Below are 524,422 nucleotides of genomic sequence, written 5' to 3'. Positions count from 1 at the left end.
GTACAGGGAAGGACATGGACAGACAGGAGGAGCGACATCACTGACTGGACTGGGGATGACAAGACAAGCAGGTACTTAAATACAAAGGCTAATGACGGGTAACAAGCAACAGGCGTGGTTCATCAGGGTCACGTTAAGGAGGTGACTGGAGGGTCAGCCGGACATAACAGGCAGGACATTACATATCCATGCTATTAATTTTGGAATATTATTTTTTATTTAGGCAGAAGGGTATGATAGGTATGATAATACAGGGAGAAGAAATTGCTTTATATTGCAAAAAACTAATTTTGATTAGTTGGTCAGTCATACATTAAAACATGCTGCTAAAACAGCTCTGACCCATCAAGGCATGGACTCCACCAGACCTTTGCACTCGTGCATGTTCCTCAAACCATTCCTGGACTATTTCTGCAGTGTGGCAGAAAGGGGCCACTGATATCATGGAATACTGTTGCCATGAGGGGGGGGAATTGGTCTGCAACATTGTTTAGGCGGGTGTAAGTAACGCCCATTTAAATTCCAGGACTCTTTCCCAGCAGAACATTGCCCAGAGCATCACACTGCCTCTGCCGGTTTTCCTTCTTCCCATAGTGCACCCTGGTACCATCTCATCCCCAGATAAATCTCTCTCTCTCTCTCTCACACACACACACACACACACACACACACACACACACACGATGTAAAAGAAAATGTGATTACTCAGACCAGGCCACCTTCTTCCATTACTCCAGGGTCCAGTTCTGATGCTCACATGCCCCTAGTAGGCGCTTTCAGTGGTGTTCTGGAGTCAGCATGGGGCTCTTTGACCAGTCTATAGCTACAGTATGCAGACCCATACGCAGCAAGCTGCAATGCACTGAGTTCTGACACCTTTCTATCATAGCCAGCATTAACCTTTTGCTGCAGTAGCTCTCCTGTGGGATCGGACCAGATGGGCTCGCCTTCGCTCCCCACGCACATCAGTGAGCCTTGGACACCCATGACCCCATTGCTGGTTCACCGGTTGGTCTTCCTCAGACCAATTCTGGTAGGTACTGACCGCTGCATACTGGGAACACCCCAAAAGACCTGCCCTGTTGGAGATGCTCTGACCCAGTCGTCTAGCCATCTCAATTTCACCCTTGTCAAAGCCGCTCAGATACTTATGCTTGCCCATTTTTCCTGCTGCCAACGCATCAAGATAAAGAACTGACTGTTCACTTGCCTAATATATAAAGGCACCCTTGACAGGTGCCATTGTAATGAGATAATCATTGTAATTCACTTCACCTGTCAGTGGTTTTAATATTATGGCTGATTGGTGTAATTCCTAATTAAAAGGGATGGATTACATTTTTTTTTTTTTTTTGTCTATTTCATTTATTTGTGTCCCATAGGCCTACATAGTTGCTCGAATGCAGAACAGTGAATTTTTTAATTGAATCAGCTCCATGTTTCCTGTACAGAGAAATGACTCCCCTTAAACTAGTTTGCGGACAACCTTATGCCTCTATTCCTTGAAATAGCCTGGGAGAGTTTGAATATTTAATGAAGAGGTCATTAAATATCACTCCCAGACTCTCACTTAACATTTACCAATACAGCCGGCAATAAGGTACAGCAGAGGACATCAAAGGTTGAAATTACAAAAGCAGGATATTACTGGTAGAAGGTGAATGGCCAATCAGCAGTAGGTCATAAGGTACAGCTATCACATCTTGTCTTACACATTAAGATTAGTCTGAGAAATATGCAGTAAATCCTACGAGTGCATTTTAACTATGCATGAAGGATTTTCTAATGGAAGCAAGTTTAAATGGCTTACTGTATTGATGCAAATGAAAAACATAATACATACAGTAATCCAGAAGTTCAATTTGTCAAATTCTAGCTGAATAACATGCTAGAAATATATTACAGAATTGAGATTTGTGGTAAACAGTAATGCATGTTTAATTTTTGTGTTGAAATAGAGCGAACTTAGAGGTTATATAAGCACTTCCTGTTGGTTTATGAACATACAGTTAATGTCGATAGTAATGTGAGAAATCAACTGAACGGGATCTGCAGGTTTAAGCAGAAAATGGGCCATGTGTGGTTGGTCTTTCAGAGCTGCGGTTTTGACAGTGTAATCACAGATCTGCCACCAGAAGGGAAGAGCACTTTCTGCGGAAAGGGAGACAATTATTGCTTCACTTTGTTTTACTGCTAGTGCTCAGATTTAAGAAAACGTGTATGAGAAAAGCGCAAAAAAGAGGCACAAAATATATGAGTACAACAAATCCAAACCTATAAATACATTTTGTTTGTCCATATATCAATGTCTGAGAATTTATTTTTACACCTGAAATGGAAAAAGCTCCCTGAAAAAGATCAGGAGGGAAGAACAGGGTAGCAGTGCTGCTTTCCAAAAGCTGCATTTATTCTCTTCATATTAATTCTAATATCTACTAGGCATGAAGCGACAGCAAAGATCACAAATTTTAAATCAACAATCATAATCTATGTTAATTATCATATCTGCATAAAGGCATATGTGTGGATAGTATGTGGATAAGGATTCTTAATTTAACCTTATGTACTGTACTGGGGTGCTTCTCAAAATTGAAATACTACTATATTTTATTTTAAAAAGCTACATATAAAAATAAACTGAAAATTATTCTCCATTTGCTCCAGCAATTACTGTTTAGTGTGCCACTGTGGCCTCCACTGATGCAGACCGGTCCCTTGTTGTGCCATAATTTTGCTCTAAAAGTGTTCCCACTTTCATTCTTCTGGCTTAAGTGTGTTTCCCAGGGCTGTCTCCATGCTTCGGTGTAGATTAAAAGGAGATTCTGCTCTTGGGCTCCTGTAGTTGTGCAGAGTTGGTAGTACTGAAAATAAGACATCTGATCACAGTGAAATATCTTCATTCTTCATTTGAGCAAACTAATAATTCTGACAACCATATACAGCCATATAATTATGCATTAATTTGTCCAGGTAAATAGCTAGGCAGCTCATTTTAGCAGTTCAGCAAAATTACCCCTCTCTAGGGTCCAATATTGACGTTCCTCTTGGGTCATGTGTGCAAATTCTGAATAACTATCCTACCGACAGCCAATTAGTGCCAATTTGTGAATTATTGCAGCATGTACTTAGGACCTTTCAGCCTCTATGACTATAAAAAGTGCTGCTAGTGCCAGTTTATAAGAAGACTTAATTTGGGTAATAAATCTACTCTAAAAATGAGGGACTAAAATTTTTAATCAATTCCTGCAACGTATCTTGTTGTGAGCTTTAAAAAACAAAGAAGCTGTACATTATTGAATGTATTATATTTGATATGTGTCCTATGATTCTGGGAACAGGCACCAGGATGTCCCACGACTCTGTCCAGGATAACCAGCTGCAAGATGAATGGATGGATGGATGACATATGATGAATTTATATAATTATGATCTTGTGACTGAATTTCCCTGCTTATGGTTTGTTTCCTGATTAATACTATTGAGTCATTTATAGTCATTTATTAATCCATTTTGGCTGCGTTAATGGGCCATTAGCCTCTAATAATACAGGGCAGGCATTAAAGAGTCCAGCTTTCTCAAGGCAGATGGGGTGGGACGATCAAATTGGACTTTCGCCAGCGCCTCAGAGGGCAGAAAGGCACATCATTAATCGATAGGCACGGGGCGAAATGGAATGAGGGGCAGCTCTGAAGAAAGAGTGCAAGCAAAAAAAAACGATCATTTTCAGGATATAGCCTTAGATGTCCTACAGTGTCTTCTGCATCTGCCCGATAAGCCAAAGGCATAACCTGTTCCAAGATAAAGGTGTTTGACACAGTACAGCTTCCATTTTTATTTTTATGCAGGAGATCTGCCAGTGAGTGCATCGGTTATTCAGTACTCATTATCTTAGGTGGCTGCAGATTCTGCTTTAAATCAGAAAGCATATGAAATCATTTATCTCCACTTTTATTACTTTTATTCATTTTCTCTGTATAATAAGCTCCATTTTCAGTATAGATTTCTGAAGTAATTGTGCGCCAGGTTGGAGACGTATTTGAATAATTGTCTATTTCTGGCATTATATTTTTCTAATTTATCCAATTTACGGCAGGAATAACAAACTTTTCTTTTTCAGTTTCACGGAGGAATATCTAGAGTGTATGGAGCTAAATCAGGGTCAAAAGTTTTGTTCATCTGAAAACAGAATTGAAACTGAAAGGTCAAGTTTTGATGTTGAACCTTAAAAAATACAACAGTGAGAGGGGCGTGGTATCAGCTGATGGGGGCGTGGTATCAGCTGAGAGGGGCATGGTATCAGCTGAGAGGGGCGTGGTGTCAGCTGAGAGGGGCATGGTATCAGCTGAGAGGGGCGTGGTATCCGCTGATGGGGGCGTGGTATCAGCTGAGAGGGGCGTGGTATCCGCTGATGGGGGCGTGGTATCAGCTGAGTGGGGCATGTTATCAGCTGAGAGGGGCATGGTATCCACTGAGAGGGGCGTGTTATCAGCTGAGAGGGGCGTGGTATCCGCTGAGAGGGGCATGTTATCAGCTGAGAGGGGCGTGGTATCTGCTGAGAGGGGCGTGTTATCAGCTGAGAGGGGCGTGGTATCCGCTGATGGGGGCGTGGTATCCGCTGATGGGGGCATGGTATCAGCTGAGAGGGGCGTGGTATCCGCTGATGGGGGCGTGGTATCAACTGAGGGGCGTGGTATCAGCTGAGAGGGGCGTGGCATCCGCTGATGGGGGCGTGGTATCAGCTGAGAGGGGCGTGGTATCCGCTGATGGGGGCGTGGTATCAGCTGAGGGGCGTGGTATCAGCTGAGAGGGGCATGTTATCAGCTGAGAGGGGCGTGGTATCAGCTGAGAGGGGCGTGGTATCAGCTAAGAGGGGCGTGGTATCCGCTGATGGGGGCGTGGTACCAGCTGATGGGGGCGTGGTATCAGCTGAGAGGGGCATGGCATCAGCTGATGGTGGTGTGGTATCAGCTGATGGGGGCGTGGTATCAGCTGAGAGGGGCATGGCATCAGCTGATGGTGGTGTGGTATCAGCTGATGGGGGCGTGGTATCAGCTGAGAGGGGCATGGCATCAGCTGATGGTGGTGTGGTATCAGCTGATGGGGGCGTGGTATCAGCTGAGAGGAGCATGGCATCAGCTGATGGTGGTGTGGTATCAGCTGAGGGGGCGTGGTATCAGCTGGGAGGGGCATGGCATCAGCTGATGGGGGTGTGGTATCAGCTGATGGGGGCGTGGTATCAGCTGAGAGGGGCATGGCATCAGCTGATGGTGGTGTGGTATCAGCTGATGGGGGCGTGGTATCAGCTGGGAGGGGCATGGCATCAGCTGATGGGGGTGTGGTATCAGCTGATACCGTATCAGCTATTTTTTTAACAAATACTTTGGAAAGTTATCCTAAATGTTACAATGATGAGTTGTTTTTTGTAACATAGGGACATAAAGAGAAAGCATGAAGCACCGGTTGTGACATAACAATCAAAATTATATATCAAGGTTGCCAGCTTAGGTCAGCTGGCTAGTGTGAGATTTTCAAGACAAGTCTGCACACACATGCACATGCATTTACATATATGTAACAGTTTTATTCCCTTGTAAATAGTCTGTAGGGTTTGCAAGCTGCCCCAAACTTTTTATGTTGCTAATTTTAGGTTTATAATGGGATATTAGTGAGAGAGTCTGAAAGCATGAGCGCCATCCCAGATGCATGAGAGTTATGTGTGATTTAGCTTCATGGAGTGATGGAATACCTTCACAGTTCTTTTCTTAAGGAACTGTAGCAGATCGAAAACATATGAAAAATTTTGAATGCGGCACATGGACAAAAATTATACTTATGCAAAAAATGTGTTTATAAATGCACAGCTGAATTATATTTGGTATCCTTATAATGAGTGAATGATGTCACACCCCCCAGGTCTGCTGGACCCTCCTGTCTCCTCCCTCAGGTGACCCTGATGAGCCACACTTAGGCTTGCAAAAAAAAGTGATAATTTTCCCACTGATTTCACATATATTCCCATTAGTTCTCATGGAAAGTTTCCAACTTGGAATATTCGTTCAATAAAATAGAGCCTTTCTGGAAAGTTTCTGGAAAGTTTCTGGAAATCCACCCCCCCCCCCCGCCCCCTTTGCAATTCTAGCCACACCTGATGCTTGTTACCCTGCATTAGTCTATGTTAGTACCTGTTTGTCCCTCCTGTCTAGTCCGGTCACTGACTTCACTCCTCGTGTCTCCCGTGTCTTTCCTAGTTTTAGTCCTCTCATTTTCATCCCTCACAGTCTCAGTTTGTTTAATATTATTTCAATAAAACCTTTCTGGTTTGTCAAAAATGCTTGCCCCCGATTCCTTCATCTCAAAAGTTGTGGCAATAAACATATAAACCAAACCAGATTTGTGTATTTATTATGTTATCAAATTAGAAAATAGAATTTAGTTGCCTTAAATACATTTAGAATATTCCAACACTTGAAACAGCTGCAAAAATGTATGCATATATTTATGTTTCCGATATTTCTATAGGATGACTAGCTGAAAATCATTAAAAGACAGGAAATTGCTTCAAGGATTTACAACCACAATATAAACTGTAGCTTGACTGAGTGACAGTTAGTCGTTCACAGATGGTTTAGCTATCAAACTCCATTTGTTGCATAATTATGAAATAGCAGCAGCCACAAACCTTTCTAGAAAGCCCTGTGGGGGAATATTTCTCAAGGTCATGCCCATTGCCCTAACGTACAGCCAGAATATACTGTCAAAATCCACACAAGCCCATAACAACTTAAGATGGGCTAATCCCTTTTAAAGACCTAGGGCACCGATCCACGATGATCAACAGGAACACATTTCGGATTCACTTAAGTGCCAGCTGCATAGCAGTGGCCGCAGAAATTCATTACGCTATTTCATTACGCTGCCAAGCAGCTGGGCAGGCTATGGATGGGCAGGCCAATCAATACAGTCAGTATCTCCCAGCTCCCATCTCTGTTGCCTGTGTCAGTAGCCCTATCTGTAATAGATCTCACGGATTATAGGAATTCTTTAGACACTGCACGCATTCTCGGACTTGGGGGGGGGGGGGGGGTGTGCCACTGGTCGCCGTGAGGGGAATACTGGAGGTGTGGGGGAAGGATAAGCGGGGGGCAGGCAAGCAAGAGCCCATGTAATTTCTCTAATCCTCGTGGCATTTAAACTTTCGGAAACTGATAATGAAAATGAAAACTGGAAGAGAAAACTTCTCGGCAGCTGCTTTTAATCTGTTGCATGCTTAAATCTTTGCCAAATGGACTCGGTAGCTGCTGCTGCTGCTGAGTCACTTGAGAAATGTACAATTTTTATTTATTTATTTTATTTTTACAGCTAGAATGCACAGCGACACATATTTATCCTGCAAGAAGGACAAGCAATATAATTGACATATGAAGTGCATATTACGAAGCAATTAAAGTATCCATAGGAGGCCGTAAGTTATCATATTGATGGCGGCATCTTACAACTGTACATTCTTTAGTTTAAATGGCATCTTTAGAACTACTATTTCATAGTATATCATTATACTCCATAAAGATATAATTACAAAAAAGAAACAAACTAAATAAAACTACTTTTAATGGATTAGCATTTTAATAGTACGTGCCCCTACATGTGAAAATATAATATTAAGCAATCGTATAACTGACTAGTCTGTGTGTATAGCTTTTAATAGAGTGTTTCTATGGAAAATCTCAGTTGTAAAACATCAATAAATGTTCTCCAAACTCCGTATCACTGCAACCACCAGATGGATGGCTTCCTTTTAAACAATAATAAAGACTTCAAATTAATTCATTGCTAATTTAATGCAACAGTTAATTAACCTGTGGTTTTATACATTTAAAAATAGCTTAGATGTAGCATTTCATAGTATTTAAACAGTTGTGAAGTATCTAGTATGAAGTAATTCATTAAAAGATAAAGGAGATACAGTCACGATCAAAAGTTTAAGACTACTTGAAAAATGGCAAAAAAATCATATTTTGCATGGTTGCATCTTAACAAGGTTCCAAGTAGAGCTTCAACATGCAACAAGAAGAAATGGGAGTGAGACAAAACATTTTTTTGAGCATGCAATTTATTGAAAACAACGCTTAAACTGAAACAGGCTGTTTTATAGCTGATCAAAAGTTTAGGACCACACCTCCAAAAAAACCCGTAAACCCCCTCAAAACAGAAATCAAACTTCCAAACAAGAACTCAGTACTGAGTAGTTCCACCGTTATTGTTGATCACTTCAAAAATTAATTGCGGCATGCTTGAAGCAAGCGTTTCCATGAGGTGAGTGGGAACATTCTTCCAAGTGGTGAAGACGGCCGCACGAAGGGCATCTACTGTCTGGAATTGTTGTCCATTTTTGTAAACTTCCCTTGCCATCCATCCCCAAAGGTTCTGAATTGGATTTAGATCAGGGGAACACGCAGGATGGGCCAAAAGAGTGATGTTATTCTCCTGGAAGAAGTCCCTTGTCCTGCGGGCATTGTGTACTGTAGCATTGTCCTGTTGAAAAACCCAGTCGTTACCACACAGACAAGGGCCCTCAGTCATGAGGGATGCTCTCTGCAACATCTGGACATAGCCAGCTGCCGTTTGACGCCCCTGCACCTCCTGAAGCTCCATTGTTCCACTGAAGGAAAAAGCACCCCAGACCATTATGGTGCCCCCTCCACTGTGGCGCGTAGAAAACATCTCAGGTGGGATCTGCTTATCAAGCCAGTAATGCTGGAAACTATCAGGACCATCAAGGTTAAATTTTTTCTCATCAGAGAATAAAACTTTCTTCCACCTTTGAATGTCCCATGTTTGGTGCTCTCTTGCAAAGTCCAAACGGGCAGTTCTGTGGCGTTCAAGGAGACGAGGCCTTTGAAGACGTTTTTTGTTTTTGAAGCCCTTCAGTCTCAGATGCCGTCTGATGGTTATGGGGCTGCAGTCGACACCAGTAACGGCCTTAATTTGGGTCGAGGATCATCCAGTGTCTTGATGGACAGCCAATTGGATCCTCCGGCTCAGTGCTGGTGAATTTTTTTTGGGTCTTCCACTTGACTTTTTTGTTCCATTTAAGAAATTCCAAATGACTGTCTTACTGCGTCCCACCTCAGCAGCACTGCGAGAGACCCTGCTTATGCAGTTCAACAACCCGACCACTTTCAAAAAGGGAGAGTTTTTTTGCCTTTGTCATCAGGACGTCATGACAGTGTGACTACCTGACAGAAAATGACAAGGAATCCACATCTTTGCACAGATTTGGCCTTTTAAAGGCATGTGGTCCTAAACTTTTGTGAAACAGCCTGTTTCAGTTTAAGCATTGTTTTCAATTAATTGCATGCTCAAAAAAATGTTTTGTCTCACTCCCATTTCTTCTTGTTGCATGTTGAAGCTCTACTTGGAACCTTGTTAAGATCCAACCATGCAAAATATGATTTTTTGCCATTTTTCAAGTGGTCTTAAACTTTTGATCTGGACTGTACATTGCAATATCTGTCAACGGTTTACATTGACTGCACCTTCATAATCCCTTTATAATGCTTTCATAGAACAGTCAGTGCACCTTCATAATTCATTCACCAAACGTTCATAAGTAGCATGTAAGTATACCTCAACACCCTACCATGCCTTAACAGCTTTCATATACATGAATAACAAACATTATATGATTATACGATTTTAACATTTGTTTTCATCATATAATGCTTTTTATTAATGTATATTAAAGCTGTTAACGCATGTTACGATGTTAAGGTATATTTACATGCTGCTATTGAATGTTCTATGAATGCATTATGAAGATCGCTGCACTGAATGTTCCATGAATGTATTATGAAGGTGCAGTTAATGCATAGCATTACCCAATAGAATAATTGTGATGTCCGGTCAAGCACGCAGGAAGGTCGGGAAGCGTTAGTCTAAAACGCGGGATGTATTGAGGGAAACCACAAGCCACTAGCACACGACACGGTCTACACGTTAATGACAGACCTGGGGAAACAGACTTGAACGCGGACTGAAATACACAAGACAAGCCGAAATAACAGGAAACAGCTGGTCACAATCGGGGTTTCACGTGAGATAAATGAGGGGGCATGGCACACAGGAGGATCGTACGAGCAGGTCATGACATTAATACTTTTATAACTGCTTTATTAAGGTCAAAGAGCAAAGAACATACAACAAAGACGGAAAAAAAATAGATATCTTGTATATAATTTTTACTTGCACATTACATGCTGTTCATGTGCCATGCAATTAATCTACATGCCTAGTCAGAAAAATTGAATTTATTTAATGAAATGCAATGTTCAGTTGGCATAGTCCAATATCTGCTCATTTAATAAATGTTGGTCTTCTGTGAGTACAGTGAGACATTATCATAAATTGCTCATAAATACCCAAGCAGGTGACTGTGTCATATGTTTCTATATAAACATCTAAATGCTGAGTATTCTGACAGTACATGCCAGACAATGGGAATGGTAAATAACTAATAATTATTTCTAAATATTACTTGCCAGAATGTATAAATAAACACAAATAATTTTATGCATTATATTGCAAACTAAAAGATAAACATTTTACTTCAAAGCTGATAAACATTTAATACATCAAAGATGTGTGAGGAAACTGAACTTGTGTAAGGTGATGCTTTTACTGTGATGAGAAATTCACTGGTGAGTAATACTGCATAAAAGGAATTAATTTAAAAGAATGGGGGACTGTTATTGTAATTACAGACAGGTTCTTATTTCCTAATGCCTCTTTTATTTACCTTTACAGAGCAGGATCCTACAGATACACTTACTAAGGATTTAATAGACTACACCCATAAACGAATTTGCGTAACAAAAAATCAGGCAATGCAACAGCAATATACGATTTGCCAATTTGGCCTGGAATATATCGCTAATTCATAATTTCATTACTACAATTGCTGATTTGGCTTCTAAACTTCATACCTTTTTAGAAACTAAGCTTTCAACACAACAGAATTCCAAGAAATATTTTTTTAAGTTTTGAATCTGACACTAACATTAGTTTCACAAGATTATTGATGAGGGTTATGGCACAGTCTGTAGTGTGTGTCCACCTAGGAATATGCTAATAGTCATTTAAGTTTACTTAAGCAGTCAGTCTCCTAAGGTGGGGAAAGTTATTTTGATTCGGCTTTTCTCCATTTTCAAAATCTATCCACAACAACAATGTTAATTGCATGCATTTGTAACTAAAATTGATGGATTATCGACTAGTTAGATCAAGAAATGTTTTTCAAAACATTTTGCTAGCCTGTGATAGTTCGTTGTCATGTCTGCGTCCAATGAACACCCAGAAAATACACCCAACCAAACCACACCCTTCATCACCATGGGTTATATATTAGAGACACCTACAGCACTTACATCTCTTAATTATTCTATGGCAGAGACATTTACATTGACAGCCAGCTACTTAGCAGATGCTATTGCACAAAACAATGGACAAGTCAGACTGACAACACGTCACAAGCCGTCAGAAAGCCAACTAGGCATAAGTACACCTAGAATGAGCATCCAATGACTGCTTGGCATGGAATGCAAGTCAACATCGGAGTAAGACTAATGCAGAAAATGGAGCAGTCAGTAGTCAGTCGAGCTAGTTCAGGTCTTTCACGCAAAACCTGGGTCTTGAGCTATCCAGCAAAAATCAACCCCCCCACCCCAGGTCAAGCACCAACCCCTTGAAAAGTGTCTGAACAGCGCTGTTCTTGTGAGATGTCTTGAATCTGGTTATCCACATATGGATGGACAACTTATTCCACCATCAAGAAACCACATGGAGTTAGGCTTATTTTCACGTGCAGGATGGATATAACATATTAGGATCTCTGAATCTATTTTGACCTCTGCTTGTCCCTCGACCACATTTCCTGGACCCTGTTTTATGTCTGTTGTTCTGGATCTCAATCCATTAAAATGCAACATTGCACTTGCATCTCACCTCGTGTTTTCACCCTCCAGCCTTGGAGATTTTAGCAAGTATTTAGGTCAAGTTATTAAAATAGTCTGTAATATAAACACCTGATTAATCCTTGTTTATGTGATGTTTAATTTTTGCAAGGACCAGCACATCATGGCTGGCAACTCAAGCATCATTTAAAAACCTCATCATTACAATAGCTTGCCTAATAACTAATAAATTATAATTTTTTATTGAATCCCTACCAGATGAAAATTTGAAAGATTTCATTACAAATGTGAAAACTCTGGGTTGATAGACTAAGTAATCATTATATATTTCATATTTTGTTTAACATTTTCAGAATTATATGCCTGTCATTTGGTTTGGTAATAAGAATCGAATGCAATATTCTTTATAACAAACCTTTAAAAACCTGTAATCATAATACCAAGGTAAGATATTTAAAAATATTTAAATATTTAAAATTAATATTTAAAAAGTCATGTTCAAAATAATCAAGCTGATGTTTCAATTATGCACTTATATTAAAATTTAAAACAGCAGGAATCATGCAGAACCTTCGCTAAGCCGATAATAAAAAATGTCAAGCATTAAGTAATATTATCATTATTTATAAACATTTTTGAATTAAGATACACAGGAGCTAAATTGTACTGATGACTGTATAAGGTTCAGTTTCCCACAGAGATATCTGCAAATCAGATAAGATAATCTTACAATCAAAGAATATACAGAGAAATTGCTATATCTTGTGTGGTAATACACAAGATTGTAATATGCTTAGAATCACCTTCACCACTGGGGTAGTTATGTAGCTACATGGCATTGAATATCAGTGTTTAAAATTGAATAATCGTTATCAATTAACTAAGGTTAATTAACTATGGTATATTTAAGATATTGGTGGAGAAGTGGAGGGTTTAAGTTAACCTAGTTAATCTACACCAGCTAGTTACTAAATAAGCACTGATGTGTCACAAGCCATCTGGTATTCAGTAAAATGGCTCCCCCTTTGAATATTGATATTGGTTATGTTTTTATAACAAAAATAAAAACGCAGCTTCTGTGAGTATTACAGGTATCATCCAATTTAGTTTCTTATCCCATCTTTCCAGTACTTACGTTTACATCATTTAGCAAACTTTTTTAACCAAAGCAATATACAGTTTAGAAAGCAGCCAATCCATGGAGTGATTGTGGTTTAGGGCCTTGCTCAGGGGTCCAGTGCTGGCATCACCCTGCAGGACACAGTACTAGCCAAAACCATCTGATTATAAGTTGTTCCATCCATCCATCCATTTTCTCAACCTGCTTATACTAAGCAGGGTCGTGTGGGTTTGGAGCTGTCCCAGAAGCTACGGGCACAAGGCAGGGAATAACCCAGGATGGGGCACCAAACCCATCACAGGGCACAGACACACATTCACTTCGTGTAATTTTAAGGTTTAACAATTGCATAAGCTGGGAGGAGCGCCATGGTTCTGATATCAGCAAGCAGCAGCAGGGTAGAAGTTAAACACTGCGAGCGGAAGCAGGAGGGGCCCCTGTAGCACTCATGCCCAATGTACTTAATCCAGATTGCTCCAGCTGAAAGAGCAGCTGATACTTACTCTGGATAAATAAAGTCAGCTAAGCAACTTAATGAGAAGTCAGGAAAGGTTTCACTGTGAATGCTGAAAAGGCCAGATTACATCTTTGTCAAAAGTTATTTGCTTCCTTCACATCTGTTTGTTTTCACGCTTTTGGGGGATTTTCCTCTGGCATATTAATGTCTCCCTTGAGCTGTATATTCTTAAATATTTATTTAGCTTCCACTGCAGCTACCATTTTCTGGTATTTGGAGCAGAGTTGCTCCCAAGTCCTAATCAGGAAGTTCAAATATCGGGTTCAGATTCTCTGATTCTAATTTCTACCTGTTCTCCCAGCACTGAATAGATTCCCTTGGAGTACTGTGCTGTTCTACTGCACTCTTAAGACATGCATTTAGATGAACTGTCATAACTGAATTGCCCATAGTGGGCATACTCTATAATGAACTGGCATCCCATCCAAGATAATCCATTGCCTTATGCCCTATGCTGCCTGAACCAGGGTAAGCGGTAATAAGATCAATAGATGAATGGAAAATGATTTTGGTACTACAATACTATACTGCATAAGTGGCTATAGAAGATGGATGGATGGATGGATGGATGGATGGATGGAATTTCTGTATGAAATATATGCCCTGCAGTGGACTGGCACATTGTCCAGGATGCTTACTGGTACAGAATCACAGATTTAAAGGATCCTGCATCAAATAATCAAATGTATAGACACTAAACACACTTAACACTATCTGTTTGCATGTTGTGATACATTATATTGCCATAAAGCTTACTTATTCTGTAATGGAGTATTGAGTAGCACAGGATTGTGAAATTTTGTTAATATTACTGAGATACATGTATTTTTGTTAGCTCTACTGTTGTATAAGTTTTTACAGAACCAGGTTTTCAGATTTGCCATTGGTCTTTGAATCACGGCAGGTGGCAAGGATTCAAAGGGACAACTTGAATCATTTTGGACAATTTGTGCCCCCCCCCCACCCCCCATTGCCAGATGCTGTTGGGATTCAGCCTCAAACAAACTGGCATGTTTTTTTCCAGTGTTCCCAAGAAATAGTTTAATCATTCTCTTTTGCTCACAGTCCCCACCTACTTCTTTCAGCCTTTATGTATGCTCTGCATTTCTGCTCCTAAAAGATCAATGGAACAATAAAGTGTGCTCCTACCTTAAACATAATTTCATGAAACCATTAGCATAATGTAAACATTTCATTTAGTAAATGTTTATGTTTCTTTACACCTACAGCATATGTTATGTGGTGATTTAGTGTGACAGACTGAAAGTGCATATGTCCTAACATAGCTGTCTGTGCTAAGGTTTGTTGAATGTAGAGGAGCTGGGTTCCTCTCCCTCTCTCCCTCCTTGCAGAGCCGGGTTCCTCTCCCTCTCTCCCTCCTTGCAGAGCCGGGTTCCTCTACCTCTATCCCATCTCGCAGGGCCGGGTTCCTCTCCCTCTTTTCAGGGCCAAGTTCCTCTCCCTCTCTCCCGCCTCAAAGAGCCGGGTTCCTCTCCCTCTCTCCCTCCTCGCAGGGCCGGGTTCCTCTCCCTCTCTCCCTCCTCGCAGGGCCGGGTTCCTCTCCCTCTCTCCCTCCTCGCAGAGCCGGGTTCCTCTCCCTCTCTTCCTCTTTGCAGAGCCGGGTTCCTCTCCCTCTCTCCCTCCTTGCAGAGCCAGGTTCCTCTCCCTCTCTCCCTCCTCGCAGAAACGGGTTCCTCTCTCTCTCTTCCTCTTTGCAGAGCCAGGTTCCTCTCCCTCTCTCCCTCCTCGCAGAGCCGGGTTCCTCTCCCTCTATCCCATCTCGCAGAGCTGGCTTCCTGTCCCTCTCTCCCTCCTCGCAGAGCCGGGTTCCTCTCCCTCTATCCCATCTCGCAGAGCTGGCTTCCTCTCCCTCTCTCCCTCCTCGCAGAGCCGGGTTCCTCTCCCTCTATCCCATCTCGCAGAGCTGGCTTCCTGTCCCTCTCTCCCTCCTCGCAGAGCCGGGTTCCTCTCCCTCTATCCCATCTCGCAGAGCTGGCTTCCTGTCCCTCTCTCCCTCCTTACAGGGCCGAGTTCCTCTCCCTCTCTCCCTCCTCGCAGAGCCGGGTTCCTCTCCCTCTCTTCCTCTTTGCAGAGCCGGGTTCCTCGCCCTCTCTCCCTCCTTACAGGGCCGAGTTCCTCTCCCTCTCTCCCTCCTCGCAGAGCCGGGTTCCTCTCCCTCTCTTCCTCTTTGCAGAGCCGGGTTCCTCGCCCTCTCTCCCTCCTCGCAGAGTCAGGTTCTTCTTCCTCTCTCCCTCCACACAGAGCCTCATTCCTCTCCCTCTCATTGGTCTATGATCTTTGTTGTCTGCTGTCTACAGGCTTGTTGTCTTCATACCATTGGCTTAGGTGTAATGCATTGAGGTGAAAACTTATGATGATTGTAACTGCCTGTTTATTGGGTGAAAATGTGGAAATATAAAAATAAATACTGCATTGATTTAAATGTTGATGTAGCTGGACTCTAGCTAAACATTTGGGATTGCTAAAGGACTGTTCTGATCTCTCTTGTCTTTCATTGGTTGCGGAGTTTTGGTCTCAGTCTTATTTTCGGTTTTGGATTTCTCTCTTGCTTTTTTTCTCAATTTTGACTTTGGACTGTCCTCATACTCTAGTCTTCTAAATTAGAATGGTTCTTTACATTTAAATTCTTCCACTGCAATCATTTGCAACATTGAACAGTACATTTAAACCTGAGAATTAGCATGTTTTATGCACACAGACTTGCTCGATTGCTTGAATGTGCTATTTGTTTAAATAACACATTTAAAACACACATGTTGTCCCTAAGCTTATAATATTCTGAATTTGAAATGTACAAGTAAATAAGTAGGTCAGTGATTAATCATATTTCGTTAGTTAGTTGAAGTGGGACTATTACAGTTACGGGTGGCAAATTGTGTGTCTCATTGCAGTGGCTCACTGTAAACCAGCCAATCACAGCAAAGCTCATTAGTATATTAATGAGGTCACCACATAAGGGGCCAAAACAAGTTTACATACCTTCAATGTAGACACCAGAGAACAATTTGAAAAGGGCACCTTTAATAGTATTTTTTGTTCAATAATTAAAATTAAGTTGTTTATTTGGAAAAAAATATATATTTGTAGAAAGAATAAAAAAAAGATGAACTGTTTAAAATGTGCAGTAACCAAGATTTTATTGTTTCATTATTGTCTTAATAGTGAATTGGACACTGTTTATATTGATTCAATATTTTCAATATTTTACATATTCAGAAGCATTATTTCACTGACATTTGAATGTTTGGTTTCACTTGGGATTAAAGCAAAAGTTCTGGTTCTGTCTGTATGATGCTGGATTTTTTCAGAATTAATAGAGTATTAATGTGCCAGGCAACATACATGTGTGTCAACCAACCGTGTGTGCACGACATGTTTTTATAATTGAATAAACTATTCAGAGTAATTGTTTTCTGGTGTATAATTTTCGGCTGTGACATTAAGGAATAATTTGCAGGTAACTAGGTTATCATAACGTAATGGGTGATTCCTGGTTTGGACCACATATTTGGCTGTCTGTTTTCTGAAAATTGGAATGATTGTATTTTATGGTTTAAACATTTTGTCAGGACTATACCATACTTAGCTATGAGGAATGCATGTTTGCCAAGCTCAGGGCTTGAAAATATTATAATTATGGGATGTTTTTGTATATATTTCTCCAGACGTTTTCCACCCTGTTAGGGACATGTACATGGTAATCACAGAGTTTTAAAAATGTACAAGTCAAACAATACTGAACTTTTCTGGGATACAATGTGTCCCTTTTGCTATGATAAAAGTTTCATTCTTGTAGCATTAACAGTTTTAATTTTATGAAGAGTACAATGTCAGAATAATGGAATCTGTGCATTTTTTGTCCCCATTTTGTTGTCTTGTATGAGGAATTTTATTAATTAGAAATAAAAGTATATGTAGATGCATTATATGCACCTCATTTAACAAAACAATATACAAATATACCAAACACTTACTGTTGTGATTAGACTATTTTTTTTAATCATTGCCTAACAGGGTGGAATAGAATATAACAGGGTGGAACCGAGTAGGTCTCTTAACAAGTAGATTCACAACAACAATACTACTACTACAACTAATAATAATAGTAATAGTAATAATAATAATAATAATAATAATACCAGTGTAGTAACATAAATAATTAAGAAATACACTCATAAAATAATAATAAAATAATAATACTTTTTGATTATACCATTATTATTCATTATCATACACAAGAAATACACTCAAATAATAAATCTATAGGTCATTTTAATGAAAATAATAAATATTCTTGTACAATTTGTACTCAGTAGGCTGCATATCCCATACATAGCCTAACAGGGTGGAATATTTCTAGCTAATTTAGCTCTAGCTGAGCAACATTTAGCTAGCACACGTTCTACAGCTGATCAGCATTTAAATAGCTATTTTTAACATGTTTTAAAAAATATTTTTTCCAGTAAATATTTCCTATAATATATAATAACAGGGTGGAACTTTAAGGGTGCCTCAAACCGGTGTGTAATATAAAATTGAGAAAAATACAGGAGAGAGTGACAGTTAAAGCTTACCTTAGTCTTCCAGTTGAATTTCCCCCCAAAAATAAATGATGTCACTTCCTGGAAATGGCTTTTTAAGGAGCCAAGAAACTAGAGGCTAACAGGGTGGAAAACGAATGCGGGGACATATAATATATTATATAATTACAGAAAACAAAATAGGTTTCACCAGATTTGTTTCTTTCTCTAAAGGTAGTATACCCTAGTCTATCAAAATAATAAAGAATAAGTTTTGGTTTTTATAATTTTATAGTTTATATTTACTGAGGAAGTTGAATACATTGCATTTGGGACATGCTAAAATGAGCGCATATTCCAGAGAAATGGTGCTTTAAAGAGATGTAAAAAGATAAAAATAGTAATTTATCTTTGTTAGAGCAATAGCAAACACCTAAACACATAATAAAATAGGTTTGTTATAAAGATTTGTCTAATTTTATAAAAGAATAAGAGCCAGTTAAACATGAGGACATGAATATGTGGCCCAAAACAGGAATCACCCTAATACGAGTGCTCTGAGATTCATCCAGTGCTCTGAGATTCATCCAGAGCTCTGAGATTCAGAGCACTGGATGAAACGTGCCTATCAGCCCAGGTCTCCCCTGCTTTTAATCACTTTATTAGTGGCACTACAAACTATTATCTGACCTGAACACATATCTAAAACTATGAGAAAAGGCACGCGCTTCTATATGTGTATATATGTATATAAATATATAAATAAGCAGGCAATTAAAATTCAGAACACTTTGCACAAGCACAGATTATGAGTGCCTGTTTCTTTGAGTGGGAGATTAGTTTGAACAGAATTGCAATGGGCTGTACAGTACACAAAGCACTTCAGTCCTATTTCCATTCCTGACACTATATAAACCTGATCCTTTTCCTGGGCACATTCCAATTAACCTCCAAAAGAACCAGGTCGCACAGCAGCCCAAAAACACACACTATTCACCTCATTTTATCCTTTTTCTGTACTAAAGTTTTGACAGCAGCCCATTTCCTGCAGAAGTACTTTGTGCACCGCCCGAGTTCGTTTCCCTGGTTTTGCCACGAGCCATATCCATGCCCCTGCCCTCAGAGGCGACTGATACGGTCCCGAAAAAAATAAATTAAAAACTGAAAATTACTTCTTGCGTTGGCTAGTCTGGTTCTCGGCTCTCTGCATCCCAAATGTAATCGCATGGAGAATGCGTGCGAGTAATTGAAATGTGTTTTGACAGGCTTAATGCATTTGATGCGGCGGCAGGCTTGGATGAACGTGTAATCACGTTGTCACTGTGATGTAACAAACATTCAGCGCAGAGTTCCTGTTGTTCCCCTAACTGTAATTTATGCAAGAGTATTCATTTCACATTGCATTTATCGATCAGGCGGCGCTGCGGAATTTAAAGCCAAAAAAGGACCTTTCGCATTAACTCCAGAAATTGCAAAATAAAAAGGTTTACGATTTATATGGATGCCTTGCTGTTGCTACTTTTAACGCAGTGTGAAAACGACTCAAAAGAAAGAAGTGATTTGTCTATTAAGTAAATAGTCCTGTTGTTATTGCTTTAAACCGCACGGTTTGCTACTCTCACCTAGGGCAGGGAAATACTTGAGAAGAGGACTGGTGTGACTTTGTACTGCTACACACTGTTCAGTCCTGCTATTTGGGCCCGGCCCCTGCTGGGGAAGTCCCCAGAGGTAACCAAAGCCGAACCAAGAGAATTAGAATGAAGTGATCTGCCATGCATCCCACCTTTGGCAAGGTTGAAGCATAACTTTGGCCTCGTTTTATATAAATAGCCTCTAGCCACTGCTAGCTGATTAAGGCGATTCAGTGCAAGGGTCAGGGAAGTGTCCTCCCGCCACCAGTCTCGGCCCCCCACGGCACCCACCCCCTGACTCATTGTAACAAGATTAATTGGAAAGGCGTGAGGCCGCTACCAGGGGTCGGGGGTGTCGACACACTGCCAGCCTTAAGTGACTCCATTCAATAAACCCCCCCCAGCATTCCTCCCTCGCTCACTGAATCGCTTTCAGAGCTCCTATCACTCGATCCCGTGCTCAATCACATTCTGCGGTTAAATCTTTGCCTATAACCCACCACCACCACGCTTCCGTTACCTGTCGCATACAAATATTTCTCTCCAAAACGGGGCTGATTTCAGACAAGGCGATAGATAGACCTACTACTGAAAAATAAATCATCATTACTGTCCTGCTATCTGTGATTGACATGGTTTTACTGGTCTTTCAGAATTAAGGATATAAAATGATATGCCTGCATCCACCCCAAAATAATGCACCCTGGAAATGTCTCGATTCACTCCCCAATCTGCACAGTTATAAATGGTTAGAATGTGATGCATAGAAAACCAAAGGCCGTGCAGAAGGTGATGCAGCTGCTTTAAACCGAGCGTTTCCGGGGAAACGGGGGAAAAGGACAAAAGGTCACCCACTTTATGTACTGGCTTCTATCAAAACACATCATTTGGAAATTCTTTTATAGAAAAAAGTAATCATTATTATCTTCTGCATCTCCATCCTCTATTTGAATTCTTTAATGTTAATCCGATTTCCTGAATATCTTGGTATAAGGGGAAAGGTTGTTGTATACTGCTTAACATATTTGTTTAAAATGGGATGTGCCATTTTACTTTTCAAAATAGGACTGTGCCATAATATATGGGACAGGTGGAAACTCTAATGCTCACATTTCCCAAAAGATTTAATTGCACATTTCCCAAAAGATTTAATTGCACAATAAAAAAAACTGCACATAAGATTAATGTTCTTATTTACAGTTAATTTACAGTTACACACAGGATTAGCTATAATCAGCAAAAACAGTATTTTCAAATCAAATCATTTAAAAACAATTTGCTGCTTCATTTAGAGTATAGCTACAACTTGACCACAAATCAAAAAGGAATATTAGCGAACGTGAATTTATCTTGCCTGATGAAACTCATGTTTTGAATTGTTAAATGTGTATCAATCATCTATGGTGTGAAGGAGCTGCTTCATTGGGTAGATTGAAAACACGTCATAGTCAATAACTATCCAATCAGCAACTATGTGCTGTTTTATTGTGCTGTTTTGCATTGTTACATCTTTTCAACCACCACACTTTTTTGGTTTCATGTGAAATGATTATTGTGATGATACATTGGCATCAAACAGATATTTTATGCTATATGAATGGTATGCATTTTTCCTTGTTTTTCTTATTTAAATCAACTTCATATGCTATCAATGTATGTATCGCTGAAAGAAAATGTATACTCAGCAAAAAAAGAAACGTCCCTTTTTCAGGACTGTGTATTTCAACAATAATGTTGTAAAAATCCAAATAACTTTACAGATCTTCATTGTAAAGGGTCTAAACAATGTTTTCCATGCATGTTCAATTAACCATAATCAATTAATTAACATGCACATCCGAATATCACACCTACGTGACAGGTACAGGATGGCCACAACAGCTGCCCGAGTCACACCAGGAACACACAAGCCCTCAGTCCAGCCTCTCTCAGCCTATTGCGGACAGTCTGAGCACTGATGGAGGGATTGTGTGTTCCTGGTGTGACTCGGGCAGTTGTTGTGGCCATCCTGTATCTGTCACGCAGGTGTGATATTCGGATGTACCGATCCTGTGCAGGTGTTGTTACACGTGGTCTTCCACTGCGAGGATGATCAGCTGTCCTTCCTGTCTCCCTGTAGCGCTGTCTTAGGCGTCTCACAGTGCGGACATGGCAATTTATTGCCCTAGCCACATCAGCAGTCCTCATGCCTCCCTGCAGCATGCCTAATGCACGTTCACGCAGATGAGCAGGGACCCTGGGCATCTTTCTTTGGGTGTTTTTCACAGTCGGTAGACAAGTCTCTTTAGTGTCCTGCATTTTTAGAACTGTGACCTTAAATGCCTACTTTCTGTAAGCTGTTAAGGTCTTAACGACCATTCCACAGGTGCATGTTAATTAATTGATTATGGTTAATTGAACATGCATGGAAAACATTGTTTAAACCCTTTACAATGTAGATCTGTAAAGTTATTTGGATTTTTACAAAATTATTGTTGAAATACACAGTCCTGAAAAAGGGATGTTTCTTTTTTTGCTGAGTATATAACTTTTGCTATTCAATTCATTTATACTGTTACAATAATAACTCTTCTAAAATCAGACAACAGGATGTATTTAGAGTAAGATGACACTGTCTAAATGATATTTCACTTTTTCCATGGAAACCTGTAATTCAAACATAATAAATATCTTAGAGCTCTATTTATATTGTAGAGTGTTAAGCAGTGTTATAATTATCAGCTTGAATAGAGCTGTCAAAGGGTTAATGTGAATTCTAAAGTGTCAGGATGGGTCTTCAGTTTCCACTCTGTAGAGTTCCTCCTCCTACATGTTGGTTTCCAAACGCATCCGGATCTTCAGTCAAGGTGATCTGATACAGTTACACAAATAAAAACTATTTGCTGAGTCTTCTTTCTGTTTTTTTTTCTTTCTTGTTTTTCCAAAATAACATGAATTGATTTTGTTGTTCTACCTCTAGGGAGTTTGCATGTATGTCCATCAAGTTCAATGTTTCCTTTTCCCTATGTTTTATGTTTGTTAATTAAGTAAAAAAAAATTAAGCAGTTTTAACACAAATTTTAATAATATTTTTTAATAATCTAATAACTTCATACTTTAGAAATGCTGTTTTTTAAAATATGGTCCCTAATTAATTGTAGTCGGTTTTAACACTATTCCACATAATATAATGGCAGTGTTTATTTCCTCAACCATTGTCACAATACTCAGGAGTCTTACTGAGTGAGACTGAATTAGTGAAGCCAGATCCTTTCATCCTTCAAGACGTAGGTCGTCACACAAAGAATACTGACAATTAGACCCAGTATTTAATGTCAAGATAGGTCTAACAAGTAGCAATCACTTGGTTGCTCCGTGGCAGTTGGTGGAAAGCCAAGTGAGTTGGGGGATCTGATCTCCCTCTTCCACCTAATTGTCCCTAGACTGCAAACAGATGGTGCCTGAAACTACGGATTTCAGATGACAATTCTCTGACACGGTCTTCACACAGTTCCGGCAAAGAGGAACATAGCCGCGGAAGGCCTTGTGCGTGACTGCCACCCCGCTCCTGAATTCTGTTCCCAGAGATCTTCTGCTGTCACTGCACAATATCCCTATCTGTGCCTCTGCAGCTGTCTAAATTCATTTGCCATAGCTCTGGAAGCACCCAGGCTCCGGAATGTTTTGCTCAGTGTAATTCCTAGGAGAAAAAAGAAAACACTCTTCCTTTTCAAATGTCCATAAGCAGTGTTCCATAACAAAATTAATAGGCCACATTTATGCTTTTTGGTACCGTCATCTACCTATATTTCTTCCAGTCAGTGCGCTTCCTCATCCACAACCCATGCTATCATCTACATGCTAAATAGAATCTCTGGATGCAAATATGTAGAAATAGATAGACAAATATTGACTTATACCACTTTATTTGCAGTCCATTTTTTAAATATATATGATTTATATGTTTTTCCTGAGTAATTGCTGTCAACACCTAGTGTTGTAGTTCATTCAAGAATTTTCCTCTGGGATCAATAAAGTTTATCTAATGTAATCAAATTCTTGGAAATTAATTCATGTAAATCGCATAAATGATCTGACCTGAGATTTCGAGCTTGAGGGATTTATTGTGGTCCATTTTTTAGAATTTTACTTTTGGTAGTAGAAAAACAACAGCCTGGAAATTCACTTTTTTCATAACTGTTTCCTCTTTAAAATGTAGATCCCCAAGCAGTGTAGTTTCATCAAATGCTGTTGTTTCTCTGGTGCAGAGTTGATTCTCATTTGTAGATCCAGCAAGACTAACATGCATAACACCCAAGAGATTTATGTGCAATGTAGATACCAACAAACGCCCTTTAATATGAGTGCGAATGTCTGTGCATCCACAGGAGAGCATGTGTCTCTTTGCGTGCTCTTTCAAATGGCTCTCCTTCCCTTTCTGTTGCCAGTCTTGAATGAAATAATCACCTAACGACATCCTGTCAGTGGGAGATCGCATTAATCTTGGAATAAACACTGCTATTGACAGACCCATTTTTAATGAAAGGCAGCAAGAAGGCGGCCAGGCACCAGTAATTGTCCTAATTTGGAGAGGATCGATGAGTTTGGCAGCACACAAATCAGGCAGCCGCACGACACGGGCATACAAAATGCTGCCTGCCGTGTTGCGAGCTGTTGGACTAATGACTGCTCAAACACCATGACATTAGTAGCGTAGATGCTACTTTATAGATGGAGGTACTCGTCCTTTTTTCAACGGAGCATTTAAAGTGTCAAGATCAAAAGATCAAGAAACAGAATCACAATACCAATAAATTTACATTTACGTTACATTTGTGTATTTTGCAGATGCTTCTGTCCAAAGCGACATACAAGTAAGGCAAATTGTCCAATCTCTGTTACAAACATACAGCTCAAAGTCAAAGTGCACATTAAATTAAAAACAATCTTGGTAACGCTTTACATTAATTGCACCTTCATAATGCTTTGATATTGCATTCATAAAACGTTCAGTACACCTTCATAATGTATTCATTAAGTATTCAGAAATCATTCATAAACATCATGCATGTATACCTTTACATCCTAACATCCCTTAACAGCTGTAATATACATTAATAACAAACATTATAATTGTATAATCATGTAATGTTTGTTATTAATGTATATTAAAGCTGTTAAGGGATGTTAGGATGTTAAGATGTACAGTGATCCTATCGCGGAAGATGCGTTCCAGACTCTTTAGCGATAGGTCAAAGTCTGCAATATAGAAAGACCATATAAATATTTTTTTTTTATAGTTTAAGCCTTAAAATACCACTCCCACACGCTTTAAACACATGTAAACTAATTAAAACAACACGTATGATATGTGGATGTCGGGCTAAGGTAACATAATAACAACAACAACAATAATAATAATAATAGATATGTAATGTACAGTATATGTATATATATACACACATCTCTCTTTCTCTCTATATACGTAATAGAATATGTAAAAATAAAAACATATATGGCTCATATTCTTTTCATCCTTCTTGATGTAGCGTACCGTCCATTCATTCAAGCCATAATAGCGAGCGACGTCCGCGTAATGCTTTCCTTCCCGAAGCATATTCAGGAGTTTTACCTTCTCCTGAACGGTCAAGGTCTTCCTCTGGCGCTTAGGCTCACTGCTACTAGAAGGCTTAGAAGATGCAGGACGCTTGGGAGCCATCGTAGGGCTTAAAACAAAACGAAAACAATCGGACCACAAGCAAGGTACGCGATATGCAGAGAACTGTGACGCGTCGGGGGAAAATCCGCGATATAGCTGGGGTGCGATAGCTGAACCGTGATATAGCGGGGGATCACTGTACTTGCATGCTGCTTATGAATGTTTTATGAATGCATTATGAAGGTGCACTTAATATAAAGCGTTACTAAAATCTTTAATAAATCACTTCTTACACAATTTATTTTTCCCAAATTTGCGTAGAACATTAATGACGCGCACTTTGAGAATGTTTCCATGCCAATGGGTCAGGACAGTTCGATAACAAACTAACTTCCCAACAGATTCAAACTTATTTATTGACGTAAAGATGCCATATGCCTCCCAAACCATCTCCAAATGTGTTTTAAGCGATCGGGTCTCGATGCATTTTCAGTCCATTTTGGGTTCGTTCACACCTGTATTTAGCGCTGTCCACTTGTCATCAGTAATCCTGTGTGTAATACCTGGTGAACAGGACCTAAGTGCAGCTAGGCAGAGCTTCAATTTTGTGTATATCAGTACTATTTTAATTAGTATTTGTTAAATCTTGATAGTAGTAAATTAATCAAATTTGATGGAAATGTTTGCTTACTGTGGCTTCCTGCTAGGTAACTTCAAACTGACCATTACTCTGTGTATAGAAAAGAAGCCATATGGCAGGCATTAAATATGGTAAATAAAATCTAAAGTTATAAAGCACTTGAAAACCCTGTTCAGCAAAAACGGCTTAATGTCAGTCAGTAATGCAGTTGCAGATGTTCACAAAGTAAGGCTCAATTAAGCCAAATTGAGTTTCGTAGATGCATTCAAAATGAGTTTAGAATCACACCAAACAGATTTGCTTACCTGGGCAAAACGCCACTAACTATATCAAATGTCAAGGGACCTAGTGGGTGGGGGGAGGAAATGAAAACAAATTTACATTTAAAAAGGTTTGGAGGGCGAACAAGGAGCTACAGCTAATTTGGGACCATGTCTCACATGCTTTAGTAAGAACCCTGACATGATATGACATATGGACCACAGGATGTTTGAAGGCATCTTAGGTGATGCAAAGCCATTCAGCTCTAAAAAGTCCTGAATTGTGTTTAATGAAGCAGCAAACAAACGTTATCATCAAATTATAGTAAGGTTATAAATTTGGTTGCATTGATGCCAACCTGAATTATAAGTAATCTGAAATGTTCAAAGTGTATATGGCAGCCTGTAAGTCTGGTCTGGAATCCCGTGCCATTTGTGCTTGATTACTTTGTGGAAAGGGAGAAGAGCTGCACAATTCAGGAAAATGATTTCATTAATTCATTTTGTATAATACTATGTGACTGAGTCCACAAACACAATATTCTCTCAAAGTGACAACCTTAGTATGTTCTATCACAGGCCTCTCATAATAGTGTACATGCAGTACTATGCAAAAGTTTAAGGCTGTCAATTATTCTTAAAAGATCTTGATGTTATGTAAAACTATTGTATTTATGTCTGTCAAAGTGTGTTAGCTTAGCCATTTCAAAACCTCTCCTAAAGTCACCCCAGTATTTGCAGTAACCATCCAATATACCCATGTACTTGTTGACTTACTCACTCACACACACATGATGTTTGGCTAATTGAGAGTAGAGGTTTGGGAACTGAAGCAGTGTTCATCTAGCCATTCAGCAAGATATCCGTACAAGATTACCCGAATGCTCCTAATTGTAACACATAATTCTGAATCTACACCTATTAATTTATTGCACATTCCACTTAAAATGCAATTTGTACAATACAGTGGTACCTCGGTTCTCGAACTCACTAGAACTCGAATTTCTTGAAAGTCGAACAAACCAGTTTGACCTAGAACTCGATCTGAATATCAGAAGTCGAACCGTGAACGCTGACCTAATATAAATTAAATATAAATGCTAAAAAGAAAAAAAAACATATGTAGGTGTAATTTTGGGGGGCCGGGAACCAATCAATTGGTTTTCCATTATTTCTTATGGGAAAATTCGATCAGAACTCGAACTTTTTAGGATTCGATCCAGAGTCCGGAAAGGATTAAGTTCGAGAACCGAGGTACCATTGTATTTCCCCACCAATTAGGTGGATAACTGTATTTTTTTGTATATGTCTTGATTTCTGTGTCTTAAAGTAACATTTATATTCTTTATACAGTATGTCTAAATATTTATCCTCCATTTATTTATCATTTGCACTATAAACAACATTTTCCATGACTCAACAGTAAAAACCGTAACAAACATTCCCAACCGTACATATGGATCACTGGAGGGGTCAAAAATAGATTTTTTCTTATTTATTCCGTGCACATAATGTCAAGAATAGATTTTTAAAATTTATTCCGTGCACATAATGTACTAAATTGTACACACAATTTAGTGTACAAACAGTTTAACATGCCCCTGAAATACTAAATCTAGCTCACAAAATCCCTTAAATATGCACACAATTTACTTTTTTCATACTCTCAATTTGCTATTTCAAGCTCTCAAATTGATTAATCTGTGCTCACATTTTGGTTGTGTTCTGAATACCTCTCTTTCCACTTTCTGCTGCCACAAATCACTGCTATTTCAATTTTGGGACAATTTGTCTCCAGTCTATTAGGTGTTGAATATTAAATTGTAGATTGTCATCCATATAATGTTTTTGTGAAATGGTAATAAGATCCATCCATCCATATATTTCCTGAAACTGCTTATCCTGTTCAGGGGCTCAGGGGGTCAAGGGTCTTATTTAATTCACCCTTCCCTTTGCTGTCACTAAGTGTTGTACAATTCACCCATACAACACGTCTGCAAAGTTTGGAAAAGATCAGAAAAATCATTTCTGAGCTATCCTTTCACAAGGTCAAGTGTCTGAGTCTGTGCTTCTCTATATGATTCCACTAAGATCTTCACCCTTGCAACATGTCTGCAAAGTTTGAAAAATATTAGTGAAATACTTTTTGAGTTATTGAACTAATGGTATCAAATGTGTGAAAGTAATTTTGTGGTGCTGCTTCAAATACTTTTTGCTAATAACATTCACTAGTTCAAATGTTGTTTGCTTTCACCCTTCCCTGCTAATAAGTGGCATTGCTTCAGTTTTTGAGCGATGTGTCTCACAATTTGATTCATTATAATTCTTCACTCATACAATGTGTCTACAAAATTTTAAAAGGATGCTTCAGAAAATGTTTTAGTTATTGTTCTAACAAGATTACATGTCAAAAGTGCCCTTCACTATGCAGTCCTACTTCAGTTTTGGTGTGATCTGTCTCAAAATTTAACCACTCCAGTTCATTACCCAGACAATATATCTGAAAAGTTTTTTAAGAGAACCATGCAATAGAAAAGATAAGATAGATAGATAGATAGATAGATAGATAGATAGATAGATATATAGAATATTCTGTGAAAGAAAAATATTATGTGTCAGTGTTGTTATCAGCAACACAAAGGTCCACTGCATCTGGAAAAGAATGTGCCAACCAGGATTCTGGAAAAGAATGTTTCTCGTTCGGTACGGATACGGACTGGAGTCTGCCAATTGGTAACCACTGGCATATGGTAATTACGACATGGAAATAAGTAACTCAGGGACAGACGTAAGGTGAAGTAAAAGGGGGCTTTATTGAAGAAAATGAACAGAAACAGGGAAACAAAACGGAACCATGAGGGGTCAAAACAGAAAGACTAGCACAAGGTAGGGCATAAGAAGCAGGAGTAATGACGTCAATTACTGGACTGTGGCTGACAAAATAGACAGGCGCTTTACTACAAAAACTAACGAGGTACAACAAGAAACAGGCGCGGCTCATCATGGCCACATTAGGGAGGAGACAGGAGTGTCAGGCGGACATGACAGGCAGAATGTAACTGGTAATTATACAGTATATGATTTATGGTCATTTATAAATGGTTCTTTTACCATTTTCCAGTATCCACAGTTTCCATTAGTTAATATAAATTCAGGAAGGCAAGTATTTAAGGGTTTACAATTTTTTTCTAAGGAAATTAATTGAAATCATCAAGAATATCCTTCCAACTACAATATCCAGCCATCTTGCACCTACCTATCCATCCATCCACCTCTAAAATTTTGCTCCTGGACAGGATCATAGGTGGACCTGCCACTGATCCCAAGTAGGATAGGGAATAAAGCAGGTACACTCTGAACAGCATCACAGTCCATCACATGGTCACACACATTATGGTCAATTTAGAGATGCTATTTCTCCCAGCTTTCACATTAGTACTGCCGCAGTTCCCATAGGAAACTTGGATGACAGAGGGAGAAGATGCAAACCCCATATACTCAGAGCAGAGGTGAGATTCAAACTCCCAACCCTTTTAAAATCGAATGTGCTATTTAGCATAGAGGCCTAATTTAGTGAATATAATAGGCATTTATTTGCCTGTAATGTCAGGGTCTTGAGTCACCCAGGAAAGTTTGGTTTCCTGGAACAGTGACTGCAGATTGAGGAACCAAAAATAGCTAAAGCCCAAAATACAATTATGCTTTGACAGACACGACTATATTCAGATTTTACATGATCTAATACATGCTTATATAATATAATCAGCTGCTTACCTGATCAGGATGTTCCCATCATTCATATATACTGGGGTTGCTGGCATCGTTGTCCTTCTGGTTTAGGCCCAGTGTCTAACTATGCCAGTGTTACGGACATTTAGCACAATGCTAAACGAAAGATAGGTTATTTCAGGAATTTGACAAGTGGTTTTTCAAGTCAGCTTGTGCTCCTGTAGGACACCCCGCCGTATTTGACCAAAATTGCTGATGGCTTGAGTCAAGAGCTGACAATCAGGAACAAGCCAGCTTCTGCTGCTCGAGTTTATATTCATATATTTCATTTTCTCTTTGCTCTAGTCTGTCATTGTACGCTATACTCACTTTCACTACATAGTAATTGGCCTGTGCTATAGATTATTCATACTCAATTTCTTCATGAGTGTCCTAAGAACTATGATCAGTAGAAGGTCATGTATCCATGGCCACAAGGAGACTGATAGAGTGGTTGAGAAAGAGAGCTTATTTCCCCCTGAATGTTATGGGATCTAGTCCCAAGTGTGGTCCTGCAGTACTCTGTAGTAGAAGAGGATATCCTGAATTGGCGTTAGATATTCTTAAAACCTGACATTTATGCTTTTTTAGCTTAGCTAACAATGAACTTATGTCACTTAGGCATGCGTGTCACTTACTGTGGTTTCATTTCCCATTCTAATGAGCTGTGCAAAATAAAATTCATGACCAGTATTGCTTAAAATTATGCCTTTTAGGTATAAACTTTTAGAGAATTGTCATTGTTGTCATATTTTGCAGGATAAGTTGTAGAATGTGCCTTCAAACTCATTTCAGTAAATGGAAAGCAAAACAAATTAGTAGCCTTTTTTATTAATCACCAAAAAGGTTGACAGTAACCCTTAGAATAGTCACTTTTTGTTGCTTTTAATTAAAGTTTGTATAAAATAAGAAATTAAATAACATATTTAGGTGTAAAATTGAAAGGCCATTTCCATTTTCGTTAACAGCAAATGAAGAACATAGGTAGGCTACTTATGTTTGTGGGGAATCTTTCAGAAGAACAATCCCTGGACGCACTCCTTCATGGCCTCCCTTCTTTAAGGGCGATTACACAGACACCCTGAGTGCCCAGACACTGGTCAGAGAATTCTCAGCCCAAGGCACTGCACTCTGTGGAACTGCAAAGCTATCCTTACTGATATACGAACATTGGCAGATGACTAATCAAGGAATCTAAAAAAAGAAAAAATCTTTACACCCTTGCGCATGCTCTCCAATTATATATATATATATATTTAAAAGATTCTCATGATCGAAGGATCTGGAGATGACATGACTATGTTTTATATACTGCAAACTTTCTCATATAGTAGACCTCATCTATGCACCTAGAATGACCAAAGGATATATACCCATAATATAAAGACAATGTATTTGTGCAAACAGTTCCCATAATACTATTTAAACATTGCTTCCAGCCATTAGGCAAATGAGTTGCGTGAAATGAAAGTTATTTACTCATTTATTTTATGGCCTGCAGCTGGATCCTTTAGTAGTTGGCTTAAGCTCATCTCCCCCACAATCCATCAAGATGGCCTAGATGTTTATTATTCTAATCTTCACTAGAGTTGGTTTGACCTTTCATGAAGTCAGTTTGTGAGGAATGGGAAAGGACACCTGATTATCTCAATTACCTTTGTAAAATAGTTTCTTCTGCACCAAAAGTCTGTTTCCCTTGCACAGTATTTCACAGTTACATTTATGCACTACCCTCATAGTTATGAAACCCTTTTGGTGGCAGGTGATACAAATAATCTTGGAAACTTTTTGAGGCAGTTGCAATCACCAGTGGTTTTGAAATATGAGCATTACATGGTTGAGTACAGATACAATTATGCTACAAGTGACTCCTCTGTAAATGTCTTCTTCTCTCTTCTCATTCATCTTGGTGGGCATCATTATGAATAGATGTAATTTGGCTCAAGCTATGGATTGTATCCATTTTTTAGTATATGTTTCATATTTTTGCTTACCAAATTCCCATTATCTGTGCATGGTATTTAGGAAACATAATTTTTTCGAACAGGGAGCTATTTCCCAATGAAACACTGACCTCTTAGTGATGCAATGACATCTGAACACCTGTCACATCCAGTAAAACACACTTATTCTCCTTTTCAGAAGTAGAACAAATACTAGGGACTAGGTTAATTTGGTTTTCCCGACCAGCTGTCATGGAATTGGCAAATTATTTACCAGCCTTGACTCAAGCACATCAGATGATGAAATGCATCTGACCCTGGTTTTGTCTTGTACTAAGTCAGCTGGTTGGAACTGAAGATGAATTTGGAAGAATAAGGTAGTTACTGGAAATATATTCACAAGAGGTTTGGAGAAATTAGTTTGTTTCTGTTCTGGGACTTAATGTAATCAGTTTTCTAGTTCTGTCTTATGCTTGATTAACTTAAAGGGACCTCACCTCCATTTTGTATTTGCTGTTTATTTTATTTGTATTTGCTGAATTATTATATCTGCTGCCGTGCCCCATAATGTGCCACCTTTGTGGAGAATACAGGGAAATATATGACGGAAGATTTTCCAGTGTAGAAAATATTTTTTTTCTGAGTTGGAATGGAGGGATTGTCCAAGATGAAGAAATGAGCCCTGTGAAGAACATCAGAGGGTTCCCATGGTTTCAGGCAAGGGAAGAAAGGAAGCCATGGAGAAAATGGCTTTGCAGTGGGCTGACGAATGCAATGAAGTACACTGGAGCAATTTAGCCCAACCATTCAGTGTAGAAGAGTGTAACTGAGTGGAAAGTAGCCCAGGATAATGAAGGACAGCACTGCCAAGAAGAGTAATATATCTGGATGAGTACTGCTGCTTGTATTGCATGGATTTTAGGAACGGTCAGTTCCCTATTCCATGCTGTGAGTTCACACCATCTGGGAGCTCAAGTGGGACAACCAGTGACCATTCTAAAAAATTCTGGGAACTACCTACCCGATCAATAAAGACTGAAACTGTGGAAAAAGATGGCTTGCTTTCTTTATTGGCCTCTCAGAAGTATATCTGTAAGATTATTCCCTTAGCATCAGACACTGCCCATTTGAAGTTGAGGAAGAAAAGCCTGGAACCTGGTTTCTTATCCTAGGGTTCCCAATAGTCAGCACTGGGAACAGATTTGTTATGTTTCCAGCTGGTACTGTTTTGATTACTTGTGCTTTTTTGAACCTATGGCTAACATGAGCCAGTAGCTAAGGGCAGCTAGCATGCAGGAGCCACAGCTTTGCCAAAAGGCAGCGTTAACCTGATTGTGTATCACCAGTCATAGCAAGTTGGCTGGGTGAATTCGAAGGATTTTTATTCCTCAAGATGTTATGATTACGGGGATTTAGGTTTGGGCGTCTGCTCTTTGCGCCTGTTTTAGAAGTTGCTTTAGAACACCAGAACTGCATTGTTTCATTATTTTACCACTAGTTTCGTGTTTGCTCTATTGCCAGCCCTCAGTCCCACGACATTGCTTGTTTGCTTTGGTAGAACATCAAACCTCTAGAATTAAATCAAACCCCACAGTTACTTTCAGCACTGCATAGTAATGTTAATTGAACTTATTTTTATGAATGTAATTTATATTCACATTATAAATTAAATATATATTTTATTATGCCTTGTTTTCGGTAAGCAATGTTCTTTGTGCCCTAAATTCTTGATACTCATTCTTTAATTCACACCCATTTTAAGCATTGTCCCAAATTGGGGAATCCCAAGAGGGAATGAAATGTTTTTTTTCTAAAATCATTAAAACCTTTTGTGAGGCTACAACCCATACATTCTGGACAGGAAGAGAATATTTGAATTGCCAATTAGTTCTATCATTGGTCGTACCCCTCAACACGCAGGCCTTACTAGTATGCATTCTGTCAGACACTACCTTCCTCTCTCTCCACTGGATTTATTAAGCAAGGTAAGCCATACTTTGAAAGCACTGCTCACTAAATACCAACCACTATTCTGTAAGTGACCAGCTCATAAAAGACTGCCATTATGTGATGAGAGGGAGAGGAACACGTATAAACATTTGCTTTTAAAAAATGCTATTTTATTATATATTATTCCAGTTTGCAAAAGGCAAACTGGGCGATATCATGAGATTAACGGTAATCAACAATACCAGACAAGTAACCAGGTGTCAGTGTCCAACAGTGACAGACTATGTTTTAGACAGTTTTTTAAGAAGAAGCAAATTGGTACAATTTTTTTTTAACTCCTTGTATGATATGCGAAGGTATCAGTTTATGTAAACACAAGTCGTAATGGTGGTATGTGGCTAGGGCTTATTGTAAGTTTGTGAACCACTGCATTAGATGGTTTAGACAATCCATAACATGTTTTTAAATTATAATAAAATCTGCCAATCGATCGTTTTCCACAGGTACTCAAAAAACAACGATTTGCACCTGCTAATCAGCAGCTGCCCCAGGCAAAGCTGTTTAGCGGATTATGCACATATATCATTTTTCATGCTTTCATGTTTTTCTTTTGGCTAAAAATGTTAAGTGCCCAGCTTGGTGCTGCATGCATGTAGGGGTGTTGGATCTCAATATTATCGTTCATCCTGATACCTTTAAGTTAAAATATCACATTATTTTTTCAGATATCGCCTAGTGTCCACAGACTTGGTATAGAAAGGTTGATGTCTCTAAAGTAGTGTGTAGTCAGTGATGGACTTACACCCCATGGGCCATTATTTTCTGGGGGGGGGGGGGGGGGCGCAAAGCCGAGTGTCGCAGTGTCAGCAGGGGCCATTTTTAATGATTATTTTCATGTTCCATTTTCATTTCATTTCAATTGTTTTTTTGATAAGTGTATGGGCCTAGGTGTGATCTAGAATGTTCCCAACCAGTGCTTCCAGAATAGACTCCAGTCTCAAACTAGCCCTGTGCTGTGTGAGCTGATCCAGAAGTAATGTATTATAGGCATCAAATCATTTTTATATTCCACAGATGTGAGCTCATTGAAGACAGTTATTTTTTACAAGATGAAAGCTTAACTAATTTCTGCCTGGTGACTTAGATAGATTCTTGAATTTCCCTTAATCTCCCATAATAAAAATAATGCTATAAGTGTGGCTGGTTGGAGAGGAATTCTATTTTCTCCTTAAAGAGGGTATCGATCTTGGTGTGGGTGTGGCCAATTGGAGAGGAATTCTGTTTTCTCCTTAAACAGGGTGTCGCCCTTGGTGTGGGTGTGGCCAATTGGAGAGGAGTTCCGTTTTCTCCTTAAAGAGGCTGTTGCCCTTGGTGTGGGTGTGGCCAATTGGAGAGGAATTCTGTTTTCTCCTTAAACAGGGTACTGCCCTTGGTGTGGGTGTGGCCAATTGGAGAGGAATTCTGTTTTCTCCTTAAAGAGGGTGTCGCCCTTGGTGTGGGTGTGGCCAATTGGAGAGGAATTCTGTTTTCTCCTTAAAGAGGGTGTCGCCCTTGCTGTGGGTGTGGCCAATTGGAGAGGAGTTCAGTTTTCCCCTTTAAGCGGGTGTTGCGTTGGAGCAGTAGTGGCTTGGTCGTTGCTTGATGGGGGTTAAAAAGGGGCGTGTAGAAGCCAGATAAGAGCAGGTATCTTGGTGTTGACACACACTTGTTAGCAGCTGAGTTGCCATTTTCCTTGTCAGGTCGGCTTCAGATTGCTTTTAATTTTTGATTGTGTGTCCAACAATACTTTTGAAGAAAAATGACAAAAAACCTGCACTGCTTTATTTTGTAGGTCTGTGTAATGTGGGCTTTTTCAGTGTACTAGGTGGCTTTCTATAGCTACCTTGGACACTGGATTCAAATCCACCCCCACCCCTTTTTATACTGTAACAAGAGGTAGGCGTGACATACTGACTGCTGTTTCTTTGTTACTGCTGTTTTATGGCTGTTCCACAGTTTTTCTGCTGATGGTTTGTTCTTCTGTGTATTTCTATTTCCATAGGGTTAATTGTTTTATTTCTTATTTTATGGTTTAACTTGTAATATCATTGCTGTTATCTTTTTGTTTCATCAGCTGTTCTAAGTGGGCTTGCTGTTTTATTTGTTGTGTGGGGTTGATTATCTGCAGCTGCAGTAATCCCCCTTAGTGCTGGTAACTTGGAGTAGGAGTTGCTCATGATTGCTAATATGTTAACTTGTGTTAACATATCTATTGTTAACAGCATGTGTGAAGTGAGATCTTATTTGTATTATCTAGTGACTTAAGGACACTGATTGGAGTGGTGAGGTGCAGCGACTTCCAGCAATCGAGAACTGACCTCTGCAACTGTTGCCTTTGGTGTGCTTCCTCCAGCTCTGAAGTCGGTGCTGTGTGTGTGTGCGTGTGTGTGTTTTGGTCCCCACAATGGTAAATTCAATGTTATAAATATCTGTGACTGCAATCAAAAAATGAAAAATGGTTAAGGTTAGGGCTGGTTAGGGTTTAAGGTCATCATGTTGGGATTAGAGTTTTGCCCATAGAAATGAATGTCCCCACAAAGACATAATTACAAACCTACGTGTGTGGGTGTGTGGTGTTTTTTTTTTTAAATCTTTTTGAGTGGTGCCCTATTTCTTTTCTTTTGTATCTATTCATTTTTTCCCCCCGATTGTTTGTTTAAAATTAATGAAATTATTGTATGGGAAATGCTGTAGGATTTGGGCGGGGTCAACTTGTATTGGACGTTCCGTGGGGCCACCTGTGCCTTGTTGTGTCATTGGATTTGGCAGAGGCAGACACCCACCACATAAGCCATGTGCTTCCTTGGCCATGAAACAACACTGGCCAGCCATTTTCACTTGTCCAGGCTGCAGTATTATCATGAAATGAATATTGATTGTCTTTAAACTCTTGAATTGACCTGTTAGACTGGGAAGTAAATAATAAAGATAATATGCATGTCTTCAGAATTTAAAAACTTTATTCAGCAAGATCATATCAAGCCTGCACCTCAGCTTTGCACTGACAGTGTGATTTTTTTTCTCCTTATCTGTTCTGATAGGAGAAGCTTCTCTTATCTGTCCTGTCATGTTCATGCAAGCCCTCCAGAGGAAAACATTATAACTCTTGCTTGAATGTACCCTGCCAAGATGCTCTCCTCATCATTTCACGTGTAGATCTTCCCTCAAGGTCATTTTTTTTCTAGTATGTGATACAGGATGAGTGTTATTTGTAATAATTCCATCAAGCATAATCTTAACTGACTGACCCATAAGAAGTTAGCAGTTTGTTCCTTAGTAACAGTGATAGCATTAAATTCATCCATTTGATGGATCTACTAGGTTCTGCAACCCAAGATAGGTTAGCAATATAAAATACTGCTTTAATGTTCTGCTGGAATGTTAGCTGCCAGACAGTGTCGACGCACATGCTTCTACCAAAAATGGGCATTATTTTTTTGCCAAATTTCATTTAAAACTAGGAAATAAAACCACCAGGAAAAAAGCATAGAGGTTGAAGAAATCAAAGGGAAAACAATTTTGCACAGAGCAATGAATTTTGAGCAAATTATATGTGCATGACTTTGCACATTATTCATTTTTAACATTTCTTTCCACCATACCACAAGGCATGTTGATAATGAGAAATGGACCAAAATTTTGCATGTTTATATTTCATTACTAATATTTAATTTTATAACCAACATGGGGCAATATTCTGTCAGGATCCAGAGTACCAGAAAAGTGCCTGACTTTAGACTAAAAGTACCCCCTACTTAGTCATGTAAATGTCTAATGGACATCACTCCATGACCACAGGCAATCATGTCCTCTCATTTGCATAGTTATTTCACTTCCATGGCCTTGAATTTGAGTTACTCCTAAAACCCCACTGATACAATAACATTCCCATAGTCGTGCAATAACATTACCTGTCAGTTAAGGTCGCCAATGTGGATGATTAATCCAACAGTTGATGAATATGTAGATTGAGGGTGGTCATGTTAATAATATTCTACATCACTGATATTGCAAAAATGACCTTCTACTAAGTAGTATATAAATACCAGTCACATACATATACACGTGTGTGTGTGTGTGTGTGTGTGTGTGTTTAAACACACACACAGAATATTCATAGTTTATATAAGATGCAAAAATCAAAAATGAAAACACAGTAAAAACTATAAATAACGTATCACCCTAGGTCAGTCCTAGGTTCTAATCAATTTGAAATCATTTCGGTAATTAACTAAAAATGCATTTTGGCTCACGTAAAGAAGTGAAATTAACTTTTAAATTTTCAAATTGGGGTGCTACTTTGAGCTGTCATCTCACAGCACCTCTTCTTTGTACTTTAAACTTGCAATTCTGTGTTACATCGAACTTATGTATGCCAACATATGCTATAAGTTTCACATAGACAAACTCCCTTAACTCTATCCCCCAACTTTCCCACACTCTGGAAAGCAAGAAAACAGTAGCGCTGACCCTACAAAGGGTTGTGGCATCTATACCTGACCAGAAGGAACACCATGTTTCATTTCACTATTTATCTAACTGTACAGTTTATTATATTTATTTTGCAGTGAAATGGATACTCAAGCTAAGCCACAAAAATGAATCCACAAACTTATATGAACAGCAAGAGTAGTAGGTACTTCATCAGCTAACTCAACAGCATATTGCCTTTTTAGCTTGGCTTAGCTGCACCAAATCGACCTGGATGAGCAGTTTTGTTGCAGTGCCTGCTCTGTACTTGAGAGCTGCCATTATTCCCCCTATTCCAGTGCCAGGCTGAGGCTTATTTGGAGAGCGATTTTTCATTGCCTTTATATGTCGCTCATTTCTTTCAATCGCTGTATTTGTTTCTGTTGACCTTGAACAACAGATTAAGCCACTACTTCAGTGTTGCACAGACATACACACATTCAGGTACGACAAAGATTTGTGAAAGTTTGAGTCATTTGGGGGGTATATACCGTTAAAAGGCAACTGCTGCCGCAGACAGCCAACAAACTTTATGGATATTAATCTCACTGCGGTCGCTTCCCTAGTCTGGACCCTCAGAAAACCCGCAAGTTATAAATACTGGGAACATGGCATCTGTTTACATTTAGTCTTTCTGCTGAGTAAACACTTAAAGGAAGACTTCAGATAAGGATGCATATATCATACTATAAAGTGATAGGGGCTTTGACAAAATACCCTCCAAAATCCAGCTTCTGTGGAGTACAAAGGAAGTGAATATAATGTTCTGGGACAGTATTACTTGATAACAAATTAATATGTCCATTTCATTAGTTTATTTAGTAGTAATTATGCAGAAATGGCTTCCCTGGGTCACCATTTCTTGAATGAGTTTTACAGTTTTAATGTATACATATCATGTATATATTAATAGTTATATAGTTAATCAATATAACATAACTAATTTTTGTGGAAGTGATGATGAAATCTTGAAAATCCGGCACGCAAAAATAAGCTACAAGTCTCTCTTTTTTTTTTTTACAACCTTCCATACTTTTTTAGTCCATCTTTTGCAGCACAACACTGACACCAACTGGTTACAAAAAAAAATACACAAACATTTCAGATAATGTTCACTTTTATTCCCATTTCTATCTTGCAGATTCATTTATTTAATAAGCATTCATAACTGGAGACTAGCTTGAGTTACTGATTCAATGGAAAAACCACATTTCACTCAAGTGCAAAATCACTGAGTCATTATCTTGAAACATACAATATTGCACTGTTAAACACAAACTAATTTTGAAGGCACTACTGTATTGACAAAAAATAAATTGATATCATTAATAGCTAATTTGCAAAGCATGCTGATGTAAGTTATGGCTAATTCAATCAACAACAGTGCAACAATATACAGGGTGTCCAAAAAATCTTAATGCAGTTTTAAGCTTTAATAACTTTTTTAGTATAAATGCTACAAACAAAAAAAATAAAAAAATGACATTTGAAAGTTTAATTGCTTAAATTTAAAAAACATTGTTAATTTTCTTATTAAATGTCCACCATCTTGTGCTATACGATTTTCTGTAATTGATTTTTGAGGTTTGTAGAAACTTTCATCAGCTGATGCTTAGTGACTGAATGGATTGCATTTGTAATTGTAGTCTTAATTACACACCCGGTTTGGATGCATAAATGACAGTTTTAATGTGACCCCACAAAAGGACCTTCGCTACCAATGCACTGGTAGGACATGTCATCCAGAAACTCAATATTAAAATAAAACATTTATTAGTCCAAATTGCTAAATATTAATTAGCATTAAAATAAAAAAAAAACTTTTAAATGCTTTTGTTTGTCATAATTATTCTTATAAAGCTTTAAAAGCATTTTAAAACAAGAGTTTTAGGGCACTCCGTATATCTTACTATGCTAATACACTAGACCAGTATATACAGTATATACAGCATATATTGTAGTGTACCCAGTTCTCCAGTGCCCTAACCCTAGCTATAGATCATATGGGAATGAAAGTACCACATCAAAATTTCTTCTGTTCTCCAAAGGTTACTGATACCTTCCTTGTTTTAACTAGAAGAACATTATGGTTCCCAAACCTCTCCCCAGTCATTCCAAGTTAGATATTAATTATCTAATGGAATAATGGTCAGGTGAAAAATTCATGGGTGTACGGAAGGTTTCTGCAAATACTGGGGTGATTTTAGGAGAGATTTTGAAATGGCTAAGCTGACAGTTTGTCAGACAATCAGACAAATCATCATAATTTTATACCAACATGTATATGTATCTATGTGTATATGTGTGTGTGTAATAAAGTGTTATGCTATGCTAATATACAATCATTGATGTTAGCCAAGCTTTGTTGTATCTAAATATGACTAATGCATCGCACTTTCCAAGGCCTCTCAGGTCATAACCTCGGGTCAAAATTCTGTAAGTTAGCAGCCTCCGACCAGGCAGAGTATTGGGCTCCGTCCATTTCCGATGCCACCTGGTTTCCACTGGCGAGAGCATGGTTGGTGCCACCGATGGTGCTACTGCATTCTGGACACTTGCTTTCCTGCATCGCCCCTCCACATTCTCCAATGGCGTAAACATGACCTTTGGGGCACTTGTACCAGTGGCCTTTGGGCAGACCTATGGCTTCCACAATCATCACCCTCTCCTCCTCAGTGATGTCCAGCCCATTACAAGACAACTTCTCCTTCAGCCTGTCCAGTTCCTGCTTTGCCCATGACTCCTCTGTCTGAGTGAAAGGCTTTGTTCCTTCCAGGAGCCTCCTTAGGACCTGCTCCTCCACTGCGACGTCAGTGTTTTTTACCTCGTCTCCAGCCCTGCTGCAGCACACGTTAAGCTCGGCCAAGAAGGTGAGCCTCTGTACCTCACTCTGAAGGTCTGAAAACTGCTGCTCTGAGAATTTTTGATTGGGATCCCAAAGCCATTCCAGACATTCCTGAATACGGCTTGAAAAATACTCCCTATACTCCCTTGACATGTTTTTTTTCATTATACGTGTTAGCTTTGTCAGCCTGTCTAGGAAATTCATTTTGTTTTCAATTCTCCATAGAATCTGTAATGTTAAGTCATTCTGTTCTAACTGCTTCGTAACAAGATCATATTTGTGTGACGTGTACAGTAATAGTACATCCATTGTCTGTAGATTTTTCAGGAGGACATTTCTTTTCCTCTCTATATCTTCTGGAGAGCCATTCAGCACCACCTTCACCTTCTCAATCTCAGCGAGGCTACGATTGACATGAGCTCCATACCGCAAGTTTCTCCGAATGGGTGTACGGCACCTGGGACACTCTTTAAGCCGAATGGCCTGCTGGTTTAGATTGCCTGCATTGTCATCATCTGTTCCCTCCTTCATGAATTTGTCCAAGGCAGACGTCTCGAAAATGTGTCTACAATCCTCCAGCTGAATGAAGCGGGCAAGGGGATCATCTTCCGTGCCGAAGAAAATCTCTGTCACTTCTTCATGATGACATGTACGGCATTTATTGGGGCAGGTCTCCCCACAGAGCCCGATACAGGGGTGACCACAAGGCAGCATTTTGGTGCAGACCCTGAAGCACGGAGTCCGATCGCAGGGCTCATGGCACAGTTTGGTGCAGCGCTGATGGGGGCACTGCCAAGCACAGGGTTCCTTGCAGGGTGCACAGGGCTGGCCACAGGCCTTGGGGCAGGCGCTATGCACACAGCGGTTCTCACACGGACACTGGCAAGGCGGGCACTCGCTGACGCAGGGCACTTGGCACACGTGTGAGCAGATGAGAGGGCGACCGCAGTGAAAGTTACAGGCCTTATGGTAGCGGCCTTGGTAGCACTTTTGGCACGTGCCCGAGCAAGGATGCCCACACTTCAGGATCTCACCGCACTTCTTCTGGCAGCCAGGCTGCCTGTTCACCGCGTTGCTAATGTAGTGGCAGGGTACCATTTGATGGTGCCCACACTGCAACTCCATATTCACTTTCACCATGCAGAGGGGGGTGCAGAGCATCCCACACACCATGTCACAGGAGTGGCCACACTCCAGCGTCTGCTCGCATGGTTCCTGGCAGATGAACTGCTGAGGGTCTTGATGGCACGGCACCATCTGCATGTGCTGACACGTTGGGATGACTTTCTCCAGGAGTACAGGGCATTCTGGACAATCCTGGTAGCAGAACGAAGGACATCGGTGCCCCAGCTGGCACAGAACCTTCGTACAAGGCTTCAGACACTGGAACTTCTTGTGGTCAGCGTCATAAGGGTGACAAGCACGCGTGCAGACGTGGCCGCAGGCCAGGCGGAAGTCACACGGCAGCTGGCAGCCCCCTTCCGGCACCTTCTTAAAGTCATCGGCAGAAGAAACGAGGGTACGCGTCCCAGGGTGGTTCTGACAGCACAGCATCAGCTGCCGACCCGCCCGCCCGTGCTCTCGGAGGGTGTGCAAGATGTTGCTCCACAGCTGAACCCTGCCGAGCATTCCCAGGTTCCCGATGCAGTAGAGACCCTTCTTAGCGCGAGACAGGGCTACACACACCCGGTTTGCGATCTGCAGGAAACCCACGCGTCCCTCGGGGTTGCTGCGAACCAGCGACAGCAGGATGATGTCGTTCTCCTCGCCCTGATACTTGTCCACCACATGAACCTTAACCCCAGCAAACTGAGCGGCAGGCAAAAGTTTGCGAAGACAGTGCAGCTGCCCTGTGTAGGTGGTAAGAATGGTGATCTGCGATGGCTGGTACTCCTGGCATAGCAGGTAGCGGCACAGAGCCACAACAAAGAGAGCCTCATGTCGATTCTTGTGACTGTGTCCATCTATAATCTCCTCCTCCGGTAATTCATGCTCCACAAAGAACAAGTTGGAAAGAATCCCCTGCAAAAATGGACAAACCAACATAGGATTATGTTTTATGTTCCATCCATTTTTTATAACCGCTTATCCTATTCAGGGGTTCACACCCTATCCGGGAAGCTAGGGACACAAAGCAGGGAACAACCCAGGATGGGGCACCAATCCACTGCAGGGCACCACAGCATTCACAGACAATTTGGCAACTCCAATTCACTTTAGCATGAATTTTAGACTTCATTTTAGACTTATTATTTTAATAATGAATAATATAATTTGATCTTCGGAAACTGAAGTAAAAACTACTGGGAAAATATTCGTTTTTAAAAGAGAGGAGGCAAACCTTCATGTTTCCGTACTCCAGCACACTGGGGTGATTCTCAAGCTGAGAGTAGATGTGTGGAGTGAGAAGCTGAGCAATTTCTGGTCTCATGCGATGCTGCGAAAAGGAAGTATTGTTGAAAGGGAAATAATTGGCAACACAATACGCCAGTTCAATTTTGACTCTTAAACTGAAACAAGGGATGCAGTTGCGTGAGCACCACATACTGACCTGATAGTTGAGTCGGACGTAGGGGAAATCAAGTTTGACCAGCCTCTCAAACAGCGACACCTCCAGGTTGAAGTTCTTGGCCAGTTCATAGACTGTGGCACTAGGGCGTAGCTTCGAGCAGAAAAGGTCAAAGGTCACGCAAAGACCCACTCAGAAAACAAGAAATCATAAGTATGCTAGATAAAAAATAATGTGGGCCCAAAATATACAGTTTTGTATATTTTGGTATTGTCTAAATGTATATTTACATGTCATCACATTTCAAACTTGGTCAGATTACAAAAACCTTCCAAACACTTATAAGTAACTGCTGAAGGCTGTGATGTTATGCACTTGAAAGCAAATGGGAAATAAGCAGCAATGCGCCATTTTTTATCCTAATAGTTTGCTGTTTATTTTTACCAAATACTAGGTAAGCATTTGCGACAGATAGATGTACTGTACTGTGCTAAAGCCTTATGTAGTCAAAGAAAATGCACAAAGCTGTTCATCTGGGTCGTAAGTATATATTTGCTCAAAAAAAAAATGTAGTGATTAAGAGGAAAAGGTTGGACAAGTAAAGGAGTGGGGGCTTTTTGAGGGGAGACTCATGCAGTAAAATTATAGTATTAGCGAGGAAGTCTAGAGCTGTCTAAAGGACATCAAGAATTTTCTTTCCATCTATTTGTATAAAAGAAAATCAAAGTGTAAATAAAACTGACAGGTTTGACTCTGGGTACTGCAATTCCTTGAAATTTAACTTTACAAAATATATGCAAATGAACAACAACACAATGGAAAGTACAAATTTAGTCTGATCTCCATACAAAGTTGCTGATATCTTGTAGGATGGCGATATGAACACCACTTCATTTCCCAAACCTCTCCTCAGGGGCACCCCAGCCATTCATTAAATTTCAGCAATTAATTAATTAATTTAATTGGTCAAGTAACTCAGTGAGGTATTGATTAGCCAAACATGGTGTGCTAATGCTCAAATAAAAAAATACATAGGTATACTGCATGGTTACTGCAAATATCAGGGCGGCTTTAGGAGAGGTTTTGAAATTGCTAAGCTAAGATGCTTTGATGTCATCATACCGGTTGTTTTGCAGCAACATAAACATCTTTTAAATAGAATTTTGTTTGGAAGCTTAAGACTTTTACACAGTACTGCTTGTGTACTAAGTAACAGGAGCAGTTCTATACACAGGCATAATAATAACATCATAGACTTAGTGGGGATCCCCGGAGGAGGAAGAAGACAAGGCAGGCGCACACCTGCTGATGATCTCCAATGAGAATGAGGTGCTGACACGCCTGGCTCAAGGTGGTGATGATGTGGGCCTCCAGCACCTCAGCAGCCTCCTCCACGATCACCAGGCGAGGGCGCACCTCCTGCAGGATCCGGCGGTACTTGGCTGCACCGGTGGTCGTCATGCCTATGACCTTGGCCTCCCGCAGCACGCACAGGTCCCGCCGCAGCTGAATCTCGGCCAGCCGCTCAGCCGCTTCCTGATAAGCTTGCTCAGACTGCAGGGCCCGGGCACGCATGTCTGTGCGGTAGCGCATTAGCCAGAGCCTGCCGCGACAGAACGCACATCAGTCCGGTTACTCCTCCAGCAAATTTTTAAGTTATTGATAGTATGCTGTCCTTACAATATGTCTCTCCTGGTGCAAAATGAGACGGCTAGCGAACAACGAATCAACTTCCCAAAAATAAAAGCTAGGAAAGACTTTTCTTGATTGTTACAGCTGTAAAACCGAAAATAAAAACAAATAATGTACACATAGGAATGGAAAGCAGTAGCACAGTTTCATCAAAACATTGTAAAAGTTTCATGAATATATTCAGAATCTTGACATTCTATATAGCTTCTGATACAACCAATTATTTCAATTACATTACAAGTAAATATACTTCCTGCATAATTTAAAACAATGTAAAAAATGTGCTACTTGCAGACACATTGTGTCCAAGGTTCACCATCCAAAGAAAATGCACAACTACAAACAAACTTCACAACGCAACACCCCCACCTCCCGGCACCTGGCATTTCTTGTGCCCCTGGATCGAGCCACTTGTCATGAAATACTTAAAAATATAGACCACTGGTGACTCAAACTGTTGAATTTGCCAATGCGAATGAAAGCCATCCTGGTCCAGGCTTCAGGTCAAGTGAAGGAATCCCATTCAACTTTCAGGACAGGCCTTACTGATCAACCTTCTGAGAGAGGCTCCTTAAGAAAGGTAAACAATCAGCAGGCGCTATCTTACCTCTCACATTGTCATTTATCTACTTAATTCCAGTGTCTTTCCTGTGAAAAGCAATTAGTTTTTTTTCCTCCAAACTCTAAACTGATAATTAAATTAAATAAAGAGCGGTATGGTGGCTTAGTAGGCCACACTCTCAGGTGATGTCCAAATCACACCACTGCTCCACAGTCTGGGAAATCTTAACCTTTTACATTAAACAGTATGTTTTAGGGTTAGGGTTAGGGTACTATCCCAGAAAATGTCTGTAGGGCATTGAGAAGTGGCTACACCTAACTGCTCTTTAATCTCATTTTATTAATTGATTCGAAAGCCATGGAGGTTGTGCACAGTGCCTTTGGATTGGCAGACAGGGTGGTGGTCTCCGTCTTTAAGAAAGGGGACCAGAGGATGTGTTGCAACTTCAGGGGGATCACTCTAATCAGCCTCCCTGGGAAGGTCTCTGCCTGGGTACTGGAGAGGAGGGTCTGTCCGTTGGCTGAACCTCAGATCCAGGAAGAGCAATTAGGTTTCCGTCCTGGTTGCGGAGCACTGGACCAGCTCGCTCAGCCGATCTACATGTGTTTTATGGACTTGGACAAGGTGTATGACCATGACCCTCAGGAGGTCCTGTGGGGACGCGGGGTGCTTCAGAAATACAGAATACAAGGCCCGCTGCTATCTCTCTTTAGGTCCATGTGTGACCGGAGCAGGGGTTTGGATCACATTGCCAGCAGTTTGTCAGACAGATCGGTGGGTGTTGGACTCCGCCAAGGCTACCCTGTGTCACTCATTCTGTTCATAACTATTATGGGCTGAATTTCTAGGTGCAGTCGAGGAGCGGAGGTGGTCCAGTTCAGTGACCTCAGGATCATATCTTTGCTTTTTTGCATATGTGGTGCTGTTGGCTTCATCATACGCCAGGGCAGGATGCAGCTGAGTATGAGGTGGCCGGGATGAGGCTCAGCAAGGTTCTCAGCCAGAAAAGGGTGGACTGCCCCCTCCAGGTTGGGGAGGAGTTATTACCTCAAGTGGAGAAGTTTAAATATTGTTTACCAGTAAGAGAAGAAGGGAGCAGGATATTGGTAGGCAGACCAGTGCAACATCAGCAGCTACGCAGACGCTGTACTGATCTGTTGTGGTAAAGAGAGAACTGAGCCAGAAGATGAAGCTTTAGATTTACTGCCTACCCTATATTTTTACCCGCAGCTATGGTCACAAGCTCTGGGTAGTGACTGAAACAAGATCACAGATACTAGTGGCAGAAATGAGTTTCCTCCACAAGGTGTCTGGGCTCAGCCTTAGAGATAGGGTGAGGGGCTCAGACATGTGGGATGGGTTCAAAGTACAGCCGCTGCTCTCCTGCATTGAAACGAGCCAGCTGAGATGGTTCAGGCGTCTATCTAGGGTGCCTCCTGGACGGCTCCCTGGGGAAGTGTTCCGGCATGTTCAGCCTGGAAGAGACCCCGGGGCAGACCCAGAACACGCTAAAGAGATTTTATTTCCCGGCTGGCCTAGGAACGCCTAGTTGTCCCTCTGGAGAAGTTGGCCAAGGAGAGGGAGGTCTGGGCTTCTGAGGTTATTTTACTAAAAATCTATGTCTGGGATACAGATGAAAATAATGAACAGCATCGTAAGCGTTTGAATGACCACAGGTAGTAGTGCAGTAGAAGATATAAGCAGCTTAATGTCCTTACAGGTTCCCTGCCATTCTGAATTAACATTCCGGGGAATGTATACTGTAAAATACCAACCAGCGTATTGAGTACAGGGGTCAGAGACCCTGATGTTAATCTTACACCACAGTGCATGCAGAGGGACCAAGGAGCCTTGATGCCCAGCTCACAACTTAATCTCTGTAGTGCCCTTCTTTTAAGCTTGCAGTATACGCATCAAGGAGCATAGTACATTCCAAGTGTCCTACGTTTTCAGCTGGCAACGTGAATGCTGGGGTGGCTGGGGGCCCTGGCAGGTAAATCTCTCAGTATATAGAAGAGGCCCCAGGGGCTCTAGTGTACTGCTTGAGCTGTATATACTGGGGCCCTCGTGGTTAACCTGTGCTGCATTTGCTGAGAAGCCCAGGGGCCCAGATTGTTAATTTGTGCTGTATATGTCCAAGGGTCCTGGTGTTGGACTCCTGTTATATATGAGGATCTTGGTGTTCAGCTCGCACTATAAATGTTGCGACTCGTGGCTACCTGCTCTCTGAGCACCCAGGGCACTGGCCCCACTGGCCTGGTCCATAATGCAGCTGTGGTTAGGTCAGTACAGGTTGTTTTACCTGTATAGTTTCCAACGCTCCTGCAGACTGAGTGTCCACATGTTGTGGATCCTGGCCTCATCTTCCTCACTCATGGTTGTGCCCTTTGCCAGCTCCCTGCGAATTCGCTGCTTCATCTTCTTCTTCTGCTCTCCCTGCACCTGTAAAGAGAAACACCGACTCAAACTGTTGGATTTTACAATGTGAGTGAAAGCCATCCTGGTCCAGACTTCAGGTTAAGTGAAGGAATCCCATTCAACTTTCAGGACAGGCCTTACAGATCAACCTTCTGAGAGAGGCTCCTTAAGAAAGGTAAACAATCAGCAGGCGCCATCTTACCTCTCACATTGTCATTTATCTACTTAATTCCAGTGTCTTTCCTGTGAGAAGCAATTAGTTTTTTTTCTTCCAAACTCTGAACTGATAATTAAATAAAATAAAGAGCCTTAGAGCGGTATGGTGGCTTAGTAGGCCACACTATCAGGTCTCAGGTCTGAATGTCCAAATCACATCATTGCTCTATGGGGTGGAGAATCTGCATGCCCCTGTCCCAATCCCCAACAGTCCAAAGAAATGAACCTGGGTGAATAGATTTTCTAAATTGCCCAAAATATGATGGACTGGTGCCCTTTCCTGGATGTTCCTCTGCCTATGCTTCCAGGGATAGACTGCTAGCTTCTGGAGACCCTGTACTGGATGAGTAGCCAAAAGATGGATGGATAAATAGACTTACTCTCTGTGACTATTCAGAGAGTATTTTGTAATTATCACAGCGAGATACAGAATCGTCTGCTTAACCTCCCATGGTCCATACCTGCCATTCACCCAGTTTCTGACCGGGCTCTTGTTCGATGTTCTCTAGGTTTAGTGTCAACATCTGTCTGGCTAACTCCATCACTACAAGGTCCTCTTTCTTCTTCCTCTTGCCAGTGCCTCTGTCGTGAAAGTCCGTGCCCTCAAGGATCCGCTCAGCTTGGATCAAATCCGCCTCTTCCTCCACCTCCACCAGCTCCTCCTCCTCATCCTGATGAGGCTCCTCCTCTTCTTCTTCTGTCATTTAGAAGGTGATGCCATACTACTATATCAGCATTCTACACAGTACAACAGATCTCTGTATGTATGCTGACATTATTAATATCATTCAAGCATCTTGTGAAATGCTTTCCTTAAATTTAGTATTTTTACTTATGAGTATTTTTCCAGATGGATGGACCATTATGGTCATCCCATCTATTATTGACTTCTAAATCAGTTTTATTTGTTAGCACTGTCCTTACCAGCATTATCCAATATCTGCTGTGTTGTCTGCTGGAAGGCAGAAGAACTAAGGCCCAGCCACTCTAGGATCATGGACTTTTTCTGCCCACTGGTCTGGAATCCATCCCACACCTGCGTACATGGTTAGGTCATTGTGCAGAAGCAGCTAAAACTGCATAAAATACTTTAGATACTAGTAAGTTTCTGCTGTCCAATATAGCTAAAATGGAACATGCTTCTCAGATTTATAACTTGCATGGCCTTCCACACGTAAGCTATCAAAAAAGCTGTTGCAGGAGTGTTACTAGTTCAGGTTCTATGTGATAATTCTCTTACACTCCATCCAGCACCACAAGAAGGTGGGGTCAGGTCAGGAGTCTTACAGGGTTCACATTCAGGCTGATCCAGTGATCCTCAGAGATAAACTTCTCCAGGAATTGCTCATGAAGGATCCCACGTAGGCTACACTCCAGCTGAGCGGCCTGCTTCTGAATCTTCTGCTCTGCCTGGGCCAGCTCCACGCTGATCTGAGCAGACAGAAAACTAGTGCTTAAGTAGAGTGTCATCCACCACACTGTGTTTTCCTTCCACTTTCGGATCATAAACACTTATGTCTGCAGCAGAGATGAAGATTGGGAATGCCTACTTGACCTTTGGATTAGAAAATTAAGAAAAAAAATCCCAGTATAACGAAGTTGGTCAAGTTTTTCCTTGTTCCATTGAATATCAGAACCAGATTGAGTATGAGCTCTGTACCACTCATTCTCTAGAATGTTTTCATTCTAGCCCTACCTTAATCTGGCTCAGATGGTCCTAAACAGGCTAATAATTAGGGTGACCAGATAATCCATGTCAGGGAGGACACTTTGAGCTACTTCGGGTTTTACAAACTAATTTCAAATTGAAAGGCTCCAGTGCTCGGATAAATAGTTCAGCTCTTCTTGTGCTTTGACTGGTTTGTTTCTTTGACTGAAAGACGCATCCAGCTGTTTCACATTAACATTAGTGACACATGTATGATTATAGGAGACTGACCAATCAGCACACAGCAAGAACTCGGTGTTCAAGTGAAATCCAGGTCCGTTTAATTGAAATGGTAATTTACAATTCCTGTCCTAGCTCAGAGTGTCCTCCCTGACATGGATTATCTGGTCACCCTACTAATAATCAATGTGGCAGGTTGAAAGCAGTGTGGACTAGAATGAACAGAGTTGGGTAATTCAGATCCAGAGACTAAAAGTCTGGGATTTAGTTTCAACCAAGCAGTTGAGCATAAAGAGTCACAGTCACAGAGTACTCGACTGGTTGGCTGAAACAAAATCCCGGTCTGGACTTTTAATGTCTGGACCTGAATTACCCAAGTCTGAGAATGAAAACATTCTGACATAGGGGGGGTGCCATGAACAGGATTGAGAACTACTGCTCTATGCAATTTAAATATCATTGTGTATTCACAATACTCCATTTACAGGCTAAAAATGTCCGACAACACATTGCTTCTGGAATCTCCACAATGTGGTCTCCAGACAGCAATGCCAAGTCACTGTCACTAAGGGAATGAAGTCACCTCGTAGTAAGCACGGCGCAAATGGATGGGCAGGTTTCGGCGGAACTCGGCGGCCCCCGTTAGCTCCCGCAGTGTGAAGTGCTTGAGGACCTCACTACTGCTGCGGCCGCCCACTCTCACTATTCCGTTTCCAAGGAATCCATGAATTCCTGTGTCAAAGGAATATTGTTACATAGAATCAAGTTCCTCTACAGAAAAATAGGTTCTATTAATAAGTTGCGTAACATTTCTTTTGAGCTGTGCAGAAGGCCCACCTTCCAGGAACTGGTCCAGTGCATGATTAGTGTAGCAGACAACCAGCACAGGTGTGGTGACCAAATCTGACCACATATCAGAATTCTTCAAGAGGGCTTGGGCTATCTTCAACCCCACATAGGTTTTTCCTGCACAGATCAAATGGTACTATAAGTATATTATATAGTCAGTAACCTGGGCAGCAACCAGTATGAGGTGAAATATGGAAATGCATATTACCCTAGAATAACATCATAGTAATTGGTGTATAAATACAAATAATTACTGCTTTCGTGGGACTAAAAATAAAATTAACTGCAAGTAAATCTAAAAAAGTTCATTTGAAAAAACATATGGGTAAGATCATTTTAATGATTATGACTACAAAAATGTGTGATTCTGTTCTATTAAACACACTACAAAAAAAGAGATGAAAGACGAGTGACCCTATAGTTTCTGGTGTAGATCCTACTCAGTTGACCCTTCCATCTATATTAACGATTCCTTCAATGATATGTAAAGTTTAATGGATAATGGCAAAACTGATGCAATCTACTAAAATAGTTAAACGATAAAAATGAGGTTGACCTGTTCCTGGAGGCCCTTGTATGATGGCGAGCTCCTTAGTGAGAGCCAGTTTGAGGGCTTTCATTTGTGACTCGTCTAAACCTAACTGCTCCATGTCAGGCCAGGCTCTGGGCTCCAGAGTTCTGAAGGGCTTGACGTTCTTCTGAAAGCCCTGTGCTGCTATACACCCCAGGTCAAGTGTCTTCTCCATGGTCAGGTAGGCAGGAGGCCGTATCTCCGATTTGCATTCAACTATGTACCTGTGATCAAATGCATCACACACTAAGGAAATTTTAACTGCTAAAATGTTATTCAAAATTGATAAGTGCATTTTTTCGATTTGTTTCTAAAATAACACATAAGTAATATCCTACAAATTGCTTTCCATGACTCAACAAAATCTACTACTGCAGAATTACAGTACCATCCTTGATACATGAAACCTCAACAGTGGACAGACCTGTGAAATGGCAGGTGATCTGCATCTTCTTCCTGCAAACCCTCCAGCACATGGCGATAGGCTTCAAAGTAGGCCGTGGTTTCCACCATGAGGAAGGAAGCAGACACCTGGATTTCGGCCAGCGCCACGCGACTATCCTGGGAGAAGCTGAGCTGCACCAGCCCCTTCTGAAGATCTTCTGGAACTCGGTCTGACACAGTGGCAAACAGCAGCGTCTCAAAGTTGTCATGGGACAGGCAAACCAGGGAGCCGTACAGTAACCGTTTGGAGTTCTGCCAGCGGACAAACTGAAAAAGGAGTGAACATCAGAAACCACTCAGACTCTCCAAAAGTATTTCATGTTAATTACAAGTAACACTTTTATGTTGCTCTTAGAAACACAGCTAAGAGAAACCATTAAAATGTAGATCTTCTGTATTCATAATTACAAATACAAATATCCAAAGTTCATCGCTAAGTTTAAGTTATATACTATTATGCTCTTCAGGATGTTTATAACAACACATATTACTGATATTTTTCATAGTTCACTAAAAAGAAACATAATACTTTGAACTGAGAGTGGTCACTCTATTGAGACAATTTGGAATTTCAGTGACATACCCCTGGTTTGCATTCACCCTTATGTTAATGTACATATGTAGCTTTTTCCACACATCTAATAACATGGAATTTATGATCCTAAATTTGACATTACTCTAGATGTTGGCAAAACACTGACTTGCATCACATAAACTGCCTGTAACAAATGTGTAACTTACATGCCAAGCAAAACAGAAAAATGCTCATTACTTGCAAGAACTAAATTAGTTTATTTGGTCTAGATATTTACAGTAAACATACCAAACAACATATGAAAATATTTCATTTTGAGAGGATTTGCCTTTAGCAAAGTTGTCTAAAGGATGGTAGGCATTTAAGTCTTGTGTCTTTTGAAGTCTGAGTGGGTTTCCTCTCATAATCTGAAGGCAAGCAGTTGGACTAATTGGTCCATCTGCAAATGAGCAAAGTTTGTGCAGGTGATGACCCAGTAATGGATACGAGGTGTGGAAGATAGACGGGCGGATAGTATCTAATGAAACGTAATGCTATGGCCGAGCACATGCAAGTGGGATTTTAATTTTTTCAAGGATTTTATGCAAAAGACAAAAAACAATATTGGATCTCTGCAAAAATCTACAGTGTACGATCTTAGTAATAAATGACTTCTCTTGTTTAAGCAGTTCTAATAAGTTTTAAAGAAAATATGGCCTCAAGCAGCATCCAGGTGCAGCCATATGGTTACATCAAGGATTTATAATTGTTTTCAATTAAAACTTTTGATCAAGAGACATCTGAGCGAGTTTGCAAATAAACATGCAAATAAAAGGAATTTCAATGAGGATCCACATTCAGTGCAGGATTGTTACTTATTCAGCCAATATAACATTTTCTAAATTGCTTTTAAGCAATTCAGGAAGATAAACATTCTAGTGGATATTTAATATCAGTAAAATAATAGTTTAGGAGATACACTTGGCTAAATTCATTAAGCTCGCTACCATTATTCATCTACCAATTTTCCATATATGCCTCTTATACTATCCAAAGTTTAATACTGTTAAAGTTATATAACCATGGGTCTAAATGAACAAGATAAAATTGCATTTTAACTCAATCAGCTGCATACTACTGAGTAATGCATTCATTTCTCTAGCAGAGAAGATTTTTTAGGAAAATAAATGGTGCCAAATGCAACACTTTTTAAGTATGATCCATTTCGGTAAATGTTGCAATACCAAGACTGAAACAATTAAGAGCAAAGTAATAAATGGGCGACGATGTGTGTGATATGGGGCTGTTATGATATCATATTTTCATTACACAATTATCCTGGCCAAAAGAATTCACGATAATGACATGAGGTATTTATAGAAAACTAAATATAGTAGAACCTTGGAACTCAAACACCTCTCAACTCGGCCAATTCGGACGTCGAACGGGTCTGTTAAACTTTTTTCGACTTGTACCTCGACCAAAATCTTGGAACCTGACTGTTCCTGCTAAAACTTGTATGGGTCGAGACATGCACAACTCTACCGATTCAGACCTCAAACGGGTTGGTTGAGAAAAATCTAGCCGCAACTAGACTGAAAACTCTGAACACAACAAAACAAAACAGACCTGCTAAAACGGATCGAGACATGTCCCCCTTTCCAAACAATGCATGCACTCAAAAAGTTACAAAATTCAAAACCATCAAAATTTGGATGATCCTTAACATGCTTAGCTAATATGGACACCATTACTATCTATAGCTTCTATAACTGATACCAGAGGTATGCCATTTGTTTTGAACTTTTGTTTCTGAGAAAGGTCACTTCAAACCCCGGCATCTTGCAGCTAAGAAATAGGTTGAGAGATGTTTTAGATTAGAACACTTGACTCTCACTGTGGACAATGTTGGACTATAACATACTGAACATTATCCTCGCTCACCTTCAAAGGGCTTGCGTCAAACTGGACCTTATAGGCAATTCCTGATGGGGTACACAGAGGCACCACGAGACGAGTATCAAAGTAGATCCTAATGTCATTGAAACGTCTTCCCCTCATGTGCACTTGACCTTGACCCTGTTCTTGATAAAACTCCAGCAGCTGCTTTATTCCCTCACGCAAAGGCCGGACAAAGTCCTCGCGGAGAAGTCGAAAATGGGTATCCAGGTAAATCTCACTACTAGCATAAGCCTGCGATGTGATATTAGGCCGTAAGAAAGGCTTCTCATTCTGGTGGATCTCCTCCGGTGTTGGATAAATGGGCATAGTGCGGAAGTCCGCTACTCCTGGGGGGGACTCCTCAGCTGTGAGAAATGTATAGTTGTCTGACCTCAGAGTGCCATCCCGTGCTTTCTCTGTTAGATGGTTAACCAAGTTTTGTATCTTCTCCAGATTTTGCTCAGTGTCTTCCTGGATCATTACACCTGAGGCTCGTAGCTCATTAATGGTTTGCCTGAGGAGAGTCACAAGCATAGAGACCACCGGAACAGAACTTGCCGGGAATATCCTGATCACATGTGACAGAAGACTGATTATGTTATCTAAGTGTTGTGGGTATTGCATCCTGCGGGCTGGCATATGGTCTGTCATCATCCCAGCCACGTAGTGAGGGAGTATTGTCCGTAGAAACATGGAATCTTTAATAATTGCTGCTAAGTGCTGCACTATTTGCCGGTCAATCTTAGAGCTAAGAGCATGGCTAAGAACCTGACAGAGCAGTTGGACAAAATTGTGGCCCATCTCCATCTCTTCTAGCAGGATTTGCAGCCCCTGACTGGATGACAGAGTGATGGCTATTTCTGATGCCTCTTTCATTGAGAGCTCTTCCAGGTTCCTCAACCCTAGCTTCCTGACCTCTGGTACATCCTCTCTCATTTGACCCCTTCCTCTCCTGCCCCCTCTGCCCCTTTCCCAGGCTCCATTCCCTCTCCTTCTCCCTGGATTTTCGTCCCTGTTTCCTCCGTTCCGCCAATTGTCATCCCTCCTGTCATCTTGTTGCCCCCTGAAATTCCACCCTCCGAGGTCTCCTCTGTTTCGCCAGTTACCATCCCTCCTGTCATTCTGCTGCCCCCTGAAATTCCTCCCTCTGACGTCCCCTCTGGCCCTCCCCCTTCCTCCTCTACCCTGGGGGGGTCTCCAGTTATCTTCTCTCACTGCAGCTCCAGCACCTTTAAAACACAAACAAGGATAATTGATGATGTGGGATTTGGGAGCTCAAAGCATGTTTGCCAGTAGTGCTGCAATATTTTTAGCACGTCTGCAAGATATTACCTTCCTGGTGCTCAGCATTTGCTCTAGCGATGCCCCTCTGACCACGGGGCCTGTTCATTTCCCAGACACGTCTCTCAGATTCAGGACGTGTTCAGTTCCTAAATGAGGAGAGAAACATAAAAAAGATTATCAGGCAATAAAGAAAATGTCTTGATTTAGTTTTATTATTAAAAAAAAAGTATTGCTATTACCATCTTGTACATGTATGATATTTACTATTGCTCGAGACAAAAGTATATACACTATATGCAGAATTACTAGGCAAGTGTGTATTTTACTTTTATCTTGAGTTCTTGGCCTTTGAAGCAAAACGGGAAATCATGGATACTTCCCTGTGCAGAATTATTAAGAAAATTGCAATTACTATTAAAATGTGCCCAGAAAAGGGACTTGTGGAGAGCAAAAGAAAGAAAACAGGAAAGTGCCTATCAAAGGACTACCAGACTTTTAAAACGTGATCATTGTACAATCAAGAATTTTATGGCCAACAGCCAAAGAGTAACAAAGAAGCGTGTGTGTAAACAAAGATGCAAATCACCTTACAAAACTTTGCATCTAATTAAATGAGACTTGGATGGATGGATGGACTTCTAGAAACCCTTCAGCGTCAAGCACATCCTTTTCTCAAAACTGCAATCTGAATGGAACCTGTTGAAGTTCTAGGTGCAGTGTGCAATGTGACATTGCTATGGTCACAAAGACTCAATCATGACCTCCACTCAATAAGACACACAAGCTAAAACCTCACGAATGAGCATGGAAACGTCTTGAGACTGATTTCACAAAGGTTTTGTGGACAGATGAGATGATAATAACTCTTGATGGACGAGAAGGATGGGCCAGTGGATGGACTAGTAATGTACATAATGAACCGTACCAGATCACACAGCAACAAGGCAATGGAGGAGGGCTGCAGTGATCTGCAATTATCAGTGATGACCTTTTCAACTTGCATATGGTGTAAAAAATTAAGTCCAAGGTCTACTGTCATTTTCTATTAGATACCTACCTCAATCTCTAGTAAAAAAGCAAACTCTGATACAAGCAACTTTCAAAAAGGCCCATGCATCAAAGTATTGCATAGATTTGCTGACCAAGAAAGGCTTGAAAGGTGATCCCCCACCATCGCTGGACTTAAACCCCCATTCTGAGCTACTGGGTTTTAATAAAGTGTAAGATTTAACAAGGTAGCAAGTCATACACTTCTCAGAGAAGCATCTAGGAGGCGGGCCTAGCTGGCTTAGCTAATATAGAATGGGATCAAATCAAAAACCTGATTGGTTAAATGGACATGAGGCTCATGATGGCCATTGAGAAGAAATGTGGCAATACAGGACATTATACTTGGTAAAGTAACAAAGTAATTGCAGATTGTAGCTTATTAATATTTCTGTTGATGGTGAAGAGAGAAAGATCCATTTACTTTCTGATTGCCTTATAATTGTGTACACTGATAAGTATTTTCCTTTTATTTTTGTTTGTGACAAAATAATGTAACAGTCTCTATTAAGATAAATTTACTTTTAGCAATAAATGAATAAACATAAAAAAACACTCTGAATTCACTTTTATCGCTCTGCCTCAGTTTTGCCAAAAATTATTGTCAGGAATAGTATTGCATATTGCCTAATAATTTTGCATATGTCAGCTATTCTGTGCAAATTTACATGTATTATTATTTAGAAATGCATCAGTAACTGTGTAAACTCAAACTGTGGGGCAGTACCAAAACTAGGCCCATCACTAAACTGCCTTTTTAGAGTCTAAAGTAAAAATTACTCTGCTCTCTCAGCAAAGCTCTGAATTAGTCATAGAGTATGTATTTTATTGGTTCGCTGTTATTGTACTCCTAATTTGGTTTGGTACAGAGCTGTAAGCTTCATGTATATTTTGGGAAGCAGAGGGCAGTACTACTTTATTTTTTATTGGATGTAGCAGTTTCTTTACACCAAGAAACATATTCTGCCATTATAAAATGGCTAGCAGACTTCACTTTTTTCAGAACAGAGCTAACAGTTTTATATTCCACCCAGACACAATAAAAGTTAATCAGTCAGATGAAAGGAGCAAAATATGTAACAAAATAGCAAAAAAGGTTATATTACCATGTTATTTGAATAATTAATGTATTGTTTAATGCTAATGTGAAAAGTAGGGGGCATTATGATATTCTCGCAGACTATGCCACTCCAGTTTTGTTTGGGTTGGAGATCCCAACCCAAACTAGAGCTAATATATGGATATGGAGAATAGTGGTTACACAAAGCGTACATGCAAAAGAAAAAAAACATGCACTCCAACTGATAACACACGCAACAATAACACAAGAGGTCTATACTGCAGATTACCAAGGTACTGTACTCCAAAGGTACCCTAAGCTAATGATCCCAGGGCCTAGGTTCAACTAAACAGCATATAGCCTCATATTTCAACTCAAACAAAGAAAAGAAAAAAACAATACACAAAAAAAAAAAGAACCAGAAGCACATCCGGGGTGCCTCCCTTCACAAACCACACTTTTACTGTCAACAAAAATGACTGGTGGGAAAACAGTGATCAGATCTAACACCTTTAAGATTGGGTCATATAACTGTACAGGAAAGCATATTATCACCATTTTATTCTTTGTAATTCTAGTACTTTGGTCCACAATCCATAATAGGCGTGTCATGATATATTGGTATTGATGATAACCATGATATATATAAAAAATATATATATTGATATCATGTTAATAATGAATATATGATATTGTGAATAATCTAATGCCAATAACTATCTGAGTCACACTCCAACATAGAAGGTGGTGGTACTGCTTCTTAATTCTGGTTTCCACCAGTGTTTAATTCATAAACTTTGTGCTGAAGGAGATCATAAAGCCTGGAATTCCATCCAGGGTGTACCCCTGTCTTTCTTAGGTGTTCGAACATGCATGGTGTTCCAAACTACTGACAGATACTCATGGTTCTTTCAAAAATCTTTCTCCAAAACGCTAGGGTCTGCATTTTCATTTAGCTAAATGAAAGTTCTCCTAAGATAAACTGTAGGAAAGATGCATCACTTCTAAAAACCGTGACAGGGTGAAGACTGTCCTTTCAATGTATCTCTGCTTATGATGGACCTACAATGTAGTGGGTTTTTGCTGTAGCAAGCTTTAATCACTGAAGGTAAAAAAAAACTGACATAAGTAGGGACTCAATTACCTGACACAACTCAACTTCGACTTGAGTCACAAATTTGATGACTTGTGACTCGACACCAAAAATGATGGAAAGTCTTGGACCTGACTTGGACTTAGGGGGCATGATTTGAGACTTGACTCAAACTAGCAATGTTTTGACTCAAGATTTGACTTGGACTCGCCACGGAGTGACTTGTTCCCATCCCTGTCAAACACAAGTGCAGGTGCTATCCAGAACTTTTATGAAACAGACAGAGAACACAAATAATCCAAAATCAGAAAATCTGGATGAATATGCCATTCAGGGCTGGCGGAGAAACAAGAGAGATTAATGGTGTCATTACAGAATTTCGTGAAAAAGATGAGGTGTAAGTCTGCAGGAAGTGCTGATCAACAGTAAGCACAAAAGGAGGCTTTAGCCCTGGTTGTCTTTTCACTATCTTTGTAGTATGGTTGTTCTTTTCGTATGCATTTTTACAGTTATTGTTATAGATTGTCCACCTCACTACACTCGTATTTGACCAGAAAAAGAAAAAAAAAAACACACAATAAACAAATTTAAATGTGACTTTGTCTGGTAAATCTTACAATTATTTTGTTCAAATTTTCTATGGATGCACTGATATATCGTTATAAACTCTTTTGGCCAAGACAATCATGTAGAGATAATCTACTATTGTAACATTGTTACTATCCAGTGTTGCATTAGTATTACATAATTAACGTTACAAAAATGTAACAAACTATTTTCTTTAGTACTTTAAAAAATCAACCACTCATGGAGATGCATACATGAAAGGGATACATATCTCTAGCAGTATCCAGACTGCCACACAACAGAAGACAAACGCAGTGTTCTACCACTCATCAATATTGTTCTGACATACCCCGCCAAAGAGAATTAAAGTTTTAAAAAGTTCTTCCAACTGACCATAACCAGGTGCCGAAAATATTCAGAACGCGATTAACCTTGCAAGACGGAACTACGTGTACTACGCTGCTGCGCCCCCAGTGGGTGTATACCCAACATTGGCTAGCCTTACTACACTGGTTATACTGGTTTTCTTTAATTTATTGACATTTTGTTATATGTTCGGTGGTAATAATTGATGCAAATAACATAAAGTTGCATTGGGTTTCCCAAAAAATGACACAGTTAAGGAGATAAGTAATGCTACGCCGACATGATGACATTACAACACATTGTTGCAGGGTAGTGACACTTCCTGTTATGTTGCTGTCGCCATGCCAGAGCTTCTAAAGGTCACATTTATTCAGGTTTTCTTGTTTTTTTTAATTAATGTGTTCTCTAAATAGACCTTAGTTTTTATGCGTAAAATGACACCTATTCATTCAAGTTGACCGTTCACTTTGGATGCTGATTAAATCTAAACATTTTCTTTATTTTAGCCCACTTAATGTCATTTAACGGAATGTTGATCAATCTTCTAGTTTATTAGTTACCAGTTTTTCCTTCATCGGGCGCAATTCATTGAACCAATAAAATATATACTTGCCATTCGATGTCGATTTCAGTTTCGTTTACAAAGAACTACCCTTATCAGTCGTATGGAAAACCCAAAAACGAAACATGAGCGCCATTTAAAAACACCGTAAAATAGTATCCAAAATGACTATTTCTTACACTATATACTGTCCAGTTTTTAAGTTATTACAAGTACAAAAAAATGCAGTAAAGTAATAAAAAAGGTGGTTGCAATGGTTGCACCCGGAAGAACGACATGTCGACACCGCCGTGGATCGGATGTTGCTATTAAAATTCTAATATAAAGTATTTGTTGATTTTATCGCCGTATTACATTAAAACAAACATGTCATCAAATCTTTAAGCATCTAACACCCAGCTTTCAAAGTAAACTCGAATGACAAATAACTGTAAAGTAAATCCCGCTTCCGGGTCCTCGACATAAACAATAAAAACATAAATATCCGGGTGGCAAAACCAAAACTTTATTAAATACCGTTTTAAATAAAGAACATTGTTCCGATATTTTCGGTATGACGATGCAGAGATGTTGTAATTTACCTGTCTCACAAAATAACTTCGTATCTTGGTCCACTAAAATGACAGATGATATGTTTCAGCTTTTAAATATAAGAGCTCTTTCCGAGGTGGGACATTAGTATTGCATTCAGCCCTGTAGTATTCACATGCCATTCACGACAGGAGGTGCTTCTGCTTATGAAGGTCGCGCTCATAACGAGATACTAAACCTCCCACAATATAACTTAGCATTCAATATTACTTTCGGTTTTCTTTCCAAAGAAACGCATCAAGCCAGCAACAAAACGTGTGTATAAGAAATTGTCAGGGGAAAACAAATAATGAAATCATTAGATTTTCTCTATTTGAAGTCGCCAGATCGTGTATTTTTGCCAATCGGTTCGCAATTAAATCTACCTTTAAAAAATAAACACATAGGATAGATTTCATAACCATTAAAACTATTTTATTTTATTTTTTTTTAAAAAACGTAACTTGCAGGGGAATGGGATCTGTTATGTTATTTGCGTCAATCCTGTTGCTTGCATGCTATGTATTTTTTCCTAAAAATAAAATTTAATGCAGCTGGAGCCTATTTCAGAAAGCACAAGGCACGATGAAGCAAGATAGAGCCAAAAAAGGATTCCTGGTCATGGCAAACAGCATTATAATAGTTACACACCCGAAGGACATTTCAGCAACACCAAACCAGCTAAACTACATTTCTGAACTGGAGTTAGGTGTAAGCATGGAGAGAATATAGAATCTGCATAACCAATTACACTCACCTAAAGGATTATTAGGAACACCATACTAATACGGTGTTTGATCCCCTTTCGCCTTCAGAACTGCCTTAATTCTACGTGGCATTGATTCAACAAGGTGCTGAAAGCATTCTTTAGAAATGTTGGCCCATATTGATAGGATAGCATCTTGCAGTTGATGGAGATTTGTGGGATGCACATCCAGGGCACGAAGCTCCCGTTCCACCATATCCCAAAGATGCTCTATTGGGTTGAGATCTGGTGACTGTTGGGGCCATTGTAGTACAGTGAACTCATTGTCATGTTCAAGAAACCAATTTGAAATGATTCGAGCTTTGTGACATGGTGCATTATCCTGTTGGAAGTAGCCATCAGAGGATGGGTACATGGTGGTCATAAAGGGATGGACATGGTCAGAAACAATGCTCAGGTAGGCCGTGGCATTTAAACGATGCCCAATTGGCACTAAGGGGCCTAAAGTGTGCCAAGAAAACATCCCCCACACCATTACACCACCACCACCAGCCTGCACAGTGGTAACAAGGCATGATGGATCCATGTTCTCATTCTGTTTATGCCAAATTCTGACTCTACCATTTGAATGTCTCAACAGAAATTGAGACTCATCAGACCAGGCAACATTTTTCCAGTCTTCAACTGTCCAATTTTGGTGAGCTCGTGCAAATTGTAGCCTCTTTTTCCTATTTGTAGTGGAGATGAGTGGTACCCGGTGGGGTCTTCTGCTATTGTAGCCCATCCGCCTCAAGGTTGTGCGTGTTGTGGCTTCACAAATGCTTTGCTGCATACCTCGGTTGTAACGAGTGGTTATTTCAGTCAAAGTTGCTCTTCTATCAGCTTGAATCAGTCGGCCCATTCTCCTCTGACTTCTAGCATCAACAAGGCATTTTCGCCCACAGGACTGCCGCATACTGGATTTTTTTCCCTTTGCACACCATTCTTTGTAAACCCTAGAAATGGTTGTGTGTGAAAATCCCAGTAACTGAGCAGATTGTGAAATACTCAGACCGGCCCGTCTGGCACCAACAACCATGCCACGCTCAAAATTGCTTAAATCACCTTTCTTTCCCATTCTGACATTCAGTTTGGAGTTCAGGAGATTGTCTTGACCAGGACCACACCCCTAAATGCATTGAAGCAACTGCCATGTGATTGGTTGATTAGATAATTGCATTAATGAGAAATTGAACAGGTGTTCCTAATAATCCTTTAGGTGAGTGTATTTAGCAGAAATTAAACAGGGCTAGACTCAACTAGGGTGAAATTAGGCCACCATGCTGCCCTATGTACTTAGTAATATGCATGATACTACAAGACTACAATTCACAAGAAGGCCAAAGTATTTTGAAGGTATGTGCATGGCAAAATGATCTAGCAAATTAATTTCATCTTACACAGAAAAATCCATATGAAAACTCATACTTTTTAAAAAATACTGTACCTTAAGACACAGCAGAATGAACTTCAGTTAATCCATCTCACAGAAAATGCGGATGTGTTTATCAATAATATTAAACATAAGTGACTAGGATTTTATTCTCACAACTTCCTCCAAATATATTCAATACAGAGATATCATTCAGGCTATTACAATATGTTAACGTTCTTTGTCTGAAGTCATAGATGCATGTTTAAATTATGGTCATTGCAGATACCTGTATGTCTTGCATTCAAATTATTCATACAGAAATATTTCAGTCACCCACATCAGTTCTGTCCTGTAATAAAACCATTACCATGTCACAAAATAAAACTAATAAAAAAAATATGGGAAAATACAGGCGTTTGTGGCTTTTTGTGGTACATCAGCTTCTCAGCCCCCATTCATTGCCAAGATGCTCGTGAAGTTTTCTCCGTCTCTTTGCTCCACAGTAAATTGGCTTACTTTCGTTTAAACCTGTGATGTGGATAAAATGATTAACAATTTCAACTGTTATACTGCACAAGAGTCAAAACAGACATAACAATACTAAGGACAATTTGGAAGCCAGCTGTCAGATGCAGACGGTTATCCTTCCTAACCATGATGTCAACATGTAGCTCATGAGCATCAGATGCACTTACTTGGATTTTGACTTGAAGCGGCCGCCTCCTTTGTTATTGATCCCCAGTCTCTTTCTGTCTTCAAATGAGGGTCTATATTATACAAGAAAATACTTTATAAATATCTAACGCATTTATGTTTTTATATATATATATATATTTATATTGTGTGTGTGTGTGTGTATATATATATTATATATATATATATATATATATTATTTTTTTTTTTTTCCACACACAAATAATACAAATAAAATACAGTAGCAATCAAAATTAGGAAACAAGTGACATTTTTGTTATTCACAATATTGCTGCTTATCCAAATTCATTCTAGCATGAACGTGAATTTTAATCATATTTCAACACTGAAAACTATCACACTTCACAATATAAAAAGGTTAAACAAGTTATGTGAAGGTCTGTGATCAAAATTAGAAAACGGTTACAATTTCATTGCAGAAGCAGCCTACAAATGATTACAATTTTTGATGATTACAACTTTCAGAAACTAGCAGAAGGCAAAGAGGCCCCTGCTTTCAATGACTTTGGCACATCAGTGCCCACTGGACATAAATTTCTCACGCTACTCTGACTTGATTTCGTTCCCCTCCTCCTCCAGTTTCTTCCACACTTCACTGTAGTGGATTTGTTTGCCATAGCTTTGTTGCAAATGACCTTCCAGAGATTTTTGATAGAGCTCAGATCAGAAATCTGGACACTTTCACACGGAAGGAACTTTAGTGGGATAACATAACAACGTTTTTTTTTTTTACTCTTGCTGGCCAAATTTAATAAAAATGATAAACATGTCATGCGTCGCATAAATGAAATATAAATGAAAAACTGTGTCCCGTTTTGATTGCGATCGATAACTACAAAACGAATTGTTCTTCCTCCATTGTTTTGGGGTGGTAGTGAAGTTTTGCATGAAATTATGTGTAACGTTTAACTTAGGAACTTTCTGCAGCTCCCATGTTTATTTAGCATAAAGGACTTAGTTCCTGTTGTGCAGTGTGAAAGCGACACACAAAAATGGCCAGGAAATACAAAAGTCCCCAGTGGAGCCCAGGATCTTAACAGGAATCTGGATCTAATACTTAAGTGTGAAAGTGCCTCATTTCATCACGTCAATGTTCTAAGCTTTGAGGAATTGCCACACTTTGGCAGTGTGACAAAGGATATTATCTTGTATTAAAAATGGCTGCCTGGTTGGGTGAAGGCCTGACTCTTGCTGTAGAGAACATGCCCAACACCAGTACAATTACCCCCTCAGAACTTTGCTTCTTTCACATACTATAGGTGAAGTTCTTCCCCAATTCAACGCCACCAATTAAATTTAACTTTGGACCAGTTCGCTGTCCCCATAACACGCTCCTCAGCAAAGGGCTAGTCAAGCCTGCTTATTCTTTTTGCTGATGAGCGGCTTTGCCACTACAGAGCGGGCTCTCAGTCCACATTGTCCCAGAGGACGATACCTTGTCAAGACAAATACTTGCCCTGTGCAGAACTGATTTGGCGAGCATTCCAGCTGTGGTGCTGAACCGATCCACCGAGAATCTCCCTGTCATCCTGTTCACTCGTCTCACGTGGGCAACTGGCCTTTTTTGGGATTTGAATGACTTCATTTCTTTTGTTCAGCTTCAATATTTGAGAAATGGAACGACTGACTCCTCTTCCAATGGCTAAGAGAGTCATCCTGTCAGCCTTCATCAGGGTTTCTGTCACCCTGGAGAGACCCACCATCTAGAAAAATGCCTGCCAATGTCGCCAAATAGATTGGGATTGCCAGATATTTTAGATCAGAACAAATCGTTCTCCAATTTTAAATCGCAGACCATATTAGAATGCCGTTTAAATCTTTAATTTTGTAAAGTACGATATTTTCACTGATGAAATATGATTAAAATACATCTATTCAGGTTAGAATAACTTCAAATTCAGATAAGCAGTGACTCTGGAAATTACAAAAAAAAATCTGTAATTTTCAATAAAGTGAATCTTTCCTCTCACACTGTTAGCCTGAATTATCTAGGCAGATCTGGAAAAAAAACCTTTCAATGAGCAAATGAAAACTGGTCAGTACTCTGGTGAGAATGAAGCATACTGGGTGTTTTTTCCAGTGACCTACCCAGCCCTGTACTGTTTCAGCGCTTTCTTGCTAGTGTTGGTGAGCTCCTTGTCGAAGACTGATTTCTTGGTCGGTCTCGTTCCTTTCTGCTTAGTCACTGTAAAACAAACAAAGTTTCTGGTAAAGTCCAAAACCTGACACAACAAACCATGTTCTGGTAACCATGCACACAAAGAATCACTTTCTACTTAGAAGTGAGCCTTGTTATTTAATGGTGATTTTTAAACTGAGGAAAAAGATACTACGCAATCAATTTACAATGATTCAGCAGACTTCAACATTACTATATAAAAAGCATGCATTCAAAAAGAGAGCAATATAGGAACATTGCAGGGTAATGCAGTAATTTTCCTGGACAGATGGTATTCACATGGTGTACCTTGTTTACTTATGAACATAAAATTTCACTTTACTGCAAGGTTATTGACACCAGTTTCTGCTCAAGGCAGAAAGTCAGACCTAAGCTATAAATAAGCAAAACAGTGTCTAGTGAACTGGTAAACAGCCATTTCCTGGTCATTAACTATACATTGGCATAACTAATGCAGCTAAAGATAGTAATACAAACAAGAAAAAATACTTTTAAAAGAAATACAAGAAAACAGAATGACTCTAAGCTTGAAGTGGTTTAATCAGCCTGGCAACTGGCCACTCCTCAATCGAGGAACACTGATGAATTGTTTTATTAACACCTTAATATTCTACCTGTCTACAGCTACAAGTGTACCATTTTTACTTCAGATTAATATCCCACTGCCAATACAAATAAATGACCAGGCTATTATACGGTCTTGATTTTACAATATTACCTTAAAAATTGGTGTTCTGGTGACAGTATTGTATAAACAGAACTTTATAATAAAGTCCTCTTTTACAACTCAGAACTGCATTTTTGAACCAGTCATGGAATTCAGCTTCAAAATGAAGCAACTGATCTGTTCATGGTTTTTAAATGGCTTTAAACTGAAAAACATTAAAGATCAGGCTAAGATCTAGACTAAAATCATGGTATGTTTCCATATGGCATAATAATGGAAAACATGACATAAGTGTTCTGGTTCTCTGTATGAGACGTTTTTCCAAAATAGTTGTTTTAGAAGCTGACCTTTCTGCACGGGAGCGCTATCCTCAGGCATGGCACGCGCCCGTTTGGGTTTGCGGTCCCTTTTCGCCACCCGCTCCGCATACATTTGAGACTTGAGGATCTCAAACTGAGCCCTGTCCTCTGCCTGAAACAGAGCCAGAGACACTGGATTAACGCCTCAGATTTATATGTTCAACCCTATACATTTATATAAATATATATTAATGGATGGAAATTATATATTTATATAACTCCATGTAGGTATGGTACTAATAAAGTATATAGGAGAGCAGTACAGTTCAGGGGGTTACTGGTTCAAGTCCTACAAAGACACCACCGATTACCTGTTTATACAAGTAACTAAATTGCTTGAGTAAATGGGCAGTTATAAAAGTGCTTTAAACTGCAAGATCAGAACCACCTGCTAAGCAACTGCTGTCACAAATACTGACAGCACACTCCTCTCTTGTACCACCAGCATTTTTACAATACATAAGTGACATAAAGAAACACAGAAAACACTTACAGATAGCGTTTTCTTTTTTCCTTCTTTCAAAAACTTCTCTCTTCTCTTCTTTCCTCTTAGAGCCAAGTCAAAATCTTGCAGGGCCTTTTTCACTGGAAGGAAAAACAGTGCTTCGTCTGTCGCTGCACTCCAGTGTCATTCATTCAGACAGGACATGCCCCCGCCACACCGTGTGTCAGCTGACGCACTGCAGTCCCCCCCCCCCTCCCCTCCAACTCAACCACACTCACTGCGATCTTTCTTGCGCTCGTCGTTGGTCTGGAACCAAGTCCGCTGGGGCTCCTGGTCCTGGCCATCCTGCTTGAGGCGCTTCTCTGCGGCGCTGATCTGAGAAGCCGGAGCACAATCGACAAAATGAGTCACACGTAAGCAGCAGGTATCCCAGTGACAGTGGAAGTGTGTCTGTGACAGAGCCACCTGACGCTAATGCGAGGATTAGCTAAACAAGAACATTATCACAGATATTAACCCCGTCAGCTGGCTTCCTACCTGCTGCCATCAGGAATATTACTTTGGGTACAAGCTTACTGACATTTTTTTGTTGAGTTTGCATTTGCATTTTATTTTTCTTTGCTGCTGTATGCATCAATAAAGTACATCATCCATCTTTCCATCTAACAATCTTCAGATTCTAATTGAACCACTCAGCGTAACATTTATTATACAATCACAGTAATTCCATAGATTTACCGCAATTCTGTTTTGTTCTGTTTTTTCCATAATTGAGAGTTCTGAGCTTTGAAACTTGGACTTCAATTTACAGGCCAATTTTCTCAGTGTTTCTCAGCCAAAGACTGCTCAGATACACAGCATTTAAAAAAAAAAAAAATTATGTATGAAACAAATGCTTTGTGTAAAAACAGAATTACGCACAAATTCCCGCTGTACAATAAGTACAATGACGCTTCATTAAATTACATTTTATTCAAAATTGTTGTTTGTTACTTATATGTTCTAGTGTTGCGAGAGCAGATTTTTTGGATTTGGGGTTGGGTTATAATGGAAATAGGTTTGCAGTATGCATTTATTTGATTTGCGGTGGTCTTTCAGGAATGAATCAACGACATAATTCATGGGAAGGCTGTAGCATTTACGGAGCAGGGCGCAGCATGCCGACCTGGGCTGTGGAGTAAGCCATCTCCCTCTCCTCCCTCTCCAGACGCATCACAGCATAAACGTCCTTCTCCAGCTTCTCGATCATGTCCCGGAATTTCAGGATCACCTCTGGGGGGACAGGGGGCAAACAGAGAAAGCAAAAATCACAACGAGGACACACTGGAGTAACAGCGAAAGAGTGAAGAGTAGTATGTATTATAGTCTCCTAATTACTTTTCCATGTAAAGTATCAACATCATTGTAAAATATCACTGCTTTAAAATATGCCAGCTAGAGGCTTATTTGTCCAGGGAGAGTTAGGTAATTGTTGTAATTGTACTTGTTCAGTTGAATGCAGAACAGGATCAGATTCTGGCCCTGTGGGTTAGGGCTCAGTTTGATCGGAAGGGCGCTGGTTCAAATCCCTTGGCCAGCAGAATGACGCTACCGTTCGGGTCCTTGAGCAATGGACTGAGTGACGCTGCTCTCTGATCCAGGCTTGCATGTCGCTTTGAATGAAACCTTCTGCTATATACATGTGACACACTGTAACTGGCGTGTGGGTGCGAATCTCGGCTCGTGGTCACGCACCCTGTGGCAGGACACGCGCCTTCACTGGTGTCTTGGCCTTCTTGACGATCTCCTTCAGCATCTTCCTCTCCGCCTCACCCACCAGCGAGACGGATCGGCCCACGCGGCCGGCGCGTGCCGTACGACCTACCCTGTGGACGTAGTGCTTCACCGTGTTCGGCATGGTGAAGTTGATGACCTGGTGGTGACAGCTTAAAGATAAGAATTTTTGATGTACAAAATTTTTTTATCTGATCTATTTTAACACCATGTAGATATGGAAGAGAAAACCGTATTAAAATATCTATTACACAAAGAATGGAAATATTTAAATATTCTTTCTAGATTACCAATTTGTATGCACTATAAATTATACAGAATACCTAGAACAATAGTTTGAAGCAGGATGCTTATAGTTTTGTGATACCCACGACCAGGGGCGCCGTAAGGGGGAGGAAAGCTAGGACGATTCCAAGGGCCCCTGAGTGACAGGGGCCCTAAAAAATTAGGAAAATAACTGGATTGGTTTGGACTGGGGGGCCTAATATGATATGCTTTCATGGGGCCCAAAATCTCTAGCAACACCCCTGCCCACGACACTGCAGTCTAAGAAATTAAGAGAATTACATAGGACACACTATAAAACTTGGTTTTTCTCAAATAAATTACTCAGCCTTACCGTCTTAACCCCTTCAATGTCCAAACCCCTAGCAGCTACATCTGTAGCCACCAAAATGTCAATCTGTTCATCTTTGAATCGCCTGTGAGACAAAAGAGTTCCGCATAACTCAATTCCAGATTGAATCTCTGGAAATGAAACAATGTATCCAGACACTGCATTTATAAAGCTATTATGAGTTATTAGTAACTCTATCCTGTTTGCCCATTCATATACCCTGCAACTACTCATTCTGGACAGGGCTGGGGGGGTTGTCTGTAGGCTCACAGTATCTCGGACTGCACAGGATGCCCCCCCCCCCCACCACACACACACACCCCCACACACTCTCTGGCTAATTATGAGACAGTGGTCTAGCTCCAGGAGGACATTCACACAACACAGGGGAAACATGCAAACTGCCTCACACTGACAGAAGGGCAGCATTCGAACCCCCTACCCAGGAGGTGCGAGACGACAGTCCTGAGCCGCCGCCCCCGTACCTCCGCTGCACGCACAGCATATTTATACTCAATCCGATGAATCATCGAAACTCTAATTGGTCAAATGAGGCACATCAGTGCATGAGGAGAACCATAATGCACCTTATGGGTCAGCAGAGACCCCATTGCTGGGCACCTGCGATCTGCAGGATTGGACGCTTAGCTTAGCATGAAGCAGAGCTCCTTAATAACGCGCTCTGAATCACACCACGGAAATCATGTAAAAATGGCTTGTTTGCATCTGACTGTTATCAGTCACCTTAATCTTATTTTGTTTTACTGTTAGCAAAAAATTCTCTTAATAAAAAGCTTAAGCAAAAACATCTTTCAGACTTCAACTGTAATTTAGGCGCAAGAGCAATTTCCTACAATTCTGTTGGGATCAGTAAAGTACCAAAGAATCAAATTCATCATTTATTTATGCATACTGCTAAAATCATTCAAGGCCTGAGAGGTCACTCACTGGTGATTAATGAAAATAATATACAGCGATACATCTGGTGGGGCTTTATTGTATCATTTATTTATACTTTACAAATCTGACTTAACCTCGACATCCCAACAAGGATAGGCAGGTGCAAAATTAATGGATGGAAATTCAGGTAAGAATTAGCAATGAAATATTTCGATTTACGACTCAGTTGAACACAGTTTGCTTTGTCAGTTAATAAGAATAGGGTTAATTAACTGAGCTCAGCAGCATTAAGCAGTCTTTGAGGACCAGAGCTGTGAAACTGGTGTAAGACTAGCTACAACAATCAATTTAATGGCTCATCACCTACACTAGCCACCAGGGGGCACTTAAGTACAAAAAAAAGAAAAAAAACATTCAAATGTGCAGTGAACTGAAAATCACTTCACTGAGGAATGATTTTAATCACCGAGTCCATTTACGCGCAGGCTAAAACTAGGGAGGCATGAATGAAGCTATAGCAATCTTAGGAAGTGATGAGGGTACCTGAGGGCCTCGAGCCTCTGGGTCTGGGACAAGTTCCCGTGAAGCTCACCCACTTTCAGGCCAATCAGGCCCAGCAGGATGTGCATGCGATGGGCCTGCTTCTTGGTCTGAGTGAAGACCATGACGTGATCCTGGAAGGTCCTGGTCAGCAAGGCTGTGGGAGAAACGGGGCTCACGTCAGGCGGACAGATATCACGGTACAGGATTCCGGCAGGTCGCATACGGACGTGAGCAGAAACGCATTCACAAGGAGCGGAGGCGGCGAAGGAAGTAAAAGGAAGACACTACAGATCTCCCTTTCAGCACAGTCTGCTACAGAAAAACAACAGGCACCCCCGATTTGGCCCGGGCGCATGCAGACCTCCCAGAGGCAGCACTCACCAGCCACAATGGCCTCCCGATCCCCCTCCCTAGCTGGCCTGATCCTCACAAACTCTTGCCTAAGGAAAGGTGCCACGTCGGTGTTGCTGTTAACAAAGATCTTCACTGGCTGCTTCAAGGAGACAGAAGCCAGATCTTTCACCTGGAAAAAAAAGAGAGCAAGAATATACAAGTAAACGACATGAGTTGCCTCAGGCCGTTACCCCTCCTGGGCTGTAGGGTCCCCCCCCCCCCGGCTCTGTGTATGGTGTTCTCCCAAAATGAGGACCACTCATACCTCTTCACTCATGGTAGCCGAGAACAACATGGTTTGCCGGTGGTAGGCGCACATTCGGATGATCTCCTTCATCTGCTCCTCAAAGTACTCATCCAACATCCTGCAAGAGACCAAACTCAAAACTGGCTTCGACCAAGCTGGACTGGAAACAGTTCAGAGCCTCCAGAAGGACGTTAAATGTCAGACGGCAGATGATCTTGGCTTGGGCAGGGTGCCGTCAACGCTCCCATCACCAGAAGCTACCGGAAGGGTATGCAATCTTCTTCCTGCTCATACCTGTAAGCTTGGTATTTCTTTTTACATCTCCATGTATAATACATAATTATGGCTATTAAATATTGTGATAAGCAACAAGTCCTGTCTTTCTAGAGAACTTAAAAGACATTTAGAAAAACTCTGTTTACCATCCTTGATTTACCAATTGGTTCCACAACAAGTGTAATAAATTACATTATGACAATAATTATTATATTAACTCCACAACACTACATACCGATCAGCTTCATCCAGAATGAGGATCTCGATCTGGCTGAGCTCAAAGGAGGGTGTGTTATGGAGGTGGTCGATCAAACGGCCCGGTGTGGCGATCAGGACATCGGGTCCAGCCCGCAGAGCCGCCTCCTGGGATTTGAGGTCCAAACCACCTGAAATACGCGTCGCGGTCGTCTAAACAAGGAGGCTGTAGGGCTTCCATAAACTGGCAACAATTTTATTACTGAGTGATACATCTGTGTTACACTTAGTATTAAAATGATAATCATCTGTTAGGGGACTCAAATCAAATCACTATTTTCATACCGTCATACAATACAGACATACTGTGGCATATGGCATTTTCCATTTTGCAATACAGTTCCAATATTTCGAAATCTTGCCGATAAAATTGTCTAAGCAGGTGGCATCCCTCATAATGAGATTGGCTGCACACAGATCATCAAAAAGTCATCAATCACGCTTTGCAATTTTGATGATTTTTCTTTTTCAAGATTATCTAGGTTATGTAAAAAGAAAAAAAAAAACAGTCTAATGTTTACCATCGCTGCCTTTGCCCGAGCTCTGCATGCGTTCTCCAAGCCAATCGTAATCATTCTCATCATTGCTGTCGTAAATTTGTGTTTGTGAGAAATGTAACAAAAATCGGTGAGGAGGAGAAAAGTGAACAAGGACTGATCACCAAAAGGCATTAGGCATCTGCTCTATGGAAATATCTGGGATTCCACAGAGTCGATATTGAGGAAAAACAAGTGATCTGTTGACACAACTCGATGCAGCACCACCAAGTTATTTGGTGGACGATAAATTCTGTTTGGCTATAGTTTATTCTGGGTACGTATTCTGGGAACTCCTTTTTTGCCTCATAAATACAGCAATCTTTACCAGAAAACGTCTGAGATACTTTACCAGAAAAAAAGAATCACATTGCGAGATTTGAAAGTTTTCTAGTATCGTGCTGCCTTAAAAATGCACGCTAGCCTAAATCATCGCTATGTTTAATAAAGGAAGGACAGGTCATCATGAACGCAAACGAAAAGCTCCAACGGGGAAGATCACAGCACGTCAAATATGGGCTTCAGTGGACGCTGACCCTGCAATTACCCTAAAGACAGGTCTGGACAGTCCCCATGCTACTCATTAAAGCGCTGCTTGGTAATGTGTATGGCACAAAACTTTCAGAATCAGGGTGAGGTTAGGAATGCATTTCATTCCAGAAAGACAAACACCATTTAAACCACGCATTTGTTCTTTGACCACAAACAGTCAGTGCCCTACAATATTAAATAAACATACTCCTAATTCCAAAGATGCTGAAGCAGCATGCTCTACTCACCAGCTGCTGCCTACGATCTTCTGAATACTCGCAAGCTTTTTATTTCTTAAACACCTGCTGGGGACCCTGAAGTGACTATTTACATCAGGCTAAGCGAACAACAGACCCGCTGCCAAAGACGAGCACTCACCCACAGCAAGGCACGTGGTAATGCTTGTGAACTGGGCCAGTTGGCGGGCCACCGTGTGTACCTGGATGCCCAGCTCACGGGTCGGCACCAGCACCAGGACGCGGGTGACCTGGACCTGCCGGGGCTTGTAAATGAGTCGCTCCAGGACGGGCAGCATAAAGGCAGCAGTCTTGCCTGGGTTGGGATGGACACATTGGTGGAACCACGGTACTATTTCCCATAAGTCCAAGCAGCCAAAGACGTCCCTCTTTATCCAGTTAACAGCAGCCTTTCTGCTACAGAAAATCTGTCTTCAGATGCTTGATTTTCACTGGAAGCGCTTGATTTTCCCTCCCCTGCTTCAGCCTCCCCACTTTAATGTTTCTTAACACAGATATTCAGAGTGAAAAAGTTCTTACAGATTCCCAGCTTATCATGAATGGCGGTATACACAGAATGATCAGATCACAGATGACTGTCTGTCTCTCCTCTCCCCCGTCAGCGTACAGGGGGCCGCAGCCTCTCACCTGTGCCGGTAGCTGCACATGCACAGAGGTCCCTGCCAAGCAGCCCCACGGGGACGCAGGCCTTCTGGATGGGGGTGGGCTGCTTGAAGCCCATCGTCGCGATTGCCTGCGAGAAGCGAAAACGCAAGATCAGCTCGGGGACAGAAAGGGGGCGGAAGAGAAACATTAAACTCCCACGTCACCCCTGTACAACCTTCATCAGCGGCCGGGACAGATTCATGTCCTCGAATGTGAGGTTCTCATTGAAGTTTGAGGCATCTTCATAAAAGGCTTCCAGTGTCTGTATACCAGGAGCAGTCGGCGACAAAGAGGACAGCCGGAAGGGAGTTTATTAATCACAATTAATATTTTAACCACAATAAGTGGAAAATGAAGACAAATCAATTCTAACATACTCGACAGGGCAAAGGTAATCCTTTGTTTGGTGTACGAGTTATTTCTATGCGAGAGTTAGACAACATTATTTAATGTAAAATACGCAGAAACTGCTCAGAAACGGCTGGAAGGTTAAAGTGCTCGTGTGACCTGAGCACCACAATGCTTTGCAAAGCCAGGGGATTATTTAAACGCTCACTCTGCATCTTGTGTAAAAGGGGCACATGTCTGTTCTTGTACAAAGTCTCTGCAACTCACCTCTCCTGCATCCTGTTTCTTCTTGCCTCTCCTGCCTTTTTCTCTCAGCGTATCTGCAGCCGGAACATGACGCTGCATCAGTACAGAATCAAAACTCCATTCAATCTAAAGCCTCACCCACTGATTCCGCTCTCACCTGATTTGGTGAGGACCTCTTCATCTGCGGAGCCTAAACCATCCAGGCCATCATCATCGTCGTCGTCGTCGTCTGACTCTCCACTGCCACTACCAGCCCCCTCATCGTCTTCCTCATCCTCTTCCACTTCGTCTTTCACCTCTGGTTTTGCATCTTCATCGCCTCCAGCTTCTAACTCCTGATTTTCAGCTTCTTCCTTATCGCTCGTCTTCACTTCCTTCAGCGCTCTCTCCTGCGGCGAGTTCCAAACACCCACTTCTTCACTGGCTAATTCCCCGAAAACACAGACTAAAATAGCTACAGCAGTGTGGAATTAACATCCCTATCTCACCATGATACATCACAGGCATAAACTTGGTAGGCATTCTACATCACCCGCAACATCATGATCATTTTATGGTCCATTTGGAGACCTCACCTCAGTTCTTCGCTTTTTGCGGACTTTTTCAATCTTCTCATCCAAGGTGGTGGCAGCTTTCTTTAACAAAAAAAATAAAAAGTACTTGAAGAAATTGTCATCATCACAGAGCACATATATAGACTGAAAGACTATTAACCAAAACCATGTAAACTTTCTTATCAAGGTAGTTGTTTAAGAAAATGGCAACAATCTACATGGCATTAGGATAAAAGGATTGAATAAATGTTTTAAACAGTGCATTGTCAGTGATCAGAACTTCACCCTTTTCTTTAGCTGTGCCAAGACATCTGCCATAGCCCAGTCCTCGCTGTACAGCCCATCGCGCTCCCCAAACTCAAAGCCCGTCGCAAAGTCACCGGCGCCACGCCGCTTCAGCTGTTTCTGCTTCCGTCCCAAAATGATGGGCTGCTCCTGAGAAGGAAGAGACAATTCTCATTTTGCACTGGGGTTTCAGATATGCAGATATATTAGTTCTTTTCCATGGGAGAGGACAACCAAGAATGCAACACGAGTGTAGCACTCAATGAGAGAGCAGGAGCAACATTTTTATATCTGAAGTTACATTAAACTTTAACATGATTATTTACATAAGGTAAGCAAAGAAGTATTAAGGGGGTTAGGCTGTCATCACGCTACCAGAGGTGAAATAGTTTCAAAAATACATACAAGCTCTGGAAATGACACACACCATGCGTGAACACAAGTTTGTCTGACTGCATAGCTTTGGACTTCGGGAGGCAACCCAAACAACACAGGGAGAGCATGCAAACTCCACAATGGGATTTGAAACAGCAATCTTAGAGGTGTGAGGCTAGCGCTGAACCACTTTGTCACTCTAGTCAAAAACATACCATCTTTTAAGGACGTCTTAAACACCCAAATTAGTTTGTTGGCAACAGTCCCATGCTATCACACAAATTAATTAATATTACAGTTACGTGACTTAATTGCCTACAGTACAATTGTAACGGACTGGAATCACATCCAGGTTGTCCCCCTGCCTTTTGCTCCATTCTGCCAGTGATAGGATCTAACCTCATCCTTTTCAGTGGCTGTATATACGGATATTTTACTTTACAACTTCCATATAACGTCGCAGTGATGTTCAACAGACACACTTTAATTCACAACACACACGGCTGATCGCCACATGGCAGGTCAACCGACACCAGGCACCAGAATGAGAACATCTTGTTTAATTTGAGTAATAAAATGTATTTTCCAACCGTTAATAACATCAAATACCTAGCTGAAAGTGGTTAAAAACAATTGGTCAGATATGGAAAATACATCACTGAAACACAGAAGTAACGACCGAGATTTCTTTATAGACGTCAACCATCTTATTGTCTAGCAGAGTAAAACAATCCAATAACAGTATATTACTTAAAGTCGAAGTTCAATAACTGTTAATTAAAGTTTCAATTCAATGAATTAACCATTGCATGACTCACGGATTCATCTTCAGACGCAGAATCGTCTTCTTCGGGGACATCATCGTCTTCTTGAATGGTCCCGATTAGATCCAAATCGGACAACATACTTCCGTATGTAAAGTCGCTTAAAATAATTTTACCTAAGAACTTTAAACGATTTCCAGTGACAACGGAATAGTAATGGTATGAAGGAATATAGTACTATCAAATCGGACTCATACTTCGTTACTAAATGTGTTAGACTGGAGGAATATTGCTGATCGGACACTCCTCCTCCATTCGACACACGTGTCTGATACACCGGAAATCCGACCTACTTACTGTTCCGCCGCTGCTCACTGTAAAACTAACGTTCCGGGCCCGAATTTATCTACTCTTTCTGCAAAACGGATTGGTGGTTCCGAGGCTAGGGAGCTGTCCCAGCAATCGGAAGGTTGCTGTTTCAAATCCCGTGAATGCCATGTGAGTGATCCTACTTAGGTGGCTCCTTGAGTAAGACCCTTAGCCTGCAATTGCTATGGCATGGTGCTAATTTACATCCAGCCTTGTGAGGTCCTCCAACTCACAGGGAAACCTGGGGCTTCGTGGCAGGATTGGCACTCTAGCCACTGGGGGGAAAAAAACCTCACACTGGTTCATTTGGGCTAATGTGGTGTTAAGGTATCACCCACTGCATTCGGGTTCTCCTCCCTGCAGTGGTGTGGCAGGTGCTGTACAGTTCACACTCTTACCTCCTCTTGTGCAAAATTCATCATACGAAATGCTGGTTAGTTGGACTATGCGCTCTTAAATCCTTCAGGTACACTTGATTGATTCATATAAAAGGAGTTAAATTTAAGAAAAGCAGGCCTACTTGCACACAGTGAAGGATCAAGAACAAAAATGCTTAAGTGCTTCATGCAGAAACATTTGAGTAGAACTTATTTAAACCTAGATGGTATTCAACTTTTACAAAAAAGGATGCTGCATTCAGAAGGATGTTACTAAATAAATTTTATTTCCACTTCACCTGCATTGTGTCAAAACACCTTAGAATGCAAGGCGATACGAGGCTCCACAGGTCAGGGTGTAGAGCACTTGTCTTGTAATCATTCGAGATTGCCCCCCTTGGATAACATTCACCATATTTAGCCTTAAGAATACACCCCAGAAAATCCTGAGTGTCTAATTACTATTCATATACACAATACAGTAGTTACATGACAGATGTAATGAGTAGTATGGCTCACAAATGCCAGTTAAGCTTTAGATGACCTGTAATATGAACTGCAGGAGTTGAGAAAACCATGCATGTAACTTCAGACACAAGTATTGTCCAAAAGACATTTATTTAAAAAATAAAAAACAGAACTATACAACAGCTTGATGTGACAAGCCAAATTCCAATGTGTTCTGGTCACAAACTTCACACAGGGGCAAGGGGGGTCACTCAGGGCCTGGGGGGGCGCATCCCAGGGGGAGGAGGACCTGCCAAAGGTGAGGGGGAGGAGAGAAAAAAACAGACATTATAAAAAAACGTGAGTGTAGATTCATAAGTGGTCCATCAACACTTCCCAAAGCTCACCTCTCATACCAGGGGGTGGTGGCCTCATTCCTGGGGGGGGCATTCCCATGGGGGCACCACGGCCAGGGGGCATTCCCATCGGTGGACCCATCGGGGGCCGCATGCCTGGAGGGGGGCCCATCATACCTAAAAAATAAAGAACATCCAAATCAGCACAGTATAGGAATTCCTAGCGAATATTAGACCAACACACTACATAAAGTTTGCCTTATAAGACAAATTTTACAGTTATGAATGGGGCTTAAATGTCTGGTTGGACGTGGTTCAGAGCTCAGAGTAATCCTGCTTCAAAAAGGCTCAGCATCAGGCTCAGCTTAAATGACATTTCATCACTGCTGTAGAACCACCACACTCAGTTGATCTTCACACAGCATTATGAACAGACCTGGAGGGGGCGCTCCTCTGCCCATGGGTGGTGGAGGCCCTCCCCTGCCTTGTGGGTACTGTGTAGGTGCGGCAGCAATGCTGGCCCCAGCGGCTGCAGCCGCTACAGTTCCCCTGCCCTGGGGTGTCATCACCTGCAAGTCATAATGGCAGATAGGTAGTTTAGACTCTCAAACTCACCCAAGGATCTTCATGGTGGATCCTTCCATTTCACTGCTATTACCCACTTTATTTTAAAGGGGTAACACCTGCTTAAGAACCACCAGGACTAGTTCCTAGACAAGATGCACAAACACACTCTTCACCTGCTGCGAAGGACCTCCAACTCCTCTGACAGGCCCAGCCAGCCCCGCAGGCGCCTGAGCCATAGGAGCCCCAGCAGGGACGCCTCTGCCTGCCGCCCGGCCCACGCCTGGTCCTCCTGCCACACCAGCCAGAGGCACTCTAGCGATGCCAGTCTGCAAATGGAACACCAGTCGTCTTCATCACAAAAGCCAAACACACTTGGGTCTATATTCAGTTGCAGATTGAGTTAAGGGCATCTACTCTAGGTTTCAAGAAGCTCACGTTAAACACTTTCCCCTTTAACCGAACTACAAGCACTTACATCTTTAGGTGGGGGACCCTCAACAGTCATTGACACCAAATTTTCCCCTCTAAGAAGCACCAGGCCAAGAACTCGCTTCTCCTCACGCTCTGGCTGCTTTGAGTTTTTCGGCCTGCCGAGAGGGGAGAAAGATTTTATTAAAGCAGATTCAATTCACGAGTCAACTGACACTACACACGAGGCCTGGGCAGGTTTCTGTAGAAGGCCAAATCACAGCTTCACAATGCCAGCAGGGACCATTTTTATGATCGTCATGCCCCATGAAAGCTACAACAGAAGACTATTCTAAGATTATTCATAGGAGCTAAAACCTGGGTCTGGGACAGACCTAAAATTATCAGGCAGTGCATGGCTATCAGGTCCACCATGCTATAGGTCAGGGCGCTACGCTAGTGATCGGAAAGTCACTGGTTCAAACCCGAGGGTTGACAGTGTGGAGATATTAAGGGATAAATCCTTGGATATTTGCACAACTACAGGTATATTGAAATGCTTCTGTTCACCTACCCCATCCTGCTCCCCATAGCATGGGGGGACACAGTGCAGGGTCGACACCCCTGGAGCTGGAGGTTAAGGGCCTCGCTCAAAGGCCCACAAACATGTGACTATTCTGGTGAGGCCAGGGCTCAAACCGGTGATCTTCAGACCATGGGCACAGAGACCTAGCCTGCTGAGCCATTTACCACTGATCTTGCTGTTGGGCCCTTGCACAAGACAGCTACCCTCCCTAACTGCCCCAGAGAATGTCTGACCCTGTCTTTATCAGCAAGTCCCTAGCTCCAGTGGACCAGCCTGTGCCCAGGTAAAGCATCCACACCAGAGCCACACACACACACACACACACAATAGGGAGGTTACCACTCAAAGTCAAACCTGCAGTTTCCTCATAAGACTTGATACTTAATCACTAAGTCAAATATTGTCAGTCAAGCAGGAAGTTAATACACAGACATCTTACTTGATCTTCCTGAACTCATCGCAATCGCACAAGATGAGATTCATGTGTTTGTCGAAGGCCTTGAAGGTTCCGATGAATATGCGGCCATCCTGCAGGATACAGCGCATCCTGTAGTCGATGTGCTGCAGCATCTTGCTGCTTTTCCCCACCGTCTACAAAAAGAAGTCAATATTAAACAATGAATGCACCAGTTCGCACCTGTACTCGAAACAAATGTGGTACATAACGAACTACGCTCGTTAAAAGTGGTTCAATGAATGGACGAAACAATTGGTCAAGATGCATGCAAAATTACAAAAATCAATAGCCAGATAAACGATAATAAGCAAGCGTGTACATTATTTGACATGAACGTTTCTTCTCCAGTACCATTGAGCCATTGAGCGTAGCGTCTTGCTAGAGAGCGGCAATCACAATTAGCCAGCTACAATGGAGTTGCTGGCTGAATCTTGACGTTTAAAATAAAGCCCTCAAAAATACACATATACAAACCATTATCTTATGAATTTTTAAACTGCAGAGAGCAATAACCTATATCCAATTGTGGAAACAATTCAGCTAAAGGCCTACCCGGAAAGGCCTTCGTCATCGTCGAATTAAACGAAAGAATAAAGACTGAACGACAAAGTAGACGAAAAATGAACATCGGCCTCAACGGATAAGATTACACGCAAACACAACTTAAAGCACTCACCATGGCTGCGGTTCTGATGGCTCCGATACTAGTCGGATCACACCAAACAGAATCTTTAAAAAATTGACCCGCGGGCTTCCAATTTAAGCGCCGCCAGGACCGTCTGTGAGCTACACTAACCGGAAGTGAGGTGTGTCATGCTATTTCGTCCTCGAGACATAAGTGCCTCATATTTGTAAATCATATTAGTTTATTATTAGCGAAAGGAGTGTTATACATATATTTTACGTATGTCGTTGCTATACCTATAATGATTATTTCTAGGAAATTGCTACTACAAATAAATAGGTCATTACGTATATTTTATAATTAATACCTAGAGGAATTATATAATGTAACACAGGAAGTCCGAAGAGGGCCTTAAAGAAACTTCCGCTTCGTTTTTCGTGCGTATGTGCCAGTGGGCGGAGTAGCATACGTAGAAAATTAAACAATATGTGAAATATTAATTTAAATATTCTCAAAGGTCTTGGGCACATATAACATTTTCTGTCATTGTTGTTCTTAACAGTGGTGGCACAGGAGTGCTATCTGAATATAGAACCTAGCAGGAAAATCATTCATTTAGGTCGATGTTCTGCTTCTGATGACTGGTTTTTAGTTTGTCTTTATGACGTCTTTGCTAACCACAGGTAAATGTGTGCCGACATGTACCTGAACAATTTGTATAAAGCCGGCGATAAAAGACTAAAAGTAATTAATTTTATTTTATAAGTCACGCTTGTTCTCAGGAACCGCTTTATATTTTTTCAAGATATAAGTACAGTAATTGAACAGATAAATAGGTGAGATACACAAAGAAACATATAGCCGTATTTTTTAAAAATGCCAAGATTGGCTACTCATCATAGAGACCGTAAAGTCATCAGGCATGATTAATGGTTTGGTAAAAACAGCATTTAAAGTTTTCCTCGGCTCCCACATAAGCAGGTTTCTATGTGAACGAGTTGTTTCGCTACTTTAAGTGGCATGAAATATAGCCACATGGCTTCACATCCCTTTTCAAATATTAATGTAATGAATTATAATGAATAGTTTGTTTAAAAATATATAGAAACATAAGGAGTGGTTAAAATGCAACTTCTAATACCTAGATTCTGGAATAGTCTGTGAATTGCTCTTAAGAAATTATAGATACTTTGCTTATATATATTCTAAATAATTGCTAAATGGTACTCAAAAGTGTATTGTCAGTTAGATTCCATTTAATTATTAAATTATTCTTTTTTTAGATAAAATGATTAACGGAAAGGGTCAAATGAGTAATGTATGCCGCAATGTACTTTATTGACAGCGGGTACAGATGCATTGTCAGCTAAATAATACCATATCTGTTAAAATAACACAGAAAAGGTTTTTCTCATCTTTGTTAGGGGTGGAATATTAGTTCATAATATTACAAGACTTAATGTCAGTACTGTTTTATTAATTGTATTAAAATAAGATCTTATTCCCAACAACTGCAAAATAGTACTGCATGTCGTCTTTCCTAGGTACTTTTAAATGTATATCATAATATTATCTTGCTGGAACAACAACTTTGGTGGAGAGTCAGTGGCAAGACACAGTGATGAATATTACCCTTCAAAATGCAGAGATAATATTTAGATTTCAATATGCCATTGTACACATTTTCAAGGCCTTCATTACGAGAAGCAGCAAATATGGGACCTCTAGTGTGTTTGAGTGATGGGGGGCGTGGTTGTTTCTTGGAAGTCCCCATTTTCTCATCCATAAAAATAGGTGATTTGTATTTTCAGGAATCTATACTTTTTACTTGATCCACAGCACGTTACCCATTAAAAATGAAAGACTTTAATAATCCCTGATTATTAAATAAATTCCACATGATGCTTTTGTAGCTCCCTCTCAGCACTGGGGTCCTTTTAGGTCTTGTAATCCTCTTTGGTTTACAGCACAGGTTGAAGGCATCATTCCATATCAAGTTATGGTTCATGACTATTTGATTTCTAACATCCATGGATAGCCCGTTTGTCTTAAAATTTTCAGGTTGGAGAACAATTACAGCCATTATGTCACTGACGAACTACAGTACATGTGAATGTGAATATTTACTTATCAATTACCTGCTTAAAGTAAGTGAAGTGAAATATGAATCGGATGCTTCTAATTAAAATCAGTTGGATTCTTGTGAATTTTGCACATGGAATTTTGGTTTTCTATACATAATGCTAAGCTTTGTAGTGTTTTTTTTATTATTTGACTAAAAGGGAGGATGGAATGTTGGCTTTATGACTCTGTATACCTAAGCACATTCTTAATCATAATGTCTAAAAGGGGTGACATTTAAGGGTAGTATTCATAGCCATGTTAGAAGCTATACTTTGTAGAGGAATCAATGTCAGACTTGTGGCTATTCGGAGGTCAGCATAACAGCCACCTCAGGTAGGGGAAAAAAATAAACAAACTGCAAAATATATGCTTCAAAGTAATGAATTTAAGGGTGAATTTAAGGGTTCACAGACAAGGGTGAAGTTTATTTCACTTGTTATTTGTGTGTGTGTGTGTACCTCTGCACAGAAATGTGCACACATTGATGTGAGGAATTAAAAAAAAAATCTGCTCTTTTTTGGGGTAATCTGCAGTTACATTATCAATGCTTTGCATACGTTGAAATTTACTTTGTGACTGTGGGCCGGGGCTTATAACGCAGTGGATAAAAATCAGTTACAGGATAAGCAAGTTGAATTATTTATGTCTGTTTTCGAATAAGTAAACCTGTCAGTATATATTAACATCTTCACAATATATAACAATGTTTGTGTTTTACATGGATGCGTATGAAAAAATGACCATTGGTGTCATTTTTTAAATGACACACTGAAAAGGAAGGATATATTTAACCATAGCTTGTAGGCCATTGCATATTGTCGGTCAAGTCTTTTTGGTCGCAGCTTGAAATCAGCGTTGCCACAGCAACCGGCAAAGAAGAATCAGTGCGGATACTGATGCTAGCGCATTGAGAGGGATGCAGCCCGGAGATGGGACTTCATGATCGGCAGTGACTCACCAACTATAAGCAACAGAAATCCGATGAGGGGAAATTAACCTGGGCGATGTCGAATCTTTGCTGAACGATACTGACGGCTCCGGAGCTTTTTCTTTTTTGAAACCAAAGACTATAAGGTAAGTGCCACTGACTGATCTGCACGTCCTTTGCTGGGTACTGGTATGCTGGGCAGTTCCTAACTATCCGCGTATTTCCAGTGCAGATCGCAATCCCATCCAGCAGATCCGCTCGATTACAAAACACTAAAAATATATTTAGATGACCTTAGAAAGATATGTATATATATACAATAAAATCTGAAATGTTAATTTCGTTTTTTAAAGGGAAGTTAATTTGAATAATTGCTTGCATCAAAACCCCGCAAATTTAGGTCCCTGCAATCGCATAAAAGTGGTAGAAAAAAAGGTCTTTACTGAGATGTAACTAATGCAACAGGGAGGACATGTGGATATTTGTTATAATGAATTGTTAGAATAACAGTATTTATCGTCTATCATGCGAACGTGTTTTAACCTACATGCCTGTTACTCAGACCAGCAAAATTTGTGAATTAATTCTGATAGGACATTGCACTGTTTACCAACAAATATGTGATGTGGAGTCCATTTTGAATGGATTATTCAGTATATAAGTGTGAATTTGGGAAGTGCAAGTTTAATTTGGGAAAGTGGAATTTTATAACAGCATTTGTTTATATGAGAGCAAATAAAATTTCCGCGTCGAGTGGTCCAGTTAACATTTTGCTGTATTTTGCTAAACCAAACTCATTTATATAATGTAAAAATATCTGTATCTACGTCAGTTATATGATGTTTCGATTTTTATTAACTTAAGTTTTATTGGTTTCCGTTGGTTAAAATGCAGTCAGGTGGATGCGATGGGGGTAAGGGGTAGGATTGTGCATACTGGTGGGGTTGATGGATGGGTGCTTGATCTCGAATGCTGGTCAAGATAGTGTTCAGCTGGCTACGAAGGTATTTTTACATTTTTACCCACAGGGAAAACCAAAAATATTATGTTTGAGACCTTTAATTAATCCTTTAATTAATGTGCGTATTCATTCATTCATTCATTCATTCATTTGACATCCATGTTTATGCTTCAGTGAAGTTGGCTTAGGGATTTAACTGTGAAGGATGGGTGTCCGAGATTTCAGCAAACCGAGTATTCTGTCAAATGTGAACATTTTCCATAGTCAAGAACTACTTTATCACAGATTTTACAAACTTTGATTTATTTCTGTAATTATATTATCTGTTCTAGAGGGTCATAGTTATCTGCCTATTATAGTAACAGCACAAGTTGTTTTAGGTGTGGCATTTGTTTGGGTTTTGATAAACTGCTTTGAAAAAGCAAATGTTGTGTTCATAATAGTGTGGTATTGTGATTTATTAAGGTACTTATTTTGGCTTTATATAGTTATTATAATGGTCATCCTGTTTTGTGAGTGATTTCCTGTCTATTCTCATGATGAGCTCACACCCACTATTGCCACAGTCTACATACTCTGACCTTCTTGCTGATTCTGTGGTCGTCTTACAGTCAACATGAATTAGTAACACTGTTCTGTACATTGGGTGTATCATTGGATCAACAACTTAGATAGAATTTAACAGTGGTCAAGGGGAAAATAATAGATGGTCCATAGTTGGGGGCATGGGGGGGTACTTTTCAAGTCAACCGACACCATTTCAGTCCAATATTTTATACTCTTTCCCCCACATTAATATTAACTAATGCTATCTTTAGACTGAGCTTTAACAAAAAATACTACTTTCGGGGCCTATTAACATGAAGATTTAGGGAAAAGAATTTTAATTAAATAAATATGGAATTGAACCACTAATTCTAGACAACATTGTGATTACATATATATGGTTACACAGTAAATAGGCTTTGGATATTGGGAAGAGACCAGATGCCCTGTAAAATGCCTGGCCTTTCCAGGCAAGATAGTGATTTATGTAAATAACTTATAAGCAAGGACACCCACACAAACACTGCTTAACATTTATGTAAATCTGTATTTTGAACAGTGTTGCACTGTTCATATTTTCATATCCAACAAACGAGGAAAAATATGGCTTTCTTGGAAGGCTTTGATGCTGCGATCAGATATTGTCAACCTTGTCCCCTTCTGAATAATAAATATTCAGATACCCTGAACAGCTCAGTGTATCAGAAAAAAAACAATAGATGACATTGTGTAACTTCCAGCTGCTTTTCCTGGTCAGGTAGATGCATTCATATGCCACTTTCAAAACTACTAGCAATATTTATAATAAGTCACTAATCATTCTGTTGATTTTTAAAATTAAAACCTCTACCTAGCTAAATTTTGTCATTGTCCCTTCATTTCCGATTAGGATTTGGGTGAAATGTTAAGCAGCTTAAATTATTACCATACAAAATGCTGTTGTCTAAGCTGTAATGACAATTATTTACCATGTTTCATAGTCCAAGATGAAAGCATATGCCTTCGTAGGCAGCACCTCCAACTGCTGATTGGTATTTCATTAAGCCATGGTGCCTACGTATGCATTATTGGCCATTCCTGCCTTATTCAACCAAGCCTGCTCTGGGGTTTCATTCAAATCAACTACCTTTTTGACGTTTTTTTTTTTTTCCCATTCGAATTTGTAGTCTGGTTTAGGCAACGAATGTGATGATGTCACTTTGCACCAGCAGAAGAGGAGACACTGGAAGTGGGTGTTTGTCCTTGGCAGTGGTCTGAGGCACAGATGGTGTTTGCCTGTTTATCTTCTACCATGCTGGCCTCCCTGCCAACTTCTACAGAGTATTGCATGATGCTGGGAACAAATACACCAAAATGGGGCCATATACCAAGAAGCAATAACAAAAATAAAAATGGGTTTTATCTGTTCCTTTGGATCATGCAGTAGATATGGAATTCTAGCTGGCAGGAGTAATAGGATCGGCTGCGTGTAACATAAAGATTGCATGTGATATGAGAATGTACAGTATTTCTTTAGTTTCTTCTGTAGAATCTATACTTAACCCTGGTTTTCCACTGTTACAATGGTTTCTATGATGATTTAAAGGCTTGTAGGATGATTTCAGGTTCTGACTTGATTTTTATGTTTATTTTTGGTGGAGTTCCTGTTCATTTTTCTCCTGAACTCTCTTAACATTTCTATCTGATCATTTTGATAACTTAAGAGACTTTGTGTTGTAGTTTCCATCCACCCATTCTCTGTAACTGCTTGTCCTATTCAGGGTTGCGTGGGGTCTGGAGCCTATTCCGGAGGCTTTGGGCATGCAAGGCAGGGAACAACCCAAGTTGGGGTGCCAACCCATCACAGGGCACACACACCATTCACTCACACATGCACACCGATGGGCAATTTGGGAACTCCAATTTATCTTAGCATGTTTTTGGACTGTGGCGGAAACTGGAGTACCCAGAAGAAACCCCACAATGACATGGGGAGAACCCTGGTGGAGACACAAAACCCAGGTCCCAGAGGTGTTGACCACTGCACCACTGTGCTACCCTTGTGTTGTAGCTTAATTAGGAAAACGACTTCTCTGGTCTCTGTACCATAGGCGCACTTTGCATGGCATAACTTCAGATGAGACTGTCACAAATCTAGATCATGGCTTCCTGTCATTTGTTATAAAAGGTGTTTTATAGTGGAAATAAATTATAACTTGTCCCATTGTTCAGTGTTACTATTTGTTAATATTAGATAGCTTTAGATAATCAGTAGTCTAGATTTTTTTCCTCTTAATCTGTCTAAACACTTACCTTTTTCGTTTATCTTCCAGTCACTTATCTTGGACCCCTTAGCAGGCAGTCCCTGGATGGGATGCCAGTCCATCAATGGACACCAACACTAAGGTCAATTTAGGGACCATGCCTTTGGATTTGAATCCCATCCTTGTGTGCCCAGTGTGAGGTGTGCATTCCTACACATTCATTTTTGTTCATCATAACTAACTTTAACAATCAAAGATAGTTAAGCTTATTCAAGGTAAACATCCTAAAGGTTATTAATATGACTGTGAGCCTATTCTGGATAAGCATGGGAAATGGACCGATGGGTTTTGAACAACATATGTGTACTTTTCCTGTAACGAAAACGATATGCCTGTTGTACAGTGACACCCAAAAAGATAGAATATAACACTACAAAACATGTTCAACGTATTACATATTGCGAGGGGAAAAAAAGCTGTTTCACCTTTAAGACGCATTAATGTTAATTTTAGCTGAACCCCCCCCGGCTAAGTGAAATCTTAATATCTTCGTATGTTTCTTTTTTCTGTCCACCTTCCTCCCGATCTCCTCGTAATCATTAGAAACAGGAGGGAGTGATATGCCTTCAGAAGCCACAGCTATCGAGGGTAGTATTATATAAAGCTAGCCGCTCATCCTCCAGCGATCGGGGCTCTCTATTTATAGACGTGGCGGAGATTTTGTACAGCCTGTGCACAGAGAAGAAGAGAAAGTTGCATAATAGGGGCACATTGAAAACGGAAGTAAGGCTGTGAGCTAGTATGCTGGAAAAGACTCGCGGCTGCCACACTGACTTAACCCACCGCATCTCTGCTCAGCCGAGGAAGCTGGACGCGTCATATGTGAAATATCATCACATTTCCATTTGGAATGATGATTGCACTTCATTTACAATAGTGCTACATTGTCTGCACAGCATTTTGTTTATTTCATTTTAAATGTATTATGTTTAATTTTATTACAGATTTCCGTTTACATATTTATTGTCTGTTTTTGCTTACATTATCCTTTGGTATATTTATTTCTTTTTCTGTGCTACTGGACAGAGAAATTTCTTCACCGGGATCAATAAAGTTGTATCCCATCTTTAAGGTGACTACTTTCCTTCCTGTTATGGAAATCTAAACAGCGTTCTTCCCTATAAATGGTATTTATGCCGGATAATCTGGCTTTCTTTACTGTACGATGGAGATTGAATAAATAAATAGAATTGTTGTCAGAAAGACTAAAAACTCTGTTTTCCCCGTTCTATATGCATATCTAATAGTTCTAATCACTGTTAAAGCAGGGCAGTCAAAATAATGTTTAATCAGGTGGATTGATGCGTAGAAGAAATAAAAACTGCCTCAGCGTAGTTATGATATACATCAGATGTATATAAAAATTATTTAAAAAATGTTCATATTTAGAGTATTACTACTGGACATTTATTCAGGTTTAATTATCATGAATGAATACTGGTTTTCTGCAACTTAGTGCGTTTCTCTCGTTTTAATGCAGAAAAACGGGCCAGCTCGCTCCCTGCCATCTGCGGACGCTGTTGTAGCTTTTTGGTCCTCGGAGCGACTGCAATTCATCAGGAAATACGCTGCCAGAAACTGGCCCTTTCGGCTGGAGCACGAGCCTTGTGGAAGTTCAAAATGAAGGAAGAAGTCTTCGTCTTCATATTTCAGTAGATGGGTGCAGATCTCCAGTTCAAAATACATCTTTGCCTTTCCAGAATTTTGAATTAAACCTAAAGGATTTTTACGTATCTTGTCGACAGACTTTTTTTTTATCATATGGAAAGACCTTAAAGGTCAATAGTGGCAAATGCCAGTTATGAGTTTGTCAAAGTTTAAGCAACTGACCAAAGCAAGCATGCTGGAAGAAGGTTCCAGGTTTACTGTGGGATGAGTCTCTGTATATGGGGCAGCAGGCTTTTGGGTAGGAAACCCTCCAGCTTCTGTTCCCGTCATCATTAACACCCCACAGAGAACCGTTCAATTCATTTGCCCTGCAAAAGCAGCGTGTATACCAGCAACAACTGTGCTTTCAGGTTCATTTGATGAAGACTTGGAAAACCAGGAAAAAAAATCTCAAATCAGGGCAAGCTACTTAAACATGCTATTTTTAGTTAGTATAGCTTAGTTTAATGCAACTTCCTACGGTGCTCATGCCATCACTTTGGCCCCAAAATTAAACTGTGCTTTAATGCTGTGAGCTAAAAACATAAGCATTACTAAAGCTTGAGACACATCAGAAAGGACTACTGACGTGGTAATTCGGCGCCAGACAGCAGAGCCCATAGCTTACCTGTTTGTGACTGTCTCCCCCAGTCTAGCTGGACCATCAATCGAGATGAGCCAGAAGCTAGATTTGGAGACAGAGGGCACCCAGCCCTTAGTTTACTCCCTTGAGGAGCTTGAGTGCAAGATCTGCTACAACCGCTACGACGTCCGAGCACGCAAGCCCAAGGTGCTCAGCTGCCTACACCGCGTTTGCGCCAAATGCCTGAAGAAGATCGTGGAGATGGGTGACTCGTCACCCAGCATCATAAGCTGCCCCTTTTGCCGCCATGAGACTCCCGTGCCTGAGGAGGAAATCTGGCTCCTGCAGGATGACAGCAACATCCTTGCCCTGCTGGCATACCAAGACCGAACCAGGAAGAGCGGTTCTGTAGTCCCTGGTGAGGTCGTGCTGACGCCCAACGGCCTGAGCAGCGAGGGCTGCACCGGCGGGGACCAGTCACACAGCTCCTCGGACTGCCTGGTGATCACCATCATGGAGGTACCGGGGGAGTCGCAGTCCTCGGAGACGATGAGCATGCTGAACATGGTGCGCCTCTACCGTCCACCCAGCCTGGACTCGCTGCCCTGCCACCTACCTGTGCAGAAGTGCCGGATGTGGACGTCGCACGCCTTCCCTCGCTTCCTGATAGGTGTCCTCTGCCTCATCTACTTCAGCTCCCTCCCCCTGGGCATCTATCTACTGATGATTCAGCAGCTCTCCCTGGGCGTCATCCTCGTCAGCCTGGTGCCCTCCACTCTAGTTCTCTGCGTCTTCTACGGCTTCTGCCAGTGCCTATGTCACGAAATAATGGAGTCGATTTCCACATAATCCTCCTACACGCGTGTAAATCCAGTGATGTAACTGGCCTTGCTGGAAAGAAATATGTACCATCACTGACTCTCCTTCTCATCCTCCTATCCTGTCCTGGTTCTTCCTTTACCAGTACTAGTAGACAATTTATCTATCTATGTGGCTGGTTGGCAGGAACCCCTAAAAGATGCATGATTATTTGTGGCCCTTCTGTAATTACTTCTTAAATTCTCACCCTTCATGCAATCCAGTTGTTATGAAATCCTATTTGTTTGTTTGTTTTTTGTTTGGTGGGATTGAGGTTTCAGTCAAGGTTTATTCTTAGTGAGAAACTAAGACCATATATACATAACTCAGGCTGTATCAAATTGCTGAAATTTGTAGCCAAACTCCTCACTAAATAGGCTTCAGATATAACTGTGATCACTTTACTGTGTTACGAATGAAGACTGAAAATGCACATCTACAGTTCCCGTTTCATACAGTGGAAAGTAGCTTAGTAGAACTCTTGTCTGGACTTACAGAAACTTACAGTAGATCATGCTAAACTCAAGCATACACACACTGACATACACATATACCTGTTCTATTTATTTTTCTTTTAAAGGTTTACTATTGTAAAGTATATGTGACCCAGATGCAACTTTTGGAACTAGATCAGACCAGAAATCCATCAAAACTGTTAACGAGATTTCAATAAATATTCATTACGCATCATGCATTTGGACTCGTTTCCCTGTATATCACCCACCTGCAGATCTATCATTTCAAAGCATTCTTCGATCCAAACCGTACTCAGAATCAGAAGCTGATTAATGCCTAGGTAGGCCATATCCTAGGACCAAAACTGATTTCCCAAAACTGCATTAGCAACTTCCAGAGTTGGAATCATGCAACTGAATGGGCTCGACCATCCAAGTTAAATTGGCAGCCCATTGTCCATTCTGATGTCGGCCTAGGGCCCCTAGAGAGGTCAGTCCACCCCTTTTCAGTTCAAAGTATGATCATTCAAATTCTGGATACATACGGTTCATTATGAGATCCCTTTAGTAAAATTACCAATGAAACAAGTTGAAAATGAAGTCGAAATTTTATATATATATATATATATATATATAAAAATATATATACAATTTTGAACCAAAAACCAATGAACGAATTTTACGGAAATTAATATTTTTTCTTTTAATCAAACATCTTGAAATGAATGACATTGATGATATACTGTGAGAGCAGCCACACCCTAGGTATCAGTGCAACAAAATCTGACCGCCCACATTTGAAATAGGCTAATTTTAGTGCTGTTGCTTGGGAGATGAGGCACTTGGGATCTCACCCTGTTGCATCGAAGGTCCTCCTCAGCAACATTTTGCGAGCTTTCAACAAGCCACAGCAATTACCAGCGATGTGCTGAGAGCATTCATCTGCCTCCTACCAGCCTCATTGGGCAGAATGCAGCTGAATTTCACAAGGCTTCCCAATCTCATAAACCAGCTTGCGTTTGCTCTAAACTGCATCAGGAGCAATTCATGTGAGTTAAGGGCTTATCCTTCAAAGTAGTTTGCACCTGCTGTTCCAGGTGTTGGATGCACACACATATTGCACAAGGAGATGGGTTTCCCTGAGCATCAGCTGTTTAGGCTGGGGTTAATTGAAACATTGAGGCTCTCAGTAGAATGGCACTTACTGATGCAATCTATGGGCGGAGACACTAAAGGAAAAGAGGATTGGATAACACTGGGGAATGAGGTAATTGAATTGGCTGGAGCTGACAGCATCTTTAAGAAATGTTCAGTTTGGAGCTTGGGAGTGCCATTACAAACAACGCTTCTGGAAGTTATGAGAACACATTGGGCCGTCTAGTAAAAGGTAATTTGCTTGTCTTTCTCCAAATTTGTGAAATGCTACTTTTAAAATGCAATGTAAAACTTCACAATGCTCTTGGCTTCATATTTCAGTTTAATTTCTTTGGCAAATAATACAATGCATGCAAGTAAAAAAAAAATAATAAAAAAAAGACGTTGCATAATTAAATTTGAAATGTGTGGAACTGTACTCATTTTTTTTGCCAAAAATCCTGAAAGGTGCTAGGGAGAGGTGATACAAGGAGTATGTGGTCTGTCTGTAGGTGAAGATGAATCGATGGCGACGGTCCGTGGGAGAGATCCAGGCCCGGCGACGCCCGCTGCTGGAATGCCAGCGAGCACAGGCAGCCTTCGTCAAGGGGACTGCATGTCTCCAGCTGCAGGCTGCTTGTCTGGGGAGCAACTCTGACTGCAGCCGCCTGAGAGAGGAGCTGGACGAAACCAGGGCACTGGCACACAGCCTCTCCACAGGTAACACCTCCAAATATCTACGTATTCCTCATAAGATGCTAGCGTATAAAACGGCGTGGCTCCCTTAGCTAGTTAACATAAACCCTGTGTAATGTCAGATAAAGATTAATTCAGAGGAAAAAAAGAAGTTTCACTATCGTTGCACGGACAGGGCTGCAGAAGAGGCTGACAACGATGTTGACTCAAGGAGAGCTGCTGCAGGAGGAAAGGGCAGAAGCAGAACGATTGTGGGTCCTCTTCCTATCCGGGCTGGAGATCTTCCAGCAGGACTTGCAAAAGGTCATACTCCTACAAGAGCTCTTCCCCCTAAAGCAGCCCCGTGACAGACGGTCACTGGTCAACACGGGGGGCTCGGGTGACGGGACGGGAGTCACAGGCCGGGTAACCATGTCACAGATGCCCTGGCCAAAGACGCAAGACCAAGGTGGTCCCTGTCCGGACCTCAGCACACAGATCTCCCAGCTGGAGTCGATGGCACAGGAGATGCTGCGCAAGGTCAACGTACCGTTCTGGTCAGTAGAGGCCACGCAGGAAGCTTGGGCAGATAGTGTTGATACAGAGCAAGACGACGACGAGCCCGTGGAGGAGATGTCAGTGGAGAATGTAGCAGCCGGACCCCAGAGGCTCAGTGGGTGCTGTCACTATCCTGGCTGTCGGGTCCTGTGCCTGCTCAACTGAACACCATGGAGCAGTGTTTCCTCAACCCAGTCCTCCGGGAACCCTGCAGAGCCCACATTTGTTCCCTCCCACCATGGTCTCTGAGGACTGGATTGAGAAACACCGCTAGAGATACAACCACACCCAGGTTTCAGCATAGTAGGTAAGCATACAGTAAGAGTGCTTCTGCAAATGGAGGTGGCTATGCAGAATCTAGAGTTTATACTGGACTATGAAATTTGCACCGCAGAATTATAGGAAGCATAACAGTGTATCAAAACTGGGGAAATTATACTGGGAGTATTATGATGTGCATTAAAAACTGGCATACAATCGGTGGTAAAGTAGATTTACAAGAGCTTTATTTCAATTTTTCCATACAAAAAAAATCACACTGTACACACACACAAAAAAGCATAATTTATAGTCACAAACACAGGGAAAGAGACACTTAAAATTAAGACGATGACACTAATGATGGTGAATCCCTCAGGTCAATTCTTGTAAGTGGCACGCAGGTGGGCCTTGTAGGCTGAAAAGGTATCACAGAACAGTGTGGTCTAGTTACAGAACAACTTTATGCAGCCTCATTCCTCCCCAATGAAAGAAATCAAGATCCCTGATGAGGGGTTAAATATTTATAAAGAGCAACTTTTATTGCAGACAAGATTGCCATACTATTTGCTAATACATCTATATTACAGTTTAGCCCTCAGATTTGTGTTTCATCCACAAAATACTTCTATGCTGTACAGAAAAAAAAAACCACTAACAGCCACTGATTATGCAAAAACAAATTTCAAGCAGTTTATGAAACCCTGGGTTCTGACATACAGAATGTTCAAACGATTCTCATTGTAATTATTCTGTTTTATAACCTTATTTCTCAAAAGCAAATACTTTAGGTCTCTGAAAAGGTTTGGCCCAGTTCAAATAAAACTGGAGAATGCATTCTTGCATTCCTCTTCAAAAGCACCATTAACAAGGCTGCCACATAATTAAAATTCAGCGCTTAACTTAAATGTGCATTCATGGGACGGTATATCAGGCATGGCATTTGGTCCTCTTCAGCACAAAAATCAGCTAAATGGGAACATTGTGGGGAGCCACCAGACCTTTCCAGGAGTATAAATGCCACGCAAATAAAGTGGCACTATTAGAGTTAAAGCATCATGAAAAGGGTTCTACAATGAACTGGTCATAAAAATCCATAAATTGTGGAAGCAATTTTTTTAATGAGTGGCCAATAGAAACGTCTTTTAAGGAATGAATTGTTCTTTCCCCATGAGCACTGCTCCTATGACCAGGCTAAGTGAGACAGTACCATGTACCTGTTTTTCTGGTTACATACATTATAAATACAAATAATGGGGATGCCAAAGGAAAGCTAAGGACTCTACAGCTTTCCATTATTGTGCACCTCACCTTTATATGCTGTAATGCCACAGATATCATCTGCCACCTTTTTGATATTGGTATATTGGGGAAGATGAGAAACGTTTCGGAAAGTAAATTTCACATGAATTGGTTGTGCCACTTGAGTCATGGTGTTGGGCCCAAACCTAAGGTTTTTGAGATGCCCAGAAACACCAAACTGAAGGGGGAGAAAACAAAACCCAGAAGGCGGTAAATCAGGTCTTGCTAGGGTCAGATTTCAGAGTCTGGTTTTTTGAAAATACAACACTTCCCAGGAATTTGCACTTGCCAAATTTGGTCGGCCCCCTATTTCTCGCATGACCGTTCAGATGGCAGTGAGAGTTTTGATTCCAGATAGTGTGGAACAAACCCACAGAAGGTCCAATAGGAGCAGCAGATCCCACTGGTACTATACATCTCATGGTGCTTCTCAAATTTCATGTGAGAACCATGTACCCTAATGCACTTTGTACCTAGTTTCAATGTCTCAACATCTCACATCTACCCTGAAAGCAATCAATTGGCTAAGCCAGTTTTGGTATTTGTATTATTCTTGTATTCAGGACACTGGGCTTGACATGCCTAATGAGACAAGCAACACAAATCCACAAAAATCAAAATAGTTATATTTGCGATATAGATATTTGATTGGTATTTAAGCAACGTCTATTTTATGATGTTTAAGATTAAGGTCTGTGGGAAACCTGATCGATACACGCTGCATGACTGCACAGCATGGCAATGAGATTGACACACAGTGCTGCCTACCTTCCTGGTTTTCCCAAAGCTCAGCAGCACTTGCGTTCATCGGACTTTCATTATTAGGTTCTGGAAATAAAATAAGACCCATATTTCTGAACAAGTTTGAGGGAGCAACATATACAGTACTTGGATTATTATTCAGTAGTAGTATTCAGTCATTGAAAACCACACCGTCACTCTTACCTCCGAGTAAACTCTGGATGGACAGAAGTATTGACCTGACATCATACAAAGCAGACCACTTTTCTTTCAGGATGTCCAAGCAGATGTTACCATGCTCATCAACATTGGGGTGGTAACAGGGAGTGATGAACTTCACTCGGGGTGCCTTGTAGGGGTAACCACTAGGAAACTCCAAAGACAACTTATACCTCAAGCCTTCGTAAACCTAAGAAATAGAAACGTATCAAATGTGAGGGTGTATCGTCATGAACAGAATACTGCAATCAAACAGGCATTATGAATGCATTTAACAAATCAGTTTAAATGGAAATGGGTGTTACGGTATCTAGTAGTAACATATGTGGAAAACATATTGGACACATTGGAAAGGCCTAATCCACAAATCTAAATGGAAACTACCGTTTTGCAAAAGGACACTGCCAGCAAGGCATGGCATTTGGCACCAGTTAAGATATACTCGTGTTAGCTTTCAATCCTATACTTTACCAGGGAAGGAAACGAAAAACTTACCGTGCCATGTGCCCCATCTATGGTACCAATCCACTTAAAGAGATTGTCCGACTCGGGAAAAGCGCTAATCCCTTTGTCTCCAGACATCTGTTAACAAAATATAAAAATAAACAAACAGGTAGACATATAATGGCAAGATAGAAACGGATAAAATTCTCACCATTAGTGTCATCAACTCCTGCTGAAGCCTGGAACACAGTGATGTAATCAGATAAATGCGATCTTAACGATAAAGCAATTGGCAGATGCCAAACAAATGACAGGTAAAAGATCAAAATCACCTTTATTATGCAAGCAAGCATTTGCTGAAACGCGATTTAAAACAAAAAGGACACAAAACCACAACACAACATATACGTTAAAACAGGCAGCTATACACAATCGTAGTATGCTACCAACGGCTATTACAGCTACTCGCTTATAGCGGTACCTATTTAGCGACACGGCACTCAAGTCCGCTTTTAAATGACCGATCCCCGAACCGGACGGACCGCCCGACATATAAGCAGGATCAGCGGCCCGGTAAGTAGACTCACCTCTTTGACACCGAGCCCTTCGCGGCGGCGCCCCCGGTCTCGCTGCCCTTCAGAGCCGCGGTGGATGAAGCCGCGGCCGGATCCATGTTCTGGGAGGCCATGATCCACACGATATGGGTTTGTTTACGAGGATGCTGAAAGCACACCGCGGTTAGACGGAGCCAGCCAGATAGCAAGAGCTAACCGGGGCAACCGGACTAAACGGAACCGACACAGGTAAGAAGCCAGTGGGTAAGCGGCAACCAGCGAGCCACTAACCGGCCATGAGGTTACCAAGAGTTGCTAAATAACCCCTCAGCTTTAATTAACTATGCGTCTGAAACAACGGGCTACTATCAGACTACTTGGGAACTAGTGATTAATACAACGGAAGCACACTCATTACTACTAGCTAGCTGCATTAGCTAACGAAATAAACAGTCTACTAGCTAGCTTGAACTGGTAGCGTCGAAAGACAAGTCAATGTGGAGTAGAGATTACCTAACACTTCTATAAATGACTAGTCAAACACCTGTTAAATGCTACCTCTATCACCTTGCTAAGCTTTTTTTTTATTATTGATCTTCTACAGCAAACTGGGACTATAATTAAATTGAATTAAATCTGCCAAAAGAGGAGCGAAATCAAAATGCCAACTAAGAAGTCTACTTTATATCTCGTTAACCAAACTTTTTTTTTTTTATAAAATGACTTTTACAAGTTGTAAATGTAATATTTCACGACACATTACCCAAGACCTTCCTCCTTCGCTCTTCGGGCGTTGAAACTCTCCCTCTACGAACTCATCCCGCCCCTCAGTTTAAACTTTTCCCTTTTAGAACCTGTCCCCGCCCACATTTGTAAATAAGCCAATCGGGTTAGAATATTTGAAAACGAAGCCGCTTCTTAGCCACTGTGTAGGGATGACGCACGTTCTTTTAAACTTTAATTTCATTGGACTGGAAAGTGTCGGAAGTGACCCTGACGTTGATTCGGCATCCTGCATCTAATTAATGTTTGTCCAAACCTGCTATTTTCTGTTACTCTCTTTTAATGTTTGTAATTTCAGAAAGCATTTGTTTTGCCTCCAGATTTTAATGCGACAGAACTGCACAGCTGTATTTTACTTACAAGCCATCAAAATATTATCAATTCAATGAATATATTCCATTATTTGATGTCTGCTTGTAAACATTGCTTTACATATTGATGTTCCACCGCTCCCTCTACCACATAACAGCCAGACATGTCTTGTTCCATTTTGTACCATTTTCTGCCAGCTGTATTCAAAACGTATGGAGAAATAATTAATTTTCACTACTTCCCTGACAAAATATACTTAATTCCGAAATATTAAATCAGTGCCAAGCAAAGTAATTCTTGTCTCTAAAGATGAACCCAAGTTACAGGCAAGATTTAAGATTATTTGCTCTGCTATTATTGTATGTACTTAACCCTTATGATTACACATATGCCTATACATTTTTATGTACTTGTCCAGATTGTATTAAATTCAGCCTAAACTAAAAGGTACCAATCTTACTACAGAAAGTGTCAGATTTTTTCCTGCTGTGTACTATTACTATTACAATCATGTGCCACCCACTCCATCCATCCATCCATCCATCCCCACTTACCCAGTGCAGGATCACTCCCTGGATCCGATTTCAGGAACAAACAAGGTTCAATTCATGGGAAATCTTGAGTGGATGCCAGTCCTGCACAATCTCTGACACACTTGACACTATTGGCTGGACAGCAATTCACCTGACCACAAGCATTTGGACTGTAGGAGGAAGCCATGAGAACAGAAAAGGAATATGCAAACTCCACACAGATAGAGCCAAGGTCAGGACCTGAACTCAAAGCTCATTGTATCAGCAATGAATACTGGAGTGAGAACAAATTCTGTAAATTATAAATAACATCTGTTACCAAAGTTTGCAACAAGAAACAACCATTGAAACAAAATGTTTAATATTTAATGAATACTGCAGGGATTTCAAAGACATACACATTAAGCATTATGTATGCCTATGCATAGACATTTCAAATTAAACTGTCTTCCCCAGTGTAACCAATAATGTACTAAACGAAAGACCCAACACATACAACAGAAAGAATTCATTAAAAAGGCAGTACATAATCCAGATGGTGGAAAAAACAGCATTTCATCATTTAAATAAACTGTTGTACAAAAAGAAAAAAATAGAATAATGATATACGTTTCCCTCTAATAAAAGCACTATTGACTAGTCAATTAAACAAACAAAAAAACTCATTGGCATTATAACATTGACAAGAAAGCACATCCCACAGATATATGCCGTCAAAACATATAACCTGATGTACAGCAACCAATATGCAGTGGTGTTACACCTGCTGTTTAAAATTCATTGAGAGTTTGGAGGGCAGAAATTCCAAGTACTAGGTGCTCTTCCAGTGGATGGACTATTAAACAGTAAGGTTTATTTTATACTCTAAGGCTTAATTCGGGGATCTAGTAAATGAACACATCTGTTGCTCTACAATTTAAAGAACATTAGGAAATATATTATTCATAGTAAGAAATTAACTAGCAGTGCAAGTTAAGTTTATATAACAATTTATTTCTTTTTTCAAGTGCAGTCATATCAACAGGCACCATGTTACACACAACAGAATACTGAAAGAACGCACTAAAAGGGCCATCTGCCTATCTGTGATGAGGTTTCTCACTGTTTGTCCTTTGAGTTGACTTGTCCTGGCCCCGTTTCCTGCTTCACAGTTTCCCCTCTCCTCATCCTGCTGTTCTTACTCTTTCTCTGACCGTTGGGCTTCCATCGCCTTCTGCATCTTCTCGATCATCCATGGCGGGACCATAAAGGGCTTCAGTTCATCCAGTCTCAGCTCCGGGCAGTCTCTGCCAATTTAACAACAAACGATGATGGTTCCACCATTTCCCGACATTTCTGCGGCACATCAAGCGTCAGTTAAATGGTAGCATTACCTGTAGTCTTCACTCCTTGCAAGATCCTGTACGTCCTCTTCAATTAGAAGGTAGGCCTTTTAACAGAAGCACATCACTCAGAGGTGGGCATTACCATGCGACCAAAAAAAAAAAAAAAAAAAAAGAGTTGCGTATATTTAAAATACTGTTGCATAAGAAAAGGCCAAGAAAATTCACCATTTTTCCACCTGTTGCCCTCATATGTTGCTTTTCTGCCAGCCAATGTTTGTCCTGAGCATCAGCAGCATACTGGAACATAAAGACATGTTTCATTTCATATTTCATTGTACCTCACTGAATAAAGCATTTCCTCAACGATAACTTTCTCGTCTAGTTATTTTTAACATAGGCTCAGTAAAACACATTTATCCTAGTTTTACTGTATGATATATTTCACCTCACCTTAAAGAGGTCAGCGTGTTTGATGTAAATTCTTCCTCTGGTGCCACCCATCCCAAGAGCCCTACAATATGGGCTTTAGTAAGTACAATAACACACACAAAGTGCATAAAACTTATCCACAGAGGATATGTTCCAGGACCCATGGGGATGCATGAAAATGCAGACAGTACAGAATCCTATATATACACACACTATTTTTATTCCTATACATAAATATTGATTAGACACCATAAGAGATTAACAACAATACCTAATAATAAAAATTATAAAAATGTGGTGCAATAAAAGTTACATGAATGCAGTCAAATGCGATACGGATTTGATAAGAGACGAATACTAAGTGCCTAATGGGTATAAGCCGTGGATATCATGGATGAGGGGGCGATTTACGTCCCCGGGCAGGACGGCATGAGATTTCATTACGTTACTGAGAATGGTGCACAACTTGAAACTTAGGAATTTTTTTTATACTGGGAATTTTCCACTTAATATTTGTGGACCGTGGTTGACTATGGGTAACTGAAACCATGGATAAGGGGGGATCATTGTACATACACAGTTAAGAGTGAATCTTGGGGTCTGACCAGATACATTATCCGTGAGAACTTGCTACCGCAATGCTACAGATAAAATTTACTTCAACAGTGCCACAATGTGTCGCAAAAAAAAATATGCCTGCAAATTGGGAAAAGATCAGCCAAATACTTTTTGAGTTATCATGCTGACAATATGAAGTCTCTGAGCTGGTCTTCTCTTTACTATCATTATGCAGCCCTGCTTCAATTTTGGTGCAATCTGTCTCAAAATTTGATCAGTCGCAGATCTTCATCCTTAAAACATGCTGCAAATGTTAAAAAAGATCCATCAAATTCTTTCTGAGATATTGTGCTAATGGCATCAAATGTCAGAAATAACCCCTTTTTGATGTCACTATGCACCACTGCTTCAGTTTTGGGGCAATTTGTCTCAAAATTTGATCTTCTAGATTGTCACCCCTATAATGTGGCTGCAAAGTTAAAAAAAAATAAAAATCAGTACAGTACTTTTAAAGTTACTGTATTCACAAGACCAAGCATATTCTACAGCTGCCGTTTCCTTCCTTGGCTGCCACATGGCACTGCTGCTTCCATTTTGGGACAATTTATCTGAAAATGAAACTAGTAGTAGATCTTTATCCATATAATGTTTTTGTGAAGCAGTAATAAGATCCATCAAATACCTTTTGACATCACATTCACAAGCTGAAAGGTCTGCTTTTTTCTTTCATTTTGATTTTAGAGTGATCTGTCTCAAAATTTAATCAGTTCTAGTTTGACACCCATATAATGTCACTGCTAAGTCTGAAAAAATCCAGCAAGCAGTTATTGAGTTATTGTCTTAATGGGATCAAGTGTCAAAAGTACCTCTTTTTGCTATCTATATCTGACGCTGGTTCAATTTTGGGGTGATCAGTCTCAAAATTTAATCAGTTCCTTTCCAGCTCCCCTACAAATGCTTCTGCAAAGTTTGAAAAACATCCATAAAATAATTGTTCACCTATCTTTTTAGTGGAATCAAGTACTGCTTAAATTTCAGGACTATCTGTCTCAATCATCTTTCGTTCCTCACACATACAATGCCTGTGTAAAGTTTGAAAATGTTCTGTCAAACAGTTTTTCAGTTATTGGCTCACAATGCAAACTGTCTAACGGCAGTGGACTGGTGCTAAAACCACATGTATTCACCAAAGGCTGGGGAATTCAATTATCTGCAATTTGTGCCACAGTAGTCCTTCTGTTGGGTTGTACCACACAGTCTGCATTAACAAGTGCTGGCTATCCAGCACCCTGTCAGCAGATTATGGTTTTCCCCATCCTCAAACCACTCTCAGTAGCAATTCACCATGACTGACCATGAGCACCCCACAAGTCTTGCAGTTTCAGAGATGCTCTGACTTAGTCATCTGGCCATAATGATCTGACCCTTAGGAAATTCACTCGGATTTTTATCCTTCTGCATTCAACATGTTGACTACAAGTACCAAATACTAGCTTACCATCTATTACATCTTGTACCTTGACAGTGTTTATGAGATGGTCAACATTATTCCCTTCATGTGGGGGGTGGTCATAATGTTTTGGCTCATCAGTGTGCGTGCGTGTGCATCAATGTCTGTGTGTATATATAAAGCACTGTGAGCAAACAACGTACTCATTGCTCATACTTATTTGCTCTTGATCCCAGGACAAACGTAGTCTTCTCATTCAGCCTGGAGGGATCCCACTGAAATAGAAGTTGTGCAGTGTAACTAGAGCTTCTGAAAAACCAAGGGGTTTAATGATAAAGTAGGACAAGAGCCGAGTATCACAGGGATCCTCATTAAAACTACTTGAACTTTTGAGCAGATCCTTGATCTGTCAATGTCTTCTGTTCAAATGAAGTTCAAAAAGTCGTATTGTACCCACTGTACTAAAACTAAAAACCAAATTGTACAGAGATCTTGGTAAATCTCATATTTCTGTACCCTAATATTTTTTTACATATTAGCCCCGTATTACTGTACCGTAGCAGGCATCTCATAGCCTCATCTTCCCTTGGTGGCTATAACCTTATATTAGACGTAGAAGGTAAGAGCTCGTCTTACCTTGGGACCTTCACGCTTTATGGGCTCTGATGTCTTTGGCTTGGGGCTTGAGGAGGCAAAAAAAAAAAGTCCATTAAGGTGTTTTATCTTTCTAATTAAATACCTGCTGAACACGTTATGCATGATCAATATTGGTATTTAATCCTAAGACTACTTAGAGTATATCAATGCTAAAAGCCATTTTGGTTATGAAATATGTGCTAGTCCACAATAAAATATCAATCAATGCTTATATCTATTAAGGCTGTGTCATAAATGCAGCAGTAGATCGTTCAAATATAATGCTGTAACAACTACTGCCTTCAAGCCTTGTTGAATTCTATTTTCATTTATTTAAGTATACATTTTTATCAAAAGTGATGTATTATAGAGAATGCAGAGTCAGCTAATCCCTGGAGCAACTGGGGATTAAAGACCTTGCACAGGGGGCCAATGATGACATCACCACCAGCCAGGGGATTTGAACCAGCAACCTGCCTAACCCACAGAGCCACACCCCACTCTGAACCAATTCAGCAGAAAGTAAAAAAGACTTTGTACTTACGGGTTTCCAAAGGAAACCGGTCGATCACAGGAAATTACAGGCCCTGGGGGGCGTCCTTTTCGCTGCAAAATCAACCCAGGACAAAAATACATTCATGGCAACATTAATAAATTAATAACTATCATAAATAGACCCATATTATCAGATTCCCCTCAAATTCCATCACTGCCGAGATGTATGCTACCTTTCTTGGGACAGGACTTCCCCTCTGGCTGGAATCATCCTCCATGTGTCGTGCACGCTTTGTGAATGGAAACAGACTGAGAAACGGCCCACAGTGCAAGCGCAATAACGGCTACTAAGTGTAGACATATGTTACAGCTCCATAGATAAGTGTTTCCCAACCCAGTTCTCGGAGAACACCGGACAGTCCACGTTTTTGCTTTCTTTCAGCTCTCAGTGCTCCTGTACCAGGTATTCAGTGTTCTTGATTGGCTGGGAGCAAAAACGTGGACTGTCCGGGGTTCCCCGAGGACTGGGTTGGGAAACACGGTCATAGATTATTCTAAGGCCTAGTTCATACTTCAATTTTCCGCAGGAGCTTTTGGTCCACGGATGGTCGTGCACGTAAAATCGTGTGCTTATACTATATTTGACTGTGCATGTGGTCACAGTCAGTGCATACAGCAGTGATATTCCACCAGACCAGGAGAGGGCAGATGTTTCGCAACAAACACAAGCAGTGTAGTGAACAGTTCTAAAGTTGTCAGTACGGTAAGCCTTGTTACCTTAATACCGCCCAAGCCTAGACTATTTTAAAATTCTTATGACACAATTACCCAGGAACCCCCCTGACTTGGTGAATTTTATCGCCAAGATATTAAAATTCCGCAATAGTGTTGCTTTTGAAAATACCTGCACGATGTCTGGACAGTATGAAAAATTAGATATGCGGGTACCTCTGCACCTCCTACAACAATAATTCCTCTTCTTCTGCTCTTTCTTGGCTGACCTGTGAAAGTCATTGCTGCCACCTATAGCAATCACCCGACTTAAATGATCTCCGCTGGACATAAAAATCTGGGCTGAACGCTCGAACCAGTGATGATGAAATTCACATCACCCACCCTGTGCGTGGACTGAAAGCGCTCACAGAAAACTGAAGTATGACTTGGCCGTAAGACTGAAGCAGCAGTTTTTTTAATTCCTCTCCATACCTTGACTGGAGGTTCAAACGCTGGCCGAGAGGTCGTCTTCTCGCCATCAGAGAACAGCTGCTTGGCCTGTGAAGCATGCAGATGAAAGTTCACCAAAGTGGTACCCTAACTGATTTTCTTTGAAACCAAACCGTAAGAGACCTTCACCCTCTTACAGTACCTGCTCCAGACAGTTTCGGCACACCTCTCTGATCAGCTGGTCCGCCTGTACCTCCTCCCCAACGTTCTCTTTCACATTGCTGGCTGCTTTCTCAAAAAACTGCAGAAGAAACTCCTTGTTTAGGAAGCCAACTTTCACAAAAACAACAATCCTATTCTTGTGATGATCGATATTTAAAAACCTTTTCGGGAATATCAAAGTGTAATTTTTCACAAAATATTAGTCTGCTTTGTCATTTTTTAGCCACTACCAATAATTTCATTAAATTAGTGCTATCTTCTGGCTTTTTGAGACATCACATTTAATCCTAGGCCAGAGCTATTAAAATCATGGACCTCAAGCATTGGCGATTTCTCAGTCTTCCTTTACCTGTGAGCCAGGTGTGTAGCCTCGGGCCAATCAGAATCAGTAATTATTAAACTAACTACCTGGGAAAACTGAAAACAAGGCCTGGATTTGGAATCGGAGGCCAGATTTGAAGAGTCCTGTCCTTGGTGTTTCAGGAAACATTAGGCCAGTTTTTGGGCAATTTGTTCATTTAAAAACTATGTAGTTGACAAGGCAGATTTAATTGATCTGTTTTGATGGGGAAAAAAAAATAATTTCCAGGCACGACTTATTTACCTTCATGTACTTTCTGAAGACTGCTAAAATGTCTTCATTGAAGTTGGGCTGCAGTACAGTCCGTAAGAGGTCCATGGAAATGACAGGGTCTGTGTAACTACACAATTTGGTGGACAGCTTTAGTGATTACATTGGAGGGAAAATACACTCTGATAAATTTTCCACTGCAGAAACAGGTTGCAAACAAGGTTTCTAAACTTAAGTTGCATGTTTGAAAGACATTTGAAAACAGACAGCAATTTTAGAAGTGTATCTGGTATTGTTCCCGATGCGAATATAGTAAATGTAAGATTACAAGAGAGAGAGCCAAGAGCAGAGGCATCCGAGGGACTGGTAAGCCCTGGCAGAATCAGTCGTTTGCATTAGTAGTACATATAATTTAGAGAGTGGATGCAGTAATTTGTTTGGATACAACTGGAAACATGTTTTGACAGTGTGGGACTTTTAAAGGTATATCACAGGTATATCATTTAAAGCTATACCATAGGACAGTGGTTCTCAATGTTTTTTGCACCACGACCCAATTTTTATCATGCCAGCTCAGTCATGACCCTAGATCAAGTTTAGGTTTAAATTAACGCTATGAGCAAGCATGCAGTCCACTCTGCAATTTATGCCAATCAATGCCTATCGCACAAATCTGATTGGGTGTGCCAGTGAATTCTAATTTAAGCATCTGTGGTTTGGCTTCTTGGACTGGTTGAGTGCTCACTAGCTTTGCGCTAAGCACTTGCAGACCCAAGACCCATTTATATAGGTTAATTCTAGGATTGGGGCTGGGAAATCTGATCGTGGATCAGCATAGGAGCTTGCTGGTTTTAAAATGCTTACATTTCCAACTCTGCCTCGCAACCCTTTCAGAACGTGCTGCGACCCAAATTTGGGTCACGACCCATGGGTTGACAATCGCTGCCATAGGAAAAGTACTATAATTAAGCATTATTAGCAAGTGACATGCTTTAAAAATAGCTGAAGCCACATAAAGCAAATTGTACAGTACACTTACACTGCAGGTAACAGAGAGGTGCAGAACACATTATAAATGGATACACAGTCATCCAGTGGTGTTCCAGGATAACTGCATGCATTTAATCCCACAATTTGTTTAACCTATTGTGTTGAACTGAGCAACCTTGGGAATTTTTAATGCTTACATCTGGCAAGTGATAGTTGTCCAAAAAGATACAGTTGATCATTTGGGATTTGCTGAACGACTATCTGACCCTTAAATAATAGCGACTGATGAGGCCCAACAGAAGATCCAAAGGCGGGAGGCAAGCTGCATACCTGACAGTCATCTGTGACCGTCGGCCTCTGCGCTGCACGTGCCTGTGTTTGATCATGATGTTCCAGGGATTCTGAAATTCCGAGAACAACCCATCCAGTAACACTGAGCAAACATCGGCGCCACTGCCTTCAGAGTAACTGCATCCGAAACATTAACATTTTATTTATTTGAAAGACACTTCTATCTGTGTAACTGAGAAGGCAGGTCAGCCAGTCCATGGTGCATTTGGGGTTAAGGGTCTTGCTGAAGAGCCCTTAATCCAGAGTCGCTCACACCTCCCTAAGAGGAACACCTATATTAGCTTAACTGCAGGTCTCACAGAAAGTCTTGGAACGTTAACTTCATTTTGTAAAAATGTTGCAAATTTATAGGTTTCATAACCAACGTCCATTGACAAGCAATGTTTAACATATCCTCACATTCCTTCCACACAGACTTTTTCTTTTTATTAAGTGTCATAATTTTCTTGACGGAGTTTTGTTCTTGCCATTTTGCTATTAATTGCAAATGTAGTCACTGGCCCGAAAGGGTTGCTAAACACAAATGTTTGGCGTTTTCTGTTATTGCATAGGTGTTAGTAATTAAAAACCACCCACTGAGACTGCTTGTCAATTAACTTCTTTACTCAGAACAGCTCTTTTAGAACTGTAATCTGGGTTTCAATTTATTACTACTTGAAATAAATATTTTGCTTGAGACTACTGGTTGTTTCTAATGTGGAAATATATTATGTAAATAAATGAAGTTATCATTGTTATGAAATCAATATATCAATTTGCAACATACAGAATTAAGTAAAAGTCCCAAGACTTTATGTGCGTACTGTAAGTATATCCAGGATTTTAATCTTTTGCATCCAAAACAAAAATCAAACCCCCAGACCAAACAAGCCGGCCAAAACATTTCTACTTCTGCACTAAACCCAATTGCCTGTTCACAAAAATAGTCTGCTGATTAAAAGCCCTATTTAATGTAAACTAAAGCCCTAGCTTTCTAGCAATAGGAACTCCCCACACCCCCAGAGTACCCATATCCACTGCGTACTATAACACAAATTATGTCGCGTCCAGATATAATCATAAATTTTGTATTAGTCAACCAACTAATAATACCCTGGTAGCTAATTTATACTTTTTATCACAATGTTCATTTTGATCAGAAGCCTCACATGGTTTAATTGACTTACGTGCTGCTCTGCAACATCTTGCTGAAGCCAGTCTCTTCTCCCCTCACTTCGATGAGCACCCATTAAAGTATTTTATTAATACTATTATTTTTGAATGCGAGCCGGATAAAATAATGAAATAAGACGATCTTTGTTGTTTATCGATCTGTATATTTATATCAAACTATGTCCAGCAAGCATTTCCTGATTTGAAATCTCACAGTTTTATGTTAACCGCTAACCACGGACGACAAAAGTTATGCAGTTTAAAAAATTTCAAAGATGCCTATTTTGAGGAATACGGTGTGCGATTTTAACATGTTACAAACAACCAAAAAACAGTTAATAAACAACACAGGATGCTGATCCCCTCTTACGCAAAGCAGTATGAATCATCACTTCCGAGAACTGCCTGCTCATGGCGGCCGCCCTGCCTGCATCGCTTCCGCTATGGCGGCCATGATTATAAGGGCAAAACTTTTAAACAACTAAAAACACCCACAACGCGAACAAAAACGCTTCAGTTTATTTCATTTCTGTAGTGTAATTGTTGGACCTGCGAAAAAACTCAATTAAGTCACCCACTGCTCGAGTTACAAATAGGTTATACACTTGGATTTTTTTTTTATTTATTTGTAAAAAAACATTTACAAACTATTCTTTTCTGTTTTAATGTTACCAAGGCTGTGACCAGGAACTTGTTTGCAGTTAGGTTTATTGGGACCATCTGCTCATCTTTTAACTAATTATCCTGGTCATGGTGGGTTCCAGACAGCATAGGGCACAAGATTGGGTTAAACGCCATGGTTGGATGCTATAGTTTACCACAGGTCACACATACAGGGTAATCATGCACTGCTACAGGCAATTTAGAGATGATAATTATCCTAACTGTATGACTGCAGGTGGTGAAAGGAAACAAAGCCATGCTACACTGGGGGAAAGTCCGTGCAAACTCCACACAGACAGAGCGCTACTCACACAGCAATGTAGAATTGAAATGCTTAGTCATAAATAGACAAGGAAACATTACCCCCTATACTGAGTCAACCACAGGATAGATGCAGAAACTATTATATTAAATGACAATAGTTAGGAAGTTAGTAGAAACTGACTACTATAAATTTGAAATTTATATAAATAAAATATATAAACACAGCATCATAAAAAATTAAGGTATATTACATTCTCTGTATGGAGCAATATTAAGGCAAGCCAGAAGGAAACAAATTCTAAAACATTTTGCAATTGAAATTAAAACCTTCGAGAAAAAAAGTCAAAAGTAGAAATCTGTCAGTGTGTGAAATAGCTTGTCTATAGGAGGTGAATGGTTTACATGCCACCATACAGATGCTTCACATTCAGATGGTTTCTGAGCTCATTCTGCACGAAATGAAACCTCATCACTCTCAGAAAAAAGGGTAAAAATTTGTACTTTTGTAGTCACTTGGGCTGTACCCTCAAGGGTCTGCCAAATGTACCCTTAGATGTAGGTGATTGTACCTTTTAAAGTACACAAATGGATTCTGGGGAACATTTCTGTACCATTTATTGTGCATTAATGCTGTTTGCACCTTTGGGATGTTTCTCAGAGTCCATTTCTGTACGTTAAAAGGTACAATTACAAGAGTACGGCCCCTGAGATAAGCAAAGGTACAAATTTTTACCCTTTTTTCTGAGTGTCTGCAAGATATCCAACAATAAAAGTGAAAGAGGAATGTATTTTCGAGACCAGTTGTTTATCCAACTTCACGGATGAGATTTACGATTGTCTCGGAGAGCGCATGCACGCGAAAGCAACGGCGGTAAACTGATTATTTTTTTTACATATATACTAAACTACTTAGTGAAGAAACCATCAAAAAAATAAAAAATGCAAAGCTTGCTAAGTTTTTGTTTTCAGTGACTGAGTAAAAATGTTTTAGTGCATCATGTTGATGATGTGAACGCAGGATGTTACCAGGGGACAATTGCACATGAAATGCCATGTAGAGCATCACACATCCTGCACATGTGCGAAGGCGACCCGGCGCAGTGGGCCGCTGTCGCCGCACACCACCACTTTGTGTTTGTCGCATGTTCATGCTGTGTGTGCGTGGCTTTTCGGTGGATCCTCTGGTCTCCTTCCAATGTCCAAAACATACAACTTAAGTGAATTAGAGTGCGTAAACTAACCGTATGTGTGACTGAGTGTGAATCCTGCTCCGGTAGGTTGGTTCCTGCCTCGCGGTGTTTATATTTAATGTAAACGATTACTCAGTGCCACCAACTTTAGCCAGCTGACTGGCGTGTGATTTTCAATTCGAGACAAGTTTGCACACTCATTTAAATGTATGTTACAGTTTTATTAACTTGTAAATAGTCTGTAAGATTTTAAACTACCCCAACGCTTTTGATGCAGCTAATTAAATTTTTTTAATTGAATAATATAAATTTGCCGTAAGATTCCTTGCGTGAGTGTGAGTGTCTGAAAGCGTGAGTGTCACGCCAGATGCGTGAGAGTTGGCAGTCCTGGATTACTCGATGAAATCGTCAGATTAATTGGTAGATAACTCAATTATTAGTAGAATAGATAGCAACAACCTTTTTATCGTTTAGATTTAGGAATACTTCAACTGCAACAGCGCATGTAGGCTCCATAGCTCAGGGGTTAGAGCACTGGTCTTGTAAACCAGGGGTCGCGAGTTCAAATCTCGCTGGGGCCTTTGTACTTTTGCTTTCCACAATTTTCAAATCTGGGTCTTGTGTGCATAGAATAAACTCAAAAGTTGAAACAATACCTATAAAGCCACGTTTGACACCACTGGTCTTTATTAATTCTTGCACAGGAATCCACATGTAGCCGGTCTAGATTAAATTCTTCAGGAGTAAAGATAATTTTCTGAAAAATTGTGTCCAGTCAGAAATGTAAAAGGAATGTTTCTGACATAAATTCATATTCAAAATATGACTTCCTCAGAGAAAGTTTCTAATTCAAATCTGAAATATTTTTCAATTTGATACAGGGCAAAATGACATTAACATTTCAAACAGCTCTTAAAATGCTTAACTGACTGGCATGGTTTCCACTTACTTTGCTATTTATTTTATACAGCAGACATCTAGTTCTACTCTTGAAATATGCATACAATGTGTGCTAATAATCAATCTATGTTCCAACCAATTATCCCAGTCAGGGTCACTGGCAGCAGAAAGCTCACATAGAATTCAAACTCCCAATCCTGGAGGTGAAAGGCAAGAGTGCTACCCACTTAAGAACAATTTTTTAATAATGAAGATGCTGAAATGTGATACAAGGTGGTCACAACACCTCCACAAAAAGAAGAGAGAGAGAACCAGTCATTAGGATTGTTTTAATGGTTGTTTTATGTCAAGATGTTGCTGGTTTATTAATGTGGAAAAGCAGTTACCTTTTATTTTACAATGCACAACCAACCCTTCCTGTAGATAGTAGAAAAACTGAAACCAATCACATTTCCACTGTCTTATTCAGTATTATTTCAAAACACATCTATAACAGTACAACACAGTGCTGCCAACTAGAGATATAAGTTGTGTAGGGAGATTTGAAATCCGTAATTTGTGTGTACTGAGGAGCATTAACAAAAAATTATCAAAATGCGTAATGTACTGCAGGATGCTATAAATGCCATTTACCGCAAGTCAGCAGATCTGAAAACTGACACACACAAACATAAATTAAGGCAGTGTCTGGGAGAGCTAATTTAAATTACTTATGTGCATTAACAAAATTAGCTTACACTAAGGGTCTATAGATGACATATTTCACGTGGAGCAAATGTGGTCCAACATGTTTTTAATGGTGTAAAGCGAAATAACTGCACAACACTGATAATCTATTGTCGGAGACTGGGTAGAATGGATTAATATGCATATACATATTTCTTTTCACCAGCTCTGCTCGTTGGTTGCACATAAAAAAGATATGGCAATTAGATTATCTACAATATAACACCTTAAGGGGAAGTGGACAGTGATAAATAATGGAATCTCAAACCTTAAACTTTATATATACACGTTATCACACATTAAAAAAAAGATGAAGACAATATATGATAAAAATTAACATGTACATAGACCCTAAAAACTAAATTTATATGAAGATAAATCTCATATATTTATATTTGTAAGTGAAAAATATCTGATCATGCAAAATAAATCCCAAAGAAAACATCCATATTTCCACCAGAACAAAAAAATTATAAAAATAAACTACAGGGGTATTTTTTGCTGGTTACACCTGTGTATTCTTGCATTCATAAACAATTATACTTTTACACATAGATTTTTTTTTCCACGTAACACTTTGGTTTAAAACATTTTCTATTTCATAAATTGTATAACTCAAAATTTGCTTTTGTAAAATTAACACAAATGTGAAATTCTGGGAAAAAAAAAAAACAGTGGAACAGCAAATTTATCTTCTACACATTTTGGTAAAACTGTAGCAAAGAGGGGGAAGTTATTCTGTACAGTATCTACAGGACTTTGCTGGTGACAGCGATATACACTGGGAGGACAGCTGTCTGGTGCTTGTAGCTGCAGTGAATGATGCATGGTTGGGATGAGGCCCAGCTCAAACAGGGCACCACGGCGCACATACATGAGGAATACAAGCTTATAATCAAAATGCCCACCATGATGACGTGTCATTCCAACAGCATTAACAAATGTAAGCCTTTCCCATTGCTTTTCCCCCTCCTTGAAACTGATCCATTTGAATACTAAATGAATTCCAAGTATATTTGCCGACACCATTCTAAATCCATTTTTTTTTGCCACAACTGACACCCCCCCCCCCACAAATCAATTATTCTACAATATACCAGGCGAGCCCTGAAACGACTCAATTAATGATTCTAACATGTCGACCGTAGCAAGGTTGCCCATTACAAAATAAAAGCCTTCCAATGAAAAAACACCAAATATTTAAAAATTTACATTCATAATGCTGCCCAGTGATAATCTCGTGCCTTTGTAAACATTTATACAAAATGAAAAGAAGTGTGTAGTACTCAAAAAAAAGAACAAAATTTGCATTTGGTTCTTATGCCATATTATGGGTCATTTACAGTAATCATAAAAGGATGCAAGATAATCTCCTACTTCAAATAATTTTGGAGATACAATTCATTCTTAATTTAAGGCATATGAGCATTTAACCTTCCATACTTATTATGAAACCAGCATTTTTTACCTGTTTCCAGACAAACTAGTTTGGGGGTAAGTAAATAGTGTAGAAGCCCAAAGAGAATCCCTCTCAGAGTACTATTCCAACCAAAGTTAAGTAGACACTGTAATTTGCAATTTTGCCAACCCAGGGTACTAGGAAGGCATTGTGAAAATGCCAGATATGTGTGGCATTTTAAAGTGGTGAACTACAAATGGGGCCACTCTTAGCTCAGTGTTTCATAATGAAAATCATCTCATTTAGCTGAATTTCAATGAATAACACCAACACAAAGCAAAGGGAAAGGCATTCAGTTTACATTATCTTGCTGTTGTGGGACTTAATGCTTAGTGTAATTTTAAACTGTAACTACAGACACATGAATGTATGAAAAAAAAAAATTAAAATAAAAAGCCATCTATTTCAAAACATGTCAGCAATGCCAACGCCTTTGTCTTCTCCCTAATCCAACCCGATTTCGCGTAAACTGCAAAAGTCTGGGGCCATGTCACTGCAGGTCATACAATTATACCGAACCCTTGAAGAGGCAAGTAACATGTCTTTTGCCTTTTCTACTCTACCATAAAGAGGGAACTTGAGGGGGTTTTAAAATGAAAAGAAAAGGAAAACATAGCTGCCTAAAACATGAACCCCCACCATTTCCAATGGCACGTCCACTGCCAGCTCTGGTCCTGAAGAGCACAGATGTGTTTGACCCTCATCGGGGAGGATTTTGCACCTGTCAGCTGAAGAGGTTAAAACGTCACTCTATGTGACAATCATTTTGACGAATACATTTTGTGAAAGGTGAATTCGAATAAATGGGCCAGAAATTTGGACATAAAGATCAGTTACACAAACTCTCAGTATGGGAATTTTTCATTTGACAGAGAACAACAGGTGAGTAATCCACAAGAAATACCTAATTATGTGAAATAGGGCTGGACAACCCAGGTCTGTAGAGAGCTGTGGGATAATGCAGGCTTCTTTTAAATTGGTAAACGGCTTACATCTCCAGAAACCCCCCTCCCCTCCCCCCTACTCGAGTTACTCTTAAGATCTAGGATTAAGCCAAAAAACCAGCACACCCCCAACCCCTGAAGGACCAGGGATTCTCTCCCTCTTGGGTAATATCTGGATTATTGCTATAGAGGACCAGTGAGGGGGGGGGGGGCCCTGCTGGGGAAAGAAAGCTTAAAAATGGGACAAAGGCAAAAGAGAAGCTGAACAAGATTGCCAACTCACCCCTAACTGGATTCTCTCCCAGCAACCAGGTTTAACTCCCAATTTTTTTTTGTTTAATCTGACCAGAGAGCACTGCCAGATATCATAGCACTAGTTTAAAAGGCCGATAAACAACTGACAGAATTACCAGATTAATAACGACAATGATAAAAAAATAGCTACTAATACTACTATTATTACTACAATTATAAAAACAACGACGACGACAACAATAACAACAGGAACGACAACTTAGTTAAACTAATATTAAATAATAGTCCAGGCAAAGAGAGTAAACAGATGCAGGCACCTTGCAATGCCATCCTGTCTGGGTTCAGACCCCAGAACCATCCGACAGCTTCCCTAGCTAGCCTAAGCTCAGAGCACTCCCTCTGCCCGTGTGTGGCCTAGACGCTCCCAGTGTCCGGGGTGCTTTTCTCCGTTTGGCTGGAACTGTCCTGACTTCCTGGGGAGTCCAGCGTCCCCACCGGTCTCATTTTGGAATCTCTGTCGCCCGTGGCAGAGCCGGTCGAGGGCCCCGGGGAGGCCAGGGAGCGGCCGGAGATGCGGTAGGCGGCTTGCAGCTCCTGGATGCGCTCAGCGGTGGGCTCCCACTTGGCGAAGCCGGCGGCGTTCTGGAGGAAGATGATCGCCGTACTGTGGACTGCCTTGTAGTACAGCTCCTCTCTGGGAAAGATAAGGCAGAGTTTCCATGGAGTTGGGCATTTGATACCTTCTAAAGACATCTTGCTTAAACTTGATTTTAAGCTTGTGATGTTCTATTTATTTATTTCTTGTGTGTTTCTGTATAGGTGTATTTATTGCATATGTGTATAACTGATTTTTGTTTTAAATGTAACTATTTGGTAACACTTTAAGGCCATGTTTTTGGTAATTTATAAACACATTCATAACAATACATTCATAAAGAATTAGACATGGCTGTATTTATCAAAAGGCATAACACATTATAGCCATCTATATTATGCATTATGAATGCTTTATGGACCTCTCATCTATAATGCACGACAGATACATTTGAACTTTGTACTGCATTATAAAAGTATGTATAGGGCATTATAGCTGAGAGCTTCATAAGGCACTCATAATACATAATAAACATGTCTATACATGCCTATAATGTGTTATGCCTTTTTCTAAATATTTATAGCCATGTTTATACTGCTTTATGAATGCATTATAATATGCTATGAATGTGTTTATAAATTATTATAGTTATTTCCATTATGGTAAATTAGGGGGGCACCTCTTGCAGATGTGCTGTGAGCCGCTACGGTACTCGTGCTCGAAAGCCTGCACAGTAAACTGGTGCCGGCGGAAGCGGCTGGCCTCCATGCGCGTCAGAGCGGGGGTGGGGGGGTCGCGCCACTCTGGGATGAAGATGATGAAGGACAGGGGCTCACTTGAGCGCTCCAGGAGCTTCTGCACCACGGGGGGGGGCAATCAACAGGTAAGTCAGTGTATTTGGCATGAGGACTGTGGTGGCAACAACAAAAATTGGTTTAACATTCCGATTTTAGCCACCTGTTTGGGCTGCACCCTGGAAATAGCTAACTGTTAACAGTACTAGCTGTCCAGATCTAGTCACTAACTTAGCATGGTTACCATCTTTGCATTGGTGTGTTGTCACAATAGACAAACTAGATGCTTTTGATAAGTGGAGTGACTGAGATTAACACTCTCGGCAGGGCAGAGGTAGAGTCCATGCAGGCCGCAGAGAGGGAGAAACCAGACGCACCTCAAAGTGGGTTACCATGGCATCCATCAGCTCCTCACAGAAAGGTGGGTTGGCCTCGAAGGAGCCACTGACAGGTGAGAAGCTCAGAAAGGGCCTGAGGAGGCAGATACAAAGGAGATTGTCCACGACTCATAGATATATACTAGTCCTGCTTCTAACAGAAATGGAGGACTAGGGTAGAACATTCGGTAACGATTTACACTGCAGCTCCATAATGCCTTTATAATACATTCATAGATCATTCATAAATTAGTATGCAAGAATATCTTACTATCCTAACGCAACAGCTTTAATACACATTAATAACAAACATCATATAATAAACATTATAATCATATGTTTCTTAATGTATATTACAGCATTTAAGGTATGTTAGGATATACTTGCATGCTGCTTATGAATGTTCTATGGACACATAATGAATGTATTATGAAAGTGCAGTTAATGTAATGTGCTACCAAACATTCTCCAAAATATTGCTATGGAAAACAAAGAGTGGTATGTGCGCACACATGTCTTCTCCCCATCAAACATTTAATTTGAGAATGAAAAATATCGAACAAAGACTATTTCCTAACTTACACTGTAAATTGGGGCTTCAAGTTAAGGCTTTCCTGGTTTTACTATAAAGCCAACAGTCAATTGCGATATACAAACCTATACCAAACCGGTCTGTTTAATCCATGGGGGAAACCACCATGAAAACGGTGAAACAGAGGAAAACTTTAAACCAATTATTAAAAGTATAATAGATAATTCTGAAAAGGAAAAATCATTAAAATTGCAAACCTAGCTAAAGTTTTTTTTTTCCTAACACAGAGTAAAAATGTTTCAGCAAAACTTTAGCTCCCCTGCGCTATAATGTCCACACAGAATTAAGGTATGAAAAAGCCTGATCTTAATCTAGCTTACTAGTAGTGATGTAGTCAAGACCACCTAAACCGAGTATCAAGACAGGGACAAGACCAAGACCAAGGCAGGCTAAATTAAGTCAAGATCAAAAACGGACTACATAATGTAACACGTTAGAAAACGTGGAGCATAGGTACCATCTTGGGGCTAGGCAGAATGGCCTAAAATTTGTATCACAGTATCATTTGAACAATGGATGTTTTTGCTTAAAATGTCAATATAAATTCTTGTTTTTCAAATAAGATACACCTTACTGGATGCATTTGAACTTTGTTAACCATTTGAAACCTATCCATTTTTGAGTGTTTTTCTATCCCTTTGATTTTAGGCTTATTACACAGTATGCACATGGGTTAGCCACAAATGCTTTATGGTTTTGTCGTCAGGACATTCTGGGCTGCTCAGATGAATCATAATTTGATGTGTAAATGCTGTGCTGACAGTCTTGAGGTCACCTTTATTATGTGGAAAAACTACTTGTGACTCTTGAAATTTCTCAATTTTTAGTCCCATAGAATATAAAAATTTGCAGGAACTACAAATATACATTTTACAATGACTATTTTACAATATCTTATAAAATGTTGAAATTAGAGTCTCTGTGATGGGGGAATGCAGGGGTTTCATTGGGGACCTTCCTGCGGCTTAGTTTTCTGAAGAAATACACGGTTAGTGTCAGGCGGAAATTAATATCTTTGATTTTGCATCCATTTGGTAACTTGCTGAAGTAGTCTGATAGACAGCAATGCATGGTCTTATATTTAATTGTATATATTTTTTATTACTTTATAACATTATTACTTGATATTCATTCATGATGCATAATACACGACTATATCGTTATGCCTTTTTATGAATGTTTATAATACTTTATGAATGTATAACGCAAGATCCATAATGTTAAATGTATAATGCAATATAATGACTGTTTTAAAGTGTTGCCAATATTTTTCCCCAGAGAAGTAGTGCGTGGATCATTGTGGAAGTGAACATGCACTTTGTTTTCCGCCTAAGGTGAAAATCATCGATATTTTATGGATTATTAGGGGTGCTTTTTTGTGGGGAAAAAAGGAAATATATGCCTCATTATGCACAGGATTTCAGCACACAACGCAACTTGGATGACCGGATTGAGTAATTTCTCTCGACTACAAACATATGTGATTCCTGTCTGTGCGTTATAACTATCCAAAGTTACGAGCCTAAGGTTAACGAGTGCGAAAATCAATGTATTTTACGCTTGTTGGGTTCTCAGCATTAACAAATATGGATATTAAGCTGTTGTGATGAATATTGAGACGTTTTAATAAGTGGTCTTGACTGGTCTTGAAATAAAACCTCAAGTCCTGTATGTCCGAGACAGACAAAATAAGACCAAGACCTAAAAAAGTGGTCTCGAGACCAGTCTCAATGAGTCTCGAGTACAACAACACTACTTACTAGCAATGTAAGGGCGCTGTTCCACTGCACTACTGTATTTTAGGTACTTTCGGTACTTCCATGAAGTACCAAAAGTATGGTACTTCTTTTGTGTCTGTTTTCCACTGGCGTAGAAACTGGTACCAGCGCCAAATGACATCATCAGTGATCGCCCCTAACTGACATCATCACAAAGCGCGACGTGGTATTTCTTTTGCTGAATTCAAACATGTTATTATGATCCTTCACTTTCCTGTAGTCCTGCTTAAGTTTTTTGATTTTCAAGCGGCATTGTTGGGTGTTTCGCGTGTGCCCCATTTCTTCCAAGCGGCTTGCTATTACAGCAAATACTTTATTATTCTGAGTCGTGTCATCCAAATCCCAGTGGATCTGTTCATCCGACCACATGGCGATTAAGCCTGAGTTTCCTCGTTTGTCCATCCTTCCGTTTTACTTTTTTATATTTTTGTTTCTACTGCTTTTTATTTAGTTTCTCGCTGTATTTTGTGTTTCAGCGGCAGGCTATCTGCATAACCATTCAACAGCAAATACGTTTGTAAGTCCCACCCCAAAGTACCGAAGTACCAAAGAAGTACCCCAGCTGGTTTGGCACTTTCGGTACTGGTACTCAACCGGAAGTCAATGGAAAAGCGAAAGTACCAAAAGTACCATACTTTGTGCGGTGGAAAAGTTCCCTAAGAGTTATATGTGCATGACATGCAATGCTGGTATTAATAAATATCACCACCCGGCTATTATTATTTGGAAGACAGCAGTACACTTCAGTTTCATTTTATTTGGAGGTTTGGTAAAAAAATGTGAATGTCATGTAGCTGGTGAATTTAAACATACTGGAAAATAAATAACTTTTATTATTTAAATCTGTTGCAAAGTTGGGTGTACAGCAACTCATTTTCAGTTAATTGTTAGTTGTTCCTCATTCCAGGCACAGAGCACTTTATTTTGAGAGTTATTTAAGTGAGAGAAGATCCGGTAGCTTAGTCTACTTTGGGGGGAATTTCTTTTATTATGAAAATAAAATTTAACAAAAAAGTTGGAAGAAGAGTTGGTTTTTGTTTGTTAATGCTGTCAATTTTAGTTCTAAGAAAGAAATTCGGAATCTGCAAAAATCAGTATCGACCAAGAAAATTGCACCCGGTGCATCTTAGCCCAAATGGGTATAAAGCACAGCTACACAGTAATAGGGACTAAACTGAAAACAATACCATACTTTAAAAAAAGTAGCTAGTGTCATAGAGCAAGGTTAGCCACAGTGAGCAATGGCGCCAAACCTCACCCTCGTGAGCCGAAGAAGCCATCAATGTCCGGGGAAGCGGAGCAGAACTGCTTGAAGTAACAGTTGAGTGGCGATGCAAAACACTCAAAGCTGACCCCGAACTGTTTGTTCAGAGCTTCGAACACCGGTACAGGCAGGGCCCCCTGCAAGCCTGTCCCCTCGTGCACGCCGGAGCCAAACATCACCTGCAGAGGAAGCACAGTCCACGGTGACAAGGGGCATTCTTCAGAGTTAGCGTTAGCTAAATAGCACCACTGCTAAAATGCACTTCCAATTACCTGGTATCTCTTGATAAGGCACCACACTCGTGAGAGGAACTTCTCAAACCTTTGATCATCAATGCAACTGTACCGGTATAGAAGCTCCTAAAGACAAGAACCAAAAGAAAAGAGAATTTAAGCCATGAAGAGCCCATAGTTGTGTTGTTTTGGGTTAGGACATTCTGGAAGGTCATCAGTTCAAATCCCATGACCAGCAGATTAACTGTATCGCTGTCGACCCTTCAGCATGACCCTTAGCCCTCAAAAACGGCTCCACTGGTGCGAGACAAAACTGGCTAATCCTGCGTTATTTGGCATGCTAAATATCTAGATGTTGTCGTTGACTCTAAGTCCTGTAGGTTTGAAAAGTATCAGCGCTACAGCCAATGAGCGCGCGAGACATGGGGTGAGGCAAAACCCAAAGGTAGGAGTTTCAAAAGGTGTTAAAAAGGCGCGCACACACGCAAAATAAGCAGATTACATGAAAGCTGTAATATTTAATACAACAGTTGGTTTCTTAATAAACACAGTGACATTGCACTAAACGGCTCACATCAACAAGATTCCCTAATTTTTTTCTCCTCACCAGTTTATTGAAGTAGTTCCGGTTGACCTTGACCATCTCGCCTTTGAAACGCAGACAGGCGACGTCATTTTCAAAGTGCAGCTCGACACGAGGTTGCGGGGGCGAGGGCAGGGCGAGTCGGACGGGATAGCAGTACACAAGTCTGTCCTGCACCTCCTGGGCTTCCACTCCATCTACTGGTCCAGAAACACGGGGAGGATCAAAGTGCAGGGTCAGTTCAATTTGAATATGGCGCCTTTTATAACAATGTTACTCCAAGGCACTTAATCAACTAATAATATTGTCACACATTCTTGTTGACTATTTAGTGTACAATAGTGTCCCTGGGGAAAGTTGGGGTTATGGCCCTTGCTGAAATACCCAACAGTGGCATCACACTGCCAATTTTGGGATCTGAACCAGCGACCCTTTAACCACAGACACACGATCCTAACCAGCAGTAGGTTTTGTTCCCCCTTTTGGACTGGAGCAGCAGGCGGCATAGGGATTTATGAAAAAAATCCAAATGTTTCACATTTCCCAGAAGCTCTTGGAAACAGAAGAAGACATACCAGCAGCCGAGTAAGGTAATTTGTCATTGTACAAAAACAGTGCTACAGTTTCTTGGCCACCCTGTAACTTGTGGTTCTTTAATCACTGAAATGCTAAAGGGTAACTAAACAGGTCGCAGGTTAATGTTTGGAGGGTCACTGGATTTTTACCCTTCAAAAAGTACTTAAGCTTAATTAAATCGTCATTTGTTTTCCCTGGGAACACCTATCCAATCAGTTGTACTGAATCTGGAGCCTAAACCAGACCACACAGGGTTCCTGTCCATCACAGCACACACGCTGTTAACCTTTTGATACAAAATATGCACATACAAATATTTACGTTTGTTTATATACCTTTATTTAGCTAATCCATGCATTTGTATAAATTATTTACAATGTATGAAGGGAGGAGACTTATTGTGACGGAAGGTGAAGTGGAGTGTGGGGTGGTGGAAAGTAGTTTTTAAATTTTTTTATTAAAGAGTAAAACGCAGTTTAGCAGTGTGTTAATTGCTAGTTAATATTGGTAGCAGAGGATGGCTGGTCATAAGATTCCGCCAACTTTTGACGAGGACAAGCCATATGAAAGCTGGAAGAATGAAGTCACGGTCTGGACAAGGGTAACAGAACTTGACAAAGAAAAATAAGCACTCACAGTCACTTTGGCGCTATCAGGGAGAGCGAGGGAAGCGGCGATGGAAGTGCCAGTAGATGATTTAAACGAGGAAAATGGCATGACAACACTGCTTAAAGTGCTTGATAGCATATTTCTAAAAGAGGAAAAGGATCGAACTTTGATTGCATTGGGAGAGATAGTAATGTCTCCATGATGGACTATGCAATTGAATTTGAACAGAGATATTCGTGGACGCGTAAGTACAACATGGAACTTCCCGACACTGTGTTAGATACTGCATGCTTGGAAGTGAAAGATCACCAGTTAGCGCTAACAGCGCGTACAGAATTAACTTTTGCCTCTATGAAATCGGCACTAAAGAAGATTTTTGGAGGGAAGCAGTCTGTTACAGCCATGGGAATTAGTTAAAATAATGCATATGCGACGGAGCACAGGTGACAGAGAAACAAACAGTGGTCCAAAAATGATCAACAAAAGACACCGCTGCCAGGTACCAACCCTCTGGACAGGTACGGGCGCAGATGGAAATGTGCAGTTTGCCAAAGCACTTTCCACTAGGCTAAAGACTGTCCGCATAAGGGTGATCAAATAAAACTGACAGAGGACTATAAAAAGGATGGCACTGAGGAGTGCAACATTACTCTCTTTGCTGAAGAGTCACCTACTGAGGCAGAAATCTTTATGACTGAATGCTTTGGATCCACAATAATAGATACAGCATGTACGTGCACTGTATGTGGAGAGGAATGGCTAGATAGCTACTTTACAAAAAACTTAGCCGAGGTGAGCTTACCACTCTGAAGGAGACAGAACAATACAGTCATAGGCCATCTAAGTTTGGTGATGGAAAAGTGATCCACTCCATAAAAAGGTTAAAAAGTCCTGCAAAAATTGGACAAACCAAGTCCAACATTGAGACTGAAGTTGTCCCAGGAAAAATCCCACTGCTTTTGAGTAAAGCATCCATGAAAAGAGCATGAACTCTGCTAGATCTAAAAAATGATAGAGCTGTGATGTTCAACTAGCCAGTAAAACTAGACTTAACCAGTTATGGTCATCATTGTGTGAACATTGTGGACAGAAAAGACAGAAGTGTAAAAAAAAGGATGACCATGTTCTTGTAGCTATTGAGGACACTTTGAATGAACACAGGTGTGAGGATTAAGGAATATCAGTGTGAAGAGGAAATATTGACAATCTCAGAAAAAACCAACAAAGCACAGAAACAAAAAAATACTGGTGAAACTCCATAGACAGTTTGGTCATGCTTCATCTGACAGACTAATGAGACTTCTATCTAGCTCAGGCAATAAAGACCCTGAATGTGCTACCTTTCTGCAGAGAATTATAAGTGAATGCGAAACATGTCAGAGATACAGCAGGACCACACCTAAGCCAGCTGTGGGCCTACCACTGGCATCTCAGCACAATGAAACTGTCGCAGTAGACCTACATGAACTTGAGCCCGGTGTGTGGTATCTTCACATTATTGACCAGTTCACAAGGTTTAGTGCAGGAAGCATTCTGACCACAAAGAGAGGTTCTGAAATAGTGAATCACTTAATACATGACTGGATAAGCGTGCATGGCCCACCTCAGAAACTGTGACAGTGGTGGAGAGTTCAACAATGGTGAGGTGAGAGATGGCACAGAATTTCAACGTAGAAGTAAAGACAACAGCTGCATACAGTCCATGGAGCAATGGACTGCTAGAAAGACACAATCAGACACTGACTGAAATTATAGTGAAGGTGAGATCAAGTAATGGCTGTGACTGGGAAACTGCATTGGACTGGGCACTTACGGCAAAGAACACCTTGCAAAATGTTCATGGTTACAGTCCTCATCAGTTGGTGTTTGGATTCTGTCCAAACTTGCCCTCTGTGCTGTATATTGAATACACCCCAATATTGAAGGTCAAACAAATTCAGTTGATGTATCAAAATTAGAACTATTAGCACAGATGAAAGTGAGGATGTATGGGTGACGAAAGATGTTTCATTTGGCCAGGGCCAAACAAGCTGAGATGAAGAGTTGGAGAGACAGCAATGTGTTCGAGGAAGTTCAGGATGAAGGACAAAAGGACTAAATGTGTGCACTCTGAAGGAGACAAGGGATTGATACAGAAAGCAAGATTAGTAGCTAGAGGTTTTGAGGAGATAGAAGTGTCAGAGCTACAAAAGGATTCACTTACATGTTCCACAGAGTCTCTTCGCTTACTTGTGTCAGTGATCAGTCAAAGGCAGTGGACACTTCACTCGATGGGAATAAAGTCTGCATTCTAACAGGGAACTGAACTGTCGCGTGATATTTTTATAAGACCCCCACCTGAGGCCAACTGTAAAGGAACACTGGAAGCTGAAAAGGTGTGTGTACGGTCTGGCAGATGCCTCACTGTACTGGTACAACAGAGTGAGAGAAATAATGCTACAAGCAGGAGGAAAAATGTCCAAAGTTGATCCAGCTGTTTTCTATTGGACAGATCAAGACTGTGCGATCACTGGGGTACTTGCCTGTCATGTAGATGACTTCATACGGGGAGGTATACTAAATTTCTCCAAAACGGTAATACCTGACCTCCGGTCTGCTTTTCAAGTTGGACGTGAGGAAGAATAAACTTTGTTACTACGGGCAAAATTGTTCAAATGCACCAAGAGAACTACATTCAACACATGCAGCCAATACATGTGGATCCTTCAAGAGGTGTTGAACAAGACTCCTCTCTCAATGAGGAGGAAAAGAATCAGCTTAGGTCAAAGATTGGCCAGATTCTCTGGGTAGCGAGACAAAGCCAGCCAGATGTCATGTTTGATGTTAGCAACCTGGCATCCAAACTAAAAGACGCAACCGTGCAGGCAATCCATAAGGCAAACAGAATAGTGTGCAAGCTTAAGTCCAAGAAAGTGGTGCTAAACTTTCAACACGGGCAGAGACAGCGCTCTCAAGATTGTCATGTTCAGTGATGCCTCATTTGGAAATCTTTCAGATGGAGGCACTCAAGGAGGAGTCAAAGAGAGTAAAGAGAGTGGTGGAAGCCCCCTTGCTGGAGTGACACTGGCGATGTCAGATGGAATTGATAATGCCGTGTTTCTTGCTACGTTGTTTTCTGAACTGTCCACTGGAGATGCTGAACACGCGGCACCTATGTGTGTCACAGACAGTCATTCTCTTGCTAATGCACTGAGGTCCACAAAGTCTGTCACAGAGAAAAGACTATGTCTGGAGATAAGCAGCATTAAAGAACTTATCCAAGCACAGAAGGTTTGGCATGTGTTGTGGTACAGCACAGAAGAACAACTTACAGACTGTCTTACCAAAGAGGGAGTATCAGCTCACCAGTTACTAAAGGTACTCAGTGAAGGACAATGGAAACTTGAATAAACAAATTACTTCTCAAAAGGGAAGAGTTACTGTTTACACTGTTTTTAGGTGATGTTCATTCTTAAGGTGTAATAGAATGATATTCAATTTTTTTTTTTTTTTTAGTGAGTTTCAGTGAGTTTGTTAAGCTTTTGATACAAAATATGCACATACAAATATTTATGTTTGTTTATATACCTTTATTTAGCTAATCCATGCATTTGTATTAATTTCTTACAACGTATGAAGGGAGACTTTTATTGTGACGGAGGGTGAAGTGGAGTGTGGGGTGATGGGAAGTAGTTTTTTTTGTTTTTTTAATTAAAGAGGAGTTGGACGAAAACGGAGTTTAGCAGTGTGTTAATTGCTAGTTAATACATGGCACACTCACACTGGGAAGACTGCAGAATTTCCTGGGTAAAACCCGGAAAATGCTGCAAGAACCAGCAAACTCCATGCATAGTTACAACACCTGCTTGTACACAATAGTCCAAAGCATCAGTTACTCAACTAAAAAAAAATGCTAATACTTCATACCACCTCAACATTTGGCTCACCTACATAATTTACCCTGAGAGAGCAAAACTGAAGCATAAATGGCTTTGTGACTCACCGGTGATGTTGCAGTCTTTCAACAGGGCCTGATGTGACTGCCGAATGCGGCGTACATACTCTGTGGAGATGTGATAGATCTTTGTACAGATGCCTTCTATCGAATCCTTGGCAACGGCGGCCACATGAGGGCCACACTGTTTGCGTAAGTGCTCTAGACGGTCCTGTAAGTCAGAACAGCACACAAGTACCACGATTAGCACCACAGAATCCGCTCGGTTCGATATTCGGATCAGTATCGGTGCAGATCCACACCTATTTGACAGATTGGGTGCTGGCCATACGTAAATCGATCCACGTCCGATATTTTAGTTACTGGCAGTCTGTAGATCATGTTAAATGTATTTGCACAATCAATTGCACAACACCTCTTTCCAATTTTAGATGTGCTTTTTGCGGCATTCAAGCTGAACGCTAATACTGCCAGTCAGTGTGCGGTGACGCTGTTATGTCACGCGCATACCCATTTTATGCACTCACTGCAGCTTGTGACACACGAGGGGCTGCTATTAAAACAAAGTGACGCTGTTGCCAGAGGGAGAAAAATTGTGGGGCATTTTAAGCATTCGCCACTTACATATATTTTCCTGGAAGATATTCAATTTGAACTGCAAAATGCCTCAAACACACTTAAAACAAGATGAACAGTACGTTATGTATGTTACTAGTAGTCTAAATTAGTAATTTTAATCTCTATTTACTATAGATATTAATATTATATATTTATACTTTATGTATTATTTCAATACAGTAAATATAAAGCAAAAAAAAAAAAAGAAGAGAGCTCTTGCATCGGAATCTGTATTGGTATTGGCAGGTGTGTATCTAAATTGGATTGGAAAAAAATGTGGATCGGCCCATCAAAAGAATCAACAACTGTATTTACAGAAACAGTGTCACCATAAAGAATGTCCTTACAAGCGGCCTGGTGCAGGTTCTGCAACACCTCGCACTACCAGTCCCTCCAGGAGGTACTTAAAACAGCAGATAGAGCCCCCCGATATCACATCGTGACGTAATCATGATTATATGGCGCATGCACAATAATCCACAGGGCTTTAGATAACGGGTGAAACATTGGTCCAGACGATGGCTTTTCGTTACTTTATGGACATTTGCTTACGCCCACAATTTGGTAGGCAGAAATGATAACGAGATGTGTATTGTGACACCCAAAGGTAAGTATTAATTTGCCATAGGTTTATTAAATTCAGTTAGTGGAACACTCCATATGGGTGCTGTTTTGGTAAATCATGAAAGCGATAAACACTGAAGTGGCGGTGAAGAAAGGGACAGCTCAGCAACCACAACATCTTTTTAAAGAGGAGATACAGTGGATAAATAAGGTAAAAAGGTGGTGGTGGTACGTTTTGCAGTTTGAAGTCAGACACGTTTATTAAACAAAGATATTCCGAATTTATATAGAATACTAACTTTTGGGGGTCATATTATACCTCCTAAATATTTTAGGTGCACTACTAAACTGCTTACCAAATTGTAGGCCTACGTAAATGCCCATATAGTACCAAAACACTGGCGTCTGAACAAATGCTAAGCCCTGGTGATTATTGTACTTGCGCCATATAATCGCGATGAGATATCATGCAGCCCTAACAGCAGTGCTGATCACCAGGACCACTCTGCCTTCTCTGCTGGACATTTTCAATGGCCGCTGAATCCAGAGGCCACTGGCATCATCAAGGACCATCGCACCCCTCTTGCAGATTCTATGCTCCACTGCCATCTGGTATGAGGTTCTGTAGCCTCAAAGCCGGGACAGTGAGGATAGAAACAGGTTTTTTTTCCCCTCACACCATTCAGCTGCTAAACAGCATGGGTCCTCCCAGGCTAAGTCTAGATCTCGTTAAAGGACTGATAACTATCTAAATCCATTTATTTATTGCACATTCTAATTCAATGGAAAACATCTTACCAATTTTCACAATTTTTTTCCCCTATCAAGTAGTCAACTGTATCTCTCCAGCAGTCTTAACATGTATTAAAATATCACTTCTATATTATGTCTATGCCTTAGTATTTATATTCTGTTTATTACTATATCTCAATTCATTTGCACTACAACCAACAAGAACATTATTTCAGCTCGTTGTTTGATTCCATGCATTATATATCCGAACCTGACAATAAGAGACACTTTCACATGAGAATACCCATGTTTTTTCAGTAAAGTCCAACAAAAGTAGTGAAATATAAAAGCAGGTGTAATTAGCTGAAAGTATAGTCATGTGGTGAAATTTTTGTAATTGACACTAGAGGCTGTGCGATATGACCAAAATCTCAAATCCCGAAAAGTGCACCTCGCATTTATGGATGTTTTCCTACAGATCAGTTGCAGTTGGGGGGGGGGGGGGGGGGGATCTGCAAAAAAAGCAGAGTGAGGTCACAAATGTACCACGATCCACAAATGGATGGGAAGTGATCCACAAATATGCAAAACCCTTTTCACATATACAAATCGCTCCATATTTTTGTGGATATGATTTTACACAACAAAAAAAAATTTAAAATACACACGTACATTTGTGGCTATGATGTATTTTTTTTTTCCTAAAGATCAGTTGCAGTATATGGAGCCCCTAAGAGGTCTGGGTGGGAAAATATTTTTTAAATAGTTTTGCGTTCCCTCACAATACTTTTCCATTACTAATAATACTGTGTCCATTTAAAGTACAAAAGATGGAATTAATGGACTAGGATAAACCTAAACAATACAGACATGTCCAGTTGTGTGCTTTAAGCATTAAACTATAGGGGACAATGCACACTATGTAATTTTCATACATGTGTTTTTAAACGTATATACTAATTATTGCACTGTGTCCATTCACCATCAGTGATTGTAAACAAGACAGCTGGGCTACTGAATGTGAAATGCACACACAAACACTGAAATATTCATTCATATTTGCCCATAAAGAAATCTGGAAAGCCAAGGGGTGGTGTTTGCTTTTGTTGAAAGACATTAAAGGTGAAAAATTGAATATAAAGCTAACTTTACTATGGAGTCATAACTAAGGTTTAAACCCAAACCTACTTTCCCACAGTGCAATTATTAATAAATATGTTTAAAACACATTATATTAAAGTTACATGGTGTACATTGTCCCCCATGCCGTCATGTTACAGCAAATAGCAAGTGGGCAAGTGTAGTGGGATCACAAAAGTATTGCGAGTGAAAACAAAACTATTTCAAAAAATATTTTTCCACCAAGACCTCTTAGGGGCTCTGTAGTGGTACGAACCGGACAAAAATCTACAAATCAATAGGAGGGACGTCACAAATGTAACACGATCCACAAATAGACAGGACATGATCTACAAATGGGCAAAACACGTTTCCCGTGTACAAATCGTTCTCTATTTTTGTGGATATCAGTTTACACAACACAAATAAATATCTGTGAATCTTGGTACATATTTGTGGATTGTCTTTTGTGGGTTACAAATAATTAAGTCCAATAAAATCTTCCATTCAAGTGCCTCGTTCCATGTGGTGACGTGTAACCTTGCAAAACTGCCATCCAAATGATGAAGAAATGTTACCGTAAACAGTCAATTTTGCAACACTACGAAATAAACAATATAGCATAATATGAAACGAGACGTTATTTTGTCACCAGAATTACGTCGTCATATCGCACAGCCCTGATACCATTAACCGATTTAAGATTCTTAACCAAATTAAGAATTTTTCCATCTTTTTATATAGCTGAGTATTTAACTGGAAAAAGTCAAGAAGTACCACAGAGTAACAGGGGTGCAATTACAGTCCCCAGTTAGAGGACTTAACTGGCAGACACTGAGATATGTCCTTAAGCACTATACCATCTGCAGAACAGATCGGGGGTTGGACTCATACCATGTAGTCCTCCTTGCTGGCAGAGTGGTCTTTCCTCAGCCAGTTGATGGTGTCCTCCACGTTCCACTTGACCACCTTCCTGCTGTCTGGTGTGGCATTCCTGTAGGAGCAACAAAGTTAATCCCAAAATGCTTTGAGATTATGCTTCCTGCAACCCTGACTAGGACAAGCAAAAGGACGGATGGACAGATGGATGAGATTACACTGACAAACTCCAAGCACAAGCTAAGCATTTTACCGTTAAAGGATGTCAGTTTTTCAGGTCCTACCCATTATTACCACCAGTTTGGTTTGCACAGAACATGACTAGCAGTCTTCTAACATGACACACAAATACTTCAGAAAAATACCTTGATTCAATCATTTTTTTCGCAGCCTCTGCATACTTCAGCAACAGCTTTCGAGCTTCCTCCTTGTACTTAATGCGAGATAACCTGAAACAAAATTTAAGCACTAATGCATTTAACATAAAAACTGCATTTTTCTCACTAAAGGTTTTAATGAGTGAAATACACCCATGTGACAATGGTAAACCAGGCCTGGCCTCAGCTTCGAAATGTTGAGTGTGTCACAAGATTATTTAAAGGGGGCGGGGCAATGGCAGGGGCGGGGCAATGGCAGGGGCGGGGCAATGGCAGGGGCGGGGCAATGGCAGGGGCGGGGCAATGGCAGGGGCGGGGTCAAGCAAGTGAAACAAGGCCTGTGGCAAATCATCTTAAAGGTCAGAGGCAGTACTGACCTGATGGGGATGTCATTCATGACCTCACGAAACATGGACGGGGAAATGACGGGGTCACATTCACTGGGCAGCAGGGGGTCCGGGCCCTTATCCACCACCTTCCGCTCAAGCAGCCAGCGGTTGAACGACTCTCTCGGGGGCTCGATCCCTGGGTGGATCAAGCACGGTCATGTCTGAAGCTTTTACACATCAAAATATTGAAAAAATCAAAGTATCCTCAGCATCAATGTCACCTAGAAGTTGGATTTGATTATTATTATTATTCCTTTAAACGGTGCCATAAAAATTAAGAGGAAAATGCTAATATTGTATTTTAAAAAAATGCAGGACAGAAGATTGCATAGTATTTAAACCTGGACCTAACTTACTGTAAAAACCTACGTGACCAACTGCTTCACTTAAAATATTCAGCTGATGAAAGTTGAATTGTAAACTAGATACATAGCTATAAAAGCACATAAACATAAAATGTCAGCATCATTAATAAAACAGTAATAAACAAAGCACTTGCATAATCAGAATGAGCCTCTAGAGGCTTCTGCTGGCTCTTCTGGAGCGTACGCACCCTCCCGCTGGCTGCAGAGCTCATGGTAGTGCTGCCGGAGCTTGGTGGTCAGTTGTGCCCTTTGAAGCTCCATCTCCGGGTGGGGAGGCAGGTAATCGGCGGGAGCCCTCTCTCGGATCACGGCGTTGGTCTGCACGTCCAGGTCCCAGTACACTCTGCAAGGATGTGTGGCGACAAGAGTATTCACAGGAGGGACAGGGAAAATGCCGACAAGTGCTACACTATGGGGGCTAATTATTCGGACCCACCGAAGCCTAAAGTACTGTGAAAGCCTTGTGTTAGGATACCAGTGCAAAGCACTTCTGCATAAGCACCCCAGGAAGTGCACTTTTACGTTTACATTTATTTAGTAGATACTTTTATCCAAAGCGATGTACAATTGAGAAAGCAGGGTCAACCAGTCTCTGGAGCAACTAGGGTCAAGAGCCTTGCTGAAGGGCCCATTTGCCCACTCAGCCACACACGGCCCGCACTTATGCGAGGCAGCCCTCGAACGCTGATGTACGTACGCCGTCGGACGGTAAGGTGCGGGCGGGGGCAGGACGGGCATCTGTTTGTCTTCCGCTGTTGAGCTCCATGGCTTAGCCCCAGGAGTACTGGGGGAAATGGGGACCGTGGGGGTTGTCGGAGTGACGGGAACATCAACCTGGTCATATTGGGACAGAGATGAAAACCATAAAACCACAGGCAAAGGGGTAGGGCATGGAACTGACTCATTGGCTTTTGAGATATTTTGCTGGGATATTTTAACAAAAACAACAACCTGCAAAGGGTCCTTTGGGTTGCATTCTACAGTTTATTTCACATTTTAAAAAGTAATCGTGAACTTTTGGTGGGTGTTTAAAATTAACACATTTAATATAGCAACAAACAACTGAGGCAGACTGTATATACAGTTTATCCACAAGGCAATGCATGACTCACCCGAGGCCTTTTGAAACTATTAGGGTTTCCCTGGGGAGTCTCCTCCGATAAACGTCTCTTGCGCTGTCCATTCCCAAGCCCAGGATCCGCCACCACTTCCCCAGAGGCTGGAGCAGCATTCAGACCCAGCGGGTCAGACTGTAAAGACAGCAGCGACACGATCATCGGCGAACTGACATGAAACGGACAGAGTTACACCAGGCAGCGGTTCTCTAATTTACCTGATCGACAGTTATGGCTATTGTGTTTTGACGCAAAAGGGGCGGCACTCACAATGACATCATGCTGCCCCAGCACAGGCATCTCCCACAGGGACTGGTTGGTGAAGCGGTTGAAGTAGTACGGTCGATTCTCACGCTTGCTCCAGCACTTGGACCAGCCAGCCTGGATGAGCTCATCTACAAAGACAAGGAAAACTACATTCATCCATTCAATCATAAAACCATCATCTAAAGCAGCCGATTGCGCTATCACTTTTGCTGTTACTAGTAGCTATAAAATCCTACTTGTCAATTACTGCAATTAAAACGAAATTTCTTTTTACTCCATTCTGTCAATCAATCATCAATTCAATCCTAAATTGACAATGATTCTGCATTACACATGATGAGCTTCAAATAGCTATAAAACTCTACTGGTTAATTAGGGGAATTTAAATAATAAAAAATAATAATCTATTTCCCTTGTTGAAAACATCCAAAGTGATGAGAGGGAACTCCTGTGCTGAAGGATAAACGTTTAGCCACCTGGGAGCTCTTGCACGGGCTTGCTGGTGGAGGGCAGGTGCGGATGCCCTTGCGAGGAAGAGCCAGACGGAGACATCATCAGCGCCGAGTCTCCTTTCAGAGTGCCGTGGTTTTCAGTTGTCATTTCTCCTCATCTGTCCTGTACATGCATATATCCAGAGACTTGAACCAATCTCTTTAAACTGGCATTTTAAACATAATGGTTAAACGACAAACATATCATTGAGTCGATGGTTCAAATCCCTGGATGGGACCACAGCAAGGTACCCAATTTGCTTCAGGTAAATCTTCATCGTTATATTAAAGTAATTAATTAGTTAAAATCTCGGTTCACTGAGAATTAAAGTAATCACTGTAAAATAAACGTTAGAAACTTTGAATAAGAACTTGCAAATCGATCCAGAAAGTTAGTCTGGAGTGTGACAATTATCGTGTCACTGTGTATTTCGATTACTTAATCATTTGCTGTCATGTTTCTAAAGCCTCAACATTATTCTTCTTTTTATTCATCCTGCCATTATGTTTTACACGCGTTTAGAAAGCTAACAGACATCTTGTAAAGTCGTAAAAAAAACTCCCTCGAGAACCAGTTTAGCAACTGCATTGTCAAGCCGTCCGTACTAATTGTCCGCAACGGCTGAAATCCAACTCAGATATAACATCCTAAAGAAAAATCCAGACGAATTGCGAACCACTGCATTCGTGCCACGGTAATTAATCGTTTGGGAAGGGGATGACTGGGGCAATTTCGTATTACAAAACATTTTAGTAAACCAATCTTTTTTAAAATAAAAAAACGGGTTAGCTAGGTTGTTAGCAGAATTGCGTGTTAACTTCGAAGCTTGTTATCGGTTTGTAATTGGTGTGCAGATTTGACATGGGGGAAATCGAGGCCATCATCTTCAGTTTATTCAACGGTATATGCCAAACGTATTTATAAACATTAGAAAGCGCCTTTTCGCTTTGCTCCTCATTGCTAACACAAATCAGCGGTAAGGAGGACACGCATGCGCCTGCTTCGCCGCCCACCCCAGAAGATCGAGCCGCCCGAAAACAAATACAAAGGAGGAGGGGAAAAACCCTGGGCGGCTGCACCGCGCAACAAAAGGCAACAGGAACATCGCTGACCCCAGACTGGGGGGAAGACGCGAAAAAGAGCGAAAATACGGTAGGGAATGGCCCCAACCTTATAGATCGGGGCGCATAAAGGAGAGGAATCGATGCGAGTAGCCGTACACGGGGTTAAACATGGAAAAGGTGTTCAAAAAAGGTGCGGCTGATCGCCTCGGCTCCTCGAAAAGGCGGCCAGTTTTCGGCGCGCGCGCTGCTCTGGGGAAGTGTAAACAAGATGGCGCGCGCGCTTCGCGCAGAGCCGCCGCGCTCCCCTCACAACATATCTCTTGTTTATTACGTACACTGCACAAGCGTGCAGAATCCGACCAGATATTCCCAGACCCCATCCATTCCGCCACACGTCCTTGCAGTCGTTATCCGACTTCCATGCCCAATTCCCTTACCTTTGAGAGGTTTGTTGGGAATCCGGTACAGGCTTTACTCTATTCAATCCAGACCCGCCTCCGCCTCTCCCTCCCCACCGTCTCCGCCATCTTGTATCGGGGACCCGGGCCGGGGTATTGCGCATGCACCAGTTTAATCGACGCGCCACTCGTTTTCGGCGTAGGTAAGTAGCCATGTTAAGTGTGGCAACAGCAAAGTCTATCAGAGAATGCATGCAATTATGTACTATGAGCATGCAAAAATGCAACCGATAAATGGGAAATAATTATTTGCCTTAATGTAATCAATGATTTTATTTGTAAATTGATTCAGCATTTCAGTCACAATTTTATCTTATACCTTTATCTTATATTTATTATGTATTTTATGTTTTATATTTGTAATGTATTTTTATTTAATGTTAACTATGCAGTTGTTCTCCTACTTTACAAACAAAAGATTCATGCTTAACAGTTTTTCAAGCCTTGTCTTTTGCCCACTAAAGGAGCCAGAAGTCTAACCAAATCAAAGGACGAAAGTCACTTATGTGTTGTTAAAAGAACATTTGCCTAACCAAATAAAAGTTCAATATTTATTGTGTAAGGGTGCTGCAGTATGGAGTAGTACATTTCCGGACGTTGTGAGTTTGATACTCTCTGCATCCATACTGGAATTGTAACGGTTATATCATTTTCAGTTCGGAACGTATAATGTTCTGATTCAGCTAATTCAGAAAAGTTTTGTTTTTCGCGTAACATGGGATGTTCTTGGAGATTGCCCAGTTGCATTTAATTCTGCAGTGAGCTTACAAATATTAATCCTTTTCTCTGATGAGTTACATGTGCCTTGTATTAATATATAAATTTGTTTTTTCTTTAGATTTTTTTCTATTGCCATGTTCATTCTTGTCTACGTTAAAGAGAAGATACACGAAATGCAATCTGACTGTTTCCTAATGGAATTATGTTTAATTGTGATTAGATCTCAGCTATTTGTTTCTACCATTAAGAAAGAAAAAGGACTCTGGCGATGAACTCAGGATGCCGTCAACCAAAAGCCAGGTGACCGAAATGAAAGGGCGCCCTCTGCATTGCTGTTGTATTTACAGTGGTACCTCGGCTCACGAACTTAATTCGTTCGAAGACTCAGTTCGTGACCCGAAAAGTTCGCGAGCTGAATTATTTTTTCCCATTTAAAATAATGTAAATACAAATAATTAGTTCAAACACTTAATTTTTTTTCCACTTTTTTATGTTTTTCTGTGACCAAGAATATAGACTTAAATTAAAATAACCTTAATTAGATATGTGACTGTTAAAAACCATCACAAACATGTTTATCAATCACTGAAAGGTACCGCTATAACAGAACGTTCTCTCTCTATATATTTTTATTTTTTCAGATATTCGACCTCTGAAGAGATATAATAAAGACATACATCTAGAACAAGTTTTTTATACATTCCACACCCGTACTTGGGCATGATGTACACTTCTTCGTGTTTCGGGTGGTTCTTTGGGGCGCTTTTGGGGGATGTTTGTGTGTCGCAGCCTGAAACACGGTTCGCGAACCAGTACAAACCAGTACATCTGGTTCGTAACACGATTTGTTCATGGACAGGACTGTTCGGGGGTCGAGGTACCACTGTGTTGTTGATTTTTGATGACCAATTTTAACCTTTTTGTTCTTAGTGCAGTAAAACTTGACATTATTATCATCAGGTCAAATTCCTGTGTACTTGTACATTTGGTAAAAAAAATGATTTTGATTCTAACAATTCAAGATTTTCAGTTAAGCGCGATTCAGTCCTGTCACTGATGAAAGGTTTGGTGGTGAGAGTGATAAACTCCCCACGGATCCATCAAATGATGTGGGTCAGTATTCACAGAAAAATCTCTGCTTGACTTGTATGGTTCCCCAGATCTGTCCTGCTCCCTCCGTCCCAGAACTCTGCTCAAATGTGGCAGTTAAGCAAATCAGTCAATGGACCAAATAGCCTGTCTACATCTTACCTTGAGACTCGCTCATTGTGTGTCTGCCTTTATTTGTATTTGATGGAATCTTGGTTGCTATACAAGAATTATAAATCCCAGTTGGTGTCATCTTCAATATCTGTCAGGTGCCTGTTTGAGTCCACTTTCGTGAAAACTTTCGTGGTCTGTTTGAATGGCCTCATGTGACCTAATTCCTATTTCTGCATATGGAGACCATATGCATTTCTTAGCCTTTGGCACCAGTCGCAGTAAAGTTCTGTTTAAAAAAAATGTTTCATTCATTGAATAAAAGTTAAACAAAAAGTAACTTTGCTGTCCTGTGATGTCATGTCCCAAAAAGAGGCACAGTGAGTCTTGTGTTCCACCATACCACATTGCCAAGAAGTCACGTGCTTGTGGTTGTACAAGCAGATTTTCAAAAGGTATTTTTTAAGCGACATGTCCTCTTGCACGCAAATTAAAGATCTGTGTTGAATTTCTAGTAAAAAAAGAAGTAAGTAGTAATCTTAAGTTGTGGTAAAGGTCCTCTAAGTCATGTGGTTGTCTTTCCTGGTAATACTTCAAAAACCAACACAATCTTTTATTTTTTTCCCCCAAGTATAAGTGGACAGTTTAGTCTTTTCCAGGGCAAAGTTCTGAAATTGATATATGTGATTATTACTTATTTCCTTAACCATTTTCAGACACACACAAAACCCATGTATTTATTATTTGATTACATATTTTTATTTCTCACAATAAATAATGTAGTTGGTTTGATTGACCTATTTGATGTATAATTATTTGTATCTTTCAACCTTTATTGATATCATGATAACCATTCCCAATTAATGTTATCTAATTCAAGTTTGCAAATAAAAGATTTAAAATTTTGCACTACTGCACAGGCTGTTGCACATGGGGGAAAATTGTCAGAAACTTTTTTTTAAGGGGCCGGTAGGTTCATAAGTAATTTAAATCAAAGCTTTTTGTAAGGATTTACATCTTTTTTTTCATCATGATGCAGCGCTGTGTGAGTGCTGAGCTGTACGTGCTAGCTAGTAAAGTCAAATGCTGTCATTATATTGACCACAGAGTCACGCGACCTCGGCGTTGGGCTACACCCCTTTGTGTTCCCAGCTGCTTATATAAGTACTTAATCTCTTGGGAGACTGAGAGAAAGAGGTGAGCCAGAGCGAGTCAAACCATCCTTCTGAAGTCACTGAAGGGTCAATGAACCAGGAGGACTGGAAATAAGTTCTCAAACCTCGCCAACTTTTTCTGCAATAGCTGTAAGTATTTCATTTTATTGAGTAACTCTAGTGAGCCAATAGAATATCTCACACTGTTGCTGAAATTCTGCACAAAGGTAAGCAACAGCACTTAAATGTACTTTAGGCTTGGTGTTTGTAGCTGAAACTCGGAAAAAACAGCCTTCTAGCCTCCACGATGGCACAGGCAACGGTAAGTTACAGTTAGCGCCATTTAGTGTTTATTTTTGGAATAATATAATTATTTTGAATAAATAAGTTGCCTTCGTTTCGGCTGCTAAGTGAAGCCAGACACATCTAACAAAGGTTACAGCAGAATGTTGTTCCGAAGCCCTCTTGTCCAGAAAGAGTAACAAGGTTGTATGGTAACTTGTGATTAAACATGAGAAATTAAACTGCATGTAACAAGGAAACTTGAAAGCTGTTTTCATTTAATATTGGGTGATTCTGTAGATTTATTTGTAATGGTCTGGCCTGATAGGCCCAGTGGATTTTGTTAAATTTTACATATTTGTTACTTTTTGATTGAGTACTGTGAACTGTTTTTATATGGATGTTTTTTTTTGTAGTATTAACATTTTTGAAAGTTTTACTTGTTAACCTCTTAACTAGTCTTGACCAAAGTTTACGTATAAGGCATAACGTTTTAATAAGACCAGAATAAAAATTCACAGATGATTTTTTTTGTGCGTTTGCAAACTTGCATGTCGGTAGAGTAGTGCCATCTGCCGGTAAGTAAGCTATATTGCGTCAACAAGTTAAGTGAATTTGCTTTGCATGTTAATTGTAGGCCTATCAATATACTGTATGTCTATTCTGTTTAATAAATACACAATTTCTTCAGTGTAAATGATATAGTACAACTGATGTGTTTTATAAATAATAATGTAGAAGGTTACAGTTATTTATATTTATAGTGATTATTATCCATGAAGTAAATAACCTTTTTTAAAATTTGTTTTTGAACAACGATAAAAAGATAACTGAATTCTTTTTTGGTCCATTTTACAACCAATAGGGATAAAAGCATAACTGGGAAAATATCCCAGTATTTTAAGCTCGGAATTGTTTAATAGTTTATGCATTGATCATTTTTCCCCTTTAAAGGAACAATGAAGTGTGTTTTCTATGCTGCACAGCACCAAAATACTTACACACTGAAACTTTCTGCATATAAACAATTTTTATTTGGGAACGTTTATGCCAGGATGTTTGTTGCCAAATGTTAACGGATATGTGTTTCTGGAAGCTTCATCTGGCATAAAAAATAAAGCATGTAGATGAAGATTAAACACGTAAAGCCTGGTTAATGGTAATATTCACAACAGGAATGCTATTCACCATTTACCAAAAGCATTACCATATAAACCTGGAACTTAACTATGAAGGTGAAATGTTAAATAGTAATCAGAAGAAGGGCAGACACAATTAATTTGAAAACATAAAATATGTATAACTTAAATAAAAACCTATAAAAGTCTTATGTGCTGTTATACAGCTTCCTGAAACTGTTTACCAGAACACATTCTTCTTGGATGTTGTATTCCACAACATCGCTACATGGAGTGCAGATTCCTGGAAATAACAGGCATTAGTACACGCTGTATCTCTTTGGGGCGACTTACTTGAACTCTTATGAAACCAGAGTGCCGAAGCTAAACGCTGATCTGCTGATATTAAATGTATCCTTAACCTCATCATACCAGCTGTGTCGTCACTTGCTTACTTTACATGGGTTGGGTGCAGCTGTCCCTGCGCCCTGAAGCCAACAACCCATTGTGATTGTCCTCCAGCTGAGACCTCGGTGTCAATTTCCCTCACAATTTGGGAGATTTAGGGGATGTTATTTGGATTAAACCAAGACGCCATTCAAATCAGTTGAGCTGGATTGGGGAGTTTGAAGTTTAAAAAGAGAACTGGAAGTGAAAGGGAAGAGTTTTGTTCTCTTGTTTAGTTTTGTTTTGTTCTAAAGGCCTGCGGCAATATTCATTTCTATAGGTTTGTTTCTTTTGTTCAAGAAGGTAATAAAGGGGGTTGGGGGTGCGAACAGAGAACTGCATTACAAAAAAACTCCCAGGGTCATCAAAATAAGCCCACTCCCCCCCTGCTCCTCAGTTATACTGGTAAGGGTTACCATAGCAATCAGGCCTACAAGCTCTGCTGCTGCAGGAGACAAAGAGCCAGCAGCTCAGCAGAAAGCAGCAAAAGATGGAGCCCAGGCCCAGAGCCAGTGAAGACCAGAGACTGTCAGTTGCACTCCTGCAGAGGCAAGCAAGGGGCTTCTTTTTTCACAACGTTTTGGATCAATGGCATAAGGGGACTTGAACACAGCAGCCACTGCTATGATGGGAGATTGATTTCTCTCCAGGATTCTGGCTCCCTGGCCATGACACCGATTGGTAAACAGACAACATCAATAGTAGCATCTAACTTAAGCAGTAGAAAAACAAGTTTGCTGCTCTGTCAACAGAGTGTACAAGTAAAACAGGAAGATTTGAGTATCACCACTAATCAAAGCTAATGCTATTGTAATACATGCAGAAATATTCATTGATTACCCAAAAAATGGGGACTTGTCCTGTCTAAAGGGAGTATGTGTTTGTGTGGCCAGTTCTTGCAAAGGAGCCAATGGTGTGAATTCTCTGCATTAATCTCGTGCTGAAACTGTGCTGGAACGTGTGAGTCACGTGTTTCCGGCTGAATGTGAAAGATTTATATGCATATAACTGAATAATGACTGTGCGAGTTGTGATCAAAGCAGAGGGTCATTCAGTTCCGTATTTTTAAAATATGAGACTTAAGCAGCACCTGCAAATATATCACAGCAGAGAATTCTGCCAAGTAATCCTGATGCCTTCTATTCCAATACGTTTTATGATACATTTGAGTGATAATTTGGCTGAACTGTTTATTGTCTCTTAAAAGGAATGCATTCAGTAGATTTATTATAATCAATAATTTGTGACAGCTTGTAACTGGATTTTTAATTAAGTTTTTTTTCAAAGTCCCATAAAAACACATATAAACCTATCCATGTTTTGCAGGCTGGAAGTCGTCCGCAGGCATTCTTACTTGTTTATTTGTCTCTGTTTTTCAGGCTCAGAGACACCATGTTCCCCTGTAGACTGGCTGTCCTCTTACTGATGTCACACATAACTATGATGCTGGCAGAGCCACCTGGCTGCAAGATTCGGATTACATCCAAAGGGCTTGAGATGTGTAAGGCACCAGCACCAGGCATTATCAGTCTCTAAGTGGATTGATGTTTTCACTGACATCATTCTTTGGCTCTATTCTCCAAACCCTTTATGTCTTATCATCTCCACCTACCTCTCCTGTTAACATCTCCACCTCCCTCTCCTTTTCCATGTCCCTTCCCCCCCCCCCCCCCCCCCCACCTTCTGGGCTTACTGCAGTGAAATCCGAGATCCAGAAGTTTGTGAAGGAAGAACTGGGGAACATCACCATTCCGGATCTGCAGGGCAAGGACGGTGTCTTCCAGTACAAAATTCAAGAGTAAGTCTCCAGTCGTTGGTTATAGACCATCAAACTCCTCTAGCATCTCTGTCTCTGTACACTGAGTCCAGCAGCAGAAGATTGCATTGGTGAGTTATGTCCCATAATTCCCTCACAGTGTGAAGATCAATGAACTGAAATTCACCTTCGTAGACCTACGGTTCCAGCCAGATGTTGGTCTGGTCTTTGAGGTCCACAATTCTTCCATTTCTCTGAGCTTCCAGCGACAGATCCAGTACTGGTTATTGTGAGTCTAATCATGACGTCTCACTTTGGATTAGTGCGCTAATTTTATTTTTAACAATATCGGGGGACTTTGGTATATGTAATAAAAACAAGGACTAAGACCCAAGATTATGGTCTTACACCACTAATGGAGAATCAGGAACAAGTCATGATCTAAAATATGAATATGTTATGTCTCTAAGACATGATGAGGGGGTCATCAATGCCTCAGCAGAAGACGTGAACATCCACACAGCCCTGCACTTGAACAAGGACATGTACGGTCGCCTCAAGATCTCCAACATCTCATGTGATGCCAGCGTGGGAAAAATGCGCGCCAAATTTAGTGGCACCCTAGGGTAAACAAACATCCTCCCATGTTACTTATATCGCTATAAATCTGATCACTGGAAATTTCCAGATCAGGCTTAAAGATGCCAGATATAGAAGGCATAACTTTACTGAAGGACTAGATTGATTAATGCCAAGCATGTTACATGTACCATGATCATCTTACAAGCAAAAGAAAGCCATTCCAAACATAAACAAAGAAAAAGGTAATAATATTCATAGCAGTCAAAATCAGTGTGTGTAAATATGTTTACAGTAACACAAGTAGGAGGTTCAGTGGGTTGCACTGTTGTCTCTTAACTCCAGAGCTGAAGTTAATGTTCCAGCCTGGCCAAGTTTCCACTTATATTTAATGGGTTTGCTCCAAGTATCCTCTGTAGACATGGAGTCAGGCTACTTGCCATTGCTAAATGGCCCATAATGTGTGTATGTAGGCATGTGATGGATTGCTATCCTGTTCAAGCTGTACCCCAGACTTGGGTCCTTTGCTACCAGAGGTGGAAATTGCAGGTCCAGAAAGTAAAAATCCAAACCAGTTGCATATAAAGAGTCACAGTCACACAGTACTCAACTGATTGGTTGAAACAAAGTCTTGGTCTGGATTTTTACTTTCTGAATTTGAAGTGTCTACCTCTGTTTGCTACTAGAGACAGGCTGCAGGCCCCTCTGACCTGACTCAGGATAAGCAGATAGGAGTTGGACTGACAGTGAGGAGTAAACTTACTATATTACTTACCAAGTTACCATGAGCTCCATTTTTTCTTCATAAAACAGTTTCTGTATAGAAAATAGATCACAACTTTTTATCTTCTATCTGACTTCTGGGTATTGTGTCATTTCCTTTGTTTGCTTAGGAGGGTATATGACTTTTTGGGTACCTTTCTGACAACAGCCATGCGCCTCATCTTAAACCAGCAGGTAAGGCCAGTACTAACTGTGTATGACACTTACATTCACATTTCCTTACTTGATTTACTATGGTAACATTGGTATTATATTTGTTAATAATATATAATCAACAAATATCCTCCTGAGACCAAGGAAAAAAGTGTCCTTCAGTTTTAGGTTATTTGTCTTTGGAGAAAATAAGACATCTTACAATTTTAGATTTTTTCAAATGTATTTTTATTTTTAATTTCACAGCATGTCCTCTTTAGTGTACAACAGGAATAAATAAGTTTCCCAACATCAGTGAAAAGACAGATGCAAATATAAAATGTCCACTACAATGGACATAAATGAATGGGTGGGGTCTCAGGAGGATATAGCATTATTAATGAAAAGAGTACAGTTCTTGGTTCTGAAGACTTCTGTATCTCAGATCTGCCCAACTCTGAATCATGCTGGTTTAGAATTGATGAACTCCTTGTTGGATACAGTTCCAGGTAAGAGTTCAAAAAAGTCCTGTTTCAAAATGACATCATTCCTGCAAAAAAAGTTGATTCAACATCCAAAACAATTCCCTAGAGCAGGGGTGTCAAACTCCAGTCCTGAGGGGCCGGAGCCCTGTGTAGCTTAGTTCTTTCCCTGTTCCACCACAAATGATTCGGCTCAACAGCTGTGTGGTAATTAGCACAAGAAGTTGAATCAGGTGTGTTAAACGAGGGGAAACCCAAAAATGTGCAGGGCTCTGGCCCCCCAGGACTGGAGTCTGACACCTGTGCCCTAGAGCATTTAGGATTACATTTTAATGTTGCTGGGTAAGTTTTTACAGTACAGTTCATACTCTTGTCAACACTTTGCACTTAAACATAACATCAAAAGGCATTATTTTCCCTGATTTTGCTATTGAGATCTTTAAGAGGATTTGTATCTGCTCGATGTAATTTAATCCCTGTTGTTTTTCAGTTCGGACAACTGTAGACAAGTACGTAGGTGTTGACTACTCCCTTCTGAGTGATCCGCTTGTGACAGCCAATAACCTTGACATGGATTTCAGGGTGTGTTGCGTTCATATTGATTTATTTATTAGTGGCCTTTATACAAAGTGACGTTCTTTTGAAAAATCGCGGGAAGCCAGTCCATGGAGCAATTGGGGTTAAGGGCCTTCCTCAAGGACCCAGGAGTGAAATCATTCTGTCGACCCTCGGATTTTAACCAGTGACCTTCCAATGATGGGTTCAGAGGCCTAATCCACAGAGCATCATGCCGCCTATGTGGCAGGTCATAAATGTATTGCAGAATATCGTATGTACAGCATATATGCAATCAGCAAAGAGAGATGATCTTCTGAAAGAGGCCTCCCCACCTCCTGTGCAGGGAATGTTCTTCGAGCTCCACAACGTGAGCGACACACTGGTGAACTACGCTGTCTACCCAGTGGTCAGGGAGTATGACCGCATGGTCTACCTGGCCCTGTCTGAGTACTTCTTTGACAGTGGGATGTACGCCTACTTCAAAGCTGGAGTTTTCAAGATGGTCATCGCCAATGAGAAGGTGGGTATTTACCAGCCTGCATGGTTCTTTATTGCTATTTTGAAAACATTTTCTAAATAGAATGTATTTAATCCTGGAGAAACACAATATAGCATAATGTGAAATAATACTGTCCATTCTAAGGCCACATCTTATACTTTATTTGTACTAACCTCATCTTAAATGCAAAGGTTTAGGATATTAAATGTTATTTTTCCTGTTTCATACTTACTTAATATATACTTTAGACTTTGTATGTAATTGTTCATAATTATAGCTTAATTGTCAGAAATGTCTTCTGTTTATTTTTGTTATTTTTAGTGGTTTCTGTCTAATTGGTCATTATTTTCATTAAATGCAAAGTCATTTATTTGTATGCTGGTTTTTTAAATAAAGGTTTGTTGCCATTTACAGTCCAAGCTGTTTCAATAATTATTCTAATAAGACAAAATTATTTATGATTTCAGATGCCAAAGGACCTGGAGATGCTACTGAGGACAACCTATTTCGGCACGATATTCATGCTGGTGAGCACACACCGTGAATTTGAGGACAGCTGCTTTGGGCATCTATAGCAGTGTCTCCCAATCTGGTCTTCAGGGACCCACAGACAGTCCACATTTTTGCAAAAACATGGACTGTCTGGCAGGGAGCTCGGAGGGAGCAAAAACGTGGACCAGCTGTGGGTCCCTCAGGACTGGGTTGGGAAACACTGATCTATAGGAAACTCAGTGTGGAGATTTTCCTTTGACCGTCTAGGAGAAATGTACTGATGTGTTTCTCTTCTGCCTTGTTCAAACATGTCTTATTAATGTATCTCTTTAAAAGAACCCTGCTCTGGTAGAGGCCCCCATCTCCTTGCACCTAGAGGTGACCAGTGCTCCACACTGCGTCATCAGGACATCGGGGGCCAGCGTGGCCGTCACCTCTGTGGTCACCGTGATAGTGCTGCCTCCCGGGCAGCTCCCTGTGCAGCTCAGCAGCATGACCATGGTGAGATCTGCTTACCCCAGTGATGACTGTGGCCTTACTGACCATGGTGAGATCTGCTTACCCCAGTGATGACTGTGACCTTACTGACCATGGTGAGATCTGCTTACCACAGTGATGACTGTGACCTTACTGACCATGGTGAGATCTGCTTACCACAGTGATGACTGTGGCCTTACTGAACATGGTGAGATCTACTTACCCCAGTGATGACTGTGGTCTTACTGACCATGGTGAGATCTGCTTACCCCCTTGATGACTGTGGCCTTACTGACCATGGTGAGATCTGCTTACCCCAGTGATGACTGTGGCCTTACTGAACATGGTGAGATCTGCTTACCCCAGTGATGACTGTGACCTTACTGACCATGGTGAGATCTGCTTACCACAGTGATGACTGTGACCTTACTGACCATGGTGAGATCTGCTTACCAAAGTGATGACTGTGACCTTACTGACCATGGTGAGATCTGCTTACCCCAGTGATGACTGTGACCTTACTGAACATGGTGAGATCTGCTTACCACAGTGATGACTGTGACCTTACTGACCATGGTGAGATCTGCTTACCCCAGTGATGACTGTGACCTTACTGAACATGGTGAGATCTGCTTACCACAGTGATGACTGTGATCTTACTGACCATGGTGAGATCTGCTTACCAAAGTGATGACTGTGGCCTTACTGAACATGGTGAGATCTGCTTACCCCAGTAATGACTGTGTCCTTACTGAACATGGTGAGATCTGCTTACCCCAGTGATGACTGTGGTCTTACTGAACATGGTGAGATCTGCTTACCCCAGTGATGACTGTGGCCTTACTGAACATGGTGAGATCTACTTACCCCAGTGATGACTGTGACCTTACTGAACATGGTGAGATCTGCTTACCCCAGTGATGACTGTGGCCTTACTGACCATGGTGAGATCTGCTTACCCCAGTGATGACTGTGGCCTTACTGACCATGGTGAGATCTGCTTACCCCAGTGATGACTGTGGCCTTACTGAACATGGTGAGATCTGCTTACCCCAGTGATGACTGTGACCTTACTGAACATGGTGAGATCTGCTTACCCCAGTGATGACTGTGGCCTTACTGAACATGGTGAGATCTGCTTACCCCAGTGATGACTGTGGCCTTACTGAACATGGTGAGATCTACTTACCCCAGTGATGACTGTGGTCTTACTGACCATGGTGAGATCTGCTTACCCCCTTGATGACTGTGGCCTTACTGACCATGGTGAGATCTGCTTACCCCAGTGATGACTGTGGCCTTACTGAACATGGTGAGATCTGCTTACCCCAGTGATGACTGTGACCTTACTGACCATGGTGAGATCTGCTTACCACAGTGATGACTGTGACCTTACTGACCATGGTGAGATCTGCTTACCAAAGTGATGACTGTGACCTTACTGACCATGGTGAGATCTGCTTACCCCAGTGATGACTGTGACCTTACTGAACATGGTGAGATCTGCTTACCACAGTGATGACTGTGACCTTACTGACCATGGTGAGATCTGCTTACCCCAGTGATGACTGTGACCTTACTGAACATGGTGAGATCTGCTTACCACAGTGATGACTGTGATCTTACTGACCATGGTGAGATCTGCTTACCAAAGTGATGACTGTGGCCTTACTGAACATGGTGAGATCTGCTTACCCCAGTAATGACTGTGGCCTTACTGAACATGGTGAGATCTGCTTACCCCAGTGATGACTGTGGCCTTACTGAACATGGTGAGATCTGCTTACCACAGTGATGACTGTGGCCTTACTGAACATGGTGAGATCTGCTTACCCCAGTGATGACTGTGGCCTTACTGAACATGGTGAGATCTACTTACCCCAGTGATGACTGTGGTCTTACTGACCATGGTGAGATCTGCTTACCAAAGTGATGACTGTGGCCTTACTGAACATGGTGAGATCTGCTTACCCCAGTGATGACTGTGACCTTACTGACCATGGTGAGATCTGCTTACCACAGTGATGACTGTGACCTTACTGACCATGGTGAGATCTGCTTACCAAAGTGATGACTGTGACCTTACTGACCATGGTGAGATCTGCTTACCCCAGTGATGACTGTGACCTTACTGACCATGGTGAGATCTGCTTACCCCAGTGATGACTGTGACCTTCCTGACCATGGTGAGATCTGCTTACTACAGTGATGACTGTGACCTTACTGAACATGGTGAGATCTGCTTACCCCAGTGATGACTGTGGCCTTACTGAACATGGTGAGATCTGCTTACCCCAGTGATGACTGTGGCCTTACTGAACATGGTGAGATCTGCTTACCCCAGTGATGACTGTGGCCTTACTGAACATGGTGAGATCTACTTACCCCAGTGATGACTGTGACCTTACTGAACATGGTGAGATCTGCTTACCACAGTGATGACTGTGACCTTACTGACCATGGTGAGATCTGCTTACCCCAGTGATGACTGTGACCTTACTGACCATGGTGAGATCTGCTTACCACAGTGATGACTGTGACCTTACTGACCATGGTGAGATCTGCTTACCCCAGTGATGACTGTGACCTTACTGACCATGGTGAGATCTGCTTACCACAGTGATGACTGTGACCTTACTGACCATGGTGAGATCTGCTTACCACAGTGATGACTGTGACCTTACTGACCATGGTGAGATCTGCTTACCCCAGTGATGACTGTGACCTTACTGACCATGGTGAGATCTGCTTACCCCAGTGATGACTGTGACCTTACTGACCATGGTGAGATCTGCTTACCACAGTGATGACTGTGACCTTACTGACCATGGTGAGATCTGCTTACCCCAGTGATGACTGTGACCTTACTGACCATGGTGAGATCTGCTTACCACAGTGATGACTGTGACCTTACTGACCATGGTGAGATCTGCTTATCCCAGTGATGACTGTGGCCTTACTGACCATGGTGAGATCTGCTTACCCCAGTGATGACTGTGACCTTACTGACCATGGTGAGATCTGCTTACCACAGTGATGACTGTGACCTTACTGACCATGGTGAGATCTGCTTATCCCAGTGATGACTGTGGCCTTACTGACCATGGTGAGGTCTGCTTACCCCAGTGATGACTGTGACCTTACTGAACATGGTGAGATCTGCTTACCACAGTGATGATTGTGACCTTACTGACCATGGTGAGATCTGCTTACCCCAGTGATGACTGTGACCTTACTGACCATGGTGAGATCTGCTTACCACAGTGATGACTGTGACCTTACTGACCATGGTGAGATCTGCTTACCCCAGTGATGACTGTGACCTTACTGACCATGGTGAGATCTGCTTACCACAGTGATGACTGTGACCTTACTGACCATGGTGAGATCTGCTTACCACAGTGATGACTGTGACCTTACTGACCATGGTGAGATCTGCTTACCCCAGTGATGACTGTGACCTTACTGACCATGGTGAGATCTGCTTACCCCAGTGATGACTGTGACCTTACTGACCATGGTGAGATCTGCTTACCACAGTGATGACTGTGACCTTACTGACCATGGTGAGATCTGCTTATCCCAGTGATGACTGTGGCCTTACTGACCATGGTGAGGTCTGCTTACCCCAGTGATGACTGTGACCTTACTGAACATGGTGAGATCTGCTTACCACAGTGATGATTGTGACCTTACTGACCATGGTGAGATCTGCTTACCCCAGTGATGACTGTGACCTTACTGACCATGGTGAGATCTGCTTACCCCCTTGATGACTGTGGCCTTACTGACCATAGTGAGATCTGCTTACTGCCTTGCTGATCTAGTGGACTAAAAATACAGTCCACAGTCATTACCTGGTGCTCAGAAATAATGAATTTCAGTGGAACATTACTTTATAACTTTATTTTTGTTCTGCATCTTGCAGGAAACCAAGCTAAATGCCAAGGTTTCGATGAAGGGCAAGAGGCTGGCTCTTCAGATGGATCTGAGAAAGTATGGAAACGCAAACACCATGGATCATTACATACCTGTTTTGTTTGCTTGCTTGTTCAACAGAAATAAGCCATAATGACATGTTTTCTCAGGTTTAAAATCTACTCCAACCAGTCTGCTCTGGAATCATTAGCAGTAGGATTCTTTTGTTTACATATTTTCTTACTATTTTGACTGAGGGGTAACCTCCAGAGGTCTAATGTGGCATTTATTCTGTCTATTTCAGCTCATCCCCCTGCAGGGCCCCTTGAAGGCAATGCTACAGCTTTCAATAGTACCCATCATCAACAGTAAGTGTGTTTATCACTGTCAGTCACACCTCACCTTGCTGCAAAGGAGATCACCTCTGTGCATGTTATCCTGACCCCTATACCTGGGTAGGGGCCCGCCCAGGCAGCACAGGGCAGGGGTACAGCCTGGTCGGGGTATCAGTACACATGTTAGACTGGGAGAGCATGCAAACTCCACCCAGAGCAAAGTTTGGATCCGAATCCCCTGCCCTGAAGCAGCAGGCTGCCGCCCCAAGCCCCCTCTGTATGCACTTGCTAATGTGCTTTTATGTGGTGTCCATGGTAATATAAGCAGAAGCATAACTTGTGTTTAAGATCGAACGAAGAAAGGAGTTCAGATCCCGCTTCCAGAAGGGATGGACTTCATTGAGGAGGTGGTGGAGTATCACAATGTAAGTTTAACGCCATCTGTTGTCCAGTAGAAGTTCATGCCAGTGCTGGAATGATTCATTTATGTCCTACTACAATTTCCTAATTCCAGGGCTGAGGTGAGCTTGGACCACAGGAATTTTCCATTCACTTTCAGAAATATATGGAGATGAAATATCAGTTGGTTAAGTTTTTATTTCTGTGGGGCACTTGCTTCCAGTCACAGAGTCATGTCAAGGAAGGTTGAGTAAAAATCCTGGAAAATGTGACTGCAGATTGCAGATTCCATGCATAGCTGATAGTGTTGCATGTCCGTTTCCTGTCAATATTTCTGTAGTGGTTGCAGCATACTCACCTCTTTTCTTTTTTTCTTAGGGGTTCATCATCATTGGAGCCAACCTCCACTTCACTGAAGGCCTCAGAGAGGTGATTGAGAAGAATCGGCAGGAGGTGCCAAGCAACAGCACCGCATCTCCCTGAGCTGGAAACTCCTCTGTCGTCCGCCGGGCCTCATTGCAGACTTCTTGCAGATTCGCACTTTAAAATTTATCATTCACTTATCCATCAGGAGAAGTAACATCAAGAACACACAGGGATGAATTTAGAGGCACTGACTGCTCAAACTGCATGCATCGAGGCTGTAAATGGAGGAAAAAAGCGATACGTTACATACACACAAAGCCGGATTCAAACCCTGCAACTGAGGCAACAACACCAACCCTTCAACAACCACATCAGGTCCTACAACAGAAAGCCCATCTAGACCAGATTTTTCAGTGTGTGAACTTAAATGCTCACCAGGAAATATTTACAGCAGCAAATCTCCTTCTTGTTGGATATGTAAATATTCTGAGACTTACACTGCGATCAAGCTCCATTCTGTATAGCTAAGAAGAACACAAACATTCCACTGTATTAAAGAACAAAACAAGACCAAACAGGTCTGAGGACACGGTTTTAACAGTTGAAGTGGTTTTTACAGTTTTGGAGGAATCTTAGGACTGAGGAATTAAAAATTCTTACATATGCTCATCCTCTGTTCTTTAAAACTGTTTTCATAGTATGATTTCCTTTCCACACCAGTAATCCTATATATATTGAATTAATTTTCTGAACGATAAACCTAGTTTTCAAACTGAAATAATGTATGTTGGTTTTCGTATTGCAATTGTAGTAGTACATAATTGTTGAGTAACCAGCTATTTTTCATCTTTTTTTTTTTTTGGAAAAAATAAACATTTGTATGAAAGGAAAAAATAAAAAGTGCTAATCAAGGTAATACTTTTACTGTGAGTTATGCTTATTTGTAATGAATAAAATAAAAATTTGTATTTAGACATTCATTATGCACTATATGGACAAAAGTATTGGGACACACCTCTTAATCATTGAATTCAGGTGTTTCATTCAAACCCATTGCCATACGTGTTTAAAATTAAACACCTAGCCACGCAGTCAGGTTTACAGACATTTGTGAAAGAATGGGTCATTCTGAAGAGCTCAGTGAATTCAAGCGTGGTGCTGTCACAGGATGCCACCTTTGTCAGTTTGAGAAAGTTCTAGATCAGGGGTGTCAAACTCATTTTAGGGTGAGGGCCGGATGAGAAGAAATGTGACCATGTGCGGGCCGAATTTATTATTATTATTTTTTAATCATAGTGCATCAAATTACAACAAATACACTATATTCTGTAAAACTGCATTTAACAAGTCCTCAGAAACTGTTCATTAACACTCTTATTCCTTTTTGGGGAAAAAACAATGGCAAGTAATGGCAAGCAAAACCCTTTCCTTTGAACATGAATATTACCTGTCAGATACTTTTTAGTAATGATAAAATAAGAAATAAAAAATGCTGCAGACTCTGTGTACAGACAGTTACATTAAATATGAAGCTAATGGCTACAATATAATTTACAAACTAGAAAAACACTTCACAATTTAAAAAAACTGCCTTTAACAACTCAATAGTTTAGAAAAAATCATATACAAAAATAAATTCTTTATTGTTAATGCAAATGAAAAAAAATATCATTCACTTTAGATATGAACATTAACTATACACTACAAATGAGAACTTTCCTTTAACAAATAAAAATCTAGATGAGGTGACATACGCAAGTATACACAGGTACGCATAATGCTTTTAACTCCTGCTTCCTGACACCTGACTTCTCTTTTCTTCGACCAGTGCATCAACGTCAGCAACCAGTTTTTGAGCCGTTGCCACTCTCATAATGTCATTTAGATGTCTGTGTGTGAGTCGAGAGCGCAGGTTGGACTTGTTAATGTTCATTACAGAAAATGCCTGCTCGCAGAGATATGTCGTCCCGAACATGCTGAGGATTTTGGATGCAAAACCAGTCATTTTGGGGAACGTCGGTCCGAGGTTTTGGTAAAATAAATCCACAGTGACTGTTGCGAATTTGTCCTTCAAAGCTGTGTTGCACTGCAGTTCGATTAGTTCCATTTGGAGTTCCTCCGGTACATCCGTTGCGCTCGCAGTAAACGGTGAACGGAAGACAGCGAATTCCTTCTCAAGTTCATTAAAGATCTGGAACCGATTCTGAAACTCCTTCTGAAGACCAACAATTTTTTCTTTGTATTTGTCCATGTTGTCTTTGCCGTGAGTGGTGTACACAGATTTTAAAAAGGGAAAATGAGCTGGGTTACCTTGGGAAAGCTGTGTCGCCCACAGATCTAGTTTCATCTCAAACGCGCGAATGCAATCGTAATATTCATTTACGATTTTGTTGCAGCCTTGCATCTTAGCATTGAGCACATTTAAGTGCTCGGTTACGTCCACCATAAAAGTAAGGTCACGAACCCACTCGGGGTCATCCAGCTCAGTCACCGGTTTTCCCTTATCTTTCATGAACTGACTGATTTCTGAGCGCAGTTCAAAGAAACGTTTGAGCACGGCTCCCCTGCTCAACCAGCGAACTTCGGTGTGGTAGGGTAGACTGCGGGGAATATTTTTGTTAGATAAAAAGGCCTCAAATTGCCGATGGTTGAGCCCCTTTGCTCTGATGAAATTAACAGTTTTTATTACCACACTCATAATATTGTCCATCTTTAGGGTTTTGCTACACAACGCTTCCTGGTGTAAAATACAATGAAAATTCCTGAATTTTTGGGTTGGGTTCTCTTTTTGAATTTTCTCTTTTAATTTTGTCACAACGCCTGCCTTTTTCCCGACCATGGATGGAGCGCCATCCGTTGCCACACTAACAGCGCGACTCCAGTCAACTTCCAGTCTATCCAGAGCACCAATGAGGCTGGCATAAATGTCGTTGGAGGTAGTTGTGTCTGTCATTGGAACCAGCTCAACAAATTCTTCAGTGATGTTCAAAGATTCATCAACTCCACGAATAAATAACCCCAGTTGAGCTATGTCGTTAACGTCAGTACTCTCATCGAGTGCTACAGAGAAAGCAATGAATGTCTTAACTTTGTCTTTCAGCTGACGGTTCAAGTCTCTTGCAAGGTCCTCAATTCTTTCAGCCATAGTATTTCTTGACAAGCTAATACTGGCAAAAGCCTGTTTTTTCTCAGGACGCACAAGCTCCGCTGCCTTTACCATACACTTCTTGACGAATTCTCCCTCTGAAAATGGCTTTGATGCCGCTGCGATTTCATTGGCAATCAAATAGCTGGCCTTTACAGCTTCATCAGTCCCTGCTCTTTTTGTGAACATTGATTGTTTTTTTTTTAAAGCGGATGCTAAAGCATTAGCTTTTTCCGTTCGGAGCTGTCCAGTGTATTTATCATATTTCTCTGCATGTATGTCATAGTGCCGTTTAATGTTGTATTCTTTTTGCACTGCCACGGCTTGTGAGCAGATTAAACATACCGGCTTGCCATTGACCTCACTGAAGAAATACTTCTCTTTCCATTTCTCCTGAAACATCCGCCCTTCCAGATCAATTTTTCTTTTTTTGGACATTTTTTTAAAATCGCGAGTGCTTGCCACACATCTTCAAATAGCCGAAGAAATTTGATTTAGGCGCCAATTTAGAATGCGCTTGCGTGTTAGAGGTTCCGGCAGAAGCGCAGTAGAAGAGCAGTTAAATGATCAATGATAAAATAAACAAATGAATAAAACCAAACACAATATTGCAGCAAATACCCAGACATAGACTTTATTTTAATACTACTACTACTACTACTACTAATAATGATAATAAAAAAGATTTGATATTTAATACTATTGTTCAAATCATCCCGCGGGCCGTATTGGACACCATAGTGGGCCGTATGTTTGACACCCCTGTTCTAGATATTCCATGGTCAACTGTAAGTGGTATTATTGCAAAGTGGAAGCATTTAGGAACGAAAGAAAGTCAGCCCTAAAGTGACAGACCATGTGAAATAACAGAGTGGGGTCACCGAGTGCTGAGGTGCATAGAGCGTGAAAGTCACTAACACTCTGTTGACTCAGTCACTGCAGAGTTTCAAACTTCCTCTGGCATTAACTCCAGCACAAAAATTGTGTGCTTGGAGCCTCATGGAATGGACTTCCATGGCCGAGCAGCTGCATGTAAGCCTCACACCAGCCAGCATCGAATGGAGAGGTACGGGGCTTATGGGAGATCTTGGCTTCTTAAAGCACAAAAGACAGACCATGTGCCTGTAATACAATGCTAATATTGCAAGGGTAATGAATAAACCATGGATGGGAACCCCTTCAGAACATCATAAAGTTTTCCTGGCAGACAGATGGAAATTCATTTTTCCCCCTTCAAAGTTTGTTCTACATGTCTGTTATGTATTTTGAGAAGCAAACTATGACCTCAGTGTATTTATAATATCAGCTATTGCCAACTATCCGAACTATTTTAGAATCCAAGGTGCAGCACTCTGAATAACAAGAGACAGGAGATTCAATGCAAACGAATTTATTAACAAAACGTAAACTTTAGTAATGCACAATAAGTGGCTTTATTCACAATTTAACAAACATAATCGACAATACATAATACTGATCTTTAAAATAAGTCCATCATTCATACAAGTCTGTGTATAAGGCTGAAAATATATACATCTTAAATGATGAAGCTGCAATTTATTATTGACAGTGAAGTTTCTAAATGACAGATATTGATACATCCCAGTAAAAGGCAAATTGGTGATTTCCTAAGACAGTGGCCATTCCCTTTGAATGCATCCATAACAGTGCTGTTATTTTTGTATTAAAACCCAATAAAACTTCAGGCATAAGACATACGATCGTAACTATCAGCACGACTGTCACTGGCCAGTAGGGACCCCACACTACCCACTGCGATCCTCTTGACTTCCTGCTACAAACACAAAGTCTAAATGGTACAGTAGTATGACCAGCATCTTACCATGGATTCATGCGAGCAGACAGACATTCAACACACACAAAATCATCCCAACAAAAAATTAAGCTGTGCCATTACGTTGATAATCCAGTGCTGTTCAGAATGAATTAGTGCATATTACGTCTTGTACCCATCATGAGCATAATTCATATAAAGCCAAAGATTGTTCACAGTGCAGACAGATGCCAGGAAAGGACTTAGAAGTGAAATAAGACAGTTTTGCATACAGTCTGTTTCTCAATACGGCTGCTTCTTCAGAAAACGGCTGAACATTGCATAGGCTGCTATTGGCTTGTCGGTGGGCACCATGTGACCTGACCCCTGTTGAACAACAAAGAATTGTTATCAAAAGGAATGCTGTTCTGAAAGGTCTTATAGACATATTCTGGAGGAAGTCAAAAATTCAGAAGTAGCTCTGTCCCAACGTCGAAGAACGTCACTATAAATGTATGAAGCACTGATGCTCAGAAGAAGCCAGACTTGACAAACATTCTCTTTCTTCTAAAATGAGGTGAGAGTGGTTCTTACCTTAATAGTCATGAAGGCCAGGTTAGAGAACTCCTTGATAAAGCCTCCGACCTGCATGCTTTCCCCAGTGTAGTAGAGCCAAGGCCTGCGTTTGACCTGCACCTACAAGGGAAGGAAACGATCAAACTAAGAGAAAAAGTGATACAATCACTGCAAGCTGAAAGGTGATTGTCACATACTGCAATGTCCAGAAGGATTTTGACTTGTTTCTGGGAGGTATGCTTTGGGATCTTATTCAATAGTTCCTTTTCTTTTCTTTTTGTATATTTATGAGGCAGTTTTGCTTTTCTAGATATAACATTCATATGTTCATTATTGGAAATGAGCAACAGCACTGAGACTTGCCTCTTGTTGAAGTGATTCCACAAACCATTCATCACCAAGGAAGTTGCAGGCCATGTCCACATCTCCATTGTACACAAGCACACGGTACTTCTGCAGGTAGCGGGAAAAGTCACCCATGAGGATTAGTAGGTGGGGTTAAATTCATGTTTTTATTACTCAGATCATTAGGAACAAGTCAGTTAGTCCTGCCTAAGATAAAGACTAGACCTGGTGAAGCAGCATTTAGCTAAAGGCTCTATGTACGCATGTCTTCTGGATTATCGTATACCGGCAAATCAACTTCCGGTTTCTCTACGCCTGTCAAAAAGGCCGAACAACAAGGTTCTCTTTTATACCGTTTAATCTTTCGGCTATCTATCTTAACAGTTGTGCCATATTCCTTTGTCAGAGTTCACTCAATACAACATCAAATGGTTCTTTTTTCTGTACCCTCTTAAGTTTTAAATTTTGAAATGTTCTTTCAACCCAGAAATGCCTCCATCCCGTATGTTTAAATTCGTTTCCTCCCGTTACCATTATTTCCCCCCCCCTCATCGCTTCTTAATGCAGTGTTACAGTTTTGTCCTGTGACATTTTTTCTCTTTACAGAGAAGCCGAATGATGAAACTTGTTCAGCATCTCAGTTTAAAACACACTTTGGACTTAAACTTAAAACTGAAACGAGGCCAGTAGCCCTGGAACAAAGGGCAGTAGCCTATGGACCAGGACATGTTTCAAAGGGAAAACGGGGTTATTATTAATGTAGACGAAGATCAATGGCAGCAGTGATGAATTTCAAATAATTCTGCAATGACTTAATTCATCACCATGCAAGTATATGGGTGGAAAACCGATTTTGAAATATTGTGCATTGCAATCCGTTTGCCAATCAGCTCTGAATAAGTGTATTCCTCCAGCATTGGTTCCCTTCTGATATCCTTACTCTGACATGTAAAATTCTCTTGTACATTTTTGTTTTCTTGGTTATACCTCCTGCATTTCCGTCCTGTATCCCAATTCATCTGTAATTTGCATTTTATCTTCATGTTTTTTTTCCCTAATTTTAAATCTATTGTTTTAATCATGATTTTTATGTCTATTCTGATCTATCATTTTAATTAGAATTTTCTTTGTATTCTTTTTTTCTTATATGCAAAGCACTTTGAATGACTGCTATGTAAACTTGCCTCGTCTCATTCAGCTACTCCCAGTACAAGGAAGAACCATATACAAATAAATCAAAGATAACAGATGGAAAAGTAAACTAAACTTACCAGTGCCCCAAGCAGCTTCAGGTACTGCGCGCGGACATCCATGTAAAGCCGTTTGTATTTTAAATTGACCTCTGAACTGCAAAAGTAAAAACCAGCCAGGCAATAGAGCTCTTAGATGGATTCAACTAAATAAAAATGTTTGAGTGATATTCTTGACCTTGACATGTATCTCTTACTTTAAGTTATTTTTTTAACTACTTAAAAGTTGCAATAAACAGAGCAATTGGTCTTTAAAAGTTGCAATAATAAATTCTTATAATTACAAATTACAGATTCGGAATCAAAGTGTTGTCCATTGGTACGACTCACCACTTGACTTGAGGTGAATGGCCAGTGCACATTGCCTGAACATGTCTAGAGAAAGGATCTCATTAACCATGACTCACCTACAAATCTGCCACTGCAGAGAGGAAGCAGAGATGTGCAGAGCCGACTTCACATAGGCATTGTTCAGAAACATGGTGGAGGCAGTGGAATTAGTGCAGGGAGGGTCAAGCCTCACCGACTTGTGCTTGGTCGCGATATCTTTGTATTTCTACGAGTTAGAAGCATAGTGCAGATAGCTAAAGTTAGTTTCGTGGCCTGAGTTACAAACTTTAAAAGATTGGGTAGGATGGGGTAATGCGTTTACATACAAAAAGATAAGATACGATCATTGTTAGGCTATTTATGTGGCACCAGAACACATGCATTTTTATTTCAAAATGTAGAAATTCATTATATTGATTATTTAGTAAAAAAGTATCATATAATTCTTTGGTTATCTTCATTATATAAGCATTGATAAAATCATTATCTTGAGTTATTTTCTGTAAGTTCTTTCTATTGTATTCTACCTACACGTCGATCCATATTGCATATTTAATTGATTTGGCAACTGATTTCTACTCTGCAACAACAAAGTGTGTGCTTTGTGCTGTGTTGACCTCCCTTGGTTAACATTCTGAAATTCTAACTATTGTAATAATTTGTATTACATTTCACACTGTATAATTCATTCAGGTCTATGTCGCTACTTTAAAAACTGAAGACTTAAAGCATTAGGTTTTGATTGTGAAACTTTACAAAAAAAATAAGGTCGTCACCTGGCACACTGTTTAAATCTGTAATAAAAAGCAAACAAAGCACTAAAAATGTAATGGCGAATGCACTCTCCACATTAACATGGGTTAAAGTCAACCTGAAAGAGCCATAAGGTTCTTCGAAAACTGTAAAATTGCTGTAATTGTATTCCTGTGGTGGTAGGGTTTGTTTAAGCTTTTTCCTGAGACTGACTGTACAGGGGTACTGAAACACCGAAGAGAGGGAATTTTTTTCCTAAAAACCGTTGAGACTATTTGCATATATCCTTATATGAACAATGAAACATCTCATACTGTACATTTTACTGACGGTTCTTATTTTACCCGACTCCACAAGCTGCTCCAAAGGTGCTGTGTGAAGCTGTTCCCCAGATCATGGATCACCAGATGGTTTCCATTGTAGCTGGGCACAAAAGATAGTTCATTAGTCAAATTTAACTAACGAAATGGACTATACTTCAAAATTAATGCTGAAATTGCATGAAATACATTTGAAAATACAATATTAAACAATAGTCATTTTTGTTCTACTGTTATTGTCCTTTTATCAGATGCAAATGATTCTGTAGATATTGTATTTCAAAAATGTACCGTTAGTCAAGCCATTCTAATGTTGTAAATTGCATGTTTTTCCCCCCCCAATTTGCACAACATAAATTGGCTCTTGTAACATGCAGGGCTGCATAGAGCAGTATCCTCACAAACTCTGGGCCAGTTCGCCCATAAGCATATGACAGTTTGGGAGTGTGGCAGTCTCCCCTCACTCCCCGTAGCATTTCCTCATCGCCTTACCTCACTCTGTGGTGCACACCTCCGGCACAGGGGGCATACAGGTTGTACATGTTAAGGCCAGAGCCATACACAATATACTGCACCTCGTTTAGCTGGAGGGAAAGAGATCGGAAAATAGACCAAGTAAAAAGATATGAAAAAAAAATTAATTTGCATGTTGTTTGCATGTGCATAACATATACCACTCCCATAAAAAGCAGTTCGGCGTCTGACCAAACACATGCAACAATTAGAGTGCTACATCATTGTCAGAAACAGCCATGTAAATAACTAGCAATAGGAGTAACAAAGTAACTACAATTTAAATGTGTAAACAAACACATGACAGCAAACAAAATTAAACTCACTGCAGAACTCCAAATTACTATATAGGTGCCCCTATTTGAATCGATTTCTTTAATTTCCTTATTATGTTTCCAATACTCACATTTGCAGAACAGTTGGGATTTTGGTTATTATAAAAGTCACATCTCCCATCCTTGCAACAGTACGTCTGCAAATCCGTCCAAAGCCTGCAAAACCATCATCAGAATTCTATTTCAAAGTGCTCTATAGGTGCAGATTTACCATCAAGAAAGGCTTTCTGCATCATAACTTTATAAATTGACTTAATTGTTGAAATAAACTTAAATCTTTGTCCTTAGTGTCCTTACTTGCTTCCAAGAAGTCCATGGTAGTAAGCAAAGTACACCAAAGAATTGTCATTCATCTCATAACTAGACAGGCCGTTACCAACCGCAATGCCCTGTAAGGGGGAACCCAAAGATGAGTCAATTATGTCAAATACACACAGACAAGAACTGGCTCAAGTTAGTTACGTCTTTTTTGTTGCAATAAGGACATCAGAATACAGAAACATTCAATATATCAATACGGCTACTTGCAAAAACAGGTTCAAGTCTAAATTCTCCACAAATTTTAAATCTGACTCAGAAAGAGCGTCTTAACTCTTATTGCTCATTTTTGGGAGATAATTACTTAAATAATGTATTTTAAGCAATCCTTAAGTCGGAGATTCCCAGTAAGATTCCAGTTCCCTCATGAAGTCTTCCCTAAACAGATACCACTAGGGTGTTTTGAATGCTTTCCAAAACAATAAATGCCAGTTTGTCAGCAAATTATCAGCTGGTGGCCACAGAACTGTAGAGCTGTACTTCTGCATGATATTTCTTAAAGGGCAGTATTAGTATGGAGCTATACCACAATTACAAATTCCTATGTATACAATTAAACTCAAACGAGTCAATAAAAACATAAAACAACAGTCATACACTGATGGTATAGCAATGAAACTGGGAAAACCTGGAGGTTTATGCTGCTATCTTCCATCACTCGCTCTGCTAGCGTGGGAACATAGATCCCTCCATAGCTCTCCCCTGTGATGAAAAACTCGTTCTTGCTGTACTCCGGGAAAAGCCGGAAAAACTCCTTCAAGGCTAAGTAGTTGTTCATTGATACCTAAGAAGCAAAAGGTGCAGAAATAAATTGTGAATGCAGAAGCAAAACCAAGCAATGTTCTTAGGATCCTGAGGATTTAAAAAATTCAGAGTCTAGTTATTAAACACTGGAAAACAAACGTCACATATCAAAATTCTGATTGTGCAGATATTGGGGAAACCTTGAGTCTCGTGAGTAGGCTTACTACTAACCTCTGTGTCATTAGTAGTGTATATCTTGTCATCCGAGTAGGAAAACCCAACTCCAGCTGGTGATTCCAGGTACAGCACACTGGCAATCTGTTAAATCCAATCACCTTAGCAGTCAATGCCATTGACAGAAAATGGAAGCAAAATTCTATATTGGTTTATTGCTGAACCATAAAAAGATCCATGAATTCATAAAGGCTTATCCTTTATGGACAGGACTGAGGGACAGCCCACCACAGGACAAACATTGAAATACAAACTCCACCCTCACATGGATATAATTAGGGCTGGGGGGAATATAAAATCTAAACCATATGAAAAGAAGAAACCTCAATAACCTGTAGATAAGGAATGACAGCGCACATCAGCCTATCACATCAGAGAAATGAACACAATTCCAACCAGTCATATGGTATCTCAAGAATGGACGTCCTACACCCAACAAACGGAGGTTGATCAAGTTAGAGGGGCATGTCACATGCTTCAGTTGCAGTAAAACGAGTTAGGGATGCGCGATGCTACTGATTTTATTCTTGATCCAATACCAGCCCAACCCTTCCTGGGGCTGAGGTAGGGGTTGGGGTGGGCGGAAGCCAACAAGTAAATTTAACAGTAAATTGCTGGCAAATTTACCAGGTAAAAAACAACGTTAGAACTGATCCTCAAACTGTAACATCCAGATCAGAAGAATCCATAAGGCAGTGTCGACATGCACATGAGCGCTCCCTCAGAGGAAACGTATCGTTAGAGCGAAGAAAGTGACAGCCAAGCAACCACAGGACCTTTTAAAAGGGAGATATTGTGGATAAATAAGGTAATAAGATGTTGGTAATGTGGCAGTACTTTGGCCACCAATGAAATAAAGCATGTGTACCCGACTAAATAACCAGTCTGTTGATTTCCACCCACCCCAGGTTGGTGGCAAATTTCTGGGATGCTTTCTGTTGCCAGTCTGCCCCAGGTGCTGTGTATTGCAAAAACTTTGTGCCGATTTAAACTAGAAATACTACAAACGAATTTCACCACCAGAAGCACTGCCATCCAGGATAACTTACAGAAGGCAGGTGCTTACAGCCAAACACCAGCAATGTCTAACCCGTCCCTGGGAACAAGCGGCTAGGCAGTCGTTTAAAAAGCCCAGCAGCAAACCTCACTGTCACACTTTTCTAGCGCTATGCCCTACAACATAAAGTTTATTTTTGCATGATTTATTCACTTTGCAGTCCATTCTATTTGTGGTTATTTTTTATGTTCTGAATCTCTAAGAGGAAACCCAAGGGAATTTCAAGCAAAAATTGAGCCTTGAATTATATTCTGAAAATTATTGATATTAACCAATATGAAAAAATATATACATCTTGATCAAATATTTTGCCATTTAGCCCAGCCTTAGATATAATTTCATAAATGACATCTGTGGTCAAGGCTGACCACCATAAAGCACAGGACCCAGATCATATTAAAATGTCTTTGAAATCACAGCTTCAAGTGTCACAGATTAAGACTATACTTAAATATTCATTAAGTTACTTTTCCAACATTATTTGATTCATGTGGTTGCACTTTTTACACCATTTTCCAGTTAATTTGCACTTCATTTGGTTTCTTCTGTTTAACAGCAACTAATAACTGTAGGTTTACAGTCTCATGCAAATTCTACGATGACAAGCACATCCAAGAAAAAGGGGAAATACCTTATTCCAGGAATATGGGTTGTACATTAGTGAGGCACCATCATCCTGGATCTGCAACAGATAAAATCAAATTTTAAAGGTTAGAGTGAATCTCCATCTAGTTGAAAACACAATAAACCATAAAACACCATACTTTACTGATGTGACATACCAGAAAAGGCCCATGTTCAGTAAGAAGACCATCCAGAGAGCTACATCCAGGTCCTCCATTCAGCCACAAAACCACTGGGTCGGCTGCCGGTTTATCCTGCGACTCCACAAACCTGCCCCAGGAGATAACAGGACACGCTGCACTCAGCCCCACAACTATTACAAGATCGTTATTATAACCCCAAAGACCGAAATGTTATGAATATAATTAAAGCATTTAACTAAAGACACGTCAAGCCATTTGTTTCACTTCTTACTGATAAAAGAATCATGTGATTTCAAGAGGAAGTATAATTCTCTTCCCACATCAACTTTCAAACAATAACTGCTGTTATAACCTTGACATTAATCTTTGTTTTTATCCCCAAATCTTCCCAAGAGAATATAGCCGGACGATTCTATAGGAGAGTTTTTGCATAAAAGTGAACCTAACTGCAAAGTTTAAATCAACACAATCGTATACGTTGCGCAAAAAATAATAAAGTAACTTATTCTTCACCAGTAATGTAGATGTTTGTTCCCAGAAACATTGAGGTAGCCAGAATATTGTTTGAAGCTTGGTTGCTTCGGCAGTCCTGGAAGGTATTTAATCTCGTCGGCATCTGGAGCTCCGAAAACTCCCGATATTCCCCAGAGAAAGTACAGAGCCCAGCGGCACATCTGAAAACACACGATGCGACAGTGCAAAGTTATCAAGCAACAGCTGCCTCGTAGCAAAGTTATTCTGTTACTTTCTCTCAAGCAGCAAATTATTCCAAAATAACAATTTACTAGCACAGCAGGACATACAGATCTAGTATCACTAGATATCAGCGCCGTTATAACAACCAAAAGCAAAATATTTTAAATTGACAATGCTTTAATTAAACAGGAACTAAGCAGCTGTGGCTATATCCCAGACAAACGGTAAAGGTCATTGCTTCCCACACTAACCTTGCTCGGTGAAGAAGGGTTAAGATCGATCCTATAAATCAGTCGAGCCAAAACTTGAACCCAGGATGGATATAGCTTTTGGAAAGTCATATGACTAGCACACCTACCTCTACTTCCGCGTCGCTGTGAGCACGAGATCTGCAGACTGCGGCGTGTAAGCCCCTCCCCCTTATCAGCTGATGCAGCGGTTTTCCCTTCCCAACTTGTGAAATACAGAGCTGGTGTGGGGGGGGTAATTCTGGCGCAATGTGCACTCCGAAGCAGCAGGTGTCGCTAATCAAAGATATGTTTACTTTGTCGAGAATAAGGAAAAATACCAAAGAAGTAGTATTTTTATTCGGGGGAGAGTGAATGGGACTAAAAGCTGCGTAGAAGCAATTATACCAATATACTTTACAAGATACTGGAGTTTGGAGTTATTACAGCGCAGATACTGTCCCGGTGAAGGTAGGAATATTTTATTTGTTGTACAGTAACTATGGTTGCCTGTCATCTCTTTCGTCACGCAGCTATGTACTTCACGTAGCAAATGTTTGCTAATAATTTTTTTTAACGGCAACAAGACTCTTAGGGGATGATAAATCGGTAGCTGTTATGCTACGGTTTATCATTTCTGCACGGATTTGTGGTGCCGTATATTTATTTTTGGTTATATACGTTGCCTGCTTAACCGTGCAGTCGTTCGACGACATTTTGTAGGTTAGCTAGCGCGGCTAACTAATTAGCCGGCTGTGTTCATGGCGGCTAGTAGGCGCTGGTTAGCCACCTAGCTAACAGATTTCGCCGGTGCGCGTTACAGACATTTTGGTGCTTTTCTTTAACGTTTCGTGCCACATGAGACGACTGCAAGCTGCTCATCAACGCGTTGACGGTACGGGCCATTCCCATTGCATTTTCTAACTCTTTGGACCGGTCCGTGTGCGGTGTTATATCCACAGAGCATCATTTCACTGGCTCCAGAAAATGGCGGCATGACCGATATAATCTTCCCCGTTACTGCCAGCTGGCTTTGCAGATTTGCGCGAAATTTTCCTATAAAGTGTTTCATTTCCCCCTGTAACATTGGTCAACTTATTAAACTATATTTGATGGGTCTGATACTAACTTTAAATATCAACGTTGAACTTTCTTCTAATAGAGAATGGGGAGAGTAAAAGATCCTTTGGCAAGTCACAAAGGATTCAGCATGGGAATAAAATAAGATGCATTCGAACGCTGCGAATTTAAGCGCTCATCTGGCTGCCTTTGCTTGGATATCATTCATTATCTAACGCGGGCTGTGTTTTATTCTGTAATTTGACGTACGCGTCCTGCACAGGAAAAATCCATGAATTACATGCACACGTTTTTCTTTTTCGATCGTTTCATTTGGCTAAGTAGATCTGGTTCAGTCGGTTCGACCTGAAGCGCTGATCGGAGTCTCCGCTTGGTTGCTTGTGGGGACGTGATTTCAGACACGCTTGATCAACCAACTTGTAAACCTATGTGTTAGTCATACGTCTATATTGATACACCCGGCTTGCCGAAGTGCAAGTGTAGGCGCCTTGCATACTCTATGTCCAGTACATTTATGTGACGCTTTTATCCAAAGCGATTTACAATAGAGAGGGGTTACAATTTATGTGTGCTCCCAGGGATTTGAACCCGAGACCTTTGCGTCGCCAGCGCAATGCTTTATTCTTTGAGCTATAGGACTTTAAATAACATTTGAATAAATGCAATGTATACAGATATTAATTTAAAGACTTTTGTCTACTATTCTGCTTCAAATGGCTGTAATTCAGCAATAAATTTCATAGTAGGTTCTTATTTTAAACAGCAGTTTAATTCTTTGTTAATCTGTCTTCAAGAGATTAATGTTGTAATGGTGTTCATCAAACTTTGCTCCTAAATATCTGTTGTGTGTTTCTGTGTATTATTTGAGACAAAATGGGTAGTCAAGATGGGTAGAAGCGAGAGGTTTTTTCGCTACTGTTTTTTTGATGACTCCCTTATCCAGATGTGGATTTTGAGTCGTACTGAGACAGAGCAACCCCCTCCCCCCCAAGATGGGGTTAAATCATTTAACTGAAGACATTTCCTAATGAAGTTGCATTTTCCAGCCCATTTTCATCCATTAAAGGAATGCTTTGTCTAACAATTTTGTGATGTGTCCCTGTTGGTATTTTTATGAACAGGATTTCTTTTTTCTTCCTTTCTGTTGACACACTGATATTTTTAGGGCCTGGGACAGTACACACAAACACTGACAAACGTAAACATACAAAACAGTTTAAACACAACGTAAAGAGAGGAAAAAACAAACCAGGCTTTAAGATCGAGCCGAGTATTTGCGCCATGTCTCGGAGGAGGAGCCGCAGTGCAAGCCCCGCCCACCATACCACCAACAGCAATGACCCTCGCGACCTGGAAAGGAGGATTTTTGTGGGGAATTTGCCAACAACTCTCATGGACAGGAAGGACTTGGAGGATCTGTTCAGTCCATATGGGAAGATAAATGGTTAGTAGTCAGCATGGTTCAATGTACAATAAAAACATTTTCAATGCTGACATTGCGTCTGTAGATTTGTAGGCAACCGGTTTGACATGATTTCTTGATACAAGCACTCCAATACGTCTTATGTACAGCTTGCGTATATGGTAGCAAGTTCAATAAACTATTTTGGTCTGCCATGATTTTTTTTGTTTTTTTTTTTTTAATTAAGCGGTAACTGCAGGGATAAAGGTTAATTTTTTACAAACACGAGTGCAAAATATTTGGCTTAAGATATCATGACCTCTCAGTTCAGCAAAAACATGACATCTTAAACATGGGCCATTGAGCATTAATTTTGTCATAGCAGGTCCTTGTGGCACACAGGTATCCTCAGTGAATCTCCCAAAAACTCCATGTTCCTTTTTCCAGCCCTGTCCATGTTCCGTGGGTATGGATTTGTGCAGTTTGAGCGAGCCGAGGAGGCGGAGGCAGCAAAGGCGGGACAAAACGGTCGCTTTTATAGAGGGTATAAACTAGGTAAGATTCCACTGACATAGACCTATCTGAACAGCTAGTTGCAGAAGGAAGCAGAGTCATGTGGTAAATACTGCACCTCGTAAACAGTCTCCTTTTATGACTTGCAGATATTTTGGTGGCTTTTGGAAAATTTTGGATTGAAATGGCTAGATCTTGGATTCTGTAGCATGTTGCTTTATGTAGGTTGTCTTTAAAGGCCATTGAAGGTTGTGTCTATCGGTGGACAAGGAATTGTTGTTATAAAGGGATCTGGAGATGTATCCATGGACCTTTTTTATGAGCTTGTTTAATGAGTAACAAAGTTGTAAATCGTAAATCTGTGGCTGCATTCCCTAAGGGTATACCTTTTTTTTTGTGGGGGGGGGGTGGTGATGTTCGGTTTGAGAGTAATGAAACTTGTATTTAAGAGAATGGTGATTAAATAAAAAAGAAGAAAAAAAACCTTAATTAAATCTTCAGCAATTTTCTCTGTAACTGGCTCTGGTTGTGGCATAGCTGTGTCCTGTAATGGCTCTAGGGCTGACAATCAGAGGGAACACTGCTTGAAGTCCCAGCCGTTGATGTTGAATTAGGTGGACTTCTGCATCTAGAAATCTCCAAAGGCAAAATGTCTTTGGAATCTTAGCATAGTTTGCATTTAAAAATTGATTCATGGTGATGTAGTTCTTAATGAGTGTTGGTGTATTCCGATATTTGCATATATCAAGTTCACAACATAAAATAATTGTTGCTACTGTTTTGCCATCAGGTTGGAGATTGATAATCCACAGCTGTTTGATTTCTTACTAGTATAGGTCAAAGAAGAATTTAAAATATATCATTAAACATGAGGTTTTAGGTCTGTGCAGCCAATTGTATCTCTCTCAGTGTTCAGTACCAGTTATTACTTGAAACGTGCATAACCACACAACTGGGGAGTATTTTGGGGGAAAGTTCACTTTATGGATCCAAAAAAAGTGCAAGCGGGTAGAAACCATCGTGCCAGTTGAGATTCTCTCCTGAACTGATGAGTTTCTGTTCCAATGATATGTTGAACGTCTGGATTGGTTTATTTTCAGATATTAATATGGCAGCGGAGCGACGACAGAGTAAAGCTCACTCCCGGCAGAGTCCTCCAAGAAGGTAATGTAATGTACAGTCACTGTGGGGTGTGAGGACGGATCCTTTCAGCTGCTCTGGTAATCTGTATTTTCGTACGAATAAACGACTCTGGAGTCATGACAACTTTTATTACCAAATTAAAAAAAATAAAAGAATCAAGAACCTGGACTTCAGCTGCATATTCAAGTGATACATTTTCAAAAATAAATGGGTAAATCAGTTAGTTTTACGCCTGTGTTGTCTTTTGTCTCAGGTTTTATTTTGCTTTCACTTTCCTCGTTTATACACCTCCTACGATTGATTTGTCTAATATTTTGAGCTCTTCCATAAAATGACCACTGAAGTCGGCATCGAATTGTGATTTCTTTGTATCTAACCAGTTCTAGCATTCACTCAATAAACATGATTTAAACCCTGGTAAAATTATTAGGAAATAAAATGTGTAATTCTTAATGTGTGTGGCAAATGTGTTTATGCCTCAAAACCGATGTTTCCTTCATTGTTTGTCTGAGCCGTCATTTGTGTATTTGCTAATATTTATTAATTTAGATTAATCACACTTAACATAATTTTGCCGTTAACGACACACTCAACGGATTTTAATATGAAACCTTTTAATTGAAAACTATAGGAAAAAAAATTGACAGTACTGTCCTTTTGACATACTTAAATTACAAAGGTGCATGGGACGATGGTGGAGATTTATTCTGCATCCTGAGCAAACATTCTCGCCTATGGAACCAAAAGCGTTGAAAGTATTTCAAACTCGATATTTTTATCTGCGTTACTGAATGGGAGGAACGGTGCATCGCTACTTCAATGTGGAAAGCTGCTTCCATTTCAAAGAAGAAATTCACAAGACCAGAATCTTCAGGGAACGCTTACCGCCTATATTGGACAATAAATTTTGAGGATGCCTTTCGTGGGGAGTGGTATTCTGAGCTTTCCTGGAAGATATGAACTGCAAGCTGAAATTGTGTTAATTTCCGATCCATTCGCATATTGTAAATGGCTCAGAGAAAACAGTACTAGGTTTTTTTTTTTTCCTCTTTTTTTTTTTTCTTTGGACAGTCAGTTTGATTCAGGTTGATCCATTAACTTTCCATAAAACTTTGCTTGCATTGTTTCTTACACTTTTTGGTCTTAATTGATTTTGACATTGTTCCAGAAGCTCACAGAGGTAGCAAGGGGGCATGGCCCCGTCACTGATGGCAATTTTTGTCCCCTGCAGGCACCCGTATGGTGGCTATGGGGAGAGCCGGGAGCCTCGAGCCCGCACTCGCTCCCCTGTACATGGCCGTGATGTGCGTGACCACAGGGAGCCTGCCCGTGAGCCTGGCCGGGAGCCGCGGCTTGGGCACCCGCGAGAGCACGTGCCCCGAGACCCGGACTTCGACCGCTACCGTCCCTCCGAGGGCAGGGAGAAGGACCCCAGAGCCGATCCAGGCTTTCGGTGAGCATACAGCTGTAATGGGGACTCGGGGCAGTTGCCTGACCTGCACCATTTTGCTGAAACATCAATGAACTGTTTGTATTGCCTTAGGGATGATGGTTATGACCGATACTACAGAATGGACGATTATTATCGCAAGAAAGAGGACCCCTACGGGGAGAGATACAGGGACCCTTGGAACGGCAGGCGGGAGCACGAAGGTAAGCAGAAGCACTCTCCTTTGAGCCAACCTTCAAGCTGGGTGTCTGTTAGCACCTGTTGGTACCTGGTAGCAGGCAGTGAGTGTTCAGCCCTTCTGCTTTCAGACGACCGGCCAAGGATGGAGGAGCGGCGACGGAATGAGCTCTACAGACAGTATTACGAGGAGCTCCAGAGACGCTATGACTCCGAGCGGCCCGTGGATTGCTCGGTGATCGTGGTGAACAAGCAGCAAAAGTGAGTGATTTGTGAGTTTTGTAAAAAGTTTTGTCGGTTGCAGATTAGGCGCTTTGCTCTGTCGCCTGCTTTCACGTAATCAGAACTGGCTAGATCATCAGGAGACACAGGGGTCCTTCTGCTTCCAGCAGCCAAGAGTAGAGGCACCGGCCTCTGAATGCCAGTGGAAACTCTGAGCCGCCTTCCTGTTATCTTCCCTTGAAGGGAGTACGCGGAGACGGTGGGCCGGAAGGTGCGCGACCTGGGCATGGTGGTGGACCTGATCTTCCTGAACACGGAGGTATCGCTGACACAGGCCCTGGAGGATGTGGGCCGGGCACGCACACCCTTCGCCATCATCATCACGCAGCAGCACCAGGTGCACCGTTCCTGTACTGTCAACATCCTGTTCGGCACCCCGCAAGGTACACCCTCCTCCTCCGCTAGTGTTTCACTTAATGCTTTGCGTAATGATGGGGAAGCGTTTTGAGAAAGGTGTTGCTATCCAATTTCATAATTGTGAGAACATCATAGAGTGTACTTGCACAAACCTAGATGCTATAGCCTACTACACTCCTACGCTGTGTTGTATAGCCTAAATAACAATAAGAAGTTGCGTATAGCAGATGCATAATCCAGTAATATAGCTGTCGTTGTCGAGTATTATCTGCTCTACATAACTGTATGTGCTATATTAACACGACTGGCAGTGCAGTAGGTTTGTTTACACCAGCATCACCCCAGATACGTGAGTAATGGTTGTGCCAAGATGTCACTAGGCGATAGGAATTTTTAGTTTCATTACTGTATAATCTTATGAGACCACCATCATTGATCAAAACGTCATTATGCATTGCATGACTGTTCTGATTTGGCTACTTACTCTTGGTTCTTTTCCGATTTTAAATAGTTGTTGTGTTTTTTTTTTTTTTATTATTAAATATTTTAAAGTAATGTATATGCTAGAGTAGGGCCAGGTAATATGACCTCATCAGTATCATTAATTGAACATTTTACCTTGATTGTGATTAATGGATGATTTTTTTTTTTTTGCTTTCATATTTCATTGACAAGGTTTGTACTGTAAATATGCTCAACTACTAAAACTGGGATATTTCTGATGAAAGATTCTTTTTGTGACTCTACAATTGAAGGAAACACCGACAGATGAACCATTTATGGTTATTTAATATTTCATACTGAAATCAAAGCACAAACCGCTTGAAATGAAAATGTCTTATGCAAAAGGTCACATTTTAGTATTAATGTAAAAAGCAAGTTCCCTAAAGTAGAAAATAGTTTGCATTTCTTGGAAACAGTTTATAGTGATCACGTTTTGGGTGAAATCACTATAAGCGAATGATCATTAACTGATGTTTAAATTTTATTTTCTCAGGGAGATTACCATCCAATTGACATTTGTATATTTATTTCATGAATATAAGGTAATAAAACTGCCAAAAGAATGAAGTAACTGACTAGGACAAGATTACATCGATTAGAGGTTCTGAATGTTGGTTTTGATTGATTTTCGATTAATTGCCCAGCCTTATCCTAGGGTTAGGTCATTTTACTTTTTAGTGGGGGGGAAAAATAACATTTGTGCACATTACTAGAAAGAACCAAAATTTGAGAGCCGTGTGTGTAACAGTACCAGTTTGTCATCTCATTCAGTCTTCTGATCACATGAGTCACTCCTCGGTTTGTTTCATTTCTTGTTCAAGAACCTATTTGTGGTCAAATTGTTGATCATTTGTGAGACCTTTGGAGAGGCCCTTTCTGGTCATGTCTCAGTATTTAGCCATCGGGCACATTACTCACAGTAATCTTTACCTTTCAAACAAATCATTCACTGTTGTGATTCATTATGTAAGGTCAATGTATTGGAGCAGTACGGGTTTGGCAAGTACACAGCCTAGAGCTCTCTGTTTTGTTTTGGGTCTGAATCAGGGTCTCGCTAATAGTATAATTGTATATAGCTATTGCCTTGAGGCTAAGTGAACGAGCAGTTTGAGTGACCGTTTTTGGTGGTCTGCCACTTCCTGCTAACACTGCCACTTCTTATTGATGTTGCAGAGCATCGCAACATGCCTATGCAGGACGCTATGGTGCTTGTGGCACGCAATTATGACCTGTTCAAGGCCGAACACAAGGATAAGGAGCGAGAAGAGATCGCCCACAAGGCCGCCAAGATGGCAGACGATGTGCTGATGCGGGAGCACGAGCGCGAGGGCCACCCCATCTCCCTTCAGCCAGTCATTACCCTGTTGTCGGAGAGCAGGTGGGTTAGCGGCTAGATGCCATAGTAAACATTGCAGGCTTGACGGGAGTGCCTGGGCGCTTCAGGCCGTCTCTTCTTGACTTGACGTAAGCCTGTCCATCCACATTACAGGTTTCTTACTTTGGAAGAGTTGGATAGACTCATTGACTATCTGAGGGACAAGAGAGACCGTCTGGTGAGGAGCAGCGGTGATCCACATGCAGGTACTAATATCGGAGCCTCGATTTAGTTTCATTATCCCCACATCCCCATGATTTTTCCAGAGCTGGGTCTTTGCTGTCTGTCCTGTAGCGTTCAGTGTTGGTGGCAGCTAAGTACCTAGACATTTATTGGTCTTTGATTCATTTCCTCATTCCACAGGGTCCCACCAACCTGCCACAGTCTCCGCACTGGAGCCGCCCCTTCCGCCGGTGCCGGCCCTTTCTAGCGGGCCTCACAGTGTCCATGGTTCCCATACGGCCCACCCTTCCCATGCTGTCACCCCAGGCCATACCCCTCATTCTTCTCATACAGTCCATTCAGCTCATACGGTCCACACGGTTCCCCCGACCCACCTGGTGTCACCCTCAGTCTCCAACCCTCCTCCACCATCCAGCCATCAGCAAGAGCTGCAGGCCAAGATCCTTAGCTTGTTCAACAGCGGCTCCGGTGCCGCCGCCGCCAACGCCAGCGTGGCTTCCCAGTCTCAAGCGTACGGCAGCCCTGTCGTTAACCAAACCACCAGTCTTCCCCCCGCACTGGGGCCCTCCACCCTTCCTAAAATACAGCAGCCCCCCATTCAGAGCTCTGGCATGATGGGCACTCGACCGGCACTGCGTGTTACCCCCTCACAGTATGGTCCCCCAAGCCGCATGTCCACCCCGATGAGGCCACCCACAGCGGGCACTGGGATCAACTTTGACAACCCAAGTGTGCAGAAAGCCCTGGACACTCTGATTCAAAGTGGACCTTCCATCAACCACTTAGTAAATGCAGGCAACGTCCAAACCCAAGGTATCGGTCAACCGGCAACGCTGGCCCTGTACCCACGCCACTACTGAGCCTACTAAAGTACTCCTCCTTTAGTTTTTACAGATAATAGTTTGTAAAATAGTCAGATCTTTGATATGAAAGTGTGTTTGAAGTCCAAGCTGTTTTGGGGGATGGGGGGGAGGGGGGATTTGTTCCTGCATTAAGATGTCCCCTCCCCCCTTCTAAATTTTGGTGTTGCGTTTTGTGTACCTTTTGGTCATGTTTGTGTAGTCCAATGCAGTTGTTATAACTCACTTTATTTCATTTTACCAGTTGTGGTTGATTTAAGGAAGTTGTTCCACATTGCATGCTTGAATGTAGACTTTGTCCATACTGCCTGGAATTTGGAAGATGCGGTTTTGAGAGTTGGACATCGCCGGTACTGTAAATTGTTTTATACAGTCATTTTGCTATTGTGTATATAGACTCTTGGCTATATGTTGCTTAAATAAACTAATTCCAGGTTTCTCATTATTTTGTCTTTATTTTTAAGACATTTTTGCACCAAAATGGAGACCTGCTTAATTATGTGGAGAAGTGAAGTATACAAGTCATCCCTTTGTTATTAAAGAGGATTGGCTTTGGGTTCAGATCCAGCTGCTTTGTGCTGCTGTCTTAACTTTAATATGACGTTTTGTAAGGAACTTGTTATTCATAAATACGTTGGTCTTTCTGTGTTTTCTGTTATTAACATGCCTCAATATAATATCTGCACTTCATTTAGAGTTTAAAACATTTTGAGAATATGGAAAGCCACATTGGATTTTTCTCTGAAATAGCAATATTGTTTCAGGTCTTTATGGCATCTATTTTTAGGTCAACAAAAGACTTGTGGAGTGTTTAAATGCTGAGGAACTGGATTCCTCTTTCTGGTCTTCAGGTTCCATGTGTGTGCACCTTTCCTTCTTGCATGAGCAGTGTGCCTTTCAGTCCCTGATTAATCTCTTGGTTTTTCTTCATTGAAGATTCTTATTGTTTTGGAGAAGGCCAGGAGACCTTCGGTCGCTGGTCCACCACTATCAGGGTCGGGGATCTTGTATCTGTATGATGGGTGGTAAAGAAATGTTTAGATTTACACGTTATTGACCAGGGAAGCATGGCATGAGAGTGAAGAAGGAAAGTTATCTAATTTACATGTAAAATACGTTTTGGTGGTTTGTTTGTTTCCACACAAGGGATGTGCTGTTGCACACAACTGCTCTTAACCTGGGAATCATATTTTAAAAAAAACCTCATGCTCCTTTAGGCCATGGGTGGGGAACCTGTTCCATGGAGGGCCGGTGTGGGTGCAGGTTTTTGGGATGGCCTCTCCATCAGCCAATAATAAAACAGTGGTTCTTAACTCCAATCCTGGCGACCCACTGTTATTGGCTGATTGAGAGGCCATCCCAAAAACCCGCACCCACACCGGCCATTCATGGATCAGGTTCCCCACCCCTGCTTTAGGGAACTGCAAGTGATCTTTCAGCGACAAACAGGAAACTAGTCTTATGCGGTCAGAGATTTGTTGACATCTTAATCTAGTGTCTACTGAATCAATTAAAATTCTTTGCTGGAACAATTTTGTCATAAATTTTTGACTGCCAGTTTGCAGAGTTTGCAATGCCGTATGTATAGCTGCCATGTATTAGTATGCAAGTAATTTGAAAGGAGGAACTCATGGGCAAAGCTGTAATAAAATTTATTTAGTTTATTGCATTTTCTGCTGACAAATCTATAAAATGTTACAGTAACGCCAGAAGCCATAGATATAGAAGCATTTGAAATGTAAGATAAACCTTTGCGTTTAATTCTCAATATATCGAACACAAAGGATACGTCTATCTCTTTAAATTATTCAACCTACAACTGACACAAAAAAATAAACATATAAGCCAACTAATTTTTTTTTTTTTTTTTTTTTTTTAATTTTTATTTGCATGTTCCCCCCCCTCCCCCCTCCCCTCCCCAGCCCCTCACCATTTCAGCGTTTACAGGTGCACACATACACATACAACTGAAAACACAGGAACAAATAACATACCTACAGTAATACGTCTATCTGGGGAAGAACTTAAAAAGTGTGAATGTTAAACACCGAAACACAAAGTGATTAAGATATATATTTTTTTCTTTTTTTAGGTCTACATCCATCCATATTAAGACATTCATACAAAATATATTACAGATTTCCAGTGGATTAAAAATGAAAACCAAATTCAATTTTAGCTTCTTCATGGAGTGCTTTATTCTGTGTCTTTTAAATGTAGGCTGACTCCTCATTTCATTCTACACTTCAAATGTTTGCTTGTTTTTAAACTATGTTTGATTTAATTGTCTGCTGATCAAGTAAATAAAAACCTATTTTGTAGACAAGAATGAATAGTGTGCAGAAATAAGATGGACACAAGCTGGAAAACTGCACATCCTGCTTTAATATTAGGCCCTTTTTACTTCACACATTTGTATTTATATCAACGTACCACTTGATAAAACCTCTTTCACAGTGTTAAAAGACATCAAAAGTTGTTTTCATTTTTATGTTTCCCTTTTTTGTGTTTGTTTTACTTATATATTGATAACTGTATATTTCTATTGTAATTATCAACACTTCCAAAACTCCAGGTTTTTCATTGGGTTTTCCAGGCAAAACCCATGCACAATGAAATATAAGAATTAAATATTTTTTAAGCACTATCCATCCAATCAATAATTTTGTTTCTGATTGTGATTTTGAGCTACAATAACCTGTATATTTTTAATCCACTGGAATATGTGACTTTTCAACACAGGTACAATACTGTCAATCATAAACATAACAAAAATACTTTGGTAATCAGTTTATCTTCAGTTAATATAATCTTTTGAATAATGAAAACAAACTACTTCCATATATATATATTTTGTTTTATTTAACAAAAAAACAAGCCTGTAGCTGACATATTGATAAACGATTCCACTGATTGACCAATTTTTTTATATATATATTTTTTAAAAAGAGCTCACAATTACAAGCCTGTATTGTAGCTAAATCAACAAGTGAAAAATAAAATACAGAATGTGGATAAAGACAGTAATAAGAGTAACATACACCTAATTAATCAGAAGCATGCATCAAGTGACACAAACGAAGGGGCCTGGCGCTGTGCTGGAGCTGCAGTAGGGGGCCGACCGGGGGCAAGAATGCAGAGAGTCCTCTGCTTCTTGGTGGGTATCTAGTGGACCAGATCTCCCTGGACTTGGCTACCTTTCCAAACGGAATCAGGCAGCAAGTGTAACACTACAGCCCTTACCACGATTAATTTTGATGGTCTGTCCCCCGCCCATAGATAAAAGGGAGAGAGTGCTGAGATAGTGTCCCATTGCAGATATTTGGGGATGGGGGGTTACTGTGCTACAACGGTAGGGAGGATGGGCTGTGGGGTCAGTAGACACAGTTCCAGCAAAGCCCAGGCCCATTCTGGAAGCGCTCATTTATAGTCTTTGATCAATATTTAAGAATTATACTGCAACCACATGTGAATACAGTGCAGAGAGATCAGGGGTGGGTTTCTGGAGGGTTGTGAGATGCTTGTGACAGGTGGTTCACAACACAGCTAATGACATGTAATGTTACAAGTACATGACTTTGAAGTGTGCCTTTTTGTCTCTGTCATTTGCACAGGAAATGTGATCATGGAAAATAACTCCTGTCATTACAAGCCCCGTCTTTCATCTCAAGCACCCTTTTGTTACAGGAGTTAAAATAATAGGTTTTGCACTTAATAAAGAATTGCACATGTGTATTCTTCCGAAGTTCGGCATCGTGGTCACAGCCTGCATTATGCACTGCGTCCACTAGGGGGAGATTACGGTTAAGATAGCTATTTAAATGAAAGACACAAAAGGGGACTTTTTTTTTGCTTATTCCCGCTTCATAAATGTATAGTTCTTTATCTACAAAAAGTTAAGCCCTGTATAAAGTGCTTTTCGGTGTGTCTCACAGCCATCACGGAGGAGATTTTTTTTATTTCTAAAAAAGCATGAATCTTTCAGAGCACGGCAGGAACATTCTGTCAGTTCTTCTGTTTATTAATGTAACCACAATGATAGATATTCATATTTCATACAATACAGTTAGCAAGTTAACGTCTCTTTCTAGGCAAAATTAAAAAAAGAAAATACTTGCACTAAACCAATAAAATATCTTCCTAAGGATACATTTACAATAATAAAACAAAGAAGGTCAAATTGTGAGAAAAAGCTCTAATATCCTGCAGCATTATATACAAAGCCTGACTGGTGAAAATTTCAGGAGCATTCACTCCCCTTCTTACAATACTCATTCATCTCTGTTACATTATGTAAATAACAATAAGACAGGACTGAATACAATACTGTGATCACACTTTTCCTAAGTCCCCACAAGGACACCGGCCAGCAACACTGTGCCCAGCGGCACTGTGCCCAGCGGGCATCTCTCTCTCCATGCTTTCCTGTCTTACACTTAAATTTGCCACATCAAAGGAACCACAGAAACAAGCACAGCCACAAATACCATGCAAAAGGGAATTGTAAAACACTAACTAAGCAAATTCATTGTCTTTTTTCCCTCCAACCACCTAGTAATCTAGCAATAATTGTGAGTAGCATTTAGCGTCAGGTAGTACTTCATTAAAAATGTGATGACGTTTGATGTAGATGAAACACAGGTTTCTGGCAAAGTGTGTCTTGCATTTGCATTGGCCTGAATTGGAAAGAAAAGCTTAGTCCAGACTACAAATTTCCTGTTGTCTTTCAATTTCATTAAATTTGATATCAGATATCCACTTCAGGCAAAGGAACTACAGCTCCAGATGCATGCGAGTCAATATTACCACAGTTTTCTGTTTATCGACGTTAAGCGTATGCCGATGGACAAAGAGTGCAAACAGTGTAGCTGTTTAAACGCAGAAATCCAACAACAGCAGTCTTCGAGGAGCTTTGAAGCAAAACCGAAGGGAGTAACTTCAGATGCAACCTAGGAATGTGAAGCGCATGGAACAATCGCTCCAGATCTGTGGCAAGGGGACATTCTCACAGCTTCAGTTAAAAACGAAAAACACCTTAAATAATTTCACTTGTGGGGACTTCAGTTGCTCCCTGGCTCCATGGGTTAACTTTACATCATAAGTTAATACTTGATATTTTCTTTTGAGGAAAAAGCTCTTATATTTCAAAATCAAACCTGGTTTGGTAAAATTATACACACCACATACATTGATAAGTAGCTCTGGGAGAATTCTCTATTTATGTATACTTTATGTATTATATGAATTTCATTATTTATATTAGCAGCATTTGCAACAACAATTTCTTTGTATATGTTTATATTTTTAGCCATGTCACCGGATTTACCCAAACAAACATAAAAATCCCTTGTTTAACAGCTCTATAAATAATTTCTCCTCATAAAAACTCTTTTATATACTCAGGTATGGGTACCATGCCTCATACTTCCCTTCAGAGTACATAGTTGCGATTGTTCGCTAATAATAAATTAATAATATTATATGAAATCTACTCATATAGGATTTGTATAAAAATAAAACAAGAGATGTGTCCATATTAACTACTTGTACATTCATTTTAAAATAGGAGCACATGTTTCCTATATTCCCAGATGGGCATTCTGGGAAATCTCATTGAAAATTTATTGTTAATAGTAACTGCTATTTGTTCCAAAGATTTTATAATTTAAATAACTTTTAACTAAACTATTAGTTATTTGAACAAGTACTGAAAGCTTTTCCATATGTTTGGTAATACATCCCTAGCTTCTGCATATGTAGGATAACCACATAATTCTGTATTTGATTCCGATATGCCAATTGACATCTGTTGCATATCATTAGGGTAAATATATTAAAATAATTTTTATATGGCTCAACAGACAGGACTATGTTTGGCAATATACTCCCAATAAATAAATAAATAAATACATGAATAAATAAATAGATAAATGTTTATCTTAAAAAATATATTAATGGTCAGTTATCTATAATTTCTAATAGTCCAAGATATATTTATATAGACTTTATAAACTTTTATAGAATTAATTTTTGTATAAATCATTTTTGTATAGCTGGTGTCTTTATACACATTGCAAATGTAGTGCGATTAGTCACTGCTGGATTTTCTGTAGGAGACATGTTCAATGTGCCACCTAATTCACGTGAAGTATTTTCATTTGCACAGTGGAGCAATCACTCAATGCACAGTGTATAACCATTCAGATGTGTCAAAGATACCGTAACATTTACTATAGTGAGAAGAACAAAGCCGCTTCGAAACACTGCATGTGCTTGAAGCTCTTAGTCACAAAAATACTACATTGATATTTAACTATGCATCTGAGTTTGTACACTATTTACAGAAATCCGCAAATGGGGTCAGGGGTGGATGCATCTCACAGAAATGTTGACATCAGGATTGCACACTTTCTTGCTCTTGCTTCTGTCCTTCACAGGGGTTTGCAAGAATGCCGTCTTGCTGTGCGACGGTGTGTCCCTTTCCCAGGCATTTTTGGCACTGCATTTACTGGTGCTCAACTTCATGGCCGTTGAGGTCTGCGCCACTTAGAGTACAGGTATAGCTCCGAGAATGAAAGCAAAACACAGTCAGTGCATATATCTGGCAGCCATCTAATGTGTAACGTTCAAGGATGAATCTTAGGGACCGGAACCGTGCAGGACACTCCTTGGGTGCCACCTGACATGTCCACTCTGACTTGCGTCATGGAACCTCTTGACAGTAGGGTTGACCATGGCACATAAGCTGCCAATGGGAAGATTCGCCATTCCCAAAGAGGAAACCTCATATATGGCAGTGACTCTCCTGTTCTTTCACTGTCTGCACCAGTTGGTCGCAATGGCTCCCCGTCACACAGCAACTGAGACTGGGGGGTACCGGGAAAGTGCAGGGGAAGTTATGGCGAGTTTTCTTCGAATTACGAATCATTTTGGGGTAACTGAACTCCACCACAGGCATTTTACAGGAAGACAACTACATAACAGATGACATTCCCCAAAGAATCTTCACTTCCCTAAAGCCATTTTAATCCACAAATCCTTCTCAACGCTCCTGAAATGTCTGCTGAAAATGCCTCGTTTAATATCAAACCGAAATCAACCGAAATATTGGGGGGAGAAATTTTCCCCATGATCTCAAACTCCCACTGAACCCCTTCCACAAATACCAGTCTGAGTGGCAGGGCAGGTAGAGCGATGGGGAGAGAAGTACGCACCTCCTGGCTGTGTCTGGAGCAACAGTGTAGGTATTTGGCAGCTGAATGGCAGAGGACTGGCTGGCATCTGTGATATGTGCTGATGTATTATGCGATGACTAGACAGCTGGTAAACAGGCAAGCCGAAGCCTCATTAATCAGCCACAGGAGAAGTGAGAGACAGGGCCAGTGGCACCTCAGCCGTCAGCTGCTTATGACGTTGTACGGTGAGTTACATCTAAGGAGACCAAATGGGAAGTGGATGGTGGAAATTGGTGAGAGAAGAAACGTGTTGGGTAAGAAGGTGAATTGTGTCACATCGTATGGGGCGAACAGCGATGTAGGGCTAGCGTCTGGGCTATTGCTATCGAATGGGTCAGCTAGCGATGGGTCAGTCTGTGGGGAGGTAGCAATGAAGAGGAGAGAAGGGGGCGGGTTGTGGAATGCTGGGCCGATCTCTCAGGAGTAAATAGTGATGACCTCACGTCCTCCACCACGCACAAGGAGGACCCGATTGAGACCTTCAGTCAAGACCTCTAGGAACTCCATGTCTAAGATAGTTTGAGTTAAGGTACCAGCATAAAAAGAACAGATTCTTTTATGAATAAGTTATAGTCTAAGGTCTAAAATCCAGACTCAAGTATAAAGTTGCACTGCTAAAGAAATTAAATTAGCTAAAACCATTTTTATAAATCGAGTAAAATAATTGCTTTGAAAAAAATACCAGAGGGATGACTTTTGTAGGACTAAATATATGTTTAGGGAAATATATACGTGATTACAAAAAATCGGAAATTTAAGGCTGGCATGTTTTTCCTTCTGAATACGGAATATCATTGTCTTTGATCATTGTAATGTAACTGCTTTGCAAACGGAAGCCATGAAAAATGTCATCACAGTCCTACGGAAAAGGATACAGTTTTCATCACCAGTCCGGTTTCTGGGTGGTCCTGGCATGTTTAGGAGGACCAGTTTGGCTTCTTGGGACTTCTTAATGATGACTCCATTCAGCTTCAGAGCTGTGTGCATGCGTCTCACATTGGACTGGTTTCTAATGGAGCAAATGGGAAAATTATTATTATTTTTTTTTAAATGATGCTCATGTGACTACTTACTGAAACATCAGCATTTGAAACTCTTGACTCTTTGTTGTAGTCTAATGTTTTTCAGTCTAAAGCTGAAAGATTTAGATTATTATGGGGTTCTGGTATTACTGTGGCTTTGTGATGAGATACAGAAGAGGCTTCCAACCTCGATTAAACCAGCGACCCATAAATGAAAACAGGCCGGAGCGCTGGACCACTACCACTAGGGGGCGTCGGAGGGGCATGGATACACTGGCAGATGTAATCACATACATAACTAATAAATAACAAGTATCCCCCCTTGAATATTCTTTGTAAACCAGATAATCATGGCAACATTTCATCAATTTAAAATGTGTTCTTGTGGACTCCCTGCCATTTCTCTATGAACTTCCAGGCAGTTGCAGCCCCCAGAATGAAAACCCCTAACATTCCCTTAATTGTGTTTATGTCAACAAATGTCTTGAAAAGGCTTAAATAAATACTTACAGGTTCTCCCACTCCCTGTGGCATGACAAGGAGAGAAACACAACCCAGTTAATAATTATAATAAAATAAGATGCCAGGAGTTTAATGTAAAATAGTTCTGGTACCTTTGAACCTTGGGGATGGTTGTATATCATACAAAACTGCATTTTTTCCCAGCTGGAACCAACATCACATTTATAAAATTGCATTTCCCAGGTATTGTACGTCTATATTTGGAGTTTATAATTGGTCACAATGAGAGTCTTGACCGATACGGGCTGCAATTTCATCCAAAAGGCAGACTATGCAGTTGACAGCTAATACTGCATATTGAATACATCTACACAAATACTGAAAATATACACGCATATACATAAACACATGGTCATCTTAATGGGATCAAGTGTCAAATCTGCCCTTATTTGCTATAACTCTGGGGCGCTGCTTCAATTTTGGGGCGATCGGTCTCATAATTTATTCAATTTTAGTTTATCACACATACAATGCGGGTTTGAAATAGATCAATCAAATGGTTTTGAGTTATCAGCAGTGGTGGGCACAGCTAACTGAAAAATTAGCTCTGATAACCGTTAATCCACTAACCCCAAAGTTTAATTCAATAACACTAAACCAATAAACCACAAAAAAATTAGCAGAAGCTAAAGTTAGCAGCTAACTGCTAACTTTCATTATATGAATTAAGCTTTGGATTAGTTTTTGGCTCTGAAACCTTTAAGACATAGCTGGCGGTTTTTGGCTCTGAAACCCTTAAAAACATACATAGAGAGCTAAAATTTTAACCTGTTTTTAAATTTTAACACTGGAGTCCCAAGTTGGGGGGATTATTTACCAGGGGATATTTAGGACTCACCCAAAATGGGTAACGTTGGATTCTGTAGTGTCTGCTACAGAATAAATATGCACTGAATTTTTTTCTATGATATTCCGTTCCGAGATACAAGCATTTTTGTCAGAGAAGCCCTATTTTGCAACTGGCCCATGCTGACATTTTGCCCTCAGTGAAGCTGCTTGGGGACTACAAACATGGCACCATTTACAAAGAGCTAGGAAGGAGGGTCTCAGCTCTTTATTGGTCTATAGCCCTGTCAGTCAGAACCTGGAAAATACAACTGGGGGACCTGTATCATGAAGCAGGACTTTTTGCTTAGCTGGATAAATGTTAAATGTAAGAGAATTAAGATAAAGTCAATGTAAATTAGCGCAGCTTAAATCTGCCATGTTATGCGGCTAAGCAAGAAATCCAGGGGGGTGTTCCACAAAGCAGGATTTCTTGCTTAGCTGGATAACTTGTTGGGTTTAAGGTAGTCTGGGTTAAACTGGCTTTACCTTTGTCCACTTACATATAGCTTAGACTACCTTAAATCCGACAAGTTATCCAGCTAAGCAAGAAATTCCGGTTCGTGGAACACCCCCCAGCTTCATGATACAGGCCCCTGTTCTCCGCTTAGTTCAGGGTACCCCAGTTTAAGTTAAATTTATCTTCGTTCACTTACATTTACCCCCAGACTACCTTAAATCTGACAAGATATCAACCAATCACGACTTGTGTTTACCAGTAGTCAGCCAAAGGGTGCTAGATGGACTAGCAGACACGCTCACAACAGATAGGAACAAGTATGTATGTTTTTTTTTACTGTTAAACTTTATTTACTTTACTTGATAATAATGTTAGCAGATTTACAGTTAATAAAACTGAATTTAGCAGAAGCTAAATGCTAACCCACTAACTAAAAAGTTAGCTTTGTTAATAACTGGTTAGTGGACTAGCGGAACCCTGTTGACCACTAGTTATCAGTTACCATACTAAAGCAATCGCAGTGGCAGCGGACAATTAGTATGAATGATGCTGAGGAAAAACCCTAAAAAGCTATGGATTTTGTATGTGAATAAGAATGGATAAACAGAACGACTGGATTGGCTGTGAACAGAATGGCAACATTGCTGGGTTTTTCAAACTCAGCAGCGTGTCATGTGTTCCACAGAGGGGTCACCACCCCAAAGAAAGGTCAGTGGTCAAGGCTGACATTAATTGTGCAGACATTTCATCTGGTGACACTGATCTATTAGCTTCACCCAAAGAACCAAATGAGACCAGATTAAATGCTACTGCGGTAATGTTACAATAGATATCTTACTGCAACATCGATACACTGCATTTTACTATGATTTGAAATGTCTTTCGGCTTATGACATACAAATAACTTTCTCAGAGTTATAAAATCAAAAATGACAAAGAAATATTATAGGCTACTGTATGGCCATGAGCCTCACCTCAAATAAAAAACAAAAAAACTGTAGATACTTAAAAAAAAGAAATATCACATGTATTTTTGTATCTGACTTGTGAGGTACTCCACCACCAATAACATGAATGCCCAACTTAAACTCTCCAAGCATTTTATAGCCTGCCACCCTCCACGGAAAATATTTCATATTTCCCCCAGTATTAATTCAATTGAAGTGGTTTTGATGTGACAGTGTAACAGCATGTAAACAGATTGCAAATTTATATTGAATTTGCAGTCGTTGAGAAATGTATTTATATACTGTATATATATTGTTATGTCTCAGTGTATTTGCGGTGCTTTGCTCTGTGACTGTTGTGTCGCAGGACATTCTAGTGAAGGCGGTGGTTAATTGTTCCTGTTTCTGCCATCAGTGATTGGGTGCCCGGCTCTATAAAGGGGTGTTGTTCCCTTGAGAAGATGGCTGCTCTCTTCCATTAATGATGCTCCGCCCAGTCATGTTTTGTCGTCATGACCGTTTGCTGCTTTTGTGAGAGGCATGGCTTTCGCATTGTGCCTTGTTATTTTTGTTATTTTGTCTTATTTTTCCGTCTTTTGTAATACGAGCCATTATTCGTATTATTTGTAATAAAGCTTTTGTTTTACTGATTATTTTGTCATGTGTTGGAGGTTTTTCGCCGTCTCCTTTTCTTTGTTAAGGTGTCTCATCCCTTGACTGGCACTTAACTATATATATATATCCACAACCACAAAATATTTATTACCTCAATAAGGTCATTCAAAGAGATCTTATACACTGGGATGCACATAACTCATACGGGAGTACGCATTCATCTTTAAAAGTGATGGGTGCAGCAACTGATTGTTGTAACAGCACAAATGCCTACGTATGATAATTCATACTTCATTTGCCGTAATTTCATGTCATAAAATACGCACACGTTTGCACTTTTACGACAACCGATTGCCGCACGTATCGCTTTTAAAGGTGAATGCGTACTTGTGTACCAGTTATGTGCATCCCTGCTTATGGGGATATTAAATATGTTAATTAGGGGTATAATTAATGTCTATTGGGCTGCATAAAGAAATCTATCGGTAAAGTACGCAGCCACTCCCTCAAAGTTCAAGATTCTGTCTCTTGATGCTAAGGAGAATAACGCTGGTGAGCAATATAGAAAGAAACAACAGAAATATCATAAAACAATTATAGCAGCAAACAACAACCTCTTGGGAGGATGCAACTGTGCAGCTTAATCAGTATGTTGTGTATAGGTCAGTTCAATCAATTAGCCATTAAAAATAGGCAAGTTAAAAATAGAGACAATGGGATGCCTCACCCTTTGACCTGAACACGAATAACTTCCAAACGAAAATGAATACAGAATACAGAATTCTGACAACCCATAGACCAATGAAATTCAAAAGGAGTAATGCTGTCATTCTAAGCAAACCTTCAGTACATGAGGCTCTTTGTTTCTAGGTCCAAGAGGTGCTGAAGCAGTGTGTCTGTGAAACCCATCATTCACCATTGTGTTAATCATTGTGTTAATGAATTGTTCAAACCTCTTGACAACATCAAAATACACTGGAGTCATACTCGTAAAATGCTGTCTTACTTTGTGCTTAGTGACAGAAGGCACTGTTGTTATTTGTTAATTATGTCGAAGTCTGACTGCTAGAGTACACAGATCACAGTAGCATAGGAAGTTAAGGAATGACTGCCAGTGCAGACCACAATAGCAAAGCAAGTCAAGGCATAACCACCAGAGTAGACAGACCACAGTAGGAAACAAACTTAAGGCCTGACTGCCAGAGTAGACAGACACCAGTAGGAAAGAAACTTAAGACCTGATTGCCAAAGTAGACAGACCACAGTAGGACAGGAAGTTAAGGCCTGACTGCCAGAGTAGACAGACCACAGTAGGACAGGAAGTTAAGGCCTGACTGCCAGAGTAGACAGACCACAGTAGGACAGGAAGCTAAGGCCTGACTGCCAGAGTAGACAGACCACAGTAGGACAGGAAGTTAAGGCCTGACTGCCAGAGTTGCCAGAACAAAACAGCACAAGAAGTTAATGCCTGACTCACGGCTTCATGTTGAATATATCCTTGATGCCCTCTGGGGTACCAGCTCCGGGCGGCTTTCCTTTGTCACCATCGAACTTCTCCGTCCACGTCATGTGGACCTTGTCCCCAGGGGTCCCGACGCTCTCGGTGGGTGACTGCAGGCTGGTTGGGGTTGCTGCGGTGTTCTTGTCGTGGATGAGCTGCACCTGTTGAGGTCAGGGCACATCAACAGACTGAGAGGGCGGCATGAGGCAGATCACAATGGCTGGGGGGGGGGGGGGGGGGGTGCGGGGTGGATAGAGGGTGGGGGTCTGTTAGAGGGACGCCTTTGTCACTTCATGAGATGTCATGCCATATGGTCCCTTCTGACCCTCCTTTGACAGTGTTTACAGGCTGAAACTAACCACGGTTTCACTGGATGAAACAAGCACACAGACTGATTAATGGCCTGAAGACTGTGACCTAGGCACTAAATAGTTATTGTTATCCATTATTTACCTTGATTACCATCAATGCTGCTTTGAATAATGCTTAGTAATACGTGTAATGTTTAGTATCTTTCCCTTTTTGACAATGTATAGTACATTCCTCTAGACAACTGGTCAACCAAAAGAATAAAATGTGAATGAGATATTTAAATTCATAATAGTAAAACATAAGTACTGAAGCACATAGAGTGAATATTATTGAAAAACGGGTGAACTGAGCAAGTGGGAGAGGAAGAGGAGAGACGGGTTACGTAAGAGGTGCAGCGATACACAGAGGAGGCACCACTGGCATTGTGAGGAAGCTGTACCTCCTCCTCGGGCTTCTCCTGCTCACTGCTGCTGGGCTGCTCCTCGGTCACGCTCAGCTGCGTGCTCACAGCGCTGGGGTTTTTGCGACGGATGGAACCCCGGGAGGAGTCCGTGATGCTCTGTATCTGTGAGCAGCAATGAAGAGACGAGAGCCGGAAGCCTCAAACAAGGCCGAAGCAACAAGAAGGTGGTAAAAATACAAGTTACAGGCTGGTATATTTTTCTTACTTCGCGTTCACGCTCGTTCTTGGTGAGATTAATCTGCTTGAGGATTTGGGATCGCTGCTCCATCACTAAGGTCTTCTCGTAGGTGTAGGCTGAGATATCGCTGTCATGCTGAAAATATGGAAACAGTGTAGTAGGCTAGACAGGAAGTGCTTAGCTGAAGCCAAAAGATCAGTATTCACAGTGAGGCCCAAGATCTCATTGGAGAAACTGCCTCAGTATCCTTTGTCTTTTCACTTACCTGTTCTTATGTGGCGTTGAAGTATACAGCACTTTGGTGAACACGCAGTGTTCTTGAAATGTGCGTTAGAAATAAAATTTTACTTACTTACTTACTCAGAAGCAAGAATAATAACAGTATAACAGAGGAAGTGAATAAGTAACCTGTAATTGTATGGTTTCACGCTTCTTACTTATTATATAAACTCAATATTTCATATTATGTGATGATACTGAAAGCCTAAATATACATCATATTTCTTTTATAATCCCTTATTGGGTTCCCAAAAAAGATAATAAATTGGATACAATAACGATTTCGCCAAAAATGAATGATCGTCAGAAGACTGGTCATTTCCCTTTAGTGTCCCTAAGTGGTCATTGTGGACATCACATTCAGTTAAAGCTTTTATTCTCATTTAACTCTGAGATGACATCACTAAATCTGCAGCATCATAGGAATAGCTCTTTAAATGACTTCCTAAGGCTATCCAGGTGTCTGGCACTTGGGTCTCTTGTCAGACTTCAGTGCCACGGCGGGGTGTTTAAGATGTGTAAATGATAAGCAAATTTTCAATTCCTGGAACACGTAATGGAGCACAAGCAAGCTCAAATACAGTTTCACCATACAGTAGCCAGCAACCAAAAGCACTGCGGAAAACAAGTATGCAGTTTAAGAGATAAAGGCAGCAGGAAGTTGAGAAACACCTCCTGAAACTGGTGTCCCTGTAAAATTCAGCTTTTTCTTTCAACGTCAAAGAGTTGAAGAGAAAAACTCCAAAATGGCCTCACCATCTCCACAACTTCAACCTCGGCGTCGATACGCAGGTGGTACAGGAAGGTGGTCAGATCTTTCTTCATCTGGATGCTGTTGTCATCCATCTGGGCCACAGTGAAGATGCGCATCTTACACTTCCTCCACACCTAGAGAGGGACAGACATCGATCACATGTCAGTGGTGCATTATGGGCCGCCACACTCCAGGTATGCCATTGTCATGGAACCATTCCTCTTCATTATTACTGAAATACCATCTCATCCTTTTCTTAAAGCTTTATGTGTCTTTTACTTCATTCAAATAGCATAAATAGTACAAATTTGCTAACCTATCCACATTATTGTTATAATGAATGAATATTCATGTACATATTCTCTGGATAAACTCAGACAATTGAATCTGTAGACATTTTAATCTATTATCAAAGTGTATTTATGTATATTTTAGTTTATTTATTTTTTTATTTTTTTACAGACTCGTATGAAGGTAAGTATATAGGGAAAAACACAATGGTTATATTTAGGTGTACAAATGCATTTTTAAGAGATGATAATGTACCAAGAGAGAACAGTCTTTCGTTTATTTCATCTTTTATTTCCTGAACAACATAACATTAGAGGCAACCATTTAAATGATGGATTATTACCAACCCTGTAGCATTATGCGCAATTTTATCAGATGCATTTTTAGACCCCCCAGAAAGAGGCAAATTAAACTGCTTTACAGGCAAAGCCATAACTCTTCAGCTTGGGAACACTGTGTAATATGATGTTGGTATTATTTATTTTTTGCTCCCCTCTCATCCAGGGTGCACCTCCTGGGATAGGCTCCAGCTCCCCCCTCCCCTTGCCGCCCCCGACCCCATAACCCTGACCGGGATAAATGCTCGGAAGATGGATGGATAGTGCTTTGTAAGTATTACCTAATGCTGTTTTTTGGTAAATGACTGTATATATGACAAATACCAGACAGTGAAGCTCTGCAGCCTTACATTACTAGGACTGTGGGCAGGGGTGCAGTTAGACCCACTGACAAAATGTCACCTTGGGCCCCCACCCTATTTTATATACTATTTTTCATATTCAAGGGTCCCTGTGAAGTTCTGGGTGCGCTGTCATATCAATGCCCCCTCAATGCCTTTGTCTGAGTTGGGGGGGGGGGGGTGAGTATGTTCCCATGTCTTACTGGTTTACCTCCATGTACTCCAGTTTCTTACCACAGTCCAAAAAAATGATGCGTTTTAGGTGTAGAGTCTGGTGTGAATCAGGGAAGCTAGGAACTGTTGCATCCTGAGTTTTTAACTACTGTCAGGATGGCAAGCAGGTCTCAGCAGAATAATCACTAAGCCTGCCACCTATACTGGCCTGAAGCGTTAAAGGACAGTGCAGACAGCAGCAATGACACTATTTCAAACTGTGCAGAAGGCAATGGTAAACCCCTGAAGGACCTTACCAAGAAAGCCTTATGGAGAGGCACAATGGCACCTCATAATAATAATGATTAGGTAAATTGGTGGCTCTAAATCTCCCATAGTGTGCAATTGTGCATGAAAATGTGTAGTATGGGATTGATGGGAAAGGTTTAGTCTCCTGCCCTGTGCTTCCTGGAATAGGCTCCAGACTCACCGTAGTCTTCTACTGGATAAGTGGCATGGAACTAAACAGCTATGTATGTATGTATATACGTATGTTACTTCAATCAAACTCCAAAGACTGCTGTTAGCATATAGAAAGATTCTCGTCATATCAGCTGCAAACACCCTGACTACTGGCCGCCCACATTCACAGTCAATCGCTAAAGCTGAGAAATACCCGGCAAAGGCGGTGGGATGACCGGCCTCGTCGATACCTTGTGCTGGCGCAGTAAGAAGGGCAGCAGCATCAGCATGCCTCCGTCGTGGACAATCCACCAGACGTCGATGCTTCCCTCGGTGAAGCGCTCTCCATTGGATGGGAAAGCGGCAATGTTTTTGGGTACCAGGAGGGCCAGGTGGGCAGCCGTGGTCTCTCTCACGAGCTCTGCAATAGACAAAGGAAGCTGTCAGTGTTTAAAATGGGCTTTGTGAATCATGTGTCGCTTGGGCCACGCCCCCTCCACCCCACATGCTTTTCACCCACCAATGAAATTCCTCCAATTCTGATGATCCTCAACCTGTTTCCAGTTCCGTGGCCAGCTCACCAGCACAGTGTTGTGCTGTAGACCTCCCAACCCTCCAGCTTGGATGAGGTGGGACGTGGCGTCGCGGATGTTCGACGAGATGACCACCTGGCTAAAGCCCTTCACCTTCTCAGTCTCCATCAGCTTTCGCAGGGACTGAATGTAACATGGAGTTGTAGAAAATTATAATGACCCAGCAAACAGGGAAAAGCACTGCAGACTTTTGGAAGCCGCCCCATCCAGGCGGAGTACAAATAGGAGTGTCCAGGTGTCTGACCTGCTCCGCACGCTGGGCCTGGGGGTAGTTGTTGAGGAAGGTGCCCTCCAGTGCTGCACCCACAATGGTCAGGCCTTTACCTGCCTTCAACTGATTAGTTAACGACAGTAGGCGGGGCTGTTCCACGGCCTGCTCCGCATCTAAGCCGGCCAACACCAGCAGCTGCGGCCTAGCAGTGAGAGGAAGGAATCACGTGATCACAAAACCTTTTAATATCCACCCAACTTATATAACTGCTTATCCTGGTCAGGGCTGGCAGGAGGAAGTCAGAGAAGCATGCAAATCCCACATACATGGGGGGTGCATTTCAACCCCCACCCTTGTAGGTGTGAGGCAGCAGTGCTGTTCATTGCCAGCATGCTGTCCTAATTTAAATATCCCCTTGAATTAGTTTGTATTAATAACATGCAAATTCATTGCTACTTGCAGTTTATGAATGTGTCATTACTGCCATGTTTTGTTCTCGTGTTGCTGCTGAGTGACGACGGTGGACACATCTGGCCTGGTTCTCACCTCCAGTTCTTGGTGTGCGGAGGACCTTCCTCCAGCCGCATGAGTGCAAAACGTGCCGCGCTGAGCGACAGGCCGCGGATGCCGTCACCCCACTCCTTCTCCGCACTGGAATATGGAAAACACAAGAAAAATAACGTTATTGAATTTTAACTGCAACGCTGAATAGGACATGTGGTTACAGGGAATGGACTGATGGATTTTAACACAAATGCGAAAATAACCAGTAACAGACCAGAAAGTAAAAATGAGACAGAGAGCTTGACATAATGGAACATTATGGACTCCATCCATCCATCCATTGTCCAACCTGCTTATCCTACTGGGTCGCGGGGGGTAACATTATGGACTATTCCTCAATTTTAACAGTAAATCTGCATTTTAAATAAAAAGGCTAATAAATAATCAAATTAGATACATATAAAAAAAAAAACAGATTTTCTCTTTTTATACTTTTTTATTCAAGAAATTGAACTTCTGATCAAAAGTTGCTGGTTCAAAACTGAAGACCACTGCTTTACACCAGTGTTAATGTACATGAATTTATTAAATATTCAACAGAATATTGCCAAAACAATAATAGCCCATCCATCTTCTAACTTCTTATCCTAGTCAGGGTCATGAGGACAAACAAACAAAAAAACAAACAAACAAATAATAATAATAATAAGCATTTGAGTATTGGGTTAGCATATGAGTTCATGGGGCATATCCTGTTTACAAAATTATTTTCTCTGCTGTTGGCAATTCACTTACCCACGGAACTCAATGTACTTGTAGATGCAGCCAGCGATCACCATGGCGACAATGGCATAGTACCAAGAGCAGATGAACATAAGTGATAGACATAAGCTCATTCCCAGGAAAGACAGCGTCCTGGAGGGTGAAAGCAGCACTCAGGACAGGTATCTGGGCACAGGACTCACAGCACACCTAGGCATAGTTCTTATGTCTGATTCTACAGCTGCCTCTTCACATTCCATACCCTTTCAGTTTCATGCTTTTGTACCACACTATGCATTTTCCAGTTCTGTTAATAACCTTCTTTTTAAACAGACTTTGCTTTGAGCTTAAATAGTATTATCCTTTAAAATGTCCCTAAATTTGACTCTGTTACTATGTTTTTCCTACCAATTACAATTCCTATCACAGTTTCCTTGCATTATTTTAAGAAGCATTAGTTCATAAGGAAATAACTGTCTCATAATTAATTACATGACATAAAATTATAGGTATTTCCAGCAAATGTCTTAGGTGGAATGATGCTGTAGCAGGACGACACCATCCCTGCCTGCATTCTCCACCATGTGTGACCCTGGCGTGTATCAACACCAGATCAGAACAAAAACAGGGCCTTCAGGAAACAATAGGCACAGTATGTAGAGGACCGCCACTAAACCTTTTTATTGCACTTTTCCCACTGCTTTCACCCTTGTTTCTTTGTCTTCCTTTTTTTGTATAGATATGTATGGTAGATGCTTTATTATTTAATAATAACAAATACTTTATTGATCCCTGTGGGGAAATTCTCTTTATGCCTCCCCCATCATAGTCTCTGTAGGTGAGAGCAAGCTGGCTGCAAAGGGCAGCCACCCATAGCAGCATGCAGGGAGCTGGGGGTTAAGGGCCTTGCTGAAGGACCCACAGATGTGCCAAGGACAAGCTGGAACCAGCGACCTTCTGATCACAGTCACAGAGGCTTAGCTCACTGAGCCGCAAATCTGCCCCCAGTACATTTGGTGTGTTATATGATGTTCACGTTATGCTTTATTATGATGTGCTACATTATACATCTTATGTTGTACATTATGTTATGTATTTACTCCTTTATGGCTTTTTTGGCCTGTGGCACTCGTGAGTAGCTACGGGACTCACCAGTGATAGAACTTGAAGCGTGGCCTCCAATTTGGGGTACGCAGGAGAGTTTGCAAGGCACACGCCAGGTTGACGAACATGTAGCACATCAAAAAGAACCTGTGGGAAGAACCAGCAGCCATTCTAAACACAAAGACTCCATAAAAACAATGCATTCAAATAAAAACAAAAGATCAATCCATAATAATGGATCTTGCTCACTGATGATGTTCCAGTATAGAAGGGGTAACTGCTGGGGTGTACGGTACTGCTATTCGATCGTTGTTTTGACAGTGTACGTCAAAAATCATTTTCTTGACGCACTCTGCTTGGATGCAAGCACCGCTAGCAGCCACAACAATTTGTTTCACTGACGGCAGAGGGGTCTCACATGAGGAAACTTACATGGAGAGGATTGGTGCGACGGCATCGAGGGAGGCGATGAGGATGCCACTCTCGCAGATGCAAGCAGTGAGCAGCAAGGCCCAGGTGGGCTCGCCGTTGGCCTTGCCATGACCGAACACCTACCGGCAGAACCAGGACGTTAGCAAGCAATCATACGAATGGGTGATGGCTGTGGCACCCTCTATCGCTCTGTCTATTTCTCACATGTTGGTTACTTTGGCCCTTTGATACAGGCTCATAAATCAGTGCCTCAAGCCAGCGGGGATGGACAGCATGTGTAGTCGCAATTATTTTTGATTTTCACCTAGGAAAGGGACAGGCTGGCAGTTGTGTTGCGTGGTGGTGACTGATGACCCTAGACTGCGTGCGATCCATCAGGTGTAATGTGGTCTTTGCAGCCTCCTGTGATAATACCTCCTAATACCCTGCTGAGCTGAAACCTCTGTAGTGTGGGCTGGGAGTTGGGTGATGGGGCCCTGCGGATTCACTCACCCTGAGGAAGGGCACGATGCCATCGCGGGCGATAGCCTGTAGGAGACGCGGTGCGCCCGTCAAGCTCTGCAGCCCGGCTCCACAGGTGGAGAAGAACGAACCGATTACGATGACCCAGGGGGATGGCCAGGCTAGCGTGCCAATCACCAAATTGCCATTGACTGCCTCACCAAACCTGTGAAAGTAATAAGCAGTTGTGCACATATCCCCAGGGACAAATTCTCCTGTATTTCCTCATGTCTAAGCACAGCAATAAAAGACTTGCTGTGCTTTAAAGTGCTTTAAAATTTCAATAAGATTTTCGAAGAATTTTATAACGTTTCCCAAAAATCTGTACATATTGGACGCAGTTCATTACGTTACTCCTGGGAGAAGCTGTCGAGCTCCTCAACTCTCAACATTAGTGATTCGGCATCAAACTAATGTAACTTTTAATGGAACTTTATTAGAACACATAGCATTCATGCCTTTATGTGTTTGTCCTTTTATTCTATGTTTATTGTTATATATTTATGGTTGCTACATGTGTGCTACTCCACATGCTTTTTTATTTTTACCCTTGGGACAAATAATGTAGTTTGAATTGAATTGAATTGAATTGAATTGAAGAATTCTCTTTCTCTATTACCGCTTATCCTATTCACGGTCGCGGGGGGTCCGGAGCCAAACCTGGGGGCTACGGGCACAAGGCAGGGAACAACCCAGGACAGGGCACCAACTCATCGCAGACTCAACAAGTATTATCTTGATTTAAATATTGAAATGTCCATAAACTAAACATTCTGCTGCCTTGATGTAGTGTGTTACAGAAAAAATGTAATACAGCAAAAAGAGATGCACAACTTACTTGTCTCTCAGTACCACTCCTTCAATGCAGGCCCCAAACATGAAAACACTAGACATGTCTAAGTGTTACAGTGAAGGCAAACAGATAGAGTGTCACTGTCTGGCAGATTCATCCTAGATCGCCCTTTGCCTTTTGGTTGAGCAGATTTTCATAACATAAAGAATAACATTCTAATCAAAGTACATAGATTAGAACTGTATTTGTCTCTGAGACCAATCATACTGTCCTGCTTTCACTATATGTAAGAGGGTCTCATTCTTTCTAACAGTAGACTGTTAGATGATGCATATTTGACTTCCACCCCAGCCAGGTAGCTCTGCAGCTCCAGAGTTCATGGAGGAATGAAATGACTTGACCATTTACCTTTGATACAGTACTAACTTGTACAGAATTAGCCTATTCTAAAGCTGGAGACGTTAAGCACAGTATGGGTCATTGATCAGAAAGAGGTTATGGCTTGATCTTAACCCACCTCTATGAACCGTGCCATTCCACAATTTGGTCTTGTCTCCAAAGTAAAAGGATACAGACTGTGGAGGTTGTGGTGATGGCCATTATGGTGCCAATCGGGATTGACTTTTGAGCATCCCTCAGATCCCCTGAACGGTTGGAGCCGGCCATGATACCTGTGGTAGACACACACAAAATACATATAAATGCAACAATCAGTTTTTCAATACCTTGCTCATCTGTGGCAGTATATGGGTCAGTGGACTGGTACTGTGCCTCTGATCAGAAGGTCGTTGGGTCAAATTTTGTGGTCAGCAGAGTGATGTCACTATTGGGCCCTGAAACAAGGCCTTTAACCCCAACTGCTCCAGGGACTGTCAGCGTCACTTTGGAACTTAACAATAATTATTTAAAAATGTTTTTTGAATTATATCTGTGCAAAGATTTCCTTTGACTCATTTTGAAAGTGTAAATAAAATTTAAAAAAAACAAAATTCACAGAAACAGAGTAGGCAGAATTGTTCTGTGATTTATTGTTGTAGCATGCCTGTGCATTACAGAATAACCATCCAATAATTAGCCTGCGAAAACGTTAATTGTTAGGCCAAGACATTTTGGAAAACGTGAAAAAAGTACTCGAAACCAGTGCACAAAAAAGTGCACTTTAGAATTTGGTTTTTATTGTGTGGACTGTAAAAAGCTTTCCCCTTCCCTAAATGTGTTATTGGAACTGCACACAATAACACTGCAATTTGCACAGATAGCTTGGCCCTTTAATGGCACTAGTCTAATTATGAACTTGCTAGCATAATTCAGAAAGAGCCATTAAATGTTTGATGACATTAATCTTTACACCGCAGGGTCTACAATGAGATATCTAAAGGCCTGTTCTCATTTTCTTGTTTTTTAATTCATTTTTTTGTATTTCTTGTTAATTGTATTTTATTGTAATTTGACTGTTTTGCCACATAATGTTTTTTAAACATTAATTCAGTTTTCAGTATTGCTTTGTTATTATTATATATAGTACAAAATACAGCGCCTTCAGAAAGTATTTATCTTCTTTTTCACATTTAATTTTCCTGTTCAGCAACATCATATAAATAAAACACATTCATAATACTAAACTGATTCATTTGGATACATTTTAAAAATGATCACACTCACACGTATTATTTACTAATTGCATCCTTCTCTGAGACAATGCTTTGTAGATCGGCCTTTGAAGTTTTTGTGGTACATTTGTATGGACAGTAATTTTCAGGTCATACCACCAGTTTAATAAGCTGTTTGTGCTACATCAAACGCGGTGCTTCACTTTCCATTCATCAGACCACAAAATCTACCAGAAGCTCTTACGGTTTGTCACAGAGCTTCTGGAAAACTGCAGCCCTAACATTATACTAGCCTTTCTCTTCTGTTAATCCACTCCCCCAAAGCAGTCAAATCTGTACATTTCTGAAGAGATTGTGGTTCCATGGTTCTCCTGTGTTACTCACATTGAAATTGTTTCTTTAAAAATGTTTTAACTTTAGTTTAGACAGTTGTCAAAAGTGTGCAGTGTTTTTAACTTATTGGTTAAGGTCTTGTTTGTCAATGTCTTTTATAGCAGACATCAGGACATGCTGGCTATGTTTCATCTGTTTCACATGATACTGCAGGAGAAAAGTCAATGGCAGAGGAAACAATTATGTATAGAACCACTGAGGGAGAGTCAGACCTTGAGCTGTCAGATGATGAGGGCAAAGGAGGGCAGGCTGAGGCAGGGGAGGCAGCGAGTTCAGATGACGAGGCATAAGCGTAAGATCACGAGATCTTCAGATGACGAGGCATAAGATCAGCAAGAAGCAGAGACCAAGACGAAACACCCTGCTGTCCAGTTTGGGTTAAAAGTAAACTGCATGAATCTTAAATCTCAGATTCTCGGTACTACTGATAGAAACAGCAAGTTTCAGATTTTATCCAAAGGAATAATTATTAAAGATTTCTATTTGAATGATAGTATTTTCTTCGAATAATATAATGGGATTTATTTTCATTGTGTCAAGGTTCATGACTGATTTAAAGGAGTTTCCCCAGATTATACTGGCATTCAGGAATTTTTTTAAAATGCCATGTCTCAGATCACTGATGCCACTGTGTTGCCATGGCAACACAATCAAGATAATACAAAATGTGCATGAACTCAGACGGCTTATGGTCCACCATGGGTATAACACTAACATTTCAGCACTAATCCCCAAATAATACAGGCTCTATCCGCAAAGACTGGAGGCCTTACAACTACTTTAGGCAGTAGAGAGAAGACATATATTAGTAAGCAGAGGGAGATACTGCTGACGGGGCGCCGCTCTAACAGCACTTCAGAGGAAATGACTTTCACTGGAGTGTCTCTGTACATGATATGCCTTGGATATTCAAAAATTAAAATGTACGGCGCAGCAAAGACTATTTTCAATTCCTGTTATCTTCTATTCCTATTGTTGACCTGGTTCAACCAACAACTGGATTCAATCACCTGAAGATAATAAGCTTTTTACCAGAGCAAGAAAGAATATACTACAAAATCTGGATTTGAAAATACCTTTGGTTGACGAAATGATCTTGATCTTGCTTCCCCGTACGAAATCTGTACAAAATGATCTTTGATTATGCACACTTGATCTTTGAACTAATTTTTGCTTCTTTCCTGAGGTGATACTGCTAACATAATGTCTGCAATAGTAATTCCAGCGATGGTGAATATGCTTTAGCAAGGATGAGAAGAAGGACCCGACCACAAGCAGATGGAACAGTGAGAAGTTATGGTGCAAAACATTTAGCAAAGAGGGTCAATGGCCCAAATTGATGCAGGTGTACAAGACTAGGGTGCAATACAAAGACATTTTTGAAATCAAGTTTAACATATTGATCTGCATGTCCAGAAAAGGAGACAGCTTGCCTTAACAGCATTCATAATCAACAGACCAAAGCAGGAGGATGTCTCTCCTTGTAGACAGGTAGTTCATGGTTGATAAATAGCTGTTTCAGCTGGACTTGAATGTTTTAGTCAATTGCTTTTCAGAATAAGATTTGTTGATCATTGTTGTTGTTTATTTATCATGTATTGTTTACGAACAACTTTTTGGGCCAATTAAAACTTCATGTATCATGTTTTTTTCCATCCCAAACTCTTTTTTTTTTTACCTAAAAGCTGTGAAATAGTGAAGCTTTTGCTTTGCTGTGACTCAAAATATTATTATTTTATGTTCAAGTCTCTCAAAACACTTTTCTGTTGACATACATCCCTTCTCTTGGGGTATAGCTGTGCCGTCCCTTTGTTTGACGAAGGCTCAGCCATTCATCGATTCACTGGGACCGTCGACGTCCCCTGGCGCTGAAACCTCAGTGTCCCTGTCACTATCCAAAGCCTGGGAAAACACTTCAGTGACTGCCAATGTTTGGGAGCTAAGTTTTGAGAGTCTGTCAAGCATATGCTATCACAGCGATGAGTAAGAAGAAGCGAATAAAAGCGTCAATAACCTCTCTATATAATCTATATGTTAATACTCTATATATGAGTTTACGGAGCTGCAAATCTACTCAACACACACTTGAAAAAGCTTTAATAATCACTATATAATCTATATCAGTGCTTCTCAACCTGGGTCTCAGAGACCCCCAGAAAATCCACATTTTTAGGAGCTGGGAAGGAGGAAAAAAATGTGGGCTGGGTTCAGAAACACTGATTTATACAGTGTAAGCTATATATGCCAGAACAATGCCTTTTGTTGGCCCTCTCCATTAGAAAAAATCTGTAAGACCTCCAACAATCACTAAAAACACAACTTTTAAAGACCTCTTAAATCTCCAAACCTCACACATCCAGAATGAGCCACAATTAACTGCCACTAACCACTAGAACTGAGAACTAATCAATTGAAATGCAAAATATATATGTAATGCTCATACAACACACTGAATTGCTCAACATGTATGATCTAATATATAACAACCAATAATTCCCATGTTTTATCACCTAGTTGAAAAGCTTTCATGAAATATTCTGCTGGTTTGTAATGACTTAAAGTTTCTTTGTTGTGCAAAGAGTGAAAAATTAAAAGCAATGGGAGCAGATAGATAACTATGGTGTTTGTGGAAATATATTGGGAAACAAATACAGTGGTACCTCGGTTCTCAAACTCATAGGACTCGAATTTCTTGAAAGTGGAACAAAGAAGTTTGACCTAGAACTCGATATGAATATCAGAAGTCGAACCGTGAACATTGACCTAATATAAATTGTACGTGCCAGGAAATGAGTCATACTACAATACAATTCTTACTTGAATGCCTTCTTCACAGACTGGACGATTAACCAAATAAAGCAGCGCAACATTACATTAACTAACAATAAATAAACCACTAACTTACGTGTACTATTAGAGCATTTATGTAATTTATTTAAACTTTATTTTACCAGGAAAATTAACTGAAAACCAGTTCTCACTGCTTTACGTGATATTCGGGAGAAATAATAATAATTGACACTTTCATTAATCCCCATGGGGAAATTCTTTTTATGCCTCCCTCAACTTGCTCTTTGTAGAGTAAGCTGTCTGTGAAGGGCAGCCACCTGTAGCGGTGCCCAGGGAGTTGGGGGTTGAGAGTCTTGCTCAAGGACCTACAGACGTGCTGAGGCTGGGCTTGAACCAGCGACCTTGTGATTACAGGCACACGGCTTAGCCCACTGAGCCACACACTGCAGATTACACATTGGAAATGCCTGAGATACAAATGTCATGCATGTAACTAAACTCTTCAACCAATAAGGGCAAAGGTGTGTCGTCACGGAGGTGGTTCCAGTTTGTGCAGCCGGGTGAGAGGTCGCAATGCATCTAACCGTAATGCATTGCGTCAGGATCAGAATGCGTTGATTTAAGCCAGCAAGTCGAACGCACCCAGTGACCGGACTGGGGAAACAAACTGAAACGCGGACTTAATACAGAGGACTAATGAGAACAACCAGAATCAGCTGATCACATGGGGATCCCACACGAGGTTAACGAGGGGGCGTGGCACACGGAAGGAGCGGATGATCGGGGCAGGACAGGGGTAATGTTGGGATAAGATCTTTATCGTTTTGGAAGCCATTAAGAAAAAAATGCTCTTCTTGTTTTATCCTGTTCATTTTGTGTTTAAATGCTAAAAAAAGATAAAAATAAACATATTTAGGTGTAATTTTGGGGGGCCGGGAACCAATTCATTGGTTTTCCATTATTTCTTATGAGAAAAATTCGATCAGAACTCGAACTTTTTAGGATTCGATCCAGAGTCCGGAACGGATTAAGTTCGAGAACCGAGGTACCACTGTATATACAAATTTAAGCCAGCCTAAGCATAACTCTGATTAACATTGGTTATCAGACCAAACAGATTTTTGAGGTACCTCATATCATGAAGAATCTTGCATGTAGCATTGTATCCATTATAATTCTATTTCTCTTTCCTTCCCAAAATAAATTCTTAATCACTCTATCATACTGTCTAAAAACATGGACATGCTAACACTAGAATCATGGACAAAACCCATTTAAAGACAATTACTTTGTCTGAACTTGAAAACAAGTCTTTGAAGTGTTACTAGCAATAGCGGGGCCAGAAATCATAGCGTGGGTGGGCCGGCAGAAAATCAAGCGGGCTAATCCCATAACAATTCATTAGGTGACAAAATCACACTACCATCAGGGTCAGTGCCCGTCCAACCCTGCCCTCCGTGTCCCCTTCCCGTTTGGCCAGCAGGTGTTGCTGGCCATCCTGTCCCTGTTTCTTGCCCTTCAGTCCCTAGTGTATTTTCCCTGTTCCCTTGACAGCTACGTAGGTTCCGTTCCCGTGGGTTCAGGGCTGGCTTGAAACCAGTCTCACTTTTTTGCTTTCTGGGTTTTTGTTCTCTAGTGTTTGTTTTGTGCTTTCGTATTCTAGAGTTTCCCCAGGTTTATCGTGATTATTTTTATGTATTTTTCTTTCTAGATTTCTACTGGTGTGTCCCCTAGTCCTTCCTGTAGATTCTTAGTCTTTAGTGTTTGTTAATTCTCTTAGTTCTGTGTGTTTTTAGAGTTATTGGGCCTCATTCACCAATATTTTCTTAAGAATTCTCTTAAATATGTTCCTACGAAATTTGTTAAGAACAACCTACGTCGGATTCATGACGTGTTCTTAAGTAGCAGAACTGTTCGCACCTTTGTTCTTAAGAATGATGAATCCCACGTCTTCGTAACCGAAGGCGCGTGCCAGTTTGTCCTAATTAGCATAGGGAAACGCCCTGCAATTTCCCATACAAGGACATGAGACTGTAGGGCCGTGTGCAAGGAATGGCGAAGAGACGCGCAGGCTGTAAGCCACTTGGCACTAAGAGGAAAAAACACTTAAGTAATGCTGAAGTAGAAGTATTAATACAGTAAAATCCCATTACAGTGGACTCGCTTATAACGGAATATCATCTATAACGGACTAGGTCCGCTGGTCCCGGCCGTGCGCCTTTAAGAACATGCAGAAAAAGCATCGGATATAGCGGACTGGCATATAACGGAATTTCGCTTATAACAGACAAACAATTTGGTCCCCAGGGCCGCTTTTAGCTGTAATACTGTTTGGCTATAACGGACATACAGGCTCCGCCTACAAGGCGTGTGGCGTGCCGGTGATATCCAGCGCAGATACGGAGTCGGGATTATTAATAGTCACGCATCTGCTCAGGTAAAGTTGGATTACTACATGTACAATATAATAATCTATACCACAAGTGTGTCTGCTGGGGTGTGGCATGAGTAAATGGTGTCCTGTAGTTGTGTTCTGGGCATACAGCAACTCTGGATATAATGGACTTTGGATATAATGGACTGTTTTGCCAGGTTCCTGGAAGTCCGTTATAACTGGATTGTAGTGTAACTGAGGTAAATGCAAATAGACACATGTTATTTAGTAGCGTAACCAGTGGATATAAAGCCTCCAAGAAAGCTGATACATGGAGAGATATCACCTTCTCTGTGAACGCTGTGTGCCAAATAAATCTAAATAACATGTGTCCCCTTCTCAGAGCACGATTGGCAAGCTCTTCAAGAAGTAACAGAAAGGCCATTTTGATAGCAAGGCCAATGCACAGAAACAGACCTATTTAAAATCCGCATGATTGCCGTTACTACCATGAAAATAATTTGTACACTTTAAGATAATTTTTTATATTTTATTTTTATAAATTATTCAAATACTATCATTTTATCAACTGTAGAATGAACAAAACTGCTATAACCGATTATTTTGAACAAAATATCATTACTCAAATGCGTGTACGAATGGTCTTGAGTGTGCGTAGATTCTGTTCTTAGCTAAGAACAAATTCAGAAAAGAAAACATTGGTCAATGTCAGAATCTTCGTAAAAAAAGTGCGTATGTGGGGTTTAAGAACAAATTTGTTCGTAAGAACGGTTGGTGAATGAGGCCCATTGTGTCCACCTGTTTCTCGTTGCTCCTGTGTCTCTCTTGATTGGTTCATTGATTAGGTTACACCTCTTCCTTGTTTTCCCTGGATGTCTGTGTATTTAAGTGCCTTCCCTCACTCTGTGCTTTATTCTGCCGTTGTAATGTCATGATATAATGTTGTCATGTGTTGTCCTCCTTGTATCCTATTCCTGGTTCTGCTCTCTGTGTTACCCTGCTCCCTGGTTGTGTTTACCTTATGGTTTTAGTAGCTTGTTTTAGTATTAAGTTCTATTATACTTTTCTGACCCCGTGTGGTCTTTTATTTTGTGAGATTCCTAGTGTTCTGTACTTGCCTTAAATAAAACCCTGCAAGTGGAGCCGCAAGTGGATCGTCACATCGTAACAACTATAGCAGGGCTATTCAAATCATGGTCCTCAAGGGCCGAGCCCTGCTGATTTTCCAGCCTTCCTTTACCTGTGAGCCGGGTGTGAAGCCTCTGGCCAATCAGAATCAGTAACTACCTGGGAGAACTGAAAACAAGACCTGGATTTGGAATCGAGGTCCAGATTTGAAGAGCCCTGAACTATAGACTCATCTGCATATATTTTTTTTATCAGTTTTTAAATGACCCGTGGTGCTACAAAGACCAAAGAAAAAGAAAAATCTATCTGCCTCTCAACAGCACTTTTCCCCTGATTGATCCAACCACGCGCCACACATACCTGTCAGACACAATTGTTTTATCATGTTTTATCGCTGGCTGTGAATGCTGAATGGGCGGGCCCAAGACAATCCATGCCACCGCAGTGGGTTATTAGCAGTGGTGGATAGTTCAGGTACAGAAAGCAAAAATCCAGACCAAGATTTTGGTTCAACCAACCAGTTGAGTACTCTGTGGCTTTGACTCTTCATGCACAGCTGGTCGGTTGAAACAAAATTTTGGTCTAGATTTTTACTTTCTGGACCTGAACTATCAAACTCGGGTTGTTAGTGACCACAGTAAGGAAAGTTAATGTTAAAATAACTGCCTTCTACTTACCAGTGACTGAGGGGAAGTAGATGCCAACAAGAAGTGTGAAAAAACTGGTGATGTCAGCGAGGACATATCGATTCATATTGGTTGTGGGAGCATCGGGGTCTGCAGTCGATGGAATTCCCTGCTTTTCGATTACCATTCCCTTTTCATAGTAGTTCCCAAACAAGTTCTCTAAATTAAGAAAATATTTTTGTCATGATTAAAGAATAAATATTGCAAGTTCATACGCAGCTGCTGGGGTAATGAAGGTTCCTCACCCCGAAGGATTCCACTTGTGATGCCAGGAATACCCTGGACCTCAGAGATATTGTTGTTCAAAAAGTATTCATCACATGTAGCATTGAGGAACTCAGAGTCACAGAACAGCCTCCAGAGCTTGGTGGTGACAGTGCCATTCTCCTTCTCAATAACCTTGGCACACACGTCAAAGCCTTTCCAGACCAGGGTACGATTTCCTAGGATACAGATCCTGTATTGAGGGGTTAAGATGAGAGAGACACCTTTAGCGGGTAACTTTGAAGCAGAGACATTCCATGTGTTTTTTTTCTTTCAGTGGCTTTCAAAATTAGCCTCAAACATTGCAGATGAATTAATTAGCTACTTTGTTCATAGTTACTGGAGCAAATTTCCATAGTTTGTTAGCAAACCAATAAACCATTGGTAAATCCAGGTTTTTTATTACTATACCAACATTGAAAGAACATTAAATCTAATAATAATACTACTACTACTAATAATAATAATAATCTGGTGTGGTGTGGCTTTGCCTATATGTCTATGATCAGAAGATTCCTGGCTCAAATCTCCTGACTGGCAGAGTGATATTACGGTTGAGCCCTTGAAAGACTGGCTGGCCTTGATTTCTGCATTGAACGTCACTTCGGATAAAAGCATCCGCTAAATAATCGAACAAGATGTAACGATACATTTTTAAAAAACTTAACATGTGGATAAATTCATCTTTTGTACTTTCTCCCCCCATGGTTACTTCAGGAACGGTCACTCACGGAAAGTCAGGCGGCTCTATGGCTGTCTTGATGACCCCAGCGTAGACGGCTAGGATGGAGAGGATGACGCAGGCCAGAAAGACGAGGGCCAGTTTGTTCACATACTTGACACCGACAAAGACCACCAGGGCCATAAAGCTAAGCACACACGTGCCGTATACCCGCATGTTGTTCAGCAACGCTGCCTCCGCCTCTGGACCTTCGAGACCCTCCAACTTGAAGATGGCTGCTTGGGGAGCGATGTATATCTGCCCAAAAGAGACATCGGGAATCAGTTACAGTATGCATTCAAAGCTGCGGCCATGATTGAAAGGAATTTACATTAAAAGTCTATCATTTCCTCTGCTTTCCGCCTATGTGTCAGGGTCTTAGACCCAGTTCCTCCTCAGTGAGAATGTGATATGTCCAGATTTAAGAAACAGGCCATTTAGAAGCTGTCTTGGTCTCCCCCCGGCTTCTTGTGGCCTCACAGACGTGCCAGCAAACCCAACATCAAATGGACTAAAAACAAGGATGTGTCTAAACTTCAAGTCAGTGTTACCTAATAAATATGTATACAGTGGTATCTCGGTTCTCGAACTTAATCCGTTCCGGACTCCGGATCGAATCCTAAAAAGTTCGAGTTCTGATCGAATTTTTCCCATAAGAAATAATGGAAAACCAATGAATTGGTTCCTGGCCCCCCAAAATTATGTTTTTTCTTTTTTCTTTTTAGCATTTAAACACAAAATGAACAGGATAAATCAAGAAGAGCATTTTTTTCTTAATGGCTTCCAAAACGATAAAATCTTATCCCAACATTACCCCTGTCCTGCCCCGATCGTCCGCTCCATTCAAGTAACAATTGCATTGTAGTATGACTCATTTCCTGGCGTGTACATTTTATATTAGGTCAGCTTTCACAGTTTGACTTCTGATATTCAGATCGAGTTCTAGATCAAACTGGTTTGTTCAACTTTCAAGAAATTTGAGTTCTAGTGAGTTCGAGAACCAAGGTACCACTGTATTTCTACCTGTATTTCTACCTAAGAAACTGTGGTTGAAGGACATATTCCTAAATCTATTATCTAAATTCTGTCTAAATTTTATATAATGATGAGTTCAATAAAGTCTATGAATATAATTTGCCTATTAATTTAGATAAATTAAGTTATACATTTAGTTCAAGTCAAATCAATCAAATTATTCTTCAGATTAATTAAAAAACTCGCCCCTCCAAATTTATCTTGCTGTTTTTGATGCTTCTCACATTCTGAAGACCACTCAAGATTTACTATAAAGTGACCTACTGGCAAAGACTCTGACTGATCTGGAATGTTTAGATCAGGGCTATTCAAGTCACGGTTCTCCAGGTCTGAGCACTGCTGATTTTCCAGCCTTCCTTTACCTGTGAAACAGGTGTGAAATCTATGTAGCCATTCAGTATCAGCAGTTATTAAACTAACTACCTGGGAGAACTGAAAACAAAGCCTGGATTTGGAATCAAGGTCCAGATTTGAAGAGCCTTCGTGTGGGTGATAAGCAAGTTATACAATCTGCAAACACCCACAAGCAGATCAAACCCCTAAATGGTAGCAGCCTAAATGAAAGGTCTCCAAATTAAAAACACTTATTGAAATGAACCTAGTGATGAACAGGGTTTTGCTGCAGCTTTTTAGAAAAATGTACAGATAAATTTTTGATACTAAATCTGTTATAATGTTCTGCATTAGTCCAGATCAATGACTTGACCCCTGATCCATGAAAGTCAGTTGTGCACTGTTACATTTGTTCTTAATAAAGGCTAACTAAGCAGTAGTTAATGTTTCATTACCAATCTGCTGTTAAACTAACTGTGCGCATTCAAGATGTTTGTCAACCCCTTGTTGCCCAGACCCCTCACATTGTCCACTGGGAAATGTTCTTCTTCATGCGTGCATAATAACACAATGCCTCCTCACCAATAGTATCTCGATGCACCCAAGAATATACATGGCGCCTGCAAAAGTGGTTCCCAGGTAAAAGCAGATGCCAACCGCTCCCCCAAACTCTGGTCCCAGGGATCGAGAGATCATGTAGTAGGAGCCACCAGCTATTAAACACAGGACACAAAAGTTACATTCCAGTCAACCCTGCTGGTAAATGTCCCTCAGCGTATCAAAAACTTCAGGGTGGTCACATGGGGTGAACATTTTGTATTTCATGCATGCTTGACACTGTTTTTGAATGTTAGTATCAGTCAGATTGCTGGGTCTCTGCTTCCTGTTAGAACCAGCAGAATCTTTTACCTTTACATAATCAGCTACACTAAAATTGAACTGAAATCTGGAGTTATGTTGTCTTCTTGCTCTCTCAGTCTGACATGTCACCTTCCTACTGTTTAAACTTAAAAACTGTTTGCAACTCTCAGTTTCTCTCTTCACCCTTCAACAAACACAACAAAATCTGTTTATCTGCTAATCTAAGTGCTAATTAGCTGCACAGACGTGCCCATTAACAACCAGCGTTTTTAATGGCACTCCACAGTCAACTTAGTGCTAGAGGATTATGCCATTAATAGCAAACTATGACCCCTAGAGGTTTAATTGGGAAGATGGAAGGCTGGGATATGTGGAGCCAGATGGACAGGCTTCACAATAACCTGCACACTTCAGTACAACTCCGGTGCAAAAACTCCCAAGGCCGTGCTCATTTCATTACTGCTATCTTGTATCGTTGATTATATGTTCAATGAATGCAAATGAATGATGGTGGAGTTTTGAGGTCCTCCTGCTCACTCTCTGAACATCTCTCTATAATGTGCCATATTTAGAAATAAAAAAGGAGAGTAATACTGTCTTGACACGCATTCCATTACCTCACTAAATTTACACTCAGTACGTGAACATATATCCAAACCAGCACACATAGCATGAACACAATACTAGAATGCTAAAATAGTTGTTGGTCCTTCCATATGGTACAACAGAAGATCTATTTGAAAAGTATAGAAGTGCATTTATCTGGCAAACGAATGAAAACTAGAGCCTCCATTACTTCTGGGCACTGGAGGCCAGAGAGCAGGAGCTCCTAGTAGGTGTTGGGTTCCAGGATGGGCTTGGATGCAATTACAGTTTCCCACTGCTTAGGCCTGACGCTGGCCCTGCGTATTCTGCAGACTGTCAGTGTGCTTTGTCCTTAGTATAAAAAAAGAATTTAAAAAGCCCTGCAAACACTCAAACACACACATTCCATGAGAAGCTTACTCACCAGGCACAACTCCATTGGTGGCGATGGCACTCATAGAAATTGCGGTTAGCATGGTCTGAAAGAGACAGAGAGAGAAGCCAGTCAGAGGCATGATTTTCATTCTGGTTATCTTCACTGTGTCCAAGCAGGCAGAGTCAACAGATACATGCTCTGTCATTTTGTTGTCACTGGAACCAAATATTTAGAGAATTATAGCTCTGGAGAGTTAAGATAAGTAAAATGTCAATGTTTGAGTGTGTTACAAACATACCCATTTCATTTCCCTATCAGTCTAGCTGTAAACGTACTATTGTGGATTTCATATTTCTTGCAAAAGGTTCAATAGAATGATTTTTCTTATAATCTCATCAGCTTTCCAAGGTGTATCTATTCAGACGGAGGAGGCACTACAGAAAGGTCACAAAAATGCACACCATGTTACTATTATAGCTATTTTTTGTGTATCACGTTGGCCATGGGGAAAACAAACACAATGAGAGCAAAACTGATTGGTAAATAAATATTAAAACCAGTGGTAAAAACTATAAGTGAAATATCAGCGATAACATGTGGTTGAGCTGAAGACACAAAGGTCTACACTTCCTGAAGACTGGGAGCCCAGTAAAGTTTGTGGAAGACAAAAAATGAGAAGAATGTCTGAAGAGAAGAAAAGAAGAAGGACAGTGAAATCATACTTTCCTATGTTGCACTGAACTGCCTTCCCTTGTTCTAGGAGTTATTTACTCTCTTTGTTTAGATATAGGAAGCTGGGCACTAATATGATTAGCTTGTCTTCTAGATAGATTTGTGTGTCCTAAACTGTCATTGGGCTGCTGCTGAATTACTCTAATCGGGTAATAATGAAGTGAGTCCAGCCCTCTGAAGAGGTGAGATAAGACGGTAATTGTTTTACTTCTTTTTATCTGATGGGGACTGAAATTGAAGAAGAAGGAAATCGACAGTGATCCAGCAGAGAAAACAGAATTTAAAGGAAGACTTAAAATACAATATTCCCAGTGGCTTACTTTAACTGATCTGAAAGTTGTCTCTTTCAGTCTAACCTCCTAGAAGTTTATCTGTGAAAACTAAAAATAATAAAAAAAACGTTGTCTGCAAAACTTAAAAACATCTTTTAAAATGACATATTGATTCTAATGATCAGGTTGTATCTACAGTCTTGTGACTGTCGACTGTTATTACTTTAATAGTATATATCTCATAATAATAATGGGCAACAACCAAGAGAACTACCAAATTAAGCAAAAAAAATGTAAATTAAAGCTATTCAGTGGTAAACATTAAGCAAAATAAGAAAGCACAAACTGTACCATGAAAGCTCACTAAATGTCAAACCCTGGGTTTATGATTTTTAAAATAGACTTTTCAGAAAACAAAAATATACACATAATATTGTGTGAAGACAAATCAGACTGCAGAGCTACATCAATGCACCTAGGCTCTATAATGAAGTGTTTTTGTTTGGCATTGAATAGAACCGCAGGTGTCTGGCAGCATGGCTTTTCAAAATATACCTTCTGAGTTTTATCAAGCTGCTACTTCTGCAGATAATTTTCATTTCCTCACAGTAAAAATTGCAACTGAATAAAGATGAGAGTTGAAAGGAGAAAATGAGGTTTTACTTACGAAAGTTCTTTTACTACGTAATTATTTATGAAAATATATTTTTTTTAAAAACTGCCATGCAGACACTCCTCGCTTTATGGTGATTCAAAGTGATATTTCGAATACACAATAGTGCGATAACAATTCGGTTTGTCAACTTAGAATTTTGATCTGTTTCTGGGCCGTCAGTGGTGGGCAGAGTTCTGCTATTCCGCTAACTGCTAATTAGCAAAGATAAGTTTTTCATTAGCAGATTAGTGTTTCCAGTAACTTTGAAAACGCTAAATTTAGTTCCGCTAACTGTTTTTTTGCAGCTAAAGTAAATATAGTTTAACTATCAAAAACATTTGAATTTAGAATTTAGTGATCAATGGTCATTGTTGACACACCACAGCACACAGTGCATAACAACGAAATGTGTCCTCTGCATTTAACCCATATGTGACAATGTGACATAGCAGGGGGCAGCTAATTCAGCACCCGGGGAGCAGCCTGGCACGCTGTTGGCTGACATTATGTAAACACAAGATGTGATTGGTTGATAATTTGTCATATTTAAGGTAGTCTGGGCCACAGCTCTACAGAAAGAGAATCATGTCTATGACGGATCGTGGAGCATCTCAATGGAAGTTTAAAAATTAGTTGTATATTATATACACCTCAGAATGAAATTTTTTGAGGATTATTCCCGCTATATTTAGTAGATTTAGGGAACGTTAACAGATTAGGGTAAAATACTGGATAAAGTTAGCAACATGTAACATTAACCATGAACAGCCTATTCATTGTAAATTCCATGTTTTAGTGCTACTACACAACGTGGAATGCGACAAAAAGGGCTTCTAAATGTGATTTTGCTAGCATTGATAGCCAGAGTCAGGAGTTAGTGGCCCGCAGCCACCATGTGGCCGGGTACAAACACAAAACATTATGGTGTATGGGGGGGGGGGGTACTGAAAGTAATATGGCTACGGAGGTAATATACGTGAATTCGTGAAACTTGTATTCCTTCATTTATTTTTCAATTGCTTGTATTTAGTTCTGTTGAAATGTATTCTTTATTTTCAGGATTTGGGGGTTTAGCTCCCATTGCTGCTGTGTATGTTGGTAGATTTTTCATGTTCCCTCTATTTTATCGTTTCCTCACACTATATAAGCTGCGCTTTTGCTCTGCCAAGGGCTGGCATTTCGTCCAGGATGTCCCCAGCCGTGTGCCCGATGCTATCTGGACAGACTCCCTGTGTCCCAGTGCTTAATAAGTGGGGGGAAGATTGTATGTGTTTGTTTTGTCTCTGATAATTTTCAGACCCCCTAAACAATTATTTAAGTGTAATGGATCACTAGCCACCAGAAGCAGAGGGCAGTGACATAATGTAATGACAGGGTATTAATTGTGGTCCCAGGCCAAAAGCATGAGAAGGGCCCAGCTGTTCTCAGACCCAGTAGGAAATGCAGTCGCCCTTTTACACCTGAGACAAGCTGGCCAGCTGTGCCATTCCATTATTTTCTCATATGAATGAATGTTACATTTATATAACACTTTTCAAGACTCCCAAAGCACTTTACAGAACCAATTGGGAGCCACTTCAACCACCACCACTGTGTAGCCCCCACCTGGATGATGCAATGGCAACCATGCTGTACCAGTACACTCACCAGTCAGTAGCTAGGGTGGTGAAGGGACAGGAGAAAATTAATTCACTGGATGATTAGGAGGCCAGATTTGAAAGGGCCACAGCAAGCAGTTTTACCCAGGACATCAAGGTACCACCCCTACTCTTTCGAAGGATGCCCAGGGATCCCATATGATCTGAGAGAGTCTGGACCATGGTTCTAAGCCTCATCCAAAGGACAGCAGCATTTTCACAGCACAGTGTCCCCGTCACTGCACTGGGGCATTGGGATCCGCACAGACCACAGTATGGCCTAACCAGTTGGCCACACCAACACCTCTTCTAGCATCAGCTTCCATCCAAGTACTGGCAACTTAGCTTCAGAAGGATTAGCTGATCTGAGCTGGTGGTTTGGTTGCTGCTGAGTTTATACAGCATGCAGATGGGGTCAGAAGGGTCACTTATTATTCAACTGTTCATCTTACAACAACTAAGACAGGTGATTGGAGTGATTTCAAATGTCTTTTGATTGTTGCTGCCTGATGTGGTTCCGGCATCTCAGAAACAATCACTGGCTGCAATTCTCACACAATACAGAATCTGGAGCTTAAGAAAACTTGTGTGATGACCAAAAAAATTCCCAATTCTTGGCATTTCTGTGGGTAAAAACACCTTGTTAATGAGAGAGGTCAGAGAGGAATGGCCAGACTCGTTAAAGCTAACTGGAAGGCTACCAGTTCAAAAATAGCAGCTCAGTACAACAGTGATGTGACTCATTTACCATTGAAGCAGTTCTGGAGGTTAAAGTGGGTTCTGTCCGCTATTAGCTAGGTGTAGCGAATAACACGGCAAACAACTAACCACCATAAACCAACCATTCATTGTCCTGGTGCATCAGGATGGCAGGGCGCCCTAGACCTTCTCCCAGGGCACACATTGCACAAGCCTGGGGTACACCTTAGATGGGATTCCAGTCCTTCACAGGGCACATGCACATATAGGCAATGGAAAGACAATGCTACTGTATGTCTGGAATGTGGGAAGACCCAGGAAAATCATGGAGAACATGCAGATTCTACACACAGAGAACAAAGGTGATATTTGAGCCTCCAACCCTGCAGGTATAAGGCAGCAGTAAGTCCCTGTAAAACAAGACAATCTCAGTTTAATGTTGTGTTTTACAAATCGACAATCGACCAATCATAAATCATGTACAGCATGTAGGACAACTGGTTTGATTTCACTGCTTTTATTTGGTGGGAGCTTCAGATGTCAATACAGCATTAATTTTTAACGAAACGGCTTTGCCACAACCTAATCAAACAAGGTTACTGCAGTAAATATTTGATGAAGAGACCCAGTCTTGTTAAATGGCTAACATGTCAAGCCATTAGCTAACATGTATACTCCATTCCATTACATGGTCACACGATTCAGTTTAGTCTTGCATGGACCTGGAATTAAAGTGAGCATGGCCAGTACCCGACGCCTCGAGACTGAACCTGACCTGAGCCCAAATAGTACTAGCAAATCTAAAACCCGAACTTGACCCGAACCCGAAATTATGAAAAGATTAGTCATAGGCATATGTTGAGACATTTATGAGATTTTGCCATATTTCTTCCATTAGTAGTCAGATTCTTGCTAGGTAGCTGGTAGATGAGAGAGAAGAGGGAGTGGGTGTTGGGGTGGTAATGGGAAGAGCAAACGAGCAATGGACCCAGCAAACGGCAAAAGCGATTTGCACAAAAAAAAAAGTAATGTATAAAAAAACTGACCTATACCTGGCTCCACACCCGAAACCCCATGGGGCTTCAGTCGGATCGCAGACCTCTAATTTAGTCAGGAAGTCCTTTGCATTTCACAAGGTCTACAGTAAAGTGTCTCTCAGTAGAAGCTCCGGTCAGTCCAGAGGCTGCGGTGGGAATGCTAATGAAGTCTAAGCTGCAGACGATTAACAAGAGAGTGGCTGAGGACAGAATAGTATAAAACAAGACATTCTGCCATCTTTTAGGCCCCTATACTGTCTCTGGAGAACTTGTTTATGCAGTTCTTGATGTTAGAGACAGCTGAAAACACAATATCTGACTGCACCCTAGGTGTGCAGACGCTCAGAATGGCAGGACAAAGCAGGCCTCTCACGGATTTGTCTGTTGTCAGCCGATACCATGCTCCGTAGCTCACTGTGATGAAGCGACTGGCCTCACCGCGTAGGGGGGGGACAGATACAGTAGCATTTTTTCAGTGGGTCCTATTGAAGCTGGATGGGTTCTGCAGCAGATCCTTGCCTGCAACACGTTCACCAGCTAATCGGCTTTTGAAACGGTCAGTTTCCATTCACGTCCATGCAGCCTGAGGCCACCAATTACGGGCTCCGTCTGGTGCCCGCCGCAACGCGCCAAGAGTGAAATTCACACACTCACTCTACAGCTCCAGAGCCAAAGTTACATTAAGCTAAACTAGCCCTTAGGATAAATAGCAAAAGTCCGATAGCGTAAGGTACCATCTTAATTTTAAGATCAAGAATTTGCATAGTCATATACGTCCTTGAGCGAGCTTGACTGATTGAGTGTGTAGAAAAGGGCAAACCATGGGTTCCTGCACGTCTCAGGGTGAGGCTGCGACATACAAATGTGATGAGTTCCTACCACCAAGGGTCATTTGAGATCCTGCTCAGCTTTGAGAGAGAGATGATGTCCTCCCTGCGAGCCTGAGCTACGGTGAAGCCTCCCGGCTGAAATCTTTTCTCATGCTACCCTTTATTCTTGTATATTATAAAACTCCTTAGAAGTAAATCCTGCTGGATTCTTTGTTATTCCAAAGACATTTCATACTGTAAGTTTATTTTTAACTCATTTATAGAAGTCTCTTTTGGTCTCCCAAGCCGGGAACACTTTCTATACTGGAAGAAGTGTCCCCAGGCTGTTCATCGATCTGGACGCAGACATTGTCCCAGCTAAGGGGAGAGATGTAGGGGTGGCATGTCTGATATATCCGTTTTGGGAATTTGAACACTTTTTGGATTCTCGCTGGTCCGGGGCTAAGGGTAAGAAAGATATGGCTGCCTTAATTGTGGTGTGTCTTGGCGTGTAATGCGGTATACGCGTGTATTTATATGTATTACATGAGTGTGTGTGTGGGGGGGGGGATTACACATATACATACATATATATAAGGCACACATTCTGTTCATTTAGCAGTAAATAGCATATGTAATGGAATGTAATGGAAGATCGTTTGATTTTGGCAGTTACAGAGGCTGCATGTTGCTGGGTTTTTTTTTAGTAGAATTTGTCAGTGCATGCGTGTTATAATTAAAATTTGTTTGGCCCACAAAATTACACAATGACAGGGAGATGTGAGTAGGGGTACAGGGAGTAGAAAATTCACACACTTGCACCTTTATTATTACTTATTTTTTTATGCAAACCATTGAGTGTGAGTTTCTACTTTTTATTCCAAGCCTTGAAGACAGACCTAGACCCAGATGCTGGATCCTACACTGAGCAGTAGCCTTGTTCATAATCCGATGTCCATTTTGTATCACTGTGCCTTGTGCTGATGCCAAAATGTCTGCGATTTGCTTTAATTCCTCCCCAGCATTTCATTGAACTGGCTCCAAATAAATATCCGTCACCCCATCCGTGTGTAGTGTGCTTCTGTTTTCCGTCCCACTCGGATTACTGTGGGAGGGAAGGAGCGAGCATGCGAATGGTATAACAGCATTGAGTTCTGTGTGAAGTCACTGTCTGCTTCAGGTCTGTCTTTTTTTAGGGTTTAGAAATTTGTGTACAATAAATTACATGTACTGGATGTATTACTAATAAATTGTGCATATTTCATTTTTAGGAAACAGCAATGTCCAAAATATATTTGTTTTATAAACATTCCAGGCTAATTAATTACGTACATACATGTATTCAAATCCACTCTGATATCCGACCTTTTAAAGTGGCTTTCATTTGCATGTTGTGGAATTAACATTTTTAGCAAAGCAAGCTAACTCAAGTTTATAATAACAAGGCCCTTCCAGGGACGAAATAGAAGTAAATGATGGGGGGGGGGGGATACTTACAGTGGAGCAGCACATAAAGACAATGGCGAAGGTCCCCAGCACCCCTCCAATGCCGACCAGCCAGGTCATTCGCAGGAACAGGATCACCCCAAAGATATTCTGCAGGCAAGGCAGGTAGACGCCCATCAGGGTGCCCATTCGTGGAGCCTGGGGGACAAACAGAAGCAAAGCCTTTGGATTCTCTCTATCCTTACACTGAATACACATGACTCATTAACAGTTAAATACACTGGTGTCTCTAATCGAGAGCTGAACAGAGTAAAAGACCAGAAAGGCTTTCTTGTGGCAACTGAAAATTAATGAGATGAAGAAATAAGTATCTTGTGGGTGACTGCTGCAGATGGGTTCCGGCAAACAGGCTCTCTACACTGTGCTGACGCTCTGTGAGGGCCCCAGGGGAAGGCCTCTTCTGATACAGGTCTCCACAAAGAGCCCGATTCAATGAGAAACTAGAGCCTTGATGTGGATATAAAGCTTTCACACTGAGGCCAAATGAGCCCACATTGCAGCTGGCAAAGATATGCTTGGATCAGAAGAATCTGGCACTTGTGCCTGTAACGTAGGCATTCTTCAAGCTCAAACAACTCGGTACCATTTTTGTGCAAGTCTGTATGATCTTCATAGTTGCTAAATCATGTAGGGCAATTAATTTTCCATGTTACTTTATTCTTTCAAGCAGAACAGGTACAAATGTTGACGCTGTGATAAATGCACACAATACTGTCCATCTGTGATTACAGATATATGTATAGGTAAAACCAGGACATCTGATTTATGGTTATTTAGGGGAAACAGGTCACTGAAACATGAGCCAGATTGCTAACAGGCATTCCACATTCAAGTGGCTCGCTTTAAAATGAATGTGAGAAATCCGGTCAAAACGGAATTGGTGTCAACAGCAAAACTTGAGGACAAATCTCAGGTCTATATTACTGTCATCCTTTTTAGAACCAGGAGAAACGCACCAGCTTCATTAGCCATGCTGTTGAAATTCTGGAGTGCAGTTGCATGTTATACATTATGTTGATGGTATGGTTTATCGTAATAACTGGTATTTAGTACTTGAACCTGCCAGTGTGACAAACGGGAAAAAAAAATACAGAACAACCTTATTAGCCTGTTTAGGATAATTATACTGGCAAAGGTCAACTGAGGCAGTACAACACCTTAGTAACTGATCTCTTTGTGAGTAGATCCTGTCTGAAACACATACTGCATGCATGAGCATTCACAACATAGTTACCTGGATCACAATTCCTACTGAGATCACTGATGAGAGAATCAACAGTGGATGGGAGCCAAAGAACATCAGGGAAACCATTTCATCCATGTGCAGCAGTTAATTTCAAAAGATCTCCCTGCTACGTCAGAAATCTTGCTCATTTCTGTCCGTTAGCAATAACTGTAACAAACACATTTGCAGGAGTTACACTGCTCCTCCACCTATAATAGGGTGTTCTTGTTAAATTCTTGGGCATTCTGTTACTATGACGATGTGCACTACTGTCTGTTTTGCTAAGAGGCTGGACCCAAAAGCAGACCAGGAGCTAAAAGTAGGCTTACAAAGAGCCAAAACTAGTACACACCTCTAGTGTACAGCATTGAATCTGAGAGGCCTGGCGTCTGATAAAGTCTTTCTGATACATAGTCAGCACATAACATGTCTTAGAGCCCAAATCTGGAATGGTTATTGTTCTATAAATCTCCTTTTTACTGCCCCTTTACATCAATATGTTGCAATTAGATTTCCTTCTATTGTAGTTAGAGATTCACCAGAAATGTAATGAGCTAGACCATGGAAGACGAAAGGAGAATCACAGGGAAAGGCTTTAACTCAATAAAATATGGCCTGTGCGATGGATTGGCATAAATGCGATATCTCATTAATGCACTGAATCCTGATGATAACTTAGAATCAGGAGAGGATGAAAGGCCATGGATGTGCAGATCAATAAAACTCATAACATTTCCTGATTAAAGGGTGTTTTATTAAACAGCACATTGAAAATCAGCGACAGCCTGTCATAAAATCATTATGTAACTGATATTGTATCACTAGCTCCAACCATAATGTAAAATGAATGAAATAATAATAGATATATAAACCAGACTCTGTATTTACGAATAAAGCCAATAATAATATAAATAGGTTTAGAAGGGTAACTGGTATAAGCATAAGGTAAAAACTGTACAGGAAATGTACTTTTTCTAATGAGAAGAAGCTATTTCTAGTACAGTTTTTGGTATATAACAGTTTTGAAAGTGATCTCATGACATAACCATTTTTTTCATGGCTGCTTATTGTTGAACATTTTTGATCATTTCAATATATCCATTTATTTGTTAGCTGAAAAGAAATAGATTCCTGTTTCTAAATACAATCACCCTTCAATCTGACAGTTTTGCTACGCCTTAATTCAATAAAAAATCCTTCAAACAGATGAGATATTGACAGACAAAAAGATGGTAAGGTGTGATCTGTGTGTTTCCAGTAAAATATTTACCTGGTTAGAGGAGAGAAAACTGCCGTCTTAAATTGTCTTTGAAACACAAATAGCAGTTAGTGACATCATCAAAAGCCATATGCTCAGAGGGAACCTTTACAAAGACCGGTTATTTCAGACTTGGTAACTATGGCAATAAACTGGTTGTCAAGCAAGACAGGGGCAAAGGCTGTAAACAACCGAATGCAGAGAAAAGCTCAGTGAGTAAGCTGGAGGTAAAGCATGTGAGCAATGGAAAAACGGCTAGATGCGCCTCTCTGTAGTTGGGAAGTATTATTAAAGGCAATTTTGCGGTATGACGCTAATTCATAGGCTGCATTTTTCAAGACGTGTTTCTTCAATGAAACTTGGAGCTCCAGATTCTGGATCAGCTAAATTCTTAATATGTGATTGAGGTTTTCATAACACAGCAGTTAATTACATGAAATATCTCATACATATACTTACACTGAACAAAAGTAATGCATCTGTATAATGGGAAATGATAGAGAAATAATAAAGACACGTAATATGCAGACACTACGAGGCAGGAGCTGCTTGCATTGAAGCATTTCTGTATCTTGTGCTGAATAGCATTTCGTCTGGCCACTTTCTATTCCCCAGTTCTGTTTTTATTTGCCCAATATAGAACTATGGTGTTACACTGCATTAAAAACGTACATATTCCCATCCATTCACCAATCCGTCTATCACTCTCCATCCATACATCCCAGCCAGAACAGGCTGTAGACCAGCCTACACCCTGGACAGGATGCCAGTCCATGGTAAAAGTAAATATCCTATTATAACAACATTCCTTTTTATTCTATCCAAATGTCACCATGATCATATTCACCACCTTTCCGACATTTAGTGGGCTTCAGTTTAGTGTTTCATCCGTGAACTGTGAGGACTCACGGCTGTACAGTAAATTCAGCAATGTGGTATGAGAGTAAAGTTTGTTGAAGGTGAAGAATTGTTCCCCTGTACTGTCTCAGTATGGAGCCCCATAGGTATTATGGTAGAAAAAAATATTGTATCGTAGTAATCTGTGCTCTCGAATCTGTAATTCATGCTCTCGAGTTACTAATTCATGTGCTCAAGTTAGTAATTTATGGTCTTGAGTTACTAATCCATGCTCTCTAGTTACTAATTCGTGCTCTTGAATTAGTAATTAATGCTCTCGATTTGGTAATTTGTGTTTTTGAATTAATCATCAATCGGAGAGCGGAGGAGGAATTAGTAACTCGAGAGCACGGATTACTAACTCCAGAGCACAGATTAAGTAACTAGAAAACATGGATTAGTAACTTGAGAGCACGAATTAGTAACTTTATTAACTCGAGAGCACGAATAACCAATTCAAGGGCACAAATAATATTTTTTCCACCATGACAAGGGGCTCCATTCAGTGTTCTGAAAATGACTCACTTTTTTCAAGTGTTTTCAAGGATCGGATACAGTTGAGATTTTTGAATCCTGACTCTTTATAATGGAACAAACATGTAGGAAACATTGCTATACAAACCCATATAGGTCAAGGTTAAAAGAAGATGAAGACACAAAATGTTCATTTCAGTCAACAAAGACATGGGTATATTGGATGATTACAAGATACACTAGGGTGAGGTTTTGAAATGGCTAAGCTAACACACATTTACAGACAGTTTAACACAGATATGAAGATCATTTAAATATAATTTTCTTTGACTATCTAAGACTTTTAGTAAACACTTTACTTGAGGCACTGATGATGTAGTAGGACACTCTTACTTAATGTATTAATTAACCAGAAACTAAGTGTTAGTTACGTACTGATCCCATAACTGTTCATCATCAGTCAATGCATAAGGGTTCATGTATTTCATGCAGTTACTATATTTTGTCATGATTTGAACTTGAGTAGTAAATGTTACCAACTATTGTACAGCACTGTTTTTCATTTGTGTCCATAATACAAAGAGATTAGTGGCACCTCACACCTACTGGTGCTGTACTTCTAGAAAAGCAGGACCGAGAATATTTAATCACACTCTTATGTTGCACTTACATTTTACAAAATGACAGATAAATTGGCAACAATCTGCCCCTGGAAAAGGATGACGATGTTTAGTAAGCCACCTTAGACAATCTGTGGAATATATATTGCCAACTAATGAGGCTGTTGTTCCATAAAGGGTTTGGATGGAACACCTATTTTTAGAGGCAGAGTTGGATCATTATGTGGTTTGAGGTGTTTCTGTCGGTAATTACTGAGTCATCAACTTGACATATCGTTAAAAGACTTTTCCATAGTAGAACATACTAGAACCAATATTGAACATTGCTTATTAAAACTGACCGGTCTGCTATATGTATAGTTAAGAAGTCAAAGTTGTTACAGGTACTATTACTCTTATCTAAACAAGAAAATAAAGGAATTTTTGATATGTATTTACAAGTTTTTCATATAGTATTGTAAGTATACACCTGCTTGACACATGCAATGCTGACCACACAATACTCATGTGACATTATGCATTTAATATTAATCCAGAATAACAACATCTAGAAAATAAGATGAATACACGGTATCATTAGGCAAAACCATATTTTTACGCAGTGCAATGAAAAAGAAAGCATCGTCATGAAAAATATTATTTTTCGTGACAAGCTTTTCATTAATTAAAAGAAAAGTGTCTTACCATGTTTAATATTATAACATATAATTATAATTACAAATATGGGGAAAAACTAATATTAGATTAAAAATGTACTATTTTCAGCACTTGTAGTCACTTTCGACAAAAGCGTCTTCTGAATAAATAAATGTAAATAAATAAATGTAATCATGTGACTGAAATAGAGTGTCTCAGGGAAACTGCTGCTTCATGGGCTTCAGTGAACTCTTTTGGGACATGAGTGACCCAGTGTTATGGTCACTCCCTTGGGGCTGGGGGGGGGCAGCGTGGGGGGGGGGGGCGAGCAGAAGGCAGGAGAGTGGTGGACCAGAAGCAATGCTGTAACCCAGGAGACAGGAGGACCACACCTGGGGCCCCTCCCAAGGTGCAGAGGACAGAGAGATGCCTGGGTGGCTCTTTGGGACATAGCCATGGTCCCCCGCCGTTGGGCTCAGGTGCTGATGTGCCCCCCTCCCGCCCCCCCCAGGGAAGACCCTCCAGCTGCGGCACAACCAGACTGTGCCACCCGGCTGCTCATTTCCGGCCACTCGTGTTCACTATGCCGACCCCCACCCCCACCCCTGCCTTGCCCACAGCTGGAAGTCACCTGTAGGGTTGTCCTTCCCTTCTAAACACAAAGACCCAACTGATGGCAAATACCAAGTGATGAAAATAGCTTCATTTGCCCACTGTTGTATTTAAAGTGAAACTTCACCCCAACATAATCACCCACTTTATCCTGAAAATGTCACGTTAATTAATTTGTTGTGGGAAATGCTGTGTTTCCTAGGAGGATAAACCAAGTAATGGCATGAGTTTTGTGTCATTTTTTCCCACCTGATCCTTGTGTGTCTTAATTAGAAATATGACAGCACATATATGATTATACATATGATTATACTTAAGACCAGGTTTGAGGGAAGCATGCCAAGTTCCGTACGGCTAGCGGTACCGTTCCGTATTTCCGCACACGCTAAGAGGACATTGTTTGGTTGCCCTTGATGAGTGTTTAATTCTGTCTTTTCCTCTTGTGTAGTTTTGCTTTTCACCCCCCGTACCTGAAAAAACAAACACTCCAAAAATAGTTCCATGTGGTTTCATCCTGGAACAGACCCTGCTGTATCATAATCAATTATTTTTTATACAAAATAAGGGAATGCAATAACTTTATGGTGATAGCTTGCAATATTTTAGTAAGTAACCTAGTATAAGCAACTCCTTATGCTCCCTAATCATATAGTCAAATCAAAATGTGTTGGCTACAAAGAATGGTAAAAGACAGTTACAGACGGAACGTTCAAACGTCCATTATGACACTTTATGTGAGTGACTCACCTAATGGGGAAGTGACTGTGCTATAAATACACTGTCAGTGTTTTCTGTGATGTTCAATAGCCATTACGGCACACACAGAACCAAATAAGGAACCTGTGTCAACGTGTGACTGTAGGGAAAGAATGAAGGAGAAAAAGAGAAGAATAATGATAGCCTTAAAGTCCATCCGTCCATCTGTTCATTTTCTGTGAGCTCTGGTCATAGAGGAATCTGGAGTCTATGGCCACACAAGACAGGGACTGTCAGTTCATTTCTAAGGCAAAACCCTAATCTAATGACAACCGTAACCCCTACCCAGCCTTAACCTTAACCATAAGTAACCAAACAGAGTACAAGACTTTTGTCATTTTTCATTTTGTGATTGCAGACACAGATTTTTATAATTTTTTTACATTTGGTCCCCACAATGTAATGTATACCTCGACGCCCCCCCCCCCCCACACACACACACACACACACACACTTATGGGCAGTTTGGTATCTCCGATTAGCCTCAGTATGTTTTTGGACTGTAGGGGGAAACTGGAGTACCTGGAGGAAACCCCACAATGGCATGGGGGTGACAGGCGAATTTCACAGACATGGAATCTTGAACCTTGGTCTCAGAGGTGTGTGGCAACAGTGCTAACTACTGCAACAGCATGCCGTCCCTAGCCTTCAGATAAGAAGCCAAAATAGTATCATTCTTATATCACTTCTTACCTATAATAATTATTATTATTTTAATTTGTCATGGGAGGAGCAGAGTTTGATACTCACAGCAGGTTATAATGTGTCTGTTACTGCTGGACTGAATACAGTGGCAACCAATAACCAGTAACTAGTGGGAAGTCAAATAAATCTGTCATTGACAGTTATGACAATTCCAGCCGCAGGAAATAAAAATATCTTGCTCTGTCACCAACACTAGAGACCAGTCACATGACTCCAGCTTACAGCTGCTTTGTAGGCTTGGCCTGCTTGTTCAAGAGCTATGATACGCACAGGGATAAGGGTTCGAGACACATACTGAGGTCCCTCCTGTGGCTCTTGCTGCCGACTTAATGCGCCCCTCCCCTGCCTAGCGATGCCGTTCAGTACGCCACGGTTAAAACGCTCACCCTGATTCATGTGACCTGCCTGATGTCGTTTCCTCTCTGGTGGATTGCAGCTGCAGCTGACCGATAAAACGGGGGGACGAGGTGGAGGGAGATAAAATGAGTGAGCTAAGGTGGGGGCCCAGAAACAGCGGCGCGGCTTATTACAGAATATAGATGGCTGGGGGTGGGGGCGGGGGGGGGGGGGACTTGTAATGCTGCCTTCATGCTCTGTTGCACAAGTACGGCCTGACAGTGCTAATGTGCTCCTGCTCAGGTGTGATGAGTTACTGAACGGTGCTGGAACAGGAGGGATGGAGAAGAGCAGTGAATGCGATCGCCAGTGATTACCAGGACGAACCAGCACCCCAGGTGCCAGAAGGGGGACAGGGACACCAGACCCCAGACGAGGAAGGACACAGGCTAGGAGCGACACCTACAACCTACACATAGCGAATGCAGAGCTCCTTTACAAGAGTTACCATCACTCCATTCATTTGGAGGTGCTTTTAGCTGAGCCAATGGGCCGAGTCAAAGGCCTTAAAAACACGAGGTGTTTTCTGCATTTGTTTTAACAAACAAACATGCTTCGTCTGCCATTTGCACAAGTACAGGTACATTGGAATGCTTCCCTTTGCCAACCCCATCATGCTCTCCATAGCGTGGGGGTCACAGCACAGGGTCAGCTAACATGCAGTGCCACTGGATCTGGGGGCTAAGGGCCCTGCTGAAGAACCCACAGACACGTGACTGGTCTGTGGAAGCCGGGGCTCAAACTGGTGATCGTCTGATCACAGGCACAGAGACCTCGCCTGCTGAGCCACTCACTGCCCACCGTTTCTTTTAGAACAATTTGGATAAATTCTGATAAACAGCATCCCTCAGTCAAAGATCTTTTGATAGGCCAATCAACGTCAATGTCAATCAATGTAAGGAAGCCTCAAAAACTATTTTTATTTGTATGTGGACATTAATTAGAACATCTAGACATTTAGCACACACAGAGAATAAAAAATGCTACTGTACATATGAAGCACATTTCAAACTGTGCAAAATAACATCATCAAATAGAATTACTACGAATGAGCTGCTGCGAAAAAACCATAACTGTTTGTCAAGCATAGCCACCTGTACTCAGGTCCCCACCAAGTAAAAGGAATAATGAGAATTGTGACTTAACAAATGAGATGTATGTGTGAGATTTGCTGGGTGCGCAGAAGCCTGATGAGGGAAAACGGGAGTCTTTCTGGTGAATAAGAAAAAGCGCAACATTGTTAATTAAATAGCACTTGCTGTGATGTGGAGATTTTCTTTGAAACGGGGATTGATTGGAGAGCAGCTGCTTTGGCACCGGCAACTAATTAAAGGAGAATATGAAAGAAGATGTGGAGGATTATCTCTGGCAGGATGGTCTCATCAAGGAAACAAAATGTATAACATTTCATCTGCGTTTCCACCATTATTGGTACAGTATAGACACAGGTGTTAAATTATTCACAGCTGTATTGTCACCGAGTCTAGAAAGGTGTAAAAGCTTTTTGTGGTGGGCAATTAAATATCATCAAGGATCCTGAGGAAATAATTACTTGGGGGGGACTGAAGGTTCCATAAGGTTAGTCAGGTGACTACCTGAGTTTTTCATAATTATTTATATATTTTTAACTTCCCAATAAGCCTGGATCGGTTCCTTTGGTTCAGTTTCTGTTATTGTGGCTCAGGGTATGGAGATAAATTTATCTCTGAAGTAATTGTTCTTAAATAACATGAAGATCTTGTAATTTTATGAAAAGCTAGTCCATTTTCAGGGTTGCAAATGTGTATTGCATTTTCAAGAGTACAATCCTCATTTTACAATTACGCATCCTAATTTATGAGTTTACCACGTTTCGGTTATGACTGCAAATCACAGTTCATGCGTTTGCAGCTTCAGTACTGCATTTACGAATCACCAGTTACGTGGGGAAAGGCATGTTACCAGTGGCCAGTAGGTTTGGGCAAAAAGATCTGACAAGAAGCTTTGGGGTTTGAGAGGGAAAAATGAATGAATGAAAAGCACCTGATGGCGTTCTCCATCTCTGAATTATTCTCCTGCCAATCAATTTATTTTGCGCTTAAAAATATTAGTATTCAAAATGTTTGTATTAATGCAGAATTTCGATTTCGGCTAAAAGAAAAAGACATAATGGGGACCACAGACCCCCAATTAACATGCTGCCTTTGTTGTTTCGTTATCCATTCATTTTCTACCCACTTATCCTGACAGGATTGAAGGGGGACACTGGGTCTATCCCAGGCAGTACAGGGCACAAGACTGGGGTAAATATCCATTCACAGGGCACATACAGTATGTAGACTGCTGGCAATTTAGAAACACAAAATGGCCTAACTGTGTGTATTTGAATTGTAGGAGGAAACCAACATTGCATGAGAAATCATACAAACTCCACAACCACAGAGCTAATGCCCACCAAACATGAGACGTCCATCAGACGTGCAGATCATGTCTAGATGGAGTCGGTCGGTCCAGAACCATATCTGGACGTCTACACAACGTGCAAATCAGGTGCAGTATCTGCACGTCTAACTCTGACCCCTCTTGGGCGTAGATATGTAGTTCAAGCTGAACGTCTAGGTAGGCGACTTTTGGAAATTTGTAGACAGATCGTCAATTCCATGTAAACATTGTCAGCGTCAATTCTGGTGCCTATTGTAGCTCATGCTGTTGTAATTTTAATGTTTTAAAATGTCCAAAAATAAACTGCTACACGTAAGCAAATCCCATAATCACAATTTGCCGATGCACGTCCGGTGTGTGGTTTGGCCAAGTTCTGTTGCCGTAGCGCTAAATTTTTTTTTAAAAAAAGCCGACACCGTCTTTTGCAGTAAAACGGTTGTGAGAAACTGCACGTCGTTGTGGACAAGTTTAAAGTTTAAGGTAAGTAGTATTTAGCATTGTTTAGTTGTGTACATTGTTTAATAATCGCATTGCTGACTTTTTTGCAAACCAATATGTCCACATAATTAATCTGAAGGTAAGACACATCTGTACATATGGAACTCCAAAGTGTTCAAAAGTATTATGAAATACAGCTCATTATTGTGAAATATATTGCATTCTGTTATATAAATTTACTTATTGTGAAATATGATTTCATATATTTTTAGCGCTCTTGTGAGCACAGAACGACTTCCATTTTGCAGTAAAGCGGGAAAAGTAAAGTATTTCATCATTCAGCGTCATGAAATGATGAAATAAGGCATCATGAAATGATGAAAAACGGCATTATGAAATAAATACTGATTTTGAAAAAATATATATACATATTTCACAATAAGAAGTAGTGCTAGGCGATAAAACGATCTCGATTTTTTTTATCGATAAAAAAATGAGGATGATCACGATGATACACACAGACTATAAAACTCGATCAACCAAGTTGGCTCCGTTTTATAGAATGCGCTGAGACAGACAACTTGATGGCCTATCGAGCAGAGGTTTACTGAACGCTAGCAAAACAGCCAAAAAATAATCAATGGGTGCATTCTACTTGGGCTTAGGTCTGTCTGCAGCTGACGCGACGTGGAACGCGATCTGCCGGCGGCTGCAAGGGTGGAGTATAAACTGACTGCAGCCAAGTCGGACTACTTATACTCCTCGTAGTCTGTGACACCTGACTGCAATGGCAGCACTACCAGAAGGGTGTAGATAAATCTATACAAAAATCACCTGCACGCACATTACTTCTTTTACAATAACCAACTCCTGATACAAACTGTTAGCAGTGAAATTAATAATAAAATTATTGTGTATTGTGGCTCTGTGTAAAAAGATAGCTGCCAGGAAAATTATCAAATACATGTATTTCAAGGATTCAAAGTTACTATTGTCATGTACTCAGTACAATACAATTCTTACTTGAATGCCTTCTCAGACTGGACGATTAAACCAAATAAAGCAGCGCAACATCACAGTAACTATGTGTATTGAGTGAATTATTGATGTTTAAATTCACTTAGTTTTTGGTTTAAATGTATTTATTTTTGCTGTGATGTTGTAAGACACAAGGAGAGGGGGAGGTGTGTTATCATCTGATCTGATACTCCCAATAAAAATGTATTAAGAATGCTGTGTGAGACTTTTTGTACTGAATTTGCTTAGTGATACTAGGTTATTGGGGTGAAACATAATATGGTATTAGAATATATAGTGGGGATTATTTTGTAATGAATAAAGCTGTAAATACATAAATTACGTCTAAAGTAAGTCTATGTGTGACGTTAAAACGACGTCTACACCGACCATTTCCGGACTGTTTTTTCACCTTATACAGACGTCTTATAGTTGTCATAACTGAACATCCAGAGGACGTCTAAAAAAGACGTCATAAAAACTTTCATTCTGCACCCTCTGAAGACGTCTTTTCTACGGTAGGCCAAGACGTCTAAAAGACGTCATTTCAACGTCATATTGTTTGCTGGGTGTGTGAGCTAACAGTGTTAACCACGGAACCAGCATTGTTTCATCATGAACGAAAGAAAAGAAATGTTTAAGTTTACTCCAAAACTAGTAATAATAATAGATATTTTGTGGATCCCCATGGGGAAATTATCTTTTCACCCCCCCCCCCCCATCTTTCTCTCAGTAAGTGAGAGCAAGCTGGCTGCAAAGGGCAGCCACCCATAGCAGCACCCAGGGAGCTGGGGGTTAAGGGCCTTGGTCAAGGACCTACAGACGAGCCAAGGCCAGGGTTGAACCAACAACCTTCCGATTACAGGCGCAGAGGCGTAGTCCTTTGAACCACAAAGATGCCCCTTAACAAGGAAAAACATATGCCATTAATAGCTAATTGGCAAACTCAAGAGTAGCTATTTAGTAGGATTAAATGATAAAGAGTATTGGTCATCACTCAACCCAGGTCCTATCCACATCCCTCCATGGCCTTTAGTTTGACCAGGTTGGCTGAGCAGAATCCCAGGGAAACCTAACCTGAAAAAATATGCAGACCCTTATCCAAGGGCGTGACTTTGGATTGAACATTAGGGGGTTGTGGTCCCCAGCCATTCATCACTATTATATGATTATTGGGGGAAGGGGGGGCTGTATTGGCTGGTTCTGATTACAACCCCCCCCCCCCAAAAATTAATGTCCATGCTCATTTCCATTATGGATATTCCGTTCCAGGTAAATACTTTCTGTGATGGCTATACCCAAGGTCAAACCCACACAGCTGAGTGAAATCTCAACATCACAGAGGTGCTCAGTACCTTGACGGGCTTCTTGCGGGCTTCCTCGTTGTTCTCGGCCTCCTCGTGCTCCTTGCTGCCCTGTGGGAGGTTGGAATAGTTGGCCAAGCTGCTGAGTAGTGAAGACACCATGGGGCTGGTGTCCATCTCCTCCTGCGAGACACACATGGAGTCAGCAACAGCAAGTCAGTGACTGATGTCAGACTGAACCGCAAAACTGCATTGACATTTTCACTCAACCATAGATATCAATAATGGACATAATTCTTTTGTATTAGCAATCAGAATGAGACCTTCAATACATACACACAAATGCATATGTATACCTACAAATATTTAGCAAGGAATTTAATTAATATGGCATTTTGTAACCAAATGCTGTTAAATTTAGTCACCCATACATGTAACCTTTAAGATTCATGCCTGAAGCTCATTGTTTTTCAGGGACAGTGACAGTGAAAGAAAGAGAGAGAGAATGAGAGAGAGAGTGAGAGAGAGAGAATTGAGAGATAGCCTACTCCTAATTTCAAGTCTATACCGGTGACCTTTAAGCTTCATGATAGAAGCTTATGGCTCCACAAGTGTTAAATAAATACAGGCAAGCAAGACCGAGAACCTCATCATCTCATGTGCAAACTGTGAAAAGATCCCTGTTGATTTGAGCTCCTAAAGGAGAAGCTGTCACATTTTAACTCAAGATGTAGCAACCTTGGAGTTGGCACAACTTCTGAAAACAGAATCAACAGAATCACCGTGTGCCAACCTACTGGGTCACGCAATGCTGCGCTGAAACTAGGATGAAATATATACACCAACCTAGGCTGACTTTGAGAAAAGACAGGCGAAAGGTGCCTCAATTATAAAATAACACCAAGGTCCCCATTTAGTGTAGAGAGTACAAAAATACAAGGCCTAGCTACAATGCTTAAATGCTAAATAATTTATAAAAAAAATGTAGCATCCGTATAATCCCATAGGGTAAGACGTATCCAGACTTCCAGGACATTCAGGATACATGTAAAATAAGGCATAAATCATATAAAGTTTTGATTATGACTAAATCTTGACCATGTATAATAGAATAGAATAATATAATCACTAGATTACAGTAAAGAAAGTGACATTTTAATTTGTGCATCAAATATTTAAGGAGAGAATACTGAAACGAGGTTACATATGGAATGTTTGAGCAGGTGCTGGCAGACTGATCGGTGACAATGAATAGCTTCCTGTTACACGTAAGTAGGCATCTTTGAGATTAAGGTGGCCTTATGCCTTGGCACAATGATCCTTATTGCAGAGTGTCAGATTCTGTATCCATCATGTTTTAAAAAAAAAAATCGCTTACTTGCCACCCTGTCCCCTTCACCTCCATCCAGCAGCCTGTCAAGCCCTCAATTAATCACTGTCAGTGCCAGAGCCAGCTGCTCACCTCAAACAGGGCCATGTTTTTGCCGTCGTATTGCTGGCTCTTCTCCACATCGCTGCTGTTGATGAAGGGGCTGCTCTCCTTGGGGTTTCCGTCACCTGCGGGGACACCGAGACAGAAGGTTAACAAACAGCCAGCAGCATAGCACTTTGCTGGGGAACAAAACAGGTCAGGCAGCGTTCAAATAGACTAAAGACAAACAAGTTGCTATTATTATACAAAGGGGTACAAGGTTGCTTATTAACCTGTCACTACTAAGCTAAAAAAGGTTCAAATATCCTGCAAACACAATTATGTAATTCTGGCATTCAAGGACATCAACATGGTGTAAGATCACCTCATCTCATGGGTAGTACTTTTAAATGGATCCTTTGAGCACAGTTGAATTTTACTTATTGATCATTCAAGAAACCAAGCACAGTAGGAGACTCAGACCATGTGACACAGAAGGACCAATAGCAGGCTTGAGGCTATGGTCCATCAGAGAGTGCAGTGGCATGCCTTGAGCATTTGTATGGTTTGCTGAAGTGCTGTCTGGGTATTTATTGAGTGACTAGCAGCATCAGGGAATGTAACGATTATGGAAATGGTCCTGGCATCGACAGGTTTTGATTCAAAATCAAATACAGGATGTATTCCCTGAAATACTTTCGTAGACAAATTCAGCTCTATAAACAGATTAAATGTGAAGATTGGCAGAGAGTACTGTAAGAAGAGCTAAAGAAATATAGATTTGACATGCTATTTTATGTTTTATGGAGAATTTTGGCTGAGGTTCACTCCGGATAGATTCCATTGCTTACGCATTAGGTCTTATTTTCCTATCCCGAAAGCTGAATTGCCAGGCTGCAGACCAGTGCTGTGTAATATAACCTTAGGAATCTGGCCTGCCAGTCAGAATTTAACCAATATTAAAGCTGCTGCCAGCTCTTAAAAAGCCTTTACGCCCAGGAACTAAATACACACAACGGCTGGATTCCAGGCTTGTTCATTTGGTGATATTCACTGGCTTATTGCACATCTGCTACGACTGAACATACTCTTCTATTTTAAATCTCTCAGTAGCGGGTATCCTGGCTGATAAAGGCCTAGACTTTTGCCAGAATGGCTGCCTATTGAGAGTGCGACAGAAGCCCTGCTCTTGTACCCTTGAGAAAAGGATCCAAATTGCTTCAGCGAAAGCACCCAACTGTATAAATTGAACTGGGAGCTGCAGATCCAATGGATAAAACCGTCTACTCACGAATTAAATATGGCAGTGTTTAATGCATAGCATGACCCCTGCCTAATGGCTGCCTCATAGTGGGGCCTTGTGTCATGCAGAGCATTCTGGGTGATTTCTCTTAGTCTCCTTGTTGGGCATGCTGCACACGAAATCCCGGGTGGTCTTCAATGCCCCCCGCAGCCTGGCCTTGGTGACCCAAGTCCTCCACGTTGTCCTTGATGCCACGTCACGGCACTGCACACTGCTCCTCTTATTTACTCCGTTCACTGCTTTCTTAGAAGGCTCTGATCCAGCAGCAGGATCCAGCAGCCAGGCTGCCACTGCATGACCTTCCTTGCAGAGGTCGTCTCACACGGCGGGAGGGACTATTAAGCCCCCCCCAAGCCGCTTATACGCCAACATGTCTCTTCTATCCCAGTATACCCTGCGCTGAACTATTTCAAACGACTGCGGAGAATCGAGGTTTAAATGCCAGGCATGAGTGACCGCCCCCTCTTGCCACCTCAGCGGGGACTGACCTGACACACACACACACACACACACACACACAAGTTGGTCTTCCTATCTAAATGGGTTCCGTCCATTCATTTCTATAATAAAAACCCTAATCCCAATCACGACACCCTTAACCTCTACCCATCCCTAACCTTAATCATAAGTAACCAACCCAAATACAAGACTTTTGGCATTTTTACTTTTTTAATTACATTCACAGATTTTTATAAAACTGAGGTTATCCAAATGGGGACCTCAAAAGATGTCCCCAAAAGTAGGGAAATTTCAGGTCTTACTACACTTTGGGGACAATTTGGTCCTCAAATGTGATCTATGCAAACCACACACACACACACACACACACACACACACACACACACACACATTTCACCATTGGCGGGTAAGGCCCCAGTAGGGATCTGTTTCTGTAAATCCTGATCTCTGTGAGTGCGATGCGATTATTACATACAGAGACAATCATTTCATTTTGCATTTTGCAGTCCATTTAGACTCATATTTTAATTAATTAATTTATTTATTATGTCATAGCATAACTGAGACTATAGCTAATAATAATAATAGTAGTAAAAATAATAAATAAATCACAGGGTTTCATCTATATTGTTATAACTCTATATTCTTAACAGCAGTGAAATATCAGATAGTGAATTGGTTTAATAACTTTCATTTGAAATAGCGGAAGCCATGTTGTTTCAGACGTACGCAAGATCACTGTGGCTGCTGCTTCACTGTCCCATTGACTGTGTCCTTGATCTTAACAGCGATGTAACAGTGGTCTCAGTACCCAGGAGGCCGAGTGTTTCTTTGTTTGAGAGGTGCCAGAGCATGGTATGCACTCTGTGGGTTAGGACTCTGTACCCATGATTAGAAGGTTTAAGTCCCATGGCTGGTGGAGTGATGTCACTGTTGGGCCCTTGAGCAAGGCCCTTAACCTCACTAACTGCAGGCCTGCTGTCTGAATGCTCCCGGATCCTCGCTTGTAGGTGGAAAAAGCATCTGCTAAATAAGTGCAAAAGGGGAGCATGGATACAGAAACAGTAAATAAAACTACGACACAGAATAACAGAAAATACTGAGTGAAAGACAACTCTTAAAGAAGATTGCTTAATGAATCTTCTTTATTACTTATAAGTGCCAATATAAGTATATATTTGTACACATTACAATTTGTATACAGCATGTTTAATAGCATTTAAGATTTCCACAAAAACTATAAAAGTTTTAATAATTGTTCATGGATCTCCAGGGATTTTCCTCACTGTCAGTCACTGTCATAATCGCTACAATTGCCTGAGTAGAGCTTTTTATTAATTCCAGGATGGTAATTATTATGTAAATGATTTTCCCTTCAATTTTCATTCATTTATTCAATTGTATATTGCTGCATCAATACTCCTTTTTCCATTTTCCTTTGATTAACAGGTACCATAAAAGACTATTGGTGCAATTAAATGGTGGTGTCACGACTGTCGGGTGAGCAGGGATCGGGGAATAAGGATCCGGGATACGGAGAGTCAGGAACGAGGGGTTTATTCGAGGAAGAACAAGAAAGCGAGGTACACGGACAGCTGACCAGTAACATCAGTGACTTCAATGACGAGACTGGGGATACATACTCTGACGTGGACTTAAATACACAGGACTTAATGGAAACAACAAGAAACAGCTGGTAACATCGGGATTTCACACGAGGTTAACAAGGGGGGCATGACACATGGGAGGATCGGACGAGCTGGGCGTGACAGGTGGTATGACACTAGTTATGTAAACTAAATTACAGAATGCAGTATCTTTTCGCTTAACAAATAACAAATGTGAGGTTTTGCCAAATTAAATGGCTAGATATTTTTTTCATTTTTAAAGTTCTCTATCAAACAGAACAATATTTTCCATTTAGAACTTACTAATTCATCCAAAGGTTTAATCAATGCTACCTCACCAATAGGGTGCCACTTTAATGACCATGGAACACACAATCTCCTTTTTGTAATTTCGAAGCAGTCAGACAGCTGTGTCCATCACACAGAGCAACTGGCCTCTACGTCATCAACGTCTTTTTAGTTTTTCATGCTGGTGAGAGCGTCCTGCTGGGAAGCCACGTTACCACTCAACCACAAGGTGATTAAAGCTTCAGGGTGTGAAAGGATCAGTGAAATGTTGTCATGTCTGCCCTGGGGGTCGCTCATGCGGAACTGAGGCTTGATTAATGCTTAGTGTTCAAAAGTCAGCGATCCGGTCCTTATGCCAGCATTGGTGTGTCCCACCATTGTGGGTTTGCAGGGCACTGCAGTGTGACACTGGCATACTGTGGACCTTTGCTATAGTACATAATAAGTACTATACTAAATATAACATGTACACCCCATTATCTATCTATCTATCTATCTATCTATCTATCTATCTATCTATCTATCTATCTATCTATCTGTTTATTAATGCCTTGTGTGCCTAAATTGTCATATTAAGCATAAACCCATTTTTAAAATATCAGACAAACATTATTTAATTTCACTTTAAACTTGCATGTTTGGAAACGTCAATGAGGTGTGACTTGACTAGTGGCAGGACTAGAGTAATCATTCCGTCAGAAAAGCAGAACTACTCCCTATCATGCATAACTATGGTTAAATGTACACTCCAGTCATCTTCATGTATTGTATTTTGGTTGGTTTTTGACTCAGACACATATAAGAGATTCACCAGGTTTGTCAAGCAAACTACGAATTTTTCTACTTAACACGCCTTGTGAATAAAATGTTTCTGAATCTGATTTTGGAGTTAAAGGAAAACAAATTAAAAAAACTCACGAAATTTGAAAACGTTTTTTTACGTATACATTTATTTACGTTATTTTTTTAACATGATAAAGACTAAAGCTTTTGTAGTTTGTGCTCTACAAAATCATTTATGTGAAGGGACGCGAGTGAGACAGATAACATACGGAGAGCAAAGAGCTGTCAATGAGCCAGCTGCTGTCAGGCTGAGCTTCCAGTGATTGACCAGAAAAACTGGCAAAACAGCTGTGGGAAAGAGGTTTATAAGAACGATGCTGAAAACCTTGCATCAAAAACTTGATATACTTGTCATTAAGGGAGCAGACTCAGATGAAACATGCAATCAAGACAAAAATATCTTCCACTAGAGACCCTAGTATAAAAAAACTAAGTATGATGTACAAAACATAGAAGGAATTCCAGAAGTGAAATGATATTTTCATTGTCCTTATTCCCTGGCATGGAAATCACCCAAAAAGTGGAAAGCAAAAGAGGATCCTGTCAATGATGAAATAAGAGACATTTTATTGATTAGACTGGGATTTAATATAGTAAATCTCCTCTTTTGCTAAACCTATAAAAGAGTGGCAACAAGATTACAGAGTCCTGCCATACATTCACACACACACACACACACACACACACAGTAGGGTAAACATATCCTTATGGGGACCGCTCATTCATTTCAATGGGAAAAATGCTAATGCTAACTATGACAACCTTTACCCCTACCCTGCCCTAACCATAACCATAAGTAACCAAACAAAATACAAGAGTTTTTGCATTTTTAGTTTTCTCATAGCAGTCACCTATTTTTATAAAATAGAGGTTTCCTGGTCCCCATAAGGGAAAAAAACGGATATTTATCACGTTGTGTCCCCATAAGGATAGGTAAACCCGCTCGCACATCACACACACACACACACACGCACACATACCCCAGCATGCTCTTGGAGAGTTCACTTTAGTCCAAATCATTCAAAATACATCTTTTCTGTAACTGGTTATTTTAAAATTTTAAAGACATTGCAGAGCACAAACTACAAATGCTTTAGTGTTTATCATGCAGGTTAAAGAGTAAATGCCCAAAAAATGGCCTTAAATTATGACCTGGAAAGCTGTTTTGCTACGAACAGGTGGATGTTGTGGCCCATAATATTAATCTGGCTGGATTGTAGGTCAGTCCAGATTGTTGACTTCTGCTGTGATGAAAAAGCAATGCATTTATGCTAACTGGAACAATGTTCCATATACGAGAGCATTATGTCATTGTAAGAGATCAATTAAATCATTCTGCTTTGATATAATCTGGATGCAGTGTATCAAGATGTGTATTACATACATATATTTAATCTGTTTTAAAATGTATTTTCAATGCATTTTTTTTTCTTTGAAAATACATATCCAGTGCATGAAACATCTACTGGGCATAAGAGGAAATACCTATTTGCAATGATGACCTCAATAGGTTACCTGAAATTGTAACACTGAATGAATACTGAAAATAAAATATTACTTGTGAATTTATAATGATCATTGCAATCTGCTGCATTGTTCCATTTGTCTTTTTAATTACTAACTAAAGCCACAAAATATTCTATCCCTGACTGAAAAAATGGGCTAGGACTTGCCACAGTAGATGCATGACATTTCAGACAAGGGAAATGAGATTAGTTGGTTAATGAGCACACTCTGATGGTAATTCAAAATGTCTTTAAAAATACTCATAACTTATGGAAATGAAATGAGCCAGAAGGACAGAGAAAGACTAAAGTCATTTTGTGAGGCACCATGACCCCGTTTTGCTTAAAGCAGATGTGATGTTTTTTATTCAAATAGCAAGACCCAACTACAATGTCTCTACTTTATTTGGCAAAAACGGGTATTAATTGATCATATCTGGCCAATAGAAATTACACTGGATTCTGAGGCCTCTTTTGACAATTCTATTTATAGTTAAAGGCCATTATACAATACAGAGAATCACACCGTAAGAAATAGTTAATTTGATGCCTGCGTCTCACATGTCCCTGACTTTTACAATCATTTATTTAGCTCTGTGATCAAGTCTCTTGGATGGTCGAGTAAATGTGGTGCCCTTATACACAGGGGACTTGGGCAGTACTCCTCTGCTTACATTGTCACAAATATAAATGGCAGCTGTCCCTTATAGCCACCATATCAAAAGTCACGTGAGCCAGAATCAATATTTATTAAATTTAAACCACTCTAATCCTCTCTGTACCATTTTCTACTTCAGCCATCTGGTCACAGATTATTTATTAAAACCACAATAAATTAATAAATACCCACCAAAGAAAAAAAATCCACCACTTCTTTTGTGTTATTAAACTGAAATAAAATATTATTAATAAAATAATATTTCTTAGTATTTAATTTGCTCCTAGCTCAGTTTTTTTTTCAGCTTTACATTTTAAACCCATATCCTTTGCTTTTTATACTGCTAGTTCTCAATTGACGTAATGCTTTCTACCAGTTATGCAAGTCACGTTTTATTCAAGTTAGACTTAAGTACCCATACCATTCAAGACATCTTGTAACAAAAGCCATATTAGTAATATGTACTAAAGAGCAAAATCAGAACTGGACCATGGAGCAATACAAGAAGGTGGCCTGGTCTGATGAATCATGTTTTCTGTTACATGTCTGCATATGGCCGGGTGGGTGCATGTGTATCATTTACCTGGGGATGAGATGGTACCAGGATGCACTATGGGAAGAAGGCAAGTTGACAGTAGCATTGTGATGCTCTGGGCAATGTTCCGCTAAGAATCCTTAGGTCCTAGAATTCATGTGGATGTTTCTTAAACAAGTACCACCTACCTAAACACTGTTGCAGACCAAGTACACCCCTTCATGGTAACAGTGTTCCCTAATGGCAGTGGCCTCTTTCAGCAGGATAATGTGCCCTGCCACACACTGCAAAAAAATTGTTCAGGAATGGTTTGAGGAACGTGACAAAGAGTTTATGGGATTGACTTGGCCTCCAAACTCCCCAGATCTTTAATCTGATCGTGGGATGCACTGAACATACAAGTCCAATCCATGGAGGCCCCACCTTGCAACTTAAAGGGTCTGCTGCTAACGTCTTGGTGCCAGATACCACAGGACACCTGCAGAGGTCTTTTGGACTCCATGCCTCAACGGGTCAAGGAGGACGTACACAATATTAGGCAGGTAGCACTTCTGTTGGTTTTTATCAGATAGGATAGCCGTCAGCCACATCTCATGTCTGGCAAACATCCTGTCTGTCGAACGCGGTTTTCCCCTCAGACCACTGTTGGTATGTACTCACCATAGCTCCCCCACAAGCCTTTTTGGAGATGCTCTGACCCAGTCATCTGGCCAAAATGATTTGGCCCTTGTCACAGTCACTCAGATCTTTATCCCTGCCCATTTCTTCTGCTTTCAACATGTCGACTACAAGTTCTGAATGTTAGCTTACCATTTCATATATCCTAGATCTCTACACATACTGTTTTTACTAATCGAATAAGTAACTATAGTTGGTCAACAAGATACTCATTTATTAGATGGGCTGGATTCTAATAAATAAGTATTCCAAAATAAGATAATTTTCCTAGGTCAATGGAAAAATTGTTAAGGCATTCAATTCAATTGCTTAATGCCACACAACGTGTCTGTTACAATGCTTCAGTGAGTGTTACAGTGATGTCCTACAGCTGCATGTTCATTTTGGATACCTTCCCATTCCCCAGAGTCTAACATCCCATCTTTTCTCTGTACTGGAGTAATTCCTGTACCTCAACCACATCATATGCGTCAGCATCTTTTGTAATTCTTTAAAGCCATTTATTCCTCCCAGCTCCCCATATTAACAATGCTAATTAACTCGTTCAGTTGTCTGCAGGGATCACTGGAATGTTAAATATCACTGTACTATATCATAGCGGCAGAATACATACATTGCTTTTTGCCTGAATTACATGTTCTATTGTGTGTATTGTGCTCTGTTCTCAGGACCATGCAGGAATATATACTCCATCCATCCATCCATCCATACATACATCCATTTTCCATCACTGTCAATCCACACAGTGAATGAGGCATGGGGACACCCTGGATGGGATGCAGGTTGCTAACAGTAACAATCAAACACAGAGGGTAAATCTGTTGATGCAGCAATAATGTCATCAATGATCAGTTACTGAAAAAAAAACTCCTGTTCGTGCCATAAACATAGAATTTTGACAGCGCGGGGTGACCAAGTCATCTGCAGACGGAAGGAAATATGTTGACCACACACCGAGCTTCAGAAAACCTTAGAACACAGCCACATTGCCCATACAATAATACTTAATCACCATTTACAATAATCAACACATTATGAATAAGCATCATATTTAAAATACTGTAAATACACTGCATTATGTATGATTTTCTTTGAAAACAAAGACCATTCTTTCTTTTGAAAAACCTTGGCAAATACAGAAACTGATTTTGTTGACCACCTAAATGATTGGCCAAGCTCTTTGCTCCGGGTTGGTGCCCCATCCTGGGTTGTTCCCTGCCTTGCACCCCGCTAGCCTGAATAGGAGAAGTGGTTTCAGAAGATGGATGGATGTATGGATGGATGGATGCAGTGCACGTCAGGGGGGGTCACTGGATTACACTGTTCCCTCACACCTGCAACTGGGGGGTCTGCATCCTGCAGTTGGCATTATTTCCCCAAGTTCTGTGAATCTCCTCCCACAGTAGAAAGACATGTAGTTAAGATAACTACCAGGTCTAAGTTGCACATAATGAGTGATTATGTGACTGTGTCTATCCTGCAATGGACTGGCATCCCATCCGGGGTGTTCTGCTGCTTCCTGGGACAGATCCTAGGAGATCCTATGCTGGATCATCCATGGAAAGATGGACAGGCACTGAAAACTTACTGCAGCTTGGGAACAGAAAGTTTTTTTTCAGTAAAACTTTCTATGAATATGATGTCTATAAGAATCTATGAATACATTTATAATTCATTATAAAGCATTATAAACATGGCTATAAATATTTCTAAAAAGGCATACCACATTATAGGTGTGATGACCTGCTCGTCCGATCCTCCTGTGTGCCATGCCCCCTCATTTACCTCGTGAAACCCCGATTGTTATCAGCTGTTTCATGTTATTCCTGATTAGTCCTGTGTATTCCAGTCCGTGTTCGAGTCCGTTTCCCTAGGCCTGTCAATGAAGTCTCAATGTGTAGTGTTGCCGTTTGTTGCCTGTTCCATGGCCCTGCTCCCTTTGTCGATTAAATCCCATATTCCCAAATCCTATGTGTCCTTCTCCTGCTTCCCCATTTCGTGCTCCACTACCAGATGTGACAATAGGCATGTTTATAATGCATTATGAATGCTTTATGCAGCTCTCATCTATAATGCACTATAGATGCACTACCTTCATAATGCAGTTCAAAGCATCTGTAATTCTTATACCCACCATTATAATGCACAATGAAGGTATTTATAATGCATTATACATCAGAGCTTCATTGGAGCTTATGGAGTATTATAATCAACAGTAATTCCTTACGACTGTAAATAGAAATGCTGTAATGCTTCATTAATTCTTATATACCGACCATTATAATGCATTATGAAAGTATCTAAAATGCATCATAGATGTCAGCCTTAAGTGTTACCGGTTTTTCCTTCTATGTTTTCATGAAGGCATATTATGACGTTGAATAGCAGATGGCTAATTAATTCAATAATATTTCAACAAATTTGTCCATCACTTTCTACCAATCATCACTCATGATTCCTTACCATGCATCTTGGCTGGTTCCCTTGCTATTCCACTTCAAAATCTGGAAGAATTTCTTAATTGTTCTTTATGTGAATAATAGTCTCCCTAAAACTGGTTATTGTATAATTTACTTCTTCCTGTAACTGATTATTGGCACACTGTAAAGAAAAACAAGCTGATCCACTAGAAATTATGATTCACTGTGCCCATCCACTTGTCATTTCAACCAGTCACTCCACAGTGTGTGATGACTCTCTACATAGTGCACAATGTGGCAAGTGACCTCTTTATTGGGATAGATGTGCTTGTTTGCTTTATCTGCATTGAAGCCAGTTGCTTTCACAAACAATGAGAGCTTTATTCCTGGACAAAGTGTATTTTGGCTGTTGATTTTCCCATGCTTGAAGTGGTCAGCACTTAGACATCTTAGGTGGTGAACAGACTGGTGAGAGGGACCTAGGCTGAGAGAGACTATGATTTGTGTATATAGACTCCAGAGCCTGGCAAGTGAAAACTGAACTAGGCCCTTTCATCTTTCTGCCTTGTTTTTTTTCCCAGCATGCTCATGATAGGTATCAGTAGTTGCTGGAGAAGATCTATGGTCGCAGTAAGTAGGGATTAAGAAGACCCTCTGAGCGGACCTTTCTGGAGCTTGCTGCCAAGGCTTCAGCAAACAGAAAATCTGCAGCACCAGTGAAGTGCTTTGATTGCATTTTCAAACACATTTATCAATGGTAGCATTTGGGTTGCCAACTCAAAACACAGCTACAACAACACAAGCCTGACTTCTCTGACCTTAAGCCTTTCTTTTCCCTACTAATTAGGGATTTAAGGACCCCAGTTTCAGAACCAAGCTTGGGGGCTTACATTTACATGCTGAGATAATTGGCACTAGCAGAGGAGAGCTGAAAACCCAGCCACCAGAATCCACCCTGTAGGGATGGTCTAGCATGACAGTAGGTCAAAAGACTCCCAGTCACTGGTGTAGCAGAAGGAGCTCTCACAGGAAGACGGGGAGGATATAAGACACAATGAGGAGGAGCCCTAATGAGATCAATGATATGTTAATAACAAATAGCAGATTGTTGGCCCTTTAATCTTGTTACAAAACACCCTCCCAGTGGCTTTCATCTTTTTATATTGTACTAATCACAGAGATAAGATGGCATTTGCCTTTGCTGTGAGGTGTATGTGAAGACTCAGTTGGCAATATTTGTGAACAATATGAAATATCTCCTCGCGTGTTCTATGATTTATCAGAAGTAGGAAGAAAATAAAGAAAGTGATTGATGACTCTCTTATTTGTTAATTTGTTCTTATTGATTCCCCAGGAAGGTCAGCTAAAAAATTGCTGTAAACCTAAGCCCTACCCTCTCCAGCAAAGCCAAACTAGAGGTAAAGGTCTATGTGCGCAGAATATATTCCAGCTGAGGATCCTGGTTATATACGGGATGTATTAAATTTAGCTTTGGCTGTGAGCATCAGTTTGACAGCTAGACTAGATGCATTCATTTTGCAAAGAGATGCAGCCCTTTCTATTCCTGTGCAGGTCTTTCAAATAAACACCTGAGCTTTCAGTCTTTTAGCATGACCTCTGCCATGCTACCTTTTCTGTATTTGGTTTTGACTATCACAAGCCCAGGCACCTGCACAGCCAACACGTCACTCATCCAGCCAGCTACCTACCACTGTGCAAACGGCAGAGGACGCTTTGTCAGTTATATGTGACTACTGAGAGAGATTTCAGGGACATTTCATATTTACACTAAGGGAGGGTAAGGGACTACACAGGAGAAGTACTTAATTAGCCCGGATAACTTGTCTCATTTAAGGTAGTATGGGCTAAATGCAACTAAACAAAGATAAAGTAAATTTAAACCAGGGTTCCTTAAATCTGACAAGTCATCCAACTAAGATATCTGGCTTCATGATACAGGCCCCTGAGGAAATAAATCTGGAAATCTGAGTTGTATTGCAACTTTTGTTATAAGTAAGAACCTTCCCGTTTTTGTTCGGCTGGCCACCCAAGTACTCCAGCATTTCTATTGTATCATTTTTAATTTGCAGATGATTTTTGTAACTACTTATCTTAAGCTTTCACTTTTAAGGTTGGTGTACTGTACATATGCCCTTTATTCTTATTTACACTCCTCAAATATCTCTGGAACACTTTACTTAAGGGGACACAACTAACGTTGTAACTCAGTTACTACTTAAGTACAAATTCTGACCAAATATAGTCACTGCATGAAATAATGAACCATCATGATTTATTAATGATGAACGAACATGGGATCAGTATGTAACTAACACTCTTTTTGTGGTTAATTAATACATTAAGTAAGAGTGTACTACTATATTATTTGTGCTCCCTCAAGTAAAGTGTTATCAACATATTCCATGTATCTTTTTCATTACCTTGTTGATTGATACACCCCCACAACATTTAGTTTTGTTGACAAAGATAATAAGAAACTTTTATAAACTTCAAAAATTAAAAGACTTCCACCAAATCCCAACTATTTATCTTGAGGGATACCTGTGGCATTGATCTTTTATCTGCTCATATTGTAATATCAGACGATCCTCCCTGGCTGGCCGCTGACAGTATCCCACAGCGCCCTGCTTTATTACCAAGAAACAGCAGATCACAAAGTTCTATTTAAAAGTTGTAAAAAATGGTGGGGAACAGATGAATTGATTTCCTGATATTGTTCCGTAATCACATGTTCAGCTGTGTAACAAAGTTACACAGCTGAACATAACTGACTGTCATTATCATAAATTTATCATGCTGATTTAAACTCTTGGTGTGTAAACCTTGTAGTTGCCTGCAGGCATCTTAGGTTAGCAAGATAAGTTTGGTGATAATTAATGCAGCTAGCGAATTACTTACATAAAAACCTACTAGTTGGGGTTGCAATAAGTTATCGTATTGACCAGTAAACGACAAGAAACATAATCAACAAAAATCTGCTGCCAAGTCAATCACTACTTGTACTGATCGCTTGCTCCATTTTGATCGCGGGTCCCCAAGAGAACTCTATCGGCAATCTATGGCTCATCCTGCTAGTCCCGGATGTAGAGGGTTGAATTTCGGATCGTATTTTAAACCACTGAAATTGTGGCAGCGTATTTGAAACAGCGAAAATAACGGGACTGAATATTGTAAAGCAGAAATAAGGACTGAATGTTACTGCTTGAATAATAAAGATGCGAATAAAACACATGTAGTATTTTCAACTGAATTTGTTCTTTTGAAATTTATTTTGAGGCGAAATTAAATTAACTGAATTCATGTGGATGAATTATAAACATGCACTTTAAAATACGTATCTTTTTGTACTGAATATTTAAGCAATGAAATTACGATTGAAATGTTTTCAGTTGAAATGTTCAATGTTTAAATGTATGCACATATTAAATTACAGTCCCCAAAAATTCAAAGCGTCATTATTGTAATGCGTTTTTATTCGATAAGTGTAATTCAAGGTGTTTTTTTTCATCAACGACTTTTGTCATTAATTTACTTCCATACGAGGGGAGTCTGCCTTTGTAAATTTTTGCAGTGTGCCTCTTGCAGTGATGGGCCTGGGGGCAGATGTCCCCCCCCTCACTAGTGTAGCTGATACAGTGCTGTCCAAGAAGACAAGCTGCTGTTCTAAACGCTGCTGGGTGGACATCAACCACTTGGACCATCTCAGTAATAATTAATAGCGAAATACATGCTGGCCTGGGGTGGAATCATGAGCCTCCATTCAGGATGAACTGCAATTTCACCGTCAGTCCCACTGTGCAGTCCCACTCCGTTTCTATACCACCGGTGGATTCCTGCGGTCTGTCGCTGATGCACTGATGCACATGGCACCTGTCCAGTATGTCCAGTGTAGACATACTGGCGTTGTAGGTGCAGTGGATGGAACGCTCAACCCTATTCATGCCCCCAGCTTCTGCACCTGCTGAAAATGGTCCTCAGCCCTAGGCCTAAATGTCCAGGTGATATGCAACCGTCAAGGTCTTTTTACAGACAATGTGGCCAAGTGGCCTGGGAGTGATATTTATATCTGGTCCAGCTTTGGAGTGTCACAGATAGCAAGAGAGGATGTGTTTGCTGGTGGCTGGTAACATTTTTGCAAATATCTGCAATCTCCAATGTTGAATCCCCAAACCGTGGTTGAGGACAGGTGTAACACCACACACCAATGGACACACACTGTTGTAGAGCATACTCTGAGAATGTGGAAAATGTGATTCTGGTGCCCACACAAGTCCTCGGGAGCTCAGAGATTTCCCCCTGAATGCTGCTGTGCTGTTATTGTTGTGTGTACTGTGCTGCACAACATTGCTGTAATTATTTTATTAAAATTTATTTTTAGCAACCTCCTCATAAGATGTTTAAACTCTTCTTTTGAGAAGTGTTTCTTCCTTGTGTTCTTTATTTTCAAAGAAGCAACATCACATTTCGAGCCCATTTATGTATTTTTGACAAATAAGTTCATTTATTTTGACCTTCATTTTTTGTGCTTTTGCATGTTTTTATTAGTATTATTTTACATTCGCATAGACTCTGTCTGTTGTGACAATAATAAAACACACGTCACCTTTGAAATACGTGAGATGTTCCTGTTATCGACAGGTTGCCACGCTGAGGCTGGGGAGGAGCCGACAAAGAACTACTTTAAGTTAGTTTGGTAAATCTGGAATAATGAAGGATTTTGGGAAACACACACAAATCTCACTTGTTCTTTATCTGCATCATTCTTCATCTTGTTTGCTATTCGTTAAGATCGATCGTTATCGGGAAACTCACCTCAGCACTGCTGGAGAGCTTGCCAAGAGAGACAGGCCAATTAAATCCCCTTCTTGCAACATAGGACTATATAATGCAATTTAAGAGAAATCCCTAGCGGATGACCAAAATTAAGTGCGGGTTTGTAGTGTGTGAAGCTGAATATCCAAATGCATGAAATTTTGAGGTTGGATAATCGGATACCTAAAAATAGATTCTAAGACTGTGTGTTATGTATGAGATGGAAGCGGTCCCGTTTTACTGGGATACAGCTCTGAACATGCATTATTTAGTTTTTTTTTTTGACCCAGAGCCTGAATTGACCTTAAGCCTGAAGTTCAGCATGAAAATATTCACTCAGAGCCACAAAAAATGCAAATTATTTAGGTCAACCACCACCAGGATGCCTTGCCTACAGTCAAGCCTTCATTGCTTGATGTTTTGTTATCTGATGCACTGCTCACAACTGCTGATTCGATCTCTCAAATTCAATCGCAAGGTTCATCGAATGCAGAAAAAGACCCTGGCACATAGTAAATGGTGAAAACACAATTCTACTTTTGGGACGCTGTGTTACTAGACAAAATCAGAGCTGCACAATCCCACGGCTTATGTCTGCTTGCGTCCAGCTGTGCCAGAGATAGACATTTATAGAAATGGTGTGATAAATAGAATTATAAATAGCATAGTTACCAATCTGATGTGGGATATGTATTTGATCCTACAACCACATCAACTCTATGCCATGTAAAAATACTGGGATGATACATCTTTTGCAAATGAGCTTTAGCCGGCATGGTAACTCAGTGGGTAGCCCTGTTGTCTCACACCTCCAGGGCTGGCTGTTTGAAGCTCAGCTCTGCTCTGCATGAGTAGAGGTCTCCTCAGGTTTCCACACACATGCAGTGATGCTATTTGGTGCCTCAAGAATTGCACATAATATGGCTGCATGCGTGCCCTGTGGTTGACAGGAATTCTGTGTTCCCCTGCCTTGTGCCCTATCCTGCCTGAGAGACCTTACTGTCACCCTGTAGAATAGAATAGAATAGAATAGAATAGAATAGAACTAGGTAACCAAGGACAGTGGGAATTTTTGACACAGCTCAGTATATCAGGTGACCATGAAAACAGAATTGGACCAATGGATACATAGCACACTATAACATATATACAGGTATCCATCAACTTATTTCTGTGTTTTGCCCTGTAAGGCTGGACATAAGTCAATCTGGACTTATCTTGATCATAATAGGGGAGAGGTCAAATATACTGTATAACGTAAGATAAAATATTACACACATTTAACTAAACCCCGACAGTGGCAGCGCAATCAGTTTGTTTCGGTTCTTGTTGCATGCTGCACATATGGTAAAATGTCCACTAATGTTCACTGTGTCTCTCGATAAATTTTATTAGACATAAGTACAGTCGGATGTTACGCGACAGGAAGGAAGTTGAGGGATGACTGAACTTCAATATACAGTACAGTGTACTGTAGGATACATGTGCAATTCAAATGTAATACAAATTAATAAGACTGTAAGACATAATAGTAAGTCCCTGATGGAGAATACACAAGACTGGTGAAATGTGCAATAATAACAACCCAAGTGTGCATATTGAAGATGGAATAAAATGCGCTTTAAGAGTGCAAATAAAATGTATATGTAGAGAAGCCCTGGGAGACACATGGAAACCAGCTTCAACATCTATCAATGGGTCCTCGAAGCGCCAAGAGAAGCCAGTTTGAGGTGCATTTCTCAGGAAAGGGTGAGATTCTATTTTTTAAGGCAATTGTAGACAGCATAGCCAAAGCATGAAGTCTAAGATTCGAATGACTTCTGTATCGTACTACACAGAATGCCTTTGCATTCTCTGGAGTCTGACCGATTCTGATCCATTTGTCTAACATGGTTTTGTTAGAGAGATAAACCTGTATTAGATTTTAAAATCATTTCTTTTCCCAAAAGGCTGTATGACCTTTCAGATAATACAATGACATTGCTGCACTGGGGATTAAGCCATCAGCTTTTAGCCAAAGCAAAGAAGCAGACTCTCTGTGTAATGACTGTCATCCTGTCAGTCCACTTTGTGACTTGAGTCTGCTTTGTAACTCCGTATCAACACACGAGACCATGACAAAGTGTTGTGGAGTCCAGGTTAGCATTGGCTCAGATTTTCTACCGGGCCTTTCAGTATACAGTACATCTTCCTGGTAGGTACAGATGCTCTAAGTCAAGGTCTTACAGTTGAGTAAAAGCCTCATCAAAGGGCGCAGTGCCATTTCCTCCCCTGGAGATTGCTATGCTTTTTTTGTGCTTTTCAAGTCATTTTACCTCCTGCCTCCTACCTGCCCCTCAAAGCTCACAGAAACTACCATCACTCCCCTGCTCATGTCTGAATACACCGGCGGCCAGCCTGAGCTCCTGTCTGAGCACAAATGCCCACTCTCACCGACACACAAAAATGAATTTGGCCACAGTCATCCTTAAGTACTCACCGAAGTGAATTTAGTACGGCCTTTTCAATCAGTATACAAATTAGCGACATCGTTGTTATGGCATAAGATCATGTTACACTCATTTCTGGGGCTGTGGGGGAACATCACAGTACAAAGAGGCTGACTGAGTGGCTGTGATCTGAGTAAATTATAAACAAGTATTACAATTATATCCATATCATTTTGTTCGCACTATTAACCAAAAAAATAGGTATTAAAAAATCTATGCATTTTCTGTAACCATTTGTCCTGTTCAGGGCCAGGGCGGTCTGGAGTCTATGTGTGAAAGGCAGGGAACAACTCAGGATGGGGTGCCAGTTCACTGCGGGGTACACTCACACCTATGGGTAATTTGGTAACTCAAATTAACCTCGCCATGTTTTTGGACTGTGGGGGGGGGGCTGGAGTACCTAGAGGAAACCACGCAATGACATGGGGAGACATACAAACTGCACACACATGGAGCCGTGGCAGAGACTCAAAAGCAGGTCCCAGAGGAGTTAGCCACTGCGCCACCATGCCTCCCCAAGAAAGAAAATCTATAACGAAATCAAATAAAAAAACCACTGTCTGCTTCTTGTTTAGTTTACAATACGTGAGCATTATGTTGCATAAACATAAACTACCTAGTTTACATAGGAAGTTTCCTTCAGTGGTGGTTTGCCAAGTAATCCCTGAAGTGTGTTTGTGCCTTTCTTAAGCAAGGGAAAGTAGAAAGATTATATTGAAACAACTAGATGATTCAAAGTAAATAAAATGACATCCAATAACCAATATTTATATTTTTCCCCTTAGAGTGAAATTTTTAATAAACCTACTTAAATTATTTAAACTTTGTCATTTACATTGCAGACACCAGGGGGCTCATTTATCAAAGGTGCATACGCACAAAAGACGCCTGAAATGTGCGCACGCAACTTTTCACACAAAATCCCTGATTTATCAAACAAAATTTGCTGGGAAAAATGTGTACATTTACAGAAACCTGGGAGTAAATATAGACAATATTTTGGACAGGAAAATGCGACACCAATTTTGTAAGCAGGGAACTGCAGGTAAACCGTACGACACAACATCAACCTGCATCTTAATGTGAAAAACAGTAAACCAGGAACTTGGATGTATTTTAAGTATTATTATTTATTACTATTTTATTATTTTATTCTACTTGTTTAAACAAAGACTATTTCCTCAATATTTTCCTTGGAGAATTTAATTTGTTATATAAAACACTATGTTTTGTCACCTCTTCCCATGAAATATCTGTAATTATCACTAGTTGCAATAAATATGAATTTGGCATAAAAAATCGAACAAGTCTCGGACCAACAAGATTAATTTCACTTATTTTTTTACTGTTTACACCATATGAAAGGTTTGAGATTTGTCTGTTTTGCAATAAATGCGTCCCCTATTATAGATGCCATATACGTGTCAAAGTTTGAGGGCAAAAATGCTCTTGATAGTTGCAGTCATGTTTCCCAAATATTCAAAAACCTGTACACAGACTTGTGCACAGATGGATTTATGTCTAAAAATCAATGATCAGACTTCAATATTACAAAGAAAGTAAATTAGGCACGCGTAACATATTAACTTAAGTCAGCATAGTACAATCAGTGTAAGTTATTTTTCGCTATCTCACTTACAACAGTACAGCTGCTACCTTTGGCCTCAAACTTCAACATGCCTATGACATTTATAATAGGGGATGATCTATAACGCAGAGTCGTATGTACTGTAAAGCAGTGCCGCATAGTCATAGCAAAGAGAAGGACAGCCTCAGACACTTAAACTTCGTATTGAGATAACACAAAAAGTATTTGACAGACCTTTTTCAACCTTTGCAGACAAATTAAATGCATAAAGATTCGGACCAATTGTAATATTCAGACAAATCACACCAAAATTGCAGAAACGCTGCACAGTGGCCGCAAAGGGAAGGGTAATTGCAGAAGAACACCCCTGACCTTGTGAACAAGATAACTCCATTTGATCTTAATATTCTATTTACTCTATTTGATCTTTGATGGGTCCTATTACTGTACTACTTCACGATAAACATTATGTATATGAAAATCTATACCTGAAAATCTACACTTGATTCATTTGAGACAAATTGCTCCAAAAGTGAAGTACCAGCAATAGGTGGCAGCAGAGAATGGAATGGGAGGATGCAGCAGCCACCTTGTCAATTGTAAAAGTATTGACATTTTTCAAACTTCACAGGAACATTGTACAGGTCAGTGTTTCTCAAACAGTTATTTGCTGTTACTGTTGATAGGGTGACGTATGCTTTCTCTTTCTTTGGTAGGTTCTATAGGTTTGGTTGGAGAAGACGTGGGTTCAGCTTCAGGTTCATCAGATCTGTCACACACAATCATATACTAATGCTCACATGGCTCTCCCAGGACATACTCCTTCTTCTGCTGGCAACCTTCACTTCCAATTTGGTCCTATACTTATCAGTGTTGATAAAGTGCAACATAAACGGCAAGCCAGTTCTGTTATCTCTATTTAAAAGAGCCGCTGTACATTATTCCCGGGGCCAGGACAAAACTGCTCAAATTTGGCCTCCAAGTAGTGCAACCAGGGGCAGAATCACCAACCAATCAGAATGTTGGGTATTGGCAGTAAAGGTTGGGGGGGGGGGGTGTGCTGGCAATTGGCCTAATTAACTCTTAATTACCATATGCTTTACTCCACCCCTGTGAGGAAACCCCCCTTTCTCAGGCCCCCAAGACAGAGAGCCTGTTAAAAGGTATCCATTAATCCTGAAATTAAGTAACTAATGTTTAAAATTCAGTAAGAACTAAAAGGACAATGAACTTTGGTTAATGACATTTTGGTAATTTCAGCTTACTGTTCAGCACCTTCTGTTCAATAAAATTTAATATGCGATGGGGCAGTTATTCACCGGTAAATGCTGTGAGACTTGTCTGGATAGAGGGCAACTTGAGAAGTGCTAAATAAGGAAAATATTTCAGAAGAGCCTGCTTCAGTTAAAAAAAGATACTTGCATATCCATGTTATATGTTAGGAACATCGTCAGCGGAACATGTCTAAGCTATCAGAAAACAGCTTATAAACAAGAAAGTCAGTGTCCTGAATGTGACTCACATAGTGTTTGAGAATCATCAGCGAGATTGCTGTCCACCATCTAACTATCTTTGTTTATGAGAGTTATGTTGTACTTATGCTTTGTTGGTTGTCAAGACTAGCTGCAAAATATTTTCCCTTGGGGGGATAATAACGTTATCCTTCCTTATCATGACAAAAGTTTGAACAACGTTTGCCTATATTCAGAATTTGCTAAGCTTAATTTTAGCTATTTAAAAAAATGTTAATTAATTCTAAGCAGCTTCATTTTCACTATTTATTGTGAAGTCCATTTGGCTTTTTTTGGCAATGTTGTGTTAAAATAAAAGAGGTATGTAACAAGTAACAATGCTGAACGAGCAGACATATTAACAAACAGACATATTGGACCCAGCAAGCTAAAGCATCATTGCTGAAATTCTATCTGCAGCCTGACAATGTTTGAAGTGTACAAAGTTATCATCTGCAATAAGCATATTGAGTTCTTGCCAGTTTTGTTTATATCATAGCAAACGACGGTGTAGCAGGAACAGCCGACTGTAAGGAATAGCTGCTTATCTCCATCACCACACTCGCCAGCTCAGCATCCAGCCCCGGAGCCAGGCAAGCAAGCAGCAAGCAAAGCCGTCTGCGCAGCGCCTGTTAATGAGCTCTGCCCATCTCTGCAGCACTGCTGAACAAAGCGTCTGCACCTCCTACTTGCCATCCAAGCACTATCTAAGTGACTGGGGATACTTCACAGCTTATTGTCCGTGTTTACAGCCTTTTGACCCCTGATCTCATCACCGGATCACACTTGTTCCGTCCCGCTGTGGAACTTTGTTAGGCCTGCAGCTTTTTTATAGCATTTAAGGCAACAGAAGACTAAGGAACTGAAGCAGTGTGGAACAACTTTTTCTGAGCGGTAATTAATTATGTTTCACTTATGATCCTTGATTGCTTGATCAGAATCATTTGGAAACAAGACTGGCAAAAAATAAGAGGAACAGATAAAAAAAATATATGTGGTAAATTTCTTTTTATGATAAATTTCTAACTTGTGATACTGTACTCTATATTAGTTATTCTGAAACGTTAACTGAGAATCTGATCATTAAAACAGTTTATACAAATGTAATGACTAAAATCATTGTAACTGAGAAACATTTCAATGTAATTATTTGAAAACATGTTTAAACACAACCATATTTTTAAAATGCAGTTTTTAGAAACTAGTTTACACTAATTAGAACTTAATGTTTCTGCTCCATGTCAAAACATTTGTTGAAAATTGTATGTGGGAATTATGCCAAATAATTCAGCAGTTTCTTCACTAAAGCTTCTATTTGTGCAATAATCTAGAGGGACAGAACCCAAAATCTGGTGATGAAGGTATTAGTTACAGTGAAAGATCTGTTTATTTACAGTAAGCCAGAGGATGAATACAATGCTGGATTAATATCAAGAGAATAATTTTATAATTGTCAAAAGAAACATCTGTCCTTTTAAGCTCTTCCTTCCTTCGTTAATGAATTGTTTTTTAGTTAATTCACTTTTTGCTTGAACTTAACAAATACACACAAAAAACTTTAATTTTTTGCTGTAGTGGATACAAAAATGGCCTAAAGAGGGCACAGGAGATCACCTTGCAGTGTGACAATGATTTAATTTTTTAGCAAGAAAGATACAACTGCAAAATCCAGGTATGTAAAGCTGATAGACACCTATCCAAAAAGACTTACTACTGCAATAAATGCAAGAGGTAGATCCAAAAAATATTATTTGGGATGGGATTATGTGCACACTTTTTTTTAAAGTTCAATTATTTGCCCTAGTAATTAACTATTCTTTCTCTCTTGAATTTTGTTGTTTGCAAAGTCATAGTAAAGATGTAAGTATCACAAAAAGCTGCAGCTTTAATTTGGTTCTTGTATCCACTGTGGTACAAGAAAAATCAAAGGCACTATTTTTAGTAAAAAACTGTAAAACAATACTGGGATAAAAGCTTCTTTAAAAATACTAATGAGACCTAAATAAATCCTTGCTGTAATGAGGGCAGCAGCAGGGAAACACGAGGTTACCACATTTAATAATTGTATGCTTGAGACCAATGATGAACCATTTATGGGAGTCGGGATAAAAAAAATAAGAGGTGAATGGAGATCCCATAATTGTATGATGGAAGTATCACAATAGACTCAAATCATTAAAAAGATAAAACAGCTTTAACAGAGGACATTCCAAAATATTTTTTCTTTTAATGAATGAATGAATTTTGCCTTCCATTCTTTTCTTAAGTCCTCTAATCGGCCACATAGGGTAAGCTGTCAAATAGGAACAGGAAGCAATTTTTCTGCCTCTCTGATTGATGACACAAGTAATCCCCGTGGTACAGAGTGCTATTCACACCAGAAGCACTGAGTGCATGTCAGACGGCGAGCAGCCAGCTACTGCAGGGCTGGCCGGTGCCATGTTGATCAGGACAGACAATCACAGCACATTGGCAGCCGTAAGTCACATGGTTCGCAACATATGACCACATGTACAGTGGGGGGAGGTGGGAGTGCTTAGATTCTCAGAGGCCCCGCCCTGTGGGCTTTGTCCATCTGGTTCTGGGTCAGCAGGCTAAATCTGCCTCATTGACAGGAGATGCAGGGGGTTTGGGCCAGACTTTGGAGCTGCAGCTCCTTCTGCAGTACTCCACACAGCATTTATTCACGGAGTGAGTCTCACTGGTGGTGTGGGGTTTTTTATAGTCTGTGCACGCGAGCTGAAAAATGATCAACCAATCGCTTTGAGGCATGCATATATGAAGCCTTTGAAAGTCTGAAGCCTGTGTTTTTTTAATCTTTGTATTAATTAGCATTTCATTAAGTTCCTTTGAAAATAAGGGATAGCATTTATTTATTTAATTAGCATTTTTTTTTTAAATACAGAAAAGGTCAGAGCACCTGAGATACAAATTCAGATTGAGTCTGTTTAACCATCAACACATTATGTCAATTATTTGTAACCTCAAACATGACTACATATATTCATTGTATTAAATCTGCATCAGCTGTTCAGCACTGTATGTATGCAACTGGCTGCGAGACCGGCTGTCAGAATTAAAGACAGGAAAAATCTGAGTTACTAGGCTAAAATTAGCTCCACAGAACATTTTAATTAAATATTAAATGAATCACAATGGGCCATGTCAAAATAATCCGAGTTTACAAGAGCTAATGCAGAATAGCAGGGTGGTCACATCATGTCACACACATTTCATCCTGTGCTGCCTCTTTATTTTAGATAGCAACTTGTTAGACTGAATTCAATACTGCAGGAAAAAGGATTTTTTTTTTTTTTTAATCAATCAAACAAACTGTTTCACACAAATATGTATTTAATTATTTAATAAAACTCTCTCTTTGTTCATATATATATATATATATATACATGTATATATATAAACCTCATATGTGTGTGTGTGTGTGTGTGTGTATGTGTGTGTACGATATATAAGAGTTCATTATGTCACCTCTTGCCAAAGAAAGTTAAAAATAGCTACTTGGCCTGTTTCTTGTTTCTATTAAACCTTGGATGAACCCATTGAGTCCATTGTCACCACTTGACTAATTGATCTTGACTGGCCCCATTTCAAACACCCCCAAAATGAAAAATTGTTATTTTGCTCAGCCCAGTGAAATTCTTGATTCATTCCTAATCAGGGGTATGTTTCCCTTAAGTCTGTTATAAGATAAAATGGATATAAAATACTATGATTTTAACATCACAACAAACCATCAAGTGGTTTTAAGAGCAGGTTTTCCTTGACATACCAGACTCAGGTCTGACAAGCAGGACCTATTACATTCAAACAAAACAAATGTGCTATTTTTCAGATAAAACTGTAGCATCCAAAACTATGAGAATAAAAACAACAGAAATGTCAGTATAATATCTGAGTTCTCCTTTAACTGGCATTTGCGAAATCTCCTGGCAACATGAGGCTGGGAGACTAGATAAGCTCACACAGTGAAAGTTTAGCAGTGTCATCAGGTGTGGCAGTATGTAGCTCAGCAGGCCAGGGAACTCGGCACATATCCAGAAGGTTGTGGGTTCATGTCCCATGGCATGAACGTTACCAGTGGGCCTTTGAGCATGACCTTTAACCCCAATTGCTCTAGGAACACTGGCTGACCCTGCTCCTTGATCCTCATTTGTATATCCAATTACAAGTGTGCATACGAGTTTTTAAAATTGCACCACTGCATTCATATTCTTTATTCATTGGTGGACCGTATCATGTGAAATAGAGATGTCCAAAGAGCTTCACATCCCTCATTGTACAGTTGTCTGTAACATTTTTGTTTTGTTTATTTTTCATCAACAATGATTTTAGAAACATTTGTCTTAGTTTTCACCATTAGACACTTATTTATTAAGTTTTTGTTCTGTTTTCCTCACAGAAGAAATATTGATATATTGTTGACAAGTTTTTTTTGTCTTAGTTTTCATCAACAAAACTAATACTGCATTGCAAGTGGGAGAATCACGTACTACCTTCAGGTCTAGATTAGTCCATATCCCTGGATCAGATTTGATCAGGATCAGATTAGAAGGATTATATAATTCTGTACCACTATGCTTCAATGCTTTGGCATAACCACTTTGAATTAATTGCTGTAAAAAGCCCAAGGCTTGATGCTGTATAATGTAGTATTTTTAGAATGTCCATGGCAAAGCATTTCCCTACTGAACAAAAAACCCTGGGATGGAATGACAGTCCATAGCAGGGCTCATACATGCAAACATACAATCATACAGTACACTAGAATGTAACGTAGGTTAGATGCCATTTACCTTAACACACACACACACAGACACACACACTCCCACACAGACACACACACACACAGACACAGGTTTGTAATAATATCTTTGTGGGGCTTCTCTATTCGTTTCTATGAGAAAAACTCCCTAACCCCGACCCAGCCCTAACCTTAACCATAAGTAGCCAAACAAAATACAATACTATTTGATATTTGGCATAACATATTTTTATTATTTTATTATTTTTATTATTGGTCCACCCACCCCCACACCCCCCCCCCCCACACACACAGACACACACACACAAACACACACATACACACAGAGCAGAGATGGGACTCCCAACCTGGGATATTGTCATTAACAAAAACTAAAACTATAACAAAACATTTTCATAAATTAAAATAAAAGAATGCTTTGCTTATGTTTAATTACCATTAATAATACTTGGAACATGTTTTATCCATTTTGAGGACATAGGTACTGTACAGAATGTGCCCTGCATATTAATACAGGATTCTCTAAAGATCAGACACATAAAATAGACAGATAGATAAAATAAAAAACTACATTGGAAAATCAAAACTGTGATAGTGCTCCAACCATTGTGCCTCATTAACATGTTATGTAAAAAAATGCACTGTAGTTATATATTACTTATAATGAGAGCTTCTCATTATAAAGCAAATGGTAAAAGCTCTGTCCAATACATATACTTTTTCTTTTTATAATTAAACACACTTACTTAGGAGTTTCAATATAGAAACCAAAAATGCTGTGTTTGTAGCATTGCAAATAGAAATTCAAGATGATTATTTCAATTATGTAATTTTTGCCCTAAGGCAAATTATGTAATTGCGGTGTTGCTCAATGGATTTACTTAATTAAAATGCTAGGCTGACTGATTATATATATTCATGTTTTTTTGTATAAGTACAAACATTCTGTTAAGCTCCATTTAGTTCGTCCCTCACTAAAGCCAAGGCGGGTTGCTTGTCTCGCACTAGAGTATTTTATCCCATATGCTGTTGTTCTTGCTGTGTGGAAACATGGGTTTCTGACTGTCATTCCCTCACAGATGGACTGTTATCCCATCCCCTCTCTGCCCCATGGCCTGAGCCTTACAAGATGGACAGCTGGATCTAATCCACAGATGTTTCTTTGCAGTTATACGTTTAGGTTGAATTGGTCAATGGTATAAGAGGGCAGCCTGATTCAAAGAGAAGCTCCAAATACAAACTGTGCGATCCATACTCATAATCAGAATCAAAAAAACGTTTGTCCTCTTTGTTTCCTCCAGATGACACGGTAAACTGGGCTGTAGGCACCGCATGTGACCTTTTTGCTATGGAATTTACTTCAGTCAACTAAAACAAATTGCTGACCTGCTGAGGTCGATAAACCGTACCCATGAAGGCAACCCATCACTATTATGATTCATTTATCGATCCATCCACTGATCAGGGTGATAGGGGTGGAGCTTATCTCAGGGAATACAGGGCACAAGGTCGTGGACCTGCTGGGATGGAACGCCGATGTGAGACTGCAGGTGTAAAATCTAATACCACAACAAAAAATTGGTGTTTTATATCCTACTCTTACATTTTTATTTGCTAGTCTGATTTTGGTTACAAAAATGCACAAATCCATCACAAATATCTCTAGGAGTTTGGCATAAGTAATTAAAAAAAAGCAATAATATTCTTCCAATGCATGAAAAAGCAAAATTTATTCCCTGATGTTTTTTTCTAAATCAGCAGCACAGCTTGAAATTCTTCATTTTACCCACCTGTCCATGTATAATCAAGCTTAATTACCATTTCACGACTGCAAGGCTGCTCCTGGGACTTGAACCAAGAACATTCTGTTCCAGCTACGCAGCATCAAGGATTCCTGGCTGGGAGGCACATTCCTCCCTTCCCGGGCTCCTCAGGACCTGACCTTGTAGCTGTTATGCAGGTTACTCACTCCTCACCCAGGAAGACTGACCTGCAGGCAGGACCCCAGCACCTGCTGCTCCTCCAAACTAAATCAACCCCTGTGTCACTCCCCGTGCCCTTTGCATGTTACAGTTCAGCCACACATGAGCCCCTCAGATACAGGGCCATCGGTGTACAGTATGTCACTCTGGCTATGCTGCTCTCACGTGACAAAGTCAAGTGACATCCAATGCAGTTCCTTGTCTTGTCACTGAGTTCCTGAGCCGCTGAGAGGGATAGCTAGAAAAGGCTGGAAGAGATGAGCAAGCGAAAGTGGGCGCTGAGCTATGATCAGACGTACAATTCGATTAACACAGGATTACAGCGATTGGCGTGGACACAAGGTATTGATGGAGGCCATTTAATATGCCTTCATTTCTGGCTCCCCAAAGAAATGGCTCCTTGGGGTCTGGCACAGTTTCATTTGCTATAATGGTCTTCCTGGCACAGAGGCCACCATCCTGCAACATCATCAGAGGTGGGAAGAGAACGCCGGAGAAGTGAGGAGGACTCAGTCGCGCCGTGTGGGGAACGCGGCGTCCGGTGATGGACGTTGTGGTGAGAGAGAGCTCTCTGATGAACGCCCAACGTGCCGCTGTTCAGCTGTGTTAAAACGCCAGCTTGTCAAAATAACACAATTAGGGGTGAGGGATGTAACCTCAAATCGATCCCTCGCTTCAGAAATAGCGATTACTGTCCACTTTAGAATCAGCAATATGAGAGACACATGGTCCAGTTTTTAGTACGCTCTGAATCAGACAAACATGCTGTTAAAGAAATCAGCTGTCTGATTAGAATGAAAGTGGAAAGGCAGATCTGGCTAACGGACTTGTATGTATGTATGCAGAGGTACATAATGGAACAATGGATGCATGTTAGAGGTAATGGGAGGAGAATCTATCATGATAATTAGAGGATAAAAAAAGTTCTGGCAGCATTGGAAAATTCAGTCAGGGCTCAAATTATTTCAAATGATTCCACTTTCTCTTGGTTTTTGATTTGGAAAGCCAGTGGTACACAGCTTTCAGGCGTGCATTTTAAGGAATAACATTCTGTGATGGATTGATAGAGGATCAAGAAGTGAGGTCACTCCGTCCGGAGTTTCCCATCATTCATGTTTGTGTGAGATGACTGCTTCGTTCCTGCCTTCCAGTGGAGACCGACAGAGGTTCCGATGGCTGCGATGAACAGATTGAAATGCCAAGATAACAACCCGGATCGCTATACGAGAGGCACGTCTTTCCAAAAGCGTTGATTCACCCGGAGTATCTGTCAGGAAAGACGATGGTAAATAAACCTAAACAGTCTGTCTTCAGGGGAATTTTCCCGACATTCAGTAGTAAATAAAAACTATGTCAGCCAGAACCTCAAATCCAACTGCAGTTTTTCACATTTTGTGCCACTAATGTGTAAATATCACCCGTGCTGAAAATTCAAACACAGAGTACCAATTATCTGTGCCATTTCCAGACATGAGTAAATGCATTTTCACTGAATGGACATTGGGGGCATTAATCCGAAAATAAACATTATGACATGAAATCAGCTGTGATTATTCGGTCCCTACTCGTTAATGTCATTTCTGTCTGCCGAGTCTTTACTTTATTAGACACACGTGCACCAAAGAGGAAAGAAATTCCCAGTATAAAATGATGTAAAGGCTGATTAAAATACAATGTACATTGCTCAAGTAGTGAAGCCCTCAAGAGCTTGGTAAGGCCCTCAAATTATGAGCTTAGGTGACAGAAATATGTTTATGTTTCTTGGTATAAATTTCTCAGAGTGTGAAATATGAGACTGAGTGTTAGACTGTGCGTGTGGTAGTAGTCGATTCTGCTGAAAAGCTAAAAGAGATGCTGTATGTGGCTTTTTATGTTATTAACATTATAATTATTTACTTTAATCTCTCCTTAACAAATACAATGCTGAAGAGGGATGGTTAGATTTGAAGTGGGTTCCTGGATGTGTGGGCTAAAGAACAGCCGCCGCGGATGAAGGCGGAGCGCCAAGCGGCACAGGGAAGGTACCAGCGAGGATGACCTATATAGAGCAAGGCGGCTGATGCTGACCGCAGATATGGGGCCCGGCATAGATAGGGAGCTTCGTAGCAAGGGAGGGGGCGCTGGAATACTCCCCCTGACCCCGTCTCTAACCACAGACGTAACATGCCGATTATTAAAGAGAGAAATGTGGGAGAACATTCACTTCTGTGATGCCCCCCCCACTCACTGGCCACGCTAAGCCCACCCTCCCCCCTACAGAGCCGATATTCCCCTGTACCTGACAGATCAGCCACGCGCACTGGACTGACGTTTGCAAAAGCACATTTTACGAGGAGCGAAGGGTCATTAACAGAACACTCTTCATGCTCCTCCGACATATTACCAGCTACCATTTATATCTCCTAGAAGGAAATGTGACCTGCTGTCACTTGTTTCTCATTTAATCCATTCTTTTTATTACCAGGTCTTTGTAACCAATAGCAGGTAAAGTGTTACATGCGTGCAATGACATAAGTGTCAGTCTGTCAGCAAGTGGGGGGATATGGGGCCGAACAGCCCAATAGACAGCGCCGTCCACGGCCCTTCATGCATACAGTACACACTTTTGGGATCAAATCAAAGCATGCTTAACTCTTCCAGCAAATGTCTTTGCATTTTCTATATAAACACACACACACACACAAATATATGACACAGTAGGTTTTAGATGTATGTTAGGAAACATTCCTTAATCTCCATGAAATGCTCTTTTTGCAGCATCGCGTTCGCACTCTGTCATGGTTTTGTTTTTTTTCTTCCCTCCTTATATCTCCTGTCATGGCTTGCGCGAGTGATTCCCTTCCTCTGGCACCCGAGCCACATCTCACAGATCCCGTACGGCTCCCTCATTCGTCAGGCATAACTGGATTTGGGGCTACTCTGTTCTGGCAGGATGCTCTGTCTTCAACAGCCGACACGATGGTTGAGTTCTGACCATATGATATTAGGGCAGACTAGGACTTTGCTTTTCCCAGGTGCCACTGGTGAGAATTGAATCTTTGGCCCCATCCACCTGCTAAACTGACCACTGACTCCTCCGCTGCTGCTCACGTGACCTCCACGTGCAAGTAGCCAGACTGGCCTCCAGTCTAACACCTGTCATCTTCTAAGCAGCCAAGCAGGACCACCAAGAGAGTGACAATGACATTCAACCATCCCTTGATTCTTACTGAGAAGCTGGGCCGAGGCTGTAAGATGAAATACCCTGAAGATATAGCAGTCGCTAAATATTAGGTTAGTGAGGTTTGGTGAGGACTGATAAGTGGCTGATGAGCTCATGATGAAGGTCAGAGATGTAGGCAAATTGTAATTCAGCTTTTCTGTAGGCTGTACGTTTGCATGCTGTGAAATTATTTTAATAGGTATTTTATATCCACCATAACCTATAACTACGAAACATCTTAAAAAATTCTCAAAATATGAAAACAATAGATAAAGGTAAAGATCAGATCTGTGAGGATCAAATATATGTTTCATGAGAAAAAATATACTACACATTTCAGCTGACAGATTTGCCTGAAATGCTACCAATTGCAAAATAATTTGCATATTACTTGAATTTTATGAATCATGCACAATCCTTAAGTTACTCAGGAAAGACCCAAGTGAAAAGGTCTGCTTTTTAGTACTAGTTAAATATAGAGTATACAGATTTTCATCATGCTGTAATACTATAGATAGCACAAAACCACATCAGTTTGAGTGACTCAAATGAACTGGCAAAGTTTGTTGGATTTCCATACGTTACGTAAGCAAACAGCTAAGATACAAGACAATACTTCTATTTAAAATAACAATAACCCTCTGAGATAAATCTGCTTAGTATGTATCAAGTGTTACGGATAAGAAATGAGGTGGAGGAGGAAGGTGAAATGAATGTGAACACAGCCTACGCTGAGCAGAGCGGCAAGCACAGCACCCATGATAACACTACAGTTACCATTCTGCCTTTGTATAGCTTCAAAGACGTGTATCTCTAAAACAACTTACCCTGCACACCAAGAATCCCTTCTCAAATCATAATGCATCATCATGATAAACTAAACAGCAGAGACATCGCTAAGTTATTATATGCTCAAAATTAATTTAACGTAATAGTAACATTACTTTCAGATACTACTTTAACAAATGCAAAAGAAGCTTGCAAATTAATGCTTTTTGGTTAATATGCTGTATACTTAAAGTTTGTATGTGTGATGACATTTTTCTAAGCCTTAGCACATGAGCTAAGCTACTGTGCATTCTGATACAACCAAGCCAGCGATAACACTATGAATGTACCCCATTTTGTACTGCGAAAACACATTCATTGCATGCAATACATTTTAGAATTTCCAGTTGTCAAAACAAATCATTCCTGCAATCCAGCGGTGAATATCTGTGAATATATATTGGTGCAAAGCCTTGAAACGGTATTGCATTTTAAATACACACAGAAGCTTGAAGAAGATCTAATACTAAAATAAACCAGGTGAGCCTATTAACATACACTTGTGATTAACTTTACACTTCACAGAAATACCTACCATCATTTTTCATCAACCTACTGAGGTTTGCAGTTAAGGCTGTTCCTTAGTATCATCAGTTGTTTAACTGAAATGAATTTGTTGTTCTCTTGTTAGTATCTGAATAAAATTCATTTGAGTGTTTTCCTGGCACTGTAGGACTGAAGTGCAGGTCATGGCGATGACCGGAATCCTCAAGCTGGATGCTCAAAGCTGTTGTCTTGGAAACAGACTTGGAAATGGCGCCAACATACGAATGCGAGTCAGTTTCCAAGACGACAGCTTACAATATCCGGTCTGCACACACACAGGGCAACAGTTACTGGAGGCCATACACTGTGTATGAATTCAGTACACCTGAAATTGTCATTTCAGCGATAGGGACTTTGTACAAGGATATAATGTGTAGTATTAGCAAAATGATTAACGAGCTGATGAGTGATTAGTGTCACTTCTGCAATGAAGAGCCGTACAGGACAACTCAGACTAGTATTTACTAAAACTCAACCCAAATTCTTCAAGATTTGCTCTTCATGAATGGGACAAAAAACGAAATTCAGTTATATTTTCAAATGTTGAGTCTGATTGTAATTCTTTGTTTCTCACGTTAGGAAAACAATGTCTTTGGCACTTCAATTGAGTCAGCGTAGTTCTCACACCCTGCTGGACTTTTTCCACCCAACGGGCAGAAATAGAAATAGAGAATTCACACCATTGCCCCGACAGTGCTTCCATACTCTAGCAGTGCCTCGCTTAGCTCAGCTCGGCTCGGCTCAGCCGTATCCCCATAGCTGCAACGCGAAGGGTCCCCAGGGCCAAGCTTGAATTTAGAGGTCCGGGGAGAGGGAATTAGGACGTGCAATCTGTCTGCTCCTCCGTGCCCAGTGTGCCTGTATGTAACGGGGGCAGCAGGTGTCGCAGCAGCTAGGGGGCTGCACACGTGACATTCTCCCGGATGACGAGATAGCGTTAGTCGCGAGAGTCATTTCAGGTTAAAGCATTCGTGCGTTTAAATGCTGAAGCGAGGGATTAGCTTGCAGACAGGGAACCATGTGTGCAAGTTCATCAAGGATAAGTGCTGGACCAGACCCCACCTTCCAGTCTCACCTCCGCTCTGTGTATCTCCTGTGTCTCGACGTGTAGCTATGCTGCCCCTTTAAAGCTATGACAACATCAACTCAGGCCCACGCAAGACAGTAGAGTATACCCATATTTGTGCATAGCAACACCATCTGATTGGTGCAGCCTAACTGAACATAGTAACCGCACCTTTCAGTAATGACAATATAATTCTTAAACCCAGAGATCCTTTTGGAAAGCCCAATTTCTTAATCACTTTGCTTTCTGCTGTGGATCAACCCTTATAGCTATTCTATTTCTCTTTCATATTAATTCTTTTGCCAACATGTTCAACAAAAGCACATATTAAGAGATCAAACCTGTAAGTAAGCTCAAACAGCATAAGGCCTCATTGTCTTGAACAGTGAGAACTCTTGGTTTGAGATCATTCTGGGTAGATCTTGATATTGCACATGCTCATTTAGTAAACTTGGAGGCTGACAAGATGTTTGCATAACATCCGTTTGATGCCATCTGTGTCTATATTCATGAATTTAAAGCAGCATAATAGAGAGTTGATTAGTAGACTTTTCTTTTCGTGGATAGGTCAGAATATTCTATAGCAAACATCCTGCAATAGCGTTGTGTTCATAATCTGCTATTCAAATAAACTGGTCATATGCTAACGGATACCATGGGATTTTTAACAGCTTAAAGTGCTTTAATAAATTCAAAAAGATTATGAAACACCAATAAAACATTAACAGAAGAACTGCAAAAGTCAACATGCATGAACTCAGGAATTACTGTCATGGGGAATTCTTGGTACTGTAGAGTTCTGAAGTCATATTTCTGAGTATGAGTATGTTATACTGTAGATATAATTCTGAACACAGTTCTAGGATCAATGCAGGGCTGTCATTCTCAATGCCAGACTTCTAGTATTGTGATGCATCAGAAAGTATTAAGTGCATTAAGCTCAGCAGGAGTTCACAATATGTGGTCATAATGCATAGGTCACTGCACGAACTGCCAGCAGGGTAGCTATTGTATTTCTTTGTTGACAGATTGCGGAAAGGTTAACTCGGGCCCTTCACTGCAGTGAAAGCAGAACAGTAATATCTTCTATTTTGTTAATCCACTCTGAAATCCCTTTAGACTTCAGAAATTCTGGGACTTTAAAAATTCAAGTTTTTTTTTGCAAAGTGAGAATGCTTGCATCTTATGTTATTATAATGTATTTATCAACTTGTGGGAGTTTTACTTAAAAAAAAATGTTCTGAGGGCAAAAGGAAAAATGACTGATTCCGAGAGATAACCAATCAGATTGGTCCAGGTGGGTCCAAGCAATTAGAGGAGGTGGGACCAAGACATCTAATTGGGTGGTCCTTCCTTCTCTAGTTGCTTGGACCCACTTCCTCTACAATCTGATCGGTTATCTCTCTGAACTGATCATTTTTCCTTCTGCCCTCAGAACATTCTTGTGTATGTAAAACTCCCACGAGCCATTTAACATGTTTGTTATAATGATAAAATAAATATTAATCTGATGATTCAGACACTGGACAACAACTGCCTGAATCCCGTGCCTTTGATGCCCAGACGGCAGCATGCACAATAAGCACCAAATCCAAATCAAAGCCATGAAAGCTGGGAACACACACAGCATCACAGCCTAACATCCAGGACCACACCAGGAGACACAAACAAGAGAAACAGTCCTGTACATTTTCGATATGCATCTAAGGAATACTGGAAGGATTTGTTTGCTGTTTATTTTCCAAAGATGCCTTGAGCTATAATTTAATTGGTATCAGTCCAGAAGAAAACTGTCAAAAATATTTGACAGTTCATCAGTAGTAAGATTATTTTTAATCATCTCATCACTTCTTACCAATCTAAGGAAAAACGAAAATAAAAATTAACCTTTTTGTTTGTTTTTGAGACGTTTCATAACGGTTGGTCTTGTTATTATACAGAATTAGCATACTGTTTTGCCAGAACTATCAGATCGCTGAGCTCACATGGCGAATTGCCTGTCTGCTATTTGTTACAGAGACTTTGGGCAGGTTTATTGCTGTTAAATTATTGGTCTCATCCAGTGGCATCACCCTGTCACTGTCGGTCATGAGTATAAATTAAGTGCAGTGACTGCATCTTGCAGCAGAATGTCTCCTGTGGTGATGCACGGCTTTACAAACTGGCCTGGCCAAGAAAAAGGCATGATTCCAGCTAGCCAGCTTACTGGATTAACAAAACCAAACAGCGCTACCATTTACAAACTATAAAAGATGCCCCAAGTCTTTTGAGAACTGAAAAAAATTGCCCTAGTGACCACATATCTTACATTCCAGCTGTTTATAGTCTTTTTTCACATGACAGTGAAAAATTTAAATAATAACTAAGGGGTAGACTTTTTTAGTTTAGAGTGAAAAGAACAGGTTATGGTAAAAATAGTCAGATGAACCATAATGCCTTGTGCCACATCATAACTGGCATGTCTCCATCTCTGCAGTTAGTTCTCAGTGTAGAAGCAATTTGACAACAGTATGTCCATGTCCAGACTAGAGGTACCAAAATAGTCTGTACCTTTTACTGAGTCCCTTACATTCTTCTAATTTGGCAGTGTATCAAGTCTGCTCCCCTTGACAGCTCGCTCAATAATGCAACTTTCACACCTGGTCGGTGAAAAATAAAAAAATATAGCCTGTTTGTGCCAGTGTGAAAGGCCGTGATTGTCAAGCCTGCTGCCACCACTGGGGGATGTTTTATAGAATCTGTGCCACCTGCACTGTACCCTCAGACCCTCTACTGCACGCTAAACCAGCACGAAGAGGTCAAATGGCACTCAATTACAGCTCGATATTCAGCACTCCTGGGAAATGGTTGTCTGTCCCTTCCCACTAATGACAGACCTGTGGCACTCTGTCAGAGTAGGGAGACCCGATGCCCAATGGAGACGGAAACACCTAGAGGGGCCCGTGGAAAGGTCAGGGAGGCTTACACAATCAGCTTTAATCATCCGCAACACTGCATCACAAGCCCCTCTGCAGAAAGGACCAGAGTGATGCTACGAGTTTTGAACAAGGGACCCAGAATCGCAATGCTTTCATTCTAAATCATCTATGTTTGAGCATCACCTTTACATGCTTTAAAACTCCATAATCCACAATCGTAGTCCTAAATGCAGGAAGCCGGGCTCGAAATCAACCAGGCGAATACAGTTTAATTCAAAATCCAAGGGTACAGTTGAAAACAGGAACTGACCATAAAAAATAGGTACCCTGCAAACTCTGAACTCAGAATGAACAGAAAGGGGCCAGAGAGCAGCCTGTCAAACAGAACACAGAAGGCTCAGTAAGTGTGATCAACACTCAGTGTGGCCTGAATACTGGTTCTGGATTTTTAATATTTTCTAATATATTTTGCTATGTTCAGATGAAATGAACATGTGTTTGTATTCAATACGACTTATGATCCATCCATCCATTTTCTGTACTGGTGGGGTTGGAGAGGCCCACGGCTACAGGCCCAAGGCAGGGATGAACCTAGAACGGGGCGCCAACCCATCACAAGGCATGACATGTAATGTTTTCGCTTTTATGTTCCTTATGAATGGGTGTCCAGATAGTACTTTGTTTTGAGAGGGATGGGAGAGAGTTCGGTTGGTGGACTGAGGGTGCTGCAAGGGTTGAACTAAGTTCCTGAAGCCATTTTGATGGGAAACTAAATGCACTGCACCCCAGCTTCTTTTATCCATGCCTCTGGAGACATGGGGATGCATCTATTATTAACAAAATAAAAGGGTTACAAGAACTCATAAGTTTACCCCACAAACTTCTTTCTATAATATCAGCATGTTCAGAGGGATTGGACCAGGGAAATCCTCTAACAAATCCTACAGTCACAGTCAGTGACGTTTTTAATATGTCCAGTATTTTAATTCACTTTTAATTAAACATAATTGCTTCTGAATTTGTTGTCTCATTGCAAATTTCACAATATGACACGTAATGAGTTCCTAAAAGGTGTATTTTAGGTGATCTCAGATTAGTTTCTCAGCAAATGGTTTATAGAGCTACTCATACCTTTATTATACCTTTATATGGGTTGGATTTTCTATTGAACAGTTTAAGGTGAAATACCTTGCTGAAAGTACCAAGAGTCCTCCCTGGGCCTGGAACACGTATGCTTTCAGCTCTGAACAGCCTGTTAGCTGCTAGGCTGCTTGTAGGTTGTAATGTGCATCTATGCATAGCAAATCAGAGAAAAGCTACAGTGCGTTCTGCTTAAATTGCTATAGGTCCAGACGAGTCACCACTGACTTACCAACAGCATTGAAACGTGGGTGCATTCATGTGCACAATGAGCTCCTGGCTTCAAATATCCTCACTAAACAGCCATAAAAAATAACATGCACATTCAAGTAGACATTCCCTCACGCAGAACAGTCCTAGGAGTTAGCTAGTGCTTCCAGAAGGTGTTTCCATTTCATATTTAATGCAGCAATATTGAAGTAATATGTATTAAACTGTAAGTACTTAAAATGCTTTGCTTGGGCAGTTCAAGTTAACTAGCAGCTTAGCATGGTAAAGTGTGTTGCAAGAGAAGGTCATCAAAGTTCACGGCGCTATTTCAATCTGAGCTGAAAAGCCGTGATAATGAGAGTCCACAGCACTGCTAGAATATTGTGTTCTATGCTTTATATGTCACTTTCACTGAAGCTGTATATGCAGTACATCTGTCAAGAAAGCACTGGAATGTGGCAACTAAACAGCAGATATCAGCACCCATCAGAAACACCCTGACTGTAAAGCAGATATCAGTGCCAAGGGTTTGGCTGGCTGGGCTTCACAGGGAAATGGACCCCAGCCAAACACATATAATCAAAATATAGTCAGGCATTCACCCTACAGACCATCTGTATTACCAAAAAATGAACCCTGTTCTATGCCAGCAGTGGAAAATCTGTCCATTAAGATTCCTATCTGCAAAGGTGGAAAGTTCAGGTCCACAAAATACAAATCCAGCCCAAGATTTTGTTTAAACCAACCAGTTGAGTACTTTTTGAACATGACTCTTTACGCTCAACTGACCTGAACTTTCCACGTCTGCCTATCAGAAACTATCCATTGCTCTATTATTTCCCTTACGTATTAAAGCTTACGGTGGAATGTATGTAGACCAGATGGAAACTACAATCAAATATGAAGAGACCTATGAAGAGTGTATGATCCATGCATGGTAGAGCTGAGACGACAGTAAAGTCACCTTGAAGTGTACAAGCATCCTTATGGAACACGGCACATCTAAGGAGGCTGAGCTGAACAAGCCATGGACAACAGGAGTTCATTAAAACCTCAAGTTTTCCACTTGGTCAGCCATTCTTTATGTTATTTATGAGTGACATTTCTTCAGTCAACTCGTGAGGCCAACTGGAGAGGTCTGTTTTTTCCATGTTATTTGCAGTCTTGGTTCCAGGTACTGTATAATAATATCATTAGTCAGTGGATTGTGCAAAGAGATGATGACCCTGCCATTCACATTAATCTTGCATGCCTATCACAAGGCTCCCAAACAAGAAGGATCTTCAAGCATGTCTTTGAGACGTAGAAATTTATGATGTCGTCTTTGAGACGTAGAAAAGAGAGACCACTCTTTAATATGATGTCATTGAGAAATGTTGCTCTGCTTCAGTAAATGTGGGAATGAAAAGAATTATAATATAGTCTAAAATATACTACATATAAGAGATACAGAAATACAAGAAAAAGAAGAGGATGCTATTGTACAAGAAACTTGACTAGGTTGGTTCTTTCTGATTCAAACTGAGCCCTTTTCATAAGAGTATGGGTATGACCCCTTCTGTAACCATCTGTTCTCAAGATCAATTCCTTAATTGGCAGGCAAATCACTGCATATGTTTCTTGCTACTGCACATACATTTTATGCTTTCTATGTTTGTCTTTGTCCACTGATAATAAATATATGAGGTCGTTGATGTACTTTGAGGAAAAGTCTGGAGCTGGATCTCCACCATATTAGAAACCATGTTAAGTTACAAGATATTAAAACATTTTTAAAAAATAATTAATTAATAATTCATTTCACTGTTCACGAGAATTTGATGTTCTTAAACATGCTAGACTCCAGGCATGCAGAACATTCTAATAAACAGTTTCCTTTGGGATAATAAAAGTTTTTTACTTCTTATTGGCAATACAACATTCATTAAGCAACATTTCAATAAATAGTACAGATTTGACCATGTAACAATAAGCAGCATATACTAACATACAACCAAGGACTCATCCCCAAAGCTGTTCCTTCTATGACAAATAGGAAAAAACAACATATGAAGCATCAAGCTGTCCCTGCAGAAACCATTCCATGTGGGTGATTGTATTCTGGCCACGTCTTGCCTGGAAAACTATGGGAAAAAAATCAATTGAAACAACAAGGTTGAGTGATGATTGGGACTATGCATGATTGTGTAGTTCCCAATGGAGAATACCTTGTAGGAAAAAGATTTCTCCACTGAATATACCAAGGGAATTGCTGATCTGACCTTGTACTGATAAGATGTGCTCACTGATACACCTCTGATGTCTTGCAAGAATGTTTCAGGCTGGTTTGCGTGTATATGAGGACTTGTCACTGAAAGGTTCTGCTGAATTCACATGTCATGATCGCTAACCATATTTAACAATATCTAACGGATTTTGCCTAATATGTTTGGATTTTATTTTTTTGACTGCCATATGAAATCTTCCATTGCTGGATAATTGATTTGAAAGATGGATGGATGGATGGATGGATGAACGGACAAGCGGGTGGATGGATGGATGGATGCTGACTCTAAGGATTTCCTTATTAAAGATTACTGCTCAATTTTTCATGTGCTATAGATTTTAACCTTCCTATGGTGTTCGGGTCGGCACCGAACCGTTTTAAAGTTTAAAATGCATAAAATCACTACATAAATTTGTGCGTCAAGGCTTTTTGACTTTGTCAGGAACCTCTATTTAAACAAACAAACAAATAAATAAATAAATTTCACTAAATTATAAATGCTCTGGTCAAGATTATAACAGCTCTGGTGTTGGGGTCAGCACTGACCCCTTTTAAAGTTTAAAATTCATAAAATCACCACATAGATGTGTGTACTGCATCAAGGCTTTTTGAATTTGTCAGGGATCTCTATTTGGACAAAATATATTAAAACAAAATAAAGGTAAGGCATGCCCATACATGTAAGGCAAGATAAGACCAATTAACTTTATTTATATAATTCTCTTGAGGTTTATTTTACCGTTATTTTTTTATTGAAAACGAGAGGTATGCTGTCAAAAGAAAGGTCCAGAAAGCCACACCAAAAATATTAAAACCAATCTTTTCATGGATAAGGAAGCCTAACAAGGTAACCAAGAGGTAAGAAACAAATTGGATTGTAGATAATTGTTTTGAGGTTATTTTATGGCTGATTTAAGACGCGGGTCGGCACCGACCCGACTAACATAACAGATAGGAACATAAAACTTACACAGGACGAAGTTTTTAAGGGAAGTGGGTGATATGACATTAAATTAAAGAAGTTACATGCACTTGTACAAGTGAAATTTACTGCAACATTAATTAGTAAATTAATGAACTGCAGTATGGTGAAAAGATTTAAAGAAATCTAATGAGATTTACTGTGTTCTAACTTTGTCATTCCTACATATTTCATAAATAGCAGCTAATAAAATTAAGTGTTTTTTTTATTGAAACTATTCATCATGCAATGGACAATATAGTAAGGGGGGAAAAGCAATTTAAAATTTAATTTAAAACCAGCAGCAAGCCAGTACTTGGTACTTGTTACCCAAAATCCACCCAGAGTGTTGGATGTGATTAGTTATTTGTTTTATTCCTCACATCACACGACGAGCCTGTGTAAATTTATTTAAGGAAATATATTACATATTACATATATTACATATTCCCCCAGAAAGGGGGCTTAGGCAAACCAACAAAAAATAAGTAAAAATCAGTTTCAGTTTCTCAACTGGGGGCAAGGCTCTGAGGTGTTAAGACAGCATGGGAAATCACAGAACAGGGAGACATATAAAGTCAAGCCTGACGGTGCAACCGTATCCATACAGGGCAGCTGCATTTTCATCTCCCATCTGCCAAAAAAGGAAAAACTAACAAGATAAGAAAGCATAGGAATTTAATCCTCATTAACTACCAAGTCTTTCTTGCGCATTTTGATATTTTAACCAAAAACAGCAAGTAAAAGTGCAGCAATTTCTCATTGATAGATGTTGAATATTCTGTGATTTATATCATACAGCTACATTTTGTGGCAACAGAAACATCTTGCATGCTTGGCCAGTGTAAACTAAATAAAATGGGGCATCTAACATATATACGAAACTGCGAACGTCTGGATGTCCAGTAACAATAGGAGATTACGTGCTTCATTTGACATTTTATTTGTTTAACTGCCTCAGTCATCTAGAGTGTCATTGTATCACTGTTGTGAAATGCGACGCCTAGCATGCTAACATTTGTGCTCTGTGTGTGACTCGCATATCTGTGTGACGCAGCAGACTATCGCCGTCAGTCAGGTATGAGAAACGCCATCCTGTCTGGCCGACACCCCATATTCCAGGAAGGGCCGCCTGCCAAGGGAGACGGCTTTTTATGTCTCTGTTGTTACTGCAAAGCTTCTCAGCAACACGCCTGCTTTTCATGGTCCTAATGCGGGGGACAAAAATAGCTACTTTTGGTAGACAGCTACCCCAATTCATAATTATTCAGAATACATTGTAACAGATGTTTTTATCCGAAGCTACAAGAATAGCTTTTGCATTGTACTCCATTGTACAGATGGATTATTTAACAATGTTACTCAAATTAAGAACCTTTTTCATATGTACAGCAATAGGGACTCTTTGGCTGGGCTGCTGTGCAAGAAATATAAGAAAATGTAGATTTATAAATGTTTTTTTTAATGTCATGTGCAGAGTGTGTCATACAGTTTAGAACAGAAATACAAAAAAAAACTACTGGTACAGCAAATGGTTTTATATGTTCTTTACTGCTAAATTGGAAAAGCTACCTGCTAATCTTCACTGGGAAAGAGTAAATATATGAAGATAAACTAAAACCATTCACCCTTGTGGTCCTACCAGGATAAGCGATTGGAAGATGGATCGCTGGCTGGAAGGATACATTAATGAATAAATACACAGGTGATGCTGTTCTTTATTTCTGAACTGATCATTTTTTTGTTCATACATGCTTATGTCAAAACATTTACTTCAATGCAGAGTAGGCAGGCGACTTTGCCCAAGCATACAGATAAGGATATTTTTTGAATATACAAGTCTACCAGTAGCTAGCATACCAGATGCCTGTTTTGGACTGTCATATTCCGTGCTACTGGTACCATTTTGCCATTAATGCACAAGACTCAGCCAAGTAAAATTCCTATATGCTATATTTTTGTCTCATTTACATTTACAGCATTTAGCAGACACTCTTTTCCAGAGAGACTTACACAACCAGTGCTTAATAGTCCATGACTGTTCTTTGATCCATAAGCTAGACCTAAAATCAACAACTGTCATCAAGATCAAATTACCGCTAAGAACGTTGTATAAAAAACCTTGTTAGGAAAAAGAGTGCACAGGAAGATTGTTAGTGGATTTTTGTTTAATGAAGAGAGTGGACATTAAGGGGGGTATTAGTGTCCAAGGTCCTCCTTGAAGAGGTATGTCTTCAGATGACACTTGAAGACAGGAAGGGACTTGGCTGATCTTATGGCAAGAGGAAGTTTGTTCCACCACTGAGGCGCCAACATTGCAAAAAGTCTTGATGCATGTCGTCTCACTCTGATCTGAACAAACAGCAATAAGATAGATGGATGGATGGATGGATGGATATTTGGAACAATATTTTGTCTCATGTTTTGCAAGAAATTTAATGCTCTGAGGTGCCATTTCCTTCAGGTATGCCGGCTCTTTCATTACCATTATTCTTTATTTACCCGGTTTGTTTCAGGATTGTATCCAGCTCCGTCCTTATCCAAATCCAATAGCCAGTTGAAGCGAGACTCTCGTACCCCCAAAAATATTGCTGCACTCTTGCAGTAGCATAAACACCAAAAAATAAACACCACAAGTGCTGCCACAACAAGACCATTTCTTGCACCAGGCAGAACTCCATAAATAATTATGTGCTTGTCAAGCGTGGCTGGCAGTTTGTAGCAAGCATCTTCTGCCTTGTCAAGTGCCGAAGACATGCCTGTTTCCGTTTGGCAGCCAGTAATTTCAGTATGTTACAGGCTCATTCCCCTCTGTCCGGTTTCAGCCCTTTCCTCATATTTACTTGCCCAGCTCTAATTTTGTTTTCTGCTGTCAGACACCCATTTTTCCTGCTCCCTGCCCACTCATCATCATAAATTAAGCTAGTTATATGTGTAAAGGTGTGATTATCACTTAGCAGAACAGTAAGCGATGGGCTGTCTGTCTCTGATACAGATTCACCCATCCGCTCTCCACAGGCAGCCCCCCGCTTGCCCAATGCGCTTTTTTATGATGCACACTTGGAGTCTTTGGAAATCTGATATAACTTCATAAGGCTACCAGCCAATCAGTCACCTTGTAACAGGGCGTGAAGCCAAAGAGAAAAAAAGAACACCTGAAATACTGTAATCCAGGTGGACGAGTTTCTGAGTTGTAATGGAGGGAAAATTTCCATGTGAACCCTCCAGTTTCATTACATTTTGTGCTGAGACAGTCAGGTGGACTTGGATACAAACGACATGCCTAAAGCTGGCACTATGAGAAGCAAGCAGGGCGTACACAGGGGAAATTACTGAGCAAAATACATCTCCGTCTGTCTAATCGCATGCTTATTTTGTCCACTTAAATCAATCGGCAAGAGAATATTTAGAGGTTTCCAGAAACTCAATAAAAAGAGCCTTACACTATATTACCTATGAGGTAGCAATGCATATACAGTAAGCCTGTTTTAAATATTCAGAAAAAACTTATATATGAGGAGAAAGAGAAGGTGCATGAAATGTCTTAGAATCCTATATTTATTGTTTGGTAAATTTGTTATTTATAATGCTATAATGTTTCTGGATTTATTGACAATAATTCGCAGTTTGCCAGCATCCCGTGTGTGTAATCAGTAAGGGTTATGTTAGTCCATGGTAATCTGCAAACATCGGTCCTTCAGAACTGCAAATACAACTGTCATGAGAATCAATCACAAGGTAAATATCAAAACAAGCTAGTTGTGTCTGTTTAATGAAAATAGTTTGCCGGGCCGTATATCACACTAAGCATGCATTTATGCATTTAAGCATGCTTTTAGAACAAAATATGTTGGCTGTCTGAACAAATGAATCTGGCCTTAAGCGGAGGCCCTACGGTTGGAGCACCTCATTTGGTATTATTCAGTACCACTGTACTCAAAATGAAACCTTATTGATGTCTAATGAAGGATGGGCTTTCAAGGGTTTCGCTCCACATGTGTAGATTGCCCTCATATGTGTCAAGCGGTGCTTCTGGCCACTGGATTTCCAATCAGCATGATTGCAAATTGCGGTTTCGTTTTGAAGTTGGGTTTCTCGCCCTCAAAAACACATCTAATTTCCTCCAATTTAAATTAGACATATTTGAGAAAGTGGTGGGCGGTAGTAGCTTTAGGTGGATTCATTATAGCACCACAAATATGCAGAAGAGGGACACTTTTCTTCCCACCGTGTTACACATCAAAATGACACGGTGGTAAGGGAACAGGAAGGAGCAATTTATTTTCTTATTTAAGCTACAGATTCTTGGCGGTATTTAAAGTGAAAGATGCCTGACCGAATTCTGCCCACAGTAAAGGTCCTGAATGAATTATACAATGTTAGGTTTATTGATTTATTATTGATCAGTCTGTCTTCCAAACTCAAAAGATCATCTCTTTTGGCATTTGTTCCGATGACCTCTTTTGGGAAGAGCAAAACACATTTACCACGGATGCCAATTGTTTCACATGAATGGGGGAAGGAGAACAGGAATTGCGATGCATTTTTTTTCTCTAGTAGATCTTTTTTCTTCACTTTCCCCTCATCTCCTATTTCTGACCTACCCACCTGTCCTTTCAGAAACTGAACAACATCTGTTCCACTGATGCACCAGAGACACTTAGCGTGCATGGTCTTTAGAGAGCAGCCAGTCAGAAGCATATGCCAGAAAGCACAGGGCATGAGGAGGGACCCCCAGCATGGGATGCCAGGCGATAGGTTTAACTTTACACTTCTATTACACATAATTAATTTTCATGCAGTAAAATCCACTTCACTAACTTTGCTTTTCTATTTCAAATCAACGAAAACACCCCTTAATTACATATGAGGCTATCCACCCTTAAATTTAGCCAGTTTCAGACTGAATATTAAGTGAAGCCGCTCTGTTTTTTCCAATAAGTTTTGTCCAATGTTAAATCAATTGTATGACTGAACTTTTTTCTTTTTTTTAGCACTACAAAATACATGATTAATATTTATTAACTTCTATCATAGATCTGCCTCATGTTAGGTAACATTCATCATTAGATGACACTGTATTTGACAAGATTTTATAATTGTTTTGTCGATGATGATCATGATTCTGTGGTGAGAAAAAAATCATATAAACCAATATGACAATAGCACTCATAATACCAAAAACTTAATGATTGTGATGCAAACGCTTCTGTTATGCTAGTAATATATGATACATTTTGTGCAAAACTTATGGAATATGCATCTTTAAATTTGTTATGTATTCATCATTATTATAGGACATAATGTTTTAACTGAACATTAATTTCTCAAAACTGCAAAATACATTTTTAACTCACGTATTGCCTCTCTAGGATCCTTATATTGTTAAACTAATTGCAAGGTAGATCAGGATAGTGATTATTCTGTAGGTAATTACCACTATTAATACCAATCATCTTCTTCTGCTGCAAATAATGACAGCACTGGCGATGTTATTATCCACCAAAAAAACGGCAGTCGCAGAATGACTACAACAATATCACAATGATTAATTATATCTATATCTCTTTAATCACTAAACGTTGACAACCATTATGCAATCACAGGACGTCTGTATGAGTGTGTGATAGTAGATAGTATTAGGGTGTGGATTGGAAAAGGATATACATACATAGACATACAAGATATACATACATAGACAATATACAGTATGTATATACTATATATATACAGATAAATGATTTTTGTAGGCATATATGCAAACAGATACAGATACACACATAGATATCACTATTATAATGGTGAACCTCTCCAGGTGGAAGTGCTGTTCTGAGCAGAGGACTTAATGGACAAAAGCAGGAGGATATTTGGGTGTCAGTGATCTCTCAGCCTAGGCCCCATACCTGAGAGGACCTTTTTTTTTCTTTTTTAAGAAGAGTTCTCCCATTTAGAGTCGTATTTTATGACAGTATAACTGTGCTGACTAGAAAAATTTGATTTTGTGGAAAAACAGTGCAGGACCCTGCAGCTTGAAATGAAAGAATGACCGACTCCATGTCTATGTCTAGAATATTACAGTACAGATTGGGGTAAAAAATAGCCATCAATTAAATTCCTCTCACAGCTGGGTAAAGACAGCCGGCACTCGACACACATTTCATACAGTTGCCCAGTGCAGATTAAATCAGTCGAGCAACTCATTTCAGAAACATCCAGCACCCACCTGATGTCCCCTACAGTGATGGAGACATTGTTCAGAATATCCATCACTCCCCACTGGAGCAACTAGCACATACAAACTTAAATGCACACACACAAACACACACACACGCAAACACATGAATGTCAGACTGTGTGCTTACAGACTCTACACATACATCATCAAAAGAGGACAGCAGAAGAACACTGAAGGCAGCTAAAATCATAGGTTGGTGTACTATACTATACTATACTATACTATACTATACTATACTAGCAGGCAAATTGATATATTTTTGCCCACTTGTGAAACCATTCCTGTTTTCTCTGTCCAGCAAGGCATGCAGTGATCTAATCTGGTTCTACCTATCAATCAGATCTCGACCGTGTCACGTGGGAGCAAAAGTGATAGTTGCTGCAACAGTATCCCTAAAGACTGTGAATATCCACTACTTCAAAATGAGGTTATGACAGCTCGTCCCAGACTGCACCATAACTCTTAACCAGGAATAGAATCCGGCAAAATTGGCCTTTTTTTTTTTTTACCCAGACTCTCTCAGGAACTCCTAAATACGACGACACTAACAGAGATCCTGCCAGCTTTTATGTCCAAAACAGCCTACTGCAAGACAGCAAATTTGATAGCCGTATTTGTGGGGACCAGGCTGGACTCGGACCTCTAAAAATGTATAGATCAGTTCTTTGTCAAAATGAATTATTTCTTATTACTACAAGATGGTCATGAACCCAGAATGACTCTTGCATCAAGCAACAGAGAAAGGTCTTAAATCAGCACCATGGACAACACCATGTACTGAACCCCCCACCCCCCACTCCACTCCCGGGACCATTTTCAGGACCTTGGACAGAGTCTGTCTGAGGCAGTCATTACTGATTTTTTTCCTGCTGAAGGTAGGACAATGTAAGACATTTGAGCGAGGTGTACCATTCTACGGATCACCTTAAATTGCACTGAAAGATTGTTGGAAAATCAAACTGTATCTTGACAGGTAAGACCAGGGGGTATTTCTAAATGGGGAAAATGGAGGAGAGTGTGGGAGGTGTCTCAAAAGATCGCAAGAAATACATTCATATACATATAGATAATTGTGAATTATATTTATTACGCATAAATACAATATGCATAAATTTCTCATCTACGTTTAAAACAATGATGTTTCAATTAACTAGATATGACCTTTAGAGTTGCACTGAATTAAAGAATTAACTCACACTTGCATGAACGCATGTTCATATTTAACACACACACACACACACACAGTCTAGTGATAATGACTGAATGATCCAATTTCCTTAACATATTCATGTCATCCTGCATGATTATTGGATTTACATTGCTTCTTAACAAATAAAATTATGTCTTACACTGCCAACCAAAGATACCATCAGGTGCTTTGTAGAAAAGAGGGGCAATTTTTCAATAGAGGTTTGAATTTAACAGTCAGTTCTGAGGTAATCACATGCCCCCCCACCCCCCACTTCTAAAATGGTTTCTACATCTCTGCGGAAGGATCTGTTGACGCGTCATGCTAATTCTTTGATAGAAACCTGCATAAAGTTAAATATTCATGCTCCGTGCCGGTATTTTTTCTGTGACTTTTTTTTCTCTCGTAAAGGCACAGAATTCAGAGTGGGCAGAATGTGGAGCAGTCAGGATGCTCGAACGTTTGGACGCCTGAGCTGTGGACTAAATTGATATAGAGCTGAATCCCGGGGGTTTACCTGCCGAGCATTAAGCGTAGGCTGCGGAGCCGCCGGCTTCAAACGGGAGCGTGTGAAACCGAGCGGCTGCGTGGCAAGTGGGGAGGCGAGGCAGATGGATGTTTCCGCGGATACGTTTGGAGGAATTCCCGAGCGCGCGCAGACACCCCGCGGTGATACTTGGGAGCGTGTCTGTCAGTTGTAGTGCCCTCGTAATTCCTCCGTCAGAAAAAAACACACACGCGCACACAGACAGACACACATACACACACACACACACCCAATTGTTATTCCTGTCACGGCAGCCATGCGGTAACGGGAAAATTGTATCCCGGTGCAGCAGCTGAAGGAGCATGAGAAAGAGAGAAAAAGACAGCCTCCCTCTCTCTTTTTCTCTGTCTCCCCCCCCCCCCCCCTCTCTCTTTCTCTCGCTTTCTCACTCTATGACATTCCGTCACTCACCCTGGCTGTTGGGTCCCCCATCACCCTCTTCGCAGTCAGTGAGGCTGTTTAGCATCCTGGGTCCTGGGCTTTCTCAGGGAAGGAACTCAGCCCCCGCAATCTGCCTTCTTCCAAGTGTCCTCCCAATTAGAGAAACGGCAAACAAGAAAAAAAAGAGAGGGAAAAAAAAGCCCAAAAGCTGGTGTTCTGCCCTCTCTGCGCAGCGAAGCTCGGCTGTGGCGATGGAGCTCCCCCTTTTTAACAGATCCTCCTCTTATTCTTGCCGTTCCCCCCCCCCTCGTTGCTTGCTGTGGCGCACAGTGCTGTCTGTTTCGGAGGTGGAGGGTGAGGAGGCGAGCGAGGGAGGCTGCAGGAGTTTGCTGGACGCACAGGAGGGTCTCGTGTCACGCACGCTCGCGTCCGCAATCGCTCACACCCCGGCAGCCTGACCGGCCCTCACTGCGTCTCAACCTGATGACTAAATTCATCATGTATTCACAAGGTATTATCTCTCTCTCTCTCTCTTTTGCTCTCTCTTGCCTTCCCTCTCTCTCTCTCTCTCTCACTCTCTCTCTCCCTCCCCCACCCTCTCCCGCTATTGCTGAGAGATAGAGCGCTGATGAAGAGGGAGGAGAAGATGGTACCAGATGAAGGGAAGAAGCCTTCTTGTGCCTGAGCACCACAACAGATACACTCATAAATATAAACAAACAACAACCTTTAACAGAAGGTTCCTTTTTAATACAGATACTGTGACATGTATTTCTTGAGTTTTTTCACAAGGAACATGCTGAAGGTCTATGCATATTCTTGAGTTTTTTTTTCTTTTAAATTTACACATCAAAAGTAATAATCTTAATGGAAACCCAGACAACTAAAGATCACCTTAATCCTGCCCCCACCCGCAATGTTTTATAATGTATAAGGTGGGTTCCGTTGGCACTAAATATTAAGTAGCATAAGGATCCAGTGAATTACAGACACCGTGATAACAAATTTATGTTTTAGCTTGTACTTTATTTTTCTGACTTCATCCTCCACTTAAACGCTCTTACGTGCAGATGTGTAAGAGCTAAGATCAGAGCCCATTTGGGATCCCATCAGAGGGATGTGTGTTTGCGAAGACGGTGCAGCACACAGCATTTTGAAAAAGGGCACATCCTACCAACCTGCTGTCCTTCAAGGGTTTCGTTAAATGTAACGAGTAAAACAGCATTCCCAAATACCAGTGACGATATAAAACAATCAGAGCGTAGAAAAGGTCCATGAACGAAAATGAAATTGTAGCTATTGTATTAATATCATGGTTACTTTTGATACACATCCCTCGGTTTATGAAACTAATGCATTACTTAAATTGGTTCACAAGAGGAAAATTCTTCAATCAGAAATACTGTGTTGTTTTTATATTGTGAAAAAAAATCGCTACCTCTTCCAGATCAACATACAGTTCACCAAAGAATCAAACTAAAACCCATATACTGTACCTATAAGCACAGAAACATTAAGAACATTAATGAATTAATTAATGCCCTGAAAAGAACATAATTCATATAAGTAGGGAATGCAATGTAATCGTTAACATTAGTATATATATGGTTTATTATGCTAAATGCTATAGGTTAAGTTATGTTAGTATGACAGTTATAGTGGTGTTGATAATGCATAAACAAATAAGCTAAAGAAACAAAAAGTTACCTGAAGACAAAGAGGATAACATTAAAGCAGGTGATTGATCACCGGGCAGAGTGGTTATGAGGAATATGGAGGAGGATTAAACAAGTTTTTGAGATTTGCGTTTCAGCCTGAATTGGGGCAACATTTGAACAAAAACGTTCAAACAATTAAAAATGGGTCTGGTACTAATTCTTCAGGTTTGCATAAATGAAAATGATTCTAACCATTTGTAAGTCAGGGCTAATGCACATGTTCATCTTATCAGTCTCCACCTTTTGACTTGTTAATGGTGAGATACCGCCAAGATAATCTGTCAGATAACAATCATGTCAGATAACCTGGCCTCAACAGTTTTTGGTTTCAATTTCAATAAAAGCAGCTGCTAAACAACAGGTACTATTAATAAATCAATAAACAAATAAAGAAATAAGTAAAAAACAACTTGTTTTAGGAAACTATTTCAATTATCTTAGCCCTGTTTGTCAGCATTTTTCAGCATTTTGGATCTCTGGCATGGTCCACAATGGTTGTCATCCTTCCTTAAATTTTGACATTCTATCGCACCCTTATTAACTGTTAACAAAAACTGCAGCCATCATCCCTGTACACTATTCATAGGTTCATGAGTTTAATAATTAAGAGCATCGTGTAATTTGGTCTTCTATTATGAACAACTTGATGCGACTATATCACACATAAAATATTTACAGTAATAATAATTATCCGTCCATCCTCCATACCTATGTATGGAGTAAAAGGTCACACAGAAATTGGGGATAGCTACAACCTTAGGCAAGGGGGACATACTAATATATTAATTTAATATAACAAAACGACAGTATATCTTTTTTGATCATGTACATTATTCTATACTGTCTAACCATGTACCCAATTCTGTAAGGCAGTGTTTGACGTTGCCATGGATTTTTAAAGTCAAGACTGATAGGACTGTGATGATGGGGAAATGCTACCACAGCAAATGAATGGCCAGACCAGTGAAACAGGAATGGGCTTCACTGGTGCCCAACTGACCAAACAAGCCAATTTAGTGCAGAGGAAATAGATTCTTGATTACATCTTGTTTGTGATGCACATCTCTAGTCTAGAGTTAAACACCAGTGTGACTTGATTTTCAGATTAATGGTCAGCATTTCATTAGGAAACAGACATCTCTGGAAATGTGATACCAATTTTCATAGTACCTGCTATACTGTGTCACATAATTTGATCTTCTAACCGCTTACACTAGTCAGGGTCTTGGGGGAATTTAAAAAATGTATACAGGTACCTCAAGACATTACATAACAGTAGTCTGCTTTACTTAGGTTATAAATGGAGTTATCCATCCTCATACAACCCCCTCCCCTACTGCGATGAGTCTGCGAGGTATGAAAAAAACGGAGGGTAATACGGCAAACATGTGCAAAAATATCCTCAAAATCACTTCCAAAAGCTGAATAGAGTTATCTTTATTTTCATTTCATTCAGTTTTTTTCAGTGTCCCCTGCTAACCAGTATCCATTTCATCCTTCCAGAGGCTTATCTTGGTCAGTGCAGTCCTGGATCCTGTCCAAGGCAGCATAACGCTGGTGTACACCCTGGATGGGATGCCTGTCCATCACTGGGCACAGACTTTATTGACAATTTCGAAACAGCAATCAGTCTTATCCCATGTCTTTTGGGCTGACCCCATGACACCGGGAGAAAATGGAATTCAAACCCCCATGACACCAGGAGAACACGGAGTTAAAACCCTGATGACACCTGGAGAACAAAGGATTCAAACTGCCAGCTCTGAAGGTGTGAGGTAACAGTACTGAGGACTGTGCCACAAGAAAACCTCTTCATCCATACATGACTGTATAGTCTATGACTGTGCATCATGTCTCTGAGCCAGGTTCAACTCCCCCTCATTGTGAAGAACTCCGCGTGAGGGATGTTAGGCGTAAACATCTACTGGACAACCAAACAGCCTCAGGGAAAGCTGACAGGGAGTATAAGAACAGCACATTCCCCACAAATGGAGATCATGACCTTGTGGAAGTGTACAACACTTGGCTGCTTTTTTTTGCCATTAATGTCCTTTGACCGCTGCCCGTTTAGGTAAACCCAAAAGCCCCTCTTTACTTCTGCAGTGTGTAATGAAATAAACACTGCAGATTTGCACTGCATGCATAATTTCTCGCTCTGGAATTTCTTCCCATCCTTGACATAGCAAGTTACTGCCTATCCAGGAATAAGAAATGCTGTAAAAAATGCAAACAGTAACTCTAAACGTACACATTTTTAAGAGGAAGAAACCACTTGTCATATTTGTACAGTCACAACAGAAAAAGAGTTTACACAGAGGTACTCTGAAATCCCAGTGGCATTGTTCGGATACGTTAGGAAACTTCCCGAAAAACTATATGGCCCAGGAACAGGCCCTTGGAGGACAAATCCACTGGTAACATGAGGTGACTGAGAAATATGCCTTTGGAAACTACACACAGAAACCAGAGTTGGTAAACCCACCCCCCCCCCCACCCCATAACAGCTGCCACTCTTCTAGGAAGGATTTCCACAAAACTTTGGAATGTGTCTGTATGAGTCAACTATATCTTTATAGACCTTGCTTTGTGCATTATGGCACAGTCATGCTGGAACAGAAAATGCCCTTCCTCAAAACTGTTCCCACAAAGTTGGAAGCATAGAATTGTCCAAAATGTCTTGGTATGCTGAAGCATTAAGAGTTCCCTTCACTGAAACTAAGGGGCCAAACCCAACCCCTGAAAAACAACCCCATGCCATTATCCGTCCTCCAGCAAACTTTACAGTTTGCACAATGCAGTCGGGTAGGTACTGTAATGTTCTCCTGGCATCTGCCAAACCCAGACTCATCCATCAGACTGCCAGACAGGCAAACATGATTTGTCACTCCACAGAACATGTTTTCCACTAATCCAGGGCAGCATCCTTTACACAAGTCCATCTGACGCTTGGCATTCCACTTGGTGATGTGAGGCTTGCATGCAGCTGCTTGGCCATGGGAGCCCATTCCACGAAGCTGCAAGCACATACAGTAGTTTTTGTGCTGGAGTTAATGCCAGGAGAAGTTTGAAACTCTGCAGTTATTGAGTTAACGGAGCGCTGACGACGTTTACGCACTATGCGCCTCAGCACTTGGTGACCCGCTCTGTTATTTTACAAGGTCTGCTATTTCATGGGTGACTTTCTGTTGATCCTAAATGCAGCCACTTTGCAATAACATCACTTACAGTTGACCGTGAAATTTGTAGCAGGGAAGAAGTTTCATGAACTGACTTATTGCAAAGGTGGCATCCTATGACAGCACCACACCTGAATTCACTGAGCTCTTCAGAATGACCCATTCTTTCACAAATGTTTGCAATCCCTACTGCATGGCTAAGTGCTTGAATTTATACACCTGTAGCAAGGGGTCTGAATGAAATACCTTCCAATACTTTTGTCCATATAATATATCAAGGTGCCAGGCCCACCCAGATGTAATTCACCTATTTGAGCGATACAGCATGATAAAACGATTGTGTCTTACAGGTATGTATGTGCATGGTTAGATCAATCAAGGGAAAGGTACTGTTGAGAGGCATATTCACTTGGTCTTCATAACGTGGGTCGTTCAAAACTGATTAAAAAAATATGTAGTTGAGTCTGTAGTGTGATTTTGTCACCTAGTGATTTGCTATGGGACTGGCCCACCTGATTTTCTGCCGGCCCACCCACGCTATGATCTCTGGCTCAGCTATTGCTATGGTCATCACTTAGAAGACACATTCATCCTAGGAAACATTATGTACAGTTCAGGTTAGCTACCCAGTGCTACCAAGTCCCCCTTTTCTTGTGAATGAAAAATAAACAAAAGTAGTAGAGCTGCTTAATTCCTAACTCTTTAAGTTTCCTGTTATGAAATATCTCTTTTTAGGATATTTTTATGTAATGCAGGGTAGCTAGCTAGAACGCTGTTGCTAAATCAGCGCAGGCCATTATTTAAAGTACAAGCCACATAAATTTAATGTATTCATGAACATTAAAATATTTTATTCTAATTGATTACTAGTATCAGTTTTAAAACCTCCATTTTAACTATATATTGTTGTTTCTGTGCTAGCCTTTTCAAGACTGCCCAGTTAAAGTGTTTTATAAATCCCACGCTGAAGGACAATTATAGATGCCAGTAAGTGCCACAAGCAACAGTGATTAAATGAAATGCTATGTTGAAAGGATACACCACAAACTGCATTTTAGGTTATTCAGAAAACCACCTTTAATAAACAGCATTTTAATGTTTAATGAGTGTCAGGTTTCAGTCACTTGGTCCTGACATTTTGGCTTTATGTTACAGTACAATTTATATCCTCATTGATGTTACTGCATTCATTATACCTTTATGTCTAACACATTTACTTTATTGGACAATGTAAAGAATAAGAAGTAAAACAAGTCAACTACAAATTCACCCTTAAATCCAGGATGGGTGCAGCTACATACAGCCTACAATACATTTACTCCTGTTTGTCCTTGCTGATGAATCAATAACCAGCTTTACAGGTACTTCATGAGTCTTCTACGTTGCCATTTTAATTAAAGGTAGTGCTTTTCAATGAACACTATCAGCAATAAAAGAGGCTTTTTTTTCTAGAACCTTCTGTATTTTTGGCTCATGTTTTCGAATGAGGAATACTGGGCTCCTTGACAACAGTAATAATAAAATGCATCTCATTCATTAAAGTTTATCAATCAAATTCAGCTATGACAAGCCCTCACTAAGACTGATGTGAAGGGTCATCATGATTTTAAAAAGAGAGATTCATATACTATTCTAAATATGATGTGTTAACCTCATCTCTCACTGTGGTTTTAAATAGGCATATTAGACTCCATGGAAATGTGTACGCTGTGTTTCCTTTCAACCTATTATTTTTTGTCTAATTGCAGTTTTTAACAGATAATCAGAGGTCTGATGCACAAATACAGTATGCTACTATGCAGAATATCCCATCCATCCAGTTTTATTTTCAGCTGCTCATCATGCAAGAACATTATATGAGGCAGAGCGTATTCTGGATGGGATTCCAGTCCGTCAAAAGAGGCATCAATTCCCCATAACAGGAAAACTGGGGTACCCAGAGGAAATCCTCATGCAGTCAGGACATGCAGCCAGGGCAGGAACTGAGCCCACCCGCACCTGGTGTGAAGCTGCAAATATTCCCATGAACGCATCATGCCACACAAAAGACACAGCATATGAATAAAGAAACAAGAGTCTTGAGAAATCAAATTAACTACACTTAATAATCAAATAACGAAGTCAAAACCTGTAAGACTTAAGAATTTAGTGACCAGTGGTCACTGTTGACACACCACAGCACACAGTGCACAACAACAAAATGTGTCCTCTGCATTTAACCCATATGTGACATAGCAGGGGGCAGTTAATTCAGCACCCGGGGAGCAGTGCTTGGGGGCGGTACCTTGTTCAGGACTCCTCAGTGGTGCCTTGCTGGTCGGGGATTTGAAGCTGTAATCTTTTAACTACAAGTGCACTTCCCTAACCATTAAGCCACCACTGCCCACAAAGCTTGAAATCCCTATTTTAAACAACACAAACCAGGTTCTCATTTGTGATTCAAAGCCAATAACCAGGTCATAAATGCCCATAAATGCATTTGGAAAACTACTTTCCTTAGCACCTGGATATTTATTTACAGCATTTAATTCTCTTACTTACACCGGACTTTTCTAGTTGAAACATCAACATTGTGCCTGAAATGCAGCATGACTCTCTGAGAGAAGCAAAGTCAGGTTTAAAATCTGAGTTAAATTAAAATTTACACACAAAAGCTAGGTATGAAAATGCTCATTTAAATTGAAGCATGAGCCAGATACATAAGAACGTTCTGGGTCATAAAACAAGCTTGTATCTGAAAGGAAGTTTTTGTGGAAGAAAGTACACAATAAGGGAATCATTTGATAAGCTATACTAACAGGCAATTACAATGGCATTTACAGGCGAGTTATGTGTTTCTCGTAGCTTGGCCATTGTTTTATTCCACTTAGTGACATTATGAGTCTTGTTTCTGCAAAGCTTTTACATTTTAACATTTAATCCAAAAGTTTTTAGATTAACCTTTCCCCCAAACCAAATTGCTAGTGATATTTGTCTATACTGCAATACAGCTGAGAGTTACCAAATATCTGTGACACAGCTGACATTTCTGAATTGAGTTAAATCTGAGAACCTTGTTTCATCCACTATGAATTTTGTATAAAAGTATAACCTTAAATATACAAAACATGTGACTTTATTTTCCATGTCTGTGCAATTGTATTATTATTTACTGCACATTTAGGATATTTTGAACATAACACATACAAGATAGTCATATTCTGAGCCAACAAAATCATCAATTTGACTTGTAAGGAACTAGATATTCCTTAATCTTGAAGTAAGTTGTGGTATACTTAGCACTACATTCATCTGAATGTATTAAATTTTGTAACTGGTAAAATATATACACTCACCTAAAGGATTATTAGGAACACCATACTAATACGGTGTTTGACCCCCTTTCGCCTTCAGAACTGCCTTAATTCTACGTGGCATTGATTCAACAAGGTGCTGAAAGCATTCTTTAAAAATGTTGGCCAATATTGATAGGATAGCATCTTGCAGTTGATGGAGATTTGTGGGATGCACATCCAGGGCACGAAGCTCCCGTTCCACCACATCCCAAAGATGCTCTATTGGGTTGAGATCTGGTGACTGTGGGGGCCATTGTAGTACAGTGAACTCATTGTCATGTTCAAGAAACCAATTTGAAATGATTCGAGCTTTGTGACATGGTGCATTATCCTGCTGGAAGTAGCCATCAGAGGATGGGTACATGGTGGTCATAAAGGGATGGACATGGTCAGAAACAATGCTCAGGTAGGCCGTGGCATTTAAACGATGCCCAATTGGCACTAAGGGGCCTAAAGTGTGCAAAGAAAACATCCCCCACACCATTACACCACCACCACCAGCCTGCACAGTGGTAACAAGGCATGATGGATCCATGTTCTCATTCTGTTTACGCCAAATTCTGACTCTACGATTTGAATGTCTCAACAGAAATCGAGACTCATCAGACCAGGCAACATTTTTCCAGTCTTCAACTGTCCAATTTTGGTGAGCTCGTGCAAATTGTAGCCTCTTTTTCCTATTTGTAGTGGAGATGAGTGGTACCCGGTGGGGTCTTCTGCTGTTGTAGCCCATCCGCCTCAAGGTTGTGCGTGTTGTGGCTTCACAAATGCTTTGCTGCATACCTCGGTTGTAACGAGTGGTTATTTCAGTCAAAGTTGCTCTTCTATCAGCTTGAATCAGTCGGCCCATTCTCCTCTGACCTCTAGCATCAACAAGGCATTTTTGCCCACAGGACTGCCGCATACTGGATGTTTTTCCCTTTGCACACCATTCCTTGTAAACCCTAGAAATGGTTGTGCGTGAAAATCCCAGTAACTGAGCAGATTGTGAAATACTCAGACCAGCCCATCTGGCACCAACAACCATACCACGCTCAAAATTGCTTAAATCACCTTTCTTTCCCATTCTGACATTCAGTTTGGAGTTCAGGAGATTGTCTTGACCAGGACCACACCCCTAAATGCATTGAAGCAACTGCCATGTGATTGGTTGATTAGATAATTGCATTAATGAGAAATTGAACAGGTGTTCCTAATAATCCTTTAGGTGGGTGTATGTTGCCCTTTAAAAGCATACTTTTCATGAAAATTATGCTGATGCTTATTGATCAAATACACCGTAAAACATAAATGATCACAAACCGCATTAATCTGTAAAGGCAAAAAGAGATAATTAATCCCCATCAATCCACCATCAACCCTTGCCAGTGTCTGCTTATCCAGTCAGATTCCCAGTAATTCACGTCACATGACACACGTGTTGTGAAGCAGGCCAGTCCCCGGACACCAGCGCTTTGCAGGGTCCACATATGCACTGACTCGCTGAATGGTTTAGTCACCGACTCCTCTGAAGAGCACAGGGCCCCAGTTCAAAGTCACAACTGCGACGTGACAGTATTGCCCACTGAGCTACTCTGCTGACAAATTACACAGATTATCCATTCCAGTAAAACGGGCCTGTTTCCCCTTTGGTCTGTACTGGTGTCACACAAGCAGAAAGAGCTGAGCTTTCCTAGGAACTGGTGCCACAGCTGAAATCACTGTGTCAGGCTGTGATAAGCTTTTGTGTTGCACGAAGCCACATACTGCATGAGACATGCAGGGAAACGCTATCAAGCCCTTATGTAACGTCAAAACTCAGCCGTCTCCTTACCCCATTATTTTCCAGCAGACGTAACAAAAACTATTCCCCCCTCCAGCCAAAATCAGGATTTTTTTCCCCTACTGTACAGGAGTCTAGAGAAGACATGCATTATTTATTTTTCGCTGTCCCATTATCTTGAGATCATGAGTGATTTAACTTATGATACTGTGATAACAGCCCAGCTCAACCTACATAACCAAGCACATTTATACCTATTTATACATATTTATACTTTGGCCAATCAGCATACTAGAGTCTACCAGATCTATAGCTATACTCTATGCGGCATTAAAATAATGCAAAATTAAAAATATCGCTATTTCCACATACTTGTCTCGATCTTTGGATGCTAACACTGAGCTGTATTGCATTACAATATATTGTTTTAATTCCCGTCACATTCAGTAAAGAATTATTTTGCATACATCTTGGCATATGTCTCAGAAATATTTTTAGCAGAAACATCAGAAACACTGATATACGATTTGATAACCTGGATGCCACACCAGCTACAAATACTTCACTGTTCATCAGAATTAAATGGCTGATTCTACATTTTAATCATTCACCCTAAAAAAATCGCTTATTTAAAACACAATTGTTTCTCCCATTATTCCATATATCAAGAAAGAAAAACATTTTCAGACTGAAGTTAATTCAATAATTATACAGTAAGTAGACCACAACGGTTATTCAATTTATTCTGAGTGCAGGGACATATGTGAAGTAGCTTGAGGACGGCAGGGTATTGGAAATAGGATATCAACTCAAATGAAAAAGATGACCTCTGGTCTTCATGCCATGGGGAATCAGGGGGGCTCAGAGATGGGAGGATGGCCCCATCTTCATATCCTCAATACTATGAGACGTAGACCAATGCTGGAACACCTACCTAAACTGTATTACACTGCATATATGACACTGTAGAGCGAGGCTAAGCCAGTGGCAGCAGTGCTCATGTGTTCTCTGTATCCCTTATACTTACAAAATATTATATTGTTGCGTTCTGCTTTCTTTCAGCCCCAGTAATGCCCATCACAACCAACGATGACGATTATTATTATTATTATTATTATAACAACAAAAGCTATACCTACAGGAGCGATAACTGAGTGTTCTGTAAGCGGTTTTTAAACCTAAAAGGAAAAAAATAGTGAATTTCTGGCACTGAATGATGGGAACACTAAAATTTGAATTTATTCTTGACCGCATGCCCCGTGCAATATATTATGACCATCCATCACCCATGGACTACTGCGCTGCAACTGTTATTAGAGTGGAGGCACAGAGTAAGAAAACTCCCACCGCAGTGATAGTCTGAAATAATAATAATGTTAGGCAGGCGCAAGCAGTTTTTAGTCTGCATTTCACCTGCAATTGTCAATTTAATGCAACTGAAGTACAAACACTGATAAGGGGCAGTGCCTGTAATTAGAAGGTTGCTGCCTTGAATCTGGCATTGGCCCATCTGGAGGCCTTCAGCATGGTCCTAAACGCCCAGCTCCCTGGGTGCTGCTCTGGGTGGCTGCCCTCTGTGGCCAGTTTGCTCTCACCTACAGAGAGCAAGTCGAGAGAGGTGTGAAGAGAAGCCCCCCACTGGGGTTAATAAAGTATCAATTGGGATCTCCTTACACAGGGTGATCGCAGAGCAAAAGGTTAGGGATCTCCTTACACAGGGTGATCACAGGGCACAATACTAGGGATCTCCTTACACAGGGTGATCGCAGAGCAAAAGGTTAGGGATCTCCTTACACGGGGTGATCGCAGGGCACAACACTAGGGATCTCCTTACACAGGGTGATCGCAGAGCAAAAGGTTAGGGATCTCCTTACACGGGGTGATCGCAGGGCACAACACTAGGGATCTCCTTACACGGGGTGATCGCAGAGCAAAAGGTTAGGGATCTCCTTACACGGGGTGATCGCAGGGCACAACACTAGGGATCTCCTTACACGGGGTGATCGCAGAGCAAAAGGTTAGGGATCTCCTTACACGGGGTGATCGCAGGGCACAACACTAGGGATCTCCTTACACGGGGTGATCGCAGGGCACAACACTAGGGATCTCCTTACACGGGGTGATCGCAGAGCAAAAGGTTAGGGATCTCCTTACACGGGGTGATCACAGAGCAAAAGGTTAGGGATCTCCTTACACGGGGTGATCACAGAGCAAAAGGTTAGGGATCTCCTTACACGGGGTGATCACAGAGCAAAAGGTTAGGGATCTCCTTACATGGGGTGATCGCAGGGCACAATACTAGGCTCAGACCTTGTGCGGTTATACATTTAGCTAATTTTGGATACTGGCTCACACTCGGTAGAGTATAATGGACTGTGAATCCTCAAAGGAGGAAAAAGTGGCCATGATTTGGTTACATTTATTTAGGCATGGAGGCTTGAAATGGTACGAAGTGAAGTCAAAACTGAGGATTTGGAAAGGACCCGAAGAACTACTACTGGTTTTGAACTGGGACTGAAAATCATTAGTGAGATTTCTATTACCAAGTCAGAAGCAGGAGGAGAGGAAGGGATTCTGACAGCTATGTCAACACTGAGAAGGTGTCCTACATACAGTATGGAAGGTATTGTTCATTCAGTAGAATCCAGTGCAGACTGCCTAAATGTGAGATGAAGGTTGTCAAGCTCTATATAGTGCCACATATCAAGTGAAACAAAAAAAAACACTGACAATAAATCCCATCTTGAAGAGGTGCCAATAATCAGGGTATATTTTGTGATGTCAGTTTTTAATAGTCACAACCCTTGTCTGAATAATGAGATGTCATATCTGACAGTATAGCTTAGTGAAAACTGATAGAGTCTAAAGGCTGCTTATGTTAGTGGTTGAACTGAAAGTTATCTTTGGAGCTAGTATGGAGGGGAGGGGGGTTGGGGCGTGGAGAGAACAAGGAGAAAGTTGAGCAAATAGCAAGAAGAATTTTGGAGCCAAGAAGGCCAGATTAAACAGTGAATGCAACTTGCAATGGTTCAGAAGGGCTGTAGACTGGAGTGGCATAGCACATTACCCAGAGTAGCCACAGAAATCCCTGGACTTGAAAAGCAATACAAATCTAAAAAGACAAACTCTGATGCATACAGCTAAAAAGGTAAAATGAGAACTCCATATAAACTTTCCGAGACCGATCGACATCTGATACTTACTTATTTAGTTTTTGGCAGTCTCTAAAAAGATATCTCCTACTTTGTGCAAAATCGATTTCTACAATCAATTGCACGACAGCTCTTTCCCAGTTTAAATGTGTTTTTGTGGCATTCAGGCTGAAGGCTAATGCTGCCACTCAGTCTATTTGCCACTCAGGGGGTGGAGTGGAGTGACTTCCGCCTGCTGTGACCTCACGTGCACACCCTTTACAGTATGAGGAGCGTAAGAACAGATAAGAGGGTGACGATCTGGAAGTATTTTACGCTTTTAATAGCAACCGGTAGCACAGCGATTTGCAGTCTTTGTAAAAACTAAGTTTTGAGAGGTGACAATAGCGTTTACAGCTAGTTTCCAGCTTGCGATATATGAAGGGATGCTATCTTAACGAAGTGTAAGTAACGCTGTTTCCAGTGGGAGAAAAATATCGTTCGACATTTTAAGCATTCGTCATTTCCATATACACTATAGGAAGATTTTTTCATCTGTATGAAAAAGTTGAAATAATTTAAAAAGATTTATAATGTGTAATATATTACATATTTGTTATATTAAAATATTAAGGTAAAAAGAGCTCTTGTATTGGAATCTGTGTTGGAATCAGCAGCTGTGTATCGGAATTGGATTGGAACTAAAAAAATCTGGAATGACCCCTAATATAAACTGGGTTTAAAGTCCAGCTTTCGGCAAAACAAAGTGAGAATGTGACCCAAAACTAAGGAAATATGAAAACCCTTGAGATGCTTCAAGAACACAGAGACTGAAATGAAAAATGTTTTGTTCTGCTGCAAAAGACAGAGAGATTGGGGAGGGAAGTGGAAGTAGGAGGGTGTGGAGAGAGGAGGAAGAAGGCTGGTGTGCAGTGAGAGAGGAGGAAGAAGGCTGGTGTGCAGTGAGAGAGGAGGAAGAAGGCTGGTGTGCAGTGAGAGAGGAGGCACTGCTGCTGAGAGTAAACACTGGCAGGACCATCTACTGAGACCACAGGCAGAACCACCAGGGACCAGGTGCCGGGGGGGGGAGGTATGTAGGAAAACAAGGAAAGGAAGGAAGGAAAGGTAGGTATGTAGGAAAATAAGGAAAGCAAGGAAGGACAGAAGGAAAGATGAAAGAAAAGAAGGAAAAAAGGGAATGAAAGAAAGGAAGAAAGGAACGAAGGAATTGGTGCTGGGGGGGAGGAAGGTATGTAGGAAAACAAGGAAAGGAAGGAAGGACAGAAGGAAAGATGAAAGAAAAGAAGGAAAAAAGGGAATGAAAGAAAGGAAGAAAGGAAGGAAGGAAAGGAATTGGTGCCAGGGAAGGAGATGAAAGCTAGCAGAAGCACAAAGGCAAACATGGTCCAGTAAGCAGTTGTGGGGGAAGACACCAGCTCTGGTTGAGTAGGCTGGTGACATGAGGCACATAGGTTAGTTACAGGGCAATTTTGGTAGTGAAGGCCCCTGTGGAGACTAGCAACACTGAAAGGAAGGCATCATTATGAAAGGAGTGGTGTAGGCACAGATGAAGGCAGCAGGCAAGGAACTTTGAGAGAAATCATTTTCAGAAGCTAACACATCGTTAGCCATTAGTAGAGTGAGTCAACACAACCAAAGCAGGACTGCCAAAAGCGGCAGATACAGAGAAATGGTTTATGGGTCTCTAAATATGCGTTTGAGGAATACTTAGCTCTGGAGGTTTCTCACTCAAGACACACTCTGCTAAATGAGAAGAGTCATCAGGAACGATTCTGACAGCTCTCTGACCCACTCATTATATCACAATAGCTATTATTTCAGAATCTGAGCTTGTTATGTCCTTTTTGTTATTTTGAGATATGCTTGGTACATCGTGTTTCTTACCTTTGTTAATCTTATTTAATGAGGTCTATCTGCTATGTTTATCAAAGGGTTATCTGGGGATGTTCCCAGAGTTCATTACAGAAACCACACTTAGGCCAGACGTGTCAGAGACAGGAAAACAAGTAGTTCTGTTGGAACTGTCTATTCCCTGTATGGAGAAAGTTCAGGAAGAAGACCAAATATAAGGAGCAGGAAGGCGAAAGCCAGAGGCAGGAACAAGGGCACAGTGGTTGGCCATCGGGATGAGGTGCGAAGGCTTCAGAGGGCAGCCTCTCTATGGGGTCCTGAAACACCCCGACATCACAGGTCTGCACAGCAAGACAACCATGCAACACATCATAGAGGCCGAAGAGAGAGCCTCAGTAGGGCTGTGGACCTAGAAGGGTGATCGGGGGACCACACCTGGCATTTGCTGGGTCGCAAGATAAATAAATCACCAAAACTCACAGTAATTAACATTTGAATAAAAGCCAAGGACATCAGTTATGTGCTCTGTTCAAATTTCATTGCACGTCGTATGCATGTAAGAGCTAGTAACGTAAAACATTAAAATTATTTTGCAACACTGCTATATAAGGTAATTTTAGGTCCCATTGAAAAGGGGACTGAACAAAAGAATCTGAATTATTATGAAGTTAGGTTTCATTGTTCTGCACCCAAATGTCCTTACAAAATCATTTCAGTTTAGCTGTATTACACAAATGTATTTCATCCATTGATGCTACTATGTACAACTGGTAATTAATTTGTTTATTTTTGCTGACTCAATAACATCTGTTGACATGATCCGCAGTCCCAGTCCCCAGAGTGAAATTACTCTTTCAGATGTATTACCAGCACAGAAAATAAAGTAACCCAGCTCAGGGACTGTAGCCAAGGATCTGTGAGAATTGGAACTGGCTCCCAAAGAAACTAGCTAAAACCACATTGACATAAACCGACAGACTTGAAAACGTGTTGCCAAATTGTGAGCCACAGGCTTGGTGTTCCACAACGGGAAAATCACTCATCTTGTTTGTGTACAATAGTTTGTTTTCTCCTTGGTGGATCTGAATGAGTAAAACCAGTTCCAGCAAACAATTTCATGAATTGCTATAAGGAACCATGCTAGCTTATACTGAATTCAACTTCTTTGTTGTGAATGAGTTGGAATTTCAACAGAAACATGTTCGAAGAATATAAACAAATTCCCTTGCATTTACGTATACGTTCTACAGTATTTGTGTTCCTTTCACAAAACAGTAGCTGTGCAACTGCTGGTTCGAAGTTTGGATGAGAAAGGATGAGGGTTTCACCTTGGACCAGTTACCCCACCTAAAAACCCATAGGTGCAAAAACATCAACAAGCAATTGGGAGACCTCAGTCTGGAAGCAAGATGGGTCTTGTTCTTTAAGAGGTGCTGGGGATGGAATGGAAGGGGAGGGTTTGTTTTGTGATAACAGTGTCACCAGGCAGGCCGATTCCGGAATCCCCAAGGCAAGAAGAAAAAAGGGCAATAAGAAACACCTGGTCCTGAAAGCTTGAGGGAGACATGAAAAAATATGGGCTATACCTGGAGCCAGCTGGAGTGAGAAGCTCTGGCCGGAGATGCCTGGGTAGGCGTTGCTGGCAGCCTATGCCCCAGTAGGGATAGCAGGCTTCAGTAGTAGTAGCAGCAGTAATGAAAGAGTATGATATTTAATGAATACTTAGCACATATTAAGTTCAAGCTAGATAAACGACTAAATGCCATGATCTACTTTTCTAAGATCCATTAAGCAATGAATTTATTTTTAAACTGCAGTTAATTCAGTAACTAATTAATATATTTTTCATTTTTATTTTCATATAGCAAAAATTGAGTCAGACTTTGTATTTGCATTTATAAATCTGTATCTGTAAAAAAATTAATAGCTTCCTCAAACCTGACCAATAAGACATTGAGGTCAATTCTTCTACTTGCTTATGTCAAAACAAGTCTTAAGTCTGGAGTTTACATGCACTTAGGCTACATAGACCCTTTGGGCAGAGAAACACCAAAATATGGGCATGTTGCATTTAAATGACTCTGCCATTCTGCCACTGATTCAAGGGCTTACATTTTTCATTATGTGCTCTGGGGGACTGTATTAAGTCACCCGCCTCTTCATGGCCAAACGCAGCGTTCAGAAAGCTGAACGTGTAACAAAACAAAACTTTCTACATTGATTATACATTTAAACCTAAGTATACCAAGTATATTACCATTTAGCAGGATTCGACTAACATATGCTATGTCAACATGCCTAGTATGCAAATCAATTAGGTTAAATGACTGGTTGATAAAAAAAATATTTTTTCAATTAAAATGAGTAAGAAAAAAACAGATTCAGAGGAAGTAGTGTTTCCTCGCAATCCTAAGCCACAGTCCACGTACTTGAGCTCCTGTGAAAGAGGGACCGACAGGGACGTGTTTCCGGATGGATTATGAAACATTTTCATCATTCCGTATTTTTGTACACATAGGCTACATACACTTAATATATACACCGTATACCGTAGGTCAGGGGTCCCCAGTGGAACTACCTGACCAGGACACTCACCCAATTAGTAACCATTTCACACCTAACGGAGTACATGTCTGAGTTTTTAGTAGCAGTGAATAGCAATCGGTTTGGAATAATACATCGCAGCCTATGCTGTAGCGTATAGGCTTGTTTGGACTATGCAGTTGACTGCATTATTATTTTATCAGCAATGCATTCTAAACTTTCAGTCCATGCCACTAATAATACTAACATTTACACCTTATCTATTGGTTAGACATATTTGCTTGTGTACAGAATTGTTCTGAAGTAAGATGGACAAAAAACCAAAGTTGGCCTATATGGATGTTCCAAAAACAAAATATGGGTCATGAACTGCTTACTGTAACATACTCAAAAGTATGTAACTTTTTAAGCAATATTTTGACTTAAGCGCCTGATGAGAGAATAAACCTCATTGTTTTTAACATAATTGTTATTATATATTAATTGAACACTGAGAATGTTTGCCATCCCACCATTTTCTGTACCCGCTTGTCCTATGCAAGGTTATGGAGGGTCTGGACCCTATCCCGGAAGCTACTGGCACAAGGCAGGGAACAACCCAGGATGGGGTACTAACCCGTCGCAGTGCGCACTCACACCTACGGGCAATTTGGTAACTCCAGTTAACCTCAACATGTTTTTGGACTGTGATGGGAAACTGGAGTACCTGGAGGAAACCCCAGGATGATTCAGGGATAACATGCAAACTCCACACACGTGGAAGCATGGCAGAGACTCGAACCCTGGTCCAAAAGGTGCATGATAACAGAACTAAGCACTACACCACCCAGAAAGTGCTTTACGTTTAACAAATTCAAATTTGATGTTATTGGCAAGCAGAGTGTTATGTACTGAGTTTTATAAATTATGCGTAACTGTAAAAGAACATTGATGCTACTGATTTTGGGGCAGTGCGTGGCTCAGTGGGCTAAGTCTCTGTGCCAGTGATCGCAAGATCACCAGTTCAAGCTCAGTCTCAGCATATCTGCGGGTCCTTGACCAAGGCCCTTAACCCCCAGCTCCCTGGGCACTGCTATGGGTGGCTGCCCTTTGCAGCCAGCTCGCTCTCACCTATAGAAAGCAAAATGGGAGAGGCAAAAGAGAATTTCCCCACAGGGATCAATAAAGCATGCTTTTCTATTATTATTTATATTACCTGTATTGTAAATCTACAATTAGCCTCTAAAAATTAAATTACAGTACAGTAGTGATGCAATTGTATAAATAAATATTTATATGCAAAAGGGTGTCACTGTGTCAAATTAAAAAAAACCTAATAATAAGTAATTTAATAAAAAATATATAAATCAAGCACCTAGCCATGCAGTCAGGTTAGCAAACATTTGTGAAAGAACGGGTCATTCTGAAGAGTTCAGTGAATTCAAGCGTGGTGCTGTCATAGGATGCCACCTTTGCAATAAGTCAGTTTATGAAATTTCTTCCCTGTTAGATATTCCACAGTCAACTTATTGCCAAGTGGAAAAATTTAGGAATAACAGAAACTCAGCCACAAAGTGGCAGAGCAGGTAAAATAACAGCGGGATGCTGAGATCTGAGGCGCATGGTGCGTAAAAGTCGCCAACGCTCTGTTGACTCAGTAACTGCAGAGTTTCAAACTTCCTCTGGCATTAATCCCAGTACAAAAACTAAAGCTTCACGCAAACATCGGATGGAGTGGTGTAAAGCACACTGCCACTGGACTCTGGAGTCGTGGGAACATGTTCTGTGCAGTGAAGGGTCACGCTTCTGTCTGGCTTTGAACGGTACCTGCCTGACTGCATTGTGCCAGCTGTAAAATTTGGTGGAGGAGGGATAATGGCGTGGGGTTGTTTTTCAGGGGTTGGGTTTGGCCCCTTAGTTTCAGTGAAGGGAACTCTTAATGCTTCAGCGCACCAAGACATTTTGGACAATTCGATGCTTCCAATTTTGCAGGAACAGTTTGGGGAAGGTCCTTTTCTGTTCCAACATGACTGTGCATAAAGCAAGATCCTTAAAGACATGGCTAGGTGAGTTTGTTGTGGAAGAACTTGACTGGCCCACACAGAGCCCTGACATCATCAAGCACCTTTGTGATGAACTAGAACAGAGATTGTGAGCCAGACCTTCACGTCCAACATCAGTGCCTGACCTCATAAATGCTCTTCTGAATGAATGGGCAAAAATCTCCATAGACACACTCGGAAAGCTGTTATAGCTGCAAAGAGGGGACTGACTCCCTATTGATGTCTATGGATTTAGAATGGGATGTCATAAAAGTTCCTGTTGGTGTAATGGCCAGGTGTCCCAATACTTTTGTCCATATAGTGTATATTAATGAAAGTATGGTCTGCTATCCCAAAATTCTGAACTTCACATTAGTCAATCACACCACAGATTCCCATACATCATTTTACAAAACTTGCATCAAATTTAAATACAAATTAAGTCTGATCAAGACAAAAAGAGTCCCGTTATTATTATTCCATTATATTATTATAACACATGTACCATTCAAGGCACAAGGAATTATAATCTCAGCAGCCAAAGTTGCTTTATTGTCTCCTACTGACATCTAAAGTAAACACGAAAATCTCTATATTTACTGTACTACATCATCCAAAGCCAATGCATCTCCATAAACATCTTGAAGAAGAAATAAGATGTAGAGGATACAAGGAAACATAAGCATGTTCATTGGACGTCTAATAAATGATGTAATCATCACATTTTAAACTTTAATAGTGTTTTTCTCCCACTTATGCAAGATTTTAGTTTTCATGAATCCTTTGTATCCTTTGCACTATTAAAAGGTAGAATCCTGACTGGGAATTGTATGAAACCATTAACTGCTAGTATAGTTGAGCTTAGAGTGATTAAGAAGATCATCCCTAATATCAAAGCAGGAAGTCAGTTCATTCTTTGAACTAAAGACTGTAGTTTTGCAAAGAAATGTGTTTTCCTGATTAGTTGTGCTGTTTTGCCTTTGCGTGTTTAATCTCTGGTTGATGTCACACCCGTGATACCCACTGCAACCTCATTCCAGAAAAACAAGAAAATAAGTAATGACACAAAAAACACTACAGCGACATTACAGCAAACATGAGAGATAATTCAAGAAATGATTCAACTTCATGTCATCATAATTCCATGCATGAGCTATGAAAATAAAACTGAATGGACAGATGACAAAAATGACAAAAAAACATGATCCAATTAGCAATGCTTCTGAGAGAGTCTATTGGGGCCAATGAGTCAGTCATCATGTCCATTAAAAGCAGGGATTAAATATAGATGGAGCCCAGTGGAGCCCAGCTCTGCCTACATATGTCCAAATCGCACCTTGCTGAAGTACAGCTCTGCTACGTTAACCTTTTTTCCTTAATGTCCCCAAACTTTGTAAAATACTAAATGCGAGCGGCTTAATAAAAGGTCGGTTTTGCACTAAAAATCACAGTTTTAATGTTAATCAGTTTTAATGTTATTTTCATTAGTTGCTCTGATTTCTTGAGTGGATGAGATATTCCTGCAAGACGCCTTGATTTCTGTCTCGTGTTTTTGCATTTTTACTTAGTTTGCGTAAGCTACTGATGCCAAAACTTCATTTACTAGCTAGACTCCACTAGAGGAGAGTCGTGTGTAAGAAGCAATCCATAAATAACTTCATATTTGTAATTGATTTTTCACTGTAAAATTACGAATGAAATAGTAAGAATATTACTAGGGCTATCACAATTAAACTCGATTACTCAAGTATTTAAAACCACTGATTAAAATTGTCCTTCTTGATTCCTTGGCAGTATGGTGGAAACCTCAGTTGTGTGGAAGCACTTAACATGAAAAGTGAATGAAAATGCAGTCACCTTTAACTACTGCAAAGCAAAACTTAAATATCACCACAGAATGACTGCAATGTAAATATATCTCAAAGAAGACGGGTTTGACGAACTCATCCAATAATGCGAGGTTAGCCACAGATATTCGCCATTTAGCCTCTCAGAGTAGCCTAGCTTCTCTGTCATCACGTTGACTTGAATTATTTTGCTTAATTTGCTTTCTACTATTCCTATATGCCAAAATAATTGCAGTAGCACCATCACCTCACACCTCAGGGACCAGGCTGCACAGTCTGCATGTTCTCCCTGTTGTCGTGGGATTTCTTCCTGCTACTCTGGTTTCCCCCCACAGTCCAAAAACATGCTGAGGTTAATTGGAGTTACCAGTATATTCAGCCTGATATTCAAATTTACTCATGAATTTCCTGGTATTAAGATGATCACATCAACATTTGAGACTGACATCAAGTGGTTAAGAGAAACAGGTGTGTGTGCCCTGCGATGGACTGCCCCCCCATTCTGGGTTATTCCCTGGCCTGAATGGTAGGTCATTTTCAGAGGTGGATACTTCAGGTCCAGAAAGTAAAAATCCAGACCAAGGTTTTGTTTCAACCGACCAGTTGAGTATAAAAATTCACAGCCACAGAGTACTCAGCTGGTTAGTTGAAACAAAATTTTGGTCTGGATTGTTACGTTCTGGACCTGAGCTATCCACCTCTGGTCATTTTGAATTAAAAAGCCACTTATGTAATAATGACTTGAATATTTTTGTTGTTCTTCCTGTCTGATATTCCTGCCTCTATTAGTGTCAACCATATTACTTTGACACAGGGTAAGGCATGCAGATGACCAACGTCAACTGCCATAAATGAATATGTCATGTGAAAGCGGAGACTGTCACAGTGGCCATCTAAAGCAGCTAATTAATGCCAGTGTCACTTGGCAAAATGACAGAGACAGCGTATGCCAGGTGGCATTCATATCCATGAGAATAAATTGTTTCTGTAATATGGTGATTTTTAAGCATCCTGTGTATGGCTCTTTAAAGAAAGAGTCACATAAGCAAATGTGTTTAACAAATGCCAAAAATCTCATGTCAAAAAGAAACAAGGTATACTATACAGAAATGTATCTAAAAAGGGCTGGGAATCTAAAAAGATGCAATCACAGTTTCCACGTGAATAAAACAGCCATGAGCTTCTTCAACATCCATCCATCTTCCATAACTGCTGATCCTGTCCAAGGTCACAGTCAGCCTGGGGCTTTTCCAGAAAGCACAGGCCACCAGGCAGGGCACCCTGAACGGCGAGCACACCCATCTCCCGGCTCACACTCATTAAATACGGATTATTTGGGAACACCATTTATTTAGAAAATACTTTTTATCCAAAGCTATGTTCAATCGAGAAAGCAGGTTCAGCCAGCCCCTGCAGCAGTGGACCTCACTCACTGTTAGAGGATCCCAGGAAGAACATGCAAACTCCATATCCACACAGCCAGGGCAAGAGGCTGCAGTCATAATCACTGTATCACTGTGCCATCCATGCCTATAATAAATACCCATACAGTATAACATTAACTGCCTTTTAAATCACAGTAAACAAGGCAGTACACCTGCTTGCCTTATGGTTGCCAGCACTGGATGTTTATAAGGTCATGCTGATCTGGCTTCAGTCAAAGAAAAGACAGGCAGTGATCCTGGAACCACTCATGTGAACAACTGTCTGAGTCATGGATTCTGTAAAAGTGTTTCTATATGTGGACAATATATGGTGAACTTGATGATGAGCAAGAAGCAAGCTGAGTATAATGTCATTTATGATCTGCAATCTATAACAATACCACCAGGACCTATAGTTATTGTACTAAATGAACAGCTAATTCTGTTGTTTTATAAATGATGAATCCAACAAATTAGGAAAAGCTTGCTCGCTATCTTGAAGCCTGATGATTATGTTTTTTTTTTTGGGTAACACACAGAAAAAGCCTGAACTATGGTTATTATTTAATTTTGAGCTTAAACTGGACCTTTATTCATACAAGAAGATTAGCTCTCATAGCTAATGACCCCCCCCCCCCACCATGGAAAATAAATTAATATTCCTCTATCAAATCCAGGGGGTAAGGTTATCAATTTAGTGGGCTCATATTCCCATTTGTAAAGTATATTGTCATTAAGCTGTGTGCCATTCTAATCTACAATGGTTTAATGGTGGGTCAAACGCTTCATACAGCACCAGTCATTCTGTAGCATCTAGCTACCTAGCTCATCTCCTACACTCTTTTACTAAGCAATTCTTATTGATGTGTATGTTTTAACAGGTTTTCCTCCTGAAAGCCACCAACTCATTCCAAGCTGCTCTCTTTTCTGCCCTATAAAGAGTGTGCAATCACTTGGGTGAACTTAGCTATAAGTGACCACAGTCCCAAGCTAGAGCAAGTAGAGAACAGCATTAACCCCAAGCTTGGGAAAGCTCTATTTACTAGGAAGCACCAGTTCAGGGGACAAGGAAAATGTCGGACAGATTGGGGTCAGGAGACCTGGGAGGGCAGGAAGCCAGAGAGCTTGGCAGAACTCAAAGTCTCGGAGAGGCATGGTAAACAAAAGGCAGGGCAATCAAATAAAAGACCAGGCAGGAAAGAGGCAAACAGTTGAGAAACAGGCAAGATGAGAAGCTGTGGAATCACACAGTGCTTTGGCTTGGACTCAAGAAGAGAGTGAACACTAAGCAGGCCACTATACAATGTCTAAATTGACTCCCACTGTGGCCTAATTAGTGGGCATGCCCCAGCTTTGGCGGGAACGGGAATCTCGTGGTCCCCTCCTGCAGCAGTGTGCGGTGGAAATGGGTCCAGTTTTCTTCTTGTCCAGGTGTAGCCTTAACATGGATTTTCCTGTCAACCTTCTATTGTGAGATGGATTGAATGGAAAGTTAGGTAACTCTGCTTACTCCGTTCTCACCAGCAGACCCCCTCCTCATGCTTTTCCCAGAATTGCCCAACCCAGGCAAATAAGTCTCTCTTTGCCGAACCCAGCACATAATAACCCTTCCAGGACAATCATGGAAATGCCACCATATCCAAAGCTCATTGTGTTTATATTAAGCCTGATATTCAAATTTAACAACAATCATCCATCCATCCATCTATCCATCCATCCATTTTCTGCTGCTTAACCGGGGTCGGATCGCTGGGGCAGGTGTCTAAGCAGAGAGCCCCTCCATGAATCACCACCTTATCATGGTGGAATGCTTTGTTTGTCTCCATGATCCTAGGAGCTATGTTGTCGGGGGCAATTGCCCCAGGTAGGGTCTCCCAAGGCAAACTGATCCTAGGTGAGTGGCCAAACTAAGTGTGATTCAGAAAACCCACATGATATCAGAAAATACACAGGACCATGTTACCCTGCCTGGATTGGGGAGACCGGGGCCTCGCCCTGGAGCAGGAACTCGAAGGAAAGTGCCTGGTGGCTGGGCCTCCACCCATGGGGCCCAATTGGGCACAGCCTGAAGAGATAATATGGGCTGTCCTGTGGGCTCACCACCTGCAGGGGGAGCTGTGGGGGTCGGATGCAATGTAGATTGGGTAACAACAAACGAACATGCTTTATCTGCCATTTGCACAAGTACAGGTACATTGGAATGCTTCTCTTTCCCAACCCCATCATGCTCTCCATAGCGTGGGGGTCACAGCACAGGGTCAGCTAACATGCAGTGCCACTGGATCTGGGGGCTAAGGGCCCTGCTGAAGAACCCACAGACACGTGACTGGTCTGCTGAGGCCGGGGCTCAAACTGATAATCACAGGCACAGACAAACTGGTAATCACAGGCACAGACAAACTGGTAATCACAGGCACAGACAAACTGGTAATCACAGGCACAGAGACTTGGCCCACTGAGCCACTCACTGCCCCCACATATATTCATGTATTTCCTGGTATTAAGATGATCACGTCAACTTTTGAGACTGAGACCAAATGGCTAAAAGAAGCTTTTAGATCTTGTTTTTGATAGGAATACTAGTTGCCACTTAGCTATTAATTTCATATTTGCCGACTGTTTCATTGCTTAGCAGAAGTACAAAATTACTGTAACACTCTTAAAATTAAGCAATAATTCAGAGTCAACCAGCTAACTACCTTCTGCAAAACTTCAGGTAAAACCCCCAAGAATTATTCACAGAATTATTACTTATTTTCTCCAAATGACAAACTCTACATTGGATAGGCTCTATCTGGGAATCATCAAAAGAGGAAATAATCTTCACAGACGCGTGGGTCAAACCCTTTTACAGTTTCTCAGTAACCTGCTTTATTTTAATAAATCTGGGACAGACGGTGAGAGAAAAACCTAAATAAAAATGTGGGCTTGGGCAAGAACAAACAATTCACTTAACTTAGACGATCCCACAGTTAAAAAGGTTTCCAGCTCATTAGTGTGTCATTGTATCAAGAGCTGGTAAACATAACCCATTTAAATTCTTAGCCGCAGAATAATTACACGGCCTGTATGCAACTGCAAGAGCTTCAATGTTCTATGAAATCTGTGCCACCATCTTCATATAAAAACAATATCTAAATGTAAAATTTAACGTTTGACAAGTGGTCAGAGTGAGACCAGTAAATACAACTGAAATGAAAATGAAGGCAACTTTCTTGGTGAAGCAAGATCTGAGTGCATAAATTACCATATTGCATTTCAGTGGATTCTACTCAATAGCTGAATTTTCTTGGTGGTGACTAGCAGAACACAGAGGTCACCATCCAAGGAACAAATGTGGCAGCCACAATTTTTCTAGTTCAAATTTCAGGCTACACTCTGCCGCACTGTTCCTTTCAGCAGAATTATAAGCCGGAATTGCTTCAGTAAGATATCCAGCTGTATGGTGGGGCAGCTATGCAGAGCTATAAACTGCTTAAGCCGAAGCTAATGTGATTCTAAGGCACTTTGATTTATATGCATTACAGAAGGCTTAAAATTCACAGCTAACCTCAATATGTATCGGTTTCAAGTTAAGTTTCATATTTAATTAAACAGAAAACAAATGTAGCCCTAATGCCTGTCACGTTTGCTAGACTTAAACGATATAGCTCACATTTGTCTGTTGCTTTATGTCGGTGAAAAGAGGCCAAACTAATATATGACATCATATTACCAAAGTGGAGACAATGCTTTAGCTGAAGTTCAAGGCAATACATTTTCCTTTAGGTGCTACCACTCAGCATATTGCTGTTAGACTCTTAATTTACAATTTCACTCATTCATTCATTCTTGAACATTTAAAAGTCTTCTCATAACCAATGGTGAAAGATCTGGTACATGAAGTGTGACAAGGTGCAGCTCACCCAGCCCTCGTCTCCTGAACAAAGTCTGCTCACGCACGCTTCCGCCACCAAACTTCAGACAATTTGGCCATTATTGGTCTCACAGATACAGATTTGAACAGCACTGCGCTTCTTGTCCAGAAAATACCCTAAAGAGACACACGGCTACCTTGCTGCATATTCAAATACATTTTTTGGGATCGTTCTAGACTGGAGACCCAAATTTACAGCGGATTAAGCGAGCAGTCAGAGTGCCTAACTTGCTAGCATTGTTGGATTACCTCTGTTTTTCCATAGATTCTGTGAGCGTAATGCATTTACATCTTAAAGCTAAGATTCAGTATGCATCAGTTTACAACAAGATTACATTTTGTTTACTTTAATGAAGATTGAATTGTGCACCCAATGGAAAGTAATGACTGTTAATTTAGCAAGAACAACATCAATTAATGGCTGTATCTGTTGTCTTATTGGCAGTCTGCAGCTGTACTCACCCAGCCTGTGATACAATCCATTTTCAGTTACATATTTATTTATTTATGAAACACAGGCAAATTATAATCTAACCATATTACAGCAAAATAATAATTCAAACCAAGTTTCTCAGCTGTTAAAGGGGACCCATATACCATGGCTAAAAAAAACTTTAGAATACTTCAGAAACCAAGGTCCCCTTTGCTGTGGACAGCGTGGAGTATTTTGATATTGCAGCCAGGTAAGAATCCTGGCTGAATCCATAGTGAGTAGCATAAACACAGATATGTTATGGACAGTAACTTGTATCTTCTTCAACATCTAACAGGTAAACCATCCAGGTCCCTTCCAGCCACATGTCTACTACAAGGCTGTGCTGGATTTATTAAATTAAATTTTATTTTATTTTATGTGCCAGCACCTCTTTTAAAATGTTTCACTAATAAACATGTCCTGTAAATGTTTATATGTTCCTTTAACTTCAATTATACATTATAATAATACAAATTAAATTCCATTAAACTTTAGAATTGCAAGAATTGATTTATATTTGTAACTGCCCATTAACACTTTTGAGAATTTCTGTATCTGCTCCATTTCAATATTTTTCTTAAATATTTTTGATACATTGCAGTACATTTTTAGTAAACCATAATACTTTTCCTGTTAGGTATCCAAGGCCCAGTATTATATTTTACTACATCTTAAATACTTCTACGCTGTGCTAAATGTACTAGAATGTACTACACCTACAGCACTGAATTCCCCTCTGCTCTTCTCTACGTCTTGCACTGGACATTGTGTCACTTGGCCCCGGTTCAAGGTCACTCACCGCCGCATTTCACTTATTGCCGTCAAACGTTTCAACACACAATTAGACTTAACACACATGGCCGGCCCAGGTCCTTCACTACTACGATAATCGGGGCTGTAAATCTGCTCATTCGGGTTAGGGCATATGTGCACATCACAGTTCCTTCATACTTGATTCTCTTCCGTTATACTGCGTAGGAAAAAGGGGCATCTCGCTATCAAAGTAGGAGACTATAAATTACACTAAGCTTGTGTGGTACAGACCACTGATATGAGTTTCCCCAAACCAAAGTGTCCATCCAAAAATATCTACACCACTGCAGCCAGTTAATTATCCCGGTTGGGCTGCCAGGTCATTTCTCGCTTGCACTAGCGGGTGATTTACACTGAGAACACAGAAACATCATCACTGCTGTCCATTCAGATTTTAGGGGAACAGGGACAACATTCTGCCAGTTGTCTTGTATTTTGGCTCTATAGTTTAGGTGCTAATTACATCCCAAGAAACTCTACTGTGCTTCACTATAGGTGTCAAATCTGAGGTCTTTACTCCCATGGGGTTTTTGTCCACATTCTTATATCATTGTTTGGAGATTAAGTAAATCTGCAGCACCTGCAGTAAACACATTTATCATGATTATTATTATTATTATTGATTTGTTTTATTTATTATTGATTTATTATAATAATAAATAATTTTTAATATGCTGTTGTCACAGTGACCATACTTTACACTTTTAAATCCCATCCAGATCCACTTTTTTTGAATAGCATTACAAGAGATGCTAGGCATCCAGTAAGATTTAATGGAGCATTCTTTGAGTAAGTAATAATTGTAATTACAGTATACCAAAGTATAGAGCAACAGCATTTACAGGGTGCCATTAAGCCTTTGCATAAGTGAGGCGAAATTAATGGCATTTATTGGCCTTGTATTACTCTAACACAGTCTGGGAATAACATTGGTCAGCAGTATTACGTCGGACATTTATATTGATAAATGAACTGTTACAGTTCCTCCCCATGCAATCTCATGCCACCTGTATTAATACTAAGGAAAATGAAAAACTCATACTGCCAAACTGATTTGTCTGCAGTGACTGGTATTGCCCCCATGAAACAATGATGGAGTCTCTCAAATGGGGGGGGGTTAAGGTTAATGCTAAACTGCATATCCAAATTTGCCTGGTGCACAGCCAAGAGAACTCCATGGTGACAGAATGAACATCTGTCTTACCTTTGGCAAGGCACTCCTCTGTGGGTCCAGGATCTGTGAAGAGATACAATGTTGGTAATAACTGTGAAATTTAAGGTACAGTGCTGAAGGTATTCTGCACAAAGCAGAAAGTATAGAAGTGTAGAATATATGATTAAATAACAAGCACATAGAAACATTCTTGTCATTTTTGCTGCTTCTTCAACAAAGAATTCATTTCATAAAATGAAAATTGCATGGAAATTTTGGTCTATAATTCATGTGTAGATTATGAAGTCTTATTAACAGTTCTTTTGGCTATGCGTTTTATGCACATATACAAATGCGTAGAATATAATGCTGCCTCACTGCATTTAGAAATGAATTGTAATTATTGTTGAACTTCTTGATGGATGAGTGATGACGGAATGCAAAAGCGACAGTCACTAACAATGTAATCTGGCTTCTATCTATAGCTATCTACAGCATATGCTGTTTTACTATTTTACTTTGCAACTGTAACTTGCTCAGCCTTTCCCTTAAACAGTTATAGTTTCTTATAATAATTTTATGTAAATTTTGACATTTATTTTTTTGAGCCATATACAAAGTCAAGCTTGTTATTCATTGTCTACCAGGGAAAATACAGTTATCCTGTTTCACGTCGTTGCACCTGAATGATAATTTTAATAATAGCAATCCACTGCTTTATTTGTTCTATAATGTATTAATGTATCAGCAATGAATTGTTTTCCTAGGGTTGAACATAGTCGCTATGTATTTTCAACAAATTATAATGGGGTTCCAGCCCTAAATAAACAGAAATGACTATGGTAACCTCAAAAGCCCCTGAAAACACGATAGAAGTGGTAAAACAATATTGAATTGAAAACTCAATAAGTTCACTGTCAAACGGGATGCCAAACAGGGCCCTACAGTAGGCTGTGTTGATAAATGAAAGTGTGTGGTTTTTTTAAATACAAAATATTATTTTAAATATAAATCAAATTTTAAAAAATTAATAAACATTCATTGACGTTAGTGTCCTTCACCAAAGCACAATTTCAGAAATGAGCAAACAGGAAAAAAATGTAAAAAAGATAATTAAAAAAAAAACAAGGTTCCTAGTGGCTTAGGTAAAGTGCCCTAATTGTGCATAATTTGGGTCCTCTTTCAGGTGCCTGCATGGTGCCTGTTTTCCAGCCCAGAAAGATGCTCTACTCTGCACAAACCTGCGCCAGCTCTCCTGTGCAGAGCAGTGTGATGTCTAATGTGAGGAGACGGCACTTTGCGTGTGCTGGAGGAACACGCGGTGTTCCTCAGAGGCTGCTGTGAAGCACACAGATAATAAAGCACGAGGAGTTACTAAATCAGGGCAAGACTGGGAGGATGGGTCAGAATCAAATGGAGAGATCCATGGAAGTGCTTCATGTTTAAAAAAAAAAAAAAAACATCATTTCTCCCTTCCCCCTTAGTACTCTCAAGTGTTTCTCTCTTGAAAAGTTGTGGTTTCCGTGGCAACAGACCTTCAATCGAGAATCGCAGCATCCAGTGAGGATGCAACCTATGAGAATACCTTTGTTTTCTGTTTATGCAATAAATGCAAGACCTTGCTGCAGCCTTGACCAACAAATGACACGAGTGATCACAAATTGCAAAATGTCTGTGTTAATTGCAGATTTTGCTTGCTAAATCATAAAACTTAAATATGTCATAAGTCATGATGAATATTTCACTGGGTCAGAGTATCTCGAAAAGAGCAGGTCTAATGGGGTGTTCCCGATATGTAGTGCTCAGTACCTACTAAAAGTGGTCCAAAAAAGGCCAACCGGTGAACCAGCGATGGGGTCATGGGCACCCAAGGCTCACTGATGCCCATGGGGAGTGAAGGTGAGTCTGTCTGGTCCGATCCCACAGGAGAGCTACTGCAGCACATATTGCTGAAAAACACCTACTCTGGGCATGTGGGCGTCAGAACTGGACCATGGAGCCATGGAAGAAGGTGAACTGGTCTGATGTGAACTGCCAGGTGCGTGTGCATCATTTACCTGGGCATATTTTGCTGCTTTTCATTTCCATAAGCATATTAATATAGTAATTAAATCTGTAATGAAATTTGGTGAACTATAACGGAAGTTGACATTTAGGTGACCATGCATCTGAAATGGTCTACATTGATATGTTAGAAGACGTACACTGTCAATGACAGCAGCAAACATAAACACTATTCATTCATAAAATTCAGATATAGTGTATATACTTGGATGACTAGGAACAAAAGACAACAAAGGGTGCTGGCTCATCCTCAGATAATAGAGGAAATGGTGAAAGGCTGGTTCAATCATTTTCACAATAGGGCTATTCAGACTGAGGGTAGATCCTTTTCTAAATGCACATAAATACTAAAGAAAAACAGACAACAGACTCCTTTACTGATTTCAAGGTCAAGGACGCATCGGAAATCATCTTCCACTGCAACCAGAATTAATGGGAAAAGCTGAAACAAATAGAATAATTACATTTAAATTGTGAATCTGTTTATATAAAAGATGTCTCTTCACTCAAGGCCTTGAGTCAAACTCCTGGACGGAGTACAAATGCTGGCTGGGTTTGTAAATATGCACCATTCAATACCATACAAAATCATGTCTGCCAAGGCACTTGGGAGTTCTACGGTTTTCAGTGAATTGCACTCTTATGAGAAGTTTTTCTTAAGTCTATACAGACACACATTCATTTTCTGCAATGTCGACTGGGCACTGCACATGCATGCAAGACAGCAGTATTGTCAGTAGAGGTGTTAATTGTTTATTGTTAAAAAAAAAAACATTTTGAACTAGTTGCTATGATGTATGTGCACTGGACACATCATCTTAAAAGAGTTTCATAAAACATTATACTGTTGCTTTGTATTAGTTTCATTGATCGCCAACTGACTAATGGAAAAGACAATTAAAAATCACAATTATGACAGAACTGGAGTTTAGAAAAACTTATCAATGAGCTACTCACAACAATATAAAACAAAGCTAATATTACATGATGGTCATTTATTATTTATTATCTTTCTTACCTTACTGTCATCACAATTTCAGCTACTTACAAATTTTAAGGCCTTAATACCATGGTTTTTAAATTATTCTTCATTACCTCTTGCTCACTGAGGTATTTAATCCATTATGCTAGTAAAAAGGAAATTGGAATTATATAGCAAGGACCATGAACACTATTTAAGTGATAATGGCTTAGCTATTAACCATCAAAGACATCTTGGGAATGAAGAAATATGTAGTTACTTATGGAGAATTGAATGCCTTCTTCAGTCCTTTCAGATCTCCCCTTGGCTTCTTCTAAAAGCTGATCCCTGGTGGCCCTTCCCAACGCCGCAGCGATGCTATAAACTGATCACATCATCTTTCATTAACAGAGAGGGGCTAATGTTACACATACTTGTTCTTTCTGTAATACAGGCTTTCATAGCTAAAAATGTGGACAAAAAAAATTATGTGAACAGGACAAAAAAACAAACATATTGGGTTTCATATTGACTAAATGATCACCTGTTCTTAGGCATTAGGTGAGTTTCATTCAGAAATGCTAATTAACTGCGCTCTGAAGACCCACAACAAAGATTTTAGGTTCTTTTGTTGCTGATAACTGAGATTCCACCGCAATTTCCCATGAAGACTATTTTATATGCGTTTTGAAATTTAACTTCTGTTTGTAGAGCCGAGAAGTGATCTCCAGGGCATGTGTTTTAGAAAGTCTCCATTGCCATTTATATTTTTAGGACAAGTAAAGGAGATTTAAGCTACTACAGTAAAAGGAAAAAAAAAAGCTTTCAAGAAAAATCTAGCGATCCATCATATCAGCCTGGCCTGGGAAATCAGTGCCATGCAAAAGCTAATCACCGTCTCAGTAACTCTGTTATCTGTGTATTTTTCCTGTCTGTTATCAAACCAATCATCAGTAAAGCCTTTGAAACTTTAGAAAGTGAAGTACAAACTGCTTATTGGGTTGTTTACAAGTTAAAGCTAGGCTGAGAATTTTTAATTGGTTATGGATATTTTTCCCATATTCCCAGACACCTTTTTGGAATAAAGACAACTAAAGTAAATATACTGTATTTATCAGGGTGGAAAACACCTAACAATACATTAATATCAAGACCCTAATAATTGGCTGCCAATACCAAAAGACACACTGGGGTGAAAGCATCTTATGTCTTTCTCCAAACATTAAGTCAATCCTAATCATCTGGATGTAGGAAAAAGGGATGAAAGATGCCTCACCAGCTCAATCAGCTTTTGTGCTCCTTAAACCAGGGAATATGGCCATTGTGCATTTGGCCTTATATATGCAAAAGGATTTTCCAGTCCTGTGAAGCATGCAGTGTAGTTTTTGTTAAAGACTTGTAAGAGTGCAACCATTTCCTTAATGGAAATACATATGCCTTGATGATTTTTTTTTACAATTACCCTCGACAATAAATAGTTTTGCGGTTGTTTTAACCAATAAACCAGAAATTCCAACACCAATTAGTTTACATTAAATACTGGCCTATCTAAGTGCTGTGAATCAGACCTCGTTGATAAAATATATATACGTCCAAGGCTGGAATGGCTATCTGGCATACCGGGTGGACAATTTCCCTCTGGGCCGATGGGAATATGGGCCAGCAAAAAATTTATCACAAGGCCCCCCCGATTGGTAGAACGTATCGTTCGGCAAAAGTTATGATGGGATCCCCTCAATTTGCTCTACAAAAAAAAGACTGGGTCATAAGGGACCCAAAAGTCCGCAGCCAAAATTTAATTTCTAGTCAATTCCTAATGTAGACATACAGTGGTACCTCAGTTCTCAAACTCATTAGAACTCGAATTTCTTAAAAGTCGAACCAACCAGTAAAATTTTTTTTTTACCTAGAACTCGATCTGAATCTCAGATGTCAAACCATGTACGACCTGCGGGGAAATGAGTCATGAGGCACGTCTCTCAGCGGAAACAAAGGGTAACACTTCAGTCTCAGCCTCACATTCGCTGTGATAGCATCCTGCATGTTTACACTAGCTGAATACATATATTTAGACAGTAAAAATTCATTTAGACAATGATAGACAGTAACAGTAATTATTATTATATAATAAAATACAATTAAAAATAAAGATTTCTTATTATTTTAATATTGATAACAAACCATTAAATACATTTAATTCTAATAATATTGTCCAGCCGAGCTGGGACGGAACGGAGACAAAGGGGCAGACGTCAGGGTATCGGGGAATACAGGGTTTAATTACAGGTAAGGCAGGCAAAATGCAGACGGACAATACAATGACCGGACTGGGGAAAAGAACTGAAACGGACTAAATACAGAGGACTAATGACAACAAGCAGAAACAGCTGATCACATGGTGTTTCCACACGAGGTTAACGAGGGGGCGTGGCACACGGAAGGAGCGGACGATAGGGGCATGACACGTTGTTTTTTTAACTTTAGACATTGTTTGGATACATTTATTTTCTTACTTTAAAAATTACAGTTTTTATAAATGTGCTTAGATGTCTTTAGTACAGTATATGCTTTTCTTGTTTTGTCCGGTTCATTTTGTGTTTAAATGCTAAAAAAAAATCTTATGGGGAAAACTCGAACTTTTTGGGATTCGGTCCGGAGCTCTGAACGGATTAATTTCGAGTTCTGAGGTAGCACTATATATTACCTAATATATAGTACACTACAGATAAAATAAATATATAATTCATGCTGTCCCCGGATTAAGAATGTCCAATTTACGGACAACTCGTACTTACTATAACGGACTGCCATAAAGCCATTATATTAAAAAAAAAATGTTTAAATACAGTGGTTCATAACGAATGAACGCACTACTTTGTGATACTCAGGAAAACACTGCGCGGCTACAGCAGTTCATCAGCTCAAGGTACAGTACAGTACTGTATGTAGTTACTTTTATTATTAGGCCTATTAATATTATTATTATTAATAATAATAATAATAATAATACGTACTGTATTGTTATGTTTAAGATGTTTTCGTGCATTTGGTAGTGCTTCTTAAGTTTTTTTATGTATAGAAAGGTAAAATATGTACCATGTAGGCTACTAAGACAAACATTTGACTAACTTACAATAAATAAGAACTGTATCTACCTATTTGGCTTACCTGCAAATTTGACTTCGGGACAGACTTAAGGAACGGATCTCATTCGTAACCTGGGGAGTGGCTGTATATATAATTTTATACACAGATATATGAAAATATACAATTTCAAATAATATTTTTTTTCGTTAAAGTTGGACAGTCACATAAATTAAGTTGTTTTTGTGTTTTCCTCCAAAGAAACGGAAGGGAGAAAACATGAGAAATGAGTCACAGCAGACAGCATTGATTTATTCTATAGTCAAACCTTTCCATTCATTGACTTGAAATGAATACAGGACCACTGCATGTTTCACTGCTGAAGGATTCCTCTCTTCCTTTTCTGCTGTTTCTCTTTATTTATCGAATGTATCTGAATTATTATCAGCCGGTTGCAGGCAGCCATGTACTGTCAGGTTCTTAGCGAATTCCCTCACCCAAGCACCAATTACAATTAACTCCCAGGTTTGTACCATTTTGCTCTTAGTCTTAAAATTTTTACCTTTTTCATCAGAGTAATTACCAAGAGCTCTTTACAAAGGGCACCTTAGGACTGATGTGTTCAACCCAAATGATGGAAATCCCAGCCTGTGGGAGCCAGTAGTCAGCCTGAATCATTGATAATCAATATATTGACATTTTTTTAAACGCGTGGGGGAAAATTGCACCTAACATTTCAAGGCTTGCGTGGTCTTCACAGACCACGCAAGCTTTGAAATAATCAGTTTACAATACCCAAAGGGACCTGAGCCTTGTTTTAAACCAAAGATACATATCTGAACTAAAGAGAATATAGCTTTGTAAACTGGCCTGATATTATGGAAATATTCATCACATAGTATTAAAATTGGCAAGCATAAAAACCCATTTAGATGGCATTCGGTTAGCTAGTCTCCGCAACGTAACACCATTTTCAATTTTTTATCCTTCAATTTATCAATATATCAAGATTTTTTCTTTGTCGTATAACCATGCATTTTGCATATTTTATTTTTAGAGCACAACACAATAAAACCACTAAAAAGAAAGATGGTACTGTTCATTAGATGCTTCATTCATCTTTGCAATATTTTGAATTAATAAAAAACGCCATAGGTCTAGGCAAATTATTAAACAGTTTTTACTATAACCATATTTGATTTTTTTGACCACTAAAATGTTCCAAAATAATCAAATATATAGTACAAAATATAAAACAAGCCCTTTTGCCAAAGAATACATTAACAGTAGGGTAGGCCTACATTCATCACTGTAAAGAAAACTCCCCCTGCACTCATCGATGTAGAACTCAGGCTTTGGCCATTATTCATTTGCAGTGTATTGTTATACATAATTTAACTAGACTATTCAAGCAAGCAAGGCTTGATACAAGAAACACGTTACTGGTTTGGCTTACCCTCCAGCCTTTACTTTAAGGTTTATCTTTAACTGGAAAATTTTCCATTGTAATTTGGAACACAATTGAAAATGTGGATATTTTTATTTAACACTGTCACTAAAAATGCTTGTGTGCACGACTTTGTTCACTGGATTTATTTTAAATTAAACATTATGTTGCACAAAGGGATAATGAACAAGTGTATAACGTTGGCTGGTATTATTTATCAAACTATATCACAGAACTAACTCACTTGGCGCAGTAATAAAAAAATATATCGACAGGTGACACGTTGCAGATATGCAATTGCGATCGATAAATCTACGTCGCTTTTGGATAACATCGTCTGCTAAATAAGTAGAATATAGATAGTGTGTGATGTCAAAACGTAAGAAAATGTAGACTGGATATAAACATTAATGTTTTAGTCGGCGCGCTGGTTTTACTGCTTTAAAAAAGTGAGACGGCCTGTTCAGTTTTCTCACGGATGCGATAATGGCAAAAATAAGCGAGGCTGTGGCGTTAAAAATAGCTGAAGGAAGCGGAGCAGGAAGTGGCGGCTGATGAATTATACAGCAGCGAAATGCAGCGCCTTGGATGCGAGCTGTATTGGACGGCATTCAGGTTACGAGCGCACGTGTGATGCAGGAGCGCATGGAGAAGGTGCTCAGTGTGCTGTCAGTGCGCTGAATACAGGGAACGCGTAGAACTACCGCTGCCTGTATATTTCTTTGCCGTTTTTAAATTAAAGTTCCATCTTTTTCTGGCTTGTCACACTCAGAATTGACTTTACCATTTCCCCCCCATATGTTTAATTCTGGAACAGGCAATCAATACCAAATCAGTCCTACAGTATGTTATTAAACGCACATCCAAGGTTAAAAAAAACACATCCGTCAGACACTTTTACTGTGTACCATACTGTAAACTTATGTAACAATAATGTAGTATTTACAATGAGTATCATTAAATGATACCATTTCTACATGAGTATATCTATTCATCCATGTTTCATAACCATTTAATACAGGTGCCTGGATTCTATGCTAGTAAAGAGGTCACATCCAGTGTAGGATGGTGAAACAAGATCATTGTGCACAATTTAGAGACACAGATTCACCAAACTGTGTGTTTATGGGCAACCAGCAGTGAGCCCACTCAAATTCAGGCAGGACACACAAACGCCACACACACAGAAGGTGGAAGAATGCCCACAATCCTGTGATATCAAGCTCCTCGCTCAATCAAAATGAAGTATTTTATTTTCTTGCTTTTAAATCTGGAAATTCAAGCAAGACCTTTTGTAATTACTGTAACTAAAGTGCTGAAGCACAGAGATTGCAGCATGTGATTACTGCTGCTTTATCTTTGACTGAAGGTGGATATAATTACTTAATAAACATTATGAAAAGAATGATTTGTTCAAGCATTAATGCAATGGAATAGACTGCATTGAGAACAAGGGTAAAAATTAGTAATCTGAACATTATTTGCTGAGGCACTTGATATACTGGACGCACCATTGATTTAAAAACGAATCTGAAATTTAAAACAAAAAAATCACTCCGTTACATTCCTGGCACTCGCTTAGTCCCACATTTTATACAAGTTGTAAGCAAGATCACAGATGCTGAAGGGCGATAGCAAAAAAACAGCATATTGCGATTTTGCGTTAATTAGTTCACTGGGGAGTCAGTTTAGAGTATCAGACAAACACACTCTAGTGACTACAGGTGGCAGCCGGCTAGGTGTACATTATAAGTAGGTATTTGTGAGAAAATGTGGGAGAAAACCCCAATACATCAGCTTGTAGACTTAACAGGACCCATTTTCCAAAGGACAATTAAATGCCATTTATTTTGAGAAGAAGTGGGCAGATAATGATGACCAGGAAGGGGTCACATACGGCTGGGTCACACAGACCCACTTTTCCTAATATCTGAGTGGCACTGAGGGCCTCGTTGGTCTTTCAGTCTGAGAGCAACTCATGAGCTAGCTGAGCATTGCGGGCATAAGAGACTGCAGAAAACCGATTGGTTTATATTGGCCAGTGTTTATAGGTTGTCGGTTCCATCCATCCATCCATTATCTGCTGCTTATCTGGTGTCAGGTCGCGGGGGCAGCAGTCTAAGCAGGGATTGCCAGACCTCCCTCTCCCCAGCCACCTCCTCCTTCTCCGCCGGGGGAATACCAAGGTGTTCCCAGGCCAGGCGGGAGACATCGTCTTCAAATCCTTGTACCTCATCCATCCATCCATCCATCTATCTATCTATCTATCTATCTATCTATCTATCTATCTATCTACAGTATCTATTCGATTACCACTTTTATGATGTACATGCAATTAACTAACCTTTGTGTTCCTAGTTGTTCATCAGTTTGATTAGATTTGAAATAACATTCATATCACATTGTAATGTTTGCATTGAAAGAGAAGATCATTCCAGCAATTTTCCAGTTTCTGGTTTCTAAACAACCGTTTAGTCCGACATACAAACCATTCAGCACTACCCATTACGCCACCTACTCATTACGCCAAGCCAGTTTTTTTCCCCACAATGACGAGTCCTTCCACTTTCGGTGCTGACACATACCGCCTTATTATGTAAAGTAGCACTTCTCCACCATGCCGCAAAACTGCAGTTCCCACGATCTTGACACTATCATATAAAAACAGCATATTGTGCAGATGTCTCATAGGTAACATAGCTTGGCACCAAAGTTGTGTTCTTGCAACCTTTAATGCATTTAGTATGAGGCATAGCAAGATTTGCAATCCAATTAATAAGGGGCTGCTTGCTTTACAGGAAGACACAAAATTGTTTCAAAGCTGGTCACAGGGTAACAAGATTGCAGTGGACAATTTTTGATTAGTGGGGGTTACTATGTGCCGCGGTGAATGAAGACGTCTCCAGGGAGCCAAAATGCACAGTGTATGTCAAACAAGCATGCAAACTAGCATGCAGTGAGCCATCCAGAGAGCTTGAAAGGCTACAACAGGGTAATAATTGAACCCCTGCTGGATATAACTCTCTTTTGGTTTCTAAGGCACGACCTGCATTCTTCATTAGCTTAGTGTTAAGTTGCACAGTTTCCCAGAAAAGCTTTTCACTCAGTCACTACTTTTTTAATCTAACAGGAATATTTCATGATCTTAAGAGCAATTTTCAGAATATTAAATAGGGGTCAGAACTGGGTTGTTTTGCAAACATGGGACTCTTATCATGCAAGAATGAGCTTGTGAGAGAGGAAAGCACATTTTATACTTTTTGTGGATATCAAATATTCACTTGGGCTTAAGGCTTCCATTTGGGAGAGAACATTGAATGCTTTCCTTGGAAGCCTTACAGTCCACAGCAATAAAAAGTGTTTCCACCGGTGGCTGGCTTTGTGTGAGGATGATAGGGTAGGAGGTGGAGAGTTACAGCGATTTCAATCTGAAGCAGAGCTAAAAATGGACAATAACTACGCTTTTATCCTTCGGCTGACTAAATGCAAAATGAGATATTCAAATGGGAGTAGCCATTAAAAGTGTGGACTCTTTAATGGCTTTATCTTTTCACGGCCAATTTGCGAAACGCTGTAAGTCTTCACTTATGAATACTCTTGCAACGCTTATAGCAAAACGGCTTCCTGGGAAAATGATGACAGTTGGAGGAATCTTGGTTACTGACATTGAACTATTGCAGTATGCTTAGGGTTAGCTTTTAGCTAAAGCTTCCCTAACACCGTTTCTGATGTGTCATATTTACAACGTAAGTATTGATTATAAAACATTAAAGCAATGAAACACATTCTTTCTTAATACTGTTCATCCATCTTACAACTACTCATTTGGTACAGCAGTACAGTAGAAGTTAACACTAATGCTTTTTTTTTAATCAATTCTGTCCATTATTGTGTGGAAGCCAATAAATACAACAAACACGGCAGTGGATGGATTGATGGATGAAAGACACTAGGGACAATATGTACACCGTGCCTGTTCAGTTTTAGGGGTGGCATGGTGGGGCTAGGGTTCAAGTCTCCATCCTGGCTCCATGTGTGTGGAGTTTGTATGTTCTCCCAGTGTAATCGGGGGGTTTCCCCCCACAGACATGCTAATGCTAGCTAGAGTTACTAAATTGTAAATAGTGTGTGTGTGTGTGTGCACATGTGATCAGATATACACTATATTGCCAAAAGTATTGGGACACCCCTCCAAATCATTGAATTCATGTGTTCCAATCACTTCCATAGCCACAGGCATATAAAAACAAGCACCTAGGCATGCAGACTGCTTCTACAAACATTTGCAAAAGAATGCATCACTCTCAGGAGCTCAGTGAATTAGAGTGTGATACCGTGATAGGATGCCACCTGTGCAATAAGTCCATTCGTGAAATTTCCTCGCTACCAAATATTCCATGGTCAAATGTTTGTGGTATTATAATAAAGTGGAAGCAATTGAGCACAACAGTAACTCAGCCATGAAGTAGTAGCTACATAAAATCACAGAGCAGAGACGACGCAAAGTGAGGCTCACAGTGTGCAGAAGTCGCCAAATGTCTGCAGAGTCAATAGCTACAGACCTCCAAACTTCGTGTGGCCTTCAGATTAGCTCAAGAACAGTGTGTAGAGAACTTCATGGAAGGGGTTTCCATGGCCGAGCAGCTGCATCCAAGCCTTACATCACCAAGTACAATGCAAAGTGTTGGATGCAGTGGTGTAAAGCACGCTGCCACTGGACTTCTCTGCCTGGCAATCTGATGGAAGAGTCTGGGTTTGGCGGTTGCCAGGAGAACAGTATTTGCCTGACTGCATTGTGCCAAGTGTAAAGTTTGGTGGAGGGGGGATTATGTTGTGTTGTTGGATTGGGCTTGGCCCCTTAGTTCCAGTGAAAGGAACGCTTAATGCTGCAGCATTCAAAGCCATTTTGAACAATTTCATGCTCCCAGCTTTGTGGGAACAATTTAGGGATGGCCCCTTCCTTTTCCAACATGATTGCGGACCAGTGCACAAAGCAAGGTCCATAAGGACATGGATGAGCGAGTCTGGTTTGGAGGAACTTGACTGGCCTGCACAGAGTCCTGACCTCAACCCAACAGAACACCTTTGGGATGAATTAGAGCAGAGACTGCAAGCCAGGCCTTCTTCTGTATTAAGAATGGGATGTCATTAAAGTTCATGTGTGTGTAAAGGCAGGTGTCCCAATACTTTTGGCAACATAGTGTACATTACATTGTGGGGACATTTGATAAAGCTTGTTATTTTGATGTGAGGACCATGCCAAAAGTCTTTCTTTGGTTACTTATGGTTAAGGTTAGGGCTGGGTAGGGATTAAGGTCGTCATGTTGGGTTTAGACTTTTCCTCATATAGAAATGAATGGAGAGTCCCCACAAAGATATAATTACAAACCTGTGTGTGTGTGTGTGTGTGTGTGTGTGTCATGCGATGGGTTTGAATTGCATCCTGGGTTATTCCCTGCCTGGTGCCCATAGCTTCCAGAAATGGCTCCAGACCGCTGTGGCCCTAAATAGGGCAAGCAGGTACCCAAAATGGATGAATGCTCTGATTTAACATGCATATAAACATTATTAATATATGATACTGTTTTTGAGTGGGTGTCAAAGTCCAGGCAAAAGCGCAATTTGCTTCTTGTCCAGTATCTCTCTGTTTTGGTATACAGGTCTGTAACAGTTGCTGAAGTGAGTTGCCAGGGTCCACCAGACCAATTAAAGGCGATTATGCAGGGTAAACAGCCCATGGAAATTTACCTACACAAGCAGCAAAACACTTTCACATAATGTTCCAATGAACATAATCCATTGTACCGCTGCACAGAGTATGTGTCCCTTCCACACCATGTTATGGGAAGTAGAGCTGAGAAACACGGGATCCTTCAGGACATATCCTGTGTAACTTGTGTGTATTTTATTTTAGGTAAAACCACATGCTAAATTCTGACAAAAATATTTGCAGGCTTATAATTAAATCAAAGAGGACCAAGGTGTTTATAAAAAGCCAACCTGGTCCGAATAGTCCGTCTTGCCTGAGTGATTGGACTGACGTCCATCAGATGTCTGAAAGCCCTGTAGTGATTAACTGGCTGCTTATTCAAATGACAGTTGCTGTTTCTGCTCAGATATAATTCTCTACTCAATAACCATTGTCTGGCTTGTAAAATCACTGTGCAAAAAAATGCTCAATGTGACACAGAATCAGCATTAATTGGAAATGACAGGGACACATTCAACATTTTATGCTAAAAAAAGTAAAACTGTAATTTCATTATATGATGGTACTGTTTTTTCTTCATACAGCCATACAAATTTTAAAATAAAAATGACTTTGGGAATATCTGTAATGAACTCTCACGATTCTATAAAAAGCACCATATAATTAGCTGCAATTGTTTACATATCAAATTTACACCCTCTACTGTCCACAAGGGGCATACCATTAACCTTGAATACAGGTCACACAAAAGTATTTGAATACTGAAGCCTTTAAATATTGTTTTTCCCCTTTTGTTTTCTTTATTATTGTGGGAGGTTATTTTGAATAATTTACCGCATTCCCTTTTCATGTGTTTTATTGACAATAATATGGATGCTTCCATTTATTCCATCCATTTGTCAGCACCAAGAAAGAAAAAAAATTAGCATCCTATTCAGCATGCAAAATAAAAATGTAACATTTCTTACAGATATGCATTGCACTGCATTTTAAAGGGACATGAGATGCGGAGGATATTCATTTACATCGTTGAAGGACGCAGCATCCCTGCCAGTGCCAGCCAGGTGATCACGGACGTGTGTTAGAAACATCAGACCCTCCTCAGCCATTCCTCCTACTGCTCCAAATACCAATCACAGCCACTGGTTACCCTGGAAACAGCACTTCTCTCCAATACAGCAAGCAGCCGACTTGCTTGTTTGTTTTACCCGTCCTTTACTTTGAAAGACACAGGCCCTCTTTACACTTTAGCAGCAGATCCTCAATGCATGGCCCCTCGACCCAGGAAAACCAATCTGCTATAAAGCCATTTTATTTTTTTGTGGCAAGAAGAAAATACAAGGCAGGGAAAAATCCTTACAAAACAGTGAAAACATTTCTGGAACTTTCAGAAGCATTCGGAAGAGGCTGTCAGTTAGATAAGGTCTTTTTTTTTTTTATAAAAATGTATCAAATGGCTCACATTTGAAATAAATTCCCTTACATTCCTACTCACTATACCCTCTGAACTCAGCTATGTACATATAAATTGAACTTTTTGAAATTTCAAATCCTTCAAATAATTTTGTCTCACAGCGTCTCAAACATTGAGTGCTACTTTCAGAGAATAATAAAATATTGCCTCTGTGGTGTATGGTAAAAAAAATCAGTGAATGCTGTTTCCACAGAAAATGCCTAACATACACAAATATCAGGGAAAAAAAATCAGGCCATAAAATCCAATAGTGTGTGTACAGAAGCTCAGCTACTGAACAACCCATTTTCATTTGAGACATCGCTGTGGCACTGAAGATTTAATTACATTATGTTAGCAATTCTGTTCAGCACTGCTTCCAGCCAGACTTAACTGGTTTACATTCAACAAAAGCCAGTTTCACACAATTTTCAGATACTGCTATAATTTAGTGAAATAAAAGCAATCACTCAGTTATGTAAATTGCCAGCAAAAAACAAACTTCAGTAACAACTGGATTTAAAAAAAAAAAAAAACACTTGGCTAGTTGAGGTAGGTTTTAGTATTTATATCTACATTTAACTGACAATTCTTTCCAAATCAGCATACAGCGATGTGTGGAAATTTGGAACATTATAATACATAGCTAGATAGTTCTGAGTAAGTGAGCATTTGGAAGAAACTAACTATAAGGCAGAGAGCAGGCAAGATGCCAACATACATCCATCTGTATGCGTGTATGTGCGTGTATTGGATTTGGAATATTAGATCTATGTTTAATTAAATATACTAACAATATGCAAAGTGATTTTGGCAGTCAAAAAGGATTGATTTTAATCCAATTTGTGGATTAATTTAATGCCTAAGGACATGTGCTTACAACAAAAGCCATTTTCACATTTTCACACGGGCTTGTAAACTTGAAGTCATACGTCGTTACCTTAAAGTACTCAACCTTCTGTCAGGTTGATTACAAAGACAAGCTGAGCATCCAGCAAATTAGATACTCTGACAACAGGGAAGCACCATTAATTAGAAAAGTATTCACAGTATCATCACATATGCCGGTACCTACATTACACATTTAGTTAAAAGTGCTAGCCTGAAACCCACATAGGCCTCAATCAGTAATGAGCAGTTGTACTAATTATTATCATTCTGGAACCTTATTCTGCTTCCCTTGCAATCTGGTTACCAGCCAAGACACTCAATTTAAGTAGACTGCCGTTACATTTAGGACCTAGTGGAACCGTAAGAAACACAATAATGGCCTTTCATTATTACCTACCTTCCACCAAGTAAACTCTCTCCAGTAGGTCACATCTACCCTTCAAGACAAGGTTGAGTAATACCTTAGCAGGAATTGTGCTAGGGTTAGAATAGAAGCAGTGGCTGCTGATTCCAGCCACACAGTAAAACTATGGGTTTGAAACTTTGAATCATGCCTCCCCCCCCCCCCCCCCCCCCACAAAACTTGTTTTCTCCCAACCAGGCACATAGCTTGATAGTAAAATAACAAGTTTGAACCCCCCTTGAAAATTGCCAGACCGCCCTCAAAATTCATTTCTGGCTCTGGACCTCGCTGATTCCCTGGATCCATGTTCAATCTAGTCCCTGTCTTTTGTAAGACTGCAGTACATAGACCAAAACCTTAGCTGCATTCCTCCAACTACTGTACAGACTATAAATTAATGTTGTGAAATCTTTCAAAAACACGCTGTTTACTTCATATAACCTTAAAATGTTTCTCTATATCTAATATGTCACACAAGTCTACTATGAGAACGGAAATGTCTTGTGCTGTAATGCAGTCTGGCTCAGCAGTTATCGGCTGGTTTATCAAACTTTGTCTATGTCACAGCATCTTATAAAAGATGCAAGCTGCCAAATGAAGAGTAATGAGTCATTAGCTGCTATTCTAAATCCTTACCCAGTCTCATCTGGAGGTGGGAGACATAAATTTAGAAATCATAGAAATCACCAGCCCCAAAGAGAACAATTAGGCAGGCAAAGTATTTAGGAAGACTTGACTGGGTTTCATCATAACCTTCTAAACAGCCTGGAAAAAGGTATTTGGACAGGGGATTTAGTATATTAAATGAATGTAATACGTTTTAAAAACCGGCTTACAGTATGTACGTCGCTCTACCAACAGCATGGAAAAATTCTTTAGAGTGTAGGAGGAAACCTGGGCAGCCTCCGAAGAGCCTTGAAACTCCACACACACGGAGCAGAGGTGGGATTTAAACCCACAACTCTGGAGGACTGAAGCTCTGGAGGATTCCTTTATAAGACTCCTTTGAGATTCTCATTAACCGCAAGCAATTTCTGCAGATTTATTAGTGGCATATTCATGCTTCAAATCTCCCATTGTTTTCTATTGGATTCTGAACAACACTGAACTCATTGTCATGTTCATGAAACCAGATTAACTCGACTTTTTCTTTTTGAAATGGTGCTTTATCATGCTGGAAGTAGCCGTTAGAAGATGAGTAAATTGTGGTCATGAAGGGAAGCACATGGTCAGCAACAATACTCAGATAGGTTGTGGTATTCAGGTGATGGTCGATTGGTATTAACAGGTCCAAAGTGTAGCCAGAAAACATTCCCCATATCATTACACCACCAGCGGCCAGCAGTGTTGACACAGGCAGGTTGGATTCATGGATTTATGCTCTTGATGGCAAATTCTGATGTTGCCCTTTGTGTGTCTCTGCAGAAATCAAGACTCATCAGCCCAGGCTACACTTTTCCAGTTTTCAACTGTACAATTTTGGTGAGGCAATGCCCATTGCAGCCTTAACCTTCTGGTTTTAGCTGACAGGGCTGGAATCCGACATGGTCATATGCTGTTGTAGCCTATGTGCCAAGGTTTGATGCGTTGTGATTTCTGATATGCTTCTCTGCTCACCATAGTCGTTCAGATAGGTTATCTGAGTTACTGTAGCCTTTCTGTCATCTTGAACCACCCTGGTCACTCTCCTCTGATCTCACTTGTCAACAAGGTGCTTTAATCTGCAGAACTGCCACTCATTGTATGTTTTTTTTTGTTTTTTGCACCATTCAGAGTAAACTCTAGAGACACTTGTGCACAAAAATCCCAGGACATTAGCATTAATAGAAATACTCAAGCCTGTTGACACCAACAATCATGCCATGGTCAAAATCACTGAGATCACATTTTCCCCACATTTTCTGATGCTTGATGTTAGCTGTAACTGAACCTGTATCTGCATGATTTTATGCATTGCATTACTGCCACATGACTGGATGGTTAGATAATTGCATGAATAAGCCGGTACAGTGGTGTTTTGTGGGCAAGGAATTGTTATACTCTAAGTCTCAAACTGAAATTACCTGGGGGTCACTGGCTATGTGATGTTCCCCCAAGGGGACCACATGAGAAATCACTCACATACACAGACACAGACACACACACACACAAACAATTTTAGTTTATTGCTTACTACCAGAAACCTAGACAGTGCTGCTGAGTAAGATGAGTAACATGTGCATTGAGGGAGTTGAGAGTGGATGCTCTGAGAATGGCCTGGACATGGCTTACAGACAGCCTGGATCTGCATTTTGATTTACCGAAGCAAAAAAAGTTTCTCGTATTAACTGCTTGAACTGTTTAGACAACTCTAGCAAGGAAGAGCGTAACTCTCAGAAATCGTGTCTGGGTTTCCGTTGGCATCTCTAAACTGCGCTTTGAGGTCAGTGCTGCACTCTAAGTCTACAACCTCCATCTGAAGTGTACACTACCACTGACAACGTGTAGTGTTCTTACAAGTGGAGGTGACACTAAAAGCTTCAGTTTACATTACTGACAAACTAGTAGCAAGTCAGACAGACAAACCATGCCATTTTCCTCCATTCCAAGGTTTCAGCATCGTGCATTGAGCTAAAAGTGAATTTACCAGGCATTCGCTATAAAAGAGTGAGGATTTTACCATGAAACGGGTAACAATTTAGTCCCTAGTACAAAGTAAGGATTGATATGAGGGCCAGATTAAACAGTAAAATGAAAACATGTTGTGGGCCGTATGAAGACCGTGTCTTGCCAGCTAGTAGTTTGAGACCCCTGATCCAAGTGAAAACGTTAATTGTAAAGACTGTTTTTAATTGTAGCTAATCCCATGTATATCCTGTAAATATAATAACACATATTATGTTTGGTATTTTTATTGTGCAAAAGGAACATGTTGATGGAGTTCTGCAGTTAAGTTTTGTCTTTTAAGGGTTTTATCTGTTATAACCGTGTGTTGTTTGCCATGGGGTTGTATACATCCTAACTATCCAAAATCCTAAATAAACTCTCCTAAGTTTAGGATAACAGCTCAGTTATTGTTCCTAATCTAACTTAATACAGGAAATGTGTATTACACAAGCTTCCTAACTTCCCAAAATCATAAATTGTTTAGGATAACTGCAGTGCTCTGATTATGACACAAAGATAAAAAATGGTGTATATTGTGAAGACGTTTTACTACAGTAGTACAGTAGTGTTATGTTTTATTTAGAGTCCGCCCACTGAGTTTCATGGTGATGCAATTAAATTTTTGGGTTGACAGGAGCTGTTATTTAGGGGCCTATTTATGGGTTTGAAATGTAATGGAGAGCAAAAGGTAATGTAAAGCTATGTAGTATACTCATTAAAATGAAAGGCAAATTCATACGTAAATATGTAAATGGAAACTAATGCCCCAGTCGTCCGATCCTCCCGTGTGCCACGCCCCCTCATCTACCCCGTATGGAATCCCCATGTTTACCAGCTGTTTCTTGTTGCTGTCATTAGTTCAATGTATTTAAGTCCACGTTAAGTTTGTTTCCCCAGTCCGGTCATTGAAGTCTGACGTCTGTTTGATGTTCATGTTCTGTCTCACATTTAATAAATCCTCATTTATCCGATTCCTCGGCTCTGGCTGCTACTTCCCCGCTCCGTGCTCGAGTGCAGTCGTGACACTAAATGTCCACAAGTGCCATTTTTTCTACATTAAAAATATAATACAAGACAACAGATTTGGAAAGGGAGTAAATGGATGGATGGATGGATAAATATATCTGCTCAATATATGCATATATTGGATTTTTCCCTACACTGTGTTAAGAAATAGGTGATTATATCACCCAATTTGTGTCATAGTTGAAGTTGTTTGAGAGGAAACAAATGTGAGAGAGTTTAGTTTTGGAGGGTGAGTTAAGTGTCCACAGCCATTTTGGTTGGAAATCAAAACAAAGCTCATTTACATCCTCTGTAAGCCAACTAATTTTCTCTATGCCATTGGAGACCTGAGAGAGCATTTTTTTCTGACTAAATAAGAGGGTTACACAATTGTAAAATCAACTCAAAGCAAGTAAAGTGTCTAAATAAAGGAACAGGAAGGCAGGGAAGACGACAAGGCAGGAATAATATGTACATCTGTATTATGTTTATCGAATTTAACCAACGTATGCTCATCTCATTGTCTATTGTGGTCAAAGTGCACTGCACTAAGGAGTGTGTGGATTGATACTAAAATATTGAGTCTTTTGATATCAGATTCATTCTGAGAATCCATTTTAATATTAAGATATTGATTTAATAGCCTGGTAATTGTTTATATTATTATATGAACTATTACCAGGCAGAACTATTAACAGGGGGGAAGATAGTCACTGGGCCCTGACACTAGTGATTAGGGAAATATAATGATTGATCTGCCAGTCATATAAGAACAACCTACACCCAACAAATGCACAGCCAGGTTGATTGAGTTAGTGGGGCACCCCACATGCTGCTGTTTTGGTAATATGGAAGAGATAAGCACACCCTCAGAGGAAGGTGATGAAAGATATTGTGGCTCAGCAGCCACAATATCTTTTTAGAAAGGAGATTGTGGATAGACAAGGTAAAAAGATGTTGGTGGTGTGGTGATACTTTTTTCAGTTAAAAATCCGACATGCAACAGACTGGTGCTGCTTACTGTAAACTCTACTGAAACTAAACTGGGAATGCTGTGAACTTACTTCACTGCCTGAAGAACTGCCATCCAATACATACATAATGCAACCACTGACAGTTACAAACACCAGCAACTGGGGTTTCCACTTTCAATCAAAAGAAATACAGGACAAATCACATCCCGTATTGTCAAGATTGTCTTGTTCAATTCAATCCGTTGTCTCCCCAATTGGCCAGCAGGTGTCACTGGCCATTCCATTTTCCTGATGGTTGATAGCAACTCCAACCCAAACAACTCATCTGACATGAGCTAGAGGCTAGCCTCACCTTGTTGGACATTTTGTGTTCTTCTGCCCTGGTTTTTGTTGTGCTTATCTTGATAAACGTTTTCTTGTATCTCTGTTTGGACCGTTGTTTTGTACCTTAGTTATCCCTGATTGTTGTATCTAGTCTTGTAGAATATTCTGTTCCCACATTCTGTTTGTTCTGATGAGTTACCTGCATTTTCTAGATCCTGTTAATGGTTCCTTGTGTTCAGTTCCTGTCAGTTCAGTCTTTGTTCTACCTGCCTGCCTTCATGGTCCCTTTTGTTTCTGCTTTATCTTGCATTCTGTTTATATTAATATCCTGGTGTTTGTAAACCGGTCAGTGGATCATGCCCTGGCACCAAAAAATGGTACCGTTTTCTTTTCACTATGGAACTGGTGACGACTCTACCAGGAATGTCAAAACCGTTCCCTCGAATGAGTGTTGGTGTTTTCTAGCGTTAAGCTTTACAATAAAAAAGACGTGTTTTTTTTCATATATTCATTAGAATTATATGTCATTTTGCAGTCTAATTGATTTGTTGTTTTTTTTTGCTGTTTAAGGGCACTTCTAGAATTTTAAGCAGAAAAGTAAGTGAAATTTAGCCTCCAAATTGGGCCACTGTGATGATAAATGGTGAATGGCTGGGCTGGTTGGAAAGGTTTAGAAACCCTGTGTTGATGTCCATGTCTTAAAATGTCATCTGTATTTTGTACATTGGTGGTAGTGCAGCGGTTATCACTGCTGCCTCAAGCCTGCTGGTCCAGGATTTGAGTGTCCGCCAGGGTTCTATGTGTGTGAAGTTAGCGCGTTCTTGTCATGGGGTTTCCTCCAGGTACTTTAGCTTCCCTCTGCAATCCAAAAACATGCTGAGCTTAATTGGAGTTACCATAATGCCGCTAGGTGTGCATGTGTCAGTGAATGGTGTGTGAGTATGCCCCACGAAGGTTTGGCACCCCATCCTGGGTTGTAACTTGTACCCACATCTAGGTATAAATATTTGTATTTTGTTTCTCATTTGCATTACCAATATTTTCAACATTTTTCACTCCAGCTTGGTTAACACATTAAATGAAGTTGTCCTTGATTAGTTTCATATAATCACAACCTACTTCTGAACCTTTGTGTGGTGTTATGTGTGTTCATCATCCTTTTCTGTTATGTTTAACAGCCTATTTTCTGACCCATTCGTGTTCACCGATTCTGAATTTGTATTCCTGTTTTCTGATTAGTTACTTTTATCAAAAAGTAAGTAAAAAGATTTTGATTTAAAGTCAATTTGTCCGTTTGGTATTGACCCATGTTTCCTGGATTTTGGGCTACAATTGTGGATTACTGTATATCATTGAACACGCCTAGCTCTGCACCTGGATTGAGTGTCCTCATCATTGCTTAGACATTGAAGTCTTTGCCCTTTTGTAATAAAGGAGCTCAGACAATAGTCTGGGAGCCATTAATTATGTCAAAATAAAATGTACATTATCTATTTCTAAAGCCAATCAGAGAAAATGACATTAAGGCACACAGAAATAGGTGCAATGTTACATTAAGTCTGGTAATATTAATGGTAACCATTATTTCAACAAAAGCAAAACCTACAGATAACACTGATTACATTTTAAATCACATATTAGAAAGTATTGAAGAGGCTATTTCAAGGTATCACTCTGGAAAACTGCCCTGTTGAAATCCCTAACTGTATTATATCTAAACATTTTGTAATGAACATGTCAACAAGAACAAATTCATTTGTTTAGCTTTTTTGTGCTGTCTTGTTAATGCAAAGGTCACTGTGTCATTAATATGACTAGACTATATAGTTTGGTTTTGATTTAAATTGACACATAAATCTATAATAGAATAGACTGTGCAACAGAATCTTCCAACTTTAATATAATATCTATACACTATAAAAAATGTTTTACTAAAGTTTTCTCTGATGAAGCAGGCTTCAGTAGTGTATAGGTTAAAGATGGATTAAATGGTTACACTAGATTGAACAGAGAAATATCTTTTAATTTCATTCTGATAACATTTCAGCCAAAATTGCACATGACATCTAGAAACACCTTTGGTACCCATGAGAGGGCCAGAGAAATATTCCAAATTAAATCATTTGGCACTAATTAAATCTATAGATAGTCCATTATCTTACATAAATATTTCTATGCATGTTTCTATTACTATCTATGTTTACATGTTCAACCAAGTACTAATAGGCTTACTTGAGAACTAATTAAATCATTTACAATACATTATTATTATTTCAGAGGGAAAAAAAATGAACCGCCCAATCAACTGTGCAACTTGGCATTATATTATGTGTCTGACAACTGAATGATATTTGTAGACACATCCATGGATAGACGTTTTCGAAGTAAACATTATTAATCCATCTCTACTGAAAACCACACGTCAAATGCTAAAACATGCTGGTTAGATAGCAGCATCCCATTAGGTCCTTCCCAAAATAAATCAGATGTGTATAATCCCAGTAGTATCAGACAGAAAAAATTAGAAAGTCACACAGATTTATTCTAATAGAGGAAGATGACCGGCAATAATAATTAACTTGTCCTGTTCCTTTAATGAGCAAGAAGAAAAGGGAACTGATTCTTTTGATTTTCTGATCATTGTCATCTTACTTGGGCCACAATTAATTATTACTTTCCATTCTACATTTATTACACTTATTTGCATCTGTCATTTTATCGCACATCTGCGAAATCCTTGAAAAACCCTACAGAAGTGTTTATGTTTAATTTTTGTAGTAATTTATAAGTTTTCATGTTTTTAAGTGTAAAATTGCTAAGAAAAATTTAGTTAATGAAGATTCTACTGTGTTTTTGGAGAAAGTTCAAGACATACTGTCACGCCCACAGGGGCAGGGCAGCACAGCAGCAAGCAATTGCCGCTTAATCGCCACGCTACTTAAAGCAGAGGTAACTTCAAGGAAATTGCGAAGTATTGTTGTCATGATTCTGACACATACTGAGTGTTTCTTTGTCTATTGTCTCCCCCGCTTACCCTGCCTGCCAGGTTCTGCCCTGCTGTCTCGCCTGCCCTGCTTGCCTCGCCGACCCTGCCTCCCTGCCTATTTCTGCCTGCCCTGCTTGCCTTCCCTGTCCTGCCTCCCCAGTCTGCCTTCATTGTTCCTCCCGTCCCTTTGTCTCGTCATTGATTATAGGACTGACCTCCCCGGCTTTGGACCCACGGTGACCGACTTCCCTTTTGGATGAACCCTTTGGCTTTTGGTGTACCCGGCTCCCTTAATAAACCCGTGTTCTCCTGCGTTATGGGGTCTGCCTCTTCCCTTATAGCGAAGCATCACAGAATACTTAGCCTCTTTAACATGGACCCCGTGGAGAACCAGCGGCTGCAGCAGCAAGTTGACCAGCTGATTTCTCTCAGCTCATGGAGGGACGAGCTGCTCAGGTTGGCTTGCCTGCTTCCCCACCCAGAGCGTCCGCTCCAGTTCCAGTCCCCATGTCGGAGAGGTATGACGGCAACCCGGATCACTGCCAGGTTTTCCTCATGCAGTGTGGATTATTTATCAAAGAACATCTGGAGTGCTTTTCAGAGGAAACTGCCTGGGTTCATTTCGTTATCTCGCTCCTCACTGGACACGCATGAGATTGGGCTACAGCGCTCTGGATGGACGACAGCCCGCTCCTGGATTCAGCGCGCAACTTCCAGCAGGCTTTTAAAGGGATATTTGATTATCCCAGCATCGGACGCAACCTTAGGGAGAGACTGTTCGATCTGAAGCAAGGGACCCGGACCGTCGCTGAATTCGCCCTGGAGTTCCGAACCATCGCAGCGGGGCTCCACTGGCCGGAGGACGTCTTGCGAATTATCTACTGTCATCCCGAGATACAGGATGAGCTGACATCCCTTGGCTCTACACTGTCCTTTGAAGACTTCATTGGACTCTGTCACAATCGATAACAGTATCGGGGAGCGCCGTTGCCGACATCCCCGCCAGAGAACCGCTCCGGTCCAGCCAGGTGTCCCAGAGGAGCATGCTGAACCGATGCAGCTGGGACGCACCCTGCTCTCCTCCACCAAGCGTTGCAGGCGCACCACCCAAGGGGTCTGCCTGTATTGTGGAGAGGCCGGACACGTTCTTTGCTCCTGCCCCGTCTGGCCACCATACCCTGAAGCTTCACTGGCACAAGTAACCGTCCCCGGTAGTCACCTGCGCCAGACAGGGGCAGCACAAGAGTGCATTGATTGATTCAGGGGCAGCTGAGAACTTCATGGACCTCACGCTGGCACACAAGCTTCAGATCCCTCTACAGGCACTCTCCCACACTGCTCCAGTCTTGGGCGTCAGTGGAGAACCCCTCCAAGGAGGGCAGGTGAGCCATCATATTGGTCCGGTCATGCGTCAAGTGGGAGTGTTTCAAGTCGAGACCGTCGACTTCCTGGTCCTTCCCAAAACAAAGGATCCCGTGATCCTCGGTCATCCGTGGCTAAGGGATCACAACCCTCTGATTGACTGGAAAGTGGGTGAGCTTGCTGCCTGGTCTCCCCGTTGTCTTTGTCAATGTATAGCCTTGCCTTGCTGTGCCTCCTCAGTCGAGAGCCCTGAACCAGAATATTCAGACTACAAGGATGTCTTCAGTAAGGTGCTTTCCTTCCAGCTGCCTCCTCAACGAGAATGTGACTGCACCATCGACCTCCTCGAGGCGGCACCACTTCCTGTATCCCCAAGTGGAGGAATGGTACCGCGGGGCCAAAGGGGTTTGGCAACGCACCCAGGGAGCCCTTTCCGACCAAGCCACTAGGCAGAAAGCTCAGGCCGACAAACGGAAGTGACCAACACTGCCTTATCGTGTTGGTCTGGCTGTCCACATGCAACCTAAAACTCCCGTCCTGTCGTAAGTTGTCGGCTCGGTTCATCGGACCCTTCAAGATCGTGCGAAGGGTTGGTCCCAACACCTTCCGGCTATTACTCCCCAGTATGAACCGCATCTGCCCTACTTTCCACTCCTCTCTCCTTAAGCCTGTACGTTACTGCCCAGCTCAGCCACCGATGGATGTGCCGGTTCCGCTGCCCCCCTGCTGTACAAGACGGCTCACAGATCTACCAGGTCCAGGCTCTCCTAGACTCCCGCCGGTGGGCCGGGACCCTGCGTATATATTTGGTGGACTGGGAGGGCTTCGGCCCCGAGGAGCGGTCTTGGGTGCCGAGATCGGATATCCTGGCAGATCTATCGAACACACCTGTCTAAGCTGGCCCTGAGACCCCGGGGTCGCCGCGGCGCCCTTTGCCTCCTGGAGGCGGACGTCGGGGGGTACTGTCATGCCCACAGGGGCAGGGCAGCTCAGCAGCAAGCAATTACCGCTTAATTGCCACGCTACTTAAAGCGGAGGCAACTTCTAGGAAATTGCGAAGTATTGTTGCCATGATTCTGACACATACTGAGCGTTACTTTGTGTATTGTCTCCTCTATTTGCCCTGCCTGCCAAGTTCTGCCCTGCTGTCTTGCCTGCCCTATTTGTCTCACCGACCCTGCCTCCCTGCCTATTCCTGCCTGCCCTGCTTGCCTTCCCTGTCCTGCCTCCCCGGTCTGCCTTCGTCGTTCCTCCTGTCCCTTCATCTCCTTATCTCGTCACTGATTTGTAGGACTGACCTCCCTGGCTTTGGACCCACGGCGACCGACTCGACTTCCCTTTTGGATGAACCCTTTGGCTTTTGGTGTACCCGGCTCCCTTAATAAACCCGTGATCTCCTGCATTATGGGTTCTGCCTCTTCCCTTATCGCGAATCATCACACATACAAAATAAATCAGTTAAAAAAATCCCTTAAATAACGTGACTTTCTTATGGAAACGTTCCTTTTTATGTACATATGTACTGTACCTTTACAAGATGCGAATCTCATTCGCAAAGTTTATTCCCTTTGGAACGCTAATGGTTACATAAATATTAGAAAATAGTTAATTCACTATTTTGTAATATTAAGTACACGTTAATGTAAATTCATTGCACAAAAATGATAAATTTCTTGAAAGGTGCTAATGTTTACATACATAGAAAATGCGTCCTGTGTTTCCCTCTCGAGATGCATTTTCTATAAACACCAAAATGCTTCATCTACTCATTTTACCTTATTGTGAATGCAAAAGAAAACGGCAGCCATTGCCGTGTTCTATGAATTAGTAGGGGTAACATTAGTATACTGTACTGTGAATGTGATAGTGTGACAAATATCCGTTGATACTGTACTCTATTTCTACATCAAACATTTTTTTTTCAAAGGTAATGTATTAAGCTAACTTTTAAATGAAAAATACAGTGTCTTGGGAGCATGACTAGGGTCATAGGGTTTAAACTATAGAAATAAGCACATATTACCATTTTTTGTGACTCTACCAAACATTCGCGGATCCTCCTCAATCGCGACGGGTTCTGGAACCCAACTTTGCGAATGTCCGAGTTCTGACTGTATATTTGCTACTCTGTCAAGCATTACCAATATTACACAGGATAAAATTACAAATAAAAGGGACATTAGTTGACATCACCCAGACATAATGACAAAGTACCGATTGATCCTGATTTATTCACAGGTCTAGAGAAGATTTTTGTCAACTTACTGTATGTTGACAAAAAACATTTTTGATGCTGGATGTGCTACATTTGAGTGCTGAGAAGAGGGGTTTTACAGCTGTGATTTCATATAAGGGTACAGGCATACTGCAAAACAGGCAGAAGCGGAAGCAGAAGAAATGACATTCAAGCTGTCATCCACACCTCCCAAAAGCATCTGTTATTCCAGGGGGTGCTATCTTACAATTTAGGGAGATTTTTTTTTACATCTTTGATACTCAGAATAATCTCTACAGCTACCCCAGCTATTTTATTGTTTTCCTACCTACATGTGGTTAAACAGTTTTAACCAATTTTAACACCAAAAAATATAAAGGAAAAACTGGAAAGGACACAGTGTTAGTAGTTTGTTTGTTTGTTTAGGAAACATTATTTCTCTGCCAGTAAGACCAAACCCAGATAGTATTGGAAGAATTTATGCACTTGATGGTCTAATAATAATTTTAAAAACATATGAAGTGACACAGCTGGTTTAATCACAGTTTTTGACCCTCATCCTACTGACACATTTTAATAATAACTTGATTAATTGTGCAGATGTATATTTAACTGACACAATTTCCAAAATGATCACAAAGTACAATAAACAGGCTTCCACTTAATTAAATATTTTGGTATTTTTCTGAGCCAGATTCCCTTTCACAAAAGAAATAGAAGCTTCCTATACCTTTGTCTTCCTTATTGTCCCCGCCAGACATTGCACTGTCATTGTCACAATTCAGCCTTCTGAACTAAAATATCCAGCTCGCGTCCCAAAGCTTCAAAGGTATTAGAAGTGGACCACTCTTGGCATACAATTGGATAAAACAGGTCAGGTGAAATGTAGAACAGTGTGTCATTGGTGCAAATTAGGTCAAAATGACCTTTAAAATTATCACACTTTCCCTTCTCTTGAAAACAGTTTGTACTGAAATTTCACTTTTGAAAATAGATGTTGGCTTGAGCTCCTGGTGGAGTTAAATCACACATTATTGCAATATAAGATTGTCAGGACACCAGCAATGTAAATTTTGTGGAAGTTAGATCCTTGTCCTGAAGGTCGCTGGTTTGAACCCTGTGGCCAGCAGAGTAACCATAACACCTTTTGGGTCATTGAGCAAAGCCCTTAATCTCACAAACTGCTCCAGGAGTGCCAGAAAAATGACTGCCCCTGCACTCTGACCACAAGCTTTGCTCTCTTCATCTGTATATCTGTTTCTGTGCCTCATAAGTGAACAAAATGAAAAAAATGTGAAGACTAAAGCAGACGTATTTGTTTGTAGAAAATGGCAGATGAAGTATCAGCATTATCGGTATGCGGGTTTTAAGGTTCAACACAAAGGAATAAAAGCAGAAAAAGCGATGAAGAAGATTGGAGACACAGGCGAGGAAACCACTTTAATGTCTGTAAGTGTAGTAGGGGAAAGAGCTACATCATCACTGAGAAGCAAGTGAAAGACAGATGGTTTGGAGGACACTGAGGTCTGCTCAGCAGTCGTTATGAAGTCAATTTCATTCAAGCCAAATACAGTCATGTTTTGAGGTCAAGTAAAATTTCTTAAGCAACATTTATAAATACAATGCAGTTATCAGGAATTACACCCCTCCTCCTCTTAAATTGGAGCAGGTTTTCTCCAATTGTTGTTAATGTGAGTTCTGTTGTTTGATCTGAAGTCATTTTCAATTTAAATGAATGCGAACTCTGATCGGGATGTGTTGCTAGGATGTGGAGAGAGGCTGTACAGCTTATTCCCTTTGATGTGCCTTCATCTTGCAGGTTATTATAATTTAATTATTCACTATACGCTTTCATCCAAGGAAACCTGTACACCTCAGGAGTGTTCCTCATTCCTACAGTTTCTATACTGTATCCTTAGGCAAATCAGGTCCTCACACAATTTCACAATAATATGTCCCCACCAGGGATTCCCATTTTCACCATTCAGGTATCTCATCGTGTTTTCAAGCTATATCCATTGCTAGAACATCATTAATGGCCCTACTGTAGGTTAATTTATGACACTCATTGCGTTTACTGGTGTGAAGACTGAGCTGTAACAAGCAAGGAGAAAATGCAGTCCCAGGATACAACTATGACTAACATCTATGGACCTCTGGGACATTATAGTCTGTTTTAGTGGTTCTTAATAATTTATTCTTAAAAAAAAAAATCCTCCCTGCTCTGAGGCGCTTTTGCATAAATGCATAGCCATAGACTTCTGCGCAAGAGAACAACAAACAGAATAATCCCGCGTAATGACATTAGGCAAATAAAATCAAAGGAGTTACAGAGTCTCACATTCATCAATGCAGTTTTTCTTCTAATGGATTCGGGAAAATAACTGAGTGTCAACACATTATTGATGTGTTGTTTATGCAAAGTAGAAATTTATACAGCTTCAACTATGGGTCAGAGATGGTAGTAAATCAAGCCCCCTTTGCTGGCAATCAGACAATGATCATATGTACCCTTTAGGGGAAGTTAAGTCCTCACTGATAGGATGATCTGTTGTTTGTCCACCAGCCAATACAATGAAAAGGCTAAATTCAGAATCTCATTTGCTCATGTTTCCATTATTATGGAGCCATGTTTGCGATCATGGCAGGGGTTCCACACGCAGTGATCTTCAGAAGCCCGTAAAGTCCCAAAGAATGATTTTTCTTGTGCACATAATATAATCAGGGTACTGAGCACACTTTTGTGAACATGGTGTGGGGAACACAGCTCATACGATTCAGTCTTTGAATGTCTTACACAGACATTCTTGTTACACCCTGGTAAAGATATCCTCATATTCAATATTCAGTTTTCTGGTTGTAGTATCTTTTAACAAAAGCAAACCAGACAATTTTTAATAATAGATTCTTGATGTTCAGAACACAGACAAAGATGAACCCCAATCATTTTTGCAATTCAGGCCCTCTGCAATTTGAGTTTCATCTTGTTAATAGCTATGAAAGGCTATTTCAGCTCTAACGAGATGTTGGCTCAGCAATTAAAGTTTCCAGAGTTTTTTTACAGGCAAAATTAATTTTTGAATGTTGCCGTGTGCACTTCACATTCACTTACAGTCAGGCGACCTGAGTGTCCCTTCATAGTGTAATAATTGTTATAATAACTCTAAAACAACATGTCTAGTAAAGCTTTTAACAGTTCACTGTGGGGGACAATGCCCAACACTTGGATTTTCCAGATTATGTATTGTCATATATCATTATTACTAAATGCAATCTGTACATTCAGTGTCCATTGGAATAAGGAAATGGACTAATAACTTAAAAACAAAATAAGACATGAATTATATTGTGCTTTAAGCAGTTCATTATAGGACAGTGTACAGCATTAAATGGTCATTTATGGTCATTGCACAGTGAAAATAATAACAGTATTTCTTCAGGAAAATGGTTGGTGACCATTGCGTTAAAGTTTGGATAATTTCTTGTGTGCACAAGATAAATACTTTGTGGGCTCTGTAGTGATCACACGTGAAAGAGTATTAAACAACCTGTGCGTGGAGTAGGAGATTTACAGCCAGTGTCTTTGGGTATTTTGGAGTAGGTGGATTAATAAAGTTAAAACAGATCACGTGGGGATTTTCTTGCAGGGCTCGTAAAATTCATGCACACATCAAGAGGCCGAGGATAATTCAAAAAGCTTTTACACGTTTCTTATACTTTCAAAGACCTAATATGCCAGATTAATAACCATCAAATGCTTGTAAATATAACTAAAAAAAATATATAGTAGGGACTAAGAATATTAGTCACTATTATCCAATCAGGATGATAGATATGAATGATGTGTCTTAGGATTGGTTGGTTTCGTACTCAGGAAAAAATCTGCATTAAGATAAAGGGCATAAGGGGACCATGGACCAACACACAGGGAAGTCAAGGCTTCCAGCGAGAAGACAGATCATGGCTCCTGCTGCAGCTGAGCTGTGAAATATGCACCTATACCCCTCTGTCCCTGTCTAATTGGCACAAGAAACCACTCTATTACAGGGAAAATATTTCCATTATTTCTTATGGGAAATTATAATTCATTCCAGATCCATCCAAGAAACTCCAATTCATCTACCCAAAATATCTCTAACACTGAAAAATATCTATTTCAGCATGGTAAAGAACACTTTGTACACAAATGTCCTAAATACCAAACACTAAAGGGGGTAATAACCATGGATTTCTTTTGTCTCTGTGCAGTTATTTTTTCCAGTGCCATACATTACATTTTGTCATTACATTTCTCTTATTGGGACCCAACACCTTATATTGGTATTATATATGACTCGTTTAGCCAGGAACTGAAACCGTGAGAACTGATATACAGTGGTAGGGCCTTATATGATCAAAAATGTGTGCCATAACGATGATGAAGACACAGCCCATAGTCTGAAAGCAGCAATGAGTAGAGATGTATGCATTAGCAACACACAAAGGTACTGGAATGGCTTTTCCTCTGATGGCTCAATTCTGTCTCATACAGTACTAGAGTATCTGTTAGCAAGTTAATGAGGTCTCAGGAGTTTTTGCTATGTAGGAGTCATTAAAATTGCATCCCAGCCGACACAAAGAGGCACTGCTAAGTTTCACATGACATGACGTCGTGCTCCAAATAAATAGTAAATAGTCTGTTTTCCCTAAATATTCTGAGCACAGGCAGCACAGCATCAGGATCCTCTCTGTTTCTCCCCAAACCTACATCCCTCAGCATTGTTCTCATTTCAATATATTTGCATGTCATATGCAGATTATTAATGAAAATAAGGCAAATGCACCAATTTGACACTGTTCTGTATACATTTTCGTGTTCTTGATGACATCGTGTCAACCACTGTGCCTAAATCAACCTGGATAGCACCCTGTACAGTGAAAATCACAATGAGCATACAGTAGCTAGGAAGGGAAATCAAGCAAGGTGTACTTTACAAAGGCCAGCCAATCAAATAATAATATGGCTGAATCAGCACCCCAGTGAGTAATAGGTTTACCTGAACAAAAAAGTCTACACACATTCACTGGGTCATGAGTCAGACTTGAGTGGGAGGTATAACAACTGAGACCAAAACTGTAGAGCAGACTCCATACCAGCAGGACTGCAAGCTATGGAAGTGAGGACTGATTTGTTCACAAGAACTGAAGACAAAAATGAAGGCGTCGGCCCCTTAAGGTAATACAGTAACAGAAAACAGCATTAAACCAAGGATGCTGACGCTTCTCAAAGTTGTGCTTTTGCCTTTGGGGAATCCCTATGAACAGCAGCCAAAGTAGATTACATATTCCATTACTTTTGTTAATGTGAAGCAGCTGACTATCATTAAGCAAAGCTGTGTACAGGACATAAATCACTACCAAAAAAATCCAGCAACACGCTCACAATGGCTCGATAATAATGAGTAATCAATGGTAAATTATTTGATTGTTATTGATATAATGAATGAAATCAGAATGGTTATACAAGTAAAATAATCCAATATGATTTTAGACAAATATTGGTTAAAATAACATCCCATATTACCGTTATTTCTACATTTTTAAATTCTCTTTTTATCAGACTAATTCATAAATGACTATTCACAGTGTAAACAGGTATGCTTAAAAGCTCAAACCACCAAACAGCCATAAAAAAGCACACATGCATCAGGTGCAGTGTGCGCGTGTGCAGGTGCATGGACAACCCCATCTCTACCTTCATCCTTCACTTCATCCTTCCCAGCTGGACATCGGAAAGGCGAACTATGTGAGGTTGCTGTTTATTGCCTATAGCTCCGCCCCCAACACCATAGACCCCCTTGAGGCTGGTTGCCCAGCTCAGAGACCTGGACTGAGCTCCTCCCTCTGTGACTTGGTTCTCCCTGACTGGTAGGCCACAGCCTCACCGCCTGGTACCATCACCGCCTGGTACCATCACTGCCTGGTACAGCAGCTGCAGCATCACCGCCTGGTACCATCACCGCCTCGTACCAGGTGGTGATGGTACCTGGTGGTGATGGTACTAAGTGGTGATGGTACCTGGTATCCCTAAACTGGCAGTTTAGGGATACCAGTTGACCTAACCACAGGCTTTTGGACTGTGTAAGGAAACAAATCTGGATGCTGCAATGAGGCTACAGTGCTAACCAATGATCTGCCATCATGCCTCATGGCTTTTATGTTCATACTCTGACATTCTGATATCTGATATTCAGCATGGAATTTAGACAGTAGTACTTGGCTTTGAGTGCCTGCTGGGATAACAGACAATGATCCCCTTCTTTGACATCAAAGTGTTCAAAAGAAAAACTACTGGGGAAGAGACAGATGGTACACCCAGCTACAGAGGGATCTCAAGATTCAAGGTTTTTGATGGTACTAAGTGGTGATGGTACCTGGTGGTGATGGTACCATCACCACCAGATACCATCACCACCTAGTACCATCATCGCCTGGTACCATCACCGCCTGGTACCATCACCACCAGGTACCATCACCACCAGGTACCATCACCACCTAGTACCATCATCGCCTGGTACCATCACCGCCTGGTACCATCACCACCAGGTACCATCACCACCAGGTACCATCACCGCCTGGTACCATCACCGCCTGGTACCATCACCACCAGGTACCATCACCACCAGGTACCATCACCGCCTGGTACCATCACTGCCTGGTACCATCACCACCAGGTACCATCACCACCTGGTACCATCACAGCCTGGTACCATCACCACCAGGTACCATAACCGCCTGGTACCATCATCACCTGGTACCATCACCACCAGGTACCATCACCACCAGGTACCATAACCGCCTGGTACCATCACCACCAGTTACCATCACCGCCTGGTACCATCACCACCAGGTACCATCAAAAACCTTGAATCTTGAGATCCCTCTGTAGCTGGGTGTACCATCTGTCTCTTCCCCAGTAGTTTTTCTTTTGAACACTTTGATGTCAAAGAAGGGGATCATTGTCTGTTATCCCAGCAGGCACTCAAAGCCAAGTACTACTGTCTAAATTCCATGCTGAATATCAGATATCAGAATGTCAGAGTATGAACATAAAAGCCATGAGGCATGATGGCAGATCATTGGTTAGCACTGTAGCCTCATTGCAGCATCCAGAGTCGTTTCCTCACATAGTCCAAAAGCCTGTGGTTAGGTCAACTGGTATCCCTAAACTGCCAGTTGTGTGATGTGTCATAGAGTGTGTCCTGTGATGGACTGGCATCCCATTCAGCATGCACTCCTGCTTCATACGATGTGCTCCTTGGGAGGGGCTCCAGGCTTACATAAACCCTTTACTGGATAAGCCATTAAAGATCATTGTTTAAAGACGATTAAATTTTTGAGTAAAATCAGCCAGTGTACTGCAAAGAACATACACATCCATGGTCTGTGCTTCTGTGCAGAGAGTCTGTGCTTTCAGCTGTAGGATAGTGCACCTGAGAGAGCCTAACTGGTGGGTCCTTGGAGTTCCACTGTTTTTATGTCTGACATTCCTTTCTCTCCACCCCCTCGAGCAAAACCAGGTGTACACAGTGTCCTACATTGGCCATCCGTTCAATAGCTTAACTGTGTCATTGAATGAATCCATTCAGACAGCTCCTTGTCATTTAAAATTACCCAGTCAGGACCGCTGGGACCGCCAAGTGGTAACATAAGAAACTATTTGTATCTTTGTGGGGACTGTCCACTCATTTCTATGGGAAATACCCTAATCCCAACAATGACAACCTTAAGCCCCACCCAGCCAGTCTCGTCAATCACCTTATTAATACCGTCCCCTTCATAAGCTGTTTATTTATTTTTAAGTAATTAGTTATGTGAAACGTTAATTCACCTAATTTTTTATTCAGATGAATATTTAGCTTAAAATTTTATTTTTAGCTTTTAAAAAAATACCAAGGGTTACGGCCCTGTACCCAGCCCTAACCTTAAGCATTAGTAACCAAACATTTTTGCATTTTTAGGTTTTATCATTGCAGTCACAGATTTTTATAAAATTGAGTTTCCCTTTGTGGAGAAAAAATTCTCCCCACAATGTCAAAATAACAGGTTTTTATTATGTCGTGGGTTGCATTTGGAATCATTCGTAATATAATAAAGGACCAAAGCAAATACAGAAGATTTATATTTTCTATATTCTAGATATCAGCAGATCATTTCTAGGTTACATTAATTGTTTTGTTGAATAGCTTAGTTGTTATCCCCATAATTGTATGGTTCGATATACGTGTCCTTGGGATTTAGTTCCATATTTTGTAATATTTATTTTGATAATAGCATTTGCTAAAATATTGATAAGGGATACTCTCCCTGCTAAATTCAATCCATTTAGGCCCAACCGCAGTACAAGTAGGCTAATTATTCATACACATATAACCTACCGATTTATTCATTCGCTTTGATGAGTCCAAATGAGTCAACACCTCTCCACCCCACTCTGAAGGAGCTGATCAGATAAGCCATGCAGAATCAACTGTGTCAAATGGATCATACAGTCCTTCATCATGCTGCGTCGATATTGTAGATAATACGCCACCATCAGCGGTGTTCACAAGTCCTTTCCACACTCCCCTGTTGTGAATAAACTGCATGACAGGTAGGAGAGAAGATAGCACTGCTATTCTGTTTGCTTCTGTGGCCTCTGGTTGCCATAGAAACCCATCACTCCCACACCCAATCTATTGCCAAAAATAATTGCAAAGACAGCCAGACAAATGTCAGCGGAAAAAAACTATTACGGTGGTATCTGATACTTGTACTGTGGGAATCCACCACTGTGTTGTTTATTTATTTACGTATACTACGAGATATCAGCTCACATAGTTAAACAATTTCTCGTCACCATAGGTTGAATAAACACTGGTAATCATAGGCTGTGTCATCGTTCCTTTATTGAATGCAATTAAATTGAAACTTGATTTGCCATTTGCACAGGTAAGTACACTGGAATTCTTGGACCTTATATTGGATCTTATAGTACAAAAAAAGTTTGTTGTATTTTGTTTTAGTTTTTAATTGCATGTAGCTAAAAATGTTATTGAATACTACAATTTACAATTTACTCTAGTAATCTTTACAAAATATTTCACAATTACGTTTTGATAAGAATTGCTACTTGAGTGATTAAGAATTATATTCAAAATGGCATGCATATGTCGGTGATTGCAAATACTCCTTTGTTGCTCTTGTGTGCACGTCTCGAGCATAGGTGGCACAGGCTACTCATACTTGCCTGGATTTCAATTAACCTTCCAAAGGTACCGTAATTGGGGGGTGGAGGGGGGAGCAGTCTCGCCAGAGCTTTGATGCACCCAACATAGGAAATGAACTGCATTGCAGTAAAAAGAAAAAACCCCGCAAGAGCAGAGAGTGAGAGCCCATTCTCCCTGGCCGTCACATGCTTTCAACAGGAAGAAATACACATGGTCTCTTTTTGGCAGCAACTGAAGGGGAGAAAAAGATGCCAGGGCAGACGTCCAGAGCAATCAAAGAAAGAGTCTTTTTCTCACCTTGTATCTCTCAAGGACATAGCCCACAGGATGGAGTCCTTCACTCACACCAAAATCGATGTCAGTCATGCTGCCCTTCATAATAAGGCATTCAGGTCAGAAAAGAACATTACTCAGAGCTGGCCACTCCTTCACAAAGACTCCTTTTGATAATACGATCCTCTTACTGAATTTGAACTCAGAGAACCTGCAATATTTTATGTGCCTCCATGGATGGCTTGAAAAAACAACATTTACAAATAATTAGCTGAGTAGCTGAGTAGTTGAAACAGAGGCATAAGAAGACCTTGAGTTGTCAAGGTGACTTTTAAATATGAGTAATAATAGACAGTAACACTGAGGCTGAACAGTGAGTTATTTGTAGGATAAAAAGGTAGTCAGTTCAGAAGAGTTATAAAATGGCTCCAGGCTGCCAGCATAAAAAGGACTTGGCTAGTTGCATTAAAACCAAGAAAATATTTAGAATTTGAGCCACTACACTGGCTGTTTTTGCTCACTAACTTAAGTGGTTTTAAAAGCAATAATGCTGGATAACTCCTGATACAAACTCATTCTGGATCAGAAATGGGAGTATTTATCAACCTGAAGAGCCAACCTGAGAGTTCATTTGTCAGCTAGAAATATAGTGGTACCTCAGTTCTTGAACTCATTAGAACTCAAATTTCTTAAAAGTCGAACCAGCCAGTTTGAAGAAAATGACCTAGAACTCGATCTAAATCTCAGAAGTCGAACTGTGAATGCCGACCTAAGATAACTTGTACGCGCGGGGAATTGAGTCACGCGGCACGTCTCTCAGCGGAAACAAAGGGTAACGCCAGTCTCAGCCTCGCATTCGCTGTGATAGCATCGTTTGTTGGTGATAGTGCTTTTTTATTGAAAATATCAGGTAATACACTGTACTTTATATCATTTTGGAAGCCATTGCTCCCCAAAAAGTTATGCGATAAATGTTACAAACTAAACGTTTGCGATTTACGAACAAATTAACGAATACAGAGTAATAATAAAAATAAACAATGGACCGCATGGCATAGTCTAGCGATCGCGCAGTGTCGGGGCAAGGCTTAGGGTTGTCACGATCTGCTGAGCTGGGACTGGGGAAGCAGGGACAGGACTCAAGCGATTGGGAAACACAGGGTTTAATTGAGAACAGGCAGAACAACACAATGACGTTATAATGACCAGATTGGGGAAACAAACTAAAACGTGGGCTAAGTACAGAGGACTAATGATAACAATCGGAAACAGCTGATCACACGGGGATTCCACATAAGGTTAACGAGGGGGCGTGGCACACGGAAGGAGCGGACGATCGGGGCAGGACAGGGGTAGTGTTGGGGTACATTCTTTATCGTTTTGGAAGCCATTAAGAAAAAAATACTCTTCTTGAATCATCCTGTTCATTTTGTGTTTAAATGCTAAAAAAAAACATATTTAGGTGTAATTTTTTGGGGCCGGGAACCAATTAATTGGTTTCCAATTATTTCATATGGGGAAAATTCGATCAGAACTCGAATTTTTTAGGATTCAAACCCGAGTTCTGAACGGAGTAAGTTTGAGTTCTGAGGTACCACTGTACTTATTTATATTAGCTTAGCAGTGATCCAAAATGACTTGCACAGATTTCAGTTTTTTCCCACTTTGCATTATGGTTTGGATCCTTACTGTGGAAGCTTTTTGTCCAGGTTAAATACGCATATTCTCCCTGCCATTCCCATGATTTGCTGCAGGTTTGACCTGCTGGTAGAAGCATTTAGTAGATTGGTGTTTTTGATCATAAATACAAAGGTTCAGGAGTCAAACCATAAGGCAAGCGTAGGCAGCCTCCTGGGGTCCTGAAAACTAGGAACCCCATGAAGACAGAATTTCCAGAAGTTACAATTAAGGATGTAACATAATATGATAATTTAAATTATAGCAGCATGTGTGTTATTTGCATTTTTAGTGACCATTTTCAGGATAGTTGCCCCCCATCCTGGCTGTAATGGAATATTCCTATCCTGACACTTAATGCTACCCAGGTTTCTTTTCACACTGGAGTCCAGTGATAGGCTACCGGTTGTTTCACTGCCAAGAGAACCAGCACAAAGTGACCTAACAGAAGAAGAAAAGGGCACAAAGTTTAACAGACTAACATTACATCTCCCATGCCTTTCATACTTGACACAACTGAACAAATGTTTGCAAAAATTCAAAGACTAGCCTTAGTTTCAGGGGCAGGCTACACTAAGCTACAGCCTACAGCCCAGGCAAAAGAGGGAACGGTTAAACTTTTTCAATTTGACCGATCGATCCACCGGGGCTATGCCCCCCTCCCCGTGATAGGTGAATTTCACAGACGCCACTCTCCCCCCACCCTGATTGGTAAATTTTACCACTGGCATCCAGCCAGATTAGCATATTATTGATGTTCCATCATTTTTAATTCCCTCACTTATGCCCCCCCCCCTCCATGTTACCCTAGGGCCCCCAGAGAAGTTAGTCCACCCCTGTGACGGTTATAAAACTCTGTTAGTATTGATACAATGATACCAAATTTGCAGTTAACTTGAATTAATTCTAAGGCCAAGTATCAATATATAATATCAATATAGAAAAAGGATGCCCCTTGCCTGCAATGAGATTGCTGCAGATTGCCTAGTAATATTGTCTATAATATAATCTTGTGAGCTTTTGAAAAATTAGATTTCATTTTCAGAAAGCAGTTGTGTAGTTTAATTTAAATTGGACTGCATCACTTTACATTTGGAGGTGCATCTTGTCTTTTCTGTTACTGCTTTTGTATTGGTACTGTTTCATCATTAAGTTCATCATTTACAACAGAACATACAATGAGGGAAATAATTATTTGACCCCCCAATGAATTCCCAAGTTCACCCATTTATAAAGAAATGAGAAGTCTATAATTTCAATGGTATGTTTATTTCAGCATCAGAAGATAGATTTTCAACAAAACAAACAACAAAAAATCATTATGTAACAGGTACAAATCAATTTGTCGTTTTTCTAAGGAAATAAGTATTTGTTCCCCTACAAGTCAACAAGAAATTGCCACATTAACACAAGTAGTACTTAAGTTTTAACAGATACCAAGCCAGCATTCACATTTAATGGCATTACTTTGTTTAAAGAGTATTCTTTGGTCACTAACCTTTCTAGATGTTCGATCTTATCACCATGGAAAACACCAGAGAGCTGTCTAAGGATGTCAGAGACAAGATTGTTGACCTTGACAAAGGTGGAATGGGCTACGTGACCATCAGCAAGCAGCTTGGTGAGAAAGTGACAACTGTTGGTGGAATTATTTGCAAATGGAAGAAACAGAATAACTGTCAATCACCCTGGATCTTGGGCCCCAAGGAAGATTCCGTCTTGTGTGGCATCAATGATCTTAAGAACAGTGAGGGCTAACCCCAGAACTACACGAGAGGAGCTCGTCAATGATCTCAAAGCAGCAGGGACCTCGGTTGCCAAGAAAACCATTGGTAACACAGTATGCAGTTATAGGTTGAAATCCTGCAGTGCTCACAAAGTACGCTTGTTCATGAGGGCCCATGTTCAGACCCATCTGAAGCATGCCAGTGAACACCGGAATAATTCCAATGAGGCTTGGAAGAATGTGATGTGGTCAGATGAGACCAAAATCAAGCTGCTTAGCATCAACTCTACTCGCTGTGTTTGGAGGGAAAAGAATGCTGACTATAACCCCAGGAACACCATCCCTACTGTCAAACACAGAGGTGGAAGCATTATGCTTTGTGGGTGTTTTTCTGCCAAGGGTATAGGACGGCTGCACTGCATCGAAGGAAAGATGGATGGGGCCATGTAGCATAAAATCTTGGAAGAGAACCTCCTTCCTTCAGCCAGGGCACTGAAAATGCATTGTGGAGGGGGGGGGGGTCTTCCAGCAAGACCATAACCCTAAGATGCTTCCAGAAGAAGCAGATTAAGGTCATGGAGTGCCCTAGCCAGTCTCCGGACCTTCATCCCATAGAAAACCTATGGAGGGAACTCAAACTTCGTATATCCAAGTGACAGCCTAAAAACCTTAAAGATATGGAGGAGATCTGCAAAGAGGAGTGGATGAAAATTCCTGCTGAGCTGTGTGCATATCTGGTGACCAACTACAAGAAACATCTGACAGCTGTGCTTGCCAGCAATGGTTCCTCCACCAAATACTAAAGCATGTGGTCCAAGGGATCAAATACTTATTTCCCTAGATAAATGACAAATTGGTTTGTAATTGTTACATAATGATTTTTCTGGCTTGTTTTGTTGATCTATGTATCTTTTGCTTTTACAATAAACCTACCAGTGAAGTTATAGACTTCTCATTTTTTAATTAATGGGTCAATTTAAGAATTCAGCAGGAGGTCAAATAATTATTTCCCTCACTGTATTTGGAGTATCTTATAACATCATATTTTTGCTATACTTAAGACATTTCTTTGGTTACCAACTACGTTATTCAGAATACAATTTGTCTTATATCTAATATTTATCCATAAGTATTTCATGTACTAAATAGTGTGGAAACTGAAGTTACAGAGCTTGTAATCACATTTACTCCTTCAACCCAACTGATTGCATAGTGTGAAAACCCTGCAAGCAAGAGGGATTTTATTTTACCCCTGACAAACACTTATGTTCCAGTACGAGACAACATGTCATGCTGGCAAAGAAACCAATTTCTGCGTGTGACCAGAAACTGTTCTTCATTGAGATACCCAACAACAGGACATTTTATGGCTCACTGCATCTTCAAGAGAAATCTAGAACAGGAGGATTCTAATGCGACATCTTATTCCCTAAAACAGGGCATCCTGCTGCTATATGGTAGCGAACATGATTTCTTCCTTCCTCGAATAAATGTCACTATTTTATTTATCGGCTGTGTTTCAAGTGCAATGATTGGTTCATAAATCACAGTCGGAAAACCCTAACCCCTAGAAGCTCCCCTAAGCATCCAATCATATTCCTTCCGTCTGATTTGATATCCCCTTGTTTGGGAGGCGAAACAGAAGGGTGGATCTTCAAAGGCTGAGGAAGTATCTGCCTGACATTTCAACCTGTGTTTTTCTCCCTTCAGCTAACACCGAGCGCACCTCCTTCGGTGTGACCTCAGTCGGCTGCGCTTCCCATCCGTCTGTGTATCGCATTAATCTTGCCGCGATTCCGTGACGCCTGCCGACGGCAGAACAAATCTGTGCGCTGGGAAGACGATGCGGCCCAGTGCACACTGCCGAGACGCAGAGCGGAGCTGTCAGTTCGTAGTGTGACGCTTCCTCTTTGAGATCCACTTCTGTGGCTGGGGAACTGTGCTGTGCAGAGGTATCGTGGACGCCTGGCCACGAGCGATAAAGCCCCAGAAGTCGCTGTGAGATACGTGCTCGGACGTAACACGGAGAGGGGCAGTAAACCCCCCCGCCCATACCAGCAAACTTCCTTAGCAGATAAAACACGCAATTCCCAGCTGATGTTTCCCAAATGTTCGTAAGGATACATCAGGGAAGACAAATTACGATTTCAAAATAAAGAAACGTGGCTTTATTGACGAGGATTGATCGTATGTACTGTCCATAACAAAAAAAAAAAAAAGGAAATTACAGCATTATTTCACATATTCAGGTAATTTTGTTTGACCGCCGAGAAATCATTCAGCGAATGGATTACTGCTGTTTATTTGCAGTCTTATATATGTGTGTGTATATATATGGTTTGTAGAAGAAGAAAAAAACAAAAATTATTACAGTCATACTGGCTTTTCTCTACACTGATACAACATCGTGACCAAACCCTCCCGGGTGATTATGACTAAATCCTTTATGCTCAGCAAATATTACGTGCCTTACATATGCAGATTCACTTTTTATTAGGGTCATTGAGGGGTCCATTGAATAATATTAATTCATTGTGTGAAAACACACGCCCACGAAATTACTGAGTGAATTCACATGCGTGCTCTAGTCTATTATTTTCCCTTTCAAGACTCACATATGAATGGATACAAGAGCTTTTAATTACAGTTCATTCCTTTTAAGAAGTATTGCCAATACAAGCCGTCTTTTTATTGCTGGCAGATAAAACGAGGAACAGGAGACTTATGGACGAGCTTGTACCGATTCCTGTTTGCATTATTATGAACAAATTATGGATAACATCTTTAGAAATAATGTGCCAACCTGGTCATAGTAAATAGATTATGCAACGTTTAAAGTGAGGCATACCCATAAAATGTCCTTGGGGGAGGTTATTACACCCTGAATGGGGTACCAGTCACAATCACAAAGCCTTCATGTATCCATGCTGTGCTGCACTGTTTCAGTTTCATGCAGTTTGTCTAAAAATTTCGTTTTCACGTACACATTGGGTGTGCAAAATTTGAAAAAGGTCATTCAAAACCTTTTTAAGTTGTCACACAAATAAGAAAGTCTCTGTGGTGGCGACAGATGGGTCCCAAAACCATGTATAATACCCCCACAGTACTGTGTCAAATTTATGATATGATGTGCAAAGGTGAATTGAGCAACTGATTTTCGATTGGTCCAAAGACATCAGCACCCAGCAGTGTATTCTGTTAAAAATCACTTTAAATGCTCAGCAAGAAACCCAGCATAAATGTGTATTTTAGCTTACATCACTCAATTAAGTATTGACCAGCACTAAACATATGGAATATTCGGTTTCTTAACACTCGCGCCAATCCCACCCTTGAGGGCTGGATTCCTTGTAGCACCTGGATCACCTGAAACTTAAGGTAAGGTGACATACAATTGACATAACTACTGCTAAGAAGGGAACAGAATACAAAACCTGCTAGGGTTAGGCAGCCTTGGAATTATACTAAAACTTTTCCCTAAATTCATATACAGACGCTCCTTTACTTACGAACGTTCAACTTACGAACTTTCAGACATACAAACGAAGAGGACTGTCCAAATAGTGTTCATTGGGCTCCCGGTTCCTGTCCGCAAGATATTTTTTTTTTTCTGCGTGTCAATTCCTTCTAGTACGCGCAGCAGCGTAGCGTGTGAACTCCAGCATATCCTACTTATATGTACTTACGTACCCTTAAAAAAGTCAAGTTTACCTGGGGCTTGACTTTTTTTGTTTTCAAAGGAGGATTAGCATAAGGACTAAAATACCCGGGGTTCAGCTTAAAATGCTCAGGGCTATAGCCCTGAATGATTGGACCTAACGACTCCCTTGACTACTACTACTGCTACTACTACTACTACTCATAGTAATAATAATAATAATAATAATAATAATAATAACAGCTACTACTACTAATTAAGGGTCCAAAGCATGTGCTATGGACCATTATTGTTTTTGTTAGGATTTTTTTCTTTTATTATTATTACTATTATTATTATTAGTAGTAGTAGTAGTAGTAATAATAATAGTAGTAGTAGTAGATATAGTAGTTGTTGTTGTTATTATTATTATTAAAAACAGGGGGTAGCATCATTACTGCTCACCCCCAGAGTTACTACCCTGTTGCTGCTTTGTGTGTGTGTAAAGTTCCTCCCCATCTCATGTGACTTTCCTCAGCAGTCCAAAAACACACATTTAGGCTAGTTAGTGTCTCTAAAATGTGTATTGTGTGTGTTTCCTGTGATAAAATGGACTGGATGTTTCCCAGCCTTATTCCTCTGGGATCCCCCCCCCCCACTGGCAATCCTGACCAAGATAAATGGTTAAGAAGATGGATAGACAAAATAATAATAATTTACCTCAAAAAATACACCTGAATGGATGAGTGAATGAGAGATTCTGAGTTTTCTCATTAATTTTTCAGATCATCATTCTTTCTAACAAAAGCCAATTTTTAACCTGCATCGCAAATTTAATTAAAACCATTGATCAAAAACACCAGAGAATGCTGCTCCGAAACATGAAAAAGATCTGCAGTGCACTGGGTCTCAAAAAAACAAAAGAAATCCAAGAGGTAACAGTGCAACAGACACAGTGAAAGGCTTCCATGGATATGAAACCTCCTGCTGACTTTCCTGAACACAGAGTCACAGAAAGATTATTGCAGCACCCCTGGTCAACCTCTAGATCTCTATGCTAGTAGATCTGGAAAAAGTCATGCTAATAGAATAGAATCAAGTACTTTCAGCATTCTATATACACATACAATAGCATCACATGTTGTCCCAATATAACATTTTCAAATTTTCAATACAGCATTTTCAAATTTCAAATAATAATTATTTAAACTGAATTCATTTCCTTTCATTGACCCTCATCCTTATAAATCTAATAGCACTTCCTCCAAGTCACATGGCAGGAACATTGGAGGCTCGTCACCCACTGCGATTCAGTGTCCTCTTTGTTCTTCAGGAAAGGCAGCATATAAAAAGAATGCAATTGACGCTGGCAAATGTCAAGGAGTGCGGCTAACAAAAACCACAAACAAAACAATGACAAAAAACATCATTTGCAATTTATAACATGCAAAGTGTAATGTTTATTGATAACAAAAAATGATTCATACAGCCTTTACACAGCCCAGAAAGCCATACAAAAACTACTCATGTGAATTTGTTACTGAACTATTTAGTGAATATTTATTTAAAATAGTTACTTATCCAGCTAGGGATCCATGCTATTCCAAAGCACATCCCAGGAGACCCAAAATACAGGATACTGCACAGGCGGAACACCAGGTCACACGTCACACAATAAGGACAATTCTGATCTTCAGTTTCACCTGAATAATTTCTCTTTTAATGGAAGAGGGCCAATGCCACCTGTCTGGAGAATATGAGCAATAAATGTCAAGCTCCAGCACAACTTTGAGAAATTGCTGCATTGATGCAGTTATGTTCTGTAATGCTCTGTAGCATTAGGCCTACCAGGTAATGCATTCTCATGTTCATTGCATGTACCTTTATCTATCATATCTATAGACAAAGGGAAACTGGACTATTGAGACACATGTTCATTATGGCAAACACTATTTATCCATCCATCTATTCATCCATTGTCTGGGTCATCACAGCAGAACATTGCATCATGTTAATTGCGCCACAGTGGGTCAGGGGCAACTTTAGGATTATTTCTCCAAAAAAGACTACCATTGTTAGCTGTTGTTAGCTACAGTAAGGTCCATTGGTCATTCCGACTTTCACCACCCTGAGCTCAGAATGTCCATCCATCCATCCATCCATCCAAAGGGGAAACTCTTTTCTGCAGAGAATGTTTTCCGTAACATGAGATGTTAAGCCACTGTGGGCATTTCCAGTCCCTTGGCATGTGTATGGGAACTAACTCTGTATGACCCCGTAAAACTCCCATTCCAGCCCTGTTCGAAAATGAAGTCCATGCAATCATTTGTTATTATAATAACTGGATTAATAATTCCTTAAGTGATTATTGGAGAAGCAAGTAGCTCTGGTGAAGAGCGGCTGCTCATTGCTGCTGAGAAAATGAGTCACACCTCCAAAGTGTAAAACAATGGCCAGCTATTTAAATGAAATTGAGTAATATTGGGGCAGCACAGTGGGCAAGTTAGAGATGCAAATTAGCTTAACTGAGTGTTTTGGACTGCAGAAGGAAAGCTGCATCACACAGGGACCCCCCCCCCCCCAACACACAACACAGTAGGAGGTGGGATCTGATCCCCAAACATCAGGAGGCAGGAGAAACCAGTCAAACCGAGGACATGATCTTATAATCACGCTGCTGGACTCAAATGGCACCTCCATGTTTTACATGACTGATCCATTATAAATAAAATTCTCTTGAAAATATCGATTAACAGATAATTACGTCTTATATGAAATCATGTTTACGATGCCAAACAGTTGATGGTAAATTTAATGATGTGAGACAGTCATTATAGTGAGATCGCAAAGTGTTTTTGTTTAGTTTTCAGGCATTTGAAATCTATTGAACTACAGCTTATTAAATACATTTCCGTTAAATCAAGCATGTGGCTCGCACAATCTGAATTACAGATCTATCAGGAGAAATTTCACACATTTTCATCAACACTCTGACAGCGAGAAGGATAACTGATTTTCGTTCACGCTCAGAACCTTGTCAGATTGAAAAAAAATAAACTCCCTAGGCAGTGAGTAGACACTTAACAGGTATTCCAATTTCAGATGGACTCAAAAACCACTCCAAACCCAAGGGACATCTTGACCTTTCATGTCTAAATAATTGAAAATGTAGCTGTTTTGCAGTTTAGCCATTAAGAAGACAAGAAGGAGCTGCTGTTGACTACTTGCATGAAACATGGACCCACCCTGCTATGCCTCCGTTCATCTCCTCACAGACACACAAGGAGATTCTCCGTTAATTCCCCTCCCCGTGCCTGTCAAATATCATTTAACCCGCCCCAGTACCCCCACCGGCCCCCATCCAATCAAAGCATCCCATTTCTGCAAGACTCTATTACATCATACGACCACAGAAGATTTACATGTCGCCTGCCGCATGCCGCCCCCCCAACACCCCCTTCCTGCAGTTCCTGCTGTCATCTCGATGCTAGCAACTGCCACCCTGCGGGGGTCTCAAAGAAAAAAATGCAGAAGAGCTGAATGACCGTTGAAGAGAAACACTGCCACCTGCTGTCCACCGCTACAATTTGTCTTCAGTGGAAAAATGAAAACCGGCACTGAATAAGCAAACCCATGGCAGATGCACGACATATTACCAAGCCTTCTGCAAATAATTTTCAAAATAGCCTGAGATATTTTGCTATGAATGATTGTTTCATGTTGTCCTTTTTTGCCCCAAAAAATCGTGCATTTCAAACATAAAACATAAAATCATAATAAAATATGTTCACAGCAGAGAGAGTCACAGTAAACTTCTAAGCAAAATTGGCCTGGTTGACATCTTGCTGTAGGCTGCAGTCTAAAATGCTCAGCTCTGTAGATAAAGAGTGTAAAGTCCTAGGCTATGAAATCTCATTTGGATAAGTGTCTAGTAAGCAATTAACATGACATTACATTTGACAGTTACAGTCTTTCTCACTCATTTCAGCTTACAGATTGGCCACAATACATAATTCTAGTTCTTTCCAAACTGTGTTTGCCTTAGCAAACTGAATATTAGTCAAAATGTTTACTTATTAAATACATTGTTGACAACATCAGTGTAGCTTCTTGCTTTCTGTGTATTTTCAGAAGATTTAGGCAACTTTATGACTGATAATACAACACTGATGACTGAAGGGAATGGGATTCTTTGAACAAGAATACCCGATATGGTCCAGCCAAAAGTGTGGGAATATTTAAAAACAGCTGCCAATGTATTGTACCCCCGTTTTTTATGATTAATGGCAAAAATATAACCCAATCACTTCAGGGAAGAAAACTCTAAAAATACATATTTTTTAAATTAAAGGTACTTCCGTATTTAATTTGGGATTTTCATTATGTAGCCAATGTTTTACGTTTAAGTACATTATTAAAATTTCGCTTAGAAATCTTAAATCAGAAATTCTGAACATTTTACGTAAATGATTTTAAAATGTCTACCAAAACTGACTTTACAAAATCCAGGAATATTAATGCAGCCCCCTTCCAAACCCGTCTCCTGTGCAGTATGTTGGGGGAATAGAACATATCACAGACAGTAACCACATACACAGCACAGACAAGACTCAAAACCCCAATGCTGATAGTGAAAGGCAACAGTGCTTCAGTCTGAGGCACTATGCTTGACAACAATGCAATGGCCTACTAGCTATACAGCAACGTTTTTAAAAATTATACATTTCAAATACTTCATATCTTTTTTATCATTAAACTATACTATCTTCTTAGCCTTTTAAGATTGACAGGTCCTGGCAGATAATGCAGCAATTTGCATCAATTTTTGATAAATAAATCTTGTTAAAAGACCTAGAATGAGTGCACCCCCTTGTGCTTGGGGAAAATAATTACAGCACTCAGTGCGACACAAAAGGGTCAAGAGGCTCTGATTACCTTTTTATGGATTAATCATGTTCTCCTGGGTAATGATACCTGCCACTCTGGGACAGGTTTTGTCTTGCTGATTTCGTTAATATATCCCTAACCTCAGCCTCAAACAAAAAAAAATTCTCTAAACAAAAATGCTAATATATCTGGTAAGGAGCCGGCTTTAAGTACAACTCACTAATGAATATCCTCTCAACGCAGATGCATCTCATGCAAGTACATAAAAATAGGGGTTTCTTCAGGTATATGAGATGGGGTCATTTAAATTCAGCGTGCTCCAAGAAGCAATTAGATTGACGCCTTTTTTTTTTTTCGTCTGACTTCATGCCTCTAATTCTTTCCTAGAAAAAAAAAAGCCTGGCATTTTTTGCCAAGATAAAAGCTTGCTTTTAGTAACACTTTTCACTGCTGTGCCAAAGCCACTGTGAGAAGCCAAATTTAATTAATTTAATTTATCATTCTGTTCACGCATTAATGGCCGAGAGACAAAAGAGAGAGAGGGAGACAAAATTATACTTGGTGACGGTTGAAGTGAAAGGCTTTGTTGAACAAAGGAGCAGTCCTCAACTGCAGTCCTATGACGTTTCTTACGAAGACCCCTTGACATACATCATTGTTGACCCTAAAGGTTGCATGTGCCATAATAAGTTACAAGTAGCCTGACAGAGACAAAAAAAAACACATAAAATATGCCAGCATTTTATTATCACTTATTATATTAAGGGACCAGAGTGTCTCACCTGTTAAGGACACTGCTCCTCTCATCTGACAGTTTTAGGCTGACAGTTTAAATCTCTGGGTCAGTCAAGAGATTTTTTTGCTGGGTCCTTGAGCAAGGCCCTTAACACCCAATTCCTCCTGGGACTAACTAACTGTGCTTTCTCATAACAGAAAAAAGCATAAAAGCATCTAAATGTCAATATTATTTTGTCAATGCTCTCATGCACAAGCTTAAACAGACTGCTATTTTTTATATTTCCGCCCACACATAGAAGAGGGTATATTTTACTGAAGGTATTTATGTTAAGTTTACCTTCGGGTAGATTCAGTATGGATTTTATGGAACACAAATGTGACGTAATTGTTCAGTTTCAAGTTCGTTTTCAGTATTGATGCGATGTTCTCAATAGCGCGTTGCGTAATGAGACATATAGTAGAGATGTGTAGGTGTGAGATGTATAATAGATATTAAACAGAACTCTGTCAACTTTTGTGGTTGCGTTTATAATGAAAAAAAAGCCAGCAAACACAACAGAGTTGTGATCAAAAGCACACTTGATGATGAGCGTTGTTGAGAGACACCCACGGCTGCATGGTGCACTCATAATTCCAGGACTGTGAGCCAGAGATGAAGAGCCAGTTGATTAAAACATACCATGGATTGTGACAGAATCACGGTCCAAAAATGACTACAGCTGCATTTTATTTTGAAGGCCCACGTCTTTCGTGTACCAAGGGGAACGGGTTTAGCCATGCTTAAGAGGGATAAAAGGAGGGAGAGCGTGCAAGATACGGGATACAGTGACAATGAAACCTAAGTCTACTGCTAAACAGAACTTTCGACAAACACGTGATGGACCCCCCCCCCCCCACACACACACACACACACACACACTCTCTATCAACTGATGTCATCATAGAGCTGCAAAAAACTCAGCAACCACTGAATAGAAAACACCCCCAGACGAGTCTGATTAAACACTAGATCTTCCTTCACAAAACCAAATATCAAGGTAGGTCTTAAAAGTAATTTACGTCTCAGCAAGGCAATCAAAGTGACATGTAAATTATACACCTCCGTATTTTCCATTATTATTGAAAAAGTCAAGGAATGTATGAAAAAGTCAGCATTTGTTGTAGACTTATCTTGATTATATAAGTGCAAAAATACAATAAATCCCGACGACAAATGATCTGACCCTCTCTTATCAACATTCTTGTTCCACTGCACTTTTCTGAGTAAGTGAGCAGTGGTAATGCCTTCAAAATGAAATCACATCTTTCCATATCTAACATCCCTATGCAGCCTTTTCCACCACATTCAAAGTACAGCAGAAGGGGTGTAAGAGCTGATCGATGTGTGTTTGTCTTATAACTGGGAAGGGGTACTGACTCTAAAATGCTAAGGCCCTAAAATGCTTTATTTTACAGGCTAACGCCCATAAATACTCATTAAACTGCCAGCATCAAATAAAGAATGGTACAAACCTGCCTGAAACAGTAGAGCAGAGTAATGCATGGCTTCATTATAATAATGTCACAGTGTTAGCAGCAGCATAAGGGACAGAGGGATCTCCACAGTCAAATCAGCAGCAACAAAACAAATCACCGATAATCACTTATGATAAGTCACAGGAGCGCAATAATCTTTTTGCGTTTCATTCATCTTTCATTCCTTTTGTCTATTGGGGGATTTCAATATTTGGTAAATTATAAAAAATAGGTTTTCATATATTATATTTTAGGTTTCTCTTTACAATTGGTCAGTTTGCATTGTCTGTCAGGGAAAATTATACTGAATATTAAATTAAGACCATGGAAATAAATAATTAATTGGGCCAGATCCAAATATATGGAATTGTGAAGTGCCATCCATCCATCCATCTATTGTCCAAACAGTTTTCCTGCGTATTATTTGCTTATCATTGTTAATAAATAAAAAACACAGAGAGGATACTGGAACAATAATCTGGCAATATATCATGGATAATGCTGTATGCTTAATAAGAAAACACAAATAAAACAGAAAGACAGAAGATAAAGCACTTATGATCTGCAAAAGGTTTACTGTATTACTTTTACTGTTTGAATAACAATAAATTTCCCTTAATAACAACCTGAGTTTTGACTAGCTTGTGGTCTAATTCATCATTCTCTAGCAGACACATAATCTACTTTTAGATTTGAAGATCAATAATGAATTGAATCACTACTGCATTTACTCATTATATACAAAGTGGTGCTGCATTCAACAAAATGGAGATAGCCGTCCAGCCGTCTACACTTTGGCGGTAACGTGTCAAGGGACCTTTTCTCCACGGATGGAGAAGATGAGGAGTTTAGAGGCAGGGATCGGCCTGATACACCCCCAGGCAGCAACAATCTCTGTGCCCATGTCTAATCCTTCAAAAATCCATCTTAAAAATCAGAGGAGTTTCAGTGCCTGGTCTGCAACAAAGGAATGGTGATAAAAAATTAAAAATTAGAACAAAAACAGCCTGGGTATCCTTACTCACATTCCATTAATACCCATTTTTGGAAGCTCACCTAGAACATTAGCTCAAAGCTTCCTCATAATCAAGGCGATTTGTAAATGAACATGATGTATCAGTCTGGTGATGGAGGACAAGCTTCCCAGGGTCATGCTCGGAGCAGTCTAGGCTATAGGAGCCACAATCAGAACAGATGTGCAGCACGCTGCATTTCCACATCTCTCATGGTCCCTAGAGGCCGCAGAGCCCATGTGACCACGCCGTAAAGCTTGACCATGGACCCTGAATACCAATGAGCTGCTCCCCCCCACCCCTGTGACCCAGCCAACGCTTCTGTAAGGAGGGCATCAGTTCCTAGAGGGACTATTTAATCACCCAGAGCCGTCAGAGGCAGCAGCAGTGCAGCAGAAACGATCCCTCTTCATGCAGCTTGTGATCTATGGATGGCTGGACCAGGAACCTGCTGCTGGAGATGACCCTGAACCAGCCCGACACACTACATGTCGGGTCTGCCTTTATGAAGATGAAAGGCAACAAGTCGGGGGGAGACGCAGCGCAGATTATGCCTTGGACCCATCAAACCTTCTCTACATGATATAATTTAGCTAATCTGCCTGCTTACCGAATGTTTCCATTCAAATCGACTTAATGTATCATTTATACAGCCTGAATATTTACCGGAGCAATTGTGGTACCTTCTTACTATAAAGTACTTGAGCCTAAGTGCATCAGAGTATCAGAGGAGGTCTCTTGAGACTTTAAATAAGTAATATATATTCTTTAACTGCTAACATAATACATAAGATAAGGCAGCCTGACTGCACAATCACTGTGTAATGTAATGTATAAACAGTTACAACATAAATCACCTTAACACAAAACATAGAATGGTTTTAAAGAATAAATAATTAAATACTCAGGAATTTATGTGACTGCTTGGGCTGTGTGTTTCATATACAGTCAGTATGCCACATTTATATTATTTACTTATTTTAGATTTAGTATTGCATAAGTAACAGTTTAGCAGGGTGCCAGTTACTAAAGACCTCATTGGTCATCTTAAAGAGTCTGGAAATATATACTGGAAAATGTCATTTTAACACTATAGTTTGATCAAACCAAATGAAACACTGTAGTTTTAGTGGAGAAATAAAAAAAAATTCAAAGGTAAAACTACAGAATATGACTTTGATAAATAAACTTATTCTATAACTAAATATCAGGTGTTAGAAAATACAAGTCATTCAAGAATATCCAAAAGGCATGACTGATTTTTAAGTAATTCCTTTTTTCTTCATGACTGGGCAAAAAAATGAGAAATAACTTGTTATATCTGGGATTTGAAATAACATGGCACTGCATTACACACATTTAGTACAGGACCTATTAATTATACATACAGAAGTGATGGCAATAAATACAGAATTAAATGATTAGGATAAAACCAACAAGTAGGAATGAATTTCTGGAACAAAATCAAATGGTAATTTATACTGCATTACAGAACTTTCCCAGCATGGAAATGTCATTGCTGTTAGTGAATTTTCGTAGAATGTGTTATCCTATACCGCTGATCCATTTTGACATTATTCAAGATTCTTTTTAACATGTTAATTACTCCGATACAATGTGTCTTTTAAGGAAGGAAGTGTTGCAGATTTAATGTAATTTTGGAGACTCACGAAGATTAGCCCATAAGCGACTCAGGTTTGCTGCTGTCCTGCACGGCCCTGTTTCACAAAGCACAGGAACATGCGCGTCTTGGCCTTGATACTATTGATGTCTTGTGCAACACATTCAGTGGTGGTTTTGTCTTATCGCATCCTGTTGGCCAGTGATTCAGCTAAATATTGCACAACAGAGCAACATCATTGCAGCCATCTGCTAGAGACCCTATATACTGTATGATGTGACATTATTGGAACACTGTTGAATAGTACTTTTTTTGTTATGGCTTATGTAAATATCCACAACAGACGTTTGTCTTAATCCTTCATATTGCTTGCACTCTATATAATTTTACAGAAGGATGTATAGTACCTATTAACAAGGAAACAGAGCCTTGGAGGTGATTTACCAAAACAGATCTACAGTGCTTTCCTAGAGCATATCTTAAAATGGCTGCCACATTAATCCATCACAAAAGGGAACATCTTGATTTGTAATGGATCATGGAAGCATCATATTTCCATGCTGCTTAAATTCACAACGGGGCATTTTAATGCTGTGTCATGCTTGAAACATAATGTAAACCTGTAATTAGTATATATGCATAGTGCCTAATTGTAGATATATTTCATTTCCAATGGTTAAAATGATGCTTTTGGAAAATAGACATATTATGAGATTTTAGCCAATCAAAGGAAAAGCAAGGACCTAGTACTTTAGTCCTTTTTATGTGTAATAGCTAAGCATGACATATAGAGCTGTAGTATAAGGAAAGCAAATTCTTTATGTGGGATAATGATGTATAACATCATAAAATTAGTTATAACTGAAATCTATATCATGAGGCAAGTGAACTTCAGTATATACAAATACCTTTAATTTAAGGGGACAAGGGGGGACATGACAATGAAAGGAATTAATTCCAAAAACATTACTATGGAAAAATATTTTTGCAGTGCACATTCATAAACAAAACAAGATATTAAAACGTTTATATCACTGTAGTTATAAAATTAACCATAAATTGATGACATCTCATCACAGGTTACACACGCAATTAAACACATAGACAATATAATTTGCTGAATTTCATGTGAGTTTAGAACAAGATTTGAAAGCATGTAGCAGTATTTTTTTTTACCAAATTATACGTCACAACGCACAATGCACAGCTGTAAATTCCAGACGAAACTAGTATCTATCGTATTAGTTGCTTAGTTTTTTGACAGCTGAGCTGGTGTCTCAGTTGATCCTCTGTTTCTGCTACTGATACATACAAATACAATTTTTATCCAAAATCAATAGACATGCTCCTGAAGAATACCGTCAATGCAGATCGGTGCAGCTGTTAACAACCATTGTAAAACAAATAAAAATTCTCAAAGAAAATTCTGACAAATTTAATAAATCCGTCAATTTAATACACGCCAATTAATCTGTTATAGACACCACAGAGCATCTATATTTTTATACTCAGTGAAAACGTGTTGATCCACACACCCCCTTTTCATCTACCATTCATACCATGCCCACAGGTGAAGAATCAGCACTATGCGATGGACCAGCAGTATTTATGGTTACAGTCAGCATCATACCTTTGGCCACATCCTGCGTCTGTACAGCGCCCGCTTCGGTCGGAGATCTCGGCGGAGATTCATCGCACTCGAAGAGCTGGTTTACTTCGCCTTGTGTGGCCGGCAGGCATTTGCCCTCTTCCTTGGAGAAAGAGGTGACCGTAAACCTCTGACTCATGATGGGATCGGTGCGAGGCAGAGCTTAGGAAGACCGACGCGCCTTCTGGCTGCCTGCCTGCCTGCCTTTGCTCGGTGGAAGAATTCACGTTTCCAATGTAGACAACAGCTGGACTGTCAGGCACTATTATTAAAGTAGGCAGATAAATCAGGTCTATTGGATGCCAGGCGTCTCTTTCACAATATGTATTTTTTCTGTTTTTTTCCCATAAACTGTGCAATATTTCCTATACCCTTTCGCAGATAAAAGATACTGTAGAGCAAGCTTTCACATCAACCGGTGTCCGCGTCGAGATGTGCATCTGGGTCCTAAAGCCGATGATGGAGGTGGCGCTGTTGCAAAGGCTGTGATATTTCTTTTATTCCACACAAATAAATAATACTAAAGATTGATAGTTGTCACATAATTAGACGTCATCGTTTTCTGTGATTTAGTGTTTGAGTATTAACTAGCATTACTTGCAGTGCACTATAATTTAAATGTTACTAAAATAAAGTAATTCCATGTATACATTAATGAGAAAATGTTGCTTTATTTTCCATTTGCACAAGCAGGCCTACATTGGAATCCTTCTCACTTTTGGGACACACAAAACAACTGAGGTCCAAACACAGGATCTAGCCAACATGCAAACCTATGAATCAAACGCACAATAATGAACTCTTACATCTGGACTAGTTATGAATACTGAGTACTGTTACCATACTTTTTTTCATAATATTTATTTATAGGTGCTGGACAATTTGTGTGTGCATTTTCTTTTTAATGTAATGTTAATGCATTTTATACATTCTTTTGTATGCCATTTTTTTTTTGGGGGGGGGGGGGGGGGTGGGTTAAGGGCAATGTTCAAAGGCGCAACATCAATGTACCGGTAACTATTATGCTGAAGATGGAACTTGAACCTGTGACTGTGCGATCACTGAAATAGAGACCTAACCTTACACTGTCATACACTGCCTCCCTATGGCACCCCATTAGTCATATGCTATACAATCTGGACAAAAAGTTAAATCTTCTCAACCCAAATTGCATAATAAATTAAAAGAGAGTAGTAATGAATAATCTTTTGGATAGTTCATTTATATATATATATATATATATATATATATATATATATATATACACACACACACACACACACATATTATTTTTATTGCCGTAATTCCTTTGTCTGCGGATGCTATCAGGAGTTACTAGGCATCAGCTCCTAAGACAATTTAAAATTACCTAAGGCACAGCCTTTATACATGGAAGATCTGTGGGAATGTCTGGATAGGGAGAGGAAAAATAATCTGTAATTAAAGTAAATTGTGGTCTTCTACAAGATTCTGATAGATATATTGATTATTGGGACCATATATCAATCGTGTGATTAAACTATTAACCTATTTAAGAAAAACTGAAGGGTGCTACAGAAAATAGAAATACAATGATGTAGTTCATGGTGATGGTGTATTTACCCAACTCTTACTGTCTTTGCCTTTTATTTTTCCTTTCACTTTAATGAAATTACTGATTCCTAAGCCCACTCAAAAAAGGTAAAACTGACTGATGCAATCTCTTGTGTAATTTTAAAAAAGGTTAATTTATGCAAAAATGAACATGGCAATGTGGCGCCATGATCTCAGCATTTCCATGTGCTTCATGTTTGTGGGAACATTTTAAATAAATGTTATTTGTATGCTATGGAATGTTATTCTTTATTACATTATTTCATTATGTTTACTGTCTAAACATATTAATATTTGAGGACATTCAAGAACATCCCTACAAATTTAATACATTTCTTTTGGGTCTTTAGTGCAAATGTGGGCTTCCTAATATGTGGAACACGATACACCTAACAAATAAGTGCTTATAGAAAAACAGAAAGAGGCATGTCCCAAAGAATCATGTTTATTGTTTTCTTACACATACATGTCCAAATATATAATCAAAAGATTAACTGAAGCCATCTATACAAGTAAAAAGCTTAATTTTATAACATTCACTTACATGACACAAAAAATGCCCTACACGAAACACTGCTCAAACTCAGAAAACATCATACTGAAAGAAATCCTGCATGCAATACAAAAACATTTAAAGCAATGTTTAAAATAACTGTTGACAGAGAGAACCAAAACACAGGTCAGATAAAGCATACACTATGTGCAAGGACAAGTTAAGGCCCCCATGGATTTGCTGTTTTAAGTGCAAACATCGGAGGTTTATTTATATAGTAATAAAAAACATTAAAGTTTAGTTACAACATATAAGCTGTGGCCTATATAAAGCGCTGAAATTATTTTAGAATCTGTTAACTTCTGTGTTTACATTTACGGAGTAAAATTGCATTGATTTAATTAATCACCTAACTGTGCACGGATTTTTGTCAATTGATGCAAATATTTTTTATTCTCCCCGCCTAATTTCATTACATTTGTAGTGAATAGGAAAGCTTTAACTTTTATAGAAAAATTGCATGTATCATACAATTACCATACAGTATTACGTTACTTAGTTATTGATGCGACTTACTGTTTCTACGTTTGTTATGCCAGTCTTGAAATTTTGCGTGCAAAGCTTAATGTTTTACTGTGAATTGGACGTTTGGATTGGCAAATGGATCGCTGTGCGTACAGAGTAAATGCTAACGTTTTAAGCCTGCACAATGTTTTATAAGAACGCAAAAATACTCAGTCTGTTGATTACCGTATTGGCGGATTAGTCAAACGACCAATCAAATGCCGCACTGCATATTTATCTTTAAACGATTTTCCATCGTGTGAACAATTTATATCATGAAAGTATTGCGCATATGACTTATCCATTATGAATGACAAATTTTTACAGACAGTTGTCGACTTTACACATTGATTTTCTTTTATGTTGGGAGGATCGTAATGCTTATTTATTGCACGTCAGCACACCTTAGCCCCCGTTTACATATTGCTGTCGTAACGCGATTACTTAATATATACACAACAAACCTTCATATATTGAATAACTCCTGCTACGCAACTGTTTTAACTTGACGGCGAAAAGAATATTCATAACATTCTTGCAAGCTTACAATGTGAATTTAAATAACTGGGTTTTCAATATCCGTCCGCTTTCCGTAGTGTTCTTCCGCCTTTGGCTAAAAAAAACCTAATTATGTCTTCCGCCCTCAAAAAAAATAACCAAATGGCCTAACACTTAATATCGGCTAACACTATTGATTTCTAAAACAAACAGATACTAAAAGCCGTCGTAACATGATATTTGTGGCTATATGTAAGGTAAATACCTTGGCGAACATTTTATGAAAGTGAAACAAATAAATGAGATCCGGTTGGCGTCCTGAACTAACCAAGGAAAAGTTGATGGCGCCCAGCAAGAATGCCGGAGCATTTATCTTTTTCTGTTAATCGCGGTTTCTGACGTACTGACGACAGGAAAATAATCCAGCGCCAAAGTCCAGGTAAGAAAAGTCATCTCGGGGTGTAGCGATTAAGAAACCCGCGTTAAAAAAATTCTTGGAGGAAGAGGGTAAGGCGGTCTGACCATGTCGAAGAGGCCCTCGGGGGTCCCTCAGCCTTTGATAGGAGTTTGAGGACTGCCTGAATCGAAAAGTGACTCAGGAAAATGGCGGCTCGCAGCAGGCAGTGGGGAGGGCAGCACGGCCCGGGTTTTTATTTGAGAAAGGGGCTGTTGTATGAAGTATTACGGCTGTGATAGGAGTCAGATTGAGACGCCTGAGAGAGATAGCACAGCTGTTGTACCAAATGGGATACATTTGTAGTTTCTTAGTTCACGTTCATTGTTGTTTAAATTGAGACGGTTTGGCTTTGTGTATGTCACAAAAATACAAATAAGGAATATGTGTCTAATAATATATTCACCCACACAGCACTGACCGTGCGGACACCAGTATGTCCGTAACCTTGGTGTTCAGCTTCCTAGCTATTTCTTTAAGTACGAGCATTAAATAAAATTTCAGATCGTTGTTTTATTATAACATAATTACTTGTTCACCAGGCCTGGTTACGCACATGTTCCTACAAAACTAGAGCTGCTAGGCTAACCATTATTGGAACGCTTACAACGAGATAGCCAACTAGCGAAATGTTACTGTGATAAGACAGGATTAATGAACGATTATTAACAAAACTAGTACTATGGCGGTTTGCTTCAAATAATTTAATAGCCACCATTTCAGTCTTTGTTACGAATTAGTTGGGAAGCGCGCTAAGATACGCCGCGCTTTCACAACATACGGTACACCATGCTGAATGAAGATATTACAGTTTATTTCTAGTGACCGAATTCTTCGCTAAAAGTGTTTTAAATAACACAAAAAGCTGCAATCTCAGATATCTAGCTACTTGTTCACTGAACACTTAATAAGCTCTGAGTTAAACCGAAGTGCTGAAGTACCATGATAGTTCACCCAATATCGGACCTAATGTTAATATTTATTACGCTATTGAAACAGCACGCTAGAAGATGTTAGTGTCTTTCCAAATAAAAACTACATTTTAAACAATATGTTTTTGGTTGTGTAGCTTTATAGTTACCGTAAGAAACTGTAGTACATGATGACTGACTCAGTGTAGTTGCGATTAAGGCAATGGTTCCACAAGTGCAAATAAAACCATGAGAAACATTTAAGTCTTAAGACCAGCTGTATTTATAGTATGCTAGTTCACAATATCCTTTGCAGTATACTCAGGAATGCTTATTTGTTTGGTGAAGCACAAGGTCGCTGTCATCTTGTAGGTGTAGATTGTTAAGGTGGGTCTTGAATTTCTTCTTGAATGTCAGTGATTGTACTATTCTGATGTATTTTATGTTTGCTGGTCTGTTAGGAACTAGGTAAGGGAAAACAACTGAATTTGTCGTGAGGGTTCAGAGAAGTGCCACAACAAAATTATAAGTTGCACAAAACGGGGAGTATTGGACAATAGCAGATGGGCAAATTACATATTAAAAGTAGGCAGGGGCTATAAGATGGAAAACGCATCTTAGACCAGAGGAAAAGGTGGTGTGTAATAGTAGTATCAGTACTACTGGTAGTAAAGTGTCCTACATTTGTGAAAGCAAACAGGTTGAGGAGATCATTGGTATTAAGGTAAAAAGACAATTGGTTGCATATCTGATCCCTGGGGAACATCTTTCAAGAAAGGAGTAAGGTAAGAAGCAAAGAATGATATATTACACTCAAGCAGCCATACTGGTGTGAGTCAAAGTAGGTGGGGACTTGTACCGAGATCCAAAGGTACCTGAGATAGGAAATGCAGATTGAGTAGTTGAATTTGTGATTTACAATTTTAATAAGAGCCACTTGGAATAAATCCCTTTGTGTCACTTAATGTTTGAGGACTGGACGTGCCTTTTTGGGTCAAATACATCTTCTGTCATAGGCTGAAACATCAACATGTCAAACTTGGATATTTTTATGTCAGCTAGAGCCTTTTTTGAAATTGGTTTTTATGTAGAGTCAACATGGCATTACCAGTCGGATCAGAAAAACTCAACCTGGATGTGGAGTAGCCTGGCTTGATGACAGAATTTGCTCTTATGTCTAATTGTGTCCAATGTACTTTCAAACAAACAAGCTTCCATCACATTCAGTTATTCCAGTAGATTGTAGTAGATCACACCTTTAATGTTCTTAGGAGAATACACATCCCTTCATAAGGTATTAAATGTGCTGACACAGACTGGGGGCAGTTTTATAGTCATTTGCTCAGAAGCTCCTGTCTCTGTGCTATCCAGACACCTGGATAGCTTTTAAAATTATTGATACATCAAATGTATGATTTTTCTGTGTGACCAAGTTCTTAAAAAGGTAAAGTTAATGAGACAAATTAACTCTTTCTTTCAAGAATATTCAAGCTATACACTGAAAATTTCAAGACTTGGTCATATGTTCCATCCTTCAGAAACAATGACCCTATGACAAGCCCATTCTCATTTTTGTCTCATGCAGGTCAAAATGGATTCAGAGGACAATGAGGTGGAAAGCAGCAGTGATGCAGGCCCGTCTGGTCTGGAGGAGCCCTCAGAAAGTGGTATGGGCATGGAGTCATCGGAAGCCATGTCTGCCGACAGCAGCGACACTGCTACTGTGCCCACCTTGGCACCCGAGTCAGACTCCCATGTAGGACAGAGCTCAGAAGGGCTTGTGGTAGGTCCGCGGCAACCTGAGGGTGATCGTCCATCTTGCTTGGCAGAGGCTTTTGACTAAAATGATTTCCACTAGATTTCACACTGCTAATTGTTTTTCCAAAATGACACAGATGAATTTCAAGGAACTTATTGTAAAAAGAGCCATGGAGAAGTACTCACATGGTTGTTTTTAGTACTTTGATCACTGTATTGTCCTGAAGTGAGCCTCCTGTACCTTTGTGTTGGTGTGGTTTGCCCGTGTGACTTCCCCGTTGACTGTTCTCTATCAATTCTTTGGTTTATGTCTTTAGGAGCTGATACCTGAGACCAGCTCTAGCACCGATGTACGGGGCGTGATTCATCTTCCAGACTCCTCCTCTGTGGCCCAGTCAACAAGTGTCTCCAGTGTCTCCACGGTGACACAGTCTATCCTGGTCTCCGAGTCGGCCCAAGTGCTGGTTCACTCCAGCGTGGTGTCAGATGGGGGGATGATCGTGTCAGACTCCACTGCCTCCACTTCTTCAGACCTTGGATCAGCTATTGACAAGATAATTGAGTCTACCATAGGACCTGACATAATAAACGGTAGGAAGAAAATTCCTTAGGGAGTTCAAGAAAAGGAGTTTAGAAGAGAAAAAACGTCTGTTTTTGTGTAATTTGTGCTTACGATAAGTGACACTAGATAGCGTGTCATTAATTTCTCTGCATGGGTTTATTATTTTTGCTGAGAACCATGTCTGTATTTTGCAGGTTGTATTGCAGTGACGAGTGCAGAGGATGGAGACGCTGAGACTACTCAGTATCTTATTCTGCAAGGTCCCGATGATGGTTAGTCTTTACGTAATTCCATTTATGGAAATTATTGTAAGTTGTATTGTTATTTGACTACAGTTATTTAGAATTTAGTAACTATCCATCCATTCATCCTTTCTTTCATTCATATATCTTCTAAACACTTATCCTGGTAACTGTCATGGGGGGCCAATCCCATGGAGGCATATGTGACAAAGCTGGAAAATTTCAACCCATTGCAGCATAGGCATCCAAACTAATAGAAAAAAGCCTCTGGGTAAAAACAACTGGTTGACCAACTCCCACATTTAGCTACATAATACTGTAGTTTATTCCAAGACTATAGTGAGGTGCCCCTTCTAGGATTTCTGGTCCTTTTTATTATTTTTGGCTACATAACCTGGGGTCACATGTTTATTGAAATGGGTACAAATGGAGACACTGTGTTTTCTCTTATCAGGTGCCCCCATGGTGTCTGAAATGTCTTCTACTGCTCTGTCTAATCGCATTACCATTGATGCCCTTGCGGAAGGACCGACATCCACTTGCCTGGAGCAGTCCGACATTGTGGAAGACAGGAGGAGCATGCTGCCTGACCACGAAGCCATGGACCCAGATCAGCCTGAGCAGCCGGGCCACTCTGGCTACACCGAGCAGGAAGACAGCATGGGTGTGTGCCACTTGCGCCGGCCCCAGCGTTCTCGAGGCTTGGACTGCACTGAGGGGGGGCCTGATCAGACGCGCCATTCCCACTACGTTGACTGTGGTGTGGATGGGCCGGACAATTCAGAGCTTCACTCGAGGGGCCCTAGGCCCTCACCTCATTCCAGACTGCACCAATCCCGCTATCTAGAGAGTGAGCCTGATGGAGCTGGTCACCCACAGCACTCGCAATACATCGACTGCAGCTCAGATAGCTCGAGCCGGCCACAGGAGTACCTGGAGTGCGTGACTGGTGGACCCGACCAGACCCAGCACTCGCAGTATATGGAGTGCTGCATGGATGACCCAGACCAGACGCAGAACTCTCAGGACCAGCCACAACATTCCTGCTACATTGAGTGCAGCATGTCCCAGGGCTCCATCTATGTGGAGGAGAGCTCGTTGGATTGCCCTGACCAGCCCCAGCACTCCAGCTATATGGAGGGTAGCAGTGTCAACGTGGATGATAGCACACCCTCTCACAACCCAGATCAGCCACAAGATTACCACTGTGTGGGTAGTGGTGAGGACCAGCCCAGTCAATTCATTGGTAGCACGGGCCGGTACTCATCACATCCTAATGAGGTCGTTTCACAGGGAGATGGTGAGCTCCCAGAGAGACCAAGCCACTCGGCGGCCCATGGCGCTGGGGTCGCCGGACCTGAAACGGGCACTGGGCTCAGGGATCAGCCTCCAGACCTGGCGGAGCTGGAGGAGATGATGGAGGTTGTGGTTGTGCAGCAATTCAAATGCAAGATGTGTCCATACAAGAGCATATCCAAAGACACCCTCATCAACCACATGAGAGACAAGCACTTCAAGCATGCAGGTACGCCCGGGCAGCCTCAGTAGGCTTCCCGAGTCTCAGAATATAATAGAAATTTCTAGAGGTTTATTGGGAGTTGTAGACGTCTCAGCTGAATGCGAGTTTGGATGCATTCCAGCTAAATTGCAGTACGCTAATCCTCTGGATGTCCAGTAGCTGAATTCAGTGATAGTTGCTGTGTTGCGTAGGTGGCCCGCCACCCAAGAAGAGGGGTCGAGGACGGCCACGCCGCAGTGATTCGGCCGCTGCTCAGAAAAACGAGGCGAAGACCGAGGAGCAGCCGGAGGAAGAAGACGATGACATCGTTGATGCTGGCGCCATTGACGATGCAGCAGGTTAGACTGATGATGAATCTATACCTGAATTGAGGGGCATATGCCTGTAGTGAATGAAGCTCTCATTCAGTTGGTTTTTCCTCAGACGACAGCGACTATAATCCAGCTGATGAGGACTGCAGGGGGCGCCAACCGGCGCTACTCCGAAGTGTTCCGTCTTCTTCTTGCCTTTCCCACGAGCGGCCACGGCGTCGGGTGGTGCGACCCAGGAAGTTTCCGTTCTACATGAGCAATTCCCATAGCCAAGGTGACTCTCCAAAAACATCAGTAAATAAAGTTAATGTCGTATTTCAATCCAGTTAGCTTCATAGCTTTCTTGTTGGCTTTATTGCAATATGTTGTGTATAAGTTTTAATTCCATTGTTTTGGACCATTTTCCCTCATTCAGAAGCAGCAGCAGATACCCCAGTAGTGCCCGAGCAAAATAAGAATTTAGATCCCCAGGCCCCTGAGGAGGCCAGTTCCTCTGGGCTGGACAGTGGACCCGTCTCCTCGGCCAATGGACACGGAGCTGAACCTGGCATCAGCCAATCTGATTCCGAGAACAAAGATCCATCCTCAAATACAGGACCAGAAGAGGTTGAATATTACCCCAGAAAGCGGGGCCGACCCTCCAAGCGATTTCTTCGTAAGAAGTATAAGAAGTATCTGAACCGCAAGTAAGAGACCACCAGCAAGAGGCGATCAGAGCATGCTGTTCTAGTAGGGAAATAAAATATATTCTGTTTTTCCTCCCTTTTTATCTTCTAATTCATTGCAGTAGGTACTACAAATCCCTGAAGCCCTTGCTGAGGCCCCATAATTGCCGGATATGTGGCTCTCGGTTTCTGTCTCAGGAAGACCTTCGCTTTCACATAGACTCCCATGACGGCAATGACCCAGAGAGGTTCAAGTGCCTGCAATGCAGCTACAGATGCAAACGCTGGTCTTCGTTGAAGGTGAGCGAGAGCCATGTTCTGTCCATAGGGTTTGCAGCATAGCAGGCACCCCTGCAGCTAGGTAGCTAAAATGAAGTTTAAGCCTCACCCCGTAGTTTAGTAAGTGCTCATTTATTTACTGCAAATGTGGCATTAATCTGTAACTTGTATTTGTGAGTGAGGAGTACTGTGAGATGACCATTCTGTCATGTCTCTCTTCACTGAGAAGTGGCCTTATGTCTTGGCAACCAGTAAATTCTTAAAGCAGTTTGACACCATGTTGGGATTATCATAATAATACAGAATCCTCTCCTCACAGAGAAGCAGCTGTTGCTCAGTTTCTAAGTTAGAATCATTTGTGTTTGTTGAAAAACTGCTTCGTTTTTTTTTTTTATACAGAAATACCTTTCAGTATTGATCATGAATTGGCTGCATCCAAGTTTCTGATGTCTAGTTGCTTGAGTTTCTCTCACTCTGACCCAGGAACACATGTTCAACCATGAGGGAACAAAGCCATACAAGTGTGACGAGTGTGACTACACTAGCGTGTACAAGAAGGATGTCATTCGTCACTCTGCCGTCCACAGCAAAGACAAGTAAGGGCTGCCACTTCGTTCTCACAATGAACATCTTGGCCTCAGAAAATATATATAATGATTTATCTTGTGGAGTATAATTCTGCTGAAATAAATAAAATGTGAATAGATTTTGGTGAAATGTCCTTTTGCAGTGGGACTTCTGTAATACATATTAATCAATGTTTGAATTTTGGTATACGTTCCATTCTGCATTAATTCTATAAAATATGGAAACGTTCGTTTAGTTTGGAAGTCATAATCTGCTTTGCTCATTTGATTTTATTTGGTTCTCTTCTATTTTAAGGAAAAAGAAATCTGACCAAGTAAGTTTCAGATATTTATCTTTAAAAGGCTCATGTGTTTTGCATGAACTGTAATGTCACTTAATTTGATGTTTCATATGCTGTCATACTAATGTTAACAGTTAAGACATTTCTGATATCTTTCATGAACACAGCATTTCGAATTTTAAGGTTATAAGTGAAATAGACTTCGGAGTACATTACAACAGAAGTAATAATTTAAGTAAAAAATTCAGGCAGGATATTGATTTTTAGATGTAGATGAAGTTGTAGATTATATGACGTAGATATAAATCAGAACAAACAATGGACAAAGCAGAATCTAAGAATCACTGAAAACATCATGCAATTTAAATAAGTGTATGGTTAATATTTGTAAATTATCCACACATATTGTGGTTCCTGTGAAATCAAAGGTTTTAAACACCACAGTTTTTCACCACTTTTCCAATTATTTCATAAATTGCAGATTTTTTATTCTAAGCACTTGAAAGTTGAGTGAACAACTATGAATGAAATAAAACGTTTACTTTATAACATGGAAAGAGTATGTAACAGTGCATGTCTGACATCATATTAACTGGTTGTGTGGTGATGGTGAGTCAAATTCTAGGCTGTCGTTTAACTTTAATTGCACTAGTTCACTGTTTCATGAAACAGAGCAGTATTTAATGTCCCTTGTATAATGAATTCCTTGAATTTTCTCTGCCGTTATAACTGCTAGAGGAGGTTACTTTGGTGAATCAAAGATATGACATTTTCTTGTTAATAAAGGTACTCAAATGGTGAACCTACTGTAAATTTATTTGCTAGCAAAGAACATTGAGTGTATTTTTAGTAAAGAACAGTGATGCTCCGATTGATCGGCCACCGATCATGATCGGCCGATATTGGCTAAAAATAGCTTGATCGGCGAACCCCAAAAGCGCCGATCAAAAAAGCCGATCACTTGACATAAATTACTCGCGCAACTTTTTCACACGTGCATGCATGGCGCACAGGTAAACAACAGCAGAGCGGAGCTTACTAGTGGCAACATGAGTTCTCCCGTCTGGAAGTTTTTCAAAGTGTCCGATAAAGACGTAAAGTTAGCCGTTTGCAATGTATGTCGTGATGAAATCCCTCGAGGTGGAAGCAAGCAACGGCATTTTAACACCACTAACATGATTAGGCATCTTAGAACACGCCATACAACTGAATACGCCGAGTATGAGAAACTAAACCACTCTTCTCTCGGGGAACATTTCATGTGTTGACCCTGGAGGTGTCAGGCAACAGTGCTGACCAAAGTGTCACTGCCCCTCCTTCAGTGTGGGGCGCCAAGTGTCAAGCGCTTGATTCTTCAAGATCTTGACTGTAGCCTATTTCTACGGTTTTTTTTTTCTCCAATATAGTTAATTTAGAGTTAGTTTCACTTCTACAAATGGTGCAAACTCTGCTAGATTATAGATAAAAGATTCCCATTCCCCTGCCATTCTGTGATCGGCAGTGATCGGCAATCGGCAGATCATGATCTTGGTAATCGGTGATCGGCCCCAAAAATGCTGATCGGAGCATCTCTAATGTTAAGTAACAGGCAAATGTAGAAAATTTTAGTGTGTGCAAAAACCTTTGACTGTTTAGTATGTGGCATGTTCATATTTAATGACACTGATGTTTATGTTTGTATGTAAGTATGTAAACACCACTTTCCTGAGTATCTGCTTTTCATGCCATGGAAGGCTTGTTTCGGTGTTCTGCAGGCCCCGAAGGTCACGCAGTACCCCTGCCCGGTGTGCAGCAGGGTGTACCCCATGCAGAAGCGCCTCACCCAGCACATGAAGACGCACAGCTCAGAGAAACCACACATGTGCGACAAGGTGAAGGACCTTATGTTTTCCAGCTAGTAATAAATTAATTTGTAGAGTTGGAAAATATGCAAGAATATACTGGTGGATTAGGTCAGTGTTTCCCAACCCGGTCTTCTGGGACCCCCACGCTGTCCACGTTTTTGCTCCCTCCCAGCTCCCTGCCAGACTTGCCCGTATTTGGAATCCAACCGGGAGCTGGGAGGGAGCAAAAACCTGATCTGTTTGAGGGTCCCCGAGGCCTGGGCTGGAAACACTGGATTATAGAGAGGTCTGCACATTACCGGCCTGAATGCGAGGGTGGCAAGAAGAACTTAAAAAGTTTAGATAGCAGCAGCCAAGTCACGCGGGGGGCGTCTCTCACCAGGTGGGGAGGAAAATAGATGGAGCAAAAGGAAACTGCAAAAGAAAGCATTTTGCTCTGGGTAAAAAAAAGAAAAAAACAGGACCTGGGGCAAAATGTTACTTTTGAGAAGTGAAAATTGTGGCCAAAGGCACGATCTGAACTCTTTGGAGAATCTGTGATAAAGTTTGAAAAATTAGGACCAAGTACCTAGGCCAAGCAAGGTAGGCCTGTACTGCAAGACACAAAGTGCGTGGCTCTTTTAGTGTGGATTGGTTTTCCGGATCTTTGCAAGTGTGAAATGGATTATCATTTAAGAAATTACACATTAATGTTTTCAATCAAAGCAGCTGCTTTAAAAGTAAATTACTGATCTGTACAAATGTTTCTTCTTTCTTTTCTATGAAAAAAATGGGAAATGCAGTGCTTTCATGTAGCTTTTTGCTCTCGTATGTCATCATTTATGGATAAACACTCTGTTAAATCTCAAAGTATATTATCATTTATGTAATGCATACATTTAATCAGTGCATAATTAATGACTGATGCATCCTGTCAGTAGGGCATTAACGATGACTCCTGTGATAGGCTGCTGTAGTCACATGGGTGTTTCAGGTGATTAACATGAATGTATTTTGTTCATTTTGTTTGTGTTTCAGTGTGGAAAGTCCTTCAAGAAACGGTACACTTTCAAAATGCATCTTCTCACACACATCCAGAGCTACGGCACCAGCAGGTGAGCAGGAAATCCAGTTGGCACTCATTGTAACTTTTACTCTCAATGTTAGAAGATGCTTTAGTGCGTTTGTGTGTTAGCGAATAGGAGAGCAGACGCTGCATGTTTCCCTCCAATCAGGTTCAAGTGCGAGTTCTGCGAGTACACATGCGACAACAAGAAGCTGCTGTTGAACCATCAGCTGTCACATACAAGTGACAAGCCGTTTAAGTGTGACTACTGCAAGTACTCCACCACCAAGGAGGACTTCCTGGTTTCCCACATGGCCATCAAGCACACTGGTGAGATACCTGCCAGCGCTAACAGACGGTGCCTAACAAAATCACCTTCACAGCGACTGTGCTTTTCCTAGCTTCATGTGACTTCATACATGAGCAGGATTATGTTATTTTTGTTTGTTTCTTTAATTATCCATGCTGTGTTTTTGATCGTTACTATTATTATTATCAGGAAATGTCAACCTGTCCATATACGGACAAACGTGTTTGTGGCAAGACTTGCCTGTGTCCGTAGCAAAATGTTTTGATTGAGGGGAAAAATACTGTGCGGGCAACGTTTTTAAATTGTCTGTGACCCCTGCTCTGCCTTCCCAGGTGAGAAGCCATTCTCCTGCGACTTCTGCCACTTCATGACCAAGCACAAAAAGAACCTGCGGCTGCACATCCAGTGTCGCCACCTAGAGGCCTTCGACGACTGGTGCCTGACGCACCCTGAGGAGCCCCCCCGCCGGCGCCGGCCCTTCTTCACGCTGCAGCAGATCGAGGAGCTCAAGCAGCAGCATGACCACACGCAGGCTGTGCAGGACGCCATCCGCGGGCCCATTGTGAGTCCCCCGGTGCCGGTTCATGTCCGGGGGGGCGGGGGGGGGGCAGTGATCCTCGCCTTCTTCCGACCCCTTGGTTTGTCTTCCAGGTGTCCGTGGACCCCATCGAGTTCCAAGCACTTCAGACCATGGAGAATGCGTCCGTCTCCCAAGATTCCCTGGGAAATACCACCATAATCTACGAACATGGTCAGTGGGGGGGGGCTTTATTGTTTCTGGGGCCCCTGGCTCCTGTAGCATACTGACTGTTTGTGGCCCTCGGGGAGGGGAGGCTGCAGTCTCAACGGGCCTCATACAAATGTGTGCTTTTGCTGCAGGTAAATAGCACTGCTGCTCGTGGCTGCATGTGGATTCGTTTGTGCCCATTTCCTTGCATTTTCCTTTGTTACGTATGTTCCTGTCAATCATCTCCCATTTTTGTATTCATTAGCCTACAACTCCAGTCCTCCTAGGTGACAGGATGAGCTGGATCTCATTCCGGCCAAGCTCTTAGTTAATTAACCTCTTTTATTTTCTAATTAAGCCATTATGTGGGGGGAATTGCATGGTGTAAATCGTGCCTGCATGCTTTTAGAAGTGGAGGAAATTTAAAAATTGAAACGCCTGCTTAAATCCCTGAACACATTTTCCGGTCGTGTTAAACCAGATGGGGACAGATGGTGGCAGTGTGACATAACTGTGCCCTTAGGCCCATTAAGGAAAGTAACGGCTTAATTCAGTTTTAATCACCCGTACAGTGTCACCTTGTACGACAAACATCCTATTTAGTGACATTTGTCCTGGAGTTTTTAACACTGGAGATAAATCATTTCACTGTCTCATGTGCAGGCAAAAAAGGTGTTTTTTTTTTTACCTTGGAAACTGACCCTTCTTGGCAATGTCAGCTGAAACTGCAGATTTATCATGTGTGGCTGCTCCAAATTGCTGATTTTGTGGGTGAAATGTAATCACACACAGTGTCAAATTAGATGACATAGCTGGTACCGTAACCTGTTTCCATAATGATACAAGATGCCCAGTTAAATCAGTATTTCAAATGCTCAACATTTGCATTGGTTATCTTTTGTTGAATTTAGGGTAATGTAGTGCTTTCCATGCTTGACTCAGCTGTACAGGTTTTTGTCCAAAGATGTTTGACAGATTAGCGGGGGAGATGTAATGCTTTTTGTATGGAGTGACCGTTATGCTGTTTTGGGGTTTCAGTCAGATTAATTTCTCTCTCCGGTTCCTTAGGAGACTCCTCAGACCTCTCTGCGCAGAACGCGCTGGACCTGCTGCTGAACATGAGCAACCCACGCGATCTGGCAGGGGGTTCGCTGCAGGTGAGGTCCCTCGCTGGTGACGGGCACGCTTGGTGTGACGTGTCACCGTTAGGATGCGACGACAGTGACATTCTGTAGGAGCCCTCGTTTCCGTCACGAGTCGTTCTGAGCCGAGGTTCACGAATGAAACCGACCAATCGAAGTACCGAAAAGTGCTTCCTGGGTGACGTAGACCCACATCGCCTCTAGGTGGCGGTGCTGAAGTCAGAGGTCGACGGCTCTGCGGAGGAGGAGGCTGACTCGCCGGGGCAGGCCCAGAAGGTCGTGACCTTCCACGTGGCAGAGCATGGCGGCGCCTTGGAGGCCGCGGCCGTGGACGAGGCCGGGGAGATCGAGCAGATCTCCATCAACGCCTACCAGGGTGCCGATTTTGAGCAGGTTGGGGAGGAAATCCAGAGCAGCGCCACCATTTACAGGTAAAGCGTCCTGGACGCTGCAATCAGAGCAGGTGTAGTTTTAAAGCCAAGAGTCACACAAAAAAATCATACAGCAGCAGAGGTCATGGCAGTTTTTATTTTATTTATTTTTAGGTTATTAAGATTTGAGTGTGATCCATTCAAAGACTGTACAGTTAACCACGTGGGGCTCTAATAATGATACTTAATTCATCCCTGTGGGGGAATTGGGTATTTGTCACCTATCCCATTTTGCCCTCTGTTTATATTCAGAGCACAGGGTCAGTCAGCATACTGCACCTACGAAGCAACTGCGGTTTAGGGCCCAGTGGGGCATCACTCTGTCAGCTACAGGATTTGAAGCAGTAACCTTCCCACAGTAGGTAGCTTATTGGCAAAAAAAAATAAAAATACTGGACCAGCATCTAAAATGTGGGCCATCCAGGTGCCAGAAGATGCACCTGAGCACGATACTAAACCTGGGTAAATCGTAAGCGGTCGGAGCCATCCTGAATTAAACTGCGTTCTCCAAATAAGCACGGAGGTGGCAGGATATAAATAAAAATGGCGGCGCAGCTGCTTCCTAAGGATAGGGACGTACGTCCTTGTGCTGGCTCTCCTGACCCTCCCCGACCCCCTAACCCCACCTCTGTGCTTGTTGGCATGACAACAGCGCGGAGGGGAGCCCTGGGTCGCACCCCATTGTCCTGAGCAGCGGCTCCCTCTCCGGCACTATCAAAGAGCACAAGGGCAAGTACTACCTGACGACCGGGATCGGAGGGAGCAGCGTGCAGCAGGTGGAGGTGAGTAGCTGGGGAGAGGAAACCCTCTGCCCCTCATTTGCAGTGTGACTGGGTGGCAGTGTGAGCCTGTGCCATGCAGTGCACTGGCATCCCATTCTGGGGGTGCCCCAGCCCTGCCCTATGCTGGAATGGGCTCCAGGCGCCCCTCTGGGACCCAGTTAGAATAAGCAGTCGGACCATAGATGGATGATTAATTGACTGAGAAATAACATATGGCTGTAGTATCTAAAGTTCTGCACTTCCCTGCAAATGTAACCCAAAACACTCGTCTTAGCCTATAAAACTGGTTCTCCTACTAAGTATAGATGTTGCGAATGTGTCATGCTCTGTCTGGTATGACTGTAACAGTCTAAGCTTAGTCACTGCCTTAACTACTGTGTAGTTCATACCTCAGTTTTACCTCGAGGAATAATGCTCCGGCGTGTTTGCAGAGTGTGGTAAGTCCCTGTATAAAAGTTGTCTGCCGGGCAGCATTTAGCGGGTTTTCGTCTCTCTCTGCTGTGATTGGCCATCCCCAGCTGAGCACTGAAGACCCCGGCTCCCCCTCCCCGGGCGGCTCACCTCAGCAGCAGGTCAACTCCAAGCGCTTCTCCTGCCGAATCTGTATGGAGTCTTTCCACGGACGCTCTGACATGGAGAGCCACAAGAGGGCGCACGTGGACCCCAGCACTTTCAAGTGCCCCGACTGCAACTTCACGGCATCCTCATGGCCGGAAGTAAAAGTGAGTTCCAAATCATTTGTAGCTGTATTCGCAGTAAAAATGTAGTTCTTAATTTTTTTAAATAATTTTTCTTTTATTTGATAATTAATGAAACACTAACAAATAGAATAAATTACATTATCTTTTGTCTGTTAAATGTTAAAATTATGCAAATTTACTGCTGTTATTATCAAATTATATCGTTTTTTCGAAGCCCTGTTATATTTTAGTTATAAATTTTTGCCCAAGACCCTTGATTGCATGTACGCACTTCCATGACGATGGGCGATCTCCCCACATGACCCCCAGACGCACATGGGCATGCATGCCTACCTGCGGCCGCACAAGTGTGAACACTGCAGTTTCGCCTCCAAGAACAAGAAGGACCTGCGGCGTCACACGATGACTCACACCAATGAGAAGCCCTTCGCCTGCGAGGTCTGCGGGCAGAGGTGCGCATGACGGGGGCTCGTCATGAAGCCAGTGTTGACATAAAATCGAGTCTTGTTAAAAACTGGGACTTTGAGAGTCATAAACACTCCATGATTCCTTCTAAAGCCGTGAATGTTCCTTATATAAGCAACCATGTTCAGATCAATGAAATTTACATTTACATTTGTACTCCTGAGTGTAACCTGTACAGTTGGGGATACAGTGCTTCACTGTGGCAGATGGTTATGTGTATATATGTATTTTTGATTGGGGTTTCAGATTTAATACTGTAACCCATCCACCACCCCCCCCCCCCCACCCCCAAAATCCTGTGCAGGTTCAACCGTAACGGACACCTGAAGTTCCACATGGAGAGGCTGCATAGCCTGGACCCGCCCCCACGCAAAGTGCGACCAAGCTCATCTCAGCAGGCCATCATGGTGAACAGTGACGAGGAGGCGCTGGCCACACTGCAGAGTGAGCATCTCCTCCAGGGTGGTGACCTCACCGGCCCACCCTCTCTTGTGGCTAGAGTCTCGTACTGTCACAGATTATCCAAGTAGTTTTCAGGTTCACACTTAAACATTTGGCAATAAAATGATTACGGCTGCTGTTTCCTAGAGTAGGGATGGGTGATGTATAGGATACAGTAATGCACATGTGGTGGTGGGGGGGCTTCTCTTTTGATGTTCCAAGTTACCTGTTTTCAATGACTGAAGATCATGCAAAATCGCCCTCCCCCCCAGCCAGTTGGCCATGCCCCCTGTTCCTAGAAAAGTGTGTGCACATCACTGCCAAAAATGTATGATATGTAAGCATATACCAAAGTCAGAATTGTATGTAAATGTGTATGAGAGAGAAAACAAACTTTTAATGGCTCTTCCAGTACAACACCTATATTATGCTAAGCTTGCCCTTTTATTTGGTGTGCAACAGTAACCCCTGTGTAGCTATGAAACCAGTTTGTGTCTGACCTTTTCCCTCATCTGGTAGGTGTTCTGTTTTTATCACATAGATAGAATAGCTAGGTACAGGGTGTAATTTGAAACAGTAACTGGGTTTTACTGCCTGTTGACTTAATGCCCATTGGTTACTAAATAATGGACATGATCTTTGGAATTGGTAGGGTGCCTACTAGCCTAAGAAGGAAACAAAGGGCAAATTGGCCTCATCACAAGCTCACCTCTGGGTTTCTGAACTTAATCCAGTATAAGTCTATTAAGAACTTTCATTTCCATGTCATGCTTAAGATGGAAACTTTACTTGGTGTAGCTGTTCATGATCTAGTCCCAAGGAGCTGCTTTGATCACGCACCGCTTGTCCCTTTACCTCCCCGCTGTCCCCTCAGCAGCTCTGCAGGCCGGGCAAACGGTCCTCACCCCCGAGCGGCTTCAGCAGGCCCTGGCCCAAGAGCATATCATTGTAGCCCAAGAACAGAGCCTCTCGGACCAGGTAGGCACTGAAGACCCTCGGACCACAGTCGGCTCAGTCTAATTCAACTCCCTTCACGTGTATAGGGTTATTGGTGATGATAAACTGATGAAAGTTGGATGTAAGCAGCCTGGCCTTTAGGTGCTGAGGGCAGACTTTGTGTTTGCAGGAGGAAGCTACGTACATCCAGCAGATCACCACGGTGGATGGGCAGACTGTACAGCACCTGGTCACGGCTGAGAACCAGGTCACTGAGGTCGAGTGTCAATTATGAGAATATTTTCAGTCACTTTTGTCAGTGATGTCCGAGACAAAAGTTTGGGAAATCAAAGAGTGGCTTTGTTTGCTATCTGTGCTTGCTTGGTGGTTCCTGAAAAATTAGACAAGCTCTGCTGGTTCGAAGCACAAAGCTCACTGTGAATTCTGGCCCCCTCACTCGTTCTTCCATCCTCATTTTAACGTGCCCCTCTCTGCCACCTGCAGGTTCAATACATAATCTCCCAAGATGGAGTCCAGCATCTAATCCCACAAGAATATGTGGTCGTTTCTGAAGGCAACCACATCCAGGTACGGGTGGCATTAGAACGGAGAGCAGAGTGTTAGCATAGTCACGACGCTTCTCTTACTCCTCTGCCTTTGGCTTCTCTACTGTGGCCCAGATGCAGGATGGACAGATAGCTCACATCCAGTATGACCAAGGAGGAACTTTCCTTCAGGAGCAGCAGGTGGGACATTTAAGCGGAGTGAGGAAATGATGCATCAGTTCTGCGAATAACACCATGCTAGTTAGCCTTTAGGGCCGCTGGTGCACTGGGTTGATAGATTCACTGAACCAGGAGCATCTTTTGAACTTTCTGTCCGTGGCCAGGAACTCAACGAACCATGACCATGTATTTGTCCATCTCCGTGCAGATCGCCCTGAGTCATGACGGTCATATCCAGTACGTACCTATCAGCTCGGAGCAGCAGATTGTCAGCCAAGAGGATTTAGAAGCTGCTGCCCACTCTGCTGTGACTGGTACGTCTGCCCTTTGAAGATGGATTTCAAAGCAATTGTCAATTTAATGAGGAAGAGGGGCTTTAGTTAATGTTGCAGTCTTGTGAAACAAGTTAGAGATGGCTAGCTGTAACATGTGACCAAGCGGTTTGTTTTAGTGGTTTTCTCTTAAGTGGTCACATGACAGCATGGGAGCGTCAGATATGCTCATAATGCTGCTTTATCTGTTACAGCCGTGGCGGATGCAGCCATGGCACAGGCGCAGACGGTGTATGCAACGGAGGCCACACCGGAGCAGCTGGAGCAGATGCAGCAGCAGGGCATCCAGTACGACGTCATCACATTCACGGAAGAATAGTGGCCAGCTAAGAGACCTTCCTCACTTGTGTCGGGAATCAGTCTAATAGGTCATGGGTCAGGTTTAAAATCTGAGTTTTAATAATTCTTAACAGTGTTCATTTCGAAATGTTAGCTTGGTGAAACGGTAACAATAGCAACTTTTCGTTTGTTTCGCTGGAGCATAGTATACCACAAAGACTGGATGCTAATTCAGCAAGTTCCTTTGGGATTTTTATTTATGGCATTTTTTTTGTATAATATATATATAAAGATTGAATGTAAATACTATAGCCTGTTTGCAGCAAAAGGATTTAGTATGGTTTCTGAGGAATCATAGTGTAACAGAATGATGGTCAGTTGGAACTTGTAAGGGGTTCAGGTTTATGACTATTCTTTAATTTTTGTGATTACTATTCGATTGTTTCACAGTGTTATGAGAATCCTGGCATGTACAGAAACAATGGACTTGAATAAACCAGTATAATTTTCTTGGCTCTGAGCACACAATACGTAAGATCTTGTTTTTTTTTTATTTCCTTTGTCTTTGGGTTGCAATGTTGTAAATTCGATTCTCTTTCAGAAACTCCAGCATTGTTGTAAAACACTTCGGACTACTGATAGGATACAGGATGTAAAATTTTACTTTGTATAGTATCGCTATTTTGTTCTTTTGTGAATTGCTACATTGCAGTTGTACAGAGAAAAATATGAATATAGAATACTAAAAGCTTATACCAAAGACATAGTGCTCATTTCATTTACAGTAGTGTGCAACGCTTGTAACAAGTGTACAAAAAAAGATATTGACCATGAAATTGTATATATACATTTCCATTTGAGGTGATAAAGCCATTTAAATCTAACATTTAAAATAAGTACTACAGTGTATAAAGGGGTGACAAGTTCAAAATTACGAATGTATCTTCATGGGGATTTTTAGCCACTAATCAATGTGATATGCAAGGAAAGATACAATTGATACAACACGAATTAGTGCTGTAATGATGTTAAGCATTTAGTTCTGTACACATTATTTTAAGGTTATTTTGATAACCTTCCCCAAATAATTTAGGAGCATTAAAGAGTATGAAATGATGTGCTCCCAAAATAACCATATTTCTGGTGCAGCCACCAAGAAACTGTAAAGCAATAGCAATGATGAAATAATTCAATCGGTTGCTTCTACTTTAAATGAAAAATAAAACTATATGCCAGAAATAAAACTTGTCATTTTTTTTATTCTTAAAATATCTTGAATTTTCAATTTCATGAAAATTAAAAAATCTATTATCTGTCCCATCACACTAGTGTTTTCAACTTTATATGCACTGTAATTTCCAGTGAACATTGAAATTAAGCAGAACTATTTTAACCATTTAGCCTGCTTTTAAGTGGTAGTGATCTGATATGTTCATTAAAAAAAATCTAGCTGACTGCTAAGGTGTGGTTTTGCTGCCATTTTCAATAAACATTTCCAGCAAATATGCCCTCTTAGTTGGTGGCCCTATTTCCTCTGACACAGCAGTTGCTATCCCTAACACGACTGGCAAAAACTTGTGCCTGACTGATGTTAATATCTGCACAGGAAAAATATCTATGGGTTGTTGCATTCATGGGATATTTGCACCATTCAGAAGCACTTTGACTTTCTAAAATGTGGCATAACTTTTTCTCACCTGATTTCATACATAAACAAACATGCAGGTCATTCTCAGTACAGAGTCTGTGACATGTTAGTTGCATTTCTGTCATCTCAATATTAAACTTTTTTGTGTGTTCATGTACTTGCTGTCCATCCTGTCATATTGAGGTAACTGTTCCTTTAAGAGACCCCACATTGTTTGTAGTTGGCTGTGGTCAAACTTAACGTCATTAATAAATGTCCAATTAATATTTTATAATATTAAAATGTGCTTGAAGCACAACAATGCCTCCTTGAAAAACTTGTAACTGCAGGTCAATCGTATTTTCATCAAACGCTTACTTTAGGTAAAAATGTCCACCTTGTCATACTTCTTTCCTGACAGGGTTAACATGCCTTTTATGAGGTCCCAAAGATTTATAATAAAAAAACTTGTAATACAATTAATAAAATCCCAACAAAAGACCCACAGTTCAAAGAAACCACACAAAACCAAATATACGAAACACTTCGTGGCTTTCGCACGTCTGGGCAAATCCTCTCCATCTTTCCCCTCCAACTGGCAAAGGATATTTAAGTTTAATTATTTCATCTGAAGCTGTACACATGGTGTATTTCGGGAATGATAACTGTCATGTGGTATATAAATTCTGTCAATTTCAAAATTTATAAAAGGACAGAGTGGAACAGCATCTTCACAGTAATGGAGAATGTGCATTAAACATATCCGTGTTGAGAGTTGGGAAGGCTGCAGGGTACACAGGAGTCAAGCGTTCAGAGCATGTGACGTCCGTGTCACAGAACCATTTCCATCCGCGGGAAAGTGATTTTTGTGACCCACGTGTGCCAATCAGAACGGTGTGACAACGTGTCTGTGTGCGTGTGCTTGAAGCCAAGTCTCAGATAGAGCCCTATAGCTGCCGTCTGGATGGAGCTGGTCCTCAGAACTATTCTTGAATACTTCCGCTCCCGGCAGAATTCGATGGCAGTACGAGTCAGTCGGGTGCCCAGGCCACTACGGCGACAGGACGATGAGACGATCATGCGGAAAATCTCGCCACAGCGCTCTTGCTCCTCCTCTTCGCCATCATGCGCCTTCCTCACTGCGGCAACCATGCCAAAAATCCCAGTCTCTCCGTCGACTATGCCCTCTGCGACCCAAAAGCAGCTATCGGGGTTGTCGAGAAAGCTAGCCTGGATGTCCCGCATGTCTGTGTGTAGCTTCTCTTCAACATAGCCGGCGTAGGTCTCATGGCAGCAGTAGTACACGATCCCTACCCAGGCTAAGCCGGACATTAAGGCCAAGCTACAGGTGCATCCGTCCAGCAGGTAGATAGTAACGGAGATTATTGCAGTCAAAGCCACATTGTCAGGGTGACACATAGCCTTGAAGAACGCTGGACGTATGTGCTCCGTAATCCCATTGCGAAAAAGGGTCAAAACCGCCGCCCTGTCAGAGGGTTTGTAACGTCTTATCACCCACCGCACTGAAAGACATGGAAATTGTTAATAATTTGGTGCCACTTTAGCGTGTGCCCTACTATCTCAGTTCATACAACAGTGTGAATTAAATCTCTCCCTTGCCTTTATTATAAATGTCTCCCTTGATTATTTGAAAGTTAAAAAATAAAGTAAATAAAAATATAACACAAAATGCATGCACCACCGAAACCGTAAATATTTATGTGCCGCCCGGTGGTTAAGCTCGATAGTCGCTAGAGCACACGCTAAAGGAGTACCGATAATTTAATCACCAACAATCTGAAACACTAAAACAGAAGACGTTAGACTAACTTACTTTTACATAAAATAACTACGTAAAAAATAAAATACTAAACTCTACTGATAACCAAAATACTCCAACACAAATGGCTTGAATGCGCCCGAAAGCTCCGTAATCGAGCTAATAAAACTACCCGAGCTTTTACCGCAGGCGTGATCACGCGATCATGATTGGACCAAAACAGTCACGTGACACACACAGTTTGAAGACCATAAAACAGGTATGATGCGTAATATTTGCAAAATATACATAGAATAATAAATTCGTGATTTACACGTAATATAGTGTTAATTGTGAAATGAAAGATGAGTTTTGTGATATTAATAACGTAACTGAGAGCTCAACAGGCTGCACCTGTGGCAGCGGCTAGGGGGCGGGGGCGATACCGCAATTCCATATTTCAGAACCGCGACAGCAGATCGTGAACGTTTCATTCAACGTATATTCAGTGATACCTGACCGGCCCAAATCTCAATATGCATCGCGACGTTAAAGCATGTCGTGAGGTAAGCAAGTTTCGACAATTTGGGGGAAAATAGGCGTAAAATTATATCTGAATTTCCCCAAACGCAAACAGACAAGTGGCCATAATTTTATGCCCCCCCCGTTCGGATGTGTTACCGCAATTGTATGCGATCGAGGTGAAATCAGTTTTAGGTTGGATATTCCACGGATATTCAGATCCACAATCTCCAGACTTAGCAGCGGTGTTTCACTCACGCTAGCCGGTGTTCCGGGCAATTCGGTTTCCCTATGTTTCCCCTGTCGCGCGCTGATTTGTACACGGTTTCGCTGTTGTTTTCATATCTTTTTACAAAGCTCTTGAGGTAAACAAGCCATATATTTTAAAACATCACATGTTTTTTGTTTTTACAGATAATAAATGAAAGTATTTAATTTGCTGGATAGAGATATTTCTTGATGAAAACGGTATAGGATTGCTTATAAGACTATATTATGCGTGACGATCTACTGTATTCACATGTAGTAATGTACCTGAGTGATTTTCAGACATCTCACATACATATTTGCCTAAATATTAGGAGAAACATTATTTCCTGACATCCAGGATATTTGGTTCCCCCCTGTTAAAACAGGTATACAGCAACTCTGGGCCTCGGAACTAATAACAATACAGTATTCACATGTAATAATGTACTTGAGTGATTTTCAGACATTTCACATACCTCTTTGCTTTAATATTAGGGGAAACATTATTTTCTGATAGACAGGGGAAACATAGGGAAACCGAATTGCCCGGAACACCGGCATAAGGCGGTCGAAAGACGGCCAGATCAATTCCACAGCCTCGGAGGCGCTCGCGCACCGCAAATTTAGGGACCATCAACGAATTACTGTCAGAATAATAAAATACTGATTGCTTGCAATAACTTCAATGCAATGGGACCCAGTAACTCAAAACTGAGTGCATATTCTACAACTACCTGACATACACAGGACACAGTGAACTTTACTCATTTTTAACACTTTATTGTATTTTAAATGATCATTTTAAAAGGAAAAAGTGGGTAAATAGATTTCTTTCAATAGCTTCTAGGCAATGGGAGCTTATGACGCCAAAATGGGTGCAAATTATGCTACTACCTGAGGCCTATAGGACACAGCAACTGTAATTCAATTTTAACCCTTTGTGATTTGGGTATGATTTTTTTTTTCTAATTTGGGTTTTTTTTCAATAGCCCCTAGGCCGTAGGAGCCTGCAACCCAAAACCTGGTGCCAATTGTAGTACTACCTCAGCCCTATAAGACACAGATCTTCAGTGTTAATAAAACCCACTATATAACACCTCTAAGAAATTTTCCCCTTCAGGGTCTAATTCAAACGCAAGCAGTTTTTGGACGTTTGAGTTGCAATTAATGCATCATGGGACAAATATTTGGGGTCCGGACTTAATTCTTATGTATTTGTACCTCTATACAGAATGATAAGGAGTGTCTCCAACAACTTACCTAGGCAATTTGTGGGTGCTACGGTTCTGATTAAAAAATTTTGTCCCAGGACTTGTTGTGAACAAAAAATTCAAATATCGCATCCGTCTGAATTAAAACCTGAAGGAGACCTTCAGTACCAAAGGGCTCAGACCATGCGTCGGTTTTTCACACGCCGGGTGTGAGAATGTGTTGATGAGCAAGGTCCAAGGGAAGCGGGGACTACTATAAAGGTAAGGCACAGGAGATGCTGAGAACACAGAATTAAAGCTCAGTAGGTTGCATGAAAACAACAATACCTGACATAGAATGTGGGGGCGATCCGGGTATTAAAGGCAGAAGGACAGGTGCAGTCACTTAGTCGTGTGACTAGGGGAGGTGTGGGATGTGACAGTAACTTTCTGAAAATTTCTTAGAGGTGCTATATAGTGGGTTTTATTAACACTGAACATCATTAGGGTGACACAATTTCACAATAAGAATACATATACAATGCTTGAAAGGATACAAACAAAAGTTGCTGTGTCTTATAGGGCTGAGGTAGTACTACAATTGGTACCAGGTTTTGGGTGACAGGCTCCTACGGCCTAGGGGCTATTGAAGAAAAAAAAAAACTAATTTTATAGAAAAAAATCATATCAATTAAACAAAGGGTTAAAATCGAATGAAAGTTGCTGTGTGTGCCGGCTAGCATGAGTGAAGCACCGCCGCTAAGTCTGAAGAGTGTGGATCTGAATATCTGTCGAATATCCAAGCTAAAACTGATTTCACCTCGGTATGCGACCGCACAGTTATGACTCCGTGATTGTCTTGGTTGCTAATGATTAACCAGCTCTCGAGTCGTACCTACAGCGCCGTAGCCAGGATTTTTAACCGAGGTGTGCCTGTAATGGATCGTCGTTATTGGAGTTGACTTGACCTCGGTTTACTTAATGGTAGGCACGGGCATGCCTACCTACAGCTCTGGAAAAAATTAAGAGACCACTCCATTTTTAAGTCTTTGTTTAATCCTGGTTCTGTTGACATAAGGCTACACTGAGCAGCAGGTTGCTTCCAGGTTAAAAATTTCTAAGATGGTAGTTCACGAGAACAATGTGAAGTAGGAGACAGTGCGAACGACCAGAAACCAGCCAGAGGGCAGAAGAGACTTTCTAATGCCAGAGATGACCATCAACTTGTCCAGCAGTGCCTCATGAATTGGAGGATGACCACAAGTGACCTTCAAAAAGAATGGGAAACATTTAGTGGTGTGAAGTGCACTGCTAGGACAGTGTGTATCAGGCTCCAAGAAGCAGGACTGAAGTCCCATAAAGCAAGGAAGAAGCCCTTCATTAATTAGAAACATGGAAGAGCCAGGCTGGAGTTTACAAAAAATGTATATTTTATATAGAAGCATACCCATAAATTGAGAAATGAGTGAAACTAAAAATGCTGCTGTGGTCTTTTAATTTTTTCCAGAAGTGTATGTACAGTAACCACTCCCCAAATAACAAACTAAAATACAGCTCAGGATGTCTCAGTTTAAAGTCCATAAAGGAAATGATGTTAAGGTTGTCTAATATTGTTTGGCTGACTGTGGATGGTTAATTTGACAATTTCTGGTATATATTTCAACATATAGTTGAAGGTGTATGTTGATACGATATATTTACATGATTTGTTGTATTTTCCAAGAAAAGGTAAATGTTAAAATGTTTCAGAACTAAGCTTAAGGCTTACTTTTTGCATGATGATATTCTACGTCATCAAATCTTATTAATAAAAGGTAACTCATTTAAAAAACTGATCCATTACTTGGCATCAATAAATTTTGTCTGGCAGTAATCCTTTAGACATGACAAAATCAAAAAAGTACTTATGTGTACACTGTGCATCAGATCAAACGTTCATTCACAACAACAGGAACAGATCCAAAAGATTGTAGAGCTGAGCAGTCAGCAAGGAGATTTATTGGTACACAGGCACAGCTGCTGTACTTATCAGAGATTAGGTACATTTCGGATAATGAAGAGATAATTTACAGTCACACGTGTTTTGTACTGCAATAGTTCAAAACAATACAATAGTATTATTAACATGTGCTTACAAAACATATAAGGTAATTTCTCTTTTTTGGTAACAATTCACTTGACAGGGCCAAAATACTTAGTAATAATTCTGTTACAACTTTAGTACGAATTATGAACAAATATAGTTGCTACGTAAAATAAAAGATGCATCATGATCCACTAATGATGAGTAAACATGACATTAGTATTTCACCACTTGTTACTACAGACCGGCCAGGGACCAGAATTGGCCCATTTTCAGCATGCTTTGCCCAGACCAGAGACCAGCCAGTCAGTCTCATGTATTTCCAATACCGAACTGGTCCATTTTACACATGCACCACACGTCATACGCACAGCCGCGTGCACCTTCTCTGCCATGTGCTAACGTGTCGTTAGTGTGGAAGTCCGTCACTGTGAGGGAAGATGACACTAATGCCTTGTCCACACGTACACGGGTATTTTTCAAAACGGTTTTTTTCCTCCTCCGTTTTAAAAAAAATCCCCGTCCACACGAGCATTGTCTTCTAAGACATTTCCGTCCACATGAAACCGCTAAAATATGCTGTCAAGAGCATGCCAAACCAACAAGCGGCATTATAACTCTAACCGTACTGCCATGTTAGCCAATCAGAAGCCTAACTGCCAGTCCTGTTAAGTTGAAAACTATGGCGCACATTTCGACGATGTTGATCAATATAATGCGAGAGTGACTCAACATTTATCTGTATACATGTAAGAAGTCCTGTCAGCAAGGTTAGCACAAGCACTATTTCGGCTAAGTCCGCCATTGCTCAAACTCCCCTAATGTATACAGCAAACAGCGCGCGCGCTCTGACATTAAACAAAGTGGACAACGGCACACAATCTGACGTTTTAAGCCAAAAACTCTGTTTTCCCTGTCTACATGTCGACTCTGAAAACTGAGTTTCTTAAAATCTTCACCCTGGGTGGAGTTTTGCAAAAGCTCCATTTTCAGTGACCTAAGACGCCATTTACGTGTGGACAAAAGCCCAAGACGTATAGAAAAAGGTACTGTACGTTTTTAAAAATACCCGTGTACGTGTGGACAAGGCATAAGATTGCAGTTTGTAATAGGCCTACAGTATATGTAAAGCCAAAGTAAACCGCCGAGGAACAACCACGAAAACGTGGTGAAACATCAGAGGTAAAATTTAAACTGATTAGCAAACATTTCCTAGATGATATTGAAGATAAATAATCATTAACATTGCAAAGCTGACTAAGGTTTTTTTCCTATGACAGAGTAACATTTTTTAGCGAAACTTTAACCTCCTGCGCTATAATGTCCGTGCAGTATGAAGGTATGAAAAAGCCTGATCTTAATCTAGCTTACTAACGATGTTAGAACTGTTTATGCGTTGGTATTAATAATATTACCCTGCACCTGTTATTATTTGTAAGAGAATAGTACACTTAGTTGTATTTGGAGGTTTGTAACCTATGGACTGTAAATTTCGTGTTATCTGGTGAATTTAAACATACTGGAAAATGACATAAGTAACTGACATTTGTTATTTAAATCTGTAGCACCTGCTCTTGTTTGGTAAAGTAAAATATGTCAGATAAAGTTGGGTGTACAGCAGCTCATTTTCAGTTAATTGTTATTTGTACTTCTTTCAGGTCACAGAGCACTTTATTTTGAGCGTTAAATGAGAGAAGATCCTCTAACTTAGTGCAGTTTGGGGGAAATTGTAAAGTTTAACATTTTTCTTTTTATTATAAAAATAGAATAAACTCAAAATAAATTTTGCATTGAAGAAAAGTTAATTTTTTTGTTTGTGTATGCTGTCAATTATAGTTCTTAGAAAGAAAATTGGAGTCAATAAAAATCGGAAATTTGAATCAGCTAAGAAAATTTCAATCGGTGCATTTCTACTTGTTACTAAAGTGGTTCCTTCAGTAGTTCACAAAGGTTTACAGAATTAACAGATATAGTAAATATAGTAACTACTTAGTATGAAAGATGCATCATGATTCATTAATGATTAACAAATATGAGATCGGTATTTAACTTGTGTTATTCATGAGTTGTTCCTTCAGTAGTTTACAGGTTTACAGAATTAACAGATATAGTAACAAATATAGTAACTGCTTGATAAAGCATGCGTCATGATTCATTAATGATGAATTAACACAAAATCAGTATATAACTAAGACTTAGTTTGTGGTTAATTAATACATAAGTAATAGTGTACTACTATATTATTTGTGCCCTGTCAAGTATAGTGTTACCATGTTTTTTAAAAGAGTAATGACTAATCTTTTTTAAAAACAAACATAATTTAAGACCTTGTGCTGGCCAAATAGCTTATTATAGGATTGCTATATATAATTTTGCGACAAGGTACTACACATAAATAATTGCATTAAAACAAATAATTAATTACAAAAATACATGTATAAGTGTCAGGGACAGTGTGATTTGTATTTCTTGATAATATCTCTTTCAGTCAGTCAGACATATGATTTCAATTCCACTCATTAGGAGAGACAATAAGGTAATTACATTCAATTCAGTTCACATTACCCAGAGAAAAATTTTAGCATAAAATATCTAATGGAAAGGAAACAATTACTATTTTTTTTTTCATTTTATCTATGAATTTTTTGCAAGTAGTTCCAGAACTCTCAACTGTACATAGTCGGCTTGAACAACATAATTTGCTTTTCTTCCCATTTTGTTTATCAATTAGTATATATGCATACAGTCCTGAGTCACAGTGCTTCCCTTTTTCTAAAACATGAAAATAAATAGTGCAAGTCACCTGCATCGATTAAAAGGAAACAAAATAACAAACAAAAAATAAAGCAAAAGTTAAAAATAGGATAATTTTGTTTTCTTTTTTCAAATGATGGGTAAAAACTACCGCCATGTCCTTGTCCTTATAAAAGAATAGAGCTCTCTTATTGGGGTTTTAATAAAATTAGCAGGGAATATGACAATGATACTGGAAAGCTAAAGATAATGAAGTTTTGGCGTCTTTAATCCAAATTTTTCATCAGCGTTGCGGTCCGTCAAAGAGTCTCTTCCAACTCTGTGCTTCCATTTGTCCGTTTCTTCAGCTGTAGGTTCTCTTTATATCAATTGCTCGAAAGGGAATGGGCTTTTCTTTTTGTTTGAGAAAGAGAGAAATTGAAATAAATTATTAATATAATTGTGAATGTAATAAAAATAATCAACTTTGATTAATTAGTATTTTTTAATGCTTACACCAAGTTAAATGATTTTTGTATTACCTGGAAAAAGTACACATCTGTCAATCAATATGCTTAGAATTTAATTTTTTTTAAATGTATTATCGAAATATCTTAAGGAGTCAGTACCATTTAACTCTAAATAGCATGCAGATTGTTATTGCTGTGGAGATAATTAGCATTGATTAATTGTTGAGTGAATTCACAAACTTTATTCAAACCAAACACGTTACCTGAGGATGTGATATTGTTATTCAGTACTGATATCCCGAATTAGTGTTAGCTGACTGTAAGAATGGAAAGAGAAAAAAAACTGCCAAAATCGAAATTATCTGAATAAAATATTCTCCCATTTTTTAGCTTTTACAAAATTCTAAAATAAACTTGGATAAATCTGTTCTGGAATTCATTAACAATGAATAAATAGCATATATGTTCTGAATAAGGGGAGGAAACTACACAAATATACAGTACCAGTCAAAAGTCTGGACATACAAGCTTTTAATTCATTTATCTCTGTCTTAGTCTGTTATTCACCTTATAGTAAAACACCTCATGGCAATAAAGTAATACATATCAAACATCACAACAACCAAGAGAAGTTTTCAATATCTCAACATTTTCTCAGATATTGAACTCTTTAAAATGCCCCCCTTTGCTTCAATGACAGCATTGCAGACTATTTGCGTAATTTAAACTATCTTGCAGATGCAGCCACCTGGAATGCTTCTCCAACAGTCTCGAAGGAGTTTCCCGAAGTTCTGGGCACTAGTTGGCTACCTTGCTCTTACTCTTCGATCCAACTCATCCCAAACCAGCTCTATAGGGATTAGGTCAGGGGATTGTGGGGGCCAGGTCACCTGTCACAGCACTTCACCTCTTTCCTTGTTCACAAGACAATAATTTCTACATAAACTCATGGTGTGTTTTGGGTAGTTATCTTGACAAAGAAGATAATTTTCAGTTGGTATGTTCATACTTTTGACCAGTACCGTACATTTTTTAAAGCACTGCACATGTATTTCTGTGAGAAAATTGTTATTTTTAGATATTTTTTATAGAGTTCAGGCCTTCAGTTTTCCTTATTTTGAATCTGAGCGTTAATTCAAGGGTGTAACTTATTGGGTATGCACTGTGGCCTTACACATCCTGATTTGTGGGTTTGATTCTTGCACGTGTGTGTGCTTTGGGGCCGGGGGGCTGTACTCTTTGTGCTTCCCGTGATAAGCTTTATCCTTCACTGGACAAATAGTTATAGAGTCTGAATGGAGTTTATTCAGACAACAGCTTAAACAAGCCTAATTAAATGCATAGTGGGAATTCTCATACTTTCTAACTTTTGAGTCCTGGAATTGCCCATTTGCCCCTGCTCTATATGTTTACATTTCAAACAGCTAAAAGGGTGATCCAGATCAAAACCCTATGAGCAATATTTACAACATAAACATTATGGATTCCCCAAAAGAAGACAAAGAATTTTGTCTGTATGTCACTTTGGAAGGAAAACATACTGAACGAAGCATAGATGTATTTTTTTCTTATTTCCAAACAATTGACAGCATTATAAGTGGTAATAATAGACATTTGCTCATCTCTTGGACGAATACAATCAATTGTAAGCAGATCCTGGGCAAGCCCAAGGGACACTTGGGGGGGGGGTGGGGTGGGGTGGGCACTGGCCCAGCATACTTGGCATGTTGTAAATGAGACACAGTGGGGGTAGCAGGCAGCATTTACCATTGAAGTGCCCCGCTGGCCGCGTGTTGCTCTGCCGAGTGACTCGCGGCCAGAATTTGCTCAGCGGCAGAAACTTAGCCAGGTTCGCAGGCGCTGAGACAGCCTCACCCGAGATCCCTTCGCCCTGTGGGGAAGGAAAGGGGCTCATTATTGGCGGGCTGAGTCAATCAACACCTGCTATGACGTTGTGAAGATCCAAAAACAACCCCAATGAAATAGGGAAGTACTAGTCCACATCTGTTGTATATAGATCTTTGGTTAGAATGTATTTTTTGAAACTGTGGCTCCAAGATGCTTCTTTAATAGAAATGTCCCCGCACATTATATATTCTACTAACTGACTTAAAATCAAACATTGCTCAGTTGCAACCTGGCAGGGATTTTTTTGCTTCATGAATGATGGAGAAAACCACAAGTGCGGTGATGTGCGAATCATAGCATAAGTGAAGCGAGGGACACCGGCGTACTGCAGGCGTGTTGCTCAGCCAGTCACACTGTTCGGCGGCGGCCAGCACTGCTGCATGCAGCCTGCTGTATATCGCCTCTCCCTCCCGGGTCTGGAAGGTGAAGAGGCCCTCGCCTGTTTCGCACATCCTGAAAGGAGCAGACGCAAGATGTGGACACTCCGCTAGCTAGGGAGGAGCATCATGGGAAAGCAAGAGATGCCGATGGTGCTGTTAAACGCCACTGGTTTGCAAGACCATTTGATATTTCCAATTGTAATGCATACTGTTGTTAATATATTTTAATATATTATATTTTATTCTGTACTGTTGTCAATTTGCACATCCTCGTCCCCATATTGCATTACCTATTTAAAGCTTATTCTTTTTCTTATTCTTATATTGCACTGTTTTGTCTTGTATTTCACTGCTGTTTGTCCTGTGCCCCCCCCCCTCCACCACCCCCATGCAGCATCCCTTCCCCTGTAACTGTGCCACAAGAATTGAATTCCGGACGTGAATTTAGCCAACCTGCCGGCCTCGATGGAAAACCACGTCTGTCCCTGGCCATAACGACGGAGGCCCGTTAGAGGCCAAGACACTATCTTGAGGTGGGGCTCAAACACGTTCCATAGGGAGATGGTCTCTGCGGTGATCTGAAGGACGCACTCCCCGTGGAAATCCAGGTTTCGACTCGGCATTAAAAATACGTGGAATTCCCCTATAAAAAAACAAATTGTCATATGGAAGCATTTGGAATTAGATACAAAGTTTACTGGTTTCACTGTAAGAGAGGCGTGCAATGACAAAACTGCAGAATGTTTGTATAAATACATACATGCTTCCTCTTTTATTTCTATTTTAACTTAAGCAATAGAAATATATGCTGCCGTATATATAGTTTTATACACACACACACACACACACACACACATTTCTCACAATAACACCTCCATGCTAACAGGTATCAAAGTTGTCTGTAGCCCCAGTGACCAAATAACCTACCAGTTCCGCCTCTATATATTCCAGTGGCCAACAAGTCGGGCTCCACTAAGTTAAAGTCATTCATCTTACTCTCAAAGCACTCTGTGTACAGAGCTTTGCACCATTCATTGGCTTCCAGCTCTGTAAAGAAGAAAACAGACATGAACTCAATCAAATTAAGTCTAAAGGTGTGTACATTAGCCCAAGTGTTAAGCAGTTGTTAGAAATGAGTGTATTTTCGCATAGTATTTGTACTAAAGTTTCAATGAAAGATCTTGAAGAGTTTGTTGAGGCAGGAAATAAATATGTAAATGTATAATCCGTATAATACTTATACTGCAATGAAAAAATAAAATGGTCTGAAAATATTTTAGTTGTTTTTTGTTGAAGTACTATTTGCTGCCTCATATATGGTGCAGAATGTTTTATGACTAGATTAATTCATGAACACATTTTAAATTTGCCTTTTAGACTAAATGAATTACCTTGCAAAATGTTTTTGCCTTTCAGTGGATGGGTTGTTGAATTCAACAAGTATGAATAAACAGCAATATAAAAAATCACATCGCCAATCAACCAAACATGACAAATGTGAAAGCTCCATTAAATATGACCAGATATAGTTGTTTACTTAATTAGCATTTACATTGTGCCTGAGAAAAGGGAGAAAATGAAGCTCATTTTTTACAAAATATATACGTTCCTGATCAGGTTCATTCGCCAGAATGATGAGATTTATGCTCCTCAGAGGTACATTTTCCCCCCTGGAGTAGAGATTTATTGTGACCCCCCCCCCCCCCCCATCTCTAATGTACAGGAATGTACTCTAGTGTACAGGAAATTTTCAACAATTTTAAAGTGAAAACTTACTAAATGTTTTACAAAAATATTGTAATTTACACTGCACTAAAATTGCCATTTCTCTGCCATTCACTGCGTTTTCACTGGCATGCAGGGCACTGAGCAAACGGGTAACGCTGTGCTCAACTGCAAGAGACGAGCAAGCCAAGGGACGAGCTAAGCAGAGACCTTCCGCGTATACTGTAAGTACAGAGTCACCTAGTACATACTATTCCCGGGGATCAATGGGTACTGTATATCAAAGTGTATGTGTGCTTCATGGATTCTCTGTTTGATTTCAGCTTGTGTCAGGAAGAAGCAAAGCAAGAAGCAGGTGTTACAGGTATAAAATCAGGTAGCCAGGGTGTGACCCATCCCCCACCCAAACGCATCCATCACTCCGCTCTCAGATTTGTGCCCATGAGTATTCATGAGGGGTGGCTAATGAAGGAGCAGCCGCTGTTGATTATCCTCTAAAAATAAAATTGTAAATTGTAGTGCGTTGCTGACCACGATTAATAAGACTTCATTTATATTTCAATATGTTTTAATCACATCGATGTGAATGTAATATTAAGAAATGTGTAACTATTATTTTTTACTGTGCTATTAACTACATTAATATATTAATAATGGGTAGCATAATATTAAGTAAGATCAACTTGGTCTTCAGCAGAATACCTAGGAAACATGTACGTTGCTACCTATGTTACCGTGACCCACCTGACTCACAAGCAAACGTTTTAGATGAGTCGTCTTTGAACGTCACAATAACCGCATGCTTCTTTGTCCCCTTAGGAACCCTTTCAACATGCTTCACATTATTCAGCTCTGTTACCTGAAATTTGTAAAACAAAACAATTAAATATCCACTTTGTGTTTATCAGTATCCACACATATACACATATTTTTAAGAATAGCAAATAATTTAAGAAATGCATGCACATACATTGACATTAAACTGATAAGTCACTATCAATAACATTATTAAATCCATGCAAGCTAATATGTAGTGTAAGAGGATTTCCATCCACTTATGTAATATAATGTAATATAATAAACATTTTGCTCTTAAATGTGGTTCACAATCAAAATGTGATAGTAGCTAATTTGGGGGCTTGAGTCTCACCTCTACTCTGTCTCTGAAGTTTGAATGCTCTCCCTGTGTTCCCTTCTGTATGGGTTTCCTTCCATACTCTCAAGATATGCAGTATCTCTGTATTGCCTGTGGTATATGAATGTGGGTTGCTGGTGTATATGTGCCCAGTGATGTGTGTACCCCTGCCTCATACCCAGTGATGTGTGTACCCCTGCCTCGTGCCCAGTGATGTGTGTACCCTTGCCTCATGCCCAGTGATGTGTGTACCCCTGCCTCATACCCAGTGATGGGTGTACCCCTGCCTCGTGCCCATTGAGGTGTGTACTCCTGCCTCGTGTCCAGTGATGTGTGTACCCCTGCCTCATACCCAGTGATGTGTGTACCCCTGCCTCGTGCCCAGTGATGTGTGTACCCTTGCCTCGTGCCCAGTGATGGATATACCCCTGCCTCGTGCCCAGTGATGTGTGTACCCCTGCCTCGTGTCCAGTGATGGGTGTACCTCTGCCTTGTGTCCAGTGATGGGTGTACCCCTGCCTCGTGCCCAGTGATGGGTGTACCCCTGCTTCATACCCAGTGATGTGAGTACCCCTGCCTCATACCCAGTGATGTGTGTACCCCTGCCTCGTGTCCAGTGATGGGTGTACCCCTGTCTCGTATGCAGTGATATGTGTATCCCTGCCTCGTACCCAGTGATGGGTGTACCCCTGCCTCGTTCGCAGTGATATGTGTATCCCTGCCTCATGCCGTGATGTGTGTACCCCTGCCTTGTACCCAGTGATGTGTGTACCCCTGCCTCGTACCCAGTGATGTGTGTACCCCTGCCTTGTATGCAGTGATATGTGTATCCCTGCCTTGTGCCATGATCTGTGTAACCCTGCCTCATACCCAGTGATGTGTGTACCCCTGCCTCGTACCCAGTGATGTGTGTACCCCTGCCTCGTACCCAGTGATGTGTGTACCCCTGCCTCATGCGCAGTGATGTGTGTACTTCTGCCTCGTGCCCAGTGATGTGTATACCCATGCCTCAAGCCGTGTGCTGCCTGGGATCGACTTTCCCCATGACCTTCACCAGAACAAACAGTTTCAAGTTTTCTTTTCTCTGTAACCAAAATACCAAAACTCCCCCACCCTACATTTTGTCTCTTCTATCTAAATATACCAGTGAAATGCAAAGGTAGAAGCCAATGTGTCAGTCAGCCAACTGATCTTAACTAGAGCTATGATGCTACTTTTGTTTTCGTCTCTCACATGCTTCTCTGAATAGTGCATTGTGGAAATTTCACAGGCTAAAACTTTAGCAACAGCAAATGATTTGTCATGTTAGAATAATAAAAACGGTAGCTTTTTAAAGAATTTTTGATGAAAAAAAAGCTTCCCAATTTTTTATCAACCTAAAACTGCTGTTTTTCTGTACTTTTCTTGAATATTTTTCAAGACTTGACAAGACTTGAGACAAGTGCTGTGGTTTTTAAAAAAAATACCTATTGAAATATAATTCGCTATGAGGAAAAAGTATTAAAAAAATGAACACTGTGGTCTTAATAATATCCAGCATCTGCAGCTAAACATGATTCCTTAATTGGTGCCTTGATTGAGATCGGCCAGTCAGGATGCAGGTGCAGCTTCATCATTGCACAGAAGACCCTTCCTTTTTACCTCGTTTATTGTTAAGGACTCTAACTAGACAATGTGACTTGCCTTGTGATAACAGTGGAAGCGTGCTGCTCGTTCATCCAGGAACTTCTCCAGCCGTCTTGGGCCTTTGCTGGATGCTCTCTTTAACACCAGCCAGCATCTCTGGTAGATCTTCAGAGGTGAGAAGAACAAATGAGTCTCACATATGCATTTCAATACTGGATAATAGAACTGATTTCTCAAAGAGACCTTTATTAGAAAGGTCTTCACTAATAAAATATTACGGCCACCTTAAGTCTACAACTTCTGAAAAACAATCAGCCTGTCAACGATAAAAATCCAGAACTGTTAACACTGAATCTAGTTTATATATTTACATTCCACACTATGCTTTTGCAGTTGCTGACAGTCTTACAAATATAGTGAGACAAGTTGTTGCTTAACATGTGGCTAAAGAGTTCAAGTTTCGCTAAGTTTATTTTAATCCCCTGTTGAATTGCACAACCCAAATTAGGACCTCCATCTGTAAGTCGAAACCAACAACTGGCCCAGATTCCAGCCCCATAACGTACTTTTTCCAAAGAGCTTTTAACTCAAGAAAAGATGATACAGGGAATGGATTCCCGGCATTTAGGTGTGTGATCACAGGTGTGCTTTCTTTTTTAGCTTTGACAGAATCCTGAAAAGTAAATATATCTCCGCACATCAAAATCACGAGTGTTGCTGTTTGTATCCAGTGATTCTATGAGTTCTGCTAATAAGAAACTGTCTGTAATTTAGCCTGTCAAACATGCATTAAAATGTAGATTTAATTGGATGATTCTATTAAGGGTTTCTAAACGTTTTGCTTACTGTGTGATTCTATGAACATTGCACCTTTAGAGGTAAAACAAAGAGTATGTGTGAAACCTTATTTTTAGAGAAATCAGATCTTTCAAAGTACTAAAAACCAAACAAGATTACCACATTGCATAATGCCTTATACTGTACTGGTAAACTTGATGACAAGGCCTGGAACTGATATACACATACATTTTAATCAATTTTCTTGAACCTTTGGTTCAGTCCAATCTATTGCCAGTTGATTTTTGCCTGTAATTAGAAGTTGTCTGGCTTGACAGTACTTATTCTTTCATGCCATAGGTCTATCGGCAGATAAATAGTGATTGTTTCACACATGCGTTTACTGCACTGGCTTAATATTGTTTGTACGGACAGCAAAGATAACAGTGGATAAGGACCTTGACTTCTGGTTGCTGGTGTCTCAAGTCCCAGAAAGGACACTGCAGTTGTACCCATTAATTTAGTGCCTTGAGGAAATTGCATTAAAAAATAGCTCTATAAATAAGTGTAACTGTAAGCTAGATAAAGTCTTTGGTTAAACTTAAGGAAGCTAAACAGGATCCGTCTTGATCACCAGCATTTAACTGCTACTGCACACTGTTAAATTTTCTGTAATTCCATTATGGAAACAATACAATTTGGAAAATATGTTTTTTTTTCATACTAAATTTTTATCATTTGCAATCTAGGATTAAAGGAACCTGTACTTTTCTGGTGTCTAATGACAGCAGCACATCAGCTAAATTTGTCTCAGCCTATAAGACGTGTTACTGGGGAAATGACACCATGACAGAGGACACACCTGGATCACATGAACAGATGTTATTGCCTCTGACGACATAAAGCACCTTTAAGGACTCAGTATCACCATCTGTTTTTTCAGTCTATGTGTGTACCCTGCCAGGTAACCTTAGGGTCCTGGGAAAATTCCAAATCTGGCTCTCACAATCTGGTCGGCCAATCATATTGCACTTGGCTGTGCTAGCTGTTTACTCCAGCGAATCTAACTAGTCGCTAAAGCAGATCACCTGCTTCAAAAACTGAAATGGCAAGTGAACTTGTGAACTTTGTATTAAAGTTTTCTTTGAAGGATTACATTGTATTTGTTGATCATAGGGATTTTTCTGAACTATACAGTTCGGAATATATCAATAATGTCATAGGCGACATTTTAATATGAAATTATGAAATTAAAATACAATAAATAATAAATGTTAGAAAACATTTTGAAGTCGTAACATGTTATTATTTCAATAAATCCTTTCAGTTATTTTAACATACAATAAACTGAACACATGATTGAAATCGTTTCCATTCAGAGCGCTGTCTTTGGCACGATTGTAAGAAGATATAAAATTATAATAAAAACATCTGTTTGCATGTAGAACACTGTAAAATTTTCTACTTGCAAAAATATTAAAACCTTTCTGCACAATTAAGTCTATGAAGTTTAGTTCATTCACTTTTTTTATCTGATATAGGATATCTCAAAGTGGCAAATCCTAGTTTCTTAATAATAATCCTAATAAATCTTATTCCATTCATACTCATAAGAGACCAGTTATATCAGCATATCACCTCAATGTAAAATCACTTCTCAGAATATGTGAACATTAAAATAAGATAAGATAAGATAAGAAAAGAAGTACTTTATTTATCCCAAGGGAAATTCTTTTGTCATAAACATGCTCAGTGCAACAAGCGGAATAAGATAAAACAGCAAAGAGCTTAAAAAGAACAGTAGTAATAGTGCAAAACAGAATAACAAAATAAATCTAACAAAGTAACAAATAATTATAACAGATATAATAAAATAACAAATAATTAGTGCAAGTGGTTATGAAAAGCGACAGTGTTTGTGCCATGAATAAAATGAAAATAAAGCACTGTTTGTTGAAGATCACTATTGTAGTCATGTGTCCAATCATAAACACTTTTGAGTTTAGTTATTACTTAGGAAACATATCTGCAGAAACATCAAATAACAGCAGAAATGGGCAGAAGATAGAATAGGGGCAGCTGGATGGGCAGGCTAAGAGATGTCACACACTCACCCGAAAGTGTCTGCTCTGAATCCTCACATATCCCTGTTTCACAATGTCATTAAAATTTGCCGCCATTGTTTGATGCCGTCTTGTCCCAGGAAGAAGCGTGGCCTCGATTGTGTCTCCACTCTTATCCTAGTGGGCACTAAGCACTCTGTTCCAGATGGCAAACTCACCAGATGCTCGATTACAATGGTCCCGGACATATGTAAAAGCCCATAGCAAGGGGGAAAGACTGAGAGACAGTTAGTGTGGGTGAGAGAGAGCCCAGGCGAGGCATCTGAATGTCTACCAGGACCAATCTGGCAGCTCGCTCTACGGAATGTACCTACTTGCCAAGACTCTAAATGGACGCCAAGGGGGTCTTGTCAACTGCAGGCTATTTCAGCGTCTCTCAGAGATTAAATATAACCTTTCGTGTCTGTGGAACTTCCCAAAGGTCAATATAATGTTGACCAAATCTCCATGAATTTGTTCAGACTGAATTTCATTATTATATGTTGTTGTTCTTGATCACCCTTCACCATTAAAAATGTCCCTCTCTCACATCCTTTCCTTGCTAATACAATAAGTACAGTATGATACATTAGGAAAATTGTTAGTAATTCTGAAAGACAGTTCTATGGAAGATATTTTTTACATAATAAATAGTTCTTGGACGGCAAAGGTATTTTGTGATTTGTATTATTATTTTTTTGGAACAGAAATAAGTAAAATTCCTGAGCCAAAACTCAGGATGAAGCTAGCAAATACGTGAAAATACAACTGTGGCATTATCATCAGCATTACTATATCCTAAGAAGTAAAATATAAAAAGCATGCAAAGGCACACAGTGTGGCACTGAATGTAAAACACACCAACTGAAGCGGTTATACAGACTTGAATATTCTGAACCACACATCACACAGAAACAAGACATTAGAGATAATCACTATCACAAATGAATATGTTCAATACAAAATATCTTTAAAATGATATTTAAGTTTACATTTCATAGTTCCCAAACACAAGTAAGAGTTGGGGTCTCTTCAGACTTTTGTCTGAAGTTCAATTAATACATTTGAATTTTGATCTGGACTGGATTAAAAACAAATAAATAAAGAGTTTGAAAGCAAATTACACTTCTTTCAGCCCCGCCATGGTTCCATGTGTGTGGAGTTTGCAAGATCTCCCCATGTCATCGTGGGATTTCCCCCAGGTGCTCCAGTTTCCCCTCACAGTCCAAAAACATGCTGTGGATAATTGGAGTTACCAAATTGCCCATAGGCGTGCCTGTATGAGTGAATGGTGTGTGAGTGAATGGTGTGTGAGTAAATGGTGTGTGAGTGAATGGTGTGTGAGTGTGCCCTGTGATGGGTTGGAGCCCCATCCTGGGTTAGTCGCTGCATTTTGTCCATAGCATCCAGGATAGGCTCCAGATCCCCCGCAACCATAAATAGGACAAGTAGGCATAGAAAGTGGAAGGATGGATGGATGGGTAGGTGGGTTACTCTGCTAACACTACTGGGTTACTCTGCTAACACTTGTGTTTAATTATATAGATTTGGTCTTAAATCTACTGATCGGGCTGGTTAATTCTATGGGCGACATAGCGCACCATCTTCTGAGGGGTTGCCACACTGTCTGACACAGGATTGGCTCGGTTGTGCCTCTAGAAGTACTTGTATCTTCTGCACTCTTGCTCATGGGTGGCATGGTGGTACAGTACACATGGTTGCCCCCACTCCTTTGAAGACTAGGATTCTAATGCTCTATAGTCCAAAAACAAGCTGAGGTGAACTGGAGCTGTCAAACTGTCCATGTGTGTGAGTGGTGTGTAAGTATCCCATGTGATAGGCTGATTCCCTGCCCTGTGTTATTTCCTGCCCTGTGATAGGCTGGTGCCCCGTCCTGGGTTATTTCCTGCCCTGTGATAGGCAGGTGCCTGGCCTTGGGTTGTTCCCTGCCCAGTAATAGGCTGGTGCCCCGCCCTGGGTTATTTCCTGCCCCGTGATAGGCAGGTTCCCACGCCCTGGGTTGTTCCCTGCCCTGTGATAGGTTGGTGCCCCGCACTAGGTTGTTATCTGCCCTTTGATAGGCCAGTGCCCCACCCTGGGTTATTCCCTGCCTGGCATCCATAGCTTGTGGGATAGGCTCCACAACCCTACATCAGACAAGTATGGTACTGATACCAAGGTGCTTTGTTCCTACTATTCTCCTATTGAGGTATTAAAAGAAATAATAACATGTTACGACTTCAAAATGTTTTCTAACATTTATTATTTATTGTATTTTAATTTCATAATTTCATATTAAAATGTCGCCTACTATAGGCCTGTTATTTATTGTGGCAGTGCAGCAACAGTGATGCTCTCCGGGGCGTCACATGGGCTGGGTCTGGCCCTGGCTATTGGTGAATACATAAGTCATGGTGACAGCTGGAGGCAGCGTACAAGTGGATGGAGATTATGAGTCATAAAAAAGTTATAATAAAATTATTAAAAAATTATAATAAAGAAGAGTCCAATCTGTCAATTAAGGGGAAAAATTAAGCGTACATGTATGTCTCAGCTCTGTTTGTTTAGCTATATAATAATCATTACTCAGGGTCGTAAACGGATAACGCAACATTAGTTATATGACTGACGCTGAAGGTCATCAACTCCACTTTTATCACTGAAAATATCGTGCAACATTGCTCTTGGTGTGTTGATATCACAAAATCACATTTAGAAGGCATACTCATCGATAGTTAATAATAATTACAACAATCTGGCGCACGCTTCTGCCAATACCAACCCTTGCAGCAACAATTTACACACATGCCAAAGCCACGTGCCGTCGTATGGCTATGGGATATAAATAATGGCAGGCATCCTACAAAACAGCTGGACCCTGAAAATATCATGCCGACAGACGGCTATCCATCTTAAAACCCTCAGACACCGTATTAACCCCATTGCATAGTAACAATGCCATGGCAAATATATATATGCCAGAGCATCAAATCCGATGGAAAAAAAACTCTGCTTAATACATAAGCATGTGCATAAACATGATCAAATTAAGACTTATAGATCTGGTTAATATCCTCTGCTTGCTTGTTACTGCATGTGAGAGCATCACTAGACATTCATGGAAAAAATCATTTTAAAAATCCTGCAATATATTATGCTTTCCGCAGTAAAAAGAGAAGCAAATCTATTTTTAACACAATGGGCTGGGACTGCAATATATGACAATATCATAGATTCCCAGATATCACATTTCACTTTACCAATAATGTCAGTTTTTGCTCTGAAGAATTTCACTGTTTTGTAAACAGGAATGGTGACCAATTTAGTAATATTAATATGCCAATTACCTAATAAAATATATGTGCATCTGAAGCGTTGCAGCACAATATGAAGAAAGCCTGAAAGTTGTACTTAAACAAAGCTAGATTAATCCCAGCATGACTGAATGACCTTTACTGCAGTCTGCTAGATTTATTTATATATTACAGTCAAGTGACTAGCGCCACCTAGTTGTTAAATGGCATTTTGACTCTTAGGCTGCTATAACAACATAGGGACCTGCTCTCTCATTTGTCAGTAGGATATACTGTGTTTTACAAATAAACAGGGACAATAACATCACTCAAAAGTAATGGCCTTTACATTCTATATTGAGTTTGTGAGCTGTCCAGCAGTTAAAGTAAGGAAGGGTTCACCCTGGACGGAGCGACAGTCTATCGCATTTTTACAACCTATATTTACAAGTGACAAAATACTGGTCTCAGCTCAATTCATATTTATTCTGAGGCGTGCAAAGTTTGTGAGAAGTGAATGGTATAAAGTTGCAGGCTACTGGTCAACCTGCCAAATATCACACGTTTGGTATTTACTGTCTCCTAAATCAAAGAAGAAATGCATTTCAATATAATCCAATATTAGCTGTTTGAATTTATATACATCACAAATCATGTAGCTGGGTGGGTAGCACTGCAGGATTAAGTGGAGCTGTCATGTTTTTGTGGGTTTTCTACAGCAGTCAAAAAGCGCAGGATTGTGTAAGTTTCCTGGAGTGTGTCAAGGCGTCCCCCTGTTCTTGTGTCCCCTTGTGTGTGTGAGAGTGTGCGCCCTGTCATGGAGTACCCCCCCCCCCCCCCAGAGTGTCCCCTGCTCTGTGTCCTCTGCTTTCTGCATACCAGAAATCCCCAGTTGACTGAATAAGTGGTGATGGGAATTGGATGGATGGATGGATGGATGGAAATCTTTAGCTTCACTTTTGTTAACATGTCTATATGAGAATGATGAATTATCAAAACACAACACAATATTAAACCACAACACGCTCCATAAAAAATGGGAGCGATGATGGTGATGAATCTGATGTTACACACATAAAATAATAATGAAATATTTAGAAATATTAGGACAATCTACTCAGTAATCATTATGAAACAACTTAAAACACAGCAACAATTTTCATGTACAGAGACAATGCCCAATATACAAACATCTGTCCATTTTGCACCCACCTGGATTCATGTTCTGCCATTAAACAGTTTCTATATACTGACTAGTTTAAAAAATGTCTTCCTAATTAGGGGTTTCCTGTCTTTTGAGCACCAAAGCATTCAATTCTATTCATTCCCGGATGCCAGGGGAGATTCTAGCAATTGAAAAGATCAGGGGCTAAGTCAAGTTTACCTGGGGCTTGTGTCTTTTTTGAAGAAGGATAATTAGCATTGGGGCTGAAATACTCGGGGCTACAGACACCCATGTTGGACGCATTACTATAACTGAATTTCTATACCATTCTGACTCATTAGTTGTTAGGTAATTAAAGAAGGCTTGAAAAGTGAAACATTTTTGAAATGCTAATGATGGAGCGATACACAGTCAGCTCTCGACTTACAAAACCAAGTTAAGTAAATCCGAATCTACACATAAAATATCTGACACACATAACATTTATGGAAGTGCTACTGCAGAAAGGCGACACACACTCACTGGTTACTTTATTAGGTACATCGGTTCAACTGCTCTAATCAGCCAATCATATGTCAGCAACACAATGTATAACATCATGCAGATTCAGGTCAATCTGTTCACATCAATCACCAGAATGGGGAAGAAAGGTGATTTAAGTGACTTTGAACCTGGCATGGTTGTTGGTGCCAGACAGGCTGGTTTGAGTATTTCAGAAACTGCTGATCTACTGGGACTGTCACACAGAGTCATCTCTAGGGTTTACAGAGATTGGACCAAAAAAAGAAATAACATCCAGTGAGCGGCGGTTCTCTGGGGCCGAAAATGCCGTGTTGATGGCAGAGGTCAGAGAGAAGAATGGCCAGACTGGTTCAAGCTGATAGAAAGACAACAGTAACTCAAATAACCACTCATTACAACCAAGGTATGCAGAAGAGCATCTCTGAATGCACAACACATTGAACCTTGAAGCAGACGGGCTGCAGAAACAGAAGATCACACTGGGTGCCATTTGGACAGAATAAGGCTAGAAGAACATTGCCTGGTCAGATGAGTCTCATTTTAATGAGCATCCTTTAAATGCCACGGACTACCTGAGTATTGTGGCTGACCATGTCCATCCCTTCAGGATCACAGTATAGCCAGCTTCTGTTGGCTACTTCCAGCAGGATAACATGCCATGTCACAAAGCTCATATCATCTCAGACTGGTTTCATGAACATGACAATGAGTTCACTGTACTCAAATGGCCTCCACGGTCATCAGATCTCAATTCAATAGAGCCCCTATGGGCTGTGATAGAATAGGAAACTGACATCATGAAGGTGCACCCGATAAACCTGCAGTAACTGTGTGATACTACCATGTCAATATGGACCAAGATCACTGGGGAATGTTTTAAGCACCTATGCTTGACACAGCTAAAGAACTAAAGAACTTCAGAACTAAAGCAGTTCTGAAGGCAAAAGGTGGTCTAACCCAGTACTAGTAAGGTGTAGCTAATGAAATAGCCAGTCAGTATAAACACCTGTAAGCAGAGGCAGCGTGCCCAAACTGAGGTGACACGTGCCTCCTTGGTTTTTTTTGGAAGTTTTGATTTTTTTTTTTGTATTGAAATTGTATGACATGATTGTGTTGCAAACGCAGCACAGCTAATTGTCATGTCATTTCCTAAATGGGTGCCTAGATTAAATATCTCCTGCTCCCTCTCCCTCCCTCTCCACTTCTAGTATGCACTGCAAGCATTTATTGGTGTAATTTGAGTTGCGTCCTCTTTGAAAGCGAGTGCATGTTGCTGTGTGAACCGCCCCGTTGTATTTACGAGGTTATGTCTGAACTAAACATTCAAATAAAGTCAATCGTCTTCTAAAAGTTGTACTATTAGGCTGCCCTCTAGAAGTAGAGATGCAGTAAATATCAGGAACATAAGTCGATGCGTAACCTCAGCCTAACAATGCTGAGAGACGGCGATAACTGACTATGAAGGTTAAACTGCTGTGAAAATTCGTTTGTTAATTGTCAAGTTATTGAAACAACATATTATGTAAATCTGTAGTTTGGAATCATGTAAAACACTGAGAAATAGACGTTACTTTAAGTATCATATATAGAGGAAGCTAAATGCGCATAGCCTAAACGAGCACCTTTTTCAAAGACATAAGCTTGTATTCATACTGGTGACTGATGGCGACCTTACATTGCTGATGACAGATTACTGTGTGTACTGTATGTCATGGACCCAGACGGGTTTGGCGCGGCAACGTGGCATGACACAGGCACAAAAAGGGTGGACAACCCTCTGGCGGCTCCAACAACAAAAACAGGGTTTATTGAACAAAACAGAAAACACTGCGGACACAGCAAAATCAAAGGACCACGACGGGTCAAAACCTAAAGGGGATTAACAAAGACTAAATAACAAAGACCGAATACACATCTAACACCAAGAATATCAAACTGTCTAACATCACAACTATCAAACAACAACAATGAACCACTGGGGAACTGAACAGAAGCAGGAACTAAAATACTAAGGGGTAACGAGACTAACACAGGACAGGTGAGGCTAATTAAGAAAGACCAGGAAAACGGGGCAGAGGTGAAACTAATAAACTCAAAGGAACTAAAAACAGGGAAACCAAGAACTAACCAAGGAAACAGAAACTAACACTGGGGAATTACAGACAGGTAAAGACACAAGCAGGGGCACAAGGAACAAAACCAAAAACCAAATACAAAATCACCAGATACAAGAACTAGAAAAACTCAAATGAAACACTAGAGAGCAAAATACAAAAATAGAGGAAGCAGGATTCAAACACAGGACAAGGATCACAGGCAACTACATGCTCAACACATTGAGCCATGCGGGCAGACAGGTAATAAGGGAGAACAAATACTAACATGAAGGATGGGGTGACCAGCGACACCTGCTGGCCAAACGGGGAAGGGACACAGAGTGGGACAACATGGGCTGACCCTGACACTGTAAGTTCTTAACAACATTAGGAAAGCATTGGATTTCTAAATTCCTTACATGCTGTGTTGCATTTAAGCTAGGCTACACTGATTTAATAGGTTTTTGGTCCTTTACAATTGTTGGTGTGCCAGATAGATTTTGAAGATTATGATCAGAGAAATAACTTAAAAAAAAATCACGCCACATAAGGTTTTTGAGAAGCAGCCAGTTTTGTTATAATTATTGTAAGATGTTTAAAACACGGGTATTTCTCATAACACTGGTGGACAAAGATTTTTTTCATGCATCAACTACGGGGTGACGTTTATGTACTTTTTAATTCTGACTTAAGAAATGCGCTCAGAATTTTGCTCTCACCCATAGTTTTTCAATAGTGTGATTTTTAGACTGTATTAATAGTATATAATTCCTTATTATGAATGTATTGGCATATTTAAGTGTAATTTAGGTAAAAATTCACTTCTATTCATGAACATTTTAAGGACTTTACATACACTTCAAACAGTACTGTAAGTCTGTTTTGCCAGAGATTACAGGCTGTAGCATGTTTAGACATATTGATACAGGGCCCTTCTCTCTCTATGATATGCATATAGGAAGCTCAATTGTGTGTCACTCAAAATCCTTGTATGATAGGTAAATCCTGCTTAGATATTTGAATTCAACACAAACAATAATGTAAGATTCACCTGCTTTGATTTGTGAAACCAAAAGAAAGTTAAAATTTGTTTTTTTTTTTATATGTGTTCTTTAGCATGTCAATATATTTTGGCTCATATGTTTTTTGTTATAAGGTTTCTCGAATGTGATGGGAAGGTAAATCTGACGTAAAATTTAACTTGAGAGTTTCTTACGTCTACTGAGAACTGCCCGAATAACATTTTAGACTACAATGTAAAGTGCATCGCCATAATGTCCTGTAGGTGGCGCTGAAATAATATATAATTTATTGTTCATCTCATCTTGTTCCTGTTTCTGCAACACAATGTTTTCCTACTTTATAATAATAAAGTTTAGTTAAGAGTAATTGCGGGCGACTCAGTGTTATAGTTTTGGTTAAATTGGCCCTATGTATTTTTTGGGAAATTGCAATTTCGTAGGTAAGATAGTTTTGTGGTTTCATACATATTTAGCTCCTCTTTATAAAATAACTCTTCAGCAGAATCAAAAGTATCAGTATTGTTTTCTAATAAATTTTCTTTTCTATTTTTGTATTCAGAGGGGTAAATGTGGTACTTAAGTGTGAAATTTAAATGTACAGACCACAATTGTGCTGTTTACTTTTGTGATTTGATTTCCTTATTAATTCACAGTGTATGAATGTGTAATGAACTCCGTCTTATACGGTACACAACGGTAATATGCAGGCCATTACTGTGAACATTAAATGTTAATTATCTAGGCATGAATTTATATAGAAATATTATACACAAATACTGTTCTGTAATGACTTTACTTGGGCTATTCTGGAGCACTTAAGTTTTTTTCTAAATAGAGGAATGAATTCAGAAGTGTCACATTTTGTTTTTAACAAAATTGTAGCTGTGTTTTAGGTGAATGACATGGGCTAAGGGCCAAAGTAAAGAAAGTTGAGAAATCCCGGAGGTTTATTCGGAGGTTAAGGTTACCGATGCCTACACTTACGTAAGCCTCCACTCTGCATCTGTTATGGCCCTCATTAATTACGGCGATTTAAACATTAGCATTTATTTATGAGGTTTATAGAAAAATATTAAGTGAAAATTTTGAACCATTTGAGTCTTTTTTTCCTAATCTAAAAGTGCAACTTTCCATTGTTTTTCAAAGCTTGGGATGCCATTGTAAATTCTGTAAATGTAAAGGATATGTATATAAAAATTACACGTAATTAATGATTAAATAATTTGTACTGTTAAAAATCTACCAATAAGGATGCATCTATTGTGATTCTTGTGTTCATTAAAGTTGTTTTTGCAGAAAAATATTAAATGTATTGTTTACAGCTGGCTGAATAAATTACGATTTATTGCTATTAAATGATGATTAATTACTATTTGTAATTGCTTACTTTTGAAAACTGTAGGTTATCCATTATACACATCCTTTGTTGTATTTTTCAGAAGTACGTTTAAATTCAGGTGAATTTAAAAGTACGTTTGAATTCAGGTGAATGGTCTGCTTGCAGATTACAAAAAGCCAAATTGACAGAATTAAATACACATAAAATCAATTTTAAATGCTGCAGCTGCACACATTTATGTGGAAAAAATGTATTACATATTACATCTCAGCAAATGAAAAACAGCTGGAATCCGTGCCATGGAACAGCTCCTATCCACTCATGCTTAAGCCAACTCTATGTTGTGAACTACTGTCCACTTTCATCCTCATTTTGCAACATGTTTGCAGGAAATCTTTGGCTCGGTGTCTCAGACGGCGGCAATGACTAAATACAAATATTTAAATTGTAATCTCATCTAAAAGACTGTCTGCAATCCGTTTTTAATGTGTGGTATTTGTTTTGAAGATTACCCTGATTTATACTGAACCATTGCCATGGGACAGAATATCAATGTTTTACAATCAAAACATACTATATATTGAATATTATAAGGTTCTTTTATGTGAACAATTTTCGCCAAAAATTTTGTTTATATCGTATTATTTCCAATATGTAATTCCTGTGCTTTCATTTCATTTTATTTTGTATGCACAAAATTTAAGGAAACACTTCTTTCTCAACAGGCAAAATCTTAGTTGTGAGTCATTTTAGTAATTTTGCATTATTTCATATTTTTTCCACATTTTTAAATTATATTATATTATATTATATTATATTATATATGGACCAGCCAAAACATTTAAACCATAAGTGATTATCTCATTACAATGGCACTTGTTAAGGGTGCCATTATATATTGGGCAAGTGAACAGTTCTTTTTGTTGAGGTGTTGGAAGCAAGAAAAATAGGCAAGTGACTTTGACAACCGCAAAACTTTGATGGCTAGATTACTGGGTCAGAGAGTCTCCAAAATAGCAGGTCTTGAGGGCTGTTCCCAGTACGCAGTGGTCAATACCTACCAAAAGTGGTCCAATGAAGGCCAAACGGTGATCCGGGGACTGGGCCATGGGTGCCCAAGGCTCGTTGAAGCACTTGGGCGGGTGAAGGCTAGCCTGTCGTACAAATGTTGAGGAACATGAAAAAGAGTTCAAGCTGTTGACTTGGCCTGCAAATCCCCCAGATCTCAATCTGGTTGAGCATCAGTGGGATGTGTTGGACAAGCAAGTCTGATCCATGGAGGCCCCACCTTGCAACATACAGAACTTAAAGGATCTGCTGCTAAGGTTTTGGTGTCAGGTACAGGAGACCCTCCGTATCCACAGGAGATATGTTGGCGTACATCCGAAACACGGGAGACCATCTGCAGACCCCATAATGTGAATTTTATGTTCTTGCATATGGTAATTGTTGCTGGTGTGATATTACTAACATTAAATACAGTAATAATAAAGAACATTGTACATTATTGTACAGTACTACACAGTACCATACTCTCGAATGAAAGGGATTCTAAAGATTTAACAAAATTCTCAAAAGACTAGAGCAATGAAAAATATGCATCATGGGATGATGGATTAATGAAAATCATGCTTTTCATAGCCCTCAAAGGACAAAGGAACAATATAAAAACACTGTCTTTTCAATACATGTTTTGGAGCATGGTAAACTGCGAATAACTGAAATGACAGTTACTGAAACCACGGACACTAGACTACTGTACCGCGGGACACCTTCAGAGGCCTTATGGAGTCCATGCCTTGACGGGTCAGAGCTGTTTAGATGGTTTTAATGTTATGGCTGATTAGTGTATTATATAACTGCAAATATTTTGTTTGTTTTTTTAACCTTTTGACACGTTTTTCCAAAGTTTTCTTAAACTGAATGAGCTCCATATTAATAATACACAATCACCTCTCAGGATAAATGTGAAAAATCACAGGTATGAGTTTCAATAGTAAAGCTAAGAACTTCACCTTTCATTTGGCATTTGCTTGTGTATTTTAATGTATAAAATACTGTTTTTATGTTTGCCAGATATAATGCACAATAATAAAATGTATATGACTGTATTGACAGAGTGATCATTTTGTCTTTTTTCCCTTCTGAATCAAACATACTCAGTTATTCATGCACTACTGTGGATTGTGGTGATTTTCTTCTTTTGGAAGAATCCATAATAACAAGAAAATTGCTTTCAAACAAGTAAAAACACATTTATTCAATGCTTTGATAAAGAATGTGTACATCTTTTTGAACACATAGATAATCATTTAAATATAACAAAACAGCAGAGTACTCAGCACAACATTATATACATATTAATAACTGATTATCAAAATTCCAGTCATAGTAGGCATGCAGACATAAGAAGATAATAAAGTGCAATCATCTTGATTTGGGAATTTGTTACTTTAGTTAGCTTGGTCTTTCAGTCCATGAAATAGCTTTGGGGTGATTTGTTGCATTTTGAGGTATTTTTCATGTTTAGAAAGAGGTGCGATGAGCAGGTTTTCTGGTCACAATGAGTACAATCTCCATCTCTTTTTAAGCACAGAGCAGACAATGGAGATGCCAAACTGCCACCTGTTAAGGAATCAATTAAAAGGGGATAATTAGAGTCTCATTTGGCAAACAGATCACACTGGGGGCAGTGCATGGTTCAGCAGGTTAAGGACACTGCACATGAAGTAGGAAGGTTGCTGGTTTGAATCCCATGTTCAGCAGAGAGATATGAGTGTTGAGCCTTTGAGTAATATCTAGTATTCCCAGTTGCTCCAGGTACACTCTCAATTGTATGTTTATTTGGATGAAAGTATTTCTAAATTAATGTAATGTGTTATGTCTGCTCAAGCAGAAAAAACTGATGTGTAACGAAATAGGGCTGTTCAGAACAGCGGGTAAACTCTGTTTGGCAGCTATAGTTCAGTGAGGACAAATTTTATCTGACAGGATGAAAGGCTGAAGTAAGAGAAGATGAATGACCTTTATCGGGCTTACTCGCATTGATTTCCCACATATTTTTTTTGCCCTGACAATTTGGTCTATTGCCATAGAAAGAAATATGTTGCTACCATGCAAAGATTTCACCAAAGCTTCTCTTACCTCATCTCCTGATAAAGGCCACTGGCAATTCGCGGCTGGGGACAAGGGTTCCTGAGTGTATTGCCTCTACTGGGTCATTATCTGTTGCTAGGATTTCATATTCTCTTATCACCTGACATCCAGAGAAAACAGCATGATATTATAATTTAACTGATACAATTTACAAATTAGCAAAAAAATCAACAACCTTCATCCATCAGTTATAATAAATTAACATATATATATATATATATATAAATCCACTCAAAACTGTCCATTCTTGTATTGCCAGATATTGTGTTTAAAGGGATATGTGATACATACAGTGTGAACAGACAACTTGCAATTTGTACACTTTCTGCTAACATTTCTGTTCCAATTTGTATTGGATGTTTACATATGCCAAAAGATTTACGTGTTCTGGAAGACACTGGCAATGTTCTTAATTCAGTCTCAGTTCAATAAGTGTGGCGTCCATTAATCAATACACTTAACATTTTACAAATAACCAATATTATTGGAATGCTGTTTGTGAAATGTTACACAACACCTGAAGAACATGTCCTGAATGTGCTAAATTGTAGATGCTGGAGGTTTATTTGATTTATTTTCCTTCTATGCTAAACACAAAGAGCATTTTTTCATGTTATGAACTATTACTGTTTTATTGCCAACCGCTGGCAGTGTATAGCTCTGCGGGTTAGGAGTGTGTGTCTGTAATCAGAAGAGTGGAGGTTCAGATCACATGGTTGGAAGTGATGTCAACATTGGCCCACTGAGCAAAGCCCTTAACCCCAATTGTTCTCTCATCCTCATGTGTATATGTTACTCTGGACAAAAGCATATAAATAAAATGTAATTAAGCAATACAGTGATGTGACTACTGAGCTATACTTCAGAGCTGCATGAAAAGAAAGTGTTAGAATTGCCAGACATTTCTCCTGGGACCCTGGAGCAGTTTTGGGCTTAAGGGCCTCACTTAAGGACCAGTAGTGATATGATTACAGGATTAGAACCAACACCCTTCTGGATAGAGGCAAAGTCACACACCATCCCAGAATAGGCGCATCTGTGATCTAGTCCTTGAACCTGTCACACCTTAAACGAGTTTCCTATCCCCAGACCAAGAGGCCGGATCTTACCCAGGCCAACGCAAGCTGCAGCTGCAGCTCTGCCAGACGACGGCCAATGCACATCCGCTTGCCGATACCGAAGGGCACGTGAGTGAAGGGATTGATGGTGCTCTTCTCCTGAAGCCAGCGCTCGGGCTTAAACTGCTTCCCCTCATCAAAGTACTCTTCATTAGAGCCCAGGGCGTGGCTGTTTATCATCAAGACTGTCTAATTTTAGCGTTAAAAAAGATATGTCAATATTTTTCAACAGCAATAGCAAAACTCAAAACACTAATAGAAACTAACTTCTGGTCAGAGTCTGTATAGACACATTTAACATTATATGTAGAGCTATATGACAGATATATATTATGTCTTATTATAAATAAACATACTTACTCCTTTTGGCAGTATATAATGTCCAAGCACAGTCTCTTTATCCAAAGTCCGACTAGTAAATGGCACCGAGGGCGAAAGTCTATAAATAAAGCAGATATTAAATGTAAACTCTGGAGAAATTAATGAATTTGTGAATGTTATACATCTCCAATTGTGCCGGAGTGCTGGCAGAATGGGTCACACTGTTGCCTCACACTTCCAGGGTTGAGGGTCACCCTCAGGGTGTGATTGTGTGCCCTGTGATGGGGTGGAATCCTGTGCAGGACGCAGCCCTGCCTTGTGCCCTGTGCTTCCTAAGATAAGCTCCAGGCTCAGCGTCATCCTGGACTGAACAAGCTGCTATGCAAGCTGAGGTACAGAACTTCCAGTTCATGTCTGTTTCTCTGTTGATTATTTAACTAAAGCTTTTTTTTTTTTTTTTACTATTTTTACTGCAAGCAAACAGAAAGATTCTCAGTCCCTATTGACAAATTGTGGTCTTATCTATTCATGCTTTTCCCTTCATTGACTGATTAAAGAATTCTTTACTACGTACATAATAAAATTGAAGGTAGACAATGTATAAAGTAGGTACTATTTAAAAAAAAAGTAAGTATCTCAGGTCAACATTGTTTGCATATCACCAGACTACATCCAAATACTATGTTCCAATGTAAATAGTGATCCTCTAACCATTTATGGGTCATGGTACACAGGGCTCATGCACTTACTATGGCGACTCAGAAACTCCAATGAACCCCTCTTTGAAGTGTGGGAGGAGAGTATGAAAACTCCATACACTCTGAAAAGTGGTGGGATTTGAACTCACAACCTTCGAGGTCTAAGGCAACAAAATCACAGCATTAGCTGTGAGCTAACTCAGTTAAACATAGCAAATTTTTACCCTAAAGAAATGACACTTATGTGATCGCTGTGCTGGTTTTACAGTCAGCCTACAGCTTCAGGCTGATTGATCGCTCCAAATCACCCAGAGGGGATTCTTTGCCTCAGTGACCTAATGAATAAGGCTCTGGCCACCCAGGCCAGGGATTGTGAGTCTGAGTCCTATCTGAGGTAGTGCTTTCCAGCTCAGTGGTTTAGAATGCTGTGCATGAAATTGGAAGGTCGCATATTCAAATCCCCGACTCTGCAGAGTGACGACCATAGTGGGCACTCGGGAGTGACTGGGTGTGGATGAAGCTCAGCTGATGATGCGTATGCATGATGATGCGAATGCATGATGATGCGTATGCATGATTATGCGTATGCATGGGCAGTGCTTACCTCATAGATTCCTTCAGACAGGCTTTGAGGAAGGGCATCTGCTTTACGTGCCGAGCATTGGGTGCCTCTCCTGCAGGGACTGTGGCTGTAATCTCCCGCAGCAGCTCCTCCTGACATCGCGGATTGCGGGATAGGTTGAAAATGGCCCACAGGAAGCTGTTGGCTGTCTACAGAATGACACAGGCAAGTTTACTATCCCAATACAGACAGCAGTCTCCTGCCTTCTAGGAATAGCCTATTGCAAGCTTGGCTGTTAGGTATTTGCATATTTATGCTGAATGACTGGCTACTTAGTTATGTAACAACAGCTGCATTCCAGCTGTCCATGTGTCTGTTTTGCATTGGCTGGCTTTCAAAAGATGAAAAACTTGCAGGGATAATTCTAGTGTCTGTTTCAAGCCCAATGACATGGCCCCAAGCATGATCTTGAATTTGATTTGTCAGTGGTAGTCATGGCTACAGTTTTAGGCCCAGTAACTCACGGTCTCAACTCCTCCAATCTGAAGCTCTGTGGTGGCCGCATACAGCTCCTTCTTGGACAAGCGACTGTGGTGGTAGATCTCACACAGGAAGTCATCGCTCGAATCCTTCTGGTGGCGTTTCAGTTTTTTGTCTATGTAGACTTTTGCTGCCAGAAGAAAAGTATGGCAAACTTCGAATGATATTTTATACTTACCAACCAAAATCATGATAGAAGGAGTTACTCAAATACACTGCATTTTAGTGGCTGATAGTGAATTCATGTTTGCATTTACATGTATTTAGCAGACAATTTTATTCAAAGTGATAAACAATAGAGGCAAAAAGCACATTATATTGTAGTGTCCCAGTCTTGAGAGGGGCTATGGTTTCGTTGTAAACATTGTGATTTCTTGTTCTTGGTGCTGCTGTGTTTGAGCAGTTTCTCAAGGCAAGCAGAAAAAGGGATGGAATAATTGCTGATTAAGGGACTATAAGACCCTGAATAGGGGGTGGGTTTGGCAGCACTGAGGGAGCCTATTTCAGGGAGTGTTTTGCGGGATTTCGCTCTGTCATTTTACTGGTGAAACTGAAACGTCATCCTATTTTAAAGTTTGAAGAAAACGTCTGATTTAGGCTATTTAGTAATAAATATATAGTAGCCAGCAATATATGGACTTGGAATTATTTCCAATACAGCCAAATGATTAATATTATTAATATTAATGAGCTAAATGTTATACTCGTCTACTATTAAATCAATGAAGTTCGTGTCGGGTTACCTTATTTTTAAACGTCTCTATTCATAGACTTTTCCGCGAATGAACTCAAAAACCTCGAAACGTGTCAAGGAGCGACTCCAAAAAAAAAAAAAAACTTTAAACTGCTTGTCCCATGAACTTGAATAACCTTTGAAAACGACTTGGTCTTCCTGCGGAGCGCGAAACCACAGCTTGTTTATAGGCGGGGGGGGAGGCGAGTGACATGTGCCTGCCGACCGTAGTCTGTGTAATCAGCACAATAAACCATCCCCCTCTCCACCCTCCGACTACTACAAATATTTGGCAGCTTTGTCAGACACGGGTCACTCAGTTTACTACTAATGCTGTCAGTGAGTAAAGCGGGAAGGCAATCGGTTCATGTGTCATCACCTGATTGAAAATGCTTTTCTGTGGGTCATACGTCATCGGGGGCGGGGGGCGTCAGGTACCTGTGCGGAATATGTGGTCCCAGGCTGCCGTGTGATCCTGCCATGTCTTCGTATTCAAGCTTTTGTGGAGCTCGACCGGAGTGACCATCATCGTTCCAAACGTATTCATCATCTTAACATCAAGAAAACAAGCCTTTCAATAACAACCCGTGGAGACTGTTGTGTTTTATATCATATTAGCCTACAATAACGAGCTGTTGTTATACCCCACCCTTTTATCTTAAGAAAAAGCATCCAACCGAGACATTAAGTTTTTTTCTTTATTAAACAGAACTAAAGGTAAACAAAAAGCATGGTCCACACTCAAAATAGGAGGATTACGAAGACGAATACACACAGTCACGGCCCGCGGCTTAGTGAACCCAATGAACTCTGTTTTTTGCCTACATGTAAACATACTTGAATAACAGTGACCGTGTAAGGTGGGAGAGATTTAGGTTATCAAGATATTTGTTTTGCCGAATGGATAGGTTTGTGTTTCAGGTGAATAAGTTCACACTATGATGGGAGTATCTGCTGCCAAGAATTTGACTCATCATTTTACACTTACGGTTTTTATAGCTGTGATAAAGTTAATTGCTTCTTCATTTACGTTCTGGCCCAGAAGCCCAAATCGCTTGTCATACAACACCAGGCAAATAGCTGTAACAAAATATTGTCATTATTACGCATTTTTAATATAAATGTGATACTAATAATAATTATTCACAACAGAATTATTGCAGTAGGCCTACTTACTTTCAAACGACCACTTGTTCAGTTCAAAATATAAGTCATTAATGTGACCATTGACATTGACTTTCCCAATCCGATCAACAAAATCAGCCAGAACCTTTTTAAAAGAAACAAAATAATTAATAGTGTGAAATACGTACCCAGAATTGAACAAAATCCGTACTGGGTTGTTATTTGTGCTTTTTAAAGGTATACTAATATCAAACAACGAAAACAGGACACACTGTATTGTGACAATTGATTCCAAATTGCCGAGAGCTTCTACAAACCCCATTATTAACTAATTGCATGATCGTAATCATTATTATTCAATGTCTTAAGTTCACAATTACAGCAGTGTGAATATAAACGCTATAGTAACATATATTAACATACGAACATCCAAAATGAAATGCAACGATATTCGGAAGTTGCTCCGATGGGTAAGTTACCACCAATGTCATTTTTCTACTTATTATTTTTACTGTATTATTTTTTTTTTTACTGTTTTATAGTTATATACATGTAATTAGCCTGTACGATAATAATGTCATACCTCATTGATTTTTCCGTCCAGTTTCATCACTTCTGTAGGTTTCATTAATTTCTGCTGGAATGCGCTTCTCACTCTCTGCCAATCCTCTCCTTCCCTTTAAAACGAAAATAGTAATTGTCAGAAAAGTTCAGTCTTTTATTTCCACATCTGCAACGAAAAAAATATTACACTTACAAAATAAGGAGTCCGTACGCCTCGTTTCTGAAGTCCCTGTATGCTTTCCAGGGTTTTATTTCAAGGCGCTGTGGGTAGTTGCCTTCCTTTCTGTATAGTGCCTCCAGTAAACAAGGAGCGCCAATGTGAACTGATTCGAAAGATCCCAGCTTCATCCTGAAGATTTTCCCGAACCTTTTATGGTACTCAATCTGTAAAGAGTGCACAACACTTAAACGGAATGCATTTCAATATGAGTACTTTGCGTGGAAAAGTGGAGTATACTCGTCGCTTTATGCATTTGAAATTAAATGCATAGAATTTAGATGAGGGATATAGATGTAACAGTATGTCATGGTGCGAAAAAAATCTATTATCTTTATTTACCAATGTTTCGTGCTGTCGTTTCAGCCCTCCTTTTCGGAGAAGCTCGATTAAGCTGCCAAACAGCGGCCAGTTCGTCGGTCCTGGGATAGAGGCTAGACCTTGCCCATCAGCGGGCACCTGTACAGCATCCATTGACTTTAACGCGCAAACTGAAGACGTGGTCTTGCAGTGTTGCATTCCTATGGATTTAGTCTTCAAAAGCTCGAGAATCTGTGGAGCTTTTTTAATTTGCGTTCTCATTTTTGCAATACCTAAATAGCAAATTGACACTATGAATTTAGGAATCGTCTACGTATTAGGACTGTATCTCCCACTCTCCTTTCATAAATAAGTCATATCTTCCCACAATATATAGCCGTACCTTGTTTTTCCAAACTAAGCCCCTCAACCAATCAGAGGCAAGTATTGCATGGTGTGGCCGACGAGCCCACCTTTCATTTTTTGGATCTATGTTATGAGTATCGCATGTCCCTAGATAGAGCGAGGAAATGCCCTTGCGACTGACTTTATAAATAAACAGCAAGCCAAAGTGACGATCTTCATATGAACCTTCCCGGCTCTGTTTACTGAATTATCTGGAATTATCTCTGTGTAAATGTAACTATTACAATGCGAAAGGCCAGGCAAATATTTGTGTAATGCTTTTCATTAAATTTCAAGATTGATTCACACACACACACACACAGTGCTTTTTTCATATTTGCGGTGAATAATAGTATCTTCAAAGCTACCTTACAAAATCTGAAAGCATGTGAAATACATGATCTTGTAATTTACAATTTTGGATGTAAATATTTATTCTCTATTCTTTATCAAATAATAGAGCAAGTAATCCTTCAAAATTTAATTTTAGTCTTTAACAATTGCGTAATATATTCTAGATGTCATGTCCTGTCCTGCCTGACCCTCCTGTCTCCTCCCTGGTGTGGTTCCAACAAGCTGCCATGCCTGGTCCTCATCCGCACTCTAGGCTCCCAGTCCAGGAGAGCCACTTGTCTCTGCCCCCACACCCAACCACGGTAACATCCCCACCAAACTCCTAGAGCTTGTCTCGGTCCCAGCTGTGTCCTCAGGCCCATCCTTGCAGCTGCAGTAATCTTAACTTCAGGCCCCAGGGGAGGCTGCCACTGCCCTGCTAGCACCCAGCTCAGGAGAGGTCTCCACCGTTTCAATTCCGCCCGGCCCAGAAGACATCTCTATCGCACCACTAGCACTCTGCTCCATAGAGGCCGCTGTCACTCCTGGCCCTGAGAGGGCCCCATTGCTCATGCTTCCAACCCAGAGAGGGGTGTTTCGCCCTGTCCATCTCTGGGTGGCCCGGTTCTGCCATGTCCATCTCCAAATGGCCCGGCTCCATCCGCCTCCAGGTGTCCCAGCTAGACCCACTCACTGCCTGATGTCCCAGAGAGGGCCTCATGGTTCCATCCTGCCCATTTCCAGGCATCCCGGATTCACTTCAATCATCCAGGTTGTCCTGTTCACCTGAAGGTATCCTGGCCTCGTCCTGCATACCTCAAAGTGTCCCAGCCTTCTCACCTGCGCCCGCCTTGTTATCTTTTGAGGTCCTGCCGGCACCCACTTTCCCCCCCCCCTCTGGCCTCCACCAGCCCCAAGGCCAACTCTCCATTTGCCACAAGCCAGCCCTGAGGGAGCAGACCCAGAGGACACCTTCCTGGAGGACTTGGAGTGGGACCTTCTGGGTCTTGCCCTAGGTTCCACTCCGTGGGCCCCTGCCCCCATCCAGGACTCGGGCTGCCCCTGTCCCAAGTCACAAGGTGGCCACTGGTTGCAGCAGAGGTTCAAGGGAGGGGCAGGCAGAGTCTCTGTCTCGCGGAAAGGGAGATGAGGGCACACCATCCAGGGTCGCCACTCTCACTCTCCTGCCCTGCAGGCCTCTCGGGCTCCTCCTGTGCTTGCCTTGCTGTCCCCTCATCACCACCCAGCCCTGCTGTTCCCTCGTCCCCGTCCCCCCCCCCAGCCATGTTAGGCTGCCCCCTCAGCGCCACCCATCCCCACTGACCCCTTAGCGGCACCTGGATTCCCTAACCCCCCAAAGGCCAAAAGGCTCCGCGTCCCTGGGTTGGTATCACACAGTTGGGGGTCCCAAGGATCCCCCTGCCAAGCCCCGTTCATTCTGTCCCTGTTTTTGCCTCACTGCCCGGTCCTACCTTTATTTCTCCCTGGCTTGTGGTCCTTGTTGGTGTCTCTGTCCCTGCTCTGGTTGACCCTGTACTTGTCTGTCCTGTTTTGTAGTGTGTCTTTTATAGTGTGTTTTTTTTATCCCTATGGTCTCTGACATTGCTTTTGTCCACTCCGTGTCCTTAGTCATGTCATGAGTCTGGTCCTGTGTCCCTGATCCTGCCCAACTGGCCTTGCATGTCTGCCCTGATGTTTGGCTCCATCATCCCAACCCTGGTGTGGTGTGTCCCTGTCCAGTTCTGCCCTGTCCTGTTTGTCAGGGAGCTCTGCCCCTCTGATGTTTGGTGGTGCCAGTCTTGTTTAGATATGGTCTGTGTGCCCCTGTATCACCTCCCATCTCTGTTGTTCCTGAGTTTTCATTGTGGTTCAGTGTTCATCCCTGACTCCTGATCTTGTCTCGTGTCTCTCCTGTTGGTCCCTGGTCTGGTCCCTGCCTGTTCGGTGCCCCAGTTTTAGAGTTTGCCTGATCTCATCCAGCCTCCTTGCCCTGTCCTGCTTTGTCCTGTCATGTCATGCCCTGTCTTGCCCAGTGTCCAGGGTCTGTCTGTCCATCCCTTTGTGTGGCCCCTTGGTGCCCTACCCAGCACACGATGGGGGGGTACTGTCTTGTGTCCTACCCTGCCTGACCCTCCTGTCTCCTCCCTGGCGTTCCTTCCCTCCTGTTAATCACACCCAACTGCCTACTGTCTGTTCCTTGGTTACTACAGTATTTAAGTGCTTCTTAGTCTAATAATCTCCAGTTCTGTTATTAACATTGTGTTCCTGTAGCCCTTGCCCTAGCCTCCCTATTGATCCCCTGTGATCCCATTTTGTTTCCAGTTCTGTTCAGTTCATGTAAATAAACCTCCTTTGTTGGCCCTGATTCCTGCTCCTGTGTCCTCTATTCAGCCTGGCCATGACACTAGAATTTTTTTGGAGGTTGTTGCAAAAAAATAAGCAATAACAATAAAATACAATAAATAACAATAAGATACAATAAATATATTGATTAATTTGTTTTGTGCCATTTATGCCATAAAACACCTCCATTTTCTAAATTTATATTATATGTGAATTTGAATAAATCATTGGGACATTCAGAAAAATAACACTGGAAGTTCAACCTAGCTGCACATATGTTTGTAATGTGCTGTTTGCCTCGCACATCACTCTGGGTAAAAAGTCTGCTGAGTATGTAAAATGTTCATACATCCATCCATCCATCCAATCCCCATCACTTCTTATCCAATGACTGGTGAATCTAGGGGTTTATTGGACTCAAAAGAACAACAGCAAAATACAAGATCAGAGGCTAAACTCTGGCAATATGGGGATACAATTTCAATGACTGGACTGGGGAACACAGGACGGGGAAGTACTTTTATACAAGGTTAATGAGGGAGTAAATGAGAGGCAGCAGGAATGAGAAACACAAGGGCAGGGTCAAGAGACAAACAATCAACAGATGGCTTATGCCAGGATGCCCACAGCACAAGACAGAGAACACCCTGGTGAGGATGACAGGCCATCACAGGGCACACACTCTCCTCTCTCTCTCTCTCTCTCTCTCTCACACACACACACACACACACATGCATGCACGCACACACAAACACACATGACCAGTGCTTCATTTGTAAATCAGAAGGTCCCGGAAAGCAAAGGGCAAATGAAAGCGGAGGGGTAAGGACACAATATGCATTGCTTTGACACAATGCATATTGTGTCAAAGCAATGCAAAAGTATACATAGTTTAGCTCACATAGTGTAATGGTATGGTGCATGTGTTAAGTGTTTTGAAAAAGTGGACATGATATTGAGACACGCGTTAAAATGATTGGAGAAAACTGTAATATGGGTGTGTGGTACTACATTTGCTTGTCACTTGGGGCTCTACCCTCATTGGTCTGCCAATTGTACCATATAGCTGTAGGGTAATTGTATCTTTTAAGGTAAGGAAATTGAGGACTCTGAGGAACATCCCCAAAGTACAAACAACATTAATGTATTTCCAATGGTAGAAAAATAAGCAGAAGCGTCTGAGTGACTTTGCAAGGGCCATATAGTGATGGCTAGACGACCGAGTCAGAGCATATCCAACAAGGCACATCCAGGTATGCATGGTCAATACCTTCAAAATGTGGTCTAAGGAAGGCCAACTAGTGAACTGGTGTCAAGGTCATGGGTGCCTAAAGCTCACTGGAGCACAAATTGCTGAAAAAGTTAATGCTGGCTATGATAGAAAGGTGTCAGAAGACACATCACAGTTTGCTGTGTGTGGGGCTGCACAACCAGAGACCGGTCAGAGCGCCCATGCTGAAGACATCAGAAAGACATACCTATCAGAAAGACATACCCATCAGACATACCCATCAGAAAGACATACCTATCAGAAAGACATACCCATCAGACATACCTATCAGAAAGACATACCCATCAGACATACCCATCAGAAAGACATACCCATCAGACATACCCATCAGAAAGACATACCTATCAGAAAGACATACCCATCAGACATACCTATCAGAAAGACATACCCATCAGACATACCCATCAGAAAGACATACCCATCAGACATACCTATCAGAAAGACATACCCATCAGACATACCCATCAGAAAGACATACCTATCAGAAAGACATACCTATCAGAAAGACATACCCATCAGAAAGACATACCTATCAGTCATACCTATCAGAAAGACATACCTATCAGACATGCCTATCAGAAAGACATACCGATCGCCCAATCTGTGAAGAAGGCATGCAGGTGATATTTGTATAGATTTATCTACACCCTTCTGGCAGTGCTGCCATTGCAGTCAGGTCTCACAGACTACGAGGAGTAGAAGTTGTCGGAATTGGCTGCAGTCAGTTTATACTCCACCCCTGCAGCCGCCGGCAGATCGCGTTCCACGTTGCATCAGCTGCAGTCGAACGCACCCATTGCTTCTTTAAGGGAGGATGGGCAAAATTACAATGTCGTCGGTGATTGGCTGTTGTGCTGGCGTTCAGTAAACCTCTGCTCGATAGGCCATCGAGTTGTCTGTCTCAGCGCATTCTCTAAAACGGAGCAAATTTGGTTGATCGAGTTTTATAGTCTGTGTGTATCATCGTGATCGTCCTTATGTTTTATCGATAAAAAATCGAGATCGTTTTATCGCCCAGCACTAATAGCATAGTTATAGGTCAATTAAATTAGGTATTTTACATTCATTAGAAAGCACGGTCTTGGAGGTGCAAGTCAATCTGGAGGCTCATTCTCTTCAATTCAAAGCAGAGGATCATTACATAGCCGTATTCATAGCTTACCCGAGGCCTCTCTCCCTGGTATAAGGGACTTAATATGAACATCTTTCTGGTACATCCCATCTCTTTCCCTTGACGAGGTCTGATAAAATGGTTATAGGAGAGGATTGCTGAGAATATTATTTTCCATCAGGCCTCGTAACTATGACAAATCTGGGAGATTTTAAATGACAGACATATGGACATATGGACAATATAATTGAAAAGATAACATGAATTTGATTTAATGAGTAATGACACTTTACAGCAATGCCTTTTTTCTCTACAGTTGATCTGAGTAATGTGATGTCGATTCTAGCCCTAGTCTGTTTTCGCTCTTGGTCTTGGTCTCGACCAGTCTTGGTCTTGGTCTCGCCTTAGTGTGTTTTGGTCTTGGTCTTGGACTTGGTCTTGGTCTTGGTACCCTCAAGTCTCGGCAGTGTCTTGGTCTTGATACCCTCCGGTCTCGGCAATGTCTTGGTCTCGGTTCAGGCGGTCTTGACTACAACACTACAAGTCACCTGTCAACTGTTCAAGCCACATTTTATGCAATGTGATATTCAGCTAGTCTTCAACTGGCTTCTTCATACACTGTCTTCCTAATGACAGGATTCTTTCCTATTGTTTCCCGAGTTGCTTGTAATGTATCACTCTACCAAACCTATTAAGCAAATAGCAGATGTCTCATTTATAATGTGCTGCCACAATGTTTCTAATGCATTTTTTCCACATTAATTACTGATAATCAAATGAATAATTCCTGAAGCAAAATGAATGTCTTTTTGAAAATATGACAGAGGTGAATAAAGCAGGAGCAGGCATGGGCAAAAGCAATGGGGTTTATTGGACTCAAAAGAACAACCGCAAAAAACAAGATCAGAGGCTAAACTCTGGCAATATGGGGATACAATTTCAATGACTGGACTGGGGAACACAGGACAGGGAAGTACTTTTATACAAGGTTAATGAGGGAGCAATTGAGAGGCAGCAGGAATGAGAAACACAAGGGCAGGGACCAGAGACAAACAATCAACAGCATGGCTCGTTAGCCATGCTGGGAAGGAGACAGAAGGGTCAGATGGGCAGGGCGTGACAGAAAATTACAGGGAAAAAGTTTATCTATACTCCATGAACTATTCAAAGTACAATGATATGATTAACATAACTATAAGGAATCCTCTTGCAGAGTCTCCGCAGTTTCAGCAAAACGGTGGTTTATTGAACAGTAAAAATAATATAATGTAATACAGTGTACACTAGGTATGGAAAGGCAGCTCAAATACAAATTAAGGGCAGTTCTTCACCCCACTTTATACCCCAAAAGACCCTCCCCAACAAGGTGCTGTGTGTAGGTGTTATGACTGCATTTGCATATAAAGAGTGACCCCCTGGAGTGTGAGGATCCTGACAGGGAGGGGGCAGGACAGGACGGAGATTTCCTGTGAGAGCAAATGGTACCTCAGCTACTTCTCTGGCCACTGTCAATTGAATTATCTTCCTTAGCACCCTAGTGGTGCCAAATGGAACCCCCATTCTCTCCCAGACTTCTCCCCATGATCATAACTTGCTAACATTATCTGTATTCAAATGATCAACCAAGAACATTGGGGCATCTTTACTACTTTTCCTTACAATAATATAATATAATACAATATAATATAATCAATTTTCTGATACTTTTCTCACACATTTACCCTCGGAAATGTTGTCTTGTGACTTCCAAGAACCTGCTAGAAAGCCCCCCTCATCTTCCCCGTGTTACATATTAGCCCTCAGCTATTGTTAAATAGAGACCATTCTGTTTTTACTGTTTGTTTTTCATTGCTAGCATTAGCATATTTCATTGTTAGCATTAGTGGCATTACTGTTTGTGACGTCATAAAAATTATGATGATCTCAGGTACTCAACACAAGGTCTCCAAAACTACTATTAGATGCCACCTCCATGCCAACAAATGAAAGCCTTCTCTTTATTTTTGACACAAACATAAATGCCAGTAGCTCACTTCACACTACTGGACCCTACAGTCAGATGATACCAAGATATAGCTTTTTGGCAGCAAACAGACAAGGTGGGTTTGGTGAAAAACATGGTTATTCAGGAAAGAACTGGATTCCCATGGCTAAGTATGGTGATTGATCTGTAATGTTGTGAGGTGTTTCTGTTCTCCAAAGGCCCTGGGAACCTTACTAGGATTAATGGTACCATGGGGGATGACTGAAGAAGGCAGTCCAGAAGAGAGGACCTCAGACTCTTCTCCAGTCTCATGAAGCATTGTAGGAGAAGTCTCTGTTGGCAGATGGAGGTTATATGATGTACCAAAAGTGCCAGGATGCCAATAATTGTGACACAATTATTAATAATTATATGTATTGATAAGGCTTCAGTGGCCTCCCAGAATTGAAGCTAAAAAGATGGTTTTGGCAGAAAAATACCTTTATACTCGCTATAAAAATATGAAATATTATAAAATCAATACAGTTCCTTCCCTATTTTAATACAGTTCCCAACAAAGAACCACTGTGTGCATCTGTTAATATTATTATGTACTGAAAGACTGGTGGCTTATTGTGTAAGAGGTAGCCTTGGATATGGAGTCTCCAGTGAATGTGAGAACAACTGAGCAGCTGGAGCCCATCCGCCCTGCTCCCACCTATCCAAGGCATGCTCCTCTAAAATTCAGCTGCTGTTTGTACTCACATGATCAAGGGTCATAGTTAGCAAGTTTCCTTAAAGGGCTATTGACAAAACCTTATTAACCCCAGGACTTTCAACCCCAAAGCAGCTACTGGGTGCAAAAGCGACCAGGATATTCTGGTTCGTACTAATGAGAGACTTCTACAACCTAGGAGCAAGAATACTTTGACTAAAATCTTTATAAGTATATGATTCGTGCTTTATACAAATGTTGCTGTATTAACTATAGGGATATACCTTTGTATCAGATCCAAAATGTTGTTTTATTCATTATTTCACCATATTTCCGTATTTAGATCTTATGTGAAAATAAATGCAGTTAGATGTTTTAACATAGTTGCATAGCAAATCGATCTAAGTATATTAAAAGTACAAATACCTTCACAAACATATAGATATGTACACAGTGACTAATGCCCTGGGGTTAATAAGTTCAGCAAGGGCTTTCGGACAAACACGTCATTGCGGATGTATGTGTACATTACCCTCTGCCACTGCAATAACGTCAGGAGAAGGACCCAGTGCCACAGCCAGTTCTCATATGGCAAACGTCTTGACATGTTTGTGCTGCAGTTTGTGATTAGCCAGTATCAGTTACTCATATTTTCTTCTAACACATAATATTACACAGTACTGTGAAACAGTCTTTAACTGTCAAAGAAGATATTTAAGATATCTATTTATTTGGGTAATTAATAAATATTTGCTCAGACAAAAACGTAATGTAACATATAAGAATATACACAAATCAATGGAAACACTATAAAAAATGCTTTCTGTTCTCCAAGCAGTTATTGTTATCTTGTTTGACGGCTAGAAGAACAAAGCTTTCCCTCAGGAGATAAGTTGAGCTAACACACTTTGACAGATATATAGACCAACAAGATTTAAACATCTTCTTTGCTATCTTAAGACCTTTGCACAATACTGTATATATGTATATTTAAACACATTATATATTTAAAGAAGTGATTGAAAGATAGAAAGACTGCTACCCTAAGTATAGTAAAAGTAACATGTAGTATTGTTTAATGTTTTCCCCTTTACTATAACACAGGCTTGTCTCAGTGTGTTTGGAAACTGTTCGCAGACCTCAGTTCAGCCCTGAGCAGAATGAACGTATGCAATATTACATCAGAAAGGCATGCGCTACATGATTCAGAGCAGACCATGCTCTTAAAGCAGAAGCCTAGTTCAAGGAAATCGTAAATATAATGTGCTGCTAGACTGTGTGCTACTAATTATGTAGTCACTATGTGAGATGGAGCATGTGCAGATGTCAAAAACAAATGAGCGAGTATGGAATATTTGTGGAGGAAAAAAATCAGATATACAACTAAACCTACAAAGAGTCTGAGTATTTTTATAGCATAAACAAATGCAATAAGCACATAGGTACAAATGTGTAGTTAAAGGTCAAAGTACGATTTTGTCAAGGTTTTTAATTATCATTACCCTGCCACTGTTCAATTAATAAATGAATTAATTCCAAAACAGCTTATTCTGTCTGAAATTAGGCACGGTTGTCAATCTCCATAGTAAGAATATCATTGCTAAATTGTGTGCAATAGGTTTAAGCATCAAGCCGATTTATATATTAACGTTTTAAGACTTAATGTTTAATGTAGGTTTAATGTAGTATTCCTATTTGTCTAAATTAGGAAGGTTTTGGCTCTTCAGTGAAAGATTGGCTGTTGAATCTGTCATAACATTAAATCTTGTGATGTCTGTGGTGTTTTATGTTAAAATGCAATCCTATGATAATCTCTGGTTAACTCCCCTAGTCATTCACCTGTGCAAGTTGCCAGGTTCTCAGGACAAGAATACTACAGGGAAAATAATTAATTATACTATACTAATTACAATTATTTATTATACCAAATGGTGTTTTAGTACAGAGACTGTCATTATACATTCTGTAGCCTTCAGTGTTTCCCAATGACGTACATAGCAGGAACGTGGTGTATCTTGTCACATGTAATAAATCTTCCTGCCATCTTTCCCTGCACATGGTGTTAGCACATGGAGCAGTGTGTACCTAACAGAAAGTGCATCCTTCAAAAGTTCATCCTTATTTATGGGCATTGTACGCATGGTGCTACTGTCATAACTTCCAGGGTGTGTCAGCACAACTGGATCTGTCCAGTGTGTTGCCAGCACCTCCATTGTCTTTGCGGAACGTGCCAGAACTTAGGGAGGGGCAGTGTGAGAAGGACAGAGGAGGGGGGTGAGAGGGCCACACGCTCCTGGGAAACTTGTTAATGACGTCATGGCAAAACAGACTCATAAAACAGCAGTCAGAGATTGGCTCCATAATTTTTTGGAGAAATTTTTGTATTTACAGTCCAGGGTTAGTGTTTTGGTTCTTGAATATTTATAAGATTAGGTAGATTAAGTACAAAATAATAATAATAAGAATAATAATAACAATAATAATTATTATTATTACTATTGTTGTTGTTGCTATTGTTATTATCATTAAAATGATTAAAATGGCTGTAAATATTGTGTCTTCCTTTCATATCTCTGATTATATGTAGTATGAAACAGTAAACAAACAGCTATGTTGGAGTTTACAGCAGCTGTACCATGTAAATCCCCTTACATAACAGGGATTCAAAGTCTTGGAAAGGTAGGCTGAAATCTGACTCACATGTTCTCAGTCTGTTATAAACACATGCTTGAGCAGAAGCTCTTTAACAACTTTCAGTGAAGTGCTGTGTCCTGGAAGCCCAACGCACACTGTAAATCTCAGAGAAGGTCCTTCTGAATGTTGGCTGTTTTATGATGCTTTTTCAAATGCTGTGTTTGTTGGCTGGTCCGTGTTTAGTGGTCGTGCTGACCTGGCAAGTGTTCCATGAAGCCAACCTGCCAGTATCTCTGAAAGTTCGTATGCTATTATACCACTGCTTCACTAATTACTCGACTTCCCAGTTTTGGGCTACAACGGAGACTGAGGCCCCTTGTCCTTTTTTTAGGAAGCCAGGTTTTAATGCAGAGTTCAGGAAGGTACACATGTTCTCCAGAATGAACTCCAGCTACCTCTGCAAGGAAAGGAGCCCCAAGCAAAAAAAAAAAAAAAAAAAAAAAAAAGGAAATCGTACCGTTTGACCTCCGTGCCCAGGGATGGAAATCAAACACCCAGATCCCTTGCAGCCCCACAGACATTTAATACCTCTGTGAGTGGCCTCCGGTTTCAATTGCTCTTTGGTAACATTAACCTTCGGATACACCAGCAATCAGGTGCAGCTTGGGGGCATAGGTGGCAGGGCTGCCGAGAAGTGTTTTCCAACATTTGCACGTCATCAGTGCTGCCACTAGGGGGAGCAGAAGAACAAAAATTCTCTGCGAAGCACGTGAAGCCAAGATGTTCGATTTGTGCAATAATAACAATATTAACCAATAGCCTGAGTTCATCAGGGGCTTATGAGCCCTTCCAAGGTTGCTGCCCCTTGATGGTCTGCTGTTGTGTCATCTGTCATCTATTAGCTATTTGGATGACTTTTAAAAATACGTGCATAAATGTGCTATCATTCTGAGTAATATTAATGTAAAATCAAGAAACTAATGTTACATAATAATCTCTGAGTGAAAAAAGGCACCAAACGGATATTTCCTAGCTTTTTTTGGAATTTTTTTCTTTTGTTTAAAATTTTGACATTTATCACCATCTTGGTTACAAAATGATTTTAAAATTAATGTAGCAAATGGCTAATAAAACAGCTGTCAGTGAATCAAGTGAAAATCAAGCGAATCGTTCTTTACAGATTACAGTGAATCTCAAAACTGAGTGGCAGAAGATAGCTTACGACTTTAAACTCTTTTGGAACGCTATACTTCAATTGTTTGTTTTTAATAAAATTGTGTTTTGTTTTTTTGAAATTAAGAATAAGCTAATTTAAATCAGTACTATTTAAGGCAATAGCATTTGGATCCATTTAAAAAAGGTCGGGTGAAACCTGATGGATAGTTTAATAGGCCTGTGTAACTGAAGGCCTCACTTGGGTCAAGGAGCAGAGATAAGAGCTGTTGTCAGAAGATAGTCGAGTGCAATTAACAGCCCTAAAAGCTGGTGCTTCAGTGTGATCAACAGTTCTAAAGCCTGAATGATGTGACCCAACTAGTTTGAACTTACTTAGATAGGCTGCTATTGACCATTTTTTTATGATTCAGAAAAGCCTTATTTCCGTATTTCCGTTGTACTCACCTTCACGGGCCTGAGTGCAGATCTCATGTTTAAGAATTGGGTAATGGTATAAAATGATCATCTTTCACAAAAGGTGTTAGATCAAGCTGAGAGGCTCATGAAATTAACAATGGTCTGTGTACTTCTATTAATAAATCTATGTCATCTATTTTTCACATTTAAACATGAAATAATATGCATTATTAAGACAATTTAGCATGCCATATTTTGGCATATTAATTCTGGACAATTTGCTGGGCATTAGTCTCAATGGCTTTAAAAATAGGTTAATTGGCGCTGATGCTGATCTCAGACAGTGAATATTAAGCCACTCACTCTAATAATCCCCCACAATGCTCCATTGATGTCTGCACTCACAAACCAATGTCCTATGCAGTGGGGCCACTCATTGAATGGCATCCTAGTCAATATGACATGTTGATGCCATGACTGATAACTGCCCTGCAATCAAGCTACCAAGGACGATTTCTTCCCCTTTTGTGTACAGAATTTCTTTCATCCTAATCGATTTCTCTGTGTAACACCTCCTGAAGGTCTCATGTCATGAACTATGGAACGCCTCTTTAGACTTTGTATCCACAAACTTGTTATCCCAACCTGTTTTTTATCGAAAGCCATGAACTCTCTACGTTTATTCCACAGTAGTAATTTGAAGACAGATATACAAAACATGCTGTATGAAAAAAAGAACAACAGAACCTTCAATCATTTCAGAGGAGATTATTATTGTTATTTTTATTATTAATATTATTATTATTGTTGTTATTAAACATTCACTTTATACTGATAAAAAGTGGTAATCATTCCTAATACCAAATATTGTAACAGTCCCGGCTTCTGTCAGGGGATAAAGATTCCCACTGACAGGAAGCATGTTACACGTGTGCTGAGCAGGGTCGTCCAGTTCATAGCGAAAGGTCAGTTCAAGTGTTTATTATTGACAGCCTGAAATTAGCAGTTAGCACATTCCACTCCCACCAAGCACCTTAGCAAAGAACAGAATGTTAAGGTTTATGTGCTGAAGCAAGACAGTCTATTCAGCCCACACAATGCCACAGCCTGCACACTTGCAGGCAAGCTTCAGGAGGGGGCATGTCATGTGGTGATCTTAGTACTGCCACCTAGTGGACATTTCTTAAACTTCTTTTTTTTGTGCGACACCAAAGGCAGATTATTAAAGAGAAGGTAAACAGTCAACACTGAAAGTAAATGCAGGAGCAGTTCTAAGGAGCAAATGCATAAAATGTATTCATTTACATGTTCTTTGTGACTGTTTATCAAAGTTTAATATATTGCTAATAGGAATATAGGGAAATTTGTTGTTATTCAGTACATATTCAGTTTTGCAGATTTTTGGCAATTTGTGAAGAATCCTTTGCAGAAGAAGCCTTAGCCTAATTGGAACCACCCTGAGTGTTTGATTACATTATATTATTTATTTTGATCTAAATACCTATAGAAATCTTTGTTTCTTGATCTTCATAAAAAACCTTTGTGAGTTGAGTTGCTGAAAGTGTTTACTGCAAGATGGCGCCATCATGTGGGCCCCGGCGACCTTGCATAGGACAAAGTGGGTATAGAAAATTACTGGATGGATGCCAGTAATGCAAGCGTTTAACAGCAAAAGAAAATTCAGTGCAGATAGTGCAAACTCAAGAGATGTTACTCTGAAAATTACGGCGTTTGTCACACTTGATGATCCTTCTCTGTTATAAATGTTATAAATATGTTAGATGTACAAGGTTACAAAATGTCGTATTCTGGGATTGTTGTCGTATGCCAGACTTGGTGTTTTCTCACCAACAATAAAGACTTTTGCATATTTTTGGAATGTAATTATTATTATCTTTTTATTTATTTGGGTCAAGGTCCCTTTAAGCTTTCAAATTTAAGCAGAACCTCCCAAACAATTGGTATCGATATTAGTATTGGTGTCAATTTTCGAAATATTCGGCTATCGGCATTAGCCAGGAATTTCCTTATGGGTGCATCACTAGCCTAAAATGGCAGTAAAAGATTAATGTTGAAGCCTTTCAGATAACAATTATTACGTTTGCTACAATTCAGTCAGTCTGACTCTCTCATGCTTCTCTCCATCTACTTGATCTACTTTTTGATGCAGGTGGTGCAGTGGTCAGCACTGCAGCCTCACACTTCCAGTGTTTGAGTCTCTGCCATGGCTCCATGTTTGCATGCTCTCCCAGTGTTCTTGTGTAGTCCCCCCTCCCCAGTCTAACAACATAAGTGCCTGGTGTGTGAGTGTCCTGCGATGGGTTGGCGCCCCATCCTGGGTTGTTCCCTGCCTTGCACCCGTAGCCACTGGGATAGGCTCTAGACTGCCCCCGTGACCTTGAATAGGACAAGCAGTTACAGAAAATGGATGGATGAGCTTTTTGGTACAGAGCTGTGGTAAATCTAGACAGTATCCAGGGAGGCACAGGGGATGGTAAGGGATGCCAGATCCAAGAGTATCACATAGGATTTGCATTGTCTAAATCATCACTCATCTATTCATTGTCCATCACATGGAGCCAAAGTCTGTCTGAAGAGGCAGAGGAAAATTTACAGGCCAAAAACATCACATTTGGGCCATCCTGCAAACCTAGACTGGATAATGACTCATCGCTTATTCAAAGGACTTTGACTTCTTTCTGACTTCCTTAATATGATTAATTTCATTTCCCCATTTGAAGATCATAGATTAAGTATGTGCATTTGCTACTGGTTGAAACAGTCTGCAACGAGCTGGAAACTGCAGGATCGCTAAATATATTCTTATAGTGGAACTGAAAAACAATCCAGTAAATCCCTCCCCTGCAGCAATAACCTGACATTATATCATTGTTTTAGGTGCTCTGTGATAAAAGATTATAGGCATTCAACATTAGTTTTTTAGAGGCTTAACTTGTTTTATACCAGTATTCAGTGTGTTCCAAGTCGCTTCTAGAGAAACCTGAGCTAAAGAATTACCCACCTTCAGACAAACGTCTGTCTCAGATATACTTCCAGAAATGTTCTCTCTTCCCATCCTCACAATTGCTAAAGATACCTTAATTTATTTTTACTTCTTGCTATGTCTTTCGTCTCTGTGTCACTTTCCTCCAGAAACAGGATATCCTAAAGAGGTTTAATGACCTTCAGCATTACACTGAGTTTGGCTAAGCAGTGGGACTACTATTTAAAACGAATGAGTTCATAGCCAAATGCTTTCCCCCTTTAGAATAACTGCTTGCTTTGTAGACAATAGAAATGTCCCCATTGTGGGATTAATAAAGTCAATCTAATCTAATACTTTTCAAAGAGTCTTTACAACTCCTTAAAACTCCTGACGGAGGTAACACCCCACTAATGGAGTTTAAATTACAGAAGTCAGTGGTTTCATGATATAGATCTTGATTGTGGGGATTAATATGGGAGTTATTGAAAGAATGTTTCTTTCAGAAACATTATTTAGCATTCTTTAGTACTTTTTAATTTAATGAATAGAATAGGACAAGGAGGTACAGAAAATGGATGGATGGATGGATAAGTCTCAAGGCACGCCAAATCAAGTAACATATATAATGTTTACATACAGTGAGCCCATATAGTAGGAATTATAGCATATTTAACAATAAATCTATTGCCTAACATTTATTTCTACTGGTATAATTAAGCCCCCCTGAAAAAAATGATAGAACGTTGCACATAGTTACCTATATCTGCTATATGATACGTTATTTTGGTTGCATGCAAGTTTTCCACACTGACTTTTCATACAAATAACAAATAAGACACAAATAGATTCCATGTTTAGGATTCCCCTATGTCTGCCGCAACCAGAAAACGCCGGCAAGCATTTGGCCATTCACAGTATAACAGAGAAGTGCTGGGAATTAGGGAGCTAGATACAAATCTGATAAATACAGCCGAGCTAATTTAACAGCAATTATATTTAACTTAACTGCTGTTTCTATAATACATGATGCATAAAATCTACCAGTGGTAGAAATCCATAATTTTAAACTATATTCAATAATTTAAAAACTGAACACACATGCAAAAAAAAAAGGTTAGGCCAACATAGTATCCAGAGTCCCAAATAAAGCCATGAAAATTTTTCAAACTAGCTTACCTGTTAAATTAGAGGGAAGACAAAAACTTCCTGTTTTGGTTAGTTCTACCAGAAAAGTTGTCTTGGCAGCCAGTATAACTTCCCTAATGGAAGTGACTATATCTATGGCTTAAAAAGAAGTGATAATTTCTGCAAAAGACTGACAACAGTCATCAATAATCTCGATGGACTCATGAATTGCATTGGACATATCTAATATGGGATGGTTTGAATAGCTACTATAGTCCATCATACAAAACTAAGTAAAGCAATACAGGCAGTGTTTTTAAAATAAAGTGTTTGTGAAATGAACACCTTCACCAATGCACAAGAAGAGCAGAACTAATACAACATTTCAATTAATTTTTACTTAAAATCTTTACTTTTAGTTGTACCTGCACTAAGACTCTCGTAACAGCATATACATTATTTTCTGTGGACCTTAAGTTAATATTGTTCCTGGTTCAATGCTGGAAAAAGGTCAGCATAGCAATTAATGTCAGAATGTCTTAAGCAAAACTGTCTTGTAATGTCTCCTTGTTCCGAAGTGTACGAAGGCAGGTTCATTTTTCACAGTGCTGCAAAACGGCACCGCTACTCGCATCCTACATCCTGCATCCCACATCACTCCTACTGTCTTACTCATTGCAGGAACCACGTGCTATTGCCCAGGATGCAGAGGTCAGGATATACAGTGGCCTACCTACATACTTTTTGCCAGTGCATTATATAATAATGTCATGTTTTAAACAATGATGGTTACAGCTTTGCAAGCATGTAAAATTATGGCTGATAGTATTTTATAAGTACCGTTAAGTTGAGGTACAACACTGTGAAATGAGTGATCAATCAATAACGACGAATGCAACCAGTTACTACTCTTGTGTCTGTATGGAGAAGAGATAAAACACTATCAGTCTATAAATATAACATTTAAATTGAACTAAACAATAATAATTTAAGAAAAAATACAATATTGGCTATTGGCAATTACAACTAAGATACAAAAAAGATTTTTTAAATTTAGAGTTCCTGTTTATAAACGCATTTTTAAAATGATGAGAGTTTGTATACGCTAGGAATGACATAATAATGTTAATTAAAACTTAAACACTATTGTAGGATGATAAATACTAATTAGGCTACCTACCAGAATAGCAAAAACATTTAAGCCATAGATTTATACAGATTGGACGCCCGTATCAACACTATTAAGATAATATCACTGTTCTTACTGTCAACACACCAGGCAATCTGGCAGCTCGGCGAAAATAATGTTGAATCAGTTAAATGCATTGACAGATCAAAATGAACCAATGTAGGCTCTGCGGTACTCTATGCTGCTGAGTCTGGGGGTTAACGTACAGTTCCCGCGGAGATCCCAAAAGCTTCCACAGAAATACAAAGGAAGAAGACTGGAAAGTTTTCTTTTTTTCAGGTTTGTACTGCGACTATAACAAGAATAAAATCACTTTTTCATTTAATAACATGAATTAATCAATGAGCTGGGTGACGAATCAAATGCTATAATTATTATAGCCCACTATAATAAATATAATAAAAAGACAAACAGTAGTAGTGATATTAATAGCAGCACATACACAAAAATTATAAATTACTGAAATACAGACGGCCATTAATCAGCAGGATGTTTTCTGTAAATCACTCAGGGGCGGTGAAACTATCAATACATATTTTTATGTATAAATTACCCGAGCTGTCCAGAAGTCAACGTTATATAGTGATACAAAGGTGACAGACTGAAATTTCTGGCGAAAGCATTTAATTTTTATACTATTCTCGTCATTTTCTTTTTACTGGTGGGTGTTCACCGCCTTTTCCACCTTCCTGTGTTTAAATATATGCGTAGTCCTCACCTATAAGGTTATACCGAAACAGGAAGCTGATGCGAGACGATAACATTTCTTTTTGGGGTGACTGCTAGACTTTCGCAGATTATAATTAATCCATTTTGCATTTTACTTTTCTTACGACTCGTTTGGTTTTTCATTAAAAGCCAGAGTGATGACGTCCTTTTACAAAGACAAAGATCCCAATCCTGCACAAGATGAACTGGAATTTGATTATTTATTTGCGTACGGTTTCGACGGGGAAGAACAAGGTTTGTACAATTAGATAAAGTTAAAATTAAAGTAATGGATCCTGTCTTCCCATGATATTGTGATATTCCTGTTATTCGAAATAGTAATGAAATTACATTAGTAGGTATAGTTTAAAAGTGAAAGTGTGAATAACTGTACTGGTTTACTGTGCGATACATATAAATGCACTAAAGTTACCTGGATGAAAAAAAGAGGACTAACTCACTTAATCAATTAATTTCACATAATTTCATATCAATTTTATATTGTTTTCCCTGTGAAAATTTATTTTATCGACGCAACGAGGGTACTGTACAGGCGGTTCTATAGTAGGCTATAGGACCTATATCGTTTTTGAAAAGTAATGAGCCGTATAGGCTGATTTACAAACTAATAAAATCTGTCGTGTATATTTAAAAAGGCACCTGGTAAACTTCTATTGTTTTTGATAAACAAACGTTTTCATTTATCAACATTTATTCCATTTCATTATCTACATTTAAATACAGAATCATTAAAGATAAGCTTCATAGTTGACATGTTCCTAGGATGCATTTGACTTGAAAGCAGCAGAATGTTGTTAGTAACATTTTATAACATCCTTTTCTTCGGTACTATTATATAACACTTTTATTTGGTGTAGTTTGCGATGTGTATGTGCCATAGTGTTTTGACGTACTGTATCAGTACAGCTACTGTACGGTTACTCAGGTGTACTGTTTATTTTTAAAACCCCCAGACCGATGTTCAATGTCCACCCCATATTTCCTTGCAGATGAGACAATAAGTTTTCCCCAGAATGCCGCCGGTTCTGTTTTAGCGCCCATGCACCCTCATGCGGGGGTCTTCTCCGAAGATGTCAAGGTTCGTGGCCAATCTCCCTGTGACAGCTCTTTCCTTGAGGGCGCTGCGGGGTATGACGACCAGACATACCTGAAGCACTACAGACCTGGGGGAGCTGCTCCGAGTCCGAGGATTGAGATTACACTATCGCACGAGCAGTATCATCAGAGTAGGAGCTCCCTGGGGGATCAAGCACCCGCTGGCCCAGGATACTCGCTGCCTGTCCCTCGGCATGAGAGCAGCGCCTACCGGGAGCCAGTCTGCCCAAGTCCTGCCAGTAGCAATTCCTCCACTAGCTGCCACTCAGATGTTCCGTCCCCCTGGGCCTCTCCATGTGTGTCCCCTGCTAATAACCAGGTGCTGGCAGACTTGTACTCCGGATTCCAAAATTTCCACCCAGCCTCGGGCTCCCCTCACACCTCCCCTGGGGGTTCACCATGCACCAGCCTGCTGGATGAGAGCTCTCGGGGGGCCCGTTCCCCTTCCCCCCGGGCTGGATCCCGTAGCAGCTCCCCACAAGGCAAGCGCAATTATGAGATGTACCACAGCCCCAACCACTCCCGTGATTCATCACCCCAGCTAGGCGGCCATGAGGCACACCCAACCAGCATCCATGCCCCCTCTGCCAGCTTGACCCACAGTGCCAATGGTTTCGAAACCGTTTCCCTGGATTACACCCCCACCAAGGTCAGCAAGACCCAAGTCGACCACCTGTCGTACCCAGGGATCCTACAGGAAGGGTCCACCTACCAACAGGATATGAGGACCGCAGCAACGATGGAGTCTTATTATGTCATGCCAACTTCTTGGCCCAGTCCACTTCTCCCTGGCATCTGCAGGTAATCAAATATGGAACAGGGTGAATTGATGTGCCATTTAACTGTCATATGTCAGCCATCCATACTCTGCTTTTGTTTGGGCAAATTTATGTGGCGATAAAATGCACATTCATGTCACAGGCTACATTTTCTGTTTTGTTTGAACGCAAATTATATGAGAACAAATAGCTAAAAATTTGCTGCATTTTGCATGAATTTAACTATTTGGACTCAGTGGCTAAGTGTGTAGTACCATGCAGGGGTGGAGGAGGGGTCTTACATCAGGGGTCCCACGGTGGGGGCGGGGGGGTGTTGAATTGGAGTATGGGAGGGAGTCCCCCTTGGAAAATTTTGCAGAGGGCCCCCTGCCGTGATGGGTTAGGGGGTGATCGCCCCTCCTCTGCCCGCCTCCTCTGCCACTCTGCTGTGGTCTCACACCCCCAGAACTATGGTTTTGATTAGCACTCTGACACCCGGTGTGTGGAATCCTGCAGATTAACATTCAAAGTGATACTCTGTGCTTTTATGTTGTAAAAAGTTGTCAGATCAACAGAATACACTGACAGAACATAGGGTACAGCCGTGGTACAGTTGTTCCCCCAATGGTATAAAAATGTTCATCAGAGTCCATTTAAGTACCTTAAATTAGACTAAAAGGTACATTTGCCTACAGCTAGGGTACAATTGGCAGACCCTTGAGGGTACAGGCCCAGTCACAAGTAACTATACCCTCAAAGGCACTTCTATTTTTTTTACAAATAAATAAAAAGAATCTTTTTCAGTTTTGGTTAGTTAGTGCCGTGTAGAATATGCAGTTCATGGAAAGGAGCAAAAAATAAAGAGAAGTGAAGTGATATCTTGCTAAGCTAAAAGGACAAGGGGAAGATCTGAGGTGTCTGTAGACTTGGGCTTGATTGTAAGGTTGGGCTGTCAATCAAAATGTTAAGAGGTCCAGTGCTGAGAGTATTTGGTTTTAGGCAGTGATTTGGGAGGAGTCTGCTCTCCAGCTCTGAGTGGGGGCATTGCTGTCTGTCATTTCACGCAGCAGTTTTAGCCTAAATGAAAAGTATGGTGTTTGTCTTCCTGGTTAATATTTTTTCTGTCCTCTCTCCACAGCTTCTCGGTCACGTCCCAGTCCCCACTGGAGAGACCAGCTCCCAGCCGCCATGATCCTTATGAGCTCTCTGTGGAGGTCCAGCCAAAGCCTCACCATCGCGCCCAGTACGAGACAGAGGGCAGCAGGGGCGCGGTCAAAGCACCTGAAGGAGGCCACCCAGTGGTGCAGGTAGAGTACATGTCCAACACATCTCTTCCAGCTTGCGTGAGTGTGGCAGCGTGTCATAGCGTGAGTGCACCAAGGTGCCAGGGTAGTATCTATGCAGGTGCTCCTTACTATGATTCTACTCTTATACAAGAATGTATTGAAGAATAAGAGAATCTTCTATATCTTCTATAATGGTTAACATGGTGAAATTTAGTAATCTTTCACCCTTAAACTTAAACTGAGCATTTTTGAGACATCTGGAAAAAGACAAGAAGAGAGGTTGTTGATATAAATTTTTTAGTTTACATGTAAGGTTACTCTGGCAACCTTGTATGTTTGAGAGGAATTGATGTTTCAAATGTCCACTGATTAATTTAATGTACATCCAAAGTTTGTTAATCGTGAAGGGCCCTTTTTAGGAGCTATCACAAGCTAACAGTCCCTATTGTTATATTTTTTATGATTCAGTATGACACATACCAGTTTATTTACACAAGACTATAGCCTCACTACTGAATGTCTGTGGTATTTTACACAGATTTATACTCCTTTTTTTGTCTTTATGTGATTCATCTGTGTCATGTAAACACATGAGCACTTGGCCTTGTTCCCATCTATTTCACAGTCATTTGTTCATTTACCAGGCTTCCGCCATTATTAAAATTACATAACACCAACAATGTCTGAATCAGGACAAGTCTCATTGACTGTTGTCACAGTTGGTCTTTTCTTGTGTCCTACAGTATTTCTACCCCCTCTGGGGTATAACATACTCCCTGCTGCTCTCTCTTATCTCTAACTTTAATCTGACACAGAGAAGCACCATTGCGGCTTTGATCAGTGGAAAAAACCAAAATACGCTGTGATGCCGTGAGCTCTGTGTGTGTGTGTCTGTGTGTGTCTATATATATATAATTATATATATAGCTTATTCTGCCCATTTTCAGCTATAGTTTTTAACTTTAAAAGTCTGTGTATGATCGATCTACTATCCAGTGAAATCTTCTCTGCTGATGTAACCTAGTAACTGACAAGTTTAAAGGAAAGAATTCTGATAGATATATAAATGTGTACATAACATAAGAGAAATTTCCATTCATCTTCCAATTTCCTTCCTTAATTCAGCCTTTTAGCTTGGCAATATACAGATTAGGTGACAGTTTACTTATTTCATCTTGTGCATCTTGAAGCTGGAAGCTGTTTCTTAAATAATGTTTCTGTTCACGACACCAAGCAGGTTAATACGATTGCATAATGCATTATGCACTGTTTAAGTCAAAAGCTGAACTGTAAATTCTGTTTAGAGGAACTGAAATTCAATAAGTTGCCCCTTAGCTGTAAGCAGAATTTGTACTTGGATTTACATGGGTTTTTTTGAAGTCTTCTAAGACAGACACTCTACTCGCTGCAGGTTTGTACTTTGTGGTTTCCACTTGCTTCCTCCTCCTCCAGTTTTTCAGTATCTCAGTTTGTGTATGAGTTGCTGCTGCTGTATAAGGTGTCACCTTTATTTTGCACATTACTTTATGAGCAGAGCGTCTATTTTTTTTGTTTTGTTTTATTATTTTTTTTCACTGCAGCGTCTGATGCTTCCGCGGGCATTTCAAGTGCTTAATAGTAGCACACAGGTTATTTGATTATGCAAATGTGCAAAAACGTTTTAAGGAAATATGACATGAAGAACGGTCTGGCAGTTAAATCTCACTTTATGCATGTTTCTTTTCACTTTCTGAATATTGAACTTAAAATAGGGTTATGTGTTTAATTATGCTTTTGCATGTTACTGCATCTCGTGATACGAGTATTTTTGTGGGAACTTTTCACAAATTGCAATACAGCAATCACTGTGTAGTTTTCATGTTCATTTGGCCTCTGATTGGCTGTCTGATTCATTATTCTACTTGATTCATGCTTTCAAAGGAATTGTAATGAGATATGAAAATGCAAATATTTGAATTGGCAGAAAATGTCCTTACTGTACGGTGATGTCACACTCATAGCCTCTTACCTAATACAGATGAGCAGAGTCAAGATCGCTCTCATTTTTATAAATGTGAAATTTCTAGGTTGTTTCCCATGGAAAAAAATTAAAAATGTAAAATGAATGTTTTTGGTACTGTGTTTGTGAAGAATTGTATGTAGACAAATGTGTTTCTCGGGCCATTTTGGTAAAATTCTATACTCATGAGTATTTCCAGGTCCTTCTCTGGATATATGAGGGAAGCTAATGAGGTCGGATCTGCAGCTAATGAGGTCTGATAATATTTTCTTCCAGCTCCATGGGTACCGAGGTCACGACCCTCTGAAGCTCCACATTTTCATCGGCACAGCTGACGAACGGGTCCTCAAGCCGCACGCTTTCTACCAGGTCCACCGCATCACCGGCAAGACCGTCAACACTGTCAGCCTTGAGAAGATGCTCCATGGAACGAAAGTTCTGGAGATTCCACTGGAGCCCAAGAAAAACATGGAAGCCATGTAAGGAAGTCCTTTTGAGAGTGTGCAGTTTCTATAGGTTTGTAACTGGTCATTGAAACCACCACACTTTTAAATTCTTGAATCTGATTGGCCAGAAGGGTGTTGTTTGATTTTCTATAGGAGCAAATGTAATGCCTGCCGGGGGAATCACAGTAGTAAATCAATGTGCTATTATAATAACTAACTAATGTCACTTAAAATGATTAAAGCCTGGTCTATAGGCTTAGCAGTGGACAATATTAAACTAATAATTGGCCTTTGGGCTTAGTAATGGGCAATTTCCAAGATAACGATGGTGGCTTTGGTCATGTCTAAGCAAAATGTTTAATCACTGGGGGAAGAAAGTATTTCTGTAAGTAAAAAGGTGTAAGCCAAATGTGTAGTAACCGTGGTAAAAGTGGCACCTATGAAACACTTGGGTATATAGGTGAGGGTGAATCTTGGGGTCAAAACACAGGGTAAGCCATTTTACCCAGCATCCCTGGAGTTCAGGACATATGATCACTCTGCTAGCTACAGGATTTTAACTGGTGACCTTCTGAGTATGGGCACAGATGCCTAACCCATTGAATCACAAGGTGCTGTGTCTTTTATACTTTGTTAATTCTTCCCAGTACTTAGCATTATGGTTACTCTTGTCACAGTAAACACTCCTGCTGAGCAATTAGGGGAGTAATGATAAGATCTACTTGTAATAGCAGCCATAAATGATCATTTAACACTAATCATTGTTAATATGTCATCTACCACTCAACTACGTTCCTGTGTCTTTGGCAGTATCGACTGTGTGGGCATCTTGAAGTTGAAGAACGCAGATATCGAGCTGAGGAAAGGCGAGACGGATGTCGGACGTAAAAACACATGCGTCCGCCTGGTGTTCCGTGTCTACATACCTCAGCCTGGAGGCCAGCTTGTCACACTGCAAGTGGCATCCGATCCCATCGAGTGCTGTAGGTCCCATCACACGTCACTGACTCCCTTACATACATGCACCTGTTTTTGACATATAGGAAACACATATAGGAGATAAGATGGGATGTAAAAAAAGATTTTCCCAGGATTCAAGTTGCCCTAAAAAAAAAAAAATTAGAAATTTTGTAAAAAAAACAACATGTATAAAATTGCTAATTAATCATCCATCCATAAATCCATCCATCCATCCACCAACCCATTTATCCGGTTCTAACTGTTTATTCTGGTCAGTTCATTATTATTATTATTATTATTATTAGGAGGTTGTTTTACCTTACAAACACCTTTTCAGTTCCTGGTGTGCTTTCCTATGATAGATTTTTTTATGGTTACAAACACAGAGACTATATTGTGCGTGGGCTTGTCATTCATTAAATGTACTATACAAGTACTCGCCTCTCAGTTACATTGTTTGGAATTTTTTGGATTCGATGCTTGCATATTTACTTATTCCATAATTTGTACTGCCTTTAGGAGATTACAATATGGTTTTTATTGAGTAATGCACTGGCCATATGGCAGCTTATAGTAGTATGGGTAAGAAGACAGACTTTACACAAAAGGTTTCATATTTAGTTTCCTAGAGAATCATGACCTGATGTGATGATGCATCTCCTTCATTGGCCACAGCCCAGAGGTCAGCCTACGAGCTCCCGATGGTAGAGAAGCAGGACATAGAGAGCTGCTCAGTTCTGGGGGGGCAGCAGATGATCCTGACTGGACAGAACTTCACCTTGGACTCCAAAGTGGTTTTCATGGAGAAGACACGCGGTGAGTTTTACAGAGCCCCAGGGAGTTTTCCACAAAGGAGGGGGGTGTTCCATGAAGCAGGATTTCTCAGTTAGCTGAGTTAACTTAAGATAGAACTTTTGATTGTCCAATATAAGTTTAGGTAAGGAGCATTCCTATTGGATGATCATGGCTTCTATCTTAAGTTAACCCAGCTAACCGAGAAATCCTGCTTTATGGAACATCCCCCAGGTCTTAATGCCCCTACTTTGGCATCATGCTCCTTCATCCTTGCTTTGCTGGATGTCTTGTACAGTTGTATGGCATAACAATCAGAAACGCTACATAGTAAGAGAAATATAGTAAAAAGTGACAGTATTGTTCAAATGTTATCCATCCATCCTTCTATCCATCCATCCATCTTCTAACAAGGGGAGGGCGTGGCTGGAGCCTATCCCAGACAAGTCTGGGGTACACTTATTTAGTCATTTTTAAGTCTGACCTTTGTGCCAAGAGAATCTCATATAATTAGCAATAAATTGTTAATAGTTAACAGCATTTATTATTAGTATTAAAATCAGGTTATGCAGATGAATTTGTAACTGTAAATATGGAACAGTTTTTTTTAGAATTTTATATGACTGACAGGTTATCAGTTTTAATGTAGGCCTGTCATACATCAATTCAAATTTTGACATTATTTGGTTTCATATCAGTTGGCTGTTATTTACACTGGAACTCAGATGCCAGAGAGAGATAAGCAAACCATGTACAGAAACAGAAACAAAAGCTTCTGGAGGGTTTTCAAGAGCTCCTCATACTGCTGTCAACTCCCAAGCTGAGAGAGAACGCTAAATTAGGTTAAAATAGCTATAGAAGAAATTCCTGCAAGGAAATGTTCATGGTTTTAGCTGGAGAAAAACAAACTGCATAAAAGACAGGTCTTCAGGGGCAGCAGTGGACTCATTTGAAGTTGTAACTCACGTGACATTTTATTTTCCATGGCAGTTATCAATGTGTTGCGAAAACTTCACATTCTGTCAACGGGTCTTTGAACCTCTCCCTTCTCAAAGAGCATTAGGTCCCTGTCACTGATTTTCTGAACCAAAATTAATTTAACATAAACTTTGCAGTTAAGGGGCAACATTTTTAACTTTTGAATATGAAGTGTGCTATTTTACCATCTTCTTAATCGTAAAATTGATACATCTTCACCTTATTCCCATTAGGACTGTATTTTTCAATATCACAAAGACAAACTTTTTAAAATGAATCAAAATGGGATACTTTTAATACTATATTTAAATGTCACATGACATTCTCCAACAGTTTTTCCTTATTTTTTTGGTTGTTGTCATATTTTGTTAAATGCCAGAAAATCCAGGATTATCGGTTCAGTCTTTTAACATGATATTAATAATTAATTGCCTGCTTTCTAAATAATTAGGGCATTTTAAGGTGTCTTGATTAGTCTGTTGGCCTCAGAAAGAATCCTTTTAATCATAAACGGTTTTCAATCATGTTGTCTTTTAAAAATATTTGAAATTTTGATAAATAAGCTTGCCGTTTACTTGATATTTCTTTAGAGTAATATTTCACCTTAAATCTGTCCCAAAAGTGCCAAAACAGTTGTTGCTGAAATGGGTCACTTTGATGATAAAAATATTTTTCCGGAATTCCCCACCATACTTTAGTCATATCTGTATACACTATTTTTTCAGTTTGAGAGGGCCTTTCCTTACAAGTCACATCATTTAAAAAGATCCTTTCTCATAAATATGCAACTGTGTCATCCTGTGAAATGTACACGCTTGGACTACCTGACTTGTGGAACACAAATTTTGTGTGCAGTTTCTAGAATAATCGCTTGGGGGAAAAATATACCAATGAAAGAAATATTATTGCTATTATTCTAGAGCAGAATCTTTAGGTTAGGTTACTTTATATGCCTTCCATTTACGTGTTTGGCTATAAGATGTGTTTTGGTTTACCCAGTATACAGTGTAGAACCACCACTGAATGAAAATGAAGGTCTGACATTTTAAAGGTTTTTTGGTTTAGTGATTTTGGAAATCTCTGAATGTTTTTTTTCCAACAGTAAAGTACTATCACCTTGATATGGAACTTCATTTTTCCATTTTCAGAACTGTAAGCGCTCCCCAGAGTGTATCATTTGTAGCAATCTGCTGAAAGAAAAGCAATATCCACCCATTTCTGTGAATTATATGTAGAACTGTCACTCTATACTGACTTATTCATTTGCATGGGGGTGCAAAAGAATGTCATATTCAGAGAAGTGCTACTGTATTTATGCACCAACGACTATTCCTTACAATTTTCCAATCGTGGCTGGTTGGGTATGAAAGTGAAGGGAACTACCCTAACCCTACTCTGTCGAAACAAAACACAGTAGATGATATTTACTTGCACCACCCACATGCTACTTAGAAGGAACGCAAAGACTGAGAACCTGAAGACGAAATTCTGAGAAATCAACCTCAGGCGGTGTCATGGATCTGCGCATTCATCGCTCATCATTTCCCCCTGCTGGTACTTCCATGTAAAGCTCTTTTACAGAATTATCTTCAGGGTTAAGCTAAGCCGACTCCTGCAAACTAAGAAAATAACATTCTTTTCAAATCTCAAAAAGTAAAACATTCAATGCATTAAACATTCAGTGTTTAAGACCGATATTTAAAGTCTTTAAAGTGATTTGTGGTGTTTTCAAAAAGGCCCCTCATGTTTATTTTTGTAACGTGGTGGCTACACTAACATCAAACGGTGATATTCAGCCAATGGTCTGTGATCCGCCGGTGTCCCGTACAGCAGTTGTAGGAGGTCTGCAGAAATGTATTGTACATTAATGAAATTGTTACAGTCATCTGGTACACACAAAGAAGCATACTAGGAGAACCCCATTTACCAGAGCCAAAAATATTCAAAGGGAAATTTCCTGGAGCAAGAAATGTTGCACTTCTTAGCTATTTAGGTGAATACACATTAGTGGTAGGGGGCCCCTATGTATGAACTGTTTAAGAAAGTATGATACCCCTGATATAGAACTTTATACCTCCTCATGCACATTAAGGTTATGTATTTGATATCCATACTCCCTTGTTTCCATTTATATTTATTCAGCAGACGCTTTTGTTCAAAAGTGACATGAACATCAAGCAAATAGCACATTATGAACATTCATGCTGTTGAGGAGTCAACTAGGCGTGAATGCAGCTAGGCTGAGCCTCCAGTGAATGCCCAGGTACAGGTCTATGAAGTACTGGAGCAGGAGCAACTATGCTGCTTACTCTTGTAACTGGGCATTCATTCTAAGCTCAGGATAGCCTCTCTTATACCTTCCTGGCCTTTGATCATCCCATATCTACAGCCCACACTACGGTTTTAAGCATTTGCAATTATAAGTAAAAGTAGTTAAATTTATACAATTCTACAAAGTTTTATTGCATAAAATTGCATCATATTGTAGAAATTATTTGATAGATAATGGCACTAACCAAAAACCATCGTGTACCTTTCTGCTAAGACATGCCTTGTGTGTGTGTGTTTACAGAAGGACATCACATCTGGAAGGCTGAAGCGACTGTGGACAAAGGCAAAAGCCAGGCTGTAAGTGTTTGCGTGGATTGTTCTATTGTTCGCCTGAGCCTTGTATGAAAGACCGGGCAATTTATACATCTCCTTCATATGTCATTATCACCCACTGAATGCAAATATAGTTTTATGGAGGGCTTGTGAGCTCTTTGTACTGGTTTCCTTCTCCCATTATAGCAATACTAACCACATTAGTTACTTTAACTTGTTACGTCAGAAAACCTTGATACTTTTCTGAAACTTTGAAATTCAACGCACATGTGCTGTTCTCAGTAACAATCAGTGTTGGGGAAGTTACTGACGAAAGTAATCCATTACAGACAGTTCAGGTCCAGAAAGTACAAATCCAGACCAAGGTTATGTTTCAACCAACCAGTTGAGTATAAAGACTTGGTTGAAGCAACACCTTGGTCTGGATTTGTACTTTCTGGACCTGAACTGTCTGTAATGGGTTACTTTCGTCAGTAACTTCCCCAACACTGCTAACAATAGACTGTTACTTCCAGAGCATGCTGTTTGTGGAGGTTCCCTCCTACCGAGACCCATCCATCGCATATCCAGTGAAGGTGAACTTCTGTGTGATCAACGGGAAGAAGAAACGCAGTCAGCCTCAGCACTTCATGTACACCCCTTTGACAGGTACCGACCTCTACTTGTAGGGGGCAGTATGTAGTTCAGCAGGTTTGGGCTCTATGCCCAGGTCCAGAAGGTTGTGGGTTGGAATCCTGTTGCTGGCTGGATAGTCATATCACCATTGTGCCCTGCGCTAGGCCTTTAACCTCAACTGCTCCAGGGCTGCTGGACCCTTGGTTTTGACCCCAAGCTCAGGGCTAGACATAAGCCGCGGCACCGCGGCCAATGGCCGTCGTGCCTTTCAAAATTGGCCGCACGCCTCCTCAAAATTGAAGTACCTTACGGCCAAGATTGGCCTGCCTTTAATGTTTGTCTGGCCGTATGCCCCCTTTTTACCGAAAGTAACGTTCATTACACAAAAGACTTGCGCACGACACGGTCCACTTTACCTCGTCAACAATCGATGCATCTGTACTGAACCCGAACCCAACCTAAGATACGAGAAACGAGGTCGACCCGCACATCTCGTAATTCCCAACTACTGAATGAACCGCAATGAATTCTGGACTAATACGATCATGTGTTCGTTGTATGATTGGCTGGTACGGTATGTATCGTCCAGCCTACTATGGAGCCACAGCAATGACAATGGTGCATCATCGGGGGTTACGTTTTTGATTGGAAAAGCCATCCGACGGTTTCCGAATAACAGATAGGGTGTCCTCTTCGGTAATCATCGTGTAGTTGTCGTCTGCTGCTTATGCTGTCACCATGCCTCGCAAAGATCGAGAACGTAAAAGAAAGCAAGCTGAACTCGCGGCTACTGCTGCAAAATGTTGCAAATTATCTACTTTGTTCAGGTAAGTGTCAGATGGTGTTGTAAAAAAACATTTGCCGAGGCAGAGCAGATTTGACTCAGAGAAGTACCAAGCTCTGCTGGGAGGATATAGGACTGGTAGCGTGCAGTGTGCAAAAAACGAACGTCAAGTCAATTGTCATGTACACTAAAAGAATACGGGTGTTCTGAGCAAACAAATACAAAAATATTGACGGCTCCTTTATTGTTGGATTTTGTTTTTTGAAATAAAGCTATATATATCTATAAATATATATATATATATATTCTGTCTCAAATCGAAGGTCGTATTGCGTAGGTTGTCTAAACTTGGTAATTACAGTAATTGGTAATTAGTGACTCAGTATTGGCCCAATGCCTTTTTGGAAAGTTTCTGCTTTTTTGAAAATAAAAAAATGCATCCTTTATGGAAATAAAATTCCTCCACAAGGCCCGAGGTGTCCTATGAAATTTAAATAAATGAAAAAAATATTTTTTCAAATTTTTAATTTGTCAATGACTTCACAAAAAACAATACCACTGCACACTAGCTAATTTACTCCAGATTTTGGCCTTGTGCCCAGGCTTAATGGCCTTGTGCCCTAGAAAAAATATGAATAGCCAAGGCCAAAGTGGCTGTGCCCTCCTAAATCCTTATGTCTAGCCCTGCAAGCTTTGCTCTCCTACAGTATATATAAAATGTGTCAGTGTCTCTCTTGGAGGGCAAGATGGGGTATGCAGAAATTACTGAGAGAATTACTGGAGAAAATATGAACTACTATGCATAAAACTATTCATAAATCCTAATTCCTGCCTGATATCTCCTCTTCAGCTCCCTACATTAAAACAGAGCCGTTGGATGGCTCCCTGTGTGGACGATCAAGCTATACAGCGCCTCAGGCCCATGACTATTACCACAACCCCTTCAGCCGGATCAACGTGGAAAGCTGCCTTGGTGCCACCGTGCCAAACTGCCAGCCGCGGCACTCTAACCTGCCTGGGCCTGAGCTCTGTCCCCAGCAGCCAAACCCTCCTGTTGCCTTCTCTCCGGGAAGCCGGAGCTCAGGGATCTACCACCAGCTGGGCATTGTAGTCCCAGAGGTCCACCATCCCATGCTTGTCCACGCCATGCCGCCAGCTCTTTCCACATGCGTCAACGCCCCTGCAGTCCAGCTGTTGCACCCTGGCCAGATGCTCCCAGCTTCGCAAGCGGAGCACAAGCAAGTTGTATACACCAACAACTGCCCCCAGGCAGCTGTCACGGCCTCAGCAGCTCTACCAGAAGCCTGCCCCCCTGTAATCCAGCCTCAGCCTTACAGTCAGACGCTCCCAAAGAGTAGGCCTCTCCCAGAGCAGAAGTTTCCCCAGCCTGAGGACAAGAAAGCAGCTGCTTCTGGGAACGTCAACATTAAGCAGGAGAACCTCGACCAAGCCTACCTGGATGACGGTGAGCAGGCTTTAAATTTTGCTTTTTGTCCATTCAGTGTTTTTTCTTTGAAGAACAACAGATTGCATAAACGCCGGTATCAGCTGGCAGATTTATCCAAAACATCATCTTAATAGGAAATGCGCATAGGGTTTTTACGTAATGAGTAATCTCTGCATTTTTTGCTCATTTCACAAGTGCTTAGACCAGAGGATTGGGCTGATCTGTGTCAGAAAACTTTCTTTTTTTAAATCAAACTAATAACGAAACTTCTGCAGAAAGTGAGATTCAGCTATAAACATGAAACATATATTTTCCAAACACCTATAGGTACATTTATGTAATGTTTTACATCTTAAATATTCTTTAGAAAAGTACAAAAACTGATCTGATCTTAGGATGCAAGTGTCCTTTCTAACATCTAAAGGTCAGAAGGTGTGATTTGAGTTGAACAATCTCAGTAAAGATATGAATAACCTCTGTAAATCACTAAATATGTGAATGTAAAGAGAGAGTAAGGAGTGTGAGATTTTGCTGCAGGCAGCCGTATGTGGGTGTCCGGAGGTAGGGGCCGCCTTTGAAGCTCCGAGTTGCTCGCTTATGATTTTGAGAGTGCAGTAGGTGGGTGGGGGCGGGGCGGGGCGGGGGGGCAGAGGCGCATCTGCCGCTCCCGGCTGCCACGAGCTCTCCTCCTTCATCGTACTATGTAGGTCAAAGCTTTAAATAGGTCGTGGTACCTCTGGTTTATGATTACATGCAAACAAACAAAAAATCTGGCCACAGGTGATTCATTAGCATTAGTTTTGTTTCGGTTTAAACACCAACTTAGTCTTTTACTTGTATGATCTGTTTGTACCATTTTATGTGCTGTGCTTCTAATTTTTGCAATATACTATATAATGTAGTATACAGAAGCCATCAGATAGTGTGGAACTCTGCTGGCTAGAAGGTTACACCATATTTCAAGGTACCTGTATGCCTAAATACTCAAGTATGTATGTATGTATGTATGTAAAAAAATTAATATGTTAATGAATAAAGGACTCACTTAATTCTATTTCTGCTTGACACAATTAAGTCCATGAGCTTTGTTACATGGGTTGAATTGTACTTTTGAACTGAACACCGAAAAATACACTGAGGCGTTATGTTTGTTAACAGTGACGCATGGTTTCTGATGGGTATTAGAGATAACTGACATACCCTCTTCAGTTTGCTATCTGCTCCATTCTGCCACATTTGATCAGCATGTATCTTACATCAAACATTGTGTCTGTCGCTCAGTCTAATGGGGGCATCGATTCACACATCCAACATAGGTGATATCTGACTTTAGTGTTTCACAAAAGCATATAAAATACTCTAACAGGGTCAGAAATGTTACTTTTATATGGTTTCTGCAACATAAAATATAGAATCATACTGACATACAAAAAAGTTGTATTATCATACAGCCACGTCTTAATGAAGGTTTAATTGGGAAACTATGTTTTCATTAATGAATCTGTTGAGCAGTATTAACTATCTGTGAAAATATAATTAAAGAATTGATTTTATAAGTAGTTTCCACAATAGGTTGACACCATCCACCCACCATCCATAGCAGTACAGGTTCCTATTACTGCTAAATAAAAAAGTTAACGAGAACCTGAACAGGCTAGCAATGGGTTCCCTGCTGTCATTTCAGCAATATCAGACATATTTCTTAGAATTACACCTTGAAAAAACAATGACACAGTAAAAGTTTCCATGTCTGCTCTTTGGCCACTTTGTTCTACAGAACAACAGGAAGTCATAGCAAATAAAGAGACCCCACATAAATGAAGAGACATGTCTTCAAATTTGTGGTTGTCTTCCTGTGCGTGGGCTCACCAAGGTAGTGCAGCACCCGAATAAGTTCTAATAAAACTTATTTTGATTTTTAGATACAAATACGCATCTGTTATTGCTCTGTAACGGTGGATTGTGACATTGCCTTAAGACAACATATATTATAAGGTTGTGCTTAACCACTAAACTGCCTTCGTGCTGAATTCCAGCATAAAAAGTAAGGGCAGTTAATTCTATGCCCACCCACTTTGTGCCACCGAGAGACATTTTGTGCCAAAGTTAAACTGTTCCTCTGTTGGATGTTGCTGAAACATTTTACAGGATAAAGAGAGTATGAAGAACGAAATGCCTTCAGATGAACTTCAGCCTGTAAATAAATCTTTATGGATGCACCCATATATTCAATTACCATTTTATGCTCCTTTTTCCCTCTAGTTGACGACATCATAAGGAAGGACATGACAGTCCACGGCAGAGGTCAAAAGTAGAGGATGAATATTTTGAGGAGTTCAGCCTCCAGAACGCTCCTGGGCATTTGGACAGTCACCTCATTAATGAAGTCAGCTTGGCTAAAAATGGTGATTTTTTTTTCTGACACCGATCTCAGTGCTTCCAAATGGCATAGTTTGTTGACTTTTTCTCTGAGTTGATGTTTATTATAATACGTACCAATGATTCTGTACAGGAAAGCTCCACATTATATAGTTTATTTTGTTTTTCTCGGATGCACAATTATGAATGTTTTAAATTGCGAGATATGCAAATATTAAGAATGCATCAATACAGAATATCATGGTCTGTGTTAACAAATGCTAATTTTTCATATGTCCATTACATGACAGTGCCGTAATCAGTGTAGGGTCAATTATTCCTTTTTATCTGCAAAATGCTGTACTCCTGCATCTTCACGATGGCTTTTGTGAGACAGTCTGTGTGCCGGTTCTGTGTTGAATGTGAGCAGATCTGCAGTGAATATGTATGTATATGTTTTTTCACTCATGTAATATACTTGGATATTGCAAATATTCAATATGAAATGTTGCACGCAGCAGGGTTTTCAAGCTGGGGTCCACATAACAGATACCTTCAAGACCTCTCCAGAACAAGAAATATTGACCACCCCTTCCTATCCTTAGATTTTAGCTACTTACAGTATGTGATCACCTATTTATGGGCCCCCTAGCTCTGATATAGTTTTATTTAGGCTCACTGGTTTAAGAAAGGTTGAAAACCACTCTTTATTTTGTTATTCTGAAGGATAAATATGTCTTATGGTTGGTCATTGTGGCCTAAACCCTTGACAATGTCATATAAATATTGTCCTGAGTTCTATGATGTGACACGAGGTCTGGGTGTAAATAAGGTGAACAAGACTATGGTGACATACAAGATGGATGCATCCAAGTGGGAGGGAATGTACTGAACACAGCAGACTGACCCCTCTGCTAAACCCAGAGTTGTCCATCAGACTGCCAGGCAGAAGCATGATTCATCACTCCACAGAACATGTTTCCACTGCTCCCGAGTCCAGTAGCAGTTTGCTTTATCACTCCATCCAACGCTTAGCATTGTACTTGGTGATGAGAGGCTTGCATGCAGCTGCTCGGCCATGGAGACCCATTCCATGAAGCTACTGGCGCGCAGTTTTTGTGCTGGTCTTAATGTCAGAGGAAGTTTAGAACTCTTCAGAATGACCCATTCTTTCACAAATGTTTGTAAACCTGACTGCATGGCTAGGTGCATTATTTTATACACATGTGCCAAGGGGTCTGAATGAATCATCTGAATTCAATGATTAAGAGGTGTGCCCCAATACTTTTGTCCGTATATTGTTTTAATATCAAATCTCACACAGTAACATTTTGCTTGTGGTTTTGGGACACTGAAATGTCCAATACACTTTATATAGGAATATTCACAATGTATTGCTTTTAATGCATATCTTCAAATAAGTCTCTATACTAAACAGACATACCAAAGGCTATACTAGGAATGGCCTAGTACTGGAATTGGAAGTGGTATTTGTAATAAAGCCCTGTAAGCTTCTCTTCATAATTACCAATTTGAGTTAGGAATATGCTTTAGCCATTACCCATTAATATAATTTACAATAAATGCTACATATTTACTTTAATATAATGCTCTAACAAATGCTATTCATATAGCATTATTTAACATTTATAATGGACAGCAAACATACATTGTTTAAAAACAACATCCTATTTACCTATTCAAAACAGCGTTTGCATCGTTTCCAGCACAGCAATATGGAATGGGAGGCACAGATGGATACTGGGATGCCAGTCCATCATAGAGCAAACATACATACACAAAACCATGACCTCTGGACAATTTAGAAACACCTGTCAGCCTAGTTGCAAGAGGAAATCCGCATTACACAGGGAGAAAATGTCAACCCTCCACACAAAGAATGGCGATTCCGATCTCCAGCCCTGGCAACTGTGCTACCAGTGAGCCACCATATAACTGGAATTCAAAAGATTTGGTAATTTTGCTATTAATATAATTTTGCTGTTGGATAAAGTTTGCTATTAATATTAACAAATTCAAACTGATTATATTTATGCATCTCATGTTAGTTATTAGTTATTTCTTTTGTTAAAATACTTTGTTTTCACATTTATATTGTTTTTTTATGACAGACTACAAAACGTTTACTGATGAATTAAATTGATTGTTTTGTTATTGTATATTAATTACAATTTAAAAATACAAAATTTGCCAATCTGATGTTCCAGTGTCCGTAATGTTACATTTATCATTTTTTTCTTATTGAATGGGTAAATTTACACAATTTAAATTTGAACACATATCTTACCCATATCTAACTATAGACTGTGTCAAATGTTTGTATATAGTGTAATTGTTTTTGGCTAATGGCATAGATTTGGATCTGGATGGTTTGGGCATGTCCCTACCAATACTGGGGGAATACCCTGTGTGTTTAGGGGGGCGGGGGGTTTGGGGCTGATTTGGAACCTACCAGTATTGAAACCAGACCTACGCCAGTCAGTATTCAGATTTGCAATTTGATACTTTACTGTCAGGTATCTGAATGCATTCAAATGCACTTACAGTGCAGTGAAAATTACCCCTCAGTTATCAGACTTCATCAGTGGTGTATCAGACTTTATTTTTGGGATAATATTTTACTAGTTCTCAGCATTTTTTCAAAAGTTTCTAAATCCCTACAATGTTGTGTAACTTTGTTGTGTAATGTTAAGGTAAAACTTTCAGTTTAAAAAAACAGGCCTTCACAAACTTTAGTTATCAGACTTATATAAACTTTAGGGACTTTAATTATCAGACGTATATAATTATTACAAAGACATCTTATTTGCTTTGAACGAAATACAACCTTAATGCAGATGTTTTATTTTATAAATATCGTTTTACTGTGGATTGCAAAGTGGTCATGTAAATATGAACTATTCTCGGTATAATAAGGTTGATTGTATTTATTAAATGAGAATCCAGTAAGTGGTATTACAAATGCGAACAACAGACGGCGACAATGGAAAGACTTCTGAGAAGATTCTATTTGGTTGAAAGACGCGTGGGATCTCTAGTAGCTCATCTGGATTAGTTTCACAGGCTTCTTTACAGTACCACACAACGCGATTAATGCAATTCTAGAACAGATGTGAAGGAAAAATGTATCCAGTAACAGTTACGGCAGAATAACGTGAAGCAACGGCCGGAAGCTGCTTGATTCAACATCCGGTGGACGCCGAAGCCTGGTGTTTTGGTAGGTGTGTTGCTTGTCTGGTAACTTTTAAGTTTATAATTTTACTGCCCGTTCAGTGCTTTATATGAAATTCCAACTACACACTTACCACACACCTCCGTTATCAAAATATATGTTTTATTTCCCTAATGCGTAGGTTGCATTTTATCCAGGTTAGTTAGCTACTGAGCTAACTACGATTCAGAATTGCATCTGTACATTGAATTAGCTAACGGTTGCTATTTATTATGAATTACGCTCACATTTGCCTCTTTGTTGTGTTACTTGTTGCATTTTACAGTTGAACCAAGTTTTATTTAACGCTACACAAACTGGTATAATATTTATTTCTTAGTTTTCACTAGCCTGAACTCGTTTTCTGCAGTCTTGTATACAGTCTTGTATGCAGTCTCGGGTTAACTGATTCTCGGGCGCTGCTCGTGATTATCATGTACATACGAATTTTAAATTAAATGCAATGCAATTTGCATTTAATATTAACCTTTAATACAACATATAAATATGTGTCATATTACATGATATTAGGTGAACTGATACTGATAACGAAACAGGGGGAAAAGGAAGGAAACAGAACATGACGCCGGAGCTAGATCTAACACCCCCTGAGGTTCCCGAACCGACTTTCCTGGAAAATGTCCTGCGTTATGGTCTCTTCCTGGGTGCCATATTTCAGCTTGTATGTATTCTTGCCGTGATAATACCTTCTTCAAAGGTGCACAACCAGGTAAGAGGCTCACATTTTCCTTAGATACATTTCTGTCATATGACCGTTTCTGTTGTCTGGTTACGGATACATTTTTGAGTAGTGTATTGTTGTTAATTCAGATGGGTTAAGTGCTATCTAAATCCTAAATATAGGAGGAGGCTGAACACATTGACACACAAGGGACAGAACAGAGCAAGAAAGCTAAAGGATCTGTCCCTCAGCCCCGACAGAAACCAAAGAAAGAGAGCAAGAAGAAAAGATGAGTGACTGGGTAAAATAAGGATTTTTGAGGATTGTGCTTGGGGGGGGGGGGTCGTCACTGAGAGCAGTTGTCTGGAAAAACAGTGAAAATCTTATAATTCCATGAACCAGAAAGCCCTCAACTTTGTGCAAAATAAGCCAATTAAAAACTGAAGACATTTGTTGATGTTTTGAGCAGGCAAAACAAATGGTTTAACAAATTAAAAATTCCCTCGAGAAAATTGCGGAAAATCTTTCATTTCTTACAAACAGACCTCTCATTCCAAAGCAATAGATTTTAGTCACTACTCTGGTTTTTAAAAACAGAAATCCAGCCATAAATATTTATTTTAATTGTTCTTTTGGCTTTGAGAAATATTGTGTATAAGTTTACTCCTGTCAAGGAAACCACTGTGTCTATAAAACAGTAATCTAGACCAATTAAAACACTACTTCCTTTGTCAAGACCCTGTTTGTATTTACCTTCTGGTTTATTGTTCAGTCAAATAATGTGTTTTGAATTTTTTAAATCTTACGTTGCTATATTTACAATGTGCCGCTTTTCTGCAGAATAGATTGTTAAAAGGTCAAACATGACTTTGCCTTGTTTTTCCACTTGGATATGCTTTGTAAAAATATGTAGAGAAAAATAAAATTCAGCTGTAATCTCTATGTTTTATTTGTAACAAGGTCATGTTTGTGTGTGTGTGTTTATGTGTATACATACACTGTCTTACAGTTGCAAGAAATTTTAAGCCTAATGTTCAAAAACTAAAATTAACTGCACATATGTTTTTTAATTTCCTGAAGCCTGTCTCCGTTTTGTCATTGTTGTACATAGTAATACACCAATAACATTCCACATTGTATTTATTTTTATTTGTTTGACTCATACTATTGTAAATGGATGCCACAATTGCTAAGTACCACTGTAGCCTCTGTACCTCCAAGGGTGAAATTGACACACGCTTTGTGTGTTTGGAGTTTGCATGTTCGTCCTCTGCTGTATGGACTTCCTCCCATCGTTAACAGTTAGGCTAATTGGCATGTCTAAACTGCCTATAGTGTGTGGTCTCTCTGATGGGCTGGTATTCCCATCTACGGTGTGTCCCAGTGCAGGCTCATTATGAGACAGGCTAAAAGACATGGGACACTCTTAAACACACCCATGTGACGGATAGTCACTAGTTCACATCTGGAATACCTGCTGAAAACCCATAAAAACAGAGAAAAACCCATACACACATCCACCGGTAGCATATGAACCCCCAGAACTGGAAGGTGTGAGAAAGTAAACCAGTAAATCAGAACTATGAAATTCCTGCGGGGCACATGTGTATTGCTGTCTCCTGTAAGTTTATTGGCAGTGTGAGATCTAGTAGAAAAGTGCATGCAGAATCCTGTATAGTACAAGCAGGAAGGGAGTGGAAACCTTAACATGATCCGTTTTAATCCCCTATAGCACAATGCCCCCAATAAATGCTGATAACACTTGACTTAAGGCCTTGTTTTTAGTAATTTATAAACACATAGGACAATGTTGGACATATTAAACATGATACTGATAAGGTTGCGTTCCTACCCTTGTCTATAGTCACAAGCTTTGGGTTGTGACTGAAAGAAAGATTATGGATACAAAAGTGGTTTTTACAAAGTTTGCTACCCCAGTGTTTGTAGATATTTCTGTCAGATGTTTCTATGCTATGGTATACTGAAGTATAATTACGAGCATTTCATTTCATTATTTGCAGTGTTGGCCCTTCTTTTTCAAAACCTCTGCAATTTCGCTCGGGCGTTCTGTTAATCAACTTCTGGGCCAAATCCTGACTGATGGCAACCCATTCTTGCATAATCAATGCTTGGAGTTTGTCGGAATTTGTGGGGTTTTGTTTATCCATCCGACTCTTGAGGATTGACCACAAGTTCTCATTGGGATTAAGGAATCAGATTAAGGGATTAAGGTCTGGGGAGTTTCTTGGCCATGGACCCAAAATGTCGATGTTTTGTTCCCCGAGTCACTTAGTTATCACTTTTTCCTTATGGCACGGTGCTCCATCACGCTGGAAAAGGCATTGTTCATCACCAAACTGTTCTTGGATGGTTGGGAGAAGGTTTACCAGAGGACGTTTTGGTATCATTTTGTATTCATGGCTGTGTTCTTAGGCAGAATTGTGAGTGAGCCCACTCCCTTGGCTGAGAAGCAACCCACACATGAATGCGGACAATCTTTTTTCTAGATGCCCCAAACAATCGGAAAGGAGGTTTATCAGAGATGACTTTACCTCAATCCTCAGGAGCCCAATCCCTGTAACTTTTGCAGAATATCAAGTCTGTCCCTGATGTTTTTCTTGGAGAGAAATGGCTTCTTTGCTGCCCTTCTTGAGACCAAGCCATCCTCCAAAAGTCTTTTCCTCACTGTGCATGCAGATACATTCACACCTGCCTGCTTCCATTCCTGAGCAAGCTCTGCACTGGTGCTGCCCCGATCCTGCAGTTAAATCGACTTTACGAGACAGTCCTGGCACTTGCTGGGCGCCCTGAAGCATTCTTCACAACAAATGAACCTCTCTCCTTGAAGTTCTTGATGATCCGATAAATGGTTGATTTAGGTGCAATGTTACTAGCAGCAATATCCTTGCCTCTGAAGTCCTTTTTGTGCAAAGCAATGATGACTGCACGTGTTTCCTTGCAGGTAACCATGGTTAATAGAGGCAGAACAATGATTTCAAGCACCACCCTCCTTTTAAAGCATCCAGTCTGCTATTCTAACTCAATCAGCATGACAGAGTGACCTCCAGCCTTGTCCTCATCAACACTCTCACCTGTGTTAACGAGAGAATCACTGAAAATATGTCAGCTGGTCCTTCTTTGTCAGAGCTGAAATGCGTTGGAAATGGGTTTTTTGGGATAAAGTTCATTTTCATGGAAAAAGGATTATCTGATCACTTCGTAACATTCTGGAGTTTATGCAAATTGCCATCATAAAAACTGAGGCAGCAGACTTTGTGAAAACCAATACTTGTGTCATTCTCAAAACTTTTGTCCAGAACAGTAGAGCTGCTGCTCCTCCACATTGAAGGGAATAAGCTGAGGTGGTTCGGGTCTCTGTCTAGGACACCTCCCTGTCAAAGTGCTTCTGGCATGTCCAAATGGGAGGTGGCCCCAAGGCAGACCCAGGACACACCGGAGACATTACACCTCTCGCCTTGGTATCCCCTCAGAGGAGCTGGAGGAGGTGGCTGGGGAGAGGGAGGTCTGGGCATCCTTGCTCAGACTGCTGTCCTTGTGACCCAACCTCAGATAAGAGGCAGATTATCTATGGATGACTGGTTGAGACTGTTGTTCATTTGTTCTGAACAGGTGTCTATCAAAGACACATAATACAGCCCATATTAGTCTTTTTTTCACATAGTGTTCTACTATGCAGTATGAAGAATGAGAGCTTGCAGCCTGTGTCCACCAGGTGGCGTGTGGGAAACAGACGTTGGAAGAGGTAGTAAAAAAAAAAAAAAAAAGTTTGCTTTTCACCCATGTGTGCACAGACTGTCCTGCAGCAGAGTACAGTACTTGTCTTTAAAATGTGTCTTTTTGATGGGCTACCAATACTTGGGACGTTAACTTGAACTGACTTATGTGATTTAGCTCCATAATTTAAATGTAACATAATTGTAAAGCTAATTTAAGGGTGTGATTCTGCTTTTCTCAGATTTATTAGCAACATATTTGGGCAGAAGGTCTCAACCTGTCTGGGTTTCCTCCACTAGTTCAAAGATATGCAGCCTCTCTAAATAATCCATGGTGTGAAACTGTTATACAGAGAAGTGCGGGTGGGGAATCACCTGAGCACCTGTCCCTTTGGACAAACAACAGTGCTTCACTTCTGAGTCCTAGGTGCACCATTTCAGATTTTACCGAGGGGACCCCCCGCACTGGCAAATTTAACTGCTCAAACACCTGCCCCTCGAAAACACTCTGCCCTGCCCTGCACTGTGTGTGTGTCTTGCAATGCATTGGCATCCTATCCTGGGGGTAATACCCCTTCCTTGTGTCCTTTGCTGTCTGGGATAAGACACACACCACACCCCCCAAACCCTGGCCTGGATAGGAGGTTGCAAAATGGGTGGAGGGTTGTATTATGGATGAAGTTTAATACATGAATTTGCCTTCTCTTAAGAGAGAGTACCGAATCAAGTGTTTTTATTTTGAGATAGAGGGCTCTTTACAAATTCACAAGAATTACACAACCACCATGCAAAGGCCAGATGAGCATCTTCTATCACTGACCTCAGCAGTAGTGTGGTACATTTAACACTCTCCCCTAACACGTTAATCTGGAACAAAGACAGACTGCGGAAATGTGTTGCTGTACAGAAGCAGTATTTCCAGGAAAGGAACCAAAGCAGAGCTATCACAGTCTTGGAAGGCAAAAATCTATTTGCAGTTCCAAGCGTTGGGTCACAGGCCATGGGTGATACCATGGAAGAAATTGACCACAGAGAGCTTTACCCCTGACCTGCAGCACATAACTTTTTTACAAGGAGATTTATGAGGAGGGTCTGGGCTGATTTATGGTAGATTTGGGAACAATGCTGTCAAGTCACCAACAAAACGGTGAAATGTTGGTATAACGTAGCATGTTGTACAAATCTCCACTGATGGTTTAATAGTATAAAATATAACTTTAATAACTGGATCTGATAATTAGTTTATCCAAATTAATTTAATTTTTCAATAATAATACAGAATACATAAAAAGATCACGTTATTAGGCAGTGTGCATTGAATAGGCAGAGAAAATTTGAAACTGGGAAATGCCTGAAATCAACAAACTATTTATAGGGTTTAAAAGGTCAAAGTTTTGTTATTAGCGGTTTGTAAAGTGCACGTCTATTTGCATCACATTGAACGAGAAACCAGCCTTCCTGGGTGCACCTACCGCCATACTGAGAAGTTCAAAGTAAAGAGGGCGTTTCCAGTTCGTTCCCTTCTAGTTCTATATTATTTCTATGTTTCACAACTTACCCGTTAGGTCCTACGGTTGTAGTTAGTACTGTAGATCCCATTCTCCTCTCCTGTCCTAAAGGACTATATTTTATAACGCAAATATTTTTTAGTAGTTACATATTGTTGCACGTTTTTACAGAGCAATAAACACCACTGACATTTTGATGGTTTTGTATTATCTGTATTGTCTGTTTATATCTAGATCCGGCTGTGATTGACAGTCCAGGTGCGGATTCCGTGGATGCATAATGTTTCTTGCCATCGAAGAAAGTACTGTGTTACTTTAAAGTTATTATTATTATGATTTAACTGATGAATTATTCTCTTTCGAAAAAAAGTTATAAAGCCTGTCTGACCCAGGACATATCAACTACCTACTCCAAAGGTAAGTGTTAAATTATTTTGCACTATATATACGTATTAAGCATGGTAAGAGGTACCGGGGAAATCGTGTGTGTATGATGTGTTTATATTTACTTTACACAAAGACATATCTACTTAATCAGTTTTCGTTTGATCTATCATTTTTCATTCTCGTCTACAATTACCATATTTCTACATTACTTATATGAGTGAATTTAGAAACAAATGCAAGTAACATTGCCCTCACGGAAAATGATCATAGTTTCTTGATGCTCAATGGTTGAGTATAAATCAATTCATTTCTATACCTATACAAACTTATATGATAAGATTTAGTGATTTGCGTTGCATTTGCGTGGAAATTTAACAACCGTTTATTCCGGTGAAGAACAGTGATGATTCTTGACGTGTGCGGACTGCAGGGTGTTTAATCATGCGACGAACCAGAGAACTCAAAGCTGTCTAGTGCAGGCATGATGTGGAATTTAATCATCGGGAGGCTGAAAGCTTCTTTTATGTTGCTCGATCATGGTGGTTTGCTAACTAACCTTTAATCATTGTTTCCCTTCCTTGCATTTAAACGTCCACTTAAAGTGCTTTTTTAGTAGCCATGGAGTAGAACTCTACTTGCTTCTTTCTAGACTAGAACTAAATTTGCTATATAAATAATTTAGATTAAATATTATATTAAGATTAACTGCTGTATTACTTTTCTTTGTTAAATAAGTAGTAGCTGTATCCATTCATACGTTCCGGGCAAGATAAGGAGTAGAGTAGACAATGGGAGGCAACAAATGATGGATTGATGATCAGAGTAAAATATTTCTACTTAGTCATTCAGCAGTCCAACTGGTTAGGGGTATCATTATTAGAATGAAATATATTCATATATTATTCACCAAAATACAAATATAATAATTTATTTTCATTCTCAGACAAACAAAAAACAGTTTTTTCCCCATTCAACAGTTTTTCTCCAGCCAGAAAGTTGTTTTATTCTGCATGACATTTCCTATCATGCAGCATACTTTCCGCTATATGTAATCTTTTTTTCTTTTTAATCCTGCATGGTGGCACACATGTGCCTGGATCTGACAGCATGTTGAACTTCCTTTCTTCTAATATACACAAGTACAGATTCTTATGGGTTGATCCAACTCTTCTGTATTGCAGTGCTTCTCCGGCTAATAATAATAATAATAATAATAATAATAATAATCATCATCATCATCATCACCACTGTCATTACCATGCAACTTAATGCATCTCCTCTGCTCATCTAACCACAGATGTTCTGGAATCCATGAAAGCTACACCATGGATGCTCTTCTAATTAGGTGTGGAGCCTTTATGGAATGGGGCAAGCTTGGGTTCCGAGGCCGGCAGACAGGCACATGCTTGTCCCGGTTTTCTTAGAGGAACGGGGAAACAGAATCTTGCAGTACAGATGATGCAACACCGTGCAAGGCGGACGTCAGAGACGCACAGCTCGTTTTTCTTTGTGGCCGCAGAATATTAGTCTTTGAGGTCCACTGTTGACTGCCCTGTTGGCTGACATTGTAGTACATCAGGTAGCTTCGTGGTTGAGATGCTGTACTTGTAACTAGAAAGATTGTGTCCGAAGAGAAACATAAGTGGTGCAGATCACAGTTAAGGAAGACATCTAAATGAAATATTAAGCAGTGTTATGTAAGTTGCTTTGGATAAAGCTGTCTGCTATAGTTATGAGTCATGATTCCTGCCTTAAGTATAATAAAATGTCCTATACTTAAACAAAATTATACAGCATGGGGGCCATATGTAGCAGAACATTTTTGTTCCTGTAAGTTATCTTAGTTCTGGAAAAAGAACAATGATTCGATGGTTAACTGCACAGCATGTATTGAACAAGAGTGTATATATATATATACACTCATATATATATATATATATCCTCTTTTTATTTTTCTAACATATTAATGATTAGTGATACTTTTGTGTCTGAGCAGTTGTTAGGATAGCATCACAATATGCAATATGTGGCACAGAAAATTTTATCTGTAGACTATAAATCAGCTAGTGGGGACAATTTTTCATCCATCCATCCACCCATCCATCCATCCATTCATCCAATCATCTTCTATCTGATTATCCTGGTCAGGGTCACAGGAAACCTGGAGTCTATCCCAAGCAACACAGTGCAGAAGACTGGGGTACAGCATGTACAAGATGCCAGTGGGGGCAGTTTTCATTACACTGCTTTTATGCTGTTGAGTTCATTAGTCAGAAAATTCCATTGAGAGCCACGAGTGCTATTGAACTCTGATTCCTGTTGATGTCATTTGTTTTGACAGTGTTTTCATTATTATTGCGATACAACCAGTACCTTCTTACACATCACTTCCCTTTCACTGCACCACATGATGTCTGAAGCATATCTGCATGTGACAGTAGAGTCCTGGACGGGGGCGTGAGTGACAAATAAAGTCAATGGCACCTAGTTTGCTCACATGAAGAAATCAGAGAAATCTACCAGCATTAATTACAACAGCTAAAAGTTTTTCTTATCCAAATTAACCAAAAAAAAATTGATTACAAGATTATTTCCTTTAGAGTATAGCACACGTAGCAGACGTCTCTACGTGTGTATCTGCTGACAGTATATACCTTCCTGTAGATTTTGTAGAAGTGCATGCATATCGGAGCAGAGTGTCCAGTGGAGACCTTTTGTAATCGCCCCTGTTTTTATTGACCAGAAGTATACACTGAGCAGACATAAATAGTGTAAATGAATGCTATAAATGTTTTTGTAATATTATTTCAAAATTATGGATTAATGGAATGTGGTATGTTGAAATGATAATTTATTGTTTTATTTTATGTGTCCATATAATGCCTTAGAAATATGGATATAATTCAGATTATCTAATAAATATTAGCAACGCATCTGTCCAAAAAATTTTACGTATGTTTTGGAGTTTTAAAGATCAAGTCCACAGATTGGATTTATTCTCATTGTCAAATCGTTCCCTTATTAACATCCTGATAAGCAGTTAATTGTTAATCATGCCAGTCTCATGTACGATTAAAAACAGTAGGCGGTTTATTGGGTTTTTCTGTTATGCTACTACTACTGTGTTACAGTGTAAAATAAAAAAGCAAATTTGTAGGTGAGATCTGATGCCATAAATGTGTCTTTATATTTTTGTCAAATGGGAGGCGTTTCCGGCCCCCAACCACAAAATCTACTGAGGAGGCCCAAAGTGATATTTTGCCAGGTGGCAGAGAATTTCTGTCAATGGACGTGGGCTCAATATTTCAACATCTGGCTTTTTAGTTTCCTCTTTTAATTATTTATAATCCCCTTTCTACATAATGAGGAAGTTTGTCCTGCTCAATTAAAAAAAGGGGGAATTTGGAGATATAATACTTTTTATTTGTGAAAAATGACAGAGTACCGGAAGCGCACCTGATATCCAGTTGATTCTGCTGTGCTTTAGTCATTATACAGTGTGTTGCAATAAATTTTGATTTTGAAGTTTCAGGTTCAATAAATACCAGTGTAGCACCTTGTAGATTCAAACAATAACTCTATGATATAAAGCAAATATTAATATTTCAGTATTTTTTTTTTTTTTGGTAGCGTTTGTGTGACATAAACAAGTACTGTTAAATGTTGGATTGTTCCACCTTCTGATTTGCTGTGCAGTTTAGACCCTTTCAGTGTCATAATTGACTACGTTATGTTGAAATATTATTGTAGAATATCTCTTCTTCTGCCACCCTTATTTATCTAACGTAAGTATTAAACAAAAACAATAACTAAAGAGTAAACAGAAGGAACAATTTCCCAGACTTCTTGCATACTTGAATATGGGCCTGTTGCTCTTCGTTTTAAACACGTTACTTCAATCTTTGGGTTCCTCCACATTGTTATGACAGGGCCAGTAGGTATAGAAAGTACCAGAATGCAATGCAGCACCCATGGAAAGCACACAGCTTGCTTGCACTGCTACAGTACATGCTCACGGCACATTCCTAGCCATGGGCGTGGATGTTGTAACTTGCCTGAACATTTACCATCTGCATTCCAGCTCAGGGAATAGCACTGCACTACTGATTTACCACTGCCAGGTAGCATTTTTAACTGGCAAATGTTTCACCTGAAACGGTCCATTCTTTGCTTCCCCCAGTATGAATCTTTATTAATACATTAAGTAGATGCTTGTAACCAAATGAGTGCATGCACAGTAATTGAATACAGTTAAATGAGGTAATCAAGAATCGTAGAGAATTAGGTTTGCATGGAGAAAATTTTGTGCACAGATTTATAGCAGAGTCAGACATCCGCACAATACTGAAAATAGCACTATTTATGGGATGTGGTATAATATATACAACAGAGCTGTTCCCTTCACCCTTCATGCTAGGCTTTGAGCTTCAAATGGGCTCACAGCCAGTGACAGGAAGCCAAGAGCGATGAAACTCATCGGCTTTTCCTGGAGGTTAAAGATGTATGACGGCAAGTCGTGGTGGCCTGATGACGCATGCAGAGGGTCCAGCTCACTGGAAGCCATAACAGTAAATTCAGGAGATGATTATAAGCTGGACCAGCAGCTGTGTGAGGTAGGAAATCATAGCCTGCAGGACTGCAGAAAAGCCCAGAAATGTAATTTTCTGGAAGGGCATGTTGCTTCTTGGCAAATCTTGATGACACTACAGGTCTATTAGCTGAAGTAATGGCAGTGGTGTCTAAGATCTTGTAAATTGAGACACAGTTGGAAATATCAACGCACTGATCGGTCCAGCTTTATATGGTGGACAGTCATATTGTTCCAGCGATGTTGGCGAGGCGGGCATTGGTGTGAGAGAAGTCCCCGGTGTTGAAAAAGCCAACAGAAGTAGGGTTATGGACAGCTGCATGATGGGCAGAAGAAGTGATGTGTGGCTCGGTGTGCTAGGCCTCTGTTTCTGTGATCAGAAGGTTGCTGGTTTATGGCCTGGCCTCAGCACAATAGTCGTATGTCTATGAGCCCTTGAGTAAGGCCCTTAACCCCCAGCTCCAGGGGCACTGCATGCTGGCTGACTCCGCACTCTGAACCCAAACTTACTGTCCCCTGTATGTATCACTATTCCATCACAGGTTAAATGTGTCACTCCTTCAGTTTGTCTTTTCTTCTGCCCATTCACATGGTCCAGGTGCACATGCACAAAAAAACACTTCATGGTCTGTAAAGCATGGATTTAAAAAACAAGATGTGATGCTGTTCTATAAGGCTTCAAGCACCTTATAACACTGGCTAGGATAAGCGATTGGAAGATGGACAGATGGATGGATGTTTCGGACTTAATAGACTATCAAGTACCTTTCTTTTAGAAATTAGAAGTGATGATTCAGATTCCTTTACCCTAAATATCACTTTAGCATTAAACCATGAACCATGAAGTATACCAAACAAAAAGCTGCTGGAACTGTAAACATAAAACCTGGATACCTGTAGCCATTTGAATATTGAATGCAGTTAATTGAAAGCTTGCATGCGCCATGACATAGTAAGTGGGTTTAATCCATGTTGCTATCAGTTAATAATTAAAGGTACAAGTGAAGAATGTAGGATCCGATTCCATTTAATTTCTCCACAGTTATGGCCTTTGCTACATGACTTTGTTTGCAAGTTTACATGACATGTCAGTGCTGTGTCTTTAGGGAGGTCAATAAACATAAACCATGAGGTCAGATCCTAGTTTAAGAAGTCTTTGCCATTGCAAGTAGTAATATTGGATTTACCACTTTACAATAAGACTACCTTTACAAAAGGTTTATGTATGGTTTATAATTAGGTTATTTATTAAGCTGTAATGTTTTATAAATCGTAGTCAATTATAAAAAAGTTATAACACAGTATTCTTTTTGTTAATGAGTTACTTCCATTTATAAGTGGCGAAACGGAACCTTATTGTAAAGTGGTACCATGGAATCAGGGCTTCAACAGGCCATTTTAATGAACTGTTCACACAGTCCTACAACACATCATGTATGATTTTATATAAATTCTGGAAAGCAGAGCTCCTACTTGGCTCAAATGAAATCTGGGAACAATATGCTGTATGGCTGTTGACCGTTGTTTAAATGTGCTAATGCTTTGTTAAACAAATCAAAACAAATCAAAAAAATAAAAAAAAACTTTTAAATCAAGTGTCATTAAAACAAAAGTATTATTTATTTCATTGTTTGAAAACCAACCAATCTCCATATTTTATGAAGGTGATTTATTTTGAAATATAACCTTTACACGTCTGTTATCTGTCTTTACCAAATGTGTTTGTTTTACATTGAAGCTGAGTGAATTGAGAAAGTACACGTTAAGCAAACACTATCAGCAGAGATGTTTGTGTGTTCGCTCCTCCTGGAAAATTAGCAGTCTGGGCTGGCATGCATTTTAAAGTACAGTATAGCTAACCGCAGGCAAGCTTCATCATGTGGCTTTACTGAATCTGAACTAACAGTTCACAGCATGCATGTCATACCCTGGCCTTTATCATGTGACAATGGATAACCTCAAACACTGTAAAAAATATCTTGAATAAATTAAATCAAAATTGAAATTAAAGAGATTGTTTAAGTGCAGTAGCATACAATAACGTCTAACAGCCTCAACCTTTGGCAGTTATGGTGAATGACGTTTTCTTTATTTTTAACAGCACAATCCTACCAATACTTCTATGGCTTACTGGATACTCCATTAATCTGCTTCCATAAAAAATGAGACTTACTTGTTTCTGCAAAGCGATAACTTAAGACATACTGTACAGTAAATGTGCCCTGTGATGGTTGGTGTGTGAGTGTGCCCTCTGGTGGTTGGTGTGTGAGTGTGACCTGTGGTGGTTGGTGTGTGAGTGTGACCTGTGGTGGTTGGTGTGTGAGTGTGACCTGTGGTGGTTGGTGTGTGAGTGTGCCCTGTGATGGTTGGTGTGTGAGTGTGCCCTGTGGTGGTTGGTGTGTGAGTGTGCCCTGTGGTGGTTGGTGTGTGAGTGTGCCCTGTGGTGGTTGGTGTGTGAGTGTGCCCTGTGGTGGTTGGTGTGTGAGTGTGCCCTGTGGTGGTTGGTGTGTGAGTGTGCCCTGTGGTGGTTGGTGTGTGAGTGTGACCTGTGCTGGTTGGTGTGTGAGTGTGCCCTGTGGTGGTTGGTGTGTGAGTGTGCCCTGTGCTGGTTGGTGTGTGAGTGTGCCCTCTGGTGGTTGGTGTGTGAGTGTGCCCTCTGGTGGTTGGTGTGTGAGTGTGCCCTGTGATGGTTGGTGTGTGAGTGTGCCCTCTGGTGGTTGGTGTGTGAGTGTGACCTGTGGTGGTTGGTGTGTGAGTGTGACCTGTGGTGGTTGGTGTGTGAGTGTGCCCTCTGGTGGTTGGTGTGTGAGTGTGCCCTGTGATGGTTGGTGTGTGAGTGTGCCCTCTGGTGGTTGGTGTGTGAGTGTGCCCTGTGGTGGTTGGTGTGTGAGTGTGCCCTGTGGTGGTTGGTGTGTGAGTGTGCCCTGTGATGGTTGGTGTGTGAGTGTGCCCTGTGATGGTTGGTGTGTGAGTGTGCCCTCTGGTGGTTGGTGTGTGAGTGTGACCTGTGGTGGTTGGTGTGTGAGTGTGCCCTGTGATGGTTGGTGTGTGAGTGTGCCCTGTGGTGGTTGGTGTGTGAGTGTGCCCTGTGGTGGTTGGTGTGTGAGTGTGCCCTGTGGTGGTTGGTGTGTGAGTGTGCCCTGTGGTGGTTGGTGTGTGAGTGTGCCCTCTGGTGGTTGGTGTGTGAGTGTGCCCTGTGGTGGTTGGTGTGTGAGTGTGCCCTGTGATGGTTGGTGTACCACAGTGCTAACCACTACACCTTTTAGATTTTTCTACTCATATTGTTTTGTTGTGTCTGGACTGTACTTTACTGCTGTATATGACATTGCACCAGGCCTCTTGAAATAAAGACAAATATGCTACCTATGTAGCAGGGGTATAACAATACACAACGTTCTCGATTTGGTACAAACTTGTTTTGGGTTCATGGTTCGGCACAATTATGGTGCTGAAATTTTGAAATTTTATCTGTGGCGATAAACACCCCTATGGCTGTAGTCAGTATTAATTTTCTGACAAAAGTGCCTTAAATGTTGTGGGAAAGCTAACTTGCAGGAGCTGTTTCCTCCTGGCTCCGTTTGTATGTGCATTCAGATGACATCGGCTGTTTCTGAGTTGAGCGGCTGCATCCTTTGAAGGACGCAGCCTGTGTAGCCCTTGTAGGCTGCGTCCCCCGAAGGTCCACACAATGAATCTTGGGATATGTTGGGCTGCAAAAGAAGGATCTACCTGTTGGCAAAAGAAGGATGTATTCCTAGTCCGCAATGTCGTTCTTGCCCCGACCCAAATATCAAGGATACATCGTTAGCATCCTCGCCAAAGTGACCTCATATTTCACTGATTCCAGATTCATTCTTGGGAGGCAAGTTAGCAAGAACAAAAGGATGATTTTTGTGTTGTTGGTATTGAGAAACATCCCGTATTCGAAGGACCCTTTGAAATGGGACAGCCTCATTGTGATGCATTTGGTCTTTGTATGCGGAAGTCAAAGGATTCTGCCTTTGTCTTATGTTGGATGTGTTTCCAGAAACATATCTGAGTTCAGTATAACAGAGCCTACAGGTAGTCTTGGTCTTATCAACTACTCTCTCTTTCTGGTGTAATTTATTGGGAAGCCAAAATGATCCCAAACTGCTAAATAGGACTGACAGTAACCAGCATTAGTCATAACCAGCTGAAAGCCATAATTTCCATAATGTTTTCCATATTGAACATCTGCTTGTGAATTTAGGTTCTGCTTGTCCCATGCAAAGTATTCATTGATTTCACTGTGCGTACCAAACCAAAAACGATGTACCTGAACGGCGCACAATGAATAATTGTACCATTACAGCACTAATAAGTAGCTTATGGGTTATTTTTGTTAGTCATTTTTTAGGTTTGCTTTTGAGGCCAGCATGTGAGTAAAAGTGCATTTTATCAAAAATAAAAGCCTTTGTCGTTATCTGAAATGTTTCATATTGTACTGTTGAGATTGTGATCATGTGACATGTTACGTTTATCTGGATTGTGCAGATATAAGAAGTGTGCTTAACTGAAGCGTGTTCCATAGAAAATAATTCATTTGAAAAGGGACCAGCTGCACACTGTCCAATAAAGCAGAGCATGACGTTATCTCATGTGCCGTTATGAGGAATCAACTGTATTTACAGTTATGGGAAAAAGAAAGTACACCCTCGTTCACTTCCATATTTTTTAATTATCCAGGTCTAAATAACAATTGTGTGGTTCTATCCAGCTTCCTCTATAAATGAACAAATCTAAACTCTAAAATCTACAGAAAAACACAACAGATTTCAATATCTCATGATTTTTTCTAAAAAGTAAGCCAACATTTAGGAAGCGTGTGGGAATGAGTACACCATTCCTGCTTCTACCACAAATAGGAGAGTATTTAGCAGCCAGGTGTTACTAATGAAATGCACAGGTAAATCAGCAGCAAGTGTGACTGTCTCAATAAAGCCACACCTTGTGGCAGTTTGATGTCCTGGAGCCCTTGAGGTTGTGTTTACGTCACGCCAAGAAGAACAGACATCAGGCATGACCTCAGAGAAGCAGTTGTTGCTGCTCATCAATCTGGGAAGGGTTATAAAGCCATTTGCAAACAATTTGAAATTCACCATTCTGCGGAGAGAAAGATGTTTACAAAGGGAGAGCCTTCAAGACCGTTGCCTTGAAGTGGGAATCCCATTAAATTCAGCTCAAGGTCAGACCATTTAATGCTCAGAGATATCAAGGAAAACCCAAGAGCTGCATCGCATGAGCTACAGGCCTCAGTGAGCATGTTAGATGTTCATGTTTATGACAGAACAATTAGAAAGAATAACTTTGGTTTTCAATGAATGGAATGAAATGTGGGCGGGCCCCTCCACTCTAAAAACAATATAGCAGCATAATTTAGGTTTCCAAAATACATCTGAATAAGCCAGAAAAGTTCTGGATCCTTTGGAGCCATGTGACCAAGGTGATGTTTGGTCATCATGCACCAAACATAGTGTGTCACCTCAAACAGACAGTAGCATAATGGTGGATTGGTGATGATTTAGGGTTGATTTGTAACCATGGAACCTGGGAAACCTGCAGTTATTGAGATGACCACGAATTCCAATTCACACCAAAATATTCTTGAGACAAATGTGTGGCCATCTGTCATACAGCTTAAGCTGGGCTGTAGTTGGTGTCTTATACAATAGGACAATGATTACACTCGCAAATCATTCTCTGTATGTCTAAAGAAGAAAACTATCAAGCTGTCGGTATGGCCAAGTCAAAAGTCCAGACCCCAACACCACTGAGATGATGTGGCAAGGTCTTAAGACAGCTGTGCGTGAATGAATGCCTTCAAACATCAATGAAGTGAAACCATGTTGTAAAGAATACTGAGCCTAAATGATGTGAGAGACTGATAAACTCCTACAGATAGCTGTAGTTGCTAAAGGTGGTTCCACGTTACTGAATTATAAGGTTTACTTATTTGTCACCCCACAACTGAGGCTTTCCTTTTGGAAAAAATCACAAAATATTTAAATCATTTATTTATTTTTTGTCACTGATGGTTTGGTTTGTTTGTTTATAAAAGTTGGTGATGCCCTGATAAATAAAAAACATATAATTGAAGGAAGATATACTTTTTCCCATGACTCAATAATGTTTTACATATAATAATTTGCATAGTAAAATTAGACGGATCTGAAAGGTCTTGTGTGATTTGTGTCAATGTGTTAATTATTTGACAATCAGTGTGTGTGTGTGTGAAATGGATGGATGGGTGTCATCTGCTCTATTCTCTCACTTTGAATAGCAAAACATAGCAGTAATCACAACTTCTGAAGGTATGAATGGTGGGGCAAACCCAGCCAGGAACATTAGAGTGCTTCTCAAGGACAGCAGCTTAGATATGTATACGATGTGTCTGAGCTTGTTCAGCAGAAACATAATTCCACTGCCTCTGACTAGTGGTTTGGTAATTACAGGAGCAAAATGTTTACCTGAATTGCTTCATGCATGTCTAGCTAAAAACAAATCTTCTACGACTGAATAATGGAGATAACATTAAACGGTTAAATGGAAAATAACTGCTGCCAGCTTACTGAACTGTTTGTGGTAGGAAGAAGCCATTTTCAGCAACACTACTTAAAATAGTCATCATAATGCATTATAGATTATAGATACCTTCATAATGCATTATCATGCATTCATAAAGTATTATACATAATATTATAAAAAGGCACAACACATTATAGCCATGTTTATTATGCATTGTGAATGTTCTATGAAGTTCTCATCTATAATGCAGTACTGATACCTTCATAATGCATTATAATGGCCAGTATAAGCATTAAGGATGCTTTATACTGCATTGTAAAGTTATTTATAGTATATTATAGATAGCAGCTTCATAGAGCATTCATAATGCATAATGAATATAGTATACCATAATGTGTTATGCCTTTTTATAAACTGTTATAGCTGTGATAATAATACTTTATGGCTGCATTATAGTGGTGTCTATAATGCATTATACATGACTGCTTTAAGTAAAGTGTTACTGCCATTTTCTGGTGTAGAGTAAGTGGAGTAATGAGAGCATAAACATGGAGGTAGATTGGAAACACTTTCCAATGTACTTAAGGCCCTTTCTCTAGCTAGAAATTTGCTACATCACCAGGGTCCTTTTGGAAGCTCTGGAACCAGGTATAATGAGCAGTGCTGTGGGTAAATAAAACTGCTTTTTGGCAGAATTAGTTTCTTCTCTGTACATTGGAGGAGGTCTCTATTTTAGTCAATTATTTTTCTTACAATTTAGATGACTCAGCAATCAAAGTAACACTGTCTGCATTAATTATTCATACCCTCATAGCTAGTTTTTTAAGTTTTGCCCATAAATTTGCTTTGACAAAGACAGCAGCAAGGTTCTGGATTTCGGCGGAAATGTATTAATGCAGAATATTTTTTCAAAATCCTTATGATTGTTTTGGTGTCTGCTTACAGCCTGTATTACTTATTCATTTCAGCTAAGTAGAACTCTGTTACATAACGTAATTAAAATGATATATGTAGTGTTATCATCTCATAAGATGGTTGACTGGTGGCTCAGTGGGTAGTGCAGTTAGAGCCCAGTGTGTGATTGTGTGTGTGTATGTGTGTGTGTGTGGTCCAGGTATATCTTACCTTGTGGAGACCAAATGTCCCCACAACGTGATGAATACCCGTTTTTTTTTTTTTTTTACCTTTTGGGGACTCTATTTTATAAAAATCCGTGACTACAATGAAAAAACTAGAAATGCAAAATCTCTTGTATTTTGTTTGGTTACTTATGGTTATGGTTAGGGCAGGGTAGGAGTTAAGGTTGTCATAGTTAGCGTTAGCATTTTTCCCATTGAAATGAATGAGCGGTCCCCATTAGGATATGTTTACCCTACATGTGTGTGTGTGTGTGTGTGTGTGTGTGTGTGTATGTACATGCTCTGCGTTGGGCTGTTGGCCCCTCCAGGCTGTTTCCATGCCTGGTTCATTTCAGCCCTACACTGGATAAGCATTTGATCCATAAGATGGATGGATATCAATACACATAACTTGAGTTATATGTGCTTCTATTGTTGTATATTTAACAAATATGTTGTCTCGTGAGAAACTTTCATTGGTGAATGCAGATGGTCATTTTATTAAGATTCTGCAACAACATAAAATCAAGTGTCAAACTCGTCCAGCAGGAGCCATTCATCTGGCTAATTAGGAGGCTTGGCGATGGGCGGCAACAAAAGCAAGTGTAAGGAAGCAGGACAGAGGCCTCGGAGCCTGGACGGCATTACAGGCCCTGGGGGCAGCCTCCATTATCCAAGCCAAATGCCCAGCAAGAGTGCCCTCACCGGGGACAGCGGCCGGGGCGAGCAGCCCCCCAATACAGAGCTGCCTTTGTTCGGGGGCGTCAATCCCAGTGGCATCCCCAGCTCCGGGACCCAAAGCGGCCACCTTGCAGGTATGACCTCAGGGTGATTTCTCAGTCATGGACTGGTGGGGTGATTCAGGAAAAGGGCAATAACAGGCAGGACCGGCCTGCCCTGCAGGTGACATAGGCGATTGCCTAAAGTGCCATTTGATTATGGGGCGAAAAAGAGCAAGTGGAAAAAATCTGAAGAAATACCCGTGTTTGCATTCCGTGACATTACAGTTACTTACACTAGTTTTAATATTTCAATACTATTTTGTGAAAAAAATGTGAGCTAACTACTTAACAGCCAGATACCTCATGTTTGTGAAATGGTTTTAATATAAAATAAACAAAAATTTGTTTTTTGCTGCTTTGGTTGGGGGGGGGGGTGATTAGCAGATACTTGACTACAGTGCCAGAACACCCAGGGCCGGCCCTGGCTACAGGTACTAATTATTGGATGGTTATACAGTTATACCAGTGAGCTTTGGTGAACTTTCAGGTGTTTTGGTAGTAATATAAACTACGGAGTGTACAGTTAGTATGTGCCTGGCAAGTATCAAAGCTGTGTGTGTTGTTGGTTTGTTAAGACTGCAATGCACATACTGTACTAAATAAATTCTCATTATTAATATACTCAGAAAATAAATGATGTTCTATCATTTGTCATATTTGTATGTTTACACTGTTGGTATGATTTGATGTGTTCCGCAATATTGAATCTCTGCCTCTATTGCCCTATAGGAGCAGTCACTACTTTTGTAGCGTTGTATGACTATGAATCGCGCACAGCTTCAGATCTGACTTTCAAGAAAGGCGAGAGACTGCAGATCCTCAATAACACGTAAGAAGATATAGATTCTGGCTAAATTCCCCAATGCACCACAAATGCATGTTTGTTTGTTTGTTGTTATTTTGTACGTCACACACAAACTGCAACAAGAGTAGCATCAGAGGACTAAGATACTGTCACAGACCATGTTCATCAGTTTCCGTCTGTCTCTCTGCTAACTTTCACACACTCTGATTCTAATTTAATACCTTTTAATCTGTAACTATGGACTGCTATTAGTAAAAGACACAATAGATCCGCATAATGAAGTTTACTATTAAAGGTTTGGCTTCTGTTGGGTTAAAGTCCAGAATTGTCACAGGCCTATGAAGCACAGGTTTTATTGATGTAATATTTTTCTATTATAGTTAGTCACAGGGTGGTTAGCATTGTTGCCTCACTCCTCAGGCACCAGGGTTCGAGATTGCCATGGCTCTGACTGTGGGGTTTTTTGGTTTATTTTCAGTCATATATGGACAGTATTATATAGAGAACAAATTTCTGGTAATTCCCCTGAAAATTTTTGAATTCATATATTGTTCCTCATATTTACAGAAGTAGGACACTATAAAAAATTGCTTAACTAAAAATAATAATAAAAATAATTAAAATTGAGTGTAATATTTCTTGGTTTGCTGCTTAAAGCAGGCATTTTGTAGTTTTGTATAAATTCAGCATATATCCGTCTTCTCAGATTACCCTGGAAAAGGGACTCTTAATATTGGAATGTTGTCTAAATATTTGTAACATTAATTGGCTGAACACCATCAGGAAAACACTGAAAATGGTAAAATACGCACAAAGCAAAATGTATACAATATATAAATAAATCCTCTATATATGTGGAGTACAAATCAAATCATTGACATTTTCTGGTGACTTCAGTGGGTTTTCTCTTAAAGGTGCGTTTTATATATTTTCCTTTGGGTTTGTAAGATATTTGGAAAAAAAAAAATGAAAGTGATTTTTGTCCATTTGGGTAGTTTTCTTCTGGCTGGTTGCATCAGTGCCTCCTGCTAGAAGTCCTTTCCAAGTTACCAATTTAAAAAAGCTGCATCTATTTTGCTCCATGAAGAAGCATCATATCCCATTAAAACTGACCCAAGCAAGTACGTATCATGATGTTCCAGATACCGCTGTTCACTGGTATGTGTGTTTGCTCAACATGGGTGGGGGGGGAGGGGGGAAATTCCTGAGAAATCCCATTTGTCTGTCTTTCTAAATAATGCTCACTGCCCTCTGGGATCAGCAGAGGTAGTCATCAGGTTAAAAGCTTAATGGAACTCCTTGCGTGGCATGACAGCTCATTGTGGGAGGCGGCTGGATGTGTCAATCCGTGTGTAATTTATTCCTTTACGCTGTTATTTTTCTCTTTATCTGCAGGGAGGGGGATTGGTGGCTCGCACGCTCACTGACCACCGGGGGGAGCGGCTACATTCCCAGCAACTACATAGCCCCTTTGGACTCCATCCAGGCTGAAGAGTAATTCTTTAATCCTCCTCACCCTGAAAGAATCTGAGTCAAATTAGCATCATTTGCCAGATACTATTAAAACACACACCCATGTTTAATCTTCTCTAGGCCCACTTTATTAAATCCATCGTAGCTTGATTAGTTGACGTTATCTTGTCTCTGGCTTCTAATTACGAATCAGTAATTGCTGTATAAGAGTGACACTGAATAAGCCGTAGATCTAAAGTTCGCTCATTTGTTGTTGGTCAGACATGGCGGTTAATCACTGCTCTCTTCCCGTTTAATGTATCTCCTCTGACTGCAGCCGCGTGGTCGTAAGCGCCAGTGTATTTATCAGCCCTTTCGCCTCAGGTGGTTTTTTGGAAGCATTACTCGCCGTGACTCGGAGAGGCTCCTGTTGAGCTCTGAAAGTAGAGGAACATTCCTGGTGAGAGAAAGTGAGACCACCAAGGGTGAGTGTCCTACTGACTGACTAAGCCCAATTATAGTTAGAACATAAGACCTTTTACTGGAAATTTAACTTGAGTTGTTAAGGGCCTGTGCTTGGGTTTAAGACCTAAGATGCTACTCTGCCTCTTCTGAATAAGCTATTTATAAAATATTGATAAGGATGTATGTGTGTATATTGGATTTTGAAGACTGATGTTTTTTCTGTTTTTAAAGGACTAAAAATAAAAGATTCCATGAATTACTTTTCATGTTATTTTCGTATTAGCATACCCAATCCTGTTGTATTGGGCTGGAGGTTTATGCATGAATATTCAATTTAATCAAATAATGATGAACCCCAACAGTCTTGCTTCTGTTATTGGATGTATCAGTGACTCAGCCAGTAGTGTTGGTTATCCAGCCTGTCCCATTCCGGTTGTAAGTGTGTAACACAAGCATGACCTAATTGTCATTTTGTGGGTGTCTTTAGTGTCAAAGCACAGTGTTTACATTCTGAAAGTCAGGAGTGAGTATTGTCACATTTCAGAAATGACCTGCATGTTGCAATACTTAATTTCAGTGTTTTATGATGCGTGTGTTGTTTATGGGGCACTTAAAGCGCATTGCAGATGGTATGTGGAACACAAAGATGCTGGAGGTGCTTGTTTCAGTGATGAAGTTTCCTGAGTAGTTCATTACAAAATCATAGTCATAAAACCACTTATGAATCAACAATATATTAAGGGCAATGCCTATTCAACTAGGTCAAGTTTGGTAAATATTTGTAGTCACTTTTGCTTATTTGTTCATTGATTTGATTCAAGATTGAAGAGAGATTTATTTGGCATTTGTACACACACAGACGGTATGGGTATGTAGAAATTTTGTGCGAAGCTCTTACAGTCAGCAGTGAAGAAGGGAAATAATTAAAAGCCAGGACGGGTAAAAAGGACACAAAATAAGCAGTAAGAAGACATTGTAAAACGTCATAGAATACCCACTTTCAAACATTTTGAGGTTGAAAAGTAGGTAATAGTGAAACAATGTAAAGTGCAGTGAAATACACATTATTAAGGTGCTTGCTGTAAAACACTGCAAAATGTAGTGAAATATGCATTATTAAGGTGCATGCTGTAAAACACTGTAAAGACACTGTTAAAAAAAAAAGTAAAACACATATATACATTTTAAAATATTGCACATTTGAGAATATTGCACCATAATGCTACAGTAAAACAATGTTGAACACACTGTAAACCAGCACTGTAAAGCAGCACTGTAAACCAACACTGTTTAAGAAATATTGCACATCTGAGGTTATGTAGGCATGTTCCAGGCGTGACTGGAAAGTAGTTATAAAAACAGGATTTATGTGTGATGATATTTATGTTTTTCTATTAATTTTGTTAGTAAATTTAAAAGCCAATTTTGATGACAATATAATTTAGTCATATATTGATATTGTAAACTTATTGTAAGAAATAAACATTTATCTTTTATGCTAATGATCCATCTTGTTAACCTTTTTTAGGTGCTTACTGCCTATCTGTTCTGGACAATGACATCACTAAGGGCTTCAATGTCAAACACTATAAGAGCCGCAAGCTGGACAGTGGCGGCTTCTACATCACGTCACGAGCGCAGTTCCAGACTCTGCAGCAGCTGATCAGCCACTACCGCAGTGAGTGAGAACCTCCAGGCCGACCGCCCCCCCCCGGTTGGGTTCATGCCACATCAGCACTGCTGGCTGAAATGGGATTATGGTGCTCCCAAAATTCTTTTACAGAAAGTTCAACAATATTCTTTTTTTTTTTCTTCTTCTAAGAATCATGGGCAATGTTGTTTTTAAATTTTTTTATACAGCTTGCTAGCTATCAGTAACAGGGGGTGATTCAGCTCAACAGCTGTGTGGTAATTAGCACAAGGAGTTGAATCAGGTGTGTTAAACGAAGGAAAATCCAAAAATGTGCAGGGCACCGGCCCCCCAGGACTGGAGTCTGACACCTGTGCCCTAGATCAATCAACTTTCTTCACAAAATCTCTTTCCAGTAGTTGCAGACCTCAGGGTTTTTAATGTGTGACGCCTGACCAGTCACAAGCATAAACCATGGTAAGTAAATTGCTCACTAAGTTTCATCCTTAACTTTTTCCCAGAAAATGCAGACGGCCTCTGCTATTGCCTGACAGACGTGTGCCCAGTCCTGAAGCCTCAAACCCAGGGCCTGTCCCGGGATGCCTGGGAAATACCGCGTAACTCCCTGCGGCTGGACGTGAAGCTGGGCCAGGGCTGCTTTGGGGAGGTCTGGATGGGTATGCTACACATTTCCTGATCATTTCTTTTCCCAGTCTTTTTACATTTTTATTTTATTGCAGTGTACTATGATACTAATTTATGATGTAATAACATTGTTAATTTGAGATAGTATAGCATAATGTATGACTGGCATAACCGTTAATTGACCCAAACATATAGCAAGTACTATATACAGTCTCAATGAAAATTAAAGAAAACTTAGTTTAAAATTTTAGTAATTTTTGTAAATTGCACATTGAAGAAGGTGAAAAAACACATCTGTGCAGGGACATTCTGAAAGTAACAGACGTAAACCTGATTATGCAAAGAATGACCTTTTCTTGTTTATTTTACTTGTTTTGAAAGCACAACGTTTCTTCTTGCGCCAAACTAATTAAACTAGTTACATGTTGACTTAATGAGCTGCGAAATGCTGCACAGTAGGAAACCAAATGAATTGAATTCTTCCTCTGTGAATCACATGAACTCAGCCATGCTGTGAGCATAAGGCACATTACTGTAAGATGCATGATGTCTATTGACAGCTTTTTAGTATTTAGGCAGCGTAGGACCAGGAAAGCACCTTGGACAGGAAGCCAGATGGTTGCAGGGCACATAAATACACACACACACACACACACACACACACACACACAGGGTCATGCTCATTGGGAAAGTTAGAGATTTTTCCGTTTGTCTAACTGCGTGTCTTTGTACTGCAGGAGGAAATATCGGAAAGTACCTGTATTTTTCAATATTGGGATTTGACCACAACGCTCTCATTTATAAGCATGTGTAGAAGATGAATCATGGTTTAAGTTCTTGTTTGTAATGACTTTTTAAGGAGTTATTGAATAATTCTAATCACTGAATTGTTTATTTAATGTCTTATTAGCATGCATAAATTGCTTTCTTATGAGTAACAACATCTTGGTAACGTATTAAATAGTCCTTTTTTTGTCTGCCTGATAAGTATTCTGATAAACTGAAAAACTGTGACATTTCCTTTTACCAAATTTTTAAAAAATCATCTAATTTCACTCATAACTGAGCAAAAACAAACTTTACCTTGGGCAAAATAGTTTTTCAATTTTTTTTTAGATCATCTGGTCACAGTAAAGAAACGTTAAATAAATTCCCTGAAAGTGGTTTTGTAATACTTTAGGGGATCTTGTCTTGTGATGCTGCAGGAACTTGGAATGGCACAACACGCGTGGCCATAAAGACTCTAAAACCAGGAACCATGTCCCCGGAAGCTTTTCTCCAAGAGGCTCAGATCATGAAGAAGCTCCGGCATGAGAAATTGGTGCAGCTTTACGCTGTGGTGTCTGAGGAGCCTATCTACATCGTCACGGAGTACATGGCCAAAGGTCGGTGCCCAAAGCAAAGACGATACTTCATTTGCCATTGTCCAAGCACATAAGAAATCTTAAGTCTTTGCGAATCACATCTTGCTCTCGGATGAGACACACAGACATATGCAGGCAAGAGCAAAGCTTGGGGTGAGAGCACATGACTATTTATACAGCACCCCTGGAGCAGTTTTTTGGGTTAAGGGCCTTGCTGAAGTGTCATCTACTGGCCATGGGATTAGAACCCATAACCTACTGGAGACAGTTACAAGCACCTAATCGCCAGAGTCAGTCAGTCCCCCATGACCTATACTCCTTCTAGCTAAGTAGTTGATAAACCCCAGTGATTAAGGCCAGCACATGATTTTATTTTTAACAGTGATGATCTGAAACTGGAGTCACATTAATTCGAGTTAATCTCTTACTTTGTTCCCCAGGGTGACATTGCCCTTAACAGCATGGTAATGTCAGACTGATATCCTCCTTCTCTCTGTAGGCTTTGTCAGTGGAATCAGAGACATTTCATTCAGTTTCCTCATTGGTTTGCATGATGTATGATGTTTGATGTATGGAAAGGTGCTACATGTAGAGGGTTTGGTGGCATTTTAGTGTTGCCTTTCCATTTGGAGAGAGTTGTTCCTGTGGTTCCCTTTCATGTTCAAAGACTTCAGCCTTGATGGAGGGTGAATATATATTTACTGTCTGTCCTCTTGAGTATCCTGATGGCTGCCTTCCTGTTTTCCCACAGGAAGTTTGCTAGATTTCCTTAAAGGAGACACAGGGAAGATGCTGAGGCTACCACAGTTGGTGGATATGGCATCACAGGTGAGTAGTAATCCTGTCTGGGCAGTGCCACGTGTAGTCAAGCTGCCGTAGACTTTCTGTGTTAGCTGTCAGTGTGTGTCAGATGCATGTGATGGGCAGCAGGTGAGAGTAAGACTGTATCAAATGCCATAAATTGCAGGATGAACCCATCTTTCCAAGCAAGGTACTTCTGAAATAAAAACCTTGCTGTATAGAGTGAAATGAAAGATGTCTAAATATCTTTGGATTAAAGCATTTCTCAAAAGGATCTGTAGTAATATTAAAACAATTATTGATCAGCTGATCACATGTTTAATTGATTAGCAAAATATTCATTTTTTGCAAACCTGATTTATAACCTAAAGGGACCATTCAGTCCAAAGACAAAGAGCAGGATTAAGAGCATTCAGGGGACATAAGGGACCAGCAGGGGGCATTGAGTGATCTAGGCTAATAGTAGTGAATTCTGATTCTGACTTTGACTCCCATTGAACTTCCAAGATTGCTGCTGGAATGGCCTATGTGGAGAGGATGAACTACGTGCACAGGGACCTCAGGGCAGCCAACATCCTGGTGGGAGAAAAGATACAATGCAAGGTGGCTGATTTTGGCCTCGCGCGACTCATCGAGGACAACGAGTACACAGCCAGACAAGGTGGTAGCAGTGGGACGGATTAAAAGCATTTATACTGATTGTTTCATGTTATATCTAAAAAACATCCTTATGATGCATCATATTGTTCCATTTGTGGACTTTTATAGATTTACACTATGCATTGTAAAAAAAAAAAAACAATAAATAGACACATCAGCTAATTATCTCCTTAAACTCTAACCACAAGCTGATATGCTCCTCACCTCGGCATACTGTAGGAGCAAAGTTCCCCATCAAATGGACAGCACCAGAAGCTGCACTCTATGGCCGCTTCACTATCAAGTCAGATGTCTGGTCCTTTGGGATCCTTCTTATTGAGCTGATGACCAAGGGCAGAGTGCCATACCCAGGTATACCCCATTCATCAGCTCCCATTAAGCCACAAAGAGCCAGTCATCTAAACAATGAGAGGACATGGCATTTTCTAATGTGTGTAAAACACAGAACTGAACAAAACAGACTCACAGACAATCAGCTGTTAATGGTGTTTACCTTGTTTCTAAAGGTTTCAGATTTTCCATGGATTCTTCCTTATGATTCCTTCCGACTGCAGGGATGGTGAACCGGGAGGTGCTGGACCAGGTGGAGCGAGGTTACCGAATGCCATGCCCTGCCGAGTGCCCGGAGTCCCTGCATGACCTGGTGCTAACCTGCTGGCGGAGGGAAGCAGAGGAACGACCCACCTTTGAGTATCTGCAGAGCTTCTTGGAGGACTACTTCACCTCCACTGAGCCCCAGTACCAGCCTGGAGAGAACCTTTAGGACTTCTGGGATGCCATTAGCTGAGATGGGAGTGAATCATGTCATTTCAGACCAAGTCAAAGTTTTGCCACTGTGAGCTCTCCTCTAGCCAAGCTTTAACTTTTACTGTTCTAGTAAAGACAAGCCAGAGGCTCATTCCAGCCCCAACTTAATGCTGCTTTCTTCCCATGCTGCTTTTGAAAGCTGCAGTTTCTTTCTCTGAGGTGCCTCGATTATTTTTGCATCACTGGGACCAATACGCCTTTTGTCATGATGTTATGGTTGATTAGCAGAACCAGAAACCACACAAATCTGTGCGTTAATTGCAAAGCTATTATCTCGTTCTCTCCTTGTCAATGCTCCAGTGTCAGCATTGTTGAAATTATAAATGAATGTTTGTCTGTAGACACACTATTTCCCTAATTTCCCAGAGAGTTTAATATAAAGACAAATAATTAAAAAATGCAATGTTTACATCTCTTACTATAGACAATGATCTCGGACACGTTTCTGTTGTCCAGTGAAAAAGAAATAAATAATAAGTAATAATAACTGAATTAACAATAATAAGAATGTATAGTACAGTGCAGGTAGGACAAGTGAGGCTGAAACATGTGACTTGGAGACAGTGATTGCAGTAAGAACATGGGTCACATAGCGTCCATCCATGCATCATGGGGCGGTGAGTTTTTCATCACTGAAGATGCTCCTCACATGTTCCAGCTCTCTGAGAGGAGAACAGTTTGGGTACCATTTGTGCTTCCATTGCCACTTCCTGATTGTGTCCCAGAAACAGTTTGAAAAACTACAGAGGAAAAACAACAGCATTGTTTCTGACCCTCACAGGCAGATGTTACCAAAAAACTGAGTTGTATAATTCAATAATTGTTGTAAGAATATATAGACAGTATTTGTTTTTCAGTTAGTTTTGTATCTGTTTAAATTTGAGGTATAATGAAAAGCATGTTTTCTGTATATTTGAAATTTGCCTTTCTTTGTCAGTGAACAACATACAAATGACACAAATAACTGCAGAGTGATATTCATGGAAATGAGACATGGAAATATGTTTTACTCAGGTGTGTGTGTGTGTGTGTGTGGTAGGGGGTGGGGGTTGAGGGGCCCAAGATCCCTAGGCTTCTAAATTTACAGAATAGAAAAACTCCTCAAAAATATTTGTTAAAACTACTGATCGTGTGATCTGATTACATAGTTTGTAGTGAGCATAAAACCATCCAAGGCACTCTTGCTGAGAAAAGTCATATATTTTTATACTTTATTTTTATGCATGTGTGGTGGATTGGGGCCTTGTAACAAATATACTTCATAAATATCTAGAAATTCTGATTCTGGTGCAGCAATACACGATGACTTCTGTATGCTTTTGTTAAATCTGTCCAAATTGTATATCCTCCTGAGACCCAAGGGAAAAAAGTGTCCTTCAATTTTAGGTTATTTGTCTTTGGAGGAAATAAGACATATTACAATTTAGATTTTTTCAATTTTATCTTTAATTTCACAGCATGTCCTCTTTAGTGTACAACAGGAATAAATATGTTTCCTTACATCAGTGAAAAATATTTTTTTTTGTTTTGCAAAAACAAAATGTCCACTGCAATGGACATAAATGAATGGGTGGGGTCTCAGGAGGATATGGGAAGGGTTGTGCATTCAACAATGTAAATAAAGCAATTACAATGTAAGTATAGCTTGACATTTTTGCTTTGAATTCTATTAAAGAGCCTGATGCCATTCTGGAATGTTTACTTTCAGAACATTTTGTGTCATTTGCATGTGATAAAGGCGGTGGTATGACTCTGGGTTAGGAAGAGGCGGAGAATGATTATCACAAGGCTGGGGGAACCCTGGAAAGTCATACACACCAATTCATCTAATTGCATGTTGCTGGACTGTGGGAGGAGACCAAGGAGAAACCCCCCCATGAAGCAGGCAGAGAGTCAGAGGCAGGACCTGCAACCCTGGAGGAAGGAGGTTGAGCCACTGTGCCACCCCAGGACTGAGTATTAGTCAGAAAAGGTGGCACTCACAAACATTTTGGTGATCAAAGGTCATTGTTGACACACCACAGTGAAATGTGCCCTCTGCACTTAACCCATATGTGACATAATGGGGGCAGCTAATTCAGCGCCTGGGGAGCAGTTCTTGGGGGCAGTACCTTGCTCAGGGTACCTCAGTGGAGTCTTGCTGGTCAGGGATTCAAACCAGCAATCTTTCAATTACAAGTGCGCTTCCCTAACCATCAAGCCACTGCTGCCCACATTTACATTTGCAGAATGGGAGTTTATCTAAATCCAAAAAAGGTATTTACTGATTATTCTTGTACTCTTTCCACTATTGATAATGACACAGGATCCCATAATGTTCCCAGTGGAATTTTATATTAATACCAAAGGAATGCTGGGCTGCGGTATCTGTTGTTCACACTTGCCACAGTGAGTCAAATCTATTGGTACAGGATTTCTGTGACTACCTGAAATATGATCTGAATACCTAGACATTTTACCTGCTGATTCATCTCAGAAGAATATATTAGAAATTTACAGATAGCAGATTATAAAACTAGCCTGAATAACTAAAGAAATACTATGCTTGTGGGGATAAATACAACAAATGCAGACTCAGTCTAATTCTTTATTACAAATAAAAATATAAAAAAATTCTCTAAAGTCATTATCACTGAACATGCATCAGACACTTATCTTGACATGAATACAATAAACTGAAAGTACCATTTTCCTCCTTGAGGTAACGTAATTGTAAGCATTATGTTGAGATGAACATTCATAATTATATCCAAGGTGTGTGATTCACAGAAATCGTCTTCTTAAAGAGGAAGTCTGCTATCTAGTGCGAAAAATGGGAGGCTGTTTAATTTGGAAAGAAATAATTATGAGAGGAGACTGAAGGGGAGTAATTACATGCATTTTTTTCTCTCTCCCTCTTAAAACACAGAGAGTATTAAGTCCATGTTTGTTACCTTTTACATTCTCAGGGTTCCTGCTTTCTACACTAATAAGGATATTGCCACTGCAGTTCTGTGGGACTGACGCTGAAAACAACGAGGAAATAAATAATAAAAAAGCATTTTTATTTCTTTTTCCCCACACAATCTGGAGCAGAATAAGCAGCTGGAAGATAGATGGGTGGGCGGTTTCTTTGTTCATTGTTTTTTTATGTGTCACTGTTCTGAATGTCTAAATTCCAATTTTACCAGGTTTTCATGATCCATCAATTCACCTTCCAGCTGCTCATCTTCTGCAGGGTACCTGTCCTATGGAGCAGGGCACAGGGAACCGCCCTGGATGGAATACCAGTCAGTCGCAGGGCCCCACACTTTGTTTGTAGTGACCTGTAGTTTGGGGGGACCCCTGCAGGTTGGGAATGGAAATGCAAATAAAACTGATCTGAAGGCTATAGACTTGATTGTAGGATTTGTTTTATTTATTTAATGTTAGTTAAACGTTGCAGTTAATATATGTGTTTAGTGATACTTTATTTTCTTTTCTAAATAGTGTTCATAGAGCATTAATGTCATTAGAACAGTATCAAGTTGGGATTCAGGACCGAATCAGGGCACATTTCACTACACATTGTACTAGTGTAACTGTGTATGTGACAAATAAAGAGTCTTGACTCTTGAATCTTGAAGGCATGGAGGTGATTCTGTACATTTTTGCAGGAAGCAAATTTTCAGAAAGTGTCCCATTTTAACAATGCTCACACTAATAATTCATTTCTAAGGTACAACCAAAGTATGTGACCAAAATATTTTGTGATGCATTATGAAAATATGCAGTAGTAATGAAAAGTTTGAGTTTCCCTCCATAAAACATAAATATCTTAACTTTAAATACACTTGTCTACCACCAGGAATAGAAACCAGTCTACTGATTAGTCTGTATAAGTAAAGCACACAAAGGATGCATGCATTAGATCTGAAACTCTGGTACCCACTGTCAGGCATGGTGACGTGGTCTGGAATTGTTTGGTCAGGGGATGATTATCACAACACAGAGATGGTAAGCATCACATTGCAGATCTCCACCAGCATGTCATAGCATACTTCAAAGGCATGTCATTTCAACAGGGTTATGTCTGCTTGCACAGTCCTTCATACTGCAGCAAGATAACCCAAAACACCTCTTGGAATTATGCAGTATTTATCTTGTGAAAATGGAGAGTGAAGGATAACTCAGAATAATGACGTAGGTTCCCATGTCTCCAGACCCCAGTCTGTACAAAAGAGCCAAAGACAGCAACCCACTTACACCCTATTCCCAACTTTCTTGGTTATTTCATCCTGAAATTCCTTAACCAAATATTTGTGAAGCTAATACTGTGGCTATGTTGAGGTTTCCAGTGCATGGGGGGACTATTTTCTATTTTTCAATCACTTTTATGATGCACAATTTTTTATATATTGTAAACAAATTGTGCTTTCATTCTCAAGAAACATTATATAGAATGTAAAACACAAAATAGAATTTCCCGCAAGGAAACTCAAACTTTCAACTGATATTGCAGTTTTGAATATATTTATATGATTAAAAATTATAGACACTAAGTTGTATACAAATAACAGTAAGCGCAGTTCAGATGTATATTTGTATCATTTGGTTGGGAGAATTTGAGGTCTAATAATTATATAATTGTTTGATGACCAGAATGACAACTCAGGAATAGAAATGGTAATTGGTTTTGGCTTTAGAATGGGAATTGAATCAATAGGGAGAGGACTGCAGGTTATGACCATTTCTGTAGATTTTATGTGTATTAAATGCCAAATCAAAGAGCAAAGGAAAATGCAATGGTGCCTTTTGGGAATATTCTATAAAATTATTAGGGCAATGCTGGGTTTTGTTAGTTGGGTCAGCAAAGAAGGATTGCTCTGCTTAATTTTTGATTGTGATATTGTCATGCAACCCGTTCCAAGAGAGAGAAGTGTGTTTTGTGATATGCACCGTCTCTAACATAATGAGATGAGACAGAGGGCTGGGATACTTTGGGGCCGGGTCTCAAGACACCGGACCCCACTCCAAGGTATCTGGAATGTTCCAGAGGCTCACATACGGACCCCCTGAATCATTTAAGGTTCTCCATCCATTTTATGAAAGCCATGCATCTGGCTGATATATACAGACATGGACAAATTTGTTGGTACCCATCCACAAAAAAAAAACAAATGAAAATGGCACAGACAAAAATAGATGGTACCATTAAATATTTTGTGGCACCACCTTTTGCAGCAATCACCGCCAACAAGCGATCTCTGTACTTCACAGTGAGATGCCTGCATTTGCTAACAGGTAGTTTGGCCCACTCTTCCTGAGCAAACTGCTTAATCTGTCTCAGGTTTGAAGGGTGGCATCTCCACAGTGCAATTTTCAAATCTTTCCATAGATGTTCAATAGGAATAATACCTGGGCTCATGGTGGATCACTTAAGAATAGTCCAGTGTTTTTTTTTCTCAGTTATTTTTGAGTGCTGTGGTTGGCAACTGTGCTCACAGAAACATGAAGCTACTCGGAGATGTTCTTATAGCCTTTACCTTTAACATGGTTATCTATAATCTTCTTTCTGAGCTCCTCAGACAGCGCTCTCCTTTGCTTTCTCTGCTCCATGTTCAGTGTGGTGCACACAGTGATACCAAACAACACATTAGCATGTTCTTTCCCTTTAAATAGGCTGAATGGCTGATGAAAAACTTGCAGGCACCTGTGATACGAATTAAGGTTAAACACTTAGTTTGAAACATGACTATAATGCAAGGATAAATAATCTTTTTAGGAGTACTAACAAAACTGTCCATACTATTTTAGCATATTTTTGTAAAATAAACAATAAGTAATTTATTTTCACAATTTTATAGTTTTTTTCTATCACATACTAAATTCATGCAGGTATACAATAGACAATTACTTTTAAGTGAACTACTTTTCAGGAGAAATGAAGCATTGTTTCAATGAGCTGTAAGGGTACCAACAAATTTGTATGTATTTTGGTATTTTTTCATGTGGAACGTATCTAAATAGAAATAACATTGCGTAAAATTATGCCAATTTTAATATTTCTCACATGGGTTGGAATATTTTTCTATGGGCAGTGACATAATTCTTAAATTATATAGAGTAATTTAAAAGCAGAAAAATTGTAAACATTTTTGGACATCATGATTTGCAGATTTGTTGGCTTCAGATGTTCTTGCTTCTTCTGCATTTAAAAAGCTTCACACCAAATATGCAGTGCTGCATTCGGTTGCGTGTATGCAAATATTTTAATTTCTGATCTGTTACTACCAGAAAGCCCTGCTGATCTCCCTTTGATACGTTACTGTTATACCGCCAAGCCCAGCCCATTGTTCAGACCAATGAGGACGCAGATCTTCCCGTTACACCCAATTAAAACGCGAATTTTAAAGGGTTCATATGGTTTCGCTGGGACTGTGTGACACTGTGAACGAGTATCTCACTAGGAAATCTCCTCTGGCGATCAGGCACACCATGCACGCGGAAAGCACGTACTTTTGCATGAATTGTATTTTAATCTACTAAAGGGAGGAGGTCACACACGGGTAGGGTGAGCATGGAAGCGGCGGTGGAGGCCGAATTTCGGGAGATCGACGAACATGGCAGCTGGAATGTCATCTTCCAGGTACTCTGTCCATCTGTCCGTCTATCTAGTACTGATTATGTAGATCTAAATACTCGGCCAGCATTAAGGCTATATTTAAGTCCGGTGCAGCTGTCAGCCCCGGTCAGCTGCTGTAAGCACTTATTTTTAAAAGCTCCGATTTATGTGTGTATTTTGTAAGCGATTCCACGGCCATTGTTACCAGTTACTAGTAACCCGGAACGAGCTGGTTAATACGCCTCGTTAAAGTTGTGTGAGGCGGCGATCAGTGCGGTGTGGTTTAGTTGCCATGCTGGCGTGGTATATGCCAATGTAGGTATAATCAATGGGCACTGACTGATAATACGAATTACCCGGGAAAGCGTAATTCATTTCTGTTAGTTAAAATGACATCTGTTTTGCTTAGGTAGTTGACCTACAGCATAAACACATGTAAATTCCATGTTACCTTGTAACTATTCGTTTTGCGTTGCATAAAGATATCTGCTTGTGTTAGGGATGGTCATTTTAATCAGACACTTTGGTAGTACGTGCCCAGTCGAGATCGTCTAGCTAAAAATGAAGTTGGTTGTCCACGTTTCTTCGTGATCTGCAACAAGTCATGGCCAGTAATACATTAAGCATTGCAATACAGATATGATAACGTGCTCCCGTGGCATGCTTGCGTGGGTGTGGCGTGTTTTTAAGCCGATCGTTCCTTCCCCGATATCACTATATAGCTCTTAATTATTTTTGACAGCGCCATTTTGTTTATTTCTTACGTTCAAACTCGGGTTTTTCCCAAATAACCAGCCTAAAGACATGTTATGTTCAGGTGAATCGAGGTCCGCTAGTGTATTTGTGTATGAGATCTTGCGTAATCGATTAATGCAAATAGATCCGCATGTCTGTTATAATTACATATTAATAAAGTTTACAGTTGACTGACCGTTTTAATTACATTGCATAAGGACTTTGAACAGTGGCATTTTTTATTGACCATGAAATGTTAAATTAAGCATTTTGTAAAACAGTGAAGCTATTTGAGCCCATGTGATTCTTCTGTAAAGACTATAGAGCAGTTCGAAATTTCTTAATCACAGTCACAACTAGGCAGTTGGGTGTGTGTTTTTTATGTAATTTGTTTATGGAAACTGAAACAGCCCTAATCTGCTACTAATGCTATTACTACTAAAATAAAAGTGAAAAAAATTATTCTCCCCAAAATGTTCTGTTTGGTAAAGTCTTAGTAAAACAGCCATGCGAATAAATTTAGTCTAATTTTCTGTTCTCCTGGTGAGAGTTAAGGTCATAGAGATGTCTGTAAATTCATAATTTATATGCAGCGATCTTGGTAAACCTTTTAACAGTTAAGTACATAATAGATTAAAAGTCAGAATAGTTTACTGGTTAACACTTGTTAAATAATTGGAGAGGGCTTTACTTTTCATTATTGCATATACTGCCAATGAAAACTTCAGAGATCGAATACCAACCAGTATTGACTGTCATAAACTCGCACACATCTAGTTCTTGCCTCAGAGGCCTAAATGTTTCCCTGTTTCTCAAGGGCTGATATTGCCAGTTTCTAGATTGAATGAAAATGTGTAAATATTGTTTATCATTCATTCTTCTTCTTTAGGAAATCCGTGATCAGTCAACTGAGTTTCCATGTGCCGTTGCCAGACTACCTGAAAACAAAACCAGGAATCGCTACAGAGATGTCAGCCCCTGTGAGTATTACATTGGAATCTGTTTTCTAATTTCTGAGGTATTAAAAAATATACACAGTTGGGATAATTTAGCAGGGTGTCTGATGGGCTACATTAGCTGTAGGCTCAAGAAAACATAGTGAAGCTATTTGAGCCCATGTGATTCTGCTGTAAAGACTATAGAGCCCCCTACAGCCACACTTAAAGTTTAGTTGGTTCCCTTAGCTATAGTCCTGGGCCTTTTTCTGATCATGTTAATCTTTGGTTAACATATATTTAAATGTTGATCACGGTGGTCAGGTCACACCTGTTCCATGGCCTCTTTGAGCCCCATTGAGAAATGGCCCCTTTGAGCAAATGTTAGCTTATTGTGGCTTAGAGTCCATGAAGTCTTGAGTGGATGCCAGAATTAAATATGTGGGTTTAATAAATCACTGTCAATTTCTTGGTAGACTATCCCAGGTGCCATTGATGAGGGTGTGGGGAATTTCAGTATTTTGAGGAAGAAGACACTATAAAATATATAAAATAGGAATTTTATATTTGGCATGTAATAATATTGGTTCACTTTTTCAATAATAATAATAATAATAACACTTTATTGATCCCACTAGGGAAGGTCTCTTTTCGCCTACCCCATCTTGTTCTCCATGATATACTGTACAGATCCTTATGTAGGTGAGAGCAAGCTTGCCGGTGAAGGACAGCTACCTGCAGCCGCCCCCGTGGAGCTGGGGCCTAAGCTTACTCAAGGGCCCCCAGACCATTGCTGTTCTGCCAACTTCAGGCTTGAACCAGCAACCTTCTGATAATGGACAGAGGCTTAGCCTGTTCTGAATGTAGTTTTATTTAACCCCATTAGTGGAATGAGAAGAACTATTGATCATTTTTATTTATTTTTTTATTTTTACTGAATTGACACAGCCTTTTTAATGTGCTTTAGCCTAAGGAAATTGGAATAACATACTGTGTATTTGCCATTCCCTTTGTGCATCATTCATTACGTCACATGCTAAGGGAAATCGCATTGTGTACAGCCATCTACTAAAGAAATAATAGAAATTATTCTTTTCCTTTCAGTTGATCACAGTAGAATATGTCTGCAGTTAGGAACTAATGACTACATCAATGCCAGCTTAATTTCAGTGCAGGAGACCCAAAGAAGCTATATCTTGACACAGGTGAGGCATGTTTATTTCTCCTGTTATGGATTTTTCTTAGTGTTCTTGTTTTTGTTATTTCTGTTTTTTCTTTGTTATTTTATATTGATTTAATTTTAGTGGTAGCTAGCTATCTCTCAATGTGAAAACAGTTGTGGTCCATGTGGAGATGTCGGATAGAACCTGGTGTATATACGTAAGGTTTGCATCCCAACCCTCTACAACGATCTCCAAGAATCTTCGACCTTCCATCCTTGATCTTTAGGACATCAGCAAAATCTTTAGAAAAGCATTCTAGACCAGAAACAGACCATTGTTTATTGGATTTTATGTGGTTTACAGCACGATTAAAAATGGTAAAATGCGTTAGTTTGGTCCAGTATAATGGGTAAGGTCTGTAAATTATGTGCACTGAGTATATAACGGTCTGAGATCCTAGAATCTTTTATGTGCAAGACATGCTCAGTATTCTTGTCAGAGTAGGTGAAGGGCAAGAGCATTATGAAAGTATTAATTTTGGAAGTATATCAGTTGTCATTGATGGAGAAAGTGGCATGAAGCTTTTCTTAGCCTTTTCAAATCTTTTCATCTGTTGACCGACAGCTGCAGTTACATTCCCATTTGCTTGTTGCACCTAAAAATTCCTAATTTGTAGAAACATTTTGGAAACATGAAGTCTCAATCTTCAGGTTAAAGAAACTACATAAATGTTTGATTATCATAGTGATTATTCGCTTAATCATTCTGGAAGGCACTAAGCAAATTTGAAAGCATAGAATGGTACTGATACTAGGGATATCACTCTTTGCCTTGGTATGTGTGCTTCACTGCTGTGGAATTTCTGTTCATACCTTGTCGCATCGTGCCCCTGCTTGTTATAGGATGTTACGGTCCCTTCCCTGAATGCCAGCCCAAACCTGTACTATAAAAGCAATTCTGCAGTTACGATTGTTTTTTATGCCACTATTGTGATTTGTTTTAGAACAGTTGACCAAAAAAATGAGGTAAAGGAACCATTTACATTGAAATGGCACATTGTCAAGCAAATTTGTTGATTTTAATAATGAATAGAAGGAAATGAGAGGGTTTCTGACACCCCCCCCCCTTTCTACCTTCCTCCTTTGGATCATCCCAATCACTCAATCAGGGTCCTTTGCCAAACACCTGCGGGCACTTTTGGGAGATGGTGTGGGAGCAGCAGAGCCGTGGCGTGGTCATGCTGAACCGTGTTGTGGAGAAGGGCTCTGTGAGTACTGCCGCTTTCATTGTCAATGCCAAAATTTAAACACCATTGAAAAAGCATTTAGCTGTCTTGAAAGAATTCTACAGTCTTTGTCCTATCTTATCAGGTCCTGATGCAATTTGTGTGCATATCTAGTCAGTCCAAGCACATCTATATACAATTTTAGAATTATTTGCAATAAAAAATACATTAAAATATATCAGCATTATAAGAAATGCACATAATGGCCTACATCATCGTGCATACCCAAAAAACTGAGTGTATTGTTCTGTACCTGATACTTTTATAAATAATTGTTGCAGCATTTAATTTTTTTTTTGTATAAAACGAATTCAGGCTTATGTGTTCGCTTGGAGAGATCTGACCAGGTGGCTTACTGGAAACAGTGGAATCATATAGGTTAAAACTGACAGTGTTTCTACCAGGCAGCCAGTGCTGAAGCTATGCTGACGCAGGCTTTGTGATAGTCGGCAGGCCGCCCTGTGGCACAAACTCACGCCTCTGCATGTCAACTTCCGCATGCTCATATTCTTCTAAATAAATGTGTGCCTTTGATTTGGACTGTCTAAATAATTCTGTTTTATATAAAAAAAAAAAACACTCTTGCCCCAGTTTTCAGTGCATTGAGTCTACATAAAGATCTGAAAGTCCTTCTTGATATAAAAATGATTTCATTGTTTATTGAAGGCTGTAGAAGATCAATGGACTTGGGTTTATGCTGAATGAAGCTTTTTTTTTTTTTTTTTTCTTCTTCAGGTGAAGTGTGCTCAGTATTGGCCTTCTCATGCTAACAGGGAAATGGTCTTTGAGGACACAAACTTCAAGCTAACTCTGGTATCCGAGAACGTGAAGTCGTACTACACCGTCCGACATTTGGAATTGGAGAATTTATCTGTAAGTATTCTGGCATCTTGGTTCTGTGGTTTCTTTTCTCCAGCACTGGATTCAGAACAACATGGATTCAAAATTTAGAAGATAACACAATCAATATATTTATACTATGGCTGTGCATCGATTAGAAAAAAAAAAAACTAATTAATCAGAGTTTTCTGTATTTAATCATGATTAATCGCACTGATAAATATTAAACATGATTAATATTCTGATAAAGCTTATTCTGATTCTGAAAATTCTTAACATTTACAAATGTAAAGTTACACAATAACAATTGAATAATATATACATTTTCTGTAACATAAACCCAGGAGCATCATATTTTAGATTTTACATTTTAATGAATTAACCTGTGGAAAAACAAAAATTCTTTACTTACACTTGTTGCAAACAAGTATCAAGCTGAGTTATAACTAGATAAACAGATTTCACTGAGAAGAGATGCCATTGTATTACCCATCAAAACACACAATTAAATTTGTTTCCATAAACATAGCAGTTGAAACTTAAAACTAATCTCTCATCAGATCAGCTATTGTAATCCTGAACAGTCACCATTTTACTTTTACGTACAGTAGTTTTGCTCACAGTTTATGCAAATAACAATAGATTCCACTCTTCATCAGTAAATTGTACGGTGACACCAAGGTAGTTATCATTACTTACAGATGTCCAATGATCCCCAGTTAGGGCAACGTACTGAGCTCTCTCTAACATGCACATTTTCAGTGCCCTATCGTTCTCATATGGAGTGATAATTCTAGACATACGGTAAAATCTCGTTATAACGGACTTCAAGGGACCTGGAAAAACAGTCCGTTATATCCAGAGTTGCTGTATGCCCAAAACACAACTACAGGACACCATTTACTCATGCCACACCCCAGCAGACACACTTGTGGTATATTGTACATGTAGTAATCCAACTTTACCTGACAAGATGCGTGACTACTATTAATCCCTACTACGTATCTGCACTGGATAGGCCTATCACCGGCACGCCAGGCGCTTTATAGGCGGAGCTGCATGTCCGTCATAGCCGAACAAAACTACAGCTAAAAGCGGCCATGGGGACCAAATTGTTTGTCCCGTATAAGTGAAATTCTGTTATATGCGAGTCCGCTATATCCGATGCTTTTTCTGCATGTTCGTAAAGGCGCTCGGCCGGGATCAGTGGACCTCGTCCGTTTTAGACGATATTCTGTTATAAGCAAGTCCACTATAACGGGATTTTACTGTAATAGTTCTTCTGTATGGCAGATTATAAAATGAATCTCCTGACGCAACTCAAATTACTACTTTCAGTTCCTTGTCTTCTGCTGTGTTAACGGGGCAACAGTTTCTAGCTATCCATTTAGCCTAACCCCCCTTACTTTATCATTACAGTATAGTTTCTTTCGCCAAAGGTCTGCTTCGAGTAGCACACTCAAACAAAGTGAACTGATGAAGAGTGCTTGATGTCTCGGAAACTTCACTCAGGTGTTTCGCTCTCAGATGATAGGCCAGTGATGAATTACTATGATGATAACTAAATTTAGCTTTGCAAATTGAACATATTACTTTCGTTTTTTCTAAAGTACCATCTGCATGGTAACGTTTTAAAGTAGAACTTTCCACCTAAAAAAATTCCTTGCCTCCGTAACTAGCGTAAGCAAATGATTAATAAGTGAGCAAATTCTTGGTACTTCACAGGAAATAACTAAAGGAGAATTCGTCAGTCACATCAATTTTTTTTTAACGCGTCAAGATGTTCAAATTAATCACAAAAATTAACGCATTTATTTCCCCAGCACTAATTTATACTGATTAAAAAATTATTAACCAATCAAATGCATGGAGACAATTTTGTTAACCCGCTGACTGCAGGACTCCTATTTGTCACTGTTGAATCGTTGTATTCCTGCAATAATTATTTATTTCAGAATCTATTGGTAGATAAATTCAATTTGGCTATAGTTTATTGTATTCCCTAGATGGGGAATACAATAAAATGTAACTCGTTGTCTTTGAAGGATCTTCTTCAAACTTTGCAGACCCATTGTATGGCTGAGGAACTTGAATTGATCAACTTTTGTGGCAAATTGCCCCAAAATTGAAGCAATGCCACTTAGTGGCAGCAAAGGGAAGGGCAACCACAGTTGACATTTGATCTTCTGAATTTCAAAAGGTCCATTTTTTTTTCTTCAATTAAGTCAAAAAGTATATATTTTATCTTATTACCATTTCACAAAAACATGGATTGAAGATCTACACCTCATTTCATTTTGAAACAAATTGCTTAAATAAAGCAGCAACAAAGGAATGAAAGAGGCTGGATAAGAAGTTTTGTTCTTGTGAACACAGAACCTATAAAAGTATTGTGAAAAAGAAGACAAAGAATAATCAAGAAGCGCATATTTGGGAATTAAGACAATTACTGCATCTTCACGACAATTGAATTGTATGTATGGATCTTCCCTTTCAGCGATCTGCTGCACTGTATTTTTTGGGCTTTGGCTGCAGCTGTGGTGTTGCTCTTCACCATTATTGAATTATTCATATTTTACCATAATAATTCTCTTTGCTGCTGCATTAAAATATGTAGCCCTGTTGCGATTTATGCTTACATGATTGGTTGATTGTTGGGCACAGCAGGCTTTTATATGCATGCGCTTGGGGAAATAATCATGGTTTCAGTAAGAAATCCTGGCTTGACATAGATTGCTGAAAAGCATCATGATGCTGCTAATCTCAGATTGCATTTGTTTGTTTTATTTACACTAGAACTTATCTTTGAAGCCAAACTTTATTAAACCAGCTTTGTGATAAAGACCCCTGAACATTCCGCTGCACACAGAGTTGCAGATGTTCTTGGTTGTTTGTCCTCCTGAATCTATTTACTTTTATTTTTGCTCAATTTTGTTGACTCTTCCATCCAAAGCAATGTACATGTGAGACAGACCATTACAAATATACGGCTGTCAGGGAGATAAGTATAAATGCAGCTTCAATGAGCTTTCCATGGCCAGTTGGACGTGTAAGCAGTATAGGAGCAAGAGCTACACAACATCTTCCAACAAAGCAAGAACGTCATTAGACAATTATTCAAATCAGCAGAACATGCAACATGAAGAGCATTCAGGGAATATGGAGCAGTATAGGCTAGTAGAGGAATTTCTGGAACAAATGGATCTTGTAGCCCCAAAATTTGCCTTAAAGTATTGCATATTGCCCTCAATCCCTCGTGCATACCCAGTGATGATGTCACTTACCTTGGTTCTTCAAAGACTCAGGAGACCAGAGAGATCCTGCATTTCCACTACACGACTTGGCCTGACTTTGGAGTACCGGAGTCTCCTGCCTCCTTCCTTAACTTCCTCTTCAAAGTCAGAGAGTCAGGGTGCCTAAACTCTGACCATGGTCCTGTGGTGGTCCACTGCAGCGCTGGGATTGGCCGCTCAGGAACTTTCTGCCTTGTCGACACCTGCCTGCTCTTGGTAAGTACCGAGCCTGAGTTTTCATTTCATATTGATTTTGTGTGCCAAACTTAATTTATTCTTGCCAGTATTCAGTTTTTTTCCTTAGAACAGTAGCAGAGAAGATTAAAATAATCAAATCAGTTGGTAGATTTTGAAATTCCCTAATTTCAATGGATTTTATTGTCAAAACTAGTTAAGTGGATGTTATCCTCCAGAAAACCGCTGTGTGAGGATTTCAGATATTACCAGATGACAGGGTGAACTCCAGAACGATGGTTGTAGCCCTAATACACAACCATAATCATTTGAATTTGGTTAACCGATACTATAGTTGTACTGTTTTTATACTTATCATTAGGGCTGTAACGGTAGGCATGTTTATCGGGTACCATTCAATAAATCATTTTCAGTACACTACACATAATGAAGCAAATGAAATACATTTCTTGACATTCTAAATTAACAAGCAGATGTTCAACACGGAAAACATTATGCTAATGCTAGATAGTTACGTTGGTTACAGTTGCTCGTAATCGCTGGTTTAGGAACATTTTGGTTTCCCTGTAAATTACATCAACACTACAGAGAGTAGTTGATAAGACCAAGACTGTCTGGGTGCTTTTCCACTGCCCAGGTACCTTTTAGTACTTCAAAACGGGTACCAAAGTGAATGTTGCTACTTGTGTTTTGTACCAAACTATTATAATAGAGTAATTATAGTATATTTTACTGTATATATTAGTGCTTGATGATGTGCAATATTAATATCGACATTAGGGCTGCTGCTATTAGTCAAAATGGTTGACGTCAACGCTGAAAACACGTCCGCATCAATATTTTGAATGACTAGATTGTTTTTTAAAATGTACAGTGGTACCTCAGAACTCGAATTTAGTCAGTTCAGAACGAATACTAAAAAGTTCGAGTTGTGATCGAATTTTCCCCATAAGAAATAATGGAAAACCAATTAATTGCTTCCCGGCCCCAAAAAATTACACCTAAATATGTTTAGGTGTAAATATGTTTTCTTTAAACACAAAATGAACCGGATAAAACAAGAAGAGCATATACTGTACTAAACACATCTAAGCACATTTATCAAAACAGTAATTTGTAAAGTAAGGAAATAATTGTATCCAAACAATGTGTAAAGTTTAAAAAAAACAATGTGTCCTGCCCCGATCGTCCGCTCCTTCCGTGTGCCACACCCCCTCGTTAACCCAATGTGGAATTCCCATGTGATCAGCTGTTTCCGGTTGTTGTCATTAGTCCTCTGTATTTAGTCCACGTTTCAGTTTGTTTCCCCAGTCCGGTCATTGTATTGTCCGTCTGCGTTTTGCCTGCCTTACCTGTAATTAAACCCCGTATTCCCCGATACCTTGACATCTGCGCCTTTGTCTCCATTCCGTCCCCGCTCGGCACGACAATATTATTATAATTAAACGTATTATTGGTTTATTACTCATATTAAAATAATTAATAAGAAATCTTTATTTTTAAATGTATTTTATTATATAATAATAATTACTGTTACTGTCTATCATTGTCTAAATGTATTTTTACTGTCTAAATATATGTATTCAGCTAGTGTAAACATGCACGATGTTATCACAGCGAATGCGTGGCTGAGTCTGAAGCGTTACCCTTTGTTTCCGCTGAGAGATGTGCCGCGTGACTCATTTCCCCACGCGTACTGTACAAGTTCTTAGGTCGTCGTTCACGGTTTGACTTCTGAGATTCAGATCACGTTCTAGGTTTTTTTTTTTTTCTGAACTGGTTGGTTCGACTTTTAAGAAATTCGAGTTCTAATGAGTTCGAGAACTGAGGTACCACTGTATTTTAACAAAATTACCTTTATGGTTTCTAACACACTTCAATTCATTATAACAAATGTTTTCCTTTTAATATCACTATGTAATTATGGGAGTACTTCAAATTATCACTAAACAAAAAGGTGGTTTGTACACTGCAAAGTTTCGATAGCATACCACGACAGCACTACTGCTATGCACGAGCATCTGAAGGGAAAACACACGGGTGCTATTGTGGGTGATAGACAGCCAGAGTACGCAAAACCACCTAAGTGTTGTCTGTTCATGTCTATTAAATTACCATTAATACGGGGAGCTTTTTAATATCCTTTATTGTACCTACTAAATACACTCATTATTAAAGCGATAATATTCTCTGCCTGCTACTTTAGAATCTCCATTGAATAAGTGATTCAGAAAATATTTAGACTAGAATCTGGGTGGTGTGTGTGTTTGTGTGTGTTGGGCTTTGTGGAACCAGTGCTATGATAAAGTAAAGCTGAAACTAAAACGGACAGTAACTAAAAGAACCAAAATAAAAACTATATTTATCAATAAAAACGTGTTGGACTTTAAATCAGCAAAACGTACCACCACCACCTTTTTACCTTATTTATCCACTGTATCTCCTCTTTAAAAAGATGTTGTGGTTGCTGAGCTGTCCCTTTCTTCACCGCCACTTCAGTGTTTATTGCTTCCATGATTTACCAAAACGGTACCATATGGAGTGTTCCACTAACTGAATTTTATAGACATAAAAATACACTGAATTTATACAGATTACAAATTTTGGGCAGCACAATACACTTCTCATTAATATTTTAGATTACTAATCTACTTATTGAATTGTGGGTGACAATAAATGACGTCCATGTGGTGCTGAAAAGCTGACGTCCATCATCTAAAGCCCTGCAATGGCACAGTATGTTGTCAAAATAAAATTAACTTAAATTAAACAGTAATTTAGATTTTTCTAGAGGAAAATTAATCATTTAGATTAACCGTTCAATTGGTAAAAGTCTATAGATGAATCCACAGTAAAATAGGCATTAGTGGCAGCCCTAATCGACATAACATGTTATGCACATGCAGTTCTCACATGAGGGGTGTTTAGGTAGCACCAAAACATTTTAACTCTGTGATAGGAAACAAAACTTTTTTTTTTTTTTTAATGATTTTTGTTTTTTGCAGTCTGTAGTGTGGAGAAAAGTGAACAAAATGTGTATGGAAATATTTTGGATTCCATAGAAATGATTTTGAGCAAATGCAAGTGGTTTGGTACTTTGGTACTGGTACTGGACCTGAAATTAATGGAAAAAGAGCAATACCAATTTTTCGTACCAAGCGTTTGGTACCTGGTCCAGTGGAAAGGCGCCCTCAGTCAGCTCTATTATACCGAAGTTTGCTGTGCTGCTGGAAATCCATCCAGTGTGCCAACTTGTTTGAGACTATCATCTAATTGTGTGTACGAAAAGAGCAGGACAGAAAGTGCCTTTGCAAGATAATCTCCCTGTGGAATTTTGCCAGGAAATTCAGACTGAGCTAAAATCATAATTAGAGCTGTTAATGTTGCACAACACCTAAATAGCTTTGATATGGATAATCTTCATTCTTTTTTTTTTCCTTCAAAAAAAAGGGAAATTCTTAAATGTCATTTTCGTGCTTTAGTTCAGACAATATCTAGTCATCTAAGGTCACTTTAAAAATAAAATTTAAGCATACTAGTCAAAAAAGCATGTCAGGCATCATTTTGTATTTTATTAATCAGCAATTCGAGTCAGTCTGGTTAAATTGTGTGGCGAGTTCAGGTTGCTAATGAAATGGACCTGCATGGTTTTCATCACTGTAGACTATGTATGAATATGTATATTACCGCTATGGAGAGGGTTTTTGAACACTGATTTCTTTCATGGACATAACAGGGGAGTGAACTAGTCAACTATCACCTGTCGATCTTTGAATTCCTTGAAAAGGTTAGGATGGGTGTCACATAGATGGATGGCCAGGTTAAATGCGTTGCCTCCCTTTGCAGCACGTCCTTTAAAAGGGCGTTTGCACAGCGGTTCTCCTGTGTTTAGGGACTCCACTTTATACTGCTGCCATTTCAGGTGTACCACCTCTCTGCTGTTGCTCTCGAGTCACTTCAGTCACAGTTGTTCACTGCAACGTCACACACACCACTAGTGTAATGTCACCGCTGTCAACATTGAGCTTAAGGAGACGGATTCCTTTTAGCTGATCAAATAGGCATTCACAAAAATATAGATTTTTTTCAACATTCTGTTGTACCATTTTCAAAACATTTTTTTCAGTTCCAGTTTACAGTGTTTATCGCTTTATATGTGCAATCATACTCAGCAGTACTGAACATGGGGAAACACAGGATTTACATGGGATTTAGTTCAGTATGATTATGTTACTTTTTTCATTTATTTGACATTTATGTTTACAATATTCATATGAGCATCTGTTAGGACTTTATTATTCAGGCATATCTATAGACATATTGCCTTTGGTTTACAGCTGTTTTTAATTGTTAAATTTGTTGTGAAACTTATTATTATTTTCCATGCTGTACTGAAATTGCACCGAACCGTGAGTCCAAAACAACAGTTTAGTCCTAACCATGAATTTTGTGTACCATTACACCCCTGAGTATTATGCAAACATATAAGAATCCATCCGTTCAACATTTTTCTTACAGCTTATCGGTCAGGGAGCTCATCACATTATTTTATACTTTTATACTAATATGTTCTTCAGCATGTGTAGTAATTCACTGCTTAACTGGATATATCCATCCTGCTGTACGTCATCCAAGTGTTTATCCTGATGGGGGGAGGATCTGAAGCCTCTTCAGGATGCATGACTGAGCTACACCCTTGACTGGATGCAGGTGTAGTCTGAAACGGTTTATAAAATAACTATGATGTTTGCATGGGAGAACTTAGCTGGTTCCTCCAACTGAAAAATCACCAATGAGGGTAAATATTACTTGTGCTCCTGGGGTGGCCATAGTCCCCCCAAACGCCAGCAGATCAGCTATTTGGAGATGAGTAGCTGGTCGTTTGATGACCACGGGGCTTTTTAGGCATGTTAAGTCTGTTCTTTTTTTGCTTGATGTGCCCACAGATGTCCCTTCGCAAGGACCCGTCCTCCGTGTATGTGCGGGAGGTTCTCCTGGAGATGCGGCAGTACCGCATGGGCCTCATCCAGACGGCCGACCAGCTGCGCTTCTCCTACCTGGCGGTCATCGAGGGCGCCAGGGTCATTTCTGGGGACACGTCGGTGCAGGTCAGCAGCTGCTGGCTAAACTGTCACTTGCCTGACATGAGTTGCCAGCGAGGAGTGCTGCTCTCATTCTTATTGTTTGATGTGTAAACTTTTGAAGGTTTTCAAAGCTTCAGAATATAATATTTCATGCATGGGTTTTCACAGAAAGTCTTGGGAAACTTAATTTTGTAGCAAAGTTTTCAGGTTTTATAACAAAAGTCCATTTACAAGCAGTGTTTAAAGTATCTTCACATTCCTTCCACACAAATATTTTCATTTTGTTAATTGTCATAATATTTTTTGATTTGACTCATTCAGTTCTGTTCTTGCCATTTTGCTATTACAGTGATCCCCCGCTATATCGAGCTTCAGCTATCGCTTTAAGCCCTGCGATTTAAGGCTTTAACTATAAAAAAAATGTTTATTTATATGGTCTTTCTATATTGTGGATTTTCAGCTATCGCTTTTAAAGCGTGTGGGAGGAGTATTTTAATGCATAAACTATATATTTTTTTTTTAATGTTTATTTATATGGTAATTCTATATCGCGGATTTTCACCTATCGCTGATGAGTCTGGAACGTAACTTCCGCGATAGGCAGGGGATTAGTGTAATTACCGTTGTAGTCATTGGTTCCCAATGGATGCTAAATACAAATGTTTGGCATTTTATGTTAATGTAAATGTGTTGATAATTAAAAAGCATCCAATAAGACTGCTTATCAAACTTTGGGATGAATCTTACTTAAAACTCCTGATGGTTTGTAATGTGATATTTTTGTAAGTAAAAGAATTAAGTAATGATTTTTGTTATAAAATTAATAAATTTGCAATACAGACACTCCTCACTTAACCTACCTCTTTAATGATTGCCCAGACTTACTTCCAGCTCTCCGACCAGTCAGCATTGTACATTGTATGAGAACTTTGGTCGTGGAAACGGCAGCTCTGCATCTAGCAGTTATGCAAAGTTATAAAGTTGGAGTTTCCTTGAACACTTTTTTTTTTATTCAGAATAAATAAGAACGATTACCTGTAAGCAAACCTAAGTAAGGTATATTACAACTGATTTCCTCTATTCTGTGTATTGTAGTATACAGTGCGTTACTGTATAAACATTTATAAATATATTAAATACTATAAATATATAGTGGCAACATGTCGCTCAGTGAGCTAAGCCTCTGTGCCTGTGATCAGAAGGTCACCGGTTCGAGCTAAGCATCAGCACATCTGGAGGTCCTTGAGCAAGGCCCTTAAACAGGTTGCTGTCAACTATATAAAGCAAGTTTGGGGGGGGGGCAGATTGATCCGCAAGGATCAAAGTCTATTATTATTTTTAAAGTTATAAATAGTCACTTTTGCACTATCTAAAGTTGGTTTACACAAACCCACTCTATTACAGCATACTTAAAGTATCGGTAAAGGGTGGCTACTCTCTCATGGACCAATTGGCTTAACGACCTGGTCATAGGAATGGAATTCTGTCATTAGATGAGGAGCATCTGTATTTTTTACTGAATTAAGCAAGCATCTCGAGTAGAGCTGGGACGATTTTTTGATGTAATCGACGATGTCGATTATAGCAATGCGTCGATGTGGAATTTTAGTGTCGACACATTGTGTAAAACTACGTGAATGTTTTGTAACTGCAACGTATTGTAAGGGAAAGTACTTTATCCCCTCGGAAGCATGTTAATGCTGTCCTTTTAAGAATTGCGCAATAAAGCAGTCTGCTAGTAACTGAACTTCACTGTCCACTTGATAATCTCTTCACTACTCGAAAGCTACAATATTTTATTTATTGCACCCGCGGCATGGTTTTCATTTACAATACAATGTTGTTCCACTAATAAGCTGGCTAGTTGTTTCACTGATGGAACCGTTAAAACTATATCAATTATAGACTGAATTCCAATATAGCTTTGTTTAATATTGCCGGTGCCAGCAGTGCCACACTATTTTGTAATTCATGCACTGACCAATCATGTAGCACTTCTCTCATAAATATTTAATGAGACGCCTTCTACAATTGGCTCCGGAGCCTCTGGAGAAACACGTGGCATTTCAGACGTTTTATATTTTCTGTTTACTTATTCTGTCATGTAAGAGTGAGACAAATTATCGTTTACGACTACTCTTACACACTAGCCTAAATTGTTCCTTGCTCACTGAAGCTTAACTATAAGCTACCTTTGTTAGTGTTTGTTAAAAACATGTTTCTCTAGTTATGAAATCATTCCATGTTTTAGCATCTTTCAACATTAAAGTCAAATTTGTGTGCTGAAATAATTAAGTAAAAACTATTGCAGTGATTATTAACTTCGGTCTAACAGAAATCCTATTGAATGTCTTAAGATTTCCCTTTTTTGTTAATAATGCTCTGTTTAAGAAATGTTTTAATAAATTGAAATGTTAATAAGAATTTCAGATTTGTGTGTGGGGGAATTGCTATATTAAATGACTAACTAGAAAATAATTGCTTATCAATAAATTTTATCATTTCAATCGAAAAATTTGTTAGATTAGTCCAATAATCAAAAAAATAAATGGCATTAATTGCATTAATGATTATGAAGATGGGATGGGTGGACCTTGTTGATGGAGACAGCCTGGCATATATGGGAACCAGCAAGCTGTTTATGCACCTAGGCCACTAGAAGTCAGTCTTTGTAAATTTCCTGTTGTCTGTGCACAGGAATCATGGAGGGAACTTTCAAACGAGGAAGACCCCCCAGCAGAGTTGACACCCCCCCCTCCCCGGCCCCCAAAGCGCTCCAGCAGTACAAGAACGGGATCCTTCCCTTTCCCAGGACCGGGTGACGAGCATGTCAAAGCACAGCACAATTCCCAAGCTAATGGGTAAGGTGTTTGTGTGTGTGTGTGTGTGTGTGTGTGTGAGAGAGAGAGAGAGTGAGACTTTTTTTCCTTCTTTTCACTAAGTCTTTCCGCTCTGTAGAAGACAATTCAAAACAAGTTATGTGCGAAAATATTTTTTTTGGCTAAAACTACAATTTCTGATACCCATTTCATTTTTTCTTCATTACTCATGTAGAAGACAAAGAGCTACAAAACTAGCGTAGAGGTGTAAGTTCTGCCACACATGCAAAGCACTGCATGTTAGCCAAAATACTACTGAGATTAGTACTCTACTAGCACCCCATTCCCTAACTACACTAATCTACACAGTGCTTATGCAGTCACTTATGGACTTTGCGTGCCAATTTTGCATTGTGCATTTCTTTTTATACTTTTGAAAACCATGTAAGATGCAGGCTGAGTGTATTAGACTAAAATTACTGCATTGCTTTTATGTGGGCTGTTGTACAGACCTGGGAAAATGCACTTTTAAATGCAACTTTTGTGCATTTTACTAATTGCAAATAAACATTCTAGAAACACTTGCTCTTGATGCTCATGCAGTTTCTTTGAAGCATTAATGCATTATTTCAAACCATATTTCAAAGTAAAATTAACAAATCACACTTTCAGTTGGTATACCTTAGATGTTTTTTTTTTCATGGAGTTTGCTTGCTGAAACGATACCATTATAATTAACCTAAAAAATATGATACCTGTAAGACACCTGTCTGCTTTTAGAATGTCCTTATTTAATTGGCTGGGTAATGTTTTTGACCATAACCAATATGGAGTCTTTGCCTTCTTCTTCAGCTATGAGGTTTAGGTGGGGGGGTTTGATGGCTGCCAGCAGACCAGAGCCATGCTGGTTGAAGCCCATGTGGAGCCCTAGGCAAGACAGAGTGCAGTTTGCTTGTTGAGATGGCGCCTTAAGCTACTGCCTGTGCTCCCTAATGGGATCACCAGCACTGGACCAGAAGCTTATACTCAAAATGGCAAATGTTCCATTCCGCACCTGTTTGCATAGTGTTTATTTATCTGAAGAGTCTTACTTTACCTGTTTGTATTAACTTGATATTAACAGTTTTAATTAAACACACTGCTGACAAACTCTTGGAAAGACCCAAAATAAACAATGGATCAGTAAGCAGTTGCTGTAGAGCAGGAATGGCCAATGTTATCCTTTTCACTATAACTGCCAACTTAGATTACTAATTAGAGGGTTGATTGGCTGAAGAGTCCTCACACCTGGGTTTGAACAGCTGACCTAAAGGTTATCCCAAAAAGCTGCAAACACACCGGCCCTTTGCGGGGTAAGATTGGCCACCCCTGCTGTAGAGTACGGTAATTGTTCTGCGTTTCCTAATGAAATGGTTCCTCGTGAATTATGCATGGTGTGGACTGATGGCTGCTGTGTTATTTGACCTGGGTTTGCACTGGGGGTGTTGGCTTCTTGAGGGTGTTTTGGGGCTCTGGCCAGTGGGAACCGGCTGGCTCTGAGGGTCTCTGAATGCTGCTTGCTTGTATCTCTCTACAGCTCCATGCCTGAACCCGAGCTGCGGAGGAGGGCACTGGCTGAGGCCGTTGATGTGGCCACCGTCCCCTCAGTCGCCACAACTGTTGCTGGAGTTTCCGCGTCTGCTTCTGATGGTGTGACAGAGAGCCATGCTGGACTCAGAGTGCCAAGCTCTGAAGATGACGAGGCCCTACCTCAGAGACGGGAGAGGGGCGATCAGGACCCGTCGGACAGTGGCAGCCCGCCACGCTTGTTGAGCCCCCTACTGGCCACTATGTGCCTTGGTGTTGCCCTAGCATTGGGAGTCTACGTCTGTAGTCGGCCTGGTTTCCACTGACATTGTCGTTTGCTCTCCCTGCTTGTGTGTGACCGAGGAGAGGTGGACTCCATTTGCTGCGTACAGTCGTTCTGCTAGTTTGGGCGCAAAGCAGGACTCGCACTGGATCTCTGGGCCTCATTTACGCCCCCTGTTGTTTCTCCTCATGAGGCAGATCAGCGTTTGTGGATTCATCCATTACACTTAACACCCTAAAGGATAAACTAAATCCAACCTTAACCTTAAATCCAAGGGTGGTTATCTGGGTGAGTGACCATGTGTCCACCAGTATATAACCACTCAAACCAACAGTAAAGTAACATGGTGTTTTGTTTTTGATTTTTTTTTTTTTTGCTTTGTACAATATTTTTGTAATATTCTCCTGTTTTGTACCTATATCAGGCGAAAGAGGAATTTGGTCAGCAGACAGAAATTTCCATTTGTAGTCTGCAGTATACTTATGGTACTTTAATGAAAGTGAAAATATGTAGTCTTAAATTTTGCCTATGTGGAAATGTGCACTCTGTGTGGGGGGGGGGGGGATTCCATGGTTAACCCTCTTAACATTACAGTTTTACATTGGTTATAGCAAACCCCCTTGTTTAGGAAACCAAAGTCAGTATCTTGCATCTTTCTGAATGGTTTCTTCTAGTGTCAGCCCCCTCCCCCCCCCAGGTTAAGCAGTTTACCCTGAATATTTGCTTAAGATGAGAGCTAGAAGCATCATGACCCCCGTGCAGAGCTGGAATGGGCCGTCTCTGGTTCATGGTCATGCCTTTTTCACAGAATCACTGTCTGCTGCTCAGCTGTCGTGTCGTGTGAAGCCTGCCTGCAATCCCACATGCTAGCTTGGGGATTTGGGGGGTTATCCCTCTTTAATCACAATAAGTCTACTCAGATATCTCATCTCTACCTATTAGCAGGCACTCTCACACATCCAGTAAGAGCTCCACCCAGAAATGGGAGGTGGGGGGCAGTCTGGCAGTAAGTGTTAATGCCGAATGCGTCTTTCGGACATGTAAGAAATCTCCACCCTGCGTATTCCGTCTCTCTACGGTTTGACAGTTACAAAACCTAAAAGGCCATTGAAAATGTTGTATGTTTTGGCCGGTGTGGGCCTTTTTGTGCACCAGGAAGGCTTGTGCATAACTTTGCCAGCAGCCTGTGGAGATGTGAAGGAGCTAAGCTTGTAACCAAATTGTTGCCAGGTCAAGGCCCTTCGGTCTTGCGCAAGGTAGTCCGTCTGTATCGCTTTCGTAATCTCTTTGGCTGAATAAATGAAATTTTTTACTGTCCGTGTAGATTTTATTGGAGAGGAAAAAATGGTTTTAAGGTTAGAGACACACAGGCTGAATTCTAATCGAGGAATTAGAGGAGACACCCTGGAGGGGATGTCGGTCTATTACGGGGTACAGATGTACACACTATAAGTGTTTTAGAAATCGCAGTTCACTTAAGTGAACTGTTATTGTACTGCCGGTGAACATCAGAGCCCCCTGTGGAAATGCGTGTCCCCCCAAAAAAGAATATGCAAACACACACACACACAGCTGGAAGTGGGAATTAAACCAACCGCCCTGGAGACCACAGAACGGCCTACAGAATCAATGTATTGCTCGTAATGTGTTTAATGGTATAAAATGTATAATGTCACACTGTACTTTTTTAAACTGATAAATTAATGATTAACTATTGTTCATTGTAAATATTTGTCTTCCTGGGCCACAAACGGGCTGAACAAACCTGTGAGAACGTCCGCGTGTCTAGACGTGATCGCTCGCACGTTTGCAGTTGTTCCATGCTATTCTGTTACACCCCCCCCCCAACTCAAAACATTTCCACTCAGACTGCCTTTATATGTCATTTTTCATAGAGAAACCCTGTGAAATTAACCTGAACCAACACACATTACACTGGGTTTCCACAAGGTGGCCCTCTAGATGACTTTCCCCTGTTAGTAAAGTATTTTTTTTCAGTTTTTTATACATAGATTTTTCTTTGAAAAAAAAAATCTGAAATACATTTTATGCATAACAGATTAATTTCTTAGAGGCTGAAGAAATGCATACCATTTAATGTTTCCTGTAAAAAGACTGTTGATGGAATTATCACTGAAATAACAGCACCCCAGGCCCCCAGCAGGGAATGGCCGGCTGACGCAGCCCCAGAAGGGCGCACCTTGCGTAACAATGGAATTAAACTCAGAGACTGGAGAGGATCTGAGGGAGAGGTTTTTCATACTGAGTTTAGGAACATTAACAGTATCTTTATCATGGTAGCTCTTGAGTATTTAATACAAACCTTGAACTCAAAAACATTATGAAACTCCTTTTCACTGTTTTATTGTAATTAAATAGCACAGGCCATTGTGTCCATCTGAAAGTAGTGATCCAGTTTTGCTTGTACAGAAATCTGGTTGCATACTCTATATTATACGTAATTGAATTTTGGATAATTTTCCTCAGAAAATCGAGATTAGCTAGCTTTATCGATACATTATGGTCTCTTTCTGGGAATTAGGAAAATAAGGTACATATGGTTTTGTAATCCAGCAAAAGCATCTGAAAGATGTTACTGAATCTCTACAAGCCACAATAATTCTGATTATTTTTTTCTTAACTCCTTAATAATTTATTTTTGGATATATATTTTGTCTATATTTTTTTTTTTTTAATATACTTTGTTAGACTGTACTTTCCTTCATATCAACACTTTTTGGAAGGAAAGTTAACTATGGCCTAGAGTTCCTTCCAATATGTGTCTTGTGGTTAATCATTATCTGTAACTTCCCAGCTGCATGTCTAAAATGCTCCGCACACCTCAGAAGTACACCCCCCCCCACATTCCAAAGAGATTTCTCACTGTAAAGGATGTTCATTTTTTGGGTTCAGTCACAAAAGAGAGTTTATACCACATTAAAAATCCGAAAGTCAATCTTCTTTGCCCTGTATCGAAATGGAAATACATATATCAATGGAAGGTAAAGTTAGCAGCTTTGGTGCTGATACTGCCTGTAGGATGCCCTGAAATCAAAGTTAGGATGTTGCTGATATTATCACAGTTTTTCACATTTTTTAAGTAAGTTTTAAGCAAATATTCAGGGTAAAGTTTTTTTTTTTTTTGTTTTTGCTGATGAATAGAAAGCCACGGACTTGTGATTTACTTGCATGACATAAATGGTTTCACTTTTAATGTACATTAAGAAATTATTTGGAAAACAAGTCACAAATCATACTCTAAAAAATGATTAATTATTATTATTGTTCATCTCGCATTGACGTCATATACTACCAAGAATGCTTAAGGCAAAGCCTGAATCACCATCTATGGAATGATGTCCTCAAGAAAAGTAAAGTTCAGTGTTTGACAGGAATATGCATAAACACATTTATCAGCATCTGATGCTCAGGTTGTGTATGACAACCTTCATAGCTGAAGAAGTACATGCTATTATCAATAATGTCCTCCAGAAAGTAATGTTCCGCATCCCATGGGGAAGAAGGTCTGTAGTTTCTCAACACTGCTTCAGTGATGACTACATTAGAGTCACCACAATGCCATTAGAAAAAAATAGCAGCATATGGTGAAATAGTTGTGAGAAGGAAGCCGCTTTGATCTGACCACTGATGCCCAACAAAATTGGTCACCCAGTGGCCAGCTTGGTTGCCTGAAGTTTTCACCATTTTAAAGAGTACAGGCCCATTATTACACAATTCCGTGAAACACATTTCTTTAATGAAACCATAAGACTGGCTTTATTTTCCTCACGTCGATAGTTTACCATTGCAAATTTTTTTAAATATCAGATACACTTTCTTAACAGACCAGGAAAAGAAAAAGGACAACATTACTCATAAGAAATAGTCAATAACTCAAAAATGCCATTGAACTGCATATTTATATAGTCAATTGGTAAGCAAGCAACCATTCAGTGGGTTTAATTAGCTAGATTACAATAGATACTTACTGGGTTTAAAACTGCCTGCACCACACATTTCACAATGTTGTTGTTGCAAAAGAGTTAATATGTTATAAACTGCACTCAAAGCCATAACTGCTGGCCTAGTCTGGAGCATAATATGTTGTCAAAATATATATTATATTACAAATCAACACCACTGTACTGTGGTTTAGTCATTTTGGGATTTTAAGAGTGAGGTTCTGAACGGATAATTGTTTCTATGGAAATGACCTTTGTACTTGAAGAGGCTAAAACAGACCTTGGAGAATGATGTAATGTGTAGTTTACTGACAAGCTTTAGTTTGCTGACCGTAAATTTGATAGCAGGACAGCAGGTTTAGGGTTTTACCTCCAGAAAACTTCTGTTCTCTGTGGGAAGTTCCATTAACAATAAAATTACGCATCTTTTAATCGACCTCAGAAATATTGAGGAAATTCTAAATCAAAGCATTGGTAGCTTGAGGACTTTCATCTAAGATGCCACCTGTATCTTTAATTCTTGTTCTGAGCAGCTTGTAATTTGAATCCATTCAGGTGCAGTATTCTGTAGCTGCAACTGCAGAGGAAAAATATCCAAGTTACACACATATATGTGCAATTCTGATAGGCTAATCAGTTTCCAGAACAGGTGGGTTTTTTTCAGTTGTTTTCTTTGTAATGAACAACCTGGGATGAAAGTTTGGTAAAAGGTGACCAGATGAATACATATACCTTCACTGTAGAGTTTTGACTTTGAATACCTCAGATTATCATGACTGTTCAGCAAAGATTTTCTTAAACAAATACAGCAGAATGATACTTTCGAGCTGCAAACTTATCATTTTTGTAATATTTGTACCATTTTTGTGTAAATATCTGTTACATAGTTCACGATCACAACTAATTGTCATTAAATGACATTATTTTTTTATTTCCAATTCATTTTGTTTAAAATCCCAATAATATAATTGGAAAACCTGGGCATGGTGCTGATGTTTTTTGTTTATTTTCTTTTTCCTCTTTGTGAAACAGAAAGTGCAGATGAAACAGGATGTTTAAAGTGTTGCACAATGTAAACGAGTGGTGAAGTATGGCGAGAACACTTGTTTAGTGTGAATATAATAAAACTTTGCTGTAATTCAGTTCCTCCATCTTTATAAGTACTAAACCTAGTAAGCACACTGAATATGTTACTGAGAGGGAAATATTTCAGTCAAATGTAACACAATTCATCAAGCAAATATAATTGACTGTGTTCCCTGAGATAGCTTTCAGGCTCCCCACAATTCTGTAATAGATAACCGGTTGGATGGATGGATGGATGGATGGATGGATGGATGGATGGATTGACTTAGAATGACTATAGACTCTGAAGACTACATAAAATTCAAACTCCTTCATTGATTAACTGAAGCATGCAAAATGGCTTCAGATGTATAGGGTTGAGATTGGAATCCTTCCCCACGCTGTGTGTGGAGTTTGCATGATTTTCCCACATTCATACTGGTTTCCTTCAGGTAAACCAGTTTCTTTCCACAGTCAAAAAACTTATGGCTATGCAACTTGGTGTCTCTAAACTAACCATAGTGAACGAGTGTTCCACATTGCACTGGCATGCCATTCGGAGTGTTCCCCTGCCCTCTGTCTCCTGCGATTGGCTCAATGAACCTCGACATCCCTGTACTGGTTGAACAACTGTAAAACAGTCAGATGGATGAACGACAAGTGATTAAGTGCAGAATATCCCCATGAACATCCAGCTGAAATGCAGTAGCATGGAAATTTCCTGGTCTTTTTAATATTTCTTTGTTCGCTATTTTAGTCCCCGTCCGGTCACTCAAACTGACAGATTCTTGCTTTACTTTTTTGCATTCACAGACAGATTCACTTGGAGAGACATACAAATTAGTTTTACAGAGGTCTGCTCACATAGAGTCCCTCTCCTGTTACCCTATAATAAACATGAAATTATGTTAAGAGATTACATATATATATGCTGTTTATGAGGAAATTGTCAGTTTAGGATTGCCTCATTTTTAGGAAATTCCCCGTAATTTACACAAATGTAAAAACCTTCAAAACACAATTTGGGATTATTTGTTCTATTTATGTACATGAGTGCATAGCAGTGGAAAATCCTCAAGAGGTCAGAGGTCATCTTGCCACCCTGCCCTCCTGTTCATGCTAACTATACAAATAAAATGCAGCATAGATGACGTAAATGACTACCTGGCAATTTAGAAACTAGTTCAGGGCTTCTTTTGTATACAAACACAGACATTGTATGCCTTATGTAACTGAAAAACAAGATGATGCTCAAATATGTGATTTTTCAAGACCACAACGGTATAACATGGACGTTCACACTGTCCATAACATAGGCGATTGTAGTAATGAGAAATGAATAGAGTAAATGAGAACATGAATAATAAATGCTGCATTTTCCAGGAATAGATGTGATGTAAACATATAATGCAACGGAATGGATTCTTTCAAATGTTTATATCCATCCATTCATATTTCAGCCTCTTATCCTGAGCAGGATCACAGGGGAGTCTAGAACCTATAACCGACAGCTTAGGGCCTCAGGCTGGGGTGCAGCCTGGATGGGATGCCAGTCCATTGCAGGGCACGTACACCCTCACGCACTCTGTCTCACACTATGGGCAATGCCTCTCCTTTGAAAAAAATCCCACCAGCAAGACACAGTAAGAACATGCAATCTTCACTTATACAGAGTAGAAGTCAATGTTCATTTTGTTTATGAAAAAGACAGCTAGCAATAGAAATGAATATTTCTTGGTCCGTCTGTGTTCCAACAGCTTATCCAGCACAGGATGGCAGGGGGGGCCTGGGGCCTATCCCAGGTACCATTGGAACCAAAGCAGGGCACACCCTTCACAGGATGCCCATCTATGACTGATGGCTAAATCACCTAATCGAAAAAACACATATGATGGAAATTACTGCTCTGAAATGCATGTATTTAAACATCAGTTCACAGTTTAGACAAATGATGTTCTTTGTTCATAGTTAAAAACAGATAAATCTAAAACCCCACTAAAAACAGGCTTCCTCTGAGTGTCACACAAATGCATGTCACGCTCCAAGTGTCACGCAAACATTCAGTGCTGCAGTCGACCAATTATACGACTAACAGCTATGTTTCTGATAACGTTGAACAGCTATTGTGTTAACAGAAGAATGGCACATTACACAAAGCAAGCAATTACAACCGAACATAATAGCGAGTAGATTATTGTTAAATAAAAAGTTTATGCATGTGAAGAGCGTGAGACTACAAATTTTAAGTAAGAAATACAGACCAAGGTACTCCCTAGGAATTTTGTCAATAAAAGACAATACAAAACCACTGAAAATTTCAAATCGAAAATTCTGTTTTATCATTTGGTTACTATGAAGTTAATTGCAGAAATCTGAAAACCTCTGCTGTAGCATAATCACTGATGCGTTTATATCAGCTTCTGATGTCGACGGCAAAGGATTTTTCTGCATGCATATTAATTCGTATATTAAAAATACGCTAAGCTTTGTTTTTTGTTGTCTTTTACAAAGATAAGAACAAACATATTAAGAACATGAATGAGAATTCGCAGTGTTTTGAAAATGTCAGAACATTTCAAATTAAAATCTGGCTTGAGCAGAGGACGGGAACATGCAAAACCTTCCCTTTTGTAATCTTTCCTTTTTCCTCTCCAAAGATTATCCAGTGCATTGTCGCGGCGTCTCATTAACGTGGATTAATGTATTATGCATGCATGGTACCAGAATTAAGAAATACCCTATACCAGAGGATAAACGGGCATAGAAACTTGATGGATTTATGGATGTTTAGCATCCATGATCTACCACATCTGAATATTTGAAATCACACTTAAGGCTGCTTGTCACTTGCTCATCAACTCAGTTTAAGAGTGAACTGTCACTTTGAGTAGTATCGATAGAGAGAGGAGAAATGTAGTCTGGCTGAATTACTTCATATCGCGACAAAGCAGAAAATTTAGCAGTAGGATACTTTACACCACTGCGCAGGTCATCATGGAGTTGCCTAAATATGGTTCTGAAATAACAAAACAAGCGCAAACTGAAAAATGCAAAACAATTTCGAGATACTGGGCTAATTTCAGAATAATTATGGTGTTAACGGTAGGCCTATGTGCAATATATAGTTTTGTACAACATAAATTTATTCACATTTCCGTAATGATTTAATTTGCATACATTTGCAATTTATAGTGTACAATGTGTAATATTAAATACACGTCTTATATATATATATATATATATGATTAAAAGCAATATTTTCGGAATAGTAGCTATAGTCTAATAGTTTATTGATCATTTTCTCATAACATTTCTGTATGGGTTTCCCGCGTGATTTTGCTTATTTTCTTCTTAATCCACGTTTGCCTTTAATTAAAGTAAGTTGCTTTCATGATGTTGTGTGGGGAAAACAGCGACTGCACTCTCAAATGAACTTTTGATGTAGGCTAAAGCGTATAAACTGCTATACAAATTCGCGCTAATTCGTGGTGTGTAAAGGCGCAAGGAGCAAAGAAAATGATAATATTTAAATCTTTGTTGTGTTAAATTAATGCTGTTTGTGTTTTTGTTTTGTTTACATCTTGCTTTCCAGCTAAAATTGTTATTCGCTGGTATTCGTATTCCAGGTAGCCTAATACTATAGATTTTGCTAATGACTCGGTTTTTTCTGTTAAAATATAAGGGAAATAAAGATGAAGAAATGGCACTTGTTTGTTGATGTATTAATTTCTATTTAATATACATCTAATAAGATACTGATATTATCCCATTTTATTGCTATTTTTCCGGTAGTAACGTTTACTTTGTACAGTGACATGAATAAAACTAAAATCTGAATTATAATAATTCCCACGACCACAACATCTACGTCAGTAAAACCCCTATGTAGTTTACGTTAAAAGACAAAGGAGATTAAGTAATGTTTTTTAAAATGCCATCAAGATACATTTTTCATGTGATTGCTGACAGGTTTAATTTACTTACATTTATTAAAGCTACTGTTATACTAGGCCGAAATAAAGCAAGTCACTCTAGCAAGTTAAACATCCAACACTATACCCTATTGCAATAAGACTCAGAGTTTGCACCATTATTGCGTTGCGGTCTGATGCAATTACTTATCAGACTCTTAATATTTCATGCTCGCCTGGGTAGCCTAGTTTCTCAATTCTAATGATCATTTCTGAACAGTATACTTACATAAAAATTAAGGTAGTTACTACAAGACAATCAAAGTAAAATAAAAGACATCAATAAACAAATGTATGATTGCGCCTGCTTTACGGAGCGCTGTGCCATGCCCCAAAAGACTATGGAATTGTAGAAATGTAGCCAGAAATAATGCGTTTTCCAATTTAATTAAGCAAATACACTTTTCAATAGTAAAAATAATTTCAATCAGAATGGTTTTATATATACAATTTACAAACACGTTTTAATGGGTTATCTATATCAGATCATTCCATTGCCCTACCAATACTGTTACATTGCGTTGCATCATACATGTCTAAATCCACTTCTCTTTTTGACAACCGTTGCATGACAACGTATAAATATATTAAAAAAAACACCTCATTCGAAAACATAATACGAGCACAAGCAGACGACACGACCGCGTCTCACAGTGACAGTCACGTACAATCCAGGCACCGTTGAATTTCATTTTGAGTTTCTTTCATCTCGCGGTCAACTTTAATTCCACTGACAGTCACCTAAGGATGATTCGGGAAAATGAACGGTTGCAATACTAAACCTGTACAGTAGTGATTGACTAAATTGAGCGTCCCTTCTATGGTGTCAGCGCCGTCCCGTAGCAGACAGTAAGTTTCTCAGGGTGGCCAGCTCCCTTGACAGCTGCTCCACACGCTTCTGCAAGCGTTCGTTTTCCACCGACAGCTCCAGCACTTTGCTTTGCGTCTCTATGTTGCGCATCTTGGCTTTGTCCCTGCTCTTTCTCACCGCTATATTATTCCTCTCCCGGCGCTGTTTGTACTCATCGCTGTCTCTATCCAGGCGCTTTTTCGCCTTGCCGCTTGAGATCTTGTCATGCCCCATGGAGCGGCTCCCATCCGGGATGGCTGGTGTGCCGGGTGGGCTGGAGCAGGACGGGGCGCTAGAGACATTACCAAGATTTGGAGCCGACTGGTAATGCAAATAGGATCTCGGCTCGTAGGTGCAGATGCGATTGTCCATCTTTGTGCCCTCCTTAAATTCTTGTTTTAACTCGGGTTTTATATACCTCTCAGAATGGTGTTGGACCAGGACAGAGTCAGCTCTGGAATGCAATAAATCGAGATATCCTGGAATATTAGTATCTGATGGGCTGGTGGATTGGCAGGGCCCCGGGTTGTTGAAAGAGAAATAAGTTTTGTAATTTTGTCCGGGCGTTACTCGTCGGTTTTTGCCCTCTTCTGCCAGGAAATTGGCAAA

The 524,422-nt window shown here is 40.2% G+C and overlaps 22 protein-coding genes, 3 long non-coding RNA genes and 1 other non-coding gene across 60 annotated transcripts in view; 13 read left to right on the top strand and 13 right to left on the bottom strand.

Annotated features, from left to right (window-relative positions):
- Positions 1-39,585: 39,585 nt before the first annotated feature.
- On the bottom strand, positions 39,586-62,553 carry znfx1 (zinc finger, NFX1-type containing 1). 3 transcript variants are annotated; one of them, XM_072715702.1, is made up of 15 exons: positions 61,496-62,553; positions 56,268-56,365; positions 54,939-56,164; positions 52,461-52,747; positions 52,022-52,260; positions 51,454-51,582; positions 51,200-51,348; positions 50,016-50,159; positions 49,653-49,764; positions 49,190-49,422; positions 48,397-48,536; positions 45,143-45,443; positions 43,883-43,993; positions 43,673-43,768; positions 39,586-43,353 (listed from the first exon to the last, which is right to left on the bottom strand). In XM_072715702.1, exons 2-15 carry the CDS (start codon positions 56,323-56,325, stop codon positions 40,900-40,902), a joined length of 5,679 nt encoding a protein of 1,892 aa, XP_072571803.1. In that variant the 5' UTR covers positions 56,326-56,365; positions 61,496-62,553; the 3' UTR covers positions 39,586-40,899. The 3 variants fall into 3 exon arrangements, with proteins under 3 accessions (XP_072571803.1, XP_023652477.2, XP_023652478.2); XM_023796709.2 differs by having other exon boundaries at positions 49,190-49,425; positions 61,496-62,548; XM_023796710.2 differs by lacking the exon at positions 61,496-62,553 and adding an exon at positions 60,966-61,390 and having other exon boundaries at positions 49,190-49,425.
- A 1,200-nt stretch (positions 62,554-63,753) lies between these two features.
- On the bottom strand, positions 63,754-77,895 carry ddx27 (DEAD (Asp-Glu-Ala-Asp) box polypeptide 27). Of its 2 annotated transcripts, XM_023796798.2 has the most exons (21): positions 77,567-77,895; positions 76,374-76,523; positions 76,110-76,169; positions 75,692-75,923; positions 75,556-75,608; positions 75,116-75,202; positions 74,923-75,028; positions 74,417-74,590; positions 72,952-73,102; positions 72,459-72,558; positions 72,182-72,323; positions 71,801-71,954; positions 70,361-70,442; positions 69,703-69,880; positions 69,134-69,240; positions 68,247-68,343; positions 68,017-68,108; positions 67,512-67,635; positions 66,407-66,503; positions 64,300-64,371; positions 63,754-64,132 (listed from the first exon to the last, which is right to left on the bottom strand). In XM_023796798.2, the coding sequence occupies exons 1-21, from the start codon at positions 77,651-77,653 to the stop codon at positions 64,117-64,119; spliced, it is 2,361 nt and encodes a 786-aa protein (XP_023652566.2). In that variant the 5' UTR covers positions 77,654-77,895; the 3' UTR covers positions 63,754-64,116. The 2 variants fall into 2 exon arrangements, with proteins under 2 accessions (XP_023652566.2, XP_023652567.2); XM_023796799.2 differs by lacking the exon at positions 63,754-64,132 and having other exon boundaries at positions 64,296-64,371.
- Positions 77,896-78,857: 962 nt separating this feature from the next.
- snrpb (small nuclear ribonucleoprotein polypeptides B and B1) lies at positions 78,858-81,905 on the bottom strand. Of its 2 annotated transcripts, none has more exons than XM_023796598.2 (7): positions 81,756-81,905; positions 81,062-81,213; positions 80,104-80,215; positions 79,802-79,954; positions 79,498-79,630; positions 79,113-79,238; positions 78,858-79,015 (listed from the first exon to the last, which is right to left on the bottom strand). In XM_023796598.2, the coding sequence occupies exons 1-7, from the start codon at positions 81,756-81,758 to the stop codon at positions 78,978-78,980; spliced, it is 717 nt and encodes a 238-aa protein (XP_023652366.1). In that variant the 5' UTR covers positions 81,759-81,905; the 3' UTR covers positions 78,858-78,977. The 2 variants fall into 2 exon arrangements, with proteins under 2 accessions (XP_023652366.1, XP_023652367.1); XM_023796599.2 differs by having other exon boundaries at positions 79,122-79,238.
- A 1,186-nt stretch (positions 81,906-83,091) lies between these two features.
- LOC111835875 (E3 ubiquitin-protein ligase RNF182) lies at positions 83,092-92,346 on the top strand. Of its 3 annotated transcripts, XM_023796613.2 has the most exons (3): positions 83,092-84,161; positions 84,671-84,902; positions 90,047-92,346. In XM_023796613.2, exon 3 carries the CDS (start codon positions 90,887-90,889, stop codon positions 91,643-91,645), a length of 759 nt encoding a protein of 252 aa, XP_023652381.1. In that variant the 5' UTR covers positions 83,092-84,161; positions 84,671-84,902; positions 90,047-90,886; the 3' UTR covers positions 91,646-92,346. The 3 variants fall into 3 exon arrangements, with proteins under 3 accessions (XP_023652381.1, XP_023652380.1, XP_023652382.1); XM_023796612.2 differs by having other exon boundaries at positions 83,092-84,902; XM_023796614.2 differs by lacking the exons at positions 83,092-84,161; positions 84,671-84,902 and adding an exon at positions 87,435-89,638.
- An 834-nt stretch (positions 92,347-93,180) lies between these two features.
- LOC111835859 (regulator of G-protein signaling 9-binding protein) lies at positions 93,181-94,964 on the top strand. Its single transcript, XM_023796576.2, has 3 exons — positions 93,181-93,496; positions 93,756-93,963; positions 94,115-94,964. Exons 2-3 carry the CDS (start codon positions 93,762-93,764, stop codon positions 94,639-94,641), a joined length of 729 nt encoding a protein of 242 aa, XP_023652344.1. The 5' UTR covers positions 93,181-93,496; positions 93,756-93,761; the 3' UTR covers positions 94,642-94,964.
- ube2c (ubiquitin-conjugating enzyme E2C) lies at positions 94,961-98,862 on the bottom strand. The gene is made up of 7 exons (XM_023796577.2): positions 98,758-98,862; positions 98,028-98,161; positions 97,652-97,679; positions 97,492-97,578; positions 96,982-97,186; positions 96,805-96,864; positions 94,961-95,152 (listed from the first exon to the last, which is right to left on the bottom strand). The coding sequence occupies exons 2-7, from the start codon at positions 98,126-98,128 to the stop codon at positions 95,115-95,117; spliced, it is 519 nt and encodes a 172-aa protein (XP_023652345.1). The 5' UTR covers positions 98,129-98,161; positions 98,758-98,862; the 3' UTR covers positions 94,961-95,114.
- Positions 98,863-99,966: 1,104 nt separating this feature from the next.
- LOC111835939 (deoxynucleotidyltransferase terminal-interacting protein 1) lies at positions 99,967-109,396 on the bottom strand. Its single transcript, XM_023796756.2, has 13 exons — positions 108,980-109,396; positions 107,793-107,863; positions 106,506-106,602; positions 105,882-105,980; positions 105,722-105,787; positions 104,749-104,805; positions 104,565-104,626; positions 104,021-104,066; positions 103,601-103,659; positions 101,398-101,458; positions 101,173-101,244; positions 100,996-101,051; positions 99,967-100,908 (listed from the first exon to the last, which is right to left on the bottom strand). The coding sequence occupies exons 1-13, from the start codon at positions 109,040-109,042 to the stop codon at positions 100,800-100,802; spliced, it is 918 nt and encodes a 305-aa protein (XP_023652524.1). The 5' UTR covers positions 109,043-109,396; the 3' UTR covers positions 99,967-100,799.
- Positions 109,397-111,590: 2,194 nt separating this feature from the next.
- On the top strand, positions 111,591-111,663 carry trnat-ugu (transfer RNA threonine (anticodon UGU)). The gene has a single exon. It is a non-coding gene; the product is annotated as a tRNA-Thr (tRNA).
- Positions 111,664-112,297: 634 nt separating this feature from the next.
- Positions 112,298-135,238, bottom strand: pcif1 (phosphorylated CTD interacting factor 1). 3 transcript variants are annotated; one of them, XM_023796587.2, is made up of 16 exons: positions 135,120-135,238; positions 133,603-133,741; positions 133,130-133,254; positions 132,857-132,994; positions 132,442-132,578; positions 131,933-132,087; positions 131,368-131,515; positions 130,979-131,062; positions 130,629-130,728; positions 126,750-126,912; positions 121,607-121,782; positions 121,039-121,125; positions 120,761-120,945; positions 117,133-117,226; positions 116,641-116,816; positions 112,298-116,060 (listed from the first exon to the last, which is right to left on the bottom strand). In XM_023796587.2, exons 2-16 carry the CDS (start codon positions 133,724-133,726, stop codon positions 115,781-115,783), a joined length of 2,172 nt encoding a protein of 723 aa, XP_023652355.2. In that variant the 5' UTR covers positions 133,727-133,741; positions 135,120-135,238; the 3' UTR covers positions 112,298-115,780. The 3 variants fall into 3 exon arrangements, with proteins under 3 accessions (XP_023652355.2, XP_023652357.2, XP_023652356.2); XM_023796589.2 differs by having other exon boundaries at positions 121,607-121,779; XM_023796588.2 differs by having other exon boundaries at positions 134,789-135,204.
- On the top strand, positions 133,637-137,400 carry LOC140592322 (uncharacterized). Its single transcript, XR_011992692.1, has 2 exons — positions 133,637-134,312; positions 134,593-137,400. It is a non-coding gene; the product is annotated as an uncharacterized lncRNA (long non-coding RNA).
- Positions 137,401-138,209: 809 nt separating this feature from the next.
- Positions 138,210-151,753, top strand: pltp (phospholipid transfer protein). Of its 3 annotated transcripts, none has more exons than XM_023796592.2 (16): positions 138,210-138,441; positions 141,441-141,562; positions 141,760-141,859; positions 141,978-142,106; positions 142,288-142,443; positions 143,290-143,353; positions 143,757-143,820; positions 144,284-144,375; positions 144,695-144,871; positions 145,318-145,377; positions 145,679-145,843; positions 149,748-149,815; positions 149,908-149,950; positions 150,042-150,105; positions 150,421-150,497; positions 150,850-151,753. In XM_023796592.2, the coding sequence occupies exons 2-16, from the start codon at positions 141,454-141,456 to the stop codon at positions 150,952-150,954; spliced, it is 1,473 nt and encodes a 490-aa protein (XP_023652360.2). In that variant the 5' UTR covers positions 138,210-138,441; positions 141,441-141,453; the 3' UTR covers positions 150,955-151,753. The 3 variants fall into 3 exon arrangements, with proteins under 3 accessions (XP_023652360.2, XP_023652358.2, XP_023652359.2); XM_023796590.2 differs by having other exon boundaries at positions 138,213-138,364; XM_023796591.2 differs by having other exon boundaries at positions 138,398-138,536.
- A 493-nt stretch (positions 151,754-152,246) lies between these two features.
- On the bottom strand, positions 152,247-153,982 carry LOC111835897 (general transcription factor II-I repeat domain-containing protein 2-like). Its single transcript, XM_023796665.2, has one exon. The coding sequence runs from the start codon at positions 153,980-153,982 to the stop codon at positions 152,621-152,623; it is 1,362 nt and encodes a 453-aa protein (XP_023652433.2). The 3' UTR covers positions 152,247-152,620.
- A 1,374-nt stretch (positions 153,983-155,356) lies between these two features.
- Positions 155,357-164,511, bottom strand: ctsa (cathepsin A). Of its 2 annotated transcripts, none has more exons than XM_023796625.2 (15): positions 164,353-164,511; positions 163,812-163,972; positions 163,314-163,425; positions 163,163-163,213; positions 161,472-161,558; positions 161,125-161,280; positions 160,476-160,567; positions 160,250-160,334; positions 159,823-159,914; positions 159,355-159,433; positions 158,335-158,483; positions 157,949-158,024; positions 156,696-156,785; positions 156,351-156,452; positions 155,357-156,143 (listed from the first exon to the last, which is right to left on the bottom strand). In XM_023796625.2, the coding sequence occupies exons 2-15, from the start codon at positions 163,970-163,972 to the stop codon at positions 156,060-156,062; spliced, it is 1,416 nt and encodes a 471-aa protein (XP_023652393.1). In that variant the 5' UTR covers positions 164,353-164,511; the 3' UTR covers positions 155,357-156,059. The 2 variants fall into 2 exon arrangements, with proteins under 2 accessions (XP_023652393.1, XP_023652392.1); XM_023796624.2 differs by having other exon boundaries at positions 164,246-164,402.
- Positions 164,482-173,992, top strand: ncoa5 (nuclear receptor coactivator 5). 3 transcript variants are annotated; one of them, XM_023796620.2, is made up of 11 exons: positions 164,482-164,692; positions 166,467-166,745; positions 167,151-167,258; positions 168,317-168,380; positions 169,591-169,812; positions 169,903-170,012; positions 170,118-170,247; positions 170,452-170,651; positions 172,303-172,507; positions 172,619-172,710; positions 172,868-173,992. In XM_023796620.2, the coding sequence occupies exons 2-11, from the start codon at positions 166,583-166,585 to the stop codon at positions 173,545-173,547; spliced, it is 1,974 nt and encodes a 657-aa protein (XP_023652388.2). In that variant the 5' UTR covers positions 164,482-164,692; positions 166,467-166,582; the 3' UTR covers positions 173,548-173,992. The 3 variants fall into 3 exon arrangements, with proteins under 3 accessions (XP_023652388.2, XP_023652390.2, XP_023652391.2); XM_023796622.2 differs by lacking the exon at positions 166,467-166,745; XM_023796623.2 differs by lacking the exons at positions 166,467-166,745; positions 167,151-167,258 and having other exon boundaries at positions 164,484-164,692.
- Positions 173,993-176,390: 2,398 nt separating this feature from the next.
- Positions 176,391-363,985, bottom strand: slc12a5a (solute carrier family 12 member 5a). Of its 3 annotated transcripts, XM_072715699.1 has the most exons (27): positions 363,509-363,985; positions 308,070-308,102; positions 229,891-229,985; positions 228,480-228,611; positions 215,661-215,807; positions 208,371-208,425; positions 207,083-207,213; positions 205,143-205,390; positions 204,393-204,604; positions 204,139-204,306; positions 195,718-195,816; positions 195,191-195,248; positions 194,344-194,518; positions 193,852-193,970; positions 193,468-193,566; positions 192,349-192,468; positions 191,596-191,700; positions 191,083-191,251; positions 190,766-190,961; positions 190,497-190,666; positions 188,663-188,794; positions 187,655-187,762; positions 187,426-187,551; positions 186,651-186,835; positions 182,315-182,329; positions 181,658-181,791; positions 176,391-181,291 (listed from the first exon to the last, which is right to left on the bottom strand). In XM_072715699.1, the coding sequence occupies exons 1-27, from the start codon at positions 363,663-363,665 to the stop codon at positions 181,200-181,202; spliced, it is 3,480 nt and encodes a 1,159-aa protein (XP_072571800.1). In that variant the 5' UTR covers positions 363,666-363,985; the 3' UTR covers positions 176,391-181,199. The 3 variants fall into 3 exon arrangements, with proteins under 3 accessions (XP_072571800.1, XP_072571801.1, XP_072571802.1); XM_072715700.1 differs by lacking the exon at positions 182,315-182,329; XM_072715701.1 differs by lacking the exons at positions 308,070-308,102; positions 363,509-363,985 and adding an exon at positions 278,862-279,369.
- LOC140592321 (uncharacterized) lies at positions 225,713-227,338 on the top strand. The gene is made up of 2 exons (XR_011992691.1): positions 225,713-226,149; positions 226,773-227,338. It is a non-coding gene; the product is annotated as an uncharacterized lncRNA (long non-coding RNA).
- Positions 363,986-366,560: 2,575 nt separating the features above from the next.
- On the top strand, positions 366,561-384,931 carry znf335 (zinc finger protein 335). 13 transcript variants are annotated; one of them, XM_072715696.1, is made up of 29 exons: positions 366,563-367,113; positions 369,625-369,822; positions 370,115-370,388; positions 370,554-370,631; positions 371,056-371,810; positions 371,895-372,126; positions 372,312-372,458; positions 372,544-372,705; positions 372,847-373,117; positions 373,219-373,396; positions 373,859-373,971; positions 374,258-374,276; positions 375,977-376,114; positions 377,105-377,181; positions 377,302-377,462; positions 377,775-378,004; positions 378,094-378,193; positions 379,238-379,326; positions 379,516-379,742; positions 380,395-380,524; positions 381,043-381,246; positions 381,535-381,677; positions 381,995-382,134; positions 383,006-383,109; positions 383,258-383,344; positions 383,572-383,655; positions 383,748-383,813; positions 384,001-384,106; positions 384,319-384,931. In XM_072715696.1, the coding sequence occupies exons 2-29, from the start codon at positions 369,631-369,633 to the stop codon at positions 384,441-384,443; spliced, it is 4,632 nt and encodes a 1,543-aa protein (XP_072571797.1). In that variant the 5' UTR covers positions 366,563-367,113; positions 369,625-369,630; the 3' UTR covers positions 384,444-384,931. The 13 variants fall into 13 exon arrangements, with proteins under 13 accessions (XP_023652545.1, XP_023652544.1, XP_072571795.1 ...); XM_023796777.2 differs by having other exon boundaries at positions 366,561-367,113; positions 371,056-372,126; positions 373,222-373,396; positions 375,998-376,114; positions 383,258-383,335; XM_023796776.2 differs by having other exon boundaries at positions 366,561-367,113; positions 371,056-372,126; positions 373,222-373,396; positions 383,258-383,335.
- A 711-nt stretch (positions 384,932-385,642) lies between these two features.
- nat8l2 (N-acetyltransferase 8-like 2) lies at positions 385,643-388,023 on the bottom strand. Its single transcript, XM_072715698.1, has 2 exons — positions 387,865-388,023; positions 385,643-387,553 (listed from the first exon to the last, which is right to left on the bottom strand). Coding segments are annotated over exons 1-2 (693 nt in total). The 5' UTR covers positions 387,866-388,023; the 3' UTR covers positions 385,643-386,861.
- Positions 388,024-388,093: 70 nt separating this feature from the next.
- LOC111835947 (uncharacterized) lies at positions 388,094-400,146 on the top strand. The gene is made up of 6 exons (XR_011992690.1): positions 388,094-388,355; positions 395,775-397,493; positions 397,719-398,418; positions 399,186-399,273; positions 399,373-399,413; positions 399,869-400,146. It is a non-coding gene; the product is annotated as an uncharacterized lncRNA (long non-coding RNA).
- Positions 391,718-405,009, bottom strand: LOC111835945 (docking protein 5-like). Of its 2 annotated transcripts, XM_023796779.2 has the most exons (9): positions 404,702-405,009; positions 401,868-401,975; positions 399,794-399,908; positions 398,252-398,371; positions 397,778-397,967; positions 397,271-397,397; positions 396,804-396,927; positions 395,300-395,353; positions 391,718-394,980 (listed from the first exon to the last, which is right to left on the bottom strand). In XM_023796779.2, the coding sequence occupies exons 1-8, from the start codon at positions 404,765-404,767 to the stop codon at positions 395,346-395,348; spliced, it is 858 nt and encodes a 285-aa protein (XP_023652547.1). In that variant the 5' UTR covers positions 404,768-405,009; the 3' UTR covers positions 391,718-394,980; positions 395,300-395,345. The 2 variants fall into 2 exon arrangements, with proteins under 2 accessions (XP_023652547.1, XP_023652546.1); XM_023796778.2 differs by lacking the exon at positions 395,300-395,353.
- An 11,409-nt stretch (positions 405,010-416,418) lies between these two features.
- cyp24a1 (cytochrome P450, family 24, subfamily A, polypeptide 1) lies at positions 416,419-423,808 on the bottom strand. Its single transcript, XM_023796654.2, has 12 exons — positions 423,503-423,808; positions 423,137-423,327; positions 422,963-423,056; positions 422,431-422,524; positions 422,243-422,334; positions 421,693-421,804; positions 420,506-420,651; positions 420,024-420,190; positions 418,761-418,839; positions 418,392-418,589; positions 417,271-417,382; positions 416,419-416,751 (listed from the first exon to the last, which is right to left on the bottom strand). The coding sequence occupies exons 1-11, from the start codon at positions 423,740-423,742 to the stop codon at positions 417,272-417,274; spliced, it is 1,524 nt and encodes a 507-aa protein (XP_023652422.2). The 5' UTR covers positions 423,743-423,808; the 3' UTR covers positions 416,419-416,751; position 417,271.
- An 18,057-nt stretch (positions 423,809-441,865) lies between these two features.
- nfatc2b (nuclear factor of activated T cells 2b) lies at positions 441,866-460,198 on the top strand. Its single transcript, XM_023796586.2, has 10 exons — positions 441,866-442,090; positions 442,846-443,752; positions 444,848-445,016; positions 447,271-447,473; positions 448,251-448,423; positions 449,076-449,216; positions 452,743-452,798; positions 453,290-453,422; positions 455,024-455,638; positions 457,883-460,198. The coding sequence occupies exons 1-10, from the start codon at positions 441,994-441,996 to the stop codon at positions 457,933-457,935; spliced, it is 2,547 nt and encodes an 848-aa protein (XP_023652354.2). The 5' UTR covers positions 441,866-441,993; the 3' UTR covers positions 457,936-460,198.
- Positions 460,199-461,058: 860 nt separating this feature from the next.
- manbal (mannosidase beta like) lies at positions 461,059-462,834 on the top strand. 4 transcript variants are annotated; one of them, XM_023796606.2, is made up of 3 exons: positions 461,059-461,216; positions 461,768-461,940; positions 462,075-462,834. In XM_023796606.2, the coding sequence occupies exons 2-3, from the start codon at positions 461,791-461,793 to the stop codon at positions 462,183-462,185; spliced, it is 261 nt and encodes an 86-aa protein (XP_023652374.1). In that variant the 5' UTR covers positions 461,059-461,216; positions 461,768-461,790; the 3' UTR covers positions 462,186-462,834. The 4 variants fall into 4 exon arrangements, with proteins under 4 accessions (XP_023652374.1, XP_023652377.1, XP_023652375.1 ...); XM_023796609.2 differs by having other exon boundaries at positions 461,070-461,220; XM_023796607.2 differs by having other exon boundaries at positions 461,073-461,216; positions 461,742-461,940.
- A 4,333-nt stretch (positions 462,835-467,167) lies between these two features.
- LOC111835923 (proto-oncogene tyrosine-protein kinase Src-like) lies at positions 467,168-490,879 on the top strand. 4 transcript variants are annotated; one of them, XM_072715690.1, is made up of 13 exons: positions 467,168-467,392; positions 467,505-467,551; positions 480,323-480,588; positions 481,285-481,384; positions 482,756-482,854; positions 483,197-483,297; positions 484,806-484,955; positions 485,429-485,584; positions 486,758-486,937; positions 487,668-487,744; positions 488,225-488,378; positions 488,597-488,728; positions 488,932-490,879. In XM_072715690.1, the coding sequence occupies exons 3-13, from the start codon at positions 480,357-480,359 to the stop codon at positions 489,138-489,140; spliced, it is 1,590 nt and encodes a 529-aa protein (XP_072571791.1). In that variant the 5' UTR covers positions 467,168-467,392; positions 467,505-467,551; positions 480,323-480,356; the 3' UTR covers positions 489,141-490,879. The 4 variants fall into 4 exon arrangements, with proteins under 4 accessions (XP_072571791.1, XP_072571790.1, XP_072571789.1 ...); XM_072715689.1 differs by having other exon boundaries at positions 480,320-480,588; XM_072715688.1 differs by having other exon boundaries at positions 467,168-467,551.
- A 4,675-nt stretch (positions 490,880-495,554) lies between these two features.
- LOC111835885 (protein tyrosine phosphatase non-receptor type 1) lies at positions 495,555-515,681 on the top strand. The gene is made up of 9 exons (XM_023796633.2): positions 495,555-495,791; positions 497,392-497,482; positions 498,542-498,642; positions 499,769-499,867; positions 500,621-500,758; positions 504,025-504,234; positions 509,160-509,321; positions 511,995-512,158; positions 513,693-515,681. The coding sequence occupies exons 1-9, from the start codon at positions 495,723-495,725 to the stop codon at positions 514,006-514,008; spliced, it is 1,350 nt and encodes a 449-aa protein (XP_023652401.1). The 5' UTR covers positions 495,555-495,722; the 3' UTR covers positions 514,009-515,681.
- Positions 515,682-523,331: 7,650 nt separating this feature from the next.
- LOC111835886 (CCAAT/enhancer-binding protein beta-like) overlaps positions 523,332-524,422 on the bottom strand; it is a 1,589-nt gene continuing 498 nt past the window's right edge. The window contains exon 1 of the mRNA XM_023796635.2: positions 523,332-524,422. This exon is cut by the window's right edge and continues 498 nt beyond it. Within this exon, the coding sequence (XP_023652403.1) occupies positions 523,790-524,422 (633 nt within the window). The 3' untranslated portion in view covers positions 523,332-523,789.

Source organism: Paramormyrops kingsleyae, chromosome 8 (assembly GCF_048594095.1).
Source record: "Paramormyrops kingsleyae isolate MSU_618 chromosome 8, PKINGS_0.4, whole genome shotgun sequence".
NCBI lineage: Eukaryota > Metazoa > Chordata > Actinopteri > Osteoglossiformes > Mormyridae > Paramormyrops > Paramormyrops kingsleyae.
The sequence above is the reverse complement of the archived record's forward strand: the minus strand, read 5'-3'. Positions and strand labels throughout refer to the sequence as shown.

Excerpts from the sequence above, each read along its gene's own strand:
- znfx1 (XM_023796709.2), bottom strand. The coding sequence starts at position 56,325 with ATGAACAGGCCCCGTGGTCAGAGGGGCATCGCTAGAGCAAATGCTGAG. Across the intron at positions 49,426-49,652 it reads GCAGATATTGGATAATGCTG|AAGAAGAAGAGGAGGAGCCT; the intron begins GTAAGGACAGTG and ends TCTAAATGACAG. Across the intron at positions 43,769-43,882 it reads ACGTCCGACTCAACTATCAG|CATCGCATGAGACCAGAAAT; the intron begins GTCAGTATGTGG and ends TCCTTTTCGCAG.
- ddx27 (XM_023796798.2), bottom strand. The coding sequence starts at position 77,653 with ATGTTGTCCGATTTGGATCTAATCGGGACCATTCAAGAAGACGATGAT. Across the intron at positions 74,591-74,922 it reads ATGTGCAGCTACCGGCACAG|GCAAGACTGCTGCCTTTATG; the intron begins GTGAGAGGCTGC and ends ATCCCAACCCAG. Across the intron at positions 68,344-69,133 it reads TGGCTTACTCCACAGCCCAG|ATCAGCGCCGCAGAGAAGCG; the intron begins GTCGGCATGCTG and ends CCGGCTTCTCAG.
- snrpb (XM_023796598.2), bottom strand. Across the intron at positions 80,216-81,061 it reads GATGAGTTCAGGAAGATCAA|GCCGAAAAACTCAAAGCAGC; the intron begins GTAAGATGTCTG and ends CCCTCTCGGCAG. Across the intron at positions 79,955-80,103 it reads AGGGTCCCCCACCTAAAGAT|ACTGGCATCGCTAGAGTGCC; the intron begins GTAAGTGCTTGT and ends TTCCATTTGCAG.
- LOC111835875 (XM_023796613.2), top strand. The coding sequence starts at position 90,887 with ATGAGCCAGAAGCTAGATTTGGAGACAGAGGGCACCCAGCCCTTAGTT.
- LOC111835859 (XM_023796576.2), top strand. The coding sequence starts at position 93,762 with ATGAATCGATGGCGACGGTCCGTGGGAGAGATCCAGGCCCGGCGACGC. Across the intron at positions 93,964-94,114 it reads GGCACACAGCCTCTCCACAG|GGCTGCAGAAGAGGCTGACA; the intron begins GTAACACCTCCA and ends TTGCACGGACAG.
- ube2c (XM_023796577.2), bottom strand. The coding sequence starts at position 98,128 with ATGGCCTCCCAGAACATGGATCCGGCCGCGGCTTCATCCACCGCGGCT. Across the intron at positions 97,187-97,491 it reads TAGATGGGGCACATGGCACG|GTTTACGAAGGCTTGAGGTA; the intron begins GTAAGTTTTTCG and ends TCTATTTCTTAG. Across the intron at positions 96,865-96,981 it reads CATCCAGAGTTTACTCGGAG|AACCTAATAATGAAAGTCCG; the intron begins GTAAGAGTGACG and ends TTTTATTTCCAG.
- LOC111835939 (XM_023796756.2), bottom strand. The coding sequence starts at position 109,042 with ATGGGTGCTCATCGAAGTGAGGGGAGAAGAGACTGGCTTCAGCAAGAT. Across the intron at positions 106,603-107,792 it reads CGGTCACAGATGACTGTCAG|TTACACAGACCCTGTCATTT; the intron begins GTATGCAGCTTG and ends CAAATTGTGTAG. Across the intron at positions 104,806-105,721 it reads CGTTTGAACCTCCAGTCAAG|CGTGCACGACACATGGAGGA; the intron begins GTATGGAGAGGA and ends CCATTCACAAAG.
- pcif1 (XM_023796587.2), bottom strand. The coding sequence starts at position 133,726 with ATGACAACTGAAAACCACGGCACTCTGAAAGGAGACTCGGCGCTGATG. Across the intron at positions 132,088-132,441 it reads GCACCTTACCGTCCGACGGC|AGTGTACTGGGACCTGGACG; the intron begins GTACGTACATCA and ends ACATCCTTGCAG. Across the intron at positions 121,783-126,749 it reads GAAAGACTGCAACATCACCG|TAGATGGAGTGGAAGCCCAG; the intron begins GTGAGTCACAAA and ends TTTCTGGACCAG.
- pltp (XM_023796592.2), top strand. The coding sequence starts at position 141,454 with ATGTTCCCCTGTAGACTGGCTGTCCTCTTACTGATGTCACACATAACT. Across the intron at positions 144,872-145,317 it reads TGGTCATCGCCAATGAGAAG|ATGCCAAAGGACCTGGAGAT; the intron begins GTGGGTATTTAC and ends TTATGATTTCAG. Across the intron at positions 145,378-145,678 it reads TCGGCACGATATTCATGCTG|AACCCTGCTCTGGTAGAGGC; the intron begins GTGAGCACACAC and ends TCTCTTTAAAAG.
- LOC111835897 (XM_023796665.2), bottom strand. The coding sequence starts at position 153,982 with ATGGCTGAAAGAATTGAGGACCTTGCAAGAGACTTGAACCGTCAGCTG.
- ctsa (XM_023796624.2), bottom strand. The coding sequence starts at position 164,335 with ATGACTTTCCAAAAGCTATATCCATCCTGGGTTCAAGTTTTGGCTCGA. Across the intron at positions 161,559-163,162 it reads ACCCATATTCCTGGAATAAG|ATTGCCAGTGTGCTGTACCT; the intron begins GTATTTCCCCTT and ends TGGATTTAACAG. Across the intron at positions 156,453-156,695 it reads TGGAATCACTTCAACAAGAG|GTGCAGGTCAAACGCAGGCC; the intron begins GCAAGTCTCAGT and ends CTTCCCTTGTAG.
- ncoa5 (XM_023796620.2), top strand. The coding sequence starts at position 166,583 with ATGTCTCGGAGGAGGAGCCGCAGTGCAAGCCCCGCCCACCATACCACC. Across the intron at positions 170,013-170,117 it reads CGGCAGGCGGGAGCACGAAG|ACGACCGGCCAAGGATGGAG; the intron begins GTAAGCAGAAGC and ends TTCTGCTTTCAG. Across the intron at positions 170,652-172,302 it reads CCTGTTCGGCACCCCGCAAG|AGCATCGCAACATGCCTATG; the intron begins GTACACCCTCCT and ends TTGATGTTGCAG.
- slc12a5a (XM_072715699.1), bottom strand. The coding sequence starts at position 363,665 with ATGAGTCAGAGGTTTACGGTCACCTCTTTCTCCAAGGAAGAGGGCAAA. Across the intron at positions 308,103-363,508 it reads GACGCAGGATGTGGCCAAAG|ATCCTGGACCCACAGAGGAG; the intron begins GTATGATGCTGA and ends ATCTCTTCACAG. Across the intron at positions 228,612-229,890 it reads AAAACATGGCCCTGTTTGAG|GAGGAGATGGACACCAGCCC; the intron begins GTGAGCAGCTGG and ends TGTGTCTCGCAG.
- znf335 (XM_023796767.2), top strand. The coding sequence starts at position 369,631 with ATGGATTCAGAGGACAATGAGGTGGAAAGCAGCAGTGATGCAGGCCCG. Across the intron at positions 372,127-372,311 it reads CAAGCACTTCAAGCATGCAG|GTGGCCCGCCACCCAAGAAG; the intron begins GTACGCCCGGGC and ends TGTGTTGCGTAG. Across the intron at positions 383,345-383,571 it reads CTGAGAACCAGGTCACTGAG|GTTCAATACATAATCTCCCA; the intron begins GTCGAGTGTCAA and ends TGCCACCTGCAG.
- LOC111835945 (XM_023796778.2), bottom strand. The coding sequence starts at position 404,767 with ATGGCGGCAAATTTTAATGACATTGTGAAACAGGGATATGTGAGGATT. Across the intron at positions 399,909-401,867 it reads GCTTCCACTGTTATCACAAG|GTAACAGAGCTGAATAATGT; the intron begins GCAAGTCACATT and ends TACAAATTTCAG. Across the intron at positions 397,398-397,777 it reads TTTTCCATCGAGGCCGGCAG|GATGTGCGAAACAGGCGAGG; the intron begins GTTGGCTAAATT and ends TGCTCCTTTCAG.
- cyp24a1 (XM_023796654.2), bottom strand. The coding sequence starts at position 423,742 with ATGAGAACGCAAATTAAAAAAGCTCCACAGATTCTCGAGCTTTTGAAG. Across the intron at positions 420,652-421,692 it reads GGACCACATATTCCGCACAG|CAAAAGTCTACATAGACAAA; the intron begins GTACCTGACGCC and ends TTCTTCTGGCAG. Across the intron at positions 417,383-418,391 it reads TGCAGCTTGCGTTGGCCTGG|GTGATAAGAGAATATGAAAT; the intron begins GTAAGATCCGGC and ends TCTGGATGTCAG.
- nfatc2b (XM_023796586.2), top strand. The coding sequence starts at position 441,994 with ATGACGTCCTTTTACAAAGACAAAGATCCCAATCCTGCACAAGATGAA. Across the intron at positions 443,753-444,847 it reads CTTCTCCCTGGCATCTGCAG|CTTCTCGGTCACGTCCCAGT; the intron begins GTAATCAAATAT and ends CTCTCTCCACAG. Across the intron at positions 447,474-448,250 it reads AAGAAAAACATGGAAGCCAT|TATCGACTGTGTGGGCATCT; the intron begins GTAAGGAAGTCC and ends TGTCTTTGGCAG.
- manbal (XM_023796606.2), top strand. The coding sequence starts at position 461,791 with ATGACGCCGGAGCTAGATCTAACACCCCCTGAGGTTCCCGAACCGACT. Across the intron at positions 461,941-462,074 it reads CTTCAAAGGTGCACAACCAG|GAGGAGGCTGAACACATTGA; the intron begins GTAAGAGGCTCA and ends TCCTAAATATAG.
- LOC111835923 (XM_072715690.1), top strand. The coding sequence starts at position 480,357 with ATGGGCGGCAACAAAAGCAAGTGTAAGGAAGCAGGACAGAGGCCTCGG. Across the intron at positions 481,385-482,755 it reads CTGCAGATCCTCAATAACAC|GGAGGGGGATTGGTGGCTCG; the intron begins GTAAGAAGATAT and ends CTTTATCTGCAG. Across the intron at positions 484,956-485,428 it reads GCTGATCAGCCACTACCGCA|AAAATGCAGACGGCCTCTGC; the intron begins GTGAGTGAGAAC and ends ACTTTTTCCCAG.
- LOC111835885 (XM_023796633.2), top strand. The coding sequence starts at position 495,723 with ATGGAAGCGGCGGTGGAGGCCGAATTTCGGGAGATCGACGAACATGGC. Across the intron at positions 498,643-499,768 it reads GAAGCTATATCTTGACACAG|GGTCCTTTGCCAAACACCTG; the intron begins GTGAGGCATGTT and ends TCACTCAATCAG. Across the intron at positions 499,868-500,620 it reads GTGTTGTGGAGAAGGGCTCT|GTGAAGTGTGCTCAGTATTG; the intron begins GTGAGTACTGCC and ends TTTCTTCTTCAG.